Source organism: Bos indicus x Bos taurus, chromosome 23 (assembly GCF_003369695.1).
Source record: "Bos indicus x Bos taurus breed Angus x Brahman F1 hybrid chromosome 23, Bos_hybrid_MaternalHap_v2.0, whole genome shotgun sequence".
Taxonomy (NCBI): domain Eukaryota; kingdom Metazoa; phylum Chordata; class Mammalia; order Artiodactyla; family Bovidae; genus Bos; species Bos indicus x Bos taurus.
In genome coordinates this window covers 28,338,216-28,881,039 of record NC_040098.1, presented here as the reverse complement: position 1 = coordinate 28,881,039, position 542,824 = coordinate 28,338,216, and the positions used below count along the sequence as shown (strand labels likewise).

At 49.1% G+C, this 542,824-nt stretch overlaps 45 protein-coding genes, 4 long non-coding RNA genes, 5 other non-coding genes and 6 pseudogenes across 112 annotated transcripts; 27 read left to right on the top strand and 33 right to left on the bottom strand.

Moving 5' to 3' along the window:
* Positions 1–6,824: 6,824 nt before the first annotated feature.
* Positions 6,825–8,758, bottom strand: PSORS1C2 (psoriasis susceptibility 1 candidate 2). Its single transcript, XM_027524481.1, has 3 exons — positions 8,650–8,758; positions 8,186–8,287; positions 6,825–7,557 (listed from the first exon to the last, which is right to left on the bottom strand). Exons 1-3 carry the CDS (start codon positions 8,756–8,758, stop codon positions 7,202–7,204), a joined length of 567 nt encoding a protein of 188 aa, XP_027380282.1. The 3' UTR covers positions 6,825–7,201.
* A 1,536-nt stretch (positions 8,759–10,294) lies between these two features.
* On the bottom strand, positions 10,295–21,740 carry CCHCR1 (coiled-coil alpha-helical rod protein 1). Of its 5 annotated transcripts, none has more exons than XM_027523988.1 (19): positions 21,599–21,740; positions 20,872–21,264; positions 20,509–20,575; positions 20,217–20,430; positions 18,583–18,886; positions 16,100–16,263; positions 15,850–15,985; positions 15,554–15,664; positions 15,215–15,364; positions 14,636–14,746; positions 14,445–14,551; positions 13,032–13,144; positions 12,815–12,860; positions 12,519–12,655; positions 12,197–12,385; positions 12,000–12,101; positions 11,024–11,175; positions 10,744–10,915; positions 10,295–10,542 (listed from the first exon to the last, which is right to left on the bottom strand). In XM_027523988.1, the coding sequence occupies exons 2-19, from the start codon at positions 21,175–21,177 to the stop codon at positions 10,433–10,435; spliced, it is 2,691 nt and encodes an 896-aa protein (XP_027379789.1). In that variant the 5' UTR covers positions 21,178–21,264; positions 21,599–21,740; the 3' UTR covers positions 10,295–10,432. The 5 variants fall into 5 exon arrangements, with proteins under 5 accessions (XP_027379789.1, XP_027379790.1, XP_027379791.1 ...); XM_027523989.1 differs by having other exon boundaries at positions 10,744–10,873; XM_027523990.1 differs by having other exon boundaries at positions 20,982–21,264.
* Positions 21,741–21,999: 259 nt separating this feature from the next.
* On the top strand, positions 22,000–25,807 carry TCF19 (transcription factor 19). 2 transcript variants are annotated; one of them, XM_027523998.1, is made up of 4 exons: positions 22,000–22,170; positions 22,598–23,161; positions 24,199–24,754; positions 25,007–25,807. In XM_027523998.1, the coding sequence occupies exons 2-4, from the start codon at positions 22,924–22,926 to the stop codon at positions 25,245–25,247; spliced, it is 1,035 nt and encodes a 344-aa protein (XP_027379799.1). In that variant the 5' UTR covers positions 22,000–22,170; positions 22,598–22,923; the 3' UTR covers positions 25,248–25,807. The 2 variants fall into 2 exon arrangements, with proteins under 2 accessions (XP_027379799.1, XP_027379800.1); XM_027523999.1 differs by lacking the exon at positions 22,000–22,170 and having other exon boundaries at positions 22,178–23,161.
* Positions 25,808–26,862: 1,055 nt separating this feature from the next.
* Positions 26,863–31,612, bottom strand: POU5F1 (POU class 5 homeobox 1). Its single transcript, XM_027524004.1, has 5 exons — positions 31,196–31,612; positions 28,354–28,474; positions 27,946–28,076; positions 27,459–27,617; positions 26,863–27,353 (listed from the first exon to the last, which is right to left on the bottom strand). Exons 1-5 carry the CDS (start codon positions 31,598–31,600, stop codon positions 27,087–27,089), a joined length of 1,083 nt encoding a protein of 360 aa, XP_027379805.1. The 5' UTR covers positions 31,601–31,612; the 3' UTR covers positions 26,863–27,086.
* A 26,615-nt stretch (positions 31,613–58,227) lies between these two features.
* LOC113881182 lies at positions 58,228–65,137 on the top strand (annotated as a pseudogene).
* Positions 65,138–70,935: 5,798 nt separating this feature from the next.
* Positions 70,936–74,358, bottom strand: LOC113881447 (annotated as a pseudogene).
* Positions 74,359–95,301: 20,943 nt separating this feature from the next.
* Positions 95,302–142,600, bottom strand: LOC113881177 (BOLA class I histocompatibility antigen, alpha chain BL3-7-like). Of its 2 annotated transcripts, none has more exons than XM_027523996.1 (8): positions 142,378–142,582; positions 141,813–142,082; positions 141,344–141,616; positions 138,604–138,879; positions 138,377–138,487; positions 137,921–137,953; positions 137,741–137,788; positions 95,302–97,512 (listed from the first exon to the last, which is right to left on the bottom strand). In XM_027523996.1, the coding sequence occupies exons 1-8, from the start codon at positions 142,448–142,450 to the stop codon at positions 97,508–97,510; spliced, it is 1,089 nt and encodes a 362-aa protein (XP_027379797.1). In that variant the 5' UTR covers positions 142,451–142,582; the 3' UTR covers positions 95,302–97,507. The 2 variants fall into 2 exon arrangements, with proteins under 2 accessions (XP_027379797.1, XP_027379798.1); XM_027523997.1 differs by lacking the exon at positions 95,302–97,512 and adding an exon at positions 137,274–137,578 and having other exon boundaries at positions 142,378–142,600.
* On the bottom strand, positions 97,637–100,730 carry LOC113882234 (BOLA class I histocompatibility antigen, alpha chain BL3-6-like). Its single transcript, XM_027525462.1, has 8 exons — positions 100,486–100,730; positions 99,889–100,158; positions 99,441–99,716; positions 98,561–98,836; positions 98,311–98,444; positions 98,102–98,129; positions 97,861–97,893; positions 97,637–97,722 (listed from the first exon to the last, which is right to left on the bottom strand). The coding sequence occupies exons 1-8, from the start codon at positions 100,547–100,549 to the stop codon at positions 97,637–97,639; spliced, it is 1,167 nt and encodes a 388-aa protein (XP_027381263.1). The 5' UTR covers positions 100,550–100,730.
* Positions 119,965–130,768, top strand: LOC113881179 (MHC class I polypeptide-related sequence B-like). Of its 3 annotated transcripts, none has more exons than XM_027524002.1 (5): positions 119,965–120,060; positions 126,494–126,754; positions 127,002–127,265; positions 127,852–128,130; positions 130,561–130,768. In XM_027524002.1, the coding sequence occupies exons 2-5, from the start codon at positions 126,517–126,519 to the stop codon at positions 130,671–130,673; spliced, it is 894 nt and encodes a 297-aa protein (XP_027379803.1). In that variant the 5' UTR covers positions 119,965–120,060; positions 126,494–126,516; the 3' UTR covers positions 130,674–130,768. The 3 variants fall into 3 exon arrangements, with proteins under 3 accessions (XP_027379803.1, XP_027379801.1, XP_027379802.1); XM_027524001.1 differs by lacking the exon at positions 119,965–120,060 and adding an exon at positions 123,676–123,905; XM_027524000.1 differs by lacking the exon at positions 119,965–120,060 and having other exon boundaries at positions 123,674–126,754.
* A 327-nt stretch (positions 142,601–142,927) lies between the features above and the next one.
* On the bottom strand, positions 142,928–143,419 carry LOC113882134 (annotated as a pseudogene).
* Positions 143,420–163,862: 20,443 nt separating this feature from the next.
* Positions 163,863–167,194, top strand: LOC113881946. Its single transcript, XR_003508226.1, has 2 exons — positions 163,863–163,982; positions 166,837–167,194. It is a non-coding gene; the product is annotated as an uncharacterized LOC113881946 (long non-coding RNA).
* Positions 167,195–170,917: 3,723 nt separating this feature from the next.
* On the top strand, positions 170,918–173,039 carry LOC113881446 (annotated as a pseudogene).
* Positions 173,040–174,554: 1,515 nt separating this feature from the next.
* On the bottom strand, positions 174,555–176,137 carry LOC113881879 (annotated as a pseudogene). Its single transcript, XR_003508192.1, has one exon. The product of XR_003508192.1 is annotated as a cytochrome b-c1 complex subunit 2, mitochondrial pseudogene (transcript).
* Positions 176,138–185,972: 9,835 nt separating this feature from the next.
* On the bottom strand, positions 185,973–190,057 carry LOC113881805 (BOLA class I histocompatibility antigen, alpha chain BL3-7-like). 4 transcript variants are annotated; one of them, XM_027524910.1, is made up of 8 exons: positions 189,948–190,057; positions 189,359–189,703; positions 188,813–189,088; positions 187,635–187,910; positions 187,413–187,517; positions 186,616–186,736; positions 186,436–186,482; positions 185,973–186,288 (listed from the first exon to the last, which is right to left on the bottom strand). In XM_027524910.1, the coding sequence occupies exons 1-7, from the start codon at positions 190,018–190,020 to the stop codon at positions 186,458–186,460; spliced, it is 1,221 nt and encodes a 406-aa protein (XP_027380711.1). In that variant the 5' UTR covers positions 190,021–190,057; the 3' UTR covers positions 185,973–186,288; positions 186,436–186,457. The 4 variants fall into 4 exon arrangements, with proteins under 4 accessions (XP_027380711.1, XP_027380710.1, XP_027380712.1 ...); XM_027524909.1 differs by having other exon boundaries at positions 186,630–186,736; XM_027524911.1 differs by having other exon boundaries at positions 186,616–186,662; positions 189,948–190,056.
* Positions 190,058–209,621: 19,564 nt separating this feature from the next.
* MCCD1 (mitochondrial coiled-coil domain 1) lies at positions 209,622–213,323 on the top strand. Its single transcript, XM_027524133.1, has 2 exons — positions 209,622–212,100; positions 212,822–213,323. Exons 1-2 carry the CDS (start codon positions 211,942–211,944, stop codon positions 213,149–213,151), a joined length of 489 nt encoding a protein of 162 aa, XP_027379934.1. The 5' UTR covers positions 209,622–211,941; the 3' UTR covers positions 213,152–213,323.
* DDX39B (DExD-box helicase 39B) lies at positions 213,312–224,426 on the bottom strand. 2 transcript variants are annotated; one of them, XM_027524116.1, is made up of 11 exons: positions 223,606–223,986; positions 222,758–223,098; positions 221,441–221,568; positions 221,068–221,160; positions 218,829–219,012; positions 217,606–217,724; positions 215,239–215,370; positions 214,435–214,544; positions 214,189–214,333; positions 213,899–214,046; positions 213,312–213,550 (listed from the first exon to the last, which is right to left on the bottom strand). In XM_027524116.1, the coding sequence occupies exons 2-11, from the start codon at positions 222,966–222,968 to the stop codon at positions 213,534–213,536; spliced, it is 1,287 nt and encodes a 428-aa protein (XP_027379917.1). In that variant the 5' UTR covers positions 222,969–223,098; positions 223,606–223,986; the 3' UTR covers positions 213,312–213,533. The 2 variants fall into 2 exon arrangements, with proteins under 2 accessions (XP_027379917.1, XP_027379916.1); XM_027524115.1 differs by lacking the exon at positions 223,606–223,986 and adding an exon at positions 224,318–224,426 and having other exon boundaries at positions 213,326–213,550.
* Positions 218,694–218,770, bottom strand: LOC113882325. The gene has a single exon (XR_003508339.1). It is a non-coding gene; the product is annotated as a small nucleolar RNA SNORD83 (small nucleolar RNA).
* LOC113882324 lies at positions 223,553–223,631 on the bottom strand. Its single transcript, XR_003508338.1, has one exon. It is a non-coding gene; the product is annotated as a small nucleolar RNA SNORD83 (small nucleolar RNA).
* Positions 224,427–226,401: 1,975 nt separating the features above from the next.
* On the bottom strand, positions 226,402–228,812 carry ATP6V1G2 (ATPase H+ transporting V1 subunit G2). 2 transcript variants are annotated; one of them, XM_027524136.1, is made up of 3 exons: positions 228,539–228,812; positions 228,150–228,250; positions 226,402–227,622 (listed from the first exon to the last, which is right to left on the bottom strand). In XM_027524136.1, exons 1-3 carry the CDS (start codon positions 228,618–228,620, stop codon positions 227,449–227,451), a joined length of 357 nt encoding a protein of 118 aa, XP_027379937.1. In that variant the 5' UTR covers positions 228,621–228,812; the 3' UTR covers positions 226,402–227,448. The 2 variants fall into 2 exon arrangements, with proteins under 2 accessions (XP_027379937.1, XP_027379936.1); XM_027524135.1 differs by having other exon boundaries at positions 228,105–228,250; positions 228,539–228,721.
* A 112-nt stretch (positions 228,813–228,924) lies between these two features.
* NFKBIL1 (NFKB inhibitor like 1) lies at positions 228,925–239,648 on the top strand. Of its 3 annotated transcripts, XM_027524119.1 has the most exons (5): positions 228,945–229,012; positions 229,429–229,530; positions 230,156–230,432; positions 238,521–238,742; positions 238,867–239,648. In XM_027524119.1, exons 3-5 carry the CDS (start codon positions 230,168–230,170, stop codon positions 239,454–239,456), a joined length of 1,077 nt encoding a protein of 358 aa, XP_027379920.1. In that variant the 5' UTR covers positions 228,945–229,012; positions 229,429–229,530; positions 230,156–230,167; the 3' UTR covers positions 239,457–239,648. The 3 variants fall into 3 exon arrangements, with proteins under 3 accessions (XP_027379919.1, XP_027379920.1, XP_027379918.1); XM_027524118.1 differs by lacking the exon at positions 229,429–229,530 and having other exon boundaries at positions 228,925–229,012; XM_027524117.1 differs by lacking the exons at positions 228,945–229,012; positions 229,429–229,530 and adding an exon at positions 229,584–229,757.
* An 8,797-nt stretch (positions 239,649–248,445) lies between these two features.
* Positions 248,446–255,132, bottom strand: LOC113881256. The gene is made up of 4 exons (XR_003507982.1): positions 254,750–255,132; positions 253,722–253,934; positions 251,652–251,711; positions 248,446–248,632 (listed from the first exon to the last, which is right to left on the bottom strand). It is a non-coding gene; the product is annotated as an uncharacterized LOC113881256 (long non-coding RNA).
* On the top strand, positions 249,434–252,354 carry LTA (lymphotoxin alpha). The gene is made up of 4 exons (XM_027524130.1): positions 249,434–250,403; positions 250,795–250,899; positions 250,987–251,092; positions 251,305–252,354. Exons 2-4 carry the CDS (start codon positions 250,804–250,806, stop codon positions 251,715–251,717), a joined length of 615 nt encoding a protein of 204 aa, XP_027379931.1. The 5' UTR covers positions 249,434–250,403; positions 250,795–250,803; the 3' UTR covers positions 251,718–252,354.
* TNF (tumor necrosis factor) lies at positions 253,381–256,361 on the top strand. 2 transcript variants are annotated; one of them, XM_027524121.1, is made up of 4 exons: positions 253,381–253,965; positions 254,546–254,591; positions 254,776–254,823; positions 255,139–256,361. In XM_027524121.1, the coding sequence occupies exons 1-4, from the start codon at positions 253,483–253,485 to the stop codon at positions 255,558–255,560; spliced, it is 999 nt and encodes a 332-aa protein (XP_027379922.1). In that variant the 5' UTR covers positions 253,381–253,482; the 3' UTR covers positions 255,561–256,361. The 2 variants fall into 2 exon arrangements, with proteins under 2 accessions (XP_027379922.1, XP_027379921.1); XM_027524120.1 differs by having other exon boundaries at positions 254,543–254,591.
* A 2,022-nt stretch (positions 256,362–258,383) lies between these two features.
* On the bottom strand, positions 258,384–261,493 carry LTB (lymphotoxin beta). 2 transcript variants are annotated; one of them, XM_027524123.1, is made up of 4 exons: positions 260,245–261,493; positions 259,775–259,826; positions 259,507–259,578; positions 258,384–259,023 (listed from the first exon to the last, which is right to left on the bottom strand). In XM_027524123.1, exons 1-4 carry the CDS (start codon positions 260,404–260,406, stop codon positions 258,569–258,571), a joined length of 741 nt encoding a protein of 246 aa, XP_027379924.1. In that variant the 5' UTR covers positions 260,407–261,493; the 3' UTR covers positions 258,384–258,568. The 2 variants fall into 2 exon arrangements, with proteins under 2 accessions (XP_027379924.1, XP_027379925.1); XM_027524124.1 differs by lacking the exon at positions 259,775–259,826.
* Positions 259,833–266,072, top strand: LST1 (leukocyte specific transcript 1). Of its 5 annotated transcripts, none has more exons than XM_027524142.1 (4): positions 259,833–260,190; positions 264,721–264,840; positions 265,084–265,106; positions 265,645–266,072. In XM_027524142.1, exons 2-4 carry the CDS (start codon positions 264,723–264,725, stop codon positions 265,786–265,788), a joined length of 285 nt encoding a protein of 94 aa, XP_027379943.1. In that variant the 5' UTR covers positions 259,833–260,190; positions 264,721–264,722; the 3' UTR covers positions 265,789–266,072. The 5 variants fall into 5 exon arrangements, with proteins under 5 accessions (XP_027379943.1, XP_027379941.1, XP_027379940.1 ...); XM_027524140.1 differs by lacking the exon at positions 259,833–260,190 and adding an exon at positions 262,155–263,324; XM_027524139.1 differs by lacking the exon at positions 259,833–260,190 and adding an exon at positions 262,155–263,381.
* Positions 266,073–266,452: 380 nt separating this feature from the next.
* NCR3 (natural cytotoxicity triggering receptor 3) lies at positions 266,453–299,642 on the bottom strand. 4 transcript variants are annotated; one of them, XM_027524127.1, is made up of 7 exons: positions 299,089–299,639; positions 274,208–274,408; positions 268,919–268,965; positions 268,730–268,786; positions 266,981–267,325; positions 266,703–266,810; positions 266,453–266,569 (listed from the first exon to the last, which is right to left on the bottom strand). In XM_027524127.1, exons 2-7 carry the CDS (start codon positions 274,234–274,236, stop codon positions 266,523–266,525), a joined length of 633 nt encoding a protein of 210 aa, XP_027379928.1. In that variant the 5' UTR covers positions 274,237–274,408; positions 299,089–299,639; the 3' UTR covers positions 266,453–266,522. The 4 variants fall into 4 exon arrangements, with proteins under 4 accessions (XP_027379928.1, XP_027379929.1, XP_027379927.1 ...); XM_027524128.1 differs by lacking the exons at positions 268,919–268,965; positions 274,208–274,408 and adding an exon at positions 298,676–298,765 and having other exon boundaries at positions 299,089–299,642; XM_027524126.1 differs by lacking the exons at positions 274,208–274,408; positions 299,089–299,639 and having other exon boundaries at positions 268,919–269,463.
* Positions 284,839–287,128, top strand: AIF1 (allograft inflammatory factor 1). Its single transcript, XM_027524134.1, has 6 exons — positions 284,839–284,971; positions 285,146–285,207; positions 285,315–285,381; positions 286,054–286,095; positions 286,452–286,614; positions 286,922–287,128. Exons 1-6 carry the CDS (start codon positions 284,947–284,949, stop codon positions 287,004–287,006), a joined length of 444 nt encoding a protein of 147 aa, XP_027379935.1. The 5' UTR covers positions 284,839–284,946; the 3' UTR covers positions 287,007–287,128.
* A 70-nt stretch (positions 299,643–299,712) lies between the features above and the next one.
* PRRC2A (proline rich coiled-coil 2A) lies at positions 299,713–314,841 on the top strand. Its single transcript, XM_027524099.1, has 31 exons — positions 299,713–299,892; positions 301,691–301,865; positions 302,363–302,540; positions 302,911–303,010; positions 303,102–303,174; positions 303,510–303,653; positions 303,806–303,957; positions 304,141–304,220; positions 304,360–304,502; positions 304,939–305,029; positions 305,140–305,356; positions 305,767–306,241; positions 306,686–306,876; positions 307,097–307,394; positions 307,772–307,982; positions 308,176–310,044; positions 310,537–310,808; positions 310,985–311,115; positions 311,354–311,483; positions 311,584–311,669; positions 311,861–312,094; positions 312,235–312,375; positions 312,491–312,562; positions 312,680–312,847; positions 313,017–313,099; positions 313,259–313,469; positions 313,551–313,649; positions 313,787–313,999; positions 314,111–314,205; positions 314,303–314,393; positions 314,510–314,841. Exons 2-31 carry the CDS (start codon positions 301,754–301,756, stop codon positions 314,648–314,650), a joined length of 6,501 nt encoding a protein of 2,166 aa, XP_027379900.1. The 5' UTR covers positions 299,713–299,892; positions 301,691–301,753; the 3' UTR covers positions 314,651–314,841.
* LOC113882332 lies at positions 302,049–302,179 on the top strand. The gene has a single exon (XR_003508345.1). It is a non-coding gene; the product is annotated as a small nucleolar RNA SNORA38 (small nucleolar RNA).
* An 889-nt stretch (positions 314,842–315,730) lies between the features above and the next one.
* BAG6 (BCL2 associated athanogene 6) lies at positions 315,731–327,519 on the bottom strand. Of its 14 annotated transcripts, none has more exons than XM_027524103.1 (26): positions 327,273–327,519; positions 325,945–326,065; positions 324,813–324,930; positions 324,503–324,699; positions 324,214–324,267; positions 323,975–324,049; positions 323,186–323,424; positions 322,533–322,662; positions 321,719–321,916; positions 321,256–321,508; positions 320,823–320,900; positions 320,604–320,711; positions 320,370–320,482; positions 320,173–320,260; positions 319,767–320,050; positions 318,750–319,047; positions 318,433–318,602; positions 318,194–318,247; positions 317,978–318,080; positions 317,763–317,887; positions 317,459–317,605; positions 317,297–317,356; positions 317,045–317,188; positions 316,854–316,961; positions 316,243–316,389; positions 315,731–315,957 (listed from the first exon to the last, which is right to left on the bottom strand). In XM_027524103.1, the coding sequence occupies exons 2-26, from the start codon at positions 326,050–326,052 to the stop codon at positions 315,862–315,864; spliced, it is 3,495 nt and encodes a 1,164-aa protein (XP_027379904.1). In that variant the 5' UTR covers positions 326,053–326,065; positions 327,273–327,519; the 3' UTR covers positions 315,731–315,861. The 14 variants fall into 14 exon arrangements, with proteins under 14 accessions (XP_027379904.1, XP_027379902.1, XP_027379901.1 ...); XM_027524101.1 differs by lacking the exon at positions 327,273–327,519 and adding an exon at positions 326,719–326,982; XM_027524100.1 differs by lacking the exon at positions 327,273–327,519 and adding an exon at positions 326,543–326,711.
* On the top strand, positions 326,161–331,150 carry APOM (apolipoprotein M). Of its 2 annotated transcripts, none has more exons than XM_027524132.1 (6): positions 326,161–326,246; positions 329,618–329,772; positions 330,060–330,133; positions 330,227–330,325; positions 330,523–330,621; positions 331,012–331,148. In XM_027524132.1, the coding sequence occupies exons 2-6, from the start codon at positions 329,720–329,722 to the stop codon at positions 331,035–331,037; spliced, it is 351 nt and encodes a 116-aa protein (XP_027379933.1). In that variant the 5' UTR covers positions 326,161–326,246; positions 329,618–329,719; the 3' UTR covers positions 331,038–331,148. The 2 variants fall into 2 exon arrangements, with proteins under 2 accessions (XP_027379933.1, XP_027379932.1); XM_027524131.1 differs by lacking the exon at positions 326,161–326,246 and adding an exon at positions 327,328–329,239 and having other exon boundaries at positions 331,012–331,150.
* Positions 331,151–331,274: 124 nt separating this feature from the next.
* Positions 331,275–333,758, bottom strand: C23H6orf47 (chromosome 23 C6orf47 homolog). The gene has a single exon (XM_027524122.1). The coding sequence runs from the start codon at positions 332,909–332,911 to the stop codon at positions 332,018–332,020; it is 894 nt and encodes a 297-aa protein (XP_027379923.1). The 5' UTR covers positions 332,912–333,758; the 3' UTR covers positions 331,275–332,017.
* A 1,545-nt stretch (positions 333,759–335,303) lies between these two features.
* Positions 335,304–338,662, bottom strand: GPANK1 (G-patch domain and ankyrin repeats 1). Of its 3 annotated transcripts, none has more exons than XM_027524151.1 (4): positions 338,379–338,662; positions 337,636–337,852; positions 336,513–337,205; positions 335,304–335,930 (listed from the first exon to the last, which is right to left on the bottom strand). In XM_027524151.1, the coding sequence occupies exons 3-4, from the start codon at positions 337,121–337,123 to the stop codon at positions 335,486–335,488; spliced, it is 1,056 nt and encodes a 351-aa protein (XP_027379952.1). In that variant the 5' UTR covers positions 337,124–337,205; positions 337,636–337,852; positions 338,379–338,662; the 3' UTR covers positions 335,304–335,485. The 3 variants fall into 3 exon arrangements, with proteins under 3 accessions (XP_027379952.1, XP_027379954.1, XP_027379953.1); XM_027524153.1 differs by lacking the exon at positions 338,379–338,662 and adding an exon at positions 337,881–338,229 and having other exon boundaries at positions 337,636–337,783; XM_027524152.1 differs by lacking the exon at positions 338,379–338,662 and adding an exon at positions 338,170–338,229.
* Positions 338,663–338,886: 224 nt separating this feature from the next.
* CSNK2B (casein kinase 2 beta) lies at positions 338,887–344,079 on the top strand. Its single transcript, XM_027524148.1, has 7 exons — positions 338,887–339,044; positions 339,644–339,726; positions 340,439–340,541; positions 341,223–341,338; positions 341,787–341,862; positions 342,010–342,199; positions 342,662–344,079. Exons 2-7 carry the CDS (start codon positions 339,655–339,657, stop codon positions 342,750–342,752), a joined length of 648 nt encoding a protein of 215 aa, XP_027379949.1. The 5' UTR covers positions 338,887–339,044; positions 339,644–339,654; the 3' UTR covers positions 342,753–344,079.
* Positions 343,909–345,440, top strand: LY6G5B (lymphocyte antigen 6 family member G5B). The gene is made up of 2 exons (XM_027524149.1): positions 343,909–344,079; positions 344,370–345,440. Exons 1-2 carry the CDS (start codon positions 343,932–343,934, stop codon positions 344,771–344,773), a joined length of 552 nt encoding a protein of 183 aa, XP_027379950.1. The 5' UTR covers positions 343,909–343,931; the 3' UTR covers positions 344,774–345,440.
* A 1,696-nt stretch (positions 345,441–347,136) lies between these two features.
* LY6G5C (lymphocyte antigen 6 family member G5C) lies at positions 347,137–349,916 on the bottom strand. The gene is made up of 3 exons (XM_027524480.1): positions 349,826–349,916; positions 348,581–348,748; positions 347,137–347,737 (listed from the first exon to the last, which is right to left on the bottom strand). Exons 1-3 carry the CDS (start codon positions 349,914–349,916, stop codon positions 347,574–347,576), a joined length of 423 nt encoding a protein of 140 aa, XP_027380281.1. The 3' UTR covers positions 347,137–347,573.
* A 4,751-nt stretch (positions 349,917–354,667) lies between these two features.
* ABHD16A (abhydrolase domain containing 16A) lies at positions 354,668–366,987 on the bottom strand. The gene is made up of 20 exons (XM_027524896.1): positions 366,791–366,987; positions 365,755–365,811; positions 364,973–365,039; positions 364,639–364,725; positions 362,174–362,259; positions 360,485–360,558; positions 360,177–360,299; positions 358,727–358,841; positions 358,517–358,618; positions 358,146–358,209; positions 357,672–357,721; positions 357,113–357,236; positions 356,603–356,707; positions 356,305–356,368; positions 355,910–355,966; positions 355,698–355,760; positions 355,495–355,571; positions 355,312–355,410; positions 355,170–355,216; positions 354,668–354,995 (listed from the first exon to the last, which is right to left on the bottom strand). The coding sequence occupies exons 1-20, from the start codon at positions 366,920–366,922 to the stop codon at positions 354,912–354,914; spliced, it is 1,677 nt and encodes a 558-aa protein (XP_027380697.1). The 5' UTR covers positions 366,923–366,987; the 3' UTR covers positions 354,668–354,911.
* Positions 366,988–369,622: 2,635 nt separating this feature from the next.
* Positions 369,623–379,357, top strand: LOC113881788 (lymphocyte antigen 6 complex locus protein G6f). Of its 3 annotated transcripts, XM_027524886.1 has the most exons (7): positions 369,623–369,865; positions 370,360–370,689; positions 370,774–371,037; positions 371,949–372,104; positions 372,247–372,313; positions 377,648–377,794; positions 379,061–379,357. In XM_027524886.1, exons 1-6 carry the CDS (start codon positions 369,808–369,810, stop codon positions 377,667–377,669), a joined length of 897 nt encoding a protein of 298 aa, XP_027380687.1. In that variant the 5' UTR covers positions 369,623–369,807; the 3' UTR covers positions 377,670–377,794; positions 379,061–379,357. The 3 variants fall into 3 exon arrangements, with proteins under 3 accessions (XP_027380687.1, XP_027380686.1, XP_027380685.1); XM_027524885.1 differs by lacking the exons at positions 377,648–377,794; positions 379,061–379,357 and adding an exon at positions 372,449–372,948; XM_027524884.1 differs by lacking the exons at positions 377,648–377,794; positions 379,061–379,357 and adding an exon at positions 372,449–372,473 and having other exon boundaries at positions 371,949–372,313.
* LOC113881794 (lymphocyte antigen 6G6e-like) lies at positions 374,034–376,479 on the bottom strand. Its single transcript, XM_027524894.1, has 4 exons — positions 375,937–376,479; positions 375,673–375,795; positions 374,848–374,973; positions 374,034–374,706 (listed from the first exon to the last, which is right to left on the bottom strand). The coding sequence occupies exons 2-4, from the start codon at positions 375,722–375,724 to the stop codon at positions 374,408–374,410; spliced, it is 477 nt and encodes a 158-aa protein (XP_027380695.1). The 5' UTR covers positions 375,725–375,795; positions 375,937–376,479; the 3' UTR covers positions 374,034–374,407.
* Positions 377,360–387,329, top strand: LOC113881789 (megakaryocyte and platelet inhibitory receptor G6b-like). Of its 2 annotated transcripts, XM_027524887.1 has the most exons (8): positions 377,360–377,553; positions 377,648–377,794; positions 384,038–384,103; positions 384,292–384,627; positions 384,802–384,892; positions 385,259–385,299; positions 385,430–385,509; positions 385,635–387,329. In XM_027524887.1, exons 1-8 carry the CDS (start codon positions 377,499–377,501, stop codon positions 385,737–385,739), a joined length of 921 nt encoding a protein of 306 aa, XP_027380688.1. In that variant the 5' UTR covers positions 377,360–377,498; the 3' UTR covers positions 385,740–387,329. The 2 variants fall into 2 exon arrangements, with proteins under 2 accessions (XP_027380688.1, XP_027380689.1); XM_027524888.1 differs by lacking the exons at positions 384,038–384,103; positions 384,292–384,627; positions 384,802–384,892; ... (1 more) ...; positions 385,430–385,509; positions 385,635–387,329 and adding an exon at positions 379,061–379,358 and having other exon boundaries at positions 377,383–377,553.
* LY6G6C (lymphocyte antigen 6 family member G6C) lies at positions 380,102–383,921 on the bottom strand. Its single transcript, XM_027524895.1, has 3 exons — positions 382,672–383,921; positions 381,221–381,331; positions 380,102–380,767 (listed from the first exon to the last, which is right to left on the bottom strand). The coding sequence occupies exons 1-3, from the start codon at positions 382,733–382,735 to the stop codon at positions 380,553–380,555; spliced, it is 390 nt and encodes a 129-aa protein (XP_027380696.1). The 5' UTR covers positions 382,736–383,921; the 3' UTR covers positions 380,102–380,552.
* A 221-nt stretch (positions 387,330–387,550) lies between the features above and the next one.
* On the bottom strand, positions 387,551–391,140 carry DDAH2 (dimethylarginine dimethylaminohydrolase 2). Of its 2 annotated transcripts, none has more exons than XM_027524889.1 (7): positions 390,909–391,140; positions 389,702–390,064; positions 389,488–389,587; positions 389,289–389,362; positions 389,004–389,123; positions 388,064–388,213; positions 387,551–387,872 (listed from the first exon to the last, which is right to left on the bottom strand). In XM_027524889.1, the coding sequence occupies exons 2-7, from the start codon at positions 389,996–389,998 to the stop codon at positions 387,756–387,758; spliced, it is 858 nt and encodes a 285-aa protein (XP_027380690.1). In that variant the 5' UTR covers positions 389,999–390,064; positions 390,909–391,140; the 3' UTR covers positions 387,551–387,755. The 2 variants fall into 2 exon arrangements, with proteins under 2 accessions (XP_027380690.1, XP_027380691.1); XM_027524890.1 differs by lacking the exon at positions 390,909–391,140 and adding an exon at positions 390,201–390,871.
* Positions 391,141–391,449: 309 nt separating this feature from the next.
* CLIC1 (chloride intracellular channel 1) lies at positions 391,450–397,103 on the bottom strand. The gene is made up of 6 exons (XM_027524891.1): positions 396,832–397,103; positions 394,299–394,408; positions 393,984–394,109; positions 393,722–393,828; positions 393,105–393,286; positions 391,450–391,843 (listed from the first exon to the last, which is right to left on the bottom strand). Exons 1-6 carry the CDS (start codon positions 396,868–396,870, stop codon positions 391,682–391,684), a joined length of 726 nt encoding a protein of 241 aa, XP_027380692.1. The 5' UTR covers positions 396,871–397,103; the 3' UTR covers positions 391,450–391,681.
* On the top strand, positions 397,096–414,502 carry MSH5 (mutS homolog 5). Of its 4 annotated transcripts, none has more exons than XM_027524880.1 (25): positions 397,096–397,183; positions 401,195–401,345; positions 401,616–401,739; positions 402,189–402,269; positions 402,454–402,516; positions 403,221–403,342; positions 403,525–403,634; positions 403,889–403,924; positions 404,250–404,332; positions 405,091–405,136; positions 408,068–408,206; positions 408,323–408,385; positions 410,129–410,257; positions 410,557–410,629; positions 410,790–410,899; positions 411,133–411,213; positions 411,438–411,525; positions 411,741–411,930; positions 412,036–412,162; positions 412,570–412,719; positions 413,071–413,145; positions 413,340–413,483; positions 413,666–413,803; positions 413,957–414,030; positions 414,253–414,502. In XM_027524880.1, the coding sequence occupies exons 1-25, from the start codon at positions 397,170–397,172 to the stop codon at positions 414,362–414,364; spliced, it is 2,523 nt and encodes an 840-aa protein (XP_027380681.1). In that variant the 5' UTR covers positions 397,096–397,169; the 3' UTR covers positions 414,365–414,502. The 4 variants fall into 4 exon arrangements, with proteins under 4 accessions (XP_027380681.1, XP_027380684.1, XP_027380683.1 ...); XM_027524882.1 differs by lacking the exon at positions 397,096–397,183 and adding an exon at positions 400,529–400,783; XM_027524881.1 differs by lacking the exon at positions 397,096–397,183 and adding an exon at positions 400,529–400,827.
* Positions 414,395–416,863, top strand: SAPCD1 (suppressor APC domain containing 1). Of its 2 annotated transcripts, XM_027524892.1 has the most exons (5): positions 414,432–414,999; positions 415,227–415,367; positions 415,864–415,959; positions 416,058–416,147; positions 416,236–416,863. In XM_027524892.1, exons 1-5 carry the CDS (start codon positions 414,886–414,888, stop codon positions 416,329–416,331), a joined length of 537 nt encoding a protein of 178 aa, XP_027380693.1. In that variant the 5' UTR covers positions 414,432–414,885; the 3' UTR covers positions 416,332–416,863. The 2 variants fall into 2 exon arrangements, with proteins under 2 accessions (XP_027380694.1, XP_027380693.1); XM_027524893.1 differs by lacking the exon at positions 416,058–416,147 and having other exon boundaries at positions 414,395–414,999.
* VWA7 (von Willebrand factor A domain containing 7) lies at positions 416,777–426,241 on the bottom strand. Of its 3 annotated transcripts, XM_027524877.1 has the most exons (18): positions 426,018–426,241; positions 425,483–425,731; positions 424,879–425,160; positions 424,284–424,380; positions 423,565–423,675; positions 422,907–423,102; positions 422,623–422,792; positions 420,756–420,868; positions 420,364–420,480; positions 419,827–420,012; positions 419,220–419,352; positions 418,948–419,100; positions 418,753–418,845; positions 418,554–418,622; positions 418,131–418,432; positions 417,914–418,053; positions 417,551–417,725; positions 416,777–417,448 (listed from the first exon to the last, which is right to left on the bottom strand). In XM_027524877.1, exons 2-18 carry the CDS (start codon positions 425,714–425,716, stop codon positions 417,275–417,277), a joined length of 2,745 nt encoding a protein of 914 aa, XP_027380678.1. In that variant the 5' UTR covers positions 425,717–425,731; positions 426,018–426,241; the 3' UTR covers positions 416,777–417,274. The 3 variants fall into 3 exon arrangements, with proteins under 3 accessions (XP_027380678.1, XP_027380680.1, XP_027380679.1); XM_027524879.1 differs by lacking the exon at positions 418,554–418,622; XM_027524878.1 differs by lacking the exon at positions 426,018–426,241 and having other exon boundaries at positions 425,483–425,839.
* A 212-nt stretch (positions 426,242–426,453) lies between these two features.
* VARS (valyl-tRNA synthetase) lies at positions 426,454–438,497 on the bottom strand. 4 transcript variants are annotated; one of them, XM_027524207.1, is made up of 30 exons: positions 437,977–438,497; positions 437,729–437,774; positions 435,995–436,129; positions 435,768–435,906; positions 435,412–435,536; positions 435,239–435,326; positions 434,919–435,019; positions 434,650–434,777; positions 433,042–433,206; positions 432,752–432,833; positions 432,158–432,277; positions 431,956–432,064; positions 431,769–431,863; positions 431,449–431,539; positions 431,127–431,251; positions 430,940–431,043; positions 430,702–430,860; positions 430,497–430,587; positions 430,264–430,369; positions 430,108–430,178; positions 429,893–430,018; positions 429,499–429,603; positions 429,348–429,416; positions 429,132–429,210; positions 428,879–429,006; positions 428,394–428,549; positions 428,110–428,316; positions 427,915–428,026; positions 427,483–427,808; positions 426,454–426,598 (listed from the first exon to the last, which is right to left on the bottom strand). In XM_027524207.1, the coding sequence occupies exons 1-30, from the start codon at positions 438,480–438,482 to the stop codon at positions 426,530–426,532; spliced, it is 3,963 nt and encodes a 1,320-aa protein (XP_027380008.1). In that variant the 5' UTR covers positions 438,483–438,497; the 3' UTR covers positions 426,454–426,529. The 4 variants fall into 4 exon arrangements, with proteins under 4 accessions (XP_027380008.1, XP_027380009.1, XP_027380011.1 ...); XM_027524208.1 differs by having other exon boundaries at positions 435,239–435,323; XM_027524210.1 differs by having other exon boundaries at positions 435,239–435,323; positions 437,353–437,774; positions 437,977–438,177.
* Positions 438,498–439,239: 742 nt separating this feature from the next.
* On the bottom strand, positions 439,240–444,467 carry LSM2 (LSM2 homolog, U6 small nuclear RNA and mRNA degradation associated). The gene is made up of 5 exons (XM_027524217.1): positions 444,003–444,467; positions 443,336–443,403; positions 439,996–440,026; positions 439,824–439,883; positions 439,240–439,714 (listed from the first exon to the last, which is right to left on the bottom strand). Exons 1-5 carry the CDS (start codon positions 444,450–444,452, stop codon positions 439,589–439,591), a joined length of 735 nt encoding a protein of 244 aa, XP_027380018.1. The 5' UTR covers positions 444,453–444,467; the 3' UTR covers positions 439,240–439,588.
* Positions 444,468–445,396: 929 nt separating this feature from the next.
* Positions 445,397–455,353, bottom strand: LOC113881288 (heat shock 70 kDa protein 1-like). Of its 4 annotated transcripts, none has more exons than XM_027524211.1 (2): positions 455,170–455,353; positions 445,397–447,679 (listed from the first exon to the last, which is right to left on the bottom strand). In XM_027524211.1, exons 1-2 carry the CDS (start codon positions 455,250–455,252, stop codon positions 445,741–445,743), a joined length of 2,022 nt encoding a protein of 673 aa, XP_027380012.1. In that variant the 5' UTR covers positions 455,253–455,353; the 3' UTR covers positions 445,397–445,740. The 4 variants fall into 4 exon arrangements, with proteins under 4 accessions (XP_027380012.1, XP_027380013.1, XP_027380014.1 ...); XM_027524212.1 differs by having other exon boundaries at positions 455,153–455,309; XM_027524213.1 differs by lacking the exon at positions 455,170–455,353 and adding an exon at positions 449,627–449,726.
* On the top strand, positions 449,822–463,369 carry LOC113881290 (heat shock 70 kDa protein 1A). Its single transcript, XM_027524216.1, has 2 exons — positions 449,822–451,944; positions 463,025–463,369. Exons 1-2 carry the CDS (start codon positions 450,028–450,030, stop codon positions 463,031–463,033), a joined length of 1,926 nt encoding a protein of 641 aa, XP_027380017.1. The 5' UTR covers positions 449,822–450,027; the 3' UTR covers positions 463,034–463,369.
* Positions 455,479–456,289, top strand: LOC113881293. The gene is made up of 2 exons (XR_003507989.1): positions 455,479–455,751; positions 455,849–456,289. It is a non-coding gene; the product is annotated as an uncharacterized LOC113881293 (long non-coding RNA).
* Positions 460,894–463,369, top strand: LOC113881289 (heat shock 70 kDa protein 1B). Its single transcript, XM_027524215.1, has one exon. The coding sequence runs from the start codon at positions 461,108–461,110 to the stop codon at positions 463,031–463,033; it is 1,926 nt and encodes a 641-aa protein (XP_027380016.1). The 5' UTR covers positions 460,894–461,107; the 3' UTR covers positions 463,034–463,369.
* A 101-nt stretch (positions 463,370–463,470) lies between these two features.
* On the top strand, positions 463,471–467,323 carry LOC113881444 (annotated as a pseudogene).
* A 1,203-nt stretch (positions 467,324–468,526) lies between these two features.
* LOC113881400 lies at positions 468,527–471,145 on the top strand. Its single transcript, XR_003508018.1, has 5 exons — positions 468,527–468,668; positions 468,851–468,889; positions 469,118–469,157; positions 469,617–469,820; positions 470,160–471,145. It is a non-coding gene; the product is annotated as an uncharacterized LOC113881400 (long non-coding RNA).
* Positions 468,944–469,006, top strand: LOC113882329. Its single transcript, XR_003508342.1, has one exon. It is a non-coding gene; the product is annotated as a small nucleolar RNA SNORD48 (small nucleolar RNA).
* Positions 469,448–469,514, top strand: LOC113882328. Its single transcript, XR_003508341.1, has one exon. It is a non-coding gene; the product is annotated as a small nucleolar RNA SNORD52 (small nucleolar RNA).
* A 13,994-nt stretch (positions 471,146–485,139) lies between the features above and the next one.
* On the bottom strand, positions 485,140–489,233 carry NEU1 (neuraminidase 1). The gene is made up of 6 exons (XM_027524835.1): positions 488,842–489,233; positions 488,219–488,411; positions 487,258–487,520; positions 486,388–486,570; positions 485,988–486,210; positions 485,140–485,874 (listed from the first exon to the last, which is right to left on the bottom strand). Exons 1-6 carry the CDS (start codon positions 488,998–489,000, stop codon positions 485,648–485,650), a joined length of 1,248 nt encoding a protein of 415 aa, XP_027380636.1. The 5' UTR covers positions 489,001–489,233; the 3' UTR covers positions 485,140–485,647.
* A 174-nt stretch (positions 489,234–489,407) lies between these two features.
* SLC44A4 (solute carrier family 44 member 4) lies at positions 489,408–502,803 on the bottom strand. The gene is made up of 21 exons (XM_027525025.1): positions 502,710–502,803; positions 500,786–500,834; positions 500,236–500,309; positions 500,020–500,098; positions 498,673–498,772; positions 498,464–498,589; positions 498,241–498,301; positions 496,770–496,854; positions 496,603–496,686; positions 496,086–496,321; positions 495,898–495,997; positions 495,344–495,436; positions 494,986–495,088; positions 491,571–491,821; positions 491,391–491,485; positions 491,176–491,279; positions 490,991–491,064; positions 490,699–490,769; positions 490,500–490,594; positions 490,290–490,374; positions 489,408–489,645 (listed from the first exon to the last, which is right to left on the bottom strand). The coding sequence occupies exons 1-21, from the start codon at positions 502,744–502,746 to the stop codon at positions 489,524–489,526; spliced, it is 2,124 nt and encodes a 707-aa protein (XP_027380826.1). The 5' UTR covers positions 502,747–502,803; the 3' UTR covers positions 489,408–489,523.
* Positions 502,804–503,213: 410 nt separating this feature from the next.
* On the bottom strand, positions 503,214–516,430 carry EHMT2 (euchromatic histone lysine methyltransferase 2). Of its 2 annotated transcripts, XM_027525470.1 has the most exons (28): positions 516,364–516,430; positions 515,651–515,717; positions 515,334–515,552; positions 514,984–515,237; positions 514,134–514,218; positions 513,997–514,037; positions 513,694–513,849; positions 511,978–512,115; positions 511,739–511,853; positions 511,491–511,592; positions 511,116–511,264; positions 510,883–511,026; positions 510,561–510,796; positions 510,301–510,483; positions 510,103–510,185; positions 509,487–509,593; positions 509,280–509,402; positions 509,093–509,194; positions 508,285–508,389; positions 508,024–508,178; positions 507,768–507,935; positions 506,994–507,138; positions 506,547–506,624; positions 506,105–506,220; positions 505,914–506,000; positions 504,381–504,459; positions 504,063–504,238; positions 503,214–503,738 (listed from the first exon to the last, which is right to left on the bottom strand). In XM_027525470.1, exons 1-28 carry the CDS (start codon positions 516,403–516,405, stop codon positions 503,558–503,560), a joined length of 3,636 nt encoding a protein of 1,211 aa, XP_027381271.1. In that variant the 5' UTR covers positions 516,406–516,430; the 3' UTR covers positions 503,214–503,557. The 2 variants fall into 2 exon arrangements, with proteins under 2 accessions (XP_027381271.1, XP_027381270.1); XM_027525469.1 differs by lacking the exon at positions 516,364–516,430 and having other exon boundaries at positions 515,651–516,000.
* Positions 516,431–516,496: 66 nt separating this feature from the next.
* ZBTB12 (zinc finger and BTB domain containing 12) lies at positions 516,497–520,888 on the bottom strand. Its single transcript, XM_027525475.1, has 2 exons — positions 520,493–520,888; positions 516,497–519,987 (listed from the first exon to the last, which is right to left on the bottom strand). Exon 2 carries the CDS (start codon positions 519,964–519,966, stop codon positions 518,587–518,589), a length of 1,380 nt encoding a protein of 459 aa, XP_027381276.1. The 5' UTR covers positions 519,967–519,987; positions 520,493–520,888; the 3' UTR covers positions 516,497–518,586.
* Between the last annotated feature and the right edge of the window lie 21,936 nt (positions 520,889–542,824).

Below are 542,824 nucleotides of genomic sequence, written 5' to 3'. Positions count from 1 at the left end.
CCACTCCTGTACTCTTGCCTGGAAAATCCCATGGACACAGGAGCCTGGTAGGCTATAGTTCATGGGGTCACAGAGTCGGACATGACTAAGCACCCTCACTTTCTTTCTTTCTAACAAGTTATTTGAACCAGACGCCTGGTGGGCATTTAATTAAAGACTAAAGGGATAAAATGTACAGCAAGAAAGCTTAGGAGGAGGAGGAATGTGCTTAGTTGTGTCCAACTCTTTGCGGCCCTGGGGACTGTAGCCCACCAGGCTCCCCTGTCCATGGGGATTCTCCAGGCAAGAATACTGGAGCTGGTTGCCATTTCCTCCTCCAGGGGATCTTCCCAACTCAGGGATCGAACCCACGTCTTCTGTGTCTCCTGCATTGGCAGGTGGATTCTTTACATTGAGCTACCTGGAGAACTAAACCAAAACAAGTCTTCAATCAAATGAGTGAAACATGAAATTGGCAGAGGAGTTAGGACTTCCCTCCTGGACTCGTACCTTATTCATTTAACTTTTATCACATTTTATTGTCATGATTTACATCTTAGTTTCCTTTTGAGACACAGAGCTCCTTGAAGGCAGGGAGGACTGAAACTTCTTGGGATTGTCACCATCTCCTAGCACCTCACACAGTACATGCTCAATAAATAACCATTATATGACTCATTTGAAAAGACCCTGATGCTGGGAAAGATTGAGGGCAGGAGGAGAAGGGGACAACAGAGGATGAGATGGCTGAGTGGCATCACCGACTTGATGGACATGGGTTTGGGTGGACTCCAGGAGTTGGTGATGGACAGGGAGGCCTGGCATGCTGTGGTTCATGGGGTTGCAAAGACTCAGACACAACTCAGCGACTGAACTGATCTGATATGGGCAAATGGATAAACAAATGAATGGTTTGGCATTTCCAGGCCTAGAGATCTTCAAAGAAGCGCACACAGCCATTTCTCCTGTCTAGTCCAAACACATCATTTGTCTGCCCAAAGGCTGAGGGCTGCGCCCAATGCTTTCTCAAGGTAACTCAACTTCTATAATTAGATTATATCATGATACTAGTTCTAGTTTCTTTTCTCTCATTGGCTAAGCATTTACTGACTACCTGCCATGTCCAAGGTACTGAGCCATTGTTCTCTGATTTTCTGATCCTATTCTATTATTTAGTTCTATGACTCCATATTGACATAAGATGTAATAGTGTCCCCACTGCATTCACTCCTAGGTGAGGTCAGCCAAGGCAGGTGGGGAAGAATCAGCATTGTCTAATTTGAATGGATAAACTGGCACAGTGGGTTCCCCTGTGTTAATATTCCGTACCATCCAGTCCCACTCAGGCCTCCTCCCAGCTAATAAGCAAGCATTCTTAGGTGACAACATCTGCTGCCTAGTAACAGGAATTACAATCCCCAATTCCTTCTTGCTTTCCCTTCATTCTCCCACTCATCCACCTGTTGGGTCAAATTAGGAAGAGTTGGTTTGGAGCCTACATCCAGGGTTGACTTTAGCACGTGTGTTGTCTTGGAAGGTGAGCTACCTCGGTCAGCAGCAGTTTCCTCATCTGTGAAATGGGCTAATAATTTGCTGAATTGAACACCTCGTGGGCCAAGTACTAGGAGAAAAGTAAGGCATACAAAGACAGACCAGACGCAACCCTTGCCCTCAAGCTCGCACTTAATGAGGTGAGAAAGACATGGAAACCAACATGTGCAAATGATGCAAAGAGCCTGAGATCCTTTCCAGGGATTCGGTTTTTCCACTCACTTTCTCTGTTTTAAGAATGTTTTTCTCTTTCCATTCCCAACGAACTTCAGTACAGTGGCTTGGGAAGTTGCTGAGAGTCAGTTTGAGGGGTCCAGACTTCCTTCTTCGCTTCCATTCCATACCTCCCTGTCACCATACACCAGCCAGGTATGTGCACCTCCCTACAAAGAACACAGTTCTATCCGAGGAGAAAGGCTTTCAGATATGAGCTCCTGAGCCGGGCACTGCTACCATCTCTAATTCCCCTCAACCTACCTGTCCCACAACTTCGCCCTCCTCTCCAGGCTATAAACCCTTCACTCTGGCAGTTCCCTGGTGGCCTAGTGGTTAGGATTCTGAGCTTTCACTGCCTCAGCTGGGATCGATTCCCAGTTGAAGAACTGAGATCCCATAAGCCGCATGGTGCAGCCAGCCAGGAAAAAAAAAATTTTTATATATATATATATATATGTACACACACACACTCACCATTTTCATCTACTCTCCACTCACTAGTGAATTCAGCCATTCATAAAACATGTATGTGATGATATAATTTTATGTGTCAGTTTGACTAGGCCAGGGGACTTCCTCAGTGGTCCTGTGGCTAAAGACTCTGCACTCCCAGTGCAGGAGCTCCAGGAACTAGGTCCCACATGGGGTGCAACTAAGACCTGGCAGCTAAATCAATATATTTGAAAAAAATTTTTTTTGACTGGGCTAAAGAATGCCCAGAGACCTGATGAAACCTTACAGTTCAGGTGTGTCTGTGAGGGTGTTTCTGGAAGACATTAGCATTTGAGTCAGTAGACTGAGTAAAGAAGATTGCCCTCATCAGTGTGGGTGGGCATCCATCTAAGGGCAGAATAGAACAAAAAGGAGGAGGAAGGGCAACTCTGCTCTCTGAGCAGGACGCCCATCTTCTCCTGCCCTCAGGCATCTGGTTCTTGGTCTTTGGACTCAGACTGGGATTTACCCCCATCAACCCCTTGATTCTTGGGCCTCTGCACTCATACTGGAACCATTGGCTCCCCTGATTCTCAGGCCTTCGGACTGGGATTAAATTGCTCTACTGGCTTTCCTGGTTCTCCAGCTTGCAGATGGCAGATCATGGGCATTCTCAGCCTTCATAATCTGAAGAGACAATTCCTATAGTAAACCTTCCTGTTGCAGGAGACCTGAGTTCAATCCCCCAGGGAAGATCCCTGTGTCGGGAAGATCCTCTGGAGAAGGAAATGGCAATCCACTCCAGTATTCTTGCCTGGAGAATTCCATAGACAGAGGAACCTGGCAGGCTACAGTCCATGGGGTCACAAAGAGTCGGACACAGCTGAGCAACTTTCACTTAACATGTGTATTCTATTGGTTTTGTTTCTGTGGAGAACCCTGATTAATACAATATATTAAGTGTTCATGCAGTCCCAGGGAGTTAGACAGATGACTAAAGAGATGGGATAATGTAGTTAAAATCAGGACAGACCTCAGTTCACATCCCAGTTTTGCCATTTCCCCCAACCCGCCCCCCCACCACTACCACGTGTGACCTTGCATGAGTCACTGTACCTCTCTGGGCCTTTGTTTGTCTCTTCTGAGAAACGGTGATAACAATAGGGTTATTGTGCAAATTAAGTGAGAGCTTAATCTGTAGCCTCGGGCAACAGTGCCCCTACCGCACATGCGCAGTAAAAAGTAGCTGCAAGGATTTGTAGCAAACATTACTTAGTGTCTCAGGTGGGATGTCCCAGAAGCAAATCCTAAAACAAAAATTCATGTGAAAGGGATTTATTGAACAGTTATGGGGCCTTCCTGGCGGTCCAGTAGTTAAGACTCCCTGCTTTCACTCTAAGGGGCACAGGTTCAACTCTTTGCAACCCCATGGACTGCAGCATGCCAGGCCTCCCTGTCCATCACCAATTTCCGCAGCTTGCTCAAACTCATGTCCATCGAGTCGGTGATGCCATCCAACCATCTCATCCTCTGTCGTCCCCTTCGCTTCCTGCCCTCAATCTTTCCCAGCATCAGGGTCTTTTCCAATCAGTCGGTTCTTCGCATCAGGCGGCCAGAGTATTGGAGTTTCAGCTTCAGCATCAGTCCTTCCAGTGAATGTTCAGGACTGATTCCTTTAGGGTGGACTGGTTGGATCCCCTTGCTTGGTTCTATCCTAGGAGGGGGAAATAAGATCCCACAGGACTGGCTGCTCAGCCAAAAAAAAAAGGCAAAGTTATAAGGGTGGGGAGGAGGGAAAGGGAGTGGGAAAGTGGGACCAGGAAGGGAAGAAGGCCAAGCAACTGCGTGGAACCAAGCGAAGTCTCACGGAGGGTAACCTGGGCTCAGAAGACTAGAGTACTGATACTCCTGTTTGTCTGTCATCCATTAAGGGCTGCGGGGTGGGAGAGCGAACGATGCCGGGGAGAAAGGTTTCCAGGCACAGGTGGGCTGCTGATAGTGACAGCGCACTGCAGTAGGCACCAAAATGGGCCGAGAAGAAATGCGCGGGACAGTCTCTGCCCGAGGGTCTCAGAGCCTGGGAGGGGAGGGGAGCTGGCAATACACACTGCCCCGCCCCCCGCCCCCCGCCCCCCAGCCAAGATCCGTTCCAGGCACACCTGCACCGCATAACTTAGCCGGTGAGGGTGCGGAGCAGCGCGGGAGAGGCGTCGCGGAAGATAAATGCACCTGGGTGGGGAGAGGAGGACTATTCCAGGCCGCGGAAACAGCACGCACACGGGCGGAGGCTCAGGGCGGGTCCTGGAGCGAGTGGGCGTGGGGCTGAGAGGCCCGAGCTTCCGCGCCTGCTCCTGCGCCGGCAACCCGCGTCCGCCCCTTCCTGGCGGGTCGTCCCTTCTGGCACCTGGCCTTCCTGCCGCGCCCCGCTCGGGGCCTCCTCCTGGAAGCCTCCCCTGACTACTCCAGCTGCTCCAGGGCGACTGTCTTCTGAACTCATGGCGTTTACTGCCAAGGCTTTTTACTATGATGCTTACTCATGTAATGAGGAAGTTAATGCACCCTTACAGTCTGTGACATTGTTATTTAACTTTGCATGTAGATTCTGTCTCCCCTGACCTAATTTTGGCTTCCTGAGAGTGGGAACTGTATATTTTTATTCATTGTCTTACCCTGTGGCACCTAACATTGGAGGATATATGGAGTATGAGGTAACGATTGAATGAATGGGTTGAATCTAGTCTACTTTGAAGCTTATTAAATTATACACTCAACCTCCAAACTCTCAATTTAGATGGTTTTTTGTTGTTTCTATTTTGTTTTTCAAACCAATCACATGTAGGTTTTGATGGGAATTATCACATAAACAAACTGAGCCCTAAGGGGTGGATTTTAAAGTCAGGGAACCCTCATTTCTTTTAGCCCCTCTTCAGTCCCACCCAGCCAGCCACTTGACTGACCCTAGGTCTTTGGGATCTCTAGGCCCCACCCCTTCCAGCTTTCCTGCTCAAATACACTCTGAAAGAATTTGGGGAAACTATGTACCCTTTACACATTTTAAAGTCAACAACTAACATTTTTAATCTTAAGTTTAAGTACTTGAAAGGGCACACTTTCTGGGGAATTGTAAATATTTATATATTTAGAAAGCCATATTACTCTTTTAAATCTAGTGGATGGAATATAACACATAGCCCTTTCATGTTCATTAACATCCTTTTAATAAGTGAACAAATCCATTAGCCAGTCAGCGAATTTACCTCATTTATTTTTCTTTTTAGTTCCTCTTTCCATTTCATTTCCCCTATAGTTTTATCCTAATGAAATATTTTTTCTCCATTGCATCACTTTTTTTTTTATTTTAGTGTGTTTTTGGAAAGTCTTTTATTGTATATCTCTAACAAAAATATGTACATAAATTTAAATTTACTTTGTGTGACCATAAGACTGTAAGTATTAAAAACAATTACTCTGTCCTGGATTTAAAATTACAATTATTAAAAGATGCAATGGATCAAAACTCAACAATTTTTATGAAATTAAAAGACTCTTCCTCCTTGGAAGAAAAGCTATGACCAACCTAGACAGCATATTAAAAAGCAGAGACATTACTCTGCTGACAAAGGTCCATCTAGTCAAAGCCATGGTTTTTCCAGTAGTCTGTATGGATGTGAGAGTTGGACTGTAAAGAAAACTGAGCGCCAAAGAATTGATGCTTTTGAACTGTGGTGTTGGAGAAGACTCTTGAGAGTCCCTTCGACAGCAAGGAGATCAAACCAGTCAATCCTAAAGGAAATCAGTCCTGAATATTCACTGGAAGGACTGGTGCTGAAGCTGAAACTCTGGTACTTTGGCCACATGATGCAAAGAACTGACTCATTGGAAAAGACCCTGATGCTGGGAAAGACTGAAGGCAGGAGAAAAAGGGGACAGCAGAGGATGAGATGGCTGGATGGCATCATTGATTCAATGGACATGAGTTTGAGCAAGCTCTGGGAGTTGGCTTGCTGCAGTCCATGGGGTTGCAGAGAGTCGGACAGAGAGTCGGACATGACTCAGCAACTGAACTGAACTGAACAAATATTGACAGTGATTAAACAAAAAAGTAAATTTTACTGAAAACACATCTCTTAATGAGATGGAAAGGGCTGATTCTTGTTTTCCATTGACTTCATTTACCAACTCCAGAAAGAGCACGGTGGTCTACTTCACAGTGGGTGAGAGAGCTCAACCTTCTTCTGTCTAGTGGGAGAATAGTTAATAGAGGCAGGTGGAAAACACAGTTCTCAAGAAGATTCATTTTAGGAAGGAACACGTATGTTCATGGAAATTGATCCCCCTTAAAATCTGGTTGCCCATGAAAGCCCATGGAGAGTTATCATGTTCACTCAGAGTAGGCAAACCGTCAACTAGAGACTTAACTTAGTTTCTCATTCTCCAGAATAGGGATATCAGAATGGGTCTGAATTTCCTTGTATCTCTTGATAGTTGCATTTCCAACCTTCCTCCTGCTGAATCCCCATCCTTATGCATATGAGCAAGACAGGAACTCAGATGACTTCCAGATCTCTGTAGGTTCGTGGCTGTGACAAGTGCATCTGAACATTCAAAGACCTGCTCATTGGCAAAGAAGCAGCCTAGAGTCAAAATTAAGAAATCGTGGTATTTTATTTTTCCATTTCATAGAAGCACCATCGGCTCCTGACAGTTCCCAATGGTTGGCCACCAGGTGGCAGTAGAGAGAACATAGTGCCGCCAGCCCTGCCTCTGAGTTCCAGGGGTGGGGAAGAGGAGCTGGGAGGTGGAGGTAGGGATATTCTGCTGTCAGAGAAAAAAGGAGAGGGAAAGTGGGGCTTAAATTCCTGTCTCAAGAGGGGACAGAAAATATGCACAAAATCTTCAGAATAAAACTGAAGGAATGAGGAAAGGAATTAAGGAGTTAAGCTAAATTGGGGAGAATTCAAGGGGAATCAGAAGGGTAGAGATGGGTTTGAGAGCAGAAGTCCAGGATGCCTCTGGGGGCCCGTTATCTGTACTCCTCCCTGGGTGGGTCAAGGTCTGGCTCCTCGTGAGATCCGTGGTCCACCTCAGGGGCAGGTGGCCAGGGGTTTTCTGGAGGCTGGGGTCCTGCGGGCCAGGGGTCGTCAGGCCGAGGAGGTTGAGGGGGATCAGTTCTAGGGGGTTCAGGAGGCCAGACTCCAGAATCAGGCAGGTCTCTCCAGGGACGATTGGGGCCTGGAGGTGGAGGATCCTCAAAGAGCGGGGGTGCCCCTGGCCAGGGGTCACCAGGGATTGGGGGGCCCTGAGGCAATGGTGGAGGGCCCTCCTCCTCTGAGATCTCTCTGGATGAGGGGGAAGGCTGGTCTCCACTGCCTGAGATGCCTGCAGAAGGAAGGAGGAAGGTAAGAGGTTGTGAGGGACCCTCTCTCCCAGCAGGTAGGATCCAAGGAGCATCGCCTCTCTGTGATGGACCACAGCCTGAGCTGATCTCACAAACAGAACTCAAAAGTAACTCTCCACGCATTCGCAGAATACTAACACGATCTTAAAATGACATGAAACCCTGTCCTGAACTACTGACTGGACCAACTTTAAACTGACATGACCTCCCTTCCCCCACATAAGCTCCATCCAACCCTGTTTGGGACACCCCACTGGGAGGACCCCTATACATGTCTGAGGTCCCAAAGCTGTCTACACCCTGGCCCCATGTGGCACCCAGATCCCATCTCTACAATGACCTTCTCCCCCTTAACAGAGACCCCAGCTCTGATTAACACTTGCCTGCACACCTGAATGCTGATCCAAATCACCACATGGAGCTAAAGCCAAACCAGCAAAGTCTATCCTGTGCTAAAATGAACCTGCTCACATCACCTCCATCCCCTCACATGCATCTCCCAGGATCTCCCAGAATCTCCCTTTCCTTACGCATCCATCTCAGCCTCGCCTCATCCTGACTGTCCCCCATTACCCCAAATCACACTCTGGGCCTCTGTTCCCAGCTCACCTCCAGCAAACAGGCAAAGGACCAAGATCCCTAGGAGTTTCCAGTTGAGCATCTTGACTATCTCCTGGACCCCAAAGTCAGGGGTCAGCTGAGTCTGGGAGCCTGGGAACCCTAAGAGGCTTTATAGGGGAGGAGGGAGAGCGGAGGCTGATCTCTGGGGAGGGGCCGGCCCTGTCACACAAGGAACTGCGTCCAAACCGGACTGGTCCAACCCGTCTGGAAGGCCACGGCTGATGTGTAACCACTGACGGTGGCGTCCCTCATCTTAGTCCCCCAGCTCGGGACCCAGCCACCCAGGTTTTATCAATGACCTAGACCTTGGTCACCCCACCCTTGTTTTCATGTCCCCCTTCGTACACACCCTGCAGCGAACCCTAATAACAGGGACTTCTACCTCTCATCCCTCCAGGTCCCGGGAAGCCAAGGAATGGGAGCAAGCATGCGTGGGGAAGCAGTGTAATTACAGGGGCTGAGAGGCAGGATGCGGGGCAGAGGGCAGGCAACTGGGGGGACAAGGAGGGAGAAGATGGGCGGGGGTGCTCTCTCGAACACCTGGGACACAGCCAGGGCCATCTCAGCTGGTACACCGAGCCTCCTTCACCCGCCCCAGGGTGAACCCTCTTGGGGCTCAGTTCTTCCTGGAATCTGCACTCCCCAGCGTACACCTTCTCCAGGCACGAATGGGGCCTCCCAAGTAGTGACACACGAGGAATTTCATCCAGGAGCCACCTGGGCTGACTGCAGGTGGAGGAGGAAGTACGACATCCCGATTCCTCCTCCCCACGCCAGGGCTGGTTCCAGTCAGTCACACCCAGAGGCTCTGGAAGAAGCTGCCTCAGCTCCCCCTGGCACCTCAGCCTCTTCCTCCTCCCTCTAGCATCTTCACTGCCCTTCCCCTGGTCCTTGGTGGGAACTCTCTGCGCCCCCCTTCTCTCCCCTCATCTTTCAGACATCAGTCTGTCTGGTCTGAGCCGCTCAGAGATGTCCCTTGAACTTTTCTGCAGCAAGGACTCCTCTGTGAGGATCTCCCGAGCCGCTCAGAAGCAAATGCCCAAAACTGAACTCACTTCCTCCACAACCTGGTCTGCTCCCCAGTGGCCAGGATTACCAGTCCCCTGCGGCTCAAGTTTTCAAAGACTCCATTCCTCTCTTTCCTCATCCCATGCCCCCAAACCCATCCTCCACAGCCAGTTGATGGGTCTCTTAAATATGTAAGTCAAATTGTGTGGCTGTTCTCAGTTTAAAAAGTACTCCAAGGGCTGTCTATTTATTTATTTACTTTAATTTGGCTGGACCAGGTCTGAGTTGTGGCATACAGGATCTTTAGTTGTGGCATGTAGAAATCTAGCTCCCTGACCAGGGATCGAACCCGGGCCCCCTGCTTTGGGAGCGCAGAGTCTTAGCCACTGGACCACCAGGAACGTCCCTCCAAGGGCTTTTTATTGACTTAGAGTAAAACCCAAGCTCCACCAGGCCTGGCCTCTCCCTGCAGCACCCTCCCTTGGCTCCCCGCAGCCTCAGGACCTGTCCATCCTGGTGCTTCTCCCAGGTGGCTGCACAGCCCGCTCCTTACCGCACTCCGGCCTCAGCAGCACATCCCTCCGGAGAGAAGCCCTGCCTGTCCCTCATCTAAAGTCACCCCTCCCCACACAGCTAGTTTCTATCATGCCACTGTCATTTTTTCCTCTTCACAGCACTTGTTTGAAACATTCGTTTGTTCATGTAGGTACCCGCCCATCGTCTGTCTCTCCCACCAGAAGGTAAGTGTCTCTGGAGCAGGGACCTACCCGTTAATCAAACCCACCAGTGGCCCCCCAAGGCAGGACGCTGCCTGGCTCTGTGAGTCCTGCTGAGCACGTGAATGTTCTATCTGCCTCGTGCCCTTGCCCTGACCATTTTCCAGAGGTAGTTTTAAAATAAAAGTTAAGAATAAAACAAAACCTGGAGCTTCTCCAAAAACCTCCTGGGCAGCCTAGGAAAGGGGTTTTGAAAAAGGAACCATCTAGAGGAAGAGCTGTATGAGGGACTGGTTCTCACACTTCCCGGACAAGAGAGGCTACGGGGAGAAAACTTCCTTATATTCCCAGAAAGAAGTGACCAAACCATGACTCTGACTGTTGTCATCTTTATTGAGCCACGGGAGAATTCATGACATCTTGGCGGCTGGTGTCCCTAAGGGCGGCTGGAGGAAGTCCCCTTCCCGACCCATTCCCCTTCCATCCTCATCCTCCTGGTCCTCACAGCTGGTCAGAGGCAGACTGAAGAGGAGGTCTGGCTGTCCCCTTCACAAATGGCTTCCTCTTTGGAAATGGCCTCACTCAGGCCCTGCAGATCATCGAGCAAGACAGAAAGGGATCCTGGAGGGACGGGAGGTGGACAAGGGTGTCAGTCACAGTGCCGAGGAACAGCACAGCTACCGGATGTGTGAGGGTTATAAGGGAGAGAGCTCTTGGCCTGAGGCAGGCTGTGGGCCTCCAGGGTCACAGAGAACAAGGCTCAAGCCCTGCAGAGGGCCTGGGGGAAAGGTTCCCAGGGTCCCCCTGCCCTCCGTCCCTTACCTTTGATGGACTCCTTGGTGCAGAGGGCCGCTGCTGGGGGTGTGGGTGCTGACGACTCTGAGGGCTTCGGGCTGGGCTCCGCAGGTACGCCCTTATCCGACGGGGAAGGAAGAACTGCCAACAGTCGCTGCTGCTTGTAACGGGAGAGGAGACCCTCCTGCTGCAAGGTGGCCTGGGAAGGAGAGGGTTAAATGCCACCGAGCCCAGGCAGGGCCCCCTCCCCTCTCCACAGCTCTGCTCCCCAACCAGCCCACAAGGGCCCAGTCTCTCCGCCTCCTACCAGCATGAGGTTCTTGTCCCTCTCCAGCTCCTTCAGGCGCTGGGTCAGCCGCTGCCCCTCCTCCTTCCGGGCCTCATCCTGCAGGCGCCGGAGCTCCTGGTTCCGCTCCTTTTCCCGGGTGGCTTTGCGCTGGATCTGGCGTAGGGAGACCACTGCAGGAAAGCCAGGCCACAGAGGGGATGGGTGTTGGCAGCCTAGAGGCTGCGAGGCACTGAGAACACAAGCCTAGAAGGATGGGCGGCACACGGGGTCCCCAGCTCTGTGACTCAGGGAGCCATGGATGCTTTGTGGCATTCAGTCTCTTCTGTACAGATGGAGGGGTGGCTGATGCTCTAGAATCTTGTGAATCTATGAACCCAAAGTACCTCCCCCATCCCTGAAGCTTCCTGGAGGACAGGAGGGAAAATCTGAATAGGGACTGGATATCAGATTTTGTGTTCATTTTCTTAAAGTGTGACCATGGTATTGAGGTTACATAGGAAAATATTCTCCTTGTGGGATATGCAGCTGAATAGTCAGGTTGTTTGCAGCTTACTCTCAATAACTGCCCCCCAAAATGTATATGTATCAATATGTGTAAATATGCAGATAGACAGGAAATGTGATCAAAGGTTATAAACTGCTGCTCTAACGGGAGAAGGTAGATGAGTATCCATCACATGATTCTTTTAACTTGGCTAAGTGTTTGAAATTCTTCCCAATAAGAATTGGGGGTAATCGTTGGTATGTCACGTTGCCTCTGTGACTGGGGGGTGACTGGGACGAGCTGGGGGGATCTGAGGCTGGTCAAGTGCTATTGTTGGATCTGGGCACTGGCTATACAGGTGTGTTTACCACTTGAGAATTCATCTTCCTTGATAACTTCATGACTTGCATACTTCAAAGAGAAAAAGCTTTCAAAATAGTTTTGACAATAATCTCATGCCTTAATACCTCCTCCTTCTTGGAAGCCCACGTGCCTCCCAGCCACTCTCACCAGCCTTGGTGTGTTCCCTACGAGCCTCGTTCAGTCTCCTCTCTGATTCTGAGAGCTGTTCCCGCAGCCGACCTTCCACTTCGGCCACCTTCTCCTGCAGCGCTGGGGTGGAGGTGCACACAGCGCATCAGGGGAGCCTGGGGTCATGGTTCCCACCGCTCCCGACCCCAGGACTGCCCCTGTCCGCTCCTGCACACCTTGCCCATAGATCTCCTGCTGCTGGGTCAGCTCCTTCCGGAGGCTGGCAGCCTCTGCCGTGCTCTCCTGCTGGCCCTGGCGAGCTGCCTCCAACTGTAGCCCCAGACTGGCCAGGGACTCCTGCGTGCGCTGCAGCTCCTGCTCCAGCTGCTGGGCCACCTCACTCAGCTTCTGCCGCTCTGCCTCCCCTGGGAAGAGGAGGTGCCCACTCAAGTTCCTCCCTGCCCTAGACCCCAGCTCTTCCCTCCTCCTCTTTCTCCCCAAGGCCCCATGACTCTGGCCCCCGGCTTGTGCTCGCTGACTTGGAAGCACCAGGCGTACCTTGCTCCCGGGCCCGGCCCACCTCCTGCTGGATGATGTGGGCACTCAGCTGCAGTTCTGCGTCCAGACGGTTCCGCTCCTCCCGCAGCTGCTCCAGCTCAAGGCTCATGTCTGTGGTCGGTGGGGGTGGCGGGCAGCTGAGACAGGAAGGGAAACAGAGATGGGGGAAATCACCCAGCTGCCTGACCCCTAAGCCCTTATCCTTCCTCCATCCTCGTGTTTTTCAGGTCCCAGCAACCAACACCCTAAAGCCCCACTCCTGCCCCCCAGTAAATCTAAAGTGGCCCGGACTTCACCTCTCTTGGCGCAGCTGAGCAAGGGCCACTTTTCGAGCCATCAGGCCTGGGGAGAAAAGGCAGAGAGCGTGAGAGGTGCGTTTGCAAAGAGGAGGGGAAACAGGGGCGTAAGGAGATGCTCAGACCGGGGAGGAGGAGGCAGGAGGGTAGGTGTAGGATGAGAGAGCTGGTGGGGCAGGGGCAGGGGCAGGGCGCGGCTGGCAGTCGCCCTACCCACCCCGAATAGTGTGGACCTTGCGGACGGCATAGCTGACTCGGCTGCTGAGGCTGGGCAGCCGGGCTGCGGCACGCTCCACCTCGGCCACGGTGCCCTGGAGCCAGGTCTGAAAGCTGGAGAGGACACGAGGTCACCAAATCCTCAACCCCACCTCATTTCCAAAAGGACTCAACCCCCTTTATCTTGTGCTGCTATGTACATGGAGAAAGTAGGGAAGGGGGATCAGCCCAAGGGAAAGAGAAGCTGAAGCCGACATCCAAAGCCGAGGAAGGGTTGTTACCTGTGCAAAGAAACCTGTGCTTCTCAGCAGTCTAGTTTCTAAAGGTTCTACAACAAAAGCTGTGAAGGAAACACCTAGGAAGTTGGTATGAGAGACAGGCTTGCAACTGATTAAAAAGGAAACTGGCATACGCTTTATTAACAGATGGAATATCTAGTAAGCAAGTAGAGGCAGACCTCGGATATACTGTGGGTTTAGTTCCAGACCACTGCAACAAAGCAAATACGGCAAAGCAGTACCGCAAAGAAAAAGTCGAATAGATTTTCTGGTTTCCCAGTGCTTATAAAAGTTATGTTTATGCCATACTGTAGTCCACTAAGTGTGCAATAGCACTATGTCTTAAAAAACAACTAAACATTTAAAGACAGCATTAATTTGAAAAGAACGCTGCTGGGGAAAATAGTCCCAATAGACTTGCTTGACGCAGAGGTGCCACAAACCTTTAGCTTGTAAAAAATGCAATATCTGTCAATGACAAAGCAAAGTACAATAAAACAAGGTACGCCTGTGGGTCTTCAACTTTAAAAGAAAAAAATTGGTTAAATTTTTTTCCAACTCAACAGGGCATGCCTGCAAAATTTTAAAGAAAGAAAGAAAGATCAAGTGTCTATACTCCCCATCTTTGAACAGTTCTGAAAGTGGAGATCCTCCTGTGCTGTGCTAAGTCACTTCAGTCATGTCTGACTCTTTGCAACCCCATGCACTGTAGCCCATCGGGCTCCTCTGTCCAAGGAATTCTCCAGGCAAGAATACTGGAGTGGGTTGCCATGCCCTCCTCCAGGGGATCTTCACGATCCAGGGATCAAACCCACATCTCTTACATCTCCTACTAGGTGCTCTGTTTAGCTCAAGCTGTTATTAACTGCAGGAGGAAGTTAACCTCATCTCAGCCAAACATGCAGTGGGTAGGAGTCCTAACAAGTGACCCTGGTGAGAATGTGGCAAGGTGGCGGGGCAGGGGGGGTGGTGCCCCATAAAAAACAAACAGACTTTACAGGGCTAGATACTTCCAGCCCTGCTTCCTCCAGACGACCAGCCTTGCAGCCCCGCTTGCCCGAGGCTCTTAAACCTCAAGATGCCCAGGAAGCTGGGGAAGCAGGAATGCTATTCCACCCACTCTCCACCCCAGATACCTGCTGACAGCACTGGCCACAAGCCTCAGCTGCTCCTCCGCTGGGGCTGCCTGTTGCTTCCTCCGGCGCCGGGCCTCCTGAGTGCGGCTCAGCTCCATCTGCAGGGCCTAGGAAGGGTGAGGTAAAGAAAGGGGTCCCCTGCCTGGGGTCTCCCTACCATCCCTCAGCCTCTGCCTGTCTCAGAAGCTGACCTTGGCGCCCATCCGCTCCACCTCCACCTCGGCAGCTTTGTCCTGCAGGGAGCGCTGCAGGATGACCTGCTCCTGGCACTGGGTTTCCACTCTTTCCTGGAGCTCTGCCACCTGGGAAAGGAGAGGAGGCAGGTCCAGAGCAGAAAGCTGTAAGGTGGGGGTGGGGGAAGCATTGGGAAGGCAGGGGCAGGTGCAGAGATCTCTGAAAGGCCACGCTGACAGACAAGAAGCCCAGTTCTTGAGAATGGAGTCTGAGTCCGGGTTTCCTTCCAGAAGCATGTTCCATGTGCCCACATCTTGAGGAACTGCCCTGTGACCTGCCCGTAAGGACCCATAGCCTTGGCCCATGCCACCCACCGGTCCTTGAACACTGTTACCTCCTGGAAGTGGCCGTCCTACCTAAGGTCAGCCCACCTCACAAAGTGTAAGCCTCACGAGAGCAGGTCTTTGTGGACCTTTGCTCAGGGCTGTGCAGCCAGCACAGGGGAGCCACCCAAATATCTGGTGAATAAACGCCATCCCTTCCGCAAGGAGCAGGGAGCTGGGGGAGAGCACTGGAGGAAGTGGGCTCCAGGCAACCTGTCCCTTCAGTCGCTCCACGCATTCTCTGTGCTCCAGCTCCTGGGCCTTCAGCTGCACCATGAGGGCAAACACCTTCTCCCGCCAGCGCTTCAACAGGGACTGGCACTTCTTGGTGAACTCAGGCTCCAGGCAGTCTGAAGGCTGAACCTGCAGGGAGGAAGCAGGGAGAATGGGGGATCCTGGGGGAGCAGAGGAAGGTTTCTCCTATCTTGCCCTGGCATCAGGAGCCACAGCAAGGAGAGGTGTTCAGGGGAAGAAAGATGTCAGCAGGTTCTGGGAGTGGCACACCAACCCCTCCTGTGCACAGGGGCCGAGGGGCCTGGGCCAGGGGCCTACCTTCCGGGCCAGCTCCTCCTCCTGCATGCAGAGGATGTGTGTGAGGCTCTGCACGCGCACCTGCAGCAGCTCGGTAGTGGTGTGCAAGCTGTCCCGGTCCTCCTGCAGGTGCTGCGGGAGGGGTGGGGACAGAGGGCAGCCGCCTCCGTCAGGTCTGCCAGTGGCCCTCGGGTGGCGCCCAACCTGCGCACCCCTCGATGGCACTGCCTTTTCTCCTGGGGACTGTGTTCTTCTCCAGGGCCCCTTGCCCAGGACTTGAGCCCCCGTGTTCCATCCCAGGCCGGGCACTCTCTCACCTGGACGGTTTCTAGAAGCTCTTGTCGCTCTGATTCCCATGCCTGGCTGCGGACCTCCGGAGGGACCTGCTCCCCCACATACCTCCTCAGGTTCTCAACCAAGGTCACCTGAGCCTCCAAGTCCTCTTGGGTCTTGCTAGGGTTGGGGTGGGAGCAGAGTAGCCATCAGGGGGCCACCCTGGAGACCCATTTCCCCACCAACCCACCACTTGCCAGGTCCTCCTGGGGTCGCCCACCCCCCAGAACTCACCTCAGTTGCTTCCGCAGCAGCTCAGCCTCCCTCTGGGCCGCAGCCAGCTCCTTGGTTTCCCCTGACCTCCGGGTTTCCAGATTATTCAGAGACTTCTCCAGGCCCCCAGCTTTGCTGGTCAAACTGGAAAGGGCCTCCTGGTGAGCCTGGGTCAAGGAGGAGAGCTGCAGAGAGAAGAGAAGACTCAGCAGGGGCCAGCTGGCCCACACCTGGGCTTTCCAAACCCACCCCCTGCTTCATCATTGGCCTTTACTCCCACTTTCTGTGACCCTGGACAATCACCCGAGAAATCATCTAACTGCACATGGCAAAACAGAGACCATCCTTGGCGCTTCACTTCCCATCACCCTCCAGTCCGTCAGCAGTTCCTGTCAGGCCTCCCCCCAGAACACTGTCACTTCTCTCCATAACCAGGACCACCAGCCTTAGGTAAACCACCTCATCTCTGGCCTGGACAATGGCAACGATCTCCTGACTGGTCTTAGAATCCTCCAGTGGCTTCCCACAGCGTTCAGACCAGCATCTTCCCTGGGTCTGTGAAGCCTGTGTCAGGCCTCGGCCTCTGCCAGCTCCTGGCCTCTGAGCTCACATTCTGTCTCTCCACTGCCCACTCTGCTGCAGCCACAGTGCTCTCTCATCATCCGCCCCCCGCCCCAAAAGTCTGCTCCTTCCCACCTCAGAGTCTACCCAGAGGCCTGCTTCCCCTAGATCCTCAGATCTCCATGACATCGCCTCCCGGGGCCACTACTCCCCACCCACCACCACCCAGTCCTGTCATCTGTTCATGCCCTTCCTGCACTTCTCATTACAAAATGATCCTGCTTCTGCACCTGCTTACTATCTACTTCCTGCCATCCGGAAGGAAGCCCCAGGAAGGCAGGGAGCTTGTCTCTTTCTCACAGCACCTCCAGCAGTGGTAAAGGTATCAGATACGCTGAAGGAGTCATGCTGTGGCGGGTGAAGGAGTGGAAGTGGCTGCCCTCACTTCCGGCCTGCCTGCCTCTAGCCCTATGTCCGTACCACAGTCACTGTGAGCTTTTTGGACATGAATCACAAAACTTCTACATACAAAATACAAATCTGATCATGTCATTTCCTTGTTGAAACCTTTCAGTGGTTGCCCACTGCTCTTAAGGTAAACTATAAAGTTGAACAGGCCCAAGCCCTCACCCTCCAGCACAGCCCCAGGGCCCGTCTTGTCGCTTGTGCTCAAGCCTCTCTGGCCCCCTCCCATGCACATCTACATGCACCAGCCCCATCGCCTCCCCCCAGGCCTACCCACCAGCCAACTTTGATTTAACACAAATGTCGACTGCTTATCATTAAGCATCTTTCATGAACTGAAAAGAGTTTTCTTTGAATGACCTCTTTTGTCCATTTTTCGACTGGATAGCTGTCTTTCCTTTATCGGTTTCTAGGCACACATTACATAGTAGGGATATTAACTTTTTATTGTGGTATGAACTGGAAATATTCTCCCCCAGCTTATCATTCACCCTTTTGTTGTTGTTTAGTTGCTAAGTCGTGTCTGACGCTTTGTGACCCCACGGACTGTAGTGTCAGGCTCCTCTGTCCATGGGATTTCCCAGGCAAGAACACTGGAGTGGGTTGCCATTTCCTTCTCCAGGGGATCTTCCCAACCCAGGGATCAAGCCCAGGTCTCTCGCATTCCAGGCGGATTCTTTACCAGCTGAGCCACCAGGGAAGCCCGTGATTTACCCTCTGATTCTACTTTGTCATTCCTAAGTTTGGTATTATAAAGTCAATATATATCAATCTTTCCTTTAATGGCTCTGGATTGATTCATAGATAGAAAGTCTTTCCCATTCCCAAATCACAAAGGAATTCACCCTCATTTTCTTTCAGTATCTTTACAGTTCCGTTTCCGAACACATCGACTGGTTGGGTGGCCTTCCCCAGCCTCTAGACCAGTGGGGCTCCTTTGTCCTCCTTCATAGTACTTCTCCCAATCACAGTTAATTAATTATAGTTAAATAAGGCACTGAATGTGTGTGTCTTCCACTGGGTTGTCAGCTCCACCCACGAGGACAGGGAGTTGACTGATTTGCTCACCCCAGTGTCCCAGCTCTTGTCTCAGGAATGGCAAAGAGGGAGCACGGATGTATGCCTGCTGACTGAATAATCTCCCCTTCCCAGTCCACCTCAGGACCCCTCTCACACCCCTCACTCCCCTTCCCAATGCTCCCAGAGGAACTGGGTACCTGGAGTAAAGTAGGAAGACAAACTACTTCCCCCTGGAAGAGGAAGCAGGGTTTCAGGTGATGGGAGGTCACCTGAGTCTAAGGAGAAAAGGGCAATCTGAATAAGACCAACACACCCAAGTTCTCTCTCTTTCCAGGTCACCTGTATTTTTTTACCTTCACCAAACACCTCATCACTGTTTTCGGCAAAGCCTGCTCTTTGCTGGGGAGCTCCCACCCAGCTCCACTGGGCAGCCGAGCCTTCCCCACATCCAAATTCACCTGTTCTTGGTGCAGCCTCTGAACCTCCTCCAGCTCCCGCTGGCTCCCTTCTTCCAGGTTCTTCCGGACAACCTCGGCCCCAGCCAGGGCGGCACGCAGGCCCTCGGCCTCAGCGCGACCAGCCTTCTCCGCCCGTGCCAGTGCCTCCAGCTCCACGGCCTGAGCCTCCAGCCTCAGCTTCTGCTGCAGTGAGGTCTCCCGTAGCACCCGGACCTCTTCCTCCAGCCGCCGCAGCTCTCGCAGCTGCCGAGAGATCAGCTCAGCCTGCTGGCTCAGGGCCTGTGACCCTGCCAGTTCCGTGCACCTTCAGAGACAGGTTAGCATAGGTGAGACAGGTTAGTCTGGTGGTGAGAGTGGCCAAGGCATAAATGGAGACAGGAGAAGAAGAGAGGATCCCTCTGCTCCTATGCGCAGAGATGGCAAGGAATGAAGCTGGGCCATGGGGATCTCTGCATGCCATCACCATCATCATTCAAGGCAGCCCTACTAAGCATATCTGGGTCCACAGGACTTGAAAAGCTAGCTGAGTTCATGGACCATAACCTCTCTCGAAGGCAATATACAGACAGACGTGTTAACCATCACACGTGCACATCATTAGGCTATGCATTCTGAATTAGAGAAGTCTGAAGGACACTGAGACTGCTGAATTCTGACTTAAGGGCAGGGAAAAGTTTGATGGAGGTACAAAGAGAGGTGATGGCTTCCAGTGTCAGTATGGCAAAGCCAGGCGCCAGTTAAGATTATTTAACTGTTAGATATCCTGCATGAGAAGTCTGAGAGGGCAGCACCTCAATAAATCACAAAGTCCCAACCTCTAGAGAGCTGAAACCAGCTTATAAGATGATTCTTGACACAGTTCCCTCACTGAGGCCCAGAACCAAAGCACTTTAAAAAAATTATTTTTTCCGCTGTGCTGTGCAGCTTGTGGGATCTTAGTTCCCAAAGCAGAGACTGAACCCATGTCCTTCTCAGTGAAAGCTTGGGATCCTAACCACTGGACTCCCCAGTACTTTTTTACAGGATCTGTAGCCTATAGAAATTAAGTGACTGGACAAAGGACCCCTAGGGGGTAGCCAAACAAGCCACAGAGAGTCTCCATCCCCTGACGCTCTCACACTCCTCTTTCATCATCCTGCTTCTTTCCCTTTGACAGGGTCCCACGGAGACCCAACTGCAATCCTACTCAAGAACAAAATGGCAGAAGGATGGTCCAGTACATGTGGGAAAAGACTCACACGAAACATCAAGAATTTTCATAGACAACACACTGACAGAGAGCATGGCCAGCTCCACCAGATGAACTCATACTACTACAGCACCCAGTCTGTGTCCCAGCCCACACTTCTTCAGCCTGCCTTATACTACACTTAGTACAATCAGCTATGGGTCAACCAATTTCTTCCCTTAGGATTTAAAATTCTTTGATATCAGGATCTCTTATTTATTTTTGTTATCTTTGTCCCTAGCATCTAGCACACTGCTATTATTTATGCATTGTAGACACCAACAATTGCTTCTGGAAAAAATGAACAAATTGTGGAACTAAGGGTTGAAATAGGGTAAGGACTCTATTACAGTGAAGAAGGTTCACTGGCAAGCAAGTCCAAGAGAACAGTTACATTAGATCGTACCTGCCTCTCCACTCTGGTTCCTGCCCCTTGCCAGAAACTTCCTGTTCCCACATGGTCACTTGAGGTCTCTGGTTGTCTGGCCGCCTCTCTAAGACATCTTGATGGGTTGGGCGCTGGACCAGGGGAGTGTCTGAGGCCCATGTGGGAGCCATTCTCGGCAGTGTTGGAAGGGGCCGAACTTGGAAGTGGGATGGGGGAATCAGCCCAGTGGAACCTAAAGAATCATAAGGACAAAGGTACTCAGTTCTCCAGGGAGACACAATCACCAGTCCCCATGCCAGATCCCACTAACCTGAAGGTCGAAACATCTCCACATTATTTGAAGTCTCTAGAGTCGGTGTACAGCCATCTATGACCCCCTGAACAATAGGAGAAACAAGGACACTCCAATTCAATTTTCAGGCCTTCTTCCAAAGAGAGAGCCCCTACAATAACAAAGTCATAATCCTTAAATAACAGCCAGGTCCATCCAACTCATAGCTTTTCTTATCCTATTTCCCAAAAGAAGCAGAAGTACCCCAAGATCCCTTGCTTGTCTCAGTCTAGTTCCTGACAGACTATGGCAACAGCCATGAGGTGGAGAGAATTTACTGAGACAGGCTGAGGGGCTGTTAAGTTTTACTCATACTTTTAGAATTCTGGATAGTGCCTTTACCCTCCTCCTTAAGTTTCTATGGTCTCTGCAGTTCCTGAATGAAGGTGACAATTGAGGTATGCGATGCAGGGGCCGTGAGCCCAGTCTCCAGAGTTCTCTCCATGGCTCACCAAGGCCTTGGGGAAGCCCATCCAGACACCACCAAGCCATGACTCCAGGGTCCTTCCCTATCAAAGCGCTGGCCCAAGGCCTGGCCCCTGATGAATGTGGCCACATGTAGCACAGGATACCTCCCCAGAACCCCTGGGGGAATCCAGGCAGCCTAGACTCCTTAGCAGAAAAGCCAGCTAGTTTCGGACATCTCATCCAAACCGTGCCAGCAACTTTCCACTCAGTTTCTCTCTATCGTCCCTTCAGCTTCCATTCCTGCCTCCCATCTGCCTCTCCAGAGTCCTAGAGCAGAGAGAGGGCTTGTTAAGATCTCCCCACCCTCCCACTCGAATTCATCTATTTTTCCTCCCAATCTGGGATCCCTACTCCTCCCTACATCACTATTTGCTTTTATCCTGAAGGAATTATGCTGGCCCCTCACCCTCTCATGTCTCAGTAGCCTACACTCCCTCCCTCCTCTCCCCCAGATCCTCCTGAGTCTTCGCCCTGCTGGACGCTGAGCTCTAAGGCTGTTCTGACCACCTCATTTGTTCCTTTACCCTGCCCTTACACCCCTCCGCCCACCCCCTCTCAGCCCCTTCCCGCCCCCAACTGACTCTTCCCGAATGCCCCTTACCCAGCGCGAGAGACCCCCACAGCCCTTTGGCCACACCCCCTACACCTAGCTCCCGGTCGCCGCTTGGGTCCCTAACCGCGCCTGCGCAAAGCGGGCAGGTTGGCGGGACGCTCTTAAGCCTGTAGGGTTACCACTCCTGAAGGAGGCGGGGAAAAGGCGCACGCAGGCGCAGTAGTGTCTAAAGCCAGGCCCAATTAAGGCGTTAGGGGCATCTCCGCGCCCTGGCGGCTCCTCCCAACTCCGGGAACCCGGGAAAACTTGTGAACTAATCAGAAAAAGCGAAAGGCGGGAGATCCCAGAGCGTCGCCCAATGGAGAGAAGGAGGGCAAACGAAATGGCCAATCAAAAACGGCTCGGGGGACGCGCTCACTCCGCTCGAAGTCCGGACCCGGGAATTCCGAAGGCGGGGTCAGCGATGCCCGCGCGCGGAGGCCGCGCCCCTCCTGGCCCGGGCTTCTTCGCTGTCAAACAGCCGCAGGAGCACCAACCCCGGCCGGATCCCGAGAGGTCCTGGGCTGCGGCATAAGCTGGCATTGCCTGGAGAGGGAACCATTCCGAGACTGCACAGCGCGGTAGATACGAATCCGGGCTGGGGCGGGGAGGGAAAAGGCTGGATTTGTCTTGAATCATCCCGGGAAGCCCTTTCCTCTGTTTTTATCCCACCTGGAGAAACCAGAAAGCAGGGGTTTAGCTCCACCTTGTTGGACAACGTAGAGCCCCGTTTGCACTGCCTTTGAGGGGTGACAGTACGCTTCCCACTGGGGTTCAAACTAGCTAGTTATGAATGAGGGATTGGTTTAGAAGAGTGAAGCGTGAGCTAGCAGGAGGGTTACTCTATTAGGAAAAGCAGGTTTGACAGGAAGAAGCTTCTCTTCTCCAAATTACACTGAAGTGGCAAGTTAGTATATCACACAGAAGCAGCACCCCTCCCCCCGCCACACACACACCTACAGTTCTAATTTCCCTAGAAACTGCCTAATGTATTGTTGACTTGCCCAGATTGAAGGCTCCTGGAATATTTTGCGGTCTGAGAATCCGATTCAACTTCGTGCCACAGGACGCGTTCTATTTTGCACTACACTGGAACTTTCACCAAATTTTTTCAGTTGCAAAGCTGTTGACAGCCAATTTTACATCGCATCCTAGGCTCCCTGCACCCTGAATTTGCCCTACTCAGGGAGTGTGCTCAAAGTCGAACTTGCACAAAACATAGCTCAAGTTTGCGTCAGACGGAAAGTGAATTTAGGCCAGCTGTGCACGGCCCAGGGAGTGGACAAGGTGATGGATTCCTGAGGTGAAGTGGTGGTGCCGAGGGGGCCCCGCCCATGCTGCCCTGCTTCCAGCTGCTGCGCATTGGGGTCGGCAAGGGTGTCGATCTCCACACCTTCCACCCACCCAGTGGAGCTGGCTGCACCTACCGCTTGGGCTGCAGGGCCGATCTCTGTGATGTGACCCTGCGGCCACAGCACGAGCCAGGCTTCATCTCTGGGGTCCACGCAGAGCTGCATGCGGAGCGCCAGGGTGATGACTGGAGGGTCAGCCTGGAGAACCACAGCAGCCAAGGTGAGGAGTGAGCAGGGCAGCCTTATGCTGGGGCAGTCGCAGTTCTGGGCTATAATGAATTAAAAGACCCAACAGGGATTCTGCCGGCCTCCCAAACTCCCCATCAGGTTGGATGGACGGTTGTCATGCAGACTTATGTCTTTCCACCAGAAATGTGCAGTGTCAGAAGCTCTTTGTGGGGCTGATCCTGTTTAGCTCATAGAGGGGGTGGGAGGTAGATCCACAGACTGGAGCCATCACAGTGGGGTTGTTCTGAGACCATGGTGGGCGGTGAGGGGGCAAGCTTAGACTTCAGTTTCTAGATTGTTTAGACATTTGTTCTTGCCTTAGGGCAGTTGTGAAATCTGTTGAATTATCTTAATTATCTGGACATGTGCCTTACTCCCTGACTTGGAGGCAGTTAGGCAGCCTCAGAAGGCCTGGGTTTACATGAGTTCTGCTGTTGGCCCCTGGTAACGTCACTCAGACCTGCCACTCCACCTCTCTAGGTCTTAGTTTCCTAGAATATGTCTTTGTGAGTGAGGAGTGTTGTGGGTATTGGATAATTTCAACTGGCCAACATTAATTTCCTGTTTATTATTATGAGCCAAGAACTGTTTTATGTGCATTAAATATAGGTGAGCACAAATGCCCCATTTTACAAAGAAAATGAAACATAAAGAGGCTGACTTGTCCAGGGTCACATGACAGGTAAATGGTGGAATTTGAACCCAGATAGTCTGAGCTATGCTGATAAGTGCTGAGTTGGAGCTGAGAGTTGAGCGTCTCTGAGACCCAGACCTCAGTGGATTGAGGGAAGTTCGTTCCATGTGCCTTGAGGGAGAGCATAAGGAAAAATAATAATATTCTTAGCTCACAGGGAGTTTCTTATCTGATGACACCTACTACTGAGGGACTTAGAATGTAAGGATTTCATGACATGCATGTGTTCTTCCTCGTATTCCCCAGAAAACCAGACAGGACCAGATTTCTCCACTGCTGACCAGTCATTTGTTTTTGTCATTCTCTGTATCTGTCTGGTGCCCCACAATCAACAGGGACTTTGGTCAATAATGTCCGACTCCCAAGGGGTCACAGGCTGGAGTTGAGTGATGGTGATCTTCTGACCTTTGGCCCTGAAGGGCCCCCAGGAACCAGCCCTTCAGAGTTCTACTTGTTTCAGCAAGTCCGAGTCAAACCTCAAGATTTTGCTGCCATTACCACCCCGCGGTCTAGGGGAGAAGAGGGAACCGGGATTGGTTTCCGGCCCATGCTGCCCTCCCAGGGGGCTCCACAGCGTCCCCTCAGCACCCTCTCCCCAGCCCCCAAAGCAACCCTGATCCTCAACTCCATTGGCAGCCTCAGCAAGCTCCACTCCCAGCCCCTCACCTTCTCACGGAGTGGGGGTGGGCCACAGAGTCCGCCTGGTCCCACTCCCACTGGGGAAGTGGGGACTGCCCCTTCTGCCCCACCCCCAAGAAACCGGAGGAAGTCAGCTCACCGCGTGTTGGAAGAACTGGATGATGAGAGAGAGGCTCCCAAGAGCCCCTCACCAGTCCTGCCGGAGCCTAGGAAGAAACTCCGTGTAGAAAAAACCCCAGTGACACCCAGTGGGTAAGTCAACTTGGCTTTATTTCACTGCCTTTGGTTTTTTAAGAGCCCTAGGCTGAGATGTACCTATCTGCTTGGGTGGTGGGGGTGGGAGGTGGAACACCTGTTGTGATGACAAAATCTGGGTTAGGTGTGCTAGCCAGATTCACCATTAGTCTAGTGAATCTCTATGGGTTCCCTCTGCAGTTATCTAGGGGGAAGTTCCAGGCTTCTGCAGGTTTCCAGTGACCTTGGTTTTTGTGTCCCTTTCTTCAGAAATCGACGCGGGCGTCCTCGGAAGCACCCAATGAGCAACCCCAGGGCTCCCCCTGCAGTTGGGGGCGGGGAGCCCTGTGCAGCCCCTTGTTGCTGCCTACCCCAAGAAGAGACAGTGGCCTGGGTTCAGTGTGATGGCTGTGACATCTGGTTCCACGTGGCCTGTGTTGGTTGCAGCATTCAGGCTGCCAGGGAGGCCGACTTCCGGTGCCCAGGCTGTCGTGCAGGCATCCAGACCTAAGGCCCACCGCCAAAGCACCAGAGGACAGAGCCAGCACCTCCAGGCCAGGGATGGACAGTGAGGGTGCCAATGGGTCCTAAGAGCTGCCCTCTTCTATCCTTGCCTCTCCAGGAGGGAATGACTCAGGAGAAGGGTCCACTCCTGTGGATTATCAATTCAAGGCCTGGAGCAGGGCCTTGTGGCCAAGGTGACAGAAGAGATGGCTTCCTGCCAAAGATATTGCTGCCTCCAGGAAGTTACCAGTGAGCTGGAAATACCCACTGTCACAAGCTGTAGGTCCTTGTTGTCATGGACACTAGAATGTTTGTGGTCAAGAGCATCCATCAATTGTAGAGGTCATGCCTGGGAAGTTATAAGCCCCAGCCTTGAACAAGGAAGTTCTTAATGTTTTTGATGGTATCCCTAAGGCATCTCTGGGAAAACCTAGAGCACAGACCCCAAACTTCCTTACATTGTGGGTGGTCCTGCTGCTGACCACAATCACTGTGACCTGACTTCTCAGAGCTTTGCTTCCATTTCCAAATAAAGAATGAGCATCTTTATACGCTCTAAAGTATTTACTCTTTGTGTGGGTCTGATACTCCTTGCTTTCTAGTTCTTGAGAGAATGGAGTTGGTTAGTCTGGAAAATTAATTCAGATACTTATAGGAAGAGACAAGCAGATGAGGCAGAGGAAAACAGGAATAGGGGATCTAGGTAATTACAGTTGCTAATTTAAAAGAAAACATTCACTGCCGTTAAAATGTCATTTGGATTTGATCAAATTCATGAGGGTGGTGGAACTTCTACAAGTTTCATCGGTACTACCAAGAAGAGAAAACCTGAGACAGCAGCTAGAGCAGATGTCAACCTGGTGCAGTATCAATAAAACCCACATATGCTACATTGAGTCTCTTCTGAGTTGCACACCAAGTCAGCACACTGTCAAAGCAGTGTTTCTATAGTTCTTACTAGGAAAGTCCTGTCTTGACCTATCTTATTGCACCCTGCATGTCCATCCCCTTCCTTCTCTACTTAGACTTACCAACCCAAGTTTTTTTACGGATCAAAGAAAAGCTCCAGAGGAAGAGCCCCAGTTAGGAAGTGGCAGAGTCAGGACTAAGTGTGTGTAGTGGTAGGTGAGTCACAGACAAGGCAAAAACCTTAAGTGAAAACCAAATGGACCCCAGTATCAAGAAAGCACAAAGTGGAGTTTCTGGTTGGGGTGATAGAAGAAACGAGTAAAGGTTTGATTTCTTAGCACATAGCCACTGAGGACTACAGAGTAGAATGGGGGAAAGCAAAAAACCAGATCCTAATAGGGAACAGACTATGTAATAACTGCATCTTTGGGCAAAGGTGTTCATCTCCAATTTCTGCAGGACCGCAAGTCAGAGGCTCCTAAGAACTAGCTCACACTTATAAAGAGCCCTATCCATATAAACTTGGGATCCAACCCCACACCTCCCTCTGACATTGTGACTCTGCGCAATGTAAACAGCAACCTTCGTTTCGGGGTCATTTGGGTCAGAGAACTATTAATACCCACTATTAATATCCTATCCACTCTTCAATAACTAGAGGATAAACCAAAGACAAAAATATCCACCTACTAGGTCCCAGGCTTCTTTATTTAAGAACAAAGTGATGAGTGATGTGGGGATTAAAGTCAAGAGCATCATTGAACTTCACCTTCCCTCCAACCAGTTTCCCCAAACTCCCTGCCCCCACACCCATTGTGTTCCCAATTCCTTTCTTAGTGAATGAAAAACTTAATCCCAAAGCCCTGGTACAAACCCCAGGGTTCTCTCCCTAGCTCTCCCCTTCCTCTGCCCCCCATTCCTGGGGTGAGCAGGCACCTCAGTTTGAATGCATAGGAGAGCCCAGAGCGGTGACAGACACCGAGGGAAAGGCCTCACCCTCAGGGAATGGGACCGAAGAGTACAGAGTAGTGAAGTGAGGGCCCCCGTAGCCTGGGGTACCAAAATGGGGCCCCGGCGCCAGAGGAAAGGATACGGGTCCCCCTGCGAAAGGAGACCCAGCAGCCTCAAAATCCTCACGTTGGGAGTAGTCACTGCTTGATCGTTTGCCCTTCTGGCGACGGTTGCAAAACCACACTCGGACCACCTAGGAGTGGAGGACACGGGAGGGGCATTTGGTCCTGAGATCTGGGAGGTGTGACACCAGGGAGGAGGAGACGGCGCACACAGGGACAGGGACAGGTGCACTCACGTCTTTCTCCAGCCCGAGCTGCTGGGCGATGTGGCTAATTTGCTGCAGGGTGGGCTTCGGGCACTGCAGGAACATGCTCTCCAGGTTGCCTCTCACTCGGTTCTCGATACTCGTCCGCTTTCTCTTTCGGGCCTGCACAAGGGTCTCTGCCTTGCATATCTGAGCAGGTGGGGAGGAGATGACAAGGAAAGAAATGGGCAGGCAAGCCCCAAACCTGCTCAGGACCAGTATCAGGGGGACAATGACTCAAGAGCCAACTATTCAGGAGCACCAGCCAGTTGTCACTAGGGCCAGGAGGTATGAAAAAGATCCTGGAAAGATAGGTTTAGACAAGTGATCCTGGACCTTCTCTCAGCAGAACAGAGGAATCACACTTCATGCCATTGAGGGCCACTGGCTCCTAGAGGGCGCGCTGCCAGCCAGAGATAAAAGCAGTGGAAATCAGACTTGAGATAGGGCAGTCACTGTGCCTCCCTCCCACCCTCACCTCCTGCAGATTCTCGTTGTTGTCAGCTTCCTCCACCCACTTCTGCAGCAGGGGCCGCAGCTTACACATGTTCTTGAAACTGAGCTGCAAAGCCTCAAAACGGCAGATAGTCGTTTGGCTGAACACCTTTCCTGGGGAGGTGGGTTGGAAGAAGCAAAGTGAGGTAGCAGGTAGGGCCCCTTTGCCACAAGACCGACACAGGCCTTGCCACCTGTTCCCACCCTTCCAAGACCCCACACCGGCTACTCTTCCCAGAGAACTCAAAAGTCCATGTCGAGTATCTTCCCCTCCACCCCACCCTCCACCACTCCCTTGGTGGGGAGGAAAGGCCCCAATTCAGGGATGTTCATTCCAGGGCAGATGTCGTCCCTGTGTTTTGTGGGTCAAAACATGCTGTAGGAGACTCACCAAAGAGAACCCCCAGGGTGAGCCCCACATCGGCCTGGGTATATCCTAGTGTGATCCTCTTCTGCTTTAGGAGCTTGGCAAATTGTTCAAGGTCTTTCTGAAGAGCTTTGATGTCCTGGGACTGCATTTTAAAAGGCAGAGGATATGTAAGAACATATGACAGCTATCCACCTCACCCCCTCTTCCACTGGGGCCCCAAGGTATGTGAGAGTATCTCTGCCTCAAAGCTGCCCACCTAACAACCAGAAATAACACAAATGTCATCTAGCCCAGAAAGCAACATCCACCAGATGCAGAGCACCATTCAATAACGCAAAGAGAAGCTCTAACCTCAATGAGGACACATGTCAGGTTAGGAAGGGGGCTCCTGCCTTTTAGTTCTTTAGTACTCACAAAAGCTTTTGACTCTAGTATTAACCCAATTTGAGGAAGTTTTGCATCTAGAGAAATACAGAGCACCATGTCTCTGATTCTCTCCAGATTACTTTGAAGGTCCCACAAACCACAAGATACGCACATTCACAAACACACGCACACTACAAAACAGATGTCATACGAGGTATGAATAAAGTTTTTTATATAGTCAGTGCTCAATTTTTTAAAAACCTGATTATCCCTTATTTTTAAATAAAATATTTTTATTTATTTCCTTGCAATATAAAAGCATCCTCATTGACAAATTTCACAGATCTATTAAGCACCTTCTGTAAGCCAGTGGCTACACAAAGTAGACAAAAAACCCTGGCCCCATGGAGCTTTCATTGTGATGAAATAATTCTTATTCAGTAGGTTAGAAGTGCTATGGACAGAAGTAAAGCAGAGTAGGGAATTATGGGGAAGGGGACAACTTTGAATAAGACAGTCAGAGGTCATGTTTGAGCAAAAGGAAGGAGTCAAGTGGCAAGGCCCAGAGGTGGGCAGTAGCAAAGTCAGCAGCAAGACCAGCAACAAAGCTAGCATGGCCGGAGGGGGGTGAAAGGACTGAGGAAAGGGAAGAGCAGCTGACGCGATCAGAGAAGTGAGCAGCGCAGATCCTGCAGCTGCCACCATGACTAAGTTTTACTCAGAGAAATGCAAAGTCGCTGAAGGGTTTTGTGCAGGGAAATGACCTGACTCTTGATCACTCCAGTTGATGTACTGACCACAGAGTAAGGAGGCAACTGCAGCAATCCCAGCATAGATGATGGCAACTGGGACCAGGAAGGCTCCAGGGACCAGGATGTCTATCCAAGGTAAAGATCGTGGTATTTCCAAAGGACTGGATGTAAGGATGTGAAAAGAATGAGGAGGACTAATCTGAGCCTTGAGTTTCTGGGTAATGGACAGAGAGGGGGCAGTGCAGGGAGCCATCCCAGAAGGAGACTGAACATGTGGTGGTTATGTCTACAAGACATTTGAGCCTTGACAGTGGATGAAAGGAAAGGTAGACAGAGCAAAGGTGGATAAATGGAGCCTCTCCAATGCAGGCCTGTGGCCAGAAGATGGAGAAGAGTAGCCAGGCCTCCGTGCAGTCCTAGAAACCTAAAGAAGTATTAGGTTGGCCAAAAAGTTCATTTGCACTTTTCCATAAGAGGTTATGGAAAAGCATGAATGAACTTTGTGGCCAACCCACTGTTTGATGGGATGTCAGTCCCTTCAAACTCAAAATAGGCCAACTTCTGCTCAACCAATGTTGCAAACTTGTAAATGTCAGCTCTTCCCATCTCGGCTTTTCTGAATCATATTTTGGCGATTTGAAATAAGATAAACCTCAGTTCAAATTCTAGCTTCACCATTTAGCAGTTAAGACCCGTGAAACAGGTTAAGAATACCTCCCTAGGAGATTTTGTGCCGGTTAATGAGATAATGATGTAGAAACTGAGCCCACAGCCAGGCACTTAGGAAATGGACCACGATTGGCAGCCATTATTATTCAAGGCTCAGCAGTCGCCTCCAGCAAAGAGCGTCTAGAGCTACTTGGTCAGCTGAAACCAATCACACCTCCTCCGGAGAGGTCTAAAGGCTTAGTACTTGATCTCTAATTGCTTGCACTTGTCTCTTCCTCAGACTAGAAGATACATCCTTAATAGTCCCCAGCGGGTTAGATGCAGAAGACTTCAGTCCCTCAGCAAACCCTCCATTTGAGGAATGGCCTGCAGATGACTTGTTCCCCTTTTCTCCCCCTGTTCACTGCTTACTTAATTACGGCGAAATTGGTGTTCCAGCTTTCTTATAAGGGGGTGTCAGGGTGTGCGCTCTGCCTGACCGTGACTCGTTGGGCGCAAGGCAGAGGTCAAGGGAAGACAAGCCCTAAACTTGATGGAAGGAAAACCCAGACTCCACACATCCACACAGCCCAAACAGGAGCTTCTATCAGAAACCAGTCACACCCTAGACTCTCAGGAACAATAACCCTGGGATAAGCACTGTTTTCACCCTCAGGCCACACTTAACCCTAAGGCCCGAGATCCCGGGTCTGATAAGGAGCAAATTTCCCAGAAGGGATCCGGGTAGAAGGGGCTCAGACCCCAAGCTAGGTCTGGTGCTGGCTGGTAATGAGTGACCCGACCCAGGTCAGACCTAGGAAGTGGAAGGACCTACTTGACAAGGGCCGAGGGGGGAAGCAAGGCCGGCTTCCGACCGCCCCAGGCCGCCCTGCCCTCACCTGCGGTTCTCTCTTAAATTCCGGCCCCTGGTTCCCACCTGGCTCCAGCTCAGAGCGGCCTGCAGCCGCCACACACTGGTCCCTACCCCGGGGAGCCGCCTCCGCCTGCTCCCGTCCTGGGTCCCCGACCACCTCCCCTCGCGTGGCCGCCCCCGGCCTACGCGGTCACCGGCCCCCCGCCCCCAGCAGCTCACTCGCCTCCTCAGGGTTCGGCTCCAGCTTCTCCTTGTCCAGCTTCGGGGCGCCTGCGGGTGCGGCGCAGGGGTCCGGGGAGGCCCCCTCGGAGTTGCTCTCCACCCCGGCTCCCGCCTCGCCCTCGGGCTGAGGGGTCTCCAGGCCGCCTGGGGGCACCGGCCCCACTCCAACCTGCGGCGCACAGTAGGCCATCCCTCCACACAAGTCATAGGGCGGGGGGCACGGGGGAAGCCCCCACACCTCGGCGCCAGGCACAACCCCCGGCCCGATCCCCGACCCACCGGGAGGCCCTTGGAAGCTCATCCAGGTCCGAGGATCAACCCAGCCCGGCTCTGGCCCTCCCGGCCCATCGCCTCCACCGCCCGGCGGGGGCGAGAAGGCGAAGTCAGAAGCGAGGTGTCCCGCCATGGGGAAGGAAGGCACCCCGAGCCGGGGGCCTAGGAAAACGAGGGATCTCCTAGAGACTGCTCAACACCTCTCTCCCTCCCCAATCCCACCCACTAGCCTTGACCTCTGGCCCCGCCCCCTGGATGGGTGGGGGGAAGGGACGGTGGGGGTGGGAGAAACTGAGGCGGAGGGTGTTTGCCTGCTGGTGGCGGTGGTGTCTGGAAGGGGAAAGCCAGGGATCTCCACCCAGGCCCCTCTCCAGGCCCCAGACTCCTAGACTCTCGGTGCAGGTCCCCCATGCGGGCCTTCACTTCCAGCTCCCAACAGGCTGCCCAGCCCTCCCCAGGCCCACATACACCAGGGGTGAGGGGTCCCTTCCATACCCCCTGCACGTTCTTCAGGACCCCTCTCCAGACACCCTGGCACCTGAGACCAGCCACCCTCTCAACTCCTCAAACACATTTATGCTGTATGTGTCAAGTCCCACTGGGGCTACCCCTCAATTCTTAACAGGCTCCTTCCCCGTTGTCCTCCAGCATCCCAGTCCAGGAACCTAGGCAGTTCCCATTTAGACAACTGGGCAGATTCGTTTCCCTGGTGGCTCAGATGATAAAGAATCTGCCTGCAATGCCAGAGACCCTGGTTGTATCCCTGGGTTGGGAAGATCTCCTGAAGAAAGAAATGGCGACCCACTCCAGTATGCTTGCCTGGGAAATCCCATGGACAGAGGAACTCGGCGGGCTACAATCTGTGGGTCAAAAAGAGTCGGACATGACTAACACTTTCACTTTTCAAAACTGTGATGCCTGGTACCCCTCTGCCCAGCCTGCTAAAATCCACCCCATCACCAGGGGCAGGCTGCCAGACCAGCTTCCATTCCATCCCCAGCTTTCCTGACTCCAGAGGCCCCTCACCTACCAGACCCAGGGATGGAAACCCTACTTTCGGGGCCAGGCTCTGGACTGACTAGGCCTGAGTCTCCCTACCTTTGTCCAGCCAGAGGGATTGGACACACCACACCACGGGTCCCTCACTGTGGGTCCCGTGCATCAAGTTCCTTGCCCCCCTCTTCAGAGACCCAAATATCTAGAACCACAGTTGAAGGTTCTCCCTCCCCCTCCTACCACCCCAGACCTCCAGCCCTAGGCCCTGGGTGGGAAAAGCCTAGGAGGTAGAAGGGGAGAAAAAAAATATCTGACTTCAGGTTCAAAGGGGCTTGGGAGGGACTGGGGGAAGGGGCCCGGACAATGGCCTTGGCTGGACAATCCTGGTCCCCAGAGGGGGCAGCTCTAACCCTAAACAAGTGCTCAACCCTTGAATGGGCCTGGATGGCTCCCCTGGGGACAGCTTCCTGCCCCCCAACCCCCAGCCCCAATCCCCTCCTAAGAATCCCCCTCAGAGCAGCTAAAAGAGCTCCTGCAGCAACCACCCCCCCACCAACCCCTCAAAGACTGTGAGCCTCAGACAGGGCCGCCCACTGGGGCCTAGGTATCCCGTCCCCCTCTAGAGGACGCAGGCATTCAGCCTCATCTTCTACCCCTCCCCCCGCCCCCCAGGCCTTGTTTAGGGGGGCTGGCAAAAAGATGAGGAGGAAGAGGAGAGCGACTTGGGGTGGAGGTGCAAGAAGCCTGACCTAAGCTCTCCCACAGGGTCTGGGCTGGTCCTGAGGGCTCACACTGAAGGCTTAGTGCTTATTCTCTGTTTGCAAGAGAATAGCTTTCAGATTGCCTGTCTGCTAGGAATGATGTTTGTCTGTCTGCTCCCCAAACTTGCCCCAAATGAAGGCCCCGAGGTGAATTGGGGGGACTCCGGAAAGGCTGTGAACCAGAGCTCCATACACCTTGGAAGGCCAGAATCCTGAGCCTGGAGCATGGACCTCTGTCGACTTAGACATCTCTACATCCCCGCCCTGTCTGAGGCTATTTGCTCAGCATCTGCCTTCTGAGGTGCTGGGGGTCCTCTTGACTGTGGCCTGCTGTCTTCACCTTGGTCGTATCTAGGAATCTTTTGAGCCTGTTTTTTTTTTCTTAACTCTCTCCTAAATTCGTATCACATAGCCCCAGTTCCAGCTCATCTGTGAGTACTTTTTGGGCAACTAATATATGTGTGCATTTCAAGACTTCCCATAGGTCTGATGAAAGATCTACAGGACAGCAAAACTGGAGCTATATTTGCCTCTAAGCCACTAACTGCCAAAAAAACCTGATAGATTAAGGGACCTGGTGGGGGTGGGGAGATGTGCTTTGGACCAGGAGGGGCCCCTCCCCAGCCATCTCCCCAACCCCCAAGACAGAGCCATCAGGGTCCCTTTGTCATGCATCTATCTGCTGTCTGCCAAGAAGACAGCCTCCCAGAGGAGGGGGAGGGGCAGACCTAGGAAATCTACAGCAATGCTCCTTGCCTCGCTCGCCACCCTCTAGGCTCTCAGAATCCCTTCTCATGTGGCCCCTGCACTGCTGTCTTCCCAGCAGCCCCTAAAACACCTTCTGCCTTTCCCCCAACTCAACAATACCCTTTTGAGATTACAATCAGTAATCTGATTGCTCTAAGTGGTATGTTTCTTGGCAAGAGTCCCATACCAGAGGGAGAGATGGGAGGGGAGGGTGCCTGGGTGCCTGGTTGGCTGGCAGCCAGACATCTGAGCCAGATCAGTCCTGTGCTTGCCTGGAGTCCGACCCAGAACCTTAGTGGAAAGTTAAGTTTGTCTGCAGTTCCTTCCAGCTATGTCTTGGGGTGCTGAGGCTGGCAAGGCTGAGGCACCCTCCCCTCCCATCCCCACCCTCCTGTTAAACCTGAAGGGTAGGTAGCTTCACTTCTGCCCAGACCAGCTCTCTGCAGGCCCAGAGGAGACTGCAAGCCAATTGAGTCATCAGACCTGGCTCCTCCACTCTCTTGGGTCTTGTGCGTGCATGGTGCATGCTCAGTTGCTTCAGTTGTGTCCGACTCTGCGATCCCATGCGATCCCAGGCTCCTCTGTCCATGGGATTCTCCAGGCAAGAATACTGGAGTGGGTTGCTATGCCCTCCCCCAGGGGATCTTCCCAACCCAGGGATCAAACTCGAGTCTCCTGCATTGGTAGGCAGGTTCTTTACCACTAGCGCCACCTGGGAAGCCCTTCTTGGGTCTTTGTGTGTGTGTGAATCGCTCAATCGTTTCTGACTCTTTGTGACTCCAATTATAGCCTGCTAGGCTTCTCTGTCCATGGAATTCTCCAGGCAAGAATACTGGAGTGGATTGCTGTTCCCTTCTCCAGGGGTTCTTCTCCACCCATGGATCGAACCCTGGTCTCCTGCATTGCAGGCAGATTCTTTACCATTTGAGCTACAGGGAAGTCCTCTTGGGTCTTAGGGAGTCATTAAAAAGCAAGGCCTCCAAATGAATTTAGAGCTGGGCTAACAAACTCTCCACATAATCCTTTATTATGAGGGCAATGTCTAGAACCTGCACAAAGACAAATGCAGGCATCTGGTTATAGAGCGTGACCCAGGGAGGGCAGGTGAGGGCCACTACTCCCTGCCAAGTGTGGCTGGCCTGGCAAGGTTCCCTAAAGCTGTGGTGGTGGTCTTGCTGCTGTCAGCCCAGCCATCACCTCACTGGTTGGGAGAACTAGCTGAAACAGCTGATGGGGACCAATGAAGTCTTGCTCTAAACCACGGTAGCAAACCACCTAGTTTAACTTCTGGCTTCTGTCAAGGCAGAAAGAAGAAAGGGAAAGAATGGAGGGCTGAAGAGAGAAGGTTTCAGGCTTTGTCCAGTTTGGGAAAATATCCCCCTGTATCTCAATTTACTCATTTTCCACTGCTCACAGTAAACCAACCCCCTTCTTCTCAACAACTGACTCTATGACCTCTCCTGTGAGGTCTGCAAACTGAAATCTTCTTTTCCCAAATCCAGATAGTGTTACCTCAAATCTAGGAGTCAGCTCTCTGCTTGTAGTCTGCTGGGAGATAGAGAGGTGAGAGTAAGAGGAAGGGGAAGCCAGGAGAAGAAGTTGAAAAGCAAAGGTAACAAATATATTCTGTTACCACCACCAGGAGGTAACTGCATTAAGTCTGCACTGTATCCCTCCAAATGTTTCTTTAATGACATACAAGCATATGTCTACATATCTGAGGTTTTTTTTGTTGTTCTTCTTCTTATAGAAATAGGCTAATACTGTTCATGTGTTCAGTCGCTCAGTTGTCTCTGACTCTGTGGCCTGTAGCCCACCAGGTTTCTCTGTCCATGGACTTTTCCAGGCAAAATACTAGAGCAGGTTGCCATTTCCTTCTCCAGGGGATCTTTTAGACCCGAAAATCGAACCTGAATTCATTAATAATGTGAACCTACTGTTCATAATAGTCTGCAATTCCTAGATGTCCCTCTGTGTATATAAACTCCTCTTTTTAATAACTGCACATCAGTCTATAATATGGGTGTATCACAATTTATCAAGTCTTTCACCTGATGAACATTTGGTCTGTTTCCAGTTCAATACTACAAATAAATCTACAATAAACATCCTTAAATGTTCTTAACATGATATCTCTATAGGAGATATTCCCCACTGTAGATTGCTGGGTCAGAGGGTGGTAGGTATTTTCATTTACATTGTCAGATTATGTTTACAATTAAGGAAACTGTCTCCAGTCTCCAAAGTTTCCATTTTAAAGAACACCTCTGTCCCTGTGTCTTTATCAGCTGTAGATGTTATGGCTAATCAGTTGAGTGATCTTTCACGGGTCTGTAGACCATTTGGAATTATAATTAAAGCTTGTAATGAGGCTGAACTGCCAAGTTTATCTCTGCCTCAAAGGGACTTCACCTCCCCTAGTAATTCAGCCAGGATCACTGCTACTTTGTTCCTCAGTAGTCTGGTGCTGCAGCTGGCTAAGGTCATGGTACCCATGCTGAACACCACAGAATGTAGTCAAGGGCTTTGAGAGGTTTGGAAGAAGGTTGGACCTACAGGTGTGAAGTGTGGGTAGGCAGTAGTAACTAGGAGAAGTGACCTGGGCCTATGTCCTTGGGAAATGGTCTCTTCACCCCACCTGTCTTCCTTGTTCTGGAATGAGCTTGCTCATCTCTCAGGAAGCCTGAAAATAATTCAGTCAGAAAGACATTATTTACCTGTGTCCAGACTTGAACTCCAGTAGAGTTCTGGAACCTATCATACCCTCTGTGTCAGCTCTATCCAGGTGACCTTCCCTGGATTGTCCCTGTCCTCCCTGGTGGCACTAGTGGTAAAGAACCCGCCTACCAATGCAGGAGACTCAAGTTTGATCCCTGGGTCAGTAAGATCCCCTGGAGGAGGGCATGGCAACTCACTCTAGTATTCTTGCCTGGAGAATCCCATGGACAGAGGAGCCTGGTAGGCAACAGTCCATGGGTTGCAAAGAGTCAGACACGACTGAAGATACTAAGCACCCTCCCTCCAATGATAGGGATGGCACCCAATTTGAACACAGAAGATTATTGCAACCTTCTCTAGTGTCTTCATTTCCCCTAGACAGTAAACTCTTTGAGAGCAGGAGCTGTCTTACTCCTTTGCTTACCCCCAGAGACAAGCACAGCTCTTGGCACTCAGTAGGCACTCAGTTGTGAAGTGGATGGACCAGTGTGGGGCATAAAAGGTGGAAAGGCAGAGACCCCAGGAGGAGAAGGGCCCACAAAATGCAAAAGCAATTTCTTCTTCCTTCATTCCCAGTTCTAGCCATTGTAGAGAGTGGGGTGCCAGGTGAGTCAGAGGGGATGAGTTTAGTTCCTTGGAGGGGATGGGGGAGGGGAGAGAGGAGGCTTCTCCACTCTTTCTGTGCATATGCAGCTGATTCATTATCCCCAGTCTCACTACCCATTCAAAGTCTTCCTCCTTCTTTGGGGTCCTGAGATGGGATCATGGAAATAGGACAGGCTTGGAGGGACTTCACTTTGACTTTTCACTTTCATGCATTGGAGGAGGAAATGGCGACCCACTCCAGTGTTCTTGCCTGGAGAATCCCAGGGATGGGGGAGCCTGGTGGGCTGCCGTCTATGGGGTTGCACAGAGTTGGACACGACTGAAGCGACTTAGCAGCAGCAGCAGCAGGAGGGAAGAGTCCTGGGTACCCATCCAGCTTTGCTCCTGGGCAATGTTGTAGACTGATTATTTAAACCCTGGAATCTCAGGTATAGATCTCTGAAATGGAAAGTTCCTCTTCATAGGAACACTGTGAAGATTAAAGGAGACAGTGATCTTAAATTCCTGGTAGGGAATTCCCTGGAGATCCAGTGGTTGGGACTCCTTGTTTCACTGCCAGGGTTGGGTTTGATATGGGAAATTAGGAAATGGCAGGCATGCCTCAAAGCACAACCAAAACAAAACAGAAACAATTTTTTTAAAAATTACAAACACGTGTAAATTGAGGTAGGATTTATGTATTTATGAATAGAACACTTCAGTGAATCTATTGACAGTTTTTAACAAATACATGCAGCTGTGTCATCCAGAGCCCTATCAAAATATAGAATGTTGCCTTCACCGTTCTATAGAATGCTGAACATCCCCTTTGCTCCCTTTCATTTTCCCTGATCTAGTGACTGTCACCATAGAGTCGTTTTGCCTGTTTTAAAACTTCATACAAATGCACTCACAGAGTATCCTTCTCTGTGTCTGGCTTTTTGCATCTGGCATAACATCTCTGTGATCCATAGATATTGGATCCATGTTGTTATAGGCATCAGTAGGTCTTCGCTTTAATTGCTGAGTAGTATTCCCTTGCTGGGCTTCCCAGGTGGCACTAGTGGTAAAGAGCCTGCCTGCCAATGCAGGAGACCTAAGAGACATGGGTTTGATCCCTGGGTTGGGAAGATCCTCTGGAGGAGGGATGGCAACATACTCCAGTATTCTTGAATGGAGAATCCCATGGACAGAGGAGCCTGGCACACTACAGTCCATAGCGTCACTCAGAGATGGATACAACTGAAGCGACTGAGCACAGTATAGCACATTCCTTTGCAGACTGGACCACGATTTTTGGACATTTGAGGGTATTCCCAGTTTTTGGATACTACAAATAAAGCAACTAAGAACATTCTTATATATGGTTCTCAGGGACGTATATCTTCATTTTTCTTGAGTAAATACCAAGGAAAGTAAACACTGGCCATAAAGTCTTTGTTGTTTTATTTTCTTTGAAGATCCATAACTTAATTTCTAAAGTGATTGTTTTATATTCCTATAGGCAATGGATAAGAGTTCAGGTTATTTCATATTTTTGCCAACATTTTACTTTTAGCTTTTCTGATGGGTATGTGGTGGTGGTTTAGTCACCAAGTTGTGTCTGACTCTTGTCACCCCATGGACTGTAGGCTGCCAGGCTCCTCTGTCCATGGGATTCTCCAGGCAAGAATAACTGGAATGGGTTGCCATTTCCTTCTCCAAGGGATCTTTCTGACCCACATTGCAAGCAGATTCTTTACTCACCGAGCTACAGGGAAGCCAGTGATTTCTAAGTTTTGACTTTGTATTTTCCCCTGACTTTTTTTTTCCTGAACTTTTTCACATATGAATTTCAATTCATGTATCTTTATTATAAGCCAGACACAAAGAAGGCCATACTCTGTGAGTGCCTTTGTATGAAGTTTAAAACAGGCAAAACGACTCTATGGTGATAGTTACCAGATGAGTGAAAATGAAAGGGAGCAAAGGGGATGTTCTAAGGTGAAGGCAACAGTCTTTTTTTCTTTTCTTTTCTTTCTTTGAGGGGGAACATTCTATATTGTGAAAAGGGCTGTGGATGACACAGCTGCATGTATTTGTTAAAAATCATCAATAGATTCACTAAAGTGTTCACCATACTTACACTTGTAAAGTCCCTATTTAAGTGTTTTACTCATTTGTGTTGTTTTTGTCTTTTTATTATCAAGTCATAGAAGTTGTTTATATACTCTGGATACAAATCCTTTGTCAGATACTCGTATAGCAAACATTCCAGCAAGGACCCCCCCCACTTTTTTTTTTTAATGCTTCAGGTATGCAAAATCTACTGATTTTTCACACATTATTGAGAAAAATGGCCCAGAGCGTAAGTTTCTAGCTAGCCCCCAGGAACTTCACATTATTGTCTTTGTATTCAGAAACCAGGCCGAAGTACTTCATTTCTCTGAGGGACCCAGGAGCTATTGGAGGAATTCATTCTTCAGTTTGTAAAACCTATTTCAGAAGATGTCTCTGAAGATTGTGGAAAGAGCTAAATAAATGTTAATTCCCTTTCTCTAGGCTCTGGATCCAAAGAATGCTCAGAATCCAACCCCGCCTCCCAGTCCTGCCTGCCCCACCCACCCCCAGAGTTTGACACCCAAGGCTTATTTGGGCCTGTGGTCCTTACTTCATCCTTCTTTCTTGGTTTCAGTCACTTCGTTTGGTTTCTGCTCACATTCCTCAAGGAAGTCCTTCCGGTCAAGGTCACTAGCAAAGTGTTGTTAATTCTAGTGGAGATGTCCATGTCCTCATCTTTCTTTACTTCTCATCAGCCTTCCCCACATTTGGCAACTCTTCCCTTTATTTTGTTCAGTTCTTCTGGATTTACTCCACAATTTTTTTTACAAAGTAATTCTAGTTGGAAGAATAGAATAGAGAAAGAATTGTAAAAAAGTTTATAGAGTCACCAGGTTGGTCAGTTTGTAACATTTTTAATATTACTTGCTATATGTGATATACATAGTAAACAGTAGAAACTTATGCAGACAGTCTTATTTGTGGTTTTGATATTCATGTTTCAGTTAACATTTTCCTGGCCAGGATGGCCTGGGATGTGTGTGTGTGTCTTGAATTTGATGTATGCTTTTATCTTACTAAGGATTTTTAGTAAAAAGGATTTACTAGATCCTTTTGTTTGGCATGTTCTAAGACCCTGGGGAATTTCCTGGTGGTCCAGTGACTTTAGTCTGCTCTCCCAATGCTTGCCAGCTGAGAGTTTGCCTGTTGCAACTAAAAAGATCCTGCATGTGGCAGCCCAGACCCTGTGTAGAAAGACTCTTTAAATTGTTTCCTGTTAATCTATCATTCTGTAGCTTAGTTTTTTAGTTAACATTGTATATGAGATGAACCATGCTTATACGAGTAGTTCATTTGTTTTCATTGCCGGATAATAGCCATGGTATGAATGCATGCTCAGTCCCTCAGTCGTGACTTTTCGACCCCATAGACTGTAGCCCGCCAGGCTCCTCTGTCGATGAGATTCTCCAGGCAAAAATACTGAAGTAGGTTGCCGTTTCCTCCTCCAGGGGATCTTCCCAATCCAGGGATAGAACTCTTGTTTCCTGTGTCTCCTGCATTGGCAGGCAGATTCTTTACTACAGAGCCACCTGGGGAATGGTATGAATATGCTACAATTTATCTCTCTTTATACTTTTCATTGACTTTTCCTTTGTTTGTTTGTTTGTTTTTTTTTTTTTATGGCAGATCTGCTGCCTGCAGTGAGCTTTTATCTCCTTGGGCCCTATGTGTCACTCTAGAATATGTCTGTAGGAGTGGAATTATTGCACATCTTTACCATGAGATGCCAAATTGTTCTCCAGAGTGATTGTATGAATTTATGATCCAACTTCCCACCCCCACCCCATGCACCCTTAAAGCTATGACATACTGTTCCAGCTTTCTTCTTACCACGCTGGCTGTTCCTTCTCAATCTCCTTTGCTGGCTCCTTTTGCTGTAAATTTTGGCGTGTTTAAGAGCTTTACCTGGGCTTCTTATTCTGTTCTTACTAACTTCCTAATTGCTCTAGTTCTATCCAGTCCCAGAATTTTAAATATCATCTATACACAGATGGCTTCCAAATATGTATCCCTGCATATTTCCATGGGCTTCCCAGGTGGTTCAGTGGTAAAGAATCCGCCTGCCAATGCAGGAGATGCAGGAGACCAGTGTTCGATCCCTGGGTTCGGAAGATCCCCTGGAGGAGGAAATGGTAACCCAGTCCAGTATTCTTGCCTGGAAAATTCCATGGACAGAGGAGCCCAGCCGGCTACAGTTCAAGGGGTCGCAAAGAATTGGACTCAACTAAGCACACACACACATACACACACATATATTCTCATAGTTTAAAAAATAACCATACCAAAACAGGTATTCAAATATATTACAGATGGGATTGTAAACTCGTAATGTTTTCTCAAAGGGCATATGACAATCTCTGTCCAAGTTTTTAAACCCCATACACCCAGCAGTACCACTTCTAGGACTATATCCAAAAACACACTGGCATATCTGCAAAATGACTGTAATCAAAATTATATGTTGTTGTATTCACTTTAAAAGAAAAAAATCCAGATGCCTACAAGTAGGGAACTGGTTAAGAAACACTGCATATCTATAAATAAAGTACCATAAGAAATTTTTTAAAAAATAAAATAACTTCCTTGGAGATTCAGGAGTTAAGACTCTGTGCTTCCATTGCAGGGGTTATTAGTTGGATCCTTAGTGGGGGAACTAAGATCCCACATGCCTCCTGGTACAGACCAAAACAAACAAAAAAGAACAAAAAATGAAGCCATAGGAAGCACTTGTATATTCATGGTATCTTGTTAAACATAAAAAAAGGCAAGTTGCAAAAAAGCATATATTAAATCTTATATGAAGGGGGAAAGAATACATATGTATAGATTTCTGTTTGCTTGCATATACATGAAATGTCTTTGGAGGAATAAACAAGAAATCTGATCAGTGGTTGCCTGTTAGGGATGGGACAAGAGTGAAAGAGACTCCTAGCCTTTTTGAAGCATTTGAATTTTGAACCAAATCAAAATATAAAGTAAAAGATAATTCCAAAGGAGAAAAATGGAACTGAGAAAACTGAAAAATAACTTGAAGAATTTGTACCTTTATTAAGGTTTTTATGGGAAATAGATGAGGAAACAGTGGAAACAGTGTCAGACTTTTTTTGGGGGGGCTCCAAAATCACTGCAGATGGTGATTGCAGCCATGAAATTAAAAGACACTTACTCCTTGGAAGGAAAGTTATGACCAACCTAGATAGCATATTCGAAAGCAAAGATATTACTTTGCTAACAAAGGTCCGTCTAGTCAAGGCTATGGTTTTTCCAGTGGTCATGTATGTATGTGAGAGTTGGACTGTGAAGAAAGCTGAGCGCTGAAGAATTGATGCTTTTGAATTGTGGTGTTGGAGAAGACTCTTGAGAGGCCCTTGGACTGCAAGGAGATCCAACCAGTGCATCTTAAAGGAGATCAGTCCTGGGTGTTCATTGGAAGGACTGATGCTGAAGCTGAAACTGCAGTACTTTGGCCACCTCATGGGAAGAGTTGACTCATTGGAAAAGACTCTGTTGCTGGAAGGGATTGAGGGCAGGAGGAGAAGGGGACGAAAGAGGATGAGGTGGTTGGATGGCATCACCGACTCGATGGACATGGGTTTGGGTAGACTCTGGGAGCTGGTGATGGACAGGGAGGCCTGGCGTGCTGCAATTCATGGGGTCCCAAACAGTCAGACATGACTGAGTGACTGAGCTGAACTGAATTGAGGGTTTTTTAATGTCTCAAAATTATATCATTCTCTGATAATCATTTCATAACATATGTAAGTCAAATCAGTATGCTCTACATCTTAAATGTGTACAGTACTACTGTATGTCAATTATATCTCAATAAAACTGGAAGAAAGATAGATTAAGGTATGAAAATAGATATATTATTCCTTGAATTATTACTACCATTTTGATTGAGTATGTTGTTTTTCTTTTAGTTGCATTTTCTTTCTTTACATATCTGTCTTTCATTGATTAAAAGGTAAAATAAGGGCACGATTAATCAACATATGAAAGTTGTTTGGTCAAGGAAATTGGCTATTTTATTTTTATTCTTTTGGCCTAGCTGTGTGACTTGTGGCATCTTAGTTCCCAGACCAGAGACCCTAACCAGCCCACAGCAGTGAAGGGGCCAAGTCTTAACCACTGGTGAAAGTGAAAGTGAAGGTCGCTCATTCGTGTCTGGCTCTTTGCGACCCCAAGGACTGTAGCCTGCCAGGCTCCTCTGTCCCTAGAATTCTCTAGGTGAGAATACCGAAGTGGGTAGCCATACCCGACCCAAGTATCAGACGTGAGTCTCCTGCAGGCAGATTATTTACCATCTGAGCCACCAGGGAAGCCCCTTAACCACTAGACTGCCAGGCAATTCCCACTTTAAAAAATTATTATTTTTTTTAATAGTATTTGACAAATTTTTGATTTAAGCAGAAAAGCCCAATCTAGGAGTTTCCCAGGTGGCTCAGTGATAAAGAATCCTCCTGCCGATGTAGGAGACCCCGGTTCAATCCTTGGGTTAGGAAGATCCCCTGGAGGAGGAAATGACAACCCAATCCAGTATTCTTGCCTGGGTTCCCACAGACATAGGAGTCTGGCAGCCTGGCAGCCTCATAAAGAGTGGGACATGACTGAGCATGCTCGCCGAGCCTACAAAGCATTCTTTGGGTGGTTGGACCAACATTTGTAGTTTCAGCAATCTCAGATCGCCCTCTAGCGTCCATGTCAAAGTCTCAAAAGTTAGATAAATAACTTTGGTGTTTCTCTTGTGTGCTTAGTCGCTCAGTCATGTCCAACTCTTTGCAGCCCATAGACTGTAGCCTGCCAGGCTCCTCTGTTCGTGGGGGATTCTCCAGGCAAGAATACTGGAGTGGGTTTCCATGTCCTTCTTCAGGGGATCTTCCCAACCCAGGGATCAAACCTAGGTCTCCTGCATTGCAGGCAGATTCTTTACTGTCCGAGCCATCAGGGAAGCCCAAAAGGATGTGGGCTCGATCAGGATTTGAAGCCAGGACCTCTCACACCCGAAGCGAGAGTCACACTCCTAGACCAACGTGACTCTCTGGTGTTTCTCCTAGGACACCTGACTGAAGCCATTTGCCCACACTTTCAGGGCCCTCATTATTAGCCCATTCTGTTAACCTGTAAGTTTGTCCATGTCTGTCACCTTATGTTCCCCTGTCTGGATCAGAAAGATCCAGACAGAGCTCCTCTGTCATCAGAGGCCCAAACATTTGAGGTAGAGTAAGAGGAAGGCCTGGAAGTCAGCGTCCTGAGGGGTGAGGAAGGACCTGAGGGCGCAGGAGCCAGTCTGTGGAGCTGCAGCAGCCCCAGGTGCTGAGTGTCGAGCTCTGCTTCCCGGGCACCCTCTCCGACCTCCAAATCTGGTCCCTTCCTGGCTGTTTGCAGCTCTTGTGACCCCAAGGCAATCAAACACTGGGTCACTGGGGTAGGCGTGCAGTGCCAGGGTGGGTCAGGTGTGGTCTGGTTTATTCCATACCTCATAGCTCCCTTCTGATATTAGAAACCAAACTAGACTCATAAACCCTTGCTCTTCCTGCAGGAAAGTGGTTCTAGTATAGTTCTCAAAGTGCAGCCCCAAAACAGGCTACACTGGCATCAGCTGGGATGCAGTTTTCAGGACCTATCCCAGACCTACTGATGAGAACTCCAGGGGTGAGGGCCCAGGGCTTTGCATTTTAACAATCCCTCCAGCGGAAATTTCCTGTTCAAATCCAGCCCCGCCCTGCCCACTCCTCATCTCAGTATTTAGTAACTGTGATTCCTGAGCAGTCAGATATTGGGGGCATACTTTCTTGCCAGGAAAGAAACTGACGAACCTCCCCAGTCAGCTTAGTCTGAGTCCTGTCCTGGCCTAGGCCAAGGAATGCATGTCCTGGATTATGAGGCGTGTTCATTTGTCCTGGGTGTCCATTGGGTTCCTACTTATACTCAAAATGCAGCTCATATGCTGTCTCTTTTATAAGGTTTTTGTAACTCCTTGCTCAAAGCTGCCAGTCTACATATATGTCCACAAGGCACCTGTGCAGGTTGCCCTTACCATTTGTGTTAAAACTTCCTTACCCGTGTTAGGCTGAGCAAGACTGAGCCAACCTTGAGTGCCAGGAGAGTGAGGTTCCATCAGCCCCAGTTCCTTCTAAAAGCAGCGGCCAACATATAGTAGATATTTAGTACATGTTTGCCAAATGAATGGTCTATAATTGAGAAGGAATTGAAACTCGAAACTATAAGCCCAGAATGGCTGGCAGGTTTTCCAAGTCCTTTTGTTAGAACCCAGAGCTCACTGGCCTTTGCTTTTGGAATCTTCTTACCTGTCTTCTCTCATCAGGCATTTCCATCCCTTCCCAAAATCCATCTAGAATAAAATTTCAACTTTCAGGACTGCCTTCCAGATCAGCCAAGTCCAAATGCCCAAATAACTTCTGTCCTGGATCCACATGCTCAACTACAACCCTGAGGGTAGTTTCACTGAAATTTAGATTAGCAATTGAGATGAGTCATGGTGGGGTGGAGTGGGGGTAGGGGGACTCGGGCTGGCCTTAATATTAGGGAAGTTATCTTTGCATTTTTAAAGAAAAGCCTGCTTGACATGGAAGGAAGAGAGAGAGAATATAGTTTTAGTATGTGCAGGAGTCTTCAGGTGGAAAACTGTAGACCCCTCCAAGAATGCTAGGACCCACACTCCATGGCTGAATGACTCACTCATCTGTCACCCAGATGGTGCCTAGGTGGGCTTCCCAGGAAGTCCAGAGTCATCTAAGTTTCAAGGTCAACAATTTTCTGGGAATCCAGGCCACACATTTAGTATCTCAGGGACTCAGATCCTCAAGCTATGAAAATGAAAGAATCCATTCTACCCTCTCAGGTGTGGTGAGATTAAAATTAGGTAACAATCAGTAATCAATAGTTGATGGTAAGATCTTACGAGTGAGTGAAAATCTCTCAGTCATGTCCAACACTTTGGGACCCCATCGACTATAGCCCGCCAGGCTCCTCTGACCGTAGAATTCTTCAGGCAAGAATACTGGAGTGCTTTGTGCCATTTCCTTCTCCAGAGGATCATCCTGACACAGAGATCGAACCCAGGTCTCCTGCGTTGTAGGCAGATTCTTTACCATCTGAGCCACCAGGGAAGCCCAAGAATAGATGGCATTCTTAGTGTTGCCTTCATTGCTCAGCTGACTTCCAAATCCAAGAATGGATCACGGATTGCGGGGGAAGAGTTCAATTCTTTCCCCTGGAGGACCATCAGTACGGATTTCTGCCCTAGATGTCAGAGGAGAGATGTTCCAAGGTGAGTTGGGAAAGGAGAGTTGAATTTTTTCATTAAAACTTATTTTGCACGTTTTAATACATTATAATAAGTATTCTATCCCATTAGAAAAGTCAGGGGCTTCCTTAGTGGCTCAGTGGTAAAGAATCTGCCTGCTGATGCAGGAGACAGGGCTTTGGTCTCTAATCCAGGAAGATCCCACATGCCTTGGAGCAACTAAGGCCATGCACCACAACTACTGAGCCTGTGCTCTAGAGACCAGGAGCCAAAACTCCTGAGCACCTGTGCCACAAGTACTGAAGCCTGCTCAACCAAGAGCCCTGCTCCCCAAGAAGAGAAGCCGCCACAATGAGAGGCCCGTGCACCACAAGCAGAGAGGAGCCCCAGCTCCCGCAACTAGAGAAAGCCCGTTGAGCAGTGAAGACCCAGCACAGACAACAGTAACTGGCTAACTAACTAATCATATTTAAAAAGTAAACCTTGTGCAGTCACAAACAATATACAAAAATAAACAAAAGCAGAAAGATATGAAACCAGCTAATGTCTCCACGGGGAGGGACATGGTGAGCTCTTTGGCAGATCGTCACTTCTTAGCTACGCTCAGTTGCACAAACTGCTTCCCATGTATTTGCATGTCTATACAGGACTGCATAGCTGTAGTTATGCATTATGAATTATTTTGAATCTTATTTTTGAAAACTTCATTATAATCAATAAATAACTGTATATATTATAAACTCTCCTTTAAAACTTTTTTACCAGCTGTATACTATTTAAAAAAAAAAAAAGCGTAATCCCACTCTTCTGTATCTTTTTTCTACCTTTACAAATAAAGTTTGATTAATTTATTTTTTATTTTTGGTTGCCCTCATGGCTTGCAGGATCTCAGTTCTCCAACTGGGGACTGAACTCAGGACACAGCAGTGAGAGTGCCTAGTCTTAACCACTGGACCACCAGGGAATTCCTTGATTAATATTCTTACCCTGAGGGTGTTCCTCTGTGGTCTAGTTGGGATTCAGAGCTTTCACTGCACAGGCCCAGGTTCAATGCCTGGTTGAGGAACTGAGATACTGCTAAGTCACCTGGCATGGCCAACATTTTTTTAAAATAAAATTTGCATACCTAAACATTATTCTGTATTTTATTTTAAAATGATGGATTTCTTGAGTAAAAATTACTGGGTCAAAGAACATGAACATTTTTTTGTGGGGGCTGCATCAGGTGTCAGTTGCGGCAGGATCTTTTGTTGTGGCACCCTGACTCTCTAGCTGTGGGCGGGTCCAGGAGCTCCAGGGCTCAGTAGCTGCAGTGCACTGGCTTAACTGTGCCCGCATGTGGGATACTACTTCCTGGGCCAGGGTCGCCTGGATTACATGGTGGTCTTAACCACTGGATCACCAGGAAAGTTTCGCATGAATATTTTTAAGGCTTGTCATACATGTTTTGGGGGCTTCCCAGGTGATTCAGTGAGTAAAGAATCTACTTGCAGTGCAGGAGACACAGGAGATGCAGGTTCAATCCCTGGATCAGGAAGATCCCCTGGAGGAGGGCGTGGCAACCCACCCAGTGTTCTTGCCTGGAGAATCCCATGGACAGAGAAGCCCGGCAGGCAACAGTCAATAGGGTCAAAAAGAGTCAGACACAGCTGCAGCGACGGAGCACACTGGCAGCCTACATGTTTTCAAATTGCTTTTTGAAAGCACTATGCCAGCCTATGGTCAACCCCTACTTATTGAACCCCTACTATGCACTGGGACTGTTCTAGATTCAAGAGATAAAAGGGGTGACAAATAGACAAGGTTCCTGTTTTTTAATACATATATAATTTTAACAACTGTGCAGGTTTAAGGACCAACGGCAGAATAGAATTCTGTGATTGGTAACGTGTTGGTGAACACCTTGATGTAGGACCCTGAGAATTTGGGATAATCAATATTGAAAGTGAAGTGAAGTCGCTCAGTCGTGTCCGACTCTTAGCGACCCCATGGACTTCAGCCTACTAGGCTGCTCCATCCATGGGATTTTCCAGGCAAGAGTACTGGAGTGGGGTGCCATTGCCTTCTCCAGGAGGTCCAATCAATATTGGGACCTGCTTAATATATGCTACCAATATTGAAAACCCACATCAACCACAACTATATTCCACATAATTCTTGTTAATGAGTTAATGGGAACAGATTCTTAGTTTCATCGGGGGGTCAACATTTAGACTCCACTTTTATTTATTACCCTTTCCAGCTCCATCTCACCTTACCCAAGCCTTCTGTGCCTCATCACTTCTGTATTTATTTAGCCTTTCCATTCTCTGTCAGGTATGGTTGTGCCCTGCTGTAACCCACATGACACTTAGCTTTCGAGTATGTTTTTATACTCTGTCCTTCTCAGCAGTATACAGATTTTTCTTTTTCAGTCTTCTCTGCTGTCCCCCACCTGTCATGTTAGTTCACCCTGACAGATTATGCTTGCTCACCCTGACATACTGTGCATGGCGTGCCCTGTATTGGTCCAACTTGCTCAGCTCTTTCTTCTCTGAGGCATCTCTCCCACACCCTATATTTTCCTTCTCTTTCTGAAGTTTACCTCTACCAAAAGTTTACCCTTCGCTGGTCAGCCCGCCCCTCTTGGCCTGTCTCAAATCTTTCTTACCTTACCCTTTGGCTTGAACCCACCCTACATTTTCCAGTGTGTACTACTGTAACTGAGTCCAAGCTCTCTCTGCTTGCCACACAATAGGCCAATAAATCCAAGAGACAAGGTGTCAAGGCAAGGAATCCGACTTTATTTGGAGAGCCGACTGACCAAGAAGATGGCAGACTAATGTCTCTAAATAACCATCTTGTTGAGGCCTGGATGCCAGGTTCTTTTATGGATCAGAGATGGCGGTGCTGTGAGGAAACAAAGTAAAAAGACTACTTAATTCTTGCAAATATCTCTTAGAATGGCAAGCCTCAGGCAGGGGGGGTTGTTAGTTTTGCTTCCTTACAGCTATTTCAGAGGTGGTATGAAATGGAATATCTCCTGCCATCTCAGTAAACAAAGATGCCACAGCTATCCGTGACTCCTGCCCCCTCCGCCCCCACCCCCTGCCCCTCATGAACTTCTGAGCCACACCGGTAAGCATCAGACAAGTGGTGCCATTTCCCACACAAAGAATCCAAGAATGTCACAGTCCCTCCACAGATGGGCAGGCTCAGGTTATCTCCCTGAGATGTAAACAAACGCACTTTAGTCTAAGGGTCAGGAGGAGGAGGGACAGGGTTCCCTGAGGCAGGCTACTATATATGCCTATAGTAACAGCAATGCAGGAAACCTGGGTTTGATCCCTGGGTTGGGAAGATCCCCTGGAGGAGGGCATGGCAACCCACTCTAGTATTCTTGCCTGGAGAATCCCCATGGACAGAGGAGCCTAGCTGGCTACAGTCCATGGGGTCACAAAGAGTGGGACACAACTGAGCAACTAAGCCCAGCACATATTTCTTTATGGCTGTGCTGGGTCTTTGTTGCTGTGAGCAGGCTTTCTCTAGTGGCAGCAAGTAGGGGCTTCTCCTGCTGTGAGCACAGGCTCTAGGCGCACAGGCTTCAGTAGTTGGACACTCGGGCTCAGTGGCTGAGGCACATGGCTCAGTTGCTGCATTGCCTGAGGAATCTTCCCGGACCAGGGATGAAACCCATGCCTTCTGCATTGGCAAATGGATTCTTATGTACTGAACCATCACGGAAGCCCCAAGGTTCTTCTTTTAAAGAATATATATTTCAATGATACAGATGACAAAAACAAATATTCTGATATCACTGATAACTGCTCTGGAGAAAATTTTGGCTGGGCCAGAAGATTGGTAGTGGCGATGGCAGGGCCAATAATTCAGGGTTTGTCAGACATCGCACTTCTGAGGCCTTGACCTTGGGCCACTGGACCAGAGAACTGAATGGAAGTGGGGTGCCAACCAGGTGAGTTTCTGGAGAAGGGGTGCATTTGGGGAGTCACAGCAGGGCCAGGAGCCTGGGCAGGACCGAGCAGTGTTAGAGGCCTGTGTGCGTAGTCGGAGGAGCTGGGCTGAGACTGGTGGACTGAGGCTAGGGCGACCAGAGGGGCCCTGTCATGAGGGGCTTGGACACAGTGGTGAGGGGGTGGGAGTTCATTCTAAGAAGGGTAGACACTGCAGTGTTCTTTGGGGTGTGGTGGTGAGGACATGCTCTAATTCACAGCTTAACAGATCATGGCGTCTTTTAAAAGGTCAGTTTAAAAGATCATTCCCTGGCAGTCCAGTAGTTAAAAATCTGCCTTCCAATGCAGGAAACTCTCCCTGCTCAGGAAGCTAAGATCCCACGGGGCTGGGAGCAACTAAGCCCACAGGCCACAACTCCTGAGCTGCAGCCGCAGCTCCAGAGAAGCCTCCTGCTGTGAGAGAGCCACATGCGGTGAAGGGGAGCCAGTGTGCCAAATAGATACTCCAGAGATGCCCTCCTGCTGTGAGAGAGCCACAGGCGGTGAAGGAGGACCGGTGGGACAAGTACATAGACACAGAGGAAGATGCCATTCATTAAAAAGAAAAGAAAAAGGATCTTGTCTGCTGTTATGTGGGTAATAGACAGCAGGGCAGGGAGCCCACCTGGAAGACTAGCCTGTTACTACTGAGGAGAGGATGGTTCTCGAATGGAAGCCGTAGAGGTGTGAGAAGTGACTGGATTTCAGTGTTGATACATTTTAAAGACGATGTTAGCAGAAAGCCAGTGAAGAACTACACATCTATTCACTTAATTTTACGGGTAATTTCAGATGGCTTACTGCCCTGTCCAGCACAGTGGGTGAGAAAGACCTGAAATGGGGGCGAGCGCATAAAGAAAAGACAGACACATATAATTTGGCAAGCGGGAGAGTCAGGGGGCCTTGCTCTCCATGGCAGGAAGACAAAATGGCTCTTTTCAGCCTGCACTTTTATTGGCAGAAGTCATATCAGATCATTAGGGAATAGCTATACTGGGGAGTTTGATTAGCGCACCATAAAGAGTCAAGTTAAGGCTCTGCACTTGATCAGGAACATCTTGTTTTGTTTCCATGGGGACAGACACAGGGGTAGGCAGTGAAGGGGAGCAGAGAGCACGTCCCGCCATTTGGCATGCTTACTAGGACAATCACGAGGGCATAGTTTGCAGTATCCTTGAGTCATGGGGCAGGTTCTGGTCTCTGCTCTGCCAGGCTGCAACAGCTTACTGCAACAAACTCATCGTAAAATACAGGAATTATTTAAAAATCAGGGCTTCCCTGGTGGCTCAGTGGTAAGGAATCAGTCTTCCAAGGCAGGAGACACAGGTTTGATCCTGGATCTGGGAAGATCCCACATGCCTTAGGGAAACAGGCCCATGCACCACATCTGTTGAGCCTGTGCCCTAGAGCCTAGGAGCCTCAACTACTGAGCCCATGTGCCAGCAAATACTGAAGCCCGTGCGCCCTAGAACCTGTGCTCTGCAGCAAGAAAATCTACAGCAATGAGAGGCTTGTGCCCTGCCGCTAGAAAGTAGCCCCCATTCACCACAACTAGAGAAAAGCCCATGCAGCAACGAAGACCCAGCACAACCAAACACTTTTAAAAATAAAAATCAGTGCCAACAAGAATATAAATTTTAAATGTTAAGTCTGGGGTTCAAGTTAGAACCTTACTAGGTAAGCTGGGATATCTGAAACATGTTGAAAAGGAGAATTTACTGTTTATCTAACCATGGATTTTGTTGGCTCAAAAACTCTTAGGATTATTGCATGAGTCATGGGTGGGGCGATGGTTCAAGATCAGTTCCTGGCTTCCTGTTTCCGGTTCTTATTTAGAGTCAAAGCAAATTAATTTCAAAATATTCAAAGATGAAATCAACACCCACAATGTCACTGAATAAATGTAAAATCCTCAGGAATTCAAGGAGATTCTACTTTTGCCCCAGGAATGACCTCACTGTGGGTAGCTGAAAATCCAGGGTCTTTTCTGAGGCTCCCAGGATGTAGGGGCTACTGAGCTATAGCCCTAAACAGAGTTATCCTTTCTACCTAACACATCCCACAAAGAATTATAGCCAGCTTCAGAGATCTCATCTGAACTAGGATTTTGGTTTTCTGGTGTTGGTTCTGTTTAAGCATTTGTGTGGGCTTAAAGTGTCACAAAGATTTTCTCTTAATGATATTTCTTTGAGGGAATTTGACATTCACCCTAGGTGGCTCTGGGACTTCTCTGGTGGTTCAGTGGTGAAGAACCCACTCACCACTGCAGGAGACCCAGGTGCGATCCATGGTTTGGGAAGATCCCATGGAGAAGGAAATGGTAACCCACTTCAGTATCCTTGTCTGGAAAATCTCATGAACAGAGGAACCTGACAGGCTACTGTCCATGGGGTCGCAAAGAGCTGCACACAACTTAGCGACTAAACAACAGCAGTTCTTCATCTTCATCGTGGTAATGGTCACATGGGCATGTAAATTGCCAGAACTCAGCCAGCTCTATGTTTCAAACAGGTGTTTTATGTAAAGTATGTACTTTCAAAGTTGATTTTTAACATATAAATCTCTTTGGAATGAGTCCTTTGGTTAGGTAAACAAAAGAAATAAGACACCTTGTCTTTTTGCTGAGAGCTATGCCTTGGACATCTGGAGGGAGAGACTGGGCAATTTACTCCCCAGTGGTTAGGCAGGAACAAAAACAGCCGTCTACTTATGCATTTAGACAGAGATCAAACAGTTATGGCAAACTTTGAATAAAAGACAGATCTAGATAAAGAATAAATATGTTAGAAATCATAAAATTACACTGTTAAAAATTCATCTCCCCTGTAGCTTTTTTCTCCCTTTCTCTTATCTTTTTCAACCTTTTCCCCCTTCCCTCCCTCCTTTTCCACTCTCACCTTTACAGTTTATCCCCCCATTTTCAAGCACACGTCACTCATCTGGGACTGGTCAAGACCCAAGGCCCAAGTCAGAGCTCACTCTGGCATTTTGCCAGCATCTGCACGGCTCTGCAGCTATTGTATCATTTCAGGAAGGCACCCTGGTCTTTTTTTTTTTTTTTGGTAATTTTTTTTTTCTTTTTTTTTTTCACCCTGGTCTTTGAAGAAAGTCACACTGGGTCTAGTGTGTATGTTTTCCTGGATCCTCAGTTTTTGCTTTCCTCTGGGGTGGGCGGACGGGATTCGAAGGCCAGCTGCGCGGCGGGCGCTTTCCTTCCAGAGGCGACGCGAGGCGCTAGGGAATGTACTTGGATCCTACAATTCAAGAGCGACCTCGTGGGCTCAGGGCTCGGAAAAGTATCTCCCTATTCAGAATCGACCCAGAGGGTGCTTGAAATAAGTCGGGTTCCGGGATCTCCCTTCGGACCTACGACTGGAAATTTCCGCGGATCCGGGCAGATCTGCGTTTTCACAGCCTGCAGCCTGCAGATGTTGAGCAGTTTGAGAACCGGAAACCTAAGGCAGCTCACTCCTCCCAAACCTGCCCATAAATTCCTTCATTCTGCCTTTTTTTTTTTTTTAATCCACGAACAGCGTTTCTTCCCTTTAAACAAGAGTTGAGGGGAGGGGTGACCTTCTGAGGGTTCGCCGAGCTCCGCCCTGGATTATGTAAACTCCCAACTCTCGGATCGTTTTCTGTTTACTTTCCCAACCCTGTAGTGGTACCAGAGGTCAGCGGAGAGAAGGAGGCCCGTGTGCCGGTGAGTCCAGGGGTACAAAAGGAAGAATGGAGAAAAGGTAGTTTATAGAGTAAAGCAGGGGAGTCTGGAGGCCCGGTGGGCGGAGGAAAAGCACTTGGTACACCGGACTAGCTGCTACGTGTGATGGGGGAGGAGGCGGCCACGGCTAAATCCAGGCGAGCACACCCGACTAGCTGCTACGTGTGATGGGGGAGGAGGCGGCCACGGCTAAATCCAGGCGAGCCCCCCAAATCTGGAGTCTTACTTCCCACGGAGAGTAGTTGGCTTTATCTCTCATTACAATCATCCCGAAATGCTGGGAAACAAACGTAGCATGTTAACGTTAGTATGAAAAGTCTTGAGGGGAGAGAGAGAGGGTTCACCTAAGTGAACCAGTTTGTTGGAGCAGCCACACCCATTAAGTCTTGGAAGGAAGACTGACTTGGAGGAAAGGGCTTGTCTAGCTGTCAGGAGAGCTGGCTTCCCATCTGCCTGTCTATATCTTCACTACTTATTTCTTTCTTTCTGGTTGCTCTGAGTCTTTGTTGCTGCGCAGGGGGCTTCTCTAGTTGCCAGGAGACTGTCTAGAGCTGGGAGGCGGGGTTCAGTAGTTGTGAACCAGTGAAGTTGCTCAGTCCTGTCCGACTCTTTGGGACCCCGTGGACTGTAGCCTACCAGGCTTCTCCATCCATAGAATTTTCCAGGCAAGAGTACTGGAGTGGGTTGCCATTTCCTTCTTCAGGAGATCTTCCCGACCCAGGAATCGAACCCAGGTCCCCTGCATTACAACAGAGGCTTTACTGTCTGAGCCACCAGGGAAGCCCAGTTGTGGTACAGGGGCTCAGTTGCCGCCCCCCCCCCTCCCCCCCCCCCCCCCGCCGGGCATGTGGAATCTTCCCAGACCAAGGATGGAACCCATGTTCCCTGCATTGGGAGGCAGACTCCATCCACTCTACTACTCTGGGGGAGGTCCGCTTTCACTTGTGAGCTTTAGCAGTGAAAAAGAATCTCTCTGGGATGGGACAGGACCCAATCTCTGACCTGCTACATAAATTATGATGGTCAAAGTAATTAACAAAAATGATGTGAAATCTAAGAAATGTTAACACTTTCTGAGGCATGACATTTGGGTCCACAGCAAAAGTATTGCATAAGGATCTTAGTGGAATGCTTAGTAATGAGAGGCAGAGTACAACTTTTTAAAAGCATTTGCAGGGACACAAACATGAAATGAACACAGGTCCTGATCCCAGAGTGACTCATTGTCTAATGGGGGGGATGTATAAAATGATCAGATGGGGTTCAAGGCAGGGCACACTTTGTTCCATCAGGGAGGTTTCAACAAGGGCTAGACCAATTATTCTAAAACTGGAATCACTGAGGGGGCTTTAAAGGATAGGAAGCCTAGGCCCAACCCAAGGGATACTAATTCAGTTGGTTTTGGCCATGGCCTACAGATACAGACAGTAAAAACTCTCCAGGTGGTTCTATAAGCAGTCAAGTTTGAGGACCATGGTGTACATATTCCAAAGACCAAAAGATGTGCTTTGGGGACATCTTTCAGTAGAAGAAGACTTTCAGGATGGCATTTCAGTAGAAGAAGACTTTCAGGATGGCATTATTGTTATATTTGAAATATAGTTCATATATCACTTAATTCACCCTTTTAAAGCAAACAGTTAAAGAAAGGAAAAAAAAAAAACATAAAAGCAAAAAAACAAAAAGCAAACAGGTAGTTTTTAGTATGATCCCAAGGTTGTGCCACCCCTACCACCATCTAATTGGGATGTTCTTTTAGGATGTGTTGTTCTGATGGGCTGGAAGGCAGAGGAGAGTAATCCATAGGAGAGTGATGTGTAAGCAGTGGCATCCTTATTGTCACAGAGAAATGGAATATGGTGCCACCTAGCTGGTTGTGGCAGCTTCCACTTAAGATGGAGTAGAGACGTTGTGTGTTAATCTGCAGGTGGGGCAGCTGTGGATGGCTTGGGACATTATGGTAATAACTGGGGACAGACCTGTGTTTAGGAAGCCTTTGCAGTTCTCTAGGCTGAGGTAGGTGAAAGCTTGGACTAAGGTAGCTGTTGTGGGATTGAAAAGGGGTTGGAGGAGCTGACTGTGAATCCATGAGAGGGAGGGGAAAGGGGATCAGAAGGGACCAAGCTGGAGATGCTTAAAGAGAACTAGGAGAGGCTGGTGTGCGGAGTTTGCTTGTAGTCCTGTTGGGTTTGAGGGGAGGATGGGCCCAGAGGTGCAGACATACTGAGGCAGCTTGAAAAGGGAATCTGGAGAGGCTGGTATTGGAGTGGATCATAGGGAGTCATCTCACTGAACCTGTGATTCCCCAGGGGCTGAACGAAGAGTCTCCTTGGGAGAATGCAGATACTTATAGGATGAGGCCACCAGAAGACACATAGCAGTCAGTCAGAGGAGGAGAAGGAGATTAGAGGGAGGGGATGTATGTATATTTATGGCTGATTCATGCTGTTGTACAGCAGAAACCAACCATTGTAAAGCAGGTGTCCTCCGATTAAAAATAAATTTTTTAAAAAATGAAAGAAGAGAGAGAGAAGGGTTTGGTCATTCATCTGGGGTAGTGACTTCTGAGAGGCAGAGTTGCTGAAATCTACAAATCTGGTCTCAGTAGACTTTTTGTTTGTTTTCTCAGCTGCAGTGATTCTTCCCTGTGGCACCTAGGTTGTTCCTTGCTTGGCTGGGCCTTCTTTCGTTGCAGAGGGTGAGGACTGCTCTCTAGTTGGGCTGAATGGGCTTCTCATTTAAGGTGACTTTCCCTTGTGGAGCAGGAGTTCTAGGGCACTCTGGCTTCAGTGATTGCAGCTCAAGGGTTGAGTTGTTGCTGTGCGCAGGCTTAGTTGCCCCGAGGCATGCAGATCTTCCCAGGCCAGGTATGGAACCCGTGTCCCCTGTTCTGGCAGGCGGATTCTTAACCACTGGACCACCGGGGAAGACCCTGGCTGGTCTCAGTAGACTTTCGCCAGTAACTCTGCTGTGCGAGGTGGAGGGAGGTGGAGGTGGGTTGGGTTGGAAGAGAAGTCGTGACTAAAGGAAGAGCCGGAAACATTGAGATGTCTCTAAAGCTCACCCTCTGTCTCACCTCCTTGGCTTTTCTAGCCTTCAGGCTTTTAAAATTACTGCAGATGGTGACTGCAGCCATGAAATTAAAAGAGGCTTAGTCCTTGGAAGGAAAGTTATGACCAATCTAGACAGCATATTAAAAAGCAGAGACATTACTTTGCCAACAAAGGTCTGTCTAGTCAAGGCTATGATTTTTCCAGTAGTCATGTATGGATGTAAGAGTTGGACTATAAAGAAAGCTGAGTGCCGAAGAAGAATTGATGCTTTTGAACTGTGGTGTTGGACAAGACTCTTGAGAGTCCCTTGGACTGCAAGGAGATCCAACCAGTCCATCCTAAAGATCAGTCCTGGGTATTCATTGGAAAGACTGATGTTGAAGCTGAAACTCCAATACTTTGGCCACCTGATGTGAAGAGCTGACTCACTGGAAAAGACCCTGATGCTGGGAAAAATTGAGGGCAGGAGGAGAAGGGGACGACAGGGGATGAGAGCGTTGGATGGCATCACCGACTCAATGGACATGAGTTTGGGTAAGCTCCGGGAATTGGTGATGGACAGGGAAGACCCGTGCTGCTGTTCATGGGGTCGCAAAGAGTTGGACACGACTGAGCGACTGAACTGAACTGAACTGAGGAGCGGAAGTGAAGTGAAGTGAAGTCGCTCAGTCGTGTCCGACTCTTTGCGACCCCATGGACAGTAGCCCATCAGGCTCCGCCATCCATGGGATTTTCCAGGCAAGAATACTGGAGTATTCTTTTCCTTCTGCAGGGGATCTTCCCAACCCAGGGATCGAACCCAGGTCTCCTCATTGCAGAAAGATGCTTTTACCGTCTGAGCCACCAGGGAAGCCGGTAAGAGACGGGCTAACCAAGCAGAGGGGCCGGGCCGGGGCGGGGCGGGCCCTGCGGGCGGGGCTAGGGCACCGGCGTGGTGAATAGATTTGTCCGCCCGACTTCCCCACAGCTCAGTTCTCCGCCGCGGTTCCTTGGGTCCGCCAGCTTTCCTTCGGTCCCGGAGCCTCTGGCGGGCAGACAAGATCTGGGCCATGGGGCTGTCTCGTGTCTGGCTGTTTCTAGACGGCCTTGCCTTTTTTGTGCTCCTGGGTAACGCCGCCGGTGAGTGAGGTTCATTGAGGTCTCAGTCTGGACGGAGTCCGGGCTGGGTCAGGGGTTCGGGTGGTTAGTATTCGAGGGGATTCGGTGAGCGTCGCGGGGATCGTCTAAATTGCGGCTGGGGGTGAGCGAATAGAGGAGTTGGGGGTGGGGGTGGGAGGAAGGTGGGGGGCGGGGAGGTGAAAGGTCTAGGAGCGGCCGGGAGCTTCACACGGCATGTGGCGAGCACTGCATCCCGCGTTTCAGTCTCTTTCCAGTTCCTAGCCTCTGCTCTCCCTGCCCCACCTGCCCTCCCCGGTGTCCTCATCACCTGCCTCAGTCCTCAGATTCTCCTGATTGGCAAGGCAGCCTGGTCCCCACCTCGCTCCCTGCCGCTTCCCGCCCCGCCACCGCCCCGCCCTGTTGCTCTCTTGAATGGCGTTTTTTCCAGGTCCCAGGCTCAGGCGATCACTTCTTAGCCGTCTGTGGGGCGCCCTCTTATGCCCCTGAAAGCTGTCCTCTCCTATTCTTAGCTCTGCGGTCTCCTCATTTCTGGACGCCGGAAACAAGGCGTTTCCAGGTTGGCGGCGCTCAGGGGCCCTCAGCCCCGAGAGTTAAGGCTCTTTTTCTAGTAACCAGGGCCTCTGAGGAGGGGCAAGCTCGATCCACACTCTTCCTACTGCTATGGGCACTGTGGCGGCTCCTGAATCACTGACGGAGGTTGGGTCTGAGGGTTTTGGGACCAAAGGATTCTTCCCGCGATTTCCGTGGTCCCCCCTCCCCCCACTAACGTGAACTCTAATTTTCCGCTGTGCCTGTGGTCCCACAACTGAATCTCTCCTTACCTCCTCCCTTGCTGGCCCTCGAGCCCCCTCAGGATTTGCCCTCCCCCCTCGGTGCTGCCCCCTCCCCTCCCTGCTGCCCCCTCCTCTCTACGGCTCTCTGATCTCTTCCTAGGGCGTCCCCACCCTCATCCCTTTTCCCACTACAGGTCCCTCCCCTCCCCTCATGGGTCTTTTCCTGGGAGGATCAGTCACCTGCAAGGCTCCTTCCTCCCCTCAGCTTTCACTAGCCTTACTTTTCTTGGGATGACTTTTACCCATGAATTTTCCTCTCCAGCCTCTGCGCTATTTCACCAGGGGGAGCTCTCCTGCCAATGATCCCTGGGCCTTGAGCACAGTGCCCAGCCCCTGGGGGAGGACCTGTCCCCCACTTGACACCCATCCTCTTACCTCCGCCCCCCCTCCCCCCGGTGCAGGCACCTGCTCTTGGCCCTCATCCAAGGGGAGCCTTTCCCCCAACACGGCCCCTCCCCACTCCTGCATCCTAAACCTCACCCTCTGGATTCCTCCACTCCCCGGGCCTCAGGTGCTGGAGTCCTCTTGCCCTGGTCCGTCTGCAGTTCCCCCCATGACACCTTGCCCTGCTCCCACCCTTGTCCGACTGCCTTGGGCCCTCACCAAGTTCTCATCAATCACAGGCCCCATGGTGCCCAGAATCTCCACCTCCCTCACCCAGGGCATCCCTCCTCTTCTGTCTTTACCTTAACCCAAGGTGGGGGGGTCACCCCTGAGCCATGCTCACCCCTTGCCCCTCAATCCCAGGCCCTCATCGCGTCTTCTCTGCAGTCTCTTCCCTTCCCCCACAGTAGGAATACTGCCCTTGGTCCACTGCCCACCTCCTTAGCCTTCATCACCCTCTCTTTGGTTCCACGACCCCAGTGGACTCTCACTATCTCAATCTTGTATCCGAAATCCTTGTTTGTGCCACTTGGTCAGCAGGCTTTTCCTACAGGGAGTCTTCTCCCAGGCCCCCACCCCCTGCTTGCTGGCTGCCTGACCCGAACCCTCTGTGGAGGTGTGACCTCACTCCCTCCAGCCCCTCCCACCATGTAGGTGCTTCCCAGTGTGCACCTTGGCTTTCAGTTCTATCTTCTCTTGCCACTCCGATATTTTAATTCTCCATGACCCTTATGCTCATGGCACTGCCTCCTCTCCCAGGGGACACTGGCAGGTGCAGCCACCTCCCCACCTGGGGCCTCACCATGCCTCTTTGCACTCTGCGCCCAGACCCACTCCTTCACCTCCCCCAGGTTACTGGCCCAGCTTCATCTCTCTTGGGGCCACAGCCCAGCCCCTCAGGCCCCTCTGCCTCCTGCCTCACCCTCCCTGGAGCCCACCTTGTCCATGATGAGCCTGCACCAGGGGCAGCAGCCCTCTCTCTCCATCTCACCTGGCCCCCCTCTGAGCAGGGATCCCTCTGGTCCTGGGTCTGACACTGCCCTTCCCTCCCTCTGACTCCACCTCCCCTCACCCTGCTCTTCCTGCCTCTCCCCTTGGCCTCCTCCCTGGACCCTTAGGGAGCCGGTGCCTCCCTGTCCTGGCACTTGTCCTACACGTGTGTCCATCTCCACCCTCCCCCTCCACTCCTCGATTCCCCTCTCCCTCCTTCTCTTTCCTGTTTTCCTGTATGGAACTCCTCATTCTGGTCCCTTGTACACATGCATTTCTGCATCCTCAGCACCTGGAGCAGGTCAGGACACAGAACTTGTCTGTGAAACATCTGATGTGCACTTGTCTCCAGAAAGCAGCTTCATCTGTGATTCCTCCTTCCCCAGGATCCCACAGTCTTTTATACAACATGACTGTGCTTTCCTGGGATGGCTTTGTGCAGTCCAGGTTTTTTGCTGAGGGATACTTGGATCGTCAGGCCTTCCTGCACTATGATCACAAAAAAGGCAGGGCAGAGCCCTGGGGACAGTGGGCTGAAAAACTGGCAGCAGAGACGTTGGAGACAGAGTACACGGACTTGAATGCGACCTGGAAGGAACTCAGAAAACTTCTAGAAAAAATCCTGTCCCTGCAGGAGGAGAAAGGAGATGATAGTGGAGAGGGGGCAAGAGTGCTGTGGGCCATTTTCCTGGAAGGTGTGCGACCCAGAGCGTGGGCCTCTGTCCTCTGAATTTAGGGGTGGGGATGAGGAAGTGGGGTCTGTGAGTTCAGCAGCACAGGGAAGACATGGAGGGGAGCAAGCTTCACGGAGAGGACAGGTACTGACACTGGGCCAGGCCCTTCCTCTGCCCCTGTTCTTAAATCCTCCCATCCCGACTTGCCCACGGAGACCCTCCCTGTCCTCTGGGCACGTATGTGCTCTGTTGGCGTGGTGTCCTGGGGTTTCTTTCCTGTTCTGTTAAATCCACTGTAGAAAGCTGGGTGGGTGGCGGGGCATGAACTGCCCCTGTGACAATCGTCCAGGGGAGCAGCGGGTCCTCCGACAGAAACTGTACGAGGGGAGGTAGGTGTCAGGCAGCAGAGGAGGGCCTTGGATGGGGGTGGGCCTCTGGCTCCCAGACTGCCTGATCCAGAAAATTCCCTCTAATCCCCAGGAGCCCACCCTTCACAGCCCCCTCCCCAGCATCAACAGTGGTCCCAAGAGAGTGAGGCCCATCCCACCCCCGCCCCCTTCCCACCAGAGGACTCGGGCCCCAGGGTGCAGAACTTGGAGCAGGCCTGGGGGGATGAGGGCTCAGCCAGAGGTGGACAGTGAGGAGGAGCAGCTCTGTGCGCTCTGTCTTCCTTGAGAGAGCAGGGCTTGGCCGAGGGCCTCACTGGCTCTGTGCTTTCTCCCCACAGAGCCCCCAGCCGTGAATGTGACCTGCAGAAAGGACTCAGAGGGCATGGTCTACCTCACATGCGAGGCTTTTGACTTCTTTCCCTGCAATATCTCAGTGCTCTGGTTTCGGGACGAAGAACCCATGAGCCGGGACGCCCAGGAGTTTGGGGATGTCCTGCGTGATGGGAATGGGACCTACTACACCTGGGAGACCATAAGAATTCCCCAAGGAGAGGAGCTTCGGGTCAAGTGCATTGTGGAACACAGCGGAAATCACAGCACACACCTCCCACCCTTGGGTGAGACTGGGGTGAGCCTGGAGGCAGTTGTGACCCTGGGAGGGTCAGAGGCCAGGGTCAGGGAGAGGAGAGCAGGTTGTGGCTCTGGGGTGCCCGGGTTGAATATAATAAGGTCCTTTTTCAGGAAAGACCCTGGCGCACCGGAGCTCATGGTGGATCGTGAGCGTTTCTGTTGCTGTTGTTTTTATCATCGGATTTTGTGTCTATGTTATATTAAGAAGAGGAAGACAGCATCAGCTACAGGGAGGCCAGGTGAAAAATCTGGGCAGGGGGTGCTCTGCGTGAGATTCGGCAGCAATGAAGATTTCAGCTCCCTGCTCTGTTCGGAGCTCTCTTTGTTTTCTGTCAGGCTCACCGGGGCTTGTCTGGGGAGCATGTGTTGGATTATGTGCTGGTTGGGAGGGTCTAGGTGATCCAGGAATCAGAGAGAACCTTTAGTAAAGTGTCTGTACCTGGTGAGGAGGGGATTAAAAACTGAAGAGGAATTCAGAGGAAAGGTGACGATCTAAGTGCCTGTCTGCATCTCTCCCCCCTGGGTTTTCAGTCATTATTAAGAATCCAAGTGAAAGAATCATAAGGCTCAAACTAGAGGTCAGTGGATGGTCAGAGCCCTGCCTGTGATGTCGCCTTGCCAGGCCCCACTTGGAGATGTCCTGCAACCTCTCAAATTCCTCCGCCATGAACTAGCTTCTGAGTTCAGTTTCTGCTGGGTCACCCCCAGCCTGCACCTTTCTCAAGTTCCCATCAAATGCCCCATGCTAGCTGGGCTCTGCTTCCCCATAATATGGAGGACTAATAGACATCCCTTGACCATTTGAAGAGAGGAGACCAGTCAATCCTCAGGCAACTGGGGTCACTGATTTCATCCTGTCTCCAGGTTTTTCCTATCTAGCCCCTTGGGATTCTCTTTAGGGCAGGACAGTGGGTCTGCTCTCTGTGGCCTCACCCTACCCCCCTGAGTCAGTTCCCTTGCTCATGGTGGTCACTGCCTTGTAGATGTGGAGGAAGGGATGGGCTCTTTGACTACTTCCCCATAATCAAGTGGGTTGAGGGGAGAGGAAAAGAGAAGCAGAGCTTTGTGTGTGGCAAAGAGCAAAGGCAGAACGTGGAACACTAAAAAGGTGGCAGAGACTCGGCTCCTTCTGTCGAGGCCGCCTCTTCTGTGTCAGCTGCCTTGTTGGGGGCATGGTTTCTTATCCCCAAACCTAATTCCCTTATCAGTTGGCCTTCGGCCTGGGCATATAGGGGTGGTTAGTTCTCACAGCAGCAGACTCTGTCCATGTAGCACCCAGAGCAGGGACCCAGCAGATCTGTAGTTTCTCCTGTTCTTATCTGGGGAACATCAGTTCTGGTGCCTCTGGGGCAGAAATGGTTGTCTTGTATGTATTGGGGCATTTGCTGGGAAAACTCTGAAAATCATGTGCTAATTTCTCAAAATCACTTTTGAAGTTTTTAGTGTTCAATAAAATTGTTTATGATTTCAGGTGGCAAACCTTAATAGGATTTCCATGCATATTGAATGAAACAGGAGTTCAAATGGGGCGCTCCCGCTGGGAGGTGGAGGGTGGGATGGCAGTCCCAGGATGCAGAGGGGGCCAGGTACAGCCTCATTCTGGGGAAATTCTCAAGAACCCCAATCCACATTGAAAAGCAGATCCCCTGCAGGTAGTGAGGGTGAGTCCTGGTTGACTCCCTGGCTGAGCAATGCAGGAGGGCCTGCTCTGCCTCAGCCCAGCCCAGCAACTGGAGTGGAGCTGGGATTCCCCGGAAGGAGCAGGAAAGGCCAAGTGCAGCCTAGGGGCCTGGGCTGAGAGTGAGGGTTGGGGCGAGGCCAGGGGTGCTCCAGGGTCCGGTCAGGGGGAGAGTCCGTGGCAGTCCAGTGTTTCTAGACAGGGCTGCTGTCCCCTGGGCCTCTGGATGGGCTTTCCAGTTCAGAGCTGCTGGCTCAGGGCTTGGGGGGAGGGGTGGGGCTGCAGGAGGTGGAGGTCAGGGTTGAGGTGAAGCCAAGCCGCGGGGCAGGTGCTTGTGCGGTGAGGAGGCCGAGAGCTGAGGAGAGAAAGGAACTGTGTGTGTGTCCACTCCTGGGCTAGAGGAACATGGAGCTGGGTCCTGTCTGTGAGGGAGCCTCGCGTTGCATTAGAGAATGGATCTGGGTTCAAGGCAGAAAGGCCTTGGGTTTTCGCTCTGGATCTTGTCCTTGTGTCCTGTCACTTCTGTCCCTGTCGTGGAGGGTGGTGGCAGCAGGGACAGGGGATGATGTGGATGGAGTCAGGGGAGGAGTCCAGCAAGAGCTGGGAAAAAGGAGGCAAAAAAGAACAGGTGTGTCTTCCCTCAGAGGAAGGCAGAATCTGACTTTGAAGCAACTGAAGGAGAATCTCTGAGGGAATGAAAAGCATTATTCTGCAACCACTTGGTCAGTGATTTATTGGTTTTTCTTTTTCCCCAGAGCCTACTAGACGACAAGACCTGGATCAATTCCAGACGGAACCAACTGATCATAATGGCCTCACACACCCAGAATTTCAGTCCTTGTGTCACACTCCGGCTCCATCAGTTTAACAGGGGAAGCTTAGAATCTGCCGCCAGGAGGCCTGAATTCAGTTCCTAGTTCTGGTCTTAAGAGCACTTTTTCTTTTTTGTGTGTTCTATTATTTATCTTATTATTTTTAAATTATTTTTATTTTATATTTTATTTTTAATTGGAGAATACTTGCATTATAATGTATTGGTTTCTGCCATGCTGCTGCTGCTGCTAAGTCGCTTCAGTCGTGTCCGACTCTGTGCGACCCCATAGACGGCAGCCTACCAGGCTCCTCTGTCCCTGGGATTCTTCAGGCAAGAACACTGGAGTGGGTTGCCATTTCCTTCTCCAATGCATGAAAGGGAAAAGTGAAAGTGAAGTCACTCAGTCGTTTCTGACTCTTAGCGCCCTCATGGACTGCAGCCCACCAGGCTCCTCCGTCCACGGGATTTTCCAGGCAAGAGTACTGGAATGGGGTGCCATTGCCTTCTCAAAGTATATACGTATCTCCTCCCTCTGGAACTTCCCTCCCACCTTCCCCATCCCACCCCTCTAGGTCGCTGAGCAGCAGGTTGAGCACGTAGTCAGGTCCTGTTCCCTCCCTGCCTGGTGCACAGTAAGGTAATGGGAATAGAGAACTCATTCCATATCTGTTTATCCCAGTAGCTTTTTACACATGGTAATGTATATATTTCAGTGCTACTCTCAATTCATCCCACCTTCTCCTTCCCTCACAAGTCCATTACCCACATCTGTGTCTCTATTCCTGTTCTGTAAATAGTTCATCAGTACCATTTTTCTAGGTTCCACATAGATGTATTTTTACATATAGATATATATATATAGATTATACATATAGATTATTTTTTGAAGGTAGTTGATTTACAGTATAACACATCTTTCTTGAGGTCTCCATCTCTTCATCTATGAAATGAGAAAACTATTGTTTCTTTCCAGTCGTGATTGGGATAATTAAAAGCATTAATATATTTGAGGTGGTTGCAGCTGTACCACACTAGTACTAATATTACTTTTGCTTTTTAATTATAATAGAGCACATGGACAATAAATTATTACCAATAAGCTTTTTCTGCCAGTTGCCTTATTGTGGCTTCTCTTGAGATGACTACTAGCAGATTTCTGCAAATCTAAGGTTCCCTTCACCCTTGTCACAGTAATATATGCATTACTTCATGCCTGCAACATCTGTATAATTTCATATTAAAACTGCTCTTTAAATATACACATCTGGATTTCATTTTGTTTTGCATGCTGGGAAGGGACAGTGTGTAAGATTCTGGGGAAAAGGAGCGTTTTCTCTCAGCCTTGAGGAGACTCTAATAATCCCCCACCTCTCTCTCCCTCCAGATCCCATTCTGGCAGCTTCAGCATAAAGGGCTGGGGGATAATGCAGTGGGACACCTGGGGCCAGAGTTCAGTGGCTGAGCCTGGGGGGGAATCTCCCCTGAGCAGTTGTCACCCTCCTGTGATGAAGCAGAGCTGAAGGGCGATGTTGGGGGAGGGGACAGGACAGGGCTTGGGGGCTTCTGATCAGGAGGAATATGGGACCATCTGCTTCTAGGGAGCAGTGACTGTTGGGGATGAGTGTCCTGAACTGAGACGATAAAGGAGCCCAGAACCGGGAGGCATCAACCAAGCAGCAGCATCCCCATCAGCTCAGGCTGATTTGCACAGGGCAGATGGGAGGTGAGACTTCTCCATCGGACCCTCAGTTGTTCCTGACTTGTGGTCTGGGGGCACACAGGTGAGCGGTGCTCTCCTTGGTCAGGACAACCTTAGCCCCACCCAGGTAAAGCATCTGTGGCACGCGTGTTCTAAGGGGCACCTCCCACAGACCCGAGACAGATGACAGGAGCACTTTCTGCAGGAGGACCTGACTGGAAGCAAGAGGGTGGCCAAGGGTTCTCCCTAGGCAGGGCCTGTTCCCTCCCTGCCTGGTGCACACGATGCACACAGTAAGGTAACGGGAATAGAGAACTCATTCCATATCTGTTTATCTGAATGGGATGATATATTCTTTCATGGTTTTACTCAAGGTTAACATCATTCACGCAGTTTGCATGCATGTTTCAAGTGTTCTTGCATTTTAGTAAACTCTCAGGTGTCATTTATTGCACTCAGCTCTCATTAAGCATAAACTTTCATCCTCATTCATTTTCTTGTGTGATTATTTAATCAAAGGCACACTTGTCTGTAAGTTAAGAAGTCAAATATTTGTGCATGATTTCTCATGATACAGACTCTTATTATAATCCTGATTCTTCTCAATTTCTGCTTTCCCGTTGGTGACCACTTTGAATACTTTTTAGCTGATTCTTTCGGCTTTTATTTCCAAATCTCTAACATGATCCCTTGTTAGAACTGCTGCTTGATTTTTCTGTCACAGCCACTGTCTGCCGCATCACACAGTGGCTGATGCAATAGTTGATAGTCATTGCTTTCACTCTTCCCATTCCTTCAGCTCCCACTTTATTTACATATTGATCATACTTAGTTCATTCAGCTTTTTATTTTCCCTACTACACTTGTCAAGAAAAAAGATGCTCAACTTAAGATGTGAGTTAAGTTTTATTTGGGGCAAAATGAGGACTGCAACCTGGGAGACAGCACCTCAGATAGCTCTGAGAAACGGCTCCACAGAGGTACGGAGGGAAGGTCAGTATATATGATTTTGGTGAAGGGGGGAGTTCAGTGCAATCAAGTACTTGTCTTCCAAAGGTTTTCTGCTAGTCACAAGGAGCTGATTTCACTGTGAAAGGATTTAATGCTTTTCTACATATGAGAAAGTGAAGTGAACCAAAGGACTGGAAAAGGTCAGTTTCATTCCAATCCCTAAGAAGGGCAATGGCAAAGAATGTTTAAACTACTGTACAATTGTACTCATTTCACATGCTAGCAAAATTATGCTCAAAATTCTTCAAGCTAGGTGTCAGCAGTATGTGAATTGAGAACTTCCAGATGTACAAGCTGGGTTTAGAAAAGGCAGAGGAACCAGAGATCAAATTGCCAGCATTTGTTGGATCACAGAGAAACCCGGGAATTCCAGAAAAACACTTACTTCTGCTCCATTGACTATGCTTAAGCCTTTGACTGTGTGGATCACAACAAACTGTTGAATGGTCTTAAGGAGATGGGAATACCAGACCACCTTACTTGTCTCCTGAAAACCTGTATGCAGGTCAAGAAGCAACAGGTAGAACCAGACACGGAACTACGGACTGGTTTAAAATTGGGAAAGGAGGATAATAAGGCTGTACATTGCACCCTGCTTATTTAACTGATATGCAGAATACATCAGGCAAAATGCCAGGCTGGATGAATCACAAGTTGGAATCAAGATTGCCAGGCGAAATCAATATCAACAACCTCAGATAAGAACATGATACCACTTTAATGGCAGAAAGGGAAGAACTGAAGAGCCTCTTGATGAGGCTTTGTTTTTGCTGATTATGTTCTATGAAGCTCTCAGGAATTCAGCTCTAATGATTCCCCTGTTTGCATGAATGATTCAAGAAGTGTAGATACTTTGGATATTCCATCAGTTTTTCCTTTTTTGGAAATGTCATCCTGGACCCTGCTGACGAGCTCCCACCTGGTCTGGATTCTTCTGCATCTGGAGCAGAGCCATCCTCCTAGGATCTCCCTCCACCACCATCTGGGCAGCACTTTAAAGTGCTGTGGATACTGCATAGCACAGGGAACTCTACGCAGCACTCTCTAATGGTGTACATGGGGAAAGAATCTAGAAAAGACTGAATATATTTCGAGCTGATTCACTGTATTGTACAGCAGAAAGTGACACAGCATTGTAAATCAAATACACTCCAATGAAAACAAAACAAACAAACAAGTAAGCAAGCAGATGTCTACCCCGGATGGCATTTATCAGTCGCTTGTTCTTTCAGCCAAACCCGAGTGCCTGCATTGTACCAGGTCAAGTTCCAGTTCCAGATCTTTGCTCTAACAATTGAAATTTGACATTCTTGTCCATCCCTCTCTCCCCCTCACCTGATTAGGAGCATTTCCACATTAGGAGAATTCCACACTGAAAGAGTCTTGGTAGGAGGCAGAGACCACCTTCCTCCATTAAAGAAGAAAACCCACTTTCCCACATATTCTTGCCAGAGCACACAGCATGATGCTGAGGTCCCAGCACTCAGGTGATCACATGCCAGACTCTACTCAGGACGTTGTGACACAGAGAAGCTGGAACTATGCAGGATGCATCTGACAAGGGTGTCGAGAGTGGGAGTCACACCACCTCCAGTTGTCGGGAGCCTCAGTGATGGCCGTCCTCAGCGCGGGGTCCATGCCCAGCACAAGGGGCTCACTGTGTGAGGAGTGACGGTGTGCCCCAGCAGGGCCAAAACTTCCTTTGTGGGACCTGGCCTCGAGTGGACACTGTGGATCCTGTCCCCGTGGAGCCATATATATATAGTACTGTATGTCCAACTTTATTTGGATCCCATTGTTAGCTCCAAGAATAAGTGAGGAGAACTCAACCTGGAGAATAGTTTCAGAGAGCAAGGATTTCATTACGCTGAACTGTGAACCACTGCCTAAGTCTTCAGGTGGAATAAGAACTACATTATTTCTCAACATCACACCTCATAATTGACAATATGAATTGTCAATATAAATTCCCTTTTCTTTCTGAAGAAAAAAATGCTTTTAAATGTGGATTTAAGACTCCTCTCTGGCCACTCGATGTCATATACCTCAGGGGTTCCCAAATTGGCTGATCATTGAATTGCTTGTGGGGCTTCTTACGAAATGCACAGCCTCTCCCCAGAACCACCTTCTCAAAGTATTAGGACAAGACCAAGGATTGCTTCTTTAACAACCTCTGTATGTGAGGCTGATACACAGCATGTGGGAATCCTGGTCTATGATCATTCTTGCTACTAAAAATATGATCTGAAGACCAGCAGCATCAGCACCAACCTTATTACAAATGCAGATTCTCAGGCTCCAATCCCACTGTCTAGATCTAATGCGGGTCCAGGGGAGCACCAGCATCCCCACCCTGGACACCGCACTAATCCTACAGGCTCCTCCACTGCATCACTCACCCTTCACCTGATTGTGTTCAGCAGTTAGACTGATGCTTCTAACGAGCAGTCATACCAGGTCATCTTCTAGTCAAACCATCTTATGAGTCCACATCTTTCACGGACATCAGACACCTTATAATATGCTGGAGGCCTAGCCCACATGATCTGGCCAGACACTGGATCTCATGTCAATTCCTCGCTCCTCCAGCCACACCTGCCTCCTGGCTCTTCCTTGAACACACACACTCTCCTGCCCTCTTGCATTTGCACTGGAGGCTCCTCTGCCTGGAGAGAACTACCCCCAGACATGCTTCTGGACATTCTTTCATGTCCTTCACATCTTTACTCAAATATCATCTCCTCAACGAGGCCTACACTGACCACTCTAGTAAAACAGCCACATTCCCTGTACCCACACACTTATACTCTGGGTCACCTTCCTCAGAGCACTTGCCAATCTCTAGGCAGACACCTCCCTCACTTATTAGGCTCACTCTGCCCCCCTCACCAGAACACACTGCACGAGGCCAACAAAGGGTGTCTGTTGTTAGTTCACGGAGGTTTCACAGATGCAAAAATACAGCATCATCTATCAGACACACAACAAATACCAGATGAAGGAATGATCAGTGTAGACGCCGCTGCATTCTATCTTCATTAATGTGGACTCAGACCACTTGCTCTCTTGCAGCAGCTACAGCACCTCATCCACTCACACTGATATCAGTGCTGCCTGTGCTTTCCCAAGAGCTGATCAGCCCTCCCTCCCACACCGACCGGTCTGCACTCTACACATAACGATATTTTCTCTTCAGAAAACAGCCCAGGCGGACAGGTCACATATTCCTCCTGCTGTGAGTATTAGGCAGCACTTTTTAAATCCAGGAGTTTGGATTGGAAGAGGTCTGCAGTTTCCCCACCTCATCACGTTACGCTAATAGGAGCAAAGACACATTCACACGCAGCTGCAGAAAGAGGGGTCCGGGGATCTGACGTCACAAAGTGGACCGAGTATCACTCAGTCCCCACAAGGCAGCTGTCTCACAGTGTGAGACAAAAGAATCAGGAAGCAGTTCAGTCAGTCATGTAAGGGCTGACATTCTCCACAGCCCCCCACACGCTCACATGTCCCACTCAGAGACCCCCGCCACCCAGTGTGTCCCCTCTGCCCCAACTCCTCTCCCAATCTAGACGCCCCAGTGTCTCACCTTTAGGAACTGTGAGAGACACGTCAGAGCCCTAGGGACTGTCACTGCCTGGGGGAGAACAAAACCAGGATGTGGTCAGAACCCACAGGAGAGAAACTGGAGAAGGCACTGTGAGGAGGGTGAGTCCCGCATGGCCTCCTGTCTGCACCCTCACAAGGGTCTCAGGAATCATTCCCTCCGTACTTACTTGCAACCTGGGTGTAGCCCCTTCCTTTTTCACCTGTGAGAAGAAAGTATCACGTGAGCGACCAGGGACAGACTGAGTCGTGAGACCCTAGAACTCCCTAGTCCTGGACAACAAAGAACTTTTCAGAACTGTGACCAAAAATCCAGGACAGGCTCAGGAACATGAAGGAAGGAGACGTGGGGGGACTGGACCAGCTGTCCTGGAGGACATGTCTTGGCAGAGACATTCCGTCCTGACCTTCAAATGCTGAGAAACAGGCCCCCACTGGAATGATGAAGATGAAAAATGTGTCTTTCATTTTCACATGTACTTTACAAAAGAGTCAGTTTTAGCATCAGCTCAGATTCCACAAGTGTGTGGAGGGTACTTTCCAGTAATAAGGCAGGCAAACTTGCACCTGGGCCAGAAACCCACCCAGTGAGACAAGAAAACTCAGATCCCTCCCTCCTTTCCCTACCTGAGTGCTTCTTCCTCCAAATCACAGCTCTAGTGACCATGAGGAGAATCAGGCCAACAATCATGCCCATGATGGGGATGGAGGGCTGAGGAGGTTCTGTGGAAGAAAAGGAAGGGGCCCAGACTTCAGGCTTCAGTCCTGACCTCGCTGATCGTGTCCAGAAGGGCTTCTGCCTTATCTGAGAGGAAGCTCCATTCCGACCCCCTCCTTACCCCATCTCAGAGTAAGGGGCTCCTCAAGCCCCTCATGCTGCACACGGCAAGTGTATCTCTGCTCCTCTCCAGAAGGCACCACCAGGGCCTCCCACTTCTGGAAGGTTCCATCCCCTGAAGGCCTGGTCTCCACAAGCTCCATGTCCTGGGTCTGGTCCTCCCCATTGTGCTGCCAGGTCAGTGAGATCTCCTCAGGGTAGAAGCCCAGGGCCCAGCACCTCAGGGTGACCTCATGGTCAGAGATGCGGTGATGGGCCACAAGTGTCTTTGGATGGTCTGAAGAGGAAGAATCAGAAAATTCACATTCCTTGGGCCACTGAAGCAGAACCACGTGACCATGCTGAGAATGGATGAGCTAATGGGTTTGAAAAGAAGCAGCACAAACACCAGACACCAGCCTGGACTCCCGGGTCTGGGAAAAACTTCTAGCTCTTGCAAAGTTCTGGAGTCAGGGTGAGTGCCAAGGTAGGAGACTCCATGGAAGGGGAAATGACAGAGTAATGGTCCTGATTTGGGTGGAGGCTGAATGTCTCAGAAAAGCAGGAGTCTGGCCTCCTAAGATGGTCTCAGAGTGAGAACCGTCCTTGAGAGAGAAACTCATGATTCACAAGATGGCAGTCAGGGTCAAAGGGCACTGCTGACCAGTTATTTCAGGGATGGTTTTCTGTTTCTTATCCAAAAACACTGACTGCTTTAACTGTCCTTCAGAGAAATGGGGCCACTGGTGTGTCACTGTCTTCTATAGAATATGAAAACCTGGGGGGATTAGCCCTTTCCAGACAAGAAGTTGGGGCGGTGCTCCCAGAAGGAGCCCATTTTCCTCTCCTCGTGGAAAGCTGACTCCAGCCTGAGAGGAAATCAGGGAGGCCCGGTGCCCCTCATACCTGCGCGCAGCAGCGTGTCCTTTCCTGTCTCCAGGTGTCTGAGGAGCCACTGCACGCACTTGACCTCCAGGTAGTTCCGTTGGAACTCTGCCTCCCCGGAGATTTCCCACTTGCGCTTGGTGATCTGAGCCACCGTGTTCGCCGCGGTCCAGGAGCGCAGGTCTTCGTTCAGGCGAGGTAATCCGCACCGTCATAGGCGGTCCGCCAGATCCCGCGGAGGAGGCGCCCGTCCAGCCCCACGTCGCAGCCAAACACAAACTGGAGGGTGTGAGACCCTGACCCGCCCCAACCATCCGCCGTGATTAAATCCAAACTGATAAAGAAACCGGGTAAAGTCTCCCGCGCCCCGCCCCCGCCTCCTCCCGAATCGGGGGGCGGTGAGGGTCCCGCAATGTCGGGGTGACCCTCGGACCCAGAGATTCGGGGCGACACCAGCCGGTCCCTGGGGATGGGGGTCGTGACCTGGACCCGGGCCCGCGTCGCTCACCGGCCTCGCTCTGGTTGTAGTAGCCGCGCAAGTTGTTCAAGGCTAACCGCATTCTCTGTTGAGCTTTCTTGGCATCTCGTGTCATCTCTTCCCAATATTCCAGCACATCCTGCTCCATCCAAGGCGCCCGCGGCTCCATTCTCGGATTCGCGGCGTCGCTGTCGAACCGCGCGAACTGTGTGCGGTCCACGTAGCCGACGGCAAAGAAACGCGGCTCCCCGAGGCCGGGCCGGGACACGCAGGTGCAGAAATAGCTCAGGGAGTGGGAGCCTGGGGGCGGGGAGGGGTGAGACCCGGCCCGATGTTCCTCCTGGAGCGGGTCCTGGGTCAGAGGTGATGAGGCCGGGAGTGGGGAGGGGGCTAGGGGCACGTGAGACCGAAAAGGTCGGAGAAGGACCGGGACTTGTTGGGGGAGAGAAAGAGGGGCGGGGAGCAGGGGAGGGACGGGACGGGACCAGGTGGGAGAGGACGGGTCTGGGCGAGGGCTGCGGCGTGTCTCCTCTCTGGGGATCCTGCCCCACTCCCACTACCCCCGCCCCGAGTCCTGGGCAGTCCCCTCGGCCCTCCGCGCAGAGGCCGTTCCCTCCCGACCCCGCACTCACCGGCCCAGGTCTCGGATAGTACCAGGACCCCCGAGAGCAGCAGGAGGAGGGTTCGCGGCCCCATGACCCGTATCCCTGGGGTCTGGGGAGAAGCTGAGTCCCGGCGGAGGGTGGGGGTGGGGGTGGGGGTGGGGGTGGGGTATCGGTGGAGACTATAACCTGGAACCTTGGGGCCGCTGATTGGCTTCTAGAAACCAGACACCCAATGGAAGTGAGAACTAGGGCCGCGACACGAGTGTCCTGGCAGAAAGGCACAACACAGTTTGCGAAGAGAAAGTGAAACTCGAGGAGACTAGGGATCCCCAACACAGTCCCTGCCCCAAACAAGGCCCTTGACTCTGAGAACCTGAGATCCTGAGGACCAGATCCGGTACCTGGGACTTTGCCCTGATCCCTCCTCTCCTGCACGGAGACCTCTGCAGTCACACTCTCCCCGAGTCCTGGCCCAGCGACTGTGTAGTCAGAGATTTTCAGAACATTTTGGTCAGGATATTTATACAGTCCTGCAAATTAGTGAGGACCCCAAGGATAATTTTGTTTATGTAGTTACTTCTATCGCTATTTCCCGTAGTAGAAATAACAGTATAAACATTTTCAACTAATTTATTTAGAATAATGTTAATAACCCATGATTTTTATATGAAAAATAACTATTTCTCCAAATAAACTCTATAGTGGCAACAGTGGAAGTTTTTTCATTATTATATTTTTGCAAGTCTTTTCCTTGTCTGTCTCACTGGATTTTATGTTTGCTTTTGCACCGAATCCATTATTTTGATTGAAATCTATGAAAATAAAAAGGACCACACATATTAGGAGTAATATTTTTAATAACCTTTCCTGTTATTTGTGGATGTTTATCTTTGATGCAAAACTAAAACTAAGCAAGTGGTAGTTTCTTAAAGGTTATTTGCTCAGTGGACCTGAAACAATATCACTATTTCCTATTCTCTTAGGTTAAAATCCATAAGCCTGTTTTGCACACTGGATGTCACTTGTACTAATGTAAGATTTTTTAAAAGTAATTCATTGTTTCTCTAAGTTTTATAGCTCTTCCACTGTCATTCCTTCTTTCAAATAAAAAGTGGCTTAAAGCTCAACATTCAGAAAACTAAGATCATGGCATCTGGTCCCATCACTTCATGGCAAATAGATGGGAAAACAATGGAAACAGTCAGAGACTTTTATTTTCTTCGGCTCCAAAATAACTACAGATGGTGACTAAGCCATGAAATTAAAAGATGCTTGCCCCTTGGAAGAAAAGCTATGACCAACCTAGACAGCGTATTAAAAAGCAGATACATTACTTTGCCAACAAAGAGCATCTAGTCAATGCTATGGTTTTTCCAGTAGTCATGTATGGATGTGAGAGTTGAACTATAAAGAAAGCTGAGCACCAAAGAATTGAATGTTTTGAACTGTGGTCTTGGAGAAGACTCTTGAGAGTCCATTGGACTGCAAGGAGATCAAACCAGTCTATCCTATAGGAAATCAGTCCTGAATATTCATTGGAAGGACTGATGCTGAAACTGAAGTTCCAATTCTTTGGCCACCTGATGCCAAGAGCCAACTCATTAGGAAAGACCCTGCTGCTGGGAAAGATTGAAGGCAGGAGGAGAAGGGGACAACAGAGGATGAGATGATTGGATGGCAAAACTGATTCAGTGGACATGAGTTTGAGCAAGCTCCTGGAGATGGTGCAGGACAGGGAAGCCTGGTGTGCTGCAGTGCATGGCGTCGCAGAGTTGGACACGACTGAGCAGCTGAACAACAAAAAGAATGTTAACTAAGTTCCTTTCAGAAGAACAAAGAAATTTGGAAGTTTGAAGACACGCTGAGAATAATTACTGTTCTCAGATGATGTTCAGACTTCTAAAGGTCCCTAAAAAGACAGTTTATTGTTGCTACTTTTATCACCTTTCATTTGTGTTTTTTTCATCTTCATTTTGTTCTATAATTCATTTTCTCCCCAGGAAAATGTGCACAACTACTCTGAAATGTCACAATAAGATTTCATTTCAATAATTCAACATCAAATGCTGTACAGTTAGGATAAACATGAATAAACAGAAAGCACCAGATCCAAAACTGTAGGAGTGCTCTGCTTTACTTGGTCTGCGTGACTGGAAGTTTAAAGGGCAATGACTTAAGTTTGTAGTGATTAAACATTGATCATCCTCTTTCACTTCTGACCTACCACCTTGAAGCTATTATACATTTATACTAAATGGACAAAACACTCTAACGTTATCTTCTTTGACAGTTTCCTGGGAGAAATGTTTAAATCTAAACTGAACGTGTTTGTGAATACTGGTGGTAGCTGGAATACCTTTACAATGCAGACTGCAAGGAAGAAATTGCCCTTTCTGTCTTGAATCACAGCTAACTTCGGTTTATAAGTAGCATTAAGGGATGTTATACTAGTTTCATCACAATGTCAGACAAATCTGAGTTCAGTTCTAACACTTACCACTGCTGTACATCTGTCTATCTATCTACCTATCAATCTACTTGTCACAGTCTTCATCTACCTTTCAACCTACTGTAAATATTCAATACTGATCATGACAATCACAATAAAAATATCTAGCTGTATCTCTTTATTCACAAATGAGACGAATTCGATGACATGGCCACATTCATAGGCCTAGCTTATTGGTGATACTACATAGCCCTCTTGTTCTTGTTGTCCGACTCTTTGCTACCCCATGGACTGCAGCACACAGGCTTCGCTGTCCTTCACTATTGCTTGAAGTTTGCCCAAACTCATGTCCATCGAGTCGGTGATGCCACCCAACCATCTCATCCTCTGTTGTCCCCTTCAACTCCTGCCTAAAATCTTTCCTGAAAGCAGGGTCTTTTCCAATGAGTCCATTCTTCAAATCAAGTGGTCAAAGTATTGGAGCTTCACTTTCAATATCAGTCCTTCTAGTAAAAATTTGGGGTTGATTTCCTTTAAGATTGGCTGGTTTGATCTTCTTGCTGTCCAAGGGACTCTCAAGAGTCTTCTCCAACACCACAGTTCAAAAGCATCAGTCCTTTGCTGCTCAGCTTTCTTTATAGTCCAATTCTCACATCCATACATGAATCCTAGAAAAACCGTAGCTTTGACTAGATGGCCCTTTGTTGGCAAAGTAGTGTCTCTGCTTTTTAATATGCTGTCTAGGTTGTTCATAGCTTTTCTTCCAAGGAGCAAGCGTCTTTTAATTTCTTGGCTGCAGTCACTATGTGCAGTGATTTTGGAGCCCCCCAAAATGAAGTCTCTGTTTCCATTGTTTTCCCATCTGTTTGCCATGAAGTGATAGAACTGGATGCCATGATCTTAGTTTTTTGAATGTTGAGCTTTAAGCCAGCTTCTTCACTCTCCTTTTTCACCTTCCTCAAGAGGCTCTTTAGTTCCTCTTCGCTTTCTGCCATTAGGGTGGTGTCATCTGCCTATCTGAGGTTTCTCTCAGTGATCTTGATTCCAGTTTGTGCTTCATCTAGCCAGGCATTTCACATGAGGTATTCTGCACAGAAGTTAAATAAACAGAATGACAATATACAGCCTTGAGGTACTCTTTCCCAATTTGGAACCAGTCAGTTGTTCCATATCCGGTTCTAACTGTTGCTTCTTGATCTGCATACAGATTTGGCAGGAGGCAGGACAGGTGGTCTGGTATTCCCATCTCTTCAAGAATTTCTCACAGTTTGTTGTAATCCACACAGTCAAAGGCTTTGGTGTAGTCAATAAGGCAGAAGTAGATGTTTTTCTGGAATTCTCTTGCTTTTTCGATGATCCAACCGATGTTGGCAATTTGATCTCTGGTTCCTCTGCCTTTTCTAAATCCAGCTTGAACAGCTCAAAGTTCTCAGTTCACATACTGCTAAGGCATAGCTTGAAGGATTTGGAGCATAATCTTGCTAGCTTGTGAAATGAGAGCAATTGTCTGGTAGTTTGAAGATTCTTTGGCATTGCCTTTCTTTGGGATCAGAATGAAAACTGACCTTTCCCAGCCCTGTGGCCATTGCTGAGTTTTCGAAATTTGCTGACATATTGACTGAAGCACTTTTACAGCATCATTTTTTAAGATTTGAAATAGCTCAGCTGGAATCCCATCACCTCCACTAGCTTTGTTCATAGTGATGCTTCCTAAGACCCACTTGACTTCACATTCCAGAATGTCTGGCTCTACGTGAGTGATCACACCGTCATGGTTATCTGGGTCTTTAAGATCATTTCTGTATAGTTCTTCTGGAAGTATTCTTGCCACCTCTTCTTAATATCTTCTGCTTCTGTTAGGTCCCTACTGTTTCTGCCCTTTATTGTGCCCATCTTTGCATGAAATGTTCCATTGGTATCTCTAATTTTCTTGTAGAGATTTCTGGTCATTCTATTGTTTTCCTCTATTTCTTTGCATTGATCATTTAGCAAGGCTTTCTTATCTCTCCTGGCTATTCTATGGAACTCTACTCTAAGATGGTGTATCTTTCCTTTTCTCCTTTGCCTTTTACTTCTCTTCCTTTCTCAGCTATTTGTCAGGCCTCCTCAGACAACCATTTTGCCTTTTTGCATTTCTTTCTCTTCGGGATGATTTTGATCAGCACCTCCCGTACAATGTCATGAAACTCTATTCATATTTTTTCAGGCACTCTGTCTATCATATCTAATCCCTTGAATCTATTTGTCACTTCTACTGTATAATCATAAGGGATTTGATTTAGGTCATACCTGAATGGCCTAGTGGTTTGCCCTACTTTCTTCAATTTAACTCTAAACTTGGCAATAAGGACTTCATGATCTGAGCCACAGTCAGCTCCTGGTCTTGTTTTTGCTGACTGTGTAGAGCTTCTCCACCTTTGGCTGCAAAGAATACAATCAATCTGATTTCACTCTTGATCATCTGGTGATGTCCTTGTGTAGAGTCATTTCTTGTGTTGTTGGTAGATGGAGTTTGCTGTGACCAGTGTGTTCTCTTGGCAAAACTCTGTTAGCCTGCTTCATTTTGTACTTCGGGGCCAAACTTGCCTGTTACTCAAGGTATCTCTTGACTTCTTACTGTTGCATTCCAGTCTCCTGTGATGAAAAGGACATCCTTCTTTTGGCATTAGTTCTAGAGGATCTTGTAGGTCTTCATAGAACTGTTCAACCTCAGCTTCTTTGGCATTAATGTTTGGGGCATAGACTTGGATAACTGTGTTATTGAATGGTTTGCCGTGGAAATGAATGGAGATCATTCTGTCGTTGTTGAGATTGCACCCAACTTCTGCATTTTGGACTCTTTTGTTGACTCTGAGTGTTGCTCCATTTTCCTAAGAGATCCTTACTCACAGTAGTAGATATAATGGTCATCTGAATTAAATTCACCCATCCAGTCCTGATTAGTTCACTGATTCCTAAACTGTCAGGGTTTACTCTTGCCATCTCCTGTTTGAGCACTTCCAATTTACCTTGATTCATGGACCTAACATTCCAGGTTCCTATGCAATATTATTCTTTGCAGCATCAGACTTTATTTTCACCACCAGCCACAACTGGGCATCGTTTCCACTTTGGCTCCGCCTCTCCATTCTTTCTGGAGCTATTTGTCCACTCTTCCCCAGTACCATATTGGACACCTACCAACCTGGAGGTTCACCTTCTGTGTCATATATTTTTGCCTTTTCATACTGTTCATGGGGTTCTCAAGGCAAGGATAATGAAGTGGTTTGCCATTCTGTTCTCCAGTGGACCACATTTTGTCAGAACTCTCCATCATGACCTGTCTGTCTTGGATGGCCCTACATGGCATGGCGCATAGTTTCACTGAGTTAGAATGAAATTAGGTTGTGGTCCATGGGAACAGTTTGGTTAGTTTTCTGTGATTGTGGTTTTCATTCCGTCTGCCCTCTGATGGATGAGAATAAGAGGCTTGTGCAAGTTTCCTGACGCAAGGGACTGGCCGTGGGGAAAAGCTTTGCCCATCTTGTTCTGGTGGGCAAGGCCATGCTCAGTAAGCCTTTAATCCAGTTTTCTGCTGATGGGTGGGCCCGTGTTCTCTTCCTGTAGTTAGACCTGAAGCCAAACTATGGTAGGGGGAACAGCAACCTCCTGCAAAAGGACTTATGCCAGCACGCCACGCCTCCCAGGACTGTTGCAGTCAAGTGGCCCTGACCCCAAGGCAGGCCACTGTTGACCCATGCCTCCGCCAGAGACTCCCTAACACTCACAGGCAAGTCTGGCTCGGTCTCTAGTGCGGACACTGCTCCTTTCTCCTGGGTCCTGGTGTAGACAAGGTTTTGTTTGTGCCCTCCAAGGGCCTCTGTTTCCTCAGTCCTGCCAAAGTTCTGTAATTAAATCCCAGTGACCTTCAAAGTCACTTTCCCTGAGGTTACTCTTATTTTCAGGGCTTCCATTCACAAATGTATCAAGCTAGTCTGATGACTAGCTGGCTTAAAACTCAACATTCAAAAAACTAAGACCATGGCATCTGGTTCTATCACTTCATGGCTAATAGATGGGAAACAATGGAAACAGTGACAGACTTTATTTCCTTTGGCTCCAAACTCACTGCAGATGGTGACTGCAGTCATGAAATTAAAAGACGCTTGCTCCTTGGAAGAAAAGCTATGACCAACCTAGAGAGCATATTAAAAAGCAGAGACATGGCTTTGCCATCAAAGGTCTGTCTAGTCAAAACTATGGTTTTTCCAGGATTCATGTATGGATGTGAGCGTTGGACCATAAGGAAAGCTGAGCAGTGAAGAGTTGATGCTTTTGAGCTGTGGTATTGGAGAAGACTCTTGAGAGTTCCTTGGACTGCAAGGAGATCAAACCAGTCTAACCTAAAGGAAATCAGTCCTGAATATTCATTGGAAGGACTGATGCTGAAGTTGAAACTCCAATACTTTGGCCACCTGATGTGAAGAACTGACTCATTGGAAAAGACCCTGATGCTGGGATTGAAGGCAGAAGGAGAAGGGAACGACAGAGGATGAGATGGTTGGATGGCATCACCGACTTGATGGACGTGATTTTGAGCAAACTCCGGGAGTTGGTGATGGACAGGGAAACCTGGCGTGCTGCAGTCCATGGGGTTGCAAAGAGTTGGACACGATTGAGCAACTGAACTGACTGAACTGATCTTAATGGTGCTGTTTTCCTTGATTGATGAATGTTAATCTTGATGACATAAACATCTGTGTTTTCTTTGAAGTGAGCATGCTTGGTGAATGTCACCCTTTCTCTAATGATGATCTAAAAGACCTGATACCCTCAAGAGGAACGGAAGTAAATTACCATGCTATAAAGTAGTATAAAATGGTATGATAGTTCTATAAACTGCTATTAATATTATCCACTTGTGCTAGAGTAATTTTTAAAAACCCAGTGTGATCTGAATCTTACCAAGTCTCTTGTTTAACAAGAGGAAAATACAGAGAAGTGCTAAAGTGTATCATGAGGCTTAAATGAGTAAAATTCAGATAGTGTACTAACAAGCTGATTTCTTCAACAAAATCTTTCAAGAAAGTAAAACAAATAATAGATGAGGCAAAGAATTAATAGTCCATAGACGTACAGATCGGGCTTCCCTGGTGGTTCAGTGGTAAAAACAGTCATCAGACACACTTCAGTTCTGCTAGTTGCACTGTTGTGTCCGACTCCCTGCGAGTCAGGAGAGAGATGGGAATACCAGACCACCTCACCTGCCTCTTGAGAATCCTGTATGCAGGTCAGGAAGCAACAGCTAGAACTAGACATGGAACAACAGACTGGTCCAAATAGGAAAAGGAGTACATCAAGGCTGTGTATTGTCACCCTGCTTATTTAAGTTCTATGCAGAGTACATCATGAGAAACACTGGGCTGGATGAATCACAAGCTGGAATCAAGAATGCTGGGAGAAATATCAATAATGTCAGATATGCAGATGACACCACCCTTATGGCAGAAAGTGAAGAAGAACTAAAGAGCCTCTTGGTGAAAGTGAAAGAGGAGCGTGAATAGGTTGGCTTAAAGCTCAACATTCAGAAAACGAAGATCATGCCATCCGGTCCCATCACTTCATGGCAAATAGATAGGGAACCAGTGGAAACAGTGCTGACTTTATTTTTGGGGGCTCCAAAATCACTGCAGATGGTGACTGTAGCCATGAAATTAAAAGATGCTTACTCCTTGGAAGAAAAGTTATGACCAACCTAAACAGCATATTAAAAAGCAAGACATTACTTTGCCAACAAAGATCTGTCTAGTCAAGGCTATGGTTTTTCCAGTAGTCATGGTTGGATGGCATCACCGACTCAATGGACTTGAGTTTCGGTAAACTCCGGAGTTGGTGATGGACAGGGAGGCCTGGCGTGCTGCAGTTCATGGGGTCTCAAAGAATCGGATATGACTTAGCTACTGAACTGAACTGAACTGAAGAGGGAGAGTGTACGGAACAGAGATGGACAGATGGGGGACTGGACATGTAAGTTTACACGTCTGTGTATCACAGTGTCAACTTCTGTCAGGGCCTCACCTCATATTTGTTACTTACAGTGGACTTCCACTAGCGTCCAAATGAGATTAAAGACAAAAAGCAAATCAATGTACTTTAAAGAAATCCTCTAACTTTGAAACATGTTTTGACAAGGCTACCTTGGAAAGGATATTTGAATGGGGCTGGTTTGTCTTAAGCCCTGCACACCGCCCTCTGGTGGCCTTGTGAGAAATGGCATGAGTGCTGCAGGGCTCCCTGGCTTCGTCAGTAAAAGAGCCAACACTCACACTTGCCACCGTCACAGTCCTGCTGTTAGAGCAAACCCACTTCTGTAAGATTCAGTGTTTGGGCGGTGCCTTCTAGAGGAAATCACTCTCTTGACTAGGACACAAGAGGCCACTTCCCAAGGGTAGCACTTCAGGGAGTGTTGACTGAGCCCCTGAGTCAGGCGCTGGGTCCACAGGGAGACTAGAGAAGAGGTCGCTCCCTCAGGGGACCTGCAGGGAGAGGCTGGGGACGTGCTGGGTTCACTTGTCTACACCCCAGTTCTGAGTGTCTGTTGTGGAGAAGTTAGTCTATCCAAGCAAAGCAGTTGGTGGCACTTTTCTCTTTATATTAACAATAAAACAGTTTGAAAATTAGAAAACTTTGACTCAACGTATCTGTGTGGTTTCATCTAAATTTATATAGCTTTCTAAAATATGGGATGAATTCATCTTACTGATATCTTTTTCACTTAATATAATGAGTCATTATTCCATCCATTTATAACTTTAGAATGTATGGATTCAATGAATTCAATATCATAGTATTCCTTATGACAACTTGTACTTACAGGCCCCGCTTCTAAGCTCCAGTTCCAGCTTCCCCCACTGGTAATCTGTTCTTCTCTGCAAGTGGAGTCCAAATCCTATCATCTCCAGGCACCTTCCAATCTAGAATCACTCTATGAACTTCCAGAAGATGTTTTCTTTATCCTTTCTCCTGGGGTGGCAGGCACTTCCCAACAGGTCTTCTGTGCTGTGGATTCCGTTTCTCCCAGACCAAGGTGCTGCTCAGTCAAGTCTCAGGCTGCTGTTCGCACAGAGCTTGGCGTGTGATAAAGAGTCAATAAATATCGGAACACTAAATAAATTGAAATGGGTACTCACTGTTGCTGATTAACTTCAACTGTTCTCCCCTCTTGGGAGGGGACTTCCCAGCCTCTCTGTGGTCACAGGACCACGCTGCTGCTGCATTAGTGGGATCCGGAGTGTGTCCTTTCAGACCTGGCCCATCACTCCTCCCCACACGCATTTCTCCACGGTCTCGCTCCTTCTGCTGATGGAAGCAGATCGGGATTAACATCCAAAACACCTGGGAATCCGAGAAGCAGGAGGACTCCAAGGGCCCATGCTTGTCCCTAGCACAGGTTTGGGGGTGGACTCCAGGTGTCCCCTGGGGTGTCTTCAGACTATTCAAAGAATAATGCTTTCACCACCGTCTTTGTGCTGCTCCCCCCAGGGAGCGCTGCATAGTGGGGGAACCATTCAGTCTCCAACTTCCCTTTCCTCAGGGTGGGGGCTTCCAGCAGCTCCAGCAGCTCAGTGGTTACAGAAGATACTTTAAAACGCGGATTTAAGGATGATGAATTCAGGAGACATAAGACTTTTATTCATTTATTTTTAAAATGTATTTTACTGAAGTATAGTCGATTTACATTGTTGTGTTAATTTGTGCTGTACAGCAGTGTGACTCAGTTATACGTATATTTTTTTTTCATATCTTTTCCATTATGGTTTATGAAGGAAAGATAAGAACTTTTAATACGTCAACCTGGACGTTATAAGAAAACTTTCCTTTTTTTTCCTGCAAGTAAATTGTAGTGAAAATAATTACTAGTGAAGTTTGCTGACGTAATCTCTGTTATTGCTCTTTTACCTCAAAGCAAATGTCCATGTAGTGAACAGTCAAAGTATCTCAGTGATCCCAGGGGTTCCAGAGACCACACTCTGAGAACTGCGGCCCTCAATAAACCAGGGTGTCTCCCAACTGATCCCTGTCTTTCCCTCCTCTTTGTTTTGGAGATCTCCTTGAACTGGACTCCCTGCCTCCTTAAACCCAGTGGAAGGCCTTCTTCTGGGCTCCTCTCCAAGAGAACTGACCCCCTAGGAACTGATACCAGGGAGTCGCCTCAGTCTGGGAAGGGGAATCGGGGGACAGGTGTTTCCCCTTTGGAACTGGGAGCAGTTTGTTCCTAGAGGCCCTGCACACACTTATGACCTGGGTTGGTTTGGTTACACGCCAGCTTGATCTGTCTTCATATCCTGGACAGAAATCTGACATAGTGTCTAAGAGAAATAATAGTGACTCTTTCACCTCACGTGGTCTGATGCATCTGACTTAGGTCCACAAAGCATGAAGGCAGGCCTGTCCAACGGAATGTTCTGTGATGAAGGAATTGTTCTATATCTGTGCTCTCTAGTCAGGGAGACACTGGCTACATGTGGCTATTTCAGCACCTCACACATGAGTGTTATGATGAGTACTTTTCTTTTATTTAATGAATCAGTTGTTCACATATTTGTATTTATTTGGTTGAAGTCTAGTTGATTTACAATGTTGTGTTAGTTTCTGCTGTATGGCAAAGTGACTCAGTTATACACGTTTATAGGTTCTTCTTTAGATCCTTTTCCATTATGATTCATTCCAGGATGTTGAATAGGGTTACCTGTGCTACCATTGTTTATCCATTTTATTTTTTAAAAATATTTATTTATTTACTTGGCTGCGTTGGGTCTTAGTTGCAACATACAGGATGTTCAGTGCATCATGAGGGATCTTTTTCATCCTGGTATGCGGGTTCAGTTACTCCAAGGCATGTGGGATCTTAGTGCCCTGCCCAGAGATTGAACCCTTTTGCCTTGCCTTGCAAGATGGATTCTTAACCACTGGATCACCAGGGAAGTCCCCTGTTCATCCGTTCTTTATGTAATGGTTTGCAGCTAACTAACCCCCAACCCCCACACCCCTCCCTCTTGGCAACCACAAGTCTGTTCTGTATCTGTGAGTCTGTGTCTCTTTTAATTTTATTTCATTCAAATATGACTAGTCGCCAGCATATCGGACAGTGTGTGTCTAGAATGTCCTTAACTTTCAGTCTCTCCCTCCCAAAAGTTATTCTGTGACTCATAGATTGATGCATATTAAAATACAGTCTTTATATGAGTATAGTGGGTTTGTCTATTTAAGGTACAGCCTTAAAATGCAGCATGCACAGAAAGTTCCATTAATATGTGTTTTGGCAACTAGAATGTTAAGCAGACATTAAGCAGACCATGGTATACCACCCTCAGATTATAAGTGTTCAAAACTGCCCATCACTGGAGCTAATTCTTGCTCTATTATACTGAGCTCTTGGTGATTTCCTTAACCTGGTAAGCATAAGTAGACACAGAAGTGTTCACTCAACCCAAGAGAAAGTGTTTGTTGAACACAACATAAATCAAGTAACTTGTAGGACTTGTACATACTTGCAACATTATGAAGCAGAAGATGTAACCTAAGGATCCACCACCTTAAAATTCTTTTTTAAAAATATAATTTTATTTATTTATTTTTGGCTGTGCTGGGCATTGCTCTGTGGGCTTTTCTGTAGTTGTGGTGAGTGGGGGCTACTCTCAAGCTGTGGCACACAGCTTCTCGTTTCAGGGGTTTCTCTAGCTGGAAAGAATGGGTTCTATGGTGTTCTTCTCCTTCTACACTTCCCCCTCAAATTCAAGCAATTCTTTTTTCCTTCACCTTTGGACTCTTGTCTCCTAGACAAAATATATATGACTATTTTACACTTGGGAAATGAAGAGTTGTATGACCCAAAGATGAAAAGTCATAAAAAGCCATAACTCTTCTCTGTGTTAATCAAACACTCACAAAGACACAAACATGTGCACCTATTCAAACTCAAAGACACAGAAACAATTTGACAGGACTTCCTGCTGGTCCAGTGGTTAAGAACTCGCCTGCCAGTGCAAGGTCCGCACCTTCAATCCCGGGTCAGGGAACTACGGTCCCACAGGACACTGAGCAGCTAAGCTGGCGTGGTGCGGCTATTGAAGTTCCGCTGCTCTGGAGCCCGTGTGCCACAGTCCATGTACGGCAAAGGAGAAGGAAGCTCCCTCGTGCTGCGACTAAGACCCAACGCAGCCAAACAAATACATATATTAAAAAAAAAAAAAAAGAGTAAAGATGAGGGAAGGAGGTACAAGAGGGGACTGAGGAGGGAGGAGGAAGTGAGCTGACTCAGGAAGTGGCTTCTGGAGAGTACAGAGGGGAGCCCCTGAGATCTGAGCTCAACAGTTTAGAGAAGGTCCCAGCACCTGGGCAGCAGCCGGAAAATGAAAGTAAAGTAAAAGTAAATGCAACTAAATATCTCCTGTGTGAGGATTACAGTTCTTTTAACTTTGTCCTTTATCACTTTCAACCCTTTGTAACTTATTTTACAGTGAACCTTTATCATATCATGTGTTATACATATACATCATAATCAGAATTATAAAGCTTCCTTTAAATTTTGAAGAAAGAAGGCAGGTGGGTAGAAAAGTGAAGAGCTGGGGACATGAGGCTGGACGTCCTGGGCTCCGTGCCTGGGCTCCGGGCAGCGACTCACAGGGGCGTCTCTTCTCTTCTCAGGACGGAATTCTCTGTGGAGGCCAAGCAGAATCTTAACCTTCTTCTCAGAGGTGTGGTCGTCTGTTAGGACTTTGTCCCCTCTTTGATGCTTTTAAGACAGTTTTTGTATTTTCCATGGCATTTTCAGCTATTTTCTGTGGGAAGAACTGTCCGTACAAGTCAGCCCATCTTTTCCAGTGGTGGAATTTCTATGGCAGAACAGCTCAGTCAACATATGATGGGTCCTGGGCAGAGAATGTATGTGCTAACACGTGGCCTGAAGGGGATTGGTCAAGGGTTTTACAAGGGCAAGGTATGTTCAGCTCATTTTTCAAAAGCATTCTTTAACTCCACACAAGAGGATTGAGAAGATGCTCCGGCATAAACAAAATAACTAATTCATGTTCTCCCTCCATTCCCAGTCACCCAAGTCCTCTATTTAGAAACCACTGCAGTTAGGAATTCCTGATTTCTCTTCTCAGAAATGTACATCTAGACGTTAATGAATACTGTTCTGTCAGGGAAAGAGCTCAGGGCACAGACAGGAACAAATTATTTGCAAATTCACATATATGGAAAAGAACTTGCTTTAGAATATACATAGAACCATTACATTCAACAATATAAAAATAAACACCAATTTAATGAAAGAAAAGTCTGAACAGACACCTCCTCAAGATGATATGGAAATACATCCAAAAGATGCTCAACATCACATGTTATGAAGACATGCAGATAAACACAGCAATGATACATCCTCACACACCTAGTAGAGTAGCTAGAAGCCAGGAACCGGTGATGCCAAGTGCTGACCAGGACATGGAGCAGCAGAAACCCTGGCTCACTGGGGCAGGAATAGGAAGCAGGGCAGTCGCTAGTAATGAGTCAGCAGTTTCTTATGAAGCTACACAGAGACTCTCCATCCCATCTGCTCATCAGTCTAGTACTTCTCCATCTCACTGGAAAACTTTTATTTGCACAAACCCCTGCACACCAGAGTTTATATCAGAGCGCCCCTTAAGTGTGGACTGCACATGGTACCTTCCTTCCATATTTCAAAGACTACAGTGTGGACAGTGAGGAAGTAAAAATAGAACTTCACAAGGAGAAACCGAGGAAATATATCTTAGGTGGGTGCTGAAGTGAATTTATTAGTGATATTCCAGTGGACAGTATAAACCCTTGATGTGTGGAGAATGTCACTTCATCCCTGTGGTCTTCTTTGCAAAAACCCAAGTCAACTAGAGAGACATTCCACACTATCCCTGAGCAATTCTCAAAAACATCCAGGTCATCACACAAAAAGGGAAGTCTGAGAGACTGTCTCGGCCAGAGGAGCCTGAAGGAGATATGATTCAGTTTCAGTTCAGTTCAGTCGCTCATTTGTATCCGACTCTTTGCGACCCCATGAATCGCAGCACGCCAGGCCTCCCTGTCCATCATCAACTCCCGGAGTTCACTCAGACTCACGTCCATCGAGTCGGTGATGCCATCCAGACATGATTAGAACCTAATTTATATCATTTATCTTTGATAAGATCTTGGGTCAGCAAAAAGAAAATCCCACCAGGCAAGGAGGGCTTCCAGGGCCCAGCCTCCATCCTCAGCCTCCCGCTCTCTCCCACCTCGGTTCCCTCCAGCCACCAGAGCAAACAGGGCTTGAGCATCCAGTACGTGCCAGGCTCTGTCCTGAGCACCTCCCATATCAACTCAACCAGCCCTCACCACATCCCTGAAACGTCACCCGTTTTGCAGATGCGGATGAGCACAGAGGGAAAATAACTTGTCTGGAGTAACACAGCTAGGAGGGTGGGGGAGGACATGCTGGGGTGAAGACTGCCCAGCTGGAGCCCCCACTCTCCAGTCTCCAGGGACCTGGTCCGTCCTGTGACACCACCACCCCGTCCAATATACACACACGACTCCTTATCAGCAGTTTCCCTCTATACAGACCACAGCTGCCCCATCAACTCCTGTTCATCCTCAAGGCTGCTTTCAAATGTCCTCTCCTCAGGAAGGACGTCTTGAGCTATTCCCAGACTACAGTGACGCCCTTGCTCTCTATCCCAAATGCCTATTTCCCAGCTGGACTATTTAGCATCAAAACACCCAGGGCAAGTTCTTGGACTACCCTAGTGGCTCAGCTGGTAAAAATTCTGCCTGCAATGTGGGAGACCTGGGTTCGATCCCTGGGTTGGGAAGATCCCCTAGAGAAGGGAAAGGCTACCCCCTCAATAGTCTGGAGAATTCCTGGACTATACAGTCCATGGGGTCGCAAAGAGTCAGACACAACTGAGCGACTTTCGCTTTCACCTAATGCATCCCCAGGGCCTGGCAGAGAGCATGTGCTAAATAAATATCATTTCAGTTAAAGAATTAATAAACGTCCTCAAAACATCATTGGGATTCCCACGTGTCCCTAGTGGTAAAGAACTCGCTGGCCAATGCAGGAGGCGTTAAGAGACGTGGGTTTAATCTCTGGATTGGGAAGATCCCCTGGAGGAGGGCAAGGCAACCCACTCCAGTGTTCTGGAGAAGCCCGTGGACAGAGGAGCCTGGCAGGCTACAGTCTATGGGGTTGCAAAGATTCGGACATGACTGTGTGACCTAGCGTGCACGCACACAAAGAGTCATTAGGGAGAACTTCATGTTTATAGTATTGCTTGGCTGAAATATTTGGACCAACCTTCCCACTTAATAGCCTTTTTTTCCCCCCTGATGAGATATAATTTGCTTAAAAATAGACTCTTCATATTTGAAGAGTGTTATCTGAAGGCTAAAAAATTCTGTCTGACCACAGAATTCAAAAATTGGTCATTTCCGTAGAAGCATCAGAGAGACAGAATTGGGTTCATCATAAGGTATTGTTTTTATTAACAATTACAATTACACAGGAATCAGCTTCTTTGGTAGCAGCTGAATTCTCCATCACTAAAGGACTTCAACTATTCCCTCTGGATGTTGTATAGAGAAGGGTGATGTTGTGAGAGGATTAACCCCATGGTCTGAGGCCCCCTTCCTCTCTGAAGGTGCCATAGCGATGGAACACTGAGCTGGTTGTCTCAGGACCTGGCTTCCACCAGCTGTGTGATCCTGGGCTGGGCACTTCTGAGTCTCATTCCAAACACTTGATACTTAAGCTGTGATTATATCTGACTGACTTCAGAGTAATAAATGGAATAAATTGGATAGTACATGTACATTTTTGTTTTCTTTTCTTCTTTTTTTGCATCATAACAGCCAAAATCAGCTCTTTTCCTTCTTCCTTTTCTGATTGCACACCACATACCAACAACAACAGCAAATAATTTTTTAAATGGAAAAAATTCACCCGCAGTCTCACTACCTAATATGATAATAGTACCTTCTCCATTCTCTTCCAGTGTGACTGATCTCCGTTCGTCTCCAAGGCAAACCATTCAATATCACAGTAATCCAAGTCTATGCCCCAACCAGTAACGCTGAAGTAGCTGAAGTTGAACGGTTCTATGAAGACCTACAAGACCTTTTAGAACCAAAAAAGATGTCCTTTTCATTATAGGGGACTGGAACGCAAAAGTAGGAAGTCAAGAAACACCTGGAGTAACAGGTAAATTTGGCCTTGGAATACAGAATGAAGCAGGGCAAAGACTAATAGAGTTTTGCCAAGAAAATGCACCGGTCATAGCAAACACCCTCTTCCAACAACACAAGAGAAGACTCTACACATGAACATCACCAGATGGTCAACACCGAAATCAGATTGATTATATTCTTGGCAGCCAAAGATGGAGAAGCTCTATACAGTCAGCAAAAACAAGACCAGGAGCTGACTGTGGCTCAGACCATCCATGAACTCCTTATTGCCAAATTCAGACTGAAATTGAATAAAGTAGGGAAAACCACTAGACCATTCCTGTATGACCTAAATCAAATCCCTTATGATTATACAGTGGAAGTCAGAAATAGATTTAAGGGACTAGATCTGATAGATTGCCTGATGAACTATGGACTGAGGTTCATGACACTGTACAGGAGACAGGGATCAAGACCATCCCCATGGAAAAGAAATGCAAAAAAGAAAATGGCTGTCTGGGGAGGCCTTACAAATAGCTATGAAAAGAAGAGAAGTGAAAAGCAAAGGAGAAAAGGAAAGATATAAGCATCTGAATGCAGAGTTCCAAAGAATAGCAAGAAGAGATAAGAAAGCCTTCCTCAGCGATCAATGCAAAGAAGTAGAGGAAAACAACAGAATGGGAAAGACTAGAGATCTCTTCAAGAAAATTAGAGATACCAAGGGAACATTTCATGCAAAGATGGGCTCGATAAAGGACAGAAATGGTATGGACCTAACAGAAGCAGAAGATATGAAGAAGAGGTGGCAAGAATACAGAGGAACTGTACAAAAAAAGATCTTCACAACCCAGATAATCACGATGGTGTGATCACTCATCTAGAGCCAGACATCCTGGAATGTGAAGTCAAGTGGGCCTTAGAAAGCATCACTATTAACAAAGCTAGTGGCAGTGATGGAATTCCAGTTGGGCTATTCCAAATCCTGAAAGATGATGCTGTGAAAGTGTTGCACTCAATATGCCAGCAAATTTGGAGAACTCAGCAGTGGCCACAGGACTGGAAAAGGTCAGTTTTCATTGTAGTCCCAAAGAAAGGCAATGCCAAAGGATGCTCATACTACTGCACAATTGCACTCATCTCACATGCTAGTAAAGTAATGCTCAAAATTCTCCAAGCCAGGCTTCAGCAATACGTGAACCGTGAACTTGCAGATGTTCAAGCTGGTTTTAGAAAAGGCAGAGGAACCAGAGACCAAATTGCCAACATCCGCTGGATCATTGAAAAGCAAGAGAGTTCCAGAAAAACATCTATTTCTGCTTTATTGACTATGCCAAAGCCTTTGACTGCGTGGATCACAATAAACTGTGGAAAATTCTTCAAGAGATGGGAATACCAGACCACCTGACCTGCCTCTTGAGAAATGTGTATGCAGGTCAGGAAGCAACAGTTAGAACTGGACATGGAACAACAGACTGGTTCCAAATAGGAAAAGGAGTTCGTCAAGGCTGTATATTGTCACCCTGCTTATTTACCTTCTATGCAGAGTACATCATGAGAAACGCTGGGCTGGAAGAAGCACAAGCTGGATCAAGATTGCCGGGAGAAATATCAATAACCTCAGATATGCAGATGACACCACCCTTATGGCAGATTCCATATAGATGTATTTATTATTATTATTATTTTGAAGTTAGTTGATTTAAAATATAACACATCCTTCTTGCAGTCTCCATTTCTTCATCTATGAAGTGAGACATCTAGTGTTTCTTTCCAGTCGTGTTTGGGATGATTAAAAGTGTTAATATATTTGAGGTGGTTGCAGCTGCATCACCTTTTTAATTATAGTACAGCGCATGGATAATAAATTATTACCAATAAGCATTTTCTGCCAGTTAAGCATTAACTTTCATCCTCATTCATTTTCTTGTGTGATTGTTTAATCAAAGGCATACTTGTCTGTAAATTAAGAAGTCAAATATCTGTGCATGATTTCTCATGATACAGACTCTTATTATAATCCTGATTCTTCTCAATTTCTGCTTTCCCGTTGGTGACCACTTTGAATACTTTTTAGCTGATTCTTTTGGCTTTTATTTCCAAATCTCTAAACACGATGCCTTGTTAGAACTGCTGCTTGATTTTTCCATCACAGCCACTGTCTGCCGCATCACACAGTGGCTGATGCAATAGTTGATGGTCATTGTTTTTTGCACGCTTCCCATTCCTTCAGCTCCCACTTTCTTTACATATTGATCATACTTAGTTCATTCAGCTTTTTCTTTCCCATGACTATTATACTTGTCAAGTAAAAAGATGCTCAACTTAAGATGTGAGTTAAGTTTTATTTGGGGCAAAATGAGGACTGAAGCCTGGGAGACAGCACCTCAGATAGCTCTGAGAAACAGCTCCACAGAGGTAGGGAAGGAAGGTCAGTATATATGATTTTGGTGAAGGGGGGAGTTCAGTGCAATCAAGCTTATCTTCCAAAGGTTTTCTGCTAGTCACAAGGAGCTGATCTCACCATGAAAGGATTTAATGCTTTTCTACATATGAGGAAGTGAAGCGAACCAAAGGACTAGAAAAGGTCAGTTTTCATTCCAATCCCTAAGAAGGACAATGCCAAAGAATGTTTAAACTACCATACAGTTGTACTCATTTCACATGCTAGCAAAATTAGGCTCAGAATTCTTCAAGCTAGGCGTCAGCAGTATGTGAACTGAGAAATTCCAGATGTACAAGCTGGGTTTAGAAAAGGCAGAGGAACCAGAGATCAAATTGCCAGCATTTGTTGGATCACAGAGAAAGCAAGGGAATTCCAGAAAAACACCTACTTCTGCTTCATTGACTACGCTAAAGCCTTTGACTGTGTGGATCACAACAAACCGTGGAATGGTCTCAAAGAGATGGGAACACCAGACCATATTACTTGTCTCCTGAAAACCTGTATGCAAGTCAAGAAGCAACAGGTAGAACCTGATACAGAACTACAGACTGACTTAAAATTGGGAAAGGAGGATAATTAGGTTGTACATTGTCACCCTGCTTATTTAACTTATATGCAGAATACATCAGGCAAAATGCCAGGCTGGATGAACCACAAGTTGGAATCAAGATTGCCAGGAGAAATAAATATCAACAACCTTAGATAAGGAGATGATACCATTTTAATGGCAGGAAGTGAAGAAGAGGAACTTAAGAGGCAGGAAGAACTAAAGAGCCTGTTGATGAGTGTGAAAGAGGAGAGTGAAAAAGCTGGCTTAAAACTCAACATTTAAAAAACTAAGATCATGGCATCCAGTCCCATCACTTCAAGGCAAATAGAAGGGGGAAAAGTGGAAGCAGTGACAGATTTTATTTTCTTGGGCTCCAAAATCACTGCAGACAGACTGCAGTCATGAAATTAAAAGACGCTTGCTCCTTGGAAGGGAAACCATGACTAACTTTGACAGCGTATTAAAAAAGCAGAGACATCACTTAGCCAACACAGATACATATTGTCATAGTTATGGTTTTTGCAGTAGTCATGTACAAATGGAGAGTTGGACCACGAAGAAACCTGAGGGCGAAGGAATTGATGCTTTCAAATTGTGGTTCTGGATAAGGCTCTTGAGAGTCTCCTGGACAGCAAGGAGATCAAACAAGTCAATTCTAAAGGAAATCAACCCTGAATACTCATGGGAAGGACTGATGGTAAAGTTGAAACTCTGATACCTTGGCCACCTGAAGAGAAGAGCCAAATCTTTGGAAAAGACCCTGATGCTGGGAAAGATAGAAGGTAAAAGGAAAAGGTGGAGACAGAGGATGAGATGATTAGATAGCATCACTGAGCCAATGGACAGGATCTTGAGCAAACTCCGGGAGATAGCGAAGGACAGGGATGCCCAGCACACTGCAGTCCATAGGGTCACAAAGAGTCAGACACGACTTAGAGACTGAACAACAGGAACGGATATGAGATGCAGGAACTGAGATCACAAAATCAGTTCTTGAAAATAATCTCTCTAAAGACCCATTCCACTAGCTTCCCTGGAGCACAAAGGGCCTCATTCTCCTCCCTGTGTGTCGAAGGTCAAAGCTGTAGCAGCCCGGGAGTCAGTCTCTGGAGAGGCAGATGGCAGACGCCCTCAGCAAGTGCCAATTCTAGCTGACACACTCGTGTGTAAACTCTCTTACCGCTCACTTTCTGCACAACCTCTTGTTCTCCCTGAGTTAACACTTGCCTTTGTGCTTGCTGATTACGTTCTATGAAGCTCTCAGGAATTCAGCTCTAATGACTCCCCTGTTTGCATGACTCTTTCAAGAAGCGTGGCTACTTTGGATATTCCATCACTTTTTCCTTTTTTGGAAATGTCGTCCTGGACCCTGCTGACGTGCTCCCACCTGGTCTGGATTCTTCTGCATCTGGAGCAAGCCATCCTCCTAGGATCTCCCTCCACCACCATCTGGGCAGCACTTTAAAGTGCTGTGGATACTGCATAGCACAGGGAACTCTACCCAGCACTCTCAACAATCATCATCTCAACAATCATCACTGGATTGTACAGCAGGAAGTGACACAGCATTGTAAACCAATTACACTCCATTGAAAACAAAACAAACAAGTAAGCAAGCAGACGTCTACCCCGGATGGCATTTATTAGTCACTTGTTCTTTCAGCCAAACCCGAGTGCCTGCATTGTCCCAGGTCAAGTTCCAGTTCCAGATCTTTGCTCTAACAATTGAAATTTGACATTCTTGTCCATCCCTTTCTCCCCCTCACCTGATTAGGAGCATTTCCACATTAGGAGAATTCCACACTGAAAGAGTCTTGGTAGGAGGCAGAGACCACCTTCCTCCATTAAAGAAGAAAACCCACTTTCCCACATATTCTTGCCAGAGCACACAGCATGATGCTGAGGTGACCACATGTCAGACTCTACTCAGGATGTTGTGACACAGAGAAGCTGAACTATGCAGGATGCATCTGACAAGGGTGTCGAGAGTGGGAGTCACACCACCTCCAGTTGTCAGGAGCCTCAGTGATGGCCGTCCTCAGCGCGGGGTCCACGCCCAGCACGAGGGGCTCACGGTGTGAGCAGTGACACTGTGCCCCAGCAGGGCCGAAAGTTCCTTTGTGGGACCTGGCCTGGAGTGGACACTGGATCCTGTCCCCGTGGAGCCATATATATATAGTACTGTATGTCTAACTTTATTTGGATCCCATTGTTAGCTCCAAGAATAAGTGAGCAGAACTCAACCTGGAGAATAGTGTCAGAGAGCAAGGATTTCATTACGCTGAACTGTGAACCACTGCCTAAGTCTTCAGGTGGAATAAGAACTACATTATTTCTCAACATCACACCTAATAATTGACAATATAGGTATTCCCTTTTCTTTCGGAAGGAAAAAAAAAGCTTTTAAATGTGGATTTAAGACCCCTCTCTGGCCACTCGCTTTCATATACCTCATGGGTTCCCATATTGGCTGATCACCAGAATTGCTTGTGGGGCTTCTTATGAAACGCTCAGCCTCTCTCCAGAACCACCTTCTCAGAGTATTAGGACAAGACCAAGGGATTGCTTCTTTAACAACCTCTGTGTGTGAGGCTGATACACAACATCTGGGAATCCTGGTCTACGTTCGTTCTTGCTACTAAAAGTGTGATCTGAAGACCAGCAGCATCAGCACCAACCTTATTACAAATGCAGATTCTCAGGCTCTACTCCCGACTGTCTAGATTTAATACGGGTCCAGGGGAGCACCGTCATCCCCACCCTGGACACCACACTAATCCTACAGGCTCCTCCACTGCATCACTCACCCTTCACCTCCTGATTCTGCTCAGCAGTTAGACTGATGCTTCTAACGAGCAGTCACACCAGGTCATCTTCTAGTCAAACCATCTTATGAGTGCACATCTTTCACAGACATAAGACACCTTCTAATATGCTGAAGGCCCACATGATCTGGCCAGACACCAGATCTCATGTCAATTCCTCGCTCCTCCAGCCACACCTGCCTCTGGCTCTTCCTTGAACACACATACTCTCCTGCCCTCCTGCATTTGCACTGGAGGCTCCTCTGCCTGGAGAGGACTCCCCCCAGACATGCTTGTGGACATTCTTTCATGTCCTTCACATCTTTACTCAAAGGTCATCTCCTCAACGAGGCCGATACTGAACACTCTAGTAAAACAGCCACATTTCCTGTACCCACATACTTATACTCTGGGTCACCTTCCTCAGAGCACTTGCCAAATCTCTAGGCAGACACTTCCCTCACTTATTAGGCTCACTCTGCCCCCCTCACCAGAACACACTGCCCGAGGCCAACAAAGGGTGTCTGCTGTTAGTTCACTGAGGTTTCACTGATGCAAAAATAGAGCATCCTCTATCTGGCACACAACAAATACCAGATGAAGGAACGATCAGTGTAGACGCCTCTGTATTCCATCTTCATTAATGTGGACTCAGGCCACTTGCTCTCTCGCGGAAGCTACAGCACATCATCCACTCACACTGACATCAGTGCTGCCTGTGCTTTCCCCAGAGCTGATCAGCCCTCCCTCCCACACCCACCAGTCTGCACTCTACACATAATGATATTTTCTCTTCAGAAAAGATCCCAGGGGCACAGGTCGCATATTCTTCCTGCTGTGACTATTAGGCAGCACTTTTTAATTCCAGAAGTTTGTTCTGGAAGAGGTCAGCAGTCTCGCCACCTCTTCATGTTACACTAATAGGAGCACAGACACCTTCAGATGCAGCTGCAGAAAGAGGGGTCTGGGGATCTGACGTCGCAAAGTGGGACCAAGCATCACTCAGTCCCCACAAGGCAGCTGTCTCACACTGTGAGAGAAAAGAATCAGGAAGCAGTTCAGTCAGTCATGTAAGCGCTGACATTCTCCACAGCCCCCCACACGCTCACATGTCCCACTCAGAGACCCCCGCCATCCAGTGTGTCCCCTCTGCCCTAACCCCTCTCCCAATCTAGACGCCCCAGGGTCTCACCTTTAGGAACCATGAGAGACACATCAGAGCCCTGGGCACTGTCACTGCCTGGGGAGAACAAGACCAGAGTGTGGTCAGAACCCACAGGAGAGAAACTGGAGAAGGCACTTTGAGGAGGGTGAGTCCCGCATGGCCTCCCGTTTGCACCCGCACAAGGGTCTCAGGAATCACCCCCTCCGTACTTACTTGCAGACTGGGTGTAGCCCTTTCCTATTTGACCTGTGAGAAGAAAGTATCATGTGAGCAACCAGGGAGACGACTGAGTCATGAGATCCTAGAACTCCCTAGTCCTGGACAACAAAGAACTTTTCAGAACCGTGATTAAAAATCCAGGACAGTCTCAGGAACATGAAGGAAGGAGACCTGGGGGGACTGGACTAGCTGCCCTCCTGGAGGTCTGTCCTCAGCAGGGACATTCCCTCCTGACCTTCAAATGCTGAGAAACAGGCCTCCAACTGGAATTATGAAGATGAAAAATGTGTCTTTCACTTTCACATGTACTTTACAAAAGGGTCAGTCTTAGCATCAGCTCAGATTCCACAAGTGTGTGGAGGGTACTTTCCAGTAAAGAGGCAGGGAACTTCCACCTGGGCCAGAATCTTGCCCAGTGAGACAAAAAAAAAAACAACAAAAAACAGATCCCTCCCTCCTTTCCCTACCTGAGTGCTTCTTCCTCCAAATCACAGCTCCAGTCACCACAGCTCCAGTGACCATGAGGAGAACCAGGCCAACAATGATGTCCATGATGGGGATGGAGGGCTGAGGAGGTTCTGTGGAAGAAAGGGAAGGAGCCCAGACTTCAGGCTTCAGTCCTGACCTTGCTGATCGTGTCCAGAAGGGCTCCTGCCTTATCTGAGAGGAAGCTCCATTCCAACCCCGTCCTTACTCCATCGCAGGGAGAGGGGCTCCTGAAGCCCCTCGTGCTGCACGTGGCACGTGTATCTCTGCTCTTCTCCAGAAGGCACCACCAGGGCCGCCCACTTCTGGAAGGTTCCATCCCCTGAAGGCCTGGTCTCCACAAGCTCCATGTCCTGAGTCTGGTCCTCCCCGTCACGCTGCCAGGTCAGTGAGATCTCCTCAGGGTAGAAGCCCAGGGCCCAGCACCTCAGGGTGACCTCACGGTCAGAGATGGGGTGATGGGCCACATGTGTCTTTGGAGGGTCTGAAGAGGAAGAATCAGAAAATTCACATTCCATGGGCCACTGAAGCAGTACCACATGACCATGCTGAGAATGGACGAGATAATGGGTTTGAACAGAAGCAGCAGAAACACCAGACACCAACCTGGACTCCCGGATTGGGAAAAACTCCTAGTTCTTGGAAAGTTCTGGAGTCAGGGTGAGTGCCAAGGTAGGAGACTCCATGGAAGGGGAAATGACAGAGTAATGGTCCTGATTTGGGTGGAGGCTGAATGCCTCAGAAAAGTTGGAGTCTGGCCTCCTAAGATGGTCTCAGGGTGAGAACAGGCCTTGAGAGATAAAGTCATGGTTCACAAGATGGCAGTCAGGGTCAAAGGGCACCACTGACCAGTTACTTCAGGGGTGGTTTTCTGCTTCTCCAAAAACACTGACTGCTTTAACTGTCCTTCAGAGAAATGGGGCCACTGGTGTGTCACTGTCTTCTACAGAATATGAAAACCTGGGGGGATTCCCCCTCTCCAGACAAGAAGTTGGGGCGGTGTTCCCAGAAGGAGCCCATTTTCCTCTCCTCGTGGAAAGCCGGCTCCAGCCTGAGAGGAGATCAGGGAGGCCCGGTGCCCCTCATACCTGCGCGCAGCAGCGTGTCCTTTCCTGTCTCCAGGTGTCTAAGGAGCCACTGCACGCACTTGACCTCCAGGTAGTTCCGTTGGAACTCTGCCTCCCCGGAGGTTTCCCACTTGCGCTTGGTGATCTGAGCCACCGTGTTCGCCGCGGTCCAGGAGCGCAGGTCTTCGTTCAGGGCGAGGTAATCCGCACCGTCATAGGCGTTCTGCCAGATCCCGCGGAGGAGGCGCCCCTCCGGCCCCACGTCGCAGCCAAGCACCCACTGGAGGGTGTGAGACCCTGACCCGCCCCGACCACCCGCGGTGATTAAACTCAAACTGAAAATGAAACCGGATCAAGTCCCCGCCCCCCACTTCCCCAGGCTCCTTCCTCGGACCCAGAGATTCGGGGCGACCCCAGCCAGTCCCTGGGGATGGGGGTCGTGACTTGGACCCGGGCCCATCTCGCTCACCGGCCTCGCTCTGGTTGTAGAAACCGCGTATGGTGTTCAAGCCCGTTCGCAATCTCTGTTGAGCTTTCTTGGCATCTCTTGTCATCGCTTCCCAATATTCCGGGCCCTCCTGCTCCATCCAAGGCGCCCGCGGCTCCATTCTCGGATTCGGGGCGTCGCTGTCGAACCGCGCGAACTGTGTGTCGTCCACGTAGCCGACGGCAAAGAAACGCGGCTCCCCGAGGCCGGGCCGGGACACGCACGTGCAGAAATAGCTCAGGGAGTGGGAGCCTGGGGGCGGGGAGGGGTGAGACCCGGCCCGATGTTCCTCCTGGAGCGGGTCCCGGGTCAGAGGTGATGGGGCCAGGAGTGGGGAGGGGGCTGAGGGGCACGTGAGACCGAAAAGGTCGGAGAAGGACCGGGACTTCTTAGGGGAGAGAAAAGGGGGCGGGAAGCAGGGGAGGGATAGGACGGGACCAGGTGAGAGAGGACGGGCCTGGGCGAGGGCGGCGGCGTGGCTCCTTCCCTGGGGGTTCTGCCCATCCCACTCCCCCCGGCCCCCTGGCGGTCCCCTCGCCCTTTCCCGCAGAGGCCGTTCCCTCCCGACTCCGCACTCACCCGCCCAGGTCTCGGTCAGGACCAGGACCTCCGAGAGCAGCAGGAGGAGGGTTCGCGGCCCCATGACCTGTATCCTCCGGGTCTGGGGAGAAACCGAGTCCCGGCGGAGGAGGTGTGGGTAACGTTGGAGACTATAACGTGGAATCGCGGGGCCGCTGATTGGCTTCTAGAAACCAGACACCCAATGGAAGTGAGAACTAGGGCCGCGAAACGAGTGTCCGGCCGGAAAGGCACAACACAGTTCGCAAAAAGAAAGTGAAACTCGAGGAGTCTAGGGATTCCCCAACACAGTCCCGCCCCAAACAAGGCCCTTGACTCTGGGACGCTGAGGCTTTGAGAACCGCATCCGGTACCTGGGACTTTGCCCTGATCTCTCCTCTCGTGCACCGAGAACTCGGCAATCACACTCTCCCGAGTCCTCGCCCAGCGACTCTGTAGTCAGATATTTTCAGAACATTTTGGTCAGGATATTTATACAGTCCTACAAATTAGTGAGGACCCCTAGGATAATTTTGTTTATGTAGTTACTTCTGTCGATATTTTCCGTAGTAGAAATAACAGTTTAAACATTTTTAACTAATTTATTTAGAATAATGTTAATAACCCATGATTTTTACATGAAAAATAACTATTTCTCCAAATAAACTCTATAGTGGGAACAGTGGAAGTTTTTTCATTATTATATTTTTGCAAGTCTTTTCCTTGTCTCTCTCACTGGATTTTATATTTGTTTTGCGTTGAATCCGTTATTTTGATTGAAAATCTATGGAAATAAAAAGGACCATATATATGTAGGAGTAATATTTTTAATAACCTTTCCTGTTATTTATGGATGTTTATCTTTGATACAAAGCTAAAACTATGCAAGTAATAGTTTCTTAAAAGTTATTTTTTCAGTGGACCTGAAACAATATCACTATTTCCTATTCTGTTATATTAAAATCCATAAGCCTATTTTGCAGAGTGGATGTCACTTGTACTAATGTAAGATTTTTTAAAAGTAATTCATTGTTTCACTAAGTTTTATAGCTCTTCCAGTGTCATTCCTTCTTTCAAATAAAAATTGCATTCCATGAAAAAGAGAGTAGTTCAACTCATACAAATGATTTTCCTTGGGACATAGGACTGTGGAATGTAGCAGAAATGCTTGATGTATACTTCCCATGTCATCATAGAAGATAGTTCTTTTTAAGAAAAATAACTATTTGCTAGCATTTTGAGATACGACCATAAGCCTATTATTTTCCTAAAAGAAGCAGCTCATTTTGACAGTAGGGAAAACAACAGAGCAATATTTGTGCAAGGCATATATTAAGATTAGAACACCATTTTCTGAATTTTGCTTAAGCATGAAAAACTTGAAAGGCCGATATTCACACCAGTTTTTTTTTTTTTTTAAGCATTGATAGTTTTTGATACTTTGAAATAGCAAACCAGGGAAACAGGAGAGCAACCTGTATTAAGTATTAGCAGTCAATAAAGTCTCAAGTGATGGTAAGACACTAGATACCAGGTAATCCAGAAAGATCTTTCTGAGGGAAAGAATTGCAAATGCAACATTTCTGAAGGAAGCATTAAAAATGGTTACAGCATATATGTCATTAAAATGTTATATCTCAAAATGAGAAAGCTGACATTCAGTTGACACAAAATAATTCTAGAAAAGAATGGAAGATTCATCAATATTAAATCTCATTAATAACATTAATGAGAAGATTATTAAGAAGAAGTGTCAAGAATATACTGAAGAACTCTACAAAACAGATCTTAAAGACCCATATAACCACGATGGACTATGGACGGAGGTTCATGTCATTGTACAGGAGACAGGGATCAAGACCATCCACATGGAAAAGAAATGCAAAAAAGCAAAATGCCTGTCTGGGGAGGCCTTACAAATAGCTGTGAAAAGAAGAGAAGTGAAATGCAAAGGAGAAAAGGAAAGATATAAGATATAAGACATGCAAATAAACACAGCAATGATACATCCTCACACACCTAGTAGAGTAGCTAGAATCCAAGAACCGGTGATGCCAAGTGCTGACCAGGACACGGAGCAGCAGAAACCCTGGCTCAATGGGGCAGGAATAGGAAGCAGCACAGTCGCTAGAAATGAGAATCAGCAGTTTCTTATGAAGCTACACAGAGACTCTCCATCGCATCTGCTCATCAGTCTAGTACTTCTCCATCTCATTGGAAAACTTATATTTGCACAAACCCCTGCACACCAGAGTTTATATCAGAGTGCCCCTTAAGTGTGGACTGCACATGGTACCTTCCTTCCAAAGACTACAGTGTGGACAGTGAGGAAGTAAAATAGAACTTCACAAGGAGAAACCGAGGAAATATATCTTAGGTGGGTGCTGAAGTGAATTTATTAGTGATATTCCAGTGGACAGTATAAATAAACCCTTGATGTATGGAGAATGTCACTTCATCTCTGTGGTCTTCTTTGCAAAAACCCAAGTCAACTAGAGAGACATTCCACACTATCCCTGAGCAATTCTCAAAAACATCCAGGTCATCAAACAAAAATGGAAGTCTGAGAGACTGTCATGGCCAGAGGAGCCTGAAGGAGACATGATTCAGTTTCAGTTCAGTTCAGTCGCTCAGTCGTGTCCGACTCTTTGCGACCCCATGAATCGCAGCACGCCAGGCCTCCCTGTCCATCATCAACTCCCGGAGTTCACTCAGACTCACGTCCATCGAGTCAGTGATGCCATCCAGACATGACTAGAACCTAATTTATATCATTTGTCTTTGATACGATCTTGGGTCAGCAAAAAGAAAATCCCACCAGGCAAGGAGGGCTTCCAGGGCCCAGCCTCCATCCTCAGCCTCCCGCTCTCTCCCACCTCGGTTCCCTCCAGCCACCAGAGCAAACAAGGCTTGAGCATCCAGTACATTTCAGGCACTGTCCTGAGCACTTCCCATATCAACTCAACCAGCCCTCACCACATCCCTAAAACGTCAGCCGTTTTGCAGATGCAGATGAGCACAGAGGGAAAATAACTTGTCTGGAGTAACACAGCTAAGAGGGTGGGGAAGGACATTCTGGGCTCCAGACTGCCCAGGTGGAGCGCCCACTCTCCAGTCTCCAGGGACTTGGTCCATCCTGTGACACCACCACACCATCCAATATACACACACGACTCCTTATCAGCGGTTTCCCTCTATACAGACCACAGCTGCCCCGTCAACTCCTCTTCATCCTCAAGGCTGCTTTCAAATGTCCCCTCCTCAGGAAGGAGGTCCTGAGCTGCTCCCAGACTACAGTGGCGCCCTTGCTCTCTATTCCAAATGCCTATTTCCCAGCTGGACTATTTAGCATAGAAACACACAGGGCAAGTTCTTGGGCTACCCTTGTGGCTCAGCTGGTAAAGATTCTGCCTGCAATGAGGGAGACCTGGGTTGGATCCCTGGGTTGGGAAGATCCCCTAGAGAAGGGAAAGGCTGCTGCTGCTGCTGCTAAATCACTTCAGTCGTGTCTGACTCTGTGCCACGACTCAGCAGCTTTTGCTTTCACCTAATGTATCCCCACGGCCTGGCAGAAAGCACGTGCTAAACAAATATCATTTCAGTTAAAGAATTAATAAACTTCCTCAAAGCGTCATTGGGATTCCCAGGTGTCCCTAGTGATAAAGAACTCGCCGGCCAATGCAGGAGGCGTTAAAGACGCGGGTTCAATCCCTGGGTTGGGAAGATCCCCTGGAGGAGGGCAAGGCAACCCACTTCAGTATTCTCACCTGGAGAATCCCATGGACAGAGGAGCCTGGCGGGCTACAGTCTATGGAGTTGCAAAGAGTAGGACACGATTGTGCAACTTAGCACGCACGCACATAAAGCGTCATTAGGGAGAACTTCATGTTTATACTATTGGTTGGCTGAAATATTTGGACCAACCTTCCCACTGATAATAGCTGTTTTTGTTTTTTCGTTTTGCCTGATGAGATATAATTTGCTAAAGAATAGACTCTTCAAATATTGAAGAGTGTTACGTGAAGGCTTAAAAATTCTGTCTGACAACAGAATTCAAAAATTGGTCATTTCTGTAGAAGCATCAAAGAGACAGAATTGGGTTCATTGTAAGGTTTTGTTTTTATTAACAATTACGATTACACAGGAATCAGCTTCTTTAGTAGCAGCTGAATTCTCCATCACTAAAGCAGTTCAACTGTTCCCTCTGGATGTTGTATAGAGAAGGGTGATGTTGTGAGAAGATCAACCGCATGGTCTCTGAAGCCTTCTTCCTCTCTGAAGTTGCCATAGCAATGGAACACTGGGCTGGTTGTCTCAGGACCTGGCTTCCACCAGCTGTGTGATCCTGGGCTGGGCACTTCTGAGTCTCATTCCAAACACTTGATACTTAAGCTGTGATTATATCTGACTGACTTCAGAGTAATAAACGGAATAAATTGGATAGTACATGTACATTTTTGTTTTCTTTTGTTTTGTTTTTTTGCATCATAACAGCCAAAATCAGCTCTTTTCCTTCTTTCATTTTTTTCTGATTGTACACCACATATCAACAACAATAGCAAATAAATATTTAAATGGAAAAAAATTCACCCACAGTCTAACTACCTAATATGATAACAGTACCTTCTCCATTCTCTTCCAGTGTGACTATGAATTTATTTATTCTTAGTAATCTATTGTAAGTTCTTTAAAAAATTTTTTTTTTCTTTTTTATTTTTTTCACCATGCCCTGAAGCTTGTGGGATCCAGGTTCCCCCGACCCCGACTGATCCCTAGTTCTGCAACCCTGCATTGGAAGTGCAGTCTTAACCACTGAACCTTCATGAACCTATTGTAAGTTCATGAATTTACAGAAGTCATAACATTGCACAACTATTCTTTCCACAAATATAGCAGCACACTAACAATAAGAACAAAGGCAAAGCCAAACACACAGGCCTTTTAAATGTTGTGCAATATGAGGGTGATGATAAACTCACGATTTTCCTAAATCTCAGAGGGAAGAGAGTCAGGCCAGCCACACTATTGTCCAGACCACCCTGGACTCTGTCTGTAACATCACTCCTTCCCTGAGTCTCCTGCCTGCTTGCCAGCCCTGCACCTTTGGACGCACGAGACCCCCAGGCTCATGAGCCAAGTTTTAAAATCAATCTCTCTCTCTCTTTCACACACACACAACACAATATTTCTCACACACTGGGAAGGGATCATTACTCATAAATAGTAGTGTTTACTTTCGATCCACTGGTTCTGAGCTCAGGATCAAGCTCTGCAGTATTTCTGCACGGCTGTGTCTGAACCAGGTCCAGGAGTCCCTACACTTACTGCCTCTGGTTTGTGGATGGACACTTTCATCAGGAACTTTCATCCTCCAGAACTGCTAGGCGGGGAGGGCAGAGACTTGCGTGGTTGATGGAGAAGCCAAACTTCTTTGTCGATGAGACCAAGCTCTTGATGAGTCAGGTGAGGATTTCCCATAAATCTGAGAAACCTGCAGTAATATCACAGCCAAACCAGGAGACTGGTCTGAACAAAGAGCACCCATTGATGAAAGCAGGCAGGAGCCCGGGAGAAAGAGGGGGAGCGGTGCTCTCCACCTCTCCCCAGTCCTCAGGAGCGAGAGGCCCTCTGGATGGGCTTCCCGTAGCATCAGGTGAGGCAGGTGAGGGAACACAAGTCATCGCCTGAGAATGAAGGCTGGGGTCTGGGTGCTATTAATTAATTATTAATTCAGCAATCTTACTGCTCAAGGATGCATGCTTAGCAAATAATCTGGGGGCTCTGGATATGGGAAACCAGATTATAACCTCGTGTTGGTCATTAGAGGGCTGACAATGACTGTGTGGATGATACTCCCCTACTTCTGGGAACTCCTGAGGGACAGTCTGATGCATGTGCAGAGATGTCCCAGACCAGAACCTCCTTCAAGGCTACAAGTGAAGCAGAGGAATAGTTCCTAAAGTTCATAGGCCAGACACCCCAGCAGTTAGAGAGAGTTTAATGAATGAGGTGAAACTTTGGATAGAACTTCACCCATGTGGATGATTAGGATAATCATAAAAGACAAAAAGGAAAAGACAATAAAGACATTGCAAGCAGTTGGGAGTTAGTGTGCAGCAAGGTGTGGGGTGCAATCAGGCACAGTGGGTTCAGGGAAGACGTTGTAGTTTAAATAATTTCTCGTTAAAGTCACTTGAGGGGTCAGCTGTGTTGAAACAGTGTGTGGAAGGCCTTGAAACCAAGTGAAGACATAAACCAGAGGTACAATCAAAGCTGAATGGTGAGGCTGCTCAGCTCTTATCTGTTGAGCCTTACAGGAGCAAGAATTCAACCAAGGTTTCTCTAGTGGTCACATCCAGTTACCTGCACAGACCCACCTTCTAAGGGCTCACAGTGTGAGAGGTGGGGGACATGCAGTGATGCTGGGAGTGTGTCAGAGCTGGTCTAGGATCTGGAGCTGGAGACTCTGGAGCCCAAGTAGGATGTGTTGAATCCAGGCTGGGGCAACCCCAGAGTTACTTGTATTTGATTCTGAAATTCATTCAGGAATTTTCTCAGCACCAGGTTGGTGCTTGTTAGTGCCGAGCTGTTGTATCTCAGCACCTGGAGGACGAGTGTACTGAGCGGGGTGTCCTCCTCCGTGAATGCTGTGCCCTGTGACTCTCTGCTCAGGATCGTGTGCTCAGAATACCAGACCGTTGGCTCAGAAGAGACCTGCAGGGTCATAATCTAAATCTAATCTAAATGTAAATCTTCCATTTAGGGGAAATAAACAGAACTGTGGGAGTTGAATAACTTGCCCAGTTAACACAGTTCACGCAAAGTCCAGGTCTGAAAGTCTCCATCCAGGGCTTTTTCAAAACAGTCTGTACCCAAGTGTAGACCACTCCTCATTGCAGAGCTGACAGCAAGTAAAAGAAATCAGAATCAGGGAACCATATTAGTTTGTCCTAAAACTCAGCAGTGGCCACAGCACTGGAAAAGTTCCGTTCCATTCCAATCCAAAGAAGGGCAATGCCAAAGAATCTTCAAACTACCACACAGTTGCACTCATCTCACATGCTAGCAAAGTCATGCTCAAAATCTCCAAGCCAGGCTTAAACAGTATGTGAACCGTGGATTTCTAGATGTTCAAGCTGGATTTAGAAAAGGCAGAGAAACCAGAGATCAAATTGCCAACATCTGTTGGATCATAGAAAAAGCAAGATAATTCTTGCTTCTGCTTCCTTTGATTACACCAAAGTTTTTGATGTGGAGCACAACACACTGTAGAAAACTGTTCAAGAGATGGGAATACCAGACCACCTGACCTGCCTCTTGAGAAATCTGTATGCAGGTCAAGAAGCAACAGTTAGAACTGGACATGGAAAAAGAGACGGGTTTCAAATTGGGAAAGGAGTACATCAAGCCTGTATGTTATCATCCTGCTTAGTTAATTAATATTCAGAGCACATTATGTGAAATGCCAGGCTGGATGAAGCACAAGCCGGAATCAAGACTGCCAGGAGAAATATCAATAACCTCAGATACGCAAATGACATTACCCTTATAGCAGAAAGGGAAGAGAAACAAAAAAGCCTCTTGATGAAAGTGAAAGAGGAGAGTGAAGAAGCTGGCTTAAACCTCAACATTCCAAAAACTAAGATCATGGCATCCGGTCCCATCTCTTCATGGCAAATAGATGGGGAAACAATGGAAACAGTGGAAAGCTTTACTTTGGGGGGCTACAAAATCACTGCCCATGGTGACTGCAGCCATGAAATTAACTGCTCCTTGGAAGAAAAGCTATGACCAACCTAGACAGCATATTCAAAAGCAGAGATATTGCTTTGCCAACAGAGGTCCCTCTAGTCAAAGCTATGGTTTTTCCAGTAGTCAAGTACGAATGTGAGAGTTGGACTCCAAAGAAAGCTGAGCGCTGAAGAATTGATGCTTTTGAACTGTGGTGTTGGAGAAGACTCTTGAGAGTCCCTTGGACTGCAAGGAGATCCAACCAGTCCATCTTAAAGGAGATCAGTCCTGGGTGTTCATTGGAAGGACTGATGCTGAAGCTGAAACTCCAATACTTTGGCCACCTCTTGCGAAGAGTTGACTCATTGGAAAAGACTCTGATGCTGGCAGGGATTGGGGGCAGGAAGAGAAGGGGACGACAGAGGATGAGGTGGTTGGATGGCATCACCGACTCGATGGACATGGGTTTGGGTAGACTCTGGGAGTTGGTGATGGACAGGGAGGCCTGGCGTCCTGCAACTCATGGGTTCGCAAAGAGTCAGACACGACTGAGCGACTGAAGTGAAGTGAACTGAAGGTTTACTAATGTCTCAAAATTATATCATTCTCTGATAATCATTTCATAATGTACGTAAGTCAAATCAGTATGCTCTACATCTTAAATGTGTACAGTTCTACTGTATGTCAATTATATCTCAATAAAACTGGAAGAAAAATAGATTAAGGTATGAAAATAGATATATGATTCCTTGAATTATTATTCCCATTTTTATTGAGTATGTTGTTTTTCTTTTAGTTGCATTTTCTTTCTTTACATATCTGTCTTTCATTCACTAAAAGGTAAAATAAGGGCACGATTAATCAACATATGAAAGTTGTTTGGTCAAGGAAATTGGCTATTTTTATTCTTTTGGTCTAGCTGTGTGACTTGTGGCATCTTAGTTCCCACACCAGAGACCCTAACCAGCCCACAGCAGTGAAAGCGCCAAGTCTTAACCACTGGTGAAAGTGTAAGTGATTTCGCTCATTTGTGTCCGACTCTTTGTGACCCCAAGGACTGTAGCCTGCCAGGCTCCACTGTCCCTAGAATTCTCCAGGTGAGAATACCAGTGTGGGTAGTCATACCCGACCCAACTATCAGACGTGAGTCTCCTGCATTGTAGGCAGATTATTTACCATCAGAGCCACCAGTGAAGCCCCTTAACCACTGGACTGCCAGGCAATTCCCACTTTAAAACATTGTTATTATTTTTTTATAGTATCTGACAAATTTTTGATTTAAGCAGAAAAGCCCAATCTAGGAGTTTCCCAGGTGGCTCTGTGATAAAGAATCCTCCTGCCAATGTAGGAGACCCCAGTTCAATCCCTGGGTTAGGCAGATCCCCTGGAGGAGGAAATGGCAACCCAATCCAGAATTCTTGCCTGGGTTCCCACAGACAGAGGAGCCTGGCAGCCTGGCAGCCTCATAAAGAGTGGGACATGACTGAGCATGCTCGCCGAGCCTACAAAGCATTCTTTTGGTGGTTGGACCAACACTTGTAGTTTCAGCAATCTCAGATCGCCCTCTAGCATCCATGTCAAAGTCTCAAAAGTTAGATAAATAACTTTGGTGTTTCTCTTGTGTGCTTAGTCGCTCAGTCATGTCCAACTCTTTGTGGCCCATGGACTGTATGCAGCCTGCCAGGCTCCTCAGTTCAAGGGGGATTCTCCAGGCAAGAATACTGGAGTGGGTTTCCATGTCCTTCTTCAGGGGATCTTCCCAACCCAGGGATCAAACCTAGGTCTCCTGCATTGCAGGCAGATTCTTTACTGTCCGAGCCATCAGTGAAGCCCAAAAGGATGTGGGCTCGATCAGGATTTGAAGCCAGGACCTCTCACACCCGAAGCGAGAGTCACACTCCTAGACCAATGTGACTCTCTGGTGTTTCTCCTAGGACACCTGACTGAAGCCATTTGCCAACACTTTCAGGGCCCTCGTTATTAGCCCATTCTGTTAACCTGTAAGTTTGTCCATGTCTGTCACCTTATGTTCCCCTGTCTGGATCAGAAAGATCCAGACAGAACTCCTCTGTCATCAGAGGCCCAAACATTTGAGGTAGAGTAAGAGGAAGGCCTGGAAGTCAGCGTCCTGAGGGGTGAGGAAGGACCTGAGGGCGCAGGAGCCAGTCTGTGGAGCTGCAGCAGCCCCAGGTGCTGAGTGTCGAGCTCTGCTTCCCGGGCACCCTCTCCGACCTCCAAATCTGGTCCCTTCCTGGCTGTTTGCAGCTCCTGTGACCCCAAGGCAATCAAACACTGGGTCACTGGGGTAGGCGTGCGGTGCCAGGGTGGATCAGGTGTGGTCTGGTTTATTCTATACCTCATAGCTCCCTTCTGATATTAGAAACCAAACTAGACTCATAAACCCTTGCTCTTCTTGCCAGAAAGTGGTTCTAATATAGTTCTCAAAGTGCAGCCCCAAAACAGGCTACACTGGCATCAGCTGGGATGGTTTTCAGGACCTATCCCAGACCTACTGATGAGAACTCCAGGGGTGAGGGCCCAGGGCTTTGCATTTTAACAATCCCTCCAGCGGAAATTTCCTGTTCAAATCCAGCCCCACCCTGCCCACTCCTCATCTCAATATTTAGTAACTGTGATTCCTGAACAGTCAGATGTTGGGGGCATACTTTCTCGCCAGGAAAGAAACTGACGAAGCTCCCCAGTCAGCTTAGTCTGAGTCCTGTCCTGGCCTAGGCAAAGGAATGCATGTCCTGGATTATGAGGCGTGTTCATTTGTCCTGGGTGTCCATTGGGTTCCTACTTATACTCAAAATGCAGCTCATATGCTGTCTCTTTTATAAGGTTTTTGTAACTCCTTGCTCAAAGCTGCCAGTCTACATATATGTCCACAAGGCACCTGTGCAGGTTGCCCTTACCATTTGTGTTAAAACTTCCTTACCCGTGTTAGGCTGAGCAAGACTGAGCCAACCTTGAGTGCCAGGAGAGTGAGGTTCCATCAGCCCCAGTTCCTTCTAAAAGCAGCGGCCAACATATAGTAGATATTTAGTACATGTTTGCCAAATGAATGGTCTATAATTGAGAAGGAATTGAAACTCGAAACTATAAGCCCAGAATGGCTGGCAGGTTTTCCAAGTCCTTTTGTTAGAACCCAGAGCTCACTGGCCTTTGCTTTTGGAATCTTCTTACCTGTCTTCTCTCATCAGGCATTTCCATCCCTTCCCAAAATCCATCTAGAATAAAATATCAACTTTCAGGACTGCCTTCCAGATCAGCCAAGTCCAAATGCCCAAATAACTTCTGTCCTGGATCCACATGCTCAACTACAACCCTGAGGGTAGTGTCACTGAAATTTAGATTAGCAATTGGGATGAGTCATGGGGTGGAGTGGGGGTAGGGGGACTCGGGTTGGCCTTAATATTAGGGAAGTTATCTTTGCATTTTTAAAGAAAAGCCTGCTTGACATGGAAGGAAGAGAGAATATAGTCTTAGTATGTGCAGGAGTCTTCAGGTGGAAAACTGTAGACCCCTCCAAGAACGCTAGGACCCACACTCCATGGCTGAATGACTCACTCATCTGTCACCCAGGTGGTGCCTAGGTGGGCTTCCCAGGAAGTCCACAGTCATCTAAGTTTCAAGGTCAACATTTTCTGGGGATCCAGGCCACACATTTAGTATCTCAGGGACTCAGATCCTCAAGCTATGAAAATGAAAGAATCCATTCTACCCTCTCAGGTGTGGTGAGATTAAAATTAGGTAACAATCAGTAATCAATAGTTGATGGTAAGATCTTACGAATGAGTGAAAATCTCTCAGTCATGTCCAACACTTTGGGACCCCATGGACTATAGCCCGCCAGGCTCCTCTGACCGTAGAATTCTTCAGGCAAGAATACTGGAGTACTTTGTGCCATTTCCTTCTCCAGAGGATCATCCTGACACAGAGATCGAACCCAGGTCTCCTGCATTGTAGGCAGATTCTTTAGCATCTGAGCCACCAGGGAAGCCCAAGAATAGATGGCATTCTTAGTGTTGCCTTCATTGCTCAGCTGACTTCCAAATCCAAGAATGGATCATGGATTGTGGAGGAAGAGTTCAATTCTTTCCCCTGGAGGACCATCAGTACGGATTTCTGCCCCATGATGTCAGAGGAGAGATGTTTCAATGTGAATTGGGAAAGGAGAGTTGAATTTTTTCATTAAAACTTCATTTTGCACATTTTAATACATTATAATAAGTATTCTATCCCATTAGAAATGTCAAGGGCTTCCTTAGTGGCTCAGTGGTAAAGAATCTGCCTGCTAATGCAGGAGACAGGGCTTTGGTCTCTACGCCAGGAAGATCCCACATGCCTTGGAGCAATTAAGCCCATGCACCACAACTACTGAGCCTGTGCTCTAGAGACCAGGAGCTGAAACTCCTGAGCACCTGTGCCACAAGTACCGAAGCCTGCTCACCCTAGAGCCCACGATCCCCAAGAAGAGAAGCCGCCACAATGAGAGGCCCGTGCACCACAAGCAGAGAGGAGCCCCAGCTTGCCGCAACTAGAGAAAGCCCGTTGAGCAGTGAAGACCCAGCACAGACAACAGTAACTGGCTAACTAACTAATCATATTTAAAAAGTAAACCTTGTGCAGTCACAAACAATATACAAAAATAAATAAAAGCAGAAAGATACGAAACCATCTAATGTCTCCACGGGGAGGGACATGGTGAGCTCTTTGGCAGATCGTCACTTCTTAGCTACGCTCAGTTGCACAAACTGCTTCCCATGTATTTGCGTGTCTATACAGGACTGCATAGCTGTAGTTATGCATTATGAATTATTTTCAATCTTATTTTTGAAAACTTCATTATAATCAATAAATAACTTTATATATTATAAACTGTCCTTAAAAACTTTTTTACCAGCTGTATACTATTTCCTTAAAAAAAAAAAAAATACCCACTCTTCTGTATCTTTTTTCTACCTTTACAAATAAAGTTTGATTAATTTATTTTTTATTTTTGGTTGCCCTCATGGCTTGCAGAATCTCAGTTCCCCAAACTGGGATTGAACTCAGGACACAGCAGTGAGAGTGCCTAGTCTTAACCACTGGACCACCAGGGAATTCCTTGATTAATATTCTTACCCTGAGGGTGTTCCTCTGTGGTCTAGTTGGGATTCAGAGCTTTCACTGCACAGGCCCAGTTTCGATGCCTGGTTGGGGAACTGAGATACTGCTAAGCCACCTGGCATGGCCAACATTTTTTTAAAATAAAATTTGCATACCTAAACATTATTCTCTATTTTATTTTAAAATGATGGATTTCTTGAGTAAAAATTACTGGGTCAAAGAACATGAACATTTTTTTGTGGGGGCTGCATCAGGTCTCAGTCCTGGCAGGATCTTTTGTTGTGGCACCCTGACTCTCTAGCTGTGGGCGGGTACAGGAGCTCCAGGGCTCAGTAGCTGCAGTGCACTGGCTTAACTGTGCCGGCATGTGGGATACTACTTCCTGGGCCAGGGTCGCCTGGATTACATGGTGGTCTTAACCACTGGATCACCAGGAAAGTTTTGCATGAATATTTTTAAGGCTTGTCATACATGTCTTGGGGGCTTCCCAGGTGATTCAGTGAGTAAAGAATCTACTTGCAGTGCAGGAGACACAGGAGATGCAGGTTCAATCCCTGGATCAGGAAGATCCCCTGGAGGAGGGCGTGGCAACCCACCCAGTGTTCTTGCCTGGAGAATCCCATGGACAGAGAAGCCCGGCAGGCAACAGTCAATAGGGTCAAAAAGAGTCAGACACAGCTGCGGCGACGGAGCACACTGGCAGCCTACATGTTTTCAAATTGCTTTTTGAAAGCACTGTGCCAGCCTATGGTCAACCCCTACTTATTGAACCCCTACTATGCACTGGGACTGTTCTAGATTCGAGAGATAAAAGTGGTGACAAATAGACAAGGTTCCTGTTTTTTAATATATATATATAATTTTAACAACTGTGCAGGTTTAAGGACCAACGGCAGAATAGAATTCTGTGATTGGTAACGTGTTGATGAACACCTTGATGTAGGACCCTGAGAATTTGGGATAATCAATATTGAAAGTGAAGTGAAGTCGCTCAGTCGTGTCCGACTCTTAGCGACCCCATGGACTGCAGCCTACTAGGCTGCTCCATCCATGGGATTTTCCAGGCAAGAGTACTGGAGTGGGGTGCCATTGCCTTCTCCAGGAGGTCCAATCAATATTGGGACCTGCTTAATATATGCTACCAATATTGAAAACCCACATCAACCACAACTATATTCCACATAATTCTTGTTAATGAGTTAATGGGAACAGATTCTTCTTAGTTTCATCGGGGGGTCAACATTTAGACTCAACTTTTATTTATTACCCTTTCCAGCTCCATCTCACCTTACCCAAGCCTTCTGTGCCTCATCACTTCTGTATTTATTTAGCCTTTCCATTCTCTGTCAGGTATGGTTGTGCCCTGCTGTAGCCCACATGACACTTAGCTTTCGAGTATGTTTTCATACTCTGTCCTTCTCAGCAGTATACAGATTTTTCTTTTTCAGTCTTCTCTGCTGTCCCCCACCTGTCATGTTAGTTCACCCTGACAGATTACGCTTGCTCACCCTGACATACCGTGCGTGGCGTGCCCTGTATTGGTCCAACTTGCTCAGCTCTTTCTTCTCTGAGGCATCTCTCCCACACCCTATATTTTCCTTCTCTTTCTGAAGTTTACCTCTACCAAAAGTTTACCCTTCGCTGGTCAGCCCGCCCCTCTTGGCCTGTCTCAAATCTTTCTTACGGTACCCTTTGGCTTGAACCCACCCTACATTTTCCAGTGTGTACTACTGTAACTGAGTCCAAGCTCTCTCTGCTCGCCACACAATAGGCCAATAAATCCAAGAGACAAGGTGTCAAGGCAAGGAATCCGACTTTATTTGGAGAGCCGACTGACCAAGAAGATGGCAGAATAATGTCTCTAAAATAACCATCTTGTTGAGGCCTGGATGCCAGGTTCTTTTATGGATCAGAGATGGGGGTGCTGTGAGGAAACAAAGTAAAAAGACTACTTAATTCTTGCAAACATCTCTTAGAATGGCAAGCCTCAGGGAGTGGGGGTTGTTAGTTTTGCTTCCTTACAGCTATTTCAGAGGTGGTATTAAATGGAATATCTCCTGCCATATCAGTAAACAAAGATGCCACAGCTATCCGTGATTCCTGCCCCCTCTGCCCCCACCCCCTGCCCCTCATGAACTTCTGAGCCACACTGGTAAGCATCAAACAAGTGGTGCTATTTCCCACACAAAGAACCCAAGAACGTCACAGTCCCTCCACAGATGGGCAGGCTCAGGTTATCTCCCTGTGATGTAAACAAAGGCACTTTAGTCTAAGGGTCAGAAGGAGGAGGGACAGGATTCCCTGAGGCAGGCTACTATATATGCCTATAGTAACAGCAATGCAGGAAACCTGGGTTTGATCCCTGGGTTGGGAAGATCCCCTGGAGGAGGGCATGGCAACCCACTCTAGTATTCTTGCCTGGAGAATCCCCACGGACAGAGGAGCCTAGCTGGCTACAGTCCATCGGGTCACAAAGAGTGGGACACAACTGAACAACTAAGCCCAGCACATATTTCTTTATGGCTGTGCTGGGTCTTTGTTGCTGTGAGCAGGCTTTCTCTAGTGGCAGCAAGTAGGGGCTTCTCCTGCTGTGAGCACAGGCTCTAGGCGCACAGGCTTCAGTAGTTGGACACTCAGGCTCAGTGGCTGAGGCACATGGCTCAGTTGCTGCATTGCCTGAGGAATCTTCCCGGACCAGGGATGAAACCCATGCCCTCTGCATTGGCAAATGGATTCTTATCTACTGGACCATCACGGAAGCCCCAAGGTTCTTCTTTTAAAGAATATATATTTCAATGATACAGATGACAAAAACAAATATTCTGATATCACTGATAACTACTCTGGAGAAAATTATGGCTGGGCCAGAAGATTGGTAGTGGTGATGGCAGGGCCAATAATTCAGGGTTTGTCAGACATCGCACTTCTGAGGCCTTGACCTTGGGCCACTGGACCAGAGACCTGAATGGAAGCGGGGAGCTAACCAGGTGAGTTTCTGGAGAAGGGGTGCATTTGGGGATTCACAGCAGGGCCAGGAGCCTGGGCAGGACCGAGCAGTGTTAGAGGCCCGTGTGCGTAGACGAAGGAGCTGGGCTGAGACCGGTGGACTGAGGCTAGGGCGGCCAGAGGGGCCCTGTCATGAGGGGCTTATAAGCAGTGGTGAGGGGGTGGGAGTTCATGCTAAGAAGGGTAGACACTGCAGTGTTCTTTGGGGTGTGGTGGTGAGGACATGCTCTAATTCACAGCTTAACAGATCATGTCGTCTTTTAAAAGCTCAGTTTAAAAGATCATTCCCTGGCAGTCCAGTAGTTAAAAATCTGCCTTCCAACGCAGGAAACTCTCCGTGCTCAGGAAACTAAGATCCCACGGGGCTGGGAGCAACTAAGCCCACAGGCCACAACTCCTGAGCTGCAGCCACAGCTCCAGAGAAGCCTCCTGCTGTAAGAGAGCCACAGGCGGTGAAGGGGAGCCGGTGCCCAAATAGATACTCCAGAGAAGCCTCCTGCTGTGAGAGAGCCACAGGCGGTGAAGGAGAGCCGGTGCGCCAAGTACATAGTTAAAGAGGAAGACGCCATTCATTAAAAAATAAAAAGAAAAGAAAAGGATCTTGTTTTCTGTTATGTGGGTAATAGACAGCAGGGCAGGGAGCCCACCTGGAAGACTAGCCTGTTACTACTGAGGAGAGGATGGTTCTCGGATGGAAGCCGTAGAGGTGTGAGAAGTGACTGGATTTCAGTGTTGATACATTTTAAAGACGATGTTAGCAGAAAGCCAGTGAAGAACTACACATCTATTCACTTAATTTTACAGGTAATTTCAGATGGCTTACTGCCCCGTCCAGCACAGTGGGTGAGAAAGACCTGAAATGGGGGCGAGCGCATAATGAAAAGACAGACACATGATTTGGCAAGCGGGAGAGTCAGGGGGCCTTGCTCTCCATGGCAGGAAGACAAAATGGCTCTTCTCAGCCTGTACTTTTATTGGCAGAAGTCATATCAGATCATTAGGGAATAGCTATACTGGGGAGTTTGATTAGCGCACCATAGAGAGTCAAGTTAAGGGTCTGCAGTTGATCAGTAACATCTTGTTTTGTTTCCATGGGGACAGACACAGGGGTAGGCAGTGAAGGGGAGCAGAGAGCACGTCCCGCTATTTGGCATGCTTACTAGGACAATCCTTACTAGGGCACAGTTTGCCGTATCCTTGATTCATGGGGCAGGTTCTGGTCTCTGCTCTGCCAGGCTGCAACAGCTTACTGCAACAAACTCATTGTAAAATACAGGAATTATTTAAAAATCAGGGCTTCCCTGGTGGCTCAGTGGTAAGGAATCAGCATTCCAATGCAGGAGACACTGGTTTGATCCTGGACCCGGGAAGATCCCACATGCCTCAGGGAAACAGGCCCATGCACCACATCTATTGAGCCTGTGCTCTAGAGCCTAGGAGCCTCAACTACTGAGCTCATGTGCCAGCAAATACTGAAGCCCGTGCGCCCTAGAACCTGTGCTCTGCAGCAGGAAATCTACAGCAATGAGAGGCTTGTGCCCTGCCGCTAGAAAGTAGCCCCCATTCACCGTAACTAGAGAAAAGCCCATGCAGCAATGAAGACCCAGCAGAGACAAAAATAAATAAATAAACATTTTTTTAAATAAAAATCAAAATCAGTGCCAACAAAAATATAAATTTTAAATATTAAGTCTGGGGTTTAAGTTAGAACGTTACTAGGCAAGCTGGGATATCTAATATGTGTTGAAAAGAAGAATTTACTGTTTATCTAACCATGGATTTCATTGGCTCAAAAACTGTTAGGATTATTGCATGAGTCATGGGTGGGGCGATGGTTCAAGATCAGTTCCTGGCTTCCTGTTTCCGGTTCTTATTTAGAGTCAAAGCAAATTAATTTCAAAATGTTCAAAGATGAAATCAACATCCACAATGTCACTGAATAAATGTAAAATCCTCAGGAATTCAAGGAGATTCTACTTTTGCCCCAGGAATGACCTCACTGTGGGTAGCTGAAAATCCAGGGTCCTTTCCGAGGCTCCCAGGAGGCAGGGGCTACTGAGCTATAGCCCTATCCAGAGTTATCCTTTCTACCTAACACATCCCACAAAGAATTACAGCCAGCTTCAGAGATCTCATCTGAACTAGGATTTTGGTTTTCTGGTGTTGGTTCTGTTTAAGCATTTGTGTGGACTTAAAGTGTCACAAAGATTTTCTCTTAATGATATTTCTTTGAGGGAATTTGACATTCACCCTAGGTGGCTCTGGGACTTCTCTGGTGGTTCAGTGGTGAAGAACCCACTCACCACTGCAGGAGACCCAGGTTCCATCCATGGTTTGGGAAGATCCCCTGAAGAAGGAAATGGTAACCCACTCCAGTATCCTTGTCTGGAAAACCTCGTGAACAGAGGAACCTGACAGGCTACTGTCCATGGGGTCACAAAGAGCTGCACACAACTTAGCGACTAAACAACAGCAGTTCTTCATCTTCATCGTGGTAATGGTGACATGGGCATGTAAATTGCCAGAACTCAACCAGCTATATGTTTCAAACAGGTGTTTTATGTAAAGTATGTACTTTCAAAGTTGATTTTTAACATATAAATCTCTTTGGAATGAGTCCTTTGGTTAGGTAAACAAAAGAAACAAGACACCTTGTCTTATTGCTGAGAGCTATGCCTTGGACATCTGGAGGGAGAGACTGGGCAATTTACTCCCCAGTGGTTAGGCAGTAACAAAAACAGCCGTCTACTTATGCATTTAGAGAGAGATCAAACAGTTATGGCAAACTTTGAATAAAAGACAGAAAAAAAAATAAATGTTAGAAATCATAAAATTACACTGTTAAAAATTCATCTCCCCTGTAGCTTTTTTCTCCCTTTCTCTTATCTTTTTCTTTTTCAACCTTTTCCCCCTTCCCTCCTTCCTTTTCCACTCTCACCTTTACAGTTTATTCCCCCATTTTCAAGCACACGTCACTCATCTGGGACTGGTCAAGACCCAAGGCCCAAGTCAGAGCTCATTCTGGCATTTTACCAGCATCTGCACGGCTCTGCAGCTATTGTATCATTTCAGGAAGGCACCCTGGTCTTTTTTTTTTTTTTTTTTTGGTAATTTTTTTTTTCTTTTTTTTTTTTCACCCTGGTCTTTGAAGAAAGTCACACTGGGTCTAGTGTGTATGTTTTCCTAGATCCTCAGTTTTTGCTTTCCTCTGGGGTGGGCGGACGGGATTCGAAGGCCAGCTCCGCGGCCGGCGCTTTCCTTCCAGAGGCCACACGAGGCGCTAGGGAATGTACTTGGATCCTAGAATTCAAGAGCGGCCCCGTGGGCTCGGGGGCTCGGAAAAGTATCTCCCTATTCAAGACCCAGAGGGTGCTTGAAATCAGTCGGGTTCCGGGATCTCCCTTCGGACCTACGACTGGGAATTTCCGCGGATCCGTGGAGATCTGCGTTTTCACAGCCTGCAGCCTGCAGATGTTGAGCAGTTTGAGAACCAGAAACCTAAATGCAGCTCACTCCTCTCCCAACCTACCCATAAATTCCTTCATTCTGCCTTTTTTTTTTTTTTTTTAATCCACGAAAGCGTTTCTTCCCTTTAAACCGGAGTTGAGGGGAGGGGTGACCTTCTGAGGGTTCGCCGAGCTCCGCCCTGGATTATGTAAACTCCCAACACTCAGATCATTTTCTATTTCCTTTCCCGACCCTGGAGTGGTACCAGAGGTCAGCGGAGAGAAAGAGGCCCGTGTGCCGGTGAGTCCAGGGGTGCAAAGGAAGAATGGAGAAAAAGTAGTTTATAGAACAAAGCAGGGGAGTCTGGAGGCCGGGTGGGCGGAGGAAAAGCACTTGGTACACAGGCCTAGCTGCTATGTGTGATGGGGGAAGAGGCGGCCGCGGCTAAATCCAGGCGAGCCCCCCAAATCTGGAGTCTTACTTCCCACGGAGAGTAGTTGGCTTTATCTTTCATTGCAATCATCTGGAAATGCTGGGAAACAATGTAGCATGTTAACATTAGTATGAAAAGTCTTGGGGGGAGAGGGAGAGGGTTCACCTAAGTGAACCAGTTTGCTGGAGCAGCCACACTCAGCAAGTCTTGGAAAGAAGACTGACTTGGAGGAAAGGGCTTGTCTAGCTGTCAGGAGAGCTGGCTTCCATCTGCTTGTCTATACCTTCACTACTCATTTCTTTCTTTCTTTTTGGTTGCTCTGAGTCTTTGTTGCTGCACAGGGGGCTTCTCTAGTTGCCTGGAGCCTGTCTAGAGCTGGGAGGCGGGGTTCAGTATTTGTGGTGAACCAGTGAAGTTGCTCAGTCCCGTCCGACTCTTTGGGACCCCGTGGACTGTAGCCTACCAGGCTTCTCCATCCATAGAATTTTCCAGGCAAGAGTACTGGAGTGGGTTGCCATTTCCTTCTTCAGGGGATCTTCCCGACCCAGGAATCGAACCCAGGTCTCCTGCGTTACAAAAGATGCTTTACTGTCTGAGCCACCAGGGAAGCCCAGTTGCGGTACACGGGCTCAGTTGCTCCCGGGCATGTGGAATCTTCCCAGACCAAGGATGGAACCCATGTTCCCTGCATTGGGAGGCAGACTTCATCCACTCTACTACTCTGGGGGAGGTCCACTTTCACTTGTGAGCTTTAGCAGTGAAAAAGAATCTCTCTGGGTTGGGACAGGACCCAATCTCTGACCTGCTAAATAAATTATGATGGTCAAAGTAATTAACAAAAATGATGTGAAATCTAAGAAATGTTAAAACTTTCTGAGGCATGACATTTGGGTCCACAGCAAAAGTATTGCATAAGGATCTTAGTGGAATGCTTAGTAATGAGAGGCAGAGTAAAACTTTTTAAAAGCATTTGCAGGGACACAAACATGAAATGAACACAGGTCCTGATCCCAGAGTGACTCATTGTCTAATGGGGGGGATGTATAAAATGGTCAGATGGGGTTCAAGGCAGGGCACACTTTGTTCCATCAGGGAGGTTTCAACAAGGGTTAGACCAATTATTCTAAAACTGGAATCACTGAGGGGGCTTTAAAGGATAGGAAGCCTAGGCCCAACCCAAGGGATACCAAGGGTTTTGGCCATGGCCTAGAGATATGGACAGTAAAAACTCTCCAGGTGGTTCTAAAAGCAGTCAAGTTTGAGGACCATGGTGTACATATTCCAAAGACCAAAAGATGTGCTTTGGGGATAAAGCACAGGTTTCAGTAGAAGAAGACTTTCAGGATGGCATTATTGTTATTTTTGAAATATAGTTCATATATCACTAAATTCACCCTTTTAAAGCAAATAGTTAAAGAAAGAAAAAAAACATAAAAGCAAAAAAAAAAAAAAGGCAAACAGGTAGTTTTTAGTATGATCCCAAGGTTGTGCCACCATTACCACCATCTAATTGGGATGCTCTTTTAGGATCTGTTGTTCTGATGGGCTGGAAGGCAGAGGAGAGTAACCCATAGGAGAGTGATATGTAACCAGAGAAATGGAAAATGATGCCACCTAGCTGGTTGCGGCAGCTTCCACTTAAGATGGAGTAGAGACATTGTGTGTTAATTCTGCAGGTGGGGCAGCTGTGGATGGCTTGGGGCGTTATGGTTAAAACTGGGGACAGACCTGTGTTTAGGAAGCCTTTGCAGTTCTCTAGGCTGAGGTAGATGAAAGCTTGGACTAAGGTAGGTGCTGTGGGATTGAAAAGGGGTTGGAGGAGCTGACTGTGAGTCCATGAGAGGGAGGGGAAGGGGGATCAGAAGGGAGCAAGCTGGTGATGCTTAAAGAGAACTAGGAGAGGCTGGTGTGCGGAGTTTGCTTATAGACCTGTTGGGTTTGAGGGGAGGATGGGCCCAGAGGTGCAGACATAGTGAGGCAGCTTGAAAAGGGAATCCGGAGAGGCTGGTATTGGAGTGGATCATGGGGAGTCATCTCATTGAACCTGTGATTTCCCAGGGGCTGAACCAAGAGTCTGCTTGGGAGAATGCAGATACTTATAGGATGAGGCCACCAGAAGACACATAGCAGTCAGTCAGAGGAGGAGAAGGAGATTAGAGGGAGGGGATGTATGTATATTTATGGCTGATTCATGCTGTTGTACAGCAGAAACCAACCATTGTAAAGCAGGTGTCCTCCGATTAAAAATAAATTTTTTAAAAAATGAAAGGAGAGAGAAGGGTTTGGTCATTCATCTGGGGTAGTGACTTCTGAGAGGCAGAGTTGCTGAAATCTACAAATCTGGTCTCAGTAGACTTTTTGTTTGTTTTCTCAGCTGCAGTGATTCTTCCTTGTGGCACTTAGTCTGTTCCTTGCTTGGCTGGGCTTTCTTTCCTTGCAGAGGCTGAGGACTACTCTCTAGTTGGGGTGAACGGGCTTCTCATTTAAGGTGACTTTCCTTTGTGGAGCAGGAGCTCTAGGGCATTCTGGCTTCAGTGGTTGCAGCTCAAGGGTTGAGTTTAGTTGCCCCGAGGCATGTGGGATCTTCCCAGACCAGGTATGGAACCCGTGTCCCCTGTTCTGGCAGGCGGATTCTTAACCACTGGACCACCCTGGAAGACCCTGGCTGGTCTCAGTAGAGTTTCGCTAGTGACTCTGCTGTGCGAGGTGGAGGTGGGTTGGGTTGGAAGAGAAGTTGTGTCTAAAGGAAGAGCCCCAAAAGGCCGGAAACGTTGAGATGTCTCTAAAGCTCACCCTCCGTCTCACCTCCCTGGCTTTTCTAGCCTTCAGGCTTTGAAAAATCACTGCAGATGGTGACTGCAGCCATGAAATTAAAAGACGCTTACTCCTTGGAAGGAAAGTTATGACCAACCTAGACAGCATATTAAAAAGCAGAGACATTACTTTGCCAACAAAGGTCTGTCTAGTCAAGACTATGATTTTTCCAGTAGTCATGAATGGATGTGAAAGTTGGACTATAAGGAAAGCTGAACGCCGAAGAAGACTTGATGCTTTTGAACTGTGGTGTTGGAGAAGACTCTTGAGAGTCCCTTGGACTGCAAGGAGATCCAACCAGTCCATCCTAAAGGAGATCAGTCCTGGGTGTTCATTGGAAGGACTGATGCTGAAGCTGAAACGCCAATACTTTGGCTACCTGATGTGAAGTGCTGACTCATTGGGAAAGACCCGGATGCTGGCAAAGATTGAGGACAGGAGGAGAAGGGGACGACGGGATGAGAGGGTTGGGTGGCATCACCGACTCAATGGACATGAGTTTGGATAAACTCTGGGAGTTGGTGATGGACAGGGAAGACAGGCGTGCTGCGGTTCATGGGGTCGCAAAGAGTCAGACACGACTGAGTGACTGACCTGAACAGAACTGAACTGAGGGGCGGAAACAGATCGGCTAAAGGGGGCGCGGCGGGGCCGGGGCCGGGCCCGGCGGGTGAGAGGCGGGGCCGGGCAGGCAAGGGTTAGGGCACCAGCGCGGTGAATGGATTTGCCTGCCGGACTTCACACAGCTCAGTTCTCCGCCGCGGTTCCTCGGGTCCGCCAGCTTTCCTTCGGTCCCGGAGCCCCTGGCGGGGAGACAAGATCTGGGCCATGGGGCTCTCTCGTGTATGCCTGTTTCTAGCCCACGCTGCCTTTTTTGTGCTCCTGGGTAACGCCGCCGGTGAGTGGGGTTCATTGAGGTCTCAGTCCGGACGGAGCCGGGGTGGTTTCAGGGGTTCGGGTGGTTAGTATTCGGTGGGATTCGGTGAGCGTCGCGGGGATCGTCTCAATTGCGGCTGGGGGTGAGCGAATAGAGGAGTTGGGGGTGGGGATGGGAGAAAGGTGGGGGGCGGGGAGGTGTAAGGTCTAGGAGCGGCCGGGAACTTCACACGGCGTGTGGCGAGCACTGCATCCCGCGTTTCAGTCTCTTTGCCGTTCCTAGCCTCTGCTCTCCCTGCCCCACCTGCCTTCCCCGGTGTCCTCATCATATGCCTCAGTCCTCAGATTCTCCTGATTGAAAAGGCAGCCTGGTCCCCACCGGCTCCCTGCCGCTCCCCCCGCCCCGCCACCGCCCCCCCCTCCCTTTTGCTCTCTTGAATGGCATTCTTCCAGGTCCCAGTCTCAGGCGATCACTTCTTAGCCGTCTGTGGGGCGCCCTCTTATGCCCCTGAAAGCTGTCCTCTCCTATTCTTAGCTCTGCCGTCTCTTCTCATTTCTGGACGCCGGAAACAAGGAGTCCAGGTTGGCAGCGCTCAGGGGTCCTCAGCCCCGAGAGTTAGGGCTCTTTTTCTAGTGACCAGGGCCTCTGGGAAAGGGCAAGCTCGATCCACACTCTTCCTACTGCTGTGGGCACTGTGGCGGCTTCTGAATCACTGACGGAAGTTAGGTCTGAGGGCTTTGGGACCAAAGGATTCTTCCTGCGATTTCCGTGGTCCCCCCTCCCCCACTAATGTGAACTCTAATTTTCCGCTGTGCCTGTGGTCCCACAACTGAATCTCTCCTTACCTCCTTCCTTGCTGGCCCCCGAGCCCGCTCAGGATTTGCCCTCCCCACTCCGTGCTGACCCCTCCTCTCTACCGCTCTCTGATCTCTTCCTAGGGCGTCCCCACCCTCATTCCTTTTCCCACTACAGGTCCCTCCCCTCCACTCATGGATCTTTTCCTGCGAGGATCTAGGATCGATCACCTGCAAGGCTCCTACCTCCCCTCAGCTTTCACTAACCTTACTTTTCTTGGAATGACTTTTACCCATGAATTTTCCCCTCCACCCTCTGCCCTATTTCATCACCAGGAGGAACTCTCCTGCCAATGATCCCTGGGCCTTGAGCACAGTGCCCCGCCCCTGGGGGAGGACCTGTCCCCCACTTGACACCCACCCTCCTACCTCCACCCGGTGAAGGCACCTGCTCTTGGCCCTCGACCAAGGGGAGCCTTTCCCCCAACACGGCCCCTCCCCACTCCTGCATCCTAAACCTCACCCTCTGGATTCCTCCACTCCCTGGGCTACAGGTGCTGGACTCCACTTGCCCTGGTCCCTCTGCAGTTCCCCACATGGCACCTTGCCCTGCTCCCACCCTTGTCCGACTGCCTTGGGCCCTCACCAAGTTCTCATCAATCACAGGCCCCATGGTGCCCAGAATCTCCACCTCACTCTCATCCTCCCTCACCCAGGGCATCCCTCCTCTTCTGTCTTTACCTTAACCCAAGGCGGGGGGTCACCCCTGAGCCATGCTCCCCCCTTGCCCCTCAATCCCAGGCCCTCACCACGTCTTCTCTGCAGTCTCTTCCCTTCCCCCACAGTAGGAATACTGCCCGTGGTCCACTGCCCACCTCCTTAGCCTTCATCACCCTCTCTTTGGTTCCACGACCCCAGTGGACTCTCACTATCTCAATCTTGTATCCGAAATCCTTGTTTGTGCCACTTGGTCAGCAGGCTTTTCCTACAGGGAGTCTTCTCCCAGGCCCCCACCCCCTGCTTGCTGGCTGCCTGACCCGAACCCTCGTGGAGGTGTGACCTCACTCCCTCCAGCCCCTCCCACCATGTAGGTGCTTCCCAGTGTGCACCTTGGCTTTCAGTTCTATCTTCCCTTGCCACTCCGATATTTTAATTCTCCATGACCCTTATGCACATGGCACTGACTCCTCTCCCAGGGGACACTGGCAGGTGCAGCCACCTCCCCACCTGGGGCCTCACCATGCCTCTTTGCACTCTGCGCCCAGACCCACTCCTTCACCTCCTCCAGGTTACTGGCCCACCTTCATCTCTCTTGGGGCCACAGCCCAGCCCCTCAGGCCCCTCTGCCTCCTGCCTCACCCTCCCTGGAGCCCGCCTTGTCCATGATGAGCCTGCATAAGGGGCAGCAGCCCTCGCTCTCCATCTCACCTGGCCCTCCTCTGAGCAGGGATCCCTCTGGTCCTGGGTCTGACACTGCCCTTCCCTCCCTCTGACTCCACCTCCCCTCACCCTGCTCTTCCTGCCTCTCCCCTTGCCCTCCTGCCTGGACCCTTAGGGAGCCAGTGCCTCCCTGTCCTGGCGCTTGTCTTACATGTGTGTCCATCTCCACCCTCTCCCTCCACTCCTTGATTCCCCTCTCCCTCCTTCTCTTTCCCATTTTTCCCATATGGAAATCCTCATTCTGGTCCCTTGTACACATGCATGTTCTGCATCCTCAGCACCTGGAGCAGGTCAGGACACAGAACTTGTCTGTTAAACATCTGATGTGCACTTGTCTCCAGAAAGCAGCTTCATCTGTGGTTCCTCCTTCCCCAGGATCCCACAGTCTTTTATACAACATGACTGTGCTTTCCCGGGATGGCTTTGTGCAGTCCAGGTTTTTTGCTGAAGGATACTTGGATCATCAGGCCTTCCTGCACTATGATCACAAAAAAGGCAGGGCAGAGCCCTGGGGACGGTGGGCTGAAAAACTGGCAGCAGAGACGTGGGAGACAGAGTCCACGGACTTGAATGAGAGCTCGAAGGAGCTAAGAAAACTTCTAGCAAAAATCCTGTCCCTGCAGGAGGAGAAAGGAGGTGAGAGTGCAGTGGGGGCAAGAGTGCTGTGGGCCATTTTCCCGGAAGGTTTGTGGCCCAGAGCATGGGCCTCTTTCCTCTGAATTTGGGGGTGGAGATGAGGAAGTGGGGTCTGTGAGTTCAGCAGCACAGGGAAGACATGGAGGGGAGCAGGGGGGAGCCCTCTATCTGCACTTTCTCACTTGGGTGTGAGGACAGAGGCCCTGGTGACCAGAGGAGTCACTGATGGGGGGTGGGGATGGGGCAGGCTTACATTCCCTCCAGGAGACCGTGGGCTGTAATATCGATGAAGACAGCCACCCCCGGGGTTTCCGGCTTCTCTACTTCAATGGGGAGCTCCTCCTCTCCTGCTACCCGGAGCCCCACGGATGTACCCTGCCCCAGTCCTCGGCTCGGACCTTGGCCATGGAAATGGAGTTAAGCAAGCATTACCAGGCCTACGTGCAGGGAGAACTTTGTTGGAGACTGCAGAGCTACCTGGAATCCTGGACGGGCTTCACGGAGAGGACAGGTACTGACGCTGGGCCAGGCCCTTCCTCTACCCCTGTTCTTAAAGCCTCCCATCCCGTCTTGCCCACGGAGACCCTCCCTGTCCTCTGGGAACATATGTGCTCTGTTGGCGCGGTGTCCTGGGGTTTCTTTCCTGTTCTGTTAAATCTACTGTAGAAAGATGGGTGGGTGGCGGGGCATGAACTGCCCCTGTGACAATCGTCCAGGGGAGCAGCGGGTCCTCTGACAGAAACTGTATGAGGGGAGGTGGGTGTCAGGCAGCAGAGGAGGGGGCCTTAGATGGGGGTGGGCCTCTGGCTCCCAGACTGCCTGATCCAGAAAATTCCCTCTAATCCCCAGGAGCCCACCCTTCACAGCCCCCTCCCCAGCATCAACAGTGGTCCCAAGAGAGTGAGGCCCATTCCCTTCTCTCCCCTTCCCCGCCAGAGGACTTGGGCCCCAGGGTGCAGAACTTGGAGCAGGCCTGGGGGGATGAGGGCTCAGCCAGAGGTGGACAGTGAGGAGGAGCAGCTCTGTGCGCTCCTTCTTCCTTCGAGGGAGCAGGGCTTGGCCGCGGGCCTCACTGGCTCTGTGCTTTCTCCCCACAGTGCCCCCAGCTGTGAATGTGACCCACAGCCAGGACTCAGAGGGCATGGTCCACCTCACATGCAAGGCTTTTGGCTTCTTTCCCCGCAATATCTCAGTGGTCTGGTTTCGGGATGAGGAACCCATGAGCTGGGACGCCCAGGAGTCTGGGGATGTCCTGTCTGATGGGAATGGGACCTACTACACCTGGGAAACTGTAAAAATTCCCCAAGGAGAGGAACAGTGGGTCAAGTGCATTGTGGAACACAGCGGGAATCACAGTGCACACCTCATACCCTTGGGTGAGACTGGGGTGAGCCTGGAGGAGTTGTGACCCTGGGAGGGTCAGAGGCCAGGGTCAGGGAGAGGAGAGCAGGCTGTGGCTCTGGGGTGCCCGGGTTGAATATAATAAGGTCCTTTTTCAAGAAAGACCCTGGCGCACCAGAGCTCATGGTGGATCGTGAGCGTTTCTGTTGTTTTTATCATCGGATTTTGTGTCTGTTGTTGTATTAAGAAGAGGAAGACAGCATCAGCTACAGGGAGGCCAGGTGAGAAATCTGGGCAGGGGGTGCTCTGCGTGAGATTCGGCAGCGATGAGGATTTCAGCTCCCTGCTCTGTTCTCAGCTCTCTTTGTTTTCTGTCAGGCTCACCGGGGCTTGTCTGGGGAGCATGTGTTGGATTATGTGCTGGTTGGGAGGGTCTAGGTGATCCAGGAGTCAGAGAGAACCTTTAGTAAAGTGTCTGTACCTGGTGAGGAGGGGATAAAAACTGAAGAGGAATTCAGAGGAAAGGTGATGATCTAAGTGCCTGTCTGCATTTCTCCCCACTGGGTTTTCAGTCATTATTAAGAATCCAAGTGAAAGCATCATAAGGCTCAAACTAGAGGTCAGTGGATGGTCAGAGCCCTGCCTGTGATGTCGCCTTGCCAGGCCCCACTTGGAGATGTCCTGCAACCTCTCAAATTCCTCCGCCATGAACTAGCTTCTGAGTTCAGTTTCTGCTGGGTCACCCCCAGCCTGCACCTTTCTCTAGTTCCCATCAAGTGCCCCCATGCTAGCTGGGCTCTCCTTCCCCATAATATGGAGGACTAATAGACATCCCTTGACCATTTGAAGAGAGGAGACCAGTCAATCCTCAGGCAACTGGGGTCACTGATTTTATCCTGTCTCCAGGTTTTTCCTATCTAGCCCCTTGAGATACTCTTTAGGGCAGGGCACTGGGTCTTTGCTCTGTGGCCTCACCCTGCCCCCCTGAGTCAGTTCCCTTGCTCATGGTGGTCACTGCCTTGTAGATGTGGAGGAAGGGATGGGCTCTTTGACTACTTCCCCATAATCAAGTGGGTTGAGGGGAGAGGAAAAGAGAAGCAGAGCTTTGTGTGTGGCAAAGAGCAAAGGCAGAACGTGGAGCAGTAAAAAGGTGGCAGAGACTCGGCTCCTTCTGTCGAGGCCGCCTCTTCTGTGTCAGCTGCCTTGTTGGGGGCATGGTTTCTTATCCCCAAACCTAATTCCCTTATCAGTTGGCCTTCGGCCTGGGCATACAGGCGTGGTTATTTTTCACAGCAGCAGACTCTGTCCGTGTAGTACCCAGAGCAGGGACCCAGCAGATCTGTAGTTTCTCCTGTTCTTATCTGGGGAACATCAGTTCTGGTTCCTCTGGGGCAGAAATGGTTGTCTTGTATGTATTGGGGCATTTGCTGGGAAAACTGTGAAAATCATGTGCTAATTTCTCAAAATCACTTTTGAAGTTTTTAGTGTTCAATAAAATTGTTTATGATTCCAGGTGGCAAATCTTAATAGGATTTCCATGCATATTGAATGAAACAGGAATTCAAATGGGGCGCTCCCGCTGGGAGGTGGAGGATGGGATGGTAGTCCCAGGATGCAGAGGGGGGCAGGTACAGCCTCATTCTGGGGAAATTCTCAAGAACCCCAATCCACATTGAAAAGCAGATCCCCTGCAGGTAGTGAGGGTGAGTCCTGGTTGACTCCCTGGCTGAGCAATGCAGGAGGGCCCGCTCTGCCTCAGCCCAGCCCAGCACTGGAGTGGAGCTGGGATTCCCCGGAAGGAGCAGGAAAGGCCAAGTGCAGCCTAAGGGCCTGGGCCGAGAATGAGGGTTTGGGCGAGGCCAGGGGTGCTCCAGGATCCGGTCAGGGGGAGAGTCCGTGGCAGTCCAGTGTTTCTAGATGGGGCTGCTGTCCCCTGGGGCTCTGGATGGGCTTTCCAGTCCAGAGCTGCTGGCTCAGGGGAGGGGGGAAGAGGGAGGGGGGCTGCAGGAGTTGAGGTGGAGCCAAGCGGTGGAGCAGGTGCTTGTGCGGGCGAGGAGGCCGAGAGCTGAGGAGAGAAAGGAACTGTGTGTGTGTCCACTCCCGGGCCAGAGGAACATGGAGCTGGGTCCTGTCTGTGAGGGAGCCTCGCGTTGCATTAGAGAGTGGATCTGGGTTCAAGGCGGAAAGGCCTTGGGTTTTCACTCTGGATCTTGTCCTTGTGTCCTGCCACTTCTGTCCCTGTCGTGGAGGGTGGTGGCAGCAGGGACAGATGATGATGTGGATGGAGTCAGGGGAGGAGTCCAGCAAGAGCTGGGAAAAAGGAGGCAAAAAAGAACAGGTGTGTCTTCCCTCAGAGGAAGGCAGAATCTGACTTTGAAGCAACTGAAGGAGAATCTCTGAGGAAATGAAAAGCATTCTTCTGCACCCAGTTGGTCAGTGATTTATTGGTTTTTCTTTTTCCCCAGAGCCTATTAGACTACAAGACCTGGATCAATTCCAGACGGAACCAACTGATCATAATGGCCTCACACACCCAGAATTTCAGTCCTTGTGTCACACTCCGGCTCCATCAGTTTAACAGGGGAAGCTTAGAATCTGCTGCCAGGAAGCCTGAATTCAGTTCCTAGTTCTGGTCTTAAGAGCACTTTTTCTTTTTTGTGTGTTCTATTATTTATCTTATTATTTTTATTTTATATTTTATTTTTAATTGGAGAATACTTGCATTATAAGGTATTGGTTTCTGCCATGCTGCTGCTGCTGCTGCTGCTAAGTCACTTCAGTCGTGTCCGACTCTGTGCGACCCCATAGACGGCAGCCTACCAGGCTCCTCTGTCCCTGGGATTCTTCAGGCAAGAACACTGGAGTGGGTTGCCATTTCCTTCTCCAATGCATGAAAGGGAAAAGTGAAAGTGAAGTCACTCAGTCGTTTCTGACTCTTAGCGACCTCATGGACTGCAGCCCACCAGGCTCCTCCGTCCACAGGATTTTCCAGGCAAGAGTACTGGAATGGGGTGCCATTGCCTTCTCAAAGTATATACGTATCTCCTCCCTCTGGAACTTCCCTCCCACCTTCCCCATCCCACCCCTCTAGGTCGCTGAGCAGCAGGTTGAGCACGTAGTCAGGTCCTGTTCCCTCCCTGCCTGGTGCACAGTAAGGTAATGGGAATAGAGAACTCATTCCATATCTGTTTATCCCAGTAGCTTTTTACACATGGTAATGTGTATATTTCAGTGCTACTCTCAATTCATCCCACCTTCTCCTTCCCTCACAAGTCCATTACCCATGTCTGTGTCTCTATTCCTGTTCTGTAAATAGTTCATCAGTACCATTTTACTAGGTTCCACATAGATGTATTTTTACATATAGATATATATATAGATTATACATATAGATTATTTTTTTGAAGGTAGTTGATTTACAGTATAACACATCCTTCTTGAGGTCTCCATCTCTTCATCTATGAAATGAGAAAACTATTGTTTCTTTCCAGTCGTGATTGGGATAATTAAAAGCATTAATATATTTGAGGTGGTTGCAGCTGTACCACACTAGTACTAATATTACTTTTGCTTTTTAATTATAATAGAGCACATGGACAATAAATTATTACCAATAAGCTTTTTCTGCCAGTTGCCTTATTGTGGCTTCTCTTGAGATGACTACTAGCAGATTTCTGCAAATCTAAGGTTCCCTTCACCCTTGTCACAGTAATATATGCATTACTTCATGCCTGCAACATCTGTATAATTTCATATTAAAACTGCTCTTTAAATATACACATCTGGATTTCATTTTGTTTCGCATGCTGGGAAGGGACAGTGTGTAAGATTCTGGGGAAAAGGAGCGTTTTCTCTCAGCCTTGAGGAGACTCTAATAATCCCCCATCTCTCTCTCCCTCCAGATCCCATTCTGGCAGCTTCAGCATAAAGGGCTGGGGGATAATGCAGTAGGACACCTGGGGCCAGAGTTCAGTGGCTGAGCCTGGGGGGGAATCTCCCCTGAGCAGTTGTCACCCTCATGTGATGAAGCAGAGCTGAAGGGCGATGTTGGGGGAAGGGACAAGACAGGGCTTGGGGGCTTCTGATCAGGAGGAATATGGGACCGTCTGCTTCTAGGGAGCAGTGACTGTTGGGGATGAGTGTCCTGAACTGAGACGATAAAGGAGCCCAGAACCGGGAGGCATCAACCAAGCAGCAGCATCTCCATCAGCTCAGGCTGATTTGCACAGGGCAGATGGGAGGTGAGACTTCTCCATCGGACCCTCAGTTGTTCCTGACTTGTGGTCTGGGGGCACACAGGTGAGCGGTGCTCTCCTTGGTCAGGACAACCTTAGCCCCACCCAGGTAAAGCATCTGTGGCACGCGTGTTCTAAGGGGCACCTCCCACAGACCCGAGACAGATGACAGGAGCACTTTCTGCAGGAGGACCTGACTGGAAGCAAGAGGGTGGCCAAGGGTTCTCCCTAGGCAGGGCCTGTTCCCTCCCTGCCTGGTGCACACGATGCACACAGTAAGGTAACGGGAATAGAGAACTCATTCCATATCTGTTTATCTGAATGGGATGATATATTCTTTCATGGTTTTACTCAAGGTTAACATCATTCACGCAGTTTGCATGCATGTTTCAAGTGTTCTTGCATTTTAGTAAACTCTCAGGTGTCATTTATTGCACTCAGCTCTCATTAAGCATAAACTTTCATCCTCATTCATTTTCTTGTGTGATTATTTAATCAAAGGCACACTTGTCTGTAAATTAAGAAGTCAAATATCTGTGCATGATTTCTCATGATACAGACTCTTATTATAATCCTGATTCTTCTCAATTTCTGCTTTCCCATTGGTGACCACTTTGAATACTTTTTAGCTGATTCTTTCGGCTTTTATTTCCAAATCTCTAACATGATCCCTTGTTAGAACTGCTGCTTGATTTTTCTGTCACAGCCACTGTCTGCTGCATCACACAGTGGCTGATGCAATAGTTGATAGTCATTGCTTTCACTCTTCCCATTCCTTCAGTTCCCATTTTATTTATATATTGATCATACTTAGTTCATTCAGCTTTTTATTTTCCCTACTACACTTGTCAAGAAAAAAGATACTCAACTTAAGATGTGAGTTAAGTTTTATTTGGGGCAAAATGAGGACTGCAACCTGGGAGACAGCACCTCAGATAGCTCTGAGAAACGGCTCCACAGAGGTACGGAGGGAAGGTCAGTATATATGATTTTGGTGAAGGGGGGAGTTCAGTGCAATCAAGTACTTGTCTTCCAAAGGTTTTCTGCTAGTCACAAGGAGCTGATTTCACTGTGAAAGGATTTAATGCTTTTCTACATATGAGAAAGTGAAGTGAACCAAAGGACTGGAAAAGGTCAGTTTTCATTCCAATCCCTAAGAAGGGCAATGGCAAAGAATGTTTAAACTACTGTACAATTGTACTCATTTCACATGCTAGCAAAATTATGCTCAAAATTCTTCAAGCTAGGTGTCAGCAGTGTGTGAACTGAGAACTTCCAGATGTACAAGCTGGGTTTAGAAAAGGCAGAGGAACCAGAGATCAAATTGCCAGCATTTGTTGGATCACAAAGAAAGCAACAGAATTCCAAAAAAACATCTGCTTCATTGACTATGCTAAAGGCTTTGACTGTGTGGATCACAACAAACTGTGGAATAGTCTTAAAGATTGGGAATACCAGGCTATCTTACTTGCCTCCTGAAAACCTGTATGCAGGTCAAGAAGCAATAGGTAGAAACAGACACAGAATTACGGACTGGCTTAAAATTGCCAAAGGAGTATAATAAGGCTGTACATTGTCACCCTGCTTATTTAACTTATATGCTGGCAAGATGCCAGGCTGGATGAATCACAAGTTGGAATCAAGATTGCCAGGAGAAATAAATATCAAGAACCCCAGATAAGAAGATGATACCACTTTAATGGCAGAAAGTGAAGAACTGAAGAGCCTCTTGATGAGGCTTTGTTTTTGCTGATTATGTTCTATGAAGCTCTCAGGAATTCAGCTCTAATGATTCCCCTGTTTGCATGACTGACTCAAGAAGTGTGGATACTTTGGATATTCCATCAGTTTTTCCTTTTTTGGAAATGTCATCCTGGACCCTGCTGATGTGCTCCCACCTGGTCTGGATTCTTCTGCATCTGGAGCAGAGCCATCCTCCTAGGATCTCCCTCCACCACCATCTGGGCAGCACTTTAAAGTGCTGTGGATACTGCATAGCACAGGGAACTCTACCCAGCACTCTCAAATGGCCTATATGCGGAAAGAATCTAGAAAAGACTGAATATATTTATAGGTGATTCACTGTATTCTACAGCAGAAAGTGACACAGCATTGTAAATCAATTACACTCCAGTGAAAACAAAAGAAAACAAACAAGCAAGCAGATGTCTACCCCGGATGGCATTTATCAGTCGCTTGTTCTTTCAGCCAAACCCAAGTGCCTGCATTGTACCAGGTCAAGTTCCAGTTCCAGATCTTTGCTCTAACAATTGAAATTTGACATTCTTGTCCATCCCTCTCTCCCCCTCACCTGATTAGGAGCATTTCCACATTAGGAGACTTCCACACTGAAAGAGTCTTGGTAGGAGGCAGAGACCACCTTCCTCCATTAAAGAAGAAAACCCACTTTCCCACATATTCTTGCCAGAGCACACAGCATGAGGCTGAGGTCCCACCACTCAGGTGACCACATGTCAGACTCTACTCAGGACGCTGTGACACAGAGAAGCTGGAACTATGCAGGATGCATCTGACAAGGATGTTGAGAGTGGGAGTCGGGGCTCACTGTGTGAGCAGTGACACTGTGCCCCAGCAGGGCCGAAACTTCCTTTGTGGGACCTGGCCTGGAGTGGACACTGGATCCTGTTCCTGTGGAGCCATTTATATATAGTACTGTATGTCTAACTTTATTTGGATCCCATTGTTAGCTCCAAGAATAAGTGAGGAGAACTCAACCTGGAGAATAGTTTCAGAGAGCAAGGATTTCATTACGCTGAACTGTGAACCACTGCCTAAGTCTTCAGGTGGAATAAGAACTACATTATTTCTCAACATCACACCTCATAATTGACAATATGAATTGTCAATATAAATTCCCTTTTCTTTCTGAAGAAAAAAAATGCTTTTAAATGTGGATTTAAGACCGCTGTCTGGCCACTCGCTTTCATATGCCTCAGGGAGTCACAAATTGGCTGATCACCAGAATTGCTTGTGGGGCTTCTTACGAAATGCTCAGCCTCTCCCCAGAACCACCTTCTCAGAGTATTAGGACAAGACCAAGGATTGCTTCTTTAACAACCTCCTTGTGTGAGGCTGATACACAGCATGTGGGAATCCCGGTCTATGTACATTCCTGCTACTAAAAGTGTGATCTGAAGACCAGCAGCATCAGCACCAACCTTATTACAAATGCAGATTCTCAGGCTCCACTCCCGACTGTCTAGATCTAATGCGGGTCCAGGGGAGCACCAGCATCCCCACCCTGGACACTGCACTAATCCTTCAGGCTCCTCCACTGCCTCGCTCACCCTTCACCTCCTGATTTCTGCTCAGCAGTTAGACTGATGCTTCTAACGAGCAGTCACACCAGCTCATCTTCAACTCAAACTGTCTTGTGAGTCCACATATTTCACAGACATAAGACACCTTCTAATATCCTGGAGGCACACATGATCTGGCCAGACACTGGATCTCATCGAAATTCCTTGCTCTTCCAGCCACACCTGCCTCTGGCTCTTCCTTGAACACACACACTCTCCTGCCCTCCTGTATTTGCACTGGAGGCTCCTCTGCCTGGAGAGAACTCCCCCCAGACATGCTTGTGGACATTCATGTCCTTCACATCTTTACTCAAAGATCATCTCCTCAACGAGGCCTACACTGACCACCCTAGTAAAACAGCCACATTCCCTGTACCCACACACTTGTACTCTGGGTCACCTTCCTCAGAGCACTTGCCAATCTCTAGGCAGACACTTCCCTCACTTATTAGGCTCACTCTGCCCCCCTCACCAGAACACACTGCCCGAGGCCAACAAAGGGTGTCTGCTGTTAGTTCACTGAGGTTTCACAGATGCAAAAATAGAGCATCCTCTATCAAGCACACATCTAAATACCAGATGAAGGAACGATCAATGTAGACGCCTCTGTATTCCATCTTCATTAATGTGGACTCAGGCCACTTGCTCTCTCGTGGCAGCTACAGCACCTCATCCACTCACACTGACATCAGTGCTGCCTGTGCTTTCCCCACAAGAGCTGATCAGCCCTCCCTCCCACACCGACTGGTCTGCACTCTATACATAATGATATTTTCTCTTCAGAAAAGATCCCAGGCTGACAGGTCGCATATTCCTCCTGCTGTGACTATTAGGCAGCAGTTTTTAAATCCAGAAATTTGGATTGGAAGAGGTGACAGGCTGCAGAGATGATAGAAGTCCAGCAAGAATTAAGACTGGAAACTATTGGGTCCCTCCTCTATGATAACCCCAGAATCTGGTACCTTAAACAAAGATGCAGAAAGGATGCAAAGAAGAATCCAGGAAACAGCCTGAGAAGGCTGGCAAGAGCTGAGTAAGACGAGAGTTTCTCTCTTGGTAGCACTGAGAATCCTCTATGCAGGACTTTGGTGACAATGACTCCTGTCTCTGTCAGAGCTGGGGGACACACAGAGCAGAATAACAGAACTCTAGACATGAGGAAAAAACAACCATTATTTAGAAAAACCCTAAATAAGCAAAATATAAACCCATATACACAAAAAAGCCCTGCGGGCAGGACCTTGGCTGAGTCTAGGCTATATGGTGACAGGAAGTCCTCGCTGCCCACCATCCTAGAGACAGGACAAGGCCCAGGTGACTTCTGAGTCCCTGTGAACACAGGTCTTGGTGGGACAAGGATTGACTGAAGGGATAAGGACAAAGGGGCTGAGAATACGACCCAGCCCAGGAGTGACCACACCAAAGCCCACGATGCACTGAGCACTGACTGGACACAGGCTCCGACCTGCCCAGCTCCTCAGAGTCTCCTCCTGTCCCTCCTGCAACAGACTGAACACAGCAATCAAAACCATTCTGGAAGGTTCCGGGTGCTTCTGTTCATTTTCTCTCTTAAACTGAAGGAATCTTCTATTTTACTTTCCCAGTAAACTCTCTTGGCAGGTATTAGAAAAAAGTAATTCAAGATAGATTTTATTGCCAATAGGCAAATAAGACATCTTTACTCAGCGCATGTGAAGCAAAGACAGTGATGGAGAGGGTCCAGCTCTGTCTCTGCTGGAACAGGAATGTGCATGAGGGAAGAGAACACAGGTCAGGGTGGGGAGGGGGAGCGGTGGGCAGTCTCCCCACCTCTTCACGTTACGCTAATAGGAGCACAGGCACATTCAGATGCAGCTGCAGGTCTGGAGATCTGACGTCACAAAGTGGGACCAAGCATCACTCAGTCCCCAAAAGACAGCTGTCTCACACTGTGAGAGAAAAGAATCAGGAAGCAGTTCAGTCAGTCATGTAAGGGCTGACATTCTCCACAGCCCCCCACACGCTCACATGTCCCACTCAGAGACCCCCGCCACCCAGTGTGTTCTCTCTGCCCCAACCCCTCTCCCAATCTAGACGCCCCAGGGTCTCACCTTTAGGAACCATGAGAGACACATCAGAGCCCTGGTCACTGTAACTGCCTGGGGGAGAACAAGACCAGGACGTGGTCAGAACCCACAGGAGAGAGACTGGAGAAGCCACTTTGAGGAGGGTGAGTGGCCTCCTGTCTGCACCCTCACAAGGGTCTCAGGAATCACCCTCTCTGTACTTACTTGCAGTCTGGGTGTAGCCCCTTCCCCTTTCACCTGTGAGAAGAAAGTATCATGTGAGAGACCAGGGAGATGACTGAGTCATGAGATCCTAGAGGAACTCCCCAGTCCTGGACAAAAAAGAACTTTTCAGAACTGTGACCAAAAATCCAGGACAGGCTCAGGAACATGAAGGAAGGAGACATGAGGGGACTGGACCACCTGAGGTCTGTCCTCAGCAGGGACATTCCCTCCTGACCTTCAAATGCTGAGACACAGGCCCCCAACTGGAATTATGAAGATGAAAAATTTGTCTTTCACTTTCACATGTACTTTACAAAAGGGTCAGTCTTAGCATCAGCTCAGATTTCACATATGTGTGGAGGGTACTTTTCAGTAAGGAGGCAGGCAAACTTCCACCTGGGCCAGAAACCCACCCAGTGAGACAAGAACACTCAGATCCCTCCCTCCTTTCCCTACCTGAGTGCTTCTTCCTCCAAATCATAGCTCCAGTCACCACAGCTCCAGTGACCATGAGGAGAACCAGGCCAACAATGATGCCCATGATGGGGATGGAGGGCTGAGGAGGTTCTGTGGAAGAAAGGGAAGGGGCCCAGACTTCAGGCTTCAGTCCTGACCTTGCTGATCCTGTCCAGAAGGGCTCCTGCCTTATCTAAGAGGAAGCTCCATTCCGACCCCCTCCTTACCCCATCTCAGGGTGAGGGGCTCCTGAAGCCCCTCGTGCTGCACATGGCACGTGTATCTCTGCTCCTCTCCAGAAGGCACCACCAGGGCCGCCCACTTCTGGAAGGTTCCATCCCCTGAAGGCCTGGTCTCCACAAGCTCCATGTCCTGAGTCTGGTCCTCCCCGTCACGCTGCCAGGTCAGTGAGATCTCATCGGGATAGAAGCCCAGGGCCCAGCACCTCAAGGTGACCTCATGGTCAGAGATGGGGTGATGGGCCACATGTGTCTTTGGAGGGTCTGAGGAAGAAGAATCAGAAAACTCACATTTTGTGTTACCTCCATGGGCCACTGGAAGCAGCATCAGGTGACCATCCTGAGAATAAGCAGGAGATTGGGTTTGAAAAGCAGCACAAACACCAGACACCAGCCTGGACTCCAGGGTCTGGGAACAGCTCCTAGTCCTTGGAAAATTCTGGAGTCAGGGTAACAGCTAAGGGAGGAGGCTCCATGTAAGAGGCAGAATATAGAGTAATGGTCCTGATGTGGGAGGAGGCTGAATGACTTAGAAAAACTGGAGTCAGGGCTCCTAAGATGTTCTCAGGGTGAGAACAAGCCTTGAGAGACAAAGTCATGGTTCACAAGATGATGGCCAGGGTCAAAGGGCAGCACTGACCAGCTTTTTCAGGGATGGTTTACTGGTTCTTAGTCAAAGACAATGGATTCCTTAATTGTCCTTCAGAGAACTGAGATCATGGCATCCAGCCCCATTAGTTCAGTTCACTTCAGTTCAGTCGCTCAGTTGTATCCAACTCTTTGTGACCCCATGAATCGCAGCACTCCAGGCCTCCCTGTCCATCACCAACTCCCAGAGTTCACTCCGACTCATGTCCATTGAGTCGGTGATGCCATCCAGCCATCTCATCCTCTGTCATCCCCTTCTCCTCCTGCCCCCAATCCCTCCCAGCATCAGAGTCTTTTCCAACGAGTCAACTCATCACATGAGGTGGCCAAAGTACTGGAGTTTCAGCTTTAGCATCATTCCTTCCAAAGAACACCCAGGGCTGATCTCCTTTAGAATGGACTGGTTGGATCTCCTTGCAGTCCAAGGGACTCTCAAGAGTCTTCTCCAATACCACAGTTCAAAAGCATCAATTCTTCAGTGCTCAGCTTTCTTCACGGTCCAACTCTCATATCCATACATGAACATGGAAAAACCATAGCCTTGACTAGACGGACCTTTGTTGGCAAAGTAATGTCTCTGCTTTTCAATATGCTATCTAGGTTGGTCATAACTTTCCTTCCAAGGAGTAAGCATCTTTTAATTTCATGGCTGCAGTCACCATCTGCAGTGATTTTGGAGCCCCCCAAAATAAAGTCTGACACTGTTTCCACTGTTTCCCCATCTATTTCCCATGAAGTGATGGCACCAGATGCCATGATGTTAGTTTTCTGAATGTTGAGCTTTACGCCAACTCTTTCACTCTCCTTTCACTCTCATCAAGAGGCTTTTTAGTTCCTCGTCACTTTCTGCCATAAGAGTGGTGTCATCTGCATATCTGAGGTTATCGATATTTCTCCCAGCAATCTTGATCCAGCTTGTGCTTCTTCCAGCCCAGCGTTTCTCATGATGTCCTCTGCATATAAGTTAAATAAGCAGGGTGACAATATACAGCCTTGACGTACTCCTTTTCCTATTTGGAACCAGTCTGTTGTTCCATGTCCAGTTCTAACTGTTGCTTCCTGACCTGCATATAGGTTTCTCAAGAGGCAGGTCAGGTGGTCTGGTATTCCCATCTCTTGAAGAATTTTCCACAGTTTATTGTGATCCACACAGTCAAAGGCTTTGACATAGTCAAGAAAGCAGAAATAGATGTTTTTCTGGAACTCTCTTGCTTTTTCGATGATCCAGTGGATGTTGGCAATTTGATCTCTGGTTCCTCTGCCCTATCACTTCATGGCAAATAGACGGGGAAACAATGTAAACAGTGACAGACTTTATTTTCTTGGATTCCAAAATCACTGTGGACAGTGACTGCAGCCACAAAATTAAAGACTTTGCTCCTTGGAAGAAAAGTTATGACAAATCTAGACAGCATATCAAAAAGCAGAGACATCACTTTGCCGACAAAGGTTCCTATTGTCAAAGCTATGTTTTTTCTAGTAGACATATATGGATGTGAGAGTTGTACCATAAAGAAAGCTGAGTGCTGAAGAATTGATGCTTTTGATCTGTGGTGTTGGATAATACTCTTGAGAGTCCCTTGGACAGCAAGGAGTTCAAACTAGACAATTCAAAAGGAAATCAACCCTGAATATTCATTGGAAAGACTGATACTGAAGCTGAAACTCCAATACTTTGGCCACCTGATGTGAAGAGCCGACTTAAAGGAAAAGACCCTGAAGCTGGGAAAGATTAAAGGTAGGAGGAAAAGGGAATGACAGGGGATGAAATTGTTGGATGGCATCACCAGACACAATGGACATGAGTTTGAGCTTAGCTCCCAGAGTTGGTGATGGACAGGAAAGCCTGGCGTGCTGCAGTCTATGGGGTCCCAAAGAGTCGAACAGGACTGAGCGACTAAATAACAAGTGGGGCCACTGGCGCATCACCGTCTTGTACAGAATATGAAAACCTGGGCGGATTCCTCCCTCTCCTGACAGGAAGTTGCGGCGCTGTTCCCACAGGGACCCCATTTTCCTCTCCTCGTGGGAAGCCAGCTCCAGCCCGAGGGGGATCAGGGAGGCGCCGCGCCCCTCGTACCTGCGCGCAGCAGCGTGTCCTTCCCGGTCACCAGGTATCTGCGGAGCCACTCCACACACTTGCCCTCCAGGTAGATCCTCACACGCGCGGCATCACCTGCCGCCTCAGCATTGTGCTTGGTGACTTGAGCCGCCGTGTCCGCCGCGGTCCAGGAACGCAGGTCCTCGTTCAGGGCGATGTAATCTCTGCCGTCGTAGGCGAACTGATCATACCCGCGGAGAAGCCCGTCCGGCCCCACGTCGCAGCCGTACATCTCTTGGACTGTGTGAGACCCTGACCCGCCCCGACCACCCGCGGTGATTAAACCCAAACTGAAATGAAACCGGGTCAAGTCCCACCGGCTCCTCCCGGGCGGGGGTCGGGTGTGTTCCGCAATATTGGGGTGACCCTCAGACCCGCAGACTCGGGGCGACCCCGCCGGTCCCTGGGGATGGGGGTCGTGACTCGGACCCGGGCCCGCGTCACTCACCGGCCTCGCTCTGGTTGTAGTAGCCGCGCAGGGTGTTCAGGTACACTCGGAAAAATTGTGCGGTGTCCTTAGTTCTCTGCGTCTCCTGATGCCAGTACTCGGGCCCCTCCTGCTCCACCCACCGCGCTGTAGGCTCTATCCTCGGATCCGGGGCGTCGCTGTCGAACCGCACGAACTGCGTGTCGTCCACGTAGCCGACGGAGATGAAGCGGGGCTCCCCGAGGCCGGGCCGGGACACGGCGGTGTAGAAATACCTCAGGGAGTGGGACCCTGGGGGCGGGGAGGGGTAAGATCTGGACCCTCCTCCTGACGCGGGTCCCGGGTCCTAGGTGACCGGGCATGGAGCGGGGGAGGGGGAGAGAAGCTTGTGATACGGAAATGGTCGGAGAAGGACCAGGCCTTGGGGGGCGAGAGGAGGGGGCGGGAAGCAAGGGAGAGACAGGACGGGACCAGGCGGAGGGGGCGGGTCTAGTCGGGGGCAGAGGGGTCCTTCCCTGGGGGTCCTGCCCCCCCGACCCCCGGGCGGTCCCCTCGCCCCTCCCCGCAGAGGCCGTTCCTGACTCACCCGCCCTGGTCTCAGTGAGGATCAGCGCACCCGGCAGCAGCAGGAGGAGGGTTCTCGGCCCCACGACCCGCATCCCGGGGGTCTGGGAAGAAGAGAGTCCAGCGGCTGCACAGAGACTTTGTAACCCGGAACCGCGGGGACGACTGTTGGCAACTAGAAACCGAACACCCAGTGGGAGGGCCCGACACAGCTGCAGAGAGAGAAAGTGAAAGAAAGGCAAGATGGAAATCCCCAAGAGGGAGCGTCCCGGTCCCAGGCACCGCCCTTGACCCTGAGACCCTGAGAGCCTCGCTGTCCGGGGAACCTGGGACTTTCCCCTGATCCCTACACCGAGAGCTCGTTGTCACACTGTCTGCCTGAGTCCAGTCGACATTTTCCATGGTAGAAATAATAAAGTTTGAATTCTTTAATTAATTTGTTTAGAATAATATTAATAACCCATGCATTTAATATGGAAAACAAGTTATTTCCCAAAACAAACATAGTAGTGAGAACAGTGAAGGTTTTTTTTTAAACAAATGCTTCATTTTATTTCATGGTGGACAGGTGCCTGTATAGGCTGAAGGAAAAAGGGGTGACTGTCTCGGGCTGTGGGCAGGGACTAGTGGCCTCCATAGTTCTGTATGAGCTCCAAAACTGCTTGAACAATCATCAGGGAGCCGATGGACACAATGATGATGAGGACGATAATCAGAAGGAGGCCCAGGACCAGGGCACAGATGTTCAGGCACTTGGCGGTGGAGGTGTACCTCTGGGCCCCAGTGATGTCACCAACCATCTTCCGGTCCCTAGACTCCACAGAGTAGGCGAATGCCACGAAGCCCAGGCAGCACCAGTTCATGAAGATGGTGTTGAACAGGAACCAGACAATGTGGTTGGGCACAGAGGTCTCGCTGCAGATGTTGATCACCGTGGTCGTCACGGGGGCCTGGCTCTGGGGAACCCCCAGCACGGCCACCTCATGCTCCTCCTTGAGCACCTCATAGGCTGGGGGCACCACACCGTGTGCCCCAGTGAATAAGGCCTGGGATGTGCAGTTCATGGTGGGGATGGAGCAACTGCGGTCCAGATGCCAGCACACACTCAGGGGGCTCTTTCTTTACTTAGGAGTTTCAATTTCTCTGAATTTCCGTTTCCTGGCTTTTGGGCAACAGTGAAGCTTCTTCAGTTCAGTTCAGTTCAGTCGCTCAGTAGTGTCTGACTCTTTGCGACCCTGTGGACTGCAGCACTCCAGGCTTCCCTGACCATTACCAACTCCCGGACCTTGCTCAAACTCATGTCCATCCAGTCAGTGATGCCCTCCAACCATCTCATCCTCTGTCATCCCCTTCTCCTCCTGCCTTCAATCTTTCCTAGCATCAGGGTCTTTCCCAATGAGTCAGTTCTTTGCATCAGGTGGCCAAAGTATTGGAGTTTCAGTTTCAGCAACAGTCCTTCCAATCAATATTAAGGGCTGATTTATTTTAGGATTGACTGGTTTTATCTCCTTGCTGTCAAAGGGACTCTCAAGAGTCTTCTCCAACACCACAGTTCAAAAGCATTAATTCTTCGGCATTCAGCTTTTTTTATAGTTCAGCTCTCACATCCATCCATGACTACTGGAAAAACCATAGCTTTGACTATATGGACCTTTACCGACAAAGTAATGTCTCTGCTTTTTAATATGCTGTCTACATTTTTTTACATTTTTATATTTTTGCAATTCCCTTTCTTGCCATCTCATTAGAAGACCATTGGATTTTTATGTTTGCTTCTACATTGAATCTGTTATTTTGATTGAAATCTATGAAAATAAAAAGGCCCACACATATGTTGGAGAAAGAAATGGCAATGCACTCCAGTATTCTTGCCTGGAGAATCCCATGGTCAGAGAAGCCTGGCAGGTTACAGTCCATGGGGTCACAAGAGTCGGACATGACCTAGCGACTATACCACAACCACCACACATATGTAGGAGTAGTATTTTTAATAACCTTTTCATGTAATTATGTAAGTTCATCTTTGATACAAATCTAAAACTACAGAACTGGTAGGTTCTTAAAGGTTATTTTCAAAGTGGACCTGAAATTGTGTCACTGACTATTTACTGCTCTGTTACATCAAAATCCCTAAGGCTTTTTTCCATATTGAATCTCTCATACTAATATAAGATTTTTTGTAAGTAATACATTGTTTCTCTAAGGTACATAAATCTTCCAGTGTCATTCACTCTTTCAAGTGGAGACTGTATTCCACACAAGAGAGGGTAGTTCAGCTCATACAGATTGTTTTCCTTGAGTCACAAGACTTTGGAATGTAGCAGAAGCTCTTAATGTATACTTCCCATGTCATCATAGAAGATACTTTCTTTTTTTGAGAAAAAGAACTATTTATTAGCATTTTGAGATGTGACCATAAAGTTGATTTTCCTTAGGGAAGCAGCTCGTTTTTGCAATAAGAAATGCAACATAACAATATTTGTGCAAGATACATGTGAAGATTAGAACACCATCTTTTGAATTTCATCTAAGCATGAGAAGTTTGACAGACCACTATTCACATTGTTTTAAAATTACTCTAGCACAAGAGAATAATAGCAGATTTTAGAATTATCATACCATTCTATATCACATTATAACATGACATGCTTTACTTCTGTTCTCTTGCAATGTATCAGGTCTTTTAGAGCATCATCAGAGAAAGTATGACATTCATCAAGCATGCTCACTTCAAAGAAAGCACATACCTATTTTATGCCATCAGTTTTGCCATTCATTGTTCAAGAAAAGCAGCATCATTAAGATAGAGTCATATAGAATTTTACTTGTCCATGTAATTATTGACAGTCTATTAAAGCCCATATTTAAGCTTTAGCTCCATAGGATCTGGTATTTATTTGTTCCCCAAGGGAATTAGAGGTGTCTCCATATCCCTAGAGTGGAAAACAAACAGTAGGACAATCAAGGAGGCCAAAGTGAGCATGAGAAGTTAGAGCAGATGGAGAGATTTGATCTGGGGAATACCTGGAACTAGGCAGGACCCGACTGAGGCGTGCTATGGAAGGCTCTCCAGTGTCCTGGGCCTGGCAGGCGAGGTGGCAGCTGATTTATGATGTCCTCCTGTCAGGACAGCTCCAGGAGAGTCCCAATTTCAAATACATTCTCAAATCTGTCAGGTCCTGATCCTAAATGTGTTCATTCAGCAGTATTGGCATGTCTGCTTTGCCCAGTGCTGGTCTGGGGGCCTGTCATACACTCAAAATCAATGTTCTCACATGGCTGAGCACTGGTTATAATGGAATATAGTGTATGCTGTTGTTGGCAGAGAACAAACCAGGTAACTAAAATCATCACCTCATCTCTCTCTCACAATTATTACAATCATTGCTCATTATTCTCACCCTGATGTTTCTTAGAATATACAGGATTTTAGCAAAGTTCCCCCAGGAAGGCAGACTTTGTGCTCTGGGGACAGGAGGCAGTATGGACCTTGGCTCTGCTCAGCAGATCTCCCCCTTTGCCTGACTCCACTGAGATCTACTACCCACCTTCACGTGGTCTCCTAGGGTGTCAGGGACATTCCCATCGTCTTCTGAGCAGACCACTTGGTACCCAAAGTTTCATATCACAAAGCAGGGACAACATGATTGAAAAACATCTCTAGTACATTACATAGACTGTCAAAAGCTGTTTTACACAAATAGCTGTTTATAGATGGATAGAGAGACAGGACAGAGGTGGCCACGATGAGGGACTGGACACATAATTTTACAAGTCTGTGTGTCACAGAGACAACTTATGTCAGGGGCACACCTTATCTTTGTTACCTGTAGTGGACTTTCAATAGTTTCCAAGAGAGGTTAAAGAAGAAAAGCAAATCGATGTACCTTAAAGAAATCCTCTACGTTTATAAAACTCTGATTAAGGCTAATTTGGAGAGGACAGCTAGGGAATGGGGCAGTGTGTTTGTCAAAAGCAGCGATAGGCTGTCCTCTAGGGGCAATGTGAGGAATGGTGCGAGTGCTGCAGGGCTCCTTGACAAATCAGCAAAAGAAGCCCATATTCCAACTTGCCACCATCACGGTCCTGCTATTAGAGCAAACCAAATTCTGTACGTTTCAGTGTTTTGGAGGTGCCTTCTAGAGGAAGTTACTGTCTTGACTAGGACACGAGAGGCCACTTCCCAAGTGCAGTGTTTTGGGGAGTGCTGACTGAGCCCCTGAGTCAAGCGCTGGTTCCACAGGGGAGACTAGAGAGGAGGTCTCTGCCTCAGGAGAACTGCAGAGAGAGGTTGGAAACGTGCTGAGTTCACTTTCTACATCCCAGCTCTGTGGTCTGCTGGGGAGAAGTCAGTCTATCCAAGCAAAGCAGTTTATGGCACATTTCTGTTTATATTAACAAGAAAATACTTTACAAAATAGAAAACTATCACTCAACATATTTATGATTTCATCTGGATTTACATAGCTTTCTAAAAAATTGGATTACCTTATCTTACTCGACTCTTTTTCATTTTTTTTTTTTTTCAGTGTTACAGCTCTATTTTATTTAGAAGATAGCAGGAGAGTGAGAGAAAGAGAGAGAGAAAGAAAAGAGCGCACGCACGCAGGAGAGAGAGTCCAACTCTTTTTCATTTAATATGAGTAATTGTTCCGACCATTCATAACTTTAGAGTGTACAAATTTAATGAATTCAATATCGTACTATTTCTTAGGACACCCTATACTTAAAGGCCCTGCTTCCAAGCTCCTGTTCCAGCTTCTCCAACCAGTGTTCTGTTCTCTGAAAGTAGAGTCCGAATCCTATCATCTCCAGACACCTTCCAATCTAGAATCACTCTATGAACTTCCAGAAGACATTCTCTTTTCCTTTTCTCCTGGGATGGCAGGCACTTCCCACCATATCTCTCCTTCTGTGGATTCAGAGCTTCTTCTTCTGTGGATTCAGAGCTTCTCTCCGACAGGATGCTGCTCAATCCGTTCTAAGGCTGTTCTTTGCACAGAGCTTGGTGTGTGGTAAACTGTCACTAAACATTTGAAAGCTAAATAAATTGAAATGAACACTCACTGTTGCTGACAACTTTAATTGTTCTGCCCTCTTGGGGACACATGGAGAAGACTTCCCAGCCTCCTTTGTTGCCACAGGACCATGTTGCTGTCAATGGAGCAGGAGAGGACCAGATGTGTGTCCTTTCAGATCTGGCCCATCACGACCTCTCACATGCATTTCTCCACATTCTCGCTCCTTCTGCTGAAGGATGTTGGTGGGGCTGAGGTCAAAGCACCTGGGAATCCTGAGAAGCAGGAGGGGCTCAGAGGGCTCATGCTGGTACCAGGCACCAGTTTGGGCGTGGACTCCATGAGTGCTCTTGGGGGTGTCTCTAGACTACTTGAAGAGTGATGCTTCCAACTTTGCCCTGCTCTTGTACCGTGAGTGTCACATTTTGGGGACCATCTCAGTCTCCAACTTCCCTTTCCTCAGGATGAGGGATTTCCAGGAGCTCTAGCACCTCAGTGGCTATAGGAGATACTTTTACAATGTGGATTTAAAGAACTTTCTAGGTGGTCCAGCGGCTAAGACTCTGTACTCCCAAGACAGTGGGCCAGATTTCAATCCTTGGTTGGGGAACTAAATCTCACATGTTGCAACTAAAAGTCCCCTATGCCAACTGAAGACCCCATATGCTGCAGGTAAGAACCCACGAGCTGCAACCAAGACCTGGCCCAACCTAAATAAAGAAATAACTGCTTTTTCAAACTGCTGCATCGGGAAATAAGAGAAACATCAATGAAGTCAAGTACATTTTTAAAAAAAGAAATAACTTTTTGTAAAAATGTGGATTTAAAGATAAGAATTTTCATTTATTAATATTTATAAAATTTATTTTACTGAATTATAGTTGATTTACAATATTGTGTTAATTCATACTGTACAGCATAGTGATTCAATTTTGTATATATATACATTTTCTTTTTCATATTCTTTCCATTATTATTTATGAACAAAAAATAAGAATTTTTAATGTGTCAATCAGGACATTTTGAAGCAAATTTACTTTTTTTTTCCCTGCAAGTAAGTTGTGGTGAAAATAATTACTATTGCAGTTTGCTGCCATAGTCTTCATTATTGTGAAGTTTTACCTCAAAGCAAATGTCAACACAGTGAAAAGTCACATCATATCTTAATAATACTGTGAAAGTAGGTTGCACCCCATGGATCTCATAAAAAGGTCTAAGTTATGTCAAGGATTCCAAAGATCACACTCTGAGAACTGCTGTTTTGAATAAACCAGTGAGTCTCCCAACTGATCCCTGCCTTTGCCTCCTCTTCATTTTGGAAAATCCTTCTCCCTGAACTGGACTTCCTGCCTTCCCAAACTCAGCTGAGGGTCCTGTCCCTTGGCTGCTCAGGAAGAGCACTCACCCCCTAGAAAGCGATGCCAGAGAGTGTCCTCAGTCTGGAAGAGTGGTGGGGAGACAGGTGTTTCCCCTTAGGGATTGGGACAGTTTGTGCCTGAAGGCACCACATGCTCTTATAACTAATTTTGGTTTTGTTTCACACCAACTTACTATGAACTTCCATGGTGGCTCAGACGGTAAAGTGTCTGCCTACAATGCGGGAGACCCGGGTTCAATCCTTGGGTCGGGAAGATCTCCTGGAGAAGGAAATGGCAACCCACTCCAGTATTCTTAGCTGGAAAATCCATGGACGGAGGAGTCTGGTAGGCTACAGTCCATGAGGTCACAAAGAGTCGGACACGACTGAGCAACTTCACAACTTACTATGTATTCATATCCCAAACAGATATCTGACATGCTGTCTAAGAGAAATAATATTGACTGTTTCACCTCACATGGCTAATGCATCTGACTTGAGGCCCACAAAGCATGAAGGGCAGTCCCGTCCAACAGAACATTCTGTAATGAAGGAATCATGTCCAGTCAGGGAGCCACTAGCTGAGTGTGGCTACTTAGCACCTCAAAAGTGGCTGTTGTGCTGAGCACTTTAATTTTATTTACTGAGTGAACTTTTAAAATATTTTTATTTATTTTATTGAGGTGTAATTGATTTACAGTGTTGTGTTAATTTCTGCTGTACAGCAAAGGGACTCAGTTATACACATATATATTTTCTTTTTATATTCTTTTCCACTATGATTTATCCCAGGATATTGAATACAGTTCCCTGTGCTATACAGTAGGATCTTGTTATTATCCATTCTATTTTTTTAATATTTGTTTTTTATTTACTTGGCTCTGTCTGGTCTTAGTTGCACCATGAATGATCTCTGTTGTGTCATGCGGGATCTTTTCATTGTGGGGCATGTGCTCAGTTGCTCCACAGCATGTGGGATCTTAGTTCCCTGACCAGGGATGAACTCTCATCCCCTGCATTGCAAAGTGGATTCTTAACCTCTGGACCAACACAGAAGTCCCCTGCTTATCCATTCTATACATAATAGCTTGTATCTATTAACTCCAAACCCCCAGGCCATTCTTTCCCCAACTCCCCTCCCTCTTGGCAACTACAAGTCTGTTCTCTATATCTGTGAGTCTGCTTCTGTTTTATTTAATTTAAATAGCCATGTATAACTTGTAGCTAGCATATTGGGCAGTGCATATCTAGAGTATTCTTAATTTTCAGTCTCTTCCTCCCAAAAGATACTGTGTGACTCACAGGTTGATGTATATTAAAATACAATCTTCACATGGAAATCATGGATTTGTCTATTCGGTCTTGTGTATTTTAACAACGAGAATGTTCAGACATTAAGCAAACCCTGGTTTATCACCTTAAGGTCATAAGAGTTCAAAACTGCCCATCGCTGGAGATAATCCTTGTCCTTATTACACTGAGCACTTGTTGCTTTCCTTAACCTACTTAAACATAAGTAGACACAGAAGTCTTCACTTAGCCCAAGAGGAAGTATTTATTGAACACAACAGATATTGAATATCTTGTAGGCCCTGTACACACTTGTAAAATTAAAGCAGAAGAGGTAACCTTAGAATCCACCACCTTAAAATTATTTTTTTAATAATTTTATTTATGTATTTATTTTTGGTTGTGCTGTCTCTTCACTGCTGCACGGGCTTTCCTCTAGTTGCTGGGAATGGGGGCTACACTCTAGTTGCAGTGTATAGTTTTCTCATCGTGGTGGCTTCTCTTGTTGCAAAGCACGGGGCCTAGGACATGCGAGCTTAAATGGTTGCGGCTTGTGGGCTCAGAATTTGCAGCATGCAGGCTTTAGAGCACAGACTCAGTAGCTGTGACACCCAGGCTTAGATTCTCCACAGCATGTGGAATCTTCCCCAGCCAGGGATTGAACCTGTCTCCTGCATTGGCAGGTGGAATCTTTACCACTGAGCCACCAGGAAAGCTCCACCTTAAAATTCTTAACTTCTTCTATACTTTCCCCTCAAATTCAATCAATTCTTTTTCCCTTCATCCTTGGACCCCTCTCTTGTAGACAAAAATATACATGAATTTTTTACACTTGGGGAATACAGAGTTGTATGACCCAAAGATGAAAAATCATAGAAAACCATAAATCACCTCTGTGTCAACCAGACACTCACAAAGATACTAAGATGAGTACATGCTCCTATTCAAACTCAAAGACAGGACTTTGAATTTGACGGGACTTCCTGGGCGGTCCAGTGGTTAAGAATCCACCTGCTAATGCAAGATATGCTGGTTTGATTCCTAATCATAGAACTAAGATCCCACCTGCCATGGAGCAATGAAGCCCATGTGCCACCACTATTGAAACCCGTGTTCTCTGCAGCCTGTGCGCCTCAGTCTGTGTGCTGCAAGGGAGATCCTACATGATGCAAGGAAGATCGCCTGTGCTGCAACTAAGAACCAGCACAACCAAATAAATTTTATTTTAGAAAAAGTAAGGAGAAAAAATAGAATAAAGTTATTAATTTTTTAGAAAAAATTTAAAAAGGAGTGGAGGGGACTAAGGAGGGAGGTGGAACTGAAAATCCCCTCTTACTCAGGAGAGTGAGCTGACTTGGGAAATGTCATCTGGAGAGTGGAGGGTGGGGGCCACATAGGTCTGTGCTCATCAATTTAGAGAGAGAAACTTTGGGTACCTCCAACAGCATAGGATGCATAAGAAACAAAAAAACAAGCACAATGGAACAAAATATTTCCAACATGAGGATTACAGTTTTTTCTTACTTTGTCATTTATCACTTTCAACACTTTATTACTTGTTTTACGGTGAATATACATTAAATCATATATCATACATTACACATGTACATCATAATCGGAATTATAAAGGTTTGTCTAAATTTTTAAGAAGGAAGGCAGGTAGGTAGAAAAGTGAAGAGCTGGGGACACAGAGCTGGACCTGCTGGGCTCCATTCCTGGGCTCTGGGGAGTAAACTCACACAGCCTTTTCTTCTCAGGACTGAGTTCTCTGTGGAGGCCAAGCAGGTTCTTTCTCTTCTTTTTAGGGTGTTGTCATCATTATTAGAACGTCATCACCTCTTTGATGCTTTTAATATTGTCTTTGTATATTACATGGCATTTTCAGCTATTTGCAGTGGGCAGAATCCAGCCCATTTTTCCAGTGATGGAATTTCTATGGCAGAACAACTCAGTCAAAATATGATGGGTCCTGGAGCAGAGAATGTGTGTCCTAATGTGTAATCTGAAGATGATCAGTCCAGGGTTTTACAAGTACAAGGAGTTTTCAGGCCGTTTTTCAAAAGTATCATTTCCACGATGGTACACAGTGGCTCTCCATCCAGTCTGCTAGTTCATCTAGTGTTTCCCCAACTCATTTGCAAACTTATATTTAGACAAACCCCTGCACACCAGTGTTTACAGCAGACCCCCCCTTCAGTGTGGGCCGCACATGATGACTTCCTTCTAAAGGTTACAGCATGGAAAGTGGGAAACTGAAAATAAAAAATTCACAAAGAGAAACCTGGGAATTGTACCTTAGCCAGGTGATGAGGTGAACTTATAGTGATATTTGAGTGGACAAGTACACACCCTTGATGTGTGGAGAATGTCACTCACCTCTGTGGTCTTCTTCCCAAAAACTCAACTCAAAAAGAGAGATATTCTACAGTATCCCTGAGGAGTTCTCAAAAGGATCAAGGTCATCAAACACAAGAGAAGTGAGAGGGACTGTCACAGCCAGAGGAGCCTAGGAGACATAATTGGGACTTAATACAATGTGTGACATTTTAGGGATGTGGTGAGGGTTGGCTGAGTTGATAAATGAAGTGCTCGGAACAGTGTCTGGCACATACCTGATGTTCAAGCTTTGTCTGCTCTGATGGCTAGAGGGAAACAAGCCGGGAGAGAGAGAGAGGGTTGCCATTCCCATCTCCAGGGAATCTTCCCAACCCAGAGATCAAACCTGTGTCTCCTGCCTTAGTAGGCGGATTATTTACTGCTGAGTTACCAGGAAAGCAACCTCAGAATTACTTGTATTTAATTCTGAAATCCATTCAGGAATTTTCTCAGCACAAATTTGGTGTTTGTTAGTGTTGAGCTGTTTGCATCTCAGCACCTGAAGGATGAGTGTACTGAGTGGGGTGTCCTCCTACATGAATGCTGTGCCTTGTGACTGCTCAGGAACGTGCGCTCAGAATCTGAGACAGCTGGTACAGAGGAGACCTGCAGGGTCATAATCTAACCCTCCATTCCCAGGAAACAAGCAGAGAACTGTGGCAGTTGAATAACTTGCCCAGTTAACATACTTCAAGCAAAATCCAAGTCTGCAAGTTCCCATCCAATGCTCTTTTTTTTTTTTTTCCACTCATTTCACATTTAATATCATAAAGTTTGCAGGTACAGGGGAAAAATTATTCCATATATTCATAATTCAACTCTGAACAGGAATTGTGAACTGACTTATTCAACTGAAAAGAAAATTATCATTTTAAATATGCAAAGGCAAGGTTGACTTTAACTGTTAATAAAGGGAAAATATTCTATTACTTTCAAATGTAAACCAAAGGTACAGCTAATTCAATGGTAAAAATTAAATAATTTTGCCTAATAGTTAATAATAATAATAATGCCTAAGTTAAATTTACATAAAACTGGCATAATACAATATATATCTATAGCCTGATTAACTAAAAATAAGGGGACAAATTCTTGGATTTTGTGGTTCCAATGAGTGAATATTCATTATGTGCCAATTACCACAAATAAAAATATACAACATGGTTTGTAACTCTGTATTCTTCTGAGGGAAGAAATTGTATTAAACAGACCACCTTTATAGGTCTCCTGACCATCCCTCCCATCTCTTTCCCGGACAGTCTTTGCTCACAGTAGGCTTTCAATATATATATATATATATTTACCTAGTTAAAAGCAAGTGTAAATGAACTACAGTGGGATAGTGAGCATTTTTACATTCTTAGTTCATTTACCCAATAAATGTCTGGGGGGTCTTCTACTATGTATTCCATGTCTGCAAGTGTAATTCAGCTGTGGATAAAGAGCCAGACAGAAGCTGTTCAAACTCCTGGAAGTTAAGAGCTCGTCAAACAAAACAAAGTAAAACAGAACAACCACCTACTGTGTCAATACGTCTAAAAAGATGTCTCCAAGGGAATCGAATAGAACAAAAAATCAGTTACTCAAAATGTACGCCTCAGACAGAAAGACTTGGGAACTGTGCTCACAGGTCCAGCTGATCATTTATCAGACTACTGGAAAACATGGGCAGATGTAAAATTTACCTGTTAACTATACTCTTTTGTATTATTTAACCACAGAGATACTCGAACTGGGGGTACCCTACATCATTAACACATGGAAGAGAAATGTTAAATTTTCACTGTGTCATATGCAGTTTAAGAGGACTGATCTCCTAAGAACCAGTTACCAGCATTCAGAATTCTCGAATCCAGGCCGAAGAGTGTCGCAAGACATCTACCACTTGACCTCACTTTGAACCTTAATTCCATAATATTAAAGAGAAAAAGCTGTAAAATTTGATGATCCCACAGAAGTCACTAAGAAATGATCCAGTCTTACCTTGTGTTTGATGATGCAGTTCAGGCACAGAAGATGTTCCTATATTACATAATTACAATTGCCAAGATAATTCAGTTACCAAGAGAAAAAAATTACTAAGTTACTAAAAGGGAAAGTGTGAAGTTTTCAGTGTTGAACTTACAGTACAATGCTTTCAGCTAGGCTACAAACTATGTTTGTTTACAGCTGAAGTAAAAATTCTGTCTTCTGCATGGGGCTGAGGTGTGTCAGGGAGAACTATTTCATTGTAAATAAATCTAGGGGCCAAATAAAGGGAAGTTGCAAAAGCAGGTGTACAGCAGTTGAGCTGTTGCAGTTTCAGAGAAATAAAGTAAATAATTGTGCTGGAATTTGTTCAGTTCTGGGCATTCTGCCAAACAGGAAAGGGTGTGTAATTACTGAAGCTAACACATCCATGTAAAACTGAAGTAATATCAATAGAACACAGTTGGGATCTAAATTTCCTTTTTTATCTTCAAAAAATTAAGGATCTCTAATAACGACTCTCATTTCACTCTTTGATATTTAAATATCACTTAAGTTAATATGAACACATGAAGGCAGAATTGTAATTTTCACAAAGTCAGAAAATATTATCTTTAAAGGTGCTATTTTGCTCTTTGAAAGCCTCACAAATGAAGAACAGTTCAATTTTCACTCATCAAAGATAACAAGATGACAAAAATATACCCAATACCTCACTTAGGACTTCACCGGAGTAAGAGAAATACATGTAATATTAGCACATTTTACCAAATCTAGTCTTTGCTGACCATTTCATGCTATCTGGATTGATTGAACTCAATCTTAAACCTGGATTCCAAACTTCTTAAATCATAAATCCAAAATAAGAGGGTGTGGTTTGTGGGAGAACAATGGAAGTTAGAGCACCTAGGGAGTCAGGCCAAGTTCAAATAGAGATCTCAATTATTCAAGAAACTTTATGACAGAAGATGAAAGAGTGTAATAAATATTACATGTGTGATTTTACAGAATGTAAGTCAACTTGCACCTTAAACAGAGCTATGAAAAATATTTAACACTATTCAGGATTGGCCATATGATTTTTTAAAGAGTATTTCTACAATCTAGTAAGAGATTCTACCAATTATAAAAGTTCAATATACTCCCCCATTGATAATAAGAGTCTGCTCCTGGCTCCTGGCTCACTGCTTCCCTGAGCCTGTGTCGTTAGCATGCTGACACTTCTAAGTTGCAGGGATAGCAGTGAATTTCTGAATGAGTCAATGTCTTACCAGATTCCAATTCCTTTCCATCCAAAGGCATGCTGTCCATTTCAAGGATGAATCAATCAGTTTAGTCTATGATTTTCACAGGAAGTGGCAAGGCTCTCTGAGGGCACTGCATTTGGCCATATTTCTTTACCTGACCACGTATAAGGTAGGCACTAGATCATTCTTGGGTAAGCCTGAAAACTTATCAGGATACAAAATAGTTTGTTTCCAACATCTACATTCACTTTGGGAATCCTGTGTTCTCAGCAGGAGTTGAACTGAACAGTAGAAACTGCTGAATGATGATCCTGATTGTATAAACCCAACAGCCAACTGGTGGCTTAAGTTCAACTGATACTTTCTGTAATTTTAGACTGGAGTCCAAGGATAACATTACTTTGCTAATCCCATGGGCTGACTTTTTCCTTCTCTTGAAGGATGATCCTTAACTGGAAGACATTTCTTTTGCGATTACTTGGTTTACATGATGATGGTGGATATTTTGTGACATCACCAAGATAAACCGCATCCTTTCATTCCCTACACTTCATTTGCAGCTAAGTTGGACAGATGGAAGATGAAATACAAATTTCTTTCATATTTTTAAAAGACTTAATTTGACCATCCATGTGAAATAAAATTTAAGTTTGTTCCATGCAGGGATCAGATTTAATTTCTAGATCAATATGGATATAGTGCAACTCAAACTGTCTTAAAGATAAGAATGTACAGCTGAGTAGTTTTCTAGGTACTGTCTTGAGATTCTCTTGCTTAGTAATGTTTCTATGAATGTGGCAACAGATTCCATTATCCTTACAGGATAGCCAGTTGGTGACAAAGTGATCTGATAGCATTCTTTATTTACTTCCTCCTTCAACACTCATTCATGCAGTTCCAGTATATTCAAGCCCTTTGGGCTTCCCTGGTGGCTCAGATGGTAAAGAGTCTGCCTGCAATGCAGGAGACCTGGGTTCGATCTCCTGCGTTGGGAAGATCCCCTGGAGAAGGGAAAGGCTACCCACTCCAGTATTCTGGCCTGGAGAATTCCATGGACTGTACAGTTCATGGGGTTGCAAAGAGTCGGACATGACTAAGTACCTTTCATTTTCATCCTCAGGTAGCTTTTAATTATATCATCTAAAGGAGCATGTGATGAGTCAGAGCAGTGGAATAAAGTGCTAAGAAAGATCAGCAGAGAGTTGACTTCAGGCTGGGGTGAACTTCATGGTTGGCTTCATGAAAGAGGTAGCACTTGAACAGAAGTGAGTTCCTTCTTTCTGTCTGCTCCTTCACTGAAGCTAGAATAGTGGTGGCTGTAGTCTCAAGACTGGACCAGTGGAGGCAGCTTCCTGGCGGGTCTGTGGTTGCCCCTCCTCCACCAATGAGGCCTGTTCAGGAGCTGGCCTTCCTCTTTCCAGGTTAGGCAGCAGCCGCCGTCGCTCCGGGATCAGGAACATCGGCGCGGCGGGGTCGCCGCTGCGGCACTCGAAAAAATTTAAAAAGTGCCGCGGCCGAGCGGCTGCCCGACCCTCCCTCCCCCACCCGCCCCCTACCTCTAAGCAGCTCTCCCACCACCCCTGGCAGCGGCGGTGGCCAACTTGCCCCGCTACCCCTTGCCCATGGTGCCGCCTCCGCGGCCGGCGTCGACGCGGACTCAGCCCCGGAGCCCCCTCTACTGCCCAGAGGCCGCCGCCGCCGGCCCAGCCCAATGCTCTTTCAATACATCTTGGACCTGCGTAGGCATTTAGAGAAATTTACAGCAAACAAAAATTAAAATACAATAATCTGTTCTCCTCCTGAGACACTGTATCAGTTGCCTATTGCTGCATAATAAATTATTAAAAAATCAGCTGCTCAAAACAACAAACATGTATCATCTCCCAGAAGGTCTCTGGTTCTGGGCCTCTCGAAAGGGAACAGTCAGCCAGGGTTGCATCATCTGATGGCTTGGCTGGGCCTGCAGGCTGTTGGAATAGGGCCTCAGTTTCTAGCCACATGGACCTTTCCACAGGGCTGCTTATAACATGTTCCTTGTGTCTGTGCTTAGTCACTCAGTCATGTCCAACTCTTTGTGGCCCCATGGCTACATAGACTGTAGCCCACCACCCTCCTCTGCCCATGGAATTTTCTAGGCAAGGATACTGGAGTGGGTTGCCATTTCCTACTCCAGAGGATCTTTCTGACCCAGGGATCGAACTCATGTCTCTTGCATCTCCTGCATTGGCAGGCAGATTCCGTACCACTAGCCCCACTTATAACATGCTTATAACATACCAGTTGGCTTTCCCCAGAACAAGTGATCTGAGTGAGAGAGAGCAACAAAGATGGGAGCTGAAGTGAGTTTTATGTCCTAGACTCAAAGTCACACACCATTACATCAGCCTTACTCTCTCAGGTAGAAGTGAGTCATTAAGTGTAGCCCACACTCAGAAGAAAAAAAATTAAGCTTCATCTTTAGAAGGGAGGGACATCAAAGCTTTCATGTGTGTGCTAAAACCAAAATTAAAATTAAATTTTTTTCAGGATTTTTAAAGTCAAATACTAGAGTAGATCGTATATATACTTTAACCATACTAAATAGCGCTATTTTGATTTCCAAAGTGCTGCTACCGAGCACATTATTATAAATCCACTATATTACAATTAAACAAAATGAAACAACAAAAAAAGCGCTAGTACCAACTTAAGCTTTTACCAGAAATGTGTAAGTGTTCACGTGGCTGATGTGTTTGTTCTAAAAACGAAGCAAACTCAGCTTAAGGGAAGGAAGTAAGAGTTAGTCACTTCCTTGTTTGCACAATCAACCAGGCATTTTCTTTTCAGACAACTAGTTACTTCTTTTGTTTTGCTTTTATTCCATATATCTTGGCATTATATTTTTAGTATATACAAATAGTGCTTCCTTTTAGTATCAGTTTAGTTCAGTTCAGTCGCTCAGTCGTGTCCGACTCTTTGCGACCCCATGAATCGCAGCACGCCAGGCCTCCCTGTCCATCACCAACTCCCAGAGTTCACTCAGACTCACGTCCATCGAGTCGGTGATGCCATCCAGCCATCTCATCCTCTGTTGTCCCCTTCTCCTCCTGCCCCAAATCCCTCCCAGCATCAGAGTCTTTTCCAATGAGTCAACTCTACGCATGAGGTGGCCAAAGTACTGGAGTTTTAGCTTTAGCATCATTCCTTCCAAAGAACACCCAGGGCTGATCTCCTTTAGAATGGACTGGTTGGCTCTCCTTGCAGTCCAAGGACTCTTAGTATACCTACGTGGTATTTTTTTATATGTTTGAAATATCCAAAAATAAGAATAAAGGAAGGAGGAGAGGAGGGAAGGAAGAAAGGAAGGGAGGAAGCAGAAAAGACAAAAGAAAATAAAAAATGAAAGAAGAGAGAAATTGGAAATGCGTATAAATAACATTTTCAAGTTGCAAGGAAATAAAACAAATTTAGGCAATACCTATAGAATAATAGAGATTTATAAGAGCTTTGTTAGTTATCTATTGTTGTATATCAAACTACTTCTAAAACTTAGTAGCTTGAAACAATAAATATCTGTAGTTAGAGAAAGACAAATATCATACAATATCACTTATATGTGGAATCTTAAAAAAAATGAGACAAATGAGTTTATTCACAAAACAGAAATAGACTCACAGACATAGAAAACAAACTTTGGGTTACCAAAGGAGAAAGATGAGAGGAGATATAAATTAAGAGTTTGGGATGAACATAAACACACTATTACATATAAAACAGGTTAAAAACTACTATATATAAAATAAGCAAAAAACAAGGATCTAGTTTATAGCACAAGGAACTATATTCAATATCTTATAATAACCCATAATAGAAAAGAATCTGAAAGAGAATATATATATATATATGTATTTACTGAATCACTTTGCTGTACACTTGAAAGTAACACAACATTATAAATTAACTATACTTTAATTTTTTGAAAAAATCATCTATTACCTCAAAGAGATAATACAAAACAAGCAAAATGGTGCAAACGCTGGTAGGAGGAGTTGGAAAAAAAGAAGGATTTTACAAAATGGAATAAGTATATTGGTATTGGTATACAGATGGAAATTATTTTGTTAGACCCAGTCCTCCAAGAAACAAGTGCTGGGACTTCCCTGGTGGTCCAGTGGTTAAGAATCCACCTTGCAAAGAAGGAGACGAGGTTGGATCCCTGGTCAGGGAACTAAGATCCCACATGCAGTGGAGCAACTCAGCCTGCACACCGCAACTGGAGAGTCTGCACACTGCAGCAAAAGATCCTGAGTGCTGCAACTTAGACCCAAAGAAGTCAAATAGATAAATATTTTTAAAAAGGAGAAGAAACAATTGCCAAAATGGGATTAAGATCAGCAGAATTTTATTAAACACTTGTCAGAGAATATGGAGAGGGCATCAGTAAAGATGAGAGCTCGCAGACCAAGATGCAACTCTGACCCCAAGTGACGGACAGAAGGAGAGGTTTACTGGACTCTCCAAGACCATCAGACAATGTGACCAGAGTTAAACAAGGCCAGAGGGAGTCCTCAAGTCACAGCTGATCATCTGAGGAGCTCCATGTCTCCCAGGAACGAGCCTCCCCTGGTGTCCCTGCTGAGATCAGTTACTGTCTGAGAACAACCCACGGGGAGCAGGTGAAGTGAAGTGAAGTGAGGTGAAAGTGTTAGCCGCTCAGTCCTGTCTGACTCTTTGTGATCCCATGGACTGTAGCCCACCAGGCTCCTCCGTCCGTGGAGTTCTCCAGGCAAGAACACTGGAGTGGGTTGCCATTCCCTTCTCCAGGGGATCTTCCCAACCCAGGGATCAAACCCACATCTCCTGCATGGCAAGTGGATTCTTTACCATCTGAGCCACCAGGGAAGCTGAGCCTCTGCACAGATGCTGCTGTGGATTTCAGAGCACAGAAGCCCCAGCCCTTGTACCTTACCTAAGAGTGTGACCCACATCTTCACACCTAATGAGTCTGGGCCTCTGGAAATCAAATCAACACTTCTGTAACTGGACTTAATTACATCCCTCCCAACCAAATTCTCAAGCTGAATACTTAAGACCAATGAGACTGAATTTGAAGATGGGGCCCTTAAGGAGGTAATCTGAGGCTAAATCAGATGGTAAAGATTACCCCAAAATGATAGATCTGGGGCATTATGATAGATCTGGTTCCGTTCAGTTCAGTTGCTCAGTCATGTCCGACTTTGTGACCCCATGGATTGCAGCACGCCAGGCTTCCCTGTCCATCACCAACTTCTGAATAGGTCTGGTATCTTTATCAAAAAAAAAAAAAAAGAGGCACCAGGGATAGCTTTCTCTCTCTCTCTTCCCACCACCCTCCACTTTTTTTTTTTTTGGTATGCTCAGCAAAATTTGTGGGAACTTAGTTCCCTAGCCAGGGATCAAACCTCTGCCCCCTGCAGTGAAAGCATGGAGTCCGAACCACAGACCATCAGGGAATTTCCTCTCTTTTTTCAATTCCCCTCTGCTCACAGAGGAAAGGTTGGTAGTCACAAGAATTTAGTATTGAAAATCTTTAAACTGTTGATACTGAGAATGCTTTTGTGAGGAAGGAAAGTAGAAAAATGTTGAAAGGCCTCTTTTTGATCTCTTCCTCCGAAGGACAAAAAACATCTTCCCCATCTCTGACGCACCTCTCCTCCTGGGGCATCCCCCAGTGGATAGAAATTACTGGGACATTCTGCACCACCAGGAGCTGGGCCAGGGCAATGCAACGCTGCACAGACCTCATATGGATCATTATGTGTGTGTGTATATAAGGGGCGGGGGGTTGGTGAGAATGAGGGGATGTGGGTTCCCAGGCAGGCTGCCTTAAAACTCCCTGAGCCCACAGCCTCCCTTGAACATGGTCCTCCACCAGAGGGCCCAGGATGCACCCCACAGAATGGCACAGGCACTCAACCTGAGACTCCCAGGGCCCTGCAGCCAGAGACCCCTGGACCAAGCTCCACTCCTCAGTGGGCAGGCACCAGCCCCAGGATACTCTGGGCCCAGCACCACCCACCAGCCAGCTGACACCAGCCTCACGACCAGCCTCACAAGCCAGTCAGCAGGCACCGGCCCCGTTCACCAGCGGCAGTACAACAGTTCTGGGACTAGAGGTCTGTGTTTGTTTCTGGCCCTGTCTTCTGTTGCGCTGATCTATATGTCTGTTTTTGTGCCATCTACTCAATTAATCTACAACAAAGGGAGCAAGAATATACAATGGAAAAAAGATGGTCTCTTCAATAAGTGGTGATGGGAGAACTGACAGCTACATGTAAAAGAATGAGATAAAAAAAATTTCCTCATATCATACACAAAAATAGTCTCAAAATAAAGACCTAAATGATGTCAAACTGATCAGTCCAAACTGATCACATCGACCACAGCCTTGTCTAACTCAACAAAACTATGAGCCATGCTGTGTAGGGCCATCCAAGATCGTGGTGGAGAGTTCTGACAAAACGTGGTCCACTGGAGAAAGCGAATGGCAAATCATTTCAGTATTCTTGCCTTGAGAACCCCATGAACAGTATGAAAAGGCAAAAAGATATGACACAGAGAGATGAACTCCCCAGGTTGGTAGGTGCCCAGTGTGCTACTGGAGAAGAGTAGAGAAATAACTCCAGAAAGAATGAAGAGACGGAGCCAAAGTGAACACAACGCCCAGTTGTGGATGCATCTGGTGATGGAAGTAAAGTCCGATGCTGTAAAGAGCAATACTGCATAGGAACCTGGAATGTTAGGTCCATGAATTAGAACTGGTCAAACAGAAGATGGCAAGAGTGAATATTGACATTTTAGGAATCAGCGAACTAAAATGGACTGGAATGGGCAAATTTAACTCAGATTACCATTATATCTATTATTGTGGACAAGAATCCCTTAGAAAAAATGGAGTAGCCCTCGTAGTCAACAAAAGAGTCTGAAATGCAGTATGTGGGTGCAATCTCAAAAATGACAGAATGACCTCTGTTCATTTGCAAGGCAAACCATTCACTATCACAGTAATCCAAGTCTATGCCCCAACCAGTAACGCTGAAGAAGCTGAAGTTGAATGGTTCTATGAAGACCTACAAGACCTTCTAGAACTAACACCCAAAAAAAGATGTCCTTTTCATCACAGGGGACTGGAACGCAAAAGTAGGAAGTCAAGAGATATCTGTAACAGGCAAATTTGGCCTTAGAGTACAGAATGAAGCAGGGCAAAGGCTAATAGTGTTTTGCCAAGAGAATGTGCTGGTCATAGCAAACACCCTTTCCCAACAACACAAGAAAAATACTACACATGGACATCACCAGATGGTCAATACCGAGATCAGATTGATTATATTCTTTGCAGCCAAAGATGAAGAGGCTCTATACAGTCAGCAAAAACAAGGCCAGGAGCTGACTGTGGCTCAGATCATGAATTTCTTATTGCCAAATTCAGACTTAAATTGAAGAAAGTAGGGAAAACCACTAGACCATTCAGGTATGACCTAAATCAAATCCCTTATGATTATACAGTGCAGGTGACAAGTAGCTTCAAGGAATTAGATCAGATAGACAGAGTGTCTGAAGAACTATGGACTGAGGTTCATGACATTGTACAGGAGGCAGTGATTAAGACCATCCCCAAGAAAATGAAATGCAAAAAGGCAAAATGGTTGTCTGAGGAGGCCTACAAATAGCTGAGAAAAGAAGAGAAGCTAAAGCCAAAGGAAAAAAGGGAAGATATACCCATTTGAATGCAGAGTTCCAAAGAATGGCATGGAGTGATAAGGAAGCTTTCCTCATTAATCAATGCAAAGAAATAGAGGAAAACAATAGAATGGGTGCGGGGAGCTGCCCGTGAGAACGGGGTCCTTTGTCTGAAGGACACAGCTCTGGGAGCTGCCTCAGTCCTTGAGGGTTTGCTTGCAAACATAGCTCTCTGTCCCGCCACCCCAGAGATTAGGCGCTTATTTCCTGCAGGCACCTGGAGTTCTGTGCAAACTTCTCACGCACAGAGAAATGTTATCTGGTGTAAGAAATAATAACAGGGAGCCATTCCCATGCTCTCAAGACTTCTTGTGACTGTTTGTAAGATGTATAGGCTAACCAAGAAAAAATGTCAACTGTTTTGTCTTTCTCACGCTTTTCTGTATAAATATGAGATGTTGAATAAAGTTGGTGTCAGACTGCGTCCCTTCGTGGTGACGTGTCTGAACCTCTCAACCCCATCTTTGTAGTCTCTTGCTTTAGTTTCTTTCTTAGCCCCGCCGTGCACGTTCTCGGGACCTGATCGACTTTGCCGGCTGGCTCCGGCAGGTGGCGCCCGAACAGGGACACGAGAATCGGAGTGCGACGACGGCCGCTGCCCGCCAAGATTGAGGTAAGTAAAGAGGAATTCCTAAGTAATTAAAAGTAAAGGGCAGAGAGGGTGATTGTCGAGAGTAATAAATCATGGGACAAGGCAATAGCCGCCAGTTATTTGTACATATGTTGAAAACTATGTTAAAAGGTAGGGGAATTCATGTAAATAAGTTACAGCTAGAAAAGTTTTTACTTTTTATTGAAGAGGTTTGTCCTTGGTTTCCAGAGGAAGGAACAGTTAGTCTGGAAACTTGGAAAAAAGTAGGAAAACAATTGCAGACATATTATTCCTTACATGGTCCCAATCGTGTTCCTGTGGATGCTTTTTCTTTGTGGACTCTCATAAGAGACTGCCTGGATCCTGAACATGAGGGACATAAAATTCAAACGGCTCTCAGGGATTCCACAGGACCCGAAGTTACAGAGCCTTCTGCCCCTCCACCTGAGCCGCTTTATGCTGTGCCTGAGGGAACAGCTTATAAGGCTGGAGGGAGTGATGATGTGTTAAGCTCTGATGAACAGAAAGAGTTAAATGAACAAGCGGCTCAGTACCATAGAGAGGATATGCCTTGGGAGATGATGGTTAACATGGAATCCCCCCCGGGAAAAGGGGAATTAAAGCATTCAGGGCTTTCTGAAGAACAGCTGGAGAATTTAATTCAGAAGATTGTTATAGCAGTAAAAAAGGATGCACAGGGAGACTCCCACTCCAGCCAGCCTGCGCCTCCAGCATATCCTCCCTCGGTTCTTGCTGGACTCGATCCACCTCCGCCTTTCGTAGAACCGCGAGAGCTTATATCTATCCCTGCTTCTTTGCCTGGTGAAAACATAAAAATTAAAAGTGAGATATTATTATCTCCTCTTCAACAAGCAATTAAGCTAGCTAATGAAGAAGGAGAACATATTCCCGGGTTTTCAGGAATCTATCCAGTGTTTGAAAATGCTCAACAGCAGAGGTATTATGAGCCGCTGCCCTTTAAGCAACTGAAAGAGTTAAAAATGGCTTGTGCACAATATGGCCCGACTGCGCCGTTTACTCAGGCTATTATAGACACTTTAGGAAATCAAAATCTGCCACCTAATGATTGGAAACAGGTTGCTCGAGCTTGTTTATCTGGAGGAGATTATTTACTATGGAAATCTGAGTTTGCTGAGCAATGTGGGATCACAGCCGATATCAATCGGCGACAGGGACTGAACACCACTTATGAAATGATGGTGGGAGAGGGAGAATATCGAGACACTAATAGTCAACTTAATTATTTACCTGGAGCCTACCCTCAGATTAGTGCTGCGGCTCTACAAGCGTGGGAAAAGCTTCCAAATTCTGATAAAAAGACTGAAGATTTATCTAAAATTCGCCAGGGGCCAGATGAGCCATATCAGGATTTTGTTGCCCGCCTGCTTGAGACAATTGGTAAAATGATAGGGGATGAGCAGGCGGGGATGGTGTTGACTAAACAGCTTGCTTATGAAAATGCCAATTCGGCTTGTCAAGCTGCCCTGAGACCTTACAGGAAAAAGGGAGGCTTATCCGATTATGTACGAATTTGTGCCGATATCAGCCCTTCGTACGTTCAAGGCATAACTTTGGCCACGACATTACAAGGGTTATTGCCTTAGCTGGTTTTAGTGGACGGCTTGATAATCATTATCCCTCAGATAAAATTTTGCAATTTGCTCATTATCACCAATTTCTCTTCCCAAAAATCATTGTTTCTCAGCCCCTTGCCGACGCCCTAACTGTATTTACTGATGGCTCTTCTAATGGAATAGCTAGTTTGATTATACAGGACAATACTACCACCTGGCATACTAATTATAAGTCTGCTCAAGAAGTAGAACTATTTGCCGTTTTTTAGGCTTTATTACAAATTTCTGCTCCATTTAATTTATATTCTGACAGTCAATATATCATAAGAGCCTTAAACACTATTGAGACTGTTCCATTTATTGGTACCCTGAATTCTACTATCCAAACTCTTTTTCGTGATATACAACATTTAATTTGCTCCAGAGTTAATAAATGCTATTTTGGTCATATTCGTGCTCACTCTGGACTTCCTGGACCTTTAGCACGAGGCAATGCTTTGGCTGATGAAGCTACACGTATGATATTTCCTTCACTGGAACAAATGGCAAAAACTTCCCACAGCTTACACCATCAAAACAGCAATAGCTTAAGACTTCAATTTGGCATTACTCGAGAAGCTGCCAGACAGATTGTTAAGCAATGTCAAACATGTCCTCAATTTTTTAGCGTCCCCCACTATGGAGTTAATCCTCGAGGATTGTTGCCAAACGATATATGGCAAATGGATGTTACCCATATTCCTGAATTTGGTAAACAAAAATTTGTTCATGTTACTATTGACACCTTCTCCGGCTTTTTACATGCCTCTCTACAATCCGGAGAAGCTAGCAAACATTGTATAGCTCATTGCATTAAATGTTTTGCTGTTATGGGAACCCCTAAAACCATAAAAACAGACAATGGTCCAGGATACACTGGAAAAAATTTTCAATTATTTTGTATGCAATTGTCTATCTCACATAAAACAGGTATCCCTTATAATCCTCAAGGTCAAGGAATTATTGAACGGGCACATCAAACTCTCAAACATCAATTGCAAAAACTAAAGAAGGGGGAATTGTATCCCAATACCCCCTCCAACTCTCTAAACCATGCTTTATTTGTTCTAAATTTTTTACAATTGGATATAAGTGGCCTTTCAGCAGCACAGCGATTTTGGAACTTTGATGCACAAACAATAAGACCTAAAGTCTTTTGGAAAGACCCACTTGTGGGAAAATGGTATGGACCAGATCCAGTACTAATCTGGGGACGAGGGCATGTTTGTGTTTTCCCACAGGATGCCGAAGCGCCGCGCTGGCTGCCGGAAAGGTTGGTACGCACGGCGGAGACAGTCTCTAGCACATCAGATGAGGAGATTGACAATTCAAGAGCATGATGAATTACCATCTCGGCAACAACTTCAGGCATTGATGCGAGAGGCACAGAATCGTGTTGTGGTGCAGGGCGATCCGATATCGCCTTTAAGCTTCCTGATAACCTTATTAATTATCTTAAATCAGATTAACACTGCACACTCTGAAGAATATTCAAATGCTTACTGGGCTTATTTTCCTGACCCTCCCCTTCTCCAACCTGTGGGCTGGGAGGGTCAGTCCATTCCCATATACACTAATAAAACTGTTTTATTTCTTGCACCTTGTTTAATTAAAAAACTGATTGATGATCTATGGATCATAAAGGCTTCCATCTATGGAAATGGTCTGCGGTTAAAGGAACATAAGCGTGCGCCTATATAAAAAGAAAGGGGGAGTTGCGGGGAGCTGCCCGTGAGAACGGGGTCCTTTGTCTGAAGGACACAGCTCTGGGAGCTGCCTCAGTCCTTGAGGGTTTGCTTGCAAACATAGCTCTCTGTCCCGCCACCCCAGAGATTAGGCGCTTATTTACTGCAGGCACCTGGAGTTCTGTGCAAACTTCTCACACACAGAGAAATGTTATCTGGTGTAAGAAATAATAACAGGGAGCCATTCCCATGCTCTCAAGACTTCTTGTGACTTTGTAAGATGTATAGGCTAACCAAGAAAAAATGTCAACTGTTTTGTCTTTCTCACGCTTTTCTGTATAAATATGAGATGTTGAATAAAGTTGGTGTCAGACTGCGTCCCTTCGTGGTGACGTGTCTGAACCTCTCAACCCCATCTTTGTAGTCTCTTGCTTTAGTTTCTTTCTTAGCCCCGCCGTGCACGTTCTCGGGACCTGATCGACTTTGCCGGCTGGCTCCGGCAAATGGGAAAGACTAGAGATCTCTTCAAGAAAATTAGAGATACCAAGGGAACATTTCATGCAAGGATGGGCACAATAAAAGACAGAAATTATATGGGCCAAAGATATTAAGAAGAGGTGGCAAGAACACACAGAAGAACTATACAAAAAAGATCTTCATGACCCAGATAACCACAATGGTGTGATCACTCACCTAGAGCCAGACATCCTGGAATGTGAAGTCAAGTGGGCCTTAGGACGCATCACTACAAACAAAGCTAGTGAAGGTGATGGAATTTCAGTTGAGTTATTTCAAATCCTAAAAGATGATGCTGTGAAAGTGCTGCACTCAATATGCCAGCAAATTTGGAAAACTCAGCAGTGGCCACAGGACTAGAAAACATCAGATTTCATTCCAGTCCAAAGAAGGGTAATGCCAAAGAATGTTCAAACTACCACACAATTGCACTCATCTCACATGCTAGGAAAGTAATGCTCAAAATTCTCCAAACCAGGCTTCAATAGTAAGTGAACCATCAACTTCCAGATGTTCAAGCTGGATTTAGGAAAAACAGAGGAACCAGAGATCAAATTGCCAACATCTGTTGGATCAGAGAAAAAGCAAGAAAACTCCGGAAAAACATCTATTTCTGCTTTATTGATTACACCAAAACCTTTGACTGTGTAGATCACAACAAACTGTGGAAAATTCTTCAAGAGATGGGAATACCAGACCACCTGACCTGCCTCCTGAGAAATTTGTATGCAGGTCAAGAAGCAACAGTTAGAACCGGACATGGAACAACAGCCTGATTCCAAATTAAGAAAGGAGTACGTCAAGGCTGTATATTGTCATCCTGCTTATTTAACTAAGATGCAGGGTACATCATGTGAAGTGCTGGGCTGGATGAAGCACAAGCTGGAATCAAGACTGCCAGGAGAACTATCAATAACCTCAAATACACAGATGACACCACCCTTATGGCAAGAAAGGGAAGAAGAACTAAAGAGCGTCTTGATGAACATGAAAGAGGAGAGTGAAGAAGCTGGCTTAAAACTCAACATTCAAAAAACTAAGATCATGGCATCTGGTCCCATCTTCATGGCAAATAGATGGGGCAACAATGGAAACAGTGACAGACTTTATTTTCTTGGGCTCCAAAATCATGGCAGATGGGACTCCAGCCATGAAATTAAAAGAAGCCTGCTCCTAGGAAGAAAAGCTATGACCAACCAAAACAGCATATTAAAAAGCAGAGACATTACTTTGCCAACAGAGGTTCCTCTAGTCAAAGCTATGGTTTTTCCAGTAGTCATGTACGGATGTGAGAGTTGGACGATAAAGAAAGTTGAGTGCCGAACAGTTGATGCTTTTGAACTGTGGTGTTGGAGAAGAGTCTTGACAGTCCCTTGGACTGCAAGGAGATACAACCAGTCAATCCTAAAGGACATCAGCCTAAATATTCATTGGAAGGACTGATGCTGAAGCTGAAACTCCAATAATTGGCCACCTGATGCGAATAACTGACTCCTTGGAAAAGACCCTGATGCTGGGAAAGATTGAAGGCAGGAGGAAAAGGGAATGACAGAGGATGAAATAGTTGGATGGCATTACCGACTTGATGGACATGAGTTTGAGCAAGCTACGGGAGTTGGTGATGGACAGGGAACCCTGGCGTGCTGCAGTCCATGGGGTGGCAAAGAGTTGGACACAACTGAGCAACTGAACTGAACTGAAATGATGTAAAACCTGAAACCATAAAACTCCTAGGAGAGAACATAGGCAGAACATGTTCTGACATAAATCGTAGCAATATTTTCTTGGATCTGTCTCTTAAGGTAAAGGAAACAAAAGCAAAAATAACCAAGTGGGACCTAATTAAACTCTCATAACCTTTTTTTTTTTTTTTAGTCATGCTGTGTGGCTTGTGGGCTCTTAGTTCCCTGACCAGGGATCAAACCTGGGACTACGCAGTAAAGCACTGAGTCCTAACCACTGGACCACCAGGGAACACCAAAAACTCATAAGCTTTTGTAGAGCAAATGAAACTGTCAACAAAATAAAAAGACAACCTACTGAATGGAAGAAAATATTTACAAATGATATGACTGATAAAGGGTTAACGTAAAAAATATATAAATAACTCATACAATTCAATATCAAAGAAACAAACAACCCACTTAAAAAAATGGTCAGAAAACCTGCATAAACATTTTTCCAAAGGAGACTTACAGATGGCCAACAGCACATGCTCAACATCACTAGTCATCAGAGAAATGCAAATCAAAACACAATGAGCTATCACTGCGTATCTGTCAAAATAACTATCTCCAAAAAGTCTACAGATATGGACTTCCCTGGCTGTCTAGTGGTCAAGACTGCCCTCCCAGTGTGTGAGGGGGGCAGGACACGGGCTCTATCCCTAGTTGGGGAACTAGGATCCTGCATGCCACATAGCACGAACAAATAAATAAATAATGGGTGTATTTTTAAAACATCTACAAATAACAAACGGAGAAGGAAATGGCAACCCACTCCAGTGTTCTTGCCTGGAGAGTCCCAGAGATGGGGGAGCCTGGTGGGCTGCCATCTATGGGGTCGCACAGAGTCGGACACGACTGAAGCGACAGCAGCAGCAGCAGCACAAATAACAAATGTTGGTGAGGATGTGGAGAAGGAACCTTGTATGCTGTTGATGGGAATGTAAATTGGTACAGCCACTATGAAAAACAGCAGTGGAATTTCCTCAAGAAATTAAAAATAGAATTACCATATGACCCAGCAATTCCACACCTGGGTATATATCAAAGAAAATGAAAGCACTAACTCAAAAAGATACATGCATCCCAATGTTCATAGCATCATTGTTTACAATTGCTAAGATACAGAAGCAATCTAAGTTCCTAACATGTGGAAGCATATTCTGCAAAGCTGAGTGAAATTCTATTCTGCCATTAAAAAGGATGAAATTTTGCATTTACAACAGCATGGATGGACCTGGAGGGTATTACGCTTAGTGAAATAAGTCAGAGAAAGACAAATACTGTATGTTATCACTTACACGTAAAATCTAAAAAATAAAATGAACAAACGAATGTAACAAAACAGAAACAGACTCACAGATACAGAAACAACCTAGTAGTTTGGAGAGAGGGAAATGGGAAGGGGTAAGGTGAGGGTAGGGCAATAAGAGGTACAAACTACTGTGCATAAAATAAATAAGCTACAAGGGTGTATTGTGCAGCAAAGAAAATTTAACCAGTACTTGGTAACAACTTTAAATGAAGTATGTTGTTGTTGTTTATTTGCTATGTCACGTCTGACTCTTTTGTGACCCTGTGGCCTGCAGTCCATCAGGCTCCTCTGCCCATGGGATTTCCCAGGCAAGAATACAGGAGTGGGTTGCCATTTCCTTCTCCAAAATGGATTATACTCTATAAAAATTTTGGATCACTATGTGGTACATGGGAGAAGGCAATGGCACCCCACTCCAGTACTCTTGCCTGGAAAATCCCACAGATGGAGGAGCCTGGTAGGCTGCAGTCCATGGGGTCGCTAGGAGTCGGACACGACTGAACGACTTCACATTCCCTTTTCACTTTCATGCATTAGAGAAGGAAATGGCAACCCACTCCAGTGTTCTTGCCTGGAGAATCCCAGGGACAGGGGAGCCTGGTGGGCTGCCGTCTATGGGGTTGCACATTATCGGACACGACTGAAGTGACTTAGCATGTGGTACATCTGAAAATAAATGTATGTAAATTAACGTGATATGTAAAAAAACCTCAAAAAATTTTTTTTCACTTAAAGTAAATCCAAATATATTTTACATACCTCTCTATTGGTTGCAATTTACAATGTAAAACTGTTAAAAGTAATATTAACTATTTCTGTCTAGTTGGAATAATTAACCTTTACTCACACAGGAGATGGACACTCACTCATCAGAAAAGAGTTCATGAATTGGAATTGAAACTCCGCATTGTCATCATCCTGTAACTATACTCAAGATTCTGCCTATGAAAGAAGAATCCACTGGTCTGCTGCTGTCCAAAAATTGCTTCTGCAATGAGAGAGATGTTCTAGATCTACACTTTGATTATGATAGCTACTGACCACATGGGACTTTTGAGCATTTGAAATATGGCCAGTTCAATGGAGGAACTGAATTCTAAATTTTATTTTATTTTATTTTATTTTATTTTAATGGATTTAAATGTAAAGTTTCATGTGGACAAGGCAGCATTAGAAAAATGAAACAAAGGGTCTGCTATCACTTTTTAAAAATTCAGTCCAACCTTCATTGTTAACAAACCTTTGGCTGGGGCTTGGGGTGAGCAGCTACGAGGAGGGGTGGGCGGGGGAGGGCCCCGCCTTCCCATGCAGGCTGGGCAGTTCCCAGCAGAGAGGCACTGTCAACCTTCATTGCAACCTTCGTCAGTGAGCGTGTCCCACCCGTGAGAAGGGCCAGTGTGGCATCACCTACTCCAAGACCACACTGGTGTTTCTCAGCCTCATCTTCTGGTGTGGGAGCGTATGTTTTCATCCCTTACAACCACTACGACCACTTCTTTGAAGATGTCTACCCTCTCCTCCCTGCTGTGCTGATCATAGCTGTAGGAGCCCAGCTCTTCATTACTGGGCTGATTGGCTGCTATGCCACCATCCAGGAAAGCCACTGTAGACCTGCCACATTTGTTGTCATCCTACTCTTAGGTTTTGGTCACAGAAGTTGTTGTAGTGGTTTGGGGATATGTTTACAGAGCGAAGGTGGAAAATGAGGTTGATCGCAGCATTTGGAAAATATAGAAGACCTACGGTGGAACCAACCCTGTTCTGCTAGCTGGGCTATTATGTTCCAAGACAGCTGTCCTCCTGTTGTTGCATTCACAACTCTTCTCACTGGGAAAATACAGCCTGGTTCAAAGAAACCAAAAATCAGAGTGTCCCTCTTAGCTATTGCAGGGAGACCACCAGCAGCTGTCATGGAAGTGTGGCCCACCCCTCTGACCTCTATGCCAAGGGGTATGAGGCTACTGGAAGTTGTGAAGAAGCCACAGGAAATCATGAGGCATGTTATCTATGCAGCAGTAGACATCTGGCTACTGGTGGGCTCTGTGCCTGCATCCTGTTGTGCAGAAGTAGAGCCTGCTTACAAGCTCCTCATCACCAGCAGAACCTATGCACATTTAAAACTCACCTGAGCTTTTTAGTCTTGTTCTGATTTGGAAGATGAATTGAGCAAGTCCATTGCTATTGGCCTCCTGAGTTCATTTAGTTAAAGCACAGGTACATACACAGGTGTTGAACAGAGCAGCTTAGCTCTTCCTGTGTCCACCATCCTACCTACCCACCTATGACTTTTCCTCTGTTCTAGCAGACTCTTCATGTCAGTGAGTGTGTAAGTACGCCGGTAAATGTTCTAATCTCAGAACTGTTTGCAAGTTGCTTAATGTGGTAGAATTAAAGGTGGACACGGGCCTGCTTCCATCAGGGAACAGCTGACGAAGTGTCACAGGGTCCTTTCAGTCTTCACAGGGGAGCACTCTTGGCCAGAGGTTTTTGACAGGAGAGGGAGGCAATCAGCTGTAAGGTAAAAGTTATTATTATACCAGATGGTGCCCTTCATCAATGTCCTTTTTAAAAATAAATACTACAGTCCAGTAACTAGCTCAAAGGCTATCTTATAAAATGGCTAAAATAGATTTTATAATCATATGGTATGTATCTTGGTTCATCTTCAAAATCAGACTGATCTTTGAAACTAGCGGTTTTTAAGCAAAGCTGGCTTTATGTGTGTGTCTGCTCAGTCACTCAGTTGTGTCCAGTTCTTTGTGATCCCATGGACTGTAGCCCACCAGGCTTCTCTGTCCATGGGATTTTCCCAGCAAGAAGTGGGTTGCCATTTCCTCCTCCAGGAGATCTTCCTGACCCAGGCATTGAACTGTCTCCTGTGTCTCTTGCATTGGCAGGTGGATTATTTACTACTGAGCCACCTGGGAAGCCCAAGGAGTATAATGTATGCAGTACTGTTTAAAAACAATTTTTGTGAGTTAGAAATAATGTACCCATGTAGACTAGCAAAATAGTATGTAAATGTGATCTCAGTTGGCCTAGGTGGCTTGTTGGATTTTAATTGCCCAACCAGGGATTGAACCCAGGCCCTCAGCAGTGAGACCTCAAATAGCTAACCACTGGACAGCCAGGGAATTCTCAGCTTTGTTGTTATTACTACCTTTGGAACAAAACCTATTTCAACAAAAATAATGCTATTGAAACTTACTTCAGGGGTAACATTTTCTTATACTGGGAAATTAATCAAATATCTGAATTATATGAAGAGCACATTTATCACTGTTCTCTATGAGTCTAGAAAAATATTATCAAATTTTTATTCACATATGAAATAAAAGTACTTTTCCAATTACAGATTTGGTATAAACTGAGAAAACTTTCTAAGTACAGTTTCTATCGAAGAGGTATTTTATAAATAGTTTTGCTGTACTACTATATTTTTTAAATTATACATTTAAATATTAAATCTAGCAATTTTTAAGAGAATGAAAAGACAAGCCATAGACTAGGAGAAAATACCTACAAAATACATAACTGACAAAGCACTGTTATCCAAAATATACAAAGAATTTAAGTTCAACAATAAGAAAAAACTTGGTTAAAAAATGGGCCAATGACCTTAACTGATACTTTATGAAAGAAGACAAACAGATGGCAGAACAGTACATGAAAAGATGCTCCACACCATATGTCATCAGAAAAGTGCAATTTTTTTTTTTAATAGAATGCTTTATTGACTTTAGGTCAGTTGGGAACAATTACCTATATTTATGTTTTATATTTCATCTCACTGGAAGAAAAGATAAATGTTACATTAGAGACTTTTCACTTTCATGTATTTGCTGCTCTGGGTTCACAAAACATTCAGTTCTTTCCTGCAGTATGGGATTCAGTATTACAACTCATCAATGAAAGGTGTATGCCCCAAATTTCCACTTGCTGCCATTGACTTCCGGCCAGAAACAAACTTCTTTGCAGCATTTATGACATCAGCGTCAGCTACTGCATCAATCTGCTGAAGGACTGTGGATGGCGGCGTGTATGAACCAGCAGCTAGAGCCTGGGACCCGACTTCATCCAGGAAACCCTCAGAAGACTCCACTGACATCAGGTACCCAGCTTTCAGCTTGTTCTTGGCAGCTTGGACACCTGGATTAGAAAGGTTTCCTTGAGCAATTGTTTTTACTTGGTTATAAGCAGCCTTGATAACATCTCCAGCAGATGCAGCTTGTGAGATAGTGTAGAACCCAAAGAGTCCAGAGTCTGAGTAACTGGCATTAAAAGCAGAAACATCAAATGGCTGGTGAACTCCCTTGGCAACAGCCTGGTACAGAGAGCTGGTGGCATTGCTGCCCCTCTTAACATGTGGTCCAGCACCGAGGACGTGCTGGAGAACACTGAACACGTTTGCTTCTGCACTTCCTATGGCTGCACTCTGTGCTACAAGAGCGGCATGGACGAGACTGTCTCCATTCTGTTCTCGAATTTCACCTCCATGGTACTTGGCTTTTGCACCAGATAAACCAAGGCCACCCCTTATGTTAAGAAACTGTTCAGCAACTTGCTTTAGAACAGGATGACTCACACCAAGTCCAATCAAAGCCATTCTTGCACTTGTAAAATGATTCTGTACATAGTCATGTAACTCAACTGGTGTCACTTTTCCAATCCTATAATCAGGACAATATAAGGAATTAGCCAAGGCATTTCTGTAAGCGGCAGCATGCAAATTTTCAATGACGTGAGCCTGTGGATTCTGAAAAGCCAGAGCTTTGTCAATCCTTAGCTGAGGCTGAAGGGCAGCTACCTCCCAGCGTCGAAATTCTGGTGCTGTGGTGACATTGAGCAAGAACTCCATTAGAATATCAACATCATCCCACAGGCATTCCACAGTATAGGCCATGTTTTCCCTTGTTGAAGTCACGCTTAATTTACCACCAACTGCTTCAATTCCACGGGTTATCTTGAAAGATGAAGCTCCTTTTGTAGTCAAACTGGATGCAAGACGAAGCAAATGAGAAGTTCCTAAATTGTTGGAGTTCTCATATCTGCTGCCTGCTTTAATGAACAAACCAATTCTTGATGCAGGAGCATGGTTTTCGAGAGAAGCGATCACTAAACCATTTGGTAACCTGGTAAACTCAAGGTCCTGAGGACATGGAGGCACTCCTGCAGGGGCTGCTGTGGCTTTAACTTTAGGAGCAACTTTGAGGGAATAAAATCTCGAGAGGGACCCGGCTCTGGTTAACAGCTTCATTGCTCAAGATTGTTCTGAGCCTCGGTCGCTGCCGCCTTAGAAGAAAGCAAGATGGTCAGAAAAGTGCAAATTAAAACAACAAAAGAGTCCTACAACATACCTATTTGGACAGCCAAAAAGCAGATGCTGAAACACCACATGCCAATAAAATACGGAGACTAAAGAAATCTCATTCATTGCTGATGGGAATGCAAAACGATACAGTCACTTTGGAAGAGAGTTTGGCGGTTTCTTACAAAACTAAACACATGCGTATACAATTCATTAATTGTGCTTCCTGCTATTTATAAAGAGGAGGTAAAACCATTCACACACGGAAACCACACCCAGGTGTCAATTTTTCTATATTGAGCTGATTTATCATAAAAGAACAGCAAGACTTGTGATTTATGCTGCTGCTGCTAAGTCGAGTCAGTCGTGTCCTACTCTGTGCGACCTCAGAGACGGCAGCCCACCAGGCTTCCCCGTCCCTGGGATTCTCCAGGCAAGAACACTGGAGTGGGTTGCCATTTCCTTCTCCAATGCATGAAAGTGAAAAGTGAAAGTGAAGTCGCTCAGTCGTGTCCGACTCCTAGCGACCCCATGGACTGCAGCCCACCAGGCCCCTCCGTCCATGGGATTTTCCAGGCAAGAGTACTGGAGTGGGGTGCCACTGCCTTCTCCCTTTTTGTTTGTAATTTAAGAACTGAAGCTTGGCATTCACTTTTTGTTGATATTCTCTAAGCTTCACTGTACACACACAGCTTCTGTCACACAGAATTGCCCATAATTAGCTGAAAGTTGAACTACTCAAACTAAGATTTCAAATTAATATTATATCTTTCTCTTTTTTTGCCGGGGGCGGGGCACACTGCTGCATGTGGAACTTCCCCAACCAGGGATGGAACCCATGTCCCCTGCAGTGGAAGCACAGAGTCTTAACCACTGGACCACAAGGAAGTTCAAAGTTAACATTATATCTGATCAGAAAGTAGACTGAATCATTTACTTTGAAAATAAAATACAAAAGATGGTGGAGGAATAGGACGGGGAGACCACTTTCTCCCCCACAAATTCATCAAAAGAACATTTAAACGCCAAGTAAATTCCACAAAACAACTTCTGAATGTCGGCAGAGGACATCAGGCACCTAGAAAAGCAGCCCATTGTCTTCGAAAGGAGGTAGAAAAATATAAAAGACAAAAAAAAGAGACAAAAGAGGGAGGGACGGAGTTACGTCCCGGGAAGGGAGTCTTAAAAAAGAGAGAAGTTTCCAAACACCAGGAAACACTCTCACTGCCGAGTCTGTGCCGAGCCTTGGAAGCACAGAGGGCAACATAACAGGGAAGAAAAATAAATAAACAATTAAAACCCACAGATTACGAGCCCAACGGTAACTCCCCCAGCGGAGAAGCAGCGCAGACGTCTGCACCAGCCACTAGCAAGCCGGGGCGGGGCAGGGAGGCACGGGCTGCAGCACTTAAAGATCTGGCCTGAATGCCCCGAGCGCTTTCTGAGCGAACTAACTTGGGCTAGCAAACCAGACTACAGGACAGATACCACTCGAAAAGCCAGCCCTAACCTAAGACACCACCACGCCCACGCACAGAACAAAGGCTGAACAGAGATAGCCAGCTGCAGACCATCCCCCTCTGGTTGACAGGCATCCAGAGCCGGAAGGAGGCAATCGCAGCCCCAGAGAGATGTTATCTACAAAACTGTAAGCAGGCGTCTTTGCAAACTAAGACTTCTTGGGGTTCTGGACGGTCAACATCCGCCTGAGAAGGTGCGCCGGTTGTACACCCAGAAAAGCGAGGGGCAGGGAGGCGATAAGTCGCAGCGACCACAGTCGCCAAACACCTCATCACCTGAGCTGCTCAGACCCGGGAAGTGCACAAAACGCAGGCCCAACCGAGTCTGCGCCTCTGAGGACTACCCGAGTGCCTGAACCTGAGAGGCTTAGACCTGGGAGGTGCATGCAGCCCAGGGCCGGCCTCGGATGGTTTCCGGGGAGCAACCTAGAGCCTGAGCAGTGTGGGCAGGGAAGCTACACCGGCGTGAGCGGGGGGCAGACCCAGTGTGGTTGAGGCACTGCGAGCACACGCCAGTGTTATTTGATTGCAGCGTCCCTCCCTCCCCACAGCGCGACTGAACAAGTGAGCCCCCCCCCCAAAAAGTGTCCACCACCGCCCCCTTTGTGTCAGGGCAGAAATCAGACACTGAAGAGACCAGCAAACAGAAGAAGCTATAACAGAGGGAACCACCTAGGAAGCGACAGGTGCAATAGATTAAAACCCTGTCGTTAGTACCGACTACATAGGAAGGGGCCTATAGATCTTGAGAAATATATGCCGGACCAAGGAACTAGCCGAAAATGAACTCCTACAACAACATCAGACAAAGTCCTAGATATATTTTTTACTATTTTTATGATCATTCTTTCTTTTTTTTTTTAATTTTTAAAAAAATTTTAAGTCCTCTATTACTCCTTTAATTTTCACTTTTATAACCTACTATTACTTTGCAAAAAAAAAGACCCTATTTTTTTAAAAGCAAACTTCATATATATATTTTTTATAATTTTTGTGACTTTGTTTTTTTTTCTCTTTCATTTTTTTTTCTTCTTTTCTTTAACATTGTATTTTTGAAATTCCAAACTCTACTGTAGATTTTTAATTTTTGCTTTTTGGTATTTGTTATCAATTTTGTACCTATTTTTTAAAAATAATTTTTGTGACTTTTTTTTTCTCTTTTTCTTCTTCTTTTCTTTAACATTGTATTTCTGAAATTCCAAACTCTACTCTAGATTTTTAATTTTTGCTTTTTTGTGCTGCTACTGCTAAGTCACTTCAGTCGTGTCCGACTCTGTGTGACCCCATAGACGGCAGCCCACTAGGCTCCCCCGTCCTTGGGATTCTCCAGGCAAGAACACTGGAGTGGGTTGCCATTTCCTTCTCCAGTGGATGAAAGTGAAAAGTGAAAGTGAAGTTGCTGAGTCGGATACGACTCAGTGACCCCATGGACTGCAGCCTACCAGGCTCCTCCATCCATGGGATTTTCCAGGCAGGAGTACTGGAGTGGGGTGCCATTGCCTTCTCCGTTGCTTTTTTGTATTTGTTATCAATTTTGTACCTATATTTTTTTTATAATTTTTGTGACTTTTTTTTCCTCTCTTTTTCTTCGTTTCTTTAACATTGTATTTTTGAAATTCCAAACTCTAGATTTTTAATTTTTGGTATTTGTTATCAATTTTGTACCTATATTTTCTTTATAATTTTTGTGACTTTGTTTTTTTTTAATCTTTCTTTTTCTTCTTCTTTTCTTTAACATTGTATCTTTGAAATTCCAAACTCTACTCTAGATTTTTAATTTTTGCTTTTTGGTATTTGTTATCAATTTTGTACCTTTAAGAACCCAATCTTCAGTACCCATTTTTATTTGCGAGCGAGATTACTGGCTTGACTGCTCTCTCCCTCTTTGGACTCTCCTTTTTCTGTACCAGGTCGCTTGTGTCTCCTCCCTAACCCCTCTCTGCTCTACCCAACTCTGTGAATTTCTGTGTGTTCCAGACAGTGGAGAACACTTAGGGAACTGATTACTGGCTGGATCTGTCTCTCTCCTTTTCATTCCCTCCTTTTATCCTCCTGGCCACCTCTGTCTCCTTCCTCCCTCCTCTCTTCTCTGTATGACTCTGTGAACATCTCTGAGCAGTCCAGTTGTGGAGTGCACATAAGGAAGTGATTACTGGCTAACCTGCTCTCTCCTCTATTGATTCCACCTCACCTCATTCAGGTCACCTCTCACTCCTTCCTCCCTCTTCTCTTCTCCATGTAACTCTGTGAACCTCTCTGGGTGTCCCTCACTGTAGAGAAACTTTTCATCTTTAACCTAGATGTTTTATCAGTGGTGCTGTATAGAAGGAGAAGTTTTGAGACTACTGTAAAAATAAGACTGAAAACCAGAAGCAGGAGGCTTAAGTCCAAATCCTGACTCCAGGGAACTCCTGACTCCAGGGAACATTAATTGACAGGAGCTCATCAAACACCTCCATACCTACACTGAAACCAAGCACCACACAAGGGCCAACATGTTCCAGAGCAAGACATACCACACAAATTCTCCAGCAACACAGGAACACAGCCCTGAGCTCCAGTATACAGGCTGCCCAAAGTTACTACAAAACCATAGACATCTCATAACTCATTACTGGACACTTCATTGCACTCCAGAGAGAAGAAATCCAGCTCTACCAACCAGAACACTGACACAAGCTTCCCTAACCAAGAAACCTTGACAAGCCAACTGTACAAACCCACACATAGCAAGGAAACTCCACAATAAAGAGAACTCCACAAACTGCCAGAATACAAAAAGGACACCCCAAACTCAGCAATATAAACAAGATGAAGAGACAGAGGAATACCCAGCAGGTAAAGGATCAGGATAAATGCCCACCAAACCAAACAAAAGAGGAAGAGATAGGGAATCTACCTGATAAAGAATTCTGATTAATGATAGTGAAAATGATCCAAAATCTTGAAATCAAAATGGAATCTCAGTTAAATAGCCTGGAGACAAGGATCGAGAAGATGCAAGAAGGTTTCAACAAAGACCTGGAAGAAATAAAAAAGAGCCAATATATAATGAATAATGCAATAAATGAGATCAAAAACACTCTGGAGGCAACAAATAGTAGAATAACTGAGGCAGAAGATAGGATTAGTGTATTAGAAGGTAGAATGGTAGAAATAAGTGAATCAGAGAGGAAAAAAGAAAAACGAATTAAAATAAATGAGGACAATCTCAGAGACCTCCAGGACAATATTAAATGTTACAACATTCAAATCATAGGAGTCCCAGAAGAAGAAGACAAAAAGAAAGACCATGAGAAAATACTTGAGGAGATAATAGTTGAAAACTTCCCTAAAATGGGGAAGGAAATAATCACCCAAGTCCAAGAAACCCAGAGAGTCCCAAACAGGATAAACCCAAGGCGAAACACCCCAAGACACATATTAATCAAATTAACAAAGATCAAACACAAAGAACAAATATTAAAAGCAGCAAGGGAAAAACAACAAATATCACACAAGGGAATTCCCATAAGGATAACAGCTGATCTTTCAATAGAAACTCTTCAAGCCAGGAGAGAATGGCAAGACATACTTAAAGTGATGAAAGAAAATAACCTACAGCCCAGATTACTGTACCCAGCAAGGATCTCATTCAAATATGAAGGAGAAATCAAAAGCTTTACAGACAAGCAAAAGCTGAGAGAATTCAGCACCACCAAACCAGCTCTCCATCAAATACTAAAGGATATTCTCTAGACAGGAAACACAAAAACGGTGTATAAACTCGAACCCAAAACAATAAAGTAAATGGCAACAGGATCATACTTATCAATAATTTCCTTAAATATAAATGGGTTGAATGCCCCAACCAAAAGACAAAGACTGGCTGAATGGATACAAAAACAAGACCCCTATATATGTTGTCTACAAGAGACCCACCTCAAAACAGGGGACACATACAGACTGAAAGTGAAGGGCTGGAAAAAGATTTTCCATGCAAATAGAGACCAAAAGAAAGCAGGAGTAGCAATACTCATATCAGATAAAATAGACTTTAAAACAAAGGTTGTGAAAAGAGACAAAGAAGGACACTACATAATGATCAAAGGATCAATCCAAGAAGAAGATATAACAATTATAAATATATATGCACCCAACATAGGAGCACTGCAATATGTAAGACAAATGCTAACAAGTATGAAAGGGGAAATTAACAATAATACAATAATAGTGGGAGACTTTAATACCCCACTCACACCTATGGATAGATCACTAAACAGAAAATTAACAAGGATACACAAACTTTAAACAATACAATAGACCAATTAGACCTAATTGATATCCATAGGACATATCACCCCAAAACAATGAATTTCACCTTTTTCTCAAGCGCACATGGAACCTTCTCCAGGATAGATCACATCCTGGGCCATAAATCTAGCCTTGGTAAATAAAAAAATAGAAATCATTCCAAGCATCTTTTCTGACCACAATGCAGTAAGATTAGATCTCAATTACAGGAGAAAAACTATTAAAAATTCCAACATATGGAGGCTGAACAACACGCTGCTGAATAACCAACAAATCACAGAAGAAATCAAAAAAGAAATCAAAATTTGCATAGAAACAAATGAAAATGAAAACACAACAACCCAAAACCTGTGGGACACTGTAAAAGCAGTGCTAAGGGGAAAGTTCATAGCAATACAGGCATACCTCAAGAAACAAGAAAAAAGCCAAATAAATAACCTAACTAAGAAGGCAATGGCACTCCACTCCAGTACTTTTGCCTGGAGAATCCATGGACGGAGGAGCCTGGTTGGCTGCAGTCCATGGGGTTGCTAAGAGTCGGACACGACTGAGCGACTTCACTTTCACTTTTTACTTTCATGCATTGGAGAAGGAAATGGCAACCCACTCCAGTGTTCTTGCCTGGAGAATCCCAGGGACGAGGAAGCCTGGTGGGTTGCCGTCTATGGGGTCGCACAGAGTCGGACACGACTGAAGTGACTTAGCAGCAGCAGCAGCAGCACACCTAAAGCAACTAGAAAAGGAAGAAATGAAGAACCCCAGGGTTAGTAGAAGGAAAGAAATCTTAAATTAGGGCAGAAATAAATGCAAAAGAAACAAAAGAGACCATAGCAAAAATCAACAAAGCCAAAAGCTGGTTCTTTGAAAGGATAAATAAAATTGACAAACCATTAGCCAGACTCATCAAGAAACAAAGGGAGAAAAATCAAATCAACAAAATTAGAAATGAAAATGGAGAGATCACAACAGACAACACAGAAATACAAAGGATCATGAGACTACTATCAGCAATTATATGCCAATAAAATGGACAACGTGGAAGAAATGGACAAATTCTTAGAAAAGTACAACTGTCCAAAACTGGACCAGGAAGAAATAGAAAATCTTAACAGACCCATCACAAGCACGGAAATTGAAACTGTAATCAGAAATCTTCCAGCAAACAAAAGCCCAGGTCCAGACAGCTTCACAGCTGAATTCTACCAAAAATTTAGAGACGAGCTAACACCTATCCTACTCAAACTCTTCCAGAAAATTGCAGAGGAAGGTAAACTTCCAAACTCATTCTATGAGGCCACCATCACCCTAATACCAAAACCTGACAAAGATGCCACAAAAAAAAGAAAACTACAGGCCAATATCACTGATGAACATAGATGCAAAAATCCTTAACAAAATTCTAGCAATCAGAATCCAATAACACATTAAAAAGATCATACACCATGACCAAATGGGCTTTATCCCAGGGATGCAAGGATTCTTCAATATCCACAAATCAATCAATGTAATACACCACATTTACAAATTGAAAAATAAAAACCATATGATTATCTCAATAGATGCAGAGAAAGCCTTTGACAAAATTCAACATCCATTTATGATAAAAACTCTCCAGAAAGCAGGAATAGAAGGAACATACCTCAACATAATAAAAGCTATATATGACAAACCCACAGCAAACATTATCCTCAATGGTGAAAAATTGAAAGCATTTCCCCTAAAGTCAGAAACAAGACAAGGGTGCCCACTTTCACCATTACTATTCAACATAGTTTTGGCCACAGCAATCAGAGCAGAAAAATAAATAAAAGGCATCCAAACTGGAAATGAAGTAAAACTTTCACTGTTTGCAGATGACATGATCCTTTACATAGAAAACCCTAAAGACTCCACCAGAAAACTACTAGAACTAATCAATGAATATAGTAAAGTTGCAGGATATAAAATCAACACACAGAAATCCCTTGCATTCCTATACACTAATAATGAGAAAATAGAGAAATTAAGGAAACAATTCCATTCACCATTGCAACGAAAAGAATAAAATACTTAGGAATATATCTACCTAAAGAAACTAAAGACATATATATAGAAAACTATAAAACACTGGTGAAAAAAATCAAAGAGGACACTAATAGATGGAGAAATATACCATGTTCATGGATTCGAAGAATCAATATAGTGAAAATGAATATACTACCCAAAGCAATTTATAGATTCAATGCAATCCCTATCAAGCTACCAATGGTATTCTTCACAGAGCTAGAACAAATAATTTCACAATTTGTATGGAAATACAAAAAACCTCAAATAGCCAAAGCAATCTTGAGAAAGAAGAATGGAACTGGAAGAATCAACCTGCCTGACTTCAGGCTCTACTACAAAGCCACAGTCATCAAGACAGTATGGTACTGGCACAAAGACAGAAATACAGATCAATGGAACAAAATAGAAAGCCCGGAGATAAATCCACGCACCTATGGACACCTTATCTTTGACAAAGGAGGCAAGAATATACAATGGATTAAAGACAATCTCTTTAACAAGTGGTGCTGGGAAAATCTGGTCAACCACTTGTAAAAGAATGAAACTAGAACACTTTCTAACACCATACACAAAAATAAACTCAAAATGGATTAAAGATCTAAATGTAAGACCAGAAACTATAAAACTCCTAGAGGAAAACATAGGCAAAACACTCTCCAACATACATCACAGCAGGATCCTCTATGACCCACCTCCCAGGATACTGGAAATAAAAGCAAAAATAAACAAATGGGACCTAATTAAACTTAAAAGCTTCTGCACAACAAAGGAAACTATAAGCAAGGTGAAAAGATAGCCTTCAGAATGGGAGAAAATAATAGCAAATGAAGCAACTGAAAAACAACTCATCTCAAAAATATACAAGCAACTCCTACAGCTCAACTCCAGAAAAATAAATGACCCAGTCAAAAAATGGGCCAAAGAACTAAAGAGACATTTCTCCAAAGAAGACATACAGATGGCTAACAAACACATGAAAAGATGCTCAACATCACTCATTATCAGAGAAATGCAAATCAAAACCACTATGAGGTACCATTTCACACCCGTCAGAATGGCTGCGATCCAAAAATCTACAAGCAATAAATGCTGGAGAGGATGTGGAGAAAAGGGAACCCTCTTACACTGTTGGTGGAAATGCAAACTAGTACAGCCACTATGGAGAACAATGTGGAGATTCCTTAAAAAACTGGAAATAGAACTGCCTTATGATCCAGCAATCCCACTGCTGGGCATACACACTGAGGAAACCAGAATTGAAAGAGACACGTGTACCCCAATGTTCATTGCAGCACTGTTTATAATAGCCAGGACATGGAAGCAACCTAGATGTCCATCAGCAGATGAATGGATAAGAAAGCTGTGGTACATATACACAATGGAGTATTACTCAGCCATTAAAAAGAATACATTTGAATCAGTTCTAATGAGGTGGATGAAACTGGAGCCTATTATACAGAGTGAAGTAAGCCAGAAAGAAAAACACCAATACAGTATACTAATGCATATATATGGAATTTAGAAAGATGGTAACAATAACCTTGTATATGAGACAGCAAAAGAGACACTGATGTATAGAACAGTCTTTTGGACTCTGTGGGAGAGGGAGAGGGTGGGATGATTTGGGAGAATGGCACTGAAACATGTATAATATCATACGAAACGAGTTGCCAGTCCAGGTTCGATGCACGATACTGGATGCTTGGGGCTGGTGCACTGGGACGACCCAGAGGGATGGTACGGGGAGGGAGGAGGGAGGAGGGTTCAGGATGGGAACACGTGTATACCTGTGGTGGATTCATGTTGATATATGGCAAAACCAATACAATATTGTAAAGTTAAAAATAAAATAAAATATATATAAAAAATAAAATACATAAAATACATAAAAATTACAAAGACTTTGTCAATCTAACATATGATCTCAAAAGGCAATGGCTAAATTAGGAACCACTCAGCCACTTTCAAAATATGTTTTCAAAATGATATTTTTTACACAGGTTTATTGAGGTAGCACTGATATACAACAAAGAACTGCACATATGTAAATAAACAATACGATGATACACAAACACCTATGATACCATTACACAATGGTGGGGGGAAGAAATGGAGGCCATTGTGGGCAGGGGTGGGTCAGCCTCCCCACTTTCTCACATTACAGTACAGGAACACAGACACATTCAGACATCTCTACGAAAAGAGAAGTCTGGGTTCTGAAGTCATAGAGTGGGGGCGTGAACACAACTTTCTTCACTCAGTTCCACACAAGCCATCAGTTTCACACTATAGAAGAAAATAATCAAGAATAAATTCAGGTCAGTCATCATAGGTGGGGACATTCTGAACAAATTTCCACTACTCAAAATGTTCAAATCCAGAGCATCCCCATAACCCAACCCCTCTCCCACTTCAGGCCCTCCAGAGTCTCACCTTTAGGAGCATGAGAGATACATTAGGGCCTCAGATCCTGTCTTCTCCTGGGATAGAACAGAACTTGGTCAGAGCCCACAGGAGTTAAGACTAAAGGAGACAATACAGGGTGGGTGAACCCCTCCAGGGGGTTCCCATCTACACTATCTCAAGAGTCTCAGGGTTCACCCATACACACACCTGTCCATACTTACTTGCAGTTTGAGTATAGCTCCCTCCATCTCCATCTGTGGGTAAAAGACATCATGTGAGAGGCCTGGGGGGAGGCAGAGCCTTGAGGTTCTATAGGAATCCCTTAGTCCTGAATCCCAGGGAAGTTTCCAGAACCGTGAATGCAGATCCAGGGCAGGATTGAGAAACATGAGGAAAGAGGGTTTATGGGAACTGTACCACTCCCCTTCTAGATGTCTATACTTAGCTGCTAGAAATCAGATCCCCATTACGGGAATCATCAAAGTGAGAAGGTAATCCTCTTTTACACACATGCCTTTCAAAAGAGTGTTAGAGGGCTTCCCTGGTGGCTCAGTGATAAAGAATTCGCCTGCTAATGCAAGAGACACAGATTCGATCCCTGGTCCAGGAAGATTCCAAATGCTGTGAAGCAACCAAGTCCCTGAGCCACAACTCTTGAGCCTGTGTTCTGGAACCCGGGAGCTGCAACCACTGAGCCCACACCCCCTAGAGCCAGTGCTCCACAACAAAAGAAGCCATTGCAATGAGAAGCCTGCGCACAACCACTAGAGTAGCTCCCGGCTCCCTGCAACTAGAGAAAACCTGCACAGTAACAAAGACCCAACGCAGCCATAAATAAATAAATAAAATTATTTTAAAAAAAGAGTGTTAGAAACAGGGCCTCAGACTGGGTAAGTGCGTGTATGTAGATGGTGCCTCCCAGCACTGAGGCAAGAGACTGGACATTTTCTGTCTTGAAACCCCCTGGGGGCACAAGAAAACTCAGATTTCACTCCTCTCCCTACCTGAGCGTTTCTTCCTCCAGATCACAGCTCCAGCCACCACTGCCAATACGAGGAGAACCAGGCCAACAATGACGCCCATGGTGAGGAAGGGGGTCTGAGGAGGTTCTGTGGAGGCAAGGGAAGGGCCCTGACCTCAGGCTTGAGCCCTGACATTGCTGAACTGAGTCCTGAAGGGCTCCTGCTTTATCTGAGAGGACGCTCCAGCCCCATCCCCCTCCTTACCCCATCTCAGGGTGAGGGGCTCCTGAAGCCCCTCGTGCTGCACATGGCACGTGTATCTCTGCTCCTCTCCAGAAGGCACCACAAGGGCTGCCCACTTCTGGAAGGTTCCATCCCCTGAAGGCCTGGTCTCCACAACCTCCATGTCCTGGGTCTGGTCCTCCCCGTCACACTGCCAGGTCAGTGAGATCTCCGCCCGGTAGAAGCCCAGGGCCCAGCACCTTAGGGTGACCTCACGGTCAGAGATGGGGTGTCGGGTCACATGGGTCTTCGGAGGAACTGAGGAAAAAGGTGAGAAAATTTAGGAACTTTGTATTAATTCTAACAGCCCACATGAGGGGGCACTTCTGTGACCATTCTGAGAATGGAGGGAATAAATGGTGTGAGAGGTGAAAGTGCAAAAGACATGAGCCTGGACCCCAGGATATGGGAAAACTTCCTATGCTTTGAGAAGTTCTAGAAACAGGATAAAACAGCCCAGGGTAGGAGGCTCCAGGTCTCTGAGTGAGACAATACAGACTTCTGGTCCTGACCTAGGTGAAGACCGAGTTGACTCAAAAAATCTGGAGCTCAGGTGGCCAGTGAAGAAGGCATGGGGCAGAGAAAAAGGTGAGAGAGTAAAGCACTAAGACTTAGGCCAAAGTCAAAGAAATCTGCTAATAAATTATTTCAGAGACCTCCACATCCAGAGAGACAGAATCCTTTAATTGTCCTGAGAAGGACATTTCGTTTTTAAGCAGCCTCACAGAACACAGCAAAAACAAGATGCAAAGAATACCTGTTAAGCAAATGAATGTAACAACGTATTTAAACCTGAGAGTGTCACTGCTTTAGAATTCTTTACATCTGCTTCTTCTCCACACCTCTTGCTTCTCTAGCCCGTCTCTCTGTTTCTAACATCCCTCATCCCCCTTAGTCTCCACCAACTTCTCATCCCTGAACTGTCGCACAAGAACCACCACCTAACCTGCCACCCATAGACTATTCTCTCCACAGTGGTCAGGAATGCCATTTCAGACACTGAGTAAGAATCTTTAAGCCTTACTCTAAGGATCCAAGTAGTGGAGGAGAGGGGGAAGAATGCTAGTGTCAAGCCTATGCTTCTGCCCTTAAGGTTGGGCTAGTTGGAGGTACAGCCCCAACCTGAGGTGAGATCTGGGAGGGCCCGGGGCCCCTGGTACCTGCGCGCAGCAGCGTCTCCTTCCCCTTCTCCAGGTATTTGCGGAGCCAGTCCACGCAGTCGGTCTCCAGGTATGCCCGGTACCGTTCCGCTGTTCCCTCCATCTCCCACTTGCGCCGGATGATCTGAGCCACCGTGCCCGCCGCGGACCAGGAGCGCATGTCCTCGTTCAGCGTGATGTAATCCGCGCCGTCGTAGGCGAAGTGCTCGTACCCTCGGACAATGCGGCCGTCCGGCCCGACGTCGCAGCCAGACAGCCAAAGGAAGCTGTGCGATTCTGCCCCGCCCCCGCGGTTAGCACCGCCCACTTAGCCCCGCCCAGCGCTCAACCTAGCTTTCCTCCCTCTCCAGACTCCCGGGCGGTGATTGTTCAGAGCCCGTTTTTCTCCTAAATTGAAAACGCAATCCCTGTGAATCCTAGTTCCTAGTGGGCTCTTCCCAGACCGAAGAGAGGTCGGAGGATCTCCTGACCTCGGGGGCAAAACCTCGGACCGGGGAACTCAGGGGACCCCGGTCATCGCAGGGGAATGCAGGGCTTGAGACTCACCCAGCTCACTGTGGTTGTGGTTGCCAACGATGACCTTCAGGTTCGACCGCGAATCCTGCGAATGTTCTATGGCTATGTTGGTTTGCCGGTCCCAGTACTCCGGCCCCTCGTGCTCCATCCACGGCGCCCGCGGCTCCACCCTCGGATTCGCGGTGTCGCTGTTGTATCTTACGAACTGAGTGTCGTCCAGATAACCGACAGATTGATAAAGGTCCCTCCCGAGGTCAGGACGCGATACCAAAATATGGAAGTACCTCAAGGAGTGGACCCCTGGGACCGGGAGGGGCTGCCACCCGGGCCGACGCTCCTTTGGGCGCGGGTCCCCATGTCCGAGGTGAATGTGACCTGTAGGGGATAAGGGGACGAGGGGGCGTGCGAGACGGAAGAGGGCCGGTGGAAGACTCGAGTGGTGAGAGGAGAGGGCTGGAGGCTCGGAAGGGACAGGGGAGGGTCAGGACGGGACGGGGGCGAGGTAGTGGGTTTGGTCTCGGGGCCATAGAAACGCGTCTTCCCCGGCTGTCCTTCGCCCCAGACAGGAGGTCCCCTGGCTTCTCCTGCAGAGGCTATTTCGTCTCGACCCCGCACTCACCCGCCCAGGTCTCGGTCAGAGCCAAGGATCCCGAGAACAGCAGGAGGAGGGTTCGCGGCTCGGTGACCCTCATGCTTGGGATTTTGGACGAATGTGAGTTCGAACTAGTCTGAGAACTTCGTAACAGGGAACCGCGGTGGCGCTGATTGGCTTCCCTAGAAACCAATAGACCGAGACCTGGAGCATCATCATAGGTTTCCAGGAAGAAAGACCTGACACAGTTTGAGAGAGAAGTGAAACTGTGGGGAGGTGATGGGGAATCCCCAGTGCTTAGCTTCCGTGTCCCAGACGCCAACCCCCGCCCCTAGAACCTGAGACCTTGAGCGCCACACCCAGGGCACCTGGGACTTTGTGCCCCGCCCCTCTTCTCAAGGCTGCACCAAGAGCACTTTGTCTCCCTGGCGCTGGGACTGTTTGAGAAAACCAAGGAGAAACCTTGGTTTTCCTTGGGTTCCAAGGAGAAACCTTAGGTTCCAAGGAGAAACCCCCAGGCTGGGATCAGCCCCTTTGTCTTTCCTTCCCCAGTTCCCTCTCCCTGACTTGCATCCCTATTCACTCATCCCTAGGGCACTCTCCTAGGAAAAACAAACTTCCAAGGAATAGGGTGCCAGAGAGCAACCTGGTCTTAGGAAAGCTGGTGAAGAAACAGTGGTATGCTCATTAAACTGGGGGCAGTTGTGTATGTAGAGATTCCTATAGAGACCAGCTTCCTGTTTGCTTGTTAACCATAATCCTGATGTCCCCTGAATGAGCATCTAATCTGTAAAAGTAATGATTTCACCCTTCCCGTGTGAATGTGTCTAAACACCTCTGCAATAACCAAAGTTCATAACTTCACTTTCCCAAACCATGGCTCCAGGCTTTTATACTTTAAAATTACCTTTATTCCATAGCCCCGAGTTTTCCTGTCAGAGTCTCAGCACATGGTCAATACAGAAAAGCCCATGGAAGCACAGTTTCTTCCTGCAGAAGACCTGTGCCTATGCAGTAATTTACTACAATGACTAGGTGATGACAGGAGAGGCTAAACCATTGAAAGAAGATTTCTTACTAATTACATTTTCAGAGAGGAGGGGGTATGGCACACCACACAGAGCAACAGGGGGAAGCACCAAGGTTGGCCAGAAGGTCAAGGAGAGGGAGAAAGCATGGCTCAGAACTTTCATGGCATTTTCCTCAGGGCTGAGGGAAAGCAAAGGAGGGCTGGAGAAACATCTTAGGATTGGCTGGTTTGAATAAGGTCATTGGCAGGTTCTGGGAGACAGGGCCTGTCTCTAGGTGCCTGGTACCTGGCCCTGGATAATGAGAGCAGAGGAATATTGCTTCCTGGAATGTAAGACCTGATTGAAGTGTGTATGTGTGTGTGTTCGCGCTCAGTCATGTCCAACTCTTTGCGACCCCATAGACTGTAGCCTGCCAGGCTCTGCTATAGAAGAGGTGGTTCCAGATACGGACTCTGGATTGTCTAGTTTGCAAAGAAAAGGTTGCTCCTGGGCAAGCCCTTTGCTGTCTCTAAGAATTGGTCAGCTCTAGAGCGCAAGTCTCTCCCCAGTTATCCAGACCACAAATGGCAGAGCATCAAGAATACAGAAAATAAGAAATATTATTAACACATTATATTTCAACCAGAGTGTACAAACTTTAATCCCCTCAAAGTTGCAAGTGTTCAGTGCAATCAGTGTCCTTCACGAACACTCCTGCATCGTCTATGTTTGTGATCCACACCTAAGCGATGTGCACATTTTATTGGGCACTTGGTATTATTTTCTTTAACCTGATTGTCATAAGGAGACATTTGGTTTTTAGGCAGCCTCACAGAACAGAGCAAATACAAGATGCAAAGAATACCTGTTAAGCAAATCAATGTAACATCATATTTAAACCTGAGAGTGTCGCTGCTTTAGAATGCTTTACATCTGCTTCTTCTCCACACCTCTTGCTTCTCTAGCCCTTCTCTCTGTCTCTCTCATCCCTCAGGCCCTCTTCTCCCCTTAGTCTCCACCTACTTCTCATCCCTGAATTGTGGCACAAGAGCCACCACCTCACCTCACCATGGACTATTCCCCCCACAGTGGTCAGGAGTGTCATTTCAGACATTTTTTAATATTCCAGTGGCTCCATCTCACTCTTGAAAAGCTTCTAGAATGTAAGGCACATGAGCACAGGGGCTTTGTGTTAAAGCTGTTTTGGTTAAAGCTGTACCTCCAGCATATAAAGCTATGTTTGATACCTAGTGAGCACTAAATTAATGATTGTTGAACAAATGAAATAAACAAACCTGATTGTATTAAAGTCTGATGGCATCATATACAAATCAGAAAATGTTTTAAAGTAGAAAAATTAGGAAAGGTTTTATGTTGTTCAACATTTGCGAGAGTTCATAAATTCATTCCAGTGGAGAAAATGTTTTATATGTTGCACAGTTGAGCCTGTGCATTAGTTTTCTATTGCTGCATAAAATGTTACCACAAATGTAGTTGCTCTAACAAGAGCCATTTCAATGCTCCCAGTTCTGTGGATCAGAAGTCCAGGTGCAGTATGGAGAGGGTCTCTGTTCAGCATTTCGTGAAGTTGTGTTTGCAACTAGAGCTTAAGGTCCTCCTCCAAGCTCATGCAGAACTCTCTGCAGAATTTTACTTCTTATAGTTGTAGCACTGAGGTCCCCACTTCCTTTCTTGAGGTCGGTAGAATGCTGCTCTCAGCGCCTCTGGCCACCAGCATGCCTTGCTATGTGGGCCCCTCCATTTCAAGCCCTCCCTCACTCTGCATCCCTTTCACTGTTTGTTCAGTAATAACCTAGTCTGGTTAAGAGTTCACTTGATTAGGTCTGGATTACCCATGATCATCCCCTGTTGTAAACTCAACTGATATGAACTTAATTACATATGAAAAAATCCCTTCACAGTACCACTTGCATTAGTGTTTGATCAAACAACTGGGAGAATGTGAATAATGAGCAGTTGGTTATTGCCGGCTGTCTTAGAATCTGCCTAATATAGCCTTGTTCTTCCTTTGGGTTTAATTGGGTTACAGTTGGTAATGGAAATTCAAATAAATAAAATTTTGTAAATAGTAATAACATGCTTTCTGTCCATTTAACCATGGGGATTCTCCTTAAATTTTAAAACCAAATGGTATGTTTAATAGAAAGTGTTAGTCGCTCAGTTGTGTCCAACTCTTTGTGACCCCACCAGTCTCCTCTGTCCATGAAATTCTCGAAGCAAGAATACTGGAGTGGGTTGCCATTTCCTTCTCCAGGGGATCTTCCTGACCCAGGGATCGAACCCACATCTCCCGAATTGCAGGCAAATTCTCTGCCATCTGATACACCAAGGAAGCCCTATGTTTGACATCCTATTGTTAATTTACAACAGATCAAAAATAAAATGCAATAATCCATTATTTTCTTTGGATGCTGTAATAATTGTGTACTGCTGTAAGAGTGAGAATTTCAAAATCAAATAATTATTATGTTCCACAGTTTTCCAGAATCAGAATTTCAGGAGAGGTTTACTTGAATTCTGGTTAGGGCCTCTCATAAGTTTCGATGAAGCTGTCAGCCAAGGCTGCATCATCCAAAGGCTTAACTGGGGCAAGAAATTCACATTAAACATGGTCACCCACATGGCTGTTGGAAGAGGCCTCATTTCCCTCCTGGATCGTCCTGGGAGGCCTCAGTTCCAAGCCATACTAACTTTCCTTAAAGCAGCTAATGACTAGGCAGCAATCTTCCGCCAGAGCAAGTGATCTGAGAGAGGGCAGCCAAGATGGAAGCTGCATTGTGTTTGATATCATAGGCCCAGAGTCACACGCCATTATGTCAGCTTGCTCTCTGTTACAAGTGAATCACTGGGGCTTCCTGGTTGTCCAGTGGCAAAGACTCCATGCTCCTAATGCAGGGTGCCCAGGTTGGAACCTTGGTCAGGAAACTAGATCCCACATGCTGCAACTGAGACCTGGTGCAGCCAAACAAATAAAAGATTTTAAGTGAATCAGTAAGTCCAACCCAAACTCAAGAGCAGAAAATGAAGCTCCACTTCTGGAAGGGAGGAATATAAAAGAATTTACCCACATGTTAAAATCAAAATTAAATATTCTCTCAGGATTTTGTAAATCAAATGCTTCCTTTAGTCAATTATTCTTGAGTGCTTCAAACTTCTTTTTGGAACGTAATAATAAAAGTTTGCAGGTCTTCCCTGTAGCTCAAATGATAAAGAATCAGCCTGCAATGCAGGAGACCAGGGTTCAAACCCTGGGTTGGGAAGTTCCTCTGGAGAAGGGAATGGCAATGCACTCCAGTATTCTTGCCTGGAGAATTCCATGGATAGAGGAGCCTGGCAGATTATAGTCCATGGGATCGCAAAAAATCGGACACAACTGAGTGACTAACACTATTACTACTAATAAAAGTTTGAGACAGAGAAGTGAGATACCCCAAGGTCTCTAAGATTTCCCTGCAAATTCTATACACTGAAAACATATAGTAGCTATATGTAAATGATTAGGTAGCTATGGACAATTGAGTTCAGTTCAGTTCAGCCACTCAGTTGTGTCCGACTCTTTGCAACCCCATGAACCGCAGCACACCAGGCCTCCCTGTCCATCACCAACTCCCGGAGTCTACCCAAACCCATGTCCATCGAGTCGGTGATGCCATCCAACCATCTCATCCTCTGTTGTCCCCTTCTCCTCCTGCCCTCAATCTTTCCCAGCATCAGGGTCTTTTCAAATGAGTCAGCTCTTTGCATCAGGTGGCCAAAGTATTGGAGTTTCAGCTTCAACATCAGTCCTTCCTATGAACACCCAGGACTGATCTCCTTTAGGATGGACTGGTTTGATCTCCTTGAAGTCCAAGGGACAATTCTGATCCAGGTAAAACTTTGTTCCTAGATCAAAATTAGCCATTCCTGTCTAATGAGTCACATCAAAACTGTTGTCATGATACTAAGCTCGGAGTGGGGAGGGAGACTAAAATAAGAGATTCTTTTTTTTTTTTCTTTCCTTTCAATTGAAGGATAATTGCTTTACAGTATTTTGTGGGGTTTTTTATTATACATCAATAAGAAATAGCCATAGGTACACCCGTGTCCCACCCTCCTAAACGTTCCTCCCATCTCCCTCCCATGAGATTCTTATTTTTCTAGTTAAAATGAAATCTCATCAGGTAATATTATCAAAGATGATATTCCTTTATATTTTTCCATCTTAATTTACACGGAGCAAAATGCACTTTTTGGTTCCATAAATGTATTTAAGCCAGGTGAATGTGAAAGTTAATGTAAGTGACGTGTCTAAGCCATCACAAGACCTTAAGCATCAGATTAAACATTGTGCAGCAGAAAACTGACAGAGATGCCAGTGAACAAAAGAGCAAACGGCCTAGACAAAGATATTTCTGTGGCATCCTGGATTCTCTCTCTCGAATACGGTTCACAACATTTGGCTATGGGTTAGTTCTACTGTGAGTAGGTCTTACTAAGGATCCTTAAACTTTGGTATGTAATTTTCCCTTTCATTGAAAAAAAAATTAATCTGGAATGGTTCACAAACTCCAGTTTCAAAAATACCAGTTTAAGGAGTTCTGATACTCCTCGGAACCCACCTCTGAGATAAGATGTGAAGCTAAGGAGACTTGTCTGATGTTTCGGTGGTTAAAACTCCACACTTCGACCACAGCAACCATGGGTTCTATCCCTAGTTGGGGCACTAAGATCCTGCATGCCATGCAGTGCAGTCAAAAAAAAAAAAAAAAGAATCAGAGACTAAGAAGCTACCGTGAGCCACTTCTCAATCCCATCTCCCATATATAACCTCTATCCTGAAATTTGTGTTTACTATTCCTCTGAGTTTCTCTAATGATTTTACAGTAAGTGCATATACCCCCAAACCAAATGTTATTTAGTTCGGCCTGTTTTTGACCTTCCTGTTCAATGAACATATACAGCTTGTATTCTTCCATGACTCAGTGTTATGGGTAGGTGAGTTATCTGATAACTGATAGAAAGATTCACTCACTTTACTGCTGGAAAAGCTTTATAGTTCGTGATTGTACCACAGTTATTTTCCTTTGGGTGAACATATGGCGTTTCAATTTTTGTCATAAACATTAGTGTACATGTCTCCTGGGACACATAGGCAAGCAGCCCCCCAGAGTGAATGATCAAGAGTAAGACTGTTGGATTATATGATATATGTACTGTAACCATTCTGCTGCTGCTGCTGCTAAGTCGCTTCAGTCGTGTCCAACTCTGTGCAACCCCATAGACGGCTGCCCACCAGGCTCCCCCGTCCCTGGGATTCTCCAGGCAAGGACACTGGAGTGGGTTGCCATTTCCTCCTCCAATGCATGAAAGTGAAAAGTGAAAGTGAAGTTGCTCTAGACAAGGCTAATTTTATTTCCAAAGTTCTACTATCAATTTAAATTTTCACTAGGGCTGTGTAAGTGTTCATGTTGTTTGTGTGGTTGTTCCAGAGGAAGCTGTTTTCAGCAGAAAGACAGAAAGCAAGAGGTAAAACCCACTTCCTGTGTTGAAACTCACTTGCAGTGCAGATCACCCTGGCATGTTTTTCAAACTCTAACAAAAACTTCATTTCTTCTAGTTTTATTCCATATATCTGGTATTATACTTTTAAATTTTATTTTTATTGAAGTATAGTTGAATTGCAATGTGGTGTTAATTGAAAAAGAATGTGTCGGCGCTCCTCTGGTGGTTCAGTGGTAAAGAATCCTCTTGCCAGTCAGGAGACACGGGTTTAATTCCTGGTCTGGGAAGATCACACATGTGGAGCAACTAAGCCCGTGCACCACAACTGTTGAGCCTGTTCTCTAGAGCCCAGGAACCGCAACTACTGAACCCACATGCCACAGCTTCTGAAGCCTGAGTGCCCTAGAGCCTGTGCCCTACAAGAGAAGCCATTGAGATGAGAAACCTGTGCACCGCAACTAGAGAACAGCCCATGATTACTGCAACTAGAGAAAAGCCTGTGCAGCAACAAAGACCCAGCACAGCCAATAAATAAATCAAATTATTTAAAAAAAAGAAGAAAAGGAATGTGTATATAAATGGCATCACACTTTCAGCATATGTGTCCTGAGAATGCTTCCTTTTAGCACAACCATATAGTATTAATTTATATATTTGGAGTCCTCAAATTAAAAAGAAAGAAAGGAAGGAGGAAGAAAGCTGAGGGGGAGGAGAAGAAAGAGAAAAGTCCAAATTAGTAAAAGAGAGAACAAGAGGAGAGTAATTAGAAATATTAAGTATGCTGCTGCTGCTGCTGCTACTAAGTCGCTTCAGTCGTGTCCGACTCTGTGCGACCCCATAGACGGCAGCCCACCAGGCTCCCCCGTCCCTGGGATTCTCCAGGCAAGGACACTGGAGTGGGTTGCCATTTCCTTCTCCAATGCATGAAAGTGAAAAGGGAAAGGGAAGTCGCTCAGTTGTATCCGACTCTTTGCGACCCCATGAGACCAGCCTACCAGGCTCCTTCACCCATGGGATTTTCCAGGCAAGGGTACTGGAGTGGGGTGCCATTGCCTTCTCCGATATTAAGTATAGATAGCATTTTTAAAATGCAAGGAAATAGATTTAGACAATATCCATAGAATAATAAAGACTTAAGAGAGCTTTATTACTTAGCTTTATTGAACAGAAAACTATCCTAAAACTTAGTGTCTTAAAGCAACAAATATAACTTGGATACTAAAAAGACAAGCGAAATGAAGCAGATGTTGGTCGGAGAAGCTGGATAAAGAGAAAGATTTTATAAGCTGAAATAAGTAATAGGTTATTGGTGCACAAATGAAAATGATCTTGTTAGTCCCTGTCCTCCAAGAAGCAATTGCCAAGTTAAGACTGAACTCACCGGTGTTTTATTAGGGGAAACACTTGTCAGAGAATGTGAGGCAGGCAGAAAACATTGGGAGAGCCTGCAGGACTAAGATGCAATCTGACCCCTAGAGGCGGACAGGAGAGAAGGTTCATTGGACTATTCTAGACCCCTAGGCAATGGAAGTGAAGTTGAGCAAGGCCATAGAAGAGTCCCCAAGCCACAGATGGCCTTAGGAGGAGTCCTGTGTCTCCAGGAAATGAGCCTCCCTTAGGGTCACTGTTGCGACCTGTCATTGTCTGGGAACAGCCCTGGGAAGCAGGGTCTCTGCATAAATGCTGCCTTGGATCTTAGCGCACAGGAGCAGGGGCCCTTGTGCCTCACCTGGGGGCTGTGTCCTAAACCTTCCTACCTGAGGCGTCTGGACCCTTGGAAATCAAACCCTTCTCAGACTGGGTGACCGCACCTAACACTCATAGTTTCACTGGGACAAGGGAGAAGCAGCAGGCACCCATGTCTCTCACCTGAGTTCCCCGTGTAGTCCTCCTGCACCAGTTATGTAGCAGCAACTCCGTCTCTCCCGAGGACCAGGCTCAATCACATCTGCCTAGAGAAGACAGGACCCCTCCTCTCACCTGCTGGTCTTCGGCACATGGAATCCAAGCTTCCCGGGCGGCAGTCATAGGGTATGCTTCAATGGGACCCTTGTCGTGTCCCCTTGTAAGAGTGCCCCCTTAGTGGAACTGAGACCTCCTATCCTGCAAAACCCAGAGCTGTGTAGACAGAATGTGTCACGGGTTCAAGGATTTGGCCATGGACCTCACTGAGGGCCACTGTTCAGCCTAACATCTCATGTTGAAATCACCCAAGACCAAGGAGCTAACATTGTCGGAGTCAGTGATGGTGAGTCAGGAGCTGTGAGAGAGAAGCAATGAGGGGAACGGGCTGGGTGTCCATGGGGAAGGCCCACAACCAGCAGCGTGGGGGCTCTAACCTGATGTCAGACCGGAGGATGTTAGGGAAGGGGGTGGGAGAAAGGTCTGCAGGGAGTCATAAGAAGGACCCCACCCACACCCAGGTACAGGGGTACAAGGTCCATGGACGAGGAAACAGTATCAGAGGACTTCAGAGGGACCGTGTCCTCGAGGAGACCCAGGTTTCTGTCAGAGCTGTGAGGTGAAGGGAACATCCGAAGGAGGACGTTGGAGATTTTGCTGGTCAGTGTCTGAGGACTCCAGGGGGCGCTGTGAAAACCCTCAGGAGCTGAGGAGGGGTGGAAGAGGAGACAGAATAGAGCTGTGCAGAGCCTCTAACACAGATGAGAGGCCAGACTATCTGGGGGCTTGTCATGACTAAGACAAACAGGGAAAGCGCATAATGAGGTTAGTCCCGGTGGGTCAAGGCAGCTGACAGGGAGATGAAGGTGGAGAGGATCAGAGGTTTGGGGCTCTCACTTGGGCTCTAGGGTGAAGAAGATGGTGGAGATGACAAGGGCTGAGGTGGCTGGGTCTTTGTTCCTGTGTGTGGACCCCTCTGGATCCGCTGACTCTGGGATGGAACGCCTGAAGGTGAGAAGTGGTCTTCGAGGATTACGTGAGTGCACTCTCACCCTGAGGGCTCAGGTCTGCCTTGACTCCTGCTGTTGGAGGTGTGAGTTCTCAGGGAGCCAGGGGTGACCCTGGCACAGGGGTCCCTCTTCTACCCTCATAAGGAGAACAGAAGGCCCAGGGCAACTGTGTCCCAAGTGCCAACTCCCAACTGTCCCAAGATGCTCATCGCACTGTGGGATGTTATGTAGACATTGAGATGTCGCTCCCAAACAAGAGATGATTTATGTCATAAAACTGAGTTTCAAAAAGCTGCAAAAGAAGTAGGAAAAAATGTGTCTACTTTTCAGTTTTCTTTGGAATTGTCATTAGGGGCTGGAGAGAGGGAAGAGAAGGAAAATTCAGAGATGGCACAACCAAGCGTTCCTCTCTCCAAGTGAAAGACATGTGCAGGATAATTAAGAGAATTTTATATTACTTTGACATTTCATAATGTTAGGGAATTACAGTTATTTTCAGTATGATAATAATATTATTTGAAGACAGTTTCCTTTTCAAGAAATGACACTGAAATAGCTAGGGATGAGGATCAGGATGTTGGCAAGTGATTTTCAAGGATTTCAGCAAAAATCATGGAAATATAATTTATTACATACACAAAGAAAATATGACAAGATATTAACACCACTATATCTAGGATGGCTATTGTACTATTCCTTCAAACTTGAGATATCTTTGAAATGTTTCACAATAAGTTGGAGAAAACTTTTAGAAATAATAATGCATGGGAAATGTCCACAACCTAATGTTGAATGAAAATTAGGCTTCAAGAGTATGTGCATGTGAGAATGTGTGAATGTGTGAATGTGACAATGTGTGTATGTGAGTGTGTTCTGCGTGTGTATGTGTCAGTGTGGGTGAGAGTATGTGTGTGGCAGTGTGTGTCTGTGCATGTGCCAGGCTGCTTGTGCATTCATTCACTCATTCATTCACTCACTCACTCATTCACTCACCCATTCATTCACTCAACAAGTATTTCTAAAGCAACAACCAGGCACTATTCAAGGAGATAGGAATACAGCTGTATACGATCAAAGTCTCTATACTTGTGCTCATAAAGCTTATGTTCTAGAGGAAGGAGAGAAAATAAACAATTAAATAATGACACTTGAAAATGTGCATTAGTGACCATGGTGTGAGGCTTCCCAGGTGACTCAGTGGTAAAGAATCCACCTGCCAATGCAGGAGGTGCGAGTTCAATCCCTGGGTCAGGAAGATTCCCTGGCAAAGAAAATGGCAATGCACTCCAGTATTCTTGCCCGGAAAATCCCATGACAGAGGAGACTGGAGGACTACAGTCCATGGGGTCACCGAGCCAGAATAACTTAGCGACAACTAGGGTTTAAATAAAATCAACGCAGGGCAGTGGGTAGAGGGAGGCTGGAGACCCAGATGTGGTGAGCCACGCAGGGAGGGGCTCTCAGTAAGGACAGTAGAAGAGAATGTCAGGGAGGGAAGTGCTGTCTGGGGGTCAAGTTCTCAGGCCAGAGAACAGCCTGGATGGCTCTGAGGTGTGAATACCCTGTGAGTGCTGGAGGACCACACTCAAAATTGTTTATTTTCTCTCCTTCCTCTAGAACATAAGCTTTATGAGCACAAGTATAGAGACTTTGATCGTATACAGCTGTATTCCTATCTCCTTGAATAGTGCCTGGTTGTTGCTTTAGAAATACTTGTTGAGTGAATGTATGGGTAAGTGAATGAGTGAGTGATTCAGTGAGGCCTGAATCATATCATAGGACCATAGCGTGTGAACTGCAAGTAAATAGGAAAGAGTCTCATAAATGAGAAAGATTTTTTCTTTTATAGGTTTTCTTTTCTTTATATTTTTCCTTATTGTTACTGAGAGGGATGTGTGTGTGTGTGTTTTATGGTTTGTGGGATTTTAGTTCCCAGATCAGGGATTGAAAGTGGGCTGCTCTGCAGTGGAAGTGCAGAGTCCTAACCACTGCACTGCCAAGGAATTCCCAAGAGGGATTTTTGTTTGTTTTGTTTTAAAATGTATTTATTTATTAATTGAAGGATAATTGCTTTATATTGGTTATGTTGGTCTGCCAAACATCAATATAAGTCAGCCATAGATATACACATATACCCTCCCCCAAGAGGGATTTTTAGTGCAACATATTTTTCAAAAATCTTTCAAGATATTCCAAAGGATTTGCAAGTGAAAAATTTTCCTTCCTCCCCAGATCCCTGGCACCTAGGTCTTCTGCCAGAGGTGAGCATTTTATCAATTTCTCACGTATTCTTCCTGAGAAAAAACTTATACAGATATTGTTACTGTTGCTACATCAAGGAGTACTGAAAAGAAATAGTGTAGAAGAAAATGCTTATTTTCCATTTTCCCAGGCATTGTCACCAAGAGGCAGGAGAATCACAGGGTAGGGATGGTAACCTCAGAGTTAGCATAAGAACTCTATTCTCCTCCCGTCCCTGGACCACCCCTGACCCTGACACCAGTGGAGTCCAGAGCTGCTCAGAAGCTGTTTCCCCACATTGGTACTCAGTCCTGAGGTCAGCCATCTCTGACTAATCTAGAGCCCAGACCCTTCCAGGCCACGCAGAGCAATGTGTTGGCGCCCCCGTGTGGCCACAGGGCTCAGGACAGGAGACGTAGCTCTCTCCTATTCAGCCAGAACCCTCCCCGAGTCTCTGGCAGCTCCCAGAACCAGAATAAGGCTTTAAACACAAGAAGGGGCCTCCATCCTCTATCAGTCTGGGGAGTATGAGGTGTTCCCCAAATTCCACACTGACACACGTTTCCTTCCCACTGAGTCACCGTGGACTCTGCCTCAAAGCACAGTGCCTCCAGGCCGTAACAACTGGTTCCCAGGTCCCAGATGGACCCCACAAGAAACACAGTGCCCTCAGTCTCCTGAGATGGGACCTAGGCCTCCTGAGCCCTTATCACTTGCTTGTTCCTGCCGCTGCTGAGCTGAGGACCTCTGTACCTGGGAATCAGTCCAGTGCATTTCAGGACACGGGGTGGGATCCCGGAGTGGGAACAGCCCCCAGTGAGCCGGGTTCAGGAAGGAGCCAATGCTCCAGGGGAAGTGAGGGTAGGGCAGAAATAAGGACATAAGGGGGTTGAAGGTTACAAGGAGAGAAGATGGAGCCAGGGAGGAGCGTGACCTGAGAAAGGCCAGTCGAGGGGACACCTGCGGGTGGTATTTGGAGAGGGTTTCTGGGTGCTGGGCTGTCCCTGTGGGGACCAACTCTGGCATCAAATCCCAGGGTTTCCAGGGTCCCACTTCCTGCGCTAGGACCTCACTGCCATGTCTGAGCCCAGCCTCAATGAATGGCTTGTCACATTCTTCAGTTATCCCTCCCTCCTCTAGACAACCAGAGCCTCCACGCCAGGTCAAGGGGCGCCTGGGGATAAAGTGCTCAGCATACTGTGGGGGCCGGACACCACCATGGGCTTCAGGGACCTCAGCAATGAGACCCAGATGACCAAAAATGCCCACTTCTTAGTGGCGGTCCCTACACCCTCCACAGTTCACTTCCAGAGGACTCTGGGATGAGCCCACCTCCTTCCTCTCTGGTGACCCAACCACCCAGATCCTCAGACTGGACCCCTCAGGCCCTGCTCCCTGCTACCCCCACCTTCTGAACTTAGGAGTTCGGCAACCCCAGCCCCAGGTCTCAAGTCTACCCTGATGACTGATCCAGGACTTCAGGTGCCATAGACTAAATGTTTGTATCCCCAGAAATTCTTGTGTTGAAACCAAATCCCCAGTGTATTCGGAGGTAGGGCGTTTGGGAGGTCAGGTCACGAGGGTGGAGCCCTCACAAATGGTGTAAGTGTCCTTATAAAAGAGAGGTTCTGGAGAGCTCCCTTCCCCTTCTACATGGGAGGTCACAGTGAGAAGACAGCCATCCGTGAGTCAGGAAGACGGCCCTCATTTGACACCACATCTGCTGACACCTTGATCTTGGACTCCTCATCCTCTATGATAGTCTGTTACAGCAGCCTGAGCAGACGTGGGATTCACAAGCCAAGGAAGGGTTCCCTGGAGCCCCCATGCGGCAACTGAGCCACAGCTGCAATTTGGACAGCAGCCACCCATGACCCCACAATCTAGACGGACCCCCCTTCTCTGGCCCAAGAGACGTCAGAGGCAGGTGATGGTGGGTAAGACACAGACACAGCCTGTCCATTGAGCTTATGTGGCAAGACCAAGAGTTCAGGGTGGCACTGAGAGAGGAGAGGCTCAGGAAACCAAGACCAATTGGTGGGTAGCAAATACACGTCACAGGAGACCCCTGTTATGCACTGAGATGTGGCCCTCAGAATCCATATGTTGAAGCCCTAACCCCCTCTGTGTGATTGTATTTTTTAATTGAGGTATAGTTGATGTACAATAAAAGTTACAGGTGTTCAACATGATTCATAACTTTAAAGGTTATATTCCATGTATAGTGATTGTAAAATACTGGCTATATTCCCAGTGTTGAACTTTATCCTTGTATTTAATTTTATACGTAGCAGTTTGTACCTCTTAATCCCCACCCTTGTCTGGCCCCTATTCCCGTCTCTCTCCCCACTGGTGACCACTAGTTTGTTCTCTATATCTGTGAGTCCATTTCTTTTCTTTCTTTCTCGCTTGTATTTTAGGCCACACTTCATGGATTTGACCTGGGCCACAGCAGTGAAAGCGCCAAGTCCTAACCATTGGACTGCCAGGAAAATCCCTCTTTCTTTTTTGTTATACTCACTAGTTTCTTTTACATTCCACATATAAATGATATCACACAGTATTATTTGTCCTTCTCTGTGACCTATTTCCCTTAGCACAATACCCTTCAAGTCAATCCATGCTGTTGTAATGGCTGAGTAGTATCCATTGTGTGTATGTAACATCTTCTTTATCCATTCCTCTGTTGATGGACACAGGTTGTCTCCATACTTGGGCAATTATAAATAATGATGCGTATGAGTATTGGGGTGCATGCATCTTTTCCAATTAGTTTTATTTTTTTGAATATGTATCCAGGAGTGGAATTACTGGGTCACATAGTAGTTCTACTTTTAGTTTTTTGAGAAGTAGCCACACTGTTTTCCACAAAGGCTGCACCAATTTACATCCCCACTAACAGTTTACAGAATTTCCCTTTCTTCCACATCCTCGCCAATATTTGTTATTTGTGTTCTTTTTGATAATAATCATTCTGATAGGTGTGGGGTGATATCTCATTGTGGTTTTAATTTGTATTTCTCTAATGATTAGTGATGCTGAGCATCTTTTTATGGCCGTCTGTATGTCTTTTTTGGAAAAATGTCTATTCAGGTATTCCACCCATTTTTTAATTGGGTTATTTGTTTTTTGATGTCGAGTTGTACGAGCAGCTTATATATTTTGGATATTAACTTACTGGTCATTTTATTGCAATATTTTCTCCCATTCCATAGGTTGTCTTTTCATTTTGTTGGTGGTTTCCTTTCCTACACAAAAGCTTCTAATGTTAATTAGCTCCCCTTTATTCTTGCTTTTATTCCTTTGCCTTAGAAGACAGATCCAAAAAAAATATTGCTACAGTTTCTGTCAAAGAGTATTAAAGCTATGTTTCTTCCTAGGAGTTTCGTGGTTTCCCATCTTACATTTGTAGGCTTCCCAGGTGGCAGCAGTAGTAAAGAATCTGCTTGCGAACACAGGAGACACAAGAGATACGAGTTTGATCCCTGGGTCGGGAAGATCCTCTGGAGTAGAAAATGGCAACCCACTCCAGCATTCTTGCCTGGAGAATCCTACAGACAAGGAGCCTGGCAGGCCACCATCCATGGGTCACTAGAAGTCAGACATGACAGCATACATGCACACACACTGAAGGTTAAATGAGGTCATAAGGGTGGGGCCCTCGTCTGATAAAGCTTGCAGTTCTGAGAAGGAGACACCAGCTCTCTTCCCTTCCACCCCCACTTTGTACAGAGGAGAGGCCATGTAAGGACATAGTGAAAAGACAGATAGTTACAAGCCTAAAAGAGAGCCCTTACCAGAATCCAAATTTCCTAGCACTTGGATCTTGGACTTCTGGTCTCCAGAACTGTGAGAAAACAAATTTCTGTCACTTAAGCCACCCAGCCTGGGGTATTTAGTTATGGCAGGCTGAGCAGACTAAGACAACCTCCAAAACCAAACACCAGCAAACTCCCCTCTTCCAAGCCTCAGACCCGGCTTTAAGGAATCTTGTCACAGCATTTATTCATCCCTTCACAAATAGTGAGTGAGTGCCTCTGTGCCAGGCTTTGCTCTAGGACTGATGGCTATTTAATCAGAATAGTCAAAACACTTGCTTTCCTGATGCTTACAGGTTGATTCAAGAAGAGGGGAATTAGCCCTCAGCTGTAGACAGGGGGTGGAGAGGTCAATTGTAAGAGCATGTGGGGCAGTGCTGTTGAGGTCCTCTTTGGGAAAAGAGATCTGCACAGTATGTTCGAAAATGATAGGGGATACAGAGAAAAAATAATACAAAGTCAACAACAATGCAAGGTAATGGGAGAGGTGGCACTTTTAAAGAGGGTGGTCAGGGTGGGCCTCATGGAGGTGACAGCTGAGCAGAAGACACACTGAAGCAGGTGAGGAACTGAGTCGTGCAGATATGTGAAGGAAGAGCACTGCTGGATCGCCCTCTGCATACCCAGGACTGTCCCAGGCGGGCAGTAAAACTGCAGTGGGATTGGAGGTGAGCGCCCTTGTGCACAGACTTCTTACGGGCAAGGTGTGGGGTCCTGGGTCTCTCTTGCTCCAGCCTTTGAAAGTCCTGAGGTGGGGGAGGGAGAAGGCACCGCTTGGGGAGGAAGAGTCGAGGTACCCCCGCTCCCTCTCTCTTTGGATCCACCCCTGCCACGCCCTCCACCCAGGGTTGTGGTCACTGACAAAGGAGGACCCTGAGGGCAATCAAGCTCTGAGAGGCTGAGCTGTCAGCAGAGTGCTGACCTGGCTGCAGGAAGGGAGGGAACAGACGGTGAACTCAGGACTCAGGGACCCGCCATGGAGGGGGTGACAAGACTTGCCAAGAGCTGGGCTGCTGTGGGGGTCCTCCCTGAAAAAGACCTACAATACCTCTGGCTGGTGGAGCACCTGGGCCCGAAGGGCCCCTCAGTGTGATGTGGGATGAGGTATTGTCAGAGGATGGGTGAGGGTGGGGGTGAATCTCATCCAGACCCGGGCAAGGCTCTCTGCTCCTGTACCCAAGGGCCCTCCCTTCCCTCCTAAATGGAGACGTTGGAAATGTCCTCAGTTGCCCTCTGGTCACTCACATTTCACCCTCATTTGAAAGCCCTTCTGGTTCTAACCATTTTTTTAAAATTGGAGTATAATCGTTTTACAATGTTGTGTTACTTTCTGCTGTACAATGAAGAGAATCAGCTGTATACATTCATATATCCCCTCCCTCTTGGACCTCCCTCTCAGGGCCCCTTTGAGTCACCACAGAGCACGGGGCTGAGCTCCCTGCGCCTTATGACAGGTTCCCACTAGCTATCTGCTCTACACACGGCAGTGCATGTATGTCGGTCCTAATCTCCCAGTGGGTCCCACCCTCCTCTTCCCTCCCTGGTCCACAGCTGCATTCTCCACGTGTGATTCTTGCGGCGCCTTCTCCCACATCCCCAAGACCCGACCTCTCTTCTTCTCTTCTGCCCTCCAGTGTTAAGAATGGCTCAATTCTCCCTGGGGAGCAGGCTCCAGGCAAGAGGCTGGGCTCTAGCTGAGGTTGGAGGAAGGAAAAGGCCAACGACTGGGAGAGGGCATGGGCACAGACAAAGCGGAAATCAAGGGGTTTGGGAAAGGCGATTCCATATCATTATTTTTCTCTCAGAGTCCAAGAGCCATCCTTCCCCCGCCCTGCCTGGCGCAGGGACATGGAAAGAGCGGCAGGAATGGAAGAAAAATGTAACTGATTCCTCCTTCTGCCGTCTTTTCCTCTTGGCTACTCTACTTTTTTAAGTGGAACTTCTTAATGAAACTTGAAATTTTCTTTCAGGGAAGTCTCAAAATATCAGGAAATTAAATTATTAATGTTTCAGCCCTACAGGCTAAAAAAAAAAAAAAAAACAGAAACTTTAAGGAATGAAGGCACATGTGGAAAACTGGCCGTTGTGCTGGGTAGTAAAGCTTGCACTAAATAAGCTCTATGTGGTGCTGAAAGGATAGCCTCTTGTTTGCCTGTATGAGCTCGGGCAGCTCTTGGAAACTCTGTCCTCTTTAGAAAAGTGAAATGAGCACTCAATGCCCAAATCTTGGCTAAAACACCCTCCAATAAAAGGAACCATGGGTCTTTAGAAAAATAGCTGATTGTAGGCTTAAGACAGAAAAAACTACAAGATGAGCCTGGAATGCCTTGTAATGTCTGGAAAGGAAGGCAATTCCCCAAAATCGAGCATGTCAAAGGGACACAGAAGCCAACCTGAAAAAGCTCCCTATGAACAAAGCTGGAACAATTTCAGCAGCGAAATCACAATAAATATTGGATTATAACCCCAAATAAAAAATATTGAGTTCAGGGACTTCCCTGGTGGTCCAGTGGCTAAAACTCCACGCTGCCAATGCAGGGGGCCAGGGTTTGATACCTGGTCAGGAAACTAGACCCCACACGCCACAGCTAAGAGTTTGCATGCCGTAACTAAGACCCGTGCAGCCAAACAAATACAATTTTTTAAAAAAGATTTGAGTTCATATTGAAATACACAAATGACTGAAAACATTTTAAAGGGAGGGAGAAAGGACACACTTTCCTTACAGAAGAGTATCAAGTAATATATGAAGAGAATCCCCATTCCAGGAGATGGAGTTTAATTTCCCTCCCCTTGAGTGTGGGCTGGACTTGGTGACTCATTTCCAAAGAATAGAATGTGCTATGTGCTCAGTCACTCAGGTTCTTTGTGACCCTTTGGACTGTAGCCCATCAGGCTCCTCTGTCCACAGGATTTCCCAGGTAAGAACCCTGGAATGGGTTGCCATTTCCTTCTCCAAGGGATCTTCCCAACCTAAGGATCGAACCTGCATCTCCTGTGTCTCCCGTGCTGGCGGTCAGATTCCTTACCACTGAGCCATCTGGGAAGCCAAAAATAGAGAATGGAAAGGGAAAAACTACTACTGAGTGGAGAAACTTGGCAGATAAAGATCATGTTGATATCATGTACCCTCGATATGTGATACGAAAGGCCTTTCACATCTACAGTTCTCTTCCCTAAAACCCATAAACCCAATTTAATCATGAGAAAATATCAGACAAACCCAACCTGAGTGATATTCTTCAAACGTTCTGTCTGGTACTCTTCAAAATGTTCATGAAAACAGATAAAGCGTAAGAAACTCAACAGATCAGAGGAGACTAAGGAGGCATGACAACCTAATGCATTAAGGTACCCTGGATTGGATCCTGAAACGGAAAGAGGACATTAGTGGAAAAACTGGTGAAATCCAGTCTACAGCTTAGCTAATGGTATTGTACCAATTTTAACTTCTTGGTTTCTTGGTCTCAACATAGTTCTGATAGATGTTAACATTAAGGGAAGCTGGGTGAAAGGTACCGTATGATATTACCCATATGTGGGGTCTGAAATGTGACACCGATGAACCTATGAAACAGAAACAGAATCAGGTGAGAGTGGAGGCCGAGGGTTGGGTTAGGAGTGTGGAATTAGATGCAAACTGGTGTGTACAGAATGGATAAACAAGGTCCTACTGTATAGCACAGGAAACTGTATTTAATATCTTATGGTACACTATAATAGAGAAGAATATGAAAATATATATATATAGCCAGTCACTTTGCTGTACAGTAATTAATACAACATTGTAATTCAACTGTACTTCAATAAGAAATAAATTATACTGGCATTTTTTACAAGTCAAAGGTTTGTGACAACCCTGTGTTGAGCAAGTCTATCAGTGCCATTTTTCCAACAGCATTATTTTTTAATTAAGGTATGCACATTGTTTTTTTTAGACATAACGCTATTACACACTTAACAGACTGCAGTATAAAGTATATATGGGCTTCTCCAGTGGCTCAGAGATAAAGCATCTGCCTGTCAATACAGGAAATGCAGGAGACACCAGTTCAATCCCTGGGTGGGCAAGATCCCTTGGAGAAGAAAACGGCAACCCATTCCACTATTCTTGCCTGGAAAAGTCCATGGACAGAGGAGCCTGCTGGGGTGTAGTCCATGGGGTTACAACTTAGTGACTGAGCCCACACACGCACACATTGTATGACTTTTATATATTTAAACTGAGAAACCAAAAAATTCATGTGACTCACTGTATTGCAATATTCACTTTATTGCAGTGGTCTGCAAACCCATAATACTTCCAAGGAATGCCTGTATTGACAAACTGACAAAATGCATACGGAGAGGCCAGAGAGCTGGAACAGCCAGCACACTATAGAACAGTCAGTGGACACTTGAAAACCCTACCTGAGTTCAAGACTTCCTACAAAGCTATGCTAATCAAGATAACGTGGTATTGGTGAAAGAAAACACAAGAAGGTCAGTGGACAGGACAGAGAACCCAGGGATAGAATACATAAATGGTGCTGGGACAACCGGACATTCACATGCCAAAAAAAGTGAAGTAAGAAAGTTCTCTTGAAAAGTTACCATGAAGGTCACCTGTGACAGGAACAAAAAGTGTCTCTCAGTAAACTTCTCACATTAGAGCAGTGGGTGGACTTAAATATACCTAAGTACCCATCTCCCCAAGTTTCGCATGAAGGGTACGTGACTCCCGTCAGTCCCCCAGGCCTGCCCCATCCACTGGGCAGGATGCGGTAGTAAAGGTGGCATCAGCAGAGCAGCCCCTCGGCCTCATGCCAGACACCTCCCGTAATCCTCTGCCTGTCGATAGGCCCCTCCTGCAGAGGCCAAGCCAGACCTCTCATTTGATTAAGACTATGAGACATAAATAAAACAGCACCACATAAAGAAAAAGACTACTAGCCCCTCAGGAATAACTAAATATACACAGTAACGTAACTCTAGGTTTACATTTATCTACTTTCATCCCTTCATTTCTGTGACTATGAGATCCACAGCTCACCCAATAGATCTGAACTGATCCAAATACCAGTCTTTTCTTGAGCTCTGCCAAAGCCAAATCCAGACTCTACTATAATTCATGGCTTAGGACTGCCTACTGCAAATCACTGGATGTTGGTCCATTTGGGAGTTCATAACCTGAAACAGAAATTCACATGATAGAAATGTCTAATTTTCAGGTAGGATACTTTATTACTAGTGCATCATCTAGACTGTTTTACAGAAGTTTCTCAATTAATAGCTGCTAATCTTGCTTTTAATTTATAAATGTGCTTAGTTTCGTTTCAATGTTACTTGTGGCTTGTTTAACCTTGTGCTAGCTTCCCTTATTTGTAACAACAGTAGTTTGGGCCTCTTCTGTCTCAACAAGTAGGACTTAAAGCTGTGCACACATTGCAGTTCAAAAATGAGCCCCCACATATAACCCTATCACTGAGAGACAAGAGGGAAGGCTTGTCTCCTCCAAAATTGTACAGGGACTCTCCATTCTTTTTCCACTAAAAAATGGGAACCTATCAACTAATGGGGAACCCAGAGATCTCTGACTTCATCTAAAGTTGCTTCAGCCCAAGTTCAAGAATCACTGACCTCCAGGAAGGTCTCCCTCTCTGCTCCTCTGACCCCACTATGGCAGAGGCCATCTTCCCTCCAAATTCAGTGTGATGTCCCAATAGCAAACTGCAGCTGTCCACTGTCCAGCAACCTTGCTTTCTAGGGCATGTTTTTCTGAGGACCTACTTTTTCCTAGATCAAAGCTGGAACCATCCACTCTGTGAGCCAGGGGTATGACTGTGCCCTCTAGCCACAACAGGACATTTCAGGACACACTGCAGGAAGTCCAGTATTTATACACAAGCCTCAGTGAGTGGACAAGGCTTTTGTTCTAGTGCATATTTGATGGGAGGGCTCACCAGTTCAACCAAGCTTGAAACCAGTACCTGTGTATGGTGCCAACTTAACAGAAGAGGCAAACCCCAACAATGTACAACAGGGACAAGAGAAAGGTCACCGGCAAGAAGAGGAAAGGGAAATAAAGTGAAAATCAATACTTGAGCCAGGTCAAGGGTGAGCTTTCAAGTCTGGCAGGCCTAGGCTTTTCCAGCAGGCTGTGGAGCCTTGAGCACATATGACCCAGAGCAGGTCCCAGCCCATACTTGAATAAGTGAGTGCTGAATGAAGTTCTGAGCATTTCCTCATCTGCCAACCTGTAATGTAATTCATTCTCCCTTGCAGAACTGAGAGGAATGAGTAAGAAACACAGTGCTAAGAATTACTGACACAAGACATGGTAGGCTGGGGACCAGAGTTCTGAAGGAAATTTTGCCTGGCAGGAACAATTTCACACTAGGGAACTGAGTTCCTGGACTCTGGGGCCAGGCTGGGAGGCGGGTGGGTGCAACAGAGCAGGGCAGGGGCAGGGCCAGGCATTGAAGCGAGGCCACAGCCCAGAGGGAGCCAGTTCCTGGTGGCTGTGGGGTGGCTCAGACAGCTTCCTGCCTCACCCGCCATGGGCCTCCCTCTGGCCTGGCTCTCCCAATGCTGCCGTCACCTCCTCCTGCCATCCTGGGCCCCCATACTCCAGGGCTCCTGGAGGTGCTGCTCCCAGGGTCCCAGAAGCACAGCAGAGACGAGCTCCACACGCAATAGGAAGATGTCACCTTCCAGGGTAAGTGGCACCAAGGAAGGTGGAGGGCATGAGGGCAAATTTGTACTGGGGGGCAGAGAATCCCCTCCATATCACCACATGTCAGCTGAAAGGAGACCTGGTGGCTGAGATGATAAAGAATCCAGCTGCACTGCAGGAGACCTGGGTTGGATGGCTGGGTTGGGAAGATCTCCTGGAGGGTTTGGCAACCCACTCCAGTATTCTTGCCTGTATAATCCCCATGGACAGAAGAGCCTGGAGGGCTACAGTTCATGGGGTCGCAGAGTCCTAGATGACTGAGCGACTAACCACAGCACAGCACATGCCCCCCCACCCCTACCCCATGCTTGTGGGCTAGTCCCAACCCTCAGTTCCTTAAAGCACCCTCCTTGTCCCCACCCGAGACAAGACACCCTCTATCTGCACCCTACCCTCCTTGCAGTTCACAAAGCCCTTGAACAGAATAACTTCCCCTTATCTAACAGTTAATTATTTCTCAGGAGGGTTGGGACAGCCAGTTCTCCCCTTCCCAAATGCACCTTCAAGTCCAGTTACAGCACCTGGGCTGTGATCTCTAACTACTACCACCCCACACCCCACTCCAGGACTATGCCCAAGACAGGAAACTGCTTTAGCTTTGCAGTAAGATGACCTCAAATTAATGGGGCAGAGGTAGAATTCCTGACTTCCAGTGAGCCTCAGCCCTGGCCGATGACCTCTCCCTAATGCTCTGCTCTCCCAGGAGCGCCAGCCCCGCCCCACAGCTGAGCTGGCCCAGGCGGAGGAGCTGCTGGAGCAGCAGCTGGAGCTGTACCAGGCCCTGGTGGAAGGGCAAGAAGGGGCCTGGGAAGCCCAGGCCCTGGTGCTCAAGACACAGAAGCTAAAGGAACAGATGAGGAGACACAGAGAGCCTGGGAGAAGTCACCTAAGCTTTCCATCAGTGGCCCCTTCACCGTCCAGCCCTGAAAACTGCACACCACCCTCCCCAACCCTTGGATCAGCAACATCCCAGCCTCTCCCAGGCCCTAAGAAAACAGAAGAAACTGCCACAAAAGGGCTAAAAATTGGATAGTCATGAGAAGTCATGGCCTCTGCAGTCTTTTCACTCACATCCCAATTCAACACCTCCCGCTGACCTCAGCCCCCAGCAGGGCACACAGTGCCCACAGGAATTTACTCTGGATTATGCCCCAGAACCACCTCACCCCAAATCCAATAAAGGGATGGAATGCTTATAGACACCACAGACGCATGAGTTTTTTAGTTTTGTTAAAAAAAAAAAATTTCCGACAAATCGGGGAAATGGGGTTCAGGAGTGGTGGTGATGCCAGGAAAGTCATGGGGCAGGGGACTGGGGCGCCCGGGGTCGGTAGCAGTAGTGTCTCCTTCACCCCCACGCCTGGTGCGGTCTCCTGAAGAGAACTGTCACATTCCAGAACGGGTGGGTGAGTCCTCTACCGTGTCTGTTCAACTGAAAAGAAAATACAGCAGTTAGACTAGAGCATGGGAAAAATTTAAAAAAAAAAAAATCAAAGTCGGCACAAACACCCCTCTCCCAACACATCCAGATGTTTGTGTGGTATGCAGGTCAGAGGATAGGTCTGGGGGTAGAGAAAGAGAAATAATTTGATGAGAAGAGACCCCCATACACAGGTCAACTAAACATCCCAATAGAGCATCAAGGTGGGGGCAGCAGAAATATGGATGTCAAACTTGTCAAGTGGCCACCATGCACCAGGGGCTTTAAGAAAAAACCCACTAAGCAAATGAAGAGAATCTAAAGGACTAGGGGAAGCAGCTTCATGAGATCATTACTCACTGTAGGAGGAGATGTCTATCTCGTCAGGCAGCTCACTTATATTGACTTCAAAGCGATCCTGCACATCATTGAGGATCTTGGCATCATTCTCATCTGACACAAATGTGATGGCCAAGCCCTTGGTGCCAAACCGGCCTGCTCTGGCCACCTGGAAAGAGACATGTGATAGGACCAGCAGGCCCCACAGAAGGAAGACACACAAAGGGAGGGAAGAAACGCAAGATATGAAAGATAGAGAAACCCAAGGGGTGGGAGAGGACACTGGCCTATCTTCCAGGTGTGGGGCTTACCCGATGCAGGTAGGTATCTGAATCCTCAGGCATGTCGTAGTTAAAGGCAATGTTCACCCGCTCGATGTCCATGCCTCGGCCAAACAGGTTGGTAGCCACAAGAATCCGTCGTTGAAAATCTTTAAACTGCTGATACCGAGAAAGCCTTTATGAGAAAGGAAATCAGAAAGAGTGTTGAGATTTTCTTCTCTCAAGGGTCCCTTTTGCTCGCAAGGACACAAAACATCTTGCCCGTCTCTGACTCACCTCTCCTCCTGGGGCATCCCACGGTGGATAGCAATGGCTGGGAAGTTCTGCTCCACCAGGAGCTGGGCCAGGGCAATGCAACGCTGCACAGACTTCACAAATATCACCACCTGTGTGCGTGCGTGGTGTGTATGAGATTGGAGGGATGTGTGTCCATGAGGGTGTGTGTGAGAAAGATTACGAGCAGGAGTTCTCAGTAATTTCTAAAAAACTCCTTAGTCCCCATCACATACTTCCTCTTCTGCTCTAAATACTAAGTCTTTCCTGCTTGGCTCTGACTTTTCCTGAGGAGACAAACACGCTGCAGAGGATATGGAAAACAGTAACCAACTACCAGATAAATTAGGAGACAAGAATGAAGCCACCACATGAGAATGGTAAAAATCTGACCTAAGTCTGGAAAGACATGACCATTATTCCCACTCACCAAAACATCAAACATAGTAAGAGCTTATAGAAAATGATTCTTAGTGCAAATCACACAAGAGGTTAAGTAATGAAACACTTCTCCCCAGGTGAGCAGTGCAAAACACACAGTTTAAGACCTAACATGCCTAATTATTGTGGGACTCTCACCAACTTTAAGACTCAAGGATTTTGTAATTTGAGGTTTATTTTGTGTCAGGCATGGAACAGAAAAGCAATTCCCATCGTGCTCACGTTTAGCCCCTAAAAGTCTTTCTCTCATTTACAAGAATTTTTCCACCATTCTTTCATATGGCATCCATGGCTTCCTCAATAAAAAGGTTTCTGCCAACAGTTGGAGATGTACTCATTCTCCCTACTGGACCTTGGACAACTGACCTGGTTGAATTCAAGGACATCCAGAAGGTCAAAGAGCTTCCGGTTCTTCTCGTTGTCCTTCAGTTTCACGTAGTACTGCTGCAATCCATGCAGCGTCAGCTTCGTCTCATCATCCACGAAGATCTCCATTGGCTGGGGGGGAGGGGGGAGGGAAGGGGTGGGGAACGGGAGGAGGGCAGAGTGGGGGGGTTAAACCTGGGGGGGTGGAGGAAGTTGATCTCCAATACACCCCATGGGGGGATGGGGAGAAGAGAGAAGATTGAAAACCCAGCCCCACCCCCAAAAATACCCACATTTTAATGTGGTCTTTTGGACATTAGATCTGATTTCCTTCCTATCAGTTGAGTTTTAAGATTTCCCAACTGAAAATAGTTATAGGAAAGGAACTCTGCACGGAGGAAAGGGCAGAGTCCAACCATCCAATGGCAAGGTGCCATTACCTCATACGGAGGTGGTGGAGGAAAAAAACAAAGGGAAGTGGTTCTCAAAGCGAGAACATGAAGCAAACACCTGGGAAATCATGGCAACAGTGACTCGAGGTCAGAATAAATCCATTAGAGCTGGTTTAATATGCGGGAGAGCTCCATTCGCATATTCTCTCAACTAGGAGAATCATATCTCCATAAGGAAGGTAGATGTCTTCCCATATCCCCATTAGGAAGGTGGAAGATCAGAATGCTTCAATGGACTTAAGGTCAAAATGCCATGAAAAGAGAGGCAAAGATTACTCAAGATGAGTAGCAACTTGCCCTCGGACCACAAGGAAATAGTTTTAGATGAGATTGGTCTCTGAACGAAAAATCAAACCATCTACAGTGTTACGAGGAAGGTACAATGAGTGGTGCTAAGAAGCAAATTCAGAGCAGCAGAGTTACTCAGTCATCTTTAAAAACAAAACACACACACACAGCCCTTGAAGGGAAGGTAGATAGCATTTACAAAAAAAAAAAAAAGTGGTAATTGGCACAAGAGTCAACTCTAAAGCCCAATTTCCCTTTGTGTGCTGTGCTTAGTCACTCAGTCATGTCCGACTCTTTGTGACACCATGGACTGAAGTCCACTAAGCTCCTCTGTCCATGGGGATTCTCCAGGCAAGAATACTGGAGTGGGTAACTTTTCCCTTCTTCAGGGGATTTTCCCAACCCAGGTCTCCCGCATTGCAGGTGGATTCTTTACCATCTGAGTCACCAGGAAGCCATGGTTAACATAAAACCCCAGGGTACAAGATTTGGGGAAAGGATAAGTGTGTCATAGGAGAAAACCAGAAGCTGAACTTCAGAATGCAGACTAGCAAAGGAAGGATTTCCAAAGAGAAGTTCCATGGCTTCCTTCCAATCTAACTTGAACCCCAAATACAGCTAAAGGTAAGAGTTATGGTCCACGGGAAGGAGCACAGCAGGGAGGGAGGGAAAGAACACACTCCACTGCTTACACAAGGGCCTGCCTAGCCCAGACCCTACCACCACCTGGTAACACCCAAGTGGAGCTCCTCACTTTACTTCTTCCATATCCCTCTGAATATTAAGAGTTAAAAAGAAGAAAAAAAAATCTACCACCCTACTCAGAACACCCCTCCCCACCAACACAAATGGAAAGAAACAGGGAGCACGGCACGCCTTGGGTTCAGGAAAAAAACCGGGAACAGAAAAAGAGGCTGGTTTGGTCCTCAGCTTCCTGGTCAGGTTCCCCGCGGCCTCCGCTGCCGCCATCCACCGCCGAGTGCGTCCGCATTTCCCCCGCCGCGCCACGGTGCTTCTCCGCTGCTGGTTCACATCAACCGAGGTTCCGACGGGTGCGAGGAGGTACGGGTAGGAAGGAGTATGGACTCGGGGATTGAGGTGCCAAAGGCCCCCACCCCTGGAGGTGGGGAGGGAGCGGATTCATGTGTGCTGTTTGCTCTTCTTTTGGACATGCCCTGCCATCTGTCTGTCCCTCTCTTGCTCTCCTGCCACCGGGAGGTTATGAGTTTGGGGAGCAGAAGGCTCCGGCTGTATGCTCGATGCCACCTTGAGGGTGCGTGGCTGTAGGGGGTATGTAGAAGACGATGGGTGGGTGGTAGGGCAGAAAATCCTGCCCTCCCCCAAAAGGGAGAAGAGGTTCAAAAAATGCTGTGATGAAAAAAAAAGTCGAACACTACCCGCTCTCACGTTAACCCGACCAAGTCTTCCGGAGTTTCCCTGGCGCCGCGCAGACCCTAACACTAACTGTCTCTGCCTCTGTGTGTCTCTTCAAGGAGTCATCACTTTCAAATGGGCACGTGCCCCCTTCTTGGCGCTTGAAGGACAAGGGAGTCTGGAGGAAGAGGGCGCGGAGGGGGAGAAGGCAGCGGGCGGGGAGTGGAGGGAGAGAAGGTAGAAGGGTATTTACGTCTTGCATGAACTTGCGGCAGACTGGACGAATCTCTTTGCTCAAGGTAGCACTGAACATCATGACCTGCTTCTCATGGGGGGTCATGCGAAAAATTTCCTGGACATCCCGACGCATGTCTACAGGAAAAAGAAAAAAAAAAAATTATAGTAGAAAAGAGACATATTATCATAAATGAAGATCAGAGACAGGCTTATCAATGAGGTAAGGACTGCTGGAAGTGGGTGAGCCGAGAGTTGCGGGTCAGGGTTAAGATTTGCCTCAGGTCTCTCTCTACTCTATTATCTCCAACCGCCATGTAATCATGTCCAGGGTTATAATACAGCGGGAAGAACAGTGTCTATGGCCCAGGTTCCAGCCGTGTATTTTAACCACACAAGAAATTAGATGAGACCCCAAAGCCCACAACTAGAAAATGGGGATAAAGCCCACTGCAAAGGCTCACAAAGATTAAGTCCTTACAAAGCCCTTCTCCCTACTCCTCTCTCCCCAAGCTCCAACTGTCTACCAATATCGCGCACCTATTACATTCCAGCTGTCAGAGTCCATTCCACGCTTCCTCTGGATCACACTGTCCTATCCAGTCAGGCAAATATGACATCTCTACTTGGAGCCCACTTTATAGCTCGCCATCTAGAATAGCCAAAGATCATTTGGAATGACTTATCCCTGGGTATATGCCCATCCCTAGTCTCATTCACCAAATTTGCGTTCTCATAAAACATCTTCCTTTCTTCACAGCACTTGGCACACTGGAACACCACACCACACAGACTCCCACACACACTCTCCACATTCATTCCAGAACTTAAGTTGAAACATTTATTCAGCTATAATCTGATGATATAATCTGAGTTGAGGATGCCAAACGAGTAGACTGTCTCTTTTTCCAGTTCCATTTTCTTCCCTATGACACCCACTACAGAGATTTACAAAGGACACAATGGTGGTGTGACTAACATCCAAGATTAGCTAGGTCCCTCCTCTCAAAGATAAACATCTACCACAAAAAGGAAGAACATGATACCCTTCTCCTTGATCACCAAGGAAGCTTAACAAGCCTAACAGAGACTGACCAGGGAAGCCAGAGCCATCAGTCATGGGTGATAGATTAAGAGTCGTCCTGGCACTAAAGTGCTCCAGTATCAAATAAGCATCATTTGGCTCCAAAAGGCAACTTCCCAGATCACTAGACCAGCCCCAGCCCAACTGGGACAACTTACCGAGCTGTTCAAGCATCTTATCGCATTCATCCAAGATAAAGTGTTTAATGTGTTTGAGGTTGAGGCTCTTATTTCGAGCCAGAGCTAGGATGCGGCCAGGGGTCCCCACGACGATATGCGGGCAGTTCTTCTTCAGCACCTCTTCATCCTTCTTGATAGACAGACCACCAAAAAACACTGCAACCTGCCAACCCAGAAGAGAACAGTATTTCACAAGGAAGGAAAGGGTCAACCTTCCCAAGGTTCCCATCCTTTCAATTTGCTCTAAACCAATTCTCAGAACATTTCAGAGCTAAATGGAACATGAGATCACCTAATCTAAAAGTATCATATCCCCCAAACATTGAAGCTAAGAAACAAAAGTGACCTGTCCTAAACTACATGCTCTGAGAACTAGCATTTAGTTCTTCTGACTTAATCTAACAATTTTCCTTCTCCAACTCCAAAGCCAGACTTCCCTGTAAAAAGGAGGATGGCAAGAAATTAACAGTGTCAAGTACCAAAAAAAAGCTCACGGGTATCAAGTGTTCCTAACTGACCCTAGATTTTTAAATTCCTTTGAATAAACCCTGTTTAGGCTACACATATTACTGCACCTTAAAACTATTAGGGAAATGGCTGTTGAGCCTTTAATACAGCATCAGAAACTGCTTTTTTAGTTTCAAAGGGGGAGACCAATCAAGGGATTCAGACTATCATAACCCTAAGTCTAGAGTAAATCTAAAACCATTAATTGTGGGACAAGTGGTTTGCAACAAAACAGGAGATACACAGCATCATCTGTGAAGAATTCTTGCCAAAAATCTTTAACTTGAACCATTTAAGCTTTCAAACATAACTTTCAGTTTAGGGACTTCCCTGGCAGTCTACTTTCAATGCAGGGGGCATGGGTTTGATCCCTGGTGGGGGAACTCAGATCCCATATGCTAGGTGCCACAGCAAAAAAAAAAAAAAAAAGAAAAAATTCAGTTTACAGGAAACACTGAGAGCGAAAAACAAGTTAAAACACCACCACAGGAAAGTAACCAGACAAATCCAGAGGTAGGACATTTTGCAGAACTAGCTCAATCTCTTTATCAAATCACTGAAACATAATATTGAGCAAATGGACAGACTCTCTCATCAAATTTATATTTGATTTTGACACCAAAAACATCCTCTTTTGAGTCCACAAGGTGAAGAATTAAACCTACAGAGGTGGAACTACATCCTAGCTCTCTACTGAGCTCAACAAGTGTTTTCATAGTCATAACAATGGAAAGTTATGGAAAGTCTACTTGCTAAAAGGACAGAAAGTAAATGCTAACAAAACTGACAATGTAAGAACACAGATATACTTTACACACACACATAGAGCTTTGACTGTATTTAGAAAATTAAATAGTTTCCCCAAGTTCTGGGAAAAAGAACCATGTAAACAAGCTAAACAGTCTTACATGAAAAGTCAAAATGGCTTTTAAGTAGACAAATTGAGAAAATAGTGTCTAATACTTGGTTTCACAGAACATCAGAAGTTAAAAAAAAAAAAAAAAGTTAACAAGTGGTACTCTGTGAAGTATGATTAGACAGGAGAAGACAAATTCATCATAAGATCTTTCGGATTAACTACACATTTTACCAAGCGCAAGTACTACTATTACTATTTTAAACAAATTATTTTTAGTTTAGGGCTACTACTCAAATATTCCTAGTTCTAAATATAATAATTAAGGGGGAAATTTAATCTGAACAAAACTATATTTTTTCACCCAAGGAGAATAAAAAATTACATACATCAAGTATATACATATGCTTCTCAAACTCCAATTACCTGAGAATCTTGTTAGAATGCATGTTCATACTGGATAGGTCTAGGGTGGAACCCATGTTATCTACATTTCCAGCCACTCCCAAGTGACACTGAAACCACACGTCTGGGAACCACACCTTGAATATCTGGGAACCACACCTTGAATATCGCAGCTACACAATGCACAGCCATACTGACACAGTGTGTATACATACTGATACAATGTATACACATATCAATACAATATAGCAGGCACCTCTAACAAGTATAATTCGTATGGGAACATAAATCTCTTACACACCTAAGTTCCAGGAACTTACTATGTCCTACATGTTTAATTGTGTAGAGGTATTTAATACCCGTGGGACGTGAAGACTACTGATCTAGCAAGTCCCCAGTGCCTCCAACTCCTCATACCCTCATTCCCCCAAGCCTCTCACCCTGGCTTACCTTGACGCTGGGCATGTATTTGGAGAAGCGCTCATACTCCTTGCTGATCTGAAAAGCCAACTCCCGAGTGTGACACATCACCAGTACAGACACCTGGGGGGGAAGGACAGTAGGTGGAGACACAGACAGTATATCCCTTCACCAGGGATGTCACAAAAGCATACCCAGCAAACCACAAGTGGCTACAATTCCAGATCTAAATCATTAACCCCATAATTACTACAGAATATTCCCCAGGGCTCTCAGTCAAGCGTAATAAAGGTCATCTTAACAGCAAGAACTCACAGCTCTCAAAGCATCATGTAGCTGAGGCAACACCCTTCCTGAACACTACTGGCCAAGATGCTTTGCCCAGCACTCTCTGCAAGTGTACCTGTCCAGTAACTGGCTCCAATTGTTGCAGTGTAGCCAGCACAAACACCGCTGTCTTTCCCATGCCTGACTTAGCCTGGCATAGGACGTCCATTCCCAGGATGGCCTGAGGGATACACTCGTGCTGGACTAGAAGTAGGAAAGAAAAGGTAAATTAGACTCCAATCTCCACCACATTTTTGCACCAGGCCAAACCCATTTCTCACCACTCAATTCTTTTTTTTTCACCACTCAATTCTTAAGTAATTCTTGTCAATTTCCATACCCCTTTCTCTCTGCTCCCTCCATCAAAGTGAAAGTGAAGTCGCTCAGTCGTGTCCGACTCTTTGTGACCCCATGGACTGTAGCCTACCACACTCCTCCGTCCATGGGATTTTCCAGGCAAGAATACTGGAGTGGGTTGCCATTTCCTTCTCCAGAGGATCTTCCTGACCCAGGGATCGAACCGGGGTCTCCTGCACTGTAGGCAGACGTTTTACCGTCTGAGCCACCAGGGAAGTCCCTCAATCAAATTGATTCCCACATCAAGACCTTCCCAGTTCCTTCTAGTATTAGCCTCTTCTAACTCCAGGGCCCAAAGTCCTGCCATCAACCCTGTGGGCATCTACCAATCGGTCATCTTAGGTGCTCCTCTGTCTCAGTGCTCCTTAATCTGTAACAATCCATGACTTTTGAGTGCCTGTCACAGGCTACTTCTCCTACTCAGATTGTCATGCTTTGGGTGACACAACTCTACAACCTTGGGCAAAATGAAGAACTTGGTTAAAGTGAAGTTTCTCAGTCGTGTCCAACTCTTTGCACCCCATGGACTGTAGACTGCCAGGCTCCTCTGCCCATGGGATTTTCCAGGCAAGAGTACTGGAGTGGGTTGCCATTTCCTTCTCCAGGGGGTTTTCCCGACTCAGAGACTGGACCCAGTCTCCCGAATTGCAGGCAGACGCTTTACCGTCTGAGCTACCAGGGAAGAACTTGGTACTTGACCCAAAAGCCAGCTATCTTTAGACCACCCGTAAAGGTTTGCAGAGACCAGAGTTGACTTGGTCCAAGGGTCCAACCAGCTCCTCTTTGGAAATTTTCAATTAAGAGACAAAATTTAAAACAAGACAAGGAGAAAAGCCACTCTAAGCTGCTCTGAAATCACTAGCACTTATCATGAACAAAGACTAACCTGTATAAACATCTTTTACTGCTAAAATAGGTTCTGGTACTTATTTCCTGATCTACCCTATACACAAATCTGTAAGGGACCATGGCTATTATCTGTTTTCTTGTATCCTTAAAGCACCAATGAGAACTCTATGCCCAACAGGAAATTTACCTTCTGATGGATGCTCAAAGCCACAGTCAACAATGGCCCGGAGCAACTCTGGCTTGAGCAAGAAGTCACGAAAGCCAGAGCTGTGGATGGAGACATAGGAGCCCTTGACATCCTTCTTGGCAGGGGCCTCAGCCCCATCTCCTCCAGCTGCCGTCTCCACCTCATCATCTTCATAATCCAAGAGCTCATTGTCCACATCGTTCTCCGCCATAACTGAGCCGGCAGGAGAAGGGGAAGGGTCTCCGGATGGGTTAGCGTAGAATAAAGGAAGAGAAGAGGAGGAGAGTGGGGGCTTGAGGAACAGAAGAGGAAAAGAAACACACTAGTTTCTGACAGAAGAGCTAGGAGGGAAAAAAAACAGGGAGGAGACATCAGTCATGAGCAGAGCCTTCACCATCTATCCTGTCCATCCCCACACTCTTCCTTTCCCTAAACTATGACACATGTACCTGGAAACAAAAGTAACAAAGGGAAAAACAAGTAATAAAAAAACACAAGACAAAGAAACAAAAGACAAACATAACACACAGAATGGGAAAAGTGTGTTTCCCAGGAGTGGTGATTAGGACGTAAGTTCCCAAAAGGATAGGATCGGAGAAGCAGAAACCGGAAAGCTAGAAAGGCAAGGCCAGCTTCTAAATTCCTGCTCCGGGACAGCAGTGAGGATAAAAAATTAAAGACACATAAAAAACAGACTACTAACAATTTACAAGACTGGAGAATGTTAAGTGACAAAATGAAAAATCCTCAATGAAAGACCTTGTGCTTTCCCTATAATCTCAAGGTGTCGACAGCAGCCATCAGTCAAGGGTGATAGATTTACGGTCGTCATTGCGCAAAGCGCTCACTTTTCAAAATGGAAACATCATGTGGCTGCCATCCACGTCTCCCAACACGCCAGTCTCCCAGTCCTCAGACACCTCATAGTCGCGCGTAAAAAATCCTTCGGTGATGGTGGTGGAGGAGGGTGGAGGCTAGAGAATGGCTCGGCCAAGAGAAAAAACCCACTCCTCCATCAATCACATCACCGTTGCGTTACTCCTCAGCTATGGCTCGTTTCCGAAAAACACACAATGACACCAGCCGTAAACATTTAGGAAATGCTCCAAATAACGGTGGGCAAATCGAGGTGAGAAACGTCCAGGTAGGCCTAGAAGCTGGCTCCTCTTCGTATTCCCGCCGCGTACCGCGGACCCAGAAATAAGCGCGAAAGTGAGAAGACCCCGCCCTCCGCAAATAGCCAGGACCAGAGGACGCCTAGCGCCGCCTCTCAATGTCACTGGGGCCTCGAGTAATCAAGGGCCCCACCGAAGGAGCGAGAAGCAAAGAAAACACAATGGCGCCGGGGCCACCATCTTGGATTGGGCCCCCCTATCTTCCCTACCTCCCCCCCCCCGAAGTTTCTTCATCTCGAAAAAGATGCAAGCGATGCAACTAACGACCCAATCAGACTCCAGCAACAAGACCATGGCCTGTACAAGGGCTATCAGGAGCTCGTGCGACAGGATGGCCGCAGAGAAACGCAGATGGAGGCGGATGGTGCCGAAGGCCAAAGCTTACCTGAGCAAGGCAAAGACGTATGGCGGCGGCAACAGCGACGAAGAAGGGAATCTGCCTTCACTTCCGGTTCCCGGTTTTCCCTCCACCCGGCCTCCCGCCTTCGCTGATGCGAGCGCGCAGGCGCAAAGAACCGGAAGACGGGCCTTCCACGGTTGTGTGGGTCTGCGCGCTCCAGGGTTGCCTTTAGAAAATGCCTGCGTGAAAAAAAAATTTTTAAGCCACTTCTTACTCCTTCGCTACTACCAGTAACAAAAGGCATCAAGGAAACTATAATTTTTCCCATTATTATCTTTTTCCCGCTTGTCCAGTTCTTTTCCGCGCCTCTCTCTTCATTTAGATTCTTGCCACTCAGGTCTTCTTTCTGGGCACCCCTCCTCTGGGCGCAGGAGGACCCAAGGTGCCGGGACTTCGATTTCCCACGGGGTCCTTGGCCCGGTAGTCAAGGTGACCTGGGGGTGCTGGCGCTGGAGTTAGGGAACGGCCAGCCCCAGGTGTAGGTAGTGAGTAGTTGTCGCGGATCCTACCCCCTACCTTTTCCCCAGCCTTGGAACCGGTGGGCGGCATTTACCCAAAGTAATGGTTGGCTGATGTATCTGATGTCCTAAGGGCCGTGGGCTTGGGCTGTAAGTCAGGAAGGTGTTCTGAAGCCACTGCGTGCAGGACTGGGGGTCTAGATTCTGCCCCAAGTGTTAACGATAAATACTAGGGTATGAGGGTTACATGGTGGTGGGTTAGTCGCTAAGTCGTGTCAGACTCTTGCGACCTATGGACTGTAGCCCACCAGGCTCCTCTGTCGATGGGATTCTCCAGGCAAGACTACTGGAGTGGGTTGCCATGCCCTCTTCCAGGGGATCTTCTCCACCCTGGGGTTGAACTCAGGTCTCCTGCATTGCGGGCTGCTTCTTTACCTACTGAGCCACCAAGGAAACCTGAGTGTTACATAACATTTTATAAAATTTCAACCAGAATGTGCTTAACCCTTTACCCAATAACCCCTCCCATAGTTCATCCTGGATATTTTTCCTGAATGAAACATTTGATATCTCCCCTCTCGCTTTTATATGCTACAGAAGTCAGATGTGACTTAACAAAACTGATAACAAACGTTTGACCCTTTATGTACTATCACTTAACCATTTAACACCAAGGTGTACCATTATTCCCATTCTATATCAAGCAAACAGATTCAAAGAAATAAATCAACATGTCCAAAGTAATACAGCTAGCAAGGTGACAGAGCCAGAACGTAGACACCTCTTTATTCTGTACTGTATCCCGTCTCCCTGATTAAAGAGTGCTTAATAAATACCCTACAGATAACCTCATTGGTTTAAGGCTTGTTTTCTGTGGCCGAAAGAAATAAAAGTGATTCAAGGATGATGTTACAGAAGGGCAGTTTTTCCAACCCACAATATCTTTTTTTTTCAACAGCATTTATCAACTGCCAGTCCTGTGTCAAGTGCTAGCCTAAGATCTGGGTACATAGCAACGAACAGCCCTATCATCACAGAGTTCATTTAACAGGGGAGACATGTCAAGTACGGATAAATTCTATGAAGGAAAACAAAGCAGTGTTCAGATCAGTCGCTCAGTCGTGTCCGACTCTTTGCGACCCCATGAACCACAGCACGCCAGGCCTCCCTGTCCATCACCAACTCCCGGAGTCCACCCAAATCCATGTCCATTGTGTCGGTGATGCCATCCAGCCATCTCATCCTCTGTTGTCCCCTTCTGCCCTCAATCTTTCCCAGCATCAGGGTCTTTTCAAATGAGTCAGCTCTCTGCATCTGGTGGCCAAAGTAATGTTACTACCTTTACTTTACTTTAACGGCATTACAAAGTAATGCCAAAGCAATGTTACTACCCCTCAGATTTTCTCTCTAGTTACCATCTACAGTCCTCAGGTTTGCAAAGGAGGAGCCACATGTTTCTCACTTAGGAGAAAAACTTATGTGCCATTTGCTTTTGATTCTCCCAACAAGCTTCAAAGGACAGCCCTTTTGAGTGGGGAATACATAAGCAAGGAACAAAAATGACTGAAAATGAGAAATGAGAAGCAAAAGGAAGCTGACTCAAACCACCAGTTGATTTGCCCATAATTATTTTATTGACACTTTTATTGTTACAAAGGGAAAGTATGGTGTTGAGGATGTAAAAGGAAGGTCATGCACACAAGAGGACACAACATCACTTTAGATCTCAGGAAGCAGTAAGCATCTGATGGTTCTTTCGGGAAATAGCAAAAGGGGGAAAGCCAATAAAGAGAAAGACCAACTTAACAGAGACAAAAAGGCTAAAAAATGCAAACATCTTCCTGGAATCACAATAGAGAGGCTAATTAAAGCCATTTCATCTTTTCAGGGATCATAAGGTCTGTGGGAAAAGAAAGATGGGAAGAATCAATTCTCTAGAGAATTAGGAGGGTCACAATGGCAACCCACTCCAGTGTTCTTGCCTGGAGAATCCCAGGGACGGGGGAGCCTGGTGGGCTGCCGTCTATGGCATCGCACAGAATCGGACACGACTGAAGCGACTTAGCAGCAGCAGCAGCAGCAGCAGCAAGATGAATGAGTAGAATTAGAAAGCCACAGACAGAAGTGAGAAAACAGCTGTGTTTAGGTTTTGGCAGGTGGGCAGGGGGTCATTATAATATCACAGATTTGTCACTTATTGAATCCAGCTACTAGAAACCATGCTAGGCTCTTTACAGAATGATTTCTAGTTAATGCAACAACAAGGTAGCATTATTCCAGCCTTACAAGGACACGGGAGTTACAGTTTAAGTAGCTTGTCATGGTTGCCCAGCCAGCAAGTGGCACAGTCAGGAGAGGGACCCAAGCCTGCCTGGCCCTGAAGTCAGTGTTTTCCACATCCCTACTTCTCCAAGCTACAAATTTCACAAAGGATCTGAGTGAAGGTGACCTGGCAGTTTACACGGTCCCAGTAAAAGAGTAATAAGGAGATTCAGGTCTGACCAGGGTATGTCTAAGTTTCACAGGAGAATCATTGGATCCTGCTTCCTAGAATTTCTAGGGAATGCAAGGGAGAGAAGGATTATGGTGGAAGTTGATTTTGACTTGGGGATTTCTTGGCAGGAGGGAACTGGGAGGAGTCAGGCCCTAGGTTAGGTCCTAGGCAGCAATCCGGTAGTTGGGGTGAACCTGGGGCCTGACGTCGCAGACCATGCCGAGAAGCTGGGCCAGGACACGTTCACGGTTTCTCTGCTGGGAGCTCTGCATGCCCTGCACCTGGCGCCTTGTAGCCTGCTCCACCTCAGCTGACAAGTTCCCTTGGGAGCCCATGGCCTGGGGAGTGGGAGAAAGGGTGGAAGAGAGAAAAGAAAAAGCAGAAACAGAGAAAGAAGCATCCAGGCACGTGGAAGGAAGGGTCCTGGAGCAAGGCCAGGAAGCAAGGCCCTCTCCAGAGTCATGCCCACCCATGGAAATATCTAGATAGACACCACTCGCATCCATGGAAATATCTGGACACCAAAGAGACCAACATAATGCCCTCTCCTCTAAGATCTGACATGCAGCATCATCCTACAACAGACTGTAGGATCCTCACCATCCATGCCCATAAAACTCTGCCCTCCACCCCAAATGTCATCATACCCTGCATAGATCTCAGCCATCCCCCCACCTCCACCACCAGCTACACGAGTCCTTCAAAACTCCCAGACTCTCTTACATACAACTAAGCTTGACCTCACCAGGGTCCCCTTTGACCCTTGACCACCTTTTTTCTTGTGGAATCACCCTGTACACATCCCACCAGATATACCCACCAACATGCACACTCGGGGTCCCATCTCAGCTCCCCCACGACTCACTGCCTGCTGCTTGCTCTGGAATTCTTGCTCTCTCTCTCTGCGGTACTGGTCCACTTCCATTTGTGCCTCCTCCTTTGCCTGCTTCAGACGCCGAGCCTTCCCTGGAGGCAGAAGAAAGGACTGACAGTGGGGATAGGACCCCCCGCCCCCCAACACACACACACACACACTGTGAAAGTAGGGGGTCAGTCCCTCCCTCAAAGTTACTGCCTTCTCTCTGTCAGCCAAGAACAGGATTCTCATCACCCACCCATTTCTTCCCTCCTAAAAGCAACCGCAGCCCCCAGCTCTCTCTCCATCAGTCTTGGGTTATCCCAAGGACTCAAATGTTTGCTGTCCCTCTACCCCTAATTTTCTTTCCAGATTCCTAAGGAAAAAATGAGACTCACTCTTTCTGGCATCTGCCACCTTCTCAGCCGCCCGCTTCTCGGCTTGCAGGAGCTGCTGGATACCCTGGGATTGACTGGCCATTTCTGTTGTTATGACCAATGTTGTTTGTTTCAGAAGCCACCAAGGTACCAGATGGCTCCCCCTCTTCCCTCCCCCCACAACGCCTAATCCTCCTCCAGCTGTTTGCTGCAGCCTTTCACTCCCCCTGGGTCTTAGTGCTCCCCTTTTCGCTCAGACTCCTGTACCGGGTGTCTCCCCCAAATTGATCCTCCCATTGATGGCTGGTCCTCCTTTCCACCTCTCATGCTGGCAGTACTCAGAATTACCGCCTGGTGGCAGCAGAGACCAGGTCCAAAGCTGTTCGCTTACTACAGCAGGTGCAGAGCTTTCCCAGTTGGAAGGAATGGGGGGCGGCGGCCGAGAGAAGAGTGTTTAGGAAAGAAGGCGGCAGAGATTGAGAATGGGGTGAAGAGGTAAGGAAATTATCATGCTTGGTATGTTGGGAACAGAATATCTGGGCTTCTCTGAATTCTTCCAACTTCTCTCCCCCTCTTTTTTCTCCCTCCCATTTCCATCTTTTTTTGCTACATCTTTCCAATTCCAAGTTTCTCCATTCATCTCATTTGCTTTGTCCTACAGTTGTTTTCCTTGTCTTTTACTGTATTTTTCTTCTATGATCTGTCCCTTCCTTGGCCTTACTGTGGTTTGGGGTTTAGTTTTGCATTTTCACTGCGGTTTTTTTCTTGTCTTTATCTCTTCTGTTTTCTCTCTCGTCTCATCTTTTCGTCTATCACTGAACCGTCTCCTCTCTCCTCCCAGTTGAGGGAGGCGGGGTTAAACTCCCCAAGAGCCTTTGCCTCTCTGCTCCTTTTCCTCTCCTGTCTTCCAGACTTCCGGTTTCAGACGGACCCTTTTCTTAAGTTCCCTAGTTTCCCCCCGGAGGCTGGGCCAAGGAAACACCTCCTGCCCCCTCGGGGAGGAACGACATCCGGTAACACGCCTCACAGTTCATTTCCGCCCTTTACCTGCTTCTCGGCTTGCGCCACTTCCGTCAGTCTAGAGTATCTCCGCCCTTCCCGCCTCCCTTCCTCGGAGCGTCTTAAACACGGGCTTCGGGCCTACTGCTCCGGGGGTACTTTGGGGGCGGGGGGGGCAGGTCTGATGAGTAACCCCTCCCCCCAAGTCCCAGAGGGAGAAGCCTCTACATCTGTTTGCCGGGTACATTATACTCAATTTCTAGATCATTATTTGAAATTGTCTGTGACTTTTTAAAATTAAGGTATCTGTTGATAAAAATTTCCCCCATCATTCTGTTTTGTATTATATAACAAAATCCTTTATGGAAATTTACCTGGGCTAATGAGCCTTTAAGTAATCATTTATCCTTTTCTCAAATTTTACATTAAAAAAAAAATGTGACCCCAGCGCCCCTCAAAATTTTTTTCAAACTTCTCATCTGGTAAAGGGATGAGGGTTAGGATTGGCCTCATTTCTTGTTGGAAATTGTCAGAAGAAATGGGGAACCGAAGGGAGAAACAGAGTAGGCCAGAGATGGAGGGGGAGGGACCATCCAAGGCTGGGGTCCTGACTGCTGCCTTCTTATCCTTCTTCCTCAGCCCAAGAGTTCCATGGCCTCCACTTCCCGTCGCCAACGCCGAGAGCGTCGCTTCCGTCGCTATTTGTCTGCAGGACGGCTGGTTCGGGCCCAAGCCCTCCTTCAGCGACACCCAGGCCTTGATGTAGATGCTGGGCAGCCCCCACCTCTGCACCGGGCATGCGCCCGCCACGATGCCCCTGCCCTGTGCCTGCTGCTGCGGCTTGGGGCTGACCCTGCCCACCAGGACCGCCATGGGGACACGGCGCTGCATGCCGCTGCCCGCCAGGGCCCTGATGGTGAGTCTGCCTGGTGGGGAACAAGGTCGTGAGCAACTGATGGGGTCTGAGATGAAGGCCCGTGGTAGAAGAAATAAGCCAGTTGTTTGGTCCTGGGACTCAGGGAAGTAGTTGACCAAATTGGCTTATGGCTATCATTTATGCCTTCACATTACTGAGCTACCACTGTCTGAGGAGCCCAGCATTACCCAAACAGCAACTAGTACTCAAACTTCACATCTCTCTAGATTGTTGTGTGTTAATTGCTCAGTAGGGTCCGACTCTTTGCAACCTCATAGACTGTAGTCCACCTGGCTTCTCTGTCCATGGGATTCTCTGGGCAAGAATACTGGGATGGGTTGCCGTTCCCTTCTCCAGGGGATTTTCCTGGCCCAGGGGTCGAACCCGGGTCTCCTACATTGCAAGAAGTTTCTATACGGTCTGAGCCACAATATCTAGGTTAGCAGCTACTTTTTTCTCTTAACTGGTTGTTTGCCTGTAGTATGAAAAATAAGATAGAGGGTACTCTCTGCAGTTACAATGCATGGATTCAGATCCCAGCTCCACAATTAACAGCTGTGTGTTCTTGGGCAAGTAACTAAACTTTGTTGATGCTTAATTTGTCACTGTGCAAAATTAATTAGTAGCAGCCTTTGCTGTGTGCCAGGCACTTCTCACAAAGCAACTCATTTAGGGCTGCCCTGGTGGCTCAGACAGTAAAAAATCTGCCTGCAGTGAGGGAGACCTGGTTTCAATCCCTGAGTTGGGAAGATCCCCTAGAGGAGGGTATGGCAACCCACTCCAGTATTCTTGCCTGGAGAATCCCCATGGACAGAAGAGCCTGGCGGGCTACAGTGCATGGGGTTGCAAAGAGTCAGACACAACTGGGGGACTAAGCACACAGGCACTTCTCACAAAGCAACTCGTTTAATCCTAACAACTACCCTGTGAAGATATAAGCACTAACATCATCCTTTACTTCTCAGATAAGGAAACAGTACAGAGAAGTAATTTGCCAAAGTCAAACAACTATTAAGTGGTAGAGCAAGGATTGTATCCCAGCAGCCTACCTGGATAGTCTCTGCTGTGTGGTACTTTATAGAATTACACAGTGATAACACCTGTGTTCAAAGCACTCATGCTGTGAATGTTTTTAGCATCAACTGACACAGCACATAATGAAGCACCCAGCACGTGATAGTTCAGTTCAGTCACTCAGTTGTGTCCGACTCTTTGTGACCCCATGGACTGCAGCATGCCAGGCCCTCCTGTCCATTACCAACTCCCAGAGTTTACCCAAACTCATGTCCATTGAGTTGGTGATGCCATCCAACCATCTCATCCTGTGTCGTCCCCTTCTCCTCCTGCCCTCGATCTTTCCTAGCATCAGGGTCTTTTCAAATGAGTCAATTCTTCACATCAGGTGGCCAAAGCATTAGAGTTTCAGCTGCAACATCAGTCCTTCCAAAGAACACCCAGGACTGATCTTTAGGATGGACTGGTTGGATCTCCTTGCAGTCCAAGGGACTCTCAAGAGTCTTCTCCAACACCACAGTTCAAAAGCACCAATTCTTCAGCCCTCAGTTTTCTTTATAGTCCAACTCTCACATCCATACATGACTACTGGAAAAACCAAAGCTTTGACTAGACGGACCTTTGTTGGCAAAGTAATATCTCTGCTTTTTAATATGCTGTCTAGGTTGGTCATAACTTTCCTTCCAAGGAGTAAGCGTCTTTTAATTTCATGGATGCAGTCACCATCTGCAGTGATTTTGGAGCCCAGAAAAATAAAGTCAGCCACTTTCCACTGTTTACCTATCTATTTGCCATGAAGTGATGGGACTGGATACCATGATCTTAGTTTTCTGAATGTTGAGTTTTAAGCCAACTTTTTCACTCTCCTCTTTCACTTTCATCAAGAGGCTCTTTAGTTCTTCTTCACTTTCTGCCATAAGAGTGGTGTCATCTGCATGTCTGAGGTTATTGCTGTTTTTCCCAGCAGTCTTGATTCCAACTTGTGCTTCATCCAGCCCAGCGTTTCTCATGATGTACTCTACATGTAAGTTAAATAAGCAGGGTGACCATCTATAGCCTTGACGTACTCCTTTTCCTATTTGGAACCAGTCTGTTGTTCCATGTCCGGTTCTAACTTTTGCTTCCTGACCTGCATACAGGATTCTCAAGAGGCAGGTCAGGTGGTCTGGTACTCCCATCTCTTTCAGAATTTTCCACAGTTTGTTGTGATAAGCACATGCTAAGCACTCTAGCCATTGTTCCTGTGGGTATTAATAGATCCATACTCCTTTACCCACAGTTCTGAAACTCAGAAACACTCTGAGAACCGTATTTTTTCATCAACCTGCCACCAAACTCATTTGGTGACAAAAATCTAACCTAAACTGAAGCTAATCTATTTATGATATGCTGTTATCCTACTGATGTCAATATTCATACATTTCACTGCAGAAACATTCACATGTTTCGTTACCAGGGCTAGCCTAGCCATGCTCTCCCAGACTACCTGATATACAGTGTACCATTGTCCCTTGGTATCTGAGAGGGATTGGTTCTAGAACCCCCCACTCCCAGGATACCCAAATCCACAGGTGCTCAAGTCCCTTTTATGAAATGGTGTGATGTTTGCATATAACCCATGCACTGTCTTCCTGTAGATTACTTAACATACTTAATCCAATGGAAATGTTACGTAGATAGTTGTAGGCAAACTGCAAATTAAGTTTTGGCTTTTGGAACTTGATGGAATTTTTTTTTCCCCTGAATATTTTAGGTCTATGGTTGGTTGACTCTGCAGATGTGGAACCTGAGAATATGGAGGGTCAACTATATGTACTTTCAGATCAGCTCTTATCAAATCCCCCAAATATCTGCATTCTGGAAAGCCTTTGATATTGATGAGGGCTTGTTGATACTGTAGTGGCAGTGGACGCAGCTCAGAAGAGGTACAACTCTCCCTAAGAAAATAACAGGTGCAATGCCATTTCCCCTTTTAGAAACTTTCCTTCTAGAATAAGAACATTAGATGAAAATCTCTTGGTGGATGAGCAATCTGAACTCAGTTTGATTGCTATTGTCATCCCCCCCAGCTCCCCAAGAATGTACAGGAATCTCACCCACACCCTGAAACCTCCCCCCATATAGTCAAAAATCCCCTATTGTTTAGTTCCCCTAACATAGTGAGATAGGCTGACCTATTCAGATTATTTTTTAACTTAAAGAGAGGAGGTTTACAAAGTGCAGGCACCCAACTTGACAGTTGACACTGTATATGACAACAGAGCAGAATGCCCTGAGGCAGACCTCAGACCCCATCAAGTTCCAGCCCTGGCACTTAATGGGCTGTGTCAAGCCCTCTCCAGTTTAGCCTGCGTGAACCTAATTTGCTTCTCTAGAATGGAGGTTGTGGCAAGTGAGGCAAGCACTTGGTGCAGTTTTGGTATTCACTAGATGATAAGTCAGAGAAGGCAATGGCAACCCACTCCGGTACTCTTGCCTGGAAAATCCCATGGACGGAGGAGCCTGGTACACTGCAGTCCATGAGGTCACTAAGAATCTGACACGACTGAGCGACTTCACTTTCACTTTTCACTTTCATGCATTAGAGAAGGAAACGGCAACCCACTCCAGTGTTCTTGCCTGGAGAATCCCAGGGACAGGGGAGCCTGGTGGGCTGCCGTCTATGGGGTCGCACAGAGTTGGACACGACTGAAGCGACTTAGCAGCAGCAGCAGGTGATTAGTAGGGCTTCCTTAGTGGTCAGCAGTAAAGAATCCACCTGCAGTGCAGGAGATGTGGGTTTGATCCGTGGATTGGGAAGATTCCCTGGAGAAGGAAATGGCAACCCACTCCAGTATTCTCCAGAAAACCCCACAGACACAGGAGCCTGTCGGGTTAGAGTCCATGGGGTCACAAAAAGTCAGATAGGACTTAGTGACTAAACAACAACAAAAGATGAGAAGTACTATTATTTTTATTCTTTTATTACTCAGTTAAGGCTTCTTTAGTGACAGAAATGTCTCTTACAGTAGGTGCTTCCTTCATTATATTGAATTCTAAGAAACATGTGAGATTGATAATTATGGTTCCATTTAAGGATGAGGAAAGCAGGGCCCAGAAACTTCAGGACCTTGCTGAAATTTCACCTACACTCAGGTCACTCCCAGGCCCTCAGGCTTTCCTTCCTCCTGGTCCCCTGCCATCCTCACCACCAGGTGGCCTTCTAACTCCTTGGTAAGAAGGCCCATCTCTAGGGACCATTCTGCCTTAAAATCCAGGTATTTTCTTTGAACAGATGAAATGACCCAGAATTTTCTGGGGGAGGGTGGATTTCCCTTCAGTTCCCATGGTGGGTCCAAGGGATGTGTCAGTTCATTCTGAATTGGCTGGGCTGGGTTGTCACACCCAGTGAGATACCAGTGAATGGCCACTACCTTTGAGGCTTTTAGTAACACCTCCTAGGAAGGTGGTCTTAGCTGTCAGAGACCCCTGTATAAACACACCTTAATCCAACGATAGCCATTCTCTGCCTTCAGCAAGAATGAGTGAACGATGACAAACAGGGTCGTTTTGTCACCATCTTTGCAAAAAGAATAAGTCCAAAGCCAGCTTGATTTTTTGTTTTTATCTCCTGAGTGTAGCATTCACTGCACCTCTGCCCTGTGCCAGCACAGTATGAGACATTTCCCATCCATTACCTACTTTGATCTGCTCAGTAGAAGTAGGCTGTGGCCCTGCTTTACAGATGACTGAGCCATCCGGTTTACGTTCCCTTTGCCTTTCCAACTTAACCTCCCACGGCACACCCACAAACCTGAGACTCCTGCTCCATGACTCTGTCTTCAGTGACCCCAAACCTGTTTTCAACAAGCATGCCTGTCTTTTATCTGCCTCTTGCCTGTCGCCTTCCTGCCGCCCTAGTAAGTTTTCCACCTTGCTAAGTTATTCTCCCTTCACAACCCAATGTAGGCCCCCACCTCCTTCTAGAAGCCCTCTCCAACCAGCTCGCCCACTGTTACCTTTTCTTCCTCTGCATATCAATCATCACTGAATATAAACTTCTGATCTGGCATTTTTTAAAAGTGTTCTGTACCAATTAGTATCAACATCTCATTAAGACAGAAATCGTGTCTCGTTTGGGGGAGAAGAACAGCGCTTCTATCACTAAGATGAAGAACGTGTTTATGCCACAAAGCTTTTTTTCACGTTTATTTTTCCCAGTATAAAAGTACAACATATGAATTAAAGAACATTGGGAAAAGTTGATCTATACTGTTAAATTGTCAGTAAATTTGGTGTTTCAAATAACTGGAGAGGGTGGTGGTGAACTATTTAATAAATGATAACCAGACCATTTGTCTTCTCTGGAGAAAAATAGTCTTACCTTACACCCGACTCAAAAGTAAATTACAGCAGATTAAACATCTAAATGCGACAGGAAGGACTCAAATTCATGAGAGGGTTTTCTCTGGGGGATAAAACTTGGAAGACAGTATCAAAGAAAACTTTAGTTTTATCTCTGATGGTTTTTTTTTTAATAAAATTATTTTGCAAAAATGAAAATACATTCACATACTTTGTGGTAGGAATAGGTTGCTTATCATACTATACTTGGTACTTTTTTCTGGTTTTGAAAAAAATTTTTTTTCTAGGAATAAATATAGTAGGAAAAAACACAAGGGCATAATCTTGGAGTGGAGAAAAACCCTCCTAAGAATGAAATAAAGTCAAAAGCTGTAAGTTGAAAATAGACACAGATTTAATGACAAAAACTTTGAAAAGATAGAGGAAAATATTTACAGTATATGTGAAATAAACACAAAGGATGGGTATCCATATTATATAAATAACTCTCATATCTATCTGTATATTATCCAGGGGAAAAGTAGACACAGAATATGAATATGAAAAACTTTCATTAATAAAGTCTTTTTTTTAATCTATCAGATGGGCAAAATTTAAAGGGTTGGTGATATTCAGATTTGATAAAGGACTTGACAGGCACTCATATATTCTTTTTTTAAATATTTTGATAATTACCTAGTTTATTTCAAGAATAATTGAATAATATTCCTTATCACATATAAAAAGTTTCCTGAAAGTGATAAAACTATAATTTCATTAGGTACTCCTACTTTCTTGATGGGGTATACCTTGGCACAAATTTTTTTGAAAGCAATTTGGCAAAATTGCACATTTTGTTTACTCAGAAATTCCCCTTCTGAGAATCTACCCCACAGAAGTACTGTAAGGAGTCCACAAACACATATGTGTAAGACTGATCATTTTTGGAAACAAAGTCTTTCTATTGGGGGTGGGAAGGTTTGTTTGATATACACAATGGAACACTACACACTCACAAAAAAGAATGAGGTAGGCTATGTATACTCCTGTGGAAATTATAAATGAACTGCTAAATGAAAAAAGAAAGCTACCAAACAACATGTAACTCTTGAAAAGAAATTGTCGTGCATATGTGTTTATATACACCAAGACAGGACTGAAAAGGGACCACACCTAGCTGTTAACAGTGATTAAATTTATTCTTCAATCTTTAAAAAGAAAAGAAAATTTCATATTAGTTATGTCCTTTTCACATTAAAATATCAGCTAGGACTTGGAGGGAAAGCTACTCATAGTCTACCACCCTGAAACTAGAATTTTTACATATTTCTTTCAAATCTGTTTTTCAACCATTGATTTGGTCTCTTTTCACACAATTGTGATTGGATCCTATATACAGTTTTGCAGCCTGCTTTTTCCCCACACCAACATAATCTTTAGTGGCTATTTAATATTCCGTACCAGATTTTACTCATAGTGTTTTATAGTTGGAGGGCTTACCCCTTCAAACCTATGAATTTTAAAACCTCCCATGCAAACCTGAGCACCCACCAACCCTCACACCTGCTGTGAGCCCTGGTGAGAAATAAGCTGTTGAAAGACAAGGCCAGTTGCTGGGTGGGACAAGTTAGGAGGACTTGTGACAGGTCACATCAGTACTAAAGAGAAGTTTCCCCGACCCCTCATCCTGATGTGGTTTGCGTTGAGTGACACTCGAGTGTGCCAGGAGATGGGTAGGGGGCAGTGGGCCTTGGCCAGCCAAGGCTGGACCCATTCTATCTTGTGCCTTCCTGGTACTGACAGGACGGCCCTTCCTCTGTCCCATCGTTTTGCCGGGCAGCCACTATGTTCTAGCATCAGTGAATAAAGATTGAAAGACTGCCTGCCGGCCCACTTCCTCCTGCCCTAGGGAGAAAAAGTAGGTCTACAGGAAGGGAGGGTGGCTTGCTCACCTTCCTCTGTCCTGGGAGTGCAGGGGGGGCTGGTGGCTGTGGCAGGGGGCACTGGTAGGTGCAGTGTTGGCACTCAGCTGACAATGGAGCAGGTGCGTTGAGGTCAGGACTCAGGAAGATGGGCGCTCAGGCATGTCAGTCCCTTTCCCGGTTTCCCCCAGCCTCCTGTCAGCCAGGTTGGGACCTTCTGTCTCAACCCCTTTCCCCTGCCTTAGGTCGGCAGTCATTTGGAAAGAGTTTGCCCTGCTGCTGGGAACATTTCAGTGGCTTAAATTCATTATTGGACTACCTCTCCATTACCCTCTCAGCATCCCCTGGCTAAGGCTGGCTGAGAGATTTCCCTGAGAATATTTATTTTTCTCAGCTTACTGAAAAGTGATATAAAAAGAAAAATATTATGTATTTGTATATTTATAATGGTACAGATCAGGGTGTTCAGATATTCTATATAGGATATAGTTTTGGATGAGAAACACAATAAAAAGTACAAAGTAACGGTATTTTTCAAGCCAAAAAATGGAATATACAGTCAAAGGGAGGCAAGCTAGAAAATATTTGATGTAGTGGAGCTCCCAGGACACCAGATTGGTCTGCAAAGACAGAATATTTTAAACCACCACACTTATTCATGATGTAAAGTATCAATAAGTATTTGTCAGTGACAATGGTTGCCTAGTACCCAGGAGGCATCCGTGTGGGCAACGCTTCCATTGCTCTAAGACCAAGGGAGTGAGTGACCTGCAGATTCAAGATGGCGGCCCTCCCAGCTAATTTGTGCTCACTGCTGTCCCGTCAACAGCCTACACGGATTTCTTCCTGCCACTGCTGAGTCGCTGTCCTTCTGCCATGGGAATAAAGAATAAGGATGGGGAGACCCCAGGGCAGATTCTGGGCTGGGGACCCCCCTGGGATTCTGCTGAGGAGGAGGAGGAAGATGAGGCCTCTAAGGAACGGGAATGGAGACAGAAGCTGCAGGGAGAGCTGGAGGACGAGTGGCAGGAGGTCATCGGGAGATTTGAAGGTAAGGATGCCATTTCCATCCACAGCCGCCCTTCCCCACTGGCTTCCTGTGCTCCCTTCTCCCGAGCTGCCCATCACCTCCTCACAGCCTCTCCGAGACCACCCCCACCTGCCCTCCCAAACAGATGATGCTTCCCATGAGACCCAGGAACCCGAGTCCTTCTCAGCCTGGTCAGATCGCATGGCCCGGGAACATGCCCAGAAGCACCAGCAGCAGCGGCGTGAGGCAGAGGGAGCCTGCCGACCCCCACGGGCTGAGGGCTCCGGGCACAGCTGGCGGCAGCAGGAGGAGGAGCAGCGGCTCTTCCGAGAGCGAGCCCGGGCCAAAGAGGAGGAACTGCGTGAGAGCCGAGCCCGGAGGGCGCAGGAGGCGCTCAGGGATCGCGCTCCGGAGCCGGCCAGAGCTGGGCCCCGGGCAGAGCACCCCAGAGGCGCAGGGCGGGGCAGACTCTGGCGCTTTGGTGATGTGCCTTGGCCCTGCCCTGGGGGAGGGGACCCAGAAGCCATGGCTGCAGCACTGGTGGCCAGGGGTCCCCCCTTGGAGGAACAGGGGGCTCTGAGGAGGTACTTGAGGGTCCAGCAGGTGCGCTGGCACCCTGACCGCTTCCTGCAGCGATTCCGAAGCCAGATTGAGACCTGGGAGCTGGGCCGAGTGATGGGAGCTGTGACAGCCCTTTCTCAGGCCCTGAATCGCCACGCGGAGGCCCTCAAGTGACGCTGAGGGGAGAGCGAGAAACTGCAGGAAGGGCAGGACAGTAGGAAGGTTAAGGTCAGGAGGCCAGTACTGAAGGGCAGAGGATATGGGGTGGGAGCAAAACTGGTAATGAGTGGGGGTGGGGGGATGCGGGCCACCACCCTGCTCCTTGGCTCTGCCATTTCCTAATAAGACCTGGTTCCACGTTGCACACCCGGTGTCTCCTCTGCCTTTTTCCATCACTGTGGTTTTCATCACCCATGACTTCTCATTTCCCACTCCACATGCCAAAACCCGCAGCTCCTATACCCCTGCACCATGCGGGCACACACCGGGGCCCTCTGCTGCAGACTAGAAGCCCCCTGCCCACCCGCCCACAAGGGCGGCGCTAAGAGGACCCAGCTTGTCTGCCCTCCAGTCTCTCCACTTCCTATGCTGGGCTCCTCTCCATTCTTCAGTCAGTGGTTGGAGAAATAGATGTGAACAGAGGCAAAAAGGGGAACAAAGCTAGTTTCCCTCCCCTCCCCAGCCGGAACCACATCCTCCTCCCCACTTAACACCCTCTTCCCCCAACACAGGGCTTTCCCTCTGCTGAGTCACTGAATGATCTGAATTGGGGGCGCCTGGAGTTGGGGGACCATGAGAATGTGGTGGGAGGATGGGGGATAGAAGCAGAAAGGAGAGGGGAAGAGCCCTTGTGGGGGAGTGGAATTTCGGTTACTAAAATTAGGAGCAGGGGAAGGAGGCGGAAAGAGCCAAATTATGTAACCTGGGTTGTCTGCTCTTGGGCAACCAGAGATCCACACCCGAGGCCATCAGTCCCCTCGGGCTTCTCAGTCCTGACTCTCCTCCTCCAGGGCTCCAGTTCTCAACTCCTCCAGCCAGCTTCTGCCCCGATCCTAAACCTGGGCTCCATCTCTGGGCAGCCCCGTCTTGGCCTTCCAGATAAATGTCCCCTTTTCCTGAGGTTAAGGAAAAGGTCCTGGTGGGTGGTGGGAGAGGGTATAGGGTTCCTAAGGCGGGAGGGTAGGGGGAGCACCATCTCTTCCACTCTTCAAACTCGGTCTGCTCTTCAGCTCCCTTGAACTAGGGTAGGAAGTTGCAGACAGCTCCGCACCCTACACCACCGGTGGGATCCCACAGTACTGGCAGGACACAGCAGGAACTCAGGGGCAGGACTCAGGAGAATACGGGCATGCGCCGGCACGTGCGCAGTCCACACATGTCTGCATCAGAGAATGTTGTGAATCAGAACTTATTTTTCAGGTTTGGAATGGAATGCCGGTCTACACAGGAGAATCCCAGGTGTGGAAGCAGAGGGTGATGGGGGACAGGGAGGGAAAGTCTCTGGAAGCATGGGCACACTAGGTGGGTGTGAGACCCTCGGTGAAGACCAGAGAGCCAACAGGCCCCAGGTCTCCCAGGACCCGGCAGATGTTCAGGGGGCAGGAGGAGGGAGGGCTGATGAGAAAGATCCTGTGAGAGGAAGCTGCCGTGATTCAGAGAAGAGACTGAGCTGTGAGCAACCCAAGCGTCCGGTTCCTCTCACAGGCCGGAGACTTCGGAAGTAGCATGCAAAGAACTCAAGTTCGAAGTGGCGGGGGTGGAGTTGGGGTTAGGATCTTTAAGCTGGGGCTGGAAAAGTGAGCAACAGAAAACTCTGGTGTCCAAATTTGTTCCTTCACCCAGGAGACAGTCTGGTTTTTAAGCACATCATTGGCCCTTCTGTGAGAGTCACATAAAACCAAAGCAAAATAAGTCCCACTCTCTGGCCCCCCGACCTCCCTCTTTTCAACGTCTCTCCCTGGTGTCTGGCCCCCAGCCCGGTTGGGGGTTCCCCTGAGATGAGGGCTGCTCACTTTCTCTGACCACACGGTTTCCGCTTCTGTGTCTCTTATTTCCTAAGCTGATAAAAATACTGAGCCCTAGAGGCCTTGGCTTCCTCTGACCCCCTGGGGCCAGGCAGCAGGCATCCTGTCTTCCACAGTTGGGGTGGGGAGGGGAAGCAGGGATCCCCAAGGGGTGACTCAGAGCCTTCTGTGCAACCCTGGGGACATGGACATGTGCAGCCTTGCTCTAGAACTGGAACGAGGAATTGCTTCTCAGTTGAGGGTGCACTGGGTCTCAGATAGAGACATGGGGTTGGGAATGAGACTGATGAGATTGAAGAGGGTCCCTTGGGAGATTGGGGTTGGGGCAGGTCTGGTTAAGTCAGGAAAGGCGTGTGGGAGGGACTGTCCTCACTGCAGTTCAGCTGAGCATCAAGTAGCCCAAAGATAAATGCAAACTGCTTCAAATTTGCTGTCCAGTAGGGGAGGCAGACCTAATCAACTGATTCAAGGCATGCTGAGTGAACTAGATAGAGTAAGGTATGGTGGGTGTAGAAGGTGGGGGGGTGGGGCGGGGGGTGTGTTCCGTCTGCAAGCACCCAGCAGGCTCTGAGGGAGGAGAGGCCATTTGATGAACAGGTGGGATTTCTGGGGGAGGGGGTGAGTGAAAGGGCCCCGGAGAGGAGTGAAACAGCTTGAGCAGAGGCTGAGAGTCAGAAAACAGTGTATGTTCAGGAAAGGCAAGCATCCTGAGGTAGGTGGAGTGCAGGTATGAGGAAGCATGTGTTGAGGAAAGGACAAAGAATGTCAAGGTAAGGGATGTGTGGACTTGGCAGGCAGTGGCACTGTGGCAGCTCGGGGTGGGGGGACAGGGACTGCTTCACGTGTACAGACAATTAAAACAGGTGCTGTGGGCAGTGGGGGGACACATTCTATGTGTTAACCATGTCACACCCTTTTCCCAACATCAGAATCCTGCCAGCAACTGTCCAGAAGGATCTCCGTTATACAGATGAGACTGAGGCTCATAAATGTATTGTAACTTACAGTCACACAGCTACAAAGTATGGACTTAGCGTTAAATCATTTTACCCCAAAGCCTGTGTACTCTGCTTAAGTCCCAATAACTCCAAGTGGCATTAAAGGAAGGGACAAATCTTATAACTTTGAGAGGGATAAGTCATTAGGATGTGCCAGCTGACTGGATGGTGGGAGTGAGGGAAGAGGAGTCCTAGATGGTTCCAAGTTTTCAGCCAAGGGCATAAGAAAGACCAGAATACCCTAAACCAAGGAGGTATGTGGCTGAGGGGAAAATGAGTTGATTTCAGACAATCAAATTTTTATTAAGTACCTGATAGGAGCAGACTGCTCTGCTAGACAATGGATATAAGTGAAATAAAGTCATTGCCCTCAAAGGGCTTGCAGTCTATTGAAATGATTAACAAACAAGTGGGCTTCCCAGGTGTGCTCAGTGGTAAAGAATCCACCTGCCAGTGCAGGAGATGCAAGAGACGCAGATTTGATCCCTGGGTTGAGAAGATCCCCTCAAGCAGGAGACAGTAACCTGCTTCAAGATTCTTGCAGAGAAAATTCCATGGAAGATGATCCTGGCAAGCTACAGTCCATGGGGTGGCAGAGTCAGACACGGCTGAGCACACATTTCACATTTAGGCTGCAATGAACCAAGTGATCTAATGTAGGTGGAACAAAGTAACAGAAATCGTAGGGATTTCTCCAGGGTTCTCCTGTGTACAAACAAGCACCAGCCACATATGATGACAGGAGGTGCACCTGCTTAGAATAATACAGTGCTCGAGAAGGTCCTGCAGGGTTGGAGGTAGCAGCATGACCCTGAAGTGCAGGTTTCCAGCAGGCAGGTCTGGAGCTCAAAAGAAAAGTTGGAGTGGCTGGAGACACAGCTTTGGGCATCCTTTTCTGAGTGGACAGGATCCCTCCAAGAGAGGGTGATCAGAAGAACCTTGAGGATGGTCAAAGGGAGGGAAGCCAATAAAGGAGAGAGATTGAAGGGACAGAAAAGTAGGGCAAGAGAGGTGTGCCAAGCAGAGCCCGGGCAGCCACATCTGACACTTCAAAGAAGTCTAATAGGTGAGAGTTCAGAAGATCCTTTGGGTTCAGGACTAGACGATTACAAATTTTGAGAAAACAGTTTCCACTTATCAGAGGGGCAGAAGTCGCTTTACATAGGTTTAAGGAATGAGTGGGAGGTGAGGCAAAGGAGGAGCTGAGTACAAAGTTGTAGAATGGTGAATACTGAAGGTAACCGAGAACCATCTCTCTTTCAACCCACAACTTTTACAGTGAGGAAAATTTTACCAGTTCCCGAAAAAGTGGTTAGTTAGAGGGCTAGTTTCTTGAGACATCACACAGAAAAGGAAGGTGAGAGGTGGAATGGACATTTAAGGGAGAGAGTCCAGGAAAGGCTTTTTATTTTTGAGAAGTAAAGTTGAGTATATAAAATGAAGGCACATGGAAAGAGATACTGAAAACAAGGAAGAGGGGAAAGGGAATGGTAAACATGGGGAAGTGAAATACAGAGTACAAAGAGTCTACCTTAGGAGAAAGAGTCCTCTGACTCAAGAAGAAAAAGGAAACATGAAGGGAAAATAAGACAATAAAGAAGTACTCCTTAGGTGACCCTAAGTTCAATAAAAGCCTAATAGCATCACTGAGAGTAAAGAGCTAGGGAGGTATGTAGATTTAGAACATGGAGGAGTAGATATAGTACTGCAGGAGTAGAACTAGGAAGTCAACAAACAAAGATTAGGGGACCTTAAGGGCTTCCTGAGGTTAGATGACCAGGATTAGTAATAGGCCTCTTCTGAGGATATGACTCTCCTATGATGCTTGGCAGTCCAGGAGAAGGACCCAAGAATGAGACCACTGAGTTTACCCAAATCAAGTTTTTCAAGATCTTATTGGTAGAATATCAGGTAGGGAAGGAGAGGTGAAGAAAGACTGATCTAGATACACGAATTGTTAGATGCGTGGTAGAGATGCTGGTGGAGGAGATTGTGTTATGAAGACCAGAACATGGAAGATGCAAAGGCATGGATTTCAAGAGAGGAGGAGATTATCAGTGGTGCCAAGGGGGGAGAGGACAGCGCCCTCTCCTGCCCCCTGCTCCTAGTGATGGGTGTGGAAGAAAGGGCAGCCTTCACCATAGACAGAATGAACGTTCTTAGGGAAAAGCCAGGTTTCAATGTCCCAGAGGAAGATGCTTTCAAAAGTGAAATAGAGGATTTAAATATATAAGGAGTTCCATAAAATATTGTGGAATGGGTTGTTACAAGCATCCTGTGTTGGATAGGGGATAGAATCCAGGGAGGTTGAATCCCAGTGAGAGTTCTAGAGAAAACTAAGTCTGGAGGGTTTTGCTTCTAGAAGAAAGAGGTTGCTGCTTCTGACATTTAGAATAGGAGATACATTGCATTTATCATAAAGGAAAACATAAATACCTCAAAGGGATCTTAGGAGTGTGTGTAAGGTATTTCTTCCATCTCCATGGCTTTCTTTGTGCTGACAGTTCCCACTGTTGACAATCTAGTTCTGACGTTGCCTCTGAAATCTAGACTCACATATATTGATAGAATTGCCAAGTGACATTTCTTGGCAAGACTGAAATGTTATCCAAGACTTCGATATCTGGCCAATAGATTTAAATCCAAAATTGAACTTCTGGTTCTCCCATCCCATCAGAATCCTGCTTCTGTCTCAGTCTCCCCATCTTCCACCCCCCTCATCATCAATCCATCATCTGGGCCTGTCAATTCTACCCCTGAAATGTATCTCAGTATGTCCCAAATTTGTCTACTTCTGTCCCATCTTCAGGGCAGCCACTGTCTTCTCCCCAGGATTACTGCAGTTGTCTCCTACCTGGTGTCCCTGCTTGCAGTCTTACTCCCCACAGTCCAGTCTAAACACAGGAGCCACAGTGATCTTTTAAAAACGTGAATCCAATCACTTTTACCTCACACCTCCTTCTCTCCTATACATGGACACACCCTGACACCCTCCAAAGGTCCCCCTGGTTGACAACAGTTCAGATGCTTTACCTGTCTTTGCAGGGCCCTGCATGCTCTGGTCCGTGCCGTGCCCCTGTTCTCTGAGCTTATCCATCTCCCACTCTCTCTGATCCAGCCTCACTGGCTTCCCTTCCGTTCCTCAGTGCCCCCAGCTCATTTCCATCTTCCGGCCTTTGCAGTAGCTGTTCCCTTTGCCTGGACTGCTTCTCCCCGCAAACCTTCACTCAGCCACTCCTGTCATTTAGGTCTCAGCTTAAAATGCCATTTACTCGGAAAGGACTTTTCTGACCACAGTGTCTAAAGTAGATCCCTGCCGCTCTTAGCACACGTCCCTATCTTATTTCCTCATAGCACTACTTACTGCTTTCTTCTTCAGTGTATTTCTTTCTGCCTTGCCTCACTAGAAGGAAAGCTTCCCGATGGCAGGTGCATTGTCTGACCTGTTTATATCCTTACTGCCTGGAATAGTGCCCAGCACGCAGTAAGCTCCCAATCAGTAGGTGTCCAGTATGCTACTGGGAAGAGCAGAGAAACAGCTCCAGAAAGAGTGAAGAGATTGGGCTAAACCAGCAATGTCACTGTCTGGTGGTCAAAGTCAAGTCCAATGCTTTAAGTTCCCAAAAAAGACTCGTTAAATGGAAGGATGAGTTAATAATGGGGAAAAGCAGGATAAAGCTCAACTTCACATTTGTAGCTCAGATTGAACTTACATTTCAAGTCAGGTTTAACTATAGGGTTAGGAATGGAGATGGGTTAATTCCAAGATGAGCTCTAGAAACAGTGCTGGGTTAGTTTAGTGCATAAGTTTATTTAGGGGGTTCATTATTGAAATGTGTTTAGATTTGAGGTTAGGGTTGATTTTGAGTTGCGATTTGGGTTGAGGTTAAGTATGGGTTAGGATCAAAGTTGACATTAAATCCCAGGTTAGGTTTTGAGGCTAAGTTCAGGTTTGAGGCTGGTATCATTTCAACCTCATTTGGAGGGCTCAGCAATTTCACTAGTTTTCTCCACAGAGACCACTGTAGAAACTGTACTTCCTTGGGTTTGGAGCACAAGACTCTAGTCATCACCCCTCCCACTCAGGGAAAGCCCCAAACCAACTGCTGGCCTCCTCAAGAAAGAAACTGAATTTCACACAACCTCCGAAACTAAGATTGAAACCAAGATTGGTCCATCTCGAGGAGCGTCCCTCAGCGCATCGCAAACGCCTGTGACACAGACCAGCTCTCCTCTTTCCTTCCTCCCTCTCATGTCTCCCTCTCTCTCCTCCTTGCCTTCCCCTTTCGCCCTTCCATGTCCCAATTTTCCTCTCTGACCAAAGCTTCTCCACTTCTGTTTTTCATCATTAATTGCAATGTCATTTTACACTTTATTAGTAATATAGCTGAGGTCTCCAAGTCCATCAGCTCCTACCATTGGAGAGGCAGAAAAAGACAGCAGGAAAGAAAAGGGACTCCAGAGAAAGAGGGGCCCAGAGCAAAGGGAAGGAACAGGGACCAAGAGGGAGGCCAGCAGGGACACAGGACACAGGTTAAAAGAAAGAATATGATGCCAATAGAGGCCAAGATGCTTCAAAAGGGGCACCTGTGGCTGCCCTTCTTCCACCATCACACCTGGTAAGCCACCAAGACCTGTTGATTTTTGCCTAGAAACTCTCTCCTTTCCATTTTCCTGCTACTGCCTCAGTTTATATGCTGCAGGCTCTTGTCACCTCCTTGCTGAGTTGTTGCAAAACCTTCCCAACTGGTCTCACGTCTGGAGGGGTGGTTTCCCCTCCAGACCCCAGCTCCCATACCTCAATTCATTCTTCCTGTAGCTTCCAGACTCGTGTTTTAAATCTACCAATCTGGGTGGGTCCCTCTCTCACTTAAAAAATTTGGTGGTTTCCCCTCAGAATGAAATCTCTTAGAATGAAATCTTTTCATGGCTCTAAACCCCTCAGGATGTGTTCTCAGCTTGCCTCCCAAGCCTCGTCTCTGTCCCTTCTATCTGTGTTCACTTGCACATGTTAGCACACTTCGTACTCTCTTTTACCTCCAGTCTTTGCACCTTCTGTTCCCTCTATCAAGAATGTCCTTCATCATCTTCTTTACCTCTTGATGCCTGGATCACCTCTCCCCCAGGTCAAGTTTGATGGCTTTACTGTGGGCTGCAAGAATCCCAGGACAGGAGAGCCTGTCTGTGGGCTGAGAGCTTTACTGTGGGCTGCCATCTATGGGGTCTCATAGAGTCGGATACGACTGAAGTGACTTAGCAACAGCAGCAGCCATAAGCGCTCTGTCAGAAAAACTTACCACACTTTATTGTGATTATAACTAACCTGTGTCCCACACTGGTCTTTGAGCTCCCAGAGGTTCGGAGACTGTCTTCCACACATGTTTCCTCAAATGCCTTGTGCAGATGCTTGATAAATGTTTGTGGAATAGAGAGAAAGCTGAAGAGATGGAATGAGGGAATTCCCTGGCAGTCCAGTGGTTAAGACTCTGCACTTTCACTCCCATGGCCCAGATTAAATCCCTGGTCACGCATGGAATTAAGATCTGCAAGCCACGAGGCATACCCCCCCCACACACAAAAAAAGAGAATGAAGTGATGAGACTAGGAAGGCACGAAAGGCAAAGTTGCAGGGCCTCAAGTAGGGGGATAAAAACAGGAGAACTAGCTCATACACACCCTGAATGTGACTTACTGCCACAGGACACCAAGACCCCTCAGGGACTTTCTGCCAGTGCAACAGAGGGAGGGCTTGAATTTCCATTACCACCGTCCTCAGCCCCAGCCCCTCCAAAACCTTCCACATGAAAGCATTACAAGTCATAAGAGGAGTAATAATATTTGAGGTGGCCAATTGTTTTCTCAGTCTTATGAAATGTGATTAAAATCATCTTAAGAAACGTTGAAACGTTGCTGTTTTTTTTTTTTTTACCTGCAACCTACAAGCTAAGCGAAAACTCACTCGTGTTCAAGAATATTCATATCATCATTTTTCATACTAGCCCCAAACTAGAAACAAACCGAATGCCCATCAACAGAAAAATGGATAGAGTATATTCACACAGCATCACATCGCAATGAAATAAGAATTGCTTGTGTAGATGAATTTCACAAACAACACAAGAGAAAGAAGCCAAACACAGATGAGTTGTCTGTGTGATTTATTTATATGAATTCCAAAAGTAGGAAGAACTGGGATTTCCCAGGTGATCCAGTGGCTAGGACTCCAAGATCCCAATTCACCGTGACTGACTTCAATTCCTGGTCAGGCAGCTGGATCCCACATGCCACAACGAAAGGTTCCATGTGCTTTAACTGGGACCCATCACAGCTAAATAAATAGATAATGGAAGATTTGGGAGAATGGCATTGAAACATGTATAATATCATGTATGAAACGAGTCACCAGTCCAGGTTCGATGCACGATACTGGATGCTTGGGGCTGGTGCACTGGGACAACCCAGAGGGATGGTATGGGGAGGGAGGAGGGAGGGGAGTGCAGGATGGGGAACAAATGTATACCTGTGGCGGATTCATTTCGATATTTGGCAAAACTAATACAATATTGTAAAGTTTAAAAATAAAATTTAAAAAAAATAGGAAGAACTAATCTGTAGTTGTAGAGGTCAAAAAGTTGGTTGGTTATCTTTGGGAGGTTTGAACTGAGAGAGGGCATGAGAGAACCTTCTGGGGAAGGTTCTAAAAATATGTTGAACTGGATGGTGGCTGCATGGCTCTAAACAGATGAAAAATTTCATCAAGCTGTCTACTTAGGAGAAGTGCACCTCACTGTACCTGAGTTCCAGATCGACAGAAATGGGAAATCCTTAATGATTTTACAACAGTGTACTAGGGCTTCCCTGGTGGCTCAGTGACAGAGAATCCACCTGACAACACAGGAGACACAGGTTTGATTCCTGGTCCAGGAGAATCCCACATGCCATGGAGCAACTAAGCCCAAGCACTACAACTACTGAGCCTGTGCTCTAGAGCCTGGGAGCTACAACTACTGAAGCCCATGCACCCTATAGCCGGTGCTTCGCAACAGAGAAGCCACTGCAGTGAGAAGCCCGCACCCTGCAACTAGAGAATAGCTCCCGTTCACTGCAACCAGAGAAAAGTCCATACAGCAACAAAGACTCAGCGCAGCCATAATGAAAGGAAGGAAGGAAGGAAGAAAATTATAAAAACAAAACAATGTATTGGCTTTACAAACGCAGCTTCAAGACAGGTCATTTTGCTATCTCCACCCCATTCTAGAACACCACCCTTGAGCTCCACCTGTGTGGAATTCTGAAGCCTGCAGTGTAGAGAACTTAGGCAGTTACCACATTCCTTGATGCTGGAATGTGTTTGTTTGGGGTTATATAAATCTGATCTTCCGAGTCCACCTAAGGTTGGGATGAGGTGGAGGGAGTCCTTCAGTAAGATGAGACCTCATCATACGTGAGTTCAGAGCCTCATCCCTCAGTGGGATTTTCCAAACCAAGACACTTCTAAGAGCAGAACGGAGCTCCATGAATGTTTCCACCAGGACAACAGGCATAAACCAGGATGTCCCAGGCAGGAGGGTGTATAATGCAACTTCTTGATATGAAACCCACCAGATGACCTGGAAAATACACAGACTCGGACAAGTTGACAAGTCTTTTGGGACAAAGACATGGGGTATGAGAGGAGGAAACATGCACACAGAGAAGGCTGTAATCAGTCAAGGGTGCAGAGGTGTTACACAAAATCACTCTTCAGGGAACCGGGCCTCCAGCCCACGCCCTAGCAGCTCCCCTTCTCCTCCTCTGAATTTACTGTCCCTTCTCTAGAACTCCTAAGCCTGACCCCGCTCCCTGGCCCTCCCAGCCCACGGTTCCCCTGACCCCACTCCCTTTCCCAGAACTCAGTCGTCTGAGCCCCCAGCCTGCGGTTCTGTCCTAGGCCTCAGCCTTTCCTGCCTTCGACTGAAACAGCAGCATCTTCTAAGCCCTGGGGGCTTCCCCAGGCCCCAGCCCCGGCCTAGAACCCGCCCGCCGCCTGCCACGCTGCCACTGCCGCTTCCTCTATAAAGGGACCCAGGCGTCCGGGCCAAGGGGCCCCCGCACAGCAGGTGAGACTCTCCCAGCCCATCTCCTCGGGCTGCCGGGGCGGTGGACTCCTTCCCCGGGGGCGTTCAGTCCCTCCTCTCACACCCCAGCCCCTCCTGCACCTCCAGCCAGGGCCAGGGCCTTGGTGGGGCTGGTTTTGGTTGGTTCCCCTCTCTCTGACTCCATCTGTCAGTCTCTTTCTCTCTGTCTGTGTCTAACGTTCTGAGCCCTTTCTGTTCCCCTCCTATCTGTCTCTGTCTCTCTCCCTCTGCTCACCTCGGGGTTTCCCTGATTGCATCTTGTCCCCCTTCTCTGTCTGTCACGCCGTGTGTCTCTCGGGGTGGTTGTCTCCACCGGCAGGAGGCCCGTCTTCCTCATCGCGCCCCGCCCCACTCACTGTCTCTCTCCCCGCAGGTTCTCCCCATGACACCACCTGGACGTCTCTACCTCCTGAGGGTGTGCAGCACCCCACCCCTCCTCCTCCTGGGGCTGCTGCTGGCCCTGCCGCTGGAGGCCCAGGTGAGGCAGCAGGACCAAGAGGGGCCGTGGGGGGCGGCCCAGCCCAATCCTGGGCCTTAAAGCCTGTCTGACTCTCTTCTCCCCTAGGGGCTCCGTGGCATTGGCCTCACACCCTCAGCTGCACAGCCTGCCCATCAGCAACTCCCGACGCCCTTCACCCGTGGCACCCTCAAACCCGCCGCTCACCTTGTTGGTAAACATCCACCCGCCCTCCCGACAAGTAGCCCCCAGCCCTCCTCCTGCCCCTTTCAGAGACCCAATATCCACCCCCCACCAGCTCACCCCACTCCCACTCCCTCTGTCCTCCCAGCCATCCCCAGGAACTCAGTCCAGCACCTGTTGCCTTGGGGACTGAGACCACTGACCCCCAAGTCCTTAAGCATCATCCCCTCTGGCTCTTCCCAGGAGACCCCAGCACCCAGGACTCGCTGCGCTGGAGGGCAAACACGGACCGCGCCTTCCTCCGCCACGGCTTCTCTCTGAGCAACAATTCCCTCCTGGTCCCCACCAGTGGCCTGTACTTCGTCTACTCCCAAGTGGTCTTCTCCGGGAGAGGCTGCTTCCCCAGGGCCACCCCCACCCCTCTCTACCTGGCTCATGAGGTCCAGCTGTTTTCCCCCCAGTACCCCTTCCACGTGCCTCTCCTCAGCGCTCAGAAGTCCGTGTGCCCAGGGCCACAGGGGCCGTGGGTGCGCTCAGTGTACCAGGGGGCTGTATTCCTGCTCACCCGGGGAGACCAGCTATCCACTCACACAGATGGCATCTCCCACCTGCTCCTCAGCCCCAGTAGTGTCTTCTTTGGAGCCTTCGCTCTGTAGAAACATCCAGAAAGAAACAAATAGGCTTCAAGGCCTTCTCCCCATTTTGCCTCCATTCTGACCAATTCAGGGGTCACCACACCTCTCCTTTGACTATTCCAACAGTCTTGAGTCTTCCCCCCGCCCGGTTCTCAGCACCTGGAGCTTCCAAAGAAGGAATTCTAGGCACACCAGGGGACCAGACCTTCCTGGACCACCCCAGATGCTCAGCTGAGGACTTCAAGCCTGCCTCGAAATGCCCACCCAGATCCCTTCCTCGGCCCTGCCCATCTAGGGGGCCTCGTCCTGGACATGGAGAGGGGAGCTGACACATGAGGGAGCTTGGGTGGATGACTAAAGGCAGGGAGGGGGGCTTATTTATGAAGGGAAAACAATTAAATTATTTATTTATGGAGCATGGAGAGAAGGGAATAATAGCGAGACATCAGAAGAAAGAGCTAATACACCCAAGAGATGACGAGTGAGAGGGCTTAGGCACAAGGATGACCCAGTGGGAGAGAGAAAGCGAGGCTCTGAGGGACCAAGGGGTTCTGGAAGGAAGTGAAAAGCTGTTAAGAGCCAGCCGCCGCTTAACTAGACACCCCTCAAGGAGATGTCTGACCCTCAATGAAGCCAAATAAACTTTTGTCTGAAATTCTGTCTGCCTGTATGTCTGTTGGGGAGGGGAGAATTCCCCAGATGTCTCTGAGGAATGGAGGAAAGACAGGAATCAGAGAGGCCTGAGGGGCTCTGGGGAAACACGGTGGGCTCGCAGGGTGGTGCAGCCAGCTCGCTGCAAGGGAACCAGAGGATAAGCTGAGAAGACAGAGGCAGGTCCAAGGTCTGGAGAAGTGGGGGTCAGGGGCCCCCTGAGGAATGGGGGTTACAGGAGGCTCCTAAGGAGCACTGACAACACTAAAGAGTGTTCAGGATGATGGGGGAGGATCATGGGGCCCCCCTGGAAGACATGGCCATGCCAGGGCCCCGAGAAATGGGACAACCTCCAAGGCTGGGGACTAGAGAACACCAGAGGCATTTCAGGAGACCTGGTCACACACACAGGAGCTCTCAAGGGCAGTGCTGTCTCCAGGAAACTGGAGGGAGAAGGGATTCTTTGGGGATACATGGCCATACACAGGAACTCTGAAGGGGGGGTCTCCGTGCAAAAGTTGGGGAGTCACATTCCCTTGGAAACCAAGACTGAAACCAGCCTCAGAGTTTCAGCGAGTTCCTGGTCAGAGTGAAAGGAGAAGCCCTGCTGTGCTGGAGTTCGTGAATTCCCAGCGTTACTTTCAGCCCCTGGGGCTGTCCCAGGCTTGGACCTGCCATCCGCCCCCAGTTCTTGCAGAGCCTCAAGCTTCCCTTTCTCCAGCTCCTCTCACTCCCCAGGGTCCCAAACACACATCTCAGGACCCAGCACAGCTTCCTCTGAGTTTTCTCTCCATGAAGGACTCAGCTTTATAAAGCCCCTCCCATTTCTAATTCTACCCCTACATGAGTCCTGTCTGGAAATCAGAAGGAACAGACCACAGAACTCACTCCCACCCCTAAAGGAACAGAAACAGTGGGAGCTGAGGGGCAGAGGGGAAATGGGTCCAACCCTCAGGGTCCCATATTCACAGCAGTAACTGGCCTAGAGAAGCCCACTCAGAATCCGAGCGGGCGGAGTGTAGGAAGTATCCCTGATGCCTGGGTGTCCCCAACTTTCCAAACCCCCGCCCCCGCGATGGAGAAGAAACCGAGACAGAAGGTGTAGGGCCCGCTACCGCTTCCTCCAGATGAGCTCATGGGTTTCTCCACCAAGGAAGTTTTCCGCTGGTTGAATGAGAGCCTTTCCCCGCCCTCTTCTCACCCCACAGCATATAAATGCAGCTGTTTGCACACCCAGCCAACAGAAGCTCCCAGAGCGGGGACACCAGGGGACCAGCCAGGAGAGAGACAAGCAGCTGCAGAACCCCCTGGAGATAACCTCCCAGACAACACACCCCCGAGAGACAGCCAGGCAACTTGCTCTCTCTCACATACCCTGCCACAAGGCTCTCCTGTCTCCCGTCTGGACTTGAACCCTTCTGAAAAAGACACCATGAGCACCAAAAGCATGATCCGGGATGTGGAGCTGGCGGAGGAGGTGCTCTCCGAGAAAGCAGGGGGCCCCCAGGGCTCCAGAAGTTGCTTGTGCCTCAGCCTCTTCTCCTTCCTCCTGGTTGCAGGAGCCACCACGCTCTTCTGCCTGCTGCACTTCGGGGTAATCGGCCCCCAGAGGGAAGAGGTGAGTTTCTGGCCGGCCTTGGCTCATTCTCCCACCCAGAGAGAAATGAGAGAGAAAGAGGGTGAGAGATGGGGTGGAGAAAGAGGTGTGTTGATGGGGAAAGATGGGGAGGAAAATAGTGGAGAAAGATGGGGAGGCAGGAGGAGACATGGAGAGAGATGGGGGGAAAAGGGAGAAGGGTGGAGAAATAACACTTGGCACATGGGGGATGCCCTCTAAATATTTGTTGGACGAATGAGTAAGCAGAGATACAGACATAAAGAGAGATGTGTAGACAGATAAGGGGTGTGAGTAGAAAGATGGAGACTCAAAACAAGTGATCTGGATGAAGATGATGAGACAGAAAGAGATACAGACGATAGGAAAGAGAGATAAGGAAAGATGAAGCTAAGTGTGTCTGGCATGTGGAAGGAACTCAATGAAAGAGCTGTTAAATGGATGAATGAACAAAAAAAATGGATGAATGGAGAGAGAAGACAAGACCCATCAGGGCAGAGAGTACAAGCTAGAGAAGCAGCCAGCAGTTTCTCCTTCAGGGGTGACTTGCTCTAACACTCATCCTCCTTTTTCTCCCCAGCAGTCCCCAGGTGGCCCCTCCATCAACAGCCCTCTGGTTCAAACACTCAGTAAGTGTCTCCACAACCTCTCTTCTAATTCTGGACTTCGGGGGTGGGTGTGGGTGGGGTTTAGTCAAGGGATGGAAGCAGTAGGGGAAATTTAGGGTTTGGGATCGGGGGGAGAAGGAATGGAGGTTAAAGTATGGGATATTTTCTGGGAAGCTTACCTTTTCCTTTCCTCTTTTCTCCTCAGGGTCCTCTTCTCAAGCCTCAAGTAACAAGCCGGTAGCCCACGTTGTAGGTAAGAGTTCTGAGGATGTATCTGGGTCATGAAGAAGCAGAGAGACAGTGCAGGGTAGGATTAGGGGGCTGAATCCAGACTGAGGGCAGACAGAGACAGTGTGAGAAGAATTCATGAGCTCAAGGGGAGGGTGGTGGATACTTAGAACTTGAGGGGGATACTCAGAACCTCATGGCCAGATGGGATGTGGGAACACAGACAGAGGGGACAGGAACCGGATGTGGGGGGCGGGCAGAACACGAGGGCCAGGATGTGGAGAGTAGAACTGACAGGGTCGCACTGATCACCCCTCCCTGTTCTTCCCCCTCCCTCCAGCCGACATCAACTCTCCGGGGCAGCTCCGGTGGTGGGACTCGTATGCCAATGCCCTCATGGCCAACGGTGTGAAGCTGGAAGACAACCAGCTGGTGGTGCCTGCTGACGGGCTTTACCTCATCTACTCACAGGTCCTCTTCAGGGGCCAAGGCTGCCCTTCCACCCCCTTGTTCCTCACCCACACCATCAGCCGCATTGCAGTCTCCTACCAGACCAAGGTCAACATCCTGTCTGCCATCAAGAGCCCTTGCCACAGGGAGACCCCAGAGTGGGCTGAGGCCAAGCCCTGGTACGAACCCATCTACCAGGGAGGAGTCTTCCAGCTGGAGAAGGGAGATCGCCTCAGTGCTGAGATCAACCTGCCGGACTACCTGGACTATGCCGAGTCTGGGCAGGTCTACTTTGGGATCATCGCCCTGTGAGGGTGCAGGACATGCATCTTCTCCCACCTCAGTTACCTTATTATTTAATCCTTCAGGCCCTTCTCATCCCCTTCTGGTTTAGAAAGGGAATTATGGGCTCAGGGCTGGGCTCCAAGCATCCAACTTTAAACAACAGCTACATTTAGAAATTAGGGATGTAGGGAAGTGAGGCCTGGACAACGGGCCACCAACCACCATCAAGGACTGGAACTGGAACTTCCAGAACTCCCTGGGGTCCACAAGCTTGGGTTCCCGGATGCAACCTGGGACACCCAGAATGTGAGGGCCAGGGCTCTTACCGGAACACTTCGCAACATTCCTTGAGAAGATCTCACCTAGAACTTGACATGCGTGGACTTCAACTCTCCCTTCCTGCCAATGTTTCCAGACTCCCCTGAGGTGGGAAGCCCAGCCCCAACCCCACTGGGCCAACTCCCTCTGTTTATGTTTGCACTTGTGATTATTTATTATTTATTTATTATTTATTTATTTACTAATGAATGTATTTATTCAGGAGGTCAAGGTGTCCTGGGAGACACAAACTAAGGGCTGCCTTGGCTCAGATGTGTTTTCTGTGAAAACGGAGCTGAACTGCAGGTTGCTCCCACCATGCCTCCTCGCCTTTGTGCCTCCTTTTGCTTATGTTTTTTAAAAAATATTTATCTGATCGAGTTGTCTAAATGATGCTGATTTGGTGACTGATTTGTCGCTACATCACTGAACCTCCGCTCCCCAGGGGAGTCATGCCTGTAACCGCCCTACTGGTCAGTGGCGAGAAATAAAGTGTCCTGAGAAAAGAAACATGCCTCTATCTGGAAATTAATTCTGCATGGGCCTCTTCTTGCGGGTGAAGTGAAGTGAAGTCGCTCAGTCGTGCCCGACACTTTGCGACCCCATGGACAGTAGCCTGCACCAAGCTCCTCCATCCATGGGATTTTCTAGGCAAGAGTACTGGAGTGGGTTGCCATTGCCTTCTCCAGGGAATCTTCCTGACCCAGGGATCGAACCCAGGTCTCCCGCCTTGTAGATAGACGCTTTACCGTCTGAGCCACCAGGGAAGTCCTCTTGGGGGTAAGAGGCTGCTAACCGAAGTTCTTCTCCACAGGGCTTAAGATCCCTGGACCTCACTCCTTGAACTTCTGGGGCTCAAGAGATCCTACCTAAGACAAAGCCCAGCTGAATATGCCCCTACCCAAAGAAAGGAACTTGAACTTAATTACCTCTCCCTTAGGACATGGGAATTTCCAACTCTGGGAATTCCTATCCAGGCGGGGCAAATCCTGCTCAGGTGAGATTTCCGGCTGTTGTGGCCTGAGAGAAAGAGCCGGGGAGCGGCCAAATTCTCAGGTACCTGAATCACAGCCAAGGGACTTTCAGACAGTTGGGCAACTGGGCTCTTGAAGCTCCTGCTCCCGGCCCTCCCTCTGCCAATCAGTCCTAACTGTGCAACTGAACTGGACCTCGGTCTACCAAAGGTTCAGTATCAGTCACCGAACCTCACCTATCAAAGAGAAGTAGGGACCCGCACCACACGTGGGGCCACATGAGAAACACAAACAAAAGCCCTAAATGCCACCGGAGCACCTCGCAGAGGGCTCTGTGCATTCTGGCTTTCTCCCTTTTTCCAGGCCCCAGTCTTCTACCCGCTTCCATCTCTCAGTGGATGGAAGTGAAGAGGAGGAAGAAGATTAAAAAACAAAGAAAGAAAAAAAACAAAGCAAAGAATAAGATGTAGGTGAAGGAGTGCCCTGCTCCCCCCATGCCAGCTTGGTCTCCCTGATTTTTGATGAGTGATGAGAAGGACATGAGGTGGGTGAAGTGGAAAGAGAAATGCATTCTGCCCCTCCAGGAAGCCTCTTCCGGACACAGAGTCAAAGACAAATATGGAGTCAGAAATAAAGACTGAGACTGGGACCCCTTGATGGGCTTTCCTTCTTGCTAGGGTTGCCAGGCAAGGGGAAAAACCATGTGGTGTGCCGCAGAGGTGGGGTGACCCACTGGGGTAACCTAGATAGAGCCTGGGCTCCTCCTCCATCTCCTCCAGCCCCAGGCTGAAAGTCAGTCATGGAGCGAGGGGGCTGCTGTTGCTCACCCTGAGGCCCCCACACTTGCCTACTCATGGAAAAGGGACCTGAAGTGTGAATGAGTGGTGAGGATGTGCCATCTCTCCCTGGACAGGGCCAGGTGGCATCAGTTCTTCCTCCCCCTCCTCTCCAGGTTTTCCCTGGTATCCTCAGGCACCACCCCCCCACCCTACCCCCGGCCCCAGCATCTCCCTTTCTCAATCACCCTCCCAGCTTTCTCCTTCAGCCTCCTCCCTTTACCCCATCCTTCACCACCACCCACCCACCCACCCCTGCTCCCCCAGCTGTGGCTCTTGACTGTGGCTAACGGGGCAGCTAGCAGAGAAGTGCCAGTCTGCCCAGTGCTTCACTATCAGCCCTATTCAGGTTTATTCTGCCAACTGGGCCATTCTGAGTGGTGCTTGCCTTCCCCTGCAATGACCCCACCACTACTGGGATGGACCCAAGAGAGAAGAGTGCAGTGCTGAGTCTGGGGGGACCGCGTGGCCTTGAGAATGTGGGTGCTGGGAGATGCTTTGGCATTTGTGGAGGGCCTTTTTCTTCTTACCCTCCAAATGGGCTAATGTCGGGGAAAAGTCATTCAGAGGCGAGGGTGGGTGGGACCCACAGATCCCCCACCCCAGGGAACAGAGGCCATGCCAAGTGCTATGAATTGTTTCAAGCAACCAGAAAAATAAGGAGAATCTTTAACCCACACTTGTGTACCTACCCTAAATGAAGACACCTTAGCATCTCTGCATTTGTATTGGCAACATTGAAGTTTACATTCTTTATTTTCATCCGGCTCAAAAATCAGTTTCCAAACAGTCATCTACATTTTCCCCACAGCCATGGGGTCCCCAGTGTCTGGGTCCCCAGTGACTGGGCTGCATCATTCACATACTCTCATCAGGCAGTAGCTGTTCTTAGGGATGCAGCTAGCCCTCACCCCACCATCACCGCCCCGAAGAAGGTCTTTCCTCTCCTGTAGTCCACCATGTCGGGGTGACTGATATTGACGTACACCCTCTCGCCCCTCCGGAGCTGCACCAGGCCACCGAACCCCACGCTCGTGTACCAAAGGGGCCCATAGTCGTGCCTCCTGGCGGGGTCCGAGACAGGTGTCACGGTCTCCGCGCCCTCCAGCAGCAGCTCGGGGGTCCCCGATCCATAGGCGCCCCCCGCCCGGTACAGCCGGCTGAGCAGCGTGACCGAGCCGTCCAGGGGCTCCACGGCGGGAGGGGGCGCCCGGCCCCGGTAGCCGATGTGACAGTAGAGGTAATAGAGGCCGTCCTGCGGGAGGGCCAGCCCTTCCGCACCCGAGAACTGCGTCCCGCTGCTCAGAAACGCCTCTTCTTTCTTCGCCTCCCAGCCTAGCCCCTGCCCGGTGGTCCAAGCGCCTGCAGAGAAATGGGCCCGTCGGCTTTCTCGGAAATCAGATCCTGAAAGGAGTGATCCAGGCCGGGGGCTTCTGGGAGGATGGGCATGGGGTACACTGAGGGCTTTTAACCCCCTGCAGGAGCCCAGCTGGGTAGGGGAGCGGGCTGATGGCGCTCTCCTGCAATGAGTACGAGTTGGGACTGAGGGCACCTGGGTGTGCGGTGCGGAATGCTGAGGTGGGGTGATCCAGGCCGGGTTTTCCCTCCTCCCGGGAGTGGGGCGGGGAAGCAAGAGGCTAGAATGCTGGTGGAGCGGAAGGCTGGGCAAGATCGCTGCGGTCAAGTGGGTGGGCAAGGGAGCGCCGCAGTGACAGAGCAAAGGGACTCTAACCGTGGGTTAGCAGAACCGGCACCCTGGACCCTTCAGGTCCGTGAGGTCCTTACCAATGAGATGGGGTCCTTATCAATGAGATGGGATCCTTACCAATGAGATGGGATCCTTACCAATGAGATGGGCAGCTGGGAGCCTAGGGCTGAGATCAGTTTCTGAGTCCTCCTCGGGCAGCTCCCCGGACTCTGGAAGAGGTAGGAAGGGTCCACGGTTGGGGACAGGGTGTCCTCTGGTCACCCCCAGAGGACAAGGTGCTAGGGCCCAGGGATGGGGCATCTGGATTCCTGAAGGAAGAGAGTATCTGGGGATGCAGATGGTTGGGAGCTGGGAGTCCCTGAGGGGCAGAGCCAGGGAAGGGAGGGTAAAATGGTGGGCTCTTACCAAATCGCTGATGGGCAGGTGCCTGGGTGCCTGGGTCAGCCGTCCCTGTTACCTGAGTGGGTGGGGTCACAGCGCCCAGAGTTCCCTCTTAACTGATGCCAACCACCAGCCCTCCCATTCCCAGCATAGATTCAAGCTCCAAACTTGGGGCTTCTCCCACCAGCCCCAGCCTCCACACCTCCCTGGAATGGAGAGCTAGTGAGGTGGCTATACTTGAACAGAGAGACAGAGGCCCTAGTATGTCTTGGGAGGGGGAGAAGAAACATACATACGACCAGGAAGGGGCTTGGTGACATCGGGACACAACAGCATCACACGAACATGAAAAGAGGACCAGCAAAGAGACAGACAGGACATCTCCATCCTGGGGACAGCCAAGCCAGCTGAGCAAGATAAGACGAGGGGCATAGCCAGAGGTGAGTGAGCATGGGCAATAGCCGGCCCGTGGAGGGTTTATTGTAGCCACTCACCAATCCTCCCTGCTCCTGGGGCACCAAGGCCAGCACAGCCACAACAGTGATGGGCACGGCCAGCAGGAGGGTCACCAGGGAACTGACTCCTGCCACAGCCAGCAGCAGGCATCCTTTCCTCTGGGGCCTCCTACCCCGGCCCTCCAGCCCCCGTTCCCCCATGGAGACTGAGCTAGGGCCCGGGCAGGGGGGCTTTCATACCTCAGGGGTGGGGCCACCCTCTCCCCAAAGACCCATACACCTGGCTGGGACTTTCCGCACACCCCTCACCCTGCTTCCTGTTTACCCAGAGCTGGGGTGAGGCAGCTGGATGCCTGGGTTCTCTGAACTGGGGAAGGAGTCGGAGGTGAAGAGACAGGCTTTCAGGGTAGAGCCGGAGGGGGACTGACAGATCTTCTGAGTCAGTGGGAAGGAAAACTGACTGAGGCCCTGGGAGGGAAGCTAGCTTGCCATAAGTCGGGCAGCTACAGTGAGAACACACAGATTGCTCCAGATTGCCAGTGGGGTCTGCAATCTTCTGTACCCCAGAGGTGGGTGCTGAGGGGAAGGCTGCATCCACAGCCCTGAGACCAAGGGCTGGAACTGGAGTCTTCAGGGATGGGTGTCTGGGTCCCTAAGAAGAACTTGTCCCCAGGCTGGACTGACCTCCTCTTCCCATTCCCTTGCTCCCTCCAACCCCCCAGACCTGGGTGAGAAAGAGTTAAGCCAGTCCACGGTAATGGCAGCTGAAGAGGTCCTCAGCCTCCCCACAGACTCTTAACTCACTGATGAGGGATGGAAATAGAGCATCACTTTCCTTGTTACACAGTGTAGACAGGAGTGCGATGAGCACCCACCCACAAAGAGCTTTGCAGTCTAGAATGAGCCCCACGCTGACTAAGTGTTAAGTGAAGAAAGGACAGAAGAATGAATGAGTAAGCAAAAGAAAGCAGTAAGGACAAAATGAATGGTATAGGAGGCAAAGCAGTAGGAGATGAAAGGAAGAAAGACCAGGTCAAGGGAGTTGCAAATGGTCCCAGATCATTTCCCTTTCTTGATATCTCTGTGGGTTCCGTTCAGTTCAGTTCAGTTCAGTCGCTCAGTCATGTCCAACTCTTTGCGACCCTGTGGACTGCAGCACGCCAGGCTTCCCTCGTCCATCACCAACTTCTGGACCTTGCTCAAACTCATGTCCAAGGAGTTGGTGATGCCATCCAAGCATCTCATCCTCTGTCATCTTCTTCTGCCTTCAATCTTTCCCAGTATCAGGGTCTTTTCCAAGGAGTCGGTTCTTCACATCAGGTGGCCAAATTATTGGAGTTTCAGCTTCAGCATCAGTCCTTCCAATGAATATTCAGGACTGATTTCCTTTAGGATAGACTAGTTGGATCTCCTTGCAGTCCAAGAGACTCTCAAGAGTCTTCTCCAACCACAGTTCAAAAGCATCAATTCTTTGGCACTCAGCTTTCTTTATAGTCCAACTCTCACATCCATACATGACGGCTGGAAAAACCACAGCTTTGACTAGATGGACCTTTGTTGGCAAAGGTCCTCTGTGTGTTAAGATAATAATAATAATAACATAGCTAATATATATATATAAATAGCATTTGGTGTGTGCCTGTCACTGATCGACACACTTTATATACAAGAATGCTTTTTGAGGGGAGCCACAGTGCACAACATACAGAATCCTAGTTCCCCGACCAGAGATGGAACCCATGCACTCTGCAATGGAAGCACGAATTCTTAAGGACTGCTAGGGAAGTCCTATATAATTATGCTTTTAATCCTGATAAACACTCTAAGAGGAAACTGAGGCACAGAGAGGTTAAAGAACTTCTATAAGGTCACACAGGAGTGGCAGAGTCAGGATTTGAACCCAGGTAGTCTGGCTCTATACCGTTAACCACAAGACAGTTTAAAAACTGAGTGCTGACTTCAGATTTGTCCATTTCAGGGTATGTAAATCTTGCCTTCCTCACCAACCCCCTAAAAAAGAAATGGGGAAACAAATACTGAACTCGAGTCAATGATAAGCATAGTAAAGGGTTTAGAGGTAAAATGTACTGATGTCTGCAACTTTGAAAAACATCAAAAAATGAGATGGATTGATAGATATGTAATAGAGCAAATATATGGAAGAATATTAATTGTAGAATCTAGATGGTAGGAATGGGTTCATTGTATAATTCCTTCAAATTTTTTTCTGTTTGAACATTTTAATAATAAAACATTAAAAAAAAAAATATTGGCCTACTGTCCTGCATGGGGAACACTGTGGATGGGGGAAGGGAAAGTAGCAGAAAGTTTCTGAATTTGGAGGAGGAAATGCAAATGCTTATGGGCCCAGGCACCAGATCTTCTCTCCAGTCCTTGTTTCCATGTGAGCTCCCCAGTCTTCACCTTCCGCAAGGACGAGGTGTGCCATCCTCCAGCATCCGTCTCCCTCTCCTTCATCCAGGTCTCTGTCCAGAAGGCCTTCGACTACTGCCCTTACTTACTTTTGCGCTCAACATCAGAATGCTGCTCCCTGCAGGAAATCCACCCGGGTTGCCTGCACCTCCTTTCCCAACACCAGCTTGTTGTCAACTTTCTGTCTTAGATCTATCAGCAGTGCTCATGTAGATCTAGTCTGGCTGTCTCTGTCTCCTGTTGTTCATCCGTCAATCAAGTGCCCTGTTAGATACAGCTCCAGAATACCAGGAGAGTTACCCAAATCCACCAGTTTGTCTTGGGAGCTGGGGGTGTATGTTCACACACACCAGGATCATGGCTCTCAGGGACCCAGTATAATTGGGAAAAGTGAATCAGGGCAGGCATCTAGAAGGTACATGATCACTGAGACTTGCAGGATCAATAGGAGGGCTGGGGTGAAAGGGGATGACAGGCTGAGTTACAGTCCTGGGAGTCTGAAAGGAAAAGACGTTGTAACCCCAACCCTCAGAGCCTAACTTCCTCTCCTGATCATGCTGGGGAGGAACCCAGGCTGGGGGAGAAGTTAAAAGAGGGGAGGGGCAGGAATGTCTAAGACGGCAACACCACTCCAGGGCAGCTCCGGCCAGTCTGCAGTCCGTTCATCTGCAGGCCACAGGCTCTGGGTAAGCTGGGACCCTCGGGGGAAACCCAGGGAGAGGACAGTCATACCCCAGAGTGAGGTGAGTCTAAGATAAGGGAAGGGAAAATATAGTTTTGAGGTTCCCCGGGCCCTGGAGGACTCCTCTGTCCAGCCTCTGTCTTTGTTCCCCAAAGAAGTGTAAACCATCCTCTTCTGCCCCCACTTCCCAGCATGGCCACTTCAGGCCCTCCTCTCCACCTCTGCTTCTGCTCCCCACCCGCCACCCCTACCCAGGAATCCTCTTTAAATCAGGTCAGTCTCAGTTTCCACACACTGGTCAGTGCATCTGGCTCTGGTTGAAGTCAGCAGCCCCTTCTTTGCCCTCAAACAGGAACCAGTGGTTGTAAGACAGGAAGTGCCTTAGGGGAAGTTATGGGCCCCAGACACTTCTCCATGCCCCACTTTAGCCCCAGCAATATCTGCTCAAGGAGAGCGGCTCTCCACACCAGCCAAGCTGGGGCCCCCCTTTTCCTGAGTTGCTCTGCCAGGTGGTGCTAGACACCGCCTTCCCTATTTTCCTGCCAGGCCTCGGCTCCTCCCTCAGCCTCCTCATCAGAACTTAGAGCTAGCTGGTGCTGGAAAGGCTCCTATGAACCAGCTCGTCAGCTTAGGGTAGGGGAAAGGTGGTAGGCTCTGGAGCTGGACAGACCTGGCCTTGAACCCCAACTCTGCCTCTTCTGGGCTGGATGTCCTTGTCAGGATCCAGCCTCGAGTCTCAGAACCTTCACCAAGGAATGGGCACCATAGTACCCTACAGTGTTATGCTGATTAGCAGTGACAAACAGAAAGTGCCCTCCCCCACCCCATTCGGGGTTAATACAGATCTAAGGCTCCCCGGCTTGGGAAACTATTGTAACAGAGACACCCGAGTTTACAGATGAGGAACTTGGGGCACATGATTCACCCCAGGCCATTTAGCCTCGAAGAGCTGTGCTAGGTTTCCCAACCTACAGGCTAGTCTTCAGTCCTGAAAGCATGAGGGGAGATGGCAAGGTAACCCTCTGCACAGGTGGGTGGTGGTGCACAGGGAGCAGTGGGTAAAAAGTGGTGTGTGCGGTTCGTGGGTAGGTGGCCAGGGCCTCTTGGGACCAACCAGTGCTGGGGGAACAGACTTCATGGGGAGGCCCAGAGATGGCAGGGGTGGCGGTGGTAAGCTTCTGAAGGGTGAATGGTCTTGGGAACGAGTGAGGTAACCGGTGAGGGATGGACACCTATGGTAAGAAGTGAGTCAACACAGTCTGGAGTGAAGAATCTCTGGGAGAATCTTTTTTGTCTCTAAAACTATCAGAGGGAGAAGCTGAGATTCACAACAGATGAGGGGGATGGGGTGAACTGAAGCAAAAAAAGTTCCCTCTAATATTTACCCCTTTTCCCTACAGGAATGACGTGGGAGAAAAAGAATTTGTACCTATTTGGGGGTTTAGGGCTGGGGATGCTCCTGCTTCTGCTTCTGTTTGTGGTCGTTCTGTTCATCTGCCTGTGTCGGCTCCACAGGAGAGGTGAGCCCCACCCGCACCTCCCTCATTCCCCCTCTGTGAGGAAGGGGGCAGAAAGCAGATGCAGGGGGGCGGAGACAGTCCCAAGAGAGAGGCCGTGGCTTAGGCCGTGGCTTTGGCCGTGGGAACCCCAGGAGGTTGGCAAGTGAGGAAACACCTGGTGGGGGTGGGGAGAGTGTGAGCAGGGCTGGGAGGTGGCACAGGGGGCGGGGCACAGCCAAGCTGAGCTTCTTCTTTTCCTTCCAGTGAGGAGGCTGGAGAGAAGCTTGGTGAGTCTGGGGGCAGGGAAGAGGGTGAGGGGGCAACAAGAGGCGGTGGAGTTGGGGGAGCAAAAGGCAGAAAGAAACGGGAGCATGAGGGAGACAGGAAATAAGAGAGAAACAGAAAGAGGGAAATAAGGAATGAGAAAAAGAGGAAAGGAAAGGCGTAGAGATGGAAAGAGGGAATAAGACAAAGGAGAGAGGGGGGAAGAAATGAGGGAGATTGGAGACAGAGTGAGACAGAGAAGTCAGAGTGAGAATGAGAGGCACAAGGAAAATGAGAGAAACCAAGAGAAAAAGGAGAAGGAGATTAAGCATGATGAAGTGGGAGAAAATGAGAGAATGAGAGAGATACGAAGAGGAAAGGACAAGATAGACTGAAAGAGAGGTGAAGAGAGAGCTATAGATGGAGCACAAAGAGAGGCAACGAGGTAAAAAATTTTTAAAAAGTGGCAGTGGGAGCAGGGAGTGGCAGAACTTAGGGAGGGGGTGGACAGAGCAGGGAGACTCCTGGGGACCCCGTCAGTGCCCTCTGTCCGGGCCCCAGGTCCAGGCCTCAGAACAGGAGCTCCACTATGCGTCCTTGCTGAGGCTGCCGGAACAGGAGGGACCAGACATCCGAAAAAGGGAAGGCAACAAGGAGGACCCCAGCGGGGACTATGCCTGCATCGCCGAGAACAAACCCACCTGAATACCTGCAGATGCCTCCCCCAACCCACGGCCATCCCATGGTTCACCCAGTTAAGACCATGGTCTCGCCACCCTCCGTGTCTCAGGCTTCATCTATTTCAAGCCCCAGCTCCACAGGGCCAAGATCAAAACCTAAATTACTGGGACTTCCCTGGTTGTCCAGTGCTTAAGGCTCTGGACACGTCCACTGCAGGGAGCACAGGTTCGATCCCTGGTCAGGGAACTAAGATCCCACCTGCCGAGTGGCCAAAAATAATAATAAAATGGCCTTTCTTAAAAACAAAACAGAATCCTAAGTGATTTATCCTCCCACTCATTCTGGGGTCAGGTAGGGGGATTCACTGGGTGAGGAAGGGTGTTTGGGGACCCAAGCTCCCCTGAAGCTCAGAGAAGAGTATTTGCCTGTGGGCCATTGACAGTAGGACCAGTCATGTCAGATACTCCGCTCTTCTCAGGACAAAGGGCTTTAGCCCTTTGGGCAGGAGAGAGAGGTGTGCTGAGTCCCAGGATGGTGGTGGGAGGGGGCAGGATTGCTAGGAAGCTCCCTCCTTGGACCCTTCCAGACCAGATTTAGTCGCAGGAGGTAAGAGTTGGGAAAATCCAGAATGGGACACATTGGAGCATCTGGAGATGGAGCAGGAAATACACAAGACTCATAAGAAGGATGATGGGGTAGAGAGGAATTTATTAGGGTCTCTTGAAGAACTTGGGATCACTGGGGTCTGGAATCACTCATCAGAGGCCATCCAAGGAGTGACAGGGTGTTCCCTTGTGACAGTGGTCTGGAGGAGAGGCCACAGGAATCCCTCAGTGCTGCAGCCCTCCTCCTCCTTCTTGGTCTCTATCTCTGCTGGCTCCAGCCTTCTCACATGCCCTCCCATCTCCATGCCCATGTGTCCCGGCTCCAACACTCACATTTGCCCTGGTAATACATGCTGCTGCCCATAGCCACCGAGAGAAAGCTGAAGGCATAGAATCCAGCCCGAAGGAGGAGGACTGTGCCAGCCGCTAGCTGAGGAGGTCCTGCATGTTGCGGGGGGTTTGGGGAGGAGGGGGAGAAGGGCTCAGGAGAGGAGGCCCTGGGTAGAAGTGTGCAGAGGCTCGGGGAGGGCAGCGGGCCTTGGGGAGGGACTTTCTACTATCAGGGAGGGTGGGGCCTCTAGTCAAGGGGACATGGCTTTCTGGCACCTCACCTTCCTCCACCACCAGCAGGGTCCCATTCCCTGTTCCGACACCCAGGCCCAGCACCTCCACCCTGCACACGTAGACTCCAGTGTCACGGCCTCGGGTGTCCCAGATGTGCAGCTCAGCCTGGTGGTCACAGAGGAAGCGGGAAGAGGGGAGAGGGGCCAGGCGGCCCTGGAACTCTGCGGTCTCATTCCTCACCTCCATCCCTGGGGCCACTTTGTCCCGGTACCATGTGACAGAACCAATGGCCAAACTCCCTTGGCTGGCATTGAAGGAACAGGGCAGGAAGGCGGGGGACCCCTCCTGGGTACGGATTTCAGGGGGCTGGGACACCCAGAGAACACAAGATCCTGGGGGCAGAGAGAAGACACAGAGGAGCGCCTTCCCAGTTACTCCAGAGAGAAAAGACCTGAGAGCTTGTGGTAGAATGTCCCCGCTGTACGCGCACCCCCAGAGGGCCCCCAGGGACAAGTACTTTAGATGCCCCATTAAACCCTTTTTACCAATCTAATTTCTTAACATTGCTTATTAAACAGTTTTTCAAATTATTTTTCATACCAACTCTTACCCTCTCCCATCATTCTCTAGCTCCGTCCACTAGTAACATTTTGCTGAAATTTAACTTGTCACAGTTAAAGTGAAGCTCATTAATGAATGTGGCTGCCTAGTTAACTAATATCATTAATTATATTATTCCAGGTATTATTTTAGTACTGATAGCATTCCGCACCATACCATCTTACTACTGTTTTTTTTGTTAAAGATCATTAAGTAAATCTCCAGGTAAAGCCATGGCTATAATTGATGGGGATCCCTAGTGAATTCATGTAAATCGATGAATTACATCAACTATTAAAATTCTTGATTAAATTCTCCAGTTAATGAAATTTACCACTCATTCTTCTGTTTCAGTGATTCTCAAGCTTGAGAGCTCATTGGAAACATCTGGAGTGTTTGTTAAACCAGATTCCCAAACCCCACTGCTGGAATATTTTATTCCGTGGTTCTGAATAAAATATTTGAATTTGCCCTAGGTCCCTGCTGATGCTGAAGCTGTAGGTCTGGAGTCCACATTGCATTTAGTTAATGAGTAGATTGGATAATTAAAATCAGTTTCATTAAGAAACTTAACTTAGATTTAATTAAATTCCTAAACTCCTAATTATATCTAAACCCTAGATAATAAGCCTAGTTTAATAAGCTTATTAAACTCATCGAATTAAAACTGACCCCTTAAAAAAATCTGACCCCTTCCTTCAAGCCCTTTTTTCTGGTTCTTTAGACTTTATCTTGTTAGGAAGTTGGCTGGGAAGAAAAAGGCTTCCCTGGTGGCTCAGATGGTTAAAAATCTGCCTGCAATGTGGGAGACTCATGTTCAATCCTCAGGTCGGGAAGATCTCCTGAAGAAGGGAATGGCAACCCCCTCCAGTATTCTTGCCTGGAGAATCCCATGGACAGACGAGCCTGGAGGGCTACAGTCCATGGGGTCGCGCAAAGAGTGGAACACAGGTGAGCAACTAACTTTCACTGGGAAGAAAAGAGTTCTAGCATGGAAGCTGGGGAATGACCCTCCCAGCGGGTGACACGGAGGGAACTGCAAACTGGAGGAGTGCACCGGGTTTCAGCTTTACAGAGGGACCCCCTGCTTTCAGCCCCCACCCAGTCTGTTCCCCTGGGACATCTGTGTCCAGCCTCCCCATCCTTCCTCCTCCCAGCCCCACACCCCTCAGGCTCCTGGGAGAAAGCCCCGTCACCTGGACGGATGATGATAAAGATGAACAACAGCATCTGGGCCATGTCGGAGGGTGTTCCTGTTGATGAGGAGGGACATGAGCAGTGAGGTCTGGGTGGAGGAGAATGACCCACTACTTGTGACCAGGCCTTTGGTCACTGGAGGGGGGTGGGGAGCTTCCTATGACACAGAGGACTCACACATTACTTACCAAGGACCTTAACTCCCTGGGACCTCAGGCATCGAACGCATCCTTCCCTGAGGAAAGAGGATGCTGCTGACAGTGATATCTGCATTGCTAGGAGGAGGGGGCAGAGTGGGGGCCGGTTGCATAAGTGTTTAAGGGGAAGGGTGTGGCTTAGATGGCTGGTAATGCTTAGGTGGGTGGGTGGGTGGATGGGTGAGATCAGGATGTGGTTCCCCCATCTTCTGAGGTTCAAGAAGACTAACCCTTTACCAAGAATAAGCCTCCAAGAGCTTTTCTGAGCCCAGAGCTAACCCACTTCCCCTCCCCTTGGCTCAACAGCACCCAGGTCCACTCCATTCATTCCCTCCCCTCGAGTTAGGGCCCTCTGCTAGGGCTGCTCAAGAAATTCTGTAAATGAGAGGATTAGCAGAAGTCAGCTGACTGGTGGCAGCGGCAGTGAGTTGCCAGAGGCTTTGTCTGGAAGCTGTATTTGCACAGCAATCACCCTGTTTTGCTGGTAGCTCAGATGGTAAAGAGTCTGCCTGCAATGCAGGAGACCTGGGTTTGATCTCTGGGTCAGGAAGATCCCATGGAGAAGGAAATGGCAACCCACTCCAGTATTCTTGCCGGGAAAATCACATGGACGGAGGAGCCTGGTGGGCAACACTCCATGGGGTCACAGAGAGTCGGACACAACTGAGCGACTAACACACATACACAGTTTCACTTAGGCTGTGTTGACTTGGGTGTAGCTGATGGACAAGTTTGGATTCATTCAGATTCAGATCTCCATTAAAGGAATACACCTCTCAAAGAGGTCCACTTGACCAAGTGTGTTCTACACAGATTCAGGTAAAGTCACTCATCTTTATTATTTTATTCATTCTTTAGCTAACATTTCTTGAGAAATTACAAGGTGCCCCCACTATGGGAAATGCATTTTTCACAGACACAAAGGAAAGGAGACACACTGTGGGACTTCCCTGGTGGTAGAGTGGGTAGGAATCTGCCCGTTGATGCAGGGGACATCCCTTCCCTGGTCCGGGAAGGTTCCACCTGCTGCAGAGCAACTACTCTAGAGCCTCCTCGCTGCAACTACTGAACCCATGTGCTGCAGCGACTAAAGGCCACACACCTAGACCCTGTGCTTTACAATGAGAGAAGCCACTTCAATGAGAAGTCTGCACACCGCAACCAGAGTAGCCTTTGGTCTCCACAAATAGACAGAACCCTCGCACAGCAACAAAGACCCACACGGCCAAGATTACTTAATTTTTTTTTTTAAAGACACTTTGTGTTACACATAGGTCCAAAGTTACACAGGGATTAGTACAAGTGTGCCACACGCTTTTGTATATGTATTAGCCACCTACATGAGATAACACAACATGTAGAAAAGAAAGATGACATATACGAACGCTGGGTGAAATCTGCCCAGCCCTCACCGCACAGTTTTTCTGTGACTCCCTTTATAGCGGTCCATATTCTTTCTTTCTGACCAAGTTTCTTGCTGTTTCACAGCACACTCATAGATCATGTAGTTCTCCATCTTCCACAGCAGTGATCTGGAGCTTTTTTTTGGATAATTTGTAATTTTATGGTTAAGAATGCTGACTTGGAGTCAGGCTGTGCTCAAAACGCCAACTCTCCTACAAACTAGTTACCTAATCTTGGACAAATTATTGAACCTCTCTGAACCACCTAGACAAGCACAGGTACCTCACAGTCTGGGAAGGACTGACTCAGCCGTTTAGTGAGCGGAGTGGCAGCCTCTTCAGGGTCATCTAACCAGAGGGTGTGGAGATGAGGTGGCATAGCAAGGCAAGGACCGCCCCCTGGTGGCCACAGAGCATGCGGCGGCCTGAGGCCCCAGTACAAGGCTCTTCACAACTGGGCCTTAACTGTAGCTTTCGCTCTGTTCCATACCTTGCCTTGTCCTGTCAATAACCCATCCTCACACCCAAAGGGTGAATGTGGAGCAAACTGTCTCTTCCACTCAACTGTGAGAATCCCATGATTTGGGGAAGGAGGGAAGGTCACCACCAGTGGAGTGGGGGTGAGGGGCTGAAATGGGCAACTGGCCTGAAGATAAAACTCTAATTCACAGACTCGATCACATGGCACTACTCCATGTCTCAGGGCAATGAGGCTTAGAAGTCAAGGCAACGTGAACGGGAATAATGGTTCCACTACTTACACATCTGTAAAATGGGAGTAGCTTTTGTCGGTTTCCAGACCCCACTGTAGCGCAGAGTCAGTGTATGTTATGTTAGCCTTTATCTCCCTCCCAGTCCTGGGCGAGAATGACCAGTGGTACAGTTGGGCCTGAACTCAAAGGTTTTTTGCTCTTTCCACCTCTTTTTGCTACCTAAGATTTCCAATATCCCAAAATGTTGTGGATTCTGAAGACCGTACTTGGCTTGTTTTAAAGACCATCTAGAATAAATCCTGGTGTATGTGTGGATTCAAGGACCCTATTCAATAACTCTGAGAGCCTCTAAAGAACTTTAACCTGTGCCAATTAGCTCAGCAAAATCAAGGATGGAATTTTTCTTTTTTAAATAATTTTGCTTTGGGCTGTGCTGGGTCTTCTTTGCTTTCTGCAGGCTTTCTCTAGTTGCAGCACGCAGTGGTTACACTTGGTTGCAGTGTGCAGACTCCTCATTGCGGTGGCTTTTCTTGTTTCAGAGCACAGGTTCTAGGAGCACGGGCTTCAGTAGTTGCGGCTCCTGGGCCCTAGAGTTCGGGGCTCAGTATTTGTGGTGTGTGGGCTTAGTTGCTCCACAGCATGTGGGATCTTCCCAGACCAGGGATCGCACCTGTGTCTCCTCCATTGCAAAGCAGATTCTTATCCACTAAGGGAGTCTTTGAATGGAATTTTTCAAAACAAACTTTTACCAGCTACTTGAGAAGAAACACAACAAGTAGGAATAAAAAAGTTGTGGAATGTATGTATACACATCTCGCTTGATAAATCTGACAGTGGTCTGCCTTGAGGCTGGTCAGGGCCAATAAACTCCCAACTTAGAACAGGGAAAGAGGTGAAAAAACAGAAGAGTTTCTGGAATCATAGCACAGGTGACCCCATCTCACCTAGTGTTTCCCCCTCCACCTAGTGTTTCAACCTCCGTTGGCAAGGGTGAGACGTGGGGAACTTCTCCAGTCAGTCAGTTCAGTTCAGTTCAGTCGCTCAGTTGTGTGTGACTCTGCAACCCCATGGACTGCAGCACGCCAGGCTTCCCTGTCCATCACCAACTCCCAGAGTTTACTCAAACTCATGTCCATTGAGTCGGTGATGCCATCCAACCACCTCATCCTCTGTAGTCCCCTTCTCCTCCCGCCTTCAATCTTTCCCAGCATCAGGGTCTTTTCAAATGAGTCAGTTGTTCGCATCAAGTGGCCAAAGTATTGGCGTTTCAGCTTCAACATCAGTCCTTCTAATGAATATTCAGGACTGATTTCCTTTAGGATGGACTGGTTGGATCTCCTTGTAGTCCAAGGGACTCTCAAGAGTCTTCTCCAACACCACAATTCAAAAGCATCAATTCTTCGGTGCTCAGCTTTCTTTATGGTCCAACTCTCACATCCATACATGACCACTGCAAAAACCATAGCTTTGACTAGATGGACCTTTGTTGGCAAAGTAATGTTTCTGCTTTTTAATATGCTGTCTAGGTTGGTCATAACTTTTCTTCCAAGGAGTAAGCAATTTTAATTTCATGGCTGCAGTCACCATCTGCAGTGATTTTGGAGCCCAAAAGAATACTGCCACTGTTTCCACTGTTTCCCCATCTATTTGCCATGAAGTGATAGGATCAGATGCCATGATCTTAGTTTTCTGAATGCTGAGCTTTAAGCCAACTTTTTCACTCTCCTCTTTCACTTTCATCAAGAGGCTCTTTAGTTCTTCTTTACTTTCTGCCATAAGGGTGGTGTCATCTGCATATCTGAGGTTATTGATATTTCTCCCACAATCTTGATTCCAGCTTGCGCTTCATCCAGCCCAGCGTTTCTCATGATGTACTCTGCATATAAGTTAAATAAACAGGGTGACAATCTACAGCTTTGACGTACTCCTTTCCCTATTTGGAACCAGTCTGTTGTTCCGTGTTGTTCCAACTTCTCCAGTCAAGTCCTTATAAATATTTTTTGACTAATTAATGGCTCCCAGGTTATACCCTCAGTCTCTGACCATGACTTCTCAAAGGTTCACCCCACCTTTGGCCTCTTTTAAAAAAAAAAAATTTACTTGGCTGCACCAGGTCTTATTTGGGGCATCTTTCAGTTGTGGCTCATGGGATCTTTCGTTGAGGTATGTGGGATCTAGTTCCATGACCAGGGATCCTACCTGAGCCCCTGCAGTGGGAGTACAGAGCCTTAGCCACTGGACCACCAGGGAAGTCTCTTGCCTCTCTTTCTCGCTGTCACGGTCCAACTCCCTCACATTCACCAAGAGCAGGCCCCTGGCTCTCCAGCTTTCTATTTCAACCTCTGCCATCTCTCTAGAAGACTTAATGTCCGTGTATATGATATTTTTATATACAGATATAAATATATACAGTAAAGTTCAGTTCAGTCACTCAGTCTTGTCCTACTCTCTGCAACCCCATGTACTGCAGCACAGCAGGCTTCCCTGTCCACCACCAACTCCTCAGTTCAGTTCAGTTCAGTCGCTCAGTCGTGTCCGACTCTTTGTGACCCCATGAATAGCAGCATGCCAGGCCTCCCTGTCCATCATCAACTCCCAGAGCTTGTTTTTTCACCTCTTTTCCTGTTCTAAGTTGGGAGTTTATTGGCCCTTAAGACAGACCACTGTCAGATTTATCAAACCAGAGATATCTGTACATCCATTCCATAACTTTTTTATTCCTATTTCTTGTCTTTCTTCTTGAGTAGCTGGTAAACGTTTCTTTTGAAAAAATTCCATCCAAGGACTTCTCTGGTGGACAAGAATCTGCTTTGCAACGGAGAAGACATGGGTGCGATCCCTGGTCTGGGAAGATCCCACATGCTGTGGAGCAACTAAGCCCACACACCACAACCACTGAGCCCTAAACTCTACAGCCCATGAGCCGCAACTACAGTAAAGTACATAGATCTTAAGTGTAGAGTTTGATGACCTCTGGCAAAGATACGAGCCCATGTAAACTGCACTGCAACTGATATACAGATCATTTCCATCACCCCAGAAAATTCTCCTATGCCCCTCTTTGGTCAATCCTTTTCCTCTCCCAGAAGCAACTACTGATTTATACTCCTATAGATTAGTTTAGTCTGTTCTTTTTAAAAAAAAAAAAAACAATATTTACTTACATGGCTGTGTCAAGTCTTCGTTGCGTCATGCCGGATCTTTCTGCGGCAGCACACAGACTCTCTAGTTGTGGTGCACCCACTCAGTAGCTGCTGATCGAGGGCTCCAGAGCACATGGGCTCCAGTAGTTGCAGCACACGGGCTTAGTTGCTCCGAGGCATGTGGGGTCTTAGTTCCCTGACCAGGGATTGATCCTGAGTCCCCTGAATTGCAAGGCAAATTCTTAACCACTGGGCTACCAGGGAAGTCCTAGTTTAATCTGTTCTTGAACTTCATACAAATGGAACCATATAGCATACACTCCTATACCCCGCTTCTTCCGTTCTGCATAATGCCTGTGAGATTCATCTGTTTTGATCTAGGTATATCAGTAGTTTGTTCCTTTTTGTTGCTGAGTGGTATTTCATTTATGGATGTATCACACCTTGCTTATCCATTCACTTGATGATGTATTAGGTTATTTCTATTGGTTGGGTATTACGCATACATCTCCTGTGAACATTCTTGCACATAATTTGCCAATTATTTTTCAACACACCAATTTCACAGTTGCTTTGCCTTGTCTACTCCAACTATCACCCTGACTCTGTGTGACCCATACCTCGGATCTTTTCTCCATCTTACCTCTTCTTTCTCAAGGACACAAAAGCAACCAGACCTGAGTCCCTCTGGCTCCTGTACCCGCCACACGCGCTTTCACACCATTCTCCTGTTGGTAGACTTTTGCGTTGTTTCTCCTACTTTCATTCAACTAACTGAGCATCTACCATGGGCTTACCCAGGCAATTCTCTCAAGATGCTTCCCTGGTGGCTCAGATGGTAAAGAATCTGCCTGCAATTTGCGAGACCAGGGTTTGATCCCTGGTTTGGGAAAATCCCTTGGAGAAAGAAACCGCACAGCCACAGTTTTAACCAATGCTATTCTCAACCTGTATCTCCATCTCAATCTCCAACCTTTGCCTCAGGCCTTTTTCTGAAATCTGATATGCTCTCTAGGCATATCCCCCAGAATGTTCCACAGGCATTTCAAAACCATCAATGTCCACCTAAACTGGGTCAGCCTTCTACATTCCCCACCTCAGTGAATGGAAACACAATCTACCCAGACATTCAAAGCAAAATCCCGGGACTTGTCCTATGCTGCCTTCTCCTTCCGTTCCCCATCCAAACAATCCCCAAGTGCTAATCACTCTGCCTCTGGGATATCTAAGGGTCTTTCTCTGCCTCTTGGTTCTTACTTCTAGCTAAGGCCCGCATCATCTCAAGATGAAACCAGGACATTGCTTCTCTGATAGACAGTGGTTTCTTCTCAATATCCATTCCACGCCTCCCCCTCTGAGTATCAAGGCTCATCCATCTATTTATTCAACTGTGCCTTTACTGAGTGCCTTCCTTGTGCTAGGCACCCTATCTTCATCCTCCCTGATCTTGCTCTCACCTCTGTCCTTGTCTCTCATACGTCTCTGTCCACAACTCTTTTTTGTCTCACCATCTTTATCTGGTGTCTTCCTATCTCTCTACCTGCATGCTGTATCTCCTTCTGCTTTCCCATCTTTCTCCACATTGTCCCTCCCCATCAGGACACCTCTTTCCCCTACTCCATCTCTTACCCTCTTTCTCCCTGATTTCCCTTTGAGTGGGAGAATGAGTTAATGATGGCAAAGTGCTCACCTTTCCCTCTGAGGACTGATCACCCCGCCCCCACCACCCCCACTGAGAAACCTTTCCTAACACTGACACTTAGCTGGCTGGGACCACTTCTGGGTGCCTGAAGACTCTTGTGCAAGGATTCCTGTTTTTTAAAAAATGAATATTAGAGGAAGGCTTTACCTTACATCTGTCAGAAACTGATAAATCAAACAAGCACATAATTACTAAAGACATGAAAGAGTGAAAACAGACAATTAACAAGCTTGATCGAATGGGACTACGTAGAATATTAGAATAATTAGAAAATATCCATTATTTTTAGGTACACAGATAGATGTTAAAAAAAAGAATCAAAATCATTTAGAACACAATTCCTGACCAACATCCATGACAACATAAAATAATAACAAGAATATTTATCATGGGCTTGGAAAATTTACAACTGCATTTCTGGGACTTCCATGGTGGTCCAGTGGTTAAGACTTCACCTTCCAGGGCAGGGGGTGTGGGACCAGTCTCTGGTCAGGGAGCTAAGATCCCACATGCCTCATGGCCAAAAACACAAACATAAAGCAGAGTAACAGTGTAACAAATTCAATAAAGATTTAAAAAAAGAAGGCAAACATTCTTTTTAAAAATGCATTTTTAATATATTTATAAGCTTTAAAAACATACTTCTAAATAATTGAAATGTTAAAAGAAAATATAATGGAATTTAAAATATTTTGAATGGGAGTTCACTGGTGGTCCAATGGTTGGAATCCAGTGCTTTCATTGCCAGGGTCTGGATCATCCAGGAACTAAGATCACACAAGCCGCAAGGCATGGCCAAAAAAAAAAAAAAATTATTTTCAATTGAATGGCTGAAAACACTGCCTATCTAAACTGCTGTGAGATGTAGCTAAAACAATTCATGGAAGAAAGTAAATGTGAGGATTAGGAAAGAAAGTTTGAAAATCAATGAACTGAACAGATATTTCAAGAAATTAGAAAAAGTACACAGAATAACGACCCAAAATTTAGGATGGAAATAATAAAGATACTTTTAGAAATTAATGAACTAGAAAACAAAGAAACACTAGAGCAGAAAAATACATATTTACAGAGACTACTTATATTAAAAAATCTCCCATCAAATTGGTAAAGCATGAAGAGAAAAGGCATACACATACACACAGAAAAGTAATTTATAGGGAATGCAATATCTGATACATTACATATTTATATTACAAATTTTGATAAGACAAAATAACTTTCTAGAAAAATATATAACCAAAACTGACTCAAAAAAAAATTAGAAGCCTGATATACCTAAAACCATTAAAGAAGTCGAATCAGACATTCAAAATTTAACCACCAAAAATATCACCAAGCCCACATAGCTATAAAATCATCAAAACAAAGGTCACTCCAATCATATAAAAATTATCCTGAAAGTGAAAGTCGCTCAGTCATGTCCAACTCTTTGGGACCCAATGGACTATATATTATAGTCCATGGAATTCTCCAGGCCAGAATACTGCAGTGGGTAGCCTTTCCCTTCTCCAGGGGATCTTCCCAACCCAGGGATTGAACACAGGTCTCCCACATTGCAGGCGGATTCTTTACCAGCTTTATTAATATTTTTTCTCACATCTATGTTCATAAAGGAAATTGTTTAATAACTTCTCTTTCTCAAAAGCCTTGCCTAGCTTTTGGAGCAAGGTTATATTAATCTTATGAAGTAAGTTCAGAAACTTTTTCTGTTTTCTGACCACCACAAAACTTTTTCTGTTTTCCTAGTGGTCAGAAAACAGACCCTAAAAAACCTAAAACCAGAATTTACTAAATAGTATAAAACTTAACCGGGAATTCCTTGGTGGCCTGGTGGTTAAAACTTCTTGCTTCCACTGCAAGGGGCATGGGTTTGACAATTAAAGCATTTTACAAAAGCTGTTCATGATAAACAATGACTCAGATTTTTAAAATAGAAAATATTTCACAACAGTTATCTATGATTTAAAAAATTAGGACTGTATATAAAATGCTTCCTTCTCTCATTGAATTTAGTGTATATTTTTGAAATGATTGTCTTTTTTTCCCTTCTACACCTCTCCTCCTGTTCCTCTTAATACCCCCATGTTACCCATCATCTTTTCTGGGGATACTTGCATTTCTGACAGGCGTCCTTCCTTCACTGCTAGAAGTTGACACTAAGTTTTGTTGTTTTTCAAATCATGATGAATTTTGAGAAACAATTTCCACCTGCTTTTGGCAATACATTTCTGGTGTGTTGTCACCTTTTGGAAAATTGCGTTCCTCTTCTTTACCTTTTTTTTTCATAGTTAATTGAACAGAAGCTTTGGTCATTTCTTTTTGTTACTCATCCAAATGAGCCAGAGGGCTTCCCTAGTGGTCTAGTGGTTAAGAATCTGCCTGCCAATGCAGGGGACACGGTTCCTGTTCCAGAAAGGTTCTACACAACTAAGCCTGGGTACCGCAGCTACTGAGACCGCCCTCTACAGTCTGTGCTGTGCTCTGCAACAAGAGAGGCCCTCACACTGCAATAAGGACCCAATAGAGCCAAAAATAAATGTCTTTTAAAAAACAGAGAGAGAAACTTTTAAGTTTAAAAAAAAAATGAGCTAGATTCTTCTAAACTATTAGCAGCAGGACCTTTGGGGCAGGGGGGCAGGATGGCTTTCCAGATTTACAAGTTCAAGGACTCCTTCTCTTTGCCACGTGCTGTGCTGAGTCGCTCAGTCGTGTCCAACTCTTTGCGACCTCAAGGACTGTAGCCCGCCAGGCTACCCTGTCCATGGGGATTCTCCAGGCAAGAATACTAGAGTGGGTTACCATGCCCTCCTCCAGGGGATCTTCCCAACCCAGGGATTGAACCTAGGTCTCCAGCATTGCAGGCAGATTCTTTACATCTGAGCCACCAGGGAAGCCCCTCTTTTGCCATAAACAATGGATTATTTTCCTTAAAATTTGGTACCTCTGTATAGCCACTACCTCCACAACCTCTGAGAACCTCTCCCAGTTAAGCAAGCATTTACTGCCTACCCCCAGCCTCAGGCTTCTTTATTTCACAGAAGAGCTCACAGGCTGCCGTTTCCCAAGTTCACCTAAGGTGATGAACTTAATATTAAAAGGAGAATTTTGCTGGCACTTTCTGAGATCTGCTGCCTCCGGGTCCCTTTGGGTGCTTTAAAACATTCTCTCAGATTTCTCCGGTGGTCCAATGGTGTTGAACAAGACTCTTGAGTCCCTTGAACTGCAAGGAAATCCAACCAGTCCATCCTAAAGGAAATCAGTCCTGAACATTCATTGGAAGGACTGATGCTGAAGCTGAAACTCCAATACTTTGGCCACCTGATGCAAAGAACCGACTCATTGGAAAAGACCCTGATGCTGGGAAAGATTAAGGGCAGGAGGAGAAGGGGACGACAGAGGATGAGATGGTTGGATGGCATTACCGACTCGACGGACATGAGTTTGAGCAAACTCTGGGAGTTGGTGATGGACAGGGAAGCCTGGCGTGCTGCAGTCCATGAGGTTGCAAAGAGTCGGACATGACTAACCGAACTGAACCAGTGGCTAAGATTCCACACTCCCAGTGCAGGGGGCCCAGGTTTGGTCCTTGGTCAGGGAACTAGGTCCCACATACCACAACAAAAATTGAAGATCCCACGTGCCTCAACTAAGACCCAGCACGGACAAATAAAGAAATATTTTTTAAAAAACAAAAGCATTCTGTCTTCAACTTTACTGGTATTTGAATCTGCTCAGTCAGCACCGCTCTTAGCTTTTCTCTCCAGGTGTTAGGCCTTTCCTCCCAGGAAGGAATATTTGCTTTTTTTTTTTTAAGCAGTCACTGGGACCCTCCCTATTCGCCTGGTTTTCTGGAAGGATGCCTGGGACTGCCTGCTCAGTGGGGAATTGGTCACACAGATGCATAAATTGGAGCTTGTAGGCACTCTGTATCTCCTAGCTTCACTGAAAATGTAGTGTGTGTGTGTGTTTCCAATCTCTTTACAGGTGTCAAGAAGAGAAATTTAGAAATAAACTGCTGCCACATTCCCCTCAAAGCTCTATAAGGAGGCTTTTTAGAAAAGAGAAATCTTTGGCAGTAGCAATCTTGGTGAGTTGGTTATGGCTCTATGGAGCTGTCCCTTGTCAGCTCAGAATCCTCACTTGTTCTCCGGCCTCAGGGAAAGCCTTTGGTTAACCAATTCCTGTCTGGTGCAAACACCAGGATGCCCTTTTGTTCATTTACAATAAGAAATAAGGCTGCAGAGACCAGAGACCTGCTACTTCCCAGTTCCTCCAACTCTCTCTCTCTCTCTCTCACACACACACACACACACACACACACACACACACGGATCATTTAGGGTCCCAGCTGGAAATCACATCTTCAAATTTGATTAATTTGAGGAGATAGTTTATTTACAAGGGTGTAGTGGGGTTTGAGGAGATAGTGTATTTACAAAGGTGTAAAGGCAATGGCACCCCACTCCAGTACTCTTGCCTGGAAAATCCCATGGACGGAGGAGCCTGGTGGGCTGCAGTCCATGGGGTCGCTAAGAGTTAGACACGACTGAGCGACTTCACTTTCACTTTTCACTTTCATGCATTGGAGAAGGAAATGGCAACCCACTCCAGTGTTCTTGCCTGGAGAATCCTAGGGACCGGGGAGCCTGGTAGGCTGCCCTCTATGGGGTCGCACAGAGTCAGACACGACTGAAGCGACTTAGCAGCAGCAGCAGCAGCAGCAGCAGCAGCAGTGGGATTTAGGGAGAAGGCAATGGCACCCCATTCCAGTGTTCTTGCCTGGAGAATCCCAGGGACGGGGAGCCTGGTGGGCTGCCGTCTCTGGGGTCACACAGAGTCGGACACGACTGAAGCGACTTAGCAGCAGCAGCAGCAGTGGGATTCAGGGGCTTCCATGGTGGTTCAGATGGTAAAGAATCTGGCTGCGATGAGGGGGACCCAGGTTTGATCCCTGGGTTGGGAAGATCCCCTTGAGGAGGGCATAGTAACCCACTCCAGTATTCTTGCCTGGAGAATTCCCATGGACAAAGGAGCCTGGTGGGCTACAGTCCATGGGGTCACAAAGAGTCGTCTGCAACTGAGTGACTATGCACAGCACAGCACAGAGGGGTTTATTGAATCACAAGGGATATTGCGACCCCGGCCCAAAGGGATGAGCAGAGAAGAGATTATGGCAGAGGCTCTAACTCATTTTGTGCCATAAATCTCTTTGGCATTCTGGTACATCAAATTAAAGAATATATAACAAAGTAAAACCATTACACTGTTTCAGTTATCAAAATATCAATAAATGTTGGGATAGAATAAACCATGTACTTACTACCACATGATAAGACAAGAGATTTAAAATGCAGGCAAGTTGAAGTTAGATTTTAATAAAGGTATATTAGTATAAAAGACATTGTTGCTGGCTTGAGTAAGAACTTTAGGGATTTCCCTGATGGTCCAGTGGCTGAGATTCTGTGCTCCCAGTGCAGACGGCACGGGTTTGATCCCTGGTCAGGGAACTAGATCCCACATGCGGCAACTAAAAGACTGGGGCAGCCAAATAAATACAATTAATTAATTTAAAAAATAACTTTAAAACTGTGAAGTGGTCTTTGACAAGGTGACACATGTAATGCTGGATGTGAGAAGAGGATGTACTTTTTCATCTTTTCCAAATTTCACAGACCTCCTGAGATTTATTCCCTGGACTTCTGAAACCTGGAAAAGGACAGAGTCATGTAGAGCAGGTTGCCTGGAGGGGAGCCTTGCCCATAGATGGAGGTGTCAGCCAGCCCAAGGTGACTCTGTAGGAAAGGAGCCAGAGGAATGAATACCCTTAACTTAATGTTCTCCCGCCCTGCTCTTTTCCTACCAGGCTCCCCATTAGCCAAAACAGCCAGAACTCAGAGGTGCCCTTGGCATGGTCTATACAGGTTAGTCTCTTGGGACACAGAACAGAGTGGGAGAGGGAAAATGGAGGGGGCAAGCAGAAGACATCCATGCCACCCCCCCATACACACACACAGACAAGCTTTCTAGCCCGTGTATTTTCTTTGCGGAGGTACCCAGAGGGCCTAATTCTAACAGGAGGTCCCCTGCAGAGTGTAGAACCATATCAAGGCCCTCCTACCCCTTAGCAACAGGACACTAGGCTCATAAAGGATGCTAACCTCACAGGGTTCTAGATGGCCATTTCCTGAGCCAGCTCAGCACTCTCTCCCTGACTGCTTGGCTTGGACACTAACAACCCTAGTCTTGGAGACACTTCCTTTTTTCTGCCTCCAAGACCCATAGTCCCACTGCCCAATGTCACATACTTCAGCCACGTTTATACCTTTGGTGAGTACAGCAAGTCCTGCAGGCTGGGGAGTCACTTAGTCACTTCAGGGCCCGTGGCTCTCAACCTTGAGTGTGTCAGAATCATCTGAGGCATTTGTTGAAAAGCTATTGCTGGACACCACCCCTAGAGTTTCTGATTCGGTAGGTCTGGGATGGATCCATTTCTGACATATGCTGGTGGAAGGATCACTCATTGAGAGCCACTGCTTTAAGGAGACTGCTTGTCTCTGCTGAGATCTAGAGTTTGCAGCCTCACTGTCAGAAAGTTACCCACTTCCCTTATTTCCAGGTTCATGGTGGATTCCTAGCTCCCTGGCAGCTCTCTGCCCAGAGGCCCCGCCTCCCCTTCAGCTCTGACTGCAGACTCTCTTCGGTCTGTGGAGGGTGGGGTGGGGTGGCAGAGGCCCCTGGATTTGGGTGGGAGGCGTCTTCTTGCATCACTGCTCTTCACAGGCTTTCCCATGTCTGTGTTTATGCTGAGTTTCACTCATTTGCCTATCTTGTTGCTCTTTGCTCTTCACTTTTGGCCCATGGTCAGAGTAGCTGTCACTTTCTCTTTCCCAGGGAGTCCTCTTGAGCATCTCAGTTCTGCCTCACCTTGGTCGTCTGCCAAGTCAACTTCAGGGAAAGGCTGCGTGGGGAGGCGATCTCAGTCCAAATAAAAGCCAGATTCTCCCCAACAGCCTACAAGGCCGTAGGCAATCTGGCCTCATCTCCTGCCTGTTTCCCCTCACACACCCAGCTCCAGCTACACTGGCCTCCTGCTGCTTCACGAATACTCAGACATCCAGACATGTCCTCACTTTAGGACCTTTGCATTTTTTGTTCCCTGTGCTTGAAGTGCTCCTCTCCTGCATATCCACGAGGCTTGTTCCTTCACCTGCTTGAAATCTTTACCCAAATATCCTTTTCTTAGGGAAGCCTCCCTGAGCACCTCATTTATTTATTAAGTAATATTTATTTCGCCACGCCAGATGTTAGTGCGGCACACAGGATCTTCGATCTTCATTGCACCATGAGAACTCTTAGCTGTAGCATGTGGGATCTAGTTCCCTGACCAGGGATCAAACCCGGGCCCCTGGCATTGGGAGCACAGAGCCTTAGCCACTGGACCACCAGGGAAGTCCCCCGAGCACCCTATTTAAATCTGCAGTCCACGCAGCCCTTCCTATCCCCCTCCCTACTTTGCTCTTCTCCATAGGCACCTACCATCTTTGATATACTTGTTTTTCTTATCTGTCTTCCTTAATTAGATTGTCCATGAGGACCAGAGTTTACATTTACCTGGTTCATTGGGCCAAGCAAGGCGCCTGGCATATAGTAAGTACTCAATAAACATTTGTTGAATTAGCATATGAATCTAAAAAATGGATTTCCCCCACTAGGCACTGAGACCTTCGGGAGGGCAGGTTTGCAGTCTTCCCTGCAGAGGAAGAGATAGCAATAAAGGGAACTCAAGAGGCTAGAGTCCCCTCCAGCATCTCCCCAACGCATATGGGTCAGGGCAAGGGCAGTGAGAAGTGAAAACTCCCTTCTGCAGAAGGGGAAATAGGTTGGGGTGGGGGTGGGGGACAGAGAAAAGCAAAGGTGTGCCCATCAGTACTAAGACTGTGGCTGGAGCTCAGTGCAGGGAGTTTAGACAGAAGTGTCTCAGTGAGGGGGACGCACAGTCTTCGTCTCCCCTAGAGCCACTGGCCCAAAGGAGTGTGCCTAGGAGGGCATTTATCAGGGGCTGCTGCCCACTCTGTTGAGTAAGGAGTGGGGAGCTACTCCCACTCTGTTGAACCCACAGTGACCAGCATCCCTCACACCCTTAAGGTCAGCCTCACCCTTGGCTCTTGTATCCACTAACACTGTCTCTTTCAGCACCACTGGCCTCCAAAGAATCCACTGTCTTTTTTTGTCTGTGCCACGCAGCTTGTGGAATTTTAGTTCCCCGACCAGGGACTGAACCTGGGCCTGAGGCAGTGAGAGCACTGGAGTCCTAACTACTGAATCATCAGGGAATTCTCCCACCAAAGATTCTACTTAAATTCTCAAATTTCAGAGATCTGTAGACTTCACTGAAAGTTTCAAAGGAGATAAGATGAAGGGATTACATTGCATATCCTAAAGCAAACAAACTAAGACTCCCTTGTCAGACACTTCTGTATTTCCAAGTGCCTCTCTGGAGCCACCAGGATGGAAGTGAAGTGTCTCTTCCTTTCCAGACCCTGCACCCATCTCATCACCCTCCCGGATCTGCCAGCGACTTCAGGTTCTTCTCCGGTCCAGAGTACAGAAAAATTTAGTCTGCCTTTCCTCAGCTTCCTATCCAAACCTGCATGTCCAGACTTGTGAAACCTGGGCCTCAGTCACCTGAAACTCCAGACCTGTTCAGAGATTCTCTCTTCCTGAGAATCAATGCCCCTGGGGTCTTACAGACCTTCCCCTGTGGTTTATCAGAACATTTCTTACACGTACACCCTGGGCTCTCCTTTAGAGGAATTAAGAATGTTATTTTCTCGTCTCCTTTCTAGACCCTACTCCCCCTTTTTCTTGGGTGCTACTGTCAGCAGAAGCTGAAGAGGAAGTGAGGCCTGGGACTTAGAGGAGGAGGGAATGAGGGGAAAGGGGAAGTTTGGGAGGCAGGCCTCCAGGAAGCTGATGGGAGAGGAGAGCTGGCAGACAGAGAAGGCACCCAGTCTGTGTTGTTTCCTCCAACATCTCAACCAGCACCTGCTGAGCTATGAGCGAAACTAGGGATTTACAGGGTAGGGAAGGTGGAATAGGCAGGATTCTAAAATGGGAAAAAGGAGCTGGACAGTACTGGGCTCGGGGGCTGGGAAGCTGGCTTATGAAAGCAGAACTGTAATGGCTTCAGGCTGAGCTTGGGGGTGAGGAGAGGAAGGTGGGGTGAAGCTACATTAACCTTTGCGCTCCTTCAGGAGGAAAAGCCTTTGGGCTGCGGAAAGCCCAGCAGGAAGAGAGAATCAATGAAATCAACCAGGTAAAAGGAAGGGCCTTGGCCAGGGCAGTGGGTAGGGTGGATTGGGGGGGGGCGTGTTGTTGGACCGGGTGGGGGGCCCTACCCAGGTTCTTGCTTTCCCCCTACAGCAATTCCTGGATGATCCCAAATACAGCAGTGATGAGGACCTGCCCTCCAAACTGGAAGCCTTCAAGAGTGAGGGGACAACTCTAGGGGTGGAGAAGGGGGTGAGGAGGGTAGGCTTTCCCCAGGGAGAGAGGACAGAAGAAACAAAGTCTATATTTTTAAAATAATTTTATCTATTTATTATTTATTTATTTTGGCTGAGCTGGTGGGTCTTCATTGTGCAATAGGCTTTTCTCCAGTTTCGGGGAGCAGGGGTTACTCTCTAGTTGTGCTGCATGGACTTCTCATTTTGAGGGCAAGAGGGCTTCAGTAGCTACGGTTCCCTGGGCTCTATAGAACAGCCTCAGTAGTTGTGGCACTTGGGCTTAGCTGCTTTGTGGCATATAAGGGATCTTCCTGGGCCAGGGATCGAACCCCTGTCTCCTGCATTGGCAGGCCGGTTCTTTACCACTAAGCCACCAGGGAAGCACACAAAGTCTACTTTTGAGGTGGGAAAATGGCAGGTTGCCTCTGTTGCCGCCCTAGTAACAGCCCCTTTCCCTGGCCTGTCCCTCTCTCAGTACCCTCTCTGGTTCCCGACACCTTAACAGGGCCCCTCAGCTCCCCAACCCCTACTTCCTCTACCTGCCCCATCTCTTCCTCCTCTTCTCCCATCTGCAACCCCTTTCTCAATCCCTGCCCTGCCTCTGCCTGTGACCCTCCAGCCAGTGCTGACCCTCTCTGCTTTCTCCCCTCATCCAGAGAAATACATGGAGTTTGACCTGAATGAAGATGGAGGTATCGGTAAGAAAGGGGTGATTTGGGGGAAGTGTGCAGAGCTACAAGAGGGAGGTCTTTCCTACAGTGCTCCATTTCCAGTGGTTTGGGAGAGATGACAGTGACCAGAGTAGGGTGTGTGTGTGTGTGTGTGTGTGTGTTAGTTGCTAAGCTGTGTCTGACTCTTTGTGATCCCATGGACTGTAGCCTGCCAGGCTACAGGAATTCTGCCGACGGAATTCTCCAGGCTAGAATACTGGAGTGGGTTGCCATTTCCTTCTCCACCAGAGTAGGATGGGGAATGGTAATGAGATGGTGGAGGTAACAGAGAGAGAGAGAGAGAGGGGCTTCCCTCTTCTCACCCCCATCTTCTGTGCCTCCAGATATCATGTCCCTGAAGCGAATGATGGAGAAACTTGGGGTTCCCAAGACCCACCTGGAGCTAAAGAAATTAATCATGGAGGTATCCAGTGGCCCTGGGGAGACTTTCAGCTACTCTGACTTTCTCAAGATGATGTTGGGCAAGAGATCTGCCATTCTAAAAATGTGAGAGTCCAGTTCCAGCCTCTCCTACACTTAACTGTTTTCTCTTCCCCTGTCTCCATCCCCAGGCCCACCTTCTACACATAGCCCAGCATGCATTTCTCTTCTGTCTTTCGAGAGACCCTTCCCAGGTCCTATTCTCATCCATGATTCTGGTCCCCAAGGCCCTCAAGACTCTGACTCCTGCCCTTTCTCCTTCTCCCCCCACCCTCACAACCCTCATCCTTTTCTGGACTTTCACAGCACACTAAAACTTATTCTCTTGAGAAGATTGTCCTCTGATCCCCGTGTCTCTTCCCATCTCAACCAGGATCCTGATGTATGAAGAGAAAGCAAGAGAACAGGAGAAGCCAACAGGTCTCCCAGCCAAGAAAGCTATCTCTGAGTTGCCCTGATTTGTGGTGAGGGAGGTGTGGTGGAATTGAAGGGGCTTCTAATGACTCCAACATAGAAAAAGAAGACAAAATTGTGAACCAGAGCCAGACTAACTTAAATAAATTATCCTCCTTCAGATGAATTCAGCTTGGTTACTGTTTGATTTTTTCCCCCTGGGTTTGGGAAGGGGTGAAGCATCTGTGAGAGAAGGGTAGCAAGGATTTGCCCATATGAGCAGTCCATCAACAATTCTGTAGTATATTTACCACATAGCAGATGATTTTGTCCAACGGGGGGATGTATAAGACAGCCTGACCTCAAGGAATTTAAGTGGGATGAAAAGACATGTATAGACAAAAAAAAAAAAACAGCTCAAGCTCATGATGAAGACCAAAAATTACCTTGAACCAACATCCTCTATTACTATAAGCTTTGTAACCTCAGAAAATCCTTCAGCCTCTCTGAGTCTTTCATTTGAAAACGAGAATAAGAGGATCTACCCTGCAGTGCGTGACATATCATAAGCCCTCAATAATGTTTAAAACTTGAGTGGATGGACAGATAGATGAAAGAACTGTTGTTATTCAATTAAGGATTCACAACACTATAATGGCTGATAATTTAAGCGAAAATGAGTCTTGAGGTCCTTTTGGAGGCAAGCTACAAAAACTGAGCCTAATAAAAGGAAAAGGGGCTTGTACTAGGAGAGTACTGAGGGCAGATTCCAGGAATACAGGATCCCTGGATGGCAGATAGGATTAAATAGCCAACTTCAGGGAAGGCAAGAAGCCTGAGAGTTCCCAGGCCTTTGGTGAGGGTATTCCTGAACTCTTCCCCCAAAGGGTCCAGTCCGGTTAACTCCAGCAACTCCGAGTTGCTGGCCACTGTTTCAGATTTCCCTACTCCCTGGAAAGCAAAAATCAAGTTGGCCCAGCTTGTTTCATGTCCCAAGGAGAGACCAGGCCCATAAGGTCACATGTATTGGCCCTTTCCAGTGGTAAAGCCAGGTTGGCATCTTAAGAGTGCTACAGTAACTGGATAGGACTTCAGACGAGGAAGAGATCTATGTGGGTTCAATAAAATATCTGCATATAACAAAATTAATAGCTAACCTTAATTGAGCACCTACTATATACTGGGTAGATGCTTTCTGTGTATTAATTCTTCCCAACAACTCTGGTGACACAAAGGACAGAAAGGATCTGGGGCTTAAATTTGTTCATTCAGGATAAACTGGGTTATATTCATACAATGGACTATTATTACCTAACAATAAGAATGAACTACTACATGCAACAATGTAATTAATTTCATTAACACAATGTTGATAAAAAGCAGACAGAAAAGAACACTTATGGTACAATTCCATTTGAATAAAGTACAAAACAAGTAAAACTAATATATATTATTAGAAATCAGGATAGTAGTTAGCCTTGGGGGAGGACAGAGACTAAAAGAGCCCTTGGCAGCTTCTGTGCTAGTTAAGGCTCTGTTTTTGGTTACATGCTCTGCTCAGTTCATGAAAAGTTATTAAAATTTCACACACACACACATATATATATAGGAGAAAGGCATGGCAACCCACTGCAGTATTCTTGCCTGGAAAATCCCATGGACAGAGGTGCCTGGTAAGCTATGGTCCATGGGGTCACAAAGAGTTGGACATGACTGAATTGACTTGGCATGCATGTGTATGTGTGTGTGTGTGTGTGTGTGTATATATATATATATATATATATGTATATATATATATATAAAATGCACACACACACACACACGCACTTTGATAAGATTTTAAAAATCATTTATTGGGCATTAACTATGTTCCATCCCCTATTCCAGGTGCCTGGGATATAAAAGTAACAAAACAAAGATCCCTGCCTTTGTGAAGTTTATGTTCTACTGCAGTAACTGATACGGGAGGAGGACAGATAACAAACAGTAAATATAATTTTAAATTTCTATGCTCTATTTTAAAATGACAGTATTATTTTTAAAAAAAAGAGCAGGTTAAAGGGAATCAGGGGTGCAAAGATGGTCAGGAAGATTAAAATTCTGAAAGGGTAATCAGGAGAGGATTCAGTGAGGAGGTGACCAACAGTGAACAAAAACTTCAAGAAAATACAGCAGTGAGCCACGCAGGTTTCTGGGGGAAGAGCCATTTGTGCACAAGGAAAGGAGCAGAGAGGGCCCTAGAGTGAGAAAGGCCTGTGCAGATAGAGAGAGTGCTGCTGCTAAGTCACTTCAGTCATGTCCGACACTGTGTGACCCCATAGACGGCAGCCCACCAGGCTCCCCCATCCCTGGGATTCTCCAGGCAAGAACACTGGAGTGGGTTGCCATTTCCTTTTCCAATGTATGAAAGTGAAAGTGAAGTCGCTCAGTTGTGTCCGACTCTTCGTGACCCCATGGACTGTAGCCTACCAGGCTCCTCCGTCCATGGGATTTTCCAGGCAAGAGTACTGGAGTGGGGTGTCATTGCCTTCTCCGATAAAGAGAGTAATAAGATAAAAAACCCAACAGGGGGCCAGGAGATCAAGTCAGTAAATCCTGAAGGAAATCAGTCCTGAATATTCATTGGAAGGACTGATGCTGAAGCTGAAACTCCAATACTTTGGCCACCTGATGAGAAGAAGTGACTCACTAGAAAAGATCCTGATGCTGGGAAAGATTGAAGGCAGGAGGAGAAGGAGAAGATAAAGGATGAGATGGTTGGGTGGCATCACCAACTTGATGGACATGAGTTTGAGCAAACTTCAGGAGTTGGTGATGAACAGGGAAGCCTGGCATGCTGCAGCCCATGGGGCTGCAAAGAGTCAGACATGACTGAGCAACTGAACTGAACTGAATAGGGGGCCAAGTCATCTAGGGTCTTGTAGGCTGCAGTAAGGACTTTAGCTTTTATTCTGAGAGAAATGGAGTGGCACTGCAGGACTCTGAGTAAAGGAATGCTCTTCAATCTCCTTTGAGAAAAGGCCCACTCTGGCTTCAGTGTAGAGAACACTGTAGGAGCAGAGGTAAGCATAAGACGACCAGTTAGGAGGCTGTTCCTGTAAACCTGGTGAGAGATTAGGATGGCTCAGATCAAGGCAGAAGCAGTGGAAGTGAAGAGGTGGGATTCTGGATGTTTTCTCAAGCTAGGATTTCCTGTCTGATTCAAAGTGTAGAGTGTGACAACTAAAGGAATTGATGAGGTTTCCAGGGTTTTCGACTTAACTGGAATTTTCATTTTTATAAAACATTTACTTATTTGTATTTATTTATTGGCTGTGCTGGGTCTTAACTGTAGCACACAGGATCTGTGATCTTCGTTGTGACATGCAGGATGTTTAGTTGTGGAATGTGGGATATAGCACCCCAATCAGGGATCGAACTCGGACCCCTGCATTAGGAGTGTGAAGTGTTAGCCACTGGACCACCAGGGAAATCCCTGAAATTTTTAAACTGTCATCAGCTGAGATGGTGAAGGCTGTGGACAGAGAAATTATTGAAAGACTAGAGATCAAATGGAGAAGGAAATGGCAACCCATTCCAGTATTCTTGCCTGGAAAATCCCATGGACGGAGGAGCCTGGTAGGCTGCAGTCCATGGGGTTGCGATGAGTCAGACATGACTGAGCAACTTCACTTTCACTTTTCACTCTTATGTATTGAAGAAGGAAATGGCAACCCACTCCATTATTCTTGCCTGGAGAATCCCAGGGACAGAGGAGCCTGGTGGGCTGCCGTCTATTGGGTCACACAGGTTTGGACATGACTGAAGCAACTTAGCAGCAGCAGCAGCAGAGATCAAAATGTTTGCTTTTGGACATACTGAATTTGAAACCATCTGTTAGACATCTAAGAGGTGATGGCAAGTACACAGCTGTGTATACAAGTCCAGTGTTGGAAGTGAGGTCTCTGATGAAGATACACATTTGGGAAGTTATTAGCATATTAACATTATTTCAAGCCATGAGGCTGATACCCTTGACATTTGCAGTTTGAGTAGAAGGTGGGGATGAAGACTTGACTGGAGTGGCTTTAACAAAGAAAGAGAGGAGAGAAGGAGATTGTGAGTACAGAGAGCACTTCCAAGAAATTTTGCTGTGGTAACTGTCCAGGGGAAGGGGACGAGAGAATCATTTGAAAGTTTGAGAACTGAAGTCATCTCAACCACCTTCATCTTTTTTATTTTTTTTTTCATCTCAATCATCTTAATGAGCCTCAGGATAAAACTCTTACCAGATTCCTACTAAATTTGCCACTCTCATTTTCCATAATGGACAGGCAGGTGTAGGTTCCAAATCCATGCCTCTTCTTATCAGTTCACAGGGCCCAAGATGTGCACTTGCTCCTCAAACCTGGCTAAATCTTAACAAGTTCTTCATATCAGTTAATAACTTTCCCTAATCACTTTCAGACTTTCCCAGAAACATTTCTGACCTACCCAGGCACAGTCTGATTCTTATTCCTCTACTTCTATAATATAAATTAGTAACTAAAATGGACACGAATGGGCGAATTTAATTCAAATGACCATTGTATCTACTCTGTGGGCAAAAATCTCTTAAAAGAAATGGAGCAGCCTTCACAGTCTACAAAAGAGTCCAAAATGCAGTACCTGAACCATCTCAAAAATGACGGAACGATCTTGGTTCGTTTCCAAGGCAGACCATTCAACATCACAGTAATCCAAGCCTATGCCCCAACCACTAATGCTGAGGAAGCTGAAGCTGAACAGTTCAAGACCTTCTAGAACTAAGACCAAAAAAAGATGTCCTTTTCATCATAGGGAACTGGAATGCAAAAGCAGGAAGTCAAGAAATACCCAGAATAACAGGCAAGTTTGGGCTTGGCGTACAAAATGAAGCAGGGAAAAGGCTAACAGAGTTCTGTCAAGAGAACACACTGGTCATAGCCAACATCCTTTCCCAACAACCCAAGAGATGACTCTACACGTGAATATTACCAGACGGTCAATACCGAAATCAAATTGACTATATTCTTTGCAGCCTAAGATGGAGAAGCTCTATACAGGCTTCTATATCAGCTTCTATATCAGCAAAAACAAGATACGGAGCTGACTATGGCTCAGATCACGAGCTCCTTATTGCAAAATTCAAGCTTAAATTGAAGAAAGCAGGGAAAAATACTAGACCGCTCAATATGACCTAAATCAAATCCCTTATGATTATACAGTAGAGGTGATGAACAGATTCAGGGGATTAGATCTGGTAGACAGAGTGCCTGAAGAACTACGGACAGAGGTCCATAACACTGTACAGGAGGCAGTGACCAAAACTATTCCAAAGAAAAAGAAATGAAAGAAAGCATGATGATTGTCTGAGGAGGCCTTACAAATAGCTGAGAAAGGAAGAGAAGCAAAAGGCAAAGCAGAAAGGGAAGGATACACCCAACTGAATTCAGAGTTTCAGAGAATAGCAAGGAGAGATAAGAAAGCCTTCTTAAGTGAACAATGCAAAGAAATAGAGGAAAACAGTAGAATGGGAAAGACTAGAGATCTCTTCAAGAAAACTGGAGATACCCAGGGAACATTTCATGCAAAGACGGGCACATTAAAGGACAGAAACAGCAAGGACCTAACAGAAGCTGAAGCTATTAAGAAGAGATAGTAAGAAGACACAGAAGAACTATACAAAAAAGGTCTTAATGACCCAGATAACTATAACGGTGTGGTCACTCACCTAGAACCAGACATCCTAGAGTGTGAAGTCAAGTGGGCCTCAGGAAGCATTACTATAACCAAAGCTAGTGGAGATGATGGAATTCCAGCTGAGCTATTTCAAATCCTAAAAGACAATGTTGTTAAAATGCCACACTCAATATGCAAGCAAATTTGGAAAACTCAGTAATGGCCACGAGACTGGAAAAAGTCAGTTTTCATTCCAATCCCAAAGTAAGTCAAGGCTAGAATGTTCAAACTACCATACAATTGTACTCATTTTACATGCTAGCAAGGTAAATGGCAATCCACTCCAGTACTATTGCCTGGAAAATCCCATGGACAGAGGAGCCTGGTAGGCTACAGTCTATGGGGTCGCAAAGAGTCGGACACAACTGAGCAACTTCACTTTCACGATTTCAAGGTAATGCTCAAAAATCCTTCAAGCTAGGCTTCAACAGTATGTGAACTGAGAACTTCCAGGTGTACAAGCTAGATTCAGAAAAGGCAGAGTAGCCAGAGATCAAACTGCCAACATCCAATGGATCATAGAAAAGGCAAGAGAATTCCAGAAAAACATCTGTTTCACTGACTATACAAAAGCCTTTTACTATGTGGATCACACCAAACTATGAAAAATTCTTCAAGAGATGGGAATACCAGACCACCTTACCTGCTTTCTGAAAAGCCTGTATGCATGTCAAGAAGTAACAGTTAGAACCAGACATGGAACAATGGACTGGTTCAAAACTGGGAAAGGAAGTAAGTCAAGGCTGTATATTGTCACCCTGTTTATTTAACTTATATGATGAGTACCTCATGCTAAATACCGGGCTGGATGAAGCACAAGGTGGAATCAAGATTGCTGGGAGAAATATCAACAATCTCAGATATGCAGATGATACCACTTTAATGGCAGAAAGAGAAGAGGAACTACAGAGCCTCTTGATGAAGGTAAAAGAGGACAGTGAAAATGGTGGCTTAAAATCCAACATTAAAATAACTAAGATCATGGCCTCTGGTCCCATCACTTCATGGCAAATAGATGGGCAAACAGTGGCAGATTTTATTTTCTCAGGCTCCAAAACTTTTCACTGTGGATGATAACTACAGTCATGAAATTAAAAGACGCTTGCTCTTTGGAAGAAAAGCTACAACAAACCTAGACAGCGTATTAAAAAGCAGAGACATCACTTTGCCAACAAAGTGCATACTCAAAGCTATGGTTTTTCCAGTAGTCATGTACAGATGTGAAAGCTGGATGATAAAGAAGACTGAGCACTGAAGAATTGATGCTTTTGAATTGTGGTGCTGGAGAAACTCTTGAGCGTCCCTTTGACAGGAAGGAGATCAAACCAGTCAATCCTAAAGGAAATCGACCCTGTATATTTATTGGCAGGACTGATGCTAAAGCTGAAGCTCCAATACTTTGGCCATCTGATGCAAAAAGCTGACTCAGTGGAAAAGATCCTGATGCTGGGAAAGACTGAGGGCAGGAGAAAAGGGGAAAATAAAGGATGAGGTGGTTAGATGGCATCAGCGACTCAATGGACATGAGTTTGAGTAAACTCGGGGAGATAGTGAAAGACAGAGGAGCCTGGCATGCTGTGGTCCATAGAGTCGAAAAAGCTGGGCAGGCCTGAGCAGCTGACTGGACAACAACAACAACTTCTAAAATTTTCTGTGCATATCTCTGGTGCCTTCAGAACATAGTTGTTGTTAACGGGTCACTGGAGAAATTAGAGGAAATTAAAACACAGCTGGAGGCAAATGAAAATGAAAACACAATGATCTAAAATCCATGGGATGCAGCAAAAATATTTCTAAGAAGCAAATTTTCAGTGATACAAACCTACTTCACAAGACAGGAACTGAAGAAATCAGAGGAAATTAAAACACAGCTGGAGGCAAACGAAAATGAAAACACAATGATCTAAAATCCATGGGATGCAGCAAAAATATTTCTAAGAAGGAAGTTTATAGTGATACAAACCTACTTCACGAGACAGGAAAAACCTCAAGTAAACAATCTAACTTTACCCCTAAAGGAACTAGATAAAGAAGAACAAACAAAACCTAAAATTAGTAGAAGAGAAGAAATAATAAAGATAAGAACAGAAATAAATGAAATAAAGAAAAAAAAACACTAACGAAACTAAGAGTTATTCTTTGAAAAGATAAAATCGATAAACTTTTAGCCAGACTCACCAAGAAAAAGAGTCCAAATCAATAAAATCAGAAATGAAAAAGAAGTCAAACTGACACCACAGAAATAGAAAGAATCATAAGTGAAAGTGAAGGCCACTCAGTCGTGTCTGACTCTTTGCGACCCCAAGGACTATATAATCCATGGAATTCTCCAGGCCAGAATACTGGAGTGGGTAGCCGTTTCCTTCTTCACTGGATCTTCCCAACCCAGGGATCAAACTCAGGTCTCCCACATTGCTGGAGGGTTATTTACCAGCTGAGCCACCAGGGAAGCCCAAGAATACTGGAGTGGGTAGCCTATCCCTTCTCCAGCAGATCTTCCAGACCCAGGAATCAAACCGGGGTCTCATGCATTGCAGGAGGATTTCTTTACCACCTGACCTACTAAGGATCATAAGAGATTGCTACAAATAATTATATGCCAATAAAATGGACAACCTAGAAGAAATGGACAAATTCCTAGAAATGTACAATCTCCTAAGAGTGAATCAGGAAGAAACAGAAAATATGAATAGACCCATTACTGAAATTGACTCAGTAATTAAAAAAAAACAAACCTTCCAACAAGCAAAAGTTCAGAACCATAATGTCTCTACTAAAGATGAATTCTACCAAACTTTTAAAGAAGATTTAACATTCATCTTTCTCAAACTATTCCAAAAAACTGAAGAGGAAGAAACACCTTTGAACTCATTCTATGAGGCCAGTATCACCCTGATATCAAAACCAGATAAAGATACCATGAAAATATAAAAATCATAGGCCAATATCACTGATGAACAGATACAAAAATCCTCAGAAAAAATCAGCAAATGGAATTCAACAATACATTACACATGTACACCATGATCAAGTGGCATTTATCCCAAGGATGCATGGATGGTTCAATGTCGGCAAATCAATCAATGCGATATACCACATTAATGAACTGAGAAGGAAAAATCATATGGTCATCTCAATAGATACAGAAAAAAGCTTGTGACAAATTTAACATTCATTTATGATTAAAACTCTCTAGAAAGTGGGCTTAGAGGGGATACACCTCAACATAATAAAGGCCATATATGACAATCCCACAGCTAACATCATACTCAATGGTGAGAAGCTGAAACATTTCCTTTAAGACCTCACCACTTTTATTCAACATAGTATTGGAAGTTCCAGCTATAGGAAGTCAGACAAGAAAAAGAAATTCAAATTAGAAAGGAAGAAGTAAAACTGTTAGTTTGAAGATGATATACATAGAAAATTCTAAATGAATTTGGTAAGTTCAAAAATTTGCAACTTTACCAATGAATCTGGTAACAATTGCAGGATATAAAATTAATACACAGATATCTGTTGCATTTCTACATACTACCAATGAACTATCAGAAAGAAAAAGTAAGAAAACAGTCCCATTTATAATTACATCAAAAAGAATAAAATACTTGGGGACAAATCAAACTAAGGAGCCAAAACACCTGTACTCAGAAATCTGTAAGACACTGATGAGAGAAACTGAAGACAACACAAACAAATGGAAAGGCACCATGCTCAGGGATTGCAAGAATTAAAATTGTTAAAATGATTATGCTACTCAAGGCAATCTGCAGATTCAATGCAATCCCTGTCAAGATACCAATGGCATTTTTCAAAGAACTAGGACAAATAATTCGAAAATTTGTATGCTGCTGCTGCTGCTAAGTCACTTCAGTCATGTCCGACTCTGTGCGACCCCATGACGGCAGCCCACCAGGCTCTGCTGTCCCTGGGATTCTCCAGGCAAAAACACTGGAGTGGGTTGCCATTTCCTTCTCCAGTGCATAAAAGTGAAAAGTGAAAGTGAAGTCGCTCAGTTGTGTCTGACTCTTAGCGACTCCATGGACTGAAGCCTACCAGGCTCCTCCGTCCATGGGATTTTCCAGGCAAGAGTACCGGAATGGGTTGCCATTGCCTTCTCCACGAAAATTTGTATAGAAACACACACAAAAAAAACACGAAAAGTCACAACACAGAAAGAACAAGATTAAAAAATGGGCAGAGGACCTGACTAGACATGGAGAACAATATAAAGATTCTTCAAAAATAGAACTACAATACAATAGAGTAATTCTAGTCCTGTGTCTTTATCTGATGGAAATGAAGACATTAATTCAAAAGATATATTTACCCCACGTTCACTGAAGCATTATTTATAATAGCCAAGATATGATAGGTGAGTGGATAAAGAAGATGGTGTGTGTGTGCGTGTGTGTGCGTGTGTGTGATGGAATATTACTCAGCCAGGAAAAAGAAAGCAACCTTACCATTTGTGTCAACATGGTGGACCTAAAGAGTATCATGCTAAGTAAAATAAGTCAGACAAAGAAGACAAATATTGTATGATTTCACTTATGTATAATCTATAAAAACAAATGTAACAAAGCAGAAATAGAGTCACAGATACAGAGAACAAACAGGTAATTGGGGGAAGGGTAAGGAGAGAAATAGGTATAGATTAAGCAACAGAAACTTCCGGTTACAAAATAACTGAGTCCTAGATATGAAATGTACACTGTAGGGAATATAGTCAATAATTATGCATGGTGACAGATGATAACTAGACTTATGATCATTTTGAAATATCATTTTGAAATATTGATATTTAAATCACAGCGTTGTATACCAAAAACTAACATAGTATTGTAGGCTAACTATACTTCAAAAACAAACAAACTCATACAGAAAGAAATCAGATTTGTGGTGGAGGGAGAGGGAAATGAATGAAGGCAGTCAAGAAATATAAACCTCCAGTTATAAGTAAATACTAGACGTGTAATATACAGCATGATAAATACAATTGAAACTGATTAAAGTTGTTAAGAGTAAATCGTCAGAGTTCTCATCATGAGGAAAAAAATACATTTTTTTCTGTTTAAGTTTGTAACTGTATGAGATGATGGATGTTCACTAAATATGGTAATCACTTCATGATGTTTGTAAGTCAAATCATTATATGCTATACACCTTAAATTTATGTAGTCGGAGAAGGCAATGGCACCCCACTCCAGTACTCTTGCCTGGAAAATCCCATGGACAGAGGAGCCTGGTGGGCTGCAGTCCATGGGGTCGCTAAGAGTTGGACAGGACTGAGCAAATACACCTTAAATTTATGTAGTACTGTGTGTCAATTGTGTCTCAATAAAACTGGAAGAAAAAATAATGTATCACCATCGGTGCATCAATTGTAACAAACGTGCCACACTAATGCACATGTTAATAATAGAGAAAACTGAGGCAGGGGAAGGAATAGACTAGCATTCTCTGTACTTTCTGCTCAATTATTCTGTAAACTTAAAACCGCTTTAATAAAAATCTATTTTACGTGTGTATGTGTGTTAATCACCCAGTCGTGCCCGACTTTTGTAACCCCATGGACTGTAGCCTGCCTGAATCCTCTGTCCATGTAATTCTCCAGGGAAGAATACTGAAGAAATGGACTGGTTGCCATTTCCTTCTCCAGCGGATCTTCCCCACCCAGCGATCCAACCTGGGTTTCCTGCATTGCACGCAGATTCTTTACCAGGGAAACCCCTATTTTTTAATATATACCCAATGGGTAAAAAATAGATGTTGAATGATTTGCTGAACAAGTAGGGGGTATGATTAGAGCAGAATAAATCCATGGGTTTGAAGAGTCGGAGAGGACTCAGCACGCGCTCGCTCGCGCGCTCTCTCTCTCTCTCTCTCACACACACACACACACACACACACACACACACACACACACGAGTAACAGAGCTTCCCAGGTGGCTCTCTGCCAGTGTGGGAGACGCAAGAGACATGGGTTCGATACCTGGATTGGGATGGATTGGAAGGATCCCCTGGAGTAGAAAATGGCAACTCAGTTCAAGATCGCCTGGAAAATTCCACCGGACAGAGGAACCTGGAAGGGTACAGTCCATGTAGTCCCAGTCCATGCGGTCCCAAAGAGTCAGACACGACTGAGCGACTACACACACACACACACACACACGTAATCGGAGACAAAGGAGGGGAATGGTACTGCATTTCGCAGAATTAAACCCGTTATGAAGTAAACGGAAACTGTCAATAATATCAGATATATAAATATATTCACGAAAATTACAGATTATAAAATTAAATGCCTTAGTCATTAGTTGCCAATATTTTGAGGAATAGGTTATTTGTACCCTATCTTTGTCCAAGCGATTTGCATATATTATGCAAATAAGTAGAACTACTCACAGACTGCCTCTGTTCCGTGATGCACTCCCCTGGACTCTTGGATTGGCCTGTCAATCTACCTTATTTGCATGACGTGATTTAATAAATGAAGGCCCCCGCCCCCTCATGCTTTCACCTCTCGCGAAGATAAGCGTGAGTTGGAGCTCTTCCCTGGTTACGTAAGCTCCGCCCTCCGGCAGCTAGTCCCTTCCGCCCAGTCTTCTAGCTCTATCTCCTTTGCGGATAGTACTATAGGCCTAGCATCGTTTCCTTCCACTCTTGGCGTCTCTACGTCTCTCCGTTCCCATCTTTCCACGAACGCACTACGCACGCTCCGCCTCTTTCTCCCCCTAGTCGTCGTGCAAATTCTGCGTCCCAACACCCAGGCCGACCGGCACCGCATTCCCGCCCCCTCTGCACGTCTCAACGGCCGACGCCGGGAGCCTGCCTCTTCAGCCAATCGGCGTCCTAGCGCCTATAAGTCCCTCCTCTTTATGCAAATAACTTATGTCAGCTTCGCACGCTCTGCTTTTTTTTTAAAAAAAGGACAGCCCTGGAAGTAAAGAGGGATAGGGTAGAAGGTGCCCCGCCCTTTATGCAAATAAAGGGGCGTGTCCAGGCGCGGAGAGAGGCAGGAGGGGGGGCACTCCCGGGGGCGGCGGTTGCCCGGATGGGCCGTTAGTCGGAGCCCAGCCGCGGAGTGAGCGAGGGAGACGGGAGGAGCCGAACCCGGCGCCATCCGCCGCCATCCGCCCCCGCCCCACCGCCATCCCACCCCGGGGAGGCGCCTAGGCCCCGGTCCCGGACCCCCGCGCACCCGGCCAGGTGAGTCTGGGCGAGCCGAATGCTAACGCCCTTTTCCGGCGCGGGAGCGGTGGTGGCGGCGGCAGCGGCGGCGGCGGCGGCGGGCCGGGGGGAGGAGAAGCTGCCATTAGCCGCCGCCATTTTGTCCTCCTGCTGCCGGGCCCTGCCTGCCCCTCCCCCTACGATACTCCCACCCTGGGACCCGCATCTCTAGCCCGTCTCTGAGCCTATAACCTGCCCGTACCCACTCACCTTCTGGCTTCATGGGGAGACCTCCCCCCTGGCTCCTGGGCCATAACTCCCCACCCCCCTTGCGCTCCTGGACTATCACCCCTATTTATGGGTCCCCTTCCCTGCTGCCGCTCTGGAGTGGGCCGCGCCTGACTGTCCTGCTCTCCCAAGAGTCTTCTTTCCTCCATAGTGGACCCCTCCCATCACCCAGCGCTAAGGTCTCCCTTTTTTGACGCCCCACTTCTCGTTCAGTCACTCCCACTCTGGAACCCTGCTTTTATCCCGCATCTGTGCTTTATACGTTCCTCATCTTCTCTGCTTTTTTCATTTCTCATCTTCCTTATCACCTTTCTATCCCAACTCCTCCTCTCTCCTGGGTCTCCTGACATTGCTTCCTTTAGTCTGCATCCTTTTCCTGCCATTCCCGCTTACGTGTATTATTTTCCACCGGCTTTCATAATTCTCTGTTATTTAGTTTTGTTTTTTTTTTTCATTATTCTATCTCTGTTCCCTTCATAAATTTTCAAAGACTGGCCTTCTTAAACACCTCCAAAGCTACCCCCATCTCCTCATCTAATGTGGCTTAAAGTTCTTGATTTTAGTTGTCATCCTGGTCTTGTCTGGATATCTCACCAACTCCCTCTCTCTTTCCTTTACACCATTGTCTACAAACAAATGCCTGGTCACCCAGGAACACTAACCGATGTTGGAGAGTTTGGTCGGCTTGGGGAACAAGGAAAATCAGGGAAAGAAATGACTGCTGATGGGGGGTAGGAAAATGAAGTTGATTCCAGCCTTGGCCCCATGGTTACTTGGTGTTCTTGACGTGGATCCATAATGCTTTGTTTTACCCACGTGTATGTAGGGTAAACCAGAGCCCACCAGTATGCCATCTTCAGACAAACTTTTTTCCAGGAGCTGCGATGGGGGCAAGTGTAGGAAAAGATGGAATATTCAAAATACTTGTTTCTGTAGCTTGGGAATATGTAGTGCCCCAGTTGTTCCCTGAGGAATTCTCTGGCACCATCCCCCAGTCTGGCTGAGCAAGCTCATAAAATCCTTAAACTCCTGCATACCTTCCTGCAAAACTTTGCCGGATGGGAGGGAGACTGCAGGGACTAGAACCCAGGGCAAACTTAGGAAGCTGGTATCTAATGAGTAGGAGAGCTAAACCTCTCTTCCTTCCATGACGGATCTATATGCTTCTGGTTTTCTCTAGGGCTTGAACTTGTTTTTATTGTAGGTATCTGAAATGATTTTGATGGAGAGAGATTATTACTTGTGGGCGTAATGAGGTTGCAACCCTTTATAGATTGGCACAAAGGGGAGAGTGTTTATACTAGGAAGATACTGGATTTTTATTTGGGTTTCCTTGGCAAGGGGTGTCTGGGGGAAAGAGGAAATATGGCATTTGGGCTCTGTGAGGAAGATGGTTGCTTAAAGGAACTGGGGTGTTTGAATAGGCTAGAGGAAGAGGCATAAGAGGGCCATGTGTCTGGGCCCCAGTAAGAATAAAAGGGAGCATCTAGGCTTCTATTGGGAGGCCCTTGGTGGAGCAGAGAGTGAAACACTTGGTGTCTGGTCACAGGTTCCGGCACGTTTTGGGGGAGGCGCCTGTAGGACCCAACGTACTCAATGAGCTTCCAGCGCAATGTCCGATCGCTCGGGGCCGACTGCCAAGGGGAAGGATGGAAAGAAGTATTCCTCGCTCAACCTGTTTGATACATATAAGGGCAAGTCTTTAGAGATCCAGAAACCCGCTGGTGAGGGTCCTGCACTGATGTTCCTAATTATTGGAGGATGAGCATGAATGGGTCATGTATTTCAGAGCTCTTTGAAGGGAAACACCTGTAGTACATATATCAAAAGGTTAGAGGAACACTAAAGACTTTCCAGTTTTATCTTGGATCCTGTAGGGGACGTTGTGCTTTTGGTGAACACCAGCATCCTCCTACAAAGGCGTGTCTGTGGTTTCCTGTCTTTGGACACGTAAGAATTGGAGGCAAAGAAATGTGGACTTGGAGAAGTCTAGGGCCAGCTTGCTCCTTGCAGGCTCAAGATCAACCATCCCACATAGAATTACTGAGTGTAAAGCCCTTCAGCCTTCCTTGTTGATAGAATTTCAGAGACTGCCTAGGGCAAAGAGAGAGAAGCTTTATAAGAGAAGACGTTGGCGATGTCTGTAAACGGGGCCTCGGGTAGGATGCTGTCAGATTTCCCTTTAGAGGCATTTTCCATTCTCTCTCCATCTTTTCTCCAGTTGCCCCTCGCCATGGCCTGCAGAGTCTCGGGAAAGTTGCCATTGCTCGGCGTATGCCACCCCCGGCCAACCTTCCAAGCCTGAAAGCCGAGAACAAAGGCAATGACCCCAATGTCTCATTAGTGCCGAAAGACGGAACAGGATGGGCAAGCAAACAGGAGCAGTCCGACCCCAAGAGGTGGGTGGAAACCTGGGGGATCTAGAGTTAGGAATATTTTAACTTTGAACTTCAGGATGAATTGGGGCTTGTACTAATGTGGCCAGATGAGAGTCAGAGACAAAGAGGAAAGACCCTTTCCTGCATATTGCAGGACTCCTGTTAAATGACTAAGGAGTGGTACCTTTAATTTTTTGTCAGGTGTGAGGAAAGTTTGAAGAACAGATGACAGTCTATGCAAGCTTGATGAGCTTATGGTGTTTTGTCCTAAAACTTGTAAAAAGTAGTGAGAAGGCCTGGGTTTGGTTCCTGTCCTCCACCAGTTGGAGAAGCAGAGGAGCCGGTACCATCTCAGACTCTGAATAACCTTCCCACCTTACCATCCCTTCAGTTCCGATGCCTCAACCGCTCAGCAGCCGGAATCGCAGCCACTGCCGGCTTCACAGACGCCTGCCTCCAACCAATCGAAACGACCGCCAGCAGCCCCCGAGGTATCTGAAAAACTGGATGTTTTTTAGGGAGCAGGGGCAAGAATGGCTTGTAGCTCCTCATCATGTCACCATTATCTCTCTGCTTCCCCAGAACACTCCTTCGGTTCCAAGCGGGGTAAAGTCCTGGGCACAAGCCAGCGTCACCCATGGAGCACATGGAGATGGTGAGCACAAGGCTGTTTGAGGAGGTCTCTCTGGGCACCATAGTAGGCAGGAGTCCTGCACTATACCTTCAGCAAAGTGTTCTTGTAATCTTTTGGCAAAATTTTGGATCACATATTTGGTTTCTTGCAAAACACATGAGCAAGATTTGTTGCAGATTTATGTGAAAGTGAGAGGTGGGTATCCCCAAACTGATCTTGTTTCTTGAAGAATGAACACCTAATACATAGGGGGTGAGTTTGGAGGCAGAACTGGATCGGTACCTGTCAGAGCGTTACACTTTCACAGTGTATCCTCAGTAAAGATACTTGTGTCTCTTGTGCCTCAACCCCAACAGGTGGAAGGGCATCAAGCCTACTGTCACGATTCTCTCGAGAGGAATTTCCGACCCTGCAGGCGGCTGGCGACCAGGACAAGGCTGCCAAGGAAAGGGAGTCTGCCGAACAGTTGTCTGGGCCCGGACCAAGCCTCCGCCCCCAAAGTGAGTGGCCACTATTAGTGAGTGAATGGGTTAGGAATCCACCTTTTGACCAGGATATTACCTTATTCCATTTCAGAGTGAAGTGCTGGCTTATTCATCTTTCTCCTCATCATTTTCAGCTATGTTCACTCTCTGTCTTTTCCAAAATACAGATTCTACAACTTGGAGGGACGGAGGTGGGCGTGGCCCTGATGAGCTGGAGGGCCCGGACTCCAAACTTCATCACGGCCATGATCCCCGGGGTGGACTGCAGCCTTCGGGCCCACCCCAGTTCCCTCCCTACCGCGGAATGATGCCGCCCTTCGTAAGTTAGGATATCTTCTTTTGGATTGATTGTGCTGGAAGCTAGAGTTAGGAGTTACAACTTAGTCTTTGGAGGGGACAGCTGGAAAGCAGAGGTCTGTGAGGGTGGGAGGATGAGAGGTTTAGGGCTGTGGTAGGCTGTTTGTCTGCTCCTCTAAGCGGCTACTGTTGGGCTCTTTTGCAGATGTATCCCCCATATCTCCCGTTCCCTCCGCCCTATGGACCCCAGGGGCCTTACAGATACCCCACGCCCGATGGGCCCAGGTGAGTAATCTAGGTCTGGATTTGTGCTTGGAGACAGGGGAAGCCTGCTGAGGAGATGGTTTTCTAGCCAGGAGGCTCAGTTTGTGATTATTCAATTCAGCCTTCATTTATCTTCTCTCCTTTCCCTTTTCATACACAGCCGTTTCCCCCGTGTGGCAGGCCCCCGAGGGTCAGGGCCACCAATGCGTCTTGTAGAGCCTGTGGGTCGGCCTTCCATTCTTAAAGAAGATAATCTCAAAGAGTTTGACCAGTTGGACCAGGAGAATGATGATGGTTGGGCAGGTGAGTGGATGTTAAGGACCAAGTATTTTAGTTTTGTTTTGGGGGTTTGGTTTGGTTTGGTTTGGGCCGCACTGTACAGCTTGTGGGGTCTTAGTTCCCTGACTAGGGATTGAACGCAGGCACTTGGCAATGAAAGTGTGGATTCCTAAGCACTGGACCGCCGGGGAATTCGCAAGTATTTCAGTTTTAAATAGCAAAATCTGATGAGAAAACAATGGTTCATTGTGGGAATAGACATTGAGGGATAGGGTAGATACCCGGAAGAAAGCCAAATCCTGGTGGAGAAGGAGTCAGAGGAGTGAAATTGACAGTCGTGGTGAATCTAGATGCCAGAGGGAAGAGGGCAGTTGGCCTTGGTAGCGCATCCAACCGTGTAGTGGTACTCAAGATGGGAGAGCAGAATGCTTGGGTTACCATGCTTCACTTTTCCCCTTAGGGGCCCACGAGGAGGTCGACTACACTGAGAAGCTCAAGTTCAGCGATGAGGAAGATGGACGAGACTCCGATGAGGAGGGACCTGAGGGCCAGTGAGTTTAGGGCTCTCTGGGGAGTGGAGGGGCTGTTTGTCTTATGGTAGTGTACTCTTAAAAGAGCTGGGTTGCAGCTGATTTTAATTCCACTGTTGGTCTCCTCACAGCAAGGAGTCCCAGTCAGCTGGTGGTGAGGAACGGCCCCCTGAAGCAGATGGCAAAAAGGGCAACTCCCCCGGCAGCGAACCACCCCCTCCCAAGACGGCCTGGGCAGAGACCTCTCGGCCTCCAGAGACAGAGCCGGGGCCTCCTGCCCCAAAGCCTCCCCCACCCCCACCCCACCGAGGCCCCGCCGGGAACTGGGGCCCCCCTGGGGACTACCCAGTGAGTGTCTACAATGAGGGGTTGAGAGGGTCGCTTTGGGGAGACTAGTTTCAGCTGAGTAATCGAAGCAGCAGTAATAAGAGGAAGCTGGAGGGAGGGCCAAAAATGGGCTGCAGTAAGTGTAGAGCTGTGGAGCATATCTGAAAGGGTTTGGAACATCGTTGGTGTTAGGCGGGTTAGGGTGAAGAGAGAAATGCTAGTTAGGAAAAACAAGGACACCTGGGGTCTTTGGGTCTTGAAAAAGAAGAAAAAAGACTAGGATGATGAGTTTGTCCCTGCCATGAGAGGCCATCAGCCCCAAGGCCTGGTCTTTGTACCGGCAGCTAGAGACAGTTGATTAGTCTGTGAAAGAGATAGTAAGAAACATAGTAACTGACACCTCTGACCCTGCTGGGTCTGCCCACTGACAGGATCGCGGGGGCCCTCCCTGCAAGCCCCCAGCACCCGAAGACGAGGATGAGGCTTGGCGGCAGCGGCGAAAGCAGTCTTCGTCTGAAATCTCCCTGGCTGTGGAGAGGGCTCGGCGCCGGCGAGAGGAAGAGGAGCGGCGCATGCAGGAGGAGCGCAGGGCAGCCTGTGCCGAGAAACTCAAGCGACTTGATGAGAAGTTTGGGGCACCTGACAAGCGGCTCAAAGCAGAGCCTGCTGCACCACCTGCTACCCCTCCTGCTCCCGCTCCACCACCTGCAGTCCCCAAAGAACTCCCAACGCCTCCAGCTCCTCCACCGGCCCCAGTTCCAACACCTGAAAAAGAACCGGAAGAGTCGACACAGTCCTCTCCTGCCCAGTCCACCCCCACTCCAGGTGTGGCTCTGGCTCCCACTGCAGTGAGTGGTGGGGGCAGTGCCAATAGCACCAGCAGTGGCAGCTTCGAAGCCAGTGCAGGTATGATGGAGATGGTGATGGGTAGATCTTCTGTCTGCTTGGGGTTGAGGGTGCAGGTGGTAAGGATGTGAGTAAAGGAGATAAAAGGCAGTTTGGGTTCGTTGGACTGTCACTGGTATGGGTGAAATGGATCTTTTTGCTTCTATGGACATCTGAGGGGAAAAGGTTTTCTTACCTGAGTTCCTGAATAAGTAGTAACCTAAAACCACTTCCCTATAGGCCTAGAGTGGAGCAGGCCGAAGGAAGTGTTACTTTTGATGATTTCATGGGAAATTAACGCCACCACCATTGGCTTTTGAGAGACCTTGAAGTGTTTTCATGGGTTTTAAATGGGATAGTCTTATTTCTAGAGGGGCTGCTAGAAGTGAGTGCTGAAATTATGGGGTGTTCGTGGAATATCTGTTGGTGGACTAGATCGCTCTGATTATCTTTTTTTCAATGCAGTGGAACCTCAAGTGCCCTCAAAAGAGGGTCCTGAACCACCAGAAGAGGTTCCTTCCCCTGCCACACCCCCAGCCCCAAAGGCGGAACCCAAGGGTGATGGAGTTGGTCCCACCCGGCAGCCCCCCAGCCAAGGCTTGGGCTATCCCAAATATCAGAAATCATTGCCTCCTCGTTTCCAGCGGCAGCAGCAGGTGAAACTAAATTACTTCTCTTAAGGGCTGCTTCTCTGCTTGGTTTCAACATTTAGCCTATCCATAAGTTACTTCCTGGGTCCCTCTGCCAGTTCTGTCTCCGTTGTGTCACCTTAGTTTCTGTCTAATCCAAGTGTCACATTGATGTGGGTTTTGTTTTTGCTAGTCCTGTGTTCTGGTTGGGCCTTTGATGCCTCTCACTCCTTTTGTCCTTCCCCAGGAGCAGCTGTTGAAGCAGCAACAGCAGCAGCAGTGGCAGCAGCATCAGCAGGGCTCTGCCCAGCCTACCCCAGTGCCCCCGTCACCACCGCAGCCTGTGACCATGGGGGCCGTGCCAGCTCCACAGGCTCCGCCCCCGCCCCCCAAGGCCCTATACCCAGGTGCTCTGGGCCGGCCCCCGCCCATGCCCCCTATGAACTTTGATCCCCGCTGGATGATGATTCCTCCTTATGTGGACCCTCGGCTCCTCCAAGGCCGGCCCCCTCTGGACTTCTACCCTCCTGGTGTGCATCCCTCTGGTAAGACACTGTAGACGAGGTGGGGCGTCAGGGACCCCTTAGTCTTGGGAAGTAGGTATCCTTGTCTTGTTATGGGGATGAAGGGCAACCAATCAAGAGGGGAGCTTAGCACTCCCAAGATAGCTCTTTGTTGCAGGAGTCAAGTAGTAATGCCCACCTAAACCAAGATTCCCTTGGGTGGAGGGATTGAGAGATTGATCTGTAGGGAAGCTGAGTGGCTCACCATGTTTTAGGAGAGCAGGCACTGTCTCCCAGGAGATGGAGGCACTGACATTGACCGGACTGATGTGGAGGATTGAACTGGGGAGGTGCTTTGGGTCTGGAGGGCCTGTAACATAAAAAAGGATACTTTTTCTCATACTGTTTGGTTTTCTCAGGCCTAGTTCCCCGGGAGCGTTCAGACAGTGGGGGCTCAAGTTCAGAGCCATTTGAGCGCCATGCACCCCCCCTCTTACGGGATCGGGGCACCCCACCAGTGGATCCAAAGTTGGCTTGGGTAGGAGATGTCTTCACCACCACACCTGCTGACCCCCGCCCACTTACTTCACCACTGCGCCAGGCTGCTGATGAGGATGAGAAGGGGATGAGGTGAGTGTGAGTAGAGAAATGGGAGGGTTTCTAGCAAACACACCTAGAATAGGTACTTTGGATTATCGGTGAAATGATAGGAATAAACATGAAAGGAGTGTTTGGGTCGTAGTAATAAAGCATTGTTTCCCCACCTAGTTCATTTTCCTCGTCTTGAGATACTTACTTCCATCTTTTCTGTCTCCCTCTTCAGGAGCGAGACCCCTCCAGTACCTCCCCCACCACCCTATCTGGCCAGTTATCCAGGCTTTCCTGAGAATGGAGCCCCTGGGCCCCCAATCCCTCGCTTTCCTCTGGAGGAGCCAGCTCCCCCAGGGCCCCGTCCACTCCCCTGGCCCCCAGGCAATGAGGAGGCAGCCAAGATGCAAGCTCCACCACCCAAGAAGGAAACCCCCAAGGAGGAGGCTCCACAGCTGACAGGGCCAGAAATTGGTCGAAAGCCTTCCCGAGGAATTGGAGGCCAAGGCCCCCCACCACCTCGCAGAGAGAGCCGCACGGAGACCCGCTGGGGCCCACGCCCAGGCAGCAGTCGTCGTGGGATCCCTCCAGAGGAGTCAGGGGCCCCTCCCCGCCGGGCTGGGCCGATAAAGAAACCCCCACCGCCTGCGAAAGTTGAAGAGCTACCCCCCAACCCCAAGCCCCTTGAACAGGGGGATGAAACCCCCAAGGCTCCAAAGCCAGACCCGTTGAAGACAGCGAAGGGAAAGATAGGTGGCCCCAAGGAGACCCCACCCAGTGGGAATCTTTCCCCTGCCCCAAGGCTTCGGAGGGACTATTCCTATGAAAGAGTGGGTCCTACCTCGTGCCGGGGTCGGGGCCGAGGGGAGTATTTTGCCAGAGGGAGGGGTTTTCGGGGGACCTATGGGGGACGGGGGCGGGGAGCCCGAAGCCGGGAGTTCCGCAGTTACCGAGAGTTTCGAGGAGATGATGGACGTGGAGGTGGGACAGGGGGACCAAACCATCCTCCCCGAGGCCGCACTGCCAGCGAGACACGGAGTGAGGGCTCGGAGTATGAAGAGATCCCCAAGCGGCGCCGGCAGCGGGGCTCAGAGACAGGCAGTGAGACCCACGAGAGTGACCTGGCCCCCTCAGACAAGGAGGCCCCCACTACCAAGGAAGGAGTACTTACGCAGGTCCCTCTTGCTCCCCCATCATCAGGAGCACCTCCTTCACCAGCCCCCGCCCGCTTTTCCACTGCCCGAGGTGGGCGAGTCTTCACTCCCAGAGGGGTGCCATCCCGTCGGGGACGAGGGGGTGGGCGGCCCCCTCCCCCCATTTGCCCGGGCTGGAGCCCCCCAACCAAGTCCCTGGCTCCAAAGAAGCCTCCAACAGGTCCTATGCCACCAAGCAAGGAGTCTCTGAAAGAGAAGCTGACTCCGGGGCCTCTGTGCCCTATGGCCCGAGGAGGCAGCAGTGGAGGCAACAATGGAGGCATGGTTGTGGAAGACGGGGAGCGGCCCAGAAGGAGGCGACACGGGAGGGCTCAGCAGCAGGACAAACCACCTCGTTTCCGGAGACTGAAACAGGAACGAGAGAACGCTGCCAGAGGGGCTGAGGGCAAGCCCTCTTCCCTTGCTCCTCCAGCCTCTACACCTGGGTCAGAGGAGGCCCTCACAACAGTAGCAGTGCCCCCACCACCTCGCCGGGCAGCAGCCAAGTCTCCTGATCTGTCAAACCAGAACTCGGACCAAGCCAACGAGGAGTGGGAGACGGCCTCTGAGAGCAGCGACTTTGCCAGCGAGCGGCGGGGGGACAAGGAAGCTCCGCCACCAGCACTGCTGACCCCCAAAGCTGTGGGGACTCATGGAGGAAGTGGAGGTGGTGCTGGACCAGGCATCTCAACCATGTCCCGTGGAGATCTGAGCCAGAGAGCCAAGGATTTGAGCAAGAGGAGCTTTTCAAGTCAGCGACCCGGCATGGAGAGGCAGAACCGGCGCCCAGGCCCAAGCAGCAAGTCTGGCGGCGGTGGCGGCAGCAGTGGAGGAGGTGGTGGGGGTCCTGGGGGGAGGGCCGGCCCAGGGCGAGGGGACAAGAGGAGCTGGCCCTCTCCCAAGAACCGAAGGTGGGTACGGGCAGGTGGTTCAGTTTATTCTTTTGAATTGTTAGGTTGGGGGAGGGGAGAAAACCTGTTAGAGAAGTCGGGTTGGATGCAGTGGAGTTGGAGGTCAGTGCATGGGGTGAGCTGTTAGGCACCAGGCCCTCTGTGTTCAGGTGAAGTGGCTGGAGAGTGGTGGACGGCATCGGAAGCACCCGTGTTCCTTGCTTTCCTTTGTGCACCTGTACGAGTAAAAGTTCCTTAGAAGTGTGGGCAAACAAGGATTCCCTGGCGGTCCCAAGGTTAGGACTCTGCGCTTTCACTGTCCGGGCTCAGGTTTGATCCCTGGTTAGGGGACCAAGATCCCAGGAGTTGTATAGTGTGGCCAGAAAAAAAGTGCTCCAGAAACACCTGGATTTTAGCACAGAGAACAGGTTGAAGATGAACAGGTGGAAGAGAGTTGTAAGGAAAACAGTAACAGTTTCGTAAATACTGGAGCTGATTCTTTGTTCTCTTCAGCCGTCCCCCAGAGGAGCGTCCCCCAGGGCTCCCTCTGCCTCCCCCGCCCCCCAGCAGTTCTGCGGTCTTCCGCTTGGACCAAGTTATCCACAGCAACCCTGCTGGCATCCAGCAGGCTCTGGCTCAGCTCAGCAGCCGCCAAGGAAGTGCAGCTGCGCCAGTGGGGCACCCAAGGCCCAAGCCTGGGCTGCCCCAAGCCCCTCAAGGCCCCTCTCCTCGGCCCCCCACCCGGTATGACCCTCAGAGGGCCAACAATGACGACGGCAATTCAGGTAAGCTGGAGGAGCTAAGGGTTCCCAGGGCATTGAAGGGGGAAGTGTGTGGCCCAGGAGTCCTGGTGCTAGGTGTCTGTACTGAGGGTGGTAGGATTGGGAGGTGGAGTACAGAGGGCAAAGCTCAGTTTGGTGATAGTCAAGGCAGACGCTGATGAATTTCCCCTTCTCCCCAGACCCCCATTTCGAGGAGCCAGGGCCGATGGTGAGGGGGGTGAGCGGGACGCCCCGGGACTCTGCTGGAGTTAATCCCTTCCCCCCCAAACGGCGAGAGCGGCCACCTAGGAAACCAGAGCTGCTGCAGGAGGTGAGGGACTGGGTTGAAGTATTTCACTGCTCTCACTTTTGAAAGCTCTAGTTTCATGTTTTCTCCACTCTTTTTCCTATATCTGCTATTGTGTTTTCACCCCATATTCTGAGCGTTGGTCACTGCTTATTTCTCGTTATCTCCCGTTTTGCCCCACACGTGTGGTTCTATGTCTTACTTGCTTGCATTGCCCAGTTCCCATCTCATTCATGTTTTGTTTTTGGACTCTCATTTTTAGGAATCACTGCCACCTTCTCATAGCTCTGGATTTTTGGGCCCCAAACCCGAGGGCTCAGGCCCTCAGGGGGAGTCCAGAGATGCAGGAACAGAGGCCCTGACCCCTCACATCTGGAATCGTTTACATACTGGTGAGTTCAGCTGAAAAGGAAGGACAATGTTAGAGGACTTAGAGCAAGGTGGACCATAGAACTGTCTTCTCTCACTTCTGTGTGTTGGTGCTTTTCCCAGCCACTAGCCAAAAGAGTTACCAGTCTGGCTCCATGGAGCCTTGGATGGAACCCCTGAGTCCTTTTGAGGACGTGGCTGGCACAGAGGTGAGAGAGTAGGGGGGAGTGTCTGAGCTGGGATGTTGTTTAATACCGGCCCTACTTGCCCAACTGTCCTGGGATGAGTGTGGGGCTGTTCGTCACATGGTCGTCTACTTTCTATAGTTTGTCTGTGTGTACCTCATTCAGGTATTGGGGTGCTTCCTGCTCTGACTTAACTCCTTCTCCACTCCTCTCAGATGAGTCAGTCTGACAGTGGGGTGGACCTGAGTGGGGATTCTCAGGTGTCATCAGGTCCCTGCAGCCAGCGAAGTTCCCCTGATGGAGGACTCAAGGGGTCAGCAGAGGGGCCCCCCAAGCGACCTGGAGGCCCCTCACCCCTGAATGCTGTTCCTGGTGAGGGTCCACCTGGCTCTGAACCCTCTGAACCTCCTAGGAGACGGCCACCTGCCCCCCATGATGGGGACAGAAAGGTAAACAACCAATAAAGGATAAGAAGAATGTTTCTGGGACTTCGGCTTTGCTTTTGTCTCCCCTTTCTTCTGCCTGTGTGTGCTGATTTGAGCTTCCTTTTCCTCCCCCTACCCCTACTTCACTGTGTTGCCCCACTTAGGAGCTGCCCCGGGAGCAGCCTCTGCCCCCTGGGCCCATTGGCACAGAACGACTGCAGCGTACAGACCGAGGCCCAGAGCCTGGCTCCCTCCGGCCGTCCCATAGACCTGGTCCTCCAGTCCAGTTTGGTACCAATGATAAGGTCTGCGTGGACTGGATCGGGGTGTCTTGGCTTGGGTGGAGAGAGGGGAAGGACTGGAAGTGGGGGAGGACACGTGTCTGAATCATGGACCATCTCCCCTGCCTCATGATCACAGGACTCAGACTTGTGCCTGGTTGTGAGAGAGAGTTTAAAAGCAGAGAAGGAGTTAACAGCATCAGTTACTGAGGTAAGTGGGAGAGTGAGGTTTTGAGGACAGGTTTTGGACACCTGGAGGAGAGTCTGGGAGTGACCTGGGCATCCAGGCTGCATAGATGGCCCTCTTGACAAGGCTTCTCCTTCCCAGGCCATTCCCATGGCCCGAGACTGGGAGCTGCTCCCCAGTGCTTCTGCCTCAGCTGAGCCACAATCCAAGAACCTGGCTTCTGGGCACTGTGGCCCCGAGACCAGCTCCTCAGGCCAGCGCTTGTACCCTGAGATCTTCTATGGCAGCCCTGGGCCTCCCAGTTCTCAGGTAGGTCTTGCTTCCTATTCAAGGACCCCTCTCTGTCTGCTGTCCCCTAAAATCAAGCCTTTCCTATTTGCAGTTTTTAAAATTTCTCTTCCTGCTTTGCTGTAGTTAGTGGGGTGGGTGAGTTTTTTTGACCAGGAAAACGAGCTGTTCCATTCTTGCTCTCCTGCAGGTCTCAGGAGGAGCCATAGACTCTCAATTACATCCCAACAGTGGAGGCTTCCGTCCTGGGACACCCTCACTGCACCCTTACAGGTAAGACTTATCTCAGAAGGACATGGAACTGTGTTCAGGGAAAGAGAGAAGGGGAAGACACTTCTAGGGTACCTGGAGGGTGGTGGACTTCCACTTCAGACTAAAGGAGTTGACTGGTTCCTGATACCTCTCCCCCGCCTTGGCCCAATTTCCCTCCAGATCACAGCCCCTGTACCTCTCCACGGGCCCAGCCCCGCCCTCGGCACTGCTCTCAGGGGTAGCTGTCAAGGGCCAGTTTCTGGATTTCTCCGCACTGCAAGCAACAGAGCTGGGGAAGCTGCCGGCTGGAGGGGTTCTCTACCCTCCACCTTCCTTCCTCTACTCTCCAGCCTTCTGCCCTAGCCCTCTGCCAGACCCACCCTTGCTTCAGGTGAGAGGCGGGCGGATGCTGGGCTTAGGGGTAGGAGTGGGGTGCTTGGGAGTTGACATTGTCCTCCCTGTTCCCCAACAGGTGCGACAGGATCTGCCATCCCCCTCAGATTTTTATTCTGCTCCTCTGCAGCCTGGTGGCCAAAGTGGCTTCCTCCCCTCAGGAGCCCCTGCCCAGCAGGTACTTTTTATTTTCCCAGTCCCCTTTGTGCGCTTTGCCTTCCAACTCCAGCGTTTTTTGTTACTTGTTTGGACTCTTCCTGGTTTTCTGACATTCCTCCCTGCCCCCAACACACTCTGCCCTGTTTCTCATTACAGATGCTTCTGCCCATGGTGGACTCACAGCTGCCTGTGGTGAACTTTGGCTCCCTGCCACCGGCACCACCTCCTGCCCCACCCCCTCTCTCTCTGTTACCTGTGGGCCCTCCTCTGCAGCCCCCCAGTCTGGCTGTGCGGCCCCCACCTGCTCCTGCTACTCGGGTGCTGCCTTCACCTGCCAGGCCCTTCGGCCCTAGCTTGGGGCGAGCAGAGGTAAGGTACAGGAGCTGAAGTGCTAGGGAACCCCGAGACTCAGGGGTAAGGATTCAGTATCAGGATGAAGACGTGGAGAGGCAGGACGCTCATGAGTCTTTTTTCCTTCAGTTGCACCCAGTAGAACTGAAGCCGTTCCAGGATTATCGAAAACTGAATAGCAACCTTGGGGGACCTGGGTCATCACGGACTCCCCCATCTGGAAGGCAAGAGAAGGGAATGGGGAGAAGCCATCCCCAAGGATTTACTTTCTTTGGGGACCAGAGGGGGGTCTGAAGGTTGCCTCAAATATCCTTTCTCCAGGTCTTTCTCTGGCCTCAATTCCCGTCTCAAGGCCCCACCTTCGACCTATAGCGGAGTCTTCCGCACACAGCGCATCGACCTCTACCAGCAGGTGAAGGAGAAATCCCTGTAGGCACAAGTCCGAGTTGAGTTTCCTCCTGAGTTCCCACCCTTCCATCCCTGACCTCCCTGATTGACTTAATTCTTCCACATGTGCCTGCCCCCCAGGCCTCCCCACCAGATGCCCTGCGCTGGATGCCGAAACCTTGGGAGCGGACAGGGCCACCTTCTCGAGAAGGGCCATCCCGAAGGGCAGAGGAGCCTGGGTCCAGAGGGGACAAGGAGCCTGGATTGCCCCCACCCCGCTGAGGGAGTTCCCTTTGCCCCCCACCCCCCGGGGCTTGTATATAGATTATAAATATATATAAGGGGGAAAGGGGTGGGTGGGGAAGGGTTGTCAGGCTGGTGCCTTGCTTCCCCTCCTCTCCCCTCCTCTCATCCCCTATCCCTGGGGCCGTTTGTTAAAAAAGAATAAAAGGATTAAAAAAAATTCCAAATGATTTGGGGGATGGGTTGGTTGGTTGCAGTCTCTTATGTCATATTCAGTACCCAAGTGATCTGTAGAGTGGTTTCAGTTAGGCAAATATTTGTTACTTTACCTCGGTGACCACTTTTAATCACCTCAAAACAAGTGTTATCTTAGAAGTTTCATGGGCCAGGAATTAGGTTTTGTTTTTTGTGCCAGTGAGGTTGGTTTGTACCTGACAGCTGGGTCGGTCCTATAGAGCTTTGCTTGCATATATGGGGCCATGGTGGGACATCTGGATGGTAGAATGCCATTAGATTGTCAACCAGTGTCTTTACATGGCTTCTCCAGCAAGATTTCTGAGTCATCAGGCCTCTCACGTCCCTGAGCCAGCGTTCCAGAGGTCTTGGCAGACGCTGCAAAGGTTATGATTTGGCCCTAGGTTTCTGCCAGGTTTTGTTTGTCAGCACCAAGCTAGCTAAAGGAGGGGCATGACAACTGCTTCTAAAAAGAAATAGTGGACAGCCCATAGCCACACATCACTTTGGTCCTGTCTGCAAACCAGAAGTGTCTTTTTAGTCAGACTCTGATAGGAACAGTGGGTGAACAGTGGGCTCCTTGAACTGGGTAGACCAGTTCCACCATAGTCAAAGTTGGCTGAGTTACCCTGGTACCACTGCATGCTGGTAAAGCCAAGACTTATATAGGTCTGCAGCTACTTGGCAATTAAGTGGGGTTTTTTTACTGTTTTGAGAGTCCTATCCTAGCATGCACCTGAGCAGGTTTCTTTCATTGCTTTTGAAGCATTCCTTGAAAATGGCCAACTCTACAACAGGATACTGCTCATCTGTTCATGGTAAAATGTTAAAAGCTGTCTAGTATAGCTGGGTTGCTGGAAATTATGAAACCAACTTCATAGAAAATTAAAGCATTTAGACTATTTAATGAAGACAATTTATAGACAGAGAGCCAGGAAAATCTGACTTTTTATTTCTTAAATACTGTAAAGGAAGAAGGGGGGGAAATGGTCCCCTGATGATGGAGGGCCATGGAGCTAGGGATCATCAGCAAAGGCCCTGTGGGCATTCGGGAAGCGCTGGGGGCTGTAGTTGGGGTCTTCCTGCAGTCGCTTTTGTATGTCAGCCCGGAGCTAGAGAAAGCAAAGGAGGTTGGAGTGGCACAGGCGCAGACCCTAAGACCCCAGCAAGCACATGAGCCATCCCTTAGGAGGTACCGTTTCCCCCACCAGCCGTATACTGTCCAGGAACCCAGTAATAGCATCACTGAGGCTTCCCAGACGCCTCCAGGAAAACATTGTAAAACCAAGTGGTAGTCCCAGACTCACCAGTTCACCTCTGAAGGGATCCAGGGAAGAGGGACCCTAGCCCAACCCCTCCCACTAGACCATCCCTATGCTGCTTCAAGGTGGGGGCACCTGCTGCCTGTAGCTCTCCTGAACCTCTGGTGCCTCCAGGTCCCGGCTCAGGCTCTCGGGGCTCGTCAGGGGCCGAGCTCCGGCTGCCTTAGCTGCCCGGCTCACGGCCTCTGAGAGAAGCAGCTGGGGGCCCTCACCCTGCATCGTCTGGGGGACAGGGGGTTGAGAGGGAAAAGAGGATCAAGGTCAGATCCAGTGCCACCACCCAGCTCACCCTCTGCATGAGTCAACCACTGAGCCTCCATGCTAGTGGAGAGAACAGAGACAGTCCGTGTGTAGTTTTGTCCGTCTCTGGCCAAAAATGGCATTTGAATGTGCTGGACTTGGTCTCCAAAGCAAGAGAGAGAGGATGGGTCAAGCCATCCAGCATTCTCAGCTAGTCCACAAGAGGATGCCTGCCTTAAGAAAGATGTGCCCTAGTCAAACAGGGTTTGGGCAATTGTGGGGTGACAAGACTGCTGGCAAACAGCAATGCAAAGGTCCCAGAAGGGTTTCCTTGTCAATTAAACGAGGGGACTAAAAACCAGGATGAATTCCTGTCTCTAGTTTGATTCTAAGCACAACAGGGGAAATCGGATACAGAGGGATCCTCAGCGAAGAGGCAAACCAACCTTGCGTCTCTTGGCAGGCATACCACTGAGGTAGGCATCGCTCAGGGGGGGCTGCGGTTTCACTTTCCGCTGGCTCTGAATGTCCTGCTGGATAATAGGGACCCATTCCTGGGGAGGGAAGGATAATGAGAAAGTAGCAATCGCCACAGCCTTCAGCTGCCTTAACCCACCAACCCCCTCCTGACACTCACTGGGGGGACTGCAGCTGCCCAAGGTTCTGTCTCAGAGGAAGCTCCATCCTGTTCGTCTCGGGAGCCCCCCTCAGGAGCAGGAGGTGGGCCTCGGGACATGGCCTCTTCTGCTGTAGTTCCAGGGGCCGGGGAAGCATTCTCCCGCTGGGAGTCAGACAGTGGGAAGACCCAGGCTTCAGATTTCTCAGCCTCCAGCCCTTCCGCCCAGCCCTCCACTCCACGTTAGCTGGCTCCTCAACCTCTCCCTGGTACCTGAGGCTCAGGGGAAGTTCTCTCTGATCCCTGAACTTCCATTGGCTCCTCAGGAAGTGTCTGTGAGAGGGGGCAGAGAAGGAGACCACCACAAAAGGCCCTCTCAGATCTCTCTGGTTCCCTCAAGTCCCCTAAGCCCACAGTCCAAGAGGACCCTCTTACCTGAGGGGGATCCCCAACCCTGCGAACGTATCTGAGAATGGCATCAGGGCCTACAGGCATGTGTTCCAGTACCACCTGCAGCCTCAGTCCCATCATAGTGGTCAGCCAGCTCACCAAGGACGGATTCACTCCACGAGACATGCGACGCTGGGGGAAGAAAGCAGACTTGAAACACAAAACCCTCAACTGGCCTTTGAAAGGCACCAAAGCACAAAGGGGGGCAGTTTGGAGGAAAAAAAATTGCAGGATACCAAAACCTGAGAAAAAGCAAAAGGCTGGGGATCTGGGACTGAGTAATGCTTACAATTCGGCCATTGATGACAGCAGCAAGCTCCATCTGCTGTCCCCCCAAGCAGTGCAGGTTCAGGGCCAAGCATTCAAACAGGCCCTGGTTACACAGCTCCAGCAGTCGGGCCCCAAATCCACTGTCTGTGGGCAACACAGAAGGACAGAATGCTGGTACCTGGCAGCCCTGAGCATCCAACATGCCCCCTCACTCTGGCTCAGCCAGCCCCTGACCTGTGCAGTGCATCACATGAGCAGCAATGCTGTTAAATTGCTCTTGGAGAAATTCCAGGTTTGTTCGGATGATGTCCACACCTGGCTGAACTTGCACCAAAGACTGAGAGAGAAGACACAAGAAGACCCCCAAATCAGAGTCAGGGAAGCAGCAGCTGGAACAACAGCCACCCTGACCACAGTCAGGAAAGGAGCGGCTGGAAAAGGGATACTCACAAAACTCTCCCGCACATATTCTTCAAGCCCCGTGATCAACGCGTGGGTTGCCGTCTGCGGGCGGGTGGAGATAGCACAGGTTAGAACAAACCCCACCCCTCAAGACATGTCCCCCTCCTCCCCTAGCAAGCCCAGAGCTTCGGCTGGGGCAGTCACAGCTTTAGGCAAGGCGTAAACGAAGTCAGAAATAAGTAACAAAAAGTGAGATGGAGAACTCTAGGCCCAAGGTCTTCATTTACCCGGATGTTACCAGGTGTGGGCTCCTGGCCACCCAGGTAGTGCTGGTGGAAGAAAGACCGCAGCTGGGGCTGGAGCCGCTGCAGGGGCTGGAAATGCCCGTGGAGCAGCATCACCACATCCACCATGGAAAAGTTCTGGCACAGAAGAGACAGCAGGGCCCCGAAGAATCCTAGAGACAAGGACTGAGGTCAGCAGTGGCCTTTACCACCTGGCCTGCCCTCCAGCCCATCAGCCTCATCCCACCATCAACAAAGGCCACCAACTCTCCCCTGGCTGCCCGATCCCTAGAGAAGGCAGGACACCCTTATCTGCTCACCGAGAGCCCCATCGGCCCCGGGCTCAAAGATGTTGCTGGACCCACTGAGGCGCTGTATGAAAGCAGCAATGCTCTCACTGCTGCCAGCCCGGGCCCCCAGGGAGCCCAGCAGCGAGCTCAGCACACCCTGCACCACTGAGGTGAAGAACTCCAACGGCAGGCTTTCAGGACCCACGCTGCCAGGACTCCCGCTGCCACCAGAAGGGGACCCCGGTGGGGGTGCTGTCTGCTGCTCTGGGGCCGGAGGGGGCGGTGGGGGTGGAGGCGGCGGAGGAGGGGGAGCAGCTGTTTGTGTTGCCTGCACGAGAGAGAAGGAATAAAGAACAAACAGTGAAATCAGAATGAGGACATAGAAAGGCATTATGCTTAGTTGCTCAGTCAGTCGTGTCCGACCCTGCAACCCTATCGACTGTAGCCTGCCAGGCTCCTCTGTCCAAGGGGATTCTCCAGGCAAGAATACTAGAGTGGATTGCCATGCCCTCCTCCAGCGGATCTTCCCAACCCAGGGATCGAACCCAGGTCTCCCGCACTGCAGGCAGATTCTTTATCAGCTGAGCCACCAAGGAAGCTCATGAATACTAAAGTGGGTAGCCTATCCCTTCTTCAGGGGATCTTCCTGACCCACGAGTCGAACCGGGGTCTCCTGCATTGCAGGCAGATTCTTTACCAGCTGAGCTACCAGGGAAGCCCCAAAAATGGCACTGGGGAGGCACAAATCCACAGGGGTCTGGAAGGTATGGCCCTCTGTTCCAGTCTTTGCGCCTTACAGCAGAATACACATGGCAGCTTCTCATAAGCTGAGTCGGGTTGAGCAGTTACCCTCTGAACGGGTTAGCTCATGAAAGCAGGGACACAATTACTGTGCTTCTCTCTCCCAGCCTGTTTTCCTCATCTACCAAATGGAGGGTGCTGAGACAATCAATTCCCAATGTTCCTTCCCAGTGGCAACAAGACACCCAGTACCTGGCTGGGCTCAGGAAGAGGAAGGCTGAAACGGAGAGTCAGCCAGCCACTCACCTGCAAGAAGTCCGTCATGCCCTGGAGAAAGGCGGGTACACCAGGCATCGCCACAGTAATGGTGGGAGAAGCCATACCAGGCCCTCCAGTTCCCGGCCCAGCAGGCCCCAGCAGGTTCCCCAGGAGCTGAGAGAACTGAAGATCAGAGGTGGAGGCTTGAGGGGGCGGAGGCTGGGCGGGCCCCCCGGGGGCAGGGCCAGCTGTGGTAGCCGTGTTGGTGGTGCCAGAACTGGCTGACGCAGTGGCAGGGGCTGGAGATGGAGCCATTCCTGGGGTCCCCTGAGCTACAGAGAACAAAAGAAGACAGCTGAAAGCTCAAGGAAAACAAGACCCCACAGCATCTCCATTCTGGTGGAGAGAACTGGGAAACTGCTTCCATCTGAGGTGGAGAAGGACACGGACTCACCCACAAGGACAGGCTGCATAAGAAGCTGCCCCACGAGGCCGCTCACCATCTGGGCTAAAGAGGCGTTGGTACCCAAACCAGCGCCCGGCTGAGGGGAGAGGACAAGAGCAGGCTTTCAGACTTGGCCTCTCCATGTCCCACCACAGGAGTTTCTCCCCACACTCTTCCCTGATGGGACTCCCCTACCCCTAACTCACCAGAGCCCCTGAGACTGGGGGCCCCCCAGGATGGGAAGGCCGAGCCTGTGGAGGGGTGGGCCGGGCAATCACCAGCCGGGTGGGAGCTGTCGGGAAGCCTGGCACCTGCTGTCCTGTGGGTGGCAGAGGGGAGAGACCGAAGACGGCTGAGGGCCCAGTCCAAGCAGGCCAGCAGATGACACCCACCACCGTGGACCGGGGCCCCCTCCCAGGCTTCCCCTTTCAGGTTGTTACCTGCGGCCGCGGAGGCAACAGCTGCCACCATGGCCTCATGAGTGATCTGGTGGGCGACGGCGTGCATGAACTCAGGGGGCAGGGAGGGCAGCTGGATGAGGGTGGAGCCTGGGGGGTGGGTCTGATGTAACCTTGACCCTGGACCCCCTTCAACCCACCCACTCGGCCCTACCCCTTCTCTATCCAGAGCTCAGCCTGCTCTGATGCCCTCACTCTTACCCAGGGTCTGGCCATGACCAGGGGGTCCTAGGGGGCCAGTGGGAGCACTCGGAACTCCACCAGGCTGTGTGCCAGAATCTGGGCAAGGAGACAGAGACAGTGGCTCTGAGACAGGCAGGGCCAAGGTCTAACTGGATCCTCCCGAGATCAGCATGCTTCAGGCCTCCACTCTCCCGACCAGAAAAATGGCCTTTCACTCCATCCAGATGGGGAGGAGACGCTCCCTTCACCACGCACACAACTCTCTGGAGGACAGGCCGTTCTTCCTGCCCCTCCCCACACACGCCAACTTAAAGAGACTGTGCTCTGTGCCCTCAGCCACCACCACCAGCCCTAGCCTCTCCTTTCCCACCCTGGCACCCCTACATCTCAGCACCAACCCCAGACCCCTCCTTGCGCTGCTCTGCTCTGCCAGCGGCTGTTCCCAGCTCACCTTGGATGTTCATGTGCATCATGACCACGGGTTCCACGCTCTGGTGGGAAATCCGGATGACCCTCGGGTGGCTGGTGGTCGGTGGGGGAGCTGGCCCTGGCGGGGAAGCCCCCTCATTCGAAGACTCAACGGCGGTAGAAGAGGGGGCCACGGACGAGGCCTGCCCAGCACCAGCGGGAGGTGCCTCCGCACTTGGAGTCGGGGGGGGCCGTGTCCCATTCCCCGTCATGGTCACAGTGGTCCCCACATTGATCTGGACGACAGAGATGACGGGGCAAACGTGAGAAAAATACAAGAGCCTAACCCAGAGCACCCCATGATACACTTCTAAAGTCTCCTCCATCCTGGGTCACCATGTTTGCAAAGTCTGCTCCCCTCCCAACCTCCTTGGAGCCCAACAGCTACAATGGATCACTCCATCAACAGCCCCCCATCTGCCCGCATCCAGGCTCCCCTCATCCACCTGGATGGGGATGGCCGCCTGCTGGAGCACCATGGGGGTGGTGTAGTGAGACATGGGCCGGACCACGTGCAGATGACGAGGGGGCGCACAGGCCAGATTGCAACGCAGGTCGGATAGCGCCACGAAGGTGTTGCCCAGCAGCCGCAGGCTCTCCCCCACCAAGTTGATCAAGCGCTGGTCCTCCTCACGGCCCTCTTGCTGTACTCCCCGGGGCCAAACACAGAAAGGCAGAAAGCATTAGACTAGGATCCACCTTATTAAAAAAGTAATGCCTTCTTGAGATTATCACATCCTCTTTGTCTTTTGAAGAAGGAAATGGCAACCCACTCCAGTATTCTCTCCTGGAAAATCCCATGGACAGAGGACTCTGGCAAGCTACAGGCCACTGGGTTGCAAAAAGTTAGACACGACTGAGCAAGTGAGGCTATGTCTTCAGGTACATCCTCTGAAGCTTCTGTATACATCAAATCTTTGCAAGTAAGCTCTAGTTTATACACACAAATAGCTTCCTTTGATAATAAACCCTACAGTGAATCAGTAAGCTATCACCTGCTAATCTCCCTTACTTTATAAACTTCCTAAGTAACTCGTTTAGGGGATCATAAAAGTGTGAAGACAGTGAACACCATAAAGATGTTGAGGAGGAAAAGATCCCGCTTCCCTACCAAGGAGGAAACGATCACTTCCTTCCTAATCTAAAGAGAAGCAGCTCTGGAGAAGATGACATCTTTTGGGGCGCAGGGCAGGGGAAGTGATCTACAGTTCGCCCTGCTCCATCTGGGGGTGCTGGAGGTGAGGGGGTGGGTGGGCTCACATTGTTGTTATAGTCCGTGGTGGCAGCAGCGCCCAAAACCTCATAGTAGCGCTGCAGGAAGGGCTGGAGGCGGCTCTCAAGCCGTTGCAGCTCCTGAAGCACCTCGACGTACTCTGCAGGCGAAGGGTGGCTGTGGACAAAACCCAAAGCGGCCGTGAGCCAAGGCTTCCTTCAGATTCCTGCCCTTGCCACCCATGCCCCACTTCTCCTTGGCCTCCCAGAGCCCCAGCCCAACCCCCCTGACCCCCCCAAGGACTAACAGAACCTCTGTTCTTTAACCTCACCCAAGGGGGAAGGACAAGCAAAGACAAACTGCTTTTACCCTTCCCACCACACAATCCTGTACCTACAATGGCAAAACACTAACTCTTAAAAACCAGATGGGGCCTCTGGGTACTCAGGGGAGAGAATCTTGCCACCTCCGGGAGCACCATGTGGATTTCCTAACCCGAAGGAGGGCAGTGCCTCTGGCTCAGTGGCCAGTCTCAATCTCATTTACCTACTCCAGAGCCCCTCCCTGCCCCTCAACACTAACTCCACAAGCACCACCTCTGAACAATCTTCTCTCTCTCATCAGACCTTTTCCTGGTCCTTACACTTCACTTAGAATCCCCAACCCACCCCCACCCCAAAAGGTGCCCTCCCTCTCTCACTTGGGTGCATTTGTCTCTGGGGCAGATGCTGGGCCCGCTGGGGCTGGGCCAGAAGGGGTGAGCTCCGGGCTCTGGGCAGGGGCACGCTCCTCCACTTCTTCCGCCTCCATGGGCTCCCGAGGAGGCACTTCACTTTCAACCGGTTCTGACGTTTGGGAGGTCAAGGCCACTGGCTCCGGGGCAACCGTTGGCATCTGGGGTGGCGGCTGACTGTGCTGGGCTTGGGCCCCTCCTCGGCACTGAAGCGGGGGAAGAGTCAGGACAACAAAGGCAACGTGAGACTGCAGCAGATTACTCAGGTCAGAGCAGACTGAGTGGAGAAGGGGCACTAACTAGGCGCCCCGAAGGCAGGGCTCTGCATCTGAATCTCTGACTCCCTAAAACGTACACAAATTAGATCTGTGACAAACACCTATGATACTTACAAATAAACTATTAACAAAAACTAGGGATTGCGGTTTCCTAACCTCCAAGAGAAAAGAAGGAAAGGACCCTGGCTGCAAATACAAACCAATGAAGCTAAGCCATCCCAGCATCAAATATGATAACCAAGGAACAGGAAGGCAAGGAATCCTTCTTTAATTGCAAAGAGAATCAGCAGGGACAGGACAGCCTCAAACGAAAGATACTTTTTCTGCCCAAAAGAAAAAACACTGCAGAAAAGAGATTAGATTAAGAGGGAAGAACCCAGTGGATGTGACCAATCATGCCCTCATCCCTAGGCTAAGACAAAAGGGGTAGGAAAGATGGAGTGAGACAGGCAGACAGTGGCCAGCCTTGCCCACTCACCTCCATCCGGGAGAGTAAGGTCTGTATATCCCTGATCATATGCTGAGCCATCACCAGCCGAACTCGGGGCTCACTCTATAATGAAAGAAGGAAAATCAGGGTAGGTTGGAGATAAAGCCACGAGCTCCATTACCTACTAAACCAGGACCCAGCCCCATCTCCTCAGCCAGACCCACCCCCCACTTCGTGGCCTCCTTCTCCCAGATCCCCTTCCTTGACCCTCCCAGGCCCCATGATACCTGAATCGGGGCCTGTTCCATGTTGATGTGAACATCCACAGCAGAGCCGTCACTCTGGGGAAAGGGTAAGGGAAGTTGTTCTGGGAGAAGCCAAATACTAAGGCCCCCACACTTCCAACTGATTTTCTGGAGCCCAACCCCTCTAGCTCCTCAAAGACAGAGGCCGTTACCAGACCAGAGGGCCCACCAAAGCCCTTCTAAAGACTGACAACTCTCTTATGAACTCTTGGCTGCTACCACAACGAAAACTGCTCCCACAAAAACCCTCCCATGAGGAACACAAGCTTACGGGAAGATTGAAGGTTCCAACCATGACATAGCTGTTGGCATTCCGGTCATGAACAGAGGCCCCAGGCCCCCGAGTACCAGGCGTGGGTCCCCCACCATGGGTGGCTGAGGTGGACCCTGTTCCAGAAGATGCTCCAGAAGGGAGCTGAGTCTGAGGAGGAGCCCGTTCCACAAGGTGAATAACCTTTCCCCCAACATCTGCAGAAAAAAGATACACACCAAAATATCACATGATCGGGTAAACCCATAGCCTCAGCTCACTGCTCTGGACAGCAGCCTCAAGCTCTGCTCTGCCTCCCCCACCCTCTTACTGTATTCTTGGAGCTTCTTATCATCCTGCAGAACTCGTCCCTGGTAGATAAGCCGTTGTTTCTCAGACGGGATGCTAACAGAAGCAGCAATATGCTCCTTGAACTCCTTTACGTTCATCTATAGGGAAGAAGAAACATAACAAGGAATCAGGGAATGGAAGAAAAAGGACAGAAAAGGGACAGCTGACTTGTAAGGGGTAAAAACCACCCCATCCTAAAATTACTACCCATCTGTCTTAATTGTGAGGTAATTATTGAGCAAAGCCCTGAACTAGGGCAACACTTGTCAAAATACATACAATAAACGTAAGGAACTTCAGGTATAGACCCAGGAGAAAACTACAGGGCTGAAGAGCAAAAACACCAACTGACATTCTCTTCTCTCCTTCTCTGCCTGGCTCCAAAAGGAATGTGTGTGCCTAGAGATACCGGTGACCCCTCCACAAACACAAAATGATACAACACTGTAATCTTAAAAATAAAAGCAATGACAAAGAAGATGTGGTAGAGAACCAGGTTAAGGAAGGCAGACTCAAGCAAGAAGAAAAAGGGGCAAAATCAGAAAAATATTTTTCCTAACTAGACAACTGACTTGTGAGAAGTACCCAGCTGTTTACAAACACCTAATCACAAAAGCCTGCACAGTCTCATTAAATACACGTAACAATGTGTTAAAACTATGGATCAACCTCCTTATAATTTTGTCTACTAAGGATCTACCTACATTACGAGCATTATTGGATCCGACTTCTATCCTTCAAAAACACAGCATAGACCTCATCAGTTTTTAAGACACTCTTCTACTTTAGGTCCTAGTGTTCTGTTTGCCTTCCCAAAAGCAGGAGCCATATCTGTCCCTTTGGGCTGGGGCTCATCTATCATGTTGGCATAAAGATTCCTCCTTCTTTCTTTCCCTCTGCATTGAGTTTTATCGGGCGGAGGAAAGCAAAGAAAATCTACCTCACCCAACAAAAGCCAAAGAGAAAACATCAGAAAATGTTCTGGATACAACATGAACAAAAGAATCAATGAGAGAAAATTTGAAAACCATAGTATCAGGCTCTTCTTTCAATACAAAGAACCTGTAAGAGGAAGAGTTAATGAGTGTCTCCCAGAAGTACTGGGGTCTCACCTGGGCCCCCACAATAAAGGTCCGGGTTTGAGAGTCCAGGGTCTTCACCAGCACCTCCAGGCTGTCAGGTTCCTCCATAGTGGTACTGGTACTATCATTGGGCTCCATGGCCGACAGCTCTCTAAGAAAGAATGTTAGGAGAAGGCCCGCTGTCGCCTAGAGCAGATTTTTATATACCCGGAAGCCTCCCCTGCCCGAGACTCCGCCCCATACCTAAAGAGTTTCTCCCACACGAGCACACACACTCACACCCGCCCCCATCCCCCTTCTGACTCCGGGGCACGGGGAGAGAAACACAAAGGGTAAGAGATCGACGGCACGGGGAGCTGGAGGGCGGCAGGTGGGAGGGGCTCAACGACGCCAATCATGGTAAGGGAGGGCCAGTAGAGCTAGGAAGACGGGAAAGAAGGAAACACGAGACCGGTGTCATCACCGGTCACGGCAGGACAAGGGCTCGAGAAGTCGGCAAACCCCGGGGACAACCAGAGAGCGAGGGTCGCGCCAGACTCTGCGGAGAAAGTGGTTTCGCGCACGCGCGCCACGCCACGCCCATCGAACCCGCTTAAGTCACTAGAGACCCGAAATGACGAACACTCACGGGGGGCCAGATAGGCGAGCTGTCTCCCTCTTCCACGTACCCTCGGTGCTCTAGCAGATAGGCACAACTAACACACTCCAAACACATACACACATCCAAACACACACACACTCCAAACACACACACACACACACACACCCTACCACCCAGCTCCGCCCCCGACTTCCCCACAGTACCGTCACTTCCGGTCTCCCCCAACCTGCCACCGACGGCCACTTCCGTTTCCCCGATAGTCTTTGGGGATCGTGAGGCGGTACTTCCGGCTCCCCCCAGGCCCCAAAGCTTTACTTTTGTGGGGCTTTTCCAGAAAGTCCGCGGCCCCAAATAGTGAGTTCCTGGCGGCGAGACGGGCCGGGGCCGGCCTAGATGGGAGGGAGCCGAGCACCCCGAAGAGCCGCCGCCACCGCCGTCGCCCGGGGGACCGTACTGCGCCTGCGTGCGTCCTACTACGCATGCGTGCACACTTAGGCACCTCCCACCCCAGCTGGCGCTGTTCAGTTCTCCCCTGCGCGCGCTTAAGCAATAGGGGGTAGTGGTGGCCGCTGTAAGTGCCTGAAAAAACCTCTACGAGATGGGACTCTTCGACTGCCTCGAGAGGCTTTGAGCAGTTGTGTGGATCTTGGAGTCTGGAGACTGGGGATTGTGCCTCGCTAATCTATGCTGAAGTCTTGGTCGGCAGAGAATTTGAGGCGGCACTGTCCAGGCCACCTAGAATTCTGTCTTCTCTTACCATCGTCCTCGCTGAGCCACTCCTTCGGCGCCTCCGGAAGTCACCCTTTCCATAGGCGGTTGGAGGTGGTTCTCGAGCTGATTTACGTGCGGTGGCGTCGTTGGGCCTGACCTCGGTTTTGCCCGGTGGGCGTTTTGTGGCGCCATGTTCTTCCCCGGCGGTGTGCAGCCGAGGGGACACGCCATGTTTTGGAGAAGCCAAGGATTTAGGACTTTTCAGGACTTTTGTCTTAAAAAGGACGACTCCGAGTTTGGGAATTGGAAACAAATGGGGTCAGACTGGAATGAAACACAAGACCCTGGGGGATTGAGAGGGCCGCCTAAGGGCTTCTACAGGCGGAAGGTCCGGTAGAGGTACCGTCCCTCTGCCCTCTTCTCCCCCCGCCCCTCGGGCAAGGGCCTGGGCCCCGCAGTGCTGCCACTGCTCCGGCCAAACCCGTTGTTGCCGGTGTATCTGCCTCCGGTGCCTGTCCTTTCTGGGATTTGCAGCTTATACTTAAGTCCCGGTACTAAAAGTTTTAATAAGCATCTGTATAGTGAGCCCCTAGTTGGTGCCAACCAGTTTGCTGAGGGTTTCACATACTGTCACATTTAATAGCCTTTCAACATCTATTATATCCCTTTTATAGGTGAATGTAAGTGGCAGAACTGACAAATCCAGGCCTACCAGACTCCCTTGGGTCAAGCACTTCTATTTTACTGCCCTAGTAGCTTGCATTTTAGTTTTTTTTTTTTTTAATATAATGAACCCTCAGCTATTCATCACCCAGATTTTATTTTTTTAGCTAAATCGCAAGCCCAGAGCAAGCCTCACCTCTCAGAACAAATCTTTATGGCAGCCTGTGGGTTATAAATAATCCATAAAGGAAGTCCCATCTTCTTGGCACTACCCAATGACTGCCTCTTGACAATTCTTTGCCTACCTCCTATTACTTGAGAACATAATACCCACGAGAGACTAATAAGTGCTTTACATACATTACTATTAATTATAGGGAATATTTACTTTGGATTTATGTGCAGGCCTTTGCTAAGGGCTTTATATGTCTTAGCTCTTTTAATCCTATAAGATTGATGATTTGCTCATTTTATACATGAGAAAACAGGCAAGATTAATAAAACTGTCCAAAGTAAGGGTTTGGACCCACCCTGCTTGACACCACTGTATATACTCTTTAACAACTAGATTCTGTAGCTTCTTGCAGTAAAAAACATTAAGCGAATGAACTCGTGTGTCAGCAGACTTTTCTGGAGGGTGTACATAGTTTCTCCAGTGAACAACTTCAGAGAGAAAGCCTCCCATCCACATACTTCAGCACCTGGTACATACCTGTTGTAAAGCACTTACCAGGTGGTATTGCAATGATTTGTTTACACAGCTAGTTCTCAGACTGATTTCTTCAAGGCCAGGGACTATGTCTTACTTTTATGTTCCCAAGGCTTAGCCAGTTCCTGACAAACAACTGGAACTCAAAAACAGTTTGCTCAGTGAGTGAGTGACTGGTAGAATCAATCCATCTCTCTTCAGTGCTGCACAGCACAGCAGATATCCCAGCTCAGATAGGGTTTGAAAGATCACCTGGAGGTCTCAGCTGTCTTAACTCCTGGGAGACCCTGGAGGTGCCAGGATGTACTGTAGAGTGGTTGCATTTCGAAGAGGGGGAGGAAGTCCTGAACACTGTAAGTAATCCATGGTTGGGTTGGAAAACAAGATTGAAGTTACTCATTAGCGGGTGAAAGGGTCAAGGGTCGAGGCAAGGGGGCTGGAAGCAGACTATACTGAGCAGCGAGTTGGGGACAGCAGTTAAGGCACCAGCCACTCCACGCAGAGCACCAGCTCCCTCCTGCCTGAAGATGTTCCACCACATTTGGGCAGCTCTTCTCTACCTCTGTGGCATTCTCCTTAACTCCATCTACCAGTGCCCTGAGCACAGCCAACTGACAACTGAAGGAGTGGATGGGAAAGAGGTATGCACTGAGCAGATGGGAAGCTGCTGAGTTGGGGGTGGGGGGCTCTGATGGACTAGGGTAAGAGGCCCAGCATGACCAGAAAGCCACACTGGAAGGAAGAAAGGGTGTGAGTGTTGTGATGATGAAAGCAATAAGTAAAAAATATATATAAGTACTATGGCCATCAATTTGAAGACATGTAGAACTGGAGAGTGGGGTTTACTGAAGAGGAGCAAAGAGGAAAAGTCATTTAATGACTCCTTGTCATGGATCCAGTCTTTAGCTGGAAAAAGGCAGCCAACACCCTCATTCCTAAGTATTGTCATTCTGACTGATGAAGAAGTTGGATTCTGTAGTGAAACCCACCTTCTTCTGCTCCCTTCCTTGTCTCTCCAGTTCCCAGAGCCCCACCTGGGCCAGTGGTACTTTATCGCAGGGGCAGCTCCCACCAAGGAGGAGTTGGCGACTTTTGACCCTGTGGACAACATTATCTTCAACATGGCTGTGGGCTCTGCCCCCATGCAGCTCCAGCTTCGAGCGACCATCCGCACGTGAGTGGTGAGAAGGCAGAGGCACCAGTACGTGCGGTCTCTGCCTAAAGTGTGAGCACCCGCCCACAAAGAGCTGGGCTCTTTGGCATACCCATTATTCTTGGCCCACTTGAGTTCAATAGCTTTGTTAGTTTCCCTTTGGAGAGAGATGGATGGACCTAACCATCCCTTCGTAGCTTGAAACCCAAGGGGACCCAGGCTTCCAGAAAGAGTAAGATGGAATAGAGGCTGGTACTGAGTGGTTGAAGTGTCACTGTTTCTCCTCCTTGCCACCACCACTTCTGCAGGAAAAACGGGCTTTGCGTGCCCCGGAAATGGATCTACCACCTGTCTGATGGGAGCACAGATCTCAGAACCGAAGGTTGGTTTTCTCCAGCCCTCACTCTCCTTAGGCCCCCTGGGCTTGCTTGCTTCTGCATCTCTGTTCTCACACTTTCCCCCGCAACCGTGACAGGCCGCCCTGACATGAAGACCAAGCTCTTCTCCAGTGCATGCCCAGGTGGAATCATGCTGAAAGAGACAGGCCAGGGTTACCAGCGCTTCCTCCTCTACAGTGAGTGTGGGGAGGCCAGGCAAGATCTGGGGAAAAAGAGGGGAGGTGGGGAGATGGGGGTTGGGAGGAGGCAATAGAGTCCCTTTCTCTGGGTCCTGTGACATCATCCCAGGAAGGGCTGGCTGCTTCCCTGAGGTCCTCACCAAGGGATGTGCTGAGAAGCAGGGGCTTTGATGAGCCTGGCCCTCCCTTTCCAGATCGCTCACCCCACCCTCCTGAGAAGTGTGTGGAGGAATTCCAGTCCCTGACCTCCTGCCTGGACTTTAAGGCCTTCTTACTGACTCCCAGGAATCAAGGTGAGGGGGTAAAGTCTTATGGAAGACAACTAGGACTTACCAAGTCTTCTGTGAGAGCTGGATGAAAGGGACTCAAGTGATGTCACCAGGGGGCATGGCCAAAGGCTGACATCATCACACTGGCTATGTTGACACTTCCATTTGTGTCACAGACTAATGGTACCAGAGGGAGCCAGGATGGACTCTGGGCTATTGCAGTGGATAAAGGGGGCAGAAGGTCAGACAGGGGGCAGATTGTCAGAGGTCTGCAGGGAAAAAAAGACCTCAGAGACCCCTTCTCTGACATGGGGGCATGAGAGACTGCATTCTGCCTCATCCCATTGCCATGAGCCTTGCCTCTCTCCCTGGGTCTCCCTCCTGTCCAGCCTCCTTTCTCTCTCCTCCCACCAGACGCCTGTGAGCTGTCCAGTAACTGACCTGTGGCTTCACCTATGCCCCCCAGATGGATACAGTGGGAACTTGTATGGTGAGAGGAGAAGCTGGAGACTCCCAACTCTCTTTCAAAAGTAATAAAGATGATTTTCCAATCCTCGTCTCATTTAGGGGTTTGTATTCCAATATCAGTCCTGCTCCTCTCATTTCAGTCCTCCCCCTGAACCTTCTCCCACCTTAACCCCCAGATGGACGGCGTCAGGAAGGACACTGAACGGTGCTAACTCTCACTTTGTAGTGGTATATTTAGCATTTGGTGTGACACAGTTATTTATTGCTGAGTGAGCAAACCCAACCCCCTAGTGGGGTCTGCAAACTCTAGGGCTCCCCATGCTGCCTGTGAGCTGCCAGCCCCTCTGAGCTGGCCGTCCTGCCAACACTGCCTGCACCCAGCCCCACTCCCCCTGGCTCCTAGGAATCCTCAGGTCCTCCCTTCAGGCTCCCCATCACCTGTGGGAACCCCATCCAGACCCCCTAATCCACCCACCTAGGAGTGTTGCTCTTCCCCAGATGGTGCAGATCCCAGGATCCAAGGGATCCCCCAAGTTTCTCAACCACCCTCTTACCCCACCCAGAGGTCTGTCTGTCCTGACTGGTTTTCTCCACCCCTGGAGAGTTTTAAAAGGTAGAGAGGACACTTCAGTCTTTATTCTCACCACCACACTTTTTTTTTTTTTTTTTGCTTTTAAAAAGTGGAGGTGGAAGAAAAAAAGTGGGAAAAATGTAAAAGCAAAAATTAACAACAGCTGGTGAATTCAAGGGCGAGGCCCCCACTGTCCATAAACACAGACACCCTGAACAGCTCTCCTGTGTGTGGAGGCGGCTCTGTGCCCTCATACTCTGGGGTTTCTGCCCCATCCCTGAGGTCCCTGTGCTTACAATTTGGATCATACCTCCCACACTATCTTCATCCTTGCTCCCACCCCACTGAGGGTAGGACCCTGGGTCACACCATACCCCTTGGTCACAGCCCCTTGCCTGGGTCTCCCTTCTGCTCCTCCCCCTCCCTCCCTAACTTCTCGCCCTCCAAGTCAGTGGCCTCCTCATCCCCACTGGGCTCCCGGAGGCTGACAGCCAGCACCAGGGCCTGTAGAAGACCAAAGAGGCAGGCAAAGTGCAGGGGGTGAGCGGTCAGTAGGCTCAGCACGGCATGGAGTCCATGCAGAGCAGCCAGAAAGGACAGCAGCCCATGCAGCCAGAGGCCCAGCGGTCCACGCAGGCCCAGCGCATCCAAGGCTGCCCGCAAGGGCCTTGAGCAGAGCCCCAGCAGGGCTGAGGCCAGCAGCTCCAGCAGGTGCAGGGTCAGGTTGGTGGAGATCTGCAGACACTCCTCTGGGTCACCCAGATACTGGTGGGGAGCCCCTGCTCCCCCAACTGTATCCCCCCGCAACCAGCCTAGCAGCTTCTGACGCCGGCCAGGCTTCTCCACCGGGGCTTCAGCCACTGAGGGGCTCAATTCCTCTTCAGGGGACCCTCCACGTTTCCCGGTGCCATCTGAGTCCACAGGATCCTGTCCTAGTTTGGGAATGGTCTCCCCAGCCTCTGGTCTCCCAGACTCTTGGGTGCTGGAAGCAGTCTTCTCCCACTTCAGAGAATCCATTCTTTTGTACCCCAATTGCTCAACTTGGGCCTCCCTGCTTGGTTCTGGAGCAGCCCCAGAGCTCCTCTGTGCACCTGAGTCCTGGGTCTTGGGAGACCCCAGATCTCCCATGGTTTCTGGAGCACTGTCCCAGTCACTCCCTGAATTCTCAGAGGAGCTGTCCATCCGTCTGGGTTCTGGGGTGGGCAGGTCAGGTCTCGTCGACTTCCGGCGGCCCCAGGGGCGAGGGAGCCAGCCACCAAGGCGTCGGAGGAACATGGCTGGGGTGTGCAATGAGCCCCCCAATTCTGGGGCTGCTTCCTGGCACGGCTTAGGCTCTTGGATGGGGGACTGAGGATTTCCTCAGAAACCAGAGTGTGTTTAGGCTCAGAAGAACAGGTATCTGCTTGGAGAGTCCTACTCTGAACTCAGGAGTGGCTCTCCTCTTCCCAGGATGGTCATGCAGCCTGAAGCGGCTTGTTTCCGTTTCAGTTTTAAGGTAAAGAAAGGCACGTTCAAATCCATTCACCACCACCCCACTACACACACACGATTCCAAAAGTCTACGAATCTGACAAAGCGTGGGACACGGTCACAGTGTCCTCCCTGTTTTCCAGGTTTCTTTCCCAGCAGGCAGCACCCCAAGTTTCACTCACCAAGGCCACGCCCCAAGGTGCCCCAGAAACTGGGGAGGCGGTTCTCCATCCAAAAAGGGAGGAAGGAAGGTGGCCACGGATCCTAGGTGCTCCCGACCTACCAGGAGAGTCCTAACTGCTGCCCTAAGGCAGCTCAGAAAGAAGTCTCCTGTTAAGTGAGTGGGGGGTGAGGTATCCGGCAAACTCCAGCCAGCAACGTTCCTGCTTTGATTCAGAGGGCTGTGATTCCTATAAAGTGGCCCCACTGGCACCCCAGCCCGCAGCTGAGATTCAGTCTTCGCAAGGTCAGGCCGGAGATGTCCTGGGAGATCCCGGGAGCGAGGCAAAGCGCGCGCCTGCCTGGGGAGCCTGGCGTCCAGGCGTCCAGGCGATGCAGCCCCTCCCGGGCCCAGCGTCGGGGCCTCGGCCTTGCGAAGCCGCCCGGAGCCGCAGAGCCCGGAAGCAGCCGTACCGGGACTAGAGGACAGGCGGAGGCGGAGCCCCAGCTCGCGGGGCGGACCCTGTCGATCGACCGCCCCCCACCCCCCGCCCCCGGCCCGAGCTGCCTGTGCGCGCCATCAGTGCGCACCCGGCCGTACCCAGGGGCGCACAGCCGAGGTCACAGCAGCCAAAAGCGTGAATGTAAGCCTAGCCTTTCATTTTCGTCGCCTAGAGACCCCCGACCGCTGGTATCCCCTTAAGCTCGCCCGCCCCCTTTAGTTCCCTTGAGTTCTTCCCTGCATCCCGCTCCACTCCTTTTTATAGTTCACGATTTCATGAAAGGCTCTTCCAGAAGAGAAAGCTGAGAGGCTTGGGGCTTAGGTAGCCCTTCCTTGCTCCTCCCTGCAGATTTTTACCTCTTGGATTTGACAACAGTGGGTACTTTATGTGCCTGGCACCTGGTACGAGGCAGGAGGAACAGGAGAGCAAGTGTGGGGAAGACAAGTGTAGACAAACAGGATGTGCTTCCTGCCCTTAGGAGTTTTCAGGTATCAAAATGAACCTTGGCTTCAAGTGTAGATTTGGGAGGCCAGAGTTCTGGTTCCAGCTCAGCTAACAGCCTACAGGCTGCATCATCTTTGGTCTTCCCATCACACTGCCTTCTTCCTGCAAGACCCCACCCATTATCATTTATGAGCCTTTCCAACTTCCCCATCACCATGCATTCTTTTTATCACATCTTGTCTCCTACAGGTGCGAGCAACCTGAAGATTGGGTATGTCTCATTCCCATTCATAGCACATAGTATACAAACTTGTGAAATCAGTGATTGAATTGGCTGGAATGGACAAAGGGTGCTTTCTGGGGGAGGTCAGACTTGCACAAAAGTGTTAGTCACTCAATCATGCCTGACTCTTTGTGACCCCATGAACATAGCCCACCAGGCTTCTCTGTCCATGGGGTTCTCTAGGCAAGAACACTGGATTGGGTTGCCATTTCCTTCTTGAGGGGATCTTCCAACCCAGGGATCAAACCTGGGTTTCTTGAATTGCTGGCAGACTCTTTACCATCTGAGCCACCAGGGAAGCCCTGCATAGACTTGCATGCTGCTACTGCCAAGTCGCTTCAGTCGTGTCCGACTCTGTGCAACCCCAGAGACGGCAGCTCACCAGGCTTCCCCTCCCTGGGATTCTCCAGGCAAGAACACTGGAGTGGGTTGCCATTTCCTTCTCCAATGCATGAAAGTGAAAAGTGAAAGTGAAGTTGCTCAGTCGTGCCCGACTCTAGCGACTCCATGGACTGCAGCCCACCAGGCTCCTCCATCCACGGGATTTTCCAGGCAAAAGTACTGGAGTGGGGTGCCATTGCCTTCTCCGGTAGACTTGCATAGAGATGGGTAATTCCTGGTTCAGGGGTTGAAAAAATAGGTGGGGCACTAAGGACAGTGGCTGGGGCTACAAGTGAACCAGACTGGCAGAGGCAACCCTATCAGGCCACATAGAGCTGCCTCTTGTGGCTCTGGTAGAATTTCATGTGGTCCCCAGTCTCGTTTGGCTTCCCTGCAACAGCTTCCAGAAAACTGGATAAAACACCAAGAGGGAGAAAAGCTTGATTTTATTTCTCAGCTTTTGGCTTCTTTCTACTGAAGGCAGAGTCCACTGATCAAAACCAGAAGGTGTGGAACCTGGGCAGACATCAGGAAGTAGAAGCCCAAGAGTCTAGGTTCCGGGCCCAAGTTCAGACTACAGCAACACACCAGGGTCAGAACTTGCCCAGGTCAGAACTCAAGGTTCATGTATGTCCGCAGATCCCGCTCCCAGGCCTTGTCCTTCTCTTCCTGCCTTCTCTCCTCTTTGCGGTTCAGTGTGGTCACCCTGGGGGCTCTCTCCCTCCCAGCCACTGCCCGTGTATCCCGAGCTGGGAAATGTGTAACTCGGGGCTGAGGTGCTGAGCCGTAGCCTAACCCCTCCTGGTCCCTCTTGAGGACAGTGGGGATAGGGTTGGCACGGCCCTCACCCCGGGGTCCTAGCCCCATTCCAGGCTCCCAGCCCCCCCTCAGCAGCAGCTTGAAGCCTGGGCTGGAGGTTGGAACCCCAAGTGGCAGGATGGGGGGCCGGAGATCCCGGGACAGCGACAGCAGGTGAGCAGTGGATGTACAGTGGTTAGAGTCTTGAAAGTGGCCATCACAAGTCTCACAGTACTTGGGGGAGGGGGATCGGGACCTGGAGAGAAAAAAAAAGAAAGGTTAAGGGCAGCACAAGGGTTTAGGCCTCAGAGGTGGGTGGCAGGGTGGGACAAGGTCTTTCCAGTATTTCTGCCAAGAAACAAATTGCCTTTCCTCCCCAGTTAGCAACGTGGACCTGAAGGAATGGTTAAGGCCTCACAAGGTTCTTGGGTGAGAAATAATAATTACTATAGTTAACATTTGTACAGTGCTTACTATGCTATTAAATACAAGCACTGTTATAGCATTTTATGTATATTAACCCATTTAGTTAACCCTAACAACCCTATAAGAAGTATAGTCTAATTTCTTAGATAGGAAAACTGAGCCAACCGTGCCAACATGGACACTAGGTTGCTTGCCCAAGAAGTACAATCAGGATTTAAACCCAGAGTGTGTGTACAACACAGAAATTTAACAGATATTTTATAATGACTATAAATGGAATATCACTTAAAAAAATTCTCAATCGCTATATTGTACACATGTAATTTATATAATTATATATGAACTATGCTTCAATAAAACAAAAATAGATTTAAAAGTTTAAATAATAATAAAAGATAAGGCTTCCCCTCACCGGTTCTCTGGACTTCTTGTCTCTCCAGGGCTCTCTCTGACCATGCGGGCCACCTCAGGGAAACCTGCTTCTTCAGCCAACTGAGCAGCATCTCTGCCCCCCAGCTCGCAGACCCCTACCCAGGCAGCCCCACGGCCCAGGAGATAGCGCACAGCTGCCCTCTGGCCTGCTCGGGCAGCACACATCAGAGGGGTCCACCAGAAAGCATCCCGAGCATTGATATTCCCTCCAGCTCCCCCTGCCTCATGGGGATCCAACAGCCTTTTTAGTTTTGCCAGGTCCCCCTCCTGGGCTGCCCTCAGTATCTGCTGGGTCATCTTGTCCTTTGCCTCAAGGGATCTCCTTTGTCCATGTCCTCCTGATGCTCCTGCTGCAGTCTCCCTCATCATTCTTCTTTTCTTCCTCTTTCTCTTACTGGCAGGCCCAGGCTGAGCTCTCTGGGTTTCAGGGGTGCTGCTCTCATCTTCAATCAAGGCTTCGTAGAAAGCCCGGGCTGCAGCCCCATCCAAGGTGGGCTCCAGCTCTTCAGGCTGTGATTGCAGCTGCCCATCTTTCCACAGATCACTGGGATCAGTGGCTGGGGTAAAGTTAATGAGAGAAGACCCAGACATGGCTTTTGGGAAATGTAGGAAAATGAGACTAGGAAGCCAAGCCCCTGGTGGTCCTGCAGCGACCAGAGCCAGTTCCAGACACCTAATGAGATAAACAAAAGTATCCTTAGCGTCAAAAATCCCCTCCCAACCCAAAAGTGACCCCACAACCTGGGACCCTGCAGGGCCAGTTACAGACAATGCCCCTCAGTAAAGGTAAGAAAGAAGTCTCCGTAAGACAGCTGCCCAGAGGCCCTGCGCTCCGCCCCTACCTCCATCCGCACCAACAATACCAGCCTCTCTGAGTCAACTTTCAGATCAGATCAGATCAGTCGCTCAGTCGTGTCCGACTCTTTGCGACCCCATGAATCGCAGCACGCCAGGCCTCCCTGTCCATCACCAACTCCCGGAGTGCACTGAGACTCACGTCCATCGAGTCAGTGATGCCCATCCAGCCATCTCATCCTCTGTCGTCCCCTTCTCCTCTTGCCCCCAATCCCTCCCAGTCAACTTTATCACAGCGTAAAACATACCATTAAGAAAAACAATCAAATTGGCTCTTTAAATCTTCCTATTTCGGGGTAAGTTCTTCCCAAACAAAAACAAACTCGACACGTCTCCGGAAGCAGGAAGCAGATTTCAGGAAGAAGTTCCAGCCTGTGTCGCTTTGTAGCTTCCGTACTGCAAAATGGCGCTACTCTAAGCAAAGGAGTCGACAAATACTCACTTGGCACAAAGACGCATGCGTGGCTGGGGAAAACAAAACAAAACAAATTACCTGAGGGTGCAGGCGCGCGGAAGCGCCGAGCTGTTTCCCGCCCTGGAATGTTTCCATAGCAGAAGCACAACGCACCACGTGCCGGCGTAGCGCGAGGACTGAGAAAGATCTGTCGGTTGGGGTCCTGTTTTTACATAACGCCCCCACAATGCCCTTCGCCTCCCTCAACGTGGCCCCCGCTCCGAGCTCATTTTCTGGACCTGGGAAACCACTCTCAGGGTGAAAAAAGGCTCTGAGGCGGAGAACGCCCAGAAACCCTGAAATGAAATAACGTCACGCAACCCCTCACCATTACTCTGACCAGGGTTCGAAGGTCGCACTTAGCGCCCACAGCAGCCCCGTTCAAGCCCTAAGAGAAAATGGAGAAGTGCAAGGGGACAAGCAGCAGAATGGCTGGCACCACCTCAGGTTAGCCCACGGGGCCGTCCTGGTTCTCACACCGCTCAGCTCATCCCAGTACACCCTACCCAGGACCCTCAGCATGGAACCCGGCCTCACCTCCCGCCTCCGGAGCGCGAACCCCGGATGAAACATGGGCCCCGTCGCGGGCCTCCTTGGCGGGCTGACTCCAAGGAGCAAAGCGATAAGGGCCAGGAGGGCTGGCTGGCTGGGGATGAGGTCAATGCCCCGGGTAGCAAAGTCGCGCCGAGGCCTGAGGCTCGCTGTTTGATGGGAGAAGCAAGAAACAACCAGCCAGCCTAGTTCCTCTCCCGGCCCATCCCTTCCCCTCCATGGCCCCACAGTCCCCGGAATCACACGACTCTATTTCCCAGGCTACCTGGCCCAGAACGCGGTAGTGAGTTTCCGCTTCCGGTGGCGGCTCGCAGTGCCCTGCTGCGCCCCGCCCCCAGCGTCCCCCTCCCCCCGGGGCCTCGTGACACAAGGGTCGTGCGCGGGTCATCCTGGGATTCGTAGTTCGCCTTTCCCTAGTTTCGTCAGTTTCTTCTTTCCGAGGACTCCATTTCCCGGCATGCGCCGCGGCTCCTAACTCTAAGCACTTGCGCGTTGCCCTCTTCCCCACCCTCCCCAGTTTCCACTCCCCCCACCCCACTTCGCCTGCCGCGGTCGGGTCCGCGGCCTGCGTTGTAGCCGTCGTCGCGGTTCTTTGGAAGCAGAAACTCCCCTTCCCCTCCCCGTCCCCTGGTCCCAGTCCCCGTCCAGTCGGTGAGTGTGGTGGTCGTCGCCGCGCCATATCCCCTGCCCCTGGGCGCGGCACATGGGGTCTCCGCGTCTTGATGTGGGGGTGGGAAAGGAAATGACCCGGTCCGGCACCGAGGGTAGAAGAGGTGGCCTGCAGGGTGGAGGCGGGATGTCGGGACTCCCATGAAACGGACCCGACGACCACCCACAGGCCATGAGAAAAGGAGGGGCCCAGCTCTTGCTTGGAAAGGATAAACTTCGGAACCCTTGAGAATGGGGCCGGAGACCTGCGGGGGTAGGGAGTCTGAGCCACGGCCCTGCCGGAGTTGACACGGAGGACAGAGGGGCCTGGCTTTCACGAGCGTCAGGGATGTAGGTAGGACTAGTGGGGTCAAGACCTGTCGGTTTCTTACAGGTGGTGGACCCCAAAGAATTTCTCTATAGTCTCAGTGAAAAGGGGCTGGAATGTAAATAAGAGGAGCTAGAGAGACGTGCTCCAGTCTCGGGTTCTTTAAGAAAAGGGTGGCCCCAAATTCTTCCATGGTTGGAGGGCAAAGTGTGGGAGGAGTGAGGATACCAGAGGCTGGGAGGGAGAGCTTAGGCTTATACTCTTCTATCTCTAGCCGACGTGAAGATGAGCAGCTCAGAGGAGGTGTCCTGGATTTCCTGGTTCTGTGGGCTCCGTGGCAATGAATTCTTCTGTGAGGTAAGTTCTCCTCAACCCTACCATCCACCTCCACATGTAATCTGGCCACATATTCTCTTGCACATAAAGCTTCCACACACATCTCTTACCTACTTCAGTGAAAACTCTTGTCAAGGAGGAGTCCCCTTAGTAGCTCTCTCTCCAACTTGTGAAGGGTCAAGACTGGGGCCCCAAGTCAACCCTGCCACCCTCCAGCAGCCTAACGTTGGACGTGTCAACCTGTGTTTGTTTGTTTGTTTGTTTACCACAGAGGTACTGGTAGTACCTATCTCTGGTAGCTATTAGGAGAATTAAAACACTTCATGTTAAAATGTTTTATAGCATGCCTGTGTGTTAACATAAGGGAGTGTAACTGACTTCAGAATCCAAGCTGTTCAGCCCCCACCTTCCTCAGAGAGCCAGCTGCCCCTCAGGAGAGGCCAAAACTGATTCCTAGAGCTAGGAACAGGAATCAGGACAGGGATCTTGAAAGGACTGCCTCTGTAAGGAGGGGATTGCTTATGCTTAGGAGAGAAAAGCCAGACCTCTTCTGGGTGGGCAGTATACACGAACTGGGGAGAGACGTTCAAGTGCTTGCGCTGAGTTGGGAGTGCGGAACAAAGGGAATGAAGCAGTTAGTTGTATTGAAGATAAGGCACGAGTTAGAGCAACCTGCCCAGGTCAAAGCTGAGGATTTTGCTATGGGTTTCCTTTTGACTTCACGTCCTGACAGGTGGATGAAGACTATATCCAGGACAAATTCAATCTCACTGGACTCAATGAGCAGGTGCCTCACTATCGACAAGCTTTAGACATGATCTTGGACCTGGAGCCTGGTGAGACACCCTCAGGGTTGTTTTGTGTGTGTGCTGTTTTTTTACTATTCACACCCTGTTTATCTGCTTCTTGAATTTCTAAATTTCCTTTTGGTTCTCTAACCCTTTTAACCCCAAATCCTTTACTTCATTTTGATTTCCTACCTCACTCTTGCCTACTTTTGTGACTTCTACCACTTGTTCTCATACTCTGATCGTATAAGTTGCTCCTATGCTGCTGCTAAGTCGTTTCAGTCGTGTCTATGTGGGACCCCATAGACGGCAGCCCACCAGGCTCCCCCATCCCTCGGATTCTCCAGGCAAGAACACTGGAGTGGGTTGCCATTTCCTTCTACGATCCTATAACTTAGCACTTTTCAAAAATGCTAGTTTCTCCGTGGGTGTTATCTTCTTCCTTGCCCTTTCCAGGTTAGAGTTCTATCTTCCGTGTTGACATTTTTGCATTTATTTATTAAAGAAGAGAAAGAAGCAGAGGCTAAGAGGGATGGAAGGAAGGCAGAGCTGCCTTGGGTTGGTGGAAGGGTCAGAGGCCCATGTTTCTGGGTCAGATGCCCAGGCTGTGGCTGGGGTGAGGCTCCAAGTTGGGTGCTGGGCTGAAGAGCCAGCAGCCCCCGGGAGTGGGCAGGGCACCTTAAAAAGCTGTAAGACAAGTGGTTGCATTTGGCTGGTGCCATGTTTCAGATGAGGAGCTGGAGGACAACCCCAACCAGAGTGACCTGATTGAGCAAGCAGCTGAAATGCTCTATGGATTGATCCACGCCCGCTATATCCTCACCAACCGTGGCATTGCCCAGATGGTGAGGCCTCTCTCCTCCCACTCGGTTCCTTCAGAGGCAACAGGGAAGCAGAGTTTCCTTCAGCAAGAAGTCACTTGTTTCAGCCTTGTCACAGAATGTAGCTGAGAAGAGGGGAAAGAACACCAGAATCTGGGCCTAGGGGTTAAGACCTGATTGAGGGTTGAAGTGAAGGCGGTGTTTTGGGGGAGGGAGATGTGACCCAGAGCAGAAAGTTGTAGACTCCCTCTTTCTCAGGGAATAAGCAGTGAATGTCTGATGGTCTTCAGCCTGCCTGACTGAATGAAAGGAAGCAGGGGAGTCTGAAGGCCCATCTGAGCCAGAGAAGGGGCCTCTGGACATTTAAGAGGCAGAAGGAGTTGGGGACACAGTGATGTGGGTTGGGCTGAGGAGGGGGTTGCCTCTTCTCTTCATACCTACCCACCAACTCCTTCAATTTCATTCACATCAGTTGGAAAAGTACCAGCAGGGAGACTTTGGATACTGTCCCCGTGTGTACTGTGAGAACCAGCCAATGCTTCCCATCGGTGAGTGTTGGGAAAGGGAAAGGAGGGCCATGTAAGAAGGCAGGTCTGCTGGGATGGAGTTGGGGCTCAGCAGGTTGGGGCCTGAGTCCAGGAGGGAGGTTGGGCAGTCTTGGGTGACCTGGCCTGCTGAGTCTGGCTGTCTCCCAGGCCTTTCAGACATCCCAGGTGAGGCCATGGTGAAGCTCTACTGCCCCAAGTGCATGGACGTGTACACACCCAAGTCATCGAGGCACCACCACACGGATGGCGCCTACTTCGGCACCGGTTTCCCTCACATGCTCTTCATGGTGCACCCCGAGTACCGGCCCAAGAGGCCCGCCAACCAGTTTGTGCCCAGGTGGGGAGCAGGGACAGAGTCACCAAGGGTCAAAAGAGGTGCCCAGGATCCCCTAGAAAGAAGGGAGGACAAGGCAGTAGCTAGCCTTGTTGCCATTCTGTGTGCTCAACTTTCTGCTAGGAAATTCTCAGAGCCACGGTTGAAGTGTGGTTTATCTTCCTGGAGTATCATTTTTGCTCTGGTGTAGAAAAGGCAAGTTCAGCTTTTATATTAAAACAAGTACTGACGTGTATATACTCATGTATATATGTACAGACACATATTTGTAGTTTTGAATTTGAGTTTTAATAGATATTTAAAATACATTTCCAAATATTCTTGAGAAGAGAAGTTGGGGAACCACTGCCTTGAAGTACTGAGCAAGCCCATGAAGAAACTGGGGTGGGGGGGTGGAATGCAGGCCACTGGCAGGGCCAGGATGGGGCTCACTCTGCTTCCTCTCTCACCTCTGCCCCAACCCAGGCTTTACGGTTTCAAGATCCATCCAATGGCCTACCAGCTGCAGCTCCAAGCCGCCAGCAACTTCAAGAGCCCAGTGAAGACGATTCGCTGATTCCCCACCCCACCTGTCCCTCGGTCTTTGACACTTTCATTCCTTTGCTGCCACAATTTCAGGAACCCTCTATGGTTTTTAGTTTAAATTAAAGGAGTCATTATTGTGGTGGGAATATGAAATAAAGTGGAAGAAAAGGCCGTGGGCTGATTGGCTGGTGTTTGGGGTTGGGAAGCATGGGTAATGGTATGCTGGACCCCAGGAGCCCTCCTGGCCCAGCCCCCTCTCCTCAAGTTGAAAACGAGCACAGATTTGTGCCCAGTAGATTTGGGTGATGTTTTTAGGACTGGGTGTAAGGATGTACGGAGATCATGAGGAAAAGACAGAAATCGGATTTCAAAGACTGGAGAAATATTTGCTCTTTTTGTGCCACTGCAGTTGGCTGTTTATACTCTAGGGGATGTAATCAACATGACTTTGTTTTATAAAGAAAGAGGTCCCAAAATAAACTGAACTGTAAGGGGTGGGGAGAAGAGGTTCAAGGTCCAGAATTGCTATTTTGTGGTGTCTGTGTGCCCCCTCTTGGGGGAGCTGAGACATGCTCATCTCAGAAGGATGAAGGTCACTGGGTTCCTGGTTTAAGTTTCTCTCAGAACAGTAGGGACTGGCCCTGTTGTGTAGGGAGGATGGCAGATGGTACCAGAGAATGAAACTAATCCATGGACCCTGGAGGGGCAGGGACAGATCTTTGAGGGACACTCAGGACAAAAGTAGACTGCTGGATTGGGGCCCAGATACTGCCCCTGTCTGGGCTGCAGCTCCCACATTCAGGAACCAGACCAGGTGGGTGAGGACATGTTCTCCTGCCAAGCTAATTGCTTCCTGCCTCAGGGAGGAGTATAGCTTTGTACCTACAGCAGCTCCTGCCCAGACTACCTGTCAGAACCACCCTCCTGCCCAGACTACCTGTCAGAACCACCCTGCAGTTCAGGCTCAAGGAGCGTGGTCATGGGAAGGTGGGGTTTCTGGGCACCCCTCAGGGACTGCCCCTCTCCCCAGAAGTCCATGATGAAGGCCCACATGCTTATAGGTGCACTGGTCATGGTGGGCTTCACGGTGGGAAAGGGTAAGTGGGGCAGGGGCAGGGAAGGAGGGGTGGCTGAGTACCGGGAGAGGGTGGCGGCGGGTGAGCGGGATGTTGCAGGGTAGGGAACTTGGAGTGGGCCAACACCACCATCCATGTCTTCTGCTTCCCCAGCTCCTGTGTCTGAAGTCCGGACCTGCCACCTCTGCCTCTTAGAAAATCCTGCTGTAGGATGCATTTCAGGCTCGGAGAAGTGCACTATTAGCAGCTCATCCCCATGCATGGTGATCAGCATCAATTATGGTGAGTTGAGTCAGGCAGGGAAAGGGCCACTGGCTAGACAGCCCATGGCATTGTCTCCTCTTGTAAATGAGGGCTGCTTGGGGCCTGAGGTCTAAGGAGATGGAGGTTTCTGGTAGGGGAGGAGTCTGGGGTTCTGGGGAGCCAATTAAGCTAATTTCTTCCGGCCTCTTCTGCAGGAGTCTGGAAAGGAAATTGGGTCTAGGTGAGGGATGGGCAGGTCTGTGGAAGGGGTACCAGGTTTGGTGACTATGGGAGGCAGCAAGGGTTATTAGTTGTCCCTTCTTCTCCAGAAAACAAAGCTCGCTTCTTAATCCGAGGCTGTGGACAACACAATTCCTACCGCTGCCAAGAAAAGCTCCCCACCTACATCTCAGAGTACTGGTACTCGGCCCAGTGCTGCCAGTATGACTACTGCAACTCCTGGTACAGTCCCCAGCTCCAGAGTGCCTCGCCTGAGCCCCTTGACAGGTCCCTGGCTCTGCCCCTGTCTCAGTCCCAGATCCTGTGGTTCTACCAAACCCTGAACCTGTCACTGCCCCTTCCCAGCTTCCCTGCTGGGAAGGAGCCTTCTGAAGGCCTGGACCCCCTGGCTGGCCCACCCATGAATCTGAGTTTGTCCATTGCTGACCTGCGCAGCATATACTTGTTTCTCAACAGTTCTGGACTTTTGACTCTTCCTTGGGCTGGTCCCTGACATCTTTCCCGTCGCAGATAGATTTCTCTCTGATCTAGCATCTCACTCCTGACACCCCAGCATCATGCATTGTCTTCTCAGAACACTCACACTCTGGGGTCTGTAAGTTCTCAGTCTTCCTTTCCTTTGCCTTTCCTTTGTCCTTCCAGTGTCTCTATGGTTTGGTCTAGTCTCCTCCCCCAAAAAAGCAGTTGGCACTGTACCCAGAGCCCATCGACCACCTAGAAGATAATCTCAAATGCGGATTCTGCCTAGGCTGACCTGGGAAAGGCACAGTGGTTTTCTCAACACTGTCCTGTTAACTGAGTGTCCCATCACCCCCACCCTACCCCCCATCTTCCTGATCTCTCTCAATCTGGCTGTTTGCACTCTCCGATACCTAGCTCTGAAAGCTTGTGCCAGACTGAACTTGCATCAGAACGGGTGAGACTGGACTTTGTGCAGGTTTCCTGGCTGAGCACTGTGGCGCCCCTCCTTCACTGTCTACCACCCGTGCTCCTGCCTGGTCCGCTGCCTGCTCTCATCTCTTTTCCCAGTCTCTGGCTTCCTCAGCTCCACTTCACATCCCTGAGCCATGACACCCACTTGCACAGATTCCCAGGGAGAGGAGGGGGTCTGTCCTTTGTTTTGCACTCCCTAGTCCTCCACAATAAACAAACTGGCCAGAGTCTGTGTCACATTTTTGATGGGGGCAGGGTCAGGTGTGGGCAGGTGTAGACAAGTTAAAGGTAACTGGGCGTGGGGTTCAAACAGCGTTGTAGAGCCCTACCCACTTCACTTGGCCTTGTGGCTTCCTCAATGGCCTGCCTCAAACAGCCCACATCCATCCCACCCTCTGCTCGGCTGGAGATCAAAGTATGAGGATTATGAATCTTGCCAGCCTTAAACATACCCTCCAAAATCTAGGAAGTTCACAGGTGATGTCAGGTTTTTCCACAAGAGGAAGGAAAAAACCATAAAAACACAAGAGCAAACACAACAGGTCTGTGTCTCAGAGTCACCTGGAGCCGAGGCACCTGCGCTCTTTCCAGGGTCCTGGCATCCAGGGCTGGCTGTGTGGGAAGTCTAGGTGAAGGGGGTGGGGGAGTACAGAGTACACAGGTAAGGCTGCAGAGGCAGGCCCTTTGATTGTAATTTGAAGAACTGCAAACATGCAGAAAACAGTAATGAATTTTCATAACTCAAACCTCCCCATGCATTCAGTACACACGACACACCGCTCTGAGCCAGGCCTGGTATTAAGAAGCACCAGGACAAGCAGATGAGGGCAGTCAGGTATCCACCCCTCTGAATCTGGTGACCCAGTAGCAGGATTATGAAACTTTTCTGAAAAGTGCACCTCTGTGGCTAGGAGGCCCAACCCCAGCTCCTCTGTCACTTGGGTAAGTTGGTCTCGGCCTCTGTGGTCACCTCTCAAGTAGAGATAGAGTCTCAAGATTGAGAGAATGTGTATCAGTGTATGCACACAAATAGAAGTTATGGGCTTGAAAACAGATATGCCTTAGAGACAAAGCACACTGGTTTTGCCGTATTTAGTTTTAAACCATTTTGGCCATAGAGTTGTTTGCACACTTTTAGATGGGTTTTTGTAAACTTAAACACCTGTGTTATACCACTCGCCAAGTTAGCATAAAGGCCTTTATCAGCACCTAAAGCTGCCTTCGGGCCCCCTCTTGGACCCTCCCCTGTCCCTGTCAGGAGTAGCCACTGTCCTGAATTTCATTGTGTTCTTGGTAAAAGTGACATCACACAGGATATACTCTTACCTATACAACATTTTGCACTTGGATTTCTGTGGCCTGTGCGCTGGTGGGAGAAACCAATGTTTGTTTCTAGATCAGGAAGCAGTTGGAGGTAAAGAGGTACAAGCCACTATGTTCCTCTCTTGCCTGCATGTTATCCCCCATGACCTCTGACTTCAGTATAAGTCAAAGGCCCAGGTCTGTATAGCTCTAGCAAGTCAAACTGGAAGGCAGCCTTAGAAGCTGAGAAGCCCAAGGCCCGAAATCAAGGTGAGTTACCATGATCCTTGAAAAACGAAATTAGCCTGGGATTAGGACACTAGGCCTGTCTAGGAGTTCTGTTCTGTTCTCTCCACAGAACTCCTTCCCTACCCTCTCCTCCCTGGGACTGGTTCTTTCATAGCTCCACTCCCACCAGCATACCCCCAGGGACCTCCTTGGCCAGCCTACACCCAGCTCTGGATCTGACAGCATTTCTGAGGACATCCACTACCCTTCCGGTTTTAGCCACAGGAGGGCTTCCAGTTCTCTTGACCTGAGAGCTGAGTCAGACAGCAGGGCAAAGCAGGAGCCGAGCTCCGAATGTCGGGGAGCCCATTACCTGCCCCCATGATGGAACAGTCCAGTAGTACCACATTCCTCAACCTCCATATCCACCAGAAGAGAGAGAGGCAAACCAAACAGTTTGTGCATCTATTTATTTTGGAGAAACAGCTGGGGACCTGGGGTGAGAGGACTGTCGGAAAAGAAATGAAGCAGGGCAAAGGGCTATCCTTGAGGTGGGAGCAGACAGGAGGAACAATGTCAGACTGAGGACTTGAAGGAAAACTGCAGAGAATTCTGCAGAGGGAGAGTGGGAAAGGACAGAGTGGAAATTGAGGGGTGTTGAGGGGCATCAATCAAGAGGCAGATAGGGCTGGGGTCTAGTAACTGTTGCTGAGGCTGGCAGGGAGGGCTGCTCTGGAGAGGCCGGACAGTGTCCCAACTGTCCCCAGGTGGAAATCAGGAGGGCGGCTGGAAATTGGCAGGATTGTACTCCTGAGGTCTCTACAGAAGTTCTAAGGAACATATAAGCTTCTCTTCTGAGGGTTATTGCAGAAATTCTGGAAGCAGCATCGAGAGAATATCCAGAAGCCAAACACTGGAGAGGCGCGGGTGTATGAGCAGTCACTCATCTGTTCCTTGCTGCGGCAGTCACTCACCATGGTCTCAAAACCACTGTCTGGGGACGGACAGCAACAATCAGTGACATGGAGGTCCGAGGCAAAGCCCCGAGCCCTCCCATCCCCTCATGCCACAGAGACTGACCATCACTGACCCCCTACCCCTTCCTAGACCCCAGAAAGGCAGATCCCTGAAACTGGACAGGGTCAGGGAATGCCAGGGAGTCACCAGCCATGAACTCTGGAAGTTTCCCATGGAAGGTTGGTGGGAAAGAGCCATTCAAAACACAGTGACAGGGACTTCCCTGGTGGTCCAATGGCCAAGACTCTGAGATCCTAATGCAGGGGCCCCAGGTTTGATCCCTGGTCAGGGAACTAGATCCCGCATGCTGCAACCGAAAGATCCCACTAAGCAACTAAGATCCCATGAAGCAACTAAGACCTGGTGCACCTTAAATAAATAAATGTTTTTTAAAAAGTTCCTCTGGGAGAGTAAAGAGGAAGACAGCAAAAGACCAAACTCTGGTGAACACGAACTGTTAAGGCTCCAGAAGAAAAAGGCAAGACTCAGTGAAAGAGGCTGAGAAGAAGCAGTGGAAGAGGTAGCAGAAGAATGGTGCTGGCAGGAACTACTGCTGACAGACGGGGAGAAGGCAGCCTGAGGAAAGGCCAGCGGATCTGGGAACTCCAGGCCTGTGAGGCTGGGTGTTATAAGGAGGGTGAGCCAAGAAGGCAAGAGGAATGGAAGTAGCGATGTGGAGTAGCTCTAAAGGAAAGGAGAGAGGGAGTGATAGAACAGTATCTTAGAGTTGTGGGAACCAGTTGGGGTGCCGCTTAGAAGGCTGGTAGAGACTCAGTTCGGGAATGGACTGGACCCAAGATGAAAGGAAGAGGCAGCTTACTGTTCTTTATGAGCAGAGTCATGCAGCTGCTGCCCTTTGGGACAAGGCAGGTGTCAGATCCCAGAAGGCATCCCAACTCCTTGGTCTCAAAGAGGCATCGATAGCAGCTTAGGTATTCGTTGAAATATTTCTGTCTAATGGGTTCTTGATCATATATCTCAGACTGACCTGGAACACAGAGAAGCACTGACCCCAAACCCACTTAATTCCCAGACTGATCAACCCCACTGTTCCCTCCTACCTCCCTACTCAGAAAACCATAAAATCACCAATTCCTGAAAAATATCAGGCTTAATCTAACATCAGAAGCTTTAGTTCTCATAAAAAATCTCCACTCTCTACTCTCATACCTCTTGAAATGAGGAACTCATTCATTCAACATGCATTTGAAGGGCTAACATGCTTAGCACTCTACAAGCCTCTAAATTAAAGGTTAGGCCAAGGCAGTTCATTCCAACTTTTAGCAGCCCTGTTAAGACAGTGCTTCCTCTGTGACTTGGTTTCACTGTCCCTCACCCAACCCCCAGATTCTCTTTTGAATATGCTTTCTTAATCTGTAGTGTTCAGAGTGTGAAAACCTCAGAGCGTATCATCACAGGACAGGAAGAATCTCTCCTTTCTGTAGCCAGGAGACTTCAAACAGCCCAGGGCCACATTCTTTGTTTGGTTGTCCTTTCACTGAACAGACTCATGAAACGTTGTCCACCAAAGCCCTCCCCAACTACACCATAATCATCTCCCTCCTCCTCTGGTCCCGGGCCCAGATCACATGTTACTGAGCCCCCAAAACCCACTTTCAGACCCAGCAGAGCACTTGTATGAAGCAGATGCTGAGCAAACACTTTGGATCTGGTTTCTGTGTAGACGGTGCTTTGCACCCAAGTGGAGTTATCAGGCTGAACTTAGCCTTGTTCTACGCTGTGTATCCTGAGGCTGTCATCTGGCACGTTCCCCCAACCCTCCCCATTCTGTATTGCCCTCAGATTCGAAGAGATTCCCCTTAGTATCTCCATTTAGGTTATTGCCGTTGAGTGAGACAGCCTTGGGGTAGTCACCAGCAATCTTCCTCAGAGTGAATATCAGTCTGTTATCAGTCTGATATTATCCCACCACACCCACCCATCCCATCTTCCCTCCTGCCTGGTTTTACCTGAATGTTCTTGGTACATGTATTCAGATACTTGGTATCAGGGTTTCTGTATCCAGCAGGTTAGGAAACCCTTCTGACCCCATTGAAACACTTACCAAACACCAAGCTCATCGTGACCAGCACTATTAAGAGGACTATGTACAGGGTTTGATTCTGGTTACCTGCATGGCCTTCCATAACATACATGACTGCCCACCAGCCTCCACTTTGGCCTTATATTGGCTGAAGAGAAGTGGGCAAAGAGGAAAGGGGGAGGCAACATCCTTTTGGAGTGGAAATCAATGCTAGAATCTACAGCCAAGAGACAGAGTGTCCTCACCCATGGCCCTAACATCCTGGTTTGGAAACAAGGATGGGGGAGATGGGGGAAGGAGAGGGGAACCTTCTTTCATATTAATTCAACAGACATTCGTTAGATCACTGCATCAGGTATTGGGGATACAATACTGCACAAAGTCCCTACCCTCACAGAGCACAATCTAGAATGAGAGACCAGTTAACAATGAGGGAGTAAGGGAAAGAGTGTTTCTGGGAGAACTTGGGCAGTGCAAACCACTGACAAAGAGATTTCAGCAGAAGAGTACAAGATCAGATTTCTGTTTGTAAAAGATTTCTGAGGCGGGGAAATCAGTTAGGAAGCTATTCCTGAGTTCAGTCACAAGATGGCGGCCTGGTCTAGCAGAAGAGAGGGAAGCCGACAAGTGAATGACTCTGAGCAGCATTAGAAGGAAGACTAGACAGATTTGGACTTGGACTGTGAGGTGAGGAAGGGACTTGCAAAAGGGGATGACTGTGATACTATTTTTCAGGATGGGGAAGACGTGTCAGAAATCCAAAAGCGAGGACACCTGAGTCGTGAGTGACCCTACTCAGTCCAGTAGGGGTGCCAGAAAACCAGAGCCGTTCCATACACCCCCACCCCCCTGCTTTTCCGGTCCCGCCTCAGCTCAACCGCAGGTCAGTGGGTCTGATCTCCGGTGCCCACCGGCTCTGGCGCTGTGAGCTCGCTCTCCGTGCCTGGCTGCACCTCAGGGCTTTTGGGAAGACGCGAGGGCGGCCCCCAGCCCAAGCTCAGCTCTTGGCCAGGCGGCTGGAGAGAAACCTGAGAAGGTCGAGTCGCGCGCTTCGTGGGGACCCAGGCATCCTGCCCTGGTGTGTGTGTGTGTGTCGCTTCGTGGGGACCCAGGCATCCTGCCCTGGTGTGTGTGTGTGTGTGTGTGTGTGTGTGTGTGTGTGTGTGTGTGTGTGTGTGTGTGTGTGTACTTAGTCGCTCAGGGGTGTGTGTGTGTATACTTAGTCGCTCAGTCGTGTCCGACTCTTGGCGACTCCATGGACTGTAGCCCTCCAGGCTCCTCTGTCTATGGGGATTCTCCAAGCAAGAATATTGAAGTGGGTTGCCATGCCCTCCTCCAGGGGATCTTCCGAACCCAGGGATTGAACCCAGGTCTCGCGCACTGCAGGTGAATTCTTTACCGACTGAGCCACCAGGGAAGCTTGCCCTGGCGGATCACCTAAAGTACTATGCGGCTTCCCCGGAAGGTGGCACTTTGGTGCCAACATCCCTCCCATACCCGGATGCTGCGCCAGGCGCCCCATACGCTCCCTCCGCCGGGGGGCCTCCTGGGCCCACCTCGCCTGCTCCGTCGAAATCTGGCCAGATCAGTCTGTGTGAAAGACTCAGGTTTTTAGCTTTAAGGGTCGGGTGGGCTACGGAAAGTCCTCGGCTTCCAAGAACGCTCCACCTGCACCAGCTTCCGGTCTGAAGGTTTGGGGCCGGGCCCAGCCCGAGGATTCCCTGCTGATTATTCAAGAATCATCCGGTCTTGGGGCTGCTGATGAGGAAGCTAGGACGAAAGGATGGAAACACACCAAGAAAGGCGGACGCGAAAGAAAAAATACGAGAGAAAAACACACACCACTGCGTTCACCTGAAGAGACTTGGCACGATAAAAATAGAATTATTTTAGGGAAAAGTCAGAGTAATGGCGAACTGGGGAGGAGCACCTGGCACCGATATAAACGTTGAATAAGTGACAAAAAGAATCAGACAGCGGGGACTGTTTTCGAAGCAAAAGGGGCAAAGGGGAGGCAGAAGGGATTGTACAGCACCCTTTGACTCCCTCTCGTGAATAAAAGCGCAACGAGAAGGCATTAGAGGGGCTGAGGTTGGGCTCCCTGAAGGGGTCGCCCTGAGAGGTCCAGGAAGACTTGCGGTGAAGTTAAGAGACCCTGGACGCAGAAGGTCTGGAAGGGGCCTTCTCCAGGGGGCGTGGCCTTAGGCGCATTGAGCCTGCCCTTGTTTCGTTTTGCTCCTCCCCGTCCATGAGACTGGGCGCGGCTTCTGCGCGCGCAGAACCTCCAGAGTTCGTTGTCACGGTGACGGGCCCTTTGGAGGCTTTCCCCGGGTGAAGAGAAGGGGCGTTGCTATAGTCGCCTTGGTGACCGCAGCAGCTGAAGAAATCCAAGCTGAGGGCCCCTCCCCCGGGACAAGCTATATCTGAGGGTAAGCAACCGAATTACCAAACAAAGCAAATCGGGCCTTAGGACGGAATGCTGCAATTAGGGGACAATAAGTCGGGGTGAACAAAGGGCGGAGCTGTAGATGATTGGTCCAGGCGAAAGCCAGGTTCTGTTAGGGGAGTGGCCGCGACACCGCGGTCTAGAAAAAAACTAGTAAGGGCATCTTTAATCCGAATACAAATGAAAGGAAAAAATGAATGACTGGGTTCCTGAGGGAGCTGGAAAGGCTTGCTGATTGGATGGCTGGATGGAGACCTGGCTATCCCCGACACCTGGGCTCCCCACTCTCTGGAGCCTTACACCCTCGGGGCCCTCATTCGTGACACTGCAGGAAACACATGCCCCTCCCGGGGACACGGAGCAAACCAACAACCCAAATACGCAACTGAGCGGGAGTCCAGCCCCTCACACTGGGAGCAGCTAGGGTGGAGTCTGGGCCAATGAGGGTAAAATAAAGGATTCAGCCCAGGGGCCATCCCTTCTTCCCATGTTTCCCGTCTGTTTGCTAGCTCCCCTTTTTCCTAGCCACCATCCCCTCTCCCAGTTTGCTCAGCAACTCAGCCTGGGTGTCCAGGCCTCGATTAGTGCCGGCTACAGCAAGAGCCAGAGCCCCAGCAGGAGTGGTGTCTGCATCTCAGCTGGTCTTCTCCTGAAAGACTACTAGAACCCTGATAAATAGGGTGAAGAGTGGACGGGGACACCCACCCCGCCCTGGGGTTGGGGGGGGGTGGGCGTGGCTCTGAAAACACAGCTGCTGTAAGCCTTGTTAGACAGGAAGTCATCTGGGTAGACTGAGACTTTTTGAGTGGCGTGGTCAGGAATTCAAATATTGAACCTCACCTCTCTCCACTCACTTCAGGTATCCAAGGGCCCCTCATGGCATACCCGCTGTTATCTATAGAAAGTGCAGGAAGAAGGGGGAGGGGCATTGGTGGTAGAGGCCAGTCAACAGAATCCCTAATGGCCATGACCAGGAGGAAGGAGTACTTTGTCTCTAGGGTGTGAAAGGTGGGGCCCCCCTATTTGCCTTTAAGGAGGTTCCCTTGGCTGAACAAAGACTTGGTTTCCAGGGGACTAATGTGACCTAATGGATCTGGAAGGCCAGGTTCAGAATCATGCAGCTGGTCCCACACCTTCACATTCCACCCTGTTTGCTCCCTAGGACAGGACAGAGGGGAGGGGTGCCAGTATCAGCTCTCCAGTATTGACTAAAGGTGGAGCATTGTGGAGCTGCAGTCAGTCTCTTCTAACCCCAAATAGCAGACAATGTGTCACCTGACAAGTCTCAGATCACTCCTTCCAGTGGAGGCTCAGTGTGTTTCCCTTGAAGGAGCCGCTGAGCTGGTTGGGGCAGACAGCCTCTGCCCCTGGAATTGCAGGGGAGCTTTGTGCATTGAGGTTGGAGGAGACACTGAAGTTAAACTGTATCCTGAACCTCACAATATAGTTGCTCACCTTAAGTATCTTGTTCAAAATGGTGGGCCCAGAGTGGTAAACCTAGGAGTATTTCATCTGGAAAAGAGGTTTCCAAGGGAAGAAGGTGGCCAGGCAACAAATGATGGGTGGGAGAGGGACTCATTCTGTTCCACAACGTCCAAGGAATGGAAATAGAATGGAAGAAATGGCAACCCCCTCCAGTATTCTTGCCTGGAGAACCCCATGGACAGAGGAGCCTGGTGGGCTACAGTCCACGGGGTGGCAAAGAGTCAGACATGATTGAGTGACTAACACTACAGGGAACCGATAGTGTTTCCTGGTTCAAACCAGGAATATTCTAACAGCTGTCCAATAAAGTGAAGTATGGCTCTGGGAAGACCTGAGTCCTTGGCACCTTGTCCTCAGTCCCTGGCAGGGCCTGTGTTTGTTGAATTGCAAAGAGGGTGTGAAGAGAGAGACTTGACATGGTGAGGAGGCTATGCAGGGTTTGCTGCATTCAACATGGGGAACAAGCCATTCCTCACTCCCCATGGAAAGAGCAAGAACTAAGCAATAAAAACTGGAGGTACTGATGCTGGAACCATGCAGGCTGGACCTAGAAATCGGTAGAATTGCTGCGTAGGTCTAAGTCAGGTGCTAGGAAGTACTTTGTAAACAACAGAGCTCATGAACTGTGAGCATTGGAGGCAACCGTGGTCTCCTGGGGTGGTTGTATGTAGGAAGACCTAGGTAGGTACCAGGGAGGCTGCACAGTGGTGATGGTACTAGGCATGCCAGGGAAAGGCAAGAGTGGGGGACCCACTGGACAAGGACAACTCAGGTTGGGGGCTGATTGCCTGGGGCAACAGCAGAGATGGTAAGGGTTAAATTGGCTGCCTGAAGTGGGGTTTCTCAAAGCCCAGTCATTTGGAGCTTCAACTCTTCCGCACTCCCAACCCTGGCTTCCTGGATAGCTGGGAAGTCACAAAATTAGCCAGCCGGTAGAAAAAATACTTTTATTAATTATTAGGAATAATTCATTCATTTAATGCAGGGTGTGTGTTGGGAAGGTTAGGTACTGCCGGATGGATGAGGGGAAACGTGCAAGAGAACAGTGAGAAGGGGGGGTGGTCCCCCTGCTTGCCAGAAACTATAAACAGCAAAATAAACACAGAGAATCACAAACAGGGTCCTTCCTCATGTCTCCGTCCATCCATTCCTCCAGAATGAGTCCCAGTGTGGTCCCTAGAGGTGCCAGGGCATCTGGAAGTTCTGGGCTGGGAGTGGGGTGCAGTGTGTGGCTTCGAAGTTATTCAGATGCTTCTGAGCCTGAGGGGAGAAGGTGGGACAGGTGGGGTGCAGAGCACAGACACCTTCTGAACCAACTACCCACTTTAAAGAAGCTGCTCCTTCCAATGCTTACAGGGTACCCCCGTCCCCAAGCCCCACCTGTGCCCCTGGCCATCCAGGCACCCTCTTCCTGCTTCCCACGCCTTAGCTCACCAGAAACAAAGCCAGCTGCCGTCTTCCGTCTGCACTCATGTCCTCCCCTGCAGAGAGAAGGTGCTCAAACATGGGCCACCCATCTGGGTATTCACCCCCTTCCCGGGCTCTTCCCAACCCCTTCTGCCCCAGCACTCCTTACCCACGCTCCAGGGGAATTCAGGCCCATGTTCTGCCTGGTAGGAGCGGAGGACGGACAGGCACCAGTCCTCCTCTACCTCCCACCGGCTGTAAATCGAGGCTGGTCATGGAGAGAGACGAGTGCCCATCAGCATCCTGGTCTTGCCAGGCCCCCAACCAAAGCCCTCAGCAGATCCCCTTTCACCTTCCTCCAGCTGTGAGGAGGCCTCCAGCCACTGCCTCACCACTCGAAGACCCTCCTCCGCCATCACCCGGGGATACCTATGGAGGAGCACCGGGACAAAAGGTCAGGACCCAGTCCTCTTCATTCCTCATCCCCGAACTGCCCCCCTCCCTGCACTGTCAGTACAAACATGTATGTGCGCGCGCACACACCCTGGTTCTCACCGATGCTGCAGGAATTTCAGCAGGAGGTCATTGCCTCGGTTCGACATGATGTCCTCAGGAACCCTGGGGGGAGAAGAATGGACACTGGAGGGACTGGAGGTTGGGGAGGAAGGGTCTGGATACCTGGGTTTCTGGCGGGCATTCTTTGGGGTGGGGGGCAACTTCCTGGCTGTCTCTGGGATCCGGGAGGGCAGAAGTTCCCAGGCACTCACGTGGTGGTGATGATCTCATCTCTGGTTCTGCGGATCAGCAGCACAGGGCCCTGGTACCTTCAGAGGACAGCACAGTGGGGAGGGAGACCTCAGAGCAGGGACAGGTGAAACTGACTGCCTCACCCCAGCACTAGCTGTACTTTTTTTCAGGCTTTGCTGGGAGATCCCTGCTGTGCCAGGCATGAACCGACTAGCTGCCAGATCATGAGAAGGTCCAGGGTTCCAGGGAAGCTGGGAGGGATTCGGGGTGGTGGGAGGGTCCCTCACGGGACATGGGGGCAGTGGCTTATGCTTGTACTTTGGTGCTAATTTCAGCATTTGAACATCCAGCAGCATCTCTACAGGGGATGAGGTGGGGGAAGGGTGTCGGATGCTAGACACTGGCCAGCCCTCACCTGCACAGCTGCTCTGCATTGTTTAGATTGAGATGCTGCCTCACAGTCCTGGTCACCAGGCCCCCTAACGTGAGATAAACGTGAAAGGACAGCAGACACAAGCCCCTGCCCAACACAAAGGTCCCCACTGTCCATGGAGAAGAGAAAACGGAGGTTCCCAGACAGGGGAGTCCCCCTGCTCCTCAACAATGTGGTGGTCTACTCCCCACCCACACAGAAGGGAACCATCTCCAGTGAGAACGTCTCCCGGGTCCAGCCCACCTCTTCCCTCAAGGGCAGACCTGGATGCTGCACTTACTCCAGCTGTCTGGCATGACTTTCAATGCCAAGGGCACCAGGTCATCAAAGGAGGCATCCAGGATCACGGCACTAATGTCCGGGTAGGACATGGCGGCCCACGTAGCTGGTACCAGGAAAGGAAAGAAAGGGTGAGGACCAAGGGGCTCCTGCCCACCCCCACCCCTACCCTCATCCCCCTGACCCTACAGGCCCACCCCATCCTGCCTACTAAGTTAGCCCCAGGTCTCGCCCTAACCCCTCGCTTCACTTGGCCAGGGCACTGTCCAAAGAGAACAATGAAGCGCACTGAAGACAATACCAGAGGCAACATTTACTCCTTGATCTCCCCAGGTTCTACTTTTAATTATAGGGCACAAGGGTGAAGGAAATGTGAAGTGTACTCAAATATGATAGCTTCTTCCAGACCCACTCAGAGAGCCCACCTATTTTCTCCTCCACCCCACTCCCGGGGAGACAGAGAGATGGCCTGAGTGTGCCTACAGTAGCAGGGTAGGAAGGAGGTGGGTACCAGTGAAGCCACCGATGGACCAGGCATAGAGGATGATATCCTCGGGCTGAAAGCCCAGGCGGTGGATGGCAAACTGGACCACCACATCCATGGCGTTGGCCTCATTCTGTGGGAATGGCACCCCCTGCAGGAAGAAGGGCAAAGGGTCAGCACAAAAGACCACCTGCCCACCACCCCCCTCCCAGCATGGACCCTTCCTGCAGCTACACTGCAATAGACAGTGAAGATGGAACTGCAGCTCTGAACAGACAATTCAGAGAGCTATCATCTTACTTAATGGAATAGACTCCTGTCAGTGGCATTAAAAATAAATAAATAATAGGGACAAGAGAGGGGCTGTTCTCTCTAGAAACCAGTCATTTATAACAAGATCCACTATCTCCCCTCCTGCCAAACCCCCAGTGTAAGAGGAGGAGGCTTGCAGCTCCCCACCCTTGGCACCCAGGTCACAGGTGAGTGGGAGGTCCTACAGAAATATAGACCCCTTTCCCTGACTCCAGTGACTGACCACAGGGAGACAGGCTATAATTCAGGAAAAAGAATTTAAAGAAGGCCTCACCGTGCTTCCAGCAAAGCCTGGATGATTCCAGCCCAGGACTGAATATCCAGCTGTAACACAGAGGGAGAAAGGGCTGGGACCTCATGGCCTATGACCTCTGGCCACTCTCTGCTCCTAGCTCTGGGGGAAGGAGCAGAAGGACACTGGAACTCTTAACACCCAACACAGAAGCAAATAACTCCAAGCCTTCCCAGAATGGGAAGATGACAAAAAGGTTCTGATGCAGCAGAAGGGACAGAGATGTGACTATTGAGGCATGGGAACAGAACCAAGAGCGTAATAGGGTAAGGGACACAGCCCAAGGGGAGGGATGTAAGGTTAGCAAAGCAAATGGGTAATAGGCTTTTCCCGAAGGCAAGGGTCTCAAACCTCACTCGAGAAGGTGGTTAGGCCCTGGGAGGTCCTATCCATGTGGGGAGGTGGGGACATTCCATCCCAAGGGGTGGAGATAAGAGGGCTGAGCCATGGGCCTACCTTCCAGAGGTGTAGAGACGCAGCCCACCTCATAGAAGCCTGCGTTCCCCTCACAGCAGATCACCTAGAAAGGGAGCAGGAAGAAGCCCAGTTGGGACTGAAAATCCCCCTACTGGCAGGGAGGGCAGCCTCTGGGGGCCCTGCATGTGGTAAGCATCCAGAGGCAACTATTATGATGATGTCTTTTTGGTCCCTGCATGTCAACTCCTTCATCCATTTCTCTCTTACAGGGATTTCCTACACCAAGAGGTTGGTAGGGAGGAGGTGGGAGCTGGGATGATCCCCACTGGGCTTCCTCAGGGCTGCAGCAGACCCCAGCACTTCCACTGCCCTCCCCACACTCTACCTTTGGGCTCCCTGTGCCCACTCACCAGCTTCTGTCCCTGGGGCTCAGCTGTCCCTCGTCGGTCCACAAACATGGTGTCAATTTCATTGCCATCGCAGGCCAGCAGCTTTGCCCGGCGCCCATGACACTGAGCAGAGAGGATGCATTGGCCAAGTTGGAAGGGCAGGAGGCCACATTCATGGGTGGGGGGAGAAAGGCTGTGGGGGTGGGTGGTTGATGGGTAAGGGGGCCTTACCTCTTCCACCAGTCGGGCCTGGCCCTGCAGCAGCACAGGCATGAGGGCCTTCTGGAGCAGGTACACAGAGCCCGGATACAGCATCCGGCGCCCCAGGGTGTGTGCTACCAGGTAGCTGTGGGGAACACGGGGTTAATGAACCTCAAACAGGGGAGTCCAGGGACCATCCCAGCCCTAGCACTCAGACTGTGGTCTGCTTCACCTCTGACCCTCACAGTTTCGTTTTTCCTTTTCTAGGACTTAATGAACCAATATACGTACCAATTTTTCAAACATCTTTTGTTTGGTTTTTGGTTTTTGGCTGTGCCATGTGTTTTGCGGGATCTTCCTTCCCTGACCAGAGACTGAACCCATGTCCTCAGCAGAGAAAGTGTGGAGTCCTAACCACTGGACTGGCAGAGAACTCCCTTCTCTAACTATTTTTACTGCAACCTTTTAAAGATAATTTATATCGTGGTCTAGGACACACATATGCATATATTAATCTTCAAAGTTTTATGAGATAACACTTTGTATATACAACAAGTAAAAGCAAAGTAATTAACAATTATGATTCTGTTAATGTATTTATTAAAAGTCCCCAAGTAAATAATACTGTTTATTACGATACGCCTGGTTATCTACCATGTAGTAGGTGCCAAGAGCCTAGCATAGGGTACTCTGGGCTTAATAAATATTTCTTGAACAAATGCACTAATTTAGACACATCAGATGTGGCAGGTGCCACTCCTTAAAAAGATAGTTAACCATGTCCAGTCAATCCCAAAGGAGGGTCTGTCCCCAGAAAACTCTACAAACTTGTCCAGCAGACCCCCTCAACATCTCAAACTTGGCTCTTCCCTCTGATCAATCAGCACGCAGTCCAAAACCCACCACCGAGTCCACCCCCTTCCTTGGTATCTTCCAACCTGCCTCCTAGCCCCCAGCAACAGAAAACTCCCACAGTGGCCTGGCCACTGGAAGATCCAGGTGGTCACTGTGGTTACTTGGGCTTTACCTCGTGCTCTCGGGCATCCAGGCAAGGAGGAAGCCCTTCAGAGTATGTTAAATCACCAACTCTATGAGGCAGGCTGTTCAAAGATGTAGAGGCTGGAACTGCCTCACAGTGGAAAAACCAAGGAGCAGCAGGACCAGGCTAGGGCCGCAGCCGCCAAAAGACCCTGCAGCAGCCAAGGCCGTGCGTCCCCTCCCCACCCACAACCTCATCCTTCCCCCTCAGTCTCGCTGAAGAGCTGTTGTGTCAGACACAACTTTGTTAATATCCCAGCTCTTCAGGTACCACCTGGGAGGCTGTGGAGCTCTCTGAACCTCTTGTTTTTCACACACACACAATGCGATAGCCATGGCACCAGGCCTAATAAATGACAGTCATCCTCCAGTGGAGCACCCTGTCCTGGAGCTGCACCCCATGTTCCCTCCACCTCAGCTCGCCTCCTCCCTGTCTTCCTACCTGGTGATCTGACAAGGCAGCTTCTTGACTCGGTTAAGGAAGGTGTCAGCCGTCCCCCGGTGCAGGGGCTCTGGGCGGAGCAGGGCCACACCCCGGCGGGAAGGGCCCCCCCGGGACTCCTTCCTGAGGAACGGAAAGATGCAGGGGAGCATGGGGTGAGGAGCAGCAAGCTGGACGTCTGAGGTCCGTAGGATGCTGGGGTCTAGGAGTGAGGAGATGGCACTGGAAGGCAAGCACTGGACCCTAGGAGGGGCTGGAGGTGGGGGACAGGTCAGAACAGGGAGGCAGCGAAAGAACTGGGGCCTCACCGGCTGCTGGGTTCTTCCCAGTGGAAGTCGACTGGCCAGCTCCTGAAGTCGAAGTTGTAGTTGGCAAGCTGCCTCTGTGGTGGGCAGAGAGATATGCGGGATGATAACGGGAGTTGGAGGGGGGAGGCCCACCTACCCGCCCTGGACACTCCCACCACCCAGAGGACTGGCCCCCAAACATCATGGGGGGGACATGCAGAGGTCAGCACCCTCTGGTTGGCAGATGGAAAGTTCTGCCAGGACCAGCAAAATCAGGAAAGAGAGGATGCCCTATTAAGGTATCAAGACTGGCCTGTCTGCCCTCCTCCAGAAGAGCAGCCAAAGACTCTTCACTTTTCTAAAATCTAAGGCTGACTCACCCCCAGCAGGAGTGGCTGGAGGGGCTGGTGCTTCTGAGGGAGAAGGCAGGGGGGGCCTGTTCATTGGTCATTGCTCCCTTCCCCACCTGGGTCCTTCACACGATGCTGACTTGAAGGACTGAAACATCTGTCCCAAGACTGCATGAGGGGGAAAGAGGGAAGTCGTACACACAGGAGCCCCTCTGCACGCGGGCCACCATCTGAACCAAGCTCTCTCTGACTTCCATCTTCCATCTTCCTGGCCACCTCCCTTCTCTCAGTTCCTGCAGCCACGGGTCACCCAGACCCTCTGTGCCTCCATTCCCTCCACCAATCAGTCCACGTGCTTTTTGAGGGCAGCGGGAGCTGCGCTGTATTCCTTCCACTCTGCTGTATTCCCTCCCCCGCCCCCAGAGCTCCCAGCACTCTATTTTGAGAATAGTTTTTTTATTTTCTGTCACAGACTGTTTTTTTTTTTGACATTTTCAAAAATAACTGGACTGAGAGAGAGCAATAGCAACATTCTACAAAAATGTAAATGGTGAAACAAAACAAAATGCAGGGAAGCAAATTTCAGGCGAGCTCTGTTCAGGCCTGGACCCAAACACAGCCTGAGTCACTTCCTTGCTCGGTGACTCTGCCTGGGTCTTGTAACCTCTCTTTGTCTCTCAGACATATAAAGAAGGGTAATAATGCCACCTCACGCTATGGTTGTGAGGATTAGAAGGGGTGTATGCATAATGTGTGGTGGAGCATCCTTACAAAGCTCCGTAAGTGGTGGTGTGGAGCAACCAGTAATCTGACAATGGTGGTCAGAGCTGTTTGACCCAGAGACCTCTTTGTAACAGGAAAGAGCTTTATAGGGCCCTGAAGCCCCTTCTCAAAGATAATTACATGCCAGCACTGGCTGGGCTGGCGCAACTCCAAGGACACTCTGCCCTAGCCTTTCTCGCTCCCAGCTCCATGGTGTGCTCTTGAGCACAAGGATGGACATACCTGTCTGTCTTGTCCCATCCCTGAACAAAAACTAGTACAGTGTTCAATGCACACAAAAAATAAACAAACATTTGGGAGAACAAGCTGTTGTGATAGAGAGGAAAGCCCCTTCTAGGAAATGCTGTGGAATGTTTCCACGTCTAGACAATTCTGCAGATGGAGGGTAGAGGATTGCGCTAGTAGAATATTCCATCAGAAGTGGGGAGGGAAATTTCCTCCGGCGGACAGTTTACTTGTGGAGGGGAGAAGGGGTCCAGCCACGTGCAAGCAAACGCCCAGCATGGTGGCTGGGGAGACCCATCTGCCTGCTTGGGCGAAGCTGGCCGGTGACTGGGGAGACGGCGGAGCCTCTCACCTTGTTTTCTGCGGAGTGGTTCCTATGTGTTGCCTCTAAAATGGTGATGAACTGCCGGTACTGGGGGTTGGTCCAGCGGCCAATGCCTGGTGGAGAGAGGATAGGAAACCATATCAGGAAAACTGGGAAGCAAGATGGGAGGGTTTCAGGAAGAGAATCAGAGATGGGCAAAGAGAAACGAGAGAAGAACAGAGGGCCCTGGATCTGGGGAAACGGGTGACCTGAGACGACTCCCTTCCTCCACATTCCAGCCATTGGCATTCTTCCCCTCCCTAACTTCTCCAGTTGGTTTCTTCCTAGACTATGGACCTTCCACCCTTCAGGAAGTTCATTCTTCCCAGTCTTAAAACACTTGTCACTTGCCCTCAGGCTTTACCCTTGCTGCCACTGGGCTTTTCTCCTTGTCCCTCTACCCTTCTCCAGTGCTACCTTTCTGTCTCCTTCCTGCAAATTCTAACTCCGTGCATCTGGCTTCACAGTTCTTATCCCATGATTACTTCCTCATTACATCCAAGTTCCCTTCCTCTGTCTTCATTCTCTTTTAACTGTGCCTCTCAGCACTCTTCCTGTCTGTCCAAATTCCTTTCTCCTGTCTCCTGGGGCCATCTTTGCCTCCTTTCAATTTCTCCCCTGCCTCCCTTCCCCTTCCCTCCCTGAATCCAAGGCCATTCTCAACACTGAGCTCTTTTTTCTCTTTGCTCAGCCCCTCATTGATCCTATCTGCTCTCTCTTCGCTGCTGGGGAGTCTCAACTGACTTCTCGGCCTCTCCTGACCCGACAGGTGTCAGACATGGGACAGACAGGGGAGAGGCAGCGGGAAACCAGACACGCAGGTCCTGGTGCTCAGAGAGGTGGCATTTTGGTTGGGAGCAGGGTGGGGCTGGAGAGAGACAGTAAATGAGTAAATAAGAAAAATGAAGAGAGGGATAAAGGCTATAAAGAAAATAAAAGCAGAAGGAACTAGAATGCTATATATCATCAAGGGGAGTGCCCCCCATACAATACTGAGAATGAAAAGAGCTGAAGAATGATTTGGAGGGAATGATGTCATTTGTGCTAAAAATGTTAACTGCACCCCTCCAAATGCTATCTAGTGTTTATACTTGTCATTTTGCACAGATTCTGAGATGCAGATTATTTTTTTCGTATTTGAAAACTCTGCAATTGATATGCATTTACAGTTCATAGCAGTTTAGATGTGATGGAATGAGGTCAGTATTTTGTAAAAGTATACAAATATAAACCAGGAAAAAGAAAAACCCACACCAGATGACAATGGTTACTTCTGGGGCTGGGGAAGATTCCAATAGGAACGCCAACTCTGTAATGCTTTTAGCACTGGTTTGGCAAAAAAATTCGTTCAGGCTTTTCCACTCTTACAGAAAAACCTGAATGAACTTTTTGGCCAATCCTGTATTTTATGGACAAAAGGTATTTGAAGCAATAAGCGCAAAAAACAAGCATTTTAGTTCTGATATTTTGTTTTTTGGACTTCTCTGTAGTTAATTTCTCCCCTTAATGGAAAAAAAAAATTTGAAAATTAAGACAAAACTGAGGAATGGGAGCAACTTTTAGATAGGCAGGGCGGGCCTCTCTGGGGAGGAAGCTCAGCCCTTTGGAAATCAGGAGGCAGAACAGGTAGAAGGTCCTCACCCCAGACTGGACCCAAAGGCAGCCACCCAGCTCCTGACCCCACCACTCCCTTCTTAGGCATCCCCCTTACCCGCTTTTCATCAGGTGTAGCTGCCCAGAGGGCAATGGTTTGGCTTATCTCTTTTCATTTTTTAAACTGTGAGATAATAACGTATTTACATAAAGCATACATTCAGTACAAACATGTTTAAAGTACAAACATTCCTGGGCTGATCACTGGGATCAAGAAAGAGAACAAAGCTGCCTCCCACCAGGGGTCCTCCCCAGCCTGTTCTCTCCCCCTTCCCAGGTAATCACTCTCCCGACTTTTGACTTTTAAAACAGTCAGGCCTGTGTTTCTCTTTAGTGTTGTGCCGCTTATTTATGCATCCCTTGGAACTTTATGTAAATGGAAACATAGTGCATAAATTATTTGGTGGTCCCGGTTGCATCTGTGAGATTCATCTGTGTAGCTGAGTGTAACCAGTTCGTTCAGTGCCTTGCTCTCTGGTGTTCTGTGGTAGGACTCGACCTTCTAATGTATTTATCCATCCTGCTATGTGGGGTCATAGAGTCCAGTTTAGGATTATTACAAACATACATGGATATGTATGGAGCTGTTGGAGGGTATATGCAGCTTTTCTAGATAATAGCAAACCTTTTTGCTAAGTATTTGTTCATACTTATGACCCAAGCCCTTTAAGGAAAGGATCATGTCTTGACCACTGATTACTTCCCCTCAGGGCCTAGCACCAAAAGGTATTTGCAGAAGGTATTTAATAAATATTTACCCAATGATGGACAGATCCAAACCAGGCTCCCTCTCCACCTACCTCGGAGGCAGGCCACTCCTGCCAACAGTAGAAGCAGTGTCCCAGCATAGTGAGAAAATGGCACCACTTTGGACAAACTCAAGTAACCTGGGAGGGGAGAAGGATTATGTGAAAACCTTTCCCCACTGTCCCCCAGCCCCTCTTCCAAGTTCAGTCCCAACCTCCCCACTACACCCTCTTTGGGGGACAGCAGGCCCTCAGAGGAAGAAGATGCCTGATGGAAGAGGGAAGCCAAGCCATCCTCATCACAGGTCCCCTTTCCTCATTGGGGAATCGGCTCAGCTGCCAATGATCTGCCCATTTCCTGTCCCACCACCTTTGAAGTCACACTGACCTTTCCTGTACAAGTAGAAGAAGGCGAAGGGAGAGGAGTAGTAAGAGATGGACCAGAAGACTGAAGCCTGCAGCAGAGAGACAGGAACAAGCAATCAATACACATACACACAGGTCTGCCATTACCAGGTCCAGGCTCTGAGCAAAGTGAATAACCTGAGGGATATCACATCAAGTACCTATTCTGTGCATGACACCACGCACACAGTAGGTGCTCAATTATTTGCTGAAAGGTAGTGTGTCAGAGCGTTAACAGAGGCTGGGAAAACTAGGCACAGCTTCTATTCTCTTCCTCTCATCACCTCTGGACATAATTTCATCACACGTAAAGACCAGTCTCTTTCCACTCAAGGTAATCAAGCCTTTTCAATCAGCCCTGCTCAGGACAGTCCCTGGCCCGGTCCCTAAGAGATGCACAAATGTCACCAAAGGAACCTTGCCAGAGAGAACAGCTGTCTCTGCAGCCAAAGAGGTTAGTTGCCAGGGAGGACAGGTCACTGGGGACTGCAGGACTCAGCACCTGCGGATGGTCCCGAACGTAAACACGGTTTCCCCACGGTTCAGGCTGCCCCAGAGAAAGCTGTGCATAGGCCAAAGGGGAGTACCAAGTATGCACGCTGGAGAGCTGTCTGTGTGTATGTGTGTTGGAGATGCCCGCTGCAGAGCCCAGAGCATCCCCCACCCCCAGGGGCACTGCCTTCTCCCAGGATGGGAAGGAGAAGGTTCAAGAGGGCAACTGGGTCTGAAAAGATGCGGTAGTCCCAGATGCCAGGGCAGACATACCAGTGCCAGGATGCTGTCAGCATGTTTCTCGAGGGCACGGGGCTGATAGTACGTATCCTGCCAAAACAGATGGCTGAATTAAGGACCCTGCTACTTGACAAGGCCTCCACCATCCCTTTTGGAAGGCCTGATGTGTGTTCAACACTCTAGTCCTAGCCCCCTAAGTCATCTCTCCTTGGATGTCTCTGCTTCCCCTCTTCCCCACCCTGACTCATAACCTGATCTCTCACTCCAGATCCTGAGAACAAACACAGGGGGCTGGACCTGGAAGCAAAAGTGAAAGCAGCTTTGGCCGACTTTTGCTCCTTTTCCACAACCGAGTTTCAAATGGATTGTGGGAGGATGGGGATCGGGGTTAGGGAAGAAACGACACCATGACAACTTTAAAAGGGAAAGAAAAGCATCGGAAGAGCAGATTCATTAAGGAAGAGAATGTGGCCGGGGGTGGGCAGTTTGTAGAGTACAATGAACATAATTGGAGACTACCGATAAAAAGGAAGAGCGCATTTAGGGGCACTGCCTACCACCTCACCGGCTTTCTTGAACACAATAATCCTGAGGTCTCTAAGGTAGACTAGGGGTGGGGTGGGGGAGACCGGATATATTAAATGTTGCAGAAGTCATTTTGAAATTCAAGGCCAGGGGAGATAAACGGAACCGGGGGAGGCAAGGGGTAGGAGGAAATTGAGAGTTTGATGGCAAAATCATCCAGCTCCGGAATCCGAGCGGGGTCTCTTCCAGGATTTAGGAGTCAACTGGGAACGGCATGAACCACGAAGCGCAGGGTGAGGGGTCGCGAAAGGAAAAAGCTAGGAGTGGCAGTCGGAATGAGAAAGCACTGGCAAACAGCAGTAAAGCAGGCGGTCAGTCCACAGGCGTGACTTTAACCCAGGAAGCACAAAGAGCACAGACTTTGCGGAAAACTGGCTGGACAAGCAGTCTCCCCCTATTTCCAATAATGGGTGCTTCTGGGGAGCAAAGGCCGCAAAGGGGTTTGGGTCGTACTATGTTTTTAACCAGGGGAGAATCGACTCACCCAGGAGCTGGAGTGGGGGTTAGTGACTGAAGTTGGAGTCCCAGGGACGCTGGACGGGGCCCTTTCAGAGTCCCTTTCCCGGTAGATTTTGTAGAGCCGGGGGCCTAGGACGCAGCTCAGCAGCTTCGCCATGGCCCCGGCCCGGGCCGCTGCTCTTCCAGCAGCAGGTCCCCCTGTCAGCCCCGCCCTCCCAGGGCCGCTAAGGTGTTGCGTGCCCTTGACGTCAGCACGTACCGGCTCCGCCTCGCGCCGAGTTGAGACAGTTTCAGCGCTTCTTGAGCAGGGTTTCCTGCATTTGGAGCTACGGGTGCAGCCGTAGTCAGAAATTAGTTGGAGGCGTTTTGATCGTGGAGAGTTAGAACTATCATGAGACATGGTTAAGTCACTTTTTTCTGCCCCTTAATATCGGCAGACTCTCGAGCGACAGTGAGAACAAGGGGTAAGATTAGCATTTGAAAAGAGCAACAAAAAAGATATCTAGGAATACATCTAAGAAAAGAAATGCAAGATTTTAGGAACAAATTACAGAACTTACTGAAAGAGGTAAACGAAAGCTTGAATAAATAGCTACGCCATAGTTATGAATAGGAAGATTCAGTATCGTTAAGATGTGTGAAACACTGGTTAAAAACAAAAGGATGAATTATCGCACTTAAGCGTGAACAATTCTCAGAACCATAATTGCATACAACATGACACCACAGTATAAAATTTAAAAACATAAAATTCAATGATCAATTATGTGAAAGATAAAGAGCAAATGTATAACACTGTTACACAGCATAGAGGATCGTTGGCTGAAAGGGTAATATTCTATTTCTCAAAAGGTATACTGTTTTTTTTTTTTTCTTTGTACCTTACACCTACATAATATATAAACCCTTTAGCTTTTCATTGTAGTAAACATATATACAGAAAGGTGCACTAATTAAATATATCTGTGAGTCTGATTCATAGATAAATTCATTTGTGTCATGTAAGAGATGTCATATGGTACTTGTCTTTCTGACTTACTTCATTTGGGCTTCCCAGGTGGCGCTAGTGGTAAAGAACCCGCCTGCCAATGCAGGAGACTTAAGCAACATGGATGGGGAAGATACCCTCAAGGAGGGTGTGGCAACCCACTCCATTTTGCCTGGAGAATCCTATGGACAGAGGAGCCTAGTAGATGACAGTCCATAGGATCTTCCCCACCCAGGGATTGAACCCGGGTCTCCCACATTGCGGGCAGACTCTTTACCACCTGAGCCACCAGGGAAGCCCTGGGTCAGGAAGAGCCCCTGGAGAAGGAAATGGCAACCCACTCCAGTAATCTTGCCTGGGAAATCCCATGGACAGAGGAGCCTGGTGAGCTACAGTCCATGGGGTCGCAAAAGAGTCCAATATCACTTAGTGACTAAGCAACAACAACAAACTTTATATACGTGGAATCATACAGCACATGCCCTTTGTTTCGGACTTTACTCCCATGTTTGTGAGATTCAACCTTGTTGCATGTCATTGTGACTTGTTCATTCTTGTTGCTATCGTTATGTGAATATACCACAGTTTATTTAGCCATTGTACAGTTGTATGTTAGATGTAGTATTTGGTGTGTATGAAATAGTTCATCAAAAACAATCTCAAAAATAGCTTTTAAAAATAAATAACACATTAAGACACTATGAGAGAAATATGAAGAGCTACCTTAAGAGAATCCTCTCTGGGGCAAAGGGGTAAATCAGTGATTTCTCTAGGCCCCTGCTATTCTCCTTGAGTAACGACTTAATATACTCATCAGGGGCTCAGAAGCAGTCTGGAATGTGCCAGGCAGCCACAAAGGAAGTCATTCTCAGTCATTTAGGGAATTCTGACTGAGTATGCTGACTTGTGCTAGATTCCCTGGAAACCAACATGAAGACTCAGCTTCTTCCCTCATGGCTAGTCTCTTGAATTGGAGGCGAGAACACGGAATGTACTTTCAGACTGATGGGAGGTGGACAGCCATGACCCCTTCTGCACAGGCTGCTGCTTTCTCTCTCTCTTTTTTTTTTTAAATTTTTTAGTATTTCTTTGTTTTTATAATTAAAATTCTTTTTATTTATTTATTTTTGCCCGTGCCGGGTCTTTGTTGCTGCATGAGGGCTTTCTCTAATTGCGGTGAGAGGGGGCTACTCTCTAATTGCAGTACACAGGCTTCTCTTGTTTCGGGGCATGGGCTCCAGAACACAGGCTCTGTAGTTGTGTCCATGGGCTGTTAGCCCACTGCATGCGGGACCTTCCCAGAAAGTATAAGTGTTACTCACTCAGTCCTGTCCAACTCTTTGTGATCTCATGGACTGTAGCCTTGTCCACAGGATTTTCCTGACAAGGATACTGGAGTGCGTTGCCATTTCCTGCTCCAGGGGATCTTCCTGACCCAGGGATTGAACCTGGGTCTCCGACATTGCAGGCAGGCTACCAACTAAGCCACCAAACCAGGGGTCAAACCCATGTCCCCTGAATTGGCAGGCAGATTCTTAACCACTAGACCACCAGGGAAGTCCTTTTTAAATTTATTTTAATTAATTAATTTATTTGGCTGCACTGAGTCTTAGTTGCAGGATATTTTTTTTATGAATAGTTGTGGCATGCAGGATCTTTCGTTGCGGCAGGTGGGATCTAGTTCCCTGACCAGGGATAGAACCCTGGGCCCCCTGCATTGGGAGTGTGGAGTCTCAGCCACTGGACCACCAGGCAAGTCCCTGCACAGGCTTCTTAGCACGGAGAGTCTTTGATCTGAGTTCTTCAGCCGATGTGGAGTCTGAAGCATGAGGAGATTATCCTTGGAGCGGCCTGAACTGGTCCTTTCTTGGCATGGAAAGGTGGTTGCTACTTTTTTCCCAGTGGACATTCAGCTGGGCTTTATCTCCCCGGCATTCCCATCCCCCTCAGAGGCCCATGTCACTCCAGACTAGGGAATATAGGCTTTTATCTGGGCTTTGTTTCCTCCCTGGGAATAGCAGGTCCCAGACAAGAGAACTTGGTAAGCTCTCCCCATGGCTGTCTTATTTCTCCTCCTTCTGTTCCTATGTGGGCTTCCCCAGGCTGAAACAGGTAAGGAGAAGGGGTAGGGGGATTCTTCACTTCTCCACAGGGTTGGGAGGGACTGCTGCTGTTTCTCCTTAGGGGTCTGGGAAGGTGTTTGGCTCACGAAGATAGATCTACCCGTTGACCTCCCCCTGCCTCTAATATTAGGAAAGATTCAGAGTCAATGAGGGTCCAGATCAGGCACCTTTAGAAAATAAGAGCGGACACGTAAATGCTCATTCAGAAAAGGAAAAGTGAAAGGAAGGGATACGGGCATTTGTTGGCTATTCCAGCCTTCGCCCTCCTGCCCTCAGATCCCCGCATTCGCTGGAGGAGAGGTGGGGAAAGCCTTATCCTCTTCTCTCCGTCTCGCTTTTTGTAGCTGTCACTTGAGAAAGGAGCTCACAGTCAGGCCTAGTGCTGGGGGACCCCAGAAGGGAGGAAGCCAGGGGTGGGAGGTGGAGGGGTGGGATCGCTGACCTGATGGAGGTCTCTGGTCTCACACTGCCCCCTCCCCACAGACAGCATCCAGGCCATCTATGTGGTCTTGGGGGAGGCACTAGAGCTGCCATGTCCTTCACCACCTGCCCTGAATGGGGACGAATTCCTGTCCTGGTTCCACAGCCCGGCAGCAGGCTCCTCCACTGCTTTAGTGGCCCACGTCCAAGTGGCCAGGCCCTCCCGAGACCCTGGGAAGCCCAGAAGAGAATCCAGGCTCACACTGCTGGGAAACTACTCTTTGTGGCTGGAAGGGTCCAAGGCAGGAGACGCCGGGCGGTACTGGTGTGCCCTGCTGGGTCAGCGCTACAGGTACCAGAACTGGAGGGTGTATGACGTCTCCGTGCTCAGAGGTGAGTGGGGAGCCTGCAGACCAGGGGCTGCTGGGAGCCAGGGAAGTCCAGACAAAGAACTGAGCAGTCCCTCTCTCCCTCCAGGATCCCAGTTCTCTGCGAGGGCTGCAGATGGATCTTCCTGCTCTGTCCTCCTGTGTTCTGTGGTCCCTGCCCGGAGCCTGGACTCTGTGACCTGGCAGGAGGGGAAGGGTCCTGTGAAGGGGGATGTGCAGTCCTTCTGGGGTGATGGGGCTACCCTGCTCTTGATGTGTCCTGGGGAGGGGCTTCCTGAGCCCAGGGCACATAAACCAGGAATCATCCGCTGCCTTGTGCCTCAGAACAAAGGGATCAGCTTTAGCCTGGCAGGTGAACTGAGTGACAATAAGGGAAGGGAGTTTTGCCTCCAACACATCCCCTACTGCTAGTTAGGGAATCTGTTATTGGCTGTTATTTTCCTCCACTGCCTGTAGGAGGAGGGCTATTTTTCTTTTCTCGATTGAATCCATAACAGAAAAGGGGGTTGGTTAAGCCAGATTTCTCATCGGACAGACCATAAGCCAACAGGGAGAAGAAGAATTCTGGTGGATAATCTATGATTTTTGTGGAATAGCCCTTAGCAGAAAGGAAGAAAGTAAGAAGTACTGCTGGGGCAGTTGTTTGTTGAAGAAAGGATATATGCACCGATGTTATAATGGCCCATTGATGGTGGAGGCAGAAGGAGAAAAAATATATAATTGTTTTACAATAAGAAGTCCATTATACAGAGAAAGAATGCTATTGGATGTAGAATAACCCATTCACAAGGCAGGAGGGAGGAGCAAATGGCCATTATTTTGGTAAGCAAAGGGCAGTGATGGGATTTTATTTCCCTTTGCGTCCTCAGCACCTAATCTGGGGTCTGGCATGTGGGGGGCACTCAGCGAATGCCTGTGGAGTAGATGAATGGAAGAATGAATAAACAGAAGGCACGTTCTTATTTTCTTAAAAGGGTGAATTACTGTGTAGGGCATGAGGAAAAAAATCAGAGTTATGGTTGATGGTTCAACCCAAAGTTAGCCGTCTGTGTGTAGCCTGTGGGGGCATCACCATTCAATATCAATGTTGGTTCATGAGGTCAGGGTGAGAGGCTAAGTGGGGTAGTGGATACTGGGGGCAAGGAAGTCTTGTTTTGGAAAAACCCACCAAATTATGGGGGGAAAGCCTCTGTTTGGGACACAAGGGACAGACTCCCCTCCCAGCCTCCCTCCTAATCCCTCTTGTCCTGCCCTTAACTGCAGCCTCCACGGATGCCTCCCCTGCCCTCTGTGCCCCTTCCGCAGACTGGGATGTGGCCTGGATCCTGACACTGTTGCTCACAGTGGGTCAGGGGTTCACCATTGTGGTCCTTGGCGTCATGCTCTGGAGGCAGAGGGCCCAGGGGGCTCAACACAGAAGTGAGTCCTTCCTTCCCAGAAGGGTGGATTCATATCTCACCTCTCTATCCTTCTTCTCTAGGGGAGAAGGTGGGATAAGGAAGATAGCTCTGAGTCACCTGGTGACTTCTCTGCTGCACTTCATATGGCTTTTTCTCTCCAGATGCTTCGTTTCCTCAGTTCAAACCCGAGATCCAGGTCTATGAGAACATCCATTTGGCCCATCTCAGGTGAGGAGCTACTAGGGGGCAGAGGCTTAAATCTCGGAGGAGACTGAAGTTGGGGTGGGGATGGGATGCTGGTTCCCGAGGATGTGGAGGATGGAAGTATCCTTAATCTGTCTTTCTGCTTTGCAAAACCGACAGCCCACCTGCCCCTAAAACCAGGTGATCTCGAGGACATCTGCTAGGAAGTGTGACCTGCTGACTCCCTGGCCATCTGGCACCTGAAGGATTCACGAAAAGCTTGGCAAGGGGGGAGGGGCTTGGAGTGCTATTTCACAGTCCAGTTGGTCTCCAGCCAAGCTGTGTATGTCTGTGAGAGTGTGTGTATATGAGTGTATGTGTGTGTGTTAAGGGGCTGGGGGCTGAAGGAAAGAAGAAGCATTATTCCATGATGTCACTTATGAAAGGGTGTGGTTTCCTGTCTCGCTGTAGCCAGTGGAGGGGTGGCCCTGAGCCTGCAGTACCATAGAGTTCAGGGGAGCCTGGGGTAACTGGCAGGGGCTGGGGAGAGGTGAGGATGGGAAGAAAGGAGACAGGAATCCAGAGACTTGAGCAGTGGTAGAGAATCAGTTTGGAGAAGGCAATGGCACCCCACTCCAGTACTCTTGCCTGGAAAATCCCATGGACGGAGGAGCCTGGTAGGCTGCAGTCCATGGGGTCGATAACAGTCGGACACGACTGAGCAACTTCACTTTCACTTTTCACTTTCATGCATTGGAGAAGGAAATGGCACCCCACTCCAGTGTTCTTGCCTGGAGAATCCCAGGGACAGGGGAGCCTGGTGGGCTGCCGTCTATGGGGTCGCACAGAGTCAGACATGACTGAAGTGAGTTAGCAGTAGAGAATCAGTTATGGGGGTACCGAAAGACAAACGGTAGAAACTGAAGAAGAGGGAAGGAAAGAGGCACAAGTCACAGGAAAAGGGAAGAGATGAAGAGAGAGAGAGAGGAAAAGTGGAAGTATAAAGAAGGAGGATTGAAGGACAGAAGAATGGAAAGAAGACTTACCTCCAAATTAAGCCAGATCCTCACTGCCATCTCATCCTCACAAAGAAGAAATTGAGAGAGAATCAGCACCTCTAATCAGACGCCAGACTTCCTCATATGGAAGGGGAGGGGATGGAGTCAGGACGGGCGGGGGGTGCCCTTGCCCAGCTGCCACCCCACGGTTCCCTCCTTATCGTAGGCGCTCCCCCTCCTTATCCTGTGGCATCCGGAGCAGGGTACAGCTTATCGCCCTGACATCCTGGGGGCCCCACGAGTCACACACAAGCTATCTCCCTGGGCAGAGGGAGTGTCCACAGCGGTGGGTGGGTGAATTCCCTGGTGGGGTGTGTAACTGGGCCCTGCGTGTTGGATGATGAGTGAACGACAAGTCTGGGCTTGTGGAATGGGAGAGGGTGCTGGTGCTCCTAGTCTCAGGCAGCATGGAGCTGGCCTCTCAGCCACACCCTCACCACTCCACGAGGGCCCCTTTGAAATCTGCTCAAGCTTGGGCTTCACTGGAGAAAAGAGTTCTTGGAGGTATCACCTAAAAACCTTTACGCTGCAGTGGCTTAAGTAAGATATTGGCAAGAAGGAGGATGCCAACGACAGATGGAGGATGAAGTGAAAGTCATGGTTCAGGTGCCAGCACCCCTGCCCAACCTGCTAAGCAGCTCTACCTTGCTGTTAGAGATAGCACGCGTGCCTGCACAGGTACACGCACACACACACACACAGCAGTGTTACTGAACTTCCAGATAGCACTTTTATTACATTTACTCTTCATAGTTCCCCAAACCTTCCTTCTTGATCTACCAAATTAATCTTTCCTAGCAGGACTCTCTTCCTCATCACACTTGATGCTCCTTCCATTCCCTTGCCTGGGACCCACAGCTCCTTCAAACACCTGCCTTGCCAGAGAGCTGGGGATTACAGAATGCATCAGAAACAAGCATCTAGAAAAGACCAAGGATTTAGGGCACATCTTCTTTATGGGGCTGGGCTCTGGGAACGTTCCTTTGGGCAGCTAGGGGCTGGAGCAATGCCTGGAGGAATCAGGTTTGGGGAGGGGCCTGTGAAGGTGTTGGGCCCACGGATCTGAGATCTCTGTACACAGTCAGGTTCTTGGGCAGATCTCCAAAGATCTCTGTGTAGGTGTTGCCAGGGCCGCAGTGACAGTGGAGGAGTCTTGAACTGAAGGCTGGTGGCCTCCCCAGGTGAAGCTGGCCAGGAGGACAAGCAGGGTGATGAGGAGGAGGCTGGGGAGCTGGCGCGGCGTGGTAGCCAAGTTGCACAGGTCCTGCTCGCAGCAGTGGTGTCGAAGAGTGTAGGAGCGGGACCAGTAGGTGGTGTGGCCCTGCAGGGAGCACTCGGCCCTTGGGAGGCAGCCCTTTCGCTCGATGACCTCACTCTTTTCTATGGGACAGAGGTGGTTGGGGGAGGGGAGAGCTGAGGCTGGGCAGGAAGGAGGCAAGGGCCGTGGGGTCCCACGAAAGGCAGGATTGGATAGCAGTGGGGAAGACCTAGGGAACATCCATCAGACCAGAGTCCTCCTACCTGAGGTACCAATACTGATGCCACAAACTTCATCCTCCTGACACTTGGTGGGAACAGGGTAGCAGGGCTTGACAAAGTTGCAGGTGTAACAGCGGAGCTGTCTCTGGGCCAGGGAGGCGGCAAGACCTGTGGAGTCCGTGGAGATCCATCAGAGGAGAGGCAGACAGGACAGGTGAGAGGCCCAGCCCAGATTCAGGAATGGGCTGCACAGACAGAGGTGATACACAAAGTGGGGAAAAGGGGGTGGCGAAATGGAGGGAGAAGCAGACGCAAGTAGAAAAAGAGACAGAGAAGGGAGTGGAGACCACGCACGAAAAGGAAAAGGCAGAGAGGCACGAGGGATACAGGGAGCATGCGAGAAATACACAGATATGAACAGAAGCCAAGGGAATCAGAGGTGAACACAGAGAATGACACAAAAGCCGGGCTGGAGCCAGGAGGGGGTGCCAGTGAAGAAACTAAACAGATGGTGCTGAGTCGGATGAGAAAATAGGAATTAACATTGACCAAGGTGCCCAGCAAAGAAGCAAGAGGTGAGGTAAGGGTCAGGGGAGACAGAGGCTTGTCAAAGATGCCACAAGGAAGAGACAGTTATTCTCAAATGCCTTTGAAGGGAAATCTTTCTTATTCCACCTCATCAGGCTGGCCCGAGACCATTCCCAGTAGCTCTTCTTTCCAAACCCACTACAGCTCTCTCCTCGGCATAGGTCAGCACCCTCTCCCTCAACCCCCTACCCCTAGCTCTCAGGCTCCTTCACAAACCCCTGCCACCACCACCGCCCTACCCTGCTCCCTGTCCCCCAGGACTCTCCAGCTCACCCTTACCCAGTGGCCCACCAAGGAACAGGATGCAGAGGAAGATGCTGGAGGTACCCATGTCTGGACCCGGCGGGGCTCAGGAGTCTGGGAGGATGTGATCTGCACCCTGAGATCCTAGAGCTGGAGCATCTGAGTGAGACAGGGAGGGACCAGTAAACAAACACACCTAGGGAGTGAATCTGAGGGTGAGGCGGAACAGGGACCAGACTCAACAGCCTGAAACAGGGGAGTTCCTGGCCCCGAAGCTCTCACACCCTCCCTGCCTCCTACCGGAGCCTTGTGCCCTGGGGGTCTTCTCTATTCTTGCAGCTTTCTCTTTGCTTGTCTGTCGCTTTTGAATGGTGTCTGTCAGCGTCTGTCACTTTCCCTCCTCCTCCTCTCCCTCCCTCTCCTTGTCTCAAGCTGCTCTTTGCTCTTTCATCTCCTTGTTTTTGTTTGTCTGTCTTCCCCTTCTGTGCATTTAAGTCTCTCAAAGTTACTCTCCTAAACAGCCCTGGCCCAGATCTGTTTTGCGAGTGGTGTTTGAGTGTGGACTCAGCAAGCCCCCACCCACCCACCAACCCACAAACGCAGCTACAGACCCCACCTAGCTGCCCATCCCTTTGATCCCCCAAGCTTCAACATCTGTACCCCGTAATTATCTCTCCCAGCTTACTACATTAGAGGAAATAATTAATCATGGGTGAGGCCAGAGGGACTGATGTATTTCCACTGGTGCAGGGGTAGGGTTCAGAAAGACTAGGAAGGAAGGCAGGGATAAGATTTGGGTCGGGGGTAGAGTCTGGAAGACTGGGGCTTAAGAGACTGGGGAGAAGAGTCAGCACCTGGGGAATCAGGACAGACTGTACCAGGAGTTAGAAGCAGACGGGGTGGGGAGTGAGACAGGAGACACAGGTATCCACTGAGTAGAAGTTTTCGAAAACATTTTTTATTCTCAAGACCTCTTTACACTCAAAAATTACTGAATACCCCAAAGAGTTTTTATTATGTAAGTTATATCAATATTTGCTATATGAGAAATTAAAGCAGAACATTTTAACAGATTCATTAAAAAAATATAAAGCGATAAACCTGTTGTTATTTAGTCCCTAAGTCGTGTCTGACCCTTTGCGACCCCATGAACCTCCAGGCTCCTCTGTCCATGGAATTTTCCAGGCAAGAATACTGGAGTGGGTTGCCATTTCCTCCTCCAGGGGATCTTCCCCACCCAGGGATGGAATGTGCATCTCCTGTTTTGGCAGGGGATTCTTTATCACTGAGCCACCAGGAAAGACCCACACAGTGGTCAGAAACTGTTGCATGTTAACAAAACACATTTTTGTGAAAAATAATGTCTTTCCCAACAGTATAGTGAGAAGAGTGGCATTTCTTTACCCTTTGGGGAATCTATTTAATATGGGGCTTAACAGAAGAAATAGAAGATGGCTGGGTTTTCACATCTGCTTCTGCATTCAGCCTGTTGGGATTTTGATTGAATATATGAAGAAAATCTGACAGATATGTAGCTGGAAAAGAAAGACTGTCCAGGACTCTCTGAAAGGGTCTTAGGAACCCCAGGAGTTCTGGGGTCACCGTTTTAGACGTGTTTCTGAGATGGAGGAATTCGGGGACATCAGAGGATGCTGAGTGCTCTTTCTCTCCTGGGGAGTCCTCCCCCAGGGGGGCCTCCCTGTCCCCACTGGGGCCCCGGTGCCTTCTAGGGGAGACAGACTCTTTCCTCCCTTTTTATTGCCCTATAAAGCCCAAGGCAACGGGGATAAAAAGCCGGCAGAGTGAACACCAGGGAGGGGGGTGGCCGGGAGGGAGAGGCGCTACAGACACAGGCAGACGCAATGAACCCCCTCTTTGCTGGGATCCTGCTCGGCACCTTGCTGGGGGCTGCCTTGGGTAAGGAGGCACCCGGGGCGCCTGTCACAGAGGCCCGTCGCCCTGTGCCAGCCACCCCGGAGCGCCTGATCCAGCACGTCTTCTCTCCCCCCAGGAAACCGCATGCGATGCTATGACTGCGGTGGAGGCCCCAGCGGCCTCTGCAAAGAGACGGTGACCACTTGCGGAGAAGACGAGCGCTGCGGCTTCCTGGAGCGCAAACCCCAACCAGACCTGGCACAGACCAAACTGCCTGGAAACCGTGAGTCCTCAGTGTGTCCCTCTTCCTCCCAGCCCCTCCCTGCCTCCAGCCCCTACTACTTCAGTCCTTCTGGCTTCCAGAACCTTCCAGGCTCAGTCGAGCTCTGGGCAGATGGTGCCGCTGTCAGAATGAAGCGGCCTGGAGCCCCTTCTGGCTCCTGGCACTGAGCCCCCGGAAGCCTGCTGTCTGCGTGGCCTCACCTCCCTCCTCTTTACCCTCCAGAAAGAGACTCATAGGCCCATGTACTCACAAATGGTTGAAAAAGCTCTCTACCTTGAGGGTAGGGACCGAAATATTCAACCAAACTTCTACTCTGAGGCATCAACTAAGGTCCAGGGAGGTATGTGTGTATGTATAGTCATATTTTTTAAATTTCAAAATAATTTTAGATTGACAGAAAAGTTAATTTTATTCAAAAATAGTACAGGTTAGCACTGTATATCCTTACCCAACTTCCTGTAATGTTAATGTCTTATATTACCATAGTGTGTGTGTAGTCAGTATCTTAGTCGCTCAGTTGTGTCTGACTCTCTGTGACCCTATGGACTGCAGCCCACCAGGCTCCTCTGTCCATGGGATTTTCCAGGCCAGAATACTGGAGTGGGTTGCCATTTCCATCTCTAGGAGATCTTCCCAACCCAAGGATCAAATCTTCGTCTTCTGCATCTCCTGCATTGGCAGACAGATTCTCTACCACTGAGCCAATTGGGAAGCCCATATAACCACAGTACAATTAGCAAAATCAGAATATAACACTGGTCAGTAAGACTAATCTACAGACCTTACTCGATGTAGCCTGTTGTCCCTTTCATGTCCTTTTTCTGATCCAGGATCCACTGGTTTTTGCTCTCCTATCTTAGTTGTCACCTCTCTGTGGCAGTGCTGAGTCTTCCTTTGATTCTATGATATTGACACTTTTTTCCTTTTCTTTGTATTTCTTGATCTTGATACTTTTACTTGATCTCTGATATTTGGTACTGATGCGTTATTTTAAAGAATGTCCTACAACTTGGATTAACCTGATATTTTCTTGTGATTAGACTGAGGTCCTGAATTTGGGGAAAGAAGTGATGTTGGTCCCTTTCAGTGGATGCTGTTAGGGCTTCACGATGTCAGCATGTTAACTGTGATAACTTGGTTTCAGGGAGGTGTTTTTTGAGGGGGGTGGAGGATCCCTTTAGGCTCCTTGAAATCATATCTGCTCTGCCCCAGAAGGCAAGTCCTCAAGCCAGGAGTTCAACACCCCAGTCTCATTTTCTCTCTCAGCCTCAGTGACCTTGATTCATCACCATCCAGCCTGCGTGGCAGCCCATCATTGCAATCGAGTGGAGACAGAAGTGGTGGGAGACGTAACTTATACGACCCACAGGGACTGCTGCGTTGGTGACCTGTGCAACGGTGCTGTGGCAAGCACTGCAGCCCCCATGAGCATTGTGGCTGCAGCAGTCACCATGCTGGCCTGGCTCTTGCCAGGACTCTGGAGAGGGTAATGGGAGCAGGGGAGGAGAAGGCAACAAGGAAATGAAGGAGATCTATGAGCCATTAAAATCTCTCGACCACTCCAGAGCTGACTGGAAAATTCCATCTTTGTTGATAAGAGGGCTGAAGGGGTAATACAGGGGCATCCAGGCTCTAGTTTAGGGGTTATCAAGGATCAGTGGACTTAGCTACAATGGTACACTTCTTGCCAACTAAACCCCAAAGGACAACGGAGAATCTGCCCTAAGTGACTCCTACTTGTTGCCAGGGAGAGTCTTTCTTAGCAACAAGGATCACTGAGGGGAGCAGGCTCTGGGCTGGCCACCAGGAATCAGTGAGTCCGGTTGTCTGGGCTTGTTCCCCTTCCCCTCATTGGCAACTTGACTCCCAATATGACTATTTGGAATTGAGAAAGGAAGTGTAAACACTCTGACAGGACAGAGCCTTGGTGCCCTACCTGCCAGGCCAGGTGAGGCCTCTGACTCTAACCTGAGGGACTGAGGCCTAGAAGGAGGGTCCCAGGTCCCATCCCTGTGCAACTCTCCTACCCCTTCTGAGGAGCCCGCAAGTCAGGCTTGCACCTCCTTCTTGGCAGTACAACACAGGTGTGGCCTAAATATAGGATAAAGATTGTTTCTCAAAATACTGGGCCACCCCCAGACACTGGAAGAAAGGACAGGTCTGAAAAACCTGTTTCTCCCTTACCCCAACCCTGGCCTCCCAGAGAAACTCCCTGAAGGGCCCTTTGGTGAGGGTGGGGGCTGAGAATGTTATTTCCTGGGAGGGGGCTGCTGACAGTAGATCTTCTGACAATAAACACACAATAGATCGGCTCTACATGTTTATTACTCGAAATGGAAAGGGGTGGGCATGGGGATGAGGTATGTATGGGGAGCCAGGATTTGAAGTGTCAGCTCATACGGTGAGGTTATTGGGTGCTTCCTGGCAGCCTTCACTGGGGACAGGACAGAACTCCATTCCAGATTCTAATTGCTCTTCACACAGGGCATAGGAAAGCGCAGGAAGCAAAGTGGGGAGCTCTCCCTGGAAGCAATGGAGGATCTGGAGTAGTGTCGAGGGAAATGGGAAGGGTCTCTCTGGGAAAGCAGAGTGGAGGGTATGAGTGGAAAGATGGATGGAGAGACCGCTATCTAGTTAAAGCAATATGAAGCATCTGGAGAGATGCTTTTCTGAGCAAAGGGAAGCAGAGGGTATGGAGACACAAGAAGAGAGGCTCAGGTGAAGGCAGATGGAAGGAGGGGCAGCCATGGAGCCAGTCTCAGTGCAATAGCCAGAGGCCAAGGCCAGCCAAGGAGGTGAGGAAGACAAGGGTCAGGGCCGGCGTGGGCCGCGGGGCTGGGCTATTGCAGTTGTCCTGGCTGCAGCAGGTGGTGTTATAGGTCAGGCCCCCCTTCTGGTTGGTTTGGTTGACTGCCGGCTTACAGGGCTCTCCTGGTGTGCCACAGTCAAGTCGGGAGAAAACCCACATCTTCCCTGGGGTTAGGAGGGAGCAAAGAGGTTAGTAAAGACAGGCACCCGGCATGCCTGGGTCCATCTCCCCACCCCATGCACCCCATTCAGGCTTCCATCCTTCCCAACTCTGCCCCTGGTCCTGCCCTTCTGTATCTCTTCTCAGTCTAACCTTTCTTGTGCACTTCCTTACCCTGCCCTCTCACCCCAAACCCGGGCCTATCGCTTGCTGTCCATGAAGCTTTGGACCTGCTCCTGTCTCTTTCAGAGGCTGTTTCCTCAATATAATAATAGCATCCACATCATAGGATGTCATGAACATAAATTCAAACAACCCATGTGAAGATACAGGATGGGGCCTGGGAAACAGTAATCCTTGGCCAAATATTATCATTGCTGTAGTTCTCTGTTCCACCTCAGCCCCAGCTGTAGAGTCCCCCACTGGCCCCCACTCCCCACTGAAGAAGGGGATGGTACCGATGTATGCGTGGGTTGTCAGGCATTGCTGTCCTGGTTCCAGGCGGCAGGACTTCCGGTCCACACAGCCCAGCACTGGGAGCTTGTAGCAGGAGTGACATCGAATATCAGCTGGGAAGACACAAGTGACCAAATACATGACTCACCAAGGGATGAGCCAAGCTGGTGGGTGGGGTTGGAGAGGAGTCAGTCAAGTTGGGGTTCTGACCTGTTTGGTCTGCTAGGGACAGAACAGGTAAGGGATGCAAAAGAAATGTAGAAGTGGGTAAGGGTGGAGTTGGTCTGTGAATGGCCCACACCCTAAACATCTTTCTTCACTCCAACCCATCTGGAGATGAGTCAAGAGGGGCAGTTACCAACAATGGGGCTGGGGACTGATGGAATCTGAGACTACCACTGGGAAGGAATGTGTAGGTGTCTAGGGAGGAGATGAAGGAATTCAGAAGGTTACAGATGAAGGGATGAAATAGGAAGAAATATTCAAAGTAAAAAAATCAATCGTGGAGGTTACAACACTTGCAGGAATGGCTTGGAGCTTAAGGCGGGCAAGAAAGCCACCTGGCTGGGCCAGTTAAGCAAAGCATTCTTTACCTCCTGGGGCTGCCAAGGGTGTGGGAAGAGAAAGCAGACTCAAAATAAATCCTCCCACCCTGGTAGGTCTCCGACAGAAAGGAGTAGTATCTGAGAGGCAGATCATCAGAATAGATCTGAGCACTTTACCAAAATGGAAAGGATGAGCGCAGAAGGCGGCACCCCCAAGGTTGCCTGAGGGGCCCAAGGTTCCTGCCACATCTGATTCAAGGTTTAAGAGAAGGAAGAGTTCAGGTCATGGGTGGAGGAGCCTGGTGATCACCTCTCAGTGAAACCCACCTCATCCTGGGGGTGAGCAACCTTGACACTCTCTCCCTAGAAGGCAGGGCAATCTCCCTGGCTCCCTGGAATCCTCCACAGAGCTTGTGGCCCTGGAAGTACGCACCCCAGTTGGGAGCAGGGCAGGGAGGGGATCTAGGAAAGACCACTGCTTGAGGGACAGAGCACAAAGTCCCTGATGGAGTAGATGGGAGGATGGGTGGCAAAAGAAGCCCCAGCCAGATGCCTAGGTTTCTGGGAGGACACCCTGGCTGAGTGCAGGTGGAGAGAGGAGAAAGCAGGTAAACTGGATCCTGGAGTGGGGTTAGAAGGGGAACTGGATATGAGAGTTTATGAGAATTGGGGAACCAGGAACCTGTAACCCTGGGCAGTTAGAAGAGTGGGTTTTGGAGGTGGGGAAGAGGCTGAAGGATGGAGATGGGGGAGAACAGAGCAAGGACCCTGTCACAGGGGCACAGGAGAGCCGAGCCAGTTGGGTCTGAGGGCGCTTGGGATCCATGGGTACTGTAGGACAGTGGCTGGGGCAGGGTTTAAAAATCCTGACCAGGTGAACCACATCCTGAGGGGCCCCAGGGGCTCACCTGAGACCCAGCAGAGCAGAGCAGACAAGGAGAGCAGGAGAAGGGCTCTCATGGTGAGGGTCATGAGAACGGCAGCAGCCGACAGAGCAGGACTTCAGGGATCTGGCTATCTGTTTGGGACTTGAGTGGCCCTTTTGGAGCTTATAATCACAACAGTCCCTCCCTCCCTGGCCTCTGGTGGCTCCTCCTTCCCCATTTAGGGAGGGGCTAAGCAGGACCCAGTGGAGGAGTGGGATGGGGATGGGAAGAGACAGGTATGGGGAGGGCAGGTGCAGCAGTGACTAACTCCATTTTGCTTCTTGGTTTCCGTCTAAGACACACCCTCCTGGCCCCCAGGAGTAACATCTCTGTCTGCCTAATCCTCTGGAGAAGTATCACTAAAGGCCCCTGTGATGTTATAGTGGCTTGGGTGGTAGGAGCATCTCCTGGTTCCTGGGAAATGGACAATGGGGTGCAGCCCCAGCTGCACCAAATTTTAGTTCCTGGGGAGCATTGGTAGGGGCATGTAGGCAGGAATTAAGCATCAAATTCATCTCACTTCAGCCCCCACTTTATTTCCCCAAGCCCTGCTCAGCCACAGGATGAAGGAGTAGGGTTTGTGATGTCATCATGAGTTTGTGTGATGTCATAGCAGCAGAGGCAAGGGCTGGAGCTGCCTGTTAAGGAGGGGTTGCCTCAGGACCCCTGAAGGTTCTCAGGACCTTGCCCTGGCTCCACTTGGGTTTGGCCTGGCCTTGGTTCCTCTGGTGCAGTAAAGGCCGAGGGTGTGGGGCTGTGCATCTGCTCCAGCCAAAACCTGCTCAGCTGGGTGCGGCTCCTTGGGCCAGGAGGGACAGAATGGGCATAGAGAGGTGAGGTAGCAGCTAAAATAGGAATAGGAGTAGTCACAATGGCAAGCACATAGTGCTCCTATGACTCAGCCATTGTTCTAGGTGTTTTCCATGTATTATTTGATTTATTCTCCAAATACTCTGAGGTAGGTGCCTTTACACCCATTTTACAGATGAGCAAACAGGCTCACAGAAGTGACTTGTGCACATCTCGCAGCTAGTAGATAATGAAATCAAGATTTGAATTCAGACGGCCAGAATCCAGAAATCCTGGTGCTCCTCGCAACTGCTATGCTGCAAGAGTTGACGACTGCTCAAGTGCTTGTGTAAAGGAGCCTAGCATGAATTTTAAGTGAGCACTGGTTAAGGGCTGTGAACTTGCCTCTGAGGATTCCCAGAGGGATCTGGGCAGCTGTGGCCCCTCCCCCACCCCTTATCAGTGCCCCCAGACCCGCGGTCTCCCCCTCCACCCCCCTTTGATTTCCCTCCGGTCTCCTCCGCTGATTCACTGCCCTCCTCTTCCCACCACATCCCAGCCATGACCCTGGTTCTGCAGCTGCTGCCGCTGCTGCTGCTGTCGAGGGCCCTGGGGGATCCAGGGGGTAAGCCATCCCAGTAAAGTTGCAATGGCGGGAGGAAAGACTGAGGGGGGAGGAAGGGGCGACAGGAGGGTGAGATGTAAATGGGAAGATCCAGGATGGCAAGACAGCACGGGAGAGCCATCAGACTAAGTGGGAGGGTCGTGTTGCCCTATAGTCTTGCCTTAACCATCGCCTCTGGCCTCCCATAGCTTCACTGAACGGCCACCCCGGGGACCGGGTGAATCTCTCCTGCATAGGGGTCTCGCAACCCACCCGTTGGGTCTGGGCACCTAGATTCCCGGCCTGCAAAGGCCTGTCCAAAGGACGCCGCCCGATCCTGTGGGCCTCACCGAGCGGGACCCCCACCGTGCCTCCCGCCCAGCCCTTTGCTGGCCGCATAAATGCCCTGGACCTTGGTATCCGGCGACTGGAGCTGCTCTTGAGTGCGGGGGATTCTGGCACCTTTATCTGCAAGGGTCGCCAAGAGGAGGAGAGCCGTACGGAGCTTCATGTGCTGGGAGACCGGGCCTACTGCAAAGCTCTGGGTAGGTCTATGTCTTCATGCGCAGGGGACCTAACTCTGACACACGTCCCCAGCAGGGAGAGAGGCCTCGGCTGGGGGTTCCTGGGGTGGGGGTGGGGAGGTGCGGTGCGGCTAGCGCTCTGTGCCCTCTGACCTCGGCATCAACCACTCCCACCCCGCTTCCAACCATCCCCAGGGTCGTCGTATTCCCAGATTCTGATCCCGCTGCTGGGCGCTGGGCTGGTGCTGGGCCTTGGAGTATTGGGCTGGGCCTGCTGGTGGCGCAGGTGAGCACAAGGGGCAGAGCCTGATTGAAAGGGTCTTGACCCGAGGAGCGAGGGGCAGGCCCAGAACTTTCGCAGACCAAAGCTAGATCAGGTGTGGTTTGGAGATGAGTGGGGGAGGTTAGAAGTGGGGGGCGAGGCCAAGGGCTGGTGGGTGGAGCCCTAGCTAAGGAGGCGAAGCTGGAGGCAGAGCAGGCTCCACACGTGGGTTGATGTATCTGTGGGGGTTGAACTTACGTTGTTTTCCCCCAGTCAGAGCCTGAAACTGGCTGGGTCGTTGTTGGCGTGTGGGGGAGGGGTTGGGGGGGTGCCCAGAACGAAGCAAGACAAGGTTAGTGCTTCTCAAAGACTCTTACCCATCCTTTACAGGCGCTCGCCCCCTCATCCGCCTGAACCAACCCCCAGATTTGGTGAGACTAACTCCCCCGCAGTTTTCCTTCTCTGCACATTCCCCACCCAGTACTTGAGTCTGAGCCCTTGCTGGGAGCAGACAAGTTGGTCACCTTCTCTCAATCCTTCAGCTCTGTCCCCCCCACATAGTTCCACTCGTGAAAGCAGAGCCCCAGAGGCCAGAAGAGGAGGAAGAGCCCAAGATGCCAGGGGACCTGGATCAGGAGCCGGTAAGGGCTTGGGAACGGGATGGGGGCTGGCCAGAATCCTTGAGTCTAGTGGACGGGGAGAGAGGCCTGGATACCCAGGGGAGTCAGACTTCTGAGACTCTCCTGCCTTCCTCCCCACCTTTCAGAGCCTGCTCTACGCAGACCTGGATCACATGGCCCTCAGAAGTTCCAGCCGACTGTCCCCAGTGGTCCCTGCTGATGCCTCCACCATCTATGCTGTTGTAGTTTGAAGGGAAGCCTTTACAGCAAACCTCACAAGCTGGGGGCTCCCAGATCTCCATTACACCCCTCCCCTTCTTGGCCCTTCACCTGGCAAAGGAAGGCACCATGGGATAGAAATGAGCACTAGACTGGGAGTTGAGAGACCTAGGTTCCAGGCTATCTCTGCTGCTGATCTTGGTCCTTCCTTACCCCTGTCTCTCACACCCGTTTAACCACCTTAAGACACCAGCAACTCCTAGATTGTTTTCCTATCTCTTCACTTCTCTTCACAGTCAAGCTCTTTGAACCAAGGGCCTACACGTGTCTCTTCCATTTTTTCCTTCACTCCTGCTACTCACCTGGTCTCCATGAGATTGCCAGTGATGTATTAATAGCCACACCCACTAGATGTTTTGTTAGCATTCATCTGGCTTGACCTTTGATTGCTCCATTTAAGCTCTGTTTTTCTTTAACGTTGGTGTCTTTCTCCTGGACTCTGTTTCCTTCCTCCCTATTCCCACAGTATTCCCACCATTTCAGGTTTGTCTTTTTAATATCTGCTTTTCTCCCTCTTCTAGGATGCTGTCATCCACAGCCAGTCCTTAGCCTTTACTTTAACTCTGCAAACAACACCCAGAATTCCTTCCAGTTCCCATCTCTGATAGATTTCCAAACTATCCCTCAGACATCCCTGCCTGGCTGACCCTAGGCATTTTGCACACAGCGGGTCCAAAAGCCAATGCACTGTCATCTCCCAAGCCACTTATTTAATCCTCCCTCCCATGCATCTTCTCTTGATCAACCCTGTTGCCCAAGCCAGAAACTGGGAGTCATGTAACCTCCTTCCTCTCACTCCCATATGATAAACCAAGTCCTGTCTTTCTATTTTAATGTCGCTGTCAAATCCATACCCTTTTCATGTCCGGCACTGCCACCTGAGTGTACTCTCTTCAGTTCCTCCCTGGATTTCCCATAGCCTCATCTCATTCTCCTGCCCTTGCTCTCCTCGCTGAAACCAGAGTCTCCCCGAATGCTAACCTCCCGACCGCCTACATTTCAGCTGTATTTCAGTTCTGGCCCTTAGCCTTGGTTTCAAGGTGCTACAGTACTTTACTTATTCTCCAGGCTTATCTCTGTCACTCGATGCCTGGAACATGACAGCCTTTGAGAAATTCTCCCCAGCCCACAAATATGCCCGTGCCCAGTGCAGTTCCTTCTTCCTGGGTTACCCTTTGTCTCCTTCTCACCATGCGCCTGGCTAATTCTTACTTATCCTCAGGACTCAGTTCAAATGCAGTCTTTTCTGGGAAGCTATTTCTGACCCTCTTGGCCCACTCCTGCATATACTTTGATGCTCTCTGGAGCCCCTTATTTCTCTCACAGCAACAGCCTCCTGTGAATTGTTCCATTACAACCTGTATTTCAATTTATAAGAAATTTTCATGTACTGTGAGTTCCCTGATATCAGGAGACTGAGCCTTTTTCTCTCACTGCTAAGCCTCGGTAAATGAATGAAAATGAATGTCCCTGGAAATGTCATTTCCTCCTATTAGCTCGGGGATGGGCTGTTGATCTCCGTCTCTGAATCATCTGACATTTAGATAAATTCAGTGAATGACTCACTCATATTTTCTCTTCTCTGCCCTGTACATGCTCCCCACAAGAGAAATTCTTTCCTGTCCATCTTGTACCCAAGCCCCCACAATAGGGCTGGACAATAGGTCAGTGTGTGCAGAGTGAAGGTTTGATGAATGAAGGAGGTCTCCTCCCCAGTACTAATCCCAACCTGGGGTTTCAGTCCTGCCCTTGTCCTTCTGCTCCAGTAAGACACCAGTCGCAGTCCAGTCTAAAAGGTCAGTTCTATTTTATTAGTTCTTGAGGAGACGACTCACCCAGTGGCCTCTGTCCTTTTTCTCATTCTGCCCTCCTCTATATGGGGCCCTCTCCCCACTACTGCCTAATCACCATCCTCTATCTAACTTTCCTTTCCCTTCTACTCCTATGCCATTCTACCCCTGGTCAGCCAGAACCCCCAGGCTGGGCTCTCAGTTGTGGGGGCGTGTGCTGAGCACCAGGCAGAGGGAACTGAGCCCAGCGCCGGCCTTCTCCAGTTCTGAACAGGACACAGGTACGAGGGTGACGTCAGAGAGCTTCTGCAGTGCCTGCAGGGAGGACAGCGTGTGGGGAGAAGGGAGTGAGTCCCCAAGACCCACAGGCGGGGCCCCCTTTCAGCCAGCTCACAGTGGCCCCACTTGGGCTTCTAGAAAAGGCACCCCTTCTTCCTCCCACAAGGAAGGCCTGAGCCCCATTTCTCTGGTTGGGGGGTGGTGGTGGAGCTCCTGCCTTCTCTCACCTCTTGGCTGTTGGGCAGGTCCCCGCCTCCCCGGTGCAGGAGGAAAGGGGGCAGGCCGGGCTGCCCAGGACGCAGAAAGAGACAGTCAGCTGCTGCGTCATCTGGGAGGGTCAGGGAGGCATAGGGGTGATCAGTCAACACTGCCATTGCCTTGGGGGAGAAGAGACAGGAAACACTCAAGGCTCAGCCTCTCCACAACTGAGTCTTGCTGCCCTACCACCGCTAAGGGCGGGGGACAGAGTCACATTATTGTGGAATAATAATAACAGCAATCACATGTCAGTTACTATGTGTCAGACACTGAGTGCTTTAATTAACTTTGCTAATTTCCACCTCGGACTCACAGGCAGTTCTTTCCACCTGCTATCCACTTCTCTGCTACTCCAGATCCCACCCGTCGATCCTATCCATCCTTCAAGACACAGATTAGATGCCCTTCAATGGCACCCCACTCCAGTACTCTTGCCTGGAAAATCCCATGGACGGAGGAGCCTGGTAGGCTGCAGTCCATGGGGTCGCTAAGAGTCAGACATGACTGAGCAACTTCACTTTCACTTTTCACTTTCATGCATTGGAGAAGGAAATAGCAACCCACTCCAGTGTTCTTGCCTGGAGAATCCCAGGGACGGGGAAGCCTAGTGAGCTGCCGTCTCTGGGGTCACACAGAGTCGGACACGACTGAAGCGACTTAGCCGCAGCAGCAGCACAGAATTTCGTGAAACCCCGGAAGACGATGTTAATTGTCCCTGTTTCTCGGTGTTCCAGCTGCCTGTCCGGCTTATAGTAACTTGTTTTCTCACATAGATGGACAGCACAGTGAGGGTAGGAGTTGGAGCTAATTCTCAGAGCTGCCCTGCTCCCCGCCTCCTGGGCCTAGAGCCACGCCCACTGTCGTTGGCTGGCCCCCAACTTGCCCCACCCCAGCCCCACCCCTTCTCACCCTGACAGCTCTTTGGGCAGCTTCGCTGGAACCCGCCACCACGGTGCGGGGTCCCCCCATACCGCAGAGGCCACGCAGGTGGGAGGTGCTTGTGACGGGCACCGTGGAGACGGCAAAGTCCTAGAGGGAACAAGGGAAAGTATTCAATGACGGGGATAGCCTAAACACAGGCTACTCTCAGCCACTTCCTCCTCAGCCCCCTAGTCCCTCCCCTCTCCTCTCCGCCCAGGTCCCTGCGACCCCATCCACCCCCGACTCCCCCTACTCCCACCCCCCGCTCCTAACCCGGAACGTGTCCGCCACGATCTCAGCTCCTCGGTGATTGGTCCACTTGGAGAGGCCTACGAAAAACTCCCGGCCTGAGCCCAGGGAGGTCGTCGAGGTATGAGGCACGAGTGAGTTGGAAACAAGGCTCAACGTGGCCCATTCTCCCAAAGTCAGCCTCCCTGTACCAAGCCCCAGGGCGCAGGCACCCCAACCTCACCGGTGAAGAGAACATCAGTGCCATCCAGCGTTGCGTTCTCGTCCCCCATCTCCACAATTCGGAGCCCCAGGTCCTGGAGGGCTTTGCGGACTCCATCGACCTTAGGGCAGGAGAAGAGGGAGCGAAGCAGATATTTCCACCCCCATTCTTCCCTAAAGCTCGGGATGTCCAGATCCTTCTTTCCCCGTACTCGAACCCGTGCCCAGGTGCTCACCTCCGGCCTGCGGGCGGGGCTCCAGGGCCGCGTGATTAGAGCCGTATCCCCTTGGATCACGGCGGTGTCACCGAGCAGCGGTCCCAGCGGCAGCGACTCTTCAGGAGGCAGTTCTACTAGTTGCAGCCCCAATCGCTGCCTCAGCTTACCCCCCAGCACCCCATGTTCCCTCTGAGCTTTGGCTAGGTCCAGAGCTGGGAGGCCAGCTGCTGCACCCTCCCCCGACGCCAGGCTCTCCGGGACCCCCCGGATCAGGGCATGGGAGCAGCGGCCCAGCCCCTCCCCTGGCGTCCCCATCCCATCCACACAGATGCCCCCTCCGGCTGCGCTGATTTCTTAGTTTTCTCTTTCTACTTCACCTGTCTGGGAGAAGAAACGGAAAGGGGGGAGGCAGAGAGAGAGACATGCAGAGAAGGGCGTAGGGGGATGGTTAAGAGCGCCTGGGTCTTCGTATGCCTTCTCCGGGCGCCCCTCCCACTCCGCCCCACCCCCTCCAGACCTTCCTCTCCTGCGGACCCCATTCCACCCCGCACCCTCGCGGATCTGCTGCTTTAGTGGGGAGTCCGAGGAACAAGATCGGGACCCCTAATTTCCAAAACACCTGTTGCCCCTGCTTGGGGGTTTTTGAGAGGTCCCCGCCAGGCGCCCCTCTTGGCAGCCGCTAGGATGCGCTCACTCCCCAAAAATGCAGCGGCTCCGCCCCCTTAACCCTCAGCTGCTCGCTGCCTTAGGGACCCGAAGTGCGGCGAGGAATCCACAGGGGTGATGGGACAGGAGGAGACAGCTGGGGAGAGAGTTAGAGCCTGGGGGATGAAAGTCTTGGATGTCCGAACGAGAAAGGGAGAGAGGGTCAAGGAGAAGGGAATAGAGCCTAAGGAGTTAAATATCCTCTCTCCACCCCAGTCAGTCTCTCCGTCCCTAGCGCGACCCAGTGTAAACCAGACTCAGTCCCGGAGGACTGGGAGAGGTCTAAAACAAAATCCGAGGGGCGGGGAAATTGGGGGGCGTGGTTCTGGGGAGCAGGCGCCACTCGGGGCGCCAGGACATGGTCCCCCAGTCTCCTGACCCATCTTCCTCAAAGTCCACCCCGACTCAGCTCCGCACCCAAATGTCGACCCTCCGCACTGTCCCGGCGCAAGCACGGGTCCAGCATTCCGGAACTCCGGTCTGCACACGGTCCAAGGGACACCTCCCACCCCAGACTCACCTCCAGCGGCCACCGCTGCTCTTGCCGCTCAGTGATCTTGGCTGGAGCCCCACCCCCCTGAGGACAGAGTTGGTGAAGAAGAGAGTCGTAGCCTTCAAGCGTCGGGGACCGGAGCTTTGGCTTTGAAGGGTCCCCGGGTAGGCGAGCTCAAGTACTACAGTGGGTCGGGGGCACGACGGTCTGGCGGCTCCAGGGCATTGTCTAAGCGGGACGGGGCGGGGCTCCTCGAGGTCACGCCCATTCCGCCCTGCTATGCCGCGCCCACTCCACCCCGACTGCGCGCCCCCCTTCTCGGAATTCCGCCCCGCCCCAAGATCGCTGCCCAGACCCACCCAGATCAGGCCAGCCCCGGCGGCTGGGCTGCAAATGCGGCATGGAGCCCAAGATAGCACTATCGTGGACCTACACATAAAAATGGCAGCCCATCACAAGCACCCCTTTTCTAAATTCCTGGTTTCTGCCAGGAGTTCAAGGTCATTGACCTACCCTTCTTTCCTTGTTATTCACACTCCAAGCCCCAGCTTTGTATAAAAACACTAGATTGTCATTCTGTATTTTATTACTGAAATACATTGTCCAACCCACCCCACAATAAAAATCTCTCGCAGATCCCCCATCCTTGCTTCTCATCGCCCCCAGCAAGCCCTGCACAGGTGCTTCAGGATTCTACGCCCACTGGCCATTTTGAGTGTGTCCGTTGGGTAGCATGTGGAAACCACCCAGGGCCTTTGTGAGGAAAATGGAGGGGGGGTCGGGTGGCCCTAGGAAGGGCCTTATTTGAGGGCCTTGGCCACTTGCTCATAGGCCAGCTCGATTTCCTCATCATCTGGACAGGTGGAAGCAAACTCTTCCCTAGCATAGGCATTGCGCAGGTATCGATGCACTCCACGAAACACATCCGGAATGGAGAATCCCCGGTACTTCTTACATACCACCTAGGGGTGCGGGAAGGAGGACCAATAGGTTAGCCTCAGGAAAGTCACACCAGCTGCCATGCCCTTGGTCCTTCCCTTATCCCAAAGCCTATATGATAAAATCCAGGCATTTAAGCAAGTTCGATACCTGGTTTCTTTTCTTATGACTCATCAGTTCAGTTCAGTCACTCAGTCCCAACTCTTTGCGACTCCATGGACTGCAGCACGCCAGGCCTCCCTGTCCATCACCAACTCCCTGAGTTTACCCAAACTCATGGCTATTGAGTTGGTGATGCCATCCAACCACCTTATCCTGTGTTGGTCCCCTTCTCCTCCTGCCTTCAATCTTTCCCAGCATCAGGATCTTTTCAAATAAGTCAGCTCTTTGCATCAGGTGGCCTAAGTACTGGAGTTTCAGCTTCAACATCAGTCCTTATGACTCATCTCCCACATAATCACCTGCAGTCATCTTAACTCCTGTCTGGTAAGGCCTTCACCCTTTCTCTCCACTTACTGAAATCCTGGCCGTTTATAACCAGCCCCTTTCAGACCACCCCAGTCCATGGTGCTTGTTTTCTCGTCCTAATTTTGAGATATAATTCACAAACCATAAAGTTCTCTTAAATTTCCACAGCAATTTCTGTCTACTTGTCATTTGGCTTTTAATCATGTATTATTAACTTTCATGTGAAAGTTATTTTCTCAGCTAGATTTCAAATCCTTTGCAGGCAGGGACTTACCTGCAGCATGCCAAGATCAAAGGTCCCTCATGCTACAGCTAAGGCTCTGTGCAGCCAAATAAATAAATACAGAGATTTTCAATACACAGTTCTGCAGCAGACTGACACCGGGCTCACGTTTCACAAACTAAACCATAGCTTTGAGCTGTGACAAAAACAAGGGAACCAGCACTTTTCATCTTCCACAAGAGGAAGTGGAGACTGAAACAACAGACTTAAAACTTTGATTTTAGGAAAAGCCTGGTCTGTCTGATCTGGGGATTTGGCAATGATAGAGACAGGAAGAGCATTCTTGAAAGCAGTACTGGGATGTGTTACTCTCAGTCTGTTTGCACCCACACCTTGCATGGTGGAATGTAATTAATTCTCCCAACCAGTGGTCTTGCCAGCAAAGATAGCAGAGAAGGAATAGGGTGGTGTCTGCCATTGGAAACTACTCAGAAAGAAACCACCTTTGGAGTGGTTGTCATGGGAAGCCTGCATGGGAGCCCCTTAAAGAGTCATCCCACCTCCCACCTACTCCTCCCACAATCACTACTCACCTGTACTATGTGGAGCTTGGGCAACAGATTGCAGTCAGCCAGAGTGAGCTCATTGCCATCCAGAAATTTCCTCTGAGAGATCCCCTCATCCTCAGCACTGGTCTCATCTACTTCATCTGGGAGGGGGGATGTCAGGTAATTGTCTAATACTTTCAGGGCTTTCAGGAGCCCCTTCTCCAGGTCTGTGCAAGAGAAGGGAGTTGGTAAGAACATCAGAAGATCGACATAGTCCAAGAAAGCCCATGGTGGGGATGAGGAAAGTCCAAAACAATAATAGCTAACACTAATGTGTTTCATTTTCTCTGTGCTCTTCTATGCAATTTACATACAAAAACTCATTTAATTCTCACATCAACCAGGGAAATAGGTATTGTTATCCTCATTTTATAGATCTGAAAATAGATTTCCAGAGAAGTGAAATGAATTCCTCAAAGGCTCACAGGTACTAGAATTTGTACTCAGGTCATCTGAATCTATAGAGTTGCTATTATTTTTTAATTTAAGTAAGGTTTGCAATATCAGCTCCATCTCCCTGATATCTGAATGTCCAGGTGTCCCTAATTCCTAGATCTTTTCCATTCCTCCTAGAACCCAGGCCTCTGACCCACAAGACTCACTGTCATTGAGTGCTGGGTTTGAATTCTTAATGTAGGCAGAGAATTTGGCAAATATGTCCAGCCCAGCTGTGTTGGATTCAGGGTTCAGAGCTGCCAGCTTGGGGTACCTAAAAGCCAATGGGAGAAACTGGATAAGATATCTTCCGAGGAGGAGCCTCAGCTCCCCTGCCCTAGCCCCACCACCATCTCTGTTTTTCATTTCTTCAACCCCTTTCCCAGAGTCTCCCAGCTCCCCCACTTCTCATTCCAAGTTCCCCTCTACCTGGGAGGGCACAGCACTGCCTCCAGAAATTCCTCAATCTTGTTGGTATCTGTGTGCACTTCAGTGCCATACAGCAGGAAAGGGAGCTGCCCTCCTGGGCACAGCTTCTGTACCGTCTCAGTCCGCCTGGAGGAGAGACCAGGCATAAGGACTGGTAAAGGGCGTTAGGGAGACCGAGAAAGGGGAGATGGAGGGAGGCGGGAGAGGGGCTCCAGATGGGGGGATGGGGTGGATGGTTCAGGATGGAAGGACTCAGGTGAATGAGTGTGCACCTGTGCACCTAAGAGGTGTTTAGAGGAACAGAAGTGGGCCTACCTCTTGGTGTCAACAGTGGTGACATTGAAGGTGACTCCTTTGAGCCAGAGCACCATGAATAGTCTCTGGGAGAAGGGGCAGTTTCCAATCTTGGCCCCATCACTGCCAGCCTAGAAAGGAAGCCCCAGCCCAAGGTTAGGCCTGGTGTACCCCACTCATCCTGAGGCCATTCTCTGCATCTCCTGCTCCCAGACTTGGCTGCTTTCTGCCTAGTCATGACACATACTCAGTCTCACTGGTAAAAGCTCCCCACATAACTGGGCTCTGCACTCTCTGGTCTGGGTCAAACCTAAGACAGATCATTACGAATATCTTCTGCAAAGGTAAGCTTCTGGTTTCCCAGAGAATTGAGGACAATGGGAGGAAGGCCCAGGGAATGGATTTTGGAGAATTTGGAGGATCTAGACCCTAGAGAGGGAAGACAAATGGGGGTGAGCGTAGTTACTTTTCTCCGTGCTATTCTAAGCATTCTACATGCCATAACTCATTTAATTCTCACACTGACCCATGAAATAGAGCCTAGAAAGGGGCTTTGTTGAAGCCAGCAGTGTGGGCTAGAGGCCTGGATTCCCGAAGGAAGTAGAGCCTGAACACAGGAGCGGTGGGGCGGGGGTTTGGAAGCAGGAGTTCTGGTTCTCTATACACTACCCATGGCACCCCACTCCAGTACTCTTGCCTGGAAAATCCATGGACAGAGGAGCCTGGTAGGCTGCAGTCCATGGGGTCGCTAAGAGTCGGGCACGACTGAGCGACTTCACTTTCACTTTCATGCATTAGAGAAGGAAATGGCAACCCACTCCAGTGTTCTTGCCTGGAGAATCCCAGGGGTGGGGAAGCCTGGTGGGCTGCCATCTATGGGGTCGCACAGAGTCGGACACGACTGAAGTGACTTAGCAGTAGCAGCATACACTACCCAAGCAGCTGCGGGGGGGGGGGGGGGGAGTCAAGGGGCTCAGAGCCTAATCCTCAAGGTGTGGAGGGCCTTGTAAGAGGGGGGCTGCTCTCTAATCCCTGACCTCATCCCCCAACAGACACCTCCCCCTAGGCTGAGGGTGATTCATCTCACTGTGTCTTGGGTCTCAGTAGCTTCCTTCCTGGCAAGCAGTGGGGGCAGGGACCTGTGAGGCTGAGGCCTGGGCAGACAATGCCACCTCCCTCTTCCCTGGGCACTGCCAGGGGAGCAGGGGGAGTGTGTGTGTGTGGGGGGGTCTCTCAGAGCAAGTCCCCTGGCTCCAGATAACCTTCCTCAAGCAGGACCCAGGGCTGGAATCTCTGCAGCGCAGCCCCACCCAGGAGTAAAAATAGCCCCTGAGGCAAGAGTGAGAGTGAGGTGGGGACCACACCTAAGAGGCCGCCTGAGAAGCCCCGGCATAAAGGAGAGGGAGAAACGGGCTAGGACACACAAAGGCTGGAGGAACAAAAGAGGGGAAGTGGAGGGAAAGGAGGCAGCAAAGTGAAGGGTGGGGAGACTGCGAGCCGGGAGATACAGACGGAGGGGGAGGTCGCTAAAGGGAGGGAGGAGCACAGAGAAGGGGTCTGGAGAGGGGAGAGAATGCAAGCCTAGTGCGGAAGGGAGCGCGGCTGAAGCGGCAGCCTGAGGTTTCGATATGCAAATACCTTGGGACCACCTCTCCTCATCAACACCCACAGAGAGGACAGAATTGGGACGGCTCTTTTTCTTTCGTTTCTATAACCCCCAAACTCTAAACGCCCTAGCCCAGCTCTCCTCCTGCTCTCTCTTCCCATCTACCCTCGTGGTAGCCACTGCTCAACTCTCATCTCCGCGCCAACACCCTTTCTCTCGCTTCTCCAACACCCCAGGGACACTGGTTCTCGACCCCATCACCACTCTGAGCCAGCTTCTGGAACTCCACTCCCACTCTCCTGTCTCCTTCCACCCCACCAATTCTTCCCAGTTCACTTGGTGCCACTCCCAGACCTTCCTACCACACCCTCTTCCTTGAAACCTCCCCCGCCACACACACACGTACACACACCCCCACACACACCCCTCCAAGTCTCCCCCACCATGCACCTCACCCTCTGATCTTTTTGTAGGGCCCTTATCCTGAAGTTTCCCTCGGTCCCACCCAAACCTTGTTAGGTTTCCGGGCTTGTTTCCCTCGGTCCCACCCAAACCTTATTAGGTTTCGGGCTGGCCCCTTCTCTCTCTGTCCCCTATCAGCTGTTCCCTCACCCCCACTCGGTCAATCTTCTAAGCTCCTGGGAACCCTCCCTTTTCTCTATCTTCTTGTCCTTTAGGCTGCTGGAAACTTGCACTTTTACAAACTTTTCAAGGTTGAGCCTAGATTTCTCTAGGCGGGCACATTATCTTCGCCTCCCAACCCTCCCGCCACCTCCCTCCCGCCCCCCCCCCCTCCGCCCCCGCCACACACACTAAAGATTGCACGTGGGGCTGGGGATGGGACTCAAAGAGGAAAGGGAGTGGGGAGTGGAGGCTGGAGCTGGGGAAAAGTGTGAGTTGCCTTCCAGGAACTTGGAGGGGGGCCGAGGAGGGAGAAGGTGTTCTTACCTTCACGAACAATTCGACCTGCGGTTGTTCTTCAGCCATGGTTGCGACGGGGACCAGGAAGCAGCCGTCGCTGGGGGAACTGGGAGGGGCCGGGCAGGGAAGGCGGTCTCACAGAAGAGATTCTCTCCCCCAGACCTAGGGCTGGCCCTTCAGCGCCACACGAGCCCGATCAGACCCGCTCACTCCAGACGCGGCCTCTCCACCAGTCCGGCGTACTCCACACCCAGCGGCTCTAGCTCTACCCGCTCCCGGACTTGATCTGGGAGCTGACTCACGGACCGCCCCGCCCCGAACCTGGGGAAGGGACGGGCGGGGGGCGGGACTCGACGACCTAGGGAATGGGCCCGGAGGGGTGAGCCTCGGGTCTCCCTGATGATGGGGGAGGGGGTTTGAGGCTTATCTCGGGAAAATCCCTGTGTCCCTGCCAGTCTCCTTGATCACGGGACTTTTTTCTGCCTCAGTTTCCCTGCTTGCTTAATCAGAGGACACTCCCACTCCACCCTCACCCAAGAAATCTGACACTGACTGCTTGAGCACGTCCCCGAGGGCCCAGAAAGGGAATTATAGAAGGGAAAAGTGGTCCTTTATTCCTTTCTCCAAGTTTCTTCCGGACTCCAATTCCCAATTCTGGGTTGCTAGGACTGTGGTCCACAAGAGGGACTTGGAAGGAGAAGCTGGGTTTGAAGGAAGAGAGTGGTGAAAAGTAGGGCAGAGTTGGGTAGGGGAGATCACAGGCCCTGTGCTGGGGAAACAGGAAGCTGAGCCCAGCCAGGGGCCTCATCACTGGGAGAGGTCCTCTCCCATTCAGTAGCCTGTTCAGCTTTAATGCTTCCACTTCTGCCCCCCATCTGGAGCCCCTTCCTGTGCATTTTGCCCTTTTCTCCCTGACAGGTTGCCTTGGAGATGAGGAGGAAAGCATGGGGTTATTGTAGCGCTAGAGTAGAGCAGCATTGATCCTACTGGGCTGGTGGTAGCTGGTCCTATTGTGGGGGGAAAAGGTGAAAATCAGACAAGATAGTGTGAGCAGAGTCCTTAGGGACACAAATAAAGAAGTAGAGAGGACAGAGGAAGAATAGTTCTCTCCCTCCCTCCCCAATAACCTTGATTTTGGAGGTTCTATCAAACTCTTTATGATCTGCTGAAAAATAGCCTCCAAATATGTTCTCCAAACAGGACATATGCCAGCTTCCACATTTGAATCTCTGTCCTATTCAGCCATCTCTTTCTTCCTCACTACCCTCTATCTAACAAGACACCTAGAGTTTCAGAAAATCATGGTGGGATGCAAGGATATAGGAGCAAAGCAGGGCTTGAAACTTAAAGAACAGGAGAGAGTTGGGGGAGGAGCGGGTGGAGTGCAGAGAGGTGCTGGAACCAGCAGTTAGTGGTTTCCTCTCATGCTTCCTCTTCTGTGGGTTTTCTCTTCCCTGGAGGAAGGCCTTTCTCTGTCCTCCTCACAGAGGGGATATATTTGGTGTTTGTTCTCTTTTGGGCTTCCCTTGTGGCTCAGCTGGTAAAGAATCTGCCTGCGATGTGGGAGACCTGAGTTCAATTCCTGGGTTGGGAAGATCCCCTGGTGAAGGGAAAGGCTACCCACTCCAGTATTCTGACCTAGAGAATTCCATGGACTGTACAGTCCATGGGGTCGCAAAGAGTTGGACACAACTGAGTGACTTTCACTTTCCTTGAACAGAAGAATGTAGAATGATTCAACAAATATCTGTTCGTTGAGGGGCATCTCCTCCAAGGTGACCCTTGAAACCTGCACACATGACCCCTTCCATCTGAAGAAGGTCAAAGCAGCACTACTTCCCAGGGGCCTTTTCTGCTCCAGCTGGTCCATGTCCACCAGAGAATCTGCCTCACAAAAATCTCCCCTCTGGGAGAAGCCTCAGGCAAACTGGGCCAGTCCTGAGCTCAAACAGGTTTGGCAGCTTCTCCCCTGCCTCTCTTTTCTCTCCTACAGTTTTTATAGCTAGAACTGCCTTGATCATCAATATTGACTTTGGCTAGCTGGCATGGCTGCCCACAAAATATTTTTCCTTAACTTTTCAGGTGACGGGTAATGTTGCCCTCTCCTGGTACCATCCATCAGTGTTTCATGGATTTGAAGTCAGGGGCTACATCCCCCAAATCCTGCCTCAGAGAAGTTTCCCTCCCATCTCAATCTCCTTGCCCCTGCTTTTCTCCTATTTCAGTCTCTCCCCTTTATTTCTCTAGGCTTCTCTTTCCACTTCTTCCCCTTCCTCAGCTTGGTAAACCAGTCCCTAATCTCTTCCCACCCCAGATTGGAAGGTGTGTCCCTCCCCCGACACTCCTTAGAGCTGTCACCTGGCCTCCTCCAGGTTTCCATAGCTCCGTTGCTCAACAATTTGCCAGGGGTAACCATTAACCTAGTCTTTAACTCACTCCTCCACCTTTCTTACTAGAGGAGATTTTCCATTTATTAGTTAGCAGAGCCAGTTTACCCACCATCTTTCCTAAGTGCTTGGATGGGAATCTCTGCATCTCAAAGTACCCAGAACAACCTGGGGGTGAAGACATATTTCAAGAGACTTTAAAAAAAATATGTATTTGGCTGCATCTCAATGGACATGGGTTTGGGTGGACTCCAGAAGTTGGTATGGACAGGGAGGCCTGGCGTGCTGCGGTTCATGGGGTCACAAAGAGTTGGACACGACTGAGCGACTGAACTGAACTGTCTTAGTTGTAGCACACAGGATCCTTAGTTGCAGCCTGTGAACTCTTAGCTGTGGCATGTGGGATCCAGTTCCCTGACCAGGGATCCACCCTGGACCCCCTGCATTGGCAGCACATTGGCAGCATTGAATCTTAGCCGCTGGACCACCAGGAAGTCACCAGGAAGTCCCTTAAAATTTTATGATTGCTTATTTTGGTCTCTCTATCTTCTTGTTTCTCTACCCCTCATATACACACTCAAAAATTAGGCTCATGGAGTAGGAACTTATGTCCCCTGCTTTGATTCCACCACCTGGCCCAGAATGAGTGAATAACACTCTTCTGTTCTTAGGAGTGTGTGTGTGTGGGTAGGGGCATGTGCTTGTAGGAGTGTAGGTGTTTTTATTAGGTCTACTTCTCTCTGCCAGTATTCTTGCCGGGAATATCCCATGGAGCGAGGAGCCTGGTAGGCTACCGTCCATGGGGTCGGAAAGAGTCGGAAAGACACGACTGAGCAACTTCACTTTCTTTCTTTTCTTTTTCTTTCTGCCAGAATTTGGTGAAATTCGAATACTTCCAACTTCTCGTGGGGCGCCGAAATTATTAATTAGGCCTTGTGGTGCCCCTATGGCAGCGATCATAGTCTGCACCCAAGAAACAGGCAGAGGTGGACTGAGATAGGAGCCTCGCTTCTTATTTCAGCTTATTTTATTTAAAACACTCACGAAGCTCTTACTGTGTTTGCCAGGCACTGGTCTAAGCTCTTTATAAATATTAACTTAGACTTGTTGGCATAGGTTGAATTAATGTTGCTTATCTCCATTCTCCAGGAAAAAATAAAAAAAGTGCACTTCTGTTCCTTTAAGGTCGGTCCCGTCTGCAGGTTCCCCAAAGTCCCTAGACCCTTTGCGGGGGATGGGGTGGGGGATGGGGCTCGGGCTCCTACTCTGCCAAGAACGTTTCTCACAGGCTCTCAATCAAAGCCCAGAAAGCCTGAGGGCAGAGGCCCGGGTGCTAGGCAACGGCGGAGGGCGGGAAGTTTGAACCTTCTGGCAACGCCCCGTATGCGAATAGGCCAATCATCATCCAGTCTTCTCTATGGTCCTTTTTTCCCTTTCACTCTGTTGGATCTCTAGTTAGGATCCGGGTTTCTTCGACCAATAGAGGCTAAGGAGGCGGGGCGTGTGCGCGCGCACCCCACCTTCGTGTTGGCGCTCCAGTCCCGCTGGCCCGCGGCTGTTAGTGACGAGGTGTCGCGCACGTCGCGACCCAGGTGACTGAAAAGGCGGGAAAACACCGCGAGTTTCCCGCAACCAGGTCGGGGAAGCCAAGATCGTGAGACTGTGATCTTGGGGGCTTGGTTGGCAGGACGGGAGAGAGGAGGCGGGTAAAACTCGCCCCCCAAAGCACCCGCAAGACCGTCTCCAAAACACAACCTCCGCGTGACAGGAATGAGGGTGGGCTGAGTGGTGTTTTCCACAGTCTGTACTAAAGTGAAATACCGTTAAACTCGACCCTCCAAATGTCCTACACCTGTAACCACAGTTCTCGAAGGTCCACGCAGCTTTGCCCTCAGCCCTCTCCCAGTAGTTCTCAGTGGATTTGCTTCTGCGCGCCCCACTACCCCAGCCTCCTAGCAAGTGAGCTCTCGCTCCAGAACTGTCTTCATTTTCTGCATTCATAGAGCCTCCAAAGCCATGGCCTCGGTAGCAGCGACCCCAACCAGGACGCCGAACGGACCAGGACCCGGGGAGGCCTCGGCCAGCTTCCCCACCGTGGCTTCAGACCCGGGCCCCCGCCAGCCCGAGGAGGAGGGAGAGGAGGAGCCTGCTGAGGTCTTGTAGGGGGAGAGGCGCTGTTGGAGGAGCAGGAGCTCGACAGAGCCGGAAATTGATTGGAACGCATGATTGTTAGAATATAAAGGGGCTGGGAAGACCTGGGCTAGTCACTTCCCTCCGCTGAGTGTCGATTTCACATTTACTGAATGGGGGTGATGATACCTATCTCTGAGAGTCGATAAAATAATTAAAATTAAATAAGACATGGCCCAACCCTGTACTTATCAGTGATTCAACTATTAGTTTCCTTTCCTCCTTGCCCGACAGATTCATCTATGTGTCCTGTGGAATTCAGGATACCTGGGCATTGCCTACTATGATACTAGTGACTCCACCATCCACTTTATGCCAGATGCCCCAGACCACGAGAGCCTCAAGCTGCTCCAAAGAGGTAAGGACAGAACTACGAATTCCCCTGTGCTGGCACTGGAAGTGTATTGCATTCACATGGCCTTACCTGACTCAATCTATTTTATTAGTTGACTCCTAGAGACTCCCTTTATTGTTTTCAGGAATTCATCTCATTATTCACAAATATATCAGGTGCTGGAGATATAGTCCTGAGCAAATCAGTCATGTCTGTCCTTTAGGGGTTTATGATCCAGTGATAATCTCATGGGCACCCCTCTTCCCTCCTATTACCCCATCAGTCTTACTGCTTTCTTTTTCTAATTTCATATGTGACTCCTACTTCTCCCAGTGTGGGGGGGCCTTCCCTGCTCTTGGAGGAAATAAGTTTTTGAGGGGTGAAGGGAGGTAACAAAGGGAGGGTTAACAGGTTCCCTTTTAGTCACGAGAGAAAGATCCTCGAACTCATTTGCTCTCCATTCTCCTTCCAAGTTCTGGATGAAATCGATCCCCGGTCTGTTGTTACAAGTGCCAAACAGGATGAGAATATGACTCGGTTTCTGGGGAAGCTTGGTAAGGACTGAAAAAGGGAAAGAGGAAAAATGGGGAAGGACAAAATTACGGAATGTTCCAGAGATTAAAGGGTCTTGTGCGGAGCTACAGCCAGGAGATCAGAATTGGGTGAGAGGGAAGATGGGAAAGAGGCAAAACGACTATGATGTACAGACTGATGGCCCTTTCTTTGTTTCCTTTATAGCCTCCCAAGAGCACAGGGAGCCTAAGAGACCTGAAATCATATTTTTGCCAAGTGTGGATTTTGGTATCTCCTCCCTTTTACTTTACCCACACCCCATCCCAGTTATGTGACCCTTTCTCCTAATTCCAGTTTCATCATCAGAGGTCTCCTCTCAGCCCTGTCTCATTTTAAACCTATATGTTCTTCAGGCCCCATGACCAGTCTCCCCACAATCTCTCCTAATCCCTACCTTTAATAACCTGCAGTTTAGGCTTGTTTAGGGATGAGGGCCCTCCCTGAAAGAGAGTGTGGTAGCATTTTTTGGTCAATTTTGATTGTTGGCATTTTCCCCTTTAAGCCAAAGCCATTTACCCCTTAGTTTAAAAAAAAGGCACTACCTCAGTTACCTTATTGATTTAGAAAGCACTTCCATTATCTTCCCAGGTTTGTAAAAAGGACAGGGAATGTTCTATCCTAAATTCCTGAATTAAAAATAAAATAAAATAAATTCCTGAATTAATATGATTTTTTGACCCAAAATCCTGAATTCCAGATAGATTTCTTACTCGCCTGAGCCATTTATCTTTCTCAGCTTATGTTCCCAGCCAAACGTCTTTATATTATACGTAGACTAAAGAGAGGGTCTAAAATTTGGTTCTTGTCTCAGCTTTCCACTAATTGCCTGTGTGAATTTGGCAAGCCACATCATCTCTCTGTTTTCTCATTCTTAAAATAAGATGAAGATTGGGGCTACAAGATCTTTCCCTCCCGTTCCCCCCTCAAAATAGGCCTGGAGATAAGCAAACAGCGCCTCCTTTCTGGAAACTACTCCTTCCTCCCAGATTCCATGACCACCACCGAGAAAATCCTCTTCCTCTCCTCCATCATCCCCTTTGACTGCCTCCTCATGGTGAGATGGGTCTTGCGAGATAAGGGCTGGGATGTAGCAGGTTAGAAAAAGGCACAAGCACCTGGACACCAGGGTTGAGTCCTGGAGGTACTAGCCCAGTCCTGGAAAATAATAGTTCTTCCTGGTGTTGTCCAGCCACCAAAACACTGGGATTTAGCCCAGCACCACTACTGATATCCTAGGTTCGAGCACTTGGAGGACTGCTCAAGTTCCTGGGTCGAAGAAGAATCGGGGTTGAACTAGAAGACTATAACGTCAGCGTCCCCATCCTAGGCTTTAAGAAATTTGTGTTGTAGGTGACTTACCCTAACCTCAACCAAAGTAAGGTGGGATTGGGAAGCCTGGAAAGTAAGGAAGGTTGGGGAGTGGTGGCAGTGACCCATTTGGTAAAGTGCTCCAGGACACAGGGTTCCTGAGAGGGTATGGAGCTCTGGGGAGAAAACTGAGACAGTCTTCTGAAGGAGGGCTAAGTGGGTGGGACTTAGGAATGAACTCAGACCTCTCATACCCCAGCCACCTTCCTTTCTGCTTGTTTTCTGTTCTCAGAACCAATCTGGTGAGCATAGATCAAGACACTTACAGGTAAGGAGATGGAGGCAGGCTGTCATCTTTGGGGAGGGAGAAGGATTAAGCTTAATGCTGTAATAATCCTAATGGGGCTTCAGTTTCTTTAATCCTGGGGCTATTAAGATTTCTCTCCCTGAAGGAAAGAGAAGTGGGGTGGTGAGAGGAGAGAAGAAGAAAAACACAAAGGTGTTACCCTCCTTTTCTAAATGGAGAAACTGAGGTGGAGAGCAGTGAGGGACAAACCTTACATAAAGACTTGATCTCAGGAGAGGTCCCAATCCCCATTCCATTTTCTCAATCACCTTTAAAAACCCACATGACCCTAATTTCTCCCTGATAGTGTTCTGCAGATATTTAAGAGTGAGTCTCACCCCTCGGTGTACAAAGTGGCCAGCGGACTCAAGGAGGGGCTCAGCCTCTTTGGTAGGTGTGCCTGTCCCTCATCCCCCACTGCACAGGCCTGCCAGAAAAGCAGCTGCCTCCAGAGATGGATCCCAGCCCCTCTCTTCCCACTTTACCCCACTGCCAGCTGTCACTTCTGCTCTAGTCCAGCTTTATTATCTTCTTTATACCCTTCTTGAGCTTGGGCATCTCCCCGAAGCCTTGTCCAGTATAGTTGTCCCATGTCATTTGCATATTATTCCCTACTTTACCAACTCTGTCTTATTCCTTGGGTTTGTATGAATGTTTGTACTAGTGATGTACCTGTCTAGGGACTTTGGGAAACCCTATATATAGAGGAGAGTTATGTAGTTGCATAACTCTTGTGTTTGTTTTGCATAGAGTTTTATCTCTTATAGTTGTTTCAGGCTTTAGGCTGTGTTGGGGACATCACCCAAGTATCCATGTGGTTTCACTGTGCATCTCAGTGGGTTGGGTCTAATGTTTACGTATATGTATTGGGCTTTTTGTGAGTCTAACTGTGCCTACTCTGAATATTTTTCTGGCTGAGTGTTCCTATGAGTGCTCATTCCCTCCCCCAGGCCCATGTAAGGTAATCCCGGCTCAGACTTGTGGCCAGACGCAGGCTTTGGCTGCCTTTGTGTCCTGTATCTGGGGACTAACCCCCAAGCCAGCCAGCCCAGCACCCAAACCTCTGACCCTGATGCCTCAGCTTAGACACATCCATACATTCCTTTCTCTGCCCCTGCTTGTAACAGACTCACTCCCTACCCCAACAGGAATCCTCAATAGATGCCGCTGTAAGTGGGGAGAGAAGCTGCTCAGGTGAGCGAGAGTCACACGTGTGCATGCCGCCTATAGCCTCAAACACACCACCCTTAACAGGAATGAAAACAGCTGCCCTTTCCCAAATGCTGGCTAAATGCCTTTAGTCCTTACAACGACCCCATGTGGTGTGTTACTCTCATTTTACATTGTCAGCACAGATACATACAAAGCCATTGATGACACTCGGACTTTCACACGTACTCGCAGCAGAAACACAACCACAAGACAGCAGTGTGCACATGGTAATATCTTTAATGGCTAGAAGCACACTTCGGGTGTGAGCTGTTCTCTATGACTTTCAAATGAGTATCTCTAGTTCTGAGCTCCACATGTGGAATACTCTTTTGCCTATCATTACCACCTGCGATTTCCACAGGAAGCTCAAACCCAGAGCGTCCAAACCTATGCCCACTGGCCCTGTTCCTACTTTCTGCATTCCCTTTTCTGCTTAGTGGAGTTGCTGGCAATATAGCTTTTCAAGCTCTGAACCTTGGATTGATGCTTCTCCCTCACCCCCCATATTCAATTATTCTCTAAGACCTATTGATTCTATCCTAAAATGTGTCTCCCAGCCATCCCCTTCTCCCTCTTTCCTCTGTTCTAATTCTAATATCTTCATCTTTAACCTGGAGCATTGCATTCACCTTCAAATTGGTGTCTCTGCCTCTAAACTCTTCTTTTCCCCAATCTATTCTTCATTCTAAAATAACTGTCATTCCAAAACAGAGATCTGAACATGTCACTCCCCTATTTTTTAAACCTTTTAAGTAAAAACAAAAGACAAATCTTAGGAGGCTCCCTCATTACCTACAGGATGAAGATTTTCATCTTTAGCAGTACAATGCTGAGGGTTCCTCAATTTTAATTTCAAGGCTTATCTCTTCAAGTGTATGGTTATTTTTTGTTGTTGTTGCTGTTTGGCCACAAGACTTAGAATCTTAGTTCCCAGACCAAGGATGAACCTGGGCCCTCACAGTGAAAATGTGGAGTCTTAACCACTAGACCACCAGAGAATTCCCCCTCCAGTCTACATTTATGCTGTTCCCTTTAGAAAGTCTTTCCTCTGTTCTCCACTGATCAGAATCTTACATCCTCTTCAAGGTGCAACCCAACTATCACCTTTTTGGTGAAGCTTTCACAGGCACCTCTGAGTGTGTTGGCACGCATCTTGCTGTGTGATCACATAGTGGTTATTTATGTTTTTTAATTGCACTATCACATCAGGTTGGAATTAGCACTTAGTGAATCTACTTGCCCTCTATGCAAGTGAGTGAATGCTATGCCATGGCACATTCTTGTTACCTCAGCACATAACCCTCTATGAAGTAGGATGCAAGCACACTGGTTACATCATCTCTGAAAAGTTAGGAAACCTTTGCTAGCCTGCAGGTACACAATCCTTTTCCCATGCCACCTGCCCTGCACTCTATATCTTGGAGGTTAATTTAGGATTATCTATGAAGTCATCTCCAGATAATTGGTGAGGTAATTTAATTACCCCTATATTGTCTAGTTCTTCTGGTCCAGATCTCTAATCTCAATGAGGGATGAAAGGAAAGGAATTCTCAGAAGAGAAGAGAACTGAATCAAAAGTGAGGGAGAGTGCAGATTCCCTAGATAGGACCCCCCACAGGGCATAGACTCACAACCTGATGATCAGCTAAGGGCCCAGCTGATCTAAAGCCAGGCAAGGAACCTGGAATGTGACTGTCACAGTATGCTCTGAAGAGTGATGTCCAAGCAGTCTGGAGATCTAATTTTGAAATCCAGCTGTCCTTCTTACTAGGAGCATGACTGGACAATTTGCTTATCTTCTAAGAGCCTCATCTCCTCAACTGACTTGAGCCTGACTTGACCAAGACCTCCAGGCACTTGAAGTACATAAGTCAGAGACACTCAGGTGTTTTATAAGGAAGCCTGTCTGGTGAGCCCATGTAGGGAGGGTATTCACAGACTGGCCTACACTGCCTCAGGCACCTCTGCTCCCCTGTGCCCAGGAACCAGAGTTGCCTGAAACCCACTCTCGAATCCAAATGAGTCCTCCATTTCATTCTAACCTAGGGTTTTCTAACCAAGAATAAGTGGCCATAGACTCAGTGTGAGATATACATCCTTAGGCCCCAGTGTCTCCACAGGTTGGCTCTTACACAAAATAGTATGCCTAACGGCTTGCTCTAATGCAGGAAGGAATCCGTGGCCTCCCAGGTCATTATAGCGTCTCACTACTCTTCATGGCCATAGAGAGATAGGGATACCCTCCCTGAATTAAAGAAACACAGATGAGACATTTATTTCTGTATAATAATTCAATTTGTCAGGAAATACCTCCACATAAAAGGTAGTAATAATAATATAAACCTCTGTGTTTCCACTAGTCAGTTTAAAAACAAGACAATGTTGTGAAGCTCTTTAAGTACCTCTACCCAATACTTTCTTCCCTGCAGTCATGACCTTGAGGACTTATGAACTGAGGACTTATCATTCTACATGGAACAGTTACATACTTTCATAGGAAGGACATGAAAAGACGAACGTCTGCTATTTCACAGCTAAATATGGATGTGCAAACTCTTTCTGACTCACTCCTTCTCAGCTGCAGATAGAGCTAGAGTGTTGGAATTCAAATGCCTCAACACTCTGCTCTCCCTCTAAAAATATTGAAAAGCTCCATCACCTATCCACAGGGAATGACACATGGTCATATCATCACAACCGAGATACACAGTCAGGTCGTGCTCACATCCAGAGATTTTCAGTAGGTGTGAGTAAACACACTTGCATAGATATGACACTGTATTTACAATGTGTACCAATACACATTGCCACCATCCCCCAGGGCCCTCCAAAGGCACATTTTCCCAAGTTGAGATCAAGACACTGATGAGAACAGATGTAATTCCTGGTCTCCCCACTCCACCTCACTTCCAGGCTGTGGTTCACACGTCCAACCCAGGACCTGGGGGAACTGAATTCCCGTCTGGATGTCATTCAGTTTTTCCTGTTACCCCAGAATCTGGACATGGCTCAGATGCTACACCGATTGCTGGGTCACATCAAGAACGTGCCTGTGAGCCCGGGTTGGGGGGCAGGGAGGTGGGGAAGGAGGCTGAGGAGTGGTAGGCATCTTGAGGGCCATTAGAGTGAGAGAAGGAAACCAGCAACTGTCTCCTTGTCCGACTGTAGCTGATTCTTAAACGCATGACGTTGTCCCACACCAAGGTCAGTGACTGGCAGGTTCTTTACAAGGTAAGACCTCCCTTGAACCTAGAAATCCAGGTTAAGCCCCCAGCATGTGTCCCAAACCTTCTTTACTCTTGTCCCCATGTCCAACTTTATCCCAACACCTTAAAAAAAAAAAAAAAAAACTTTGTAGTGTGGAAATTGTCAAAAAAATTTTCAAGAGAATAATATAATGAACCCTCATGTACCCACCCTGTAGCTTTAACACTTTGACTTATGCAAATCTTGTTTCACATATCTCTTCTCTTACTTTCCTTTTCTTGGATTATTTTGAAGCAATTCCCAGCCATCACATCACTTCACCCATAAATATTTCAATATGATTTCTAAAAGAAAATTATTTTTTTAAAGAGAACAATCGCACTATCTTACCTAAAAATGAATATTTTATTATTGTCAATTATCTCGTTTAGATTTATATTTGTCTCTTAAATGTAATGGCTTTTAAAATTACTTATTTATTTGTGGCTGTGCTGGGTCTTCTTTGCTGTACAGGCTTTTCTTGAGCTGCGGTGTGTGGGGGCTCCTCTCTAGTTGTTGTGCAGGCTTCTCATTGCAGAGGCTTCTCTTGCTGGGGAGCACGGGCCTAGGATGCGCAGGCTTCAGTAGTTGCGGTTCCCAGGCTCTAGTGCGTGCACGCGTGCTCAGTCATGTGCAGCTCTTCGCACCCTCATGGACTATAGCCCACCAGGCTCCTCTGCCTATGGGATTCTCCAGGCAAGAATACTGGAATGGGTTGCCATTTCTTCCTCCAGGGCATCTTCCCGACTCAGGGATCAAATCCACATCTCCCACATCTCCTGCACTGCAGGTGGATTCTTTACCACTCTGCCACCTGGGAAGCCTCTCCCAGGTTTTAGAGCACAGACTCAATAGTTGTGCACTGGCACAGGCTCAGTTACTTGGTCTTAGTTGCTCCAAGGCATGTGAGATCTTCCTAGACGAGGAGTCAATCCTGTGTCTACAGCATTGGCAGGAGCATTCTTTACCACGAAGCCACCAGGGAAGCCCCATGTAAGTCTTATTCTGTGAACTTCCTTAGTAATTTTAGTTAGTTCCACAATTTGCTCAGGCTTTTTTGTGAGTAGCCATTGTTTTGCTACTTGTTTGTTTCCATCATGGGTAGATTATAAGCCCTTTGATTTATATTCTCTATGTGTCCTTTGACACAGAGTAAGGTTCAGTAAATGTCCTTTGGATTGGGTCTGTGCACTCAATCTAATCCCTGGTTAGAGCAGCCACCCCAGGTCACTGACCTTCACGCTGGGAATTAAGTGACTCTCAGTGACTCTCACCCGTCCTGTCTTCGTGCTCTCTCACCCAAATGCTGGCATTGCCACTACTGCCTATTTACTTCGTCTCTGCCTTTCATATCCGTATTTCTCTTTCTCCTTCCTCTGTACAAACTTCTTTCTTGGGACATTGTACAAATGTCTATCAAAGCACCTACCACTTTGTTTTTAAATCTTCTGGGTAGATTTCTGTCTTCCTCACTAGACTGAGAGCCCTTGTGGGACAAGGGACCCTCCTGTCTTTGTTGTCTTCAGAGTCTCAGTGCTTAGTGTGATGCCTGGTGAAGAGTTTTGCAGATGCTATTTTCTCTTGGTTTCTTTTTTGCCTTTGAGAGCTCCTCCGTCTCTGTTATTATGTTTTTCCCTATTGGTCTTTGTTCTTCTCCATCCAGCCCTGTCCCCCCGCCTCAGCCCGGCCTGGGTACGGGCCACCCTCCTCTGTCCATTTCTCCCACAGACAGTGTACAGTGCTCTGGGCCTGAGGGATGCCTGCCGCTCCCTGCCCCAGTCCATTCAGCTCTTCCGCGACATTGCCCAAGAGTTCTCAGATGACCTGCACCACATTGCCAGCCTCATTGGGAAAGTGGTGAGTGGAACGAAAGAGAAAGATCTCCTGGGAAACTAGGGGAGAGAGACGGATCTAAATAATGGAGAACAATGGGTGGGAGCTCTGGGGAATATGGTGTGGAAAACGAGGATGCATGGGACACACTGAGGTCAGCTGGATGGTCAGAAGATGGGATGGCAGACATTAGGGGTGTGCCTTGAGGCCTGGAGGGTCAGGGTTAAAGCCAGGACTAAAGGGCGAGTTGGGGCCCAGGTAGAGGTGAGGAATAGGACGAGATTGTGCTGGATGGAAAGAACCTGGATTTCTTGTCTCCTCAGGTGGACTTCGAGGGCAGCCTTGCTGAAAATCGCTTCACGGTCCTCCCCAACATAGATCCTGAAATTGATGAGAGTGAGTGTTAGGTGTACGGATGGGCCCCTGAGCTCAGAAACATGAACCTGCCCTGTGATGGGGTACCGTCCTCTGCAGGTGACCCCTGCAAGTGGGGATGATCATCGCAACCAGGGTGGGAGCCTTACTTTTGATATCCACGTGTCTTCCACGCTCTTAGAAAAACGAAGACTGATGGGACTTCCCAGTTTCCTCACTGAGGTGGCTCGGAAGGAGCTGGAGAATCTGGACTCCCGGATTCCTTCATGCAGTGTCATCTACATCCCTCTGGTGAGGGCAGGAGGCAGAGGTGGTGCACTCCCCGGGGGCATTAGGGAGACATGAGGCTTAGGAAGGACACAGGTAGATAAGAAAACTCCTGGAGAAATCAGAAGAATGTGAACACTCTTTGGTGCTTAGGCCCCTGAGGGAAGCATTTGGGGGACACAGAGGACTCTGGCTACTTCTAAAGAAAGTGCCCAGAGCATCACTCCTTGCTTTATCTCTTCTTTACTCTCCCCCAGATCGGCTTCCTTCTTTCTATTCCCCGCCTGCCTTCCATGGTGGAGACCAGTGACTTTGAGATTGAAGGTCTGGACTTCATGGTGAGACCCTTGACCTCTGTAGGGGGAGATAAGGAAAGGCAATCAGCAGCTGAGGGAGGGCCTTTCCCCGTTAGCTCTGCCCAGTGTGGGATCCCTCTTTCATTGTTGTATCTTTACCAGCTCTGAGACAAAGGAGAAAGAAATCTAGGCCAGGGCTGGGGTGGGGTGAGAGAAGATGAGGATGGAGAGATGCAAAGCCCGTAGCTTTGAACCCTTGTACCCAGTTCCTCTCAGAGGAGAAGCTGCACTATCGAAGTGCTCGAACCAAGGAGCTGGACGCACTGCTGGGGGACCTGCACTGTGACATCCGGGGTGAGGAGAAGCGAGTGGCTGGAGCGGGCTGGGCAGTGTGGAGGTGATTCCAGTAGGCTCCTTTCCTTCCTGCTATTCCTTCTCTCTCTCTGACTCTGCCTTTTCTGAGTGTCTCTGGGATTTCAGATGGTTTCTAGGTTCATCTGCTGGCTTCTTTGTCTCTCCTTTGCTCTCCCCTGGAGCTGACACCAGCTCCTTCCCTCCCCTGCCCCAAGACCAGGAGACCCTGCTGATGCACCAGCTGCAATGCCAGGTGCTGGCGCGGGCAGCCGTCTTGACCCGGGTGTTGGACCTTGCCTCCCGCCTGGACGTCCTGTTGGCTCTTGCCAGTGCCGCTCGGGACTACGGCTACTCAAGGCCCCGTTACTCCCCACGGCTCCTTGGGGTACGAATCCAGAATGGCAGGTGAGGACAGAAATGGGTGGAGGAATAGACAACGAGGGGCCCAAAGGCCCCATGTTCTGGATCCACAGGCCGGCCACATGCAAGGTAACTTTGCATCGGCTGCAGGCATCCACTGATGGAACTCTGTGCCCGTACCTTCGTGCCCAACTCTGCAGAGTGTGGGGGGGACGCAGGGAGGGTCAAAGTCATCACCGGACCCAACTCCTCAGGGAAGAGCATCTACCTCAAACAGGTAGACAAGCCCCCGCACTGCCACCTCCATCATCCCCATCCCCCGCCTCCCAGGCACCCCAGGCCCCCACCGCTCTTCCCCATTGTGCTCTGACCCCACATGCCATGAACAGACTCACCCCCGCTGTCCCTCTCCCTGCTGCATTCTCATTCTCTACCTGAAGAAGGGCCGTGTGCCAGTGACCATCCTCTGACCTGAATCCTCCTCTCCCGCCTCTGAGGAGGTCCACGCTGTTCCTCAGAATGCCTCTGCCAACTCCCTGCCACTTTTCACTGACTCTAAAGTGAGCCGAAGGGGTAGTTAAACTGTGTCCTTCTATCTTGATCTATCATTCTCTCCTGAGACTAGCCTCACCTTCACCTCAGCCCACACCACCGGGCACTGTACCTCTCTCCTCCCTTATTCAGGTAGGCTTGATCACATTCATGGCCCTGGTGGGCAGCTTTGTGCCAGCAGAGGAAGCTGAAATCGGGGCAGTAGATGCCATCTTCACCCGAATTCACAGCTGCGAATCCATCTCCCTTGGCCTTTCCACCTTCATGATCGACCTCAACCAGGTCAAGAGGAGGCAGGGTTGGAGGAGGGGATAATGGGGAAGAAACCCGAGCCCTGAAAAATGGTCAGAACAGGAAAAAATTTCCTTCTGCTGCCTGTTCTTTACGTGAGGGGCAGGGAGCACCCAGTTCAGAAACCAGGAGAATCAATACCATGAACCTTTGCCAGTCCCTGGCTTTGTGAGAGGCACTGTTGTCAATGAAAGGATGAACGAAACTTGGGTCTCGCCATTAAAGAACTTGCAGTTCAGTAGGGTGTACACGTATTCAGGCATCTTTACTCACAGGCACACTGGTCAGTGCCAGGCCTCGAATGTTTATGAAACTCTCCCTTATCCACCGGGTGCCCAGCAGGTGGCGAAAGCAGTGAACAATGCCACCGAGCGCTCGCTGGTCCTTGTGGATGAATTCGGAAAGGGAACCAACACGGTAAGGGCAAAAGCTAACGAGGAACTGAGGAGAGGAAAATGAAGGAGGGCGAAGGAGGAGGAGGGTGGGGCAGGGCCTCTGGAAAAGAATAGGGGTGTGTGGGCATGAGGGGGGAAGGCCCGGCAGGAGGAGGGGGCGCACGGGGCACCTGTGGCTCCACACCTTCACCCTGTGCTACCCTGCGCCCCTCGCAGGTGGATGGGCTCGCGCTGCTGGCTGCCGTGATCCGACACTGGCTGGCACTCGGACCCACGTGTCCCCACGTCTTTGTGGCCACCAACTTTCTGAGCCTTGTTCAGCTGCAGCTGCTGCCGCGGGGGCCGCTTGTGCAGTACTTGGTGAGGAGACCTACCCAGCTCCCCAGGGGCCCCGAAGCTGAGCATTTCCCGGAGCTGGGAACTGGCTCCTGCATCAGAACAGGGACCGTGTCCCTTTCCGTTTCTTACTCTTAACGGCGACTGACCAAGGGTATTGGGGCAGGAAGCAGAACGAACACTGTCCCCTTTTATTCTCTTTGAAGACCATGGAGACCTGTGAGGATGGGGACGACCTTGTCTTCTTCTATCAAGTTTGTGAAGGTGTTGCCCGTGCCAGCCACGCCTCCCACACGGCTGCCCAGGCCGGGCTTCCTGAGAAACTCATTGCTCGCGGCAAGCAGGTAAGGCCCGAAGAGCAACTGCCTCCATCAGGGCTCCCATCCACTGTCCCTGCTTCTCTCAGGGGTCCGGATTTCTGGGCCCATGGCATTTCTGACCCATACTTTCTTTTCTCTTACCCACCCCCACCCCTACCCCTTCCTCCCTGGTCCCAGGTTTCAGACTTGATCCGCAGTGGAAAGCCCATCAAACCTGTCAAGGAGCTGCTAAAGGAGAAGCAAATGGAAAAGTGAGTGCAGGCCCAGGGTGCTTGTTCTCAGGGTCCATGTTCTGCAGCTCCTTTGCCCCTTCCAGGGACTCAGCCAGCCTCTTTGCCCTTTAATGATTCACAGTTTCTTTCTGAAACTCCTAAATTCTCAAGGTCCTGGATTTCCTGTACTGCATCCTCTCCCCTCTGCTCAGGGACTCTGTTATCCATCCTCCCCCAAACCTCACTCTTCTCTCCCTTCAGTTGCCAGACATTAGTAGATAAGTTTCTGAAACTGGATTTGGAAGATCCCAGCCTGGACCTGGACATTTTCATGAGTCAGGAGGTGCTGCCTGCTGCTACCACCATCCTCTGAGAGTCCTTCCTGGGCCCTCCTCCAGGTTCCAAACCCCTGAAGGCTGCCAGGCCTCCTTGTTTCCTTACCTCCCTCAGACCCAGAGTTCTCTGTTTCCCTGGAAATTCTGTTTAATGTTAGTAATAAAGCTTATTTTGGAGAAAGTTGTTGTTTCCTCAGACCAGCCAAAACAAAGCGAAGCGAGTAGGAAAGAGATGAAACAGGAAGCAGAAGTCTACAGAGGAACCTGCCTTGCCACATCGTAAATACAGTATCACTGCTGGAGGGAGGCCTCGGGCTCTACCAGGGGGACTTTATGAGAATCAACCACTGCATCAGGCCCTACGAAAACAGATGAGGAAGAAGACAGAAGCCCAAGATGTTCTTTTCCTTCAAAGTAGGAACACCCTGGCCTCAGACAGACCCAGCTGGAAGGGCTCTAAGAGGCTGAAAGACTAGGCAGGACCAGTACAAGGCTGGGGGAAAGGGAGGGCCCAGCCCTGCACCAGTGGGCGTGGCTCCACCCTTCCCACCTCAGAGCCATGGGGAGCCAGGGTCCCGGTGGGTGGCCCCTGGTGCAAGCCCCCTACACGGTTCTGTTGCTGCCACTGGAGACAAGCCGCCAAGACCCAGGGGCCCGGAGCTTCTTCCTCTGGGTGAGTATCAGTCCCACAGGAAATCCTGGGGAAGCCCATCTCCCTAGATTAGTCTCCTACAGTCCCCGTCAATTTTGAGGACGCACAGCTCCAGCCCCCTGCTTTCACTCGCCCTGCAGGTCCCCAGTAGCCAGTTTGGACTCACAGTCAGTGACCAGACAGTGAAGCCAAGCATGGCCCATCACCCTGCTATAGAGTGAGTCAGCCTTTGCTCCTTGCCTTTTCAGCTGCAGAGGATGCAGGCACTGGAGCGGGAGCAGGACGCCCTTTGGCAGGGGCTGGAGCTGCTGGAGCATAGCCAGGCCTGGTATCAGGGCCGTCTGAGGGAGGCTCAGCAACAGCAGCTGCACGTGGGGGCCCTTGGTGAGGTATGGGGCTGACCCAAGGGGTGGGGGGGCAGGGGTTACAGGGGTGGGTGGACACAGCCTGACACCATCCCGGAAAGGCAAGAGTTAATGGACAGGGATCAAGAATGGGAAGCAGCATTGTAACGACAGGATGCCCCCAAGTGTTAGGTCGGTGTTCATAGTTGGGCCTAGAGAAGGCTGGTTGGCATTCTATTCAGAGGGACACAATTTGAATCTCTCTGTGGAGCTGGGGGAGTGGCCTGGATTGTTCGAATGAGCTGGGATGGGCAGGGAGAATCCATAAAGAATAGAGAAGTGGGGACTATGGCGTTTGAGGGGCTGAAGAACTGGACTGTTACAGAGATGAAGCAGAGAATACTGGAATTGCCCACCTGCCTGGCAGGGAACTGGACTGAGGGGCCTGGATGGAGGAGAGGAATGGCCTGCGGTGGCAGGAGAAGAGTGGCAGATGGAGCTCAAGTTTCACTATGTTGTCTGCCTCCAATTCCTCCTCTAGAATTTTCTAACAGATTTACACTCAGAGCCCCGTGGCCCCCAGTTAGCCCAGATTCAGAGAGTGAACATCTGCTTGCAGAATCTGCTTCAGGGGAAGGTGAGTTTATTGTTTTTAGTTTAGACTTTTGGGAAATGGGGATGAAGAAGGGACTTGGGGTCAGCACTGGTCTAACAAAACATCGCATTTCCCCCCAGTTCTTCCCACATCCCCCAAACAAAGCTAGTTCCTGCACCACCCAGGACTGGAAGGGAAGGCCAAGGAAACAGGACATGTGGCGGCAACAGGTGGGTGGGGGTGGGGCAGGAGCCCTGGCCAGCCGGCTGTGGGGGTGAGGAACACAGATGTCCAGACTGTCTCTCTCCTCTTCTCCAGGAGATGTCAAGGCAGCAGAAAGGAGGCATTCAGCCAACAGGGGAGATGGCTCAGCCAGGCTGCCCCCATGGACGGAGGGGCCCTACCCGTGTCTAAAGGTTCCTGTGGTCCCCTCAGTCATGCTGATGAGACTGAGAGAACCCCTAGCCTCCTTATTCTGACTCAACAACTAAATGGCTCTGGGTGGCGGGTCAACTGAAATCCAAATATACTGGTGTAAAGTTTTTTCTCTGCTCCTGAAAACTTCCATTTTATCTTTTTTGCTATTTCATGCTCTCACTCTTCCTATGCATGCATGCTCAGTTGCTTCAGTCATGTCTGACCCTTTGCAAGCCCACCAGGCTCCTCTGTTCATGGGATTCTCCAGGCAAGAATACCTGCGTGGGTTGCCATGCCCTTCTCCAGGGAATCTTCCTGACTCGGGATAGAACCCATGCTTCTTACGTCTCCTGCATTGGTTCTTTACCACTAGCACCCACCTGAGAACCCCCCTACTCTTTCTGATACAATGTACATAAGTGATCTTTCTCTGAAATCTCTCTGGGGAGAAGACATGTTTATTGGCATTGTCCTTCAATTTTAAATACAAAAATAAAATAGAAGCCTCTCCAGAATTTCAAAAATAAAATAGGAGCATCTCCAGAATGTCAATAAAGGTAATTCTATAAATAACACTTTGGGTAGGAGGTGGGGAACCCACCTCCCCACTTCCAGTCTTAGTTACTGTCCCAGATATCTTCCCTTCCACCTGCGCTTGGGAGAGAGCATGAATAAGTAGTGGAGTAAAGATGCTGCAGAGAAAGAGAAAGCAACTTTCTCCAAAAATGAATCTGTTTTTTTCTCCCCTACCCCCACAAGGGTTAGGGAAAGTGCATTGTGGGAAATTCATTGCCCTCTATCCCAGTCTTGGAAAAAAAGGCAAGTGGATGAGAAGGAAAACTTGTATCCCACCTGGAGAGGTAGAGGCCCCTCCTATCTTCTCATCAGTGGGCAAGATGGCGCACAGCGCTGGAGACCCTTCCCTCCAGGGGCTGCTGCATCACCAGGGGCCCAGGCCGAGCAGAAGCAGCATCACCCCAAATGTGGTCCACCAGGGGTTGCCCACCAGCCCGCCCCCAGCCCCACCCTGAGTGACTGAGGTGAAAAAATGGAAGGCAGGGCGTGAGGTGTTGAGGACCGGGTCAGTCGAGTAGGCGGGAGCAGGGAGCTGGTCCTGGGGAGAATTAGAGACTGTCAGGGTGGTTGCCCCCAGATTAATCCCGCACCACTCTCCCCTTACCCTGCCTCTCCTGCAATGGAAAGTAGGGGCACTCACCTGCAGGGCGGGGGCCTGCACCAGGAGCCGGAGGAAGGCATGGGTCGGGGGCATCGTGCTGGCTTCTCCATTCTTTGCAGTCACCGTCACCATCACCACGGAGTCGGAGGCGGCTGTGTCTGGTACCTCCAGCCACAGGCGCCCCCAGGCGGACTCGTTCTGTTCCAGGTGAACCCTGGGGAGTGGATGCCACCATCTGGCTTCAGCCACAGGCTCTGAATAGCTGGGAGCCAAGGGGAGGTGGGGAGGGGAGCGAGGAATCTGAGCTCCCATCCCAAAGGGCCAGAGGAGCACCTACCAGATCCCATGCCCGGGCACAGAAAGATGGGACCAGAAGGGAGCAGGAGGTTTCAGGGACTTCACCTGGAGAGGTTGGAGGTGAGGGCGAAACTGGGTTTGGCAGACGTTCTAAGATGGAGATCCTGAGGGCCAGAAAAGCTGGCGATGCGGAGGCTAAGCGGGGCCGTGGTGCCTGGTGCCAGGAAACCCGGGGGACCGCTGAGCTGCGGAGGAGGGCTGGTCAGGGGAGGAGCAGGCCGCGTTCCCTCCAGCCCCAGCCACACCTTCCGCAGCCTCTCACCTCCAGCAGGACCGGAACTACAGCACAGGGCTGGGGGGCCGCCCGGTGCAGGCCCCGTCCCACTCCGTCCTGGCCAACCAGCTCCAGGGAGAAGGGTCCCGAGGTGGACAGAAGGGTGGGCGGCAGCGAGGCAGCAAGGAGACCTCGTTCTGGGGGTCCCCTGGGCTCCAGAGGCACCTGGCCCAGTTCAGCACCCTGCGGGACCCCTCGGAGGACCACATGGGAGAAGTGCGGCAGAGGGCCTCCAGGGCCTCCTCTGGAGCCCAGCCCTGTCACTTCTACCAGCATCTGGGTCTGGAGACCTGGATAGGGGAGAGGAGGGGAGAACAGAGATGGGCATGAGACTTGGAGACAGGGAGAAAAACATGAACGGCTTTGAATAGTGGTTAGCTCTGGGCCATGTGGATGGGGCAGTGGGGTTACCTCTAGTGGGTACTGATGGGCAGGGCCAGCAGCAAGTTCTGGGATGCTGGAAATGTTCCATAGCTTGAGCTGAGTGATGGTTATTAATATATAAAATCCACCTAGCCTGTACACTTAAGTTTAGTGCACCTTGTTAAATGTTGTAACTCAATAAAAAATTATATATATACACACAAGTTAGGGGTGGGGCTAGATGTACCTGCAACTGGTTGAGTCAGGGGGTAGAGCCCAGGGTGGGGTCCATCCTCCATGGGGATCCCAAAGTGGAAGAGGAAGTCCAGGGAGGTCTGGGCTGAAGGAGGTTGAAGGCAGTCAGAGACCCTCCCGCGATGAATGTGACTGATATTGCTCTCTGGTCTCCCCATCCCTTTCCCAGGAATATCATCCTTCTTACCTTGCACTCTCACCCGGGGGGTACCCTTGGCTGTGACTTGGATCTCCCAGGTTCCTGACTGTGGAGGGTCATTCACTCTCACCATCCAGAACCGCCCAAAGCGGTGAGTGTGACCTAGAGGCCCCTCACCTTCCTCCTGGCCCTGGGAGACCCCTAGGTGGGTATGGGTGATGAGAGATTGGCACAGGAGAATTCCTTTCTTTTCATACATTACCCCTCCTTATTCGGCCTCTTATTCTTCCCACTGCCTTGAGACACACACAGGGAAGTACCTGCAGGGTTTCTGATCCAGAAACTGCTGACCTCCCCGTGGATCCGGACTGTGACCTTCTGGAGCAGTCCATCCACTCTGAACACAAGTGGCCTCTCAGCCACCACAACACGGGGCTCCAGGGGAAGGGTCACCTTGAGGGGGCAGGACCGAAAAATGGGGGAGAAGATAAGACTATGGGATGAGGTGGGAACAAAGGCAGGAGAGAGAAAGGTAGAGACAGAAAGAAACGAAGGAACACGTGGAGAAGGGATCCCAGTGAGAGAGGAGGAGCAGGGGTGGAGCTATGGTCAATGACAAAGTTGGAGGCAAGGGATTAAGGATGAGGCAACCACCTTCTGCCCCCCCCCCCCCATAAGAGATGGCAGGACTTGCTAGAGGAGCCGTGAGGACAGAATACTGGAGGTCAAGACTGGGTGGGGAGGTAGTACTAATATGGAAGGAGCAGGATAGAAGAGGGTAGCCGTGGATCTCAGAGGGAGAGAAACTTCCTTCCCACCCTTCTGCCTGGATTGGCAACTCGGCAAAGAGAACCATTCTTAACGAGACAGAGAAATGCGGTGTCGCCCGTCCCCTCAGTTCTCATCTGAGCCTCCACACATACTCACAAGGTCAGCTATACTGTCCCCAACAATGGCCGCCACATCCTGAATGTACTGGTCTTCGGTGAAAATCACTTCTCCTCCTGAGGCCAGGGCCACTGCCTCATATGGCTCAAAACGCAGAGGGGACAAGACCTCACGCCGGGCCCGGCCCTGAGCCCTAGATGGGTCCTCAGTTACCAGGAATGTAACCTGTGTCCGGAAGAGAGGCCAGTACTTGAGGTTTCTACTTGCTATGTACCATTGTAACCAAGGATCTCCTGTGCTCAAGCTCTGTACAGAGCTGACCATTGGTGATAAATTCTGTCTACCCTCTGGCTGCTACAGCATTAAGGGTAGGGCCTCCCATTCTAGTATTGTTAAAGGGGTTTGGAGATGTTACACTCATGAGGCACTTCTCTCCCCTCCAAGCCAAGGCTGGTTTAACCACCCTGGTGTGAGTGTCACCCTTGTAATGAGAGTTGCCCTGGAAACCCCAGGACACATCCTGGAAACCCACATCCCTGGGTACCTAGGGATGAGTCTCCCACCAGTTATGCTCACTCTGCAACGCCGTTCCTGCGTCAGAGATTCCACCCGGTTGGTGAGAAAGGCGTCCTTAGGGGAGGCATCAGTGAAGACAAAAATGTCTGAGAGTGGAGGTGTGTGCAGCAGAGCCAGCTGGCAGGGAGAGAAAAAACTGGTGGTAAAAAATGGCAGCCTTCAATGAAAAATAAATAAATGTTTTTAAAATGGTGGCAGTAGGGGAATGGGCAGAGCAAGGGAAGGCAGAGTAGAAGGCAGTATGGCCCTGAAATCTGGAATGAAACGAGTGAGACCAGGTTCTGAAGATGGGATGGAGGGTGGGTCCCAGGGAAGCTCTAGCTCCCTTGATGGTAAGGCCTGGAGAGCAGGGAGGGGGAGGGAAAGGACGGGGGAGGGGGGGGAGAGCAAACCTCCAGGGCTGACAGGCACATCTCTGGCTCATCACCACCTCCCAAGGCATGCATCTCATTGAGCTGTTGCCAGAAGCTGTCAGGGTCACTTGTTGTAAAGACAGGGCCAAACCCTGGGGAATGAGATTGAGAGACTGAGGAGAAGGCTCCTCTCTTGCGGCCATCTCCCCAGTCAAGGGCCATCTCCCCAGTCAAGAGGCCCCACTGTGTTCCTCAGTTGAACTCGTATTGAGATAACAATATTCTTTATATTTATACTGACAGGATAGGACAAGGCAGGGTGTAGGTTCCTCTGGTGGGAAAGTGGACCTCATTTCCTCACAAAATGGTGGTACTTCCTGTGGTCTTGAGTGGGCCCTTTTGGGGTATATGTTTAAATATAAAAACAACTGGTGAAGCAACACGGATGGAACTAGAGATTATCATACTAAGTGAAATAAGTCAAATATCATTGTGATATTCCACTTGTACGTGGAACCTAAAAAAATGATACAAATGAACTTATTTACAAAACAGAAATAGATTCAAGGACATAAAAAACATATTTATGATTAACAAAGGGAAAGGGAGGGATAAATTAGGAGTTTGGGATTAACAGATACACACAACTATATATAAAATAGATAACCAACAAGGACTACTGTATAGCACAGGGAACTAGATTCAATATCTTGTAATAACTTATAATGGGAAGGAACCTAAAAATGACATATATAACTGAATCACTTTGCTGTATATCTGAAACACTGTAAATCAACTATACTTATCAATTACAAAAAAAAAAAAACCTGGGTCCTCCATTTCCTCACAGAAAAGCCAGAGAAATAATAGTGCTTACCTCAGAGAAGCCTATTGAGATGACTGAGTTGATTTTGTAAATTTCAGAACAGGGTTTTGACACATAATAAGTGCTAAATTCTTAATTATTCATTTACTCATACCCTTATCAAATATGTGATAAGCTCCTGTTGAATGTCAGTCACCATGAGATTTATATCAGACTCAAACCCGCTCCTTAGGGAAGTTTCAATCCAAATTTTATTTGATGATCATTTCAACCTTGGGAGATAGTCAGGATGAGTACTGACCCATTTTATGAATGATGATGTTGAGGAAGGAGAGGTTAAACAAACAGGCTAAGGACACACAGTAAGATTGGTCAACCCAGGTCAGATAATCTGACTTCTAAGTCAGTGGAGGAAGGAATATGATTTAAGTAGCTGTCTCAGATATTTCACAGAGGCCTGGACACACCAAGTTCCCCATCTTCATCCCAATCTCTGTCACAGGAAATGGAGAGAATTGAAAATGACTTATTAGGATGGACGCCTAACAACTCAGAGGCTGCCTGCCTAAGCACCTGTCATGATTAAACTCCTATGGCAAGTGCTGTCATATTGGAAACAGTGGAAGAAGTGGCTGACAGTTCCCTATATGCACAGCTGCTGCTGCTGCTAAGTTGCTTCAGTCATGTCCAACTCTGTGCGACCCCATAGATGGCAGCCCGCCAGGCTTCCCCGTCCCTGGCATTCTCCAGGCAAGAACAATGGAGTGGGTTGCCATTTCCTTCTCCAATGCATGAAAGTAAAAAGTGAAAGTGAAGTCGCTCAGTCATGTCCAACTCTTCACGACCCCATGGACTGCAGCCTACCGGCTCCTCCATCCATGGGATTTTCCAGGCAAGAGTACTGGAGTGGGGTGCCATTGCCTTCTCTGCTATATGCATAGAGGTGCCAATAAAGGACAAGGATCCTAGGAAGTGCCTCCATTCTATTATGGAAGTGAAGCCATGAGGCCCACTTCCCTACCAGTGACATTACCTCTTGCCCTGGACTTGCCTCCACTCTCCTGGCCAGACCATAGTTACCTGGATCATGGAACGGCACCAGGACATACTGAGTGGGCTCCATGGGGGTGCCCCGTCGCTGCTCCACAATGTGACGGGCCTGGATCTTGGCAGCATTGATCTCCTCGCCCATACTGCCTGTGGTATCCAGGACGAAGCTCAGGCTGGAGGCTGGGGTGATGTCCAGCAGCCTGAGAAGCAGGCCAGAGATACGGTGCACGGTCTGCATACTCGTCCCCAGCCCCTGGTTTCTCAGTTCCAGAGCACCTACCTATTAAGGAGCCCAGCTGCAGGAGGCCACTTACCTGGAGAAACCCCTGTCTCCCAGGCGGCTTCGTAAGAGGTTGAAGGCCTGGATGGAGGCCAGAAGAGCCAGTTTTGCAGCCTGGAGGTGCAGCATGTGGTGGGGGGAGAAGCCTGGGGATGTGCTATCCTTGTTGATGCCTCCCCGTGGCGGCTGGGAGCTGCTCTGGTCAAAGTGGCCCCCATGGCTACATTTCCCTGGGTTGGGGAAACAGATCTGTAGGGTGAAGGTAAAAAACCCACTGCCTTCTAATAAAATGAAGCACTTTCTGACTTGGCCTAACCCTCTCACTCCTCAGGAAAGGATCAGCTGAAAATTAGGACATTTTGCAGAGGGCAAATCTGGAGTAAATCTGGAATGGTTGGTCACCACAGCACATAGTAGATCCCCTGATCCCTCAAGTCGGTCCCCAGAAGTTCCCTCGGGCATTGATGTCTTATCATCTCTGTAAGAAGCTGTCCCCCCTGCACTCCAACAACCATGGCCACCTCAGTGGGCCTTCAGCCAGCCACCCACCCCCTTCCCAGCATCCTTTCCTTCCAAGAAATGATACCACAGGATTTTAGGACAAGGGCCTACAGGACTGAGGTCCTTAGGGAGAGGGTCAGGGGAGAGGAAGGGACTTCTCCCCTTACTCTTGGGGTCTTCCCATCTGGTACCTGGAGGTTTGGAGGGACGAGTTCCAAAGTAGCCAGAAGTGAGGAGTGTGAAGCCCAGCAAGTTCCCAGGGCAGCTCAACTCCTCACAGTCAGAGCAGGTAGGATCGCCCGCTGGGAAGAGAGCACGGGGTCCAGCACCCATGATTCTGCTGCCCCTGATGTTTATCCCAGTCCACCCAAACTTCTTCAGCTTTTCCTCCCACCTGGAACAAGGTGAAGGCCCACAGGTACCCTTTATGGGTACCTTTCAAGGCTTTCTGAACTAAACCCTGGAGTTCATGGCTGGCAATGAGACTCGATATTTGAGACTGAGAATGTCTAGAAAATCATGCAGACCAATCCTACGGGGAGTGTACCCTCCATGAGCTGTGGACAGGAAGTGTACTTGTAATAAACACAAGGCAGCTTCTGGGTCACAGTTCAGTTGGAAGGGGGGACTGAGAGAAAGAGTCCCCTGCGATCCAGTGCAGGGAGGAAACCTCATGAACGAGAACTCCCTGCAGTCTGCAGAGTGGTCCTGGCTCTGTCCTCCCCTGCGTGATCTTGGGGAAGCCAGCTAATTGACTGGCCTTTGGTTGAACTGAGGGACCTCACAGGTTGTCTCAGATTTGAAGCCATGTCACCTCCTAGTTGACCTCAGGATGTGACCCAGTGGCTGGATGGGCTGAGAGGAGGTGGCTCTGTGGGCTTCCCCCTTACCAGCAGGGGCACAGCTGTACCTTGTGCCAGGCTCCGGAGCTCCTGCCTCGGCCAGAGGAGGTGAGGGTGTGGCTGCTGCCTCCCCAGTTCCACCCAGTTGCTGTGACTGTAGAAATCCTGGTCCCAGGAGAAAGACGGGGAAGAAGCACTAGCTGACTGCTCTCGCGGTCTCCAGCCCTAACTGCCCCTCCTTCCAGTTCCCCAGCCTGAACACCTCCTCCCGCATGGCTGCTCCTCCAGGCACCCTACCTGCCCTCCAGTGCTCTCTCCCTTGCCCGGAATAGAGCTCTGGTGAAGTGGGAGCCTCCCACTGTTTCTTCCCATCTCACTCAGAGCCCAACCTAAGGCCCTTCAGTGGCCTGCACGGCCCACCTCTGGACCTCAGCACCCTCCTCTCACTTGCTTCACTCCAGCCACAAAGGTGTCCTGGCTGTTCCCACAGGAAGCTGCCAATTTGGACTGGTGGGGACTAGGGAATAGCCCCAGGGCCTTGGCAAGCTGGGCCCCAGCCCCTTCTAGAGTTGGGCGGAGGCATGACTAAGAAAGCACCATCCGGGAGTCCAGAAGACTGGAAGCAAAGACCCCTCTGATGACGATCCCCAACTCTGTTCTCACCTGCAGGGCGTGAAGCGCAGCCCCCAGGCGCTGGCGAGCCAGGGTATAGTCAAGGGCTTTGGCCGCCGCCACAGTCTCCCGTAGAGCCTCCACCAGGCGTGTACGGCCCTGGCCCAGCCGCTCGGCATCAAAGTGCAGGTCAGGGTCATTCTTGGAAGTTGGCAGGAAGTCTTGGGCGGCATTGGCACGAGACACCTCTCCTAAGGCTGCTCGGAACCGTCGGGAAGGAGACCCAGGTCCAAAGTAGGCGGCAAAGAGGTCGTCGGCAAGGAGGGTGCGGCCCTGGGAAAGTGGGAGGGGCAGGGGTTCCAGGGAAGCCCCTAGGTTGGGACCATTGCCCACGCTGGCTCGGCTCTAGCGCTCAAGGCTGGATGTGAAAGGAGCTGAGGGTGCTGGGCCCTACCAGGGAAGGGCAGTCCCGGACGTCTGTAGGGAGGGGGACTCCTGATTGTAAGACTAGGACTCCTGTGCACTGTTGCTGCCTGGAGGACAGGAGGGAATGTGTGTGGGGGTCCCTTCTCTTGGCAAGCAGGACCCTCAAGTAGCAGAGGTCCTTGGAATGGGGGAATCTGGCCAGGATGTGACCGGACCCAGGGACGCTCACCAGGAAGTCCTCAAGGCGAAGGGGGGGCCGACCTGGGGGCGGCTGCTCTAGGAAGAGGTGCAGGGTGACGTTGAGCGCCGCCTCCTCGGTCAGGTCCTGGTGGGTGATGGAGCCGGGGGCAGCCAGGAGGCTCCAGATGTTGGGGAAGAAGGCAGATGCAGAAGGCAGCAGCAGCTGCAGCAGCAGCAGCACTGAGGGGCCCAGGTGGCGTAGGGGAACGTCCGCGGGGAGCATAGCTAAGACATGGACCTAGGGGACAGCAGGCACTCGAGAGAGGAAAGGAAGCAGCAGAAACTTGGGGCAGGACTGGCTTTGTCTGTCTCCATGGGCACCTGCTTTGGCCCTTTATCTCCTCGGACTGGCTTCCCCGCCCTCCCCCTTCAATCATTCAGCAAACCTGAGGGCCTATCAGACCAATAGGAACTTACACCTGCTGGGGCGGGGTCTGAGGCTCCTCCCCCAGGACGCCCCTCCCCTCCCCGAAGCGGACGCACCCCTAGGGATTGGAAGTCCCCTCTCTAGGCCTCTCCCCTACCTGGTTGCTGGGTCTCCGGGCAGGACCGCGGGGCCGGGCGTCACAGGGCACTTAGGTCAGAGTTATAATTAACCTAAGGCCCGACTCAGTGGAGGGGGAGGGAGGCCCCGGCAGGGTGGGGGCAAGACAGGCAACCCCTAGCCCCTCTTCTCATGCCTGCCCAGGGCCACAAGCAGCAGCCAGCACCAGGGCGGGCCTCCCTTGGCCGCAGTGCGGAGGTGAATGAAGAGGCGAGAGGAGGAGGGAGCGAGTGAGCACCGTGACTCAGGCCTGGCTCAGGGCCAAGTCCAGGCCCAGACAGACGCACCTCTACCCATCAGGACCCAGTGCCTCATGCCCAGCCTGCTGCCCTCCGTTCACACTGGCACCCCTGAGGATCCAGGAACCCAGCCCCTCAGCAGCCCCCTCCCCAGCCCCACCACACACACAGTCGAGGTTTTGTGGCAAAATATTTTATTGCTGCCCTCCCCAGGGTGGACCACTGGGAGTTATGAGGGTTGGAGTTTGGTGTTTCACAGCATCTTCTGAAATAGGGCAATGGCCTCATCAACCTTCCTGAGCTCTGCTTCTGTCTGCTGGAGCTGAGGACAGAAGAGGGGGTGGTGGGTGAGGAGGCCCAGGCCCAGGAGAGGAGAACCCCAAACGCCCACAAGAGCAGACGGATTAGAGTTGGAAAGATGGGTGAGGACCATGGGCAGGGAGTAGCCGGGGGCCCAGTGTGTTTGGCTGGCCTGTCTTCCCCCTAATTCTCACCAACCTCCCACTAGCAGCCTCCTCCGCCCAGACTAGAATCCTCATTCACTTCTATCAACACCCTGTTCTCTTGCACCATCTCTGGCCTCCTGGGTCCTGCCTTTTCCTGGAGTGTTCAGTTCCCAAGGACAAAGGGGCCTCAGCGCTCATATGCGCCACCCAGTGGCCCAGCCCCAGGCCCTGACCCTGGAGGTAGAGCACAGTGGTTAGGAACGCAGGCTCCGAGGCAGGCCCTTAGCCTTCGCTTGGAAAATGGTGATGCTAATACTGCCCTGCTGTGAGAGGGCTTCCGGGTAGACAGGAGTGAGAGAACCCTGCTCAGCCATCCGGGTTCTTGGCTTCCATTCTTGTTCCTTTGTGCCCCTGGTTTACCCCATGGTTCCTCCCTGGAGGGGCCCCAGGTGATCTGCTGAGCTCCCTGACTACACTGGCTCCATCCTGAGCCCAGGTACCAGCGTGTGGATGCCACATTCTGGGCAGTGGGTGGTGCGTGAGGGGTCTGGCTGGCTGGATGGTCTGCCTCCATCTTCAAATTGCTGTGTGACCCAGGGCTGTGCCCCTGCCCTGGCTGTCCTTCATGTGTAAAAGGAGGGATTCCATGGTCCCACCTGCTCTCCTGCTGGGCCAGGCAGAGCAGCTGCAGGAGGGGGTTTGATGGTGGAGGGAGCAAGAGGTGGGAAATGGGGAAGGAACTGCCCCACATGCCACACACCTTGGCTTCATCTGCCTCCTGGACTTTGAGGGGCACCTTGACAGTGTAGCCTGAGGCGGCACGGCGCTCCCGCAGACGCTGGGCCTGCCGCTGCGCCTCGTCACGCTTGGTCTGCAGTTTGCCCAGCTCCCGGGCTGGGTCTACTAGCCCCTGCAGCTGCAGGTGGACGGAGCAGCGGTCAGAGGCCAGGGCCACAGCGCAGCCCTGGGGTGCAGAAGCCCCCAGCGCCAGGACGGCCACAATCCCCGCGCTGGCCAGTGTCTGCACGTAGCCCGACACCGCTGATGCCAGGGCACCTGTGGCCTCGTCAGCCACTTCCAGGAAACCTGCCGGGGGAAGGGAGACAGGTGAGGAGACAGAGACGAGGCAGCCATGCTAGACACTGGTCCCGGGGTGGGAGGGGACAGGGGAACGTGCAGGCCCAAGGCTCACAGTCAGGCCGGATCCGGGTAAGGTTGTAGTCGGCACGCAGGGAGCGCACGGCTCGAGTGATGCTCAGGGCCAGCTCGAAGGCAGCTTCTGCCTCAGGGTCCTTCCAGGAGCACTAAGGGGAGGAGAAGGGGGTGAGGAAGCTGGGGCAGCTCTGAGGAGCTCCCCGGAGCCCCCTATCCAGGCTGTACCCCGTACCTCTGAGGGCTCTGGGTAGGCAGTGACGCAGAGGCTAGGGGGAGCTTGTGGTGTCCGCCGGGGCAGCCGCTGGAACAGCTCCTCGGTCACGAAGGGCATGAAGGGTGAGAGTAGCCTCAGGCCCACGTCCAGGCAGGTGTAGAGGGTCTGGCGGGCGCACTCGGCTGCCACCTGGTCCACCCCATTCAGCACAGGCTTAAGGCACTCCTGGGGGCAGAAGGGCACAGGGTTCAGAGCTGGAGAAGGCCAAGGACCGGGAAGGGGGGCAGGCAGCTCCTCCTTACCAGGTAGACATCACAGAGCTCATAGAGCCAGAAGCTGTACTGGGCGGTGGTGACAGCCGGGAAGTCGTAGGCCTGGAAACCTTGGTTACTGAGCCTCACAGCTTCGGTCAGCCGGCTGCGGATCCAGCGGTCCACCAGACTCTCGCGGCCTCCAGGCTTACGGCGGGGGAAGGAGCCTGTCAGCCAGGGGGCACCATGTGCCCAGGAGGAGGGGCCACAACCCCATGGGAACGGGAACCACAGGGAATCTGCATTCCAGGTGGAGATGGGTCCAAAGCAACCACCACGTGCCCAGGGTAGTGGCCAAGGCCAGAAAGGGCCGGCCCTGCCACTGTGTGGGAGGACTGCAGTGCCTGAGGCTCCCCGTGTCCTGTTCCCCAAGCTACACGCAGGCTCCTTAGGGGCAGGGGCTGGGCTTGAGGTTGGGATGGCAAGGGTGTGACCTGCGTGGGTGCTGCTCATCTCACTGCCCACAAGGCTCTCACCTCAGACGTGGGTGAGGGCACGAAACCCTTCCCAAGGCCACGGAGGGCAAACTTGGTGGCGTTCCAGAGCTTGTTGCAGAAATGGCGGTACCCCAATATCCGGTTCACATCCAGGTTGATGTCACGGCCTAGGAGGAGGTGAAGCGTGAGTCCACACTGCTCTCCCTCCCGGCCCTCGGCCCTGGGCAGCGGAAAGCGGGGTGCCTCCGGGGAGGAAGAAGGATGCAGCTGAGACTGCTGTGGGGAGCCGTACCCTGGGACGTGTAGGCGCATAGTCCAAACCGGAGCGCATCGGTGCCACACTCGGGGATCCCCGTCGGGAAATCTGCCTTCTGTGGGGGAAGGAAGAGTCAATGGAGGGGGAGGAATCAATAGAGGAGGAGTCAGGGAGGGGACTGTCCTAAGCCAGGCTCACCCGCCTTCTGCCTACACGCCAGCCACCAGCCCACCCCTCTATCTGCCCCCGTACCTGCCCCTCTTTTGCCTTCTCCACCTCGCTGGGATCCAGGTTGCTATTCAGTAACTGGTCGTGGAGACCCTGAAGGTGAGGTGGGAGCAGTCAGGGGCCCGTGACCACCGCCCCACAGCCCTTCCCGGCCTGACCCAGCACCCAGCCCCACCTGCAGGGTGACCCCATGGATAACGTCCAGGGGGTCAATGACATTGCCTAGAGACTTGCTCATCTTCCGGCCGTGGGCGTCCCGCACGATGGCATGGAGGTAGACCTGCGAGGCCAGGGTAGGGAAGGCCCGTGAGGACGTCTCCCCACCTAGACCCCAGTGCCTCTCCCTTCACCCCTCCATCTGGTCTGTTCCTCTCTGAACCTCGGGCCCCTCAGCGGCCCCGCCAGCCCCTTCTCGTGAATCAGAAGTGCTCCCTCTTCTAGGAAGCGAGGTACAGGATTGCTTAGCAGAGCACAGGCTGGTTTGCAGCCCTACCAGCCCCCTTGGCCAGGCCCACCCACAGCTGTCCAGGTGAGGGAGGGGACTGTGGGGGTCGCGGCAGTCTCCACACCTCTTTGAAGGGCAGCTTGCCAGTGAGCTTGAGGCCGAGCATGACCATCCTGGCCACCCAGAAGAAGAGGATGTCATGGCCTGTCTCCAGCAGGGTCCCCGGGTAGAACACACTCAGATCTTCTGACTGGGGTCAGAGCAGGGCGTGAGTGATGGGGAGCCACGCACCCACACCCAAGATTCCCACCCAGCCCTGGTCTGGCCCCAGGAATGTACCTGGTTGGGCCAGCCTAGGATGGAGAAGGGGAAGAGGCCAGAGGAGAACCAGGTGTCCAGTACATCTTCATCTGAGGGGAGCCAGAGGTCAGAGGTCAGAGGGGTGGAGGTGAGGATCGGCCCCCCACTGCCCCCCACCGCAAGGCCCCGCCTTGCCTTGCTGGAGACTGATCTTGTCAGGGGACACGCAGAACTCCTTGGCTGCCTTCTCCCGGGCCTCGGCCTCAGTGCGCCCGCTCACCCAGTACCGCCCGTCAGGGTCCTGCCATGCCCAGGTGGAGTGAGTACCCAAGAGGGCGCCTCTGCCTGTCCCCCCACCAAGACCCCATGCACTGAAAGCCCTCCCCCACCCCAGATGTGCCAGTCTCCAGCCCTGGCCTGGTTCTCACCTCCCCTGGGGGCACGGCGGGGTCATTGACAGTGATGAAGTAGGCTGGGATGCGATGACCCCACCACAGCTGCCGGGAGATACACCAGTCCCTGAAAGTGGCAGGGGGAGGAGAGGGCATCAAGGAGGGGCGGGTGGGGCACCAGGCTGTGCCCGGCTCGGCCCCTCACCCGGTCGCCCTCCCCACATCGAGGGGCCCGACGCACCGGATGTTGTCCATCCAGGCGTGCCACGTCCGCTGATGGGCCTCCGGCAGGATGCGGAGGTCACCCCGTGTCACGGCAGCGCTGGCGGCCTGAGCCATCTCCCCACAGCGCACGTACCACTGCGGCCGCAGCAGAGGCTCCACCACGTCCTTGGAGCGGCTGCAGGTACACGTGGGTGAGGAGGCTGAGTGGGGAGCACCCCGAGGCGCCCACCCCCTGCCCTGGCCTCCGCCCTCACTTGCAAAGTGGCACCACCATGGGGTTGTCCTCAATGCCGCGGAACAGCCCCTGCTCCTTGAGCGCTGCCAGCACCGCCTTTCTGGCCTCAAACCTGGGCAGGCCCTGGAGAGGAGACAGGCTCTGTCATGGCTGTGCCAGGAGCCCCGCTGTCTCCTGACACGGCCACCTCGCCCAGGCTGTCTCACCAGGAAAGGTGGGGGCACGTTGACGAGGGCCCCGCGGGCGTCCATAATGCTGACAGCCTCCAGCCCGTGCCGCTGCCCAACCTCATAGTCATTCTGGTCGTGGGCGGGGGTGATCTTCACCGCACCTGGGGTGTACGTGGGGGTGCGGGGTCACGCAGGACTCAGTGCAGTCTCTGCTCACGTGCACCCCGCCTTTTGCCAATGGATGTGCTCTCAGACCACCCCATCCCCAACACAGTCCCCTGAGAACCGGCCCAAGTCCTGCAAGTTCAGGTGCGCCTCATGGCTCCTTCCTGTCCCCACAGGACAACCCGGAGCTTACCTGTGCCGAACTCCATGTCCACAAAGTCATCAAAGACGATGGGGAGGCTCCGAGACACAAATGGGTGGATCACGCTCTTGCCCTTCAGGTGCTGGGGACAGAAGGAGATGCCAGAAACGCACAGTGGGCTGGGCCCGACTCCCTCCTACGCAGGGTCCTGATTTCTTGACACCCAAACTCCATCCACAGGGCCAGAAAGCAGCCAGAGCCATGTGTTTTGAATCCAATTTTCTCAGTGCCCATCCCATCCCTACACATAGTGTGGAAGCCCTCTTCGCCCAGCATTCTTCCCCCAGCTGCGGGCAGCACCCCCACCACACCTGGTATCTGGGGTCTTTGGGATGCACAGCTACGGCCACATCTCCCAGCATCGTCTCGATCCGAGTGGTTGCCACTACCACCTCGTCGTTGCTGTCTGGTGTGACAGGAGGCCTTGTGGTCTCAGCAGTGAGCCCTTCCCGCCCCTCGCCCAACCCCGCCCAGGATCCTGGCGCCCCTGGCTCCTACCTGAGCCTTGGACCTTGTAAGCAAAGGAGACAAGGACCCCAAACTCCACCTTCTCTTTGTAGCCAGGCACGGAGAGCAGTGTGCGACCTGTCAGCTCCTTCTTATCCACCTATGAGACAGAGCGTAAGAAAAGAGGCCCAAGGGCTGGGGCTGGGGGTGTGTGGTGGAGATGCAGAGAGCTGGGGGGAAGGAAGGGGCACACCTCGATGTCGGAGATGGCAGAGTTGAGGGTGCAGGACCAGTTGACAAGGCGGGTGCTGCGGTAAATGATTCCCTCCTCGTGGAGCCGTACAAAGGCCTCCGTCACGGCTGCTGACAGTTTCTAGTGGGAACAGGGGAAGCCAGAGATGGGCCTGAGTGCTGAGGCAGCAGAGGCCAGTGGGACCCGGCAGCACAGAGCCCCCTGCCAGCACACAGACCCCTTTAAGGGCTGGAGGGGAGAAGTGCTTTTCTTGAGCAGGGAGAGGGGACTATGGGAACACACAGATAGGAAACTGTTGATATGGCAGGGAAGTCACTCAGTTAGGAACAGGGGTTAGTGCAGAGTCCTAGGGGTGCAAGCTCGGGGGAGGGGGAGGCCCCTCAGGTGCCACCTGAAGGAGTTTGAGCTCCTATAGGGAGTGACAGGGAACACAAAGGGCCGTGACATGGGGCAGAAAGTGGCATTTGCAGCTGAGCCCTAGTGGTTTCCTACGAGTGGACCACCTGCTGGGGGAGGGCCCCCCGCGTGTGCGCTCTTCTGTGGGGAGCTTCCCCCTCCCACCCCAGCCCCGAGACCCCTCCTACTCCTACTTACAGGATCCATGGTGAAACAGGCTCGATTCCAGTCCAAGGAGCTGCCAAGCTTCTTCAGCTGGTGGTAAATCCGGTCACCTTTCCTGGGAGTGGACAGACAGACCAGGGTCAGCAATGGGGTCTGGGCTGGCGGGTGACATCAGGTAGCTAAAGGGGCAGAAGGTGGGGGTCACTCATTGCTCTGAGATGGACCTGGGCCCTGGGCCCCCATGACCCTCAGCCTCTGTGGGCGGGTCTGACCCTGCAGCCAGGGTCGTGGGGCTGCGATGCCAGCAGGGACTTGGCACTCACTCCTCCTTCCACTTCCAGACCTCCTGCAGGAAAGCCTCTCGCCCCAGCTGGTGCCGACTCAGCCCCTGCTCGCGCCAGAGTTTCTTCTCCACCACCACCTGGGTGGCAATGCCCGCGTGGTCACAGCCAGGGTTCCACAGGGTGGTCTCTCCGCGCATGCGGTGCCTGCAGGGAGCATGGAGAAGCAGAGGTGAGCGAGTGGTGGAGCTGCCCCGAGGGAAGCAGGGACTCCAGACAGGAGGTCGATGGACTCAGGAAAGGAAGGGGTGGTGGATTAGAACTCTCCCCTTGCTAAAATCGTCAGGGAGAGATGCGTGAGGACAGCCCAGGCAATTTGGCAAAAACAACTAAGAGGAGGCTCCTGCCCAACTAGATAGCAAAACATATCAGAGAGCTATGATCATTAAAACAAGCTTCCACAGGAACCAGGAACAAAGTTACCGATTAAGGAAACAAAACAGTGACTGGAAACAGATCTAAGCATATTTAGTATTTGTTAAGGGTGGCATTTCATGTCAGTGGAGAAAGAACAAACTGTTCAATAAATTTGTTGGAGACTGTAGCTAATTCGATTGGAAAATTGCCCTACTTCCCCATAGTCACAAAAATAATTTTATTTTAAAGTCTAAATTTAATTTTTTTTTTAAAAAAAACCCTTCAACTTAAGAAAACAAAACTATGAGAAAGAGCATTAGAAAATGGTATAATTTCCAAAAATAAGAAAATAACAGGTGATCGTGTTTATAACTTTGAGGCAGGGGAGGCTTTCTTTAACAAGATAGTGAAGAGTAAATCAAAGAACACTGGTAAACTTAACTAGGTTCACTGTATTTGTACATGATTTTCAATGACTCACCTAACTACATTATATTCATTTCTGTATTGATCTCTTTACCCCCACTAGGTTTAGAGTTCCTTGGGGACAGGACTGCAGCAACTCCTTCCTCATACAGACCACAGATATTTCTTATATGCTGTAACGAATATGGACACTTTCTGACATTTTCAATATATTGTTGTTTAGTCGCTAAGTCATGTCTAATTCTTTGTGACCCCATGGACTATAGCCCACCAGGCTCCACTGGCCATGGGATTTCCTAGGCAAAAATATTGGAGTGGTTTGCCATTTCCTTCTCCGGGGATCTTCCTGACCCAGGGATCGAACCTGTGTCTCTTGCATTGCCAGGTGGATTTGTTATCACTGAGCCACCTGGGAATCCCCTGGGTACATGAATATGTAAGTAAATAGGAAAGGTCTTGAAAGACACACATCACAATGATAATAGTGGCTAATTCTTAGGAAGGAGTGAATCTGGAGGAAGGTGGTCAAGGAAACTTGAAGTTTTAAATTTCTTACAAGAAAATACTCACATTATTTCTTTCTAAATTCAAAATAATGTTATTTTTAGTGGCATGAGAAGAGAGTTTACAAGTGGAAGTGCTGGTTACTTGACCAGAAGATGATGCTAAGTCATCAGATGGGAACGACCTAGAAGCAAATGCAGCACCACCAGGGGGCAGAGGTGAGAGCCCCAGTCAGCAAAGAAGGGAGCCAAGGAGCAGGAGCCAGAAGGCAGAGGGAAGCCAGAGGAGAGGACAGGAGCTCACCAGCGGGTCAGGGAGTCCTGGATGGCGTTGGTGAGCGCATGGCCCAGGTGCAGGGAGCCTGTCACGTTGGGGGGTGGGATGCACATCATGAAGATGCCCCGGGGGTTTGGTGCTGACACGCTGGAACGCTGATGGGGAAGAAGATGGGTGCTTGCTAAGGCCTTGTGTCACCTCTTCCATGGCCTGGCCCCTTCCTGGGCCATGGATCCTTCAGCCCTGTCCCTCCCTGCCCCCATCCCCTCCAGGCCTGGGCGGCAGTGTCCACTCACCCCATACTCAGGCCTGAAGAAGCCCTGCTGCTCCCACCAAGGGTACCAGGCAGCCTCCACGTACTGAGGGCTGTAGGAGTCAGGCATGGTGCCACTGACATCTGAGGGAGAAGGGCAGGTTCAGAGCCGAGGCTGGGAGCAGCTGGGAAAGGGATGAGGGGCCGGCAGAGGACATGGGCCTCCCTAAGCAAAGTAGTGGGAGCAAGGACAGAGGAAACAGGATACAAAGAAAAAAGGAGGGTGGGGTGAAGAGTGGGGGGGGTCTCTCTTCCCCCTCCTTTCTTTTATTATTTTTTTTTTCCCCTCCTTTCTTTTAGTACCTTTCTTTTCCCCAGGTGGGGTCGGGAGATCGTAGGTAATGACCCCAGGATCCCGTTTCTCCCTCTTCTCTGGTTTTGGTTTCTTCTGCTTGGGAGGGAAAGGATATAGGCCTAGATACCAGCCACTCACCATGGCACCAACCCTCCATCCTGCTCCACCCTCAGCCTCTCACCTCCCCAGGGGGTGGCTGCTGCTGTTGGACTTTCTGCTTCTGCTGGAATTTCTCTAGTTTCTCCCGTTTCTTTGCCTCTTTCTTGAGTTGAGCAGCCGTTTTTGGGGGTGCAGGGACCTCAGAGCCTGGAAAGAGGCACAGAAATGTAGACCTGTCCCTGCAGGTCTGTGAACAGCGCTGTTCACAGGGCTACCATGTCTCAGATGGCCTATTTAACTCCCCAAAGACTCCCCCATGTTGACCTCCCACCTAGCATCCCCCAGCTCCTGTCCCATTGATTCTGCTATTCCTGAGAGAAAAGAAAATGAGCAAGGGCCCAGAGGAACCCCCTCCCCACCCACTCCATCTTTCCTCACCTGGCTGTTGGGAGAGAGACCTGGCCCCTGAATACAGAACCACTTCTCCCAGTACGGCCCGGAATTCTGGCTGCTGAACACATGTGATAAACCAGCGAGTCACATTACCCCAGATCCGGCGGGCAGAGGGGTCCAGGACCTGCAGTGGGGGGAAGAAATGAATTATCCTTAGTCACCCTGTAGTGAGGTCCGAGGGAACCTGTCCTCATTCTTCCCCATTGACTCACATAACGGAAAGGCAGCAGCAAGGCTGTGACAGCTGCCAGGTCAGCCAGAGTTGGGGCCTCCCCGGCCAGGTAGGTATGCAGTCGAAGCCATTCTTCCAAGGGGCTCAGGGCTCTGCCCAGGGCCGCCAGTGCAGCCTAGTGGGAAGGCGAAGAGGTATGAGATAATGCTGGGCCCATCTCAGTCCCCACCCCCATGCAATCCATTTGGGCCTCCTTCCATTCCCACAGATCACCAGTTTCTTCTTCACTGAAAAGATCATAATAAAAATTCTTCCCACTCATTCAATAAATGCCTACCGAAAACTTTTTTGGGGGGCTGGGTCACAGGGCATGTGGGATTCCTTGACCAGGGATCCAACCATGCCCCCTGCAGGGGAAGCACAGAGTATGTTAATCACTGGACTGCCAGGGAAGTCCCCCTACTGAACACTTACTATAGGTCAGCTGCAATATACTAAGCACAAGAGGCTAAAGATTACATGAGGCAACATGGTAACTGCTTCAGCAAATATGTATTAAGTACCTCCTGCATGCCAGGCACTTATCTAATGAACAGGGAGGCGGTTTGAACAGATGGAGTCCATGACCTGTTGGAGCTTACATTCTAGTTGGGGGGGGGGTGGGGCGGCGACAATAAATGTGCAAATATATAATGCATTACCCTATTGTTCTCCTTAAAAGCCCTGAAAAAACAATACATGAGGCTGAGGAGGAGAGAGAATCCCAGAGGGGGAGCCCTCTATTTCGATAGTAGTCAGGATATGAGAGGGTAAGTCAGGATCTAAGTCATATATTCATTTCATTCATTCATTTGTTCAAAAACTATTAAGTATCCACCATATGCCCAATACTCTGCAAGGAGGTGGTGTTATTAGGCCTTGTAAAGCACAGCTCCATTCAGGAAGAATTTACATTGATAATCTGGTGTGATTCTCTCTCCTTTCCCCTGCTTTCCTTCTTCATTTCTTTTCTCCTTTGTCTTATTCCAGCAACTGTCTTCTCTGACTGCCTCTCCTCACCTCTTCTTCACCCAGTCTTTTCCTACAACTCATAGTAACCTCTAACTAACCTCCTCAGTTTCAGATTCACCAAACTCAGAGACTTTTAAAGCACCTGGCACTAGATTATGTGCTCTGCACACATCTTTTAACCTTCTCAACATGTTCTCAATTTTCATTTTCATAGACAAAAGACCAAGGCTCAGAGAGTTTAACCTGCCCAAAGTTACCATACCAGGTGGCAACCCGGGATATGATCAGTCTTTTTCAACGTCTGATACGCTATCTTCCTGGCTCACCATCCATTCCGAGTTTTGCTTTCTTCTAAATTTCCCCCTCCCACTTTGCGCTGCTTCTCACCTGAGGGTCTTGGGCCGAGCTTCGGAGTCCCAAGGCCGGCAGCGTAGCCCCACAGGCAGCTGGTATTAGCTCGGTGTCAGCGTAACTGACCCACTGTTGGACCAGGACGGCTGCCCGACTACCCCCGGGACCCCCCAGGCCTGCTGGCCACAGCAGCTGGGACACAGCCGTGGCCCCCCACACCCAGAGCCCACCGGGACCCTGTTCCAGGGCTGGCAGACGGGGTGGAGGAAAAGGAGTCCTGCTGGCGGGGGGCGGCTGGAGACAGACGCGGGGGTGGGCTCCTCCCCATCCCGGACCCTCCCCAGCTTCCCCGTAGCGAGCAGCTATGAGGGCTCGGAGGCTGGGGAAGGCATCGGGGTGAGGAGAGACGTACAGAATGGACATGGTTACGCGGGATGTCCGAACGCGGTAGAAAAACCCTAAGGAGAAAAAGAGACAGGGTAAGACCGAGGCATCTAGGACTAAGTATGACTGGGCCTCAAGAGCCGAGGACCCAGCTCTCGGAGTGGCAGTGACAGTGGGGAACTAACTTCCCGTGACCGCGGGCCCTCGGGGAGTGTGGGAAGCTCGGAGGAGCCCCTTGGCTGCCGTGGGACGCGGGTTCGGGCTGCATGTACGTACTGGAGGGAGGTGGTCACACTGAGCCGGGCATCCACCTCATAGCCGGGCGCCGGCCGAAGCTGGACTGGCCTGGCGACTGCGGCCGAGGAATCCGGCGACCAGGGACGGCGAGCGGTTCTCTGGGCGACCCTAGCTCCCTGCGACAGCCGCCCGGGCCGTCGGCGCCCACGTGTCCCCCCCTTTGTGACTGCGAGCGTTTCCGGGCCCGCGGGTCCTGGCGCGGGCGACCGTGCCACGCCTGCGTGTGCGGGCGCGGTCCTGCTGCACCCTGGCCTGGGGGCGGTCACGCCGCCCGCTGCAGATCGCGCTCCTGAGGAATGGCGCGGGGCGTGGGCACGGGGGTGGCGGGAGGAGGACGCCCCCGGGAACCGCGACCCCGTCAGGCGCCGCCGCGGACACCCCGCGCGGGTCCTCGGCCGGGAGGGAGGGCGGCGCCGAGCGGACAGCCGGGGAAGCGGCTGGGAGAGCGCTACCCGATGCAGACGGCGCCCGGGACCGGGGTCCATTCGACCAAAGGCCCCGGCGTGCAGGTTCCCCGCCTCCTAACCTCCCGGGCCTCACTTCCTCCTCTGTGGGAAGAGGGAGTCACGCTGGAGAGCCTCTAAGGTCCCCTCATGCTGAGAACTCTTACCTGTAGCGGGAACTCTTATTTGCTAACTGCGTGTGTTCAATGCCAGCAACTCTCCACAGCAAAAATTGTCATTTGTTTATATTTATCTACAATAGATATGGGGGAAAAGTGTACTGATTTGGGGGGCTTGAGGAAGAAATCCAGCAGCATCAAACGCACTTTTGCTGTCTCATTAACTTTCATATTAATGGAAGGACAGCAAGCACTGTAGATACACTTATATAAGACCAACATAGATAAGACCGGGGATCGATTTCATCCAGAACTTGGAAGGAGAATGGAGAGCAAATGAGTTCGAGGATCTTTCTCTCGTGACTAAAAGGGAACCTGTTAACCCTCCCTTTGTTACCTCCCTTCACCCCTCAAAAACTTATTTCCTCCAAGAGCAGGGAAGGCCCCCCCACACTGGGAGAAGTAGGAGTCACATACGAAATTAGAAAAAGAAAGCAGTAAGACTGATGCCAATGTTCAGAAAACACGGCATAGTCCAGTTGGGGTAATGCTATGGTTTATACCAGGAGTAGTAGCGGATAATGCTGGGGTAATTGAGAGTAATAGGGCTTGGATGAATTAAGCGCGCCTTTCCCACCCACTCTCCAGCCCCCTTCCCAAAGCGCACACAGAACCAGAACTCGAATTTGCTTCATAAATTTTATTCCCGATGCGGGATAGATTCCTTCCCTCCCCACAATAAATCACGTGCCACCCTGGAGAGATTTGACAGATTCTCCCACCACCTCCAGGGAAGAAGAGAAAGGCAGGTGCTGGAGACAGGGAAGGCTTCTCAGTTCCTCAGCCTACTCAACAGAGGACAGCCGCTCCCCATTATTAGCCCTCTCATCCACATTCTTTAAAAAAAAAAAAAAAAAAAGCTTTTGCTATCAAAAAAACAAACAACACCTCAAGAAGTATGGGAGGGAGGCCTCCGGGCTGGGAAATGATGTTAAGGGTCACCAATGGAGGGGAAGGGAGGAGGAACTATCATTGCTTCTGCTGCAAGGCCTCCTTCCTTGCTGCATCTTGTAGCAACTGTGTGTCGACTTCATCTGCTGGCAACTGCACATACCGAACCACTGAGCCACGGATGAAGCAGTTCTTCACTGATAACTAGACAAAGATAGGCAAATGTGAAAACATCCTTAAAAAATGCCCTCTATCCAGCCAGGGACCCCCTGCTTTCTTTGAGAGGCGTTCCTCTTCTCTATCCACAACTCACCATGTGAGGGTATTTCTCAGGGTCTGTGACACTGATGTCAGTTAGTTTGATGTTGAGATACTAAGAAAAGATGAACACCATCATTAAAACTAGAGACAAGATGAAAGTACCCAGCTCTCAAGCTCTCCCATATCCTTCCCCAAGACCCCATTCAGGGCCCTTATAATCTCACCTGATCCACAGAATGGAGGGTTCCACAGATGCTGTTATGGGCAGAGAGAGGGTAAAACCAAATTAATTTATACCAAAGTCAACACAGAGGTGACTTCAGAGCAGGGGATAAGAACATGGTTGGGGGAAGTAAAGGACTTGAAGAAACCAGAAAAGGTACAACCAGAAAGGGGCATGACTAAGCTCTGGAGTACGAAAGAAAGTGCTTCCAGAGCAGTGTGTTATTTTAGACCTCACATCTCTTCTCCCTAAACCAACTCACTCTTGTGCTGCCATCAAACAATTGTTATGTGCCAGACCTGTATTCTCCATAGTATTTGTAATCTTTACAGCCATTTCATTAGGTAGCTATTATGAAACATCCAGGGGCCCAGAAACATTTTGTAACTTGGCCAAGTTTAGAACAAGGACTTTGATCCAGGCCTGTCTGACCCCCCAAATCATCAGTTCTTTTCAAATACTACTGCTTTGGAACCAGAGCCCCATATGTAATGTATATAAATTAACAAACTAGCAGTGTTCTTGATGATGTAGGCACAAGGAATGTCCTCTCCCTCAATCCATGAGCCCCCTGCAACGTTAAAGAGGAATGCCATCTAAATACCAGTGCTTCAAGCCAGACTCTCTCCCAATCCTTTAATTTCTGCTCATGGTTTCAACACTCTCACAACCTCAAACCCTGTAAATCGAGGTCCCTTCATGTCCTACAAATCCCCATTGTTTGCTGATGTCTAACATTTCTGCAATTTCTATAATTCTCTTTGACAAACCAAGGTCTAATGACATTACAGTTCAATCCACGCTAGCCTCCAGCCTGGCTGCCTTCATCCTAACCATCCTGCATGTCACTGCCAGATTCTAAGTTCCTTAGAACCTGTTTCTCAAACACTAATGTGCGCGCAAAGATTCCAAGAATCTATGACAAAAGGGGAAACATAAGCTAGTGTAGTATGTGTATAGTGTGGTAAAGGTTGTCAATAGTTTTTTCTGTAAGAATAACTGCTCTTTAATTGCCTTTTTGTATTTAAAAATTGTTAATAGTTTTTAAAACATCCTTATCTTGCCAAAATTCAAGTTGTCGGTTCTCTGTTGGACCCTAGTTTTTGTAAAATTCTAAGTATTTGAAATCCAGTGTCAGACCAACTGCCTCAGTGGTGATTTCCCCATATTCCTGGATGCTTAAAAAAAAAAAAAAAAAAAAAAACCCTTTGATGGTGCCCTATCACCTACTGCAGCTGTGAAATAACTTTCAGGAATGGCATAAAGTGGTAACTTTTCTTCAGTCCCTTTAGAATGAGATACTTGGCACAAAAGTGGTCTGACACCCAGCATGAGAGAAAGAGCACTTCTCCCAACCCAATGGATTACCTTCGAATCTTTTAAGTCCTTGCTTTAGGGTCTGAGGCTATAACAACAGTTATTCTTGCCATTTGCAAAACCCAGGAAGAAAAAAAGAGGAAAATAAAAAACAAGTCATCTTACAGAAGTGATGGAAGTAGTTGTGGTTTCCACACTTGTCTCTCTACATGGACCCAATTTATATGCCATCAATATCATATGCATTGCGGGTACCATAGATCAGAAATCTCTGACCTAAAAGGCAAATAAATCCCTTGCTTCACCATTCCACCATGTCAATGTTTCCCCCACTAAGAAATTACCTCACATAGAAATGTAGAAGAAACTGCTAGGGAGAGAATACATTGACTCAAACTTTCTAAAGGACAGTCAGGTAGTATGTTTTGATATTTAAAATGTACATTTCATTCAAAGGATTCTTTTTTTCTTCTAATGAAATGAGATGTATACAAAGATTTATGCTTGAGGATGTTCAGGGCAAAATCACTTGTAAAAACGAAGAACTGGGAACAGCCTAAGTGTCCAGCAGCAAGGTTTTGCTTAAATCAGTTCTAGCCAGCTTAGAAAAATGCTATTCAGACATTAACAACATTAAACATCAACTTTATTGACATGGAAAATACCCACAACATACTGTTAAGTGAAAAGCAAGTTTCACAACTGCATAGAGACTACGACCCTGTTTTTAATTTAAAAAGAGGTGAAATGAAAGTTTCTCAGTTATGTCTGACTCTTTGCGACCCCATGGACTATAAAGTCCGTGGAATTCTCCAGGCCAGAATACCAGAGTGGGTAGCCTTTCCCTTCTCCAGGGGATCTTCCCAACCCAGGGATCAAACCCAGGTTTCCTGCATTGCAGGCGGATTCTTTACCAGCTGAGCCACAAGGGAAGCCCAAGAATACTAGAGTGGGTAGCCTATCCCTGCTCCAGTGGATCTTCCTGACCCAGGATCTTCTGCATTCCAGGTGGATTCTTTACCAACTGAGCTATCAGGGAAGCCCATTAAAAACGTATGGGGGTGGGGGGGTGGGGGGGGCAGATAATGGAATTTAAGTAAGTTCTGATTTTGTCTTTTACTAGTTGTGTAGACCTAACAATTAATTAACCAAGTTTCTTAATCTATCCAACCTTCAGTTTCCTCATGTGTAAAACAGCAACAATAGTGTATGCCATGTAGAGATGTTCTGAAAATAAAATGAGTTAAACAATTTATTCAGGCCTGTGTTAGACATTAGGTACACAGTGGTAAGCTGTGTACCTAATGGTCTTGGCCCTGTAGGAAAGACGGTTCCTAAACAGTTAATACATTTCTATGAAATCACAATTTGAGAAGCACCCACTAGCAAGGAAAAAGACTTTGTAACAGAAGGGTGTACTTGGCTAGAACCAGGAAAGTCCAGGGATATAGCGTTTAATCCAAGTCCTGAGAGATGATTAGAAGCTAAGGATACAAGGGGACAGGGGATGTAAAACAGTACAGACAGAAGGAGCTGCACTGGTCTCCTGTGTATCTTTTATATTTTCTTCAACAAAAGCGAGATTATGCCACATATACAGTACTGCAATAGCTTTTCCTATTGGTATCTCATTTCTATGTAACAGCTATATTATATGGAAATACCACAATCGAACCCATTCCCTATTTATGGCTATTGCCCCCCCAACTTGTGTCTATTACACACACACACAAATCTACCAACATCTTTCTACATACATCGTTACTTGTGGAACTGATACTTCGATTTCTAGAAGTTGGGTCTGCCCTGTCTTCTCTCTGGTACTTACTACTTATATATTTCTTTATATTGTTTTCCAATACATGATACAACTCCCCAGCTAATCTGTAAATTTAAGGCACAAGTCGTTTCTTCCTTTTGTATCTCTCCCACCTTGCCTAGTGCTCAAATACTCGTCAAGTTAAACAGGTTCCAGGGCGCTTGGCACATCCACCCCCTACAAACTTGTGGGAACAAGTACCTACCTCAGGTCATTCTTGAGTTCCACGACCACATCCTTGCCGACAAGGGACTTGAAAAAGGAATAGAAGAGCTATTGGGCGAGAGGGGGAAAACCATCATATGGGAAGGGACATAGTAAAGAGGTGTGAATCCCTGCCAGTATTACCAAACATTGGCATTGGGATCCCGCCACATCTCTGGCAGTTCTCTAAACTTCACATGAAGGAATACTTCACAGGAATACACAGGAAGGAATACTCGAATGAACAGCTGCAGCCCTGACGATGATGCACACTACGAGCCCCTGACATAAAGCCCCAGAGTCATCTGCCCTGCACACGTCGGGTCTGCCTCAATGGACTATCTCTCCTGGGGTCCTGCCCACTCCTCCTAGAGAATTGTACAAAGTATTCCACCCGCTCCTTCTCGGAGCCTGGTCTCCGTCAGGGAAATGCTCCTTGAGATCTACAGTCCCTGCTTACTCCCTCATAGGGGGTAAAAAAATTCCGTTTGCTTCCAAGTCTCTTCTCAAAGAAGTTGAGGTGCAGAAACCAATAATGGAGGGAAAAATCTAGGGCCCAACGCCAGCCCAGAGGAACAAAGCCTCCAAAGGGACGCCCACCCTGCCCCGAACCGTCCCAACCGCCCGCGCTCCCCAAGGGCGCCCCCTTGTGACGTCACGGTACCTACCATGGTGCTTGCTCTCCGCCGGACCGGGAAGGCGCGGGCCGGGTGCCGTGGGCCGGAGGCCTGGCGGGAATTGGATCGCGAGCCCGCGCGTGGGGCGGGGTGGGGTCGCGCAGGCGCAGCGGGGTGGCACAGCGGAGAGCTCCGAGTGATGGAGGAGAGCGAACGGCTGGCTTGCCGCTCAGGGGCAGCCGGCCGGGTAAAACTGACGAAAAAGCCAAAGCCGGGAGAGGGGCGGGGCTTCCCGCCTTCCGACTTCCTCCCGGAGGGGCGAGCGCCCACCGCGCAGGCGCGGGCCCCAACTGCGCCAGGAGGGTCGAAAAGGCTTGGCTCACCGCCTCTTAGGTTTTTATTCCTTTCTATGACAATAAATTCACTTCCAGCCCGATTTGCTCTTACCCTAAAGACACTTCCTATTGCAGACTGACTGCCGGGGAGCTTGTGAAAATCCATGATGATTTGTACACTTTTCTCTGCATGCTACACTTGGGTAACAACAGCAACAAAAAAAAGATCAAGAGCCTGTACGCCAGCAAATCTTGATTTTATCAAAGGTTCCCAATAAACACATTACTCTCAGTCCACATTTCTTTTATACTTTGCCTACGGCTGTCCTATAAAGGACTGAGTAAAACAACACACTGGATCGGGGATAAAAATACCCATTCTAATATTTCACTTCCAAATATTTCCCTCTCAAACACAAAGGGACACAAATGCAGTAAATGCAGTTAAACATACTTATATCATGTTCCCCCAGGCTTGATAAGTATGCGAAATTATGACACAATAGGGGAAGGTATTTTTTAAGGAATAAGCTCATCATAAGTTTTTCACTTCTCTTCTTGCATAAAAGTACACATTTGTTAGTAAGTTTTTTAAGAAATATATTCAGCAAGTAAAGGACTGTAATATTGAGTGCCCAGGGGCTGGATCTCCTAGGCCCCACCTATGAGTGACATCAGGACAAGAAGCAGAAGTTCCGGTCCTTGCCCCAACTCCCCAGCTTAACCTGAAATACCTAAATCAGCCAATTATTTAAAAGCGGTCTCTAAATTAGCAGCTACTCTAACTGGGGAGAAGGCAATGACAACCCACTCCAATACTCTTGCCTGGAAAATCCCATGGATGGAGGAGCCTGGTAGGCTCAGAGTCGGGCCCGACTGAAGCGACTTAGCAGCAGCAGCAGCACTCTAACTGGGGCTAAAGGTTAAAGGTGCCTGATAATCAAAAAATTTTTTCCTTCTTCAATCAGCTCATGAAAACTCAAATACTTCGCCCTTACCAGCTTAATCATTCACAATTAGCTCACAAACAGACCACACGTGGTCACTCCACACACTCTCCCTTTCCCTACTTTACAAGATACACTCATAGTCTAAAAATACCACAAGTAATTTGCTTTAGGAACAAATTTACTGAGGGACAAATAACCATCCACACAGGAAAAAGGAAGTTGGGAAGGCTGGAAATAAATAACAGACATTCAAATTCTTCAAATGGTTCCGAGAGGTGCCTAGTTTTCCTAAGAGTCTCATTCCAGAGTCAGAAATTTGTTGGAATGTGTCAGAAAATTATTGGAGTGTGAAAAGATGGTATATGAGACTCCTCCATCAGAATCCAAAAGAGATGATCACTTACATTCAGGTCCAGTCAATTCAGGAATCATAACCATGTTTGAAGATGAGGGCAACAAAATTCATCTTAGAGGCACCCTAGAACCGTCCAGCTCCACATAAGATTAATCTACTTCTTCAATTGTGGGGCCTGTTGCAGCCCTTCCAGGTGTATACCCTGTTCCACAGGAAGGCCCAGTGCATCCTCCCTGATAGAGTTTTGTGATGATTGGGTTACACACTTGCTCCAATTCCTTTCTCTTATGATCAAACTCATCTTTCTCAGCCAGTTGATTGGCCTCCAGCCACGAAAGGACCTCATTGCATTTACTCAGTATTTTCTTTTTATCAGACTCACTAATCTTGCCCTGTAGGCCTTCATCACTCACGGCACTCTTCATGTTAAAAGCATAGGATTCTAAGGCATTTTTTGCAGCAATTTTCTCTCTCTGGACCTCATCCTCAGCTTTGTATTTTTCAGCATCCAGAACCATGCGCTCGATCTCTTCCTTGCTCAGCCGGCCCTTGTCATTGGTAATGGTGATCTTGTTGGCCTTGCCCGTGCTCTTGTCCATAGCTGTGACATTGAGAATACCATTGGCATCGATGTCAAAGGTCACCTCAATCTGAGGCACTCCCCTGGGTGCAGGAGGGATTCCAGTCAGATCAAAGCGCCCCAGCAGGTTGTTGTCCCGAGTCATGGCCCTCTCGCCCTCATACACCTGGATCAGCACGCCCGGCTGATTGTCTGAATAGGTGGTGAAAATCTGTGTCTGCTTCGTGGGGATGGTGGAGTTGCGCTTGATTAATACAGTCATGACTCCCCCTGCAGTCTCCAACCCTAAAGACAGGGGAGCCACGTCCAACAAAAGCAGGTCCTGTACCTTTTCAGACTTATCCCCCATCAAAATGGCCGCCTGAACTGCAGCCCCATAGGCAACTGCCTCATCGGGGTTGATGCTCTTGTTGAGATCACGACCATTAAAGTAGTCCTGCAACAGCCTCTGAACCTTAGGGATTCGCGTAGAGCCCCCTACTAAGACAATGTCATGGATTTTAGCTTTATCCATCTTGGCATCCCGAAGAGCCTTCTCCACAGGCTCCAGGGTGCCCCTAAACAGGTCTGCACACAACTCTTCAAACCGGGCTCTGGTGATGGATGTGTAGAAGTCAATGCCTTCATAAAGTGAGTCAATTTCCAAGTTGGCCTGGGTGCTAGATGACAGGGTCCTCTTGGCCCTTTCGCAGGCAGTGCGCAACCGCCTCACAGCCCGCTTGTTCTGGCTGATGTCCTTCTTATGTTTCCTCTTGAATTCTTCCACAAAGTGGCTCACAAGCCTGTTGTCAAAATCCTCTCCACCCAAGTGGGTGTCCCCAGCTGTGGCCTTAACCTCAAAAATCCCATCATCTATGGTCAGGACGGACACATCAAATGTGCCTCCACCCAGATCAAAGATCAAGACATGTCGCTCTCCCTGACCTGCTTTATCTAAGCCATAGGCAATGGCAGCAGCAGTGGGTTCATTGATAATTCTTAGCACATTGAGACCTGCGATAACACCCGCATCCTTGGTGGCCTGGCGTTGAGAGTCATTGAAGTAGGCTGGCACAGTGATCACAGCATTGGTGACAGTGTAGCCCAAAAAAGCCTCAGCAGTCTCCTTCATCTTAGTTAGTACCATAGAAGAGATTTCTTCAGGATAAAAAGCTTTCTTTTCCCCTTTGTAGGACACCATTACCTTGGGCTTGCCTCCTTCATTGATTACTTGGAAAGGCCAAAGTTTCATATCTGATTGCACGACAGGATCATTAAATTTTCTGCCTATCAGACGTTTGGCATCAAAGACAGTGTTCTGGGGATTCATGGCTACCTGGTTCTTGGCTGCATCGCCGATGAGCCGCTCAGTATCAGTGAAGGCCACGTAGCTGGGGGTGGTGCGGTTGCCCTGGTCGTTGGCGATGATCTCCACCTTGCCGTGTTGGAACACCCCCACACAGGAGTAGGTGGTGCCCAGGTCGATGCCGATAGCTGTTCCCTTAGCTGCAGCCATGGTTTTCCTAGGCCTGTGGGAAAAGAATGAGATAAAAGTTTTTCAGTGAGAACATTTTTTTATTTTCTTTAAATTTTTATTTATTTTTAACTGTGGTAAAACACACACAACATAAAATTTACCCTCTTAACCAATTTTTGGCATACAATTCAGAAGTAAGTCCACTCACATTGTTGGTCAACGAATGTCCAGAATTTTTATCTTGCAAAACAAATTTTATACCTATTAAACAACTCATTTCCCCTCTTCTCCCAACCCTTGGACCACCACTAGTCTACATTTTTTTTTTTTTTGGCCTACTTTTTGTCTCTCAGAATTTGACTCTTCTAAGTACCTCACATGAGTGAAATTATACACTATTTTTCTTTTTGTGACTGGCTTACCTACCATAATATCTTAAAAATTCATCTACTTTACAGCATATGTCATAATTTCTTGCATCTTTACAGCTGAATAACTTTTTCTGTATGTATATACCACATTTGTTTATTCATTCTTTCTGTGGCACTTAAGTGGTTTCCATTTTATGGCTATTATGAATAAACCTGCCATATAATCCCTGTACAAATATCTCTTCCAAACAAGGTTTTTGGACAAGATAGAAAAACTCCTAGCTAACAGGAATGAAGAGGGCGGGCAGTGGCATATTGATTTCAATTCCTCACAGGGCCTGACTCCACTGTCCTGTGTCTGTGATAGCTTACTCCTTGAAGGAAAGTTATGACCAACCTAGATAGCATATTCAAAAGCAGAGACATTACTTTGCCAACAAAGGTCCATCTAGTCAAGGCCATGGTTTTTCCTGTGGTCATGTATGGATGTGAGAGTTGGACTGTGAAGAAGGCTGAGCGCCGAAGAATTGATGCTTTTGAACTGTGGTGTTGGAGAAGACTCTTCAGAGTCCCTTGGACTGCAAGGAGATCCAACCAGTCCATTCTGAAGGAGATCAGCCCTGGGATTTCTTTGGAAGGAATGATGCTAAAGCTGAAACTCCAGTACTTTGGCCACCTCATGCGAAGAGTTGACTCATTGGAAGACTCTGATGCTGGGAGGGATTGGGGGCAGGAGAAGGGGACGACAGAGGATGAGATGGCTGGATGGCATCACTGACTCGATGGACGTGGGTCTGAGTGAACTCCGGGAGTTGGTGATGGACAGGGGGCGAGTCATGGGGTCGCAAAGAGTAGGACACGACTGAATGAACTGAACTGAATATGGTACAAATCTCCTGCTGAACTAATTATTTTAAGTTCTAGTCTCCTCAAGAGACATCACTCTCCACAAGTGGGTTTAGCAACCCTGTCGGTCGTCTTTTACCCTCTATTAGGGATTGTTGAGATTTCGGCCAGTCTGAAGAATGCCGCTAAGAACCCAATCAAGCCCTCATGAGTTTTCTCAGGTAAGGTGGTGCTCTCTAAGACTTTCTCTAATCTTCTCAAAAACAGAACTCCTGTTATCTGGAGACAATAACCTACCAGCTCCTTCACTTTTTTTTTGGTAGCTCTAAGCAATCCAGCCACGTTTGCGGCCCTTAAAGGATGCCCCTTCCCTGACTAGCCAATGCCCCCATACCTATATTTAAACAAACTAGAGAAGTTTCCAATACCTCCTCAAACCGGGATCTACTAGTCTTGCCTATTGCCAGCCCATTCCAGTCACAGCACTTGTGACTCACCTAGTGTCCCGCCGCCTTCGATCCAGTTTGATACGGTTCGGATGGGGAGCCCCTATAACTTGGGGCTCCTTCAATAGCCAAACTGCGCAGGCGGTGTCCCCCCACCCCCCACCCGCCCCGCCCTGCGACTTTGAGCTGGGTCCAGACCTAGCATCCTAATTCTCTACTAGCCCGTGAGGTCAGAGGCAGCACCTCCATTGTAACGCGACTAGAGCAGGGCGGCGTCAACACCACCGCCCGAAGTCCCGACCCACCAGCCCCTCCTACCGCTTCCCCTCCCATTACCCCTTTCCGAGACAGTGCCAGCTAGCAAGTCCCAGAAGAGTCTGGAGAGTTCTGGGAGGAGAGGCATCCAGGGCGCCGATTGGTCCCAGAAAGCCAGGGGGCAGGACTTGAGGCGAAACCCCTGGAATATTCCCGACCTGGCAGCCCCACTGAACTCGGTCATTGGCTGACGAGGGAAAAGGCGGGGCTTGATGAAGAATTATAAACACAGAGCCGCCTGAGGAGAAACAGCAGCCTGGAGAAAGCTGATAAAACTTGCGGCTTAGTCCGTGAGAACAGCTTCCGCAGACCCGCTATCTCCAAGGACCGCCCCGAGGGGCACCAGAGCTTCACGTCGTTGATCCTGTGGGCCGTTTTCAGGTTTGAAGCTTATCTCGGAGCCGAAAAGGCAGGGCACCGGCATGGCGAAAAACATGGCTATCGGCATCGACCTGGGCACCACCTACTCCTGCGTAGGGGTGTTCCAGCACGGCAAGGTGGAGATCATCGCCAACGACCAGGGCAACCGCACCACCCCCAGCTACGTGGCCTTCACCGATACCGAGCGGCTCATCGGCGATGCGGCCAAGAACCAGGTGGCGCTGAACCCGCAGAACACGGTGTTCGACGCGAAGCGGCTGATCGGCCGCAAGTTCGGAGACCCGGTGGTGCAGTCGGACATGAAGCACTGGCCTTTCCGTGTCATCAACGACGGAGACAAGCCTAAGGTGCAGGTGAGCTACAAAGGGGAGACCAAGGCGTTCTACCCGGAGGAGATCTCGTCGATGGTGCTGACCAAGATGAAGGAGATCGCCGAGGCGTACCTGGGCCACCCGGTGACCAACGCGGTGATCACCGTGCCGGCCTACTTCAACGACTCGCAGCGGCAGGCCACCAAGGACGCGGGGGTGATCGCGGGGCTGAACGTGCTGAGGATCATCAACGAGCCCACGGCCGCCGCCATCGCCTACGGCCTGGACAGGACGGGCAAGGGCGAGCGCAACGTGCTCATCTTTGATCTGGGAGGGGGCACGTTCGACGTGTCCATCCTGACGATCGACGACGGCATCTTCGAGGTGAAGGCCACGGCCGGGGACACGCACCTGGGCGGGGAGGACTTCGACAACAGGCTGGTGAACCACTTCGTGGAGGAGTTCAAGAGGAAGCACAAGAAGGACATCAGCCAGAACAAGCGGGCCGTGAGGCGGCTGCGCACCGCATGCGAGCGGGCCAAGAGAACCTTGTCGTCCAGCACCCAGGCCAGCCTGGAGATCGACTCCCTGTTCGAGGGCATCGACTTCTACACGTCCATCACCAGGGCGCGGTTCGAGGAGCTGTGCTCCGACCTGTTCCGGAGCACCCTGGAGCCCGTGGAGAAGGCGCTACGCGACGCCAAGCTGGACAAGGCGCAGATCCACGACCTGGTCCTGGTGGGGGGCTCCACCCGCATCCCCAAGGTGCAGAAGCTGCTGCAGGACTTCTTCAACGGGCGCGACCTCAACAAGAGCATCAACCCCGACGAGGCGGTGGCGTACGGGGCGGCGGTGCAGGCGGCCATCCTGATGGGGGACAAGTCGGAGAACGTGCAGGACCTGCTGTTGCTGGACGTGGCTCCCCTGTCGCTGGGACTGGAGACGGCCGGAGGCGTGATGACCGCCCTGATCAAGCGCAACTCCACCATCCCCACGAAGCAGACGCAGATCTTCACCACCTACTCGGACAACCAGCCGGGCGTGCTGATCCAGGTGTACGAGGGCGAGAGGGCCATGACGCGGGACAACAACCTGCTGGGGCGCTTCGAGCTGAGCGGCATCCCGCCGGCCCCGCGGGGGGTGCCCCAGATCGAGGTGACCTTCGACATCGACGCCAATGGCATCCTGAACGTCACGGCCACGGACAAGAGCACGGGCAAGGCCAACAAGATCACCATCACCAACGACAAGGGCCGGCTGAGCAAGGAGGAGATCGAGCGCATGGTGCAGGAGGCGGAGAAGTACAAGGCGGAGGACGAGGTCCAGCGCGAGAGGGTGTCTGCCAAGAACGCGCTGGAGTCGTACGCCTTCAACATGAAGAGCGCCGTGGAGGATGAGGGGCTGAAGGGCAAGATCAGCGAGGCGGACAAGAAGAAGGTGCTGGACAAGTGCCAGGAGGTGATTTCCTGGCTGGACGCCAACACCTTGGCGGAGAAGGACGAGTTTGAGCACAAGAGGAAGGAGCTGGAGCAGGTGTGTAACCCCATCATCAGCAGACTGTACCAGGGGGCGGGCGGCCCCGGGGCTGGCGGCTTTGGGGCTCAGGCCCCTAAAGGGGGCTCTGGGTCTGGCCCCACCATTGAGGAGGTGGATTAGGAATCCTTCCCTGGATTGCTCATGTTTGTTATGGAGACTGTTGGGATCCAAGGCTTTGCATTGCCTTATATATCTTCCTTTCATCAGCCATCAGCTATGCAAGCTGTTTGAGATGTTGAACTGTCCCTTTTATGAAATTAGGAACTCTTTTTTCCAGAGTCTTAAGTATAGAGCTGAATGTATAGTGCCATCTTTTGTCAGTTTCTTTTTGTAGTATTCATGCCAAACTCAAGCTATTTTTCACCCGTTTCTGTTTACTTCCAAGTAAATAAACTCAAATAATTCGAGTGATGTTTGCTTCTGTGTTTTTATTTTGAAGTTAGAAGGATCTGTAGAGGTTGTCTGTTTTACAGTATCCAAAAATGAACTGCAATTGGCCTCTTAGATAAGGTCAGGGATCCAGAAAAGAATACAGCATTATGACACATTTCTTTTAGGCAAATAGTATCCTTGGGAAACATAAAGCTGCTCATTTGAATGGTTGTGTTTGTGAATCCAGAAAATGTTAAGGGTTACTGGCATGGTAGCCTCAAGGTTGGGCGGGGGGTCCATACTTTACGGGTGAACTCAAAAGGTGCCTGTAGTGGCAGTATTCCTGGAGAAGCAGGCAAATAAGAGGCAGTTAGATTGGAAGTCATGGGTGCTGCTGCTTGTTAGTACAGGTGATACCTTAGAGCCTTGTTACTTAATCTAGATTCAGCATGAAAGAGAAGGTGAGTCCTAAATTGGCACTGAGGAAATGTGAATTCTAGTACTGGCTTGCCTAATTATGCATGATTGCGTTAGCCACTGTGATCCTCAAGTCTCACAGTTTAAAATGGAAGGGTTTGGCCTGATGCTAAAGTTTAATTTCTTAAAAGAATGCTGAGATAAAAATGCTGCGTTTCCAGTACTGGTTACCTACATTTTAAGTATCCCAGTGAGTACCTTAGAGAGGTGTCACTGTTTCATGCCCCAGCAGGAGGACGGACCCCCAGTATTTCAGTGTGCTTACCTACCAGGTACTGTACCAGGGGCCTTTTACATGTTTATTAATTCCCATTCCACCATATTGAGTATAGGCAGTGTTTGGCTTCCACAGGTGGACGTATGTGGAGACTTAAAAGTCACTGGCTTAAATTTATTTCAAGGTTAAAAAAACGGGTTCAGGGAAGATGTTGAACCTGGATTCCAACTGAGGTTTTATTGTTTTTTGCTCTGCTGCCCACAGGGCTTTGTGCATGTCTGGTTCTGGGTTCTGGGTCTACCCTAGGTTTCACAATCGGTAATCTTTCTGCTTTGACAATGTATAATCCTAAACAACTATGTCAGATAATACGGTTAATGCTAGAGGTTTAATACTGGTTAATTTAGAAGAGTGATTGAAAAAACCTGCAGCACTGCACCAGGAAGCCTTAACCACAGGCTTCCTTCCCCTGCAGATGCTTCTTGCTTTAACTGTTGCTAGAATTCTGGGAAGAGTCCCCTCCACAGCCTGTTTGTGGGAAAAGGCCTGGCACAATCCTCACGACTTGGGGAGTGAGCCCCTTTAAAAGTCAATTTTATCTGGGGATTACAGAGATTCTGGAACCAGGTGGAAGTGGTGATTGCACAAACTGGGCTAGGTACCACTAAATTCTACACTTTAAAATGGTTTATGTGAATTCACCAAAAGTAGTTTTTAAAAAAAAATTGTGTCAACATTCTGGAAAAACACTTTGTGAGTGTGTGTATCTCAAGGCCCACCAAATCTTTCACTAAATACTTGCATTAGAAGAAACTCTTAATGGTAATAACATGTAGAGGTAGACCTGTCCCTGTAAGTTTGGAAATGGAAATCTAAGAGATGCTTAGACTTGCAGGCCAGCATATAAACACAGGTTTAATCCTCAGGGTAGGTGAACTGTAGCACGGTGGACTGTAGCCACAATGTGAGTCACCCTTCATGGGGATATGCGGTTGGAACACGACCTCCTCTACCCCCACAGAACTGCAGTACCATCTGTGACTGTCATCTGCAGATAATACAATAACTCTTGAAGCAGTCACCCTACTTTAGGGGGAGGTGGCAAGGGATGGGGAGGGTGGGTGGAGATTGGGAAAGACCTAACAAACACCTTTGATAAGAGAGATTAGGGAAATCTCCAGAAATTAATTTGGAGAAAATGAGTTCCTATGGCTAAACCAGTTAAGATTATCAGGGTGTTTTATTAGGAAGTCAATATATAATGTTACTGCACAGTCCCTTGCACAGACTACTTTGAAAATAATCACCTTCAACATGAAGCTGAGGGACAAAGAGAATGCAAAGTCATTCCTGGAGAAGGTGATTGCGGTAGCAGCAAGAACTCGGGGTGGGGGTGGGGGGGAGGAGGTGCATCAAGGAAAAATAATGGTCGATCAAAAAGCATTTTTAAAATCTAACACCTTCCCTAATTCCAATCTCACCTACTTCCCTATGCCAGCCCTGAAAAATTAGATTGTTATGGTAATGTGACTGATTTTAAATCCAAGATACTACGTTATTAACACATAGTTACTCCTGGTGTTTAACTGGATTCTGTCATTAAAAATGAAAAGGATACCAAAGCAATAACATAATTGTGAGAGAAGTGCACAGAAGCATGGGCTTTCAGTTAAAATAAATGGTTTTCAGGTGAAAAGTCAACACTGGCGATTTCTGAGGGGGCGAGCCTCAAGGTAGGAATAAGAAAGGGCAACTGTCATCATTCTTTATTCCAACTGATCACCTTAAATCCATCCCCAAGGGTCACCCGCAAAGTATCCAGTGCAGTTCAGTAGGATATAGCAACCCCATCAGTCCTCTCCTAACTCCAGCTCACGTAGAGACGTTAAGGGGTCAGGTATCGCAGCGAATTCGGGATGCCGAGCCAACCTGCCCCACCCCACGGGCGCCAGTACCGCCCAGCAGGAAATCGGAGGAAAGGGCACGGCGGGGAAGGAGGGAGGGCACACAGGAAATACAGGGTAAGGGGGCGGGGGAGTCCAGAAGATCAGAATCACCCCAGAGGATCTTCCACCTTTTTACCCGTCCAGACGTCCCCAGGAGAGCCAGGGACTAGATTCGGGAGATGGGACGGCGGCAGAGAGAAGACAGCAAGCTCCCAGCTGTAGCCAATCCCTGCCCAGGGCTGCGGCTCACCCGCCTCTGGCGGTGGGGACCTTCTAGCTTCTGGCAACCCCAATCCATCCGACTTACTTGTGTCAGTTACAAACCTGTCCAGTGTTTTCACCCAACATATTAGCGAGTTTGAGGGAAACTCTAAAGGTCTCTCCTTTACTGACTCCTTTAATCCCATTTTGAAAAAGACAACCGAAGAACGCCGGCACCGGCCAGGCAACTCCGCGGCCAGCCCCGCCGTCAGGCCCCGCCCCGCTCCATCGGGGTCTTACTCGCTCTGGCTCCTTGCCCCCGTTTCGGGCTGTGTCAGGAACTTTCTGGAGCTCTCTGGGCTCAGAGGCGGGGACTGGCTCGTAGGAACACTCTTCAACAAACAAACTGCCCCACCCAAGTCTCCCTCCCCCGCCCTTCGCCCCCTGCCCCGCCGCCACCCTAAGACTTCAAGCTTAGTCACGGCTCTACATTTAGCTTCCAGAAGATTCTTGCTAGCCTAGCCCTAGTAACGGGGCTCCCCCTCCCTTCCTCTGTTAACAGCCGACCAGTCTGTGATAACGGGAAGGGGAGACGGTCCTGGGAGAACCTGGAAGGGCCGAAAAGGTGGAAGTGTGGGTGTTGGCGGGGGAAGCGGCGGAGCTGGGGTGCGTAGATAGGCGTGAGTCAGAAGCAACAGCCTGGAGGTGAGTCTCCGCAGGTCACACACCCCCATGGTGCACGTAGAGCCCTGGCATTCACTCTTTACTGTCGTCCATGGTTGTTTCTGTTCTTCTTTTATAGAGCGTGGAACGATAGGGTTTATGTGCCAGCATTGAGAGGAGTCCAAAGTAGAAAGTATGCCGACATGTTAGTTCAATCACCGGTTCCGTAATTACCTGTCTGGGTGATCTGGCCAAGCCACGAAACCTCTGAACCTTTGTGCTCATCTTTGAAAACAGAAAGGTTTGGCTGAAGGACTCTGCCTAAAAATCTGAAGATAGTTTTTATGGTAAACCGAAAGTATTACTATCATAGTCCTGGTAGTAATCCCCAACCTTGTAAGCACCTCAGTAAGAAATGATTGAGAGATGAGACTCGAGAGAGTGTTACTCCAATAAAAGAATGAAGGGCACAAACTTTTGAGTACAACTCTGTCACAGCCACTGAACTAGTCTTTTAAATATTGTCTTTGTAATCCTTGATGGTATCATACTATGAAATAAATATTAATTCTAATTTATACAACTTGTGTAATTTAGTTCATTTACACGTACTTCATTGTTAAGAAAGAAAAACAGCTTCAACAAGGAGATAGAGTCCAGATACAAACCCAGGTCTTGCCTTTCCCAGTTTTTTCCCCCATGCTGCTGGAAATTAGCAGAGTTCCCAGGCCTTTGCCACACTTCCCTGGTGGATCAGAGGGTGAAGAATCTGCCCACAGTGCAAGAGACCTGGGTTCTATCCCTGAGTAGAGAAGATCCCCTGGAGAAGGGAATGGCGACCCACTCCAGTGTTCTTGTGTGGAAAATCCCATGGGCAGAGGAGCCTGGCCGGCTACAGTCCACGGGGTCACAAAGGAGTCGGACATGACTGGGTGACTAACACTGTCAGGCCTTTGCCCTTTGAAGGTTACAAATGCCTGGCTCAGGGCTCGCCTGGTGGCTCATCGGTAAAGAATCTGCCTGCCAATGCAGGAGACACAGGTTCTATTCCTGATCCAGGAAGATTCCCACATGTCCTCGTTCCAAGGAGCAGCTAAGCCTGTGTGCCACAACTATTGAGCACGTACAGCCCATTCTCTGAAACAAGAGAAGCCACCACAATGAGAAGCCTGCTTACCCCCAACTCAACTAGAGAATAGCCTCTGCTCACCACAACTAGAGAAAAGCCTCTGTAGCAGCAGAGATCTAGCACAGCCAAAAATAAAATGAAAAAATGCCTGGCTCTAGGTGTCACATTGTTCTCTTTTGCTTCTGTCTGAAAAACCTAGAATTATACTGTCTTTTAAAAACAAATAGACTTGAGAAAAACCATACTAGATGAAAAACTGTAGGAAAAAGGAGAGAGAACAAAAAAAGATCCTGCAACTTCAGGGTGAGGACGGCTCCCCCCGCCCCACCCACTTCCTTCCCTTGGCAGTTAGCATTCTTGGCAGTCTCTCTCCCATCCCCAACCCTTAAATTTTACCCTGTCACCCGGTCAGGCTTGGGCAACCTTAATCTTGATTCTTCCAAACACTAAACCCGATTTTAAAAAACTAATTCCAAAATGCATCAAATAAAGTTGTGAAAAGTCTCTTGGGATTCTTAAAATCTCCTTGCTGCTGCTGCTACTAAGTCGCTTCAGTTGTGTCCAACTCTGTGCAACCCCACAGACGGAAGCCCACAAGGCTCCCCAATCCCTGGGAGTCTCCAGGCAAGAACACTGGAGTGGGTTGCCATTTCCTTCTCCAATGCATGAAAGTGAAAAGTGAAAGTGAAGTTGCTCAGGAGTCCGACTCTTAGCGACCCCATGGACTGCAGCCTACCAGGCTCCTCCGTTCATGGGATTTTCCAGGCAAGAACACTGGAGTGGGTTGCCATTGCCTTCTAGAGTTACACTATTACACTCATTGATCATATATCGAACTATACATTTGATCAACTGCTTCAAGTCTAGTCATCATTTCTGTTGAAAGCTCAGTCATATACTTGGTAATACAAGAAATAATAATCTTGTGAAACAAGCAAAATACAAATGGTATAGTTAATAACATTAGTGGAATTAAAAGTAAATATTTTAGCCATGAGCCTCCCACACCAGTTTTTTTTAAAGATTGTCAAGACTAGGGAATGGGTACTTAGAGCAGAAATCTGATTTTTCATGTGGTTCAAATGTGTTACATTAAAGGATTTATCAGGTACAAAAATACAGCATTCAGTTTGAATTATAGCACAGCTATCTCCCTGAGATGCTGTCAAGAGTCTTGCAGTTGTGTAGCAGGGCCTTTCTCATTATAGAGATCTCAGAAGTCAATAGGTGAATAGCCTGATTATCATTTAAAGCTTATGAAAGTTGTTAAGGCTTAGATATGGTCAATTACATCCTCCAACCCCATTGAAGGCATGCACACGCGTGCGCACGCGCGCACACACACACACACACACACACACGCTGCTAAATGGTCATACACCAAATCTCCTTAGGCACCAATTAAACCGGTACCTGAGTTCCTGCCTTGGGAAGTGTCCAGTGTTAAAGGAAGACAAAATTCAAGAGACTCTCCTCATAGGAAATGGAAAAGAAATACGGATATTTAGGTTTCCGGGTCATCCACAGAGAGAGACAACGCAAAGTGTAGGTTAATACAGTGTGTAGCTGACTGCTTGATTCATGAAAAACAGCATTTTCAAGTGGCTCCCCCACTCCTCCACCCCAGCAACAGCAAGATTTGAGGCCCTATCACCTGTCTCCCTGTCGAGCAGTGGAGACAATGATGCCCTTTGCTTCAAGCCAATAGAGGAAGAGAACTGCAAATTTTGGAGAGGAGAGCGAATCCAGAATTCCTGCTGGTAGCAGCTGATGGGGGAGAAGGCAATGGCAACCCACTCCAGTGTTCTTGCCTGGAGAATCCCAGGGACGGGGGAGCCTGGTGGGCTGCTGTCTCTGGGGTCGCACAGAGTCGGACACAACTGAAGTGACTTAGCAGTAGCAGCAGCAGCTGATGGTGAGGAAGACAGGGGAGAGGGGATGAGGTTAAGGACTTCTCTGGAGGTGAACACTTCTCTGGAAGTGTTCACAAACTGGGTGGCTAAGATGGACGTTTGGGGAATCCCCTTTCAGATACTGCATAAAGAGATGGAAAATTCCTGAAGTTTAACCAGTTTGACTAGATTAAGGAGGTGATTCATTGGAGAGCCACACCTGAATGTAAAAAAAGTTATCACCTACCTGCACAGTGAAAGATAAAAATATTGCTTTAACAAATCTGTATATCTGATTAACCTGAACAAATTATAAAATAAACTGAATACCCTCAGATTTCAGGAAGAGGTGTTTGATGAATGGCTGTGCGCGCGCGCGCGCGTGTGTGTGTACGTGTGTAAACGTCAGTTAAGCAAAAGTGTTCAAAGCGAGATTTCTTCCCTTTATCAGAAATTGCCTCCTCAGGTACTTCTCTGGTGGTCCAGAAGGGCTAAGACTCTGTAGAGGAGAATGCAGGCGGCCTGGGTTCGATCTCTGGTCAAGAAAATAGATCCCACATGCTACAACTAAGATTGACCATGCTACAACTAAGGCTTAGCTATTAATTTTAAAACAACAACAACAAAACCCCACAACTGCCTCCTCCGACTTGTGCTGTTATGTTTTCTATGCTCAAGACATGTGGATACAGTAATGAGTCTATTTCATGGGTTGTGAATCCCCTCTACTATGGCTTTAATGTCCCTCACATTTTCACTTTAGGTGCCTAATAAGGGATCTTGCATTGCCCATAAAGGAAGAAGAAACAAAAGCCAAAATAAATTACCAAATGTCACTGTATTTAAAACAGGAAGGAGGCTAACAACAGAAAGCTGAAATCTAGGATAAAAAGTTAAATGGACGAATTAAGTACACAGCAAACAACCTGAACTTTTAGAGGAGATAGAACCTAGGTCCTGCCAACCTTTCTCACCTTCCAGCATCATTCCAGACTGTTTACAATGGGCCACCCGCCAACCAACTATATAGCATGCTCTTCAAACAGGACTGAACGCTCCCCCACCCCCACCCTCGCAGGCTCACCACCACACCACATTTACTTAAAAGTAGTGGACAGCCTAGGAGCCGCAAATGACAAGGCAGAAGACCGAATTCGGGACTCAGGTTAATCCAGGCACCACTGATCATCCGAGGCTGAACCAGGAATTTAAAAGGCACAGAGGAGGGGAGGGGTGCGTCCGCACCTGGGGCTGGGAAAGATGAGGAATCCGGAGAAGCGCAAAGGACAGCTAAATATCTATGGAAAATATTTTCTTTCTCAAGCCCAGTCCAGCCCGAGGAGAAAGGGAGCAGCTCTGGGCGGGGACAGGGGCGCTGTGGCTCCAGCCCTGCCCTTCCCACGCTCCCCCGACCGAGCAGGTCCCTTCTAAGGCGTTGGGAACCTTCTACAATCTAAAAACCATATACCTAATTGATTTTCTTCTGAAAATTAAAATTTCCCCTCCCATCTGAATAGGGCTAAAGAGGAGCCAAAACTTAAACAGCTTCAACTCTCTCCTTTTCCTTCCCATTTTAAAAATAAGATGGGAAAAGCGCCGCGGATGACCAAGGCATTTCTCGGACAGCCCGGCCGCTCGGCGAGCCAGCCCAAACGTGGCTGCTTCCATCAGCGTTAGCCTCCGATCACTCTCCTTGGCCCACAGATAGCCAACCCTCTTCGAGAAACTCGGGAACTTTCTGTATTTTGGCTGTCCCGGCAGTCGTGTAGCCCTTAATTCTACTTTAAACCACCAAACTAATTTGAGCCCCGAGATCCTCTCACCGCCCTACAATTAATTACAAGCCCAGGGCTGATCCTTCCAGTCGACTCCAAACTACTTGGCTGGCTGGTCGCCAGGAAACCAGAGACAGAGTGGGTGGACCTTCCCAGCCCCTCTCCCCCTCTCCTTAGGACTCCTGTTTCCTCCAGCGAATCCTAGAAGAGTCTGGAGAGTTCTGGGAGGAGAGGCATCCAGGGCGCTGATTGGTTCCAGAAAGCCAGGGGGCAGGACTTGAGGCGAAACCCCTGGAATATTCCCGACCTGGCAGCCCCACTGAGCTCGGTCATTGGCTGACGAGGGAAAAGGCGGGGCTTGATGAAGAATTATAAACACAGAGCCGCCTGAGGAGAAACAGCAGCCTGGAGAGAGCTGATAAAACTTACGGCTTAGTCCGTGAGAACAGCTTCCGCAGACCCGCTATCTCCAAGGACCGCCCCGAGGGGCACCAGAGCGTTCAGTTTTCGGGTTCCGAAAAGCCCGAGCTTCTCGTCGCAGATCCTCTTCACCGATTTCAGGTTTGAAGCTTATCTCGGAGCCGGAAAAGCAGGGCACCGGCATGGCGAAAAACACAGCTATCGGCATCGACCTGGGCACCACCTACTCCTGCGTAGGGGTGTTCCAGCACGGCAAGGTGGAGATCATCGCCAACGACCAGGGCAACCGCACCACCCCCAGCTACGTGGCCTTCACCGATACCGAGCGGCTCATCGGCGATGCGGCCAAGAACCAGGTGGCGCTGAACCCGCAGAACACGGTGTTCGACGCGAAGCGGCTGATCGGCCGCAAGTTCGGAGACCCGGTGGTGCAGTCGGACATGAAGCACTGGCCTTTCCGTGTCATCAACGACGGAGACAAGCCTAAGGTGCAGGTGAGCTACAAGGGGGAGACCAAGGCGTTCTACCCGGAGGAGATCTCGTCGATGGTGCTGACCAAGATGAAGGAGATCGCCGAGGCGTACCTGGGCCACCCGGTGACCAACGCGGTGATCACCGTGCCGGCCTACTTCAACGACTCGCAGCGGCAGGCCACCAAGGACGCGGGGGTGATCGCGGGGCTGAACGTGCTGAGGATCATCAACGAGCCCACGGCCGCCGCCATCGCCTACGGCCTGGACAGGACGGGCAAGGGCGAGCGCAACGTGCTCATCTTTGATCTGGGAGGGGGCACGTTCGACGTGTCCATCCTGACGATCGACGACGGCATCTTCGAGGTGAAGGCCACGGCCGGGGACACGCACCTGGGCGGGGAGGACTTCGACAACAGGCTGGTGAACCACTTCGTGGAGGAGTTCAAGAGGAAGCACAAGAAGGACATCAGCCAGAACAAGCGGGCCGTGAGGCGGCTGCGCACCGCATGCGAGCGGGCCAAGAGAACCTTGTCGTCCAGCACCCAGGCCAGCCTGGAGATCGACTCCCTGTTCGAGGGCATCGACTTCTACACGTCCATCACCAGGGCGCGGTTCGAGGAGCTGTGCTCCGACCTGTTCCGGAGCACCCTGGAGCCCGTGGAGAAGGCGCTACGCGACGCCAAGCTGGACAAGGCGCAGATCCACGACCTGGTCCTGGTGGGGGGCTCCACCCGCATCCCCAAGGTGCAGAAGCTGCTGCAGGACTTCTTCAACGGGCGCGACCTCAACAAGAGCATCAACCCCGACGAGGCGGTGGCGTACGGGGCGGCGGTGCAGGCGGCCATCCTGATGGGGGACAAGTCGGAGAACGTGCAGGACCTGCTGTTGCTGGACGTGGCTCCCCTGTCGCTGGGACTGGAGACGGCCGGAGGCGTGATGACCGCCCTGATCAAGCGCAACTCCACCATCCCCACGAAGCAGACGCAGATCTTCACCACCTACTCGGACAACCAGCCGGGCGTGCTGATCCAGGTGTACGAGGGCGAGAGGGCCATGACGCGGGACAACAACCTGCTGGGGCGCTTCGAGCTGAGCGGCATCCCGCCGGCCCCGCGGGGGGTGCCCCAGATCGAGGTGACCTTCGACATCGACGCCAATGGCATCCTGAACGTCACGGCCACGGACAAGAGCACGGGCAAGGCCAACAAGATCACCATCACCAACGACAAGGGCCGGCTGAGCAAGGAGGAGATCGAGCGCATGGTGCAGGAGGCGGAGAAGTACAAGGCGGAGGACGAGGTCCAGCGCGAGAGGGTGTCTGCCAAGAACGCGCTGGAGTCGTACGCCTTCAACATGAAGAGCGCCGTGGAGGATGAGGGGCTGAAGGGCAAGATCAGCGAGGCGGACAAGAAGAAGGTGCTGGACAAGTGCCAGGAGGTGATTTCCTGGCTGGACGCCAACACCTTGGCGGAGAAGGACGAGTTTGAGCACAAGAGGAAGGAGCTGGAGCAGGTGTGTAACCCCATCATCAGCAGACTGTACCAGGGGGCGGGCGGCCCCGGGGCTGGCGGCTTTGGGGCTCAGGGCCCTAAAGGGGGCTCCGGGTCTGGCCCCACCATTGAGGAGGTGGATTAGGGGCCTTACTTTTTGTCTGTCTGTAGTAGACCTATGGACTTTGGTCTTGCCCTATATTTACTCCTGTGATGTGTCAGTTTGTTCTATGATAAGGTTGTAATCTCTAACTAGCTTGTTTTTGTTATTTCTGTATGTTATAATGAGTGTGTTCACCAGAATGTTTGCATTTTCATGCAAGTTGGTAATAAGGATGGCTTTCCGTGGGTTTTTTTTTTGTTTGTTTCAAGTGAGTCAACACTGCCACCCTGTGTCCTGTGTTTTGCTTTGTAAACACACCAAAAGTCATAGAATTAAACATTTGTATACTTAAGAAATAAAAAGAAAATGATAAATGCAGATTGTTTGTTTATTTGGGGAGGGATAATGGCTTCTCTGAATGTCTGAATTCTATAGACCATGAAAGGGCAGTACTTCTGGAGTTATATATGTTAGGCGCCATGGCTATAGCTATACTTTGTTGTGACTTTATTGTAGGTGGTAAATTATGTCCATAACAGAAAACAAATTCCAGGTGCCCCTTTTGATTTTGGTGAGGTTTGTTTTAGGGAAAAGTAGGGATGGGATTTGCAAAGGGTTTTGGGGAGGAGAAATGAGTGTGGGTTTAAAGGCAGTGTTGAGAGAGGTTTATGTTTCCTTCCTCTCTTGTACTCATTTTGTGCAGAGCTGTTCATATTTAATCTGTGAGTCTTCCAGTCTTAAGTATAAATAAATTTAAGGGTGGACAAAAGAGTAAAAATGAGGTGCAGTTTAAAACTCCCTTTTATAAGTCCCACCTGGGTGATCTAGTGTAAATTATTTAGCCTCTTAGTTTTGGTTGTTTCCTTTGAAAATAAAGCATTTGTCTGAATTGCCTCACTTCCAAAGTTCTAGATCATCACGAGCAGAAATGTGCTATAGGCAAGCATTGGCTTCAGCTGTGGTCTTTGAAGCTGGAGTTTTCCAAGTGAGGGTTTTAGGGAAGTGAGAAACTGAGTTTGGGGGCAAGGCAATAAAGAAGGATGCCAGGCACTGTACCTGGATCTTTGAGTCACCCCAGTAAGCCTCAGTAATTCTCATCACACCATTCTCTACCCTAGGTATTCTGAAGCTTTTTTCAGAGGTTAGCATACGGAGGTGGTCACTTAAGCTATCCAGGGCAAAACTAGGGAGAAACAAGTGATTTCGGGGCCAGGGTGTTTTTCCACTCTGTCTGAACACGGGTTGGTGTTGTATGGTTCCTGTCTGGCTTCAAGTGGTGATTTTACTCCAGTTTTAGGTAAAAGAGTCTGCCTTCAATGCAGGAGACCTGGGTTCGATCCCTGGGTCTGGAAGATCCCCTGGAGAAGGGAATGACAACCCACTTTAGTATTCTTGCCTGGAGAATTCACTGGAATGAGAAGCCTGGCGGGCTACAGTCCATGGAGTCACAAAGAGTCAGACAGGACTGAGTGACTAACACTTTTTCACTGACAGTAGCCTTTTTTGTGCTTTTCACAGACAATCTGTAAACAAGAGAAACTGAATAACACATTTAATTATGAAAAAAAGGGAATAAAAGCTGTGCAGAGTAGAGCTTGGGAAATGGGTGTTCCTCCCACACAAGCCCTTCCCTAGGGGCTGCTTCTCACTGGAGCAGTTTAAAAGTCCTCACTTTGTTGCATTAGTCATATCCAGACTCTCTTGCTGCCCTGACTGTAGCTCAACAGGCTCCTCTTCCATTGGATTTTTTGGGCAAGAATACTGGAGTGGGTTGCCATTTCCTTCTCCAGGGGATCTTTTCCAACTCGGAGATCCAACCTGCATCTCCTGCATTGGTGGGTGGGTTCTTTACCACTGAGCCATCTGCGAAGCAACACTTTCTTTAGCCTGATTAGAATCTCAGCCTCTTTCCTTCCAAAAACTGAGCCTGCGAATACCAACTCCAGAATCACGCAACTTAGTTTCATGTTGTGTATTTTCCAATAAATCATCCTCCTCTGGGAAACCAAAACATTTTAGGAATGACAAAGTATGGGAAGCCCTTGTTAACGAAAAGATTGTAAAGGTAAAAAAAAAAAAAAGTATAGTTCTGGTTCCTGGGCCAATTCTCAAAGGCTGGTCTTACTAACAAGATATATGAACTATAATATGATGTTGTATGCTCTGAGCATAACTTCATAATATGTGCAGTTTAACTGCTGCAGCAGCAGAAATTGGGGGCTTGCTTAAGTTTTTAAAAACCTGACAGATAATAGAATAAATCTTTAAATGTAAACCCCCATCTTATTTTTGGCTGCTCAGAGGGGCATGCAGGATCTTAGTTCCCTGACCAGGGATTAAACCCTCACCCCATGCAGTGGAAGCATTGGGAGTCTTAACCACTGAACTGCCAGGAAAGTCCCTCAAATCTTTCAACTTCAAATCGTTGGAGTTAGGGTTTGCCAATGTAGTGCTGCAGCTCTTTACCTAGTTTTTAATAAGTGACTTTCCATAGCTGTTACGTTCCATGGCACCTCACTCCAGTACTCTTGCCTGGAAAATCCCAGGGACGGAGGAGCCTGGTGGGCTGCAGTCCATGGGGTCTCGAAGAATCAGACGTGACTGAGCGACTTCCCTTTCACTTTTCACTTTGATGCATTGGAGAAGGAAATGGCAACCCACTCCAGTGTTCTTGCCTGGAGAATCCCAGGGATGGGGGAGCCTGGTGGGCTGCCGTCTGTGTGGTTTCACAGAGTTGGACATGACTGAAGTGACTTAGCAACAACAAGAAGCAACAAATGTAGTGGTATATTGAGACTATTTGGGAGGCTAAAGAAATACTCACACCCCCCCCCACCCTGGCTGTCCCCACAAAAGTCAGTCTTGGGAAGTAGGCCAAGGCATTGCATAGAATTAAAGCCACCACGATGTTTCAGCCAAAGTTGAGAAAAACCACTGTACCAGAGGCTATTCCTGATTATTTTTTAGAGGTATGGGGACAAGAGAGAGGGAGGAGAGGAAGGTGTTAGTGCTTCCAGGAGCAGCAGCTGGTGGCAAGGGATTTTCTGCTGTGAATCAAAGCTGGAAAGGCCTTAAAGTGTTGATTCACTGGCAGCAGTAGTAATGCTAAACTTTAGGGAAATTGCCACCAACAGCTTAATAGGCCAAAAAAGAGAATTCCTGAAGCTGGGTCAATTAATTTCATGAGTCCTCACTAGGGAAATGGCTCATTAGAAAGCAACATCAGGGCGTCATTTCCTGGCCCTCCAGCGGTTAGGACTCAGTGCTTTCATTGCCAGGGCCTGGGTTCGATCCCTGGTGGAAGTAAAATCCCACAAGCAGTGAGGCTTAGCCAAAGTAATTAACACAGAACTTACAAAAAAAAGATATGAGCCATGGAGGAGTTCGCTTGCTTAGGAGCCTTGCCCATGGAGAATTGTGGATGATTGCGGTGGAACCTTCATTATGGGTGTTAGCTGCGATACAGTCTTCCAGGCCATGAAGGGTTTCTGCAATGACCCTGTAGAAATTCAGCGCTGATTGAGAGGCAGTGTCAATGCTGTTAAAGAACAAAGCCCCTCAGACTGGAGGTAGCTTCGCGCTGTGTGGGCAGGAGTGGGGAGGCTGTTTTCCACCATCCACGGGTCTGGTGTGGCTGCGGGGCAAGGAAGATTTCTGGTACTCTATTACCAGTGAAGCACTGACAGGTCTGTGCTAGCTGCCCACAGTGGCTCATTGGTGATGGTGGGCTCAGCAATGCTTGGGGGGCGGTGGGCATTCTGTTGGCCCTCATCCAGCGTGTTGGCGTCCTCCACACTCACTACACTATCCAGCACTTCCTCAGTGCACTCCCCTTATTGGAGAACCCCAACAAGCTGCCCCCAAAGGAGGGTACCAAGGCCCGAGGCTACCCCAGCTATCAGCAATATCACTAAGAAAGTGCCTCCGTGGGCGGTCCTCCTTGGTTCCCTCTGGAATGATCTATGTGGAAGCAAGAGCTGGCTCCCAGTTGGCCCATGGGACCCGCCAGAGAGGGCCCTTAACTGGTTCCCTTATCCCAGGTTGGGGGTGGGGGACCCCAGCTGCCCTGATGGATTGGTCCCTTCTCTCTCAGGGCACCCCAGCCCTAGCTCATATGTAACACACTCTCACCCCAGTCCCTTCGAATGGGGCTCTGATGAGTATTTAAAGCCCATTTTGAAATGCCTGTGTGTGGTACTCCTTGAGCCATCCATAGGTGGAGCCACTTCCTAGGACAAGGGGCAGAGGCCTCTCTGGGGACACATGAGCTGAAGGATTTGGAGTCGCACAGAGAGGTCTCTAATAATGGTTTGTGGGATGAAAAAAAAAAAATGAAGAGGGAAATGGGGAGTAACTGTTCACAAGTACAGAGTTTCAGTTGTGCAAGAGGGAAAAGTGGACGCAGCCACCCCCTGCCCTACAACGGTGTACCCCTTGTAGAATAAGGTTGGGGAAACACAGGATACCAGCCCCAGATAGCTGAGGAATTACTTAAGCCCAGACTTTTGCATCTTCCCATACACAGAAAAAGAGTAAATCCATTGACTTGAGATGTCTGATTTTCTTTAATTAACTTTTAATTTTTTAAAGCTGACTACACAGTCTTTGTTGCAAAAACCCTATATAGCCTGGCTTCTCCATTTCCTCTTCGGAGCTGAGAGGCTGCAACCCGGGCTAAAGTCTTCAGTTTTGTGCGTGTGTGTGTGTGTGTTTTAACATTTAATTGGAAGATAATTGTTTTACAATGTTGTGTTGATTTCTGCAGTACAACGTGAGCCGTAAGTATACATATATCCCCCTCTTCTTGAACCTCTCTCCCACCCCCATACTCTCATCCCACCCCTCCAGGTCGTCACGGAGCACCAGGTTGAGCTCCCTGGGTTACAGGGCAACTTCCCACTAGCTGTCTATTTCACACAAGACAGCATAGGTATTTCAAGGTCCTCAGTTTTGCCTGCAGAATAAAACAGAATTCTCCACTTTCAGGTTGTGCTGCCCCACCCACCCAGCCGCCCCCCTCCCCCGCAGTAGACAAAATTATACCTTAATAAAGCTGTTTATTAAAAAAGGACAAGAAATAATGTGCCTGACAGGTCTGTGGGCTGGAAGGGGGGGGGGGGTGCGAATTCAGATTTCGCTGGCTAGACACAGCGGGATGACAGTCCCTTGGAACGACCCCAATGCCTTGGTGGGACACGTGAGAACTAAAGACAAGACTTCGGGTTACACAAGCTGGGACTAGACCTCCAGAGAGGCCATCCAGGAAGTGTGCGCCCACCGGGCAGCGCTGGGGACTTTCTCCGGCCGGGCCAGTCAGGTCACCTGTCCTTTGTATTTAAAAATTCACAAAACGTCTCCGAATCTTTACCCAGAAGAATGTGAAACATTCTCTCGTGCCTCTCTTTCACATTGCTTTAGTCTTGTATGGACGAGTGTTGAGGGACATTCTGCGGGTCGAGACAGGCATCTCAGAAGACAGCTATGCCCGTCAGGCCCCGAAGCCGCGCCGCCGTAAATAAATAGCCCTGGCACCGCCCCTGCAGTTCTCTTTGTTCAGCGAACACGCGCAGAGTGAAAATGGTTCTTCGGCGGTTCCCCAGTTGTCTGCTGCGGAACCTTCGCCAAACCAGGGGGAGGCTACAGCCTGCGCCGTCTTTGCACAGCTACCGGCGTGCAGGTACCTCGGGAACCCGTTGAGTGGGGGAACCGCAGTCTCGGGCTGAGCGGGATGAATTATTAATACAGACTAGAGTTTCTGATGTCTCTGTGACGCCACTGCTTGGAACTGACCCAGCCCAGGGCACGGGGGACTCGTCTGGAGTCGCCCAGGTCTCTGCTGACTAATTGCTTTCTTTCCAGGCTCCTGATTCTCGAAGGAGGGTCCGAGGCACCACGAGGGTGAGTGGATTGTGCGAGCTGGAGTGGCTGGCGGTTTCACTGGGGGAGGATGGGGGTGATGATGACTCCAGGTGATTCTGAGTGTCTCGCTGACGCCATCACCGCAGCGCGCTGACCACCTCCACCCCCGCCCCCCCGACCCGGGCTGGGATCTTTGGTATTTCGGCGCGGGGAGAAGTTCAAGAACTGTTCTTGATCTCGTATTTGTGTGTCTCATTTCTCCATTAGGAGTTAAAACGTCCACCGGTGTGTTATTCTTAAAAGAAGGGTAAGTGTTAGCTATGCTGCCGTCTCTTCACAGGTTATCTTTTTTAACTCTTCAAACTTTTTTTCTCAGCCTTGCTAAACCTGCTTCGTCCACCCCTTTTCCTAGTATGTTACCCTACATACGGTGCTTTCTTGATGGAGGTATTTTCTGCAGTTCTAAATTTGTTTTCTCCTTTTCCCTCCTGAACTTTCCATCGCTAAACTCTTAATTTGATAAATCCTTAAGTTGGGGCTATCATCTCTGAATGTTCTAGATTCTAATGCTTTCCTTGATCCAGATCTCCCTAAATTGGGAATGATGATTTCTCAGACTAGAGTCTCTGATACTGGTCTTGATGTCAAAATTGATTTCTGACTCATTTAGGGAACTGGATACTTGGATATTTGAGAAGGGCTGGTGGGAAGGCTGTAACTCCGCTTGTTTTTCTCATTGGTTGTCCTCCTTTCATCTTTTTTCTAGCCTGAGAGCTTTGGAAGCCCAGCCAGGGCAGTACTCCTTCACAGAGATTCCAGGCTAGCCTGGTGACTGAAGGCCTAAGGTTTAGAATTCTCTTGGAGAAGCACTTTTGGGGTGGCTGGGATGTCCAGGTGATGGTTCCTGCCACTTCAGCAACAGGCTGGGACAAGAAGTGGAGAGCAACATGCCTTCTACCTGGGTACTGTGGTAAGTCTCTTCCTTGTTTTTCTCCCAGCTCCAGAGTGGTGATGATGAACTGGTTGGACTTCTCTGAGGATCTTTGAAACCACCTGATCCGCTCGTGCTTCTTTCCTTCTTGTGTGGCAGTTTTCTTTAAAAAATAAAATTGGTATATAGTTACATTAGTTTCAGATACATGCTGTAATAATTGGATATCTATATATACTAGAAAGCGATTACTGCCGCAAGTCCTTTTTGGCTAATCACCGTTCTCTGTTAGTTACCAGTCTGTCCCTGTATCTATAACAGATGGATGCTCTAAGGCCAGCTACTTGCATGTTTTTAATATGTATTTCTTTTATGAAGTTTTAGGATTTTGCTGATGCAGAGGATGTCCTACCTGGTGTTGGTCAGATCCTTGGAACTTCACATGTTTCCTGCATGAACCTGTGTGAGCAGCTGTCAAACTCCGGTGGAGAGGGGATGGGCTGATTAGAAGTTTGGGGACCAAAATCAATTAGGTGATCTTTATTAGAAAGATTGCAATAAAATGTTTTAAAGCAAATAAAAATAGGTGGGTCTGAGCAAAAACAAGAGGGTACAGAAAGGTTTAGGGATGTGAAAGTGAATGAGCATCAGTTGACATCTAGCTGTATGTACCTCTTTCCAGCTACATTACAAAAAACTAAAATTAGGTTTGTCATATATTGACACCAGTGTTGAGGATTTCTAAATGGAGTACCATAATATTTTTAATATTTGAGGTTTTAATTATACTATTAACACAATCATCGAGTTTTCTTTTTGATGAATTGGTGAAAACATAGGTTGTCTGGGTATATTCTTAGAAGAAGAATAATCCTGGTGGTTGTCAGGAGCTGGGAATGAGGAAGTGAAGAAGTATTTAATGGGTATTGTTTCACTTTTACAAGGTGAAAGAGCTCATGGGGATGGATGGTGGTGATAATTGCTCAGTGTTATGAACATAGTTATTACCACTGAACTGTATGCCTAGAAGTGATAAAGATTTGGGGCAGGATAAATTGGAAGATTGGAATTGATACATACACACCACTAAGTATAAAATAGATAACTAATAAAGACCTGTATAGCACAGGAAATTCAGTGCTCCGTAATAGTCTATAAGAGAAGAGGATCCCAAAGTGTATGTATAACTGATTCAGTTTACTGTATACTTGAAACTAACACATTGTAAATCAACTATACCCCAATAAATTTTTTTAATGGTAAAAACATGCTAATTTTATGTGTATTTCACCACAGTTTAAAAAATTGGAGAAAAAGTACCCTTTGCTCCTTTCTGTCACTGTCATAAAGGTGATTCCCCACTAGCATGTATAGAGTATGCTGTGCTAAAGCTGTATTGTACATTTGTTTGGTAGGGGGCATTTGACTTTCTCTCAAGCTATAAACCTTGGGCTTCCCTGGTGGCTCAGATGGTAAATCCTCTGTCTGCAATGCAGGAGACCCGGGTTCGATCCCTGGGTTGGGAAGATCTGGAGAAGGAAATGGCAGCCCACTCCAGTATTCTTGCCTGGAAAATCCCATTGATCACGGAGCCTGGTAGGCTACCGTCCATGGGGTCGCAAAGAGTCAGACATGACTGAGCGACTTCACTTTCTTTCACTTTCAAGCTATAAACCAGTCTGATTCCCTGTACCCATTTGAAGTTGTGTTCCAAAATACTTCTCCAAAAGTAGAATTTCAGAGTTAAAGGATCTGGGCTTTTAAAAGTAATAGTGTATGTTCCATAAAGTTGTCCTACTTTATTTTTTAATGTTAGTTTACTTAGTTGGCTGTGCCAGGTCTTAGTTGAAGCATCCAGGGTCTTTAGTTGTGGCATGTGGGATCTAGTTCCCTGACCACAGGGATTGAACCTGTGTCCCCAGCATTAAGGGTGTGGAGTCTTAGCCACTGGACCACTAGGGGAGCCTCGTCCCAGTTTATACTCCAAATGACAGTCTCCTTCAGACTGCCTATTTGTCTATGTCTACCATCACTGTTCTAGCTGGAGTGTACCAATTTCTGTATCTAATAAGTCATTTTTTAAAAATTGCACATCTTTTGCATTTATTTTTCTGTGGAACATTTACAGCTTGGTCACCACTCAGCAAAGATTTTTTTCCAACTTCTATTTAAGTCAATTTTGCCAGTTTTTTTTTCCTCCTTGAAATTGCCTTGTTAGGTACTCCTACAGGGCAAGGTCACTTGCTCCCATTGTTATTCTCTGACCTTGGGTTCTTTAATCTTCAGTCCAGTCTACCCAAGCCCATGTCCATTGAGTCAGTGATGCCATCCAACCATCTCATCCTCTGTCATCCCCTTCTCCTTCCCTCAACCTTTCCCAGCATCAGGGTCTTTTCAAATGAGTCAGTTCTTCCCATCAGGTGACCAAAGTATTGGAGTTTCAGCTTCAACATCAGTCCATCCAATGAACACCCAGGACTGATCTTTAGGATGGACTGGTTGTATCTCCTTGCAGTCCAAGGGACTCTCGGGAGTCTTCTCCAACACCACAGTTCAAAAGCATCAATTCTTTGGTGCTCAGCTTTCTTCATAGTCCAACTTTCACATCCATACATGACCACTGGAAAAACCATAGCCTTGACTAGACAAACCTTTGTTGGCAAAATAATGTCTCTGCTTTTTAATATGCTGTCTAGGTTGGTTATAACTTTCTTTTCAAGGAGTAAGTGTCTTTCAATTTCATGAAGTCAGCCACTGTTTCCCCATCTATTTGCCATGAAGTGATGGGACCTGATGCCATGATCTTAGTTTTCTGAATGTTGAGTTTTAAGCCAACTTTTTCATTCTCCTCTTTCACTTTTATCAAGAGGCTTTTTAGTTCCTCTTCACTTTCTGCCATAAGGGTGGTGTCATCGGCATATCTGAGGTTATTGATATTTCTCCTGGCAATCTTGATTCCAGCTTGTGCTTCCTCCAGCCCAGCGTTTCTCATGATGTACTCTGCATATAAGTTAAATAAACAGGGTGACAATATACAGCCTTGATGTATTCCTTTTCCTATTTGGAACCAGTCTGTTGTTCCATGTTCAGTTCTCACTGTTGCTTCCTGACCTGCATACAGGTTTCTTAAAAGGCAGGTCAGGTGGTCTATTTGCTTAAGGTCACAGATAGGTATTGTGGTAGGAGATAGATGGGCACCTGGGCTGGACAGCTGGTGTTTGTCAAGTGGAGTAAAATTGAAGCTTTGTTCTCACCCAGACACTCCAAGGACAAAGCTAGTGGCAGAAGCTGAGCTGAGTTCTGCTAAAATAAAGACCGTTCGCAGGAAGTTTCCCTGGGGGTCAAAAAAGGAGGGGGATGCTGCCCCATGATAAGCTCGGATATCCCTCCACAGGCGTCTGCGGTGGACTCCACCTTGGCAAAAAGTTGCACACATCTTGGGGAGGGTCTTAGGGACTGGTCTGGTGTGAAAAAAGATAATTGGACAAGTGTAAACAGAGACCCAGATCTGTCCTATATGTGTATTTAATTTTTACTGCACTCCTCAGACCGGATACTCATCTGTCTTTCTGCCTTAAAAGTGAAAATGTTCCTGAGTTGTGTCTGACTTTTCGACTCCATAGACTAGCCCGCTAGGTTCCTCTCTCCATGGAATTCTCTAGGCAAGAATACTGGAGTGAGTAGCCATTCCCTTCTCCAGGGGATCTTCCCAACCCAGGGATTGAATCTCTCCCATTATGGGCAGATTCTTTCCAGTCTCCAGGGAAACCCTGCTTTCTGCTTCACTTCAATCTTAAATAAACTGTTTTTCTCTGTGTGCTCTCTCACGTGTGCTGTGTACCTACTAAAAATGAGGTGTGTTCTTTTCAACGCAGAATTTCCACTTCTGGTAACACACCCTAAACACAGTCATACAGATTAATGTACATGAATCCTTGATGTTACTGATTGTAATGGGGGAGAAAAAAGAGGCTCAAGTGTTCTCCAGTAGGAAAATGGTATATTTACAATATACCATGTGTTACATGCAGAGGTAATATGCCTAACATACCAGTGTGGATTAATCTCACAATATGAAGGAAAAAAGCAAATCACAAAAAAATAGTATGTAATGTGAAAACATCACTAAATAACATTGTCTAAAGGTCCTACTGTGTACCACAGGAACTATATTCAATATTCTGTGATAAGTCTAATGAGAAAGAATATGAAAAGGAATGTGTGTGTGTTTATATATATATATATACTACATATGTATGTATAACTGAATTATTTCACTGTATAGCAGAAATTAACATTGTAAATAAATTTAAAATATATGCATTGTTTGGAGTTAAGTGTCACAGTAAAACAGAGAAGGCAATGGCACCCCACTCCAGTACTCTTGCCTGGAAAATCCCATGGACAGAGGAGCCTTATAGGCTGCAGTCCATGGGGTCGCTAGGAGTCGGACACGACTGAGCGACTTCCCTTTCACTTTTGACTTTCATGCATTGGAGAAGGAAATGGCAACCCACTCCAGTGTTCTTGCCTGGAGAATCCCAGGGACGGGGGAGCCTGGTGGGCTGCCGTCTATGGGGTCGCACAGAGTCAGACACGACTGAAGTGACTTAGCATAGCATAGCATAGCATAGCATCACAGTAAAAAAATGCATAGGATTGTTAAATGCTAAATTCAAGGTGGGGTGAGTATGGAGAGATGTATTCAAGGAAGTATATGGAGGGTCTATGGGAGCTTGTTGTGCAATTCATATTTTTGTATGTCCGAACTACTTAATAACTTAAATGTGGTTTGGAACCTGTGAATCTCAGAGGGCTGAACACAGGCAAAAGCTTAAGTCAGCCCCAGGGATGCCTCCAGACAGGGAGCTCCCTTGGAAGACAACTGTTAGCAAGATGAGCCAAAATAAAAAACATCCTCAGGAGAACAAAGCAGCAGGTGACTTTACAACCAAGAAACTCAGATGGGGAGCATGCTTGGAGACTGCTGCTGCTGCTAAGTCGATTCAGTTGTGTCCGACTCTGTGCGACCCCATAGACGGCAACCCACCAGGCTCCCCCGTCCCTAGGATTCTCCAGGCAAGAACACTGGAGTGGGTTGCCATTTCCTTCTCCAATGCATGAAAGTGAAAGTGAAGTCACTCACTCGTGTCCTACTCTTTGCAACCCCATGGACTGCAGCCTACCAGGCTCCTCCGCCCATGGGATTTTCCAGGCAAGAGTACTGGAGTGGGGTGCCATTGCCTTCTCCAAAACCTAGCCAGGCCTAATTCCATGGCCCCAGCCCTTGTCCTCGGCAATGGTTCACACCCTGAAGTGTGGGTTCTCTCTGGATCCTAACAAATCCACCTCTTATTGCTTTGTCTCTCAATGAATTTTTGCAATGAGACATCGGAGCCTGAGTTTCATTAGTTTTGGCTGGGCTTGAGTCGCGGGAGAGAGCCGAAGGACAGGAGGAAAAAGCAGTGGGGAAAATGTGCCAAGGAATCCCCTTCATAGCCCGCCGGAAAATTTGCTAAATATCTGACCGGTGCTCACAGTTTCATTGGTCTGATCCTTGGCACAGAGAAGAGAAAGGACAGAAGAACCCCCACCGGCTTGTGTAACAGCTACTGGGGCTCCGCAGATAGTGCCTTTGGGACATGCTGAGGAGTAGCCTCTCCAGAGTCCCTCACTTGTGCCCACTGCCGCCCGCCTGTTCGAGGGAGGTTCAAGGAAACAAGAAACGAGAGATTGTAAAGGTCCCTCCAGCCATAGGAGCGAGGACCTCTTACCTTAACTGGAGATCTTCTGGAATCTGAGACTAAAGTTGTTCAAAGAGATAAAGAGGCTAATTCAGTCCACTGGTAGAGAATTAGTAACCTGGAAGAATCATCCATAATGTGGAGTAGAGAAAACAGAAATGAGTAACATGAAAAGGAATTGATAGGAAAGATGAAATGAGCCACTCCAGCATTTGGCATTGTTTGCTTAGAGCTGCTCTCACCTTGCTGGTTTGTTTTAATGCTCCAGTGAGAACAATTGCAGACACAGTGGCTAGTTCTGTCCAGTGGCATCTGTGGGCATGTGGCTTTCAGCAGCTCAGGGCCATCTGTTTCTTTCTTTCTTTTTTAATTTATTTAGTTAATTTATTTGGCTGCACCGGGTCTTAGTCACCGCATGTGGGATCTAGTTCCCTGACTAGGGAACTAGTCTTAGCCACTAGATCACCAGGGAAGTCCCTGTTACTTTGTTTATTGTACTTTGACCATTAACGTCATAATTTCCCAAAACAGTCTTCTGATTGTGTTATTTCCCAAAGAATAGGGACAAAGAGATTATCCTAAGGGTTAAAGTACCTGCTGACTCTTAAAAGTGTTAAATTTTATTGGCCCCTGTCAGATGACTCTCAGGTGAGAATAGGTCATATTTCAAGACTGTTTATTGCCTGTCATTAAACCATTAACTTCTAAATATAGTGAGGATAGAGATGTCAGCCAGTTATCAAACAGTTATGTGCTGATAAATAACCACAGAGGGAGCTGTCTTTAAAAGGCCATGCAACAATGTCGGGTACCACCCGGGATCTGGAGTCTCCCATTTCCCAGCAGCATGCAGGGAGAGGCTGAGCTCCACACTGGGTTGATTGCTTCTATAGTTGCTTTTTCTTTTTTTTTTAATGTTTGGCTGCATTATGTCTTAGTTGAGACATGTGGGATCTTCACTGTGGCACTCGGGCTTAGGTGCCCCGTAGCATGTGAGATCTTAGTTCCTGCCCAGACCAGGGATCGAACCTACAACCTCTGCACTGCAAGGCGGACTCTTAACTACTGGACCACCAGGGAAGTCCTGATTTCTTCTAAAGGAAGCTGAGCAACTGTTATAACCTCCTTTTAAAAGAGGCTGATTGCTTCTTACATTTCTTTTATTAGGAAACTTTTAAAACAGTAGGAAGAATATAAATACCCATATACCCACCACCTAATCCAGTACTGCAACATTTTCCCACATATGAAAATATGGCAAATGGAAAAAAAAAATATATATATTAAATTATATATGTGTGTATACATATACACACACATATAAAATATATATATTTAGCAGGTGCATTTCAATGTGAATTATAGAGATCAAGGCATTTTATGCTTAATATTTCAGCATGCATACCCAAAATCTAAGGACATTTGCATGCAATATGATTATGCCTGAGAAAATTAATAATTCCTAATATTACTTAATGGGCTTCTCAGATGGCTCAGTGGTAAAGAATCCACCTGTCAATGCATGAGACCCAGGTTTGATCCCTGGGTCGGGAAGATCCTCTGGAGAAGGAAATGGCAACCCACTCTAGTATTCTTGCCTGGGCAATCTTATGGACAGAGGAGCCTGTCGGGCTACAGTACATGGGGTCTCAAAAGGGTCAGACATGACTTAGCAACTAAACAACAATATTACTTAATACTTAATAAATATTCAAAATTTTCAACTGTTCCCCAAAATTCTTTTATGGTAATTGTTCTTTCAAGGGCCAGTATTCTTGAATCAAGGATCAAGCACTTTATTTTACTGTTAGATCTTGTTAGTCTCTTTATTCTAGAACAGTCCCCTTCTTTCTGTGACAATGATCCTTTGAAGAGACTTGGGCAGTTGTTTTGTAGGATACTCCACATGTTGGTTTCATCAAACTGTACTCTCATGGTGTTTTTAACTTGTTCCTCAAGGTTCTGCTTTTTCTTTAACCTAGCAATTACTCTTAAAGGCCTAATTAGATTCCTTTTTTTTTTTTTTTTGGCTGCATTGAGCAGCTTTGTGGGATCTTATTAATAGTACCCCAACCAGGGATTGAACCACTGGACCACCAGGGAATTCCCTTAAAGGCCTAATTAGATTCTGATTACATGGTTTGGGCAAGAATACTTCATGAATGACACCGGGTATTAGTTTCCTACGGTGCTATAACAAATTACTACAAACTTGATGGTTTAAAAAAAAAAGATATGTCGTCCTTCACAATTCTGGGAGCCAGAAGTTCAAAACAAAAAAATCAAGGTGTCCACAAGGCCTGGCCCACTCCAGAGACATGAGGGAAAAATCTGTTCCTCCAGCTTCTGGTGGCTGCTGGCATAACTTGACTTGTGGCCACTGTGGAGTCTCATCCCAAGGTCACAAGCGTGAGGTCTTGCACCAAGGCCATGGAAGTAGAGCCCAGAACCAAGGTCACCTCTGAAACTGACTGAGCCCCTTTGTAACTGTTGTCAAAAGCTTGCTGATCATCATCATCAAGCTTCCTGACCCCAGTTAAGCAAAAATGCCCACCCTGGTAGTCACTCTACAACGCCCTAACCCATTACCTAATGCCACTCTTCCAGCAGAAATTTTGTCTGGAGACTATAAAAATTGGCTACTAACTCATGAAACGGGTTGGCTCTCCCTTGAGCTGGCCCACTGTTTTAACAGCATCCCATTGACTCTCCCTGGTCTGTTAGGAGATTGGCCTGCTGTGCTCTCAGCACTCTCATTATCTCTGCTCTTTGTTCATAATAAACCCACTCCCTTCTGAAATGCTCTGTGTCTGGAAATTCTTTTCCAACTCGCACTTGGACCGCTGTGACAGCCACATCACTCCAGTCTCTGCCTCTGTGTCACACTGCTTCCTGCTCTGTACTTGTGTGTACTGAGTCTTCTTCGGCCTCCCTCTTAGAGTGATAAGTGTGATTGCATTTAGAGCTCTCCCAGACAACCCAGGAAGATCTCCCCATTGCAAGACCCTTGATTTAATCACATCTGCAAAGACCCTCTTTATCCCAATGTAAGATAACCACACGTTCCAGGGATTAAGGCATGAATATCTTTTGTTGTTGTTTAGTCAATTCAGTCGTGTCAGACTCCTTGTGACCCCATGGACTGCAGCACACCAGGCTTCCCTGTCCTTCAGGAATATCTTTCAGGCAATCATTTTTTTCAGTCTACCAAAAAGTTCTATGTACTTCACAGGGCTTTGTGTCAGGGGGATCATAATGTCTACTTGTTCCATTATTCTTGACCTTAGTTTGATCACCCGGTTAAAGTAGCAACCCCTAGGATCTCTTCCTTGTAGAAGTACTTTTTGCCCTTTTGAGTGGCAAGATGGTTTATTTCTTTGGCAGTGTTACCAAACCATGTTTGTCTGCCTGATGCACAGCAAGCCAAATGCTAGGTTTGCAGCAGAGGGCTTATTCATAAAGCAGCCAACCAAGGGATGAGAGGACAAGCCTCAAATTTAATTCCCAAAAGACAAGGGGCTTGGGATATTCATGGGATAAAGCTGAGGTGTGGTGAAAGGTAATTGGAGATAAGAAGTGCTGTGATCAACATTCTGCATGGGAACAACTAAGCTACAGGCCTCTTATTGGGACCTGTGTTTAGAAAATGACTGCAAGCTCTGAGAATGAAGCTTTTGTCCCTCTGATGTCAAAATGTCATCCAGCAGACACTCGTGCACGTCCAGATGGAGAGTCTTAACTGGCTCTAGCTCAAACCAGACACAGCCAGCTCCAAGTCTCAAAAAACAACTTGGGCAAACATTGTTTGGGCTATGTGGTGTTTGGAGGACAGGCAAGTTTCTGTAAAAACAAAGTGAGCTTGGTCAGTGAAGGCAGGTTACTATTATTACTTATTAATGGCTAACTGCTGACTACCCTTGGTTTCAGCACCATGTGAATGAATATCCAACCTCCATCACACTTAACCTAATGATTTTGGCATCCACTGATGATCTTTGCCTGTGTAGGGGAGGGGAAAGTTTTCCTTGACCTTCTTAGGGTCCCAGGCTCCTTCTGAAAAATCAACCTGACAAAGACAGATTAACAGGAGAAAAGTATACATATTTAAGTTTTACATAACACAAGCCTTCATAAAAAAAATGAAATCCCAAAGACATGGCAAAACATACTTGCTTATATGTTAGGTTGAATGAAAGAGGCAATTGTGGGAAAGTGTCTAAACTACGTGGGGAGGCTAAAGGAAGATAAGGATTATTTTAACAAGTTCTGTTTTTGTTGCAGAATCTTCCTTCCCTAACTGGGAACTTAACCCAGGTCATGGCAGTGAAAGCACTGAGTCTTCACCACTGGGCCTCTCGGAAATTCCCAACAAGTTTTGTTTCTACAGAATTCTCTTGGTCTCAGCTTTTTGTTCTCCTGGTTCAGGGAATTCAGTTCAGTTCAGTCACTCAGTTGTGTCTGACTCTGTGACCCCATGGACTGCAGTTTGCCAGGCTTCCCTGTCCATCACCAGCTCCCGCAGCTTGCTCAAACTCATGTCCATCGAGTTGGTGATGCCATTCAACCATCTCATCCTCTATCATCCCCTTTTCTTCCTGCCTTCAATCTTTCCCAGCATCAGGGTCTTTTCCAGTGAGTCAGTTCTTTGCATCATGTGGCCAAAGTATTGGAGCTTTAGCTTCAGTATCAATCCTTCCAATGAATATTCAGGACTGATTTCCTTTAGGATTGACTGGTTGGATCTCCTTGCAGTCCAAGGGACTCTCAAGAGTCTTCTCCAACACCACAGTTCAAAAGCATCAATTCTTCGGCACTCAGCTTTCTTTATAGCCCAACTCTCACATCCACACGTGACTACTGGAAAAACCCTAGCTTTGACTAGACAGACCTTTGTTGGCCAAGTAATGTCTCTGCTTTTTAATATGCTGTCTAGGTTCAGGGAGGGCGCCTTTCAAATGGGAACTGTCATTCAAGTTTGCAAAATGATGATTTTCCAGTTTGGCTACTTTTTCTATACTTATTTTTATATTCTCCTATAAAATAAATAATCTCTCATCAACTGGTACTTTAACCTGAATTACTTGTTCCTGCAAAGGTAAGGGAAATGATTCATTCTTTTCCTCTGTTTATAGTATCATGTAAGAGGTTGGTATTAAAGTGTAAAAGGATCCTCCAGTGGTGGTAAATGAATTTCCCCTCTTTTTTGTATACACAGGTCCAGGAAATTTTCCTTTGGTTCCTTATGACCATATCAAATGCCTCATTGAGACTCAGACATCCTGAGACACTGGCCTCCCCTTGATCTCTCCTTTTAGAGCCATGAGCAAGGAACTGCCACTGGGGTTGGCACGACATCCTCAGTGAACCCGTGTTAGTTATTGTCTACCGGGCTTCTACCTCCAACGGCGAGGGCACTTGAACGGCTTGAGGAATTCCAAAATAACAAAAGCAAGCTTGGTGAAGGTTGAACAACATTCCTTAAATTGGTTGATAGGAACATCACCAAGTTAGCTGGGCTTGATACTGAAGCACAAAGGTGATTGCACATCTTCACTCTTCCCTCCAACCTCCCCTCTCTCGATACACATTGGGTTGGGTCATTCACTATGGGCACCACCTTTCTGGTTGTATTTTTACCGAATTACCCAGAGGTCATTTATTTATCTTTTTCCTTCTGTTTATTTATCTTTTCATTTCCTTCTATGTAGTTTTTGTGGGTATGCTAAGTTGCTTCAGTAGTGTCTGACTCTTTGTGACCCGGTGGACTACAGTCTGTCAGGCTCCTCTGTCCATGGGGATTCTCCAGGCAGAAATTCTGGAGTGGGTTGCCACGCCCTCCTCCAGGAGATCTTCCCAACCTAGGGATGAAACCCATGTCTCTTGTCCCCTGCACTTAGAGACAGGTTCTTACGCCACCATTTAGTTTAAAAATATTTATTTACTTGGGTGAAGCATTCGAGATCTTTAGTTGCTGCATGTGAACTCGGTGTCATGTGGGATCTAGTTCTCTGACCCGGGATTGAACCCGGCCCTCCTGCTTTGGGCGAGTGGAGTCTTAGCCACCGGACCACCAGGGAAGTCCAGTTATTTCTGATAAGTATCTATTTCTCCATCTGTGTCAGAAAAGCAGGGCGGATCCTCTGCCCCCAGTCAGGCCGCCTGTGTTTTCCTCTTCATATTTCTTCTCTCCGACATCCCCATGTCCCCCCCCCGTAGGCCCGCAGACTCCGCCTCTGTATGTATGTCCTGTGTGGTAACAACGTGGTTTACTGGCCCAGGTAAAGTACTATGAACACATCAGTTTACTTTGAGAACTGGCAACGAAAGGGGAGAAAGGAGGCATTTATCCTGCCTTTCCCATATGAACCATGCTTCAGGGTAACCCAACAACCTTGATGAGGAACACTTCTTTTTCATTAAAGCATTCCAGTTAATAAGTGAAGAGAAAATAATATAATTCAAAAGCCAGTATTTCATAACCCCTCATGAAATAACTGATTCAGGCAAAACTCATCTGTGTACGTAACTGTCAGTTAGAAGGTTGATGGGGAAACCTTACACAGCAGAGTTAATGGCCATCTGAACACACCACTTACCCTCAGCTTTACTCAAGAGAGGGACAAGCAAGCAGGACTTGCTTCCTGAGGGAGCACAACAGGAAACACACGGCACCTGAGAAGGAATCTTGTCCTACGCTCCTCCTCACCCGGAGGAATCCAAATCTAATTAAACCTTCAGGTTTGGTAAGTGGAAACACAGGGGATGGAGGAAAAAGTTAAATGACACTCCATTCTACAGGACATTCTACAGGACAAAATGAACCTCCTTCTGTGTAGATGGTATCCAAAAAAATAAGAGAGAGAGAGAGAAAAGAGAGGAGAGGTGAACTACTGTAGATTAAAAAGATTGAAGAAATATCAAATGCAACGAGTAGATTTTCTTGAGATCCTGGTTTGAACAAATCAACTAAAATAAGACATCTGAGGAAATTTGAATAACCAACTTGGGTTTTAGAGTATATCACAGTTATTGTGAATGTTTTGGGTGTGCAAAAGCATTCAGTTCAGTCGCTCAGTCATGTCCGACCCCTTGCGACCCCATGGACTGTAGCATACCAGGCTTCCCTGTCCATCACCAACTCCGCAGCTTGCTCAAACTCATGTCCATCGAGTCGGTGATGCCGTCCAACCATCTCATACTCTGTTGTCCCCCTGCCTTCAGTCTTTTCCAGCATCAGGGTCTTTTCAAATGAGTCAGTTCTTCACATCAGACAGATTTCTTTTAGGATTGACTGGTTTGATCTCCTTGCAGTCCAAGAGACTCTCAAGAGTCTTCTCCAACACCGCAGTTCAAAAGCATCAACTCTTCAGCACTCAGCTTTCTTCATAATCCAACTCTCACATCCATACATGACTACTGGAAAAACCCTAGCTTTGACTAGACGGACCTTTGTTGGCAAAGCAATGTCTCTGCTTTTTAATATGCTGTCTAGGTTGGTTATAGCTTTTCTTCCAAGGAGCAAGTGACTTTTAATTTCATGACTGCAGTCACCATCTGCAGTGATTTTGGAGCCCAGAAAAATAAAGTCAGCCACTGTTTCCATTGTTTCCCCATCTATTTGCCATAAAGTGATGGGACCGGATGCCATGCTCTTAGTTTTCTGAATGTTGAGTTTTAAGCCAACTTTTTCACTCTCCTCTTTCACTTTCATCAAGAAACTCTTTAGTTCTTCTTCGCTTTCTGCCATAAGGGTGGGGTCATTTTTGTATCTGAGGTTATTGATATTTCTCCCGGCAATCTTGATTCCACCTTGTGCTTCATCCAGCCTGGCATTTCGAATGATGTACTCTGCATATAAGTTAAATAAGCAGGGTGGCAATATACAACCTTGACGTACTCCTTTCCCTATTTGGAACCAGTCTGTTGTTCCATGTCCAGTTCTAACTGTTGCTTCTTGACCTGCATACAAATTTCTCAGGAGGCAGGTCAGGTGGTCTGGTATTCCCATCTCTTTAAGAATTTTCCAGTTTGTTGTGATCCACCTAGTCAAAGGCTTTGGTGTAGTCAATGAAGCAGATGTTTTTCTGGAACTCTCTTGCTCTTTCGATGATCCAACGGGTGTTGGCAATTTAATCTCTGGTTCCTCTCTGCCTTTTCTAAATCCAGCTTGAACATCTGGAAGATCACAGTTCACGTACTGTTGAAGCCTGGCTTGGAGAATTTTGAGCATTACTTTACTAGCATGTGAAATGAGTGCAATTGTGTGGTAGTTTGAACATTCTTTGGCATTGCCTTTCTTTGGGATTGGAATGAAAACGGACCTTTTCCAGTCCTGTGGCCACTGCAATAGCATTATGGTTATGTAATAAAATGTAATAAAAAAAAGAATGAGATGCATACTTAAGAATGTAGGGGTGAAATGTCATGAGGTCTGGGATTTGTTTTAAAATACTTCAACAAAGAAAATAGACAAAAGGATCAGATGATGCAACGTGGTAACATCTTGATTAACTGCTGAAACTGGATGTTGTGGTACTTGAGGTTCACTAAGCTATTTTCTCTAATTTTGTATTTTTGAAAATGTCTATAAAATGAAAAATCAAGTATTACATTGTTGACCACAAACTCTGGATAGAACATAACAAAATTACACCTTGTCTTTACACCCAGTAGGATATATTCTACTTCTTCTGTCAGATAGAATAAATTATTCTAACATTTTCTTATAAATGCAGTTGAAAGTAAAAGATATCTCTAACTGCAAATGAATGCGGCCCTCATCTCTTTATGATAAAGACATAAAGAATGTCTTGAGGACTTTCCTGATGGTGCAGTGGATAAGATCCCACCTGACAATGCAGGGTACACAGGTCTGATCCCTGGTCCAGGAAGATTCCACATGCTGAGGAGCAACCAAGCGGTGTGCCATAACTACGGAGCCTGAACTCTAGAGCCAGAGAGCCGCAACTACTGAAGCCCGAGTGCCTAGAGCCTGTCCTCCACAAGAGAAGCCACCACAATGAGAAGCCTGAGCACCACTAGGAAGAGTAAGTTCCACTCACCGCAACTAAAGAAAAGCCCACACAGCCACGACGACCCAGCACAGCCAAAAAAAAAAAAAAGTCCTGAACATTTCTACCATCTTATCCAGGCATTGCATTTTCTTTCCATACAGAGGAAAGCTGTGGCTGTCCCACTCAGCTGCAGGCTCTTTTCACAGCATCTGCTCTAGGACGAAATGCTATTTTCACATGTAATTGCCACAGTGCTTATTTCTCTGCCAGGCTGGCCTGGGAGAAGCTTCTCACCTGCATTTTACACACCTTCTCCCTGCTTCATGGAGGACAGCTTCTCATCCCACCTTAGAATTACAATGCAGCTGGTTTTTAATTACGAGGTTCCTCCTCCTGCTCCTCATTACACCTGTGCAGAGCGAACTTCTTCTGTGATAAGAAAGAGTACGAAGTCAAAAAGGAGGATTTGCCTTGCCAGAGTCACAGATTTTCACAGTCAATAAGCACACTAGCTTCCTTACCCAAGTTCATGCCCCATCCCACACATGTGCACGGGGAAAACAGATACGAAGACGCGCAATGACAGAAACAGAGAGACACTGCAAATATTCATTCTCCTTCATTAAAATGTTAAGTTACAAACATTTTGATTCATAAATAATCAAAGTGCATGGTGCCCCTCATCCTCTCTTGAAGCCAAATGTCCTGCCCTCCTAGCGCTTTCATCAACCCTCTCCAAAACCAGTATTTTACCCCAAAGAGGTAAGTCTTCCCCAGTTCCCTGAGTTCACATTTATTTAATGCTACAGGCCCACCTAGCCCTGCCCAAGAAAAGGACCAGTCATTGTCCCAGGAGGGCAGAAAGGGCAGGGGGTGCACAATGTGGAAGGGAAGCGCTCCCAGGTGCGGGCAGCTCCTCCTGGGTGGGAGAAGCCAGGTTTTTAGTCTTAAAGGAATGATCTCCCTGTCAAAGAGAAGTTGATTTTGCAAAAGGCTAGAGTCGAAAGGAAGGTAGAACTGTCCTCTAGGCTCCTCCAGCAGACCCTCTGCAGACCCACGGTCCTGAGGCTCAGTTCAGGGCCCTCTGCCCCCATGGCAGGTGCACAGTTCACAGTGTTCCGTAGACGCTGACTTTGACCAGAGAGATGCTCTCCATGTACTGGTTCCGGCCTTTCTCATACAGGACGTAGAGCTGTGGGGCCTCATCCTTCCCACCCACATTGCCCTCCAGGGTGGTCAGCGATGAGTAGCCACTGGGCCCCGGCCACAGCTGGACCGTCTCCTTCCTCCAGGAGGTACCATTGCTGAAGCTCCAGCGCAGGGTCAGGTTTACTCCTGGGAACAGCAGCAGAGTCAGGGAGATGAAGGGCTTCCCTCCTGGACAAGGCGGCCTTCTTTCGGTCACAGGGGCTCCCCTGCCCACCCCACACCACCTGGCATATACTCACGGAACTCTGGATGGGCTGGGTTGGAGAAGAAGACAATGCCAGAGCTGGTGGCTACAGCCCCTGCAGCTACCACAGGGTCCACGAGCTCCGTGTCAAAGGTCACATCCCGAGGCCTCAGGGTGTCACATGCGTCGTAGCTGCGGAGGATGATGCGGCAATGGCAGTGGTAGTTGTTTTGGTTCCGCGCGTTGATGACGACTGAGCCATCGGGGAGCTCGTAGGGCTGAGTGGAGGAGAGGGCTTCAGGAAGACCCAGGGCAGGGGCAGGGCCCAGGGCCCCATCCCTGAGGGAGCAAGGCTGGCTGGCACAGAGCTGGGCAGCCAGACCCGGGGTCTGAGTAAAATGGGCCTCTGGAGGGCAGAGCAGGTCGGGCGGGTGGCGAACAGGTGGAATCCTCACCTGGCACTCATCCGGGTTGAAGTCGTTTTCCCGCTTGGGCTGGCCGTAGGGGATGCCGCTGACCCCACCTCCGTAGCGCCAGGAGACGCCGTGATCATCGCTGAGCAGGCAGAAAACCCCATCCCGCTCCAGCGTTCCGTGGCCACACACGATAAGTCGGCCCTTCCGAGGCTCCCGCTGTTTCTGTGGGGAAAGGATCGGGATGCTGCAGACAGAGACACTGAGGAGGCTCAGAGGCAGGGAAGGGGGACCCCTCACCTAAGTTTGAGGATACACCCAGTCCCCTTCCGTTCTGTCCTTGCTGTGGGTCCTGCAAGCCTTGCAAACACCCACTGACTGAATTTAGCTTTTTGGCAGAATAAACTCCTTGGGGGCATACAGGGTATACTCTGGACAGGCTGTGCAAAGGACAAGGAGGCCTAGCCACAGGCATCAGATGGGAGCTTAAACCCAACCTGTGTTCATGCACCAAGCTGTGGCCCATGGCACAGGCTTGTGTTTGCCCAAATGAAGGAGTTTTTCCCCCTAATCTGCATGGGGTTTTCTAATTTTTTTCTAATCTGTACATGGATTCAGTTCAGTTGTTTAGTCATGTCCGACTCTCTGTGAGTCTGTGGACTGCAGCATGCCAGGGTTCATGGATTGTTACATGGTTTGGGGCAGCCCTGTGGACAACCCCCAAATGGAATGCCACTGGCAAAATTCCACCTTCCCTGGGTAGAACGTTCTTCCCAGGATGTCCCTTTCTTCCACGGAATCCCATCTAAGACAGAAAAATCTGACTTCACAGGATCTTGTCTTTGCAAAGGAGTCCGTTATGGGGCAGACTCTCTACAAGGCAGCTCCTTCCACCCATCTCAGGACAGAGACCTGAATGCCAGAGCCCGGTCCTGGGGCAAACATCTCGGTGCCTATATCCAGGGAGAGGTTCCGCGGCGAGCTCCAGGAAACACCATCATCCTTACTCCACACCAGCATGGTAGAGGCCACCTGGCAGCCAGCCTTATGAGCACAGAGGGAGTAGAAAAGGAAGACCACGCCTGTCGTCGTGTCGCTCACCACTGCCCCCAAGTTCAGCCCATCTGGGGTCTCCCCATCATCCACAATGAAAGCTGTCGGAGACCATGTGCTGCCTAAAGAAAAAAAGGAAGAGACCCAGGGTAAGCACTTTGAAGGTGCTCTTTCCACCACTCCCTGCCATTTTCACCTCCTGGCTAGGGACCCAAGGCTTTATGATGGCCCGGAGGCCTACAAGACCTGCCCTTCCTTACCTCTCTGACCTACCTTTGTTCACTCCATCCAGCCACACAAACTCCTCATTCATTGAATATTTCCCTCCCTCCTTGGGGCATCTAAGCTGTTACACTGCTTAGCATGCTCTTTCTCAAGGCTCACTCACCTTCTTTGAGTCTGCTAAAAGATCATGTACTTAACATTGCAGTCAGACTCTAGCACTCTCCTTATCTCTTGCCCTATTTTGTTTTTTTTCCACTGTATTTATTACCTCTTAACACAAAAAATACATTTAGTTATTTATTATGTATATTGTCTGTCTCCCCATTCCCTATCCCATGAAGGCAAGGATTTTTGCTCTGTTTTGTTCATAACTGTATTCACAGAACCTAGAACAATGCCAAGTATATAGTAAGTGTTCAATAAATGTTTGAATGTATGCTCAACTCCTTGGTGATACTAGTTTCCAGATCACTGCCCTGACACCTTCCCTCCTTTAGGTTCTCTCTACTTCTCAGGGATCCAGCAGCCCTAGGCCCCTAAAGGCAGGTCAAGCTCCCCACCCATCCAACCTCTCGTGACCCAGTCATCTTTATACCCTGGTCCATAGACCTCCGCAGAGCTATGAATTTAGCTCCTTTATCCGATGTCGACATTTTTCTGGCCTCAGCAAAGGCAAGGAGAGTGCCCCGAGGAGTGGTGGTGATGAGCGGGATTCGGAAAGTGTCCACGGAGCCGATTTGCTTCCCACTCACCCACAGAAGTTGTTCCATGGTCACAAGTGGATGAACCTAGGAAGAGGAAGGGTCAACAGAACAAAGGTGACTTTGGGTTTTAGAGTGAATGAAGAGAGGCTTGGAGTCAGATTTCTCTGGGAGAGGCTGAGTGATGGGGATCCGGTGTGCGAGCTGGGGTCCCAGAACTAAGGGGAACCCGAGGAGAGTTTAGAGTGAAACTGGTGGCTCAGAGCTAGGAAGGGGCTACGAGGGGAGAATGAGCCCTCAGGGACAGGGAGACCTCAAATGGGGAAGAAGCCTGAAAGAGGAGACTCAGAGGGAAAGAGGACAAGGACCCAGAGAGGGAAAAGGACTAGGAATGGAGGAAACGGGGTCGCAGGGTTCCTTGGAGGAGAAAGCGATCAGCAGCCCCGTCCCGACGGGGACAACCGGGCACAGATAGCCCGCGTGGGTCGGGGACGGAGCTATGCGAATGGGGACCCACCAGACTGAAGTCATCCTTTGCTCCGGCCCCGACTCCTGCAGGAGACATTAGCATGAAGATCGCGGAAAATATCTGAACCCTACAGATTCCCCATAATCGCAGCATTCGCGGTCTCCTGAGTTTGCCCAAGGACACTATACCGGGTCCCTCTTCAGTCATCTCTCCCTCGCGGCGGTCACGACCCTGGCCCCCAGGACTCGGACGCGGGTTGGAATCGATCAACTAACCCCGGCCCTTTAAACGCTCAGATGTATACCCCAAACCCGGCCCACACCCAGCCGCCTAGCCGCGCTTCCGCGACTCTAACTGGTCCTCACAGGACTCTGCACGTGACCTTCAGCGCTTCAGAGCCACTTCTTCCAATTGGCCATCTTTGAAGCCCCGGGGCGCGTGACCCGGGCGGAAACCGTATTGGATGGGGTGAAGAAGGGGGCTGGCATTACTCAGCAGAAACCTTTTGATTGGTCAAGGGATCTAGGTTACGTCATGGGGGCGGGACCTACTTTAAAGAGCCGGCGAGGTTAAAAAGGCTGCATGTAATCATGGATGAAATAAAAGTCCGAGAATTTTTGAGAAAACAAAATAGCAATTTTTTAATAAAATCTTTTTACTACAAAAGCGTGATCTGGAAGGCGGGGAGGCTGTACAGGCGGGAGACAGTCCAGGATCAGGGCTGCATCTCTCACTTCTTCCTCTTCTTGTCTCCCGGGGTCCCCTTGTTCTTCTTGCCAAGAATCTTCAGAAGGCTCTTGGACATGTAGTAGGGCCGGTCTGCTGAGCCATCATTCCGCTCCAAGTCTTCCACTAAGGCGCGACAGAGACCGTAAGAGCGAACCTTTGGGAACCAACCCCACTACCCGGGAAAATGAGGGACTAAGAGACAGCTGCCTGGTTTCCAGACTGCACCACCACCGGCTGGTTTGGGGTGCAGTTTTTGTAACCTATGTAATCGTGTCCTCATCTGCAAAGTAGGGTGAACGATACTATATTTCATAGCGTGATAAGGGTTAACGGAAAAAATATATGTCAGTTGCTTGACAGAGAGCCTGCTACACAGGAAACTCTGAATAAACGCCTACAGTATGGTAAGGAACTCCCCACTCACTACAGCCACCTGCTGGGAAGTCTCCTGGGGCTAATTTCTCCCCTAGTTTTTCTCGGGAAGATACCAGAGGCCTCTGCCCTAGAATGCCCCTTCTTGGGAGAGCCCAGGAACCTGGGAGCGAATCAGAGGCCTCTGCCCTAGAATGCCCCTTCTTGAGAGAGCCCAGGAACCTGGGAGCTCATTCCCTCCATTCTTCCCAAACACCTGCCCTGAGGATGTTAGAAGAGGCTCTGGCTCCTATAACTCACAAAGTCGCTGTTTCTAGAAGCACCACATCTCCTAAAGAGCCTGAACGATCTTTTAAGCTGAGGAGAGGAGGTGGAGGGGCTGTCTTGTCACTCACAGAAACAGAGGAAGAGAGTGTCCACACACATTCCAAAAACACTGAAGAAGCCGCTGGCGATGAGGTAGGCCCCTAGGATGGAGACCTGGAAGACACAAGGCTCCCGATAGTGTTCCTTTGGAGAGTTGGAGAATGAAGTGGCCGCGGGGTGGAGGGGTGGGAGGATGAGAAGGTATGGAGTGGGGATGGGGGTGGGAACGTGTCACTCACCATGATGGGCAGCCAGTAATAGTTGAGTTGAGGATTCTCAAAGGTTTTACCCAGACTAGGGATGCGACCCGTGAAGAAAAAGAAGGACAGGACCCCTATGGGAGAAATCTGGACGTCACTATCACTCCTCTGAGGACACCTCTTAAACTGTCCAGCACCCCTGTCCTCTGTCCCTGTAACTCCCTTCCCTGGTCCTTACCGACACCTCCAACCACCAGCAGCTTCCCAAAGAACAGTAGCAGGTCTGTGACTTTGTCCAGGACGACCACCCTGTATAAGGTGTTGGAATAGGTTGGGGATAAGAGGCCTGCCTGGGCTGGGAATAGAACTAGCTGCATAATTTGCTGTGATAGATGCAAAATGAAAGCTGTTCACATTTCAAGATGGAGGTAGCAGAGATTAAACCAAGCTCAAGGCCCTTCTGAGCACAGCACACTTGTGGATGGGAGATGACAGGGGTGGGGTGGGGGGTGGGGTGGTGTCAGCCTGACCTGACAATGTTCCGCATGAGCAGCATGAAGGCGTTTTTGGCTGAGACACAGAAGTTCTTCCCGTAGATGGCAATCTGGGTGAGGTGGCAATTTCAGAGTTAGCTGTGGTGAGCTCACCTGGGCCAGGGCGGGAGGTCAGGGTCAGGAGTGCCCAGAGCAAGGGGTTGCTTATACAGTGCACTCACCATGATGTATGCATTGCGGTTCAGGAACTTGATGAACTTTTCCAAACACCAGAGGCAGCACTTGAAGCAGCACAGGATACAGCGAGTCAATGGGTTCTGGGCTCCTGGGGGTAAGAAAGGCTCATGTTTGGTCACTGGCCCCTGATAGGCGCTCCTGCCCCATCAGGGATACAGCTGATTAGCCCAGTCTCGGCCAGCCCCCAGCCTCTGCTCACCTCTCAATTTGTGGTCAATGTATTCCAGGATGACCCGAGCTATCTGCACCAGGGTCAGGATGAGGGCTCCAAAGGCTAGTGATCCCGTGTGGTAACTGCAGGGAATTGGTGGTCAGAGGCAGCCCCAGGACCCCTGGGCTTCCTAGGTTCACAATTCCCATTCCTCTGCCCTGGACTTACCGGAGTGTGCGCAGGAAAGCAGAACCCAGGGGAAAGGTAGGGATGTCCCGGGGCTTGTGGAAGGCCCAGTAAAAGGAAGCAAAGGCCCCAGCCAGGACACACTGGCCCAGGGCCAGTACCCAGTTGATGGTCCAGAATAGCCCCAGAACTGCATAGATTTGCAAGTTGAAGAGAGAACGCTGTGCCAGGCCTGTGGACTGGTAGCCCTGGAAGACGCACATCAGCCCGGGACAAGAGGAGTTCACTTGCTCCTGTGGAGAACAGCAGAGGATGGAAACAGCCTTCCCAGAGCTGGGGAAGCCCGTTCTTTCCAGGAGATTTATCTCTGGGTTCAGACAGGGTTCAGCTTGCCTATTGTGTGAGCATAATTTGCTTCCTTCAGTCTCCAGTCTCTGCAATAGCACAAGAGCTCCCAGGCTGTGCTGCTGTTGCGGCTCAGTTGTGTGTGGCTCTGTGACCTCATGGACTGTAGCCCACCAGGCTCCTCTGTCCCTGGGATTTCCCAGGCACAAATACTGGAGTGGATTGCCTTTTCCTACTCCAGGGAATCTTCCTGACCCAGAGATTGAATGCTTGTCCCTTGTATCTTGTGTGTTGGCAGGCAGCTTCTTTACCACTGCGCCACCTGAGAAGCCCTGTTGTTGTAACCAAGCCTTAATGGTATGGAAGCAGTGTTACCAGTGCCTAGCTCTCCCTTGGACTCCATCAGCTCTCCTCTTCCAAAGCAGCCTCTGCAACTTCAACCAAAACACTGTCTAGCAAAGTTGAACAGACTGGGTACCAGATGATACTAAGGAATTGTTCATTTTGCTTGGTGTGATAATGGTGTAATGGTTATGCTTTTTAAAAGTCCTTATCTGTTGAGATCCATCCTGATATATTTATTGATGAAATGGCACAGTGTTCAGAATTTGCCTCTTAAAGCTCCAGGAAAAAAAAAAAAATTGCAGGGGGTTGGGGAATGGGTGGGGAGACAGAAAAAGAACAGAAAGCTGAAGGTTATGGAATCTGAGTATGGGGATTCTCCATGTTTGTGTGTATCTGCAAATGTCTCTAATAAAAAGTAAAAAACACAGACTTGTCTCCTAAAGCAAAGGTCCTAAAGTGGGACCTACTAAACTGCACATTAAAGGAAACTGTTGAAAAATGAAAAAAAAAAAAAAAAAAACACCTACTGAATGGGAGGAAATATTTGCAAATGACATGATCAATAAGGGATTAATAGCCAACATATAAAAACAGCTCATACAACTCAACATAAAAAAGAAAAGCAAACACACACACCTGATTTAAAAATGGGCAGAAGAACTGAACAGACATTTTTCCAAAGAAATGTGGATGGGCACCAGGCACATGAAAAGATACTCGACATTGCTAATCGTCAGGGAACTACAAATCAAAACCACAATGAGATATCACGTCATACCTGTCGCAATGGCTGTCATCAAAAAGAATACAACAGATGTTGGCAAGGATATGGAGAAAAGGAAACCCTTGTACACTGTTGATGGGAATGTAAGTTGGTTCAGTCACTGTGGGAAGTTTCTCAAAAAGCTAAAAATAGAACTACCATTATGACCCAGGAATTTCACTTCTGGATATATACTACCCCTCAAAAAAATACAAAAAACAAACAACCCACTAATTGGAAAAGATCCATGCTCTCCCAATGTTCATAACAGCATTATTTTCATTTGCCAAGGTGTGGAAGCAACCTAAATGTCCATCAACAGATGAATGGACAAAGATATGGTGTATATCAATATATACAATGAACTACTACCCTGCCATAAACAGGAACATTTGCAGCAACATGGATGACTTGGAGGATGTTATGCTAAGTGAAATAGTCAGAGAAGGACAAATACTGTATGATATCACTTATATGTGGAAACTAAAAAATACAACCAACTAGTGAATATAACAAAAAAGATGCAGACTCATAGAGGACAAATTAGTGGTTACCAGTGGGGAGAGGGGAGCTGGATGGGGCAATATAACTACTTGGTATAAGATAAGCTACAAGGATATATTTACAGCATGGGGAATATAGCCAGTGTTTCATAATAACTGTAAAATGGGTGTGCCTTTTAAAAACTGTGAGTCATTATGCTATACACTTGTAACTTATATAATATTGTACATTACACTTAAAAAAATCAAACAAATTTCTCTTTCCACGGGACTTTCCTGGCAGTCCAGTGGTTAAGGCTCCATCCTTTCACTGCAAGGGCTTGGGTTCTATCCCTTGTCAGGGAACTAAGATCCCACATGCCACGTGATGCAGCCAAAAAAAATACCAAACCCAAATGTTTTTCCATAAAATGTGACAAAAGTCTTGATAACTGTTGAAACTGATTGTATGTTTGAAATTTTATAACAAGAGGGAAACTACTTTCCACTTTTTATGTAATTGTGGGTTTGTGTCTGTTGCCCCCGCTAGGTCCTAAGCAAGTTGAAAGCAACAACTGCTTCATCTGGGGCTTTGTATAAGCAGTGCCTGGATCCTCCTTAAGTGGTCTCCCTCTCCTTTTTCAATGTGCGGCAAATGTCTGTGGGCAGGCTTCCCTGGTGGCTCAGGGGTAAAGAATCTGCTTGCCAATGCAGTAGACACAAGTTCAATCCCTGGGTTGGGAAGATCCCCTGGAGAAGGAAATGGCAACCCACTCCAGTATTCTTACCTGGGAAATTCCATGGATAGAACAGCCTGGTGGGCTACAGTCCATGGGGTCGCAAAGAGTGGGACACAACTGAGCAACTAAACAATGCCTGTGGGCACAGCCCATGGTCCCAGCTCTGATGCAGTGGCCACACGAAAGCTTTGACACTAAATGCCCAGCAGTCCAGCCCCAACTCCCTGGGAAGCTCACAGAGGAGAGTTTGGGGAAGTAGTTTCTCTCCCGGGCACCCAGGGAACCCACCTGCCTGTTGCCTAGAACAGTGTGTTCTGAGGAAGACTAAAATAACCTAAACAAAACCTACCTACAGACACCAGCTCTTATCAGGTGCCAGCCATTATACTAGGCATTTTCATGTACCCAGTGTCCTTTCTCGGCTACCCTGAAGCACAGATATTAAGATTATCTCCATTTTACAGGTAAGTGAAGTGAGACAGAAAGGATGAAATGGTCAATGTTCCTCTGGGCAGAGAAGCATCCTGAGGAGGGAAGGCGATGCTGGGATCTTCCTGCCCCAAGGCCTGGCGGCACAGCATGCCTCCTCTTCCAGCACAAGGGGCAGGGGGAGGTGCTCCGTGGGAGATCTGGAGTCTGCTAGGGGCCTGCTGTGTGACCCTGGGTGAGCCCCTTGCCCCCTCTGGTCCTGTCTCCTCTGCACAATGAGGGATTTGGACCACTTGACCTTCAAGGTCCCCTCAGCCCTCTTGACGCCCTCCACGACACCCCCAGATCCTCACCATGGGGTCGCATGATGTATTCATGGGCACTTTCTCACAGCCGGGCAAACTACTGTTGGGCGCCCAGAACACGTACTGGGGTTGCCCCGATGTGGCCAGGAATCCAGAGGGGAGTCAAAGAAAGCAGGGTGATGGGGGACCTCCACAGATTCCCCTCCCCTCCTCAGCCACCCCTTCCCAGGCGTTTGAGCAGCTTGCTCACTGCACAGAGGGGCTGAAATTCAGCCTGTGCCTGCTCTTTCACAGCAGGGCTGTGTCTGCTGGGCAGAAGGGGTGCCTTCTTCCGATGGCACTAGTATTGCCCTGCCCCCCACCCCCAAGGGCTTCAGGAGGGGTGAGCCACGTGGGCAAAGGATACAGAGCGATTATAGCCCAGTAGGCAATGCAGACAAGCAGGAGGGCGAAGGTGACCAGCGGGTAGAACATGGTGGACATTATGTATCCTACAGCCCTGCAAGGGAGATGAGAGCAGTCCATCAGTGAGGCTACCCCACGACCCCCACCACCCTCTCTTGGGGTTGACCCCGGCATAGGCCACACCTCTGCCCTCTCTGGGGCCTGCCCCATACCCCTAAGACTGGGCACACGGTAGGTGTTCACTGGAAGAACTGAATTGAATAAATCAGCCTCAAGAGAACTTTAGAGGAAACTAGAGTCACAGATGAAGAAGGCAATGGTACCCCGCTCCAGTACTCTTGCCTGGAAAATCCCATGGACGGAGGAGCCTGGTGGGCTGCAGTCCATGGGGTCGCTAAGTCAGACATGACTGAGAGACTTCACTTTCACTTTTCACTTGTTAATCACCATGTTATGCTATCCCCTTTCCTCCACTGCCCTGCCACCTTTCCAGCGCTCCCTTTTCAGGCCCGCCCCTTTGCCCTCTGCCCTTTCTCCTTCCCAGGCAGGCCTGACCTGCTGGCCTCCTTCAGGAGGGCGATGGCGATGCAAATCCGCTGCCGCAGGAAGATGAGCATCAGCAGCAGGACGCCTTCGAGCACAGCCAGTATGATCACTGAGGGCAGACAGGGGACAGAGGGGCCTGGGTCAGGGCCAGGGCAGCTTTTGGGCAGCCAGTGGTTCACGGTAGGCAGGGCACTCACAGGCAGCTAGCCAGGTCTCCTGAACGTTTCTGTAGGCACTGAGGTTGGTGGTGAAGCCCAGCTGGGAGATGGAGGCACCCTTGTCCCGCAGCACGCGGTATTCTTCCCAGCAGTGGTAGATGCCATACGCCAGCACGCCCAGCACCCCTATGATCAGCACAAACACCAGGGGCCCGGCCACCAGCCGTAGAAGCAGGATAAACAGCAGGCTCAGAACCAAAGCCAGGCCTAGTGCACTGTGGACAGGGAAACATAAGTGAGGGTCACCCCACATTGCTCGTATCTTTCCCTGTGCAAAGGCCCACAGATGTCTTTCCTCAAACCCCTAATGTCTCCATCAGAACCACTTTACCTCCACCCCCTTTTTCTTATAAATCCTGTTGGATTTGGGATCCATTCAGACCTCTGGCTCCTCCTCCCCTGCCCAAAGATCCTGTTTCAGATGGTGGTCTAGGGGACAGAGAGGCACAGTGGGGAGAGAAGAAGGACGAGAGGGCAGAGGAACCTGGTGACTCACATAAGAATCCAATACCAGGACTGGGCAAAATCTTCAAAGATCTTGACACTGATGTCACGGGCATTGAGGCTGTCGAGAAGACCACTATTGGAGAGAGACAGAGTCAGATGGGGCTCTGAGTGGGAAAGGGGGGTGGGACAGAGGTGGAAGGGCAAGGGATTGCCCACCTGATGCTCTGGGAGATGGATGTGTTGGAGATCCCTGGGAGCTCAGGCACCGTACTATTGGTCCATGGGAAACAGCGCCCCAGAGCTGGAGGGAGAGAACCGGGGTGGGGGGGGTCCCACAGAGCTGACTTCAAAGTCTCTGGCCACCCCCAGACCTCCACCCCTGAACTGCTGCTAGGACAGGGTAGAGAAGGGCTCTGCACCCTGCAGAGGGCAGTTCTTGACTCCACAGCAGAAAGGGAGCTCCTGCCCCAAGGAGCCCAGTCTGGCTGCCTTCACGGTCTCTTCATGCCCCTTCCTCCATGCCCTGCCACTGCCTGGGTTAGACCCTCCTGCCTCTTGCAGCACCTCCATGCCCACCCCTGCCACCCTTCAATTCAACCTCTGCTAGAGTGCCTGGGAGACACGGCACAGCCGGGACCTGGCATTCCAGGCTCAAGGTCACTGCTAGACGCCCTACCCTGGAGAGTGCCCACGCTTGACGTTCAGGCTGAGTCTCCATCGTCTGAGCCCAGCCCCTTTCCCCTCCCCTCTGTACCTTCTCTCTCCCTCCTCTAGAAATTCCATCCATTATGCCCCATTCAGCTCCATCTTCATCTCCCCTCCTCCAGGAAGCCTTCTCACCCCGCCCCTACCCCTCTCCCCTGGCACCTATTATGTGCCTACAAAGCCATTTATCACCACCCTCACAACAGCTTTGTCATGCTTGCTTTGGCATTTACATTCTAAAGATAAGAAAACAAGGTTCAGAGAGGCTGAGCCATTTACCTAAGACCACACACACAAGTGCTAGAACTTAAAGCCAGATCTATCTGATTCTGGACTCATTTGGAAATACTTCCTATTGCACACATTGAGAGTTGGATATCCTTTCTCATGCTATAGTTTAAAAAAAAATTTTTTTTCCTATACTTTCCATGAGGTTTGCAGGATCTTAGCTCCCTGGCCAGGGAGCCAACCCGTGGCCCCTCCAGTGGAAACACAGAGCCCTAACCATTGGACCACCAGGGAATTCCCCTCAGTTTTCTTTTTTTTTTCCTGTTAAAAATAACATTCACTATTGGGAAAAAAAAAATCAACCATGATCCTATCATCAGACACAGTCCCTTTAACATGTGGGTGAACGTCCTTCCAGTCTGTTCCTGTGCCTGCATATAAATGCACGTGTGCACATTCACCCATGTATGTTCTCGTGGGAATCTCATGCAATTGCTTTGTGAATACCTCTGATCTCAGCACCTAGGAAGCAGTTTTCATCTTCACTTCATCTGTCCCTGGAGTCTGGCATGCAGCAGGTGCATAATAAGCACTGGTGATCTGACTCCAGGATGATCAGCAGAGGAAAAAAAGCAAAGACCTGATGCCTGTTCCTATTTTGTTACAGAGTAGCTGTGTGACTTGACTCTCTGAGTCTGGTTTCCTCAAAAACCTAGGACTGGATGTTGTCTGAGAGAGGAATGTGGCTTCTCACCTGGAGTGGAAGGCAGGAGGAAACTGGGGCAGAGCTCCTGTTGCAGGCTTTGGAGTACTTGCTGGAGAGGGGTGGGGAGGCAGACAGACACACAGACACAGAGCAGGATGAAGGAAGGAGTCATCCCCTTTCTCCCACCATGATCATCTCCCCCTCCCCCTCCCATCTTCCCTTATTATGGACACTCCCTGGTGACAGCAGTGATGTTGGGGGCAGCGCTCACCATGTTCCCAGGCACCCCTGGCAGACAGAAATTCCTATTTGCTGCGTAGAAGACCTGTTCGACCGTCTGTGAGAACTGTCCTGGTTCCACGGTCCATGAGGCCTCTGGGCAGGAGGATACACACACCTGGGGGCAGAAAGCATGCTGAGGGGCTGGTACCCAGACCCTGGGGGGAGGTCAGGGGACAGACGCAGGCCCCAGACTCTGACCTGGGGCGTGGGGCACTTCAGGCCATTCTGGGCGATTGCGATGATGTTAGTGTTTAGGACGCAGCTGAAGATGTTGAAGTATAGGAGATATGGTTTCTGTCTGTAGGAGAGAATGAAACATGCATCAGCGCTTGGTCAAGCTCAGGGAGAGAGAAGGACTGCCAGGGCTGTACCTCCAGATGTGGCCAGTGTGACCCAGACACACACCACCCAGCTCCTGACCCCAGGAAGCTCAGCCCAGCTGGGGAGGTGTGGGAGACACCCGAGAGTTTCCCAAAGGAACTCAGCATTGCCACTGCTAACAGATGGTTAAGAGCTTGAACTCTGGAGCCAGATCATCACCCAACTTTATGACCCTAACCACTCACCACCTCATTTCCATCAGATGTGAAATGATAGTACCTGCCTCACAAGGTTGAAATGAGTTTGTGTGTGTAAAGTACACTGCCTGCCTGGAACACAGTCAATGCCATATGAATGTTAGTGTTGTTGTTTTTTTTTTAATATTTATATATTTATTTATTTGGCTGTGCTGGATCTTCATTGCAGTTATACAGGTTTGTGGCTGTGATTGTGGCATGTGAATTCTTAGCTGTGGCATGTGGGATCTGGTTTCCCGACCAGGGATCAAAACTCAGCCCCCTGCATTGAGAGCATGGAGTCTTAGCCACTGGATCACCAGGGAAGTTCCAGCAGCTTCACTATGTATCAAGCGTCTCCTGTATGCTGGGACTGATAGTGTTGCTTCTGGAATCATCTTTGTGTTTCAGAAGAGGAACTCCAAGTTCAGAGAGGTTGAGTCTCTTCCAGAGATCACAGACCAGAACTTAGTGCAGCTGGAGATGAAAATGCCCGTCTCTGAACTCCCGTCTCTGAACTCTAAAACCCACGCACTCAACCATGACTCTGCTACTGCTACTGCTAAGTCACTTCACTCATGTCTGACTCTGTGCGACCCCATAGACGGCAGCCCACCAGGCTCCCCCGTCCCTGGGATTCTCCAGGCAAGAACACTGGAGTGGGTTGCCATTTCCTTCTCCAATGCATGAAAGTGAAAAGTGAAAGTGAAGTCGCTCAGTCGTGTCCGACTCTTCGAGATCCCATGGACTGCAGCCTACCAGGCTCCTCCGTCCATGGGATTTTCCAGGCAAGAGTACTGGAGTGGGGTGCCATTGCCTTCTCCGAACCATGACTCTGCTGCCTCCCAATTCTGGGCATCTGGGAAGCCACTGGCCAGCAGTGGGGGCTGTTCTACATGGTGAGATTCAGGGAAGCTGAGGTGGAGTGGTCCCCTGTCCATCTCCTGTTGCACCTCCCTCCTGCCCTCTTTTCTGTCTTCTTACTCACTTGTTTTCCCCGATCCCGCAATAGGCCCCCGTGGAGTTCCTGGGGTAGAGGACTTGTTTGGGGTCTCCGTACACCCAGGCTGCAGATAGAGACATGCAGATACATCACCAGGAGCGGGGCACACGGACTTAAGAGGGAACAGCCATGGAATGGTCCCTCCCTGGCACAGTAATGTCCCCCAGCCACTGCCCCAGCTCTGCCCAGCCAGAAACTCACCCAAGATCCCCACGGCGATGTAACCCAGAATGAAAAGGAAGAAGAGCACACAGCAGATGATATCTGTGCAGCTCCTGGGGGAGAAATGAGGGAGACACCTGGAGAGGGTGTGCTGGGGTAGGGGGAGCATGATCTGGAGGAGTCATGCTTTGGAGAGTTGGGGGGATGCTAGAAAGTAGGCAAGGGTAGGTTTCATTTTACAACCTTTTTTTTTTTTTTTTTTTTTAAAGAAAAATCTTTTCCTGGATGGGTAAACTTTCTTCTGAGTTTTAACACAGGAAAGGGCACAATTCATAAGTGCTCAGCTGGGTGAGTCTTCCCAAAGGACACTTGCCCGTGTAGCCAGCTCCCAGCTGGACACAGAATATCACCAGCAGCCCAGAAGGCCCCTTGGGGCCCTCCACCCATGACAGTTTCCCCAGGGCCACCACTCTCCTGGGGCAGGAGTTTTTCCTCCCACAAGTTTCTTAACAATATTCCAGTATATAGAAAGCAAAACCAAGACCCTGTCCACCCCCCTGCCCCCACCAGCACAGTGCCCAGAACTTACCTGTTCCTGATGGGGCCTCGAAAGGAGGGGTCATATTTGGCTGGTTTCCCTGAAGGGCAGGGGGAGGAGTGTGGGGAGTAAGATATTGAGAGGCATCTCTTTCCCCCAATTTCTAGTCTCTCCAAACCCCTTCCCACAGCAGGATCTACCCTAAGCCCTGTCCTAGGGCACTCAGGAATTTGGAGGGAGAAAGAGAGGGGCAGGGCTGGCAGGAGGGGAGAGCAGAGAACAGGGAGGGTGGGATCCAGGCTTGCTCAGCAACTTTGCTGCTCCCGGTGAACTCCAACCAGGAGGCCTTGGAGGTAGGGGGGAAGGGCGGCCTTTTATGGGTCATTTATGCTCACACCTCAAGGCTCTTCACCTCCTTCCTCCACCCTGGTTCCTTTCTCCCAAGTCTCTTCTCTGGCTGGGACGTGGGATTCTGTGTTCAATCATCTCAGTCGCTCTCACATCCCAGTCCTTATCACTTCCCCTCTCTGTACCCCCACTCAGGGTGGGCACAGTCCCTCCCACGTTTGCCCCAGCCCTTCCTTCCACTCTCTGGCCCCAGGCTGTGGGGAAAGAAGCTGGAGCCAAAGGCATCAATTCCTGTAGGACCTGGAGAGGGAGGAGACCCACCCCCAGCTGCTGTAGACCTCCTGCCCTGAAGGGACCTTAGTCCCCAGCTGCCGCCAGTCTCCTCTCCGGGGGAGCGGTCAGGCTGACACCTGAGCCGGCAGTTGAGATTGCTGTGGCCACAAGTCCTGTTCCTGGTCCTCCCTGAGTACACACGGGGAGGAGGTGGGGCCAGGCCGCCAGGGTCCCATGTGGGACACAGGGGTGGGTGAGAATCTGGGAAGGGGTGTGGCCCCTTCTCCCAGGTGCCCTGGACTCTGTCCCTCCGTGGTTCTGGGACATGATGTCAATGATTGACCCAAAACCTCTCCAGGAAGTCTGTGGGGCGTCCCCACTGCTCCCTCCCCTACCTCCCTTCTGACCAAGCCTTGCCTCGGGGAGGTCCCTCCCTTGGGGTTCCCTCCTTTTCAGACCAGGGCAGGCCCCTGAACCCCAAGGACTCTCTGCAGGCAGGCCCTCAGCCCTCACTGCACACAGGGATCCCAGAAGCTGGTCCCCGTTTCCTCTCCCTGCAGATTTCCCCACCCTGCCCCCACACTAATCCTTGGGACCCCTGGGGCAGGCTCCCAGCCTTTGTTCCTCACAGACACTCTGGAGACAAGCGGCCTCCTTCCTCCCCAGGCCTTACCCTTCACAGGAACCCCAGCAGGCCGCTGCCTCTTTCCTCTGGGCTCCCTCCTAATAGGGATCCTGGAGGCAGGCCCCCAGCCCCCTCTCCACCAACATCTGCAGCTCCAACTCCTTACAGGGGCCCTCAGCAGAACCCACTCCCCCTGCCATTCCTCACAGACCCTGGCAGGCAGACCCCAACACCTTTCCCCTCTCGGAGACTCGAGTCCCGGCTGAAACTCCCCCTCTTCTTGGGGACCCCAGCTGTTCCTCCCCACAGCAGCACAGAGCCTGGCTCACTCCTCCAGCCCCTCAACTCCTTCCCCTGCTCAGGACCCTGACCCTGACTCCTTCAGGCTTCATTTCCGAGGGCCCTGCTCCGAGGGGGCCCCGGAATCCAGGCGTGACATTACCCTCTGCTCCCAGGGACTCCAGCCTCCCTCCTCATGGAGATCACAGCTTCACTGCTCAAAGGCTCCCAGCAATGGTCCCGTCCCTGAACCCCATACTCCTCCAAGAACCCTGACGCTATCTCCTTTCTTCCATCATCTGTTTCCTGGGTCCTCCCCTTGGGGACCACGACTGCCCTCAGCTCCTCTCCTTGGGGTCAACCCAGCCACCATTTCCAGAGCAGGCCTCCCCTCCCTGACCGGCTCCGGGCCCCTACCCCAGCCTCACCGCCCCCAGCCCTCCGCCTCACCGTAGGCCTCCTTGTCCTGGTCCTGTTTTCCCCCCATGGCTCAGTCTCCCGGAGTGATTGGAGCCCGGGAGACCTGGCGGCTCACCTGCCACCAGCCCCGCCCTCTGCACACGTCACAGCCCCTCCCCTGCCTGTGGTCCCCGACACACTTGAGTTCCTCCTGGACTCAGCTGAGCGCTGAAGCTGGAGTGCAGGAAGGAAAGCCTGGGATGTGGGTCAGGTCAGGGCTCAGAGACCATGGCCTGAGGAACTCACACACTCTTAAGAAAATCCTTTAGAATTCTGTAAACTACTTCCAACTGTAATAGTCACACCCACGCCCTCCTACCGGAAATGTGGAGATGAGACCTACCCTAGACTCTGCCCCACAGAATTCCCCACAACCGTCCCCTGGAGGGCTATCCACACCGGCCACACCTGCCCAGCCCCCTTTCCATCCCCTTTCTGCCCCTTGGACCCACATTCCCTCGGGCTGTGTGTGCTTTTCCGCCAACAATCACCCCGTTTATTATAAACCCAACATTTATTGAGAACAAAGGAAACCAATTAGCACAGAGGCTCAATTTCATCAAACTTCAGTTGAGGGTGGGGAACAGGGGTGGCAGGAGGTGCTTGGGGGGAGGGGTGGCCAGCCCTGAAGTCACCCTCCCAGGAAAGAACCAGCTCTGGGAGACAGGGGCTGTCAGACCTCCAGGGCCTGGCTGGGAGCTGGCTGAGGAATGTGTGAAGGGGTAAGTAAGGGAGAGAGGAAACGGTAAAAGCCCCCAGGCGTAGGCTGTGGGCAAGCGGCAGAAGTGGCTACTGAGCTGGTGGCTGTCCAGGGGTGGGACAGTGGCTGTGGTCCGATCTCAGGGGTTGACGGCGGGCAGGGAGCTGAGCTCAGGCAGCAGCTCAGGGTGTGGGTCCAGGCGGGCCAGGCGGCTCTGCTCCAGGGCAATGGCCTCAGCCGAGTGCTTGCACTTCTCAGAGCCACACTGGCAGGTGAAGTACTTGCTTTTGATGTCCCAGAAGCGGTCACCATAGTCAAACCTGTCAGAGCAGCACAAGAGATCTGTGGAGCCCAGACCCACTCCAGAGCACCCACTCCCACTTCAGAGGGGCTCTAAGCCCTCCTAGGTTCAAATGCCCTGGCAGCACTAGCATTGCCCAGGAGCTTGTTAGAAGTGAAGGCTCTCACGACCCACCCCAAACCTACTAACTCAAAATCCATGAGGTTCAGGACTCTGTCTACAGTGACTTCAGAGAGGCTCTGCTCTAATCTATGCCTGGAAACCAGGCACTTGCCAGCCTTCTGCTTTTGGTCTGGGGCTTGCTACATCTCCCACACCCCAGCTGAGCCTCAGGAGGCCTCACCCCAGCTCCTCCCCGGCCCGGATGTCTCGGGAACTGAAGAAGGCGATGCGTGGAAATCTCAGGTCTTGGTGTAGCATGAAGACTCGGACGGGGATGATGTTGGGGTCACACAAGTGGTTGATGAAGCGGCTGATGTTGCCGTAGTAACGGGCATCGATGCAGTACACCTCTCCATCCTGAGGGGGGAGCATCACTCATCACATCTACCACCACCCTGCTGGCTGGCCAACCTCCTCGCCCCACTGATCACCTGGCCCCTCCTCCCCAGGTTTCCATCTGCTGCTTGAAAGGAGGAAGGCAAGGGGGTCTCCTGCCCACCTTGTTGTCCAAGTCGAAGAGATAAGAATCGTCCTCTCTCACATCAGCCTCGGCATCAGAGATCAGTTCTCCGACATACCTGTTGGGCAGGAAGTGGTGGTTCTGGAGGTGAGCAGGGAGTTACTGCAAGTAGGCTCCAGGGCCTGTCTCTCCCCACAGCCTGGGATTCCTCTTCCACCATTTGTCAGCTGCCCCAGACACTCTCCGTGAATCTCACAGATCCACATGGCTGGGGTGGGTGACCCAAGGATAGCAGACATGATCTAGGAGGGAGAGGGTAGGAGGTCCCCATCCAGAAGGGGGATCAGGAAGAGGAGCCTAGGGACACAGGCATGTGAGAGTACACAGGACAAACTGGCCAGTCGGGCTCCCCCAGGACAGCGAGATCAACAGGCAGGACCTGACAGTGTGGGGCAGGGGTGAAAAGTGTGGGGCCACTGGAGTAGCAGCGGTGGGGAAGCTCAAGGGAAGGTACAAGCTGCACCAGAGGATGATTCAGGTGAGTACGGAAGTGCCAAGCCTCTGGGGTGAAGGGATGAGTATCTTGGCAGTGGGCCTGGGTGGGGAATCTGTTCAGGTGTAGACATGGGGAGGACGAGGAAATCACCCAGCAGGTGGGGCAAGGTCAGGCTGAGGACAGGAGAGAGGTGAGAACTGCAGGAAGGGATGGAGCCCCAGGAGCTGTGAAGAACTGGGGAGGAAGCACCCACGTTTGGAAAGCAGAGGAAGAGGAGCTGGTGAAGAGGAAGAAAGGATGAGTTGCGGCTAAGGATGGTGTCATGGGAGCCAGAGCTAAGGGGGTGGTGGATGCCAGGAGAATGCAGACTGAGACACAGGGGTCGGGGCGTGGGGACCGACGAGAGGAAGCAGAGGGAGAGGGTAAAGGCAGATCTGGGCAGGGATGAGTAGGGAGTGGATGGGGGGAACTGAGATCCAGCAGGAAGAGGCCGCTTGTCTGAGTCAAACTGAGAGATGACACGATGGAGGGAAAATGAATGGTTTCTTAAATAGCCAAATAGGGCTGAATGACTTTTTTTTTGAAAGCCAAAGAAGATGAAGTTTGAAGACCATGGGGTAAAAGCTAGGAGACACGGAGAAGTTATGGATGCTGGGAAGAGAAAGAACTGACAGATGGGCAGCCTGAGGCCCCTGAGGAGGTGGACGGAAGGGTAGCTGTTATCACCTCCATTTTGCAGACAAGAAGGAGGAGGCTCAAAGTGGTTGTGAACTTGGCCGAGGACACCCAGTGGCAGAATGGGGCTCAAACCCTGGTCTGTTAAAACTGGGCCTTTCCCCAGTTGAGAAGGGCAGGGGAGAGGGAGTGTGAAGCTCAGGAAGACACCAATGGGGAGGGAAAGACACAGGCCCTGTGGCCTGGGCAGAGTGGAGGCTTGGGGATGGTGGTCAGAGGAGGCTGGCCAGGTGGACCCATTAGGGAGGAGGGCAGAGAGGGATGCCTGGGAGTCAGCCGTGGCCCTGCACCCAGCCCTTTGCCCCGAAGAGCCAGAGTACCCCTCCCCCTCAACCACTCACTCGCAAATGAAGGTACCCTGGGGAATGGTCTGCAGGGCACGGACCCCCCAGCCCATCTTGGCTGTTCGGTAGAGCTGCAGTCGCACCCTGAAGGTGGGAGAGAGGACGGTATTGAGGGGGGTGACATGGAAGCTTCCCAAAGGAGAGAAGGGAGAAAGCCGGGTGAGGAGGGCCGAGGGGCAGGGACTCACTTGATGCCGCTCTGCACTACTCTGTTCTTGCAGTTTCTCCAGCAGGAACATGCCTGGTTACACTCAAAAATCAGCGGGGGCTCGATCTTGTTAAATTCCTGGAGCAGCCGCCCATCCTGGGGTTGAGGGACGGGAAGACAGTGGTTTTTGTGTGGTGCTCCCCTCAGCTGCCCAGGACTCCCAAGACTTCACTGAAAAATCCATCACTGACCCCACCACAGACTCAGGGAGGCCACGTATACGCTACAGGAAACCCACAACCATCGCCCTTGATTTGCATACACCAAGGCTCTGTCTTGGCAACGTCCTAGGAGTCTCGGGTCTCGCCCTGCCCTCTCCGCTACTTCCGCCACAGGACAGAAGGCGAGGGACAAGGCCCCAGAGGGTTGGTGTCAGAGGCCAGCTCCGGAGGAGTGGATGGGCAGGTGGCCAGGGCACGCACCTTGTCATACCAACAGCGGATGCTGAGCTGGCCACACAGGCAGTTGGAGCTGGAGCAGTCATCCACACACGTGCAGTGCTGGGGCAGGAGGCAGGGTCAGCTCACCCCTCAGAATCGGCCCAGGCCCCTCAGCTTCCCCCCACAAGCCCCCCAACTGCTGTCCTTTCTCTAGGGTCCACACTGTAAGGTAGTAGTGGTGATGGTCCCAGGATGAGGGGGAATCAAGATGCTGCTGATGCGGGTATCTCTAGGGCCACCATGAGCCTATGTGATACCTTCATGTGTCCTAGAAAAAGGTCCCCCTCCCCAGGTGGATGCAAGCCCACACCAGAGGTCCCTTTCAGCCCCACCACCTTGGCCAGACGTCCTTGTTGGCACAACGTGCCCGGCTCCACTTAGTGGCTCTGGGTGCCCCTTTGGGAGGAGGTCCCAGGGCCCCACACTAACCTGTAGGTGGGTGATGTTGCGGTCAATGTTCATGGTGGACGTCTCGCAGTTCTCTGAGATGTACTTGTAATCCTCGGGGCAGGGCTCCCCATCCACACCATTGACACAGGGGATGGGGACGTTCTCATAGCCCCGAGCCACGTCCCTGGCAGGAGGGGAGATGGAGCTGGGTGGCTAGAGTATGGGGTGAGGGCTTCCCTAGAAGCAAGGAGAGGGCCGGGGGAGGGGAGAGGGTGTTCTGGGGGTTCATCAGGGGTGGGGAGTAAGGTTCGCAGATCAAAGGCAGGACACTTAGTTAAAAATCTGAATTTCAGATCAGATAATCAGGAAATAATTTTTTTAGTACAGGGCTTCCCTGGTGACTCAGACAGTAAAGAATTCACCTACAATGTGGGAGACCTGGGTTCGAACCCTGGGTTAGCAAGATCCCCTGGAGGAGGGCATGGCAACCCAGTCCAGTATTCTTGCCTGGAGAATCCCATGGACAGAGGAGCCTGGCAGGCTACAGTCCACGAGGTCACAGAGTCGGACAAGACTGAGTGATTAACACTCTCACTTTCATGTCCCAAATATACTCTCAGAACACTCTTAAACATTAAAAAAGTATGCGTTGTTCACCTGAAATTCTAATTTAGTCAGGTGTCTATTTTTATTTGCTGTATCTGCCAACTCTATCTGTATGTGTTGCAGGGGGAACGGAGGTGGTTCTGGGGACTCCGAGGCTCCAAGGGGCCTGGGGAGGGGGCTCTGGGTGCGGAGAGAGCCCAGGCTCACCGGCAGATGATCTTCTCTGTGCGGATGGCCCGATTCCCCACCCCGAGCCGGAGCTTGCGGTTGAGCTGGAGGGCAAACCACACGTCGGAGCGCTCGGGGGTCAGGTCCCACGCCGTGTCCCCCTCCTTGTTCCGCAGCTCAGGGTTCGCCCCGCGTGACAGGAACAACCTGGGAGGGGACAGGAGCCCATGGGGCACCTGGCCGTGAGAGGTGGCAGAGGGGCGCGTGTGGGGCTGGGTGCCGGGTGGGGGCTCACAGCACGCAGTCGTGGTAGCTCTCCCGGGCCGCGATGTGCAGGGGCGTGTCCCCGTGGTAATTGACAGCGTGGAGGTCGCAGCGGGCGTTCAGGAGGACCTCGGCGATGGCGGCGCTGCCGGTGAAGGAGGCCCAGTGCAGGCAGATGTTCTCCTCCTGTGGAAGTGGAAGGGGGCGAGGCTTGAACCCAGCTGGCGCACCTAGCTCAGGCGCAGGGCAGGACTGAGCCCACCTCTGGCATCCCCACCAACCCCGCACTCACGTTGTCGGTGAGAGTGACGTCCGCGCCCCGTGTCAGAAGCATGCGGATCACTTCTATGTGCTTGTGCTCTGCAGCCCAGATGATGGGGGTCCACCCGCCGCTGTCCTGGGGGCGGGGAGGGAAGGGGGAGGGTGGAGACACAGCTCCCGCCGCTCACACAGAGTCAGGGCTCCACCGTTCACAGGCAGTGGGGCCCCGGGGCAGGTAATTTAAGGTCTCTGGGTCTCCGTTTCTTCATTTATAAACTGGGACTAATAGTGTCTACTGCTCATGACTGCAAAGTAATTTTTCTCTTTCTAAAAAATATTTCCTAGATCTACCCACTTACAAGAGAAGCAGGGACCCAATAGCAATAACCCCCTCCAGGTACACAGATTGTTGTAGTCTCCAAAAAAAAAATTTTCCCACTTAAACGGACCAGAGTTTCTTAGAAAGTGGTAAAGTCTGAGTCTGGCGCAGGACAGCTGCTGACAAGGATGCTCTCAAAGGCTACTGGATCAGTTCAAAGCCACAGAAGTCTGTGGCAAGGGGCTTCTTCTGGACAAAGGATGGAACGGCTCAAAGATCAAGGGGAACACAGACTAAAACACCTCCAACAGGTAAAAAACTGAGTTAATACTGGCCAGTTCCAGAGATTAAGGCAACAACTCATTTTGAAAACTGGTAAAGAAAAACAGAAAGAAACAGAAAAGAGTTAAGAGAAATACAAGTGAAGCAGGGAATAGAGATATGAACAGGGTGGAACAGTGTGACATGCAGGGGAAGGGTCAGAGGTCAGACGAGGGAGAAAGGGGACCAGGCTGCTGACCTGGGCATTGACGTCCACCTGTCCCGTGCTCAGCAGCAGGCTGACCATCTCCAGGTTCCCAATTTTGGCGGCGTGGTGGAGGCAGGTGGAGCCGTCTTCCTCCTGGGGGTGACGCGGGCAAATGAGCCCTCAGGCTGGCACCTCAGGCCTGGCCCCTGAGCCCAGCCAGGCCTGTCCGGCCACGCACCTTGCTGTAGACACAGCCCCCACGCTGCACCATGTAGCGAGCCACCTCCAGATGGTTGTTCACCACGGCCTCCATCAGCGGCGTCCGCTGCTGCTTGTCCACGGCATTGATGTTGGCTCCAGCCTGCACGGAGGGGCTGTTGGCACCAGGGAGGGGCTGGGTCGGGGTGGGGTGGGTGCTGTGGTCCCAGGCGGGGCCCATGCTGACCTGCAGCAGCACATGGCAGATCTCCACAGAGCCCTTCTGGGCAGCCGCGTGCAGGGGTGTGCGCTTGCTCTGCTGGTCACTCTGGAAGTTGGGGTCCAGGTTGTCCACTGTGGGGAGAGCCCACCACACCGGGAGAGGGAGGAACATGCGGTGAGCAAGTGAGGGGGTGGGTGGCATCTCCTCCAGGAAGGCTTCTCAGGACCCCAAGCTGGGTCAGGGGTGCCTCCTGGGCCTCCCCTGTGCTCACATCCACTGTGGCACAGTCTTATGAGAATAAGATGTTAAAGAGCACCAGCTCTGCCCAAGTTCAAATGGCCCCAGCCCCTCAGTACCCTGTGCACTGGGCAAGCCAGTTCACCACTCTGAGTCTCCGCTGGGAAGATACAAGTGAGTGAAAGTGTGTAAGCTCTCAGAACAGGGCCCAGGGCCTCTGTGCTTATTGCCACCACAGTCCCCATCATCACGGGCGACCTGTGCGTCTGCATCCCCTACCAGCCTAAGTCCTTCAGGGCAAAGACCATGACCCTCATGGCTGCCCTCCTGGCTCCGAGCCCAGGGATGGGCACATAAGCAGAGCTCAGGTAGGGTCTGCTGAATGAACAAGGGGGACACTCACACAGCATCAGGATCACCTTCTGCAGCTCCCCTTGCTTTACGGACAGGTACAACTGCCGAGGGTGGAACCGGAGCTTTTTCCGCCTGCCGGGGTAAGGGCCCCTCAGATTCAAGTAATAGCCCCAAGAACCACAGATCCACACTCCCAGCCCCAGTCCTAGCGGCCGCGGCCGCGCCCGCGCGTGCAACCCCTACTTACCTCTCTGACTCCTGGATGACCAGGGCCTTCTCCAGGGCCTCCCGGCCTGGCCCTGGTGGCAGCCCTACAGCTGAGAGGCAGCCCCCATTGGGCAGGGTTAGGGAGGGCCCTGAGCTGTCGATGGTGTCGGCCAGAGGGTCGCAGGGTGGACGCCGAGGCTCCCCCTGCCCCCGCATCCGGGCACTGTGGGAGAAGGTGTGAATGTCTAGGGCAGATGGGGACTGCGCAGGGAAGACAGAAGGCAAGGGCAAAGCCAGTACCTGGGCTGGGAAGTGTCCGCTCTCCCGGGGGCATCCTGGGCCAGGGGTGGGGGAGCGGGTGCTGCAGTGCCAGCCGGTGGGGTCACCCCATCCCCCCGGGGGATGGTCACCTCCTGGGCCTCAGATGCGTCCTCCCCACAGTGGGGACAGAAGACCATCCCGTTCAGCTGGGACACACAGGCCTTGTGGAAGCGGTGGGCCACACGGAAGTCGGGGTGACACTCCAGGAAGGTGCCCTAAGGGCAGGGAAATAACACGGTCAGGCTCCGGGAGCCCCTGCCCCTGTGGGGCACGCCGCCTGGCTGCCCTGCTGGTCACTCACCGCCGTACAGAAGTAGCCACAGCCGGGGCAGCAGTGATGTTTGACCATGCGCGCACGGTGGGTCTCACAGAGCACCATCAGGGCCACACGGCTGGACGGTCTCATGGTCTCCCGCTTGAGGATGGCAGCATTGCAGCCGGACAGCTGTGGGCGGCGAGGCCGGGTGACAAGAGGTGAGGCTGGGCTCCGGGGCCAGCTGCCCTGGCATCTCGCCGGCCAGTCCCCGGGCCCACCTCTCCGTCCACGCTCTCTGTGGCCATGCACTTGTGCCCTGCTCTCTCGCTGATGCGGTCTATCTTGGGGGCCTCCATGCGGCAGCTGCAGAGGGGCAGCTCCTCAAACCCACGCTCTGTCTCCAGCGAAGATGTGTCATTGGACACCCCTTGGATAGAGGGAGCAGGGAGCTGAGGGAGGCCCAGCCCCTCACCCGCCAGGACCCCTCATGGGGCCTCTCACCCCCACCCTGACTTTTCCTCCATGCTCCCGAACCCCCAAAGTCTGGTCATGGACACCCCAGCTCCAGTGGGGTCCCCCTCCTCCCCATTCCCTCTGGCCCTGAGGGCACCCCTAGTGGCTCCCTATCCCGGCAATCGGCAATTGGCAATTACCAGCGTGGTTGGGAGAGAGGGTCCCCTCGCTGGGCAGCTCCAGAGACCCCAGAGGGACCTCCATGTACTCACTGGGGCCTGAGGAGCCCACACCATTCACTCCTGACACAGAGACAGAGAGAGTGAGAGTGCGAGCTCACAGGTGCCTGGACGCGGGGGTGCATGCGGAGCGTGGGTGTGCATGCACGCTCTCTGGGGGCCGGGAGGGGGCTGGAGGAGGGGACCCCAAAGCAGAGGAGCCTCCTCACCTCGTGGCTCCTTGGCCCTCGGAGGCTCTCGTTTCCGCCGTTTCCGTGATGGCTTCACCCATGGGCTGTCCTTCCGCCATTTCTTCTTGGCTTTGCGGCGGCCGCTGGAACCACTCTGGGGAGGAGGAGGAGCATTAGGGCGGCAGGTGGCCCCCAGCCCGTAACCCCCCTCCTTGGAGGACTCAGACTTCTGGTCCTGCAGTCTCCACTCCTCCGGGGCTGCTAGCTTCCAACCCTACCCTGTCAGACTGATTGCCAGACTCTTCATCTTCCTCTTCTTCTTCCTCCTCCTCCTCCTCCTCTTCTTCTTCCTCCTCTTCCTCCTCCTCCTCTTCCTCTTCCTCACTCAGTTGTTCAGCCAGAGCTTCAACCTCAGACTGGAAGAGAGGTAAAGCTGTGGCCTCCCCAGGCCACAGCTCGCTCTTGGGGAGAACTTGGGAGAGAGGCAGGGTAGGACACATACAACCCCTGGGACTCAGAGAAGGAGGTGTGATCAAGAAAACCATAAATCCCCAAGGATGGTTCCCTGGTGAAGATGACTGTGGACAGGAGAGGAAGGAAAGGCTGGGTACAAAGAGTGGGTATGGCGTGTTATACAACAATGAAAAATACGGTGCTATGGTGACATGCAAAACTGTGATGATCTTGGCAACATAACAGTAAGGAGGGGAAAAAAAAAAAGCAGTTCCAGGTAACAAATGTATAGTATGATACTCTATGAAGTTCATAAACAGGCGAGACTGAAAATACTACATGAAAAGCTAATCAGAAATGCTATAATGAAATCTGAGTGATATTGTCTGAATCCACTGATCTTAACTTCACTAATAAAAGACCAAATGTCCAACACCTGATGATACAACAGGACGCACCTGCTATCAAGTCTTACCAAACTAAAAAGAAAAACAACAGGCCTCTGAGGCTGAGCACACTTCTGGATCTATGAGTTTACAAGAAGAAACACTGGACAGAGAATTACATGTCAATCCCCACCCGATCAGCCGACTCCTAAGTGTGAAGAATTCTGCAGGACAGAATTCTTGTTCCTTTAACAAATGAGTGGCAAAAAAAAAAAAGTTATTTTTTTAGAAGGCAGGGAACCTATATACCAAGAGAGACCTAAGACAAATAATCAGATCAATGTGTGGAACTCATTTGAAACTTGACAAATGAAAACCCATTTATGAAACAACTGAGAAAATGCGAAGACTAATTGGTAGCAAGGCGATGGGATTAAATAATCATTTGTAGGGACTTCCCGGGAGGTCCAGTGGTTAGGTCTCCATGCTTCCCCTGCAGGAAGCATGGGTTCTATCTCTGGCTGGGGAACTAAGATCCCTGTAAGCCACATGATTCGGCCAAAAAAACCCCAAAAACATCTGTAAATCTTTTGAAAACAGAAAGAGGTCTAATGTTTAGAGAGACTTATGGAAATGTTTCTAGATGAAATGGTGCCTGGCTATTTGCTTTGAACCAATCCAGTAGGTATGGGTATTAGGGGAGGAACAGATGAGTCAAGCAAGACCCGCTGTGTATTGCTAATCCTTCGAGCTGGGTGATGGCCACCTGGGGGCTCACTATTCTATTTTTTGTGTGTATCTGAAAGATTCCATGAGAAAACAAACAAAAAGTAAAAGGGGCAAGACTAAGCATTATGTTGCATGGGCAAACACACATGTGAAACAAACCAAACAAGAAACAAAGGAATAAACAACAAATAAACCATAAAACGGGATGTTACACCCCAAGTCCAGGGTGGTGATTATCACTGGAGCGGGACAAGGGGATGGTATGGGGTAGAGCACACAATGGAAATAAGTTATAGATAGTACGGGGCAGTGAACTAGTGGGTGTTCAGAAAAGGAAAGAGAGGAAAAAGTGGGGCAGGAAAGACTGGAGAATGAGCCCTGGATGCGAGGGGAGCGTGGCTGGGAGGGTGGCTGGCTCCCTCTCACCTTGCTGTCAGAGTCCACCCGCTCATCCACAGAGTAGGAATCATAGTAGAGGCTGAAGTCATCCCCTACCACCGTTTCCCACTCCTCCAGGGACCCGGGGTCCCCCTTCTCCAGGGTCACTTCTCCCGAACTCCGCGTAGAAGCCAACTCTTCTGACTAGAAAAAGATTGAAGAAACATTGACGCTGCTGGCACTCACTCACCAACCCATTTCCCGTGAGGGTAAGATGGAACCCCAGCTCTGGGGCTGCCTCAGAGCAGCCCTCAGGGAGAGAGGCCCTGTTCCCAGCCCCTCCTGGCTCACCAAGCCACCTCCTGAGTTCAGCTTCCTCCTTTTGGCCACATCTAGAAGAAGAGAGAGAGAGAAAGGAGTGAGACTGGCACTCTAAGCCCTTAGCACAGGCCATAGCAAGCCACAGGTAGGTGGGGGATGGGACTGACCTGAGGTCACCTTCCCCAGCGAGTGCACGTCATCACTCATGCGGAAATGCTGCACTTCAGGGGGCCGCTTCTCAGGGACTGGGGGCTGGGGGCCAAGAGGGAGCACACTTAGGGTCAGGGAGCATCTAAGGTTCTGTCTGGATGAGCTGAGAGCCCCAGGTTGGGGTGGGGTGGTGAGCCACACCCTCAGAAACGCCATCCAAAGTTCTCTGGCAATATGAACCACGTCAGGCCATATTCCCCTTCTAACACTCAACCCTTCATAGACACAGAAGCAGGCCCCTTGCCCCCTCCTTTCCACATGGAAAAACAAATTAAGGCCTTGATCAAAGCTACGCAAAGCAAACCCGGAACAACATGATATCCAGATCCCTAAAAACACTGTCATAAAGCTTCTGAGATTCTGGGGCTCTTGTCACTTCCCTTGTCTCCTTCTCAGTAGAGATTCACAGTAAAACCTTTAAAACAGCAGGGACAGTTTCAAAGAAGGGAGGGAGAATTTCCCTGGGGGCTTGCTTTGAAGTAGAACAGGAAAGGTGGTTTGAAGTCTCTATAGTTGTTGTCACAAGAGTAATTAAGACATTGACGACACAATTAACTTTCCAACATTTGTATCTTCTACTCTCCTCTCCCTAAGAGCACAACCCCCAGGAAGACAGGTATCTGGTATGTTCATAGATTAAGCCCCAGTAAAGAATCTGACGTACAGTAGCCCCTTGGTAAATATGTGAAGCAGTCACGTACTGGATAAGAAAAGGCCTGAAGCTAAATTGTAAAACAGCAGCCCACGGGGGTTTATGGTTAATTATTCTGTTTCTCCCACTCCCACAGCCATCCCCCTAAGCCTCACCTGTCCATTTCCTGGTTTGGACATGGTTTTCCTGGCTCGATGAACCTTGGGCTGCCCCTCTGGGCTGGCTGTGGCCGGAGGGGGTTCAGGCCCTGCTGCTGGCGCCCCTTGGGCGCCCGGCATACTCAGCAGCCTCATAGCCAAACTCTGAACTGATGGGGGTGATTTTCCGGCCCCTGTCATTGACATCTTGGCTCGGCTGGGACAGGCACCCCCCTTGCTGGGGGAAGACGGGAACGACTTTGTGGCATGGCCTGGAAAACACAGGCAGGCAAGAGACAAGATAAGAGGGAAGACAGAGTCAGAAGTCACCCCACCTCACCCCTCCCCAGACTCCCCCGGCTTCTCACCCAGCAGGATGCGACCCCCATGGAGGTCCCCATCTCCCTCGAGATTCTCGGGTTCATCCCCAATGAGTGGTGTGGCCCCTACAGGGGTGTCAGCCCCCTCATCGCCGACAGTGACTGTGACAGAGGCTGGGGATGAGGGGCCAGCAGTCTCCAGGGAATCGGGGTTGGCCTTGGGCAGGGTCTCCTCACTACGAGGGGTGTCCCCCAAAGAGCCATGAACTGTAATGGAAGAGAAAAAGTCCAGGGCTAAGGGCTCACGAGATAATGTGTTGTGGGGGAGGTGAAGGTCCAACAGGGCCCGTTTCTGCTTCACTCACCTCTCTCGGTGGCTCCTCTGGGCTCCTTCTCCAGCACCAGCGCCCCCATCTCAGCGGGGGCCTCCCCCTGGGAGGGGACACAAGGGATAGGAGGGCTGGTCAGTCCGGTAGGAAGCTGGGGGGCCCAGGACGCCTGGGCCCTGGGTAGAGAGAGCAGGCTCCGGGGCCTACCTCTTCCTCTATGGGCTCCCCCCCTTCCGCGGCCTCGGCTGCCCGGAGGGGCCGCACGACCCCTCCCCCGGGCCCGCATCAACCCCCTCCCTCTCGGCAGACCCCGCATCTCAGGGGCCGAGAAGAGAGGAGGGGGAGGGGGCGGGGCCTCTGCGCCCCGGCCCCGCCCCCTCCTCCCGGCTGCACGCGCCGCTCCCCCTTTGTCCCCCAGGCCGCGGGGACCCCGGGCACCAACCCCTCCAGCGCCCGCTGTCCCCCAGCCCGGTGGACGGCCCCTCGTGCCCCTCGCGCGTGCTCCTGGGGCCCCGGCGCCCGCCGCCCACTCGGGGGCAGCCGGCGGCTGCACGCGCGCCTCCGTGCCCACTCCCCCCACCTCCCACCCCCTGGTCCCCTCATCCGCCCCCGGTGCTGGCCCTCCGGATTGCTGCAAGTCTCGCTCGGGCCCCCCGGCCCCGTTGCACCCCCGGAGCATTGCACGGGCGCGCGCTTCCCCCGGGCGCGCGCGCGGGCATGCACCCGCCTCTCCCCCTCCCCTTCCGCACCTCGGCGGCCGCCGCCGCTGCAGCTCCCGCCGCCGCCGCCATCGCCGCTTGCGCGGGGGGCCGAGCCGGCGCGCGGCCGCCCCGGGTCACGTGGGTTGGGAGGGAGGGCTGAGAGGAGCCTTAAAGGAGCCACTACGCGCTTTCTGGCCATTTTTCCCCCGAGAGCGGCCTCGGAGATGGCAGTTCCTGTCCTAAACTGGGAGCGGCAGGGGAGAATTGCTGCCCTTCCTGGCCTCACTCAGCTGGGAACCGAAGGCGAGGCACGCCTGGGTCCAGGTGTGGCTTCTCCATCTCCCACCTGGCTTTAGGTAATTAGCGGGGCGTCTGAGCCTTCCGGCTCTCGGCAGTCTGTATATTCAATCCTACCCGCGTGTGCTTCTCCCGCTTCTGGTTGCTTTCTAGTTTTCTGGGTCATTGGACTGAAGCCTGGGCCTCTTGGCCTCGCTTCTCTAACGAGCAGGAAGGGGGCGATGGGGATGCGCGGAGGACACCTTTAGCCTTAGCTGGTCCTAGCATGCGGCTTCAGTGTACCCTGGAGCAGCGACCCCTTTTGAAAACCTGGGGCTGAATGTCTCTCCCGTTTATGCCAGACATGTTAAGCCACCACGTGCACTAGGGATCCAGGTAAGCCCCCAGAGGCCCGAGTCTTTACTATCTGCAGACACTAAAGTAACCTTTTTTTGCCAAACACTTCACAAGCATACCAGGCACTACGTGGGTCGTAGCCCAGCCAGTAGTGGAAGTACGAATGATATTACACCGAGGCACAGAACTTTGATAGCAGTATTTAGGGTACAATCTCTTTAGGTATTACATCTGGTCAAAGTTTGGAAAATATCTGTACTTGCAATATTCGACACAGGCAAATGGTTAGGATATAGGGCACCTGAGGCCAATTCAAGGCCTTCTGGGAACTGTAGTTCTCTTTGGTGAAGAACCGTTTCAGAGCTTTCTGGGAATTGTAGTCTTCTCCATACCAGAACCCAAACAGTGGTTTTTAGCTTTCTCCAGGACATAAGCCCTTTCCCCAGACCAAACGCCCAAACACAGGCTTCTGCTTACAATTTTGATGGGCACAATGATCACAACTATAGCTCATTCCTAGCAGTCATACCCAACTCCTCAACTGGAGCAGGTTATCTGTTAATACCTCTGCCAAAAAAATCACTGAACACTTGTGCTGTGAGCTGATAGATGTTGAGGATGCAGAACTGGGAGGGTCTCTGGCTAGAGGAGCCCACCTGTCACATTTCCCTTCCCCTGTCAAGGCTCCTTTAGGCATGACACCTGCATGAGTTGTGACCTCTGAGTACTTAGCAAATGACATCAGAGGGTGAGATGGTCTAAGGTCGGATAGTCTTTTAGACACAGTTGCCAGACAGAGTATAAAGAAAAAAAAGTTGTTTTTTTTTTTTATTTTGTGGAAAACAAAAGCCGAAAAACTAAAACCCCAAACTCCAGAAAAAATCCTAAAAAATACGTTTTTTTTCTTAAAAAATACTGTATAAGTCTCTACTACTCTCCCTCCCCGCAACAGCCTTTCTTGTGTACTCTCAAAGTGCCCTACCCCCCCGCCCCCACCACTATTTGTAGTTCTTGCTGTTGTACCCCACTTCCCAGTATCTACCCAGGCTGCTCACCCCCATATTCTCTTACCTGCCATCTTATTTTGTTCTCCCTAGAATTTTGGTGAGCCTTGTACCCATCCCATTTCCCCAGCATGCAAGAACTGTCTCCCCTTCCCTTCTCCAGAATTCAGTCATCCTTTCCCCCTACCACTCCCTCTCCCAAGGATCTATTCCAAGCAGGAGCAGGTAAGCTGCCTCCTGCCAGATTCCCTCCCACTTCCCACCCCCCCTCCCCCATCAAGAAATGTCAGAACCTCTTCCTGGGCAGCCTTAGCTAGGAATAAAACATTTTCCAGTCTTTTTCCCCCCGCCTCATTCTATAAGCCCTTTTCCCTCCCTCCACATATCCATGCACCTCTAAGAGAAGAAACTTTATCTGGGACCCCCTATTCCCTTGGCCTTCTCCAAGAACTCTCCCTCTCTCCATCCTTTCCTTCTGAAGAGGCAGGGTCTTCTCTCCAAGGAATCTTCGGCCCCTTGCTGTGTGTCTGCTCAGGCTCCCACCGTACCTGCCTGCCCCCGACCCCCCACCCCCCTATTCTCCTGGACCAGGGAGACCCTCCCCACTTCGCCCAGGGCCCCGGCGCCCGCCTCGCTAGCGGATGAGGACATTGATCTCAGCCACACTGGCCTCCAGCACGTTCTCGGCTGTGGTCTTGCCGTGCTGCTCCTTGAGGTGCCGCCTAATGGCCGGCTTGTGAGCGAAGCGCACGTCGCAGTAGGAGCAGCGATAGGGCCTCGCTCCCGAGTGGAGGTTGAGGTGATCGTGCAGCGTGGACTTCTGCGTGAAGCACTTGCCGCAGATGCCACACGAGTGCGACTTGACGCCGCGGTGCACGTTCATGTGGCGGTTGAGGTTGCTGCTGTGGTTGAACTGCTTGCCGCAGCGCGGGCACATGAAGATGAAGTGCTGCGCCCGCATGTGGAAGACCAGCTTCTCCACGCCCTGGAACACTTCCGGGCACTTGGTGCACTTGATGTTCTTTAGGGGATTTCCGCTGGAAAAGCCTCCGGGCAGGGGTCCCCGGCCGCCCCCTGCCCCCAGGCTGCCCCCCGCCCCCCGGGCAGCCATGGCCACCGCTGCTGCCTCCACGAGGCCTGAGGTGGCCCCCACACTGGCCCGGCCTCCAGGGATCAAGAGCAGGCCCTCCCCTTCCGCGTCCTCAGACAGGCTGTAGCAGGCTTTAACCACGCCCTGCGGTGGGGCCACAGTGCTGGGAGGCACGCTGCTCTGGGCCAGCTCCCCAAGGTGGCTGCCCACAGAGCCTCCAATGCCCAGACCTCCTCCCAGGCCCCCGGGAGGTTTGAGCCGGTGTGCCACCTCCAGGGCTGATTCCACCTTGACGATGCAGATGTCAGACACATCCTCATCCTCGTCCTCATCCTCTTCCTCAGCCTTCAGCTCCAGGTCCTCATCCAGAGGGAACTCCAGCTTCACAGGCCGCAGGAGTGGAGGGGGAAGAGGGGGCGGGGGTGGGGGTTTGGGGGCTGGCTTTGGGGTCCTGGCAGGAGGGAGCAGGGATTTGGTGGCACTGACACTGCTCACAAGGCTGGCATCGCTGACCCCATCCTCTTTGAGGCCTATTTTGGGCTCGATAAATTGGCTGAGGGCGTTCCGGCATTTCTCCACCACGTGCTCCATCTGCAGGTAGGACGCGGCCGTCAGGTAGTTAACGATATCCCTGACGGCGAATTCCAGGGCGCCCGTATAGCAAGAGAGGAGCAGGTCAGCCACTATGCGTGCACTGTGCATCAGTGAGACCTGCAGCTCAGAGCTGGGATTCAGCAGGAACTGGTCCCGCAGGAACGGCGAGCAGGCGGCCAAGATGACCTTGTGGCCACGGAACTTGAGGCTGTCAGCCACAATGGTCACGTCGCAGAACCGCTCCTCTGCGCGGAGCTGGTTCATGTTCCGCAGCGTAGCGGCCTCGTGGCCAGGCAGCTGGAAGCGCAGGACTTCCACCCCAGAGGCCATTGTGGCGGGGGGTGGGCAACCCTGGTTGGGAAGGAAACCGGTCAGAGACAAAGGTCTCCGGCTTTGCTAAGCCAAGGCTCCAGGCCTTGCACTCCCATTCTTGGCAGGGCCCCCCAGCATCAGATCACCCAGTCTTCAAGCCTCTTCCTCAGTTTCCCCAGCCCCCGGGGAGGCGCTGTCCCTTCGGGAGAAGGGAGGCGTGGTTCCCGGGGGCGGGGCAGCGGCGTCCACACCCCCCAGCCCTACCGCCCGCGATGATGGGGCGAGCCCGCGCCCACAGGGGAAGGTCGGCAGAAGCGGGAGCAGAGGCCTGGGGTTCTGGGTGGCCCGGGTTGCAGCCTCTTCTCACCCCGCCCCTTTTACCCGCTGCCCCATTCCTCCACCGCCCCCTTGCACGTTTGCACGCGCTTTTCACGTCCTCCCCCCCTGCCTGCACGCACCGTGCACGCCCCCCCCACGTTGAGACCTCGGTGGCACGCCCCCCCCCCCCCCCCGCCCCACGACCCTGAGTGCACGCGCCGCTCACCTGGCTGGGTTCCGCGCGCTGTTTTTTTCCCCCCCTATTTCCCCCACCCCCCCCGGGGCCGACTGCGCCCCCACACACGGGCAGGGCCTGGGCAGCGCGCAGGCGCGGGGGTGCACGGGGCGCGCGCGCGGGGCCGGCTCCGCGTGGGCGTAAGGGGGAGGGGTGGGGGCGGCTCGTGCAGTGTGTTCCAGGCCCCGCGCGCGGCGGCGTCGTCGAGAACTCGGGGAGGAGGAAGAGGGGAGGGAATTAAAGGAGCAGGATTCCCCCTTTCCCGACCCCCCTTTCTTCACCAGCTCCCCCCACACGGTTAAAGGGCCGGACAGCCTGGCCTCTCCTTTGGCCGGTATTATTTGTCCGCCAGAGCGGAAATACGTTCCGCACCCCCCTCTTTCTGGCTCCCCCTCCTCTGTGCCTCCGGGCCCCGTGGCCCGTCTGCGCGTGCGTGCCAAATGCCGCGCGGAGGCCCGCTCGCTGGGGCCCGCCCTCCCCACTCCCAGCAGCCGGCCGCGCAGCTTGCTTCTCGCCCCGCAACGCGCACTCCCCGCCCTCTGCTCTCCCCGCCTGCCTGGCTCCCCGCGGGGGCGCTGCCACCTGCTCACGCGGGCGTTACTTCTCTGACCCAGCTGCGTGAAGCGGAGCCAGAGTTGCAGCCACGGCCCCTCCTGGGGTCCCAGATCGCCCCGTGGCTACCGAGATGGTTGTTCTTGGTTACCTACGCCTGCATCACCTGTTGATTCTGTTCATACTTCCTCCAGCCACGCTTTCAGATTTTTGCAACTCTTCTGAAGCTGGTAAACACCTCAGCACTCCCGGCCTAAAAGATATTTTTAACTTTATACAAGACCAGACAATCCTCCACTTCCTCTCCTCTGTCTCAAAATCTTACGAAATCACAACCATCCTTCCCTTCCCTCATTCTCAGAATCGATCCTAACTTCTTGCCAAGGCAAACGCCCTCGTAAGGTCGACGACCTTGCCCATTTCACCCTCTACAATATAATAGACCTGGTACTAATTATTCTAATTATGTGAAGATGTAGTTTAGTAGAACAAGCGTCCATCCTACCCCTGCTGCTCCACCAGATTGACAAGGTCAGAACTCCTTCGCCCTAAACAAAGTCCTCCCTTAGTTCTGCCCCTTTGCCTTCTCTTTCTCTGTTCCTCCCAAACTGCCGTCTCTGCGCTTTAACACCGGCTTTTATGAGCACCCTGAAGGCTGGCTCCCTTCCCGCCTTCTTCCTTGCACCTCTCATACACCTGTACTCATTTCTCCACCCAACCAAGTCCAGGTGAAGAAGCCTCTGTTGCTTGCCGCCTGGATTTATTACATCCTCCAGGAGACTAGAGCATTATCCTTACACATCAGTTTTGGTGGAATGTTCAATATCTGTGTTCAGTCTAATGGTTTCCCCATTAGATTGCCAACTTCTTGATTGCATGAATCATCTCCTGGGTTATGTTTTGCAAATAAAAGTCATACAATAAATGACTGACTGTTGAAGTCATTCCTCTTCAGTTCAGCCAGCATCCACCCATAAAAAGTTTGTTCCTGACTTAAACTGGGTCCTGAACTTAAGGGATGCCCTTTTGGTTGGGAAGTGTTCAGATGGTGCCTCTACTCTTTGCCTTTCTGTTTTAAATTCTCTGACTTTTTTGCGGTCACCCTGCTGATGCTTAGTTGCTTCAGTCATGTCTGACTCTGTGCGACCCTTATGGACTGCTGCCTGCCGGTCTCCTCTGTCCATGGGATTCCCTAGGCAAAAATACTGGAGTGGGTTGCCATATTCTCTTCCAGGGGATCTTCCCCACCCAGGGATGGAACCCAGGTCTCCTGCATTTCAGGCAGAGTCTTTACCCCTGAGCCGCCTTCAGCCAGTTCTCTCTATTCTAAAATGCCCTTTTTGTAGAAGTATGTGTTGTTAGGCCACGTGGATTCTGTTGGCATTTGTGTCAGATTTTCAGACACACCTAGGCTCAGAGCCATATCCCACTACTTATGAAAAGAGGGCCTTTGGGCAAGTTCCTTCTCTGAATCACAGTATTTTTATCTTTAAATTGGAGGCCCTGATTCCTCACAGGGCTAATGTGACGTTCAAGTGAGCCTGACACAGTACGTGCTGAATCAATGAGACCTCCCTTCTCCTTTGCCTAATTGGAGGACAGACTGAAATTTTCGAAAGGACTTTAAAAATTCTGTTTCCCTATCTTATCTCTTTTCCTCATTACCAAATTTCCCAAGAGTTGTTTACAGGCTTCTGGTGGCTCAGTGGTAAAGAATTTGCCTGCCAATGCAGGCAACAGGGGTTTGTTCCCTGGTCTGGGAAGATCACACGTGCCATGGAGCAACTAAGCCTGTGTGCCACAACTATTGAGCCTGTGCTCTGGAGCTGGGGGGCCACAACTACTGAACCCCGAGTGCCCTAGAACCCGTGCTCCGCAACAAGAGAAACCACCACAATGAGAAGCCTGCTCATCACGACTAGAGAGTAGCCCCCTGCTCCCTGCAACTAGAGGAAAGACCACGCAGCAACAAAGACACAGCAGAGTCAAAAATTTTTTAAATAAATAAATAAATAAATATGAGTTGTTTACACTCCAGTGAGAGCAGAAATTTAAAAAGCTGTCAAGGTGAGAATTTAAGTTTGTAAAATTCTGTACCTTGTCCCCTTCTTGCTACTTCTCCTTCCTGGGAGTATGAATGGGACAGAGGGCCTAATCTCAGTTTGGAGTTTAATACAGATAGTCCTAGGTAGCAGGTAGAGTTAAGAGCTGCGGAATCCTTAAGTACCCAGCCCACCCAGTTATAGTTTTATATGGAAACAAGCAGCGCACAAGCTTGTCTTCTGTACATTCTGGTGGGGAGATGCCGTAGGGCTGTTTTTGTCACATACCCCCAATGTAAAGATGTCTTGGCCCCCAACTTCTGCCACTGTAAAATAAGGCACCCTCCTGTCCTTGGGTGGCAGTACCACCTTGGCATAGTGTCAAGAACACAAACACATAAATTCAGGATTCTTTTTCTTTTTTTTTCTTAATTAAAAAATTTCTATTTATTTTTGGCTGTGCTGGATCTTTTTTCTGCCTGGGTCTTTCTCTAGCTGCGATGAGCAGGGACCACTCTCTAGTTGCGGTATGAGGGCTTCTCATCGCAGTGGCTTCCCTTGTTGTGAGCATGAGTTCTAGGACGCTTGGCTTCAGTAGTTGTGGCTCCTGGGCTCTAGAGCACAAGCTCGATAGTTTTGACTCAAGGGCTTAGTTGCTCCGAGGCATGTGGTATCTTCCTCGTCTAGGGATCCAACCTGTGACTCCTGCATTGGCAGGCAGATTCTCTACCCCTGAACCATCAGGGAAGCCCAAAATGAGGATTTTTATTGGCACTGAGAAGTAAAATCTGAATAAGGATTCAGAAAAAAACTGGGAGACAGAAAGTCTAGGTTCTGGTCCAGTTTTGAAGTTTTCAAGGCTCCAGAAGTTTTAGTACTCTCTTCAGTGAAATGGAGAGATTATCTTCGGAGGTCACTTCCAGCCCCATCAGTCCGCAAAAGTTCAGTCTGAAAAGGGGTATGTGTCTTTGTGTGTATGTGTGTTTGTGTGTATGTTTGGTGTTGTAGCCAGGCATTCCGGGAAACAAACTCACTCAGAAGGACAATGCAGATAGTGGAGTGCAGTTTATTACTGCGGGCCCAAGGCAGAGTCTCCTCTTAGCCAAGGACCCCAACCAGCATTTGTGAAAATCTTTTATACCCCATGTGTACGTGTCTGAACCCACCACTCCAAATTCCTTGAGACTTACATAGTGAAGTGAAAGTGAAGTCACTCAGTCGTGCCCGACTCTTTGTGACCCCATGGACTGTAGCCTACCAGGCTCCTCTGTCCATGGGATTCTCCAGGCAAGAATACTGGAGTGGGTTGCCATTTCCTTCTCCAGGGGATTTTCCCGACCCAGGGATCGAACCCAGATCTCCCACTTTGCAGAGAGACGCTTTAACCTCCGAGCCACCAGGGAAGCTCTGCCTGAGACCTACATAAACCAAGGAAAATACAATCCCAATAACCCCATCATTCACGTGCTGTGCTCATGTGCTCAAACAGTCAAACAATTAGCCAATAATCAATAAACCCGAGGTTACACTCTGATAGATACAGAAAAATTTATGGCCTGTCTGGAGGAAGGGGTGATTAGTGTATGTTTTCTCTTAGGCGATGAGTAACCTAGATACGATCTTCAAGGTTCACCTGTCTGGAGGAACCTTGTTGTATCCTTCTGTTGTTGTTTTCATAGGCACTAAACACAGAGTTCAGAGTCCACTGGAAAGGTGGCCAAGCATGATCAGCATGAACAGGCCTAAGATGGAGTCCAGGCCCTATGAATTCCTTCTTCATTGGAAGAAGTGGTCAAGGACTAGCGAGCTCAGGGCTTAGGGCAGCACTCTTGGTTACTGATAGATATGAGCAGGGGCCCGGTAGGAAATGTGTAAGCAGTAGGAAAGCTGAGACATTTCCCTGTGGCATTCAAAGTATTTTTGGCAGTGGGTTTACTTTTGCAATTGTGCTTCGCCCAGATGGAAATAATGATTTCTTGAGCAACCAAGAGAAAGGAGGAAAGAGGTCTGCCTGAGTTTTTAATCCATCAGCTGATAAGACTTTCCTGTCTTACAACAAAATCTCCAGCTTCTCCCCCCTCTCTCCTTTGCCCCACACTCAGCGCTGCCCTCACTGTAGGAATCCTGGTGAAAAGGGCAGCCTGTTCGGGCGATGATAACAGGGGCTCACAGCTTGAGAAAAGAAACTCTATAAAAACAAAAGGCTCACACCAGTCCCCTCTATTTGTAAAGCCACCTTTCCTAAATTCCCATCCATCTCCTAAAATGTACTCCTGTCCTCGACTTTTGCTGGCCTCTTCTCCAATAACTGTTCCTTCCAGCTCTTTGGAACCCTCTCATAACAACCTCCTGATAAACTCTTCCCTCCCCTTCCTGCTTTACAGGGAATTTAGTCCTTCCTGCAGCCCATGACCTTTCCCCTCCTCCAAGTCACCTCCCCTGCCTTGCTCAGCACGAGGTCTGGGGAGATGGTGGTGGATTCTCCTAGCTCCTTGTCAACCCCAGGAGCAGAACTGTTCCACTTCATGCCAAACACCCTTTCCTCCCAGCCTCAAGAGTGCTGCTTGTTGCCATGAGAAACTGACTTCCAGGCCTGCCAGTGTTCATGCAATGACCCAATTCACACTCCAATTAAAATTTATTTTGGTTTATGTTTTCATAGAGTTCTTTGTAGGGCTCAAAATTCAAAAAAGTGTGACAGGGTACATTGTCAAAGTTCTCCCTTCCACCTCCACCCTGACCCCTTCCCTTCCACAGCCTATATTACAAGTTTTTTAAAGCTTCTTGACCTCCTTCCAACAACTTTTATCTTGACTCTTATCTCATCCATGTTCTTCCCAAGAATCATTCTCTGGTGATTATCAGCACTTGGAACTACATCCTCTCTGCAATTTAAAATGCCAGCATACCATTCTCTGAGTAGCCCTCAGATTGCTCCCTTCTGGAGGGCAGCAAGTATACCTGCCCTGCTTCCCTAAGGGGACCTCCAGCCACCTGGTCTTTCCTTTTCTGTCAGGCCCTTCTCCCTCCCTTTCTTCCCTGTCCAGCCAAAGTAGCACTCACAGTCCATCCCTCAGCTCTTCTCTGCAGGCTCCCTTTAGCTGGGCACTGGGTGCCACTTTAGGTACTGGAAGAGCCTCTCCCCAGCCCCCAGCTCCTTTCCAATCCTGTCTACTCTCCTGAGTCCCCCACCCTAACTCCAGATCCCCTTCTCAGCAAGCGGCCCTGTCTCTTAACTGAGATTCTTCAACCTGGACCCTCTCCAGCTTCTCCACTGAATCACGGTACTGTACATCTGAAACTAACACATTGTAAATCAACTATGTGTGTGTGTGTGTCAGTTGTTCAGTCGTGTCTGACTCTCTTCGACCCCATGGGCTATATAGCCTGCCAGTCTCCTCTGTTCATGGGATTTCCCAGGCAAGGATACTGGAGTAGGTAGCCATTTCCTTCTTCAGCGGATCTTCCTGACCTAGGGAAGGAACCTAGGTTTCTTGCATTGCAGGCAGATTCTTTACCATCTGACCCACCAGCAAAGCCTGTAAATTAACTATACTACAATGCAAAATTAAAAAAAAAATCCTAACACACACACACACAAGAAATAAATTCCTGGGATTTCAGATGTCCACATGCTTCACAATGACTGCATCCCTCTCCCTCTTGAGAGAATGGACCTCACCCTGAATTCTTTAGGTTCATTTTCTTTGTTTATCGTCATAGTTCCACTCTCTATGCATTTTGTAGGCATTCCTACACATGCATACTCTTTGGTTTTGCCTGTTTGATCTCCAAAGGGATAGAATCATAGGTATCATATTCTGTTTTTATGAGGCTGGCTTTTTACTGAGCATTATGATTTCACTGACCGTGTAGCTGTCATTCATTAGCTTACTTTCTGTTGCATGATAACACCACTGTTTATAAATCCCTTGTCCTGTCAGTGGACATTTGCTTTGTTCACACTGGTGCTTATCACCACAACGCTGCTGTGAGTTCTCCTACTCTTCTCTGGTAAGTTTCTCCAGGGCTACAGTCTTCAAAAGAGGGCCTATGTATCTCTGTGATGTGAGAGGACTGTCCAGGGCTTAGGTGGACCTGGAGAGATGTACAGGGACTGTCCTCAGATCCAACACTCCCATATGAGTTGGGACACTGGTGGGTCTGTGAGGGCCCCTTTCCCCACCCCTTGCCCAGCTCTTCCTTACCACAGAAAGAAGGCCCAAGAGGGAATCCAGAAGGGTAAAAACCTCCAGGCACCAAAGCGACAGTTTCAAAATCTCACTGAGGTGAGTGACCTAGTGACATCATTTTGCAAGTGAGGTACTTTTTCTTTCCTTTCAACAAAATCGAAGGAAGATTTATCAAGTGCCAGCTGATTGCTTATTTTTTTCCTATCCTTTATGCTATTGAGGTGAAATTCACACAGCCTAATTTTTAAAGAATTTTTTTTGCTAATTCTAGCAATAAATAATATTTATCCATAAGTACATGAACTGATTGAGAAGTGGCCCAATTGTCTTATTTAGAATTGGGCTTCCAATAGTGTTTTTATGCTTCATCATTATGTAGTGAAATTTATAATATATTCATATTCTTTTGACAAATTGATTGTTAATGACGATCATAAGTACTTAATCCAAAAGAAAGTTTAACACTCAGAGCCTTAAAATTTTTTAAATTCAGTTTTAAGTTATATACTTATTTTTATTGCAGACAATAGAAGATTTTCAAGCATAAAACATATTAGGATCTTATTTGGGGAGGTGGAAACAGAAATATGAATTCAGAAGAAATGGAATGATATGAATTTTTTTTTTTTGGCCATGAGGCTTGCAGGATCTTAGTTCCCAACCAGGCATTGAACTTGGGCCCTCGGCAGTGAAAGCTCAGAGTCCTAACCACTGGACTTCCAGGGAAGTCTCAGATGTGAAATTTCTGATTGTTAAAGAAGGGTGTGTTCATGTACTTTTAAATGAATCATAGTATCATCAAAAGTGAAAGAACATTTTTTTTTTTTTTTAAAGGTCAGTGTTTACAACATGCTGGAAATGTCACTCTTTCACAACTATTTACAAACTTGAGGAAAATTTTAGATAACAGCAGGAAAATGTATAAGAGGTACACACTCGCAAAACTTTTTAACATGAGCCAAAATTTTGAGTGTTTCTCAAACTTCATCATGCATATGAATCATTTCAAATGTGGATTCTGAGTCTGTAGTTCTGGATGGCCTGGACTTTTACATTTCTACAAGCTTCTGGTGATGCCAGTGCTGCTGGTCTGTGGACCACACTTTGAGGAGCAAGCCTCAGTGTATTCCCAAGAGTGGAATTGCTGGGTGATGGGTATGGCACATGCTGAACTCCCGACTGATGTTAAAGTATTTTCTGAAATATTTGTATAAATCTGATAGCAATAGCGTAAAGGGACACAGTGGGTGATTAAATAGTTAATCCCACTAAGGGATTATAAGTAGAAAAAAATATGGGAGACCCCTGTAAGTTTATGATTACTGACGAAAGCAGGTTTGCTTAACCACAAAACCAAGCAGGCTTGCTTAGTAACAAAACCATGCAACAGTAGCATAAGACATGCCCCCAAACGAAGCAATGGTGGCATAAAACCCACATCCTGCCCAGTGAGCTTACTAAGTTGATGATCGCTAGGACATGCTCTCTGCACACATAAAAAACACTAATTTGTAAACCTAGATTGACCACACAGCAACAAGAAAACTCCCCCACTCAGCCTGGAGGAGGAACTAATGATGAAAATACGACATCTACTCAAGAAAGAAAAGAAGATCTTTCTACCTGCCCCTTTTTCCTTTGATTGTAAAATTGTAGCCCAGGAAGTCACAGCACGTCTCGCCCACCACTTGTAAGCCTCACAGACGCCCTATTCTAATAAACTACTTCTTATCTATCACCTTGTCTCTCCCTGAATTCTTTTTTGTGCTGAGGCATAAAGGATCATGATACCAGAGCTCTTTGGAGCTTCTGAAACGACACCAAACGTTGCAAATCTACACTCGAACTAGCCGTGGGAATGCTGCTGTTTCTTGAAAAAAGTTCACTAAAGGCGTCCTGATTTTCAGTCCTCATCTCACTTACACTTTCTGTGACACATGTGGTCATGCTTGTTTGATACACTGCTTCCCCCTGGTTTCTGTGACACCATTTTCTTTGGGTTTCCTTCCTTCTACAACCACAGTCTCTTCCGTGACCCTTCACCCTCTTCCAGGTCCATCATTTAACTGTTGGTTGTACTTGACCTTCTGTTGGGCTGAACCCCCAGGTCTATCAGGCCTGTACTTGCCTAGCTTTAAGACTGAAGAAAAAGCCCAGTGTCAGCAATAGACACATCAATGGAATGGAGGAGCTTGTGTGTCTCAAGCAAGATCCTGGAGTGACACCCCACCGCGTACAGCTGGTGGGCTGGCAGGACTTGGTGGCAGGCTTTGTTCCTGGGGGTGGAGGGGGAAGGGGAGATTGCCTGTTATAGGGGGAGGTGACAGCAGTTTGGCTCATTGGTTACCAGGGAAACTAGCAGAGGGGCCGCCGCTCTTTAAGACCAAGGTAGGACCACTAGCTAGGGCCAAGGCAAGTATGTAGGAAGATCAATCATGTGCATAGGGTATAAGCGAAGCAGGCACTGGTCAGGCAGGGGATGTACACAGAGCAACAGAACAGCCATTTTTCCCCCCAATTATTTATTTGGTTATGGTTGTACTGGGTCTTCATTGCTGCATGTGGGCTTTCTCTAGTTGCAGTGAGTGGGGGCTACTCTTCACAGCAGTGCATGGGCTTCTCATAGCAGTGGCTTCTCTCGTTGTGAAGCATGAGCTTTATGTGCAGAGTCTTCAGTAGTTGGGGTGTATGGACTTTATTTGCTCAACGGCATGTGGACTCTTCCCCCATTAGTGATCAAACCTGTGTCCCCTGCATTAGCAGGTGGATTCCTATCCACTGTACCACCAGGGAAAGTCTGAGAACAGCCATCTTGAGTGGCCTGACCATACACCTTCTTTCAGTTCAGTTCAGTTCAGTCACTCAATCGTATCCAACTCTTTGCAATCCCATGGACTGAAGTACACCAGGCTTCCCTGTCCATCACCAACTCCCAGAGCTTACTCAAACTCATGTCCATCGAGTCGGCGATGCCATCCAACCATCTCATCCTCTGTTGTCCCTTTCTCCTCCTGCCTTCAATCTTTCCCAGCATCAGGGTCTTTTCAAATGAGTCAGTTCTTCCAATCAGGTGGCCAATGTATTGGAGTTTCAGCTTCAACATCAGTCCTTCCAGTGAATATTCAGGACTAATTTCCTTTAGGATGTATTAGTTGGATCTCCTTGCAGACCAAGTGATCTCAAGAGTCTTCTCCAACACCACACAGTTCAAAAATATCAATTCTTTGGCACTCAGCTTTCTTTATAGTCCAACTCACATCCATATATGACTATTGGAAAAACATTAGCTTTGACTAGATGGACCTTTGTTGGCAAAGTAATGTCTCTGCTTTTTAATATGCTGTCTAGGTTGGTCATAACTTTTCTTCCAAGGAGTAAGTGTCTTTTAATTTTGTGGCTGCAGTCACTACCTGCAGTGATTTTGGAGTCCCCCAAAATAAAGTCTCCCATTGTTTCCATTGTTTTCCCATCTATTTGCCATGAAGTGATGGAACCGGATGCCATGATCTTAGTTTTCTGAATGTTGAGTTTTAAGCCAACTTTTTCACTCTCCATTTTCACTTTCATCAAGAGGCTCTTTAGTTCTTCTTCACTTTCTGCCATAAGGGTGGTATCATCTGTGTATCTGAGGTTATTGATATTTTTCCTGGGAATCTTGATTCCACATTGTGCTTCCTCCAGCCCAGCGTTTCTCATGATGTACTCTGCATATAAGTTAAATAAGCAGGGTGGCAATATACAACCTTGATGTACTCCTTTCCCTATTTGGAACCTGTCTGTTGTTCCATGTCCAGTTCTAACTGTTGCTTCTTGACCTGCATACAGATTTCTCAGGAGGCAGGTCAGGTGGTCTGGTAATTCCATCTCTTTAAGAATTTTCCACAATTTATTATGATCCACACAGTCAAAGGCTTTGGTGTAGTCCATAAAGCACAAATAGATATTTTTCTGGAATTCTCTTGCTTTTTCGATGATCCAACAGATGTGGGCAATTTGATCTTTGGTTCCTCTGCCTTTTCTAAATCCAGCTTGAACATCTGGAAGATCACAGTTCAAGTACTGTTGAAGCCTGGCTTGGAGAATTTAGAGCATTACCTTGCTAGCATGTGAGATGAGTGCAATTGTGTGGTAGTTTGAACATTCTTTGGCATTGCCTTTCTTTGGGATTGGAATGAAAACTGACCTTTTCCAGTCCTGTGGCCACTGATGAGTTTTCCAAATTTGCTGGCATATTGAGTGCAGTACTTTCACAGCATTATCTTTTAGGATTTGAGATAGCTCAACTGGAATTCCGTCACCTCCACTAGCTTTGTTCATAGTGATGCTTCCTAAGGCCCACTTGACTTCGCATTCCAGGATGTCTGGCTCTAGGTGAGTGATCACACCATCATGGTTATCTGGGTTATACACCTTCTTAGCCTTTATCTTGTTCTCCCTGGTGTGCTCTTAAGAGGTGGGTTACCACCTTGATGACCCTGTGTGGTTAATTTTATGTGTCAACTTGGACGGGCTATGGTGACCAATTCTTTAGTCAAACACTAGTCTGGATGTTTCTGTGAAGGTATTTTGTAGATGTGACTAATATCTGTACTCAGTTGACTTTAATTAAAAGAGACTGCCCTAGATAATGTGGGTGGACAACCGTCAGTCAATTGAATGCCCTAAGAGCAAAACCTAAGGTTTCCATAGAAGGAATTTTGCCTCAAGACTCAAACAGAAATCCTGCCTCCATTTCCAGCCTGTTAGGCTTCTCTACAAATTCAAACTCAAGGCTACATCGTCAACTCTTACCTGAGTTTCCAGCCTACTGGCCTGTGCTATAGATGTTTCGGAATCACTAGTCCCCACAATTGCATGAGCCAGTTCCTTAAAATAAGTCTCTTTGTATATATTCTTTTGGTTCTGCTTCTCTGGAGAACTCTGACTGATACAGACAGACACCCATGTTTCTTTTTCTCACTAGACATTTCTCCTATTTCCAATCTAGAATATCCACCTCCTCCTGAGTGTTCTAAAGGTGCTTAAGACATAATATGTCCTGGACAGAATCTGTTCTCTTTCTACTTAAACCTGTTTCTCCTCCTGCATAGACTGTGCTTGCCACCACCCATCCCCAACCCAAGCTGAAAACTTGGAATTCAGTATAGACTTCTGTTTTCCCTTTTACCCCTCATATATGCTGAGCCACCAAGTCTTTTATCCATTCACTTAATAAATATATGAATTTGGGACTTCCCTGGTGGTTCAGTGGCTAAGACTCTGCACTACCCATGCAGGGGACTGGGGCTCCATCCTCGATCAGGGAACTAGATCCTACATGCTGCAACTTAGAATTCACACGCCACAACTAGAGATCCTGCATGCTGCAACGAGGATCGATGATCCTATGAGCCACAACTAACACCCAGGGCAGCCAAATAAATATTAAATAAATATGTGAATTATTCCAATGTGCCAAAACCAGGCTAGTGCTGGGCATAAAGGACAGAGTAAGACACATTTCCTGAGGGTATGGAGATACTAAAACCTTTGTGCATTGTTGTTTTGGTGGTGAGAATACAAGCTAGTATTCCACAGCTGTTATGGAAAACAGTTCGGGGGTTCCTCAATAAAAAAAAAGAAATTATCAGCTGACTCAGAATTGCCTCTTTGGGGTATATATCCAAAAGAATTGAGAATAGGGCCTCAAAGAGATATTTGTACACCTATGTTTGTAGGAGCATTATTCACTGTAGCTCAAATGTGTCCATCAACAGGTAAATGGAGAAGCAAAAGGTAGATACAGCGTACAGTAGGATATCACTCAGCCTTCAAAAGGAAATTCTGACATATGCTTCAGTATGGATAAGCCTTGAGGACACCACGCTACAGGAAATAAACCATACAGAAAAGACAAATGCTGTATGATTCTATTTACATGAGATACTTAGAGTAGTCAAAATCATAGAGACAGAAAATAGAATGGTGGTTTCCAGAGCTGGAGGAAGGAGGGAGAGAGGAGTTATTGCTTAATGGGTGAAGAGTTTCAGTCTTACAACATGAAAAGACTTAGAGATGGTTGTTGGGGATGGTTGCATGATATTATGAAGGCATGTAATGCCTCTGAGCTGTACATTTACAATGATTGATATGGTAAGTTTAATGTTACAAGTGTTTTACCACAATAAAACATTCTTTAAAAAAAATGCAAAAATGTCATGGTCTAAAGGCATTGAAATGATACAGAGTCAGAGCACCTTTGTTTTGAGGCCTATCTCCAGTTCCCCTAGGAAGCTTTTCTGAACCTCTGGAGACATCTGATACCTCCCTCAGTGTCTCTGTGAACTTTATATGCATTCCTGACTCAGTTTGTGTCAGTCAGAATGGCCAAGTAACGCCAGAGAGACAAACCATCTGGCAATCCTAGTAGCTTAACATAGTTGTATTTCTCACTGCTACTGCTGCCGCTAAATCGCTTCAGTCGTGTCGGACAATGTGCAACCCCATAGACGGCAGCCCACCAGGCTCCCCCGTCCCTGGGATTCTCCAGGCAAGAATTTCTCACTAACGCTACCTAATTGGATCAGTAGTGGGTGGCTCTGATGGTCATAGCTGCTCCGCATCCAGATTAAAAGAGCTCTGTCAGAAGAGGGCGCTGAGGGTGTCAGGTTGAATTGGCAACGATCACTTCTGCCATGAGGAACAACACACTGAGCTTGTGTTCACACCTCGCTGTTGAAAGCAAGTTCCGTGGTTATGCCTAATTTCAAGAGCACTGAGAGCTTCATCCTGTGTGCCTGGAAGGCAGAAAATGGCAAGATTGGTGTACAGCCTAAGTGACTACCATGGCTGAGCGCAGTGCTGACTGGCGGACATGTCTCTCTCCCCAGGGACATAGAGGAATCCCGAGAGTGTCCCAGGGTCCCCTGCCCTTGAGCAGTTTGTGCTGCAGCAATGCAGAGAGACCAGTAAATTGATGGATTCTCTGCGCTAATGTTACAGTCTAGGGGTGACAGGGGTGTTGGTGGGGAGCCTATGAAGGAAGAACAGAGGGAAGTAGGAGAGGAGGATGGGAAAGGGACGGTCCTGGTTTGAGTTTCCCGAATTCAGAGCCTGAGACAGAGGTAGAGGCAGTCATTTAGGTGATTCCAGAAAGTAGATGTGAGGGAGGGGGAGATTGTGAAGGAGGAAAAATCAACTTAGGAGAGTGACAGGATTCGATTCCACTGAAACATTCTGAGGAGAGAAAGAGAATGTCTCCAGAAATTGTCCACCTGAAGGACATGGAGGCTAGAACTTCTGTCCTCCAATTTCCATTCTTCAACTGATTGCAGGTTGACTCTGGGGCTTAGCTTCCCTGCCTTTCCTACTTGTGAGTGTCCTTTGGGCATTGATGCTACAGAGAAGGCCCAGGTTGGGATGACTGAGCACAAGATGAAACTGAGCTGCAAAGAACTGCACACCTCAGCCACTGCGGAGAACAGGTGGGTGAGGAGAGGCTAGGCTCCGGAAGTGGCTGTTTCAGCAGCCTGATGTTGCTTGAATGAGTGCTTCCTGACAGTTGCTGTGCTAGGCCCTAATTTAACACATTTTACCCTTGTGTAGTGCAGCAGCCTTATGAGGTAGGGTTTGTGGTAATTTTTAGAAAGACAGGAGCATGTCATCTGGGGAAGGACAAGAGGCGGCTCTGACAGGGTGGGTTTACTTTTTTGTTTGTTTGTTTTACTTTTCTATGGTCATTTTCTAAAGGGCGTTATGAACTCAGAAATGAGATTTTAAAATGCCTACAGAATGGTCCCCAGGGAACTGACTCATGCTAGTAGAACTCACCAAAAACTAAGTGTGTATGGCTCATTTATTAGTTTCAGTGGTAGATGTAATTCACAAGATGATTCAGTGTGTATGTTCCCTGAGTTATGTTTATCAGCCTTTCAGTAAATATTTTTGGCAATGCCTATTCAGTGCCAGGGTCTTGGTGTCTTGTCTGGTCTTCTAATTTCTTTGTTTAATTATAGTCACTTATTAATCAAAGGGGGTTTAAAAATAGTTTATTTTTAACTTTTTGTTATGGAAATTTTCAAACATACCTAAAGTCGGGAGAATAATATACAGAACTCCCATGTACAGATCATTTGGCTTCAACAGTTTTCAACAGCTTGCCAGCCTTGCTTTATCTGGCTTCCCTGTCCCCCTAGCAATTTTTAAAGCAAATGCCAGATATCATATCAATTCATCTGTAAATACTGCTGTTTGCACACATAACATTAAAAGGATTTTAAAACAATATCACCATACGGATATAATATACAGCATAAGGAATATGGTTAATAGCATTTAATAACTTTGCCTGGGGACAGATGGTTACTAGACTTATTGTGGTGATCATTTCATAATGTATGCAAATTTTAATCATTATTTGTATTTGGTACACCTGAAGCTAACATAGTATTGTATGTCAACTATATTTCAGTTTAAAAAAAAAAACCACAATGATATCGTGAGGGGTACTCCTACCATTTTGCTTTTTTTTTTTTACATTTATTTTTGCTTTTTTGTGTTCTTTGTAAAGGCCATTTAAAAATATTTGTTTATTTAGGCTGCATCCGATTTTAGTTGCGACATGCAGGCTCTTTTTTTAGATGCTGCACCTGGGATCTAGTTTCCAGGCCAGGGATTGAAACTGGCCCCTTGCATCGGGAATACAGTCATAGCCCCTGGACCACCAGGGAAGTCCCCATTTTAAAATTTCTTTTCAATAGGCCTTCTGACTTTATGTCCCTTATTTCCTGCATTACTGTCTTCCTTTTATTTAGTTGGTTTTTCATAGTGACATGTTTAAATTCTCATTTCCTTTTGTATATATTCTATTGATATACCTTATTTTCTTTATGGTTACCATGGGGATTACTTTTAATATCCTAAAGTTATAATACACTAATTTGAATTTATACCAGCTTACCTTCAATAATATATAAAACCTCCTCTCCTTTCTAACTCTGCCCCCACTTCTTTTGATTGTGTGTGCCACAACTTTATTAATATGTTTAATACAACTGAGCTGTACACTTAAAATTAGTTAAGATGGTAAATTTTATGTTATGTGTATTTTACCATAATAAAAAGTTAAAAAATAGATTTGATATTGCTGAGATTAAAAATGTGAGAATTGTATTATGATTCAAAGAGTATTGTATTATGTATTATATCTAATACAATATGTATATAATTGTAGTATGTAATATACATAATATAATACATAATTATATTATGATTCAATTATGATACAATACATAATTGTGTTACAATAAAAAGAGTCCTTATCTTATATAGGTACATACTGATGCATACAGTTGGCCTGTATCAACTGTAATATGATGGCTGGGATTTGTTTAAAAATAATCCCGGGACTTCCCTGGTGGCTCAGTGGATAAAAATCTGCCTGCCAATGCAGGGGACCTGGGTTCGATCTCTGGTCTGGGAAGATTCCGCATGCTGCAGAGCAACTACGCCTGTGCACCACAATTACTGAAGCCCAGGTGCACAGAAGCCCAGGGGCACGGAGCACGTGCTCTGCAACAAGAGAAGCCAGCACAGTGAGGCGACAACGCACTGCAACGAAGAGTAGTTCCTGCTCGCCACAACTAGAGAAAGCCCATGCAAAGCAATGAAGACCCCAGTGCAGCCAAAAATAAATAACTAAATAAGTTATATTTTTAAAATCCTGGAAGGAGTGGGAGGGTATACAGAGATGAATCACGATTCTTTTATGATTGACGATTGTTGAAGCTGGGTGATAGGCACATGGAGGTTCATTTTAGTATTTTCTCCACTTTTGCATATGTTTGAACTTTTACAAAATAAAGCTTGGAATGTCTAAAGAAAGAGATTGCATCCGGATCACCTGTTAGTAGCCCAGCAGGTGCTTCTTTTGCTGCACAGTTCCATGTAGGCAGACATTCAAGCTGCTTTTTCCTGTAAAAAGCTTTTGTAGGGCTTCTGCTGGAGACAGGTTGGAGACACAAAGAAGGTGCCAACTCCCTCAGAGACCTCCTGCCTAGTTCCTGAGCCTTCTCCTGGGCTTTTTGTGTTTCCCTCCATCAATTTGAATAGGAACCATTCATACTCAATAAAAAGCTCAGAGAATAATAAAGGGGATTTAATGAAGAGTAAATCTCTGGAAATTCCCTGACAGTCCAGTGGTTAGGACTTGGCACTTTCACTGCTGGGGCCTGGGGTTCAATTCCTGGTTGGGAAACTAAGGTCCTACCAGCTGCCAGGTGCGGCAAAAAGAAAAAAAAAACACAACTCTTTCCTTTCCCCACACCCCATTTTCCAGCCCCCACCAGTTCTCCCCAGAGGCAGCTTTCCTATCCACTTTCCTGTCAACCTTTCCAGAGAAATTCCACACACATAAAATGCAAATACGGTTGCATTCTCTGTTTCCTTCTTTTTGCATAAATAGTGGCATCCCAGACACACAGTTTTGAATGTCTACTGAGTTAAAATGTATGCGTTATATTACATATAATATCTTGAGACATTCTACTTTGCAGGTACAGACAAACCCCAAGCTTTCAGAGGCAGCAGAGTTTCCATTTTCCAAACCACTGCATACTGCTTGTCAGTCTAGGGACATGGGTCGATCTCAAACTTTTCCTCTTGGTCACAGTGAGTGCTGCAGTGGATGTCTTTGTACCTTACCCTTCCACACCTGTAGGGGAAAGGATCCTCTCATTTTGTCAGTCCTAATTTAATTTTCAGAGGTATCCTTAGGAGCAGGGTGCGATAGGTGATGAAATACGGTGAAGTAAGGTTATGAAACAGCTAATAATTTTTTCAAGCTGAACCTGAGATTCCAGGCTGTCTTCAGGCAAAGACTGACTTCCTTCCCCCATCCTGGGACAGGGGCCAACGGTGGGAGCATGAGGAGCTCTGCTGGGGTATGACCTTTCATCTGTGTCTGGCAGGAAAGCAAGGCATGAATGCCTGTCCTTTTACACTGGAAAGTTCTCTCCCTGTCCCTTGGCAGCACTAGGGGGTGGGGGCAGGAAGCTGACCATTTTTTAACCCCCTGGCTGCCCTTTTTGTGGGAGGGATCTGGTATCCAGGGCATAGATAGATCACCCTCCCTGCACCCCTGGGAAATAGAGGAAAACATTAGAGAGGCATTTTGAAGGAAAGGGCAGAGGAACTGGGCTTCCTCGATGGCTCAGATGGTAAAGAATCTACCTACAATGCAGAAAGACCCGAGTTTGATCCCTGGGTTGGGAAGATCCTCTGGTGGAGGGAATGGTTATCCACTCCAGTACTTTGGCCTGGAGATCCCATGGACAGAAGAGTCTGGCAGGCTACAGCTCATGGGGTCGCAAAGAGTCACACTAGGAACTACAGTTAGTTCTCGCCTCCCACCAAAGCTCAGTGCAGACAGGGGACCAGGGTGGAGGTGATGAGAGAGGAGCCAGGGAGGTTGCAGCCAGAGGCCATCCCACTTCTGCCTTGCATTTTTCTAGATGATCCCTGAGTACACAGGCCTTGATCATCACCTTCTCACCTGGGCTATGCAGGGCAGCCTCCCCAAAGGTGGCAAGAAGTAAAAGCAGGGAGAGTGACATGCACACCGCCTCCCCACCCAAGACTGGGAGGCCCCAGAGGGGTGGGAGGACAGGGGTGAGGTAGGGGCTGTAATGTGGGAGACAGGCACACTGGCAGAGCCCAGGCCAGGCCGTTCCCAGAGGCTGATGTGGCCCCTTAGAGAGCTCACGGATAGGCTGTTTGTTTCTTGGGAGGTCTGTGTTCCACCCTTGATTAATTCTCAGGAATTGCTTGTGCAATCGACGGGAGAGGAGAGGAGGTTCAGTGTCCCGACCTAGAGTCTGAACTGGTAGGGTAGCCTCTGGGTGCAGGGGTCTGGAGGATCCTGGGGATGGGGGAGGGGTCAGGGACCAGGCATTACCCTTCTCTGAGGCTCTAAGGATAATTTATGTAAAAGGATTCTCAAGGTCACAGTTGGGCAATTGGTTCAAAGTAAGTAGGTTGGTGCACGCTAGGTCAGGGGTGGTTGTGTATCTAGTGCTCTAACACTAGTGTGTGCTAGAGGAAGGGGGTGGGGTCTGACCCAAAGTAAATATTTTTATTAAACAAGAAATGGAAAAGGACTTTCCTGGTGGTTCAGTAGTTGAGAATCTGTTGGCCAATGCAGGGAACCCGGGTTTGATCCCTGGTCCGGGAAGATTGCACATGCCCTGGGGTAACTAAGCCCGTGCACCGGAACTACTGAGCCTGGGAGCCCAACAAAGAATAGCCCACTCGTTGCAACTAGAGAAAGCAGGCAGAAATTAAGATCCACTGCAGAAAAATAATAAATAAATGTATATATAAAAACAAAGAAATGGAAGGAGTAGAAACCCAAAACAATTTTGGTGCCGATCTAAAGGAACCTGGAGGGACTTCCTTGGTGGTTCAGTGGCTGAGACTCATGTTCCCAATGCAGGGGACCTGGGTTCAATCCCTGGTCAGGGAACTGGGTCCCTTATCCTGAGAGCCAACCTGTTGTGGCCAAATAAATAAATATTAAAAAAAAAATTTGGAGTGAGGCTATGGCTAGGGAGAAGGTTCTGCTGGGTGTAATCTGGAGTCTGGGGTGTAACCATCAGTCTTGACCTCACTTGTGGCACTCATTGTTTCAACAGCTCCTAGGACCCTTCGTCTGGGAAGCATGAGACAATCGTGCACCTAACTAGAAGGCTGTACAGCCTGTGGACAGGTCTCGTAGGAATTTGGAAGACCGAGAGAGCTCCCTGGAAGGTATGGGGTTTGAGAGGGATGGAGGCGTTTCAAGAGATAGGGTAGCAAGAGGCAAGCGCTTAGGGGAGAGAGGGCTGGGGAAGATATAGGGCAAGGGGGTGGGGATGGAACTGGGACTTGAAGGAGGTTTGGGCAGCTCAGAAGATGTTAGGAAGAAGCACTAAAGCACAGGGTCTATGAGAGTAGACTCAGGGTACTGTCTTGTTTTGAATCCAGCTTTACCACTTACTGAAAGTGTTAGTTGCTCAGTTGTATCTGACTCTTGTGACCCCATGGACTGTAGCCCGCCAGACTCCTCTGTCCATGGGATTCTCCAGGCAAGAATGCTGGAGTAGTTAGCCATTCCCTTCTCCAGGGGATCTTCCCAAACCAGGGATCGAACCTGGGTCTCCCATATTGCAGGCAGATTCTTTACTGTCTGGGCCACCAGGGAAGCTACCATTTAGTACCCCAGCAAATCTGGGGCAGATCACTTAACCTTTTTTTTCCCTATTTTTTTGGCTGCACCCCATGGCATGTGGGATCTTAGTTCGCCGACCAGGGATTGAACCTGTGCTCCCTGAAGTGGAAGCTCGGTGTCTTAACAGCTAGACCGAGAGGGAAGTCCCTCATTTAACATTTCTGTGCCTCAGTCTCATTTGTAAAGTGGTAAAGAAGGCAATGGCAGTGTTCTCCAGTGTTCTTGCCTGGAGAATCCCAGGGACGGGGGAGCCTGGTGGGCTGCCATCTATGGGGTCGCACAGAGTCGGACACAACTGAAGTGAGTTAGCAGTAGCAGCAAAGAGGATAATGGTAAAACCTGTGACTTGGGCTTATTGTATAGATTAAGTGAGGTCCTACTTACAAAGGATTTAGAACAGTATGTGGCACATAGCAGTTTCCTGTTAATTTATCTTCTTCTCTTAGAAGCACCCCCAGACAAGGATTCAAGTGTAGAGAGTACATTAGGGAGATGGTTCCAGGAAACATGGGTTGGGGAGTAGGGAGGTAGGAAAGGGAAGGAAAGAAGCCAAGGCAGAATGTGTTATCTATCTAGTGATTTCAAATTGTTGGCAAGTAGTGGTTAGGAACCTTGGAGTTGCTGAATATCAGTATCAGTTATCCCATGGCGGGTGTGAGCAGGCTGGGATATGTATATCCCCACCTCATGCAGTCAGCCTGGGGGCTGCTTTCAGGGGGTCTTAATTCTTTGGCAATTCCAGTTTTCTATGCATAGATGGGACATGACACCCAAGAAACCCTCAGACAAAGAGAGAGAGAGCTTGCTGTTATTGGCATGACCTACTAGTGAGACCCAAGGGATGTGAGAGGGGCAATGATGGAGCCGTTACAAACACAAAGTGTCTCATGGGTTTACTTGTTTTGTTTTGTCTGCTCCCCAAAGCATGTGGGATCAGCATGTGGGATCTTAGTTCCCTGATCAAGGACTGAACCACGTGCCCTCTGCAGTGGAAGTAACGAGTCTTAATTACAAGACCACCAGGGAAGTTGAGTAATACTGAATCCTCAGCTGAAATCACACAGCAGGCTTCAAACCAGGATAGGTCAGACTCTTTTTCTAAACAAGGGGTTGATCTGGAAGTGGGACTCAGCTCTGCAGTTGTCATGGAAGTCTGAGGGTGGCAGATCCTGGAATATCAAGTCCATGTCTAAGTGTCAGGACTGGACGAGGAGTAGACGGTGGCCAGGCGGAGAGGATACTAGAGTAGCTCTGCCTGTCTTAACAACCAGCCACTTTTTCTAGGAAAGTTTCAGTTGTGAGGTTCTGAGCTCCCCATGGGACTAGTAAGGCATCCCGAGAGGCCATCATTTCCTTTTTCTAACCTGTGAATTGCAAATGAGTTGCAGAATATGGACCTTGCTTTCTTGTCTTTGGACCTGGTCTCCTGGAAATAGATATTAGAAGCCTTGGACTGATGAGAAGAAATGTGGACAAGACAGAAGAAGCTGACAGGAATGGAAGGTCTGTCATTTTAGGCATTATTTACCTCTTTTCTGGGCTTCCCAGTTGCTAGTGATAAAGGACTCACCTGCAAATGTAGGAGATATAAGAGATGGGAAGATCCCCTGGAGAAGGACATGGCAACCCACTCCAATATTCTTTCCTGGAGAATCCCATGGACAGAGGAGCCTGGCAGGCTGTGGTCCTTAGGGTCGTACAGAGTCAGACATGACTGAAGCGGCTTAGCACGCACGCACCTCTTTTCTGTCATCTGGAGTGAACACACAAGTTGCATTTGCGAAGCATTTTTTAAAATCTTTTTTTTAAACCACTTCACCAGACACAAGATCTGCCGGTACATTTTAAAAAAAATAATTTTTATTATCTTTTGACCATAGTGTGCAGCATATGGGATCTTTGTTCCCCAAACCAGAGATCAAATCCATGCCCCCTGCAGTGGAAGCGTGGAGTCTTAACCACTGGACTTCCACAGAAGTTTCTTGCCAGGTTTTTAATGGTGCAATTAATAGATAAGCCACTTTCATCTAACGGGGTCTACTGAAAGGCTACTTAGAAGCCTAGAGAGGGGAATAAAGATCTGGTGTCTTCAGCCCCGGAGTATCTCAGATCATGGCCCTTCCACACTGGGCTCGGGCCCAAAGAGAACTAGACTAACAAATCAACTCTGGTGGCCCACTCTTTATTTGTTCACTTTGTCACCATGCAGTGTGATGCTCCCGCAGTTTCCCATCAAAGTTGACCTCCTCTTGCATATTGCTTGTTGTCTTCCCAAATCCATTCTCAGCTTATA

Bases quoted from the DNA above. Each gene is read 5' to 3' on its own strand.
- MCCD1 (XM_027524133.1), top strand. From the start codon at position 211,942: ATGGGCCTCCCTCTGGCCTGGCTCTCCCAATGCTGCCGTCACCTCCTC. The intron at 212,101-212,821 runs GTAAGTGGCACC...CTGCTCTCCCAG, and splicing joins GGAAGATGTCACCTTCCAGG to GAGCGCCAGCCCCGCCCCAC.
- CLIC1 (XM_027524891.1), bottom strand. From the start codon at position 396,870: ATGGCTGAAGAACAACCGCAGGTCGAATTGTTCGTGAAG. The intron at 393,829-393,983 runs GTAGAGGGGAAC...ATTGGCTTTTAG, and splicing joins GCAGTGCTGTGCCCTCCCAG to GTACCCCAAGCTGGCAGCTC. The intron at 391,844-393,104 runs GTGAGTAGTGAT...CCGCACCCCTAG, and splicing joins CCAAGCTCCACATAGTACAG to GTGGTATGTAAGAAGTACCG.
- LY6G5B (XM_027524149.1), top strand. From the start codon at position 343,932: ATGTCTTCTGCTTCCCCAGCTCCTGTGTCTGAAGTCCGGACCTGCCAC. The intron at 344,080-344,369 runs GTGAGTTGAGTC...CTTCTTCTCCAG, and splicing joins GGTGATCAGCATCAATTATG to AAAACAAAGCTCGCTTCTTA.
- VARS (XM_027524207.1), bottom strand. From the start codon at position 438,482: ATGGACCCCGGTCCCGGGCGCCGTCTGCATCGGGTAGCGCTCTCCCAG. The intron at 435,020-435,238 runs GTACTAAAAGAA...CTTCTCCCTCAG, and splicing joins CCCACCTGGGGAAAAGAAAG to ATGTCAGTGGCACCATGCCT. The intron at 432,065-432,157 runs GTGTGCCCCTTC...TCTGTCTCATAG, and splicing joins CTGCCATCTCCGACATCGAG to GTGGATAAGAAGGAGCTGAC.
- NCR3 (XM_027524126.1), bottom strand. From the start codon at position 269,003: ATGCAGATATCACTGTCAGCAGCATCCTCTTTCCTCAGGGAAGGATGC. The intron at 266,811-266,980 runs GTGAGGTGCCAG...CGCAACATGCAG, and splicing joins CCTGCTGGTGGTGGAGGAAG to GACCTCCTCAGCTAGCGGCT. The intron at 266,570-266,702 runs GTGAGTGTTGGA...CCTCTCCTCCAG, and splicing joins CATGTATTACCAGGGCAAAT to ACCACTGTCACAAGGGAACA.
- LSM2 (XM_027524217.1), bottom strand. From the start codon at position 444,452: ATGGATTTTCACAAGCTCCCCGGCAGTCAGTCTGCAATAGGAAGTGTC. The intron at 443,404-444,002 runs GTAGGTACCGTG...CTCGCCCAATAG, and splicing joins GGCGGAGAGCAAGCACCATG to CTCTTCTATTCCTTTTTCAA. The intron at 440,027-443,335 runs GTAGGTACTTGT...TGCCCATAACAG, and splicing joins GAACTCAAGAATGACCTGAG to CATCTGTGGAACCCTCCATT.
- TCF19 (XM_027523998.1), top strand. From the start codon at position 22,924: ATGCTGCCCTGCTTCCAGCTGCTGCGCATTGGGGTCGGCAAGGGTGTC. The intron at 23,162-24,198 runs GTGAGGAGTGAG...CACAATCAACAG, and splicing joins GGAGAACCACAGCAGCCAAG to GGACTTTGGTCAATAATGTC. The intron at 24,755-25,006 runs GTAAGTCAACTT...CCCTTTCTTCAG, and splicing joins ACCCCAGTGACACCCAGTGG to AAATCGACGCGGGCGTCCTC.
- ABHD16A (XM_027524896.1), bottom strand. From the start codon at position 366,922: ATGGCGAAGCTGCTGAGCTGCGTCCTAGGCCCCCGGCTCTACAAAATC. The intron at 358,619-358,726 runs GTAAGGCCCCCT...CTCTCTGCTCAG, and splicing joins AGGCCCGACTGGTGGAAGAG to TGTCATGGGCGCCGGGCAAA. The intron at 357,722-358,145 runs GTAGGCCCATGG...TCTGTGTTACAG, and splicing joins CGTCTCTACACCTCTGGAAG to CTGGATATTCAGTCCTGGGC.
- LY6G5C (XM_027524480.1), bottom strand. From the start codon at position 349,916: ATGTATGTTATGGAAGGCCATGCAGGTAACCAGAATCAAACCCTGTAC. The intron at 348,749-349,825 runs GTAAGTGTTTCA...TCTGTGTTCCAG, and splicing joins CACGATGAGCTTGGTGTTTG to GTCAGTCTGAGATATATGAT. The intron at 347,738-348,580 runs GTAAGCTGCCTC...GTCCGTCCCCAG, and splicing joins GACTCTGCTCATAAAGAACA to ACAGTGGTTTTGAGACCATG.
- APOM (XM_027524131.1), top strand. From the start codon at position 329,126: ATGTTCCACCACATTTGGGCAGCTCTTCTCTACCTCTGTGGCATTCTC. The intron at 330,134-330,226 runs GTTGGTTTTCTC...CAACCGTGACAG, and splicing joins CACAGATCTCAGAACCGAAG to GCCGCCCTGACATGAAGACC. The intron at 330,326-330,522 runs GTGAGTGTGGGG...CTCCCTTTCCAG, and splicing joins CCAGCGCTTCCTCCTCTACA to ATCGCTCACCCCACCCTCCT.
- C23H6orf47 (XM_027524122.1), bottom strand. From the start codon at position 332,911: ATGTTCCTCCGACGCCTTGGTGGCTGGCTCCCTCGCCCCTGGGGCCGC.
- SLC44A4 (XM_027525025.1), bottom strand. From the start codon at position 502,746: ATGGGGGGAAAACAGGACCAGGACAAGGAGGCCTACG. The intron at 496,855-498,240 runs GTGAGAAGCCAC...CTCTCCCTCCAG, and splicing joins CCTCCTGCCTTCCACTCCAG to CTCTGGGGCGCTGTTTCCCA. The intron at 496,322-496,602 runs GTGAGTCACCAG...CCCTGTCCACAG, and splicing joins TCCTGGTATTGGATTCTTAT to TGCACTAGGCCTGGCTTTGG.
- LOC113881289 (XM_027524215.1), top strand. From the start codon at position 461,108: ATGGCGAAAAACACAGCTATCGGCATCGACCTGGGCACCACCTACTCC.
- LOC113881290 (XM_027524216.1), top strand. From the start codon at position 450,028: ATGGCGAAAAACATGGCTATCGGCATCGACCTGGGCACCACCTACTCC.
- LST1 (XM_027524137.1), top strand. From the start codon at position 264,317: ATGAGGGGAGATGGCAAGGTAACCCTCTGCACAG. The intron at 264,351-264,720 runs GTGGGTGGTGGT...TTTTCCCTACAG, and splicing joins CAAGGTAACCCTCTGCACAG to GAATGACGTGGGAGAAAAAG. The intron at 265,107-265,644 runs GTGAGTCTGGGG...TCCGGGCCCCAG, and splicing joins GGAGGCTGGAGAGAAGCTTG to GTCCAGGCCTCAGAACAGGA.
- TNF (XM_027524120.1), top strand. From the start codon at position 253,483: ATGGGTTTCTCCACCAAGGAAGTTTTCCGCTGGTTGAATGAGAGCCTT. The intron at 253,966-254,542 runs GTGAGTTTCTGG...TTTTCTCCCCAG, and splicing joins TCGGCCCCCAGAGGGAAGAG to CAGTCCCCAGGTGGCCCCTC. The intron at 254,824-255,138 runs GTAAGAGTTCTG...CCCTCCCTCCAG, and splicing joins GCCGGTAGCCCACGTTGTAG to CCGACATCAACTCTCCGGGG.
- LOC113881288 (XM_027524211.1), bottom strand. From the start codon at position 455,252: ATGGGATTAAAGGAGTCAGTAAAGGAGAGACCTTTAGAGTTTCCCTCA. The intron at 447,680-455,169 runs GTTTGTAACTGA...CTTTTCCCACAG, and splicing joins TGGGTGAAAACACTGGACAG to GCCTAGGAAAACCATGGCTG.
- LTA (XM_027524130.1), top strand. From the start codon at position 250,804: ATGACACCACCTGGACGTCTCTACCTCCTGAGGGTGTGCAGCACCCCA. The intron at 250,900-250,986 runs GTGAGGCAGCAG...CTTCTCCCCTAG, and splicing joins CCCTGCCGCTGGAGGCCCAG to GGGCTCCGTGGCATTGGCCT. The intron at 251,093-251,304 runs GTAAACATCCAC...GGCTCTTCCCAG, and splicing joins ACCCGCCGCTCACCTTGTTG to GAGACCCCAGCACCCAGGAC.
- BAG6 (XM_027524103.1), bottom strand. From the start codon at position 326,052: ATGGAGCCCAATGATAGTACCAGTACCACTATGGAGGAACCTGACAGC. The intron at 320,901-321,255 runs GTGAGCTGGGAA...CTCCTTGCCCAG, and splicing joins GATGCACATGAACATCCAAG to ATTCTGGCACACAGCCTGGT. The intron at 320,051-320,172 runs GTGAGTCCGTGT...TGTTCTCTGTAG, and splicing joins TATGCAGCCTGTCCTTGTGG to CTCAGGGGACCCCAGGAATG.
- AIF1 (XM_027524134.1), top strand. From the start codon at position 284,947: ATGAGCGAAACTAGGGATTTACAGG. The intron at 284,972-285,145 runs GTAGGGAAGGTG...GCGCTCCTTCAG, and splicing joins CGAAACTAGGGATTTACAGG to GAGGAAAAGCCTTTGGGCTG. The intron at 286,096-286,451 runs GTAAGAAAGGGG...CTGTGCCTCCAG, and splicing joins GAATGAAGATGGAGGTATCG to ATATCATGTCCCTGAAGCGA.
- LY6G6C (XM_027524895.1), bottom strand. From the start codon at position 382,735: ATGACCCTCACCATGAGAGCCCTTCTCCTGCTCTCCTTGTCTGCTCTG. The intron at 381,332-382,671 runs GTGAGCCCCTGG...GTGTCTTCCCAG, and splicing joins TCTGCTCTGCTGGGTCTCAG to CTGATATTCGATGTCACTCC. The intron at 380,768-381,220 runs GTACCATCCCCT...TCCTAACCCCAG, and splicing joins GACAACCCACGCATACATCG to GGAAGATGTGGGTTTTCTCC.
- NEU1 (XM_027524835.1), bottom strand. From the start codon at position 489,000: ATGACTGAAGAGGGACCCGGTATAGTGTCCTTGGGCAAACTCAGGAGA. The intron at 488,412-488,841 runs GTGGGTCCCCAT...TCCTCTTCCTAG, and splicing joins CAAAGGATGACTTCAGTCTG to GTTCATCCACTTGTGACCAT. The intron at 487,521-488,218 runs GTATAAAGATGA...TTTTTTCTTTAG, and splicing joins GCGGAGGTCTATGGACCAGG to GCAGCACATGGTCTCCGACA.
- POU5F1 (XM_027524004.1), bottom strand. From the start codon at position 31,600: ATGGCGGGACACCTCGCTTCTGACTTCGCCTTCTCGCCCCCGCCGGGC. The intron at 28,475-31,195 runs GCGAGTGAGCTG...TTTAAAATGCAG, and splicing joins TGGAGCCGAACCCTGAGGAG to TCCCAGGACATCAAAGCTCT. The intron at 27,618-27,945 runs GTGAGGGTGGGA...CCACCTGCTCAG, and splicing joins ACAACGAGAATCTGCAGGAG to ATATGCAAGGCAGAGACCCT.
- DDX39B (XM_027524115.1), bottom strand. From the start codon at position 222,968: ATGGCGGAGAACGATGTGGACAATGAGCTCTTGGATTATGAAGATGAT. The intron at 217,725-218,828 runs GTAAGTTGTCCC...TTTTTCCTGTAG, and splicing joins TAAGATGCTTGAACAGCTCG to ACATGCGTCGGGATGTCCAG. The intron at 214,545-215,238 runs GTCAGTTGTCCA...GCACGCACACAG, and splicing joins ATGTCCTTGAATTCAACCAG to GTGGTGATATTTGTGAAGTC.
- PRRC2A (XM_027524099.1), top strand. From the start codon at position 301,754: ATGTCCGATCGCTCGGGGCCGACTGCCAAGGGGAAGGATGGAAAGAAG. The intron at 304,503-304,938 runs GTGAGTGGATGT...TTTTCCCCTTAG, and splicing joins GAATGATGATGGTTGGGCAG to GGGCCCACGAGGAGGTCGAC. The intron at 314,394-314,509 runs GTGAAGGAGAAA...CCTGCCCCCCAG, and splicing joins GCATCGACCTCTACCAGCAG to GCCTCCCCACCAGATGCCCT.
- LOC113881789 (XM_027524887.1), top strand. From the start codon at position 377,499: ATGAACCCCCTCTTTGCTGGGATCCTGCTCGGCACCTTGCTGGGGGCT. The intron at 384,104-384,291 runs GTAAGCCATCCC...GGCCTCCCATAG, and splicing joins GGCCCTGGGGGATCCAGGGG to CTTCACTGAACGGCCACCCC. The intron at 385,300-385,429 runs GTGAGACTAACT...CCCCCCACATAG, and splicing joins TGAACCAACCCCCAGATTTG to TTCCACTCGTGAAAGCAGAG.
- LTB (XM_027524123.1), bottom strand. From the start codon at position 260,406: ATGGGGGAACGGGGGCTGGAGGGCCGGGGTAGGAGGCCCCAGAGGAAA. The intron at 259,827-260,244 runs GTGAGTGGCTAC...CCACCCACTCAG, and splicing joins CCCAGGAGCAGGGAGGATTG to GTAACAGGGACGGCTGACCC. The intron at 259,024-259,506 runs GTAAGGATCCCA...ATTTCTCTGCAG, and splicing joins CCCAGCTGCCCATCTCATTG to GCGCTTGGACCACCGGGCAG.
- PSORS1C2 (XM_027524481.1), bottom strand. From the start codon at position 8,758: ATGGCCCTGGCTGTGTCCCAGGTGTTCGAGAGAGCACCCCCGCCCATC. The intron at 8,288-8,649 runs GTAATTACACTG...TAGGGTTCCCAG, and splicing joins CATCCTGCCTCTCAGCCCCT to GCTCCCAGACTCAGCTGACC. The intron at 7,558-8,185 runs GTGAGCTGGGAA...TTCCTTCTGCAG, and splicing joins CCTTTGCCTGTTTGCTGGAG to GCATCTCAGGCAGTGGAGAC.
- LOC113881179 (XM_027524000.1), top strand. From the start codon at position 126,376: ATGCATGTTCTGCATCCTCAGCACCTGGAGCAGGTCAGGACACAGAAC. The intron at 126,755-127,001 runs GTGAGAGTGCAG...GGGATGGGGCAG, and splicing joins CCTGCAGGAGGAGAAAGGAG to GCTTACATTCCCTCCAGGAG. The intron at 127,266-127,851 runs GTACTGACGCTG...TTCTCCCCACAG, and splicing joins GGGCTTCACGGAGAGGACAG to TGCCCCCAGCTGTGAATGTG.
- CCHCR1 (XM_027523988.1), bottom strand. From the start codon at position 21,177: ATGAGATGTCCGAAACTAGCTGGCTTTTCTGCTAAGGAGTCTAGGCTG. The intron at 20,576-20,871 runs GTAAAGGCACTA...CCTATTGTTCAG, and splicing joins ATAGAAACTTAAGGAGGAGG to GGGGTCATAGATGGCTGTAC. The intron at 14,747-15,214 runs GTTGCCTGGAGC...CTCCTTTCCCAG, and splicing joins TGGAGCGACTGAAGGGACAG to GTGGCAGAGCTCCAGGAAAG.
- LOC113881177 (XM_027523997.1), bottom strand. From the start codon at position 142,450: ATGCGGGTCGTGGGGCCGAGAACCCTCCTCCTGCTGCTGCCGGGTGCG. The intron at 138,488-138,603 runs GTAAGGAGGGGG...TTTCTTCCACAG, and splicing joins GCCCCTCACCCTGAGATGGG to AACCTCCTCAGCCCTCCATC. The intron at 137,954-138,376 runs GTAGGGAAAGGA...TTCTTCTCACAG, and splicing joins TTGGAGGAAGAAGCACTCAG to GTGAAAGGGGAAGGGGCTAC.
- SAPCD1 (XM_027524892.1), top strand. From the start codon at position 414,886: ATGGGGAGCCAGGGTCCCGGTGGGTGGCCCCTGGTGCAAGCCCCCTAC. The intron at 415,368-415,863 runs GTATGGGGCTGA...TTCCTCCTCTAG, and splicing joins ACGTGGGGGCCCTTGGTGAG to AATTTTCTAACAGATTTACA. The intron at 415,960-416,057 runs GTGAGTTTATTG...ATTTCCCCCCAG, and splicing joins AGAATCTGCTTCAGGGGAAG to TTCTTCCCACATCCCCCAAA.
- GPANK1 (XM_027524151.1), bottom strand. From the start codon at position 337,123: ATGTCTGGGTCTTCTCTCATTAACTTTACCCCAGCCACTGATCCCAGT. The intron at 335,931-336,512 runs GTGAGGGGAAGC...TTTTCTCTCCAG, and splicing joins ACAAGAAGTCCAGAGAACCG to GTCCCGATCCCCCTCCCCCA.
- ZBTB12 (XM_027525475.1), bottom strand. From the start codon at position 519,966: ATGGCCTCTGGGGTGGAAGTCCTGCGCTTCCAGCTGCCTGGCCACGAG.
- CSNK2B (XM_027524148.1), top strand. From the start codon at position 339,655: ATGAGCAGCTCAGAGGAGGTGTCCTGGATTTCCTGGTTCTGTGGGCTC. The intron at 341,339-341,786 runs GTGAGGCCTCTC...CATTCACATCAG, and splicing joins ACCGTGGCATTGCCCAGATG to TTGGAAAAGTACCAGCAGGG. The intron at 342,200-342,661 runs GTGGGGAGCAGG...GCCCCAACCCAG, and splicing joins GCCAACCAGTTTGTGCCCAG to GCTTTACGGTTTCAAGATCC.
- VWA7 (XM_027524877.1), bottom strand. From the start codon at position 425,716: ATGCTCCCCGCGGACGTTCCCCTACGCCACCTGGGCCCCTCAGTGCTG. The intron at 419,353-419,826 runs GTGAGTATGTGT...TGCCCCCTCAAG, and splicing joins GGGACAGTATAGCTGACCTT to GTGACCCTTCCCCTGGAGCC. The intron at 418,054-418,130 runs GTGAGAGGCTGC...CCTCCTCCGCAG, and splicing joins TAGTTCCGGTCCTGCTGGAG to CTCAGCGGTCCCCCGGGTTT.
- NFKBIL1 (XM_027524117.1), top strand. From the start codon at position 229,701: ATGAGTAACCCCTCCCCCCAAGTCCCAGAGGGAGAAGCCTCTACATCT. The intron at 229,758-230,155 runs GTACATTATACT...CTTCTTCCTCAG, and splicing joins CCTCTACATCTGTTTGCCGG to CCCAAGAGTTCCATGGCCTC. The intron at 230,433-238,520 runs GTGAGTCTGCCT...TCCCGTCAACAG, and splicing joins TGCCCGCCAGGGCCCTGATG to CCTACACGGATTTCTTCCTG.
- ATP6V1G2 (XM_027524135.1), bottom strand. From the start codon at position 228,620: ATGGCCAGTCAATCCCAGGGTATCCAGCAGCTCCTGCAAGCCGAGAAG. The intron at 228,251-228,538 runs GTGAGTCTCATT...TTCTGCCTCCAG, and splicing joins GGTGGCAGATGCCAGAAAGA to GGAAGGCTCGGCGTCTGAAG. The intron at 227,623-228,104 runs GTGGGTATATCT...CCCACTCCCCAG, and splicing joins GACCCCGAGTGTGCATGTTG to GCCATGGGCTCCCAAGGGAA.
- EHMT2 (XM_027525469.1), bottom strand. From the start codon at position 515,930: ATGCGGGGTCTGCCGAGAGGGAGGGGGTTGATGCGGGCCCGGGGGAGG. The intron at 510,797-510,882 runs GTGAGTGACCAG...CCCTGCCCTTAG, and splicing joins GTGGCTACTTCTGTACGGCG to GGCACCTTCCTGGAGTGTCA. The intron at 503,739-504,062 runs GTGAGGCCTCCT...CTGCTCTGACAG, and splicing joins CGGGCCGGGGAGGAGCTGGG to GTTTGACTATGGTGACCGCT.
- LOC113881794 (XM_027524894.1), bottom strand. From the start codon at position 375,724: ATGGGTACCTCCAGCATCTTCCTCTGCATCCTGTTCCTTGGTGGGCCA. The intron at 374,974-375,672 runs GTAAGGGTGAGC...CGGACTCCACAG, and splicing joins GTTCCTTGGTGGGCCACTGG to GTCTTGCCGCCTCCCTGGCC. The intron at 374,707-374,847 runs GTAGGAGGACTC...TCTGTCCCATAG, and splicing joins CATCAGTATTGGTACCTCAG to AAAAGAGTGAGGTCATCGAG.
- LOC113881805 (XM_027524909.1), bottom strand. From the start codon at position 190,020: ATGAGGGTCACCGAGCCGCGAACCCTCCTCCTGCTGTTCTCGGGATCC. The intron at 189,089-189,358 runs GTGAGTCTCAAG...GGGGCGGGGCAG, and splicing joins CCACAACCACAGTGAGCTGG to AATCGCACAGCTTCCTTTGG. The intron at 187,911-188,812 runs GTACCAGGGGCC...CTTTTTCCTCAG, and splicing joins GGAGACGCTGCTGCGCGCAG to TTCCTCCGAAGACCCATGTG.
- DDAH2 (XM_027524889.1), bottom strand. From the start codon at position 389,998: ATGGGGACGCCAGGGGAGGGGCTGGGCCGCTGCTCCCATGCCCTGATC. The intron at 389,588-389,701 runs GTGAGCACCTGG...TCCTGCCCTAAG, and splicing joins GCCCCGCCCGCAGGCCGGAG to GTCGATGGAGTCCGCAAAGC. The intron at 389,363-389,487 runs GTGAGGTTGGGG...CCCTGGGCTCAG, and splicing joins CACTGATGTTCTCTTCACCG to GCCGGGAGTTTTTCGTAGGC.
- MSH5 (XM_027524880.1), top strand. The intron at 402,517-403,220 runs GTATCTCCTCCC...CCCTCAAAATAG, and splicing joins TTTGCCAAGTGTGGATTTTG to GCCTGGAGATAAGCAAACAG. The intron at 408,386-410,128 runs GTAAGACCTCCC...TTTCTCCCACAG, and splicing joins ACTGGCAGGTTCTTTACAAG to ACAGTGTACAGTGCTCTGGG.
- LOC113881788 (XM_027524884.1), top strand. From the start codon at position 369,808: ATGGCTGTCTTATTTCTCCTCCTTCTGTTCCTATGTGGGCTTCCCCAG. The intron at 369,866-370,359 runs GTAAGGAGAAGG...CCCTCCCCACAG, and splicing joins GCTTCCCCAGGCTGAAACAG to ACAGCATCCAGGCCATCTAT. The intron at 370,690-370,773 runs GTGAGTGGGGAG...CTCTCCCTCCAG, and splicing joins TGACGTCTCCGTGCTCAGAG to GATCCCAGTTCTCTGCGAGG.
- LOC113882234 (XM_027525462.1), bottom strand. From the start codon at position 100,549: ATGGGGCCGCGAACCCTCCTCCTGCTGCTCTCGGAGGTCCTGGTCCTG. The intron at 98,445-98,560 runs GTAAGGACGGGG...TTTCTTCCACAG, and splicing joins GCCCCTCTCCCTGCGATGGA to AACCTCCTCAGCCCTCCATC. The intron at 97,723-97,860 runs GTAAGTACGGAG...TGTTCTCCCCAG, and splicing joins GGGCTACACCCAGTCTGCAA to GCAGTGACAGTGCCCAGGGC.